The sequence below is a fragment of the Gopherus evgoodei genome, chromosome 7 (assembly GCF_007399415.2).
Source record: "Gopherus evgoodei ecotype Sinaloan lineage chromosome 7, rGopEvg1_v1.p, whole genome shotgun sequence".
Taxonomy (NCBI): Eukaryota; Metazoa; Chordata; order Testudines; family Testudinidae; genus Gopherus; species Gopherus evgoodei.
The window spans coordinates 123709663-124238008 of NC_044328.1; the positions used below are offsets into that span (position 1 = coordinate 123709663).

At 44.5% G+C, this 528346-nt stretch overlaps 2 protein-coding genes across 7 annotated transcripts; one reads left to right on the forward strand and one right to left on the reverse strand.

The window, feature by feature from the left end:
- The first annotated feature begins 135065 nt into the window (after positions 1–135065).
- Positions 135066–278662, forward strand: LRIG1 (leucine rich repeats and immunoglobulin like domains 1). 2 transcript variants are annotated; one of them, XM_030568724.1, is made up of 19 exons: positions 135066–135825; positions 191498–191569; positions 197290–197364; positions 231759–231896; positions 233026–233169; positions 236479–236622; positions 238253–238396; positions 249057–249200; positions 254385–254465; positions 263741–263812; positions 265192–265263; positions 267109–267272; positions 269216–269536; positions 269967–270248; positions 270876–271295; positions 273328–273450; positions 274045–274209; positions 275329–275640; positions 275863–278662. In XM_030568724.1, exons 1-19 carry the CDS (start codon positions 135620–135622, stop codon positions 276090–276092), a joined length of 3309 nt encoding a protein of 1102 aa, XP_030424584.1. In that variant the 5' UTR covers positions 135066–135619; the 3' UTR covers positions 276093–278662. The 2 variants fall into 2 exon arrangements, with proteins under 2 accessions (XP_030424584.1, XP_030424585.1); XM_030568725.1 differs by having other exon boundaries at positions 274063–274209.
- On the reverse strand, positions 278255–420002 carry SLC25A26 (solute carrier family 25 member 26). 5 transcript variants are annotated; one of them, XM_030568727.1, is made up of 11 exons: positions 419881–419966; positions 418104–418230; positions 412458–412614; positions 410313–410422; positions 383932–384036; positions 380513–380560; positions 327113–327157; positions 302312–302381; positions 290641–290705; positions 289515–289588; positions 278255–282301 (listed from the first exon to the last, which is right to left on the reverse strand). In XM_030568727.1, the coding sequence occupies exons 2-11, from the start codon at positions 418104–418106 to the stop codon at positions 282205–282207; spliced, it is 774 nt and encodes a 257-aa protein (XP_030424587.1). In that variant the 5' UTR covers positions 418107–418230; positions 419881–419966; the 3' UTR covers positions 278255–282204. The 5 variants fall into 5 exon arrangements, with proteins under 5 accessions (XP_030424587.1, XP_030424586.1, XP_030424588.1 ...); XM_030568726.1 differs by lacking the exon at positions 418104–418230 and having other exon boundaries at positions 419881–420000; XM_030568728.1 differs by lacking the exons at positions 412458–412614; positions 418104–418230 and having other exon boundaries at positions 419881–420002.
- Positions 420003–528346: the final 108344 nt, after the last annotated feature.

A 528346-nucleotide genomic window follows, 5' to 3' on the forward strand; every position in this document is an offset into this window, starting at 1 on the left:
AATATTGTGACTGGTTCATAAATTCTCTGCAAAAAGGAGAAAAGGGCTACAATAACTGACTAAAGTATTCACAATTAACATCTCTCTCCTGGGTATCTGCAGCTAGTTTAAGGTCAAATGAATCACAGGTTACGGAGGCTGACGTGACCTCTGAAAACCTTTTATAGCACAGTTTTATTCTAAGCACATCACCAGCCAGAGCGACATCTGCTGTTTCACCCTTAGCTCAGCACCATATTGGTGATTTTATACATATTGTCCTTGGGTCCAAGTTTGTAGGACTTGTGAGGTTTAGATTACAAGTCATTTTCAATCCACATGATGTAGCCAGCAAAAATGTTATTATTTCTCTATGAAAATACCAATGTTTCTCTTTCTTGCAAATTCTGACCAATTTATCCAAGAAACATTCATTTTTTGCTATCACGGCTATTTGTCAATGCAAAGGGGAAGTTTCACCTCTGGACAAATTTTCAAAATTTCTTTATGAAAATGCATGGAGCATCATTTTGAGCAATGTGAATACTCAAAGCAAAATGCTTTTGCATAGTTCTATGAACTAGCAATAACATTGATGAGGATGATTCTGTTGGAGAGTTAGTGTTGTTCTTTCTTAGGACTCAATCCTGCTAGGTGCTCAGCACCCTCAGGAAGTTCTCAACACACCCAGCAAGATCAGGCCATTGACAGTCTTTGGTAGAGGAAGCAGAAAGAATCTGCCCTGAACGTACAGATCTTTTATATCGAAGGTTTAAACCTTGGCCCCCTTCCACTTCCATCTCTGAGAGTCTAGATCCATCTAGCCAGATTTTTATACAGCCCCCTTCCCTCCACTATCTGAGCACCACATATGGAGTAGCTTCACTTTTTGTCAAAGATGGGGATAAGCCAACCAAAATGGACAAGAAATGGGTGAAGTTCAGCAGCCCATCATTTTCTTGCTGGTTAGGATACTGGAAAGCAACAAGACCTGCGTAGTCATTACCCGGCTGATTTTTTGTTCATCTTTGAGGTTCAAAGCTAGGTTTTGGATAACACTACATTTCTAGCAATGTCCAGGAGAATATTCAGTGCAGAATGGTTCTAACTGACCATCAGCAACCACAGATGCTTCACAGAAACACAGCTACAGACATACTTTTCCAGAGATGAATTAAGGGGTCTATAAAGACTGAAGACTGGTCTTGTTGGCTCACCTCCATCTTGAAATTGTCCTCCTTGCAGTACATGTGTGAAATGAATGTGTGTATGAACAGTGAGGGATTCCAAACATTGCAAAAGGAAGCACGTATACGGCATAGTGAGATGTGACGCCCATGGGCTAGAACTTATCTTGTCAAGTATTTCTCCATTGTGGGCCAAATTCTGCTGTCAGCTACTTGATCATAGACCCTGTTGACTTTAGTGAATATCTAAGAGGGTAAATTAGCCCAAAGGGAAGGGGTGGGGAATTACAGTGATTTCCAGTGCACATGGAAACACTTCTGTCTTACTGCTGTGACTTCAGGCCTGCCCCCTACACTTTCCCTACTCTTCCACCTCTGACGCTTGCTAAACAGCTTTGGGAAGGAAATGCCCTTCAGCTTCAACAAGGGAGAAACTAATCACATGGATTGGATTCCAGATATCAAATGCTCAGAGAACCACTCACTACCAACAGTTTGCAAACAACTCATAATCCCAGGAAATCTGGGAAGTGATGAGCAGCATTGACTTTCATGGGTAAGGAGAAGGGGATAGATGGAAATTTTGAAAGCAAGAGACCAAGGAGGAGACCATATGACCATTGGCTTACATGAATGTGTTAAAGGTGAGTTTAGCATAGCATCCTTAAGGAAAACAGAAAATACTTCTTTGAACTAGCAACTTCTTTGACCTCTCACATTAAAAATTGGTCAAGATTAACAGATTGGCAACTATAAAACCCTCTTGGAATGATCAAGCCTGCTCACTAGCACTTCAGGGACACAGAAAGTACAGTTGAGTTAGCACCTACCCAATCTAAAAATCTGTTTTTATGATGGCCACAATGTTTACATATTCCAAGTTTATTGTGCAAAAGTGTCTAAGAAGAGGAGAAAGAATTTAGCCTTTTTTTTCAATGTATATACAAAAAGTGATTTATTCCAGGCCGGAGGTATGAAGGATTTTCTTTTTTAACCTGCCAAAATCCAAAATAGCATGGAAGAGTCCCAAGGATTTTTGGAAAGCACTATGAAAATTGGGATTTACCTTGATGTATTTACTTCTTCTCAGTTTGAGATTTATAAAGGGAGAGCAATATAAATCTACACGTGTAATGGAGGTACTAGTCAGACAGCATTGCAACATCCAGGAAGTAATTTATATCCACCTCTTCCACTATAAAATGTGTGTGTTATTTATCATCACATTCTTTTCCTTCGTTATACTTTCGCTGGGTTCCCTCATTGGAGAGGTCACTGGATATATGAATAGCCAGTTTATGAACAGCTAGTAAAATTTGTGTTCTGTTTACTCAGTTATTTTTATACAACTGTACACCACTAAGACAACTTGGTACAAGTTTCCTATGTTGTTTATTCCACAAATATATTGGCCTTACAGTGGTCAACTCACCTAAAAAAATGGTTAATCCAGTACTACTGGAAGGGACTCAGATACTAGGGTGATGAGCTCGGTATAAGAACCTGTATTGAATACAACAGATCCAGTGAACTTCAACCACCACTAAGCATGAGGATGATCGGGATCTTGTACGTACATTAAATGTTGCTTTGGGGGGCTTTCCCCTTGCTGTATAACAGTATCTTCCTAGATGTCATTGCATCTGAAAATATCTCCATAGAATGTTATATTTTCTAGATTATCACAGTAGCAGACACATATAGTTGCCACGATGGGGTGAATGCTGTGGCAAATTCTAAGAAGTCATATATAGCCTTCTTCACAGATAGGAAGTTTGAAAACAGTGTGGTTGGAATACAACATTTATTAAGAACAGGAGGCAAGATGAATTTCAGGGAACAAATTTGTACTTGAACAAAATTTGGCCATTTTGAATTTGAATAAACATAAAACAAACAACAAACATCACCCCTCTGGCTGTGCAACTCATATTGAGGTGTCCATTCAAAGCTCAGATGTAACAAAATTTGGATATTTCCAAAAATCAGGCAGGTGAAATTTAGATAGGAAAAATGTTCTGTGACATGAAATTGTATCCCAAATGAAAATCTGCCCCCTGCTCGTAACATCCAAATGCAACTCTGTGAAAGGCCATAGAAAGAAAACTTGGCCGATTATTACTTCAACTAAATACTGTCTTCTTCTGTGTTGTGTGATTCTACTAGAGAGTTCTGGAGCAATCTTAACTTCATGAAGTCAGACATTGCCACTCCTAACTCTAAATCAGGATACTGAAGGCTGTTAGTGGCCAGTGAGCCACTCTGTCACCAAATGGTGGCACAGAGCTGCAAAGCAGTTGTGATGTGACATACTGTGGTGTTGTTATGTCTGCAATATCAGTAGATGACTATAATGAATAATTTGCACTCTTCCTAGAGCCTTCTATCAAGAGATCTGAAAGTGCTATCTAAACATTAAAAAAACAGGCTCACTTCTGTGAAGTAGGTAAATAATATGTATGTTCTTTCTGCAGCTCAGTGAGCCAAAGCATTCAGAAAGCCCAGTCCAGTCATCCCAGTCTGGTTTATTCCAGTTGTGTTCCCTATGGTCCTTTGAGAAGTCCCAGTTACTATTATCTTTAGTGGTGTGGTGGCATAAAGGGCAAGTCCCCCGCCCCCATTAATCAATCACTCTGCAGAGATACCTGCCATTGACCAAAGAATCACCTTTGGTCTTAAACAATCACGGCGACTTGTTTTTATGGAAACCAACTTTTTCTTCTGTAAATTTTCCTGTTAAACACACACAATCAGGCAAGAAATACTGTGAAAAATATTGAATATCAAGTAGATGGAGCTTATTTTGATTTATAAAATGCAATGTGGAAATTATGACACTGACGTGTTGTTAATGTTGTATGAAAGATGGTTCCCTAGCCTCTGTTTGCCAGAAGCTGTGAATGGGCCACAGGGGATGGATCACTTGATGATTCCCTGTTCTGTTCATTGCCTCTGAGGCATCTGGCATTGGCCACTGTTAGAAGACAGGATACTGGGCTAGATGGACCATTCTTATGTTCTTCTGTATGTTCTTTTGAGTAAACCAACACATGGTACACATCAGCAATGGCTCAACCAGTATCCAGAAAGAAAAATAACATGTCTAAGGCGCAGGCTACTGAGTAAGGCCAGAGGCACCAAAACTGATCACGCAGTTGGGCAGAAAACAAACTTTTGAGTGAATTCATGAAAAACATTATTTCAGCTAAGCAAAAATCACCACCATGGACAAAAAACAAAAAGAAATCCCAGTTATCAGCAGAAGTTATCTCAAGCCCAAAGGAGAAGATCTGTCTAGAGAAACTTCAAAAGAAAACAAAAAATTTTCTTTGGCCCATAAAAAAATCATCTTTAAGGCTTTACAACCAGCTTTAGGACATAAAATACATTTTAAAATGTCTAGAAAGTAGAAAAAAAGAGAACTCAGTTAATCAAAACCTCAAAACTAGAACTGGTTGAAAAGTTGATGACGTCTGAAAAAAGAATGGGAAAAATGTAGCCAAAATTTTACTAACTTTGCCCCTGCACCATTTTTGACCAGCTATAGAATGAAAATACTTGAATTTCAGTGAAATTTCAAATTCTGAAATTTGAAGAAAGAAAAGAATTTGGCTGTAAAACAGAGTATATTTCAATGAGTTGTCTTCAAAACATTTGCCTGTGTACTGAAGCAGAACATGGTGGATATTGTCTGAAGTGTCTTTGGAACATCTTCACTGCAAAGTGACTGAGGTGTGATGAAAGAAAGGATCAGAGAAGAGAATGGTGGTGCACTGAAGAGGACCAGGGAGCATCAGAGAGAAATTGCAACGCATAGTAGCCTGTGCAAGATACCCGAGGAGCAGAGCTGATCAGTAAGTGGGGACAAAAAAAAACTGCAAATGTTTTCACATAATTTTGTTGGTTTTTTTCACAGAAATGTCTTTTTTCTTACAATTTTCCAGCCAGACTCAGCAAATTGAGATTTCTAGTTAACACAAGCTTCCTGGCTTTGACAGGGAGTGGAATTGGATCATCTGATAGGCCTTTTCCATTGCTAGCTTCCACGATTCCATCATCTGCCTATCTAGGTATTTAAAGGGCATTGTCATAGTGCCCTTAGCTGCTTCCAGGCTGAGGAGGGGTGGGACTAAGGGAGTCAGATGATGCTTTGATGGTCACCTAGGCAGGGCTGGCGCTTCCATTTAGGCGACCTAGGCAATCACCTAGGGTGCAAGGATTATTGGGGGGCGGCATTTTGCCAGGGGGGCGGCAGGTGGCTCCAGTTGACCTGCCGCAGGCGTGCCTGTGGACGGTCCGCTGGTCCCGCGGTCTGGTGGACCTGCCGCAGGCGTTCCTGCAAACTGTCCGCTGGTCCCGCGGCTCCAGTGGACCTCCCGCAGGCACGCCTGCAGCAGCTCCACCAGAGCCGCGGGACCAGCGGATCCTCCACAGGCACGCCTGCGGGAGGTCCAGCGGAGCCGTGGGAGCAGCGCACGGGGTGGCGAAATGACCGTGCGCCTAGGGCACCAAAAACACTGGTGCCGCTCCTGCACCTAGGCCTTATTAAAAGAGCTGAAGGGGATTGGTCTGGAGCTGAAACCACAGAGCAGGCAAGTTTCTGTGGAAGGCCCTAAGCAAGGGTCTGCAGGAGATTGAGAGCGAACTCCAGGGAAGGAGCGTGGGTGTCAGGGCTCTATCCCAGAGCCAGAGACTGAAAAGTAACCCAGAAGGGACTGGGAACTAAACCCAAGGCAGGCTGCGGAGAAACCCAATTGTGGAGAAATGACAGGTTTTTTCTTTGGAATTTTGGTTGGATTTGATACCCCAAAAAGGGATTGAACTCAGAGTGACCCAGCTGGAGGGCTTAGCTATGGGGCTCTCTGGGAGGGAGAAAACCTGGGTGAGGAGAAGCTGAAGCAGGGAGTGCCCACAGCACAGGAGTGCTACAGGGAAACCAGCAGGAAGCACTACAGGGCAGCTACAGCCCCCAGACAGGGACCCATTACTATAAAATCTAACAGACAGTTCCTTTCGCATCACCTGGTAGAGTTGTTACCTTTGTGGCCTGCTGCTACAATGTGCAACCATCAGATGTAAGGACTTCAGTGACTGAAGATGACCTCCCCAGAGGCTAGTCAAGGGCTGGGAAACACTTTAAAGGAGCCCAGTTTTCAGCAGCTGAATACTTAACACCCAAAACTAAGAGACCCCAAATTATTAGTCTCCTTTGAACATCTTGGCACGCATGACTGAACACATGAAATATCTGATGTTACCCAGTATGCCTCATACATAAAGCAGTATGTGAAGGTGCATGGACACTGTACTTCAAAAACCATCCCGCCTGCCAGTGTCATTCGTCCTGATCAAAACCTAAAGGAAAATAGCTTCATTCTGATTCCTTCTTCTGGTGAAAAAATAAAATGGTGAATATGCAGTTAGAGATTCGCATGTTCAAACATTCCAAATGAGTTTTTTTCTAATTCTGTTTCTTATTTCTCCATTCCCTGAAAACTGATTGAAATTTTCTTAACATGAGCTCCAAGAAGATCAAGGCAATTTACAAAAAAAGCAGAACTCCACTGAGCTAGATATTTCTTATCAATCTTGGACTGGGAAAATAGTGATACTATGTACCAGTGAACATGCCGTTCACAAATAAGATACGCGTCAGAGCTACACAGATGAATTTGAGAGAGGAAGCACACATTAGGCATTTTTGTCTGTCTTGAAAAAGAAACGCTCTAATCAGTCCTTGCATTTTCTCTTTCTGGAAGTCGCTGATTTCTTTTTTTGTTTTTTTTAACCTTGGATTGATTAAATGCCTTCCTGTTGAAGCAGAAGCTAGACAAATCACAAAAGCAGAACACAGATATCAAAGTGAAAAGGTCTGTTTCCCAGGATGCTGTTTTCCTGCACTATAAAATGGAGTTATTCTTCACTTGCGAGAAAAGGATTTTTGTTTATGGCAGTCATTTTCTGGTACTATTGTGTATGCATGGCTGTGGCCATGGAAATGTTTGGTACTCAATGCCTTCATGCTTTTCACTGAAAATTAGACAAACATCAGCTCCCCTTTTTATACAAGATCTTCTGCTACTTATCCAGTTTCACATATGAATTCCATGAGACAATTCACGTGAGTAAAGCCATGCACATACTTAAATGTTTGCACAATTAGGGGAAAAAATAATTAAATTTGATACCTGCATAAGAATTTTAGGTATTTACAATTGACTAACTGAAACCAAGACATGTGTCTGAGACCTTTTCCGACAGTAATATTTTTCCATTTTTGCTACTGGAAAGAGAAAACTCCACTTAAACCTATTTGCTTTCACAAACTCCATTTTTTCCTTTCATCTCTCAAGTATGTTTTTTCCCTTTGAAATAACTAAAAAATAAAACAAACTTCCTTTTTAATCTGAATTTCCCTCCCATAAAAACACATTTCAAAGGCGGCTAACATGTGAAAGTAGCATTTATCTTATCGCATTGGTATCAGCTCACTGTGACGTTGTCCTCTAGGAAGAGGAAGATATTGCATGAATGTCAATATTGCAATAAGATAAAGGCTTTTTTTGTAAATGTAAACCACTGTACGTATGCATTCATTCAAAGCAGTTCTGAAATTCATACTTCCAGATTGCCCTGTCTTAAATATTACACATTTCATTGGGGTGGGTTTTTTTGTTTTTCTTTTCCCTCCATTATACTTCTCTGTGACTTTTTGGAGAAAGCAAGACAACTCTTCTTTCTAGATTTGTTTAACTTCTGGATCTCAGACTGTCCAGCTTCTATGGATATCCAGAAAGGTAAAAAGCATGTGATATTTACATCTAAGTTATAATGTAAGCAAAGGTATTACTTGGAAGCATGGCGAACAAAATATTCACTGTGTTACAATATTTAGCAGCAGATATCAAAAAAGCTCCCCAAATTCTATGACTGATTTTTGCTTCTAAAAGAAAAGCATCCCCTCTCCCACTTTCAAGGAGAGACAGGTTGTCAAAAACATTTCCAGCACCTTAGTGTAGGTCCACCCGTTGCTGTATCAGTAAAATAGATTTTCTGAACCCTCCACTGAAAGATGGTAGCTCCTCCTTTGGAAAGGAAAAAATAATTCTGCGGCAAAAATTTCAAAAACACTTAAGGCCCCTAAATCACTAAGTTCATTTTCAAAAGGGACATTGGCACTTAGGAGTTATGTCTGAGGTTATGTCTACACTGCACCGCAGTTCAGATTAGGAGGATACGAATGGCAGCTCTCACCCAAGTGCTGTGCTTAACTCCCCCGTGTGGAATGTGTGGGCATGAATTAAAAGGTACTTAAGTTCTCATTGTCTCTTCAAGCAGGACTACATTAATACAAACTAGGTACCTTTTCATTCATGCCTGCAGAGTCCATACAGGAATTGTAATGCAGCACTATGATGCACACTGCAGATCACAGCCCCATAATCCGGGACAAGCTCTCAGTCCCATTGACTATCAATGAGAAATAGTCTCCAGATCTTCAAAGGTATTCAAGCCCCTAAACGCCCATTGATGAGTTATGCCTACCTCTGAGGATCTACACTGTGATTGCCTGCATCACTTTTGAAAATGGGACTTGCACTCGCAAGTCACTTAGGCCCTTTTGAAAATTTTACGACCTAATTCCTTTGAGTTAGGCAGTTTAAATTTACTCCAGTCCTCCCCAGGTGTACTGTTTCATTTGAATACATCTGCCATGCTATTTCACTACCAGCGGTGACCGTTCTATTTCACCAGGGAGACATGCACTCTAGTGTCAAAAGCCCACACAAGGACACAAGGCCCAGTGGTCACTTAAGTCCTTGGAGTGGACAGGCACAGAAACACTCATGTGGAAACTGAACAAAATTTCCACTGCAATGAGGCAGAGGACCATCACATCATCTTCTCCTGGTGGCTCCTTTCCTCCCTGGACTGGGCTCTCCTCTCTTTATACGACTCTCCCAAAACATTGTTTGCATTGAGCCCAGCATTTGGATTGGGCTTCTCAAACTGCCTGACAGTTTATGCACTATGGACCCCATCCAACAGCCTATTGGAGACAAGTGACATCATCCTGGGAAGAATAACTGGGCACAGGGCAGAAAAACTGACCACAAAGACCAAAGGGAATGAGATGTGGTGAGGGTGTTAATAGACAAAAACACCCTTCAACACAACAGTGGGAGTGATCCATCGAGGTTTTGATCCAATGTCTGTTGACTTGAGCAGGAAGGGAAAATGAACAACTCCCTCTGATGGCCTTGGAACTATACCTAATTTGAAAACTCTTTGAATGACTCAATATTGTTTTAAATACGCTTCCCCATTCAACGTCTGAGCCAGCTCTAGTGGCAATGGATTGTGGTGAAGTGTAGATGCTCTAACTTCACACCTGCTCTTAGCTGGTATTCTACACTGTGACTTCTTGTTCCATGCAAGCTGACCACCAGAGGGGGTAAGGCTTCACAAGCAGATGAAGGTAGAGATGTTGCTGAGAGATCAGTGTCCTGCATACGTAAAGGGCAACTGGACATGGCAGATAAAGTGCTGGATGGGACCGTTAAAAGGTTACCACATATAGATCTCCATAAGATTTAAGCCTGACCCTGTGTTACATATATTTTCACAATTCATGTTATGGTAGATCTTGTGTTCTCAGATGATGCACAGCCATTTTCACTTATGCAAGTTTAAAGCATGAGCATAGCCCAAATGTTAGTACAACTTTAAGCCTTCCTTATCCATCTAGGTCATTTGACCACTTTATTGGAGTTGTTTATCTTAGGTAGCTTACATCTGAGCCTTTCCCTCATCAAACATGAAATCTCAAATTATTGCAACTCACTCTCCTTGGACAACATGACATCTGATTTCCAAACGCACCGTGCAGATCATTTCTCTGCCATTTTGTGAAGTTCAAAGCCTGTAAAAGAGAAAATTTGAGAAGTATAAAAATTCTGATGAGACTTTCGTGCAAAAATGACATGAATCATCCAAACTGCTAAACAAGGGTGGGGACCTAGTTGGGGTGCGCGGTGAGCATGGGCATTATCTGCAGAACTTCTATCTATCAGAGACCCCCCACTGTAAAATATTAATTGGGATATGTTATGTGTAGAGTGGCAGCTAAATTCCTGTTGAAAATACTAATACATAACATCCTGTCATGCTGACCAAAATTGTCTCATTGTTTTCAGCTGTTGTCTCTTGTCCATACTTGGATTGCAAGCTCCTTGGGGAAGAGACAGTCTTTTTATTCCATGCTTGTACAACACCTAGCAATATGTGGTCCTGGTCTACCACTGGGACTCCTAGGTTCTACGATAGTACAAATAAGAACAATAATAATAAAGAATATTGATCTTTATCCAGCTTCAATGGGAGTATGGATCATGCAAGGAATGCAGCTTTGGGCTGAACTGAGTATGTTACGGTATTGCATTTTCACCGTATGAAGTCTTCAGTGGTTACTGTCTTCAGGACCTGATCTGCATGTATCGTAAGATCAGACCCATAAAAAAAATGAGATTATCAATGTGCAAGAATACTGTACAGTTCAAAGCAGCTCTGTGTGAAATGAAAAGGAGAAAACCCTGTTTGTAACAAATCTTTCTCCAAAATGTCACCCAATATTTATGCACGTTTTACAAGTACACAAATGATATGTCCACTCCAAAGCAAGGAGATAATTGTTGTAATACCCTACCACGGGGGACACTAGATTCAAGAACAAAAAGCTCCATAACAAAATGAGTTCCTTGGTCCAGGATTTACCTACAGACTTATTGATCATTCTAGCTGCAATTGTAATTAGAATGCAAATCAGTCTTCTTCAATGACACAATGGTGACTATGAGTGTTACAAATTTGACCCTGACAGTCTCCATAGGATAGCACGAAATGCACTGCTTTTTGTACCCACTCTCGTGGCAGATTATATAAAGCCACATTATATGTTATTGAATGAAGTTTGCCTATTATCAGATGCAGGAACTAAGGCAACTGTAGCAAAAATCAGGCCTTTGATTTAGCTTCTGAATCAAGTGAGTAACCTGGAATATTCATATTGAAAGGAATCAGTTAAAGGAAATCTGCATCATTTTCTTTAGCATGGTTCAAAGAACTTTTCTCTCTCTTTCTTCACTGATGCATCATGGAAGTGTGTTCTTAATGTGTATACAGTTATCTTTGAAACCTTTTTAAAAATATGAATATGCATCTCAAATGTCAGTAAATACAGTCATGGAGCAGTAAAAGGTATGTCTAGCACAAAAGGGCTATAATGTTCAGTGAAAATATGTAAAGAGTAAAAGTAAATATACAATGAACAGAAAGGAAAGCTAAGGAGGAACAGAACAAAATATGGAGGAGCAGACAAAAAAGAGGAGAGTAGAAGTGAAAATATATTTGGTTTGGTCCTGCTGTCATTGAAGTAACTGGGAGTGTTGGACATCAGTGGAATTGGAATCAAGTCCTTTATTTAACAACATAATTTTAGGAATATAAAAACAAATTAGTTCCCAGTAGTTTGCAATAAATACACTACTTCTCATATGGACCTGTTTAGTTAACAATCATGCTTAACAAAAATATTAATGTTAACAAACATTTCTTTCACGAAAGCCTTCAAGTCCAATTTCCAGCACTTAAAATAATACTTGCACATGACCATATTAGACACTGGTTGGAAAATCCTCCCACAGCCTTGTTCACATGTAATAGGCACATTCAGAGTTAATGGATGTTGCATGACTCGGTAATGTGGCCAATTTGATCTGCTACAGATACCCAATTTTCTTTTTTAAAACAGTGTCTGATGGTTCCGTTTGAGTAAGCGCATTTTAACATAACTCTGTCACAACTTAAGTCAAAAACGAAAGTAAAAAAGATGCTAATCAGGAACTTCTCTTCACTGAGGATGCTGCCCCCATAGCCCAAAATGAGGATCTACTACAAGAACTCATGGACTCCCGTTAAGTGCCTGTCAGGCATTTGCTGTTACCATCAGCATTAAGAAAACGGTTGTATTAGGACAGGGGATTCCAGAAGATCTTTCAATCACCTTAATGCAAACCAGCTAGAAGTAGTCCAAAGTTCAGCTGATTTGGTTCTACAGTGACCACCAACCTCTCACTGGATGGAGAACTAAATGTTGTATTGGAAAGGCTGCCACCACCTTTAGCAGACTAACTAAAGAACATGGAACTCAGTTTACCATCAAGATCAAAATGCTAGTGTACCAAGCTTGCATCCTGAGCAGTCTGGCGGGGAAATATGGACAACTTATGCTCATCAGGAGAAAAGGTTAAACAGTTTCCACCTACTCTATGTACACCACATACTCAACACCAAATGGCAAGATAAATTCACCAACACAGAGATTCTTCAAAGGGCAAACTTACGAAGTGTGACAGCCCTGCTCAAGACGACTGCGCTGGCTGGCCCATCTTAGTAGGTTGCAATTGTTCTGGGTAAATCAATGTCTAAGATGGGCTTCCTTGCATAGGGCATATTGATTCACTGCAGCCTACCCCTTATCTTTAACCTCATTTTATTTTACAGAAAGAATTATGTAAAAGCCATATGCCTGAGGGCTGGATTTCAAAAGTTTTCAACATTAGCCTAAACTTTGCTCCCACTGAAGCTGGTGAGAATTGTATAGGCCATTGCATAGTGCTTTTGAAAACCCAAGCTGTAGGTCTATGAAAGTTCACAGAGCTGAACTGATTTCTCCATCTGAGGTTCTGGACCCCCAGAGGCTGGGAATTAAGGCCAACACGGTGCCTCTAAAACAGGTTCATGCCATTGTGCCTTCTGTCACACAAAACTGTCAGAGCTATGGTTTGCAAAGCCTTTTAAGCCTTCACTTTGGAATTTTATGGCTTTGGTCTGCTATTTCAACATAGCTTCTTCATATTAAGGTTATAGAAAATATAACAAAACACATCAGAACTTTGCCCATGGTTAAGGAAGCCTGGTAATGGTCATATGTGGACTGATAGAGAAAAACTGCATTTTAGTTGGAGCCAAACACCCCAAATATTGGGCAGGGAAAGGGTGATCTTCAGAATCCAAACTTTTGTTGAGATTAACATGTCTAGTTTAGCTTTAAAATGGGCCAAACCAGGCCCCTAATCTCAGGACCCACCTCTGAACATTGGAGTTCAGAATCCATATCCAGAATCAAACTTTGCAGTTCGGATCCATCTCTAGATTAAAATCCAGATTAGGCAAGGTACAGAAGTACCTGCCTAACTTTAAGCAATAGACTCAAAGTTAGGCCTCTGCAGTCAATGGCAAAACTCCTGCTGATCACAAAAGACACAGGAGCAGGCCCTTAAAGTATTGAACAACAAAAGTTCATAGTAGGAGGGCAACAGAACTCCTAACAGGTATTGCAAAAGTAAGTCTCAGCTGCAAGGTTTATCATTACATATTACAAACCTTTTGTAACAGGGCTAATCCTGCAGTCCTTCTGTACTTGTAACTCGCAGTGGCTCCAGTGCAAGTTTTGCATGGATACGACTTATTATAGATTTATAGAAATGTAGAGCTGGAAGAAACCTAGACAGGTCATCAGGCCCAGCCACCTGCACTGAGACAGGACCAAGAAAGTTAGACTAGCCCTCACAGGTGTTGGTCCAACCTGGGGATTCCACCACCTACCCTGGAAGCCTATTCCAGAACTAAACTACTCTTAGAGTTAGAAAGTTTTCCCGAATGTCTAACCTAAATCTCCCTTGCTTTAGGTTAAGCCCATTACTTCTTGTCCTATCTTCAGTACCTTGATCACATTCCTCTTTCTAAACAGCCCATATCATATTTGGAGATATAACAGGTTCCCCACCTCAGTCTTCATTCCCAAGACAAGATATGCCCAGTTTTTTAAACATTTCCTTATACATCAGGTTTTCTAAACCATTTATCATTTTTGTTGCTCTCCTTTGGACTCTCCAATTTGTCCACATTTTTGCTAGATCATGGTGCCCAGAACTGGACAGAGTTCTCCAACTGAGACCTCACAAATGCTGTGCAGAGCGAAACAATTACCTCCCTTGTCTTATATATGATACTCCTCTTAACCCACCCCAAAATATCAGTGTTTTTCACAACTGCAAATTGACTTATATTAAATTTGTGATCTGCTAGAATGCCTACATCCTCAGGGCCTGTTTATTATGTCACTGAAGAAAATCCACCTCCAAGGGCATTATCACATCTTGGGTTTTTTTCTCCCCCTCACCCCCATCTCCCCTCCCCATCCCCCAGCTGTCAAATTCTTCCCAAAATATAAGAGAACCTTGACAGGTATATTCATCTTGGGTGTAGCTCCATACAAGTCAAGGCTCAGTATCAATAAATCAGTGCTCTGTTAGAAAAGCAATCGCACAGTTGTTTTTATCTGCTATTATCTATTAGTTTAATTGGACTACAAAAAGTAACTAAATTTTTAATGATAGCCACATTCCTCCCCATGCCAGTCTGTCTTTTGACCTTCAGAAGTTGAAAACAAATTAATAATTGAAAACAAATCTTCGATCATCCAACTTTAGGTCTTTTTTGAAGCTCAGCTAACAGTCCTCAATAGAACCTTCTTTTTCCCTAGTAGAAAAAAATGTCATAATTCTATTAATTCACATTTTCATGAAGTATTTAACCTATTTTCTTTAAAATTTACAAAAACATGTTCATCTGTTAATTTCCCCCCTTCCCATTTTTTCCATTTAAAGTATGGCAAAACGTAAGATCTTGAAGGACAAATTCTGCTGTGACTCATACAGATATAAATCTGGATAATGTCAATGAAGTTACTTCACAGTTACGTGGAATACATGAGATCATATTTTGGCCCTTGTGTATGTGGACTTCAATTGAGATACTCTTGAATTAGCCAAATTTTGTGCATCCGTAATGGATTTTGTTCAAGAATGATTTCTTATCACAGGAAACTGATTTTCTATACACAAGGTAGAGATAAACGTGAAGGTTATAAAGCAATCACTATACTCTGTTAACTAGCCATCTTTGTACTGCGCTCAAGTTAGTTCATCCTTCCCAAAGAAGGTGTTAGATTGCTCTTTAAACAATGCCATAAATAGTGATATTCAGTTTATAGATTTCCTTTTGCAAGTGCCACAGTGCTTTACAATGTAACAAAACACATCATAAACTACAAAATAAAATCCACAAGTACCATAAATCAGAAGGCACCAGGCCAAATCCTGATAGATTTATGTAAATACTTCCATTGACTTAAAAACAGGACTAAGCTTGTGACTATGGCAAGCAAGATTTGGCATAGCCAAGTCTGGCAGGGCACCTTCTCGGTCTCACCAGCCTCAGCTGCTTTTAGCCTCGGTGAGACAGGCTTGGGTAAACAGTCCCTCTTGGTTGCACAGGGGAAGTCCGGTTCTTCTTTCCACCAGTCTTTAATGTTTGTTTTTCTCCCTTATGGGAGGGAATGCAGCCTCCCATCCTAGTGAGGCTCGCTGTCTCACTGCTCCTAACCTGCTGGCAGCAGGACTCCTTCTCTCTCCCCCCTCTTCTCCCAACAGGGGACGGTTTAAAAAGGTCTCAGGCAGCCCTTAGTTGGAATCAGCTGATCCTAACTGACCTCAGGTAACTCCCTCTCAGCAAGGCCACCCAGAGGATTCAGGGGGCCTGGGGCAAAGCAGGGGGCCTTTCACTCGCTCCGAGTCTTAGGCAGCAGCAGGTCCTTCACTCGCTCTGCGTCTTTGGCAGCACTGAAGGACACACCGCCGAAGTGCCGCTGAAGACCCAGACCACCCACCAAGTGAGTAGCCATAGAAGGGATTCTCGGCCAGGGCTCACGGGGCTTGGGGAAAAATTGCCCCACTCAAGGCTGGCTCCAGGGTTTTTGCAGCCCCAAGTGGTGGAAAAAAAAAAGCCGTGATCGCGATTGGCGGCAGCTCCACTGCACTGCTTTCTTCTCTGGCAGCACTTTGGCGGCTGGTCCTTCCCTCCAAGAGGGACCGAGGGACCCACCGCCAAATTGCCACCGAAGAGCCCAACGTACTGCCTCTTCCCCTTGGCTGCCCCAAGCACCTGCTTGCTGAGCTGTTGCCTGGAGCTGGCCCTGACCCCACTTGCCCCCCACCCCCGGGGCAGCTTTGCCTCTCAGCTGATCCTAACTGATTCTCTAGTAACCCCATCTCTACTGAACCTGATTGATCTGTAATTATCCCTCCTCAGTTGATAGGGAGGATGGCCTTTTAACCTTCTGGGACTGTTTTCTACCCCCTGCCCCTTGCAGCTGCCTGTCCTGAGTTTATCACACAAGGTAAAAACGAAAATGGTTGTAGTCAGACCTTGAAAGAACTGAGATAATTCTGTCACAGTGAGGCCACGTGCCAGTAAGTGCTCATACCTGCATTCACTCACTGGTAAAAGAGTCAAATCCAAAGCTGAATGCATCATGTTGAGGTCAAGTTGTATCAAGAGCCCAGAGCGTGTCTCCAGCAAAAACTAAGTTCCATTTTTGTTGTCAATATCTGAAATCTCTTAGTCCTTTTCAACATTTCTCTCCCTCCTTTTTATTTTATTTTACTTTCCAGTAATTGGAACCAGAAACAGGACTGAAGAACACTTGGAATAACATTCAGCTACCTGTAAATCCATTTTGTATTGCCGTGATCTGGACAGTGAGTGTATTTTCACCTCTGCCCTATACTAGATGGAATCACATCTGCTCAGTCATGCGTCAGGCCCTGCACAGTTGATAGGAATTCTCATTCAGCTCAAGCTGGAGAGGCCTGGCTCTTTTGCTTGGAGTTCTAGTCCCGCTGGCATCATGAAGTTCCAGTTGGCCATGGAGCGTTGCATAATGACAACCGTGAAGCTCTGCCTTACTGCCAAGATGTTACAATATGCTAGGATGGCCAGACAGCAAGTGTGAAAAATTGGGAAGGGATGGGGGGTAATAGAAGCCTATATAAGAAAAAGACCCAAAAATCAGGACTGTCCTCATAAAATCAGGACTTCTGGTCACCCTACAATATGCATAGTCATGTCCCCATGCACCACACTGTGTGGTCAAGAGATTTTTCTCTCTCTTCCAGCAGTGCCTATAAACCTACTCCAACTGGTCTTATTGAGACAAACTCCCACTAAGTTCAATGGGAATTTTGCCTGAATAGAGACTGCAGAAGATCACCCAGACAGTTTATACGGCACAGCCTGCTGATTCAGTTGATTTCACAACAGATTGCATGCACATTTTTACATAGCCAATAAAAGGGATGAGCAAGCAATACCCACCTAGCTGACTCTCAACATCCTGTGGACTTTCCAAAGGCTATATTTGCTGCCATCATGTCCTCCTGCAGATCTATGGAAGGCCTGTGTTTAGGCAAAATGTATCAAAAATTGGCTAGAACTGCTATGACACAACATTTATAGTATGTGCAAACATAACTGTCCGAAGCCTTTTTGTTGTAGGCATTTTTCCCCCCGTCACCGTGGTGAACAATGACATCTCTGTAAGAACAAGACATGCAGATACAAAACTCACACGTTTAAAAATCAATCATTAAAACAAAACTCGGTCTTCGGTTTGGATCTGATTTTTGTCCAAGATGAGTGGCAGAATGATTTAGCCACACCAATTTCCATCTGCTTCGCAGCTGCTGCCGAGATAAATTATGGAACATTTTCTAGCAGCAAGGCTATGCTGGTGCTAAATGCTGCGCTTTGCTGCTTGTGCTACAGTCAGTACTGGGCGGGGGGGTCTTTAAAAGAAGCCCCTTGGATTTCTTTAATTTGAATAGAAAATGCTCTCTGAATTCCCTCCTTGGGTTTTGGTCTTGTTTTGGAGGATGGGGATGGGGGCAGGAAGAGGATAGAGTGTCTATTCTTCCTCTTATTTAAGACAGGAGCCACTGTCTCTAACCCCTCCACAGAAAGGAGAGTAGCTGTGGGCTGCTGTGAGAAGAGATTTTACCTTTGAGATAACCTGTAACTGATCCCAGTTAGAGGTAGCAAGGCAGGAGAACAAACCATCAATAAAAAGTGTATGCACTTACTGAACCCTGAGCGATACTGCTTTTGCAGATCAACAATCCCACCGAAGTCGGAGTAACCCTCAACTTGTACCTGATATCCTATCTGCAGAATTTTGCTATCTCTGCACCATGTGGGGTAAATAGTCAAGACCACTCATCTAAACAGGCAGGGCTGGCCCATAATATTTTGGCACCTGAGGTGGGGAGCTCAAATGATGCCCCCATGCCCCCTCCTTTGGGCCAAAACTTTGAAAGGTCTCAGCTCTGCCTTCTTCTTGTTCTACTCCTCTTATGGTATTGTTCTGCTACCTACCCCAATAAAGGATAACTAACAACTTAAAATGCCTTGTTCAAAAATGTTAAGTAACACTTAACTTTCAAATGCCTGAACAGCAAAATGTAACTTTTCTTGTCTGCATAGTAAACACTGGCATTTTCATCTGTTTGAATAATCAAAGTGGTGCTTTCCGTGCCTTCTTGGTTGCAAAGATTTTAACTGCTTCCTGCTGAAGGTCCACAGTCTGGGTCAGCTCATGCTCTATTGAGGTAGATACAAGGCCGACCAGCCTCTCCTGTGTCATTGTGGAGCATAGATGTGTTTTTATTAACCTCAGCTTAGAGAAGCTGTGTTCTCCACTGGCAACTGTTACAGGAAGTGTTAGAAGTATGTGCAGAGCAACAAAAGCCTTTGGAAAGAGGGTGATCATCTTATTTGTGCACATATATTCCACAGCTTTTGGAGTTAATCCTATTGAAATGTGTCTTGAAAGGACTTTCAGTTCATCACCTAAATCACTTGCATCAATATCGCGCATGTCATCATGTGTCAACACTGTCTCTAGTGCCCTGCATTGCTAGTGTAGGTCTTCTTCAGGTATAGTAAGGAGTTTTGGAATATCATACAACATCCCAAATATACTTCTGTGTTCCTTGAGCTGCATGAAACTCTCTTCAACTGTATTGCACAATCTAGCACCTGGTTAAAGAATTCAATTTTGAATTGTTTGGGGTCTCTTATGGGATTATCCCATGACTCGTAATCAAAATGTCTTCTTCAGTGACTCTTGTATTCTTCAATGGATGGGAAAATAGCTTCAGTGTGAAGTTCCTCTGCCAACTTCTGTGCACTCTTCAGAACATTTTGAAATCCCTCATCTGACTGGTATGACTGTAGGTATGACTTTGCTTTGTCCAATTGTTCCATTGCTCCAGGTATAGCAAGGTCAACACCTTGGAGTCACTTGCTTACAACATTTATTTCAAACAGTATGTCATGCCACAACATGAAGCCACAGAAAAATTTGAAGTTATGTATGTTTCTGGTTATTCCATTTCCCTCTGCCACTGTTCTCCCATGAACAGTTCCTATCATAGTATTATCATCCACAATGGCAACTATGACATCATCTATCTTCCCAGTTTGGTGTTTGATAGGCTTTATCGCCTCCACTCGACTTTCCCATCATGTGTCACTCAGTGGTTTCAGTGTCAGAGAGGATGTTTCCAGATGTTGCTTCAAAATTTGCCATCGATGAGTTGATGCAGAGAAAAATATATAGATGCTTTGAATTACAGTAGAAAATTCAGCTGCCTCACTAGAAGCTGATGCTGCATCATTGACACCAAGTTCAATGAATGAGAACTGCATGGGACAAAAAAAGCTCACGGGTTTAACTCTCGGATCCGTGTCTGTGCTCCTTTGTTCTTTCCTCTCATGTTGGCATCATTATCATAGCCCTGACCTCTCATGTCAGCTATCGCAATTCCCGTATCTTCCAGCTTTTTAAGAAGCACATTTGTCATACCAGCTCCTGTAGTATCATCAATGTCAATAAATTCTAGAAAATGCTTTCTAACAGTCACCATTGCAGGGACATTTCCATTAGGTTCTGTTGTTACAAAATGCACCATTAAATCATTTGTTCCATATGGCTGATGTCAGATGTGCAGTCCAGAATAACAGTAATATCTTGCTGACTTCAGATCTGCCACAATCTTCTGTTTGACTTTTTTGCCAGTAACTGTATGAGCTCATTTTAAATTGTTTTGCCAATTACAAAGGTAGTGGTGCTTGTACATTTCTTGGGTGGTGACTCTTCTTAGGTGCTCCTGGAGTACAGCATCAAACTCAGCCATCAGCTCCACAATTATAAGGAAGTTTCCATTGTTTGGCACATACAGCTGAGCTGAAGTGCCACGCAGTGCTAGGTTTTGGATAGCAAGCATTCTCACAATGGCAATGAGCCTTTTCAGAACATTTTGCCAGTAGAGAAACTCTGATGCAATCTTCTCTTGATGCTGATCATCTATGGTGGCCTTTAACTTTAGCTTCATTTTGGGCTCTTTCCACCTATGGAATGGTCTCTGGTGATTTGCTGACTTCTCATGGCATGCCAGATTTCTAGCCAGATTTTTCCAGTTCTTTGTTTCTGGAACATTAGACTGGAAGAGTCTGCAACAAAAACAGTATGCAGCATTCTGGAGTTTTGAGTACATAAGCCATGGCCTCTCCACTTTGTCACCATTGGGTGACAATAATGTGTTGGATGGAAACTTCTATTTCCATTGTCTTTAGGAAACATGAAGTTTTTCACTTGCTGTGGCCCATGCAGTACAAGAAGTCCATCAGGCTACTGCTCAAGTGGGTCCACAGTCCTGGATCTTCTAGACTTAAGGAACTAAACTTAGCAGCAGCTGCTTCTTGCACCTCCACCACACTCTTCTCTGATCTACACTTTCTTCATGGTTACATCTATTTGAGATGGAGATATGGATGCTGCAGTAGCTGCCTGGTCACCTGCACTCTGACTAACTGGAAGATCAGGCATCCCTCCCCACTCACATCCTCACTGGGGCTGGAACGCTCACCGTGAACATTTGTGTCTATGTCTCTCAGGAGAGCTCCTTCCTGCTTAGGTAGAAAAGCTTCCTTTGCTTTCTTTCTTTTTCTGAATGCTGCCCCAGCAGGGCCGGCGCTTCCATTGAGGGGAAATAGGCAATCGCCTAGGGCGCCAGGATTTTCGGGGGGCAGCATTTTGCCGGGGGGGGTGGCAGGCAGCTCCGGTGGACCTGCCGCAGTCGTGCCTGTGGAGGGTCCGTTGGTCCGCGGCTCCAGTGGAGCTGCCGCAGGCATGCCTGCAGACAGTCTGCTGGTCCCACGCGGCTCTGGTGGAGCTCTCACAGGCACGGCTGCGGCAGCTCCACCGGAGCCTCGGACCAACGGACCCTCCACAGAAATGGCTGCGGCAGCTCCACCGGAGCCGTGGGAGCGATGCACGGGGCGGCAAAATGGCCGTGCGCCTAGGGCGCGAAAAACCCTAGTGCTGGTCCTGTGCCCCAGAGGGGCATTTTCTTCTTTCACTCAGGGCTGCTGTTCTGTGCCAGCTATAGTGGCTCTCAACACTCAATTTAAGGAGACAAGTAAGCAGGCTGGTAGCAGGGTCTGAGTGATGGAAGATATCAGCATCTTAAGGGCCTAACTGGCTCCTGCTACTTCAATTGACTGTCTGTTCTCCTCAAGTGGGTTCCAGGAAGCAGCAGGAAACACGAAGCTCCCTGAGAAGCTGGTGTGAATCAGTCCAGGCTCCTAGGAGTGCTAGAGAGATACATAAGAGGATCCTCCTCCTTTCTCTCCCTGCAGCTCCTGCTGCTTTCTGCTATTCCCTCTTACCTTTTCTCCTGCCTGCCTGTTATGTCTCTGGTGCCCTCCTTCCTCCAGCACAGCACTCCACCATTTCTGCGCATCTAGAGCAGACAGAATACATATGCACCAGCAGCAGACACAATTTTCTACACTCTGGGTCCTAGTGGCTCCTCTCCCCCCTCCAAACAGTCTGGCACCTGAGGCAGCCGCCTCAGTTCACCTCATGGTAAGGCCAGTCCTGTAACAGACCTTGCGCTTTGCCTTAAAAGCCCTTCTAGAATGGCTCTGTAACATGTGGTATCGCTAAAAGGCGCGGCCCTTTCCATGGCTTTCTAACTGGCAGACAAATGATGTTAGTCTGGAGTCAGAGGCATTTAAAAGAGCAGATATCGTCGTGCTTTGAACTGATTTTTTTACTGAGCCGTTTTAGAAGTCAACAGTGCACAGAGACTGTGACCTATTTGTAATTTCGGTGTAGTCATTTCATTTCCATTGCCCCATTTAAAAATTAAGACACAGGGGGATATAATGCATTATAATAAGCTGATGGCCAGTTTTTACTTCCCAGTGTGGCATATACCATTGTTGTTAATCATCATGCGTACTGCAATTTTATTTTTTCCTGTAATTATTTTCACCCAGAAAGCATCAGATTCCTTAAGCAGCTGAGGTCACAAAATTATGCATTCTGGGATGTCTTTAGCAAAGCAGATTTTGGGGGTGGGAAAGAGAAATTAACATGGAGATTTTCCTTTTTGTTCCTTTTGTAGTTTAGTTTTACTCATAGTTGTACTGACTATTATAAACCCTTTTGTACCACATGTAATGTTTACTGCTTCATGGCTATATTTACTGAAATGTGGTACACATTTTTAAAGACTTCAAAGATAAAAATTACATAAGCTATTACTAAACAGAAGGGAAGTAAATAATTGAAAAATCAGTTTACAATAATGAAATATTCCCCCTCCCCTCCCCGATTTTTAATCTCTAAATGGAGCACTTGAAATGCAGTTAACATCCAAAATTAAAACACATACACACACAGAGCAAGATCTGATCATGAAGGAAATGCCAAATAAAGGATATGGACACTTAGTTGCCTTCAAAATTGATGGGAATTGAATATCTAAATACCTTAGAATCATAGAATCCTTCAAGCATCTTTGAAAACCTCAGCCTAAAAACATATTCCTGTGTTTAGTAGATCACACCATCTCGGAGAGGCATCCAGCACATATTTCTGTCCTTAACTCCGTTTTCATTTTAACTTTGCAGTTTACCTTTAAGTAATCAATCTTCTAAATATTAATCAGGCTTCTCAGATGTCTGCTATCATAAAAGGCTCCAGACTCTGCCAAGAATGAGATTACAGTGAAGATTAGTATTTATCATTATCTGCCTCTCTCTTTACAAATTATTTTAAAAACAGCAAGACTCATAAAGGCCCTGCATACTGTACATCTGTTAATAATATACACACACATCAATGGGAATAAAAGCAAGTCCTATTTTAAAAAACTACACAAGGAATGAAGCTCCCAGAATAGTCATTTTTCACTCTCTTATCAGTTTAGTGGGAAACTGGTCTCCACTTTATTATAATTTGAAAAGACTTTGAGTCCTTTATTTTGAATTTGTACATAAAGGGCTGAAATGCCTTCTGCCAGTCTCAGGGTTACAGCCTGATTTGGATAAAGTTTTGCAAAACCATGTATCGCTATTAAAAACACAAGAAATGGGCAATAATGTTTCCCATATGTTGTGCATTTAACAGTAATTGCAGCTTGAGCTGCACTACAAATTATAGGGCTGATCCTGCCAGCTGCTAAAGGCCCTCAACTTTTGTTGACCTGAATTGGGGCTGCTCAGCACCTCACACCTTTAGGCCCTATAACAGGGCTGATGACTAATTCCTGTAAATCATAGAATCTCAGGGTTGTAAGGGACCTCAGGAGGTCATCTTGTCCAACCCCTTACTTGATGCAGGACCAATCCTCAGACAGATTTTTGCCCGAGATGGCCCCCTCAAGGATTGAGCTCACAACCCTGGGTTTAGCAAGCCAAGGCTCAAACCACTGAGCTATCCCTCTGTCTTGTTTCCACAGCCACTAGTGAGACAGGATCAAATCCAAAGTAATTTGGCTTCGCTGGGAGTTGGATCAGGCCCTAAATGACTTGAAGATAACCTTTTTTTTTTTAATGCAGCCATATAAAGTTCCTGGGTGAATACTGCGTATAATAGCAATTGTACTGGTGAGCAGAATAAACAACTCCTCGATTCCATATGCTGGACCCAAATTTAGCTTGTGTAGGTTTGTTTGCACTCATTAGGCCTGTTACACATTCCCTGTGCTTTATCTTGATTGAATGAAGCATTAATGAGATAATCGAAATGAATGCCTCTCTTTGGCTGTCCCATAAGCATGTCTGGAATTACACAACTAGTTTGAAATGACTGCTGGAAAATGAGACTGGTGTAAAACTGTAAACATGGTGCCATCTGGCTTATATGTAGTTTCATGATCAATCAACATCAAATTAGAACCAGAAATTATTATTAAAGTTGAAATTAAGTGCAGATACCAAATGTGAATGCATACTTACAAATTTTAGGTGAGGTTTTGCAATGAAATGTCAAAAGCTACATTCGATTGTTTTTCAAAAGATCCTTTGATTAGAACTTACAAATTTTGGAGAGGGGAGGAATCAAACTTGTGTCATAAAAGAACATGAGGAAATGCCTTCTGCATGTGGCCTCATGATTAATTACAGGCCACAAAGGTGTGAGAGCAAAATTCTGCTTCTGCCACAGGATAGTCATTTAGCCCTTGGCAAGTAATTTAAACTCCTTCTGCCTTAATTTCCCCAATTATAAAATGGGGTGAGTAGCATGAACCAATTCATAGAGGTGTTTGGGAAGATTCTTGGGATTCTTTAATATCTGGAAAGCACTTTTTGTTGTGTGCATGGCATTTACACAGAGAAGTTAGATAAAAACATAAAATACTCCTGCTGGAAGGTTGCAACATAACACTACTTTATTTCATAGAATTTAGAATATTAACACACAAGAATCCAAAAACAGAGAGAGGCTCAGCAAGTTCCTCCCTAAAACAAAGGCACAACTCAGCCCACTCTTTCTGTAAGCTGGCCCTTTGCAGACTGATTGCTGCTAACCCCGACTGCACACTTCCCTACAGAGCCCCTTGGCCCCAAAGCAGGACCCTGGATATTTAAATAATAGTTCACAATTTTAAGCCAATTTTCATCACACAACTTTGAGCTGCTCAGATGGAAGGCTCTCCATAAATGCAGAATATGACAGCTGCTATCATCATTATCGAGCAGTCCACATTCTAAAAGAGCTATGTAGGATACTTGTAACCTGAATGGACCAAGTTGTAGCCTTCTGGATAGATGTAGGGGGAAGGAAAACAGCACACATTTCCCCCCAATTGTTCTCTTGCATGGGTGGGGTTTGCCCTCAGAACCAGCACACTGTATTTTATTTATATTAAGTTTCCGTCTGCCAAAAATTACATGACAGATTTTCCAGGAAATCTTCATTTTCTTAGATCCACCAAATCTCTGAACACTCTTCCCCACAACTCCCCACACCCCACCTCACATACTAATTCCACTCTCTTTTTGACATCTCTATTATATGTTTTGTTCAATTCCTCATTTTAACGAAATGGTGTTACACCCCATTTGCAACACAATGCAGAGCCTGTGAGCAGCCCACTGAATTCCACAGCAATAGTTCTCAGTGTGCAAAGAATGCTAGACTGGGACGGAAGTATCCACACAAAAAAAAGTTTTGTAAAAACAACTTACAGAATTTAGAGACCAAAACTTAGACACTCCCATCTTATCCAGCACAATGGGAGTTATGCACGTAAGATATGTCTACACAGCTAAGAAAAACCTGCAGCTGGCCCATGCCAACTGAATCAGGCTTGTGGGGCTCTGGCACTGCTTGTAGACTTCCATGCTCGGGCAGGAGCCTGAGCTCTGGGACCTTCCCGCCTCACAGGGTCCTAGAGCCTGGGGCTCCAGCCTGAGCCTGAAAGTCTGCACAGCAATGAAACAACCCCACAACCCGAGCCCTGAAAGCCTGAGTTGGCTAGCAAGGGCCAGCAGGTATCTAGTTGCTGTTTAGTACCCACAGAGGGCTTTCAGGGTCAGGCTCATGGTGAAAACAGCTAATCCGAAAGTTGTGACACAAACCTGCAAAAACAAAGCAATTCACAAGTAAAGCAGAAATATACCATCTGTAGACTTCTCCTTCTGGGTGATGTCACAGTATCCTCTCACACTGAAGACACCTCGCCAGGGGAGGGAATCCCAGTTATTAGGAAGAGACTGGTAATAGCTGGGCCTGTGATGACTGGGAGAACTGCAGGGTGAATTGCCTGTTGGGTGCGAAGGTTGCTCATCTCTCAAGATATCTATCAGACTTATGTGCAGTGCTGGGGAGGAGCCAGTGATAGTGGTATATGTAAATACCAGTGACATAGGGAAAGATAAGAGAGGTCCTGAGTCCAAATTTAGGTTGCTAGGTTAAAAGTTAAAGCCCAGGACCTTCATGGTAGCATTCTCTGAAATGCTTCCAGTTCCATCTACAGGGCCAGTTAGACAGGCAGAGCTGCAGGGTCTTAAAGTGTGAATGAGGCGATAATGTAGGGAGGAGGGTTAAGGTTAGGGTGACCAGACAACAAGTGTGAAAGATTGGGATGGGGGTGGGGGGTAATAGGAACCTATATAAGAAAAAGACCCAAAAATCGGGACTGTCCCTATAAAATCGGGACATCTGGTCATCCTAGTTAAGGTTTATTAGGAACTGGGGATCCTTTGGGGAAAGGAGGAGTCTATATGGGAAGGACAGGCTCCACCTAAAGCAGAATGGAAGCAGATTGTTGGCATGTAAAATTAAAAAGGCCATAGAGGAGTTATTAAACTAAAGTCTGGGGAAAGCTGACAGATGCAGAGGAGCACGTGGTTCAGATAGAGACATCCCTTAGGAGAGGATCTATTGATGGAGATTCTCTATATCCTAGTAAAGAGGAAAGAATAGAAGCTGATAAAGCATAGGTAGGAACTAAAAAGAAACAGTCAAACAAAAAAAGAATCCCATTCAATGACATCATAAAAAGGCAGACAGCTAAAAAGTGACAAATTGTATAAGTGCTTGTATATAAATGCTAGAATTCTAAATACTAAGATGGATGAACTTGAGTGCCTAGTATTAAATAAGGATATTGATATCATATATTACAACAGAAACTTGGTGGCATGATAATAACCAATGGGACATGGTAATACCAGAGTACAAAATATATAGAAATATGAGATAAAGTTGACACCATTAATGACTGCTTCTTGGAGCAACTAGTTCTGAAACCCAGAAGGGAAAAAACAATTCTTGATTTAGTCCTAAGTGGAGCACAGGATCTGATCCAAGGAGTAAAGATAGCTGAACCGCTCAGTAATAGCAGCCATAATATGATTAAATGCAACATCCTTATGGCGAGGGGTGGGGAATAGCAAAGAAGCCCACCATAGTAGCATTTAACTTCAGAACTACACAAAAATGAGGAAGTGAGCTGAACAGAAATTAAAAGGACCAGTCACAAGAGTGAAATGCCTGCAAGCTGCATGGAAACTGTTTAATAATACTGTAATAGAGGCTCAAAATAAATGTATACTCCAAATAAAAAAATAATAATAATGAGAAGACCAAAAAGATGCCACCATGGCTAAACAGCAAAGTAAAAGAAGTAGCAAGAGGCAAAGAGGCATCCTTTAAAAATTGGGATTCAAATCCTGCTGAGGAAATTAGAAAGCAGTATAAACTCTAGCAAGTCAAATGTAAAAGTATAATTAGGCAGGCCAGAAAAGAATTTGAAGAGCAACTAGCAAGAGAGTCAAAAATCAACATCAATTTTTTTTTTAAGTACATCAGAAGCAAGAAGCCTGCCAAACTATCAGTGGGGCCACTGGACGATCAAGGTGCTAAGGAAGCTCTCAAGGAAGACAAGGCCATTCAGAGAAGCTAAATGAATTCTTTGCATCAGTCTTCACTGCAGAGGATGTAAGAGAGATTTTCACACTTGATTCATTATTTTTAGGTGCCACACCTAAGGAACTGTCCCAGATTAAGGAGGTTTGGGAACAAATTAATAAATTAAACAGTAATAAGTCACCATGACCGGATGATATTCACCGAGGAGTTCTGAAGGAACTCAAATATGAAATTGCAGAACTACTAACTGTGGTCTGTAACCTATCACTTAAATAAGCCTCTGTACCAGACGACTGGAGGATAATGTGATACTGATTTTTTTTAAAAAGGCTCCACAGATGATCCTGGCAATTACAGGCCAGTGAGACTAACTTCAGTACTAGGCAAATTGGTTGAAACAATAGTAAATAACAGAATTATCAGACTGTGAGAGAGTGCAGGGTGCAAACAGTTGAGCCTGCACTCTGATCACTCAGATATTAATTAGTTCCCCTTGAGGAAGCTGACGGGGATAATTAGTCAATCAGACTGGCTGGCTGAGCCAATTACTCCATCTTCCCGCAGCACAGGAAGGAAGTGCAAGTGGAGAGAGGCAGGAACAGGGCTAGCCACGCCACGCCACGCCACACAGAGGCTCAGAGTAGGGAGACCTCTCTCTGTTCACCTCACCCCCAGGTGAGAGGGCCAAAAACTAGGATAACATTGTAAAGACACTGTTACACGTGTGAGGTTTGTGACTGCCCACAGATCAAAGACATCCTCCAGCATAACAATATCTAAGTCCATGCTGTCGCCCTAATGACTACAATAAGGCTATTCATAGGCATAACATGTTTATTTAGTTATTTATTGTAACTATTTAGCATGAGTTAGGGTTTCAGAATCTGATTCTATTTTATTAGTAACAGCTTAAATTGTTAAAACTAGAAGAATTTTCTTGCTTTGAATTATTTTCACCATATATACTGTTTGTTTATTTTTTATATCTCACTCAGTTTGGACAATCTGCTCAGTTTCACTTTTGTTCTTAGTCAGATTCATTTTCTAGTTATCATGCACTAGGCATCAGGTTGCAATGTCTGGGGTGCAAGCTGTTCAGGGGGATGTTTAAATCTGGACTTCAAAGCTGGTTTTAAATATATATATATATTTCTGTTAACAAATAACTTTTAAAAAGCCATTTCTCTTAGTCATTCTCATTGCTAAAATGAGAATTTTACCTGTTGTACTTGGCTTGCAAGCAGAGTACACAACACATTTTAGTATCACAATGGGCAGGAGATTGCACATGTTCTAAACACTGCAGCATCTTGATTTCCAGAGGTAGTATTAGAAAATTGAAGAATTAATATAATTATGAACTAATAATAAAAATGTATTGAGTACATTGCTGGGAAGACACAAATTACTCTTTTCTTTACTAATAGTTTATACAACTGAAAATTTCTATTTCACATCAGTGGGTGGACGAATAATTGAAGTGTCCCTAGCCTCTGTTTGCCAGAAGCTGGGAATGGGCGACAGGGGATGGATCACGTGATGATAACCTGTTCTGTTCATTCCCTCTGAAGCACCTGGCATTGGCCACTGTTGGAAAACAGGATACTGGGCTGGATGGACCATTGGTCTGACCTAGTATGACTGTTCCTATAGTCTTATGAGGTAAAAGCGTATTAGTTTAGATTATGCTGTAGTTATAGAAGTGGAACCAAATGCTCCTCTTAGGTAAACCCCCTATTATTACTCAGCTGAAGACACTCTTCAAGTGCAAGGGCTCTGGTCTAATCAAGTGCCCATTGAAATTAATGGGAATCTGTCCATGAATATATCCCTAATGGAGAGGGGAGGGAAATGATCCATTATCTGAAAAAGGAAAGATTCAACCAGGGTGAAGAAAAAGGAATACAAGATGAAAGAGTCCAGCATTTATGCAGGGGAATAAAATGTATCTATTCCTTTAGCTAGTTCATAAGTCACACCTTTATTTAATTTTTCCATAAGCTCCTGTCTTGCACTGAAAGGAAGGAGAATGTTAGAAGCTGGTTGCTCTATTACAGCCTGGTTACAGCTTGCATTTTCACTGGAATGTCATTAAGGTCAGCAGATGTAAGGATATAGACATTGTTTTGTCTGGGCCAAATCCAGCCTCGGGATAAGTGGGCCCATCACACTGAATTCAGTAGAATTGTGCTCTTTCATGCTGGGGCTGAGTAAAGTCTCCCGGGGGAAAAAAAACCCTGACTCAAGTTGAGATCAAGTAGCTCTTATCACGTATTGGAAAAAGATCTTACAGAAAGACAAGACACGAGAATCCAGAATTAATGCTTTGGGGGCAGAGTAAATTCTCCCTCCCCACCACACCCCACCCCTCGGCCTTGTCTACCACAGGTGTTAAAATGCTGAGCTGCAAATAGGTCTTCGGAGACTTTAACTGAACATATTTCAAAGGCTTGCAATCCCGAATGGAAAACTCAAGGGGTGACAAAAAGGGCATAAGGTCATTGGCATAACCAAAAAGACTGTGACAGATTTGTTTTTCCATCAGAAGTTGACAGGTGAACTGTGTACATCACATTTGACAGCGACAAAGAGTTGCCAGAATGTCAGGAATCTGCATCACGCTTAACATTGGCCATCTATCACTCCATCACCACTTCAAGCACTAACATTTATCCAGTGAGGTCTTTTCCACTCAGATGTGTTTAAGAAAATAAATAAATAAATAAATAAATACGAAGTTAAACGAAGTAGCCAATGGCACCCAGAGAAAATATTCAGACCATTATGAAATATGCAGAGACTATGGGGAATGCTTTCTTAGCCGTGTTTGGACTATAAACAACCCCCCAAAAAATATTCACACCTGCACTGGGAATCCTGCCTAAAAAAGTCCAGCCAAGTATTTGAAACAAACACATATTCATACTTTTCTAACCCCAAGGCATTTTAACGTATATTGCCAAGACAAAGTCAAAACACAGGGAAAAAGGAAAGCACAAAGCATTCGTAAACCAAATCTGGCTTGCCTTATATATGTAAACACGGGGCCAAATTCAGTGGGTCTTACCTGAGCATGTCTAGAAAAGTTTGTGTAAATGAGGTAAAAACAGGCTAGTAGGAAGCACTATAAAATAAGAACTTTGATTTGATTGGCCACTTAAATCCCACTTAAACTCTCAGATTAGGTCTTTAGTGGGATTTAAACCTTGAACTGGATTCTCTGCTCAGTAGAGTTTCGCCCAAGGTGAGTGAGATTTGACTCATCAACATACCTGTGATTTACTGAACGAAGCGGGAACAATAGCAAACTCCACCTGGCTATCATGATATAATTTGCTTTATTCTACGTTGCTTTCCTCTGGAAAGTTTCTCCAAGAGGAAATGGAACAGCATTTGGATTTCCCTTAGTGAACCATCTCTGAGTTAAATAGCAATACTATTCTCTCAGGCATCTTCATAAAAGATAAAAACGGGCAGAAATAGAAAAGACGTGTGAGTTTGGTCATCTAAGGAATACTACTGTTCACTTTCTGCAGTGAAATCTGACAGTAGCCTAGTAACTAGGTGTAACCAAAATATTGATTGGGTTTCCAACCTTGCAAAGTCTGCTTACTGCATAGAGACAGTTTGTATCAACAAACAAATCAGCCCCTTGCTGCTGCTCTATGTTTAGTTACGTGCATCTTTCTGAAAAGAAATAGAAAGGTAATGACTTAGATATTTATAGAACAATTTAAAACATGATGCACAGCAAACAACCCATTTGTCCTCTGCAGTTATTCGCAAATGATTGGATTGTGTTTTTAAATTCCTGCTCTCATGAATGCATGGCTGGATTTGTAACTGTTGGGTCTGCCAAGTGGTAGCCAGACACCAGAGCAGACACAGACAATTAGCTGGGTCTCTCATCGCATGGTTGGACTTTCTGTGTGGTCTTGTTCTTCACAGCTGCTGATATTTGAACCAGGACCCATGTGGTGCATAGGAAACAACTCTAGGTGGTTGGTCAAAATGGAGCTGACCGAGCCACTAGGAACTGGGCTAAGCTGAAAGTTACTCTTTATAGTTGCTATATTTTCTTCTCCTTTTGGGAAATGCATGTGGGAGCCAATCCTGCCCTCACTGCCAGCTCCTAAGCTTGCCAGTTGGTGGCCAGACATGAGAGTAGACTTAGCCAATTAGCAGTGGCTATGTGTAGGCCTCCTGCTGAGACTTGTGGTATATAAGCCATCAAGCTCTGGCAGGTAAAAACCAAAAGGAAAGCTAGTTTTGGCTAAACCAAAGAGCTGAGCTATGCTAAGCTCATCTTAAATATGCAAAGAGTCATGTCCAGTTAACGGGAAGTTGTTGAGTTTTTTAAAGGTTTGTGGTCAAACAGCTTTGCAGGTGGCCCTGCATTCTTTTCTAGCAGAACTGCCAGATTTCATACCAGAATTGGCTTCATGTGTGTGGAAACACACTAGTAAGATATGTGCCTGGACAGATTCCTTTAGAGTTTCTAGTTATTGATTCATGGAATTCAAGGCCAGAAGGGATTTCTGAGATTGTCTAGTCTGATTCCCTGCATAAGACAGGGGAATTGGACATCCCTGAATTAATTCACCCTTCAAGTCCAGTAGCTGTGGTTGAATTAGAACATATTTTTAATGTATCAAAAAGAGGTCAAAAAGGTAATTGGAAAGTTTCTCAGAACACATAGGTAGTTTAAAAATGTTACTGTACATGATTTAGGAGATTAAACCCCATTTTCTTCATGATTTAAGGAATAAGGAGTTTAAGTCCAATTGATTTTCCATGAGATTTAGGCTCCTTACTGCTGAAAATGGGACTTAGGAGCCTACATCACTCAGACACTTCTGAAAATGTTACCCTTACTGTAAAACCCTTCCATTTCTTGGGGATTCCTGATGGACAGCCACCTCTTTATTTTCTAAGATGCTCCCAAAACATCCATTTGAAATGTGTAGTGGTGGTCAATTGGTTCCAGGTCTGAGGTGCCCATTTAAAAGCCAAATATGAAATCTGGTAGTTTTAATGAAAAGATTTTAGGAACAACTGCAGTTTTAAATGTTGAAACCGTAATATGACTTCTATTAAACAAGGGGCAGATCTGCAGTTGGTGTAAATTGTCAGATTGTGACAGCACTACGTGACAATTTATGCATGCTTAGGCTATGCCTATGCTATAAAATTATGTCAACCTAACTCATATCAGCATACTGCCATTGCAGTTATTAAATCACTTGTGTCTATGTACACTTCACTCCCTGTGTCAGGGGTGCACAACCTCACCAGGAGCTCTTGTACTCAATGTATTGTCAGCATTGGGCATCATTAAACAACTCCTGAAAGCCAATAGCAGCTGATATAAGCAATGCAGTGTCTGCACTGACAATGTGTTGACCAAATTACATTGACTGTGACTCTACACCCCTCGGGGAATGGTGTTACTAAAGTGGTGTAGGGAGGTACTTACATCAGCGGGAGTCAAATTTAAGTGAAGACACTTCCACAACTAGGTTGACGCAAGGCAGCTTATGTCGACCTAATCCTTTACTATAAACTAGGCCTGAGGATCTACCCTAACAATGATACTTGACAACTTTGATTTGAGTGAATGTAAATGTCTCCTGGAAAATATGGAAAGAGCTAGGAATACCAAGTCTATAGTAGAGTGATCCCATCTATGGATATCTCATTTCCTCCTGGTAATGGTTGAGAGCCTTTATTTGAACTAGCCAATTCCACTAACATCAAGGTCAACAAAAACTCTTTTCTTTAAAACATTAGACACCTCTGCCTCTTAAAAATAAAGGCATGCAGAGACAAGTTTGGTTAGGTGCATTTGACACATTGCACAGGAGTACCTAGGAGTCATCACCACCTGCCTTTGTTGGAGCCTGTTATGGATTAGCTCCCCAAAACCACCAGTCTCGTGCAATGCAAGTACTGCCTTCCAGGCTTCACTCTCTGTGTACAGGCAGTGATAAGCACACACCAGTCCTTGGCATGTTCCCTGCAGAGTCAAGCCCCTCATCCACTGAACACTTTCAGAATTATCAGGCCAGCTGTTCTCAAAGGACAAGTACACACCAGCTTTTAAGATTCAGCTCAGGCTCACCACTATGCCGAATACCACTGCACTTAGATATATTTATAGTGAAAACAATAAAAAGTGTATGACCAAAGAACAGAGATTCTGATGACAGGGAGTTAGAATGTTAGAGACAAATTGTTACATATAAAACAAAATCATAATGCTTTCTAGAGACTAAACTTACCTAATAAGTTATCCTCTTGTCTGTCCCCCAAAAAGTTCTCTTTAGCATTTTCAACAAAGCTTGGTTGAGTCCCCATTTGCATGAAGCAAATTTGCTGTCCATTTACTTCCTAGGTGAGGGAAGATAGGCTGTCTTCTTTGTCCCCCTGATATAGCAGAGCAAACCATTGATGTGCACCTCAACATAGGGTTCTCACACCTCCCCCTGCTGTTAATGTCTTCCTATTACTTTTCTCTTTCTGCAGTTTTTCACACTCCTTCAGTGGCATTCGGTCCAGAACAGTGCAAGAAGACGCATTGTGAACCAGACAATACTTAATTTACATGTGAACAGCTATGTCTTGTCTGAAAGAAAATGTGTTTTTCACCTTTGTTGGTGATCAGGCCCTAGACGCAGCCTTTAAGAATGCAATTTTCAGTGTCTATACATAATTCCTTACCCAACATTCATACACGTGTTTCATAATGATATCGATAACCAGTGTGACACTGCCTTTTATTTGAGAACTTACTAGACATTCATGGGGAACAAGAGTGTATGTGCCAAGCCTAAGAGATCCCTGTAATCCCTCTGCACCCTCTTGCCAGTTAGCATTAAGAGGCTCCTGGGTCACAGCATTAAATATATAATATCCATAGATGGATGGTGACAATCCATCAACCTCCTTGACTATGGGATGCAGTTTGAGGAAGAAGGATTGCTAAGCAGAGATAGGGTCCACCTATCGAAGAAGGGGAAGAGCATCTTTGGATACAGATTGGCTAACCTAGTGAGGAGGGCTTTAAACTAGGTTTGAAGGAGGCAGGTGACCAAAGCCCACGGATAAGTCAAGAATATAGAGACCTGAGAAAAGGTTTGGAATTTGGGGGGAGCATGGACTGTTATAGCATGGATCCTTCTTTGATAGGATAACGAGCCTTGTGGATAAGGGAGAAGCGGTGGATGTGATATACCTAGGCTTTAGTAAGGCATTTGATACGGTCTCGCATGATATTCTTATAGATAAACTAGGAAAGTACAATTTAGATGGGGCTACTATAAGGTGGGTGCATAACTGGCTGGATAACCGTACTCAGAGAGTAGTTGTTAATGGCTCCCAATCCTGCTGGAAAGGTATAACAAGTGAGGTTCCGCAGGGGTCTGTTTTGGGACCGGTTCTGTTCAATATCTTCATCAACGATTTAGATGTTGGCATAGAAAGTACGCTTATTAAGTTTGCGGACGATACCAAACTGGGAGGGATTGCAACTGCTTTGGAGGACAGGGTCAAAATTCAAAATGATCTGGACAAATTGGAGAAATGGTCTGAGGTAAACAGGATGAAGTTCAATAAAGATAAATGCAAAGTGCTCCACCTAGGAAGGAACAATCAGTTTCACACATACAGAATGGGAAGAGACTGTCTAGGAAGGAGTATGGCAGAAAGAGATCTAGGGGTCATAGTGGACCACAAGCTTAATATGAGTCAACAGTGTGATACTGTTGCAAAAAAAGCAAACATGATTCTGGGATGCATTAACAGGTGTGTTGTAAACAAGACACGAGAAGTCATTCTTCCGCTTTACTCTGCGCTGGTTAGGCCTCAACTGGAATATTGTGTCCAGTTCTGGGCACCGCATTTCAAGAAAGATTTGGAGAAATTGGAGAGGGTCCAGAGAAGAGCAACAAGAATGATTAAAGGTCTTGAGAACATGACCTATGAAGGAAGGCTGAAGGAATTGGGTTTGTTTAGTTTGGAAAAGAGAAGACTGAGAGGGGACATGATAGCAGTTTTCAGGTATTTAAAAGGGTGTCATCAGGAGGAGGGAGAAAACTTGTTCACCTTAGCCTCCAATGATAGAACAAGAAGCAATGGGCTTAAACTGCAGCAAGGGAGATTTAGGTTGGACATTAGGAAAAAGTTCCTAACTGTCAGGGTAGTTAAACACTGGAATAGATTGCCTAGGGAAGTTGTGGAATCTCCATCTCTGGAGATATTTAAGAGTAGGTTAGATAAATGTCTATTAGGGATGGTCTAGACAGTATTTGGTCCTGCCATGAGGGCAGGGGACTGGACTCGATGACCTCTCGAGGTCCCTTCCAGTCCTAGAGTCTATGAGTCTATGAGTCTATAAAGAGAGACAAGACAGAACTCTGGGGAGGAGAGGGGAACAAATCAGTATCTTCGATGTCTGTGTACTCATGCAAGAAAGATGGGGAATAAGCAGGAAGAACTTGAAATGCTAGTAAATAAACACAGCTATGATACAGCTGGCATCACAGAGACCTGGTGGGATAATACACATTACTGGAATATTGGTATAGAAAGGTACAGCTTGCTCAGGAAGGACCAGCAGGGAAAAAAGGGAGGAGGTGTTGCCTTGTATATTAAAAATGTATACACTTGGACTGAGGTTGAGATGGAAATAGGAGACAGACCTGTTGTAAGTATCTGGGTAAGAATAAAAGGGGTAAAAAACAAGGGCGATGTCATGCTAGGGGTCTACTACAGACCACCTAACCAGGAAGAAGAGGTGGATGAGCCTTTTTTTAAACAGCTAACAAAATCATCCAGGCACAGGATTTGGTGGTGATAGGGACTTCAACTAACAGACATCTGTTGGGAAAATAACACAGCAGGGCACAGATTATCCAATAAATTCTTGGAATGTATTGGAGACCATTTTTTATTTCAGAAGGTGGAGACAGCTACCAGGGGAGAGGCTGTTCTAGATTTGATTTTGACAAATAGGGAGGAACTAGTCAAGAATTTGAAAGTGGAAGGTGGCTTGAGGGAAAGTGATCATGGAATGATAGAGTTCATGATTCTACGGAATGGTAGGAGGGAGAACAGCAAAATAAAGAATGGATTTCAAGAAGGCAGACTTTAGCAAACTCAGGGAGTTGGTAGATAAGATCCCATGGGAAGCAAGTCTAAGGGGAAAAACAATTGAAGACAGTTGGCAGTTTTTCAAAGAGACATCATTCAGGGTACAAGAGCAAACTATTCCACTGCGTAGAAAAGACAGGAAATATGGCAAGAGACCACCCTGGCTTAACCAGGAGATTTTCAATTATCTAAAAATGAAAAAAGAGTTCTACAAAAAGTGGAAACTAGGTCAAATTACAAAGGATGAATATAAACAAATAACACAAGTATGTAGGGACAAAATTAGAAAGGCCAAGGCACAAATCGAGATCAAACTAGCCAGAGACATAAAGGGTAACAAGAAAACATTCTACAAATACATTAGAAGCAAGAGGAAGACCAAGGACAGGGTAGGCCCATTACTCAATCAGGGGGAGAGATGGAATTATATTAGAAAATGTGGAAATGGCAGAGATGCTTAATGACTTCTTTGTTTTGGTTTTCACCAAGAAGGTTGGCGGTGATTGGATTCTAAGGTAGTGATTGCCAATGAAAATGAGGTAGGATCAGAAGAGGCTAAAATAGGGAAAGAACAAGATAAAAATTACTTAGACAAGTTAGATGTCTTCAAGTCATCAGGACTTGACGAAATGCATCCTAGAATACTGAAGGAGCTGACTGAGGAGATATCAGACACATTAGCGATTCTTTGAGAAGTCATGGAAGACAGGAGAGATTCCTGAAGACTGGAAAAGAGTAAATATAGTGCCAATCTATAAAAAAGGAAATAAGGACAACCAAGGGAATTACAGACCAGTCAGTTTAACTTCTGAACCCAGAAAGATAATGGAGCAAATAATTGAGCAATCAATTTGCAAACATCTAGAAGATAATAAGGTGATAAGTAACAGTCAGCATGGATTTGTCAAAAACAAATTGTGTCAAACCAATGTGGTAGCTTTCTTTGACATGGCAGCAAGCCTTGTGGATGGAGGAGGAAGCAGTAGATGTATATATATCTTGACTTTAGTAAAGCTTTTGATACTGTCTCGCATGACCTTCTCATAAACAAACTAGGGAAATACAACCTAGATGAGGCTACTATAAGATGGGTGCAAAACTGGTTAGAAAACCATTTCCAGAGAGTAGTTATCAGTGGTTCAGTGTCATGCTGGAAGGTCTTAATGAGTGGGATCTTGCAGGGATCAGTTCTATTCAATATCTTCATCAATGATTTAGATAATGGCATAGGGTATACTTATGAAGTTTGCGGACGATACCATGCTAGGAAGGGTTGCAAGTGCTTTGGAGGATAGGATTAAAATTCAAAATGATCTAGACAAACTGGAGAAATGGTCTGAAGTAAATAGGATGAAATTCAATAAGGACAAATGTAAAGTACTCCATTCAGGAAGGAACAATCAGTTGCACACATACAAAATGGAAAATGACTTCCTAGGAAGGAGTACTAGAAAGGGATCTGGTGGTCATAGTGGACCACAATCTAAATATGAGTCGACAGTGTAACGCTGTTGCAAAAAAAAAATCATTCTGGGATGTATTAGCAGGAGTATTGTAAGCAAGACGCAAGAAGTTATTCTTCTGCTCTACTCTGCGCTGATTAGGCCTCAGCTGGAGTACTGTGTCCAGTTCTGGGTGCCACATTTCAGGAAGAATGTGGACAAATTAGAGAAAGTCCAGAGAAGAGAAACAAAAATGATTAAAAGTCTAGAAAACATGACCTATGAGGGAAGATTGAAAGAATTGGGTTTGTTATGTCTGGAGAAGAGAAGAGTGAAAGGGGACATGACAACAATTTTCAAGTATGTTACAAGGAGGAGGAAAAAAATTGTCTTATCCTCAGAGGTTAAGGAAAACAAGAAGCAATGGGCTTAAATTGCAGTAATGGAGGTTTAGGTTGGATATGAGGAAAAGCTTCCTAACTGTCAGGGTGGTTAAGCACTGGAATAAATTGCCTAGGGAGGTTGTGGAATCTCCATCATTGGAGATTTTTAAGAGCAGGTTAGACAAACCCCTGTCAGGAATGGTCTAGATAATTACTCCTGCCATGAGTGCAGGGGACTGGACTAGATAACCTCTCGAGGTCCCTTCTATGATTCTATGGGATGTACTTAACATTAAGAATTGCATGTTGTTGGGTTTTTTCTTGGTAATAATTCTCGTATCAATTCTTTCAAAGAATAGATTTGGTTCCTAAACTAGAACCAAACTTTTCCAGGGGAGGAGATGATTTAAGCTCACCCATAGCCAGCAAGTTTCATCCAACTGATTTGATCTTTCCTATGCTGGCCTCTCTTAACAGCTGCCATGCCACACTCCACACTGTTGGTGGCAACAAAAGTAACTGGAGGGGTGGTGCTGTCCAACACATGTATGGAATTTACACCTGTATCAGTAACAGTGCCACAAATGCACTCATGGAGATTCCGCTAAAAGTTACATCTGCTCTTTCTCTCAGTCAAAAAGGGACTGAAATGGAATGATGTGTTTGCAACAGCTGCACTGCCACTGGAGACTCAACAAATCTGCTAGTGCTAGGCTCCTGAGGGAACAAACAAACAGCCAACCACAGGGGAAACAACTGAGGATACTTGCTGCTGACAAACACTTCCTGCATGTTCAGAAAATGCTCTTCTCCTGTCCAAAGTGACAGAGAAATGTTACTCCAGTACAGAGGAGCAGACAGAAGGAGACTGAAGCACTAGACCTCACTAGCCCCTCAATGAATGCCACGTTTCAAGCTCTAGAGAAGTCAGGTTGGTTCAGCCAAATAAGATAACATGTATATCATAGGTCAGGTATTTTGTACTTGTGTTTTGTTACCCTTTCCAGAGGTGCTGCTACCAAAGCATGCCTTTAGAGAATGAGCAGGGAAAGGTGTTAGATCATCTCCAGAAACACACACGCCTTCCAAGGGTGGTATTTCAAGAACCGCTTTTATAAACAGTCCTTTTTAAAAAGAGCTCTGTCTCCGTCTTCCACAGTTTAAACTGTGCTGTCTGTCTCCAGACTACATGGTAAATCAAACCAGCCACACAGTGTTTGCAAAAAACATAAACCGGTGCTTGCAACATAGTCTGAGTTTACGAGCATCCTCTTCAAGTCACATCAATTCACAAGGTTTGTGACCACCCTTCTGGGGCCTAAACCAAAGCCCACTGAAGTTGATGGGACCCCTTTTAATGGGCTTTGGATCAGGCCCATAAATAGCTACAGGAGGGACTATTAATAGTACGCATAGTTTTTAAGAGAGGCAGTGTGGTCTAAGGGATAAAGCAATAAATTGAGGGTCAGGAAACGGGTTCTGTTCTATCCCCAGCTGTGATTTGGGACAAACCATTTCTCTGTACTGTAAGCTCTTCAGGGCAGGGACTGTCACTTACTTTGGTCTTGTCTACACAGTCCCCAGTGGGGACTATGGGAGTGTGAACTGCAAGGCACACTAGGGTGTGACACTGTAACTGCCCCATGCAGATCCTGCCAGCGCTACCTAGGTTGCGTTAACATGGTCCTGTTTGAGACTCTATTCATGCAAACTCGGCCCCTTTTAGTGGGTGCTAGTGGAAGGCAAACCCAAAAGGGAATGCGCAGTGGTTGAACTTTTTGGAACACCCCGCACTGCGTTCCACAGGAATGGTAATTGCTGGCTGGGATGCACGTTTTGTTTGGAGCTCTGTTTTTGCCCAGACCCAAGTCTCTGCTCTGTGTTCCACAGGTATTTGCTATATGTGCGTACTGACTGAGATGATAGAGAATCTTGTGTTTTTGAGGGACAAAATCATGTTACATGAGCAGGGTCCACATAGGGCAGATAAAGGGCAACACTTCAGAATGCACTGCAACTCACACCCTAGAGTCCGCACTGCGGAGTAGTTTTTGTGTTACAACACCTCACACAATGGGGATCCCCGATCTCAGTTGGAGCTACTGTCATACACATTATAAATAATGGCTGTGCTTATGAGGAAAAACAATGTACCAAAAAAATCCTAGTCACTAACACAACCTCACATCTGGGTTAGTGATAGGTAATATTTTATAGGGCAGCAGTAATTACTGTAAAGTTCCCAGCATACACAGAGAGTTAATTCACTACCCCAACTCTATCATGGGTTAGTAGTGAATGAAACTTGGCGTGGATGCTGTTAATTGGTTTAGAGAAGCCAGGATGATCCCAGTCAAAAGTCCAGGGGATACATGTTCAGACGTGAAAATCCACCATTTCAGTAACTTGTATCCATGTTGACAGTGTTAGTAGAAGGCCCTACACTGAGGACGACTAGGGTGTCAGTTGCAGTGTGCACTAAAGTGTTGCCTGGTAGCTGCCCTGTGTGGACCCTGCTCGCATGATTGTGTCCCTCAAAAACACAAAAGATTCTTTATCAACTTGGTCAGTACGTACAGATTGAATGGGCATAGGGAATAAACTGCCCTCATTCCTCAAAGGTGATCTCATGAGGCCGGAGATGAAGCACACCAGCAGGGAACAACTTTGCGGAACATACTATGCTGTACCTTTCTTTGGACAATAAAGATGCCAGGCTGAAGTCTTCAGGTTAACAACAAATTCAAACCCAGTGATGCCCAGTCAGGCCCTAAACTCACACCAAAGCAAACAAAGTTTTATTTGTAAGCCTTAGTTTGAGACATGATCTATTTCTGCTAGTAAGAAATGATTTCTAGTCTGACCTGACAAAGCCCTTTTGGGATGTGGTCTGCCTTGGCCAAAGACAAGACAAATGTTCACCACACACAAAGCAAGACAAAAGTCACAAAACGTTGTCCAACAGCTTTTTGTCATACAAACGCACTTTCAAATTGTCAGGAGATGAAAGAAAGTGCAATTAAATATTATTTGACTTGAATATTATGTCACCAGAAGTAAACATCATCTGTTGTCCTGATGGCTCACTTTGGCTTTGGAAACAATCTTTGCTGCCAGAGCACCCAAGAAGTTTTTAAATAAGGCTACTGCCAAAATGCTCGGAATGGAGTTTTTACGGCTTCACGTTCCATCAAACCCTTCGGAAAGCTAAGCCTTTGAAGAATGTCATGTTCCCAATGGGTGGACGTGCCTCAGAGTGCTTCTAAACAGACTCAGCTCCGGTTAAAGTTAACTGGAGAAGCAGAGGACTCAAGAGATTCCTGCACCTAGACTGCAGAGGACTCAAGAGATTCCTGGTTCTGCCAGTCACCTTTATCCATATTTCAGTTCCCCATTTGTAAAGCAGAGACTATACTCCATTCTGCCCTCTTTTCAGAAACATTCAGTCTAATAGCTGAGGCTACAGTCTAGTCAAGCAGTTCTCAACCAGGGTCTGGGGGGCCCCCTGGGGGGCCACAAGCAGGTTTCAGGGGGGTCCGCCAGCAGGTCAATGTTAGACTCACTGCGGCCCAGGGCAGAAAGCTGAAGCGACACTGTGCCCGGGATCCTGAACCCTGCCCCCTGGAGCTGAAGCCAAAGCAACATAGCTTTGCAGGGGCCCCTGTGACATAGGGCTCCAGGCAATTGCCGTGCTTTCTATTCTCCAATGCCGGCTCTGGCTTTTGTATGCAGAAAAACAGTTTTGGGGGCACTGGTGGGCCCTGAAGTTTTTATAACATGTTGAAGGGGGGGGGCTCAGAAAGAAAAAGTTGAGAACCTCTGGTCTAGTCAAGCATTGGCCTAACTCTCTGCTCCTATTAGAGTCAGTGGTGAAACTCACCTTGCCTCAATGGGAACAGTGAGACCAGGGCTGAGTACATTTGTATGTTCCCCCTTCTAATCACAAAGGGAATTATTCAAGTGACATTTGGAGAAATATAGGTACTTCTCACAACATTATGGAAGAATGCAGCCCAGAAAGACAAAATCCAGGGCTTTGGTTTTCTTGCTGTGCTTTGTGCAAAACAGAATCTGCCCAAGTTACCTTACCTTGATACCTAACTGTGCATCTATAAAGGTTGCCAGAGTTAACAGGAGGAAAGTGGCTGGAGACTATCAATTGTATTTTGTCCTTGACTCATATACAAAATTCCCATTAGCGTCAACGGGAGTTCTCATGCATAGATGAAGATATATGCAGTAAATAGTCCTGAGGAGTCTGAAGACAAAGAAAGTAAGTGAGAGAACCTAATGCTACAGCAGGAATTTTGACATGGATGGCTATCGATCTGGGGTACTTATTTGGTCCTCAATAGCTGGGCATCTCCTTTTTTTTCTTCAGTGTATTTAGCCTCACAACACAGAGTATTACCCCCATTTTACTGCTGGGGAAACAAGACACAGAATGAGTAAGTGACATGCCCAAGATGACACCAGAAGTCTGTGGCAGAGTAAAGATTTGATCATAGAATATCAGGGTTGGAAGGGATCTCAGGAGATCATCCAGTCCAACCCCCTGCTCAAAGCAGGACCAATCCCCAACTAAATACTGTCCCTGACAGATTTTTGCCCCAAATCCCTAAATGGCCCCCTCAAGGATTGAACTCACAGCCCTGGGTTTAGCAGGCCAGTGCTCATTTGATCCCAAAACCTAGGTTAGCACCCCACAGGCTGAACCATCCTTCCTGTCACGTTATGGCAGTTTGATTCTTGCCAGATAAACTTGCTGACTTCACCATTACCTTCTTCCCTATTTGTTTGTCTCACCCACCTGTTGCATCCTGCCTTCACCCAAACTGGGAGCTCTTTGGGGCAGGGATGGTCTTTTAACTGAGCATCTAGCACAATGGGTCCCTGATCCATAACACAATAAGAACAAATGGGCCAGAGACAGCAGGTTAACGGTACCAGTGAAATAAAGGACAACTGAAAAGTTGATTTTTCATTTCCCCCCTACCCCTTTACTGTTTCTCTTTTCTCCTCACCACAGTAAGCCAGCATGGGTGGGAGAGAAAGGGATTCAAAAACAGGACCACTATTCGTGTGACCAGATGTCCCGATTTTATAGAAACAGTCTCGATTTTTGGGTCTTTTTCTTATATAGGCTCCTATTACCCCCCACACCCTCTCCCATTTTTCACATTTGCTGTCTGGTCACCTTAGCCACTAGGGAGTGGATATTTTGTCTTAGGACTTAGAAAATGTGTTTGCAGTTCTGTGCTGGCAACATTTCTAATATACAAAAGGAACCATGGCAGCAAGAAATGCAAGAGCCTCCCTCTTGTTTAAGCACCAAGATAGCACACAATGGGAAGTGCAGGAGTAGTGATTGCTGCTCACTTTCAATGCACAGCACGAGGCGCAAAGCTGCAATTCACGTCTCAAAGGCTCTGGACTAAATGTCATCAGAAGCATTATTGCATAGCCGACAATGTCTATTTGCAGTTTTAAACTGTGTACTTGAGAAAATGGGACTAGGGGTTTTTATCCCACAAACTTTTATTCCCCTCACATGGTCTCACTCCCAGATTGGTCACATAATTTTTAGAGAAGAAAGTGTAAAGTCTTTACAAATGTTTAAATCTCTCTGAAATGTGACTTTTTAAATCTGTTTAAGATCTCTACTTGTATCAGGTAGCATGGGCATGACAACTTTGATCAAGAGCAGGCAGCATACGTAGGTCTTGATCTAGCAAACATACATGAGCTTAACTTCATACATAAGTAGTCCCATTGACTTCAATAGGATTAATCACATGCACACAGTTAAATAGGTGCATATGTAGCTGTAGACTTGAGGCCTCAGAGGGATGGGTCCTGTGGATAAGGCACTGTAACCGGGCCTCCTCACCCCCACGGTGCCTCCTACTGGTCGTCCTCAGGAATTAGCTCAGTCCAGTGTCCAGAGCGCCCTCTGCAGGCCGGTGATCCGCCTTTCCAGCTACTGGCCCTGTGTCCCTGCCTGGACCCAGTGCCCTTTTACATAGGATGCTGCCCCTTGGCAGTGACCCCTTGTTCTCAGGGTCTCCCCTCCCTAGGGAACTCCCGCCCTCTATTCCCACCTTGCCTCAGTGTATGGCTACTGCCAGTCATTGTCTAGCCCCACACCCTGGGGCAGACTGCAGTACGAGCCACTCATCACTGACAAGGATGACCTGCTGCCTTGGCCTACCCCTGGGCTGCCCCTTGCAACCCCCAGTACTAGCTCCCTGCAGCCAGCCCCTTCTCCCTCTACAGGCAGAGGGAGACTCTTTGTGCTCCTGGCTTCTCTGCCTTACATAAGGGCCTGTTGCTCAGTTTGGGGCGTGGCCCCAGCTGCCGCCACTTCCCCCAATCAGCCCAGCCTAAAAGGTTGCTTTCTCCAACCCCAGCCCTTATCCAGGGCTGTTTTAACCCTTTCAGGGCCGGAGCAGTGGTCCACCCTGCTACTGGCACTAAACTGTGCTTTGGGATATTTGAGTTGAGCTCCCCGTTCTGCATCACGCTACCTGTGTGACATAGGCAATTCACTCACTCTCTCTGAGCCTTGGATTCCCACCTGTAAAATGTCCTGTGGCACCTTATAGACTAACAGACATTTTGGAGCATGAGCTTTTGTGGGTGAATACCCACTTCGTCAGATGCATGTAGTGGAAATTTCCAGGGGCAGGTATATATATGCAGGCAAGCTAGAGATAATGAGGTAGTTCAATCAGGGAGGATGAGGCCCTGTTCTAGCAGTTGAGGTGTGAAAAACCAAGGGAGGAGAAACTGGTTCTGTAACTGGCAAGCCATTCACAGTCTTTGTTTAATCCTGAGCTGATGGTGTCAAATTTGCAGATGAACTGAAGCTCAGCAGTTTCTCTTTGAAGTCTGGTCCTGAAGTTTTTTTGCTGCAGGATGGCCACCTTAAGGTCTGCTATAGTGTGGCCAGGGAGGTTGAAGTGCTCTCCTACAGGTTTTTGTATATTGCCATTCCTAATATCTGATCTGTGTTCGTTTATCCTTTTCCGTAGAGACTGTCCAATTTGGCCGATGTACATAGCAGAGGGGCATTGCTGGCATATGATGGCGTATACTACATTGGTGGACGTGCAGGTAAATGAACCGGTGATGGTGTGGCTGATCTGGTTAGGTCCTGTGATGGTGTCGCTGGTGTAGATATGTGGGCAGAGTTGGCATCGAGGTTTGTTGCATGGATTGGTTCCTGAGCTAGAGTTACTATGGTGCGGTGTGCAGTTACTGGTGAGAATGTGTTTCAGGTTGGCAGGTTGCCTGTGGGCGAGGACTGGCCTGCCACCCAAGGCCTGTGAAAGTGTGGGATCATTGTCCAGGATGGGTTGTAGGTCCCTCATGTTGTGTTGGAGAGGTTTTAGCTGGGGACTGTATGTGATGGCCAGTGGAGTCCTATTAGTTTCTTTCTTGGGTTTGTCTTGCAGTAGGAGGCTTCTGGGTACACGTCTGGCTCTGTTGATCTGTCTCCTTATTTCCTCATGCGGGTATTGTAGTTTTGAGAATGCTTGGTGGAGATTTTGTAGGTGTTGGTCTCTGTCTGAGGGGTTAGAGCAGATGCGGTTGTACCTCAGTGCTTGGCTGTAGACAATGGATCATGTGATGTGCCCGGGATGGAAGCTGGAGGCATGAAGGTAGGCATAGCGGTCAGTAGGTTTTTGGTATAGGGTGGTGGTAATGTGACCATCACTTATTTGCACCGTGGTGTCTAGGAAGTGGACCTCCCGTGTAGATTGGTCCAGGCTGAGGTTGATGGTGGCGTGGAAGCTGTTGAAATCGTGGTGGAATTTTTCCAGATACTCCTTCCCATGGGTCCAGATGATGAAGATGTCATCAATGTAGCGTAGGAAGAGAAGGGGCGTGAGTGGACGAGAGCTGAGGAAGCGTTGTTCCAGGTTGGCCATAAAAATATTGTCATATTGTGGGGCCATGCGGGTGCCCATAGCTGTGCCACTGATCTGGAGATATATATTGTCATTAAATTTGAAATAGTTGTGTGTGAGGATAAAGGCACAGAGCTCAGCAGCCAGTTGTGCTGTAGCATCATCAGGGATACTGTTCCTGACAGCTTGTATTCCATCTTTGTGTGGGATGTTTGTGTAGAGAGCCTCTACATCCATGGTGGCTAGGATAGTGTTTTCTGGAAGGTCACCAATGCATTGTAGTTTCCTCAGGAAATCAGTGATGTCACGGAGATAGCTGGGAGTGCTGGTGGCATAGGGTCTGAGTAGAGAGTCCACATATCCAGACAGTCCTTCAGTGAGAGTGCCAATGCCCAAGATGATGGGGCGTACAGGATTTCCGGGTTTGTGGATCTTGGGTAGTAGATAGAATAACCCTGGTCAGGTCTCTAAGGGTACGTTGATTTGTTCCGGTGTTAGTGTAGGGAGTGTCCTGAGTAGATGTTGTAGTTTCTTAGTGTATTCCTCAGTGGGATCTGAGGGAAGTGGCCTGTAGAATTTGGTGTTGGAGAGTTGTCTGGTAGCCTCCTTTTGGTAGTCAGACCTGTTCATGATGACAACAGCACTTCCTTTATCAGCCTCTTTGATGATAATGTCTGGGTGGTTTCTGAGGCTGTGGATGGCATTGCATTCTGCACGACTTAGGTTATGAGGCAAGCGATGTTGTTTTTCCACAATTTCTGCCTGTGCACGTCGGCAGAAGCATTCAATGTAGAGGTCCAGACTGTCATTTCGACCCTCAGGAGGAGTCCATGTGGAGTTCTTCTTCTTGTGCTGTTGGTGGGAGGGTACCTGTGTATCAGTGCACTGTTTAGTGTTGTCCTGAAAGTATTCTTTGAGTCGGAGACGGCGGAAGTAGGATTCCAGATCGCCGCAGAACTGTATCATGTTGGTGGGGGTGGCAGGGCAAAAAGAGAGTCCCCGAGATAGGACAGACTTTTCTTCTGGGCTGAGTGTGTAGTTGGATAGATTGACGATATTGCTGGGTGGGTTGGGGGTACCACGGTTGTGGCCCCGTGAGGCAGGTAAGAGTTTAGACAGCTTACAGTCCTTTTTCCTTTGTAGAGAGGAGAAGTGAGTAATGTAGATCTCCTGTCATATTTTAGTGAAGTCTGTTTGTATGGAAGTTTGGTTATTAATGAGAGTCTCCAGGTTGGAGAGCTCTTTTTTGATGTTTTCCTGTTTGCTGTATAGGATGCTGATCAGGTGGTTCCTCAATTTCTTTGATAGAGTATGGCATAATCTCTCACTGTGGTCTGTGTAGTATGTAGATAGCAGTGGATTTTTTACCTTTAGTCCATTTGATATGATGTCCATCCGTTTGCATTTGGAAAGGAAGATGATATCTGTCTGTATTTGTGCAAGTTTCTTCATGAGTGTAACCGGGCGCCACTCACCCCCGCGGCACCTCCTACTGTTCGTCCTGGGAATTAGCTCAAATTCCAGCTCGGAGCGCCCTCTGCAGGCCGGTGATCCACCTTTCGGCTACTGGCCTAGTGTCCCTCCCTGGACCCCAGTGCCCCTTTTATGTTGGGTTCTGCCCCCTGGCAGTAACCCCTTCCTCTTTCTTAGGGGTTTCCCCTCCCTGGGAACCCCCCACCCTCTATCCCCACTTTGCCTCAGTGTCTTGGCAACTGCCCAGCCATTAGCTATCCCGCCCTGGGGCAGACTGCAGTATTAGCCTCTCATTATCAGCAAAGGGGGTTGGACCTGCTGCCTTAGCCTACCCCTGGGTTGCACCCTGCAACCCCAGTACCCCCTGGCCTAACTCTAGGCCGCAGCCTGGGGCTTTCCAGGCAGGAGCTCCCCAGCTCCACTGCCTTTCCCCAGCCCTGCTTTACTCTAGGTACCTTGTCTGGTTCCCTGCAGCCAGGCCTTTCTCTCTCTCAACACAGAGAGAGACTGTCTGGGCGCCTGGCTTCTCTGCCCTTATATAAGAGCCTGTTGCTCAGTTTGGGGCATGGCCCCAGCTGCTGCCACTTCCCCAATCAGCCCAGCCTAAAAGGCTGCTTTCTCCAGCCCCCAGCCCTTATCCAGGGGCTGTTTTAACCCTTCCGGGCCGGAGCAGAGATCCACTCTGCTACAACGAGGTTGATGGATTTCCAAGCCATACAGCTAAATGCAGTGCCTTGCATGGTGTCAAGTGTCAGAGGGTAGCCGTGTTAGTCTGGATCTGTAAAAGCAGCAAAGTGTCCTGTGGCACCTTATAGACTAACAGACGTTTTGGAGCATGAATTTTCGTGGGTGAATACCCACTTCGTCAGATGCATGTAGTGGAAATTTCCAGGGGCAGATATATATATACAGGCAAGCTAGAGATAATGATACGTGACACCTGTAAAATGAGGATCATACTGCCCAACCTCACAGGGATGTGGAAGATGAATCCGTTACAATTTTGAGGTGCTCATGGATTACAGTAAGAGGGCACAAAGAAGACTATGGGAAAGTCACTATTTTCTAAGCAACACACCCAGGCTATGGTGAAATGTTGCTATAACAATACAGTGAGGTTTTGCACACACATGCCCACTCTCGCCTCAAAAAGAGCATGCACTTTGGGACATGCAACCTTACAGGAGAATCATTACACATAGGAGAACTTGTATTGCCAACCTCAACTGTTGAAAAATCATGAGATAGCTCCCAAAAATCATGGAGATTGGATTAAAAATCATTAAAAACTGAAAGTAATTATTTGAGGGTTCATTTGGCTTCTGGTGTCTGAGCCTTCAGGGACTATGTTTTCAAGTTTTTCTCTGTAATCCTGGAGGCTAGAAATTCACTTTAAAAAAGACCTGAAATCCTCAAATATTCACATGCTTCCAGGAGCTGACCCCTAAAGAAACACACCAAATATCATGAGAATCACTACAAATTATAAGAATTGTCAACATCGGGTAAAGTCACCCATAATTCAGCTTCCAAATTTTGTTAAGGGGCATTGAGAGAGCTGAATGTTGTCAGTTTAATCATATTAGTAGTCCTATTGATTGCCTTATCTCTATAACATCAATCACAGACCCAGATCCCTCTCCACCACCAGGGTAAGTCAGGAATTAGAATTCCTTTTTTGCAAAAAACATTCAGAAAAACAAAATTGTTTTGTTCAAAATATATTTGTTGGCTGAATATTTGTTGGCTGAAAATATTTTAAATGAAAGTTTTCCTTTCATATAGGGGAAAAAAAATAATTTTGGGTTCCTTCCACTTCCCCCTCACCATGACCCGGTCCCTCCATGCATCCACCCACGTGAAAAGGGAGAAGAAACGTGAAAGGGAATTAAAAAGTACCTAAATGAAAAGTTTGCAAAATCAGATGAAGATTGGTTTCAATTTTTTTTCCAAAAATTAGTGATCAAAACTGAAATATTTTGTCAAAATATTCACTTTGATCAAAAAGTCATTTATTAAAAAATGTTCAAACTACTGCATAAAGAAACATTACACATCTACCTAAATCACTACCATACACAAAGCCCCATTTTGAAGATGGCTTGCCAGCATCCCATTGAGTTCAATGGGAATTTTGCTGGTGGATGGAGTACGACAGTGGTTCCCAGATTTGTTCCGCCACTCATGCAGAGAAAGCCCCTAGTGGTCCGGGCTGGTTTGTTTACCTGCCGTGTCCACAGGTTCGGCCGATCACGGCTCCCAGTGGCCGCAGTTCGCCGCTCCAGGCCAATGGGAGCAGCTGCAAGCAGTGGCCAGTACGTCCCTCAGCCCGCGCCGCGTCCAGCAGCTCCCATTGGCCTGGAGCGGTGAACGGCAGCCTCTGGGAGCCACAGTCAGGTGAACCTGCGGACGCGGCAGGTAAACAAACTGGCCTAGCCTGCCAGGCGCTTTCCCTGCACAAGTGGTGGAACAAGTTTGGGAACCATTGGAGTAGGAGATCTAAATGTTAATTTAACAAATAAATTCCTAAATTATAAACTTAATAAAAGATATTCTGATGCTGAGTGATGAGAAAGCACATGAAAACTGGACAGGAGAAAAGCAGAATAAAAATGGGACTCTCAGTAACCAATTGAAAAAATTAAATTAAGTGAGTCACTTCATTGCCCCCAACATTCTTACCTACCTGTGCTAGGCAACATAATTTGAGTTGTGTTCAAATATGGGTTTGCATATGACAATTTCAACCATTGCGGTGACACAATATAAAAGAAGAAAGCAATTCCACAATCCAAATGGAAAAAAAAAAATCTCTGAAAAAGCAGGAAAAGTTAATATTGTCCAAGTTAAACCAATCCGACATTTATTATATCGCAGTGCGGTCTATTACTTAATGTTTCCCGACACTTCTCATTATAAGATCCTGCTTTCAGTTGCTTCAAAGTTTGCCAAACTTTAACCATTTGGACTGAGCACATCTGCCTCCGGCTGAAGTTTCTGGGAAAGTTTGAACAGTTTCCTAGTATAATATTAGGGGAAGATAAATTATTTTGTCCAGGTTTTAAAAAATAACCTCATCTCCATTTTACTAATCTTTAGCATTTCCACACTTTGGAAAGAGACTTGGAGTTTGGCAGCGAACAGGGGCGGCTCTAGACATTTTGCCACCCCAAGCACGGCATCATGCTACGGGGGCCACTCTGCCCGTCGCCAGTCCCGCAGCTCCAGTGGACCTCCCGCAGGAATGCCGCCTAAGGCACCCTGCCTGCCGCCCTCCCAGCCACCGGCAGTGCACCTCCCCGTGGCATGCCGCCCCAAGCAAACGATTGGCGTGCTGGGGCCTGGAGCCACCCCTGGCAGCGAAGGTGGGGAGGAGGATGTGCTTTTTGCCATTCCTGTGAAAAAATACCCTAATATGGCCAATTACAGGCCTCTAAACAAATCCTGTTTCTCACTTGCTCAGTAGAGGCTTGTTTGGCAGCTAAATTCCCCAAAGATTCCATCTGCACTGAGCATGCTTCATCCCCTCCCAGCTGCTACATGCCAACCAGACTGTGCATGTGCCATCCCTGCAGATTCCACATTCCAGCACATGACTGCAGGGACTAAGCAGGACTTTCCCGTTTTCAGCACCTTCCAGCAGCCAGGGACCACTGTGGCACCAGGAAGAGGAAGTCAAGAGCATGTTCATTCAGAACATATGATGCACCTGATCTGGATGTGAATCAATGTTGCGTGGTGAAGGAGTCTGTTGTCAGTAGGACCCCAACCTCATTTGCTGCAGAAGTTGGAAGGTGTGTAGTGAACGAGGCAGGAAAAGGAAAGGACAGTAGTCATGGCTAAATCAGTTGAATGTTGCCATGGAGAATTGGATTCTATCCCGGTATCTGCCCCAGAGTTCATATGGGATTCTGGGCAAGTGACTTAAACCAGCCTTTTCACAGCTCATCACTAATTGTATGTTTCCTTTTCTGGGTGACCAACATGAGACACCTGGGGTCTGATCAGCAGAGGTGCAGAGCACTCGTAGTTGCAACTGAAGTTGAATGGAGCTATGCTCGAATGTATTATATGCTATAAAAATCAGCCCCTGGCCATCTCAAACTGGGCACCTAAAATTAGAGGATAGTTTGGGATTTAATTTCTCCGTGCCTCGGTTCTGCATCTGTAAAATGGAGATAAGCCAACCTGTTCTCACAGGGGTGCTGAGAAGATAAATTCATTAATGTTTCTGAAGCACTCCAATGCTACGGGGATAAATGCCACAGAAGACAAAATTAATAATGTTGTATTCAGTGCACAGTTCGAACACTGTGCGCTACATGAGGCCTAGGCCTGTGCACAGAATGAGGAGGATAAAAGTAAATAATTAATAACTAATTCACTCAGGGAGGTAGGCATCCCATGGAAAAGTAGTATGTATTTAAATAATTTATTCTAATGCATACACACAAGGGAGCCAAATTAAGGTTTCACAGTGAATCTTAATTTTGGCATATCCTAACTTTTGAGTGTTTGAATTTGCAACTTGAGTGTTCTTTAAATATAGTGTTTAGGGTGTAATAAATGTACATATTACACAAGGGTTCATGTACTTGTTGATGTTTCAGTTAAGTATAGTCTCTTTCTGAAGACAAAATACGAATGTAGGAGATCTGTGAATGCTCTAGCAGAGTTATTTTCTAGTCAGGATAGCTCAAAGATGCAGCTGTGATTGCATCATTCATTTGTGGTAGAGAAAAGTAGCCAATAAATCAAATAAGGCCAAGAGAGATTTCTGGTGCTTTGACATCAGGCACTATACAGAAATAAACACACAAGGATAATTAAATGATCACAAAACACCAAAGGGGAAAAAGCAGTTAAGGACAGCTGAAAGCCAAACTATTATATTAACCCACATTAAAGATTTAGCAGAAAAAAGTAAGAACATAAAAACATAAGAACAGCCATACTGTGTCAGACCAATGGTCCATCTAACCCAGTATCCTGTCTTCCGACGGTGGCCAGTGCCTGATGTTTCAGCGGGAATGAACAGAACAGGGCAATTAACAAGTGATCCATCCCCTGTTCTCTAGCCTCAGCTTCTGGCATGGAGGTTTAGGGACATCCAGAGCATGGGGTTTTGTTTGGTTAATAGCCATTGAGAGACATATCCTCATCTATTTCTTTTTTGATCCTAGTTATACTCTTTAGTGTTCATAACTTCCCCCGCAATGTGTTCCGTAGGTTGACTGTGTGTTTGAAGTTCTTCCTTATGTTCATTTTAAACCTTCTGCCTATTAATTTCATTGGGTAACCCCTGGTTCTTGTGTCATGAGAAGGAGTAAATAACACTCCCCTATTCACTTTCTCCACACCAGTCATGATTTTATGGATCTCAATCACATCCCGGATTAGCGGTCTCTTTTTTTTAAGATGAACAGTCCCAGTCCTTTTCATCTCTCCTCATATAGAAGCTATTCTCTACTCCTAATCATTTTTATTGTCCTTTTCTGCATCTTTCCCAATTCTAATATATCCTTTTTGAGATGAGGATGCCAGAACTACATACAGTATTCAAAGTGTGAGCATACCATGGATTTATATAGTGTCACTATGCTATTTGCTGTCTTATTATCTATCCCATTCCTAATGGTTCCTAACATTGTGTTAGCTTTTTGGACTGCCTAGCAGAGAAGTATAGAAAACCAGGAGAAGTTTATAATCTCTGCAGTTTTAAATACATTCTTGCTTTATACAAAGACTGAAGAGCATATAGAGGAAGGGGTATCCACTAACTGCAGTCCATTAAATTGGTGTCAAGTTTCAGACTATTGCACCTTGAAAAATGAGTGTTAAATATATAGTAAAATATTACAATAAACTCTTGTTAGCTAAAAATATAAAAGATATTGTATAATAGAGCTAAGAGATTACAGCATTTATACTACATATGCTCAGCAGCTGTGTTTTATAGTATAAATGTATCAATAATAAAATAATGTTAATATCCTGCTGATTTCAACATTTCAAAATGAATGCACCATTCTATAAAAATGGCCCATAAATACTCATACAGAGAGAGAAGAATTAAAGCATTGCTTTTGAATAGCCATTTTGGGGGTGACTTCTTGTGCTTTGTATGCCTTATACCTAATTAATCAAATCGTGCTCCCATTGAAAGCAGTGGGAAAACCCTCATTCACTATACCAGGGTCCTACAATGCTCCTTTCACTGTTCCAGGTATCCCTGACCACAATGGGACCATGTGGGTAACTACGGTGAGTGGGATTTGGCCAGACCTTATGCCTCCCACCACATTCTGTCACATGCTAACCCTGCTATAATGGACTGTGCTGGTTAAGCTTGGGATTTTCAAATATGCTCCGCTCTGGCCTAACCCATGGCCTCTGGCAGCGATGTAGCAGAATCAGACCAACACCAACTGCTTTTGAACATGCCACCCCTAAAGCACTGGGTACCAAGCCAAGGACTTCACACAGTTGGCATTCAGGCCATTATAAGTAACAGCGACCAGAGCTAGAACCAGTGATGACTCCACATGGGTCATTATGTGTGCCACTGTAATTAATCTTTGCTCTGTGTAATTTTGTTCTGTCTACTGAAGGTCACTTTCAGAAAGTACCGTACAATGGTGCCGTGTGACTGACAGGCTGGTCAGCAAAGTCCTGCTGCTCCTATGAGCTCCAATTCAGCAAACTATCCCTGTTCAACACAGCACTTGCATGTGCTTAAACTTAGGCCTAAATCATCATTGGCTTTAATGGGACTGAAGCATACATCTAGGCACATCTCTGAAACGAGACCTTGGGGCCCCTTTACTGGAACAGGCACATATTTTGTTACTGTTGTTTTCACACGGAGAGGAAAAATGGATGACAGTGGGTCGTGCGTGCGCTAGGCGAACCTTCATCTCACAGTGCAGCTCTGTCTCCCTCTGGTGGCTGAGCCATACAAAAGTTTGTGTGTCTGTTACTGCCTTTGATCTGACAGACTTGGGTCTTTCCATTCAGGCAATAGATGCTCATGCTCGGAGACCAAGAACTCCTGGGTTTGATCCCCATTGCTAATGATCCAACCAGGGGATTTCATTACTACAGTAAATATCTATTTGCATGCAGAAAGTGTAGCAGGTGCTATCATTCCACAGGCAAAATCAGCATGGTGGTGAGCAGTGGTAGGTGTCATTAGTGGATGCAGACATACTTTCCACAGTCATTTCAATAACAGCTGGACTGATCCCTATGCACCTCTGGGTATAATCAAAGATAAGAATCCTGATTGCCTGTCTGTAAAGCGCTTTGAGAGTCTTAGATACAGAAGAGGAAATTGCTATTCCTCTTTATATTTGAGACTGGATACTAAGTGAAAGAGAACAATAACTTGGAAAAAGAGTGATAATTCTGAATACATTTATTTGCTATGCAAAATATTTTATTAGCCAGCCAGTATCAGAGTCTTAGTGTCTATAGATACAAGGTTACTCAAGAGGTAAAACTAAGGGCTTGTCTACACTTACCTGCTAAATCGATGGACAGCTATCGATCCAGTGGGGGTCGATTTATTGTGTCTAGTCTAGACGTGATAAATTGACTGCCGAGCACTCTCCCGCTACTCTACCAGAGCGAAAGGTGCAGGCAAAGTCAACTGGGGAGCATAAGCTGTTGACTTATCACAGTGAAGACACAGTGGTAAGTAGATCTAAGTACGTCGACTTCAGCTACGTTATTCACGTAGCTGAAATTACATAACTTTGATTGATCCCCCCCGGGTAGACCAGACCTAAGTTACAGCCACACTCTATGTCTCTTTCCCTGCATGACAAGCAGATGCACCATATAGCCATCTATTCAATGGTTTGGAAAGTAATTAACACACAACCTTGATGAGAAGTGCCAAATGGAAAAAGGTCTGAAAGTCAGATATTGCAGACTGATTTTACTGATTTGAACCTTGATCCAGCAAAGCGCTTTGGCATATGTACAATTTTCAGCACCAGGGGTTCCACTGAACAAACTGGGATTACTCACACGTTTAAAGTTTTAAATACTGCATTTTGCTCAATCAGAGCCTTAAAGAGATGAAAATAAGTATGTGCTTTATAAAACATCCATTGTTTGAGGTGTGAGGGATTCCGGTTTTGTATTATTATACAACAAATTAATATGTGTGGGGAAATCTTAAAAAAACCTGAAACCTATATGAAAATATGGTCACCACATGAAGAAAGTTGGTATGAGTTTTTCATACAAAGGTTCTGTTCTATCTGTTCAAGTGAAGATATTTATGATGTCTGCAATATCATTCCAGATTTGTCATGGTCCATTAAATATCCACCTGGACATTGCATCATTTAACTACTGGAATGTGTAAGCATTTCTGCTTTTACTGAAAGAGTAACTATTAGCTACATAAAGGCTAAGTATTATATTATACGTTAACAAATAAATCATAAATGAACCATATAATAAAACCATATTTAACTGTAGCAGAGTGACAGTTACTGGTGTTTTTTTCTGATCATAACAAGAATGTGAGGATAGGCCACATGTCACCTTCATTCTGGCCATCACTTTATTATTCTTATCTATAATTTAGCAGTGTATAAAGCTTCATCTGAAGTGGAGGCCCTTTTCTGCTAGGTGACATACAAACCCATAACAAGAGACAGCCTCTGACAACCTCACAGTCTTATCGACAAGACAGATATTTATTAAGGACAAAAATAAATTTCCCTTTGGTTTCGGTATGAAAGTGATAATTTTGCTGAAATGGTATAAACGTACATAGCAAGGCTATGCCCAGAACTGGAAACCAAATTATATTTTTTGCACGAAGTGTTAAAAAAGTTTCCACCTCTTACAGCTCTGAGTAAGCATGTGTGTTAGTGACACGCCTTTTTACATCTCTTTAGGTTTGTTTTGGCAGTTTTATGTAATTATTTGACAATACAAAGATAGTCTACTTTTAATATTTATAAAATTGGGTTTGGTGAATGCTTGAGTCAAATTTTAGTCAAAGGCAAGGGGAACTGTCTTGGGGGCATATCTGATTCTCTCTCATCACCACACATCAGTGCACTATTTGAGTGCAAAATGCAACCCAGTCCATACCTGTTAAAGGGATTGATTACTAGTCTTCCACCTCTCACTAATGGTGATGGGAGACCAAAACAATTTATAATCCAACATATAAAACTGCTGTAATGGTGAAAGTACCAGCTGTACCATCACATGATACTGGAACATTGCTCTACAAACACTAAAGCACCCAGAATAGCACCAGAATGTGCTAAGTCTGAATGTAAAGACTAACTAATGTTATTTCTCCTGAAAACATTTTCATTGCCTTCCTTTTCTTGGCTGACAAATGAGTTAAAGAGCCAGTCACGTTTATTTCCCCCTATTTTAGTTTATTCTCAAATCTGACGATTCTGTACACAAGTTGCAGAAAGGGAAACTATAGTAAATCTTTCACGGGCCTTGAAAACACTAATTCATTCACCCAGTAACTGACTGAATGGTTGGAGAGGGACTATGAAGGCTTGAGATCTTCAAAAAGCCTCTAAGTGATTTAAGAGCATAAATAATTTATCCAAGCCAATGGGATTTATGCATCTAAGCCACTTCGGCCAGGTCTACACAGGTTTTTGTACCCACCTGGCTATTTTGGATAGGGATGTGTTTTCTCCTGAAATAATAAAGTGGTACAACCCCTAGTATGGCTGCAGTTACACTGATATAAGAGGTGCCTTAGGCCATGCCTACACAGTGAGTTGTTACACGGCAAGACAAGATACAAAGCTACAATGCACTATCTAGCCACATGGTAACATCCCGTGTAGACAAAGCTGCAGCAGAGCAAAAGTCCGTGAGTGCAGCCTAACACACTGCATTTCCAGCTGCACTCTAGGACTTCACTGCTCTACAGCAACATCCACACCGGACACTACTGTGGAGTGTGACTGTATAGCTGGCATGCTATACAGTCACACTCCAGCTTGCTGCGTAGTAACTTGGCATGTAAAACAAGCCCTTATAGAGATGAAGCTTATGCCCCTTATCATACAGGAATAATTATACAAGTACAAAGCACGTTTTTATTGATATAACTGTATCCACATTAGAGGGGCTGCACCAATTTAGCTATCCCGGTATAGTTAAAGCAGTACACCTTTTGTGTGTAGACAGGCTCTTAGCAGCACCAGTATCAGACACTTTTATAGCAGGGTAACTGCATCCATGCTAGAAGGTTGTACTCCTTTAAATATACTGGTTTCAAACCAATACAGTGCAAGCAATAACAATAACTGTATATAGACAAGCCCTTAGGTGACTCGAACATCCTAGCTGTGTCTTTAGGATCAGGTTTTTCCAAACAGATCTGCTCCCATTTAGACACAAAGTGACCAGATTTTTCTGTGCCCGCAATCCAGAACTCTGGAAGTGTTGACGACAGAGGGCACTGTGGGGGCACTGAGCACTTTTGACAGCCTGGCCCCTAGGAGATAAGTGATCATATGTGCAACCTCTAGCAATGATGATATTTTGCTCCCAAGTGTCTCCTATGTACAGACAAGGTACCTGGGGTGTCTCACAGATAGTCACTGAAAAGCCACAATTGCAGCACTGATTAGTGCAGGAGGAGGCAATCCTGCAGAGGGGCTGACAGGGATTAAACCCAAATCTCTTGTGCGGGCGGGGCGGGAGGGATTCAGTGGGATTTTTACAGTACAGGAGAATGTGAGAAGATGGATGTTCCAGGAGAGAAAGCTCCTTCTCCTGGGGTAGAATCATTCCATGAGTTCAATAGCTTTAGGATCAGGCCACTTACAGGCCAGTGTAGGAAAATCGCAGTCACTGGTGAGCAGAGCTGGGCAGAAAGGAGCAATTGTGTTTCACAGAGGATTTGGAGGTTTCAAAATTTTTCTTTTTTTTTTAAATTCGCCATGAAACGGAAATAAAAAGCAAACGCATCTTGAAAATAAAAATCAAAGCCTTTTATTTTGATCATTTCAAAATGAAATTTCACCAGGTGGGTAAGAGGGAGCCAGGAAGTCCTGGCTGAGCCAGGAGCTTCGTTGCGTGGGACCCAGTACTTCCAAGGCTTCCAGTTCCCCGTCAGCCTGCCAAACTGGCTATCCTGGAGCTATGAACAATGGAAACCCGGTAGTTCCAGCCTCAGGCAATCTGCCTGGCAAACTGCCCTAGAGCCGCAAGCCCTGGGAGTCCTGCAGTCCCCAGTTCCTGGCAGGGTATCCCAGAGTTATGACCTCAGAAGCCCTGGGGTCCCCACTCTGAGGCAGTCTAAGGGACTAGCCTGGACCAGAGATCCTGGAAGGCTGAGCAGCCGAGGAGCAGCCAGGTGAGCTGGCAGGAAACCTGCCCGGTTTTAGAAAGAAGTTTTGCGGAGATGGTTCAATTTCAACCAACATTTGTATTTTGACAAATAAGCAAATTTTGACAAAAACCTGTTTGGTTAGAATTTTTCCAGCCAGCTCTCCCGATATCGAAAGTTGCAACCATCTACTTGGGCATTCCTACCACACAGCAGAGCAGCTATTGTTTTCTTTGTGCTGACACGGGGTTAGCCTCCAAATCTGTACAGAGTACGAAGCTGATGCTTTAGAGCATAGACCATGTCTATGGCAGTTACAGTCTTCTGCTCCATTTAAAGGATTGCATCTTGGACCACAGTCTCTAAAAACACCTTCAGGACACCCTGAGTCTCTTGGTAAGTCAGGCCTTAGATGCGCGTCACAATGAGCCAAACGGCGAATAGCTGGCTTCATAATGCTTTGGATATTATCCCTCAGTACTTTTCTTTGGCACTTGGTGCCCCATTTTCCAAGCCCTTTGGCTCCCTTGGCATGACATATAGGCTAGATCAGAGCTTAAATTCTTAGACTATTTCCCAGGGCGAGTCTCCCCCTCACCCAACATGCTACGAATAGGGTTGAAAGTGTTTACGAGATGCGCCGCTCCAGACAGCCTTGGCTGAATTTAAGCCGCGAGCTAGGTTTACAGACAACAGAGTGGCAATCTGAACCAATGGTGTTCAATCTCAGGTACCCACCAGGCACAAGCAGGTCCTGAAGAAGTGAAATGGGGCTTACAAAACACAAAAACTCAAGGCAGTTCATAAAGGGCCTGATTCAAAGCCCATTGAAGTCAATAGGAGCCTTTCCATTGTACTTGAACAAGCTTTTGGACGAGGCTCGAAATCAGCTTTGTTTCCTTTGATAAGTCTCTCCTGCTGAAGGCCTCCACCCTCCTTGTCAGATGCCAGAAGCATTGGGAGTGGTGGGGGGAGGGGAAGGAAATAAAAGATAAAATTCCTCTGTAGAGTTAAACAATTTTATCAAACCATTTCCTGTCAAAGTAATTTCCCCCAAAACAACTAGTTACTCTATTTACTACAAACCATGTCAGAAGGGAAAAGTGAAGAGAGTTTTACAGTACTGAGACTATTACTGAAAAACAAAGAATTGCTGAAAGTTTTAAAATTCAAGTACCATGCGTAGGTTACTTTACACCTGTTTGAGAAGGCTGTAGCCTGCGTAGTCTGTGTGCACGTGTTGCGATGCAGCTGTTTATGCTAAGAAAACAGTTTGCATTGTAAACAGCATTGGACTGCATGTAACAAAACCCCTGCAGATCTGGAAAAGTGCTGAGGTTTTCCTTTTATGAAGATGATGCCCTCGGGACTTGGGAAATCTGTTTTGCTTTTGTCTTTCCACAACCTTTTGCCCTCAAATTCAGAAGTGAAGTCAAACAAAATGTACACCTAAGCTTAGCAGGAGGAATACACTGGGGAAAAAAGGACTTACAACAAAACTGAATTTACAACACTTCTCGTTTTGTCAGAGTGGCTTGGAATGCTGTACGATCTGAACTATGCAAACTGCAGTTATGTACAGCTAACCACAGCAAAGAGCATTGTAAAAGACGGTTACTCACCTTTGTAACTCTTGTTCTTCGAGATGTGTTGCTCATATCCATTCCAATTAGGTGTGCGCGCGCCGCGTGCACGTTCTTCGGAAGATTTTTACCCTAGCAACACCTGGTGGGTTGGCTGGGCGCCCCCTGGCGTGGCGCCACTATGGCACTGGGTATATACCCCTGCCGACCTGTCCGCTCCTCAGTTCCTTCTTGCCAGCTACTCCGACAGTGGGAAAGGAGGATGGGTTTTGGAATGGATATGAGCAACACATCTCGAAGAACAACAGTTACAAAGATGAGTAACCGTCTTTTCTTCTTCGAGTGCTTGCTCATATCCATTCCAATTAGGTGAATCCCAAGCCTTACCTAAGCGGTGGGGTCAGAGTGAGAAACTGCAGAATGCAAAACTGCTAAGCCGAAGGCTGCATCGTCTCTGGATTGTTGCACCAGGGCATAATGGGAAGTAAAGGTGTGCACTGAAGACCATGTAGCTGCTTGACATATCTCCTGAATAGGTACTTGAGCTAAGAAGGCGGCCGAAGAGGCCTGGGCCCTGGTAGAATGTGCAGTAATATGACCCAGAGAGGTATGAGCTAGATCGTAGCAAGTCCGGATGCACGCTGTTACCCAGGACGAAATCCTCTGAGAAGAGACGGGCTGGCCTTTCATCCGGTTCAACATTGCAACAAAGAGTTGGGGCGTTTTGCGAAAGGGCCTAGGACGGTCAATATAAAAAGTGAGCGCCCTGCAGACATCGAGAGAATGTAACTGCTGCTCCCTACGAGAAGCATGTGGTTTGGGAAAGAAGATCAGGAGGAATATGTCCTGGTTGAGATGAAAGGCCCTAGAGATTAGGAAGGCGTCCGATATTGAGCCCGGGGCGAGACCCTGGAAGGAGCAAAACCTCTGACACTTCCTGTTGTTGCGGGAAGCGAAGAGGTCTATGTGGAGAAAGCCCCACTTCTGGAAGAGGGAATGTACAATGTCCGGGCGAAGCGACCACTCGTGGGAGAGAAAGGATCTGCTGAGATGGTCTGCCAGAGTGTTCCGGACCCCTGGGAGGAAGGACGCTACAAGGTCTATAGAGTGCGCTATACAAAAGTCCCACAGTTGGATCGCCTCCTGACAAAGGGGGGAGGATCGAGTCCCTCCCTGCTTGTTTATGTAGTTCATTGCTGTTGTGTTGTCCATGAGTACTAGAACACAAAGGCCCTGCAGATGATGTTGGAACGTCTGGCATGCGAGGCGGACTGCTCTCAGCTCCCGGACTTTTATGTGCAACGCTAGCTCTTGAGATGACCAGAGGCCTTGCGTGCGACGATGGCCTAGGTGTGCCCCCCAGCCGAGAGACGACGCGTCTGTCGTTAGGGATACTGAGGGCTGTCTCGGTTGGAACGGCATGCCTGCACACACCAGGGAAGGTGTTAGCCACCAGTTGAGGGAGTCTAAGACGCTCTGAGAAACAGTGACGACCATGTCTATGGGTCCCTGCCTGGGCGGTAAACTGAGGCGAGCCAGGTTTGAAGGGGACGCAGGCGTAGTTTGGCGTGCTTGGTTACAAAAGTGCACGCGGCCATGTGACCGAGAAGGCTGAGGCAGGTGCGGGCCGAGATCGTCGGAGAAGTTTGAAGGCTTTCTATGACCGATACTAGTGCCCGAAACCGGGGTAGTGGAAGGCAGGCTGTTGCGAGTGTGGAGTCTAGAATGGCCCCGATGAATTCTATTCTTTGAGTGGGCACTAGAGTGACTTCTCTAGATTGATCATCAGGCCCAACCGCTCGAATAGATCCGCAATAATAGCAACATGCCTGGTGACTTGAGCCTCGGAGATCCCACGAATAAGCCAGTCGTCTAGGTGAGTAAAGATGTGTATTCGCCGATGATGGAGGAAGGTGGCCACTACAGCCATGCACTTTGTAAACACGCGTGGGGTGGTAGAGAGGCCAAACGGAAGGACCACAAATTGAAAATGTTGATGGTGCACCATAAACCGTAGATACCGTCTGTGCGGAGGGTAAATGGCGATATGAAAGTATTCGTCCTTCATGTCGAGAGCAGCGTACCAGTCTCCGGGATCCAAGGATGGGATAATGGTCCCCAGGGACACCATGCAGAACTTCAACTTTTTCAGAGAGATGTTGAGACCACGCAGATCCAGGATGGGTCGGAGACCCCCGTTTGCCTTGGGGATTAGGAAATATTGGGAGTTAAGTCCTTTGCCCCTGAACTCCTCCGGCACCTCCTCTATAGCTCCGATGGAGAGGAGCGTACGAACCTCTTGCCAGAGGAATTGCTCGTGAGAGGGGTCCCTGAAGAGGGACAGGGAGCGAGGGTGGGAGGGAGGGGGCGAAGTAAATTGGAGGTGGTATCCAAATTCCACGGTGCGTAGGACCCAACGATCTGAGGTTAATTGGGCCCACGCAGGGAGGAAGGAGGAAAGGCAGTTGGAAAACTGAAGGTGATCCTGGGGAAGGACTGTTGCTCTGCTCTCGGGCACACCTTCAAAAGTTCGGTTTTGGTCCTGCTGATGGTTTGGCAGGACCGTTATTCTGGCCCCCTTGGGAACCTGATTACCGTCTGCGGTTCCCGCGACCACGCCTCCTGCTAAAGTCTTGTCGTGGCCTGGGTGGGGGGTAAGGGTGCTGAGGCTGGGTACGGAAGGACCTCCATTGGGTTTGCAGAGTATGCATCCCAAGGGAATGCGTGATGATGCGATTGTTTTTGAGACTCTGGAGTCTAGGGTCTGTTTTCTGAGAGAAAAGGCCCTGTCCATCAAACGGAAGGTCCTGAATAGTGTGCTGCAGTTCAGGAGGTAGGCCTGACACCTGCAACCACGATATTCTTCGCATTGTAATCCCCGAGGCCATGGTTCTGGCCGCCAAATCAGCAGCATCGAGTGAGGCCTGCAGGGAAGTCCGTGCCAATTTCTTCCCTTCCTCCAGAAGGGCCTGGAATTCCGGGTGGGAGTCTTGTGGGACCAGTTCAGCGAACTTACCCACCGATTGCCAGTTATTATAATTATACCTGCTGAGCAGGACCTGTTGGTTAGCCACCTGCAGTTGTAGGCCTCCGGCAGAGTAGACTTTATGCCTCAGTAGATCCATCCGTCTAGCCTCCCGCGATTTCGGGGCAGGGGCTTGCTGGACATGGCACTCTTGCTCATTCACAGATTGAACGACCAGAGAGCATGGAGGGGGATGGGTATACAAGTATTCTTACCTTTTAGAGGGTACCATGTATTTCCTTTCCACACCTCTGGTCATGGGAGGAATAGACGCTGGGGATTGCCAAATGGTGTCCGCTTTGGCTTGGATGGAACGGATGAATGGCAGAGCCACGTGAGTTGGGGCATCCGGCGACAGTATGTCTATGACTGGGTCTTCCACCTCCAGGACCTCCTCCACCTGGAGGTTGATATTTAAGGTGACTTGCCAGAGAAGGTCCTGGTGGGCTCGGAGGTCGATCAGGGGTGGGCCTGATGAAGAAGTACCAGCTGCTGTCTCGTCTGGTGATGAGGAGGACAACAGACCTGGCACGGTTGGCTCATTTAGCGACTCCTGTTCCTGAGGAGCATCGGGGTCCAGGAACACCTGAGGATCTGGCACCAGAGCTGATTCGTCTGTACCCCCTGGAGGAGGGCGGCTAACAGTGGCCTCTGGTGCCCGATGTTCCAACGGGGCAGAACGAGATGAAACCGTAGGTTCGCCTTGGGCCTGGTGATATGCCCAAGGCGTCCAGAAGGACCACTGAGGCGCTTGTTCCGTGCCCTGAGCCTCCTGGAGGACACGACTCTGCGTTTCTGAATCCCCATATGCAGTGCTATCAGCGTGAGAAGACCCAGATGGGCGCCGTGATGGCCATGGCAGAGCAGAGAGCACGTGAAGAGGGTACGATAAGTCATGCCGCACCGGAGAGTGGTACCGGGAGTCGTACCGGTGCCAAGAGGTTGACCGGGACCTGCGACCGGTGCGGTGCCAGGAGGTCGACCAGGATCGTGAATCTCTATGGTGAGAGCGGCTGCGGCGTGAACAGTGCAGGGAGCTGGACCACCGTTTGGAGTATCGGTCTGGAGAGCGGGATCTTGAGCGGTGCCGCGAGTACGACCGGTACCGAGAAGGAGATCGGTGCTGGGACTGCGAGTGGCGCCTAGAACGGGACCGGTGGCAAGATCGGGAACACTGGCGAGACCTCGATCTGGAGTGGTGCCTGCCTGTGGCATCGATGGACATTGGCCTGACCAGGGCAGGCTTCCCTGTCAATGCAATAACCCGCACCGGCGGTGCCGGGGGTTGAGGCAGGGTAGGATCTGTTAGGGCAATGAGTTTCCTTGCAGTTGAAAAGGTCTCTGGCGTGGTGGGAACGATAAACTCTACCAAGGCGTGTGCCAGGGAGCTGTCATGCACCGGACTCGATGGCTCTTGCACGGCCGGAATCAACGGTGCCGAGATTGCCAGAGCCGCGGCAGTTGTTGGTGCCAGGTGACTCGGTTTGGGTGCTGCTCAGACTGCGGTGCAGGTATTGGAGCTGCAGGAGTTTTGACCTTTTTGGCACGCGGGGAGAGGGAGCGGTGCCGGGCTGTCTTCTGGGCCGGTTATGGCTGGTGCCGGGGCATCTTGGCGGTGTCGGCGCTCTTTTGTGCCGAGGAGGCACTTGTCCCGGTGCGGACTGTGTGGCACTCGGTGCCGAAGACGGAGGAGTGAGGGCCGCCTCCAATAGGAGCTGCTTAAGATGAAAGTCTCGCTCCTTCTTTGCCCGCGGCTTAAACGACTTGCAAATCCGGCACTTATCTGTAAGATGGGATTCTCCCAGGCACTTTAGGCAGAAGTCGTGGGGGTCTCCTGCTGGCATCGGCCGCTGGCAGGCCGAGCACGGTTTGAAGCCCGGTGAACCAGGCATGGGCCTGGGCACTGGGAGAGGGGAAAGGGTTAATCCCCAACCCTCTGAACTATATATACTAACTAGGTTTACAAAAAGTTATTAAAAATGTTAACTACAACTATAAAACTATATACACAATAAGTACTAGAACAAGTGAATAGCTAGGGAAGCGGAGATCTGCTAAGCCACGCTCCACTGTTCCAACGACCAACACAGGTGGTAAGAAGAAACTGAGGAGCGGACGGGTCAGGAGGGGTATATATTCGGTGCCGTAGCAGCGCCACGCCAGGGGGTGCCCAGCCGACCCACCGGGTGTTGCTAGGGTAAAAATCTTCCAACGAGCATGCACGCGGCGCGCGCACACCTAATTGGAATGGATATGAGCAAGCACTCGAAGAAGAACACTACTTTTCAATGGATATTGATTGAGAATTACAAACACTTGCAGGAAGAACATGCCATGTGCAAGCGGCATAGGTGGGGAAAGCCCAGCTCCCCGCACCTCAAACTTATATCAAGGCAAAATAAATAATATTTGTATTACATTAGCCGCTAGAGGCCCCCAGCTAAGAACAGAACTCCATTGTGCAAGCCGCTATACAAACACATAGCAAGGAGAGGTCCCTGACAGGAAGACCATGCAATCTAAATAGACAAGACTAAGGGAAGAAGGGGAAACTGAGTCACAGAGTGGCGAATTGGCTTGTTGGAGGCCCCACAACAGGTTAGCGGCAGAACTACCAAGTCTCCCGAGTCCCAGTTTAATCCATTAGACCACACTGCCCAGGGCCGGCTCCAGGCACCAGCCGACCAAGCATGTGCTTGGGGCGGCACCTTGGGGCAGCACGGCGCTTGGGGTTTTTTTCTTTGGTTCAGCTGGGCGGCGCTGGAGGATTTTTTTGTTTGTTTCTGTTTTGGCCCAGTGGCGCTCGGGGGGGCGGGGACTTGGGCAGCACAGCACGGCGCGACGCTTGGGAGGGCGGGGACTTGGCCGGCACGACGCTCGGGGGGTGGGTGTTACAGCGGGGAAGTGCTTTTTTTTTTTTGCTTGGGGCGGCAACAAAGTTAGAGCCGGCCCTGGCACTGCCTCTCAAATACTCAGTTGATTCAAAGCAAAGAATGGTTGGCAATACAGGGCCTGATCCAACGCCCATTAAAGCCAATGGGAGTCTTTCGGTTGACTAGCTTACCATTCTAAAGGTGATATAACTAAACACTATCCGACGGCTGACACTGGAGAAGAATTGCTTGAAAAACAGACACTTCTAACAGCTACGCTTCAGCGAATGGGAACAGGTGAAAGTGACTCTGAAGTTAGCTCCATTCTTTCCCCATGTGAGACCTAACTAAAAGCTGACAGCTGCATACTTTATGGCCATCTCCCACTGCTTTATTTTCTTCCCCAAAAAAGAATGGTTAAAATTTATGGCTCAAAGTAGTAACTGATTGCTGCTGGCAAGTTAACTGAAGAGATCAATTGTTCCATATGGCAAGAGCCAAAGAACGCAGGGCTCTATTCACAAGGAAAGACTGATCTGCTAAAGGGCAAAGATATGCCATTTTTATTGTGTGGTAGAGAATTTTCACATTTGAATTCAAATTCCTAAAGAAAGTGTGGTATGCAAGAGACTTCACTACAAGGCCCTGACCAACTGCCTGTGTGAACAGACTGCAGATGTATGTGGCAAGAGAAATATCCCTGAGCACAAAGGTTCTGTGTTCTTGTCCTCCGGAATGTCAGATATTTTTGCACAATCAGAGGAATTATGCGCAAAATGCCTGTAAGGCAATGCTGAGAGTGATCTGAAGTGGGCAGTGACATTTTGTGCAGTCTAGACTATTAGCCGTGTCATTTTCATCCATTGCTTTGATAAATTTGATTACGCACTTGAGAATTCTGCCATTCCTACTGTCCATGCAGTTGACCTGTTTTACAGCATCAGAACAAATGACAGTTATCCCCGATTGTAGCAGCTTTTACAAGCACCCAATACTTGACTCCTAGAGAAAGATGAATGCAGAGAAGGATTATGGCTGGGTGGAGAAAGGCACCAGAGGTGAAAGCCAAAGGAATATCAGACCCTTAGATTGAGGGTATATCTGGCATTGTTATTTTCATTTATTTGTATTTTTGTAGCCCCTAGGAGCCTCAGTCAGGACACCATTGTGCTAGGCACTGCACAAACATAATAAAGATGGACCCTCTGCCCCACAGAGCAACATCTGTCAGAGTTTTGCAATCACAGTTAGCATACCAGTTGATTTTCCATGGCCCTATTAAAAGCAGTGAGCAGGATGCATTTCTCCCCCCATCTGTGCCCAGCTCAGAAGCTGAAACTAAAGCTGTTTGAAAATTTTCAGATGAAATGTTTTCCCTAGTGGAAAGGGGGGGGGGGGGGTTTGTCACAAAAAAAAAATTCAAACTTTTCTGCAGGAAAGGATCAATTGCAGTGGAATTTTCCATCTGAAAAACAGAAACAAATCATTCGATTTGGATCAACATTAATCTCTGCACCATGAGCCTCTGTCGATCCTCATGGGAGTTGTAGTTTTGGGGCCTAAGAGATTTTCCAAGGGGCCTAAGGGAGTTAGGCACCAAATTTTAATCAGCTTGCAGTGGGAGATGGGCATTTAATTTCCTTAAGTGGGTTAAAGCCAGACATGAACTTTATTTGCAAACAACTAACTCTCAGAGTGGAGTTTACTTACTTATCTCCCATGTTAAGATTTACCAAATTTTGATCTGGAACCCACAGCTTCTGGATATCTAAAACGTAGTTCACAAAAAACATGTATGCACTTAGCGTGCTAAATTCGGATCTTGGGCTGGGAAGTGAAAAAAAAATAGAAATGACTTTAATCTGTGTAATGCAGAACCAAAGATTAGCTTCGGCAGAACAAGTCCCCATCTGGAAAATGTGCTATGGAAGTTTACTTTCATGTGCAGCATCGATAGCGCTTTGGAAAGCTGACAACACAGATGTATTGCAGCTCAGTGTGACTAATTTTAACAAGCTGCTCACACAGTTACAAAAGGCAGATATGTTGGCATTTCTACTCTCAACCACCTGGTCTGGACAAACATTTTCTACAAACAGCACATATGTCACAGGCGTGGACCCAGGAGGTGGAGCAGGGAGGGAGGAATCTAAACCTCAACAGCTTAATGGTGCTTTCAAGCCAGGATTGCAGAGGTGGGGGCTCAGTGTTCAGAACCATTTAAGATGATCCACAGCACAAGGCCGTAAGACCTCATACAGAGTCCTCTACACTTCACTGTAGCCGCTTGCAGCTATTCACTTTTCTTACCTGCAGACAATGGACATGAGAGATTCTACCCTTTAAAAGAAGGTTTGTCAAGCTGTTTATATACTTGCTGCTTAAATAGCTCATATCAATATTAAAAATACTAGACACAGCACACTCCTGAATTCAAAGTTAGTCTTCCATCTATTTCAACTCTAGAAGAGAAAGGCATAACAAGAACCAATGGCTGGAAGCTGAAGCCAGACAAAAATCAAAAAGCAATTGGACCAATCCATGTGTTGGTGGATGGGGGTTTTAAGAGACTGTAGACAAGGCAGTCTTTGATGAGCTAGGAGGTAAATTTGAGGGGAGAGGAAAACAGGGATACATGGGGGGGAAGAAGGAGAAGTGAAGTGTAAGAGAGGTTATTGAGCTGTTCCTCAGAATGTGTGCAGTCAGAATGGGAACTTAATAAACATAAGAACTTCCTGGACAATGGGTTCTCTAGCTGCTGCTGCTTAAATCTTGGTTCTTTGTGTCTGTCCTCACACCAGATGGTGTCAGAAGTGAATGAAGCCCTCTCTCTAAAGGAGTGAAGGAAACACAGGAGACACCCAGCAGGCTGCCAGAGTGGTGAGTGAGTGGGGAAAGTGGAAAAAAAAATCAGGAAAGAGACCTCTGAAAGCTGCAGCTGGAAGGAGGCAGAGCCTATCTCGGTGTAGCAGTGCAAAAATCTCTGTTTGAGAAGTTTCATATGATTAACTCAAGCATGGGTCTGGAGATTTGAGTGATTGTGGATGGCTTCTGGTTTAACTGAGAAAGCAGAAGAATACAGGTAAATGCTTTAATATTTGCCGTGGGTGATGCTGCTGATGACATCCTGTGTGTCCTACTGATGAGGAAAAGAAAAGTTACACCACCAGTGAAAGAAGCTTTTGTTGCCCATTTCATCGGCAGACAGAATATTCTGTGTGAAAGGGAAAAATTTAATAGGAGGTGCCAGGAACAAGGGGAAACAGTTGAGGCTTTTACTGCTGCGATTCATACTCTTGCTGAACTTAGTTCTTTTAATGTTTCATATTTGCAAATAAGAGACAGGATAGTTGTTGGCACAAGAACACCAATTTATCAGCACAGCTTCAATTAGACCCAGATCTCACACTAAGAAAAGTTATAGCAAAAGTGAGAATGCAAGAAATCACAAAGAAACAGCTATGTGACTTATATGTTAGTGTAAGAAACCGTATCAGACAATTTTTTGACACAGTAAAGGGGAGAGACACAAACATGAAAGAAACAGTCAGGCCAAAGTGACAAAAGAAGAACAGTGCACTACTATATACTGGAAGACCAAAGCATCTTAATAGAAGGGAAACTTGGAAAAGTTGTGGAAGATGTGGACAAGACAGTCCAGCAAAAAAGGCAGAACATAGGAGATGCCAAAAAAAAGGGGACATTTTGCAATAGTATGCAGGTCACCAACAGTGGCAACCATCAAGAGGAAGTGTTGTTATCAGATGATGAGTCCATACTTCTGGGGACTATATCCTCAACAGAACAGACAACACCTTGGTACACAAGCATGAATCTAAACAAGGACTAATAATTCTACTAGGGTTGCCAGGCAATACAAGGACTACAGCTAGTAGAGAAATGAATGATTTAATGACAAAAAACAAACTATATAGGAGATGTGGCCATAAGTCTTTGAGGCCTACAAAAGGTGTCTGGACTACACAAAATAAAACTGGTGCTATCAGTGACTATTTTTGCTCTCACATCCCCACACCACAACTCTATAAGAAAATGGAATATTTTGGGGTGGGGGGTATTTCCTACATGCAAGAACCCACTAACTGGTATGAAGGGGTGTCTGTACTACAGAAACCCAATGGCAAAATCTGGATGTGCATGGACCCAACACAACTTAATAAAAGCATGTGCAGAGAAAAAGACATGGTTCCCACAGCTGACCAGACATTAGATAAACTATCACAGGCCAAAATCTTCGCAAAGTTAGATGCTAAAGCAAACTTTGGCAAATGTCCCTTCTAAAGAATCTATGCCATTAACTACATTCACCATACCATTTGGAAGTTATTGTTTTAATCTTCTTCCACTTGGCACCTCTTCGGCTCCAGAACATTTCCAAAAGAGAAGCTCTCAGAGTGCGCCAGCTAGGTCTCATGTCCTTTTCTGTGTAGATGATTGGCATATGGCAGAGATAAAAATTAACATGAGAGATTACATGAAGTTTTGGAGTCTTCCAACAAGCTGGCCTCACTCAGAATGAGAAATGTGAATTTGGAAGGGAGCAGATAAAATTTGTAAACACATAATTAGCAAACAGGGAATTCAGCCACATTCAGATAAACTGGAGGCATTACTCACCTTACCTGGACACCATGACACATCTGCTGTAAGAAGTTTCCTGGACATGACAAATCATTTGGTGAAATTCTTACCAAACATAGTTCATGTAACAAAACCATTAAGCGATCTCCTTATCTGCCACATTAGGGGGATCTGGGAGGGGGAGTTTCACACAACACAATATATTTAATAAAATACAAGAACTACTGAAATCTATACCTGTTTTGGGACAATACTAGGTAAACCATCCAACAACTGTAGCAACATATGCCTCTTCTTATGGTTTAAGAGCAGTGCTCACACAAAAGCAGCCATAAGGAGACTACAGACATATTGCATTCACATCAAGAAGCCTCAAAGAAGCCAATCTGGGGTAAGCTCAAATGGAAAAAGGAATATTTAGCATTCACTTGGACCTGTGAACGGCTCAGTGCATATCTGCTCAGCCTAGATTTTAACACTGAAACAGACCACGAGACCTCAGTGGCATTATTGGGTTCAAAACCACTGAAAGACCTTCTATGTAGGATTCAAAGATTTTGACTACAGTTGATGTGATTTTTTTCAACACTCAACACAAACTAGGGAAAGTTCTGATAGCAGCAGACACTATCTGGAGTCCCAATTAAACAGCCACTAACAGAAGAAAAGATTTTAAAAAGATGTCAAAGTCTACATTGACCTTGTTCTGGCAGCAATTTCACCATCTGCCAATCATCTTCAGGAAATTAGAGATGAACAGCTAAAGGATGAGACTTACCTGAAATGTACTCAGTTATGCTAGAGTAGGTGAGGTCAAAGGAATCATCTTCCAATAGACCTAATACTGTATTAGCAGGACCAAGATGACCGTCATATGGCTGATGGCCTGCTTCTGAAAAGACAGCACATTCTTTTCCACAGTACTTCAGAATGAGATGCTCTCCAAAATCCATAAGGGACAAGTATAAAAAAAAGTGCAGGGCACAAGCAAAACAATCCAGGTGGTGTCCTGGGCTAAGTAGACAAATTCAGCCCTTAGTAGAGGGCTGCCAGGTACGCAATAAGAAAAATAAATTTCTAGGACCATTGCTGTCTACAAAGTTACCTGAAAGACCTGGACAGCAGATAGCAACAGATTTGTTTTTCTGAAAAGGTCACACACATGCTATTGTAGTCAGTTACTTCTCCAGATGTATTGAAATGGCCATATTTACAGAGACTTCATAGGCACAGGTCATCCAGGAAACAAAGTCAATATTTGCAATACATGGAGTTCCCGAAGTTCTCATATCTGATAATGGGCCTAACTTACTTCTGAAACATTCCTAACATTTGTACAGAACTTTGATTTTGAACAGAGTCCACATTATCTCCAAATTAACGGGGAGGCAAGGCAGACTTTTTAGACTTCAACAAAAATCTGTGGACCCACATAAAGAACTCCTGGCAAATTGGTCAATACCCCTTGCATCTGGACTATTTCCAGCAGAACATCTGATGAGAAGATGACTAAGGACAACTTCATCTGTGGCGCTGACACAGCTTAAACTGAAGTGTCCCAACCTGAAGTTCTTCTAAAACAGGAGGCTGAAATAAAAATTTGGCAGCAACTAAACTTCCATGTTCAAAAGCATTATATAAACTGAGACTAGGGAACTAAGTGTGGATCAAAAGCTCCCCGACTTTCTGAACTGTTCAGAACTTGACAGAAGCATCCAGATCTTAGCTAGCAGAAACTCCAAAGGAATCAGGTTCATCTTCAATATTTCCGAACTTAACAGAGAGGATCTGGGACTGGCAGGTACTGTGTCAGGAAGTGAGCTGCTTCCACTAGGAACTCCACATGGAAACTCAAAAGACATGAGAACGTGGCCTGTACTGGAAGATTGATCAGACTCTCCCTCAAGGACAGTGTTTAGAATGCAGACTATTTGAATGAAATTAATAAGGGGACATAGTAGCGTAAATAGTTTTAAGGAATTTTAATTTTATTTTGAATTGCTGTGTGTGTATATACATTGGTTGATTATTTAAGTTTTAAGCTTTTGTTATAAAGAAAGGGAGATGTGGAGCAGTTATACAGTTCTTGGTCCTCCACAGTTACCAGACAGGACCAAGACGTGTTGTAGCAGGTTCTTAATAAACAGGGGAACTTCCTGGTCAAGGAGTTCTCCAGTTGCTGCTTAAAGCATGATACTTTGTGCTTATGTCCTCGTGCTGCAGGAAGCCCTTAGCCAAATCTGGTTTGGTTCTTTCCAGAGAAAGAGGGCTGGTTCTTCCAGCTCTACTGAGAACTAATATTTGGAGTCAGGCTTGGGAAATGGCAAGAAGGATAGCTGAATGGAAATATTTAATCTCCTACAGTTAATCATGGTTTGGTCTTACAGTAGGGACAAGACTAAAATGTATTTCAATCATATTTCAAACCATGCTGCAGCCTGGAAAAGTCCAAGGGCCTAGATTCTGCTCTTTTCCCCAACAGCTCCCATCACTTCCATGTTACTATCTACTTACAGGGCAAGACTGCTGGCCCCCCAGCTCATTCAATATCTGTGGTGCATGGACCATTTGCTTCATTGGTGGACCATCATTCTCTACCCTGGAGGGTGAGGAGAGGGGACATTAAGCAGTCCTCCCTGCAGCAGGGAGCAGCAAAGAGACATGCCTCAAAGGCTGCTGCTGACTGGCTCAGAGAGGAAAAGACACAGGCATTCCCTCTAAGAAAATGATACACAGAGGCCTCTGCTAACCCTCCTGACTACATGGACTAACCTCAGCCAATCGGGGGCCAGACTCAACCCCATGTGACCATTCAAAAACTAGCCAAAGGCCTTTTAATTTCCCAATTGGAAAATGATAATTTTGAAATAAAAAAAAAACTGGAAACATTTGGATGAAATGGCTAGTAAATATATTCCTAGTTTTCTAGCAAGTTTTCCCCCTCCCTCAATTCCACTCCCAATATTGAATTTTAAGCCATTTACAACAAAAAAATCTCCCCCAACCATCTCTACAACCAAACTTATAGGCCACGTCCACATTACAGAGTAAAATCGAAATTAATAAAATCGATTTTATAAAACAAGTTTTATAAAATCGATTTTACGCGTCCACACTAGGGCACATTACTTCGGTGGTGTGCGTCCATGGTCCCAGGCTACCATCGATTTCCGGAGCGGTGCACTCTGGGTAGCTCAGTAAAAGAATGGGACCAATAACTTCGATTTCCGTCCACATTAACCCTAAATCGATATAGTAATATCGATTTTAGGGTTACTCCTCTCGTTGAGCAGGAGTACAGAAATCGATTTTAAGACCCCTTAAAATCGATTTTAAGTGCCTTGTAGTGTGGATGGGTACAGCGTTAAATCGATTTAACGCTGTTTAAATCGATTTAACGCTGTAGTGTGGACCAGGCCTTAGTGGAAAAATATAATTTGAAAATTTCTCACATTTCCACTTTGTAGAAAAAAGTTCAAGTCAAAAGTTATTTCACAAAATGAACCTGAAAAGCAGGCAATTTCTTCACACATGTACACATCATTCATTTGCTATAAATATTTTGCACAACTCTAATTTTGAACTATTCTTAGAATCTAATGGGTTGTGTGGAGGCTGAACTACTCACTGTGGTATGTAACACATCGCTTAAACCAGACTCTGTACCAAATGACTGGAGGATAGCTAATGTAATGCCCATTTTTAAAAATGGCTCCAGGAGTGATCCTGACAATTACAGGCCAGTAAGCTCAACTTCAGTACCAGGCAAATTGATTGAAATTATAGTAAAGATCCAAATTATCAGACACGTAGATGAACCTGATATGTTGGGGAAGAGTTAACACAGCTTTAGTAAAGAAACAAATCAGGCCTCACCAATCTATTAGAATTCTTTAAGGTTGTCAGCAAGCATAAGGACAAGGGGGATCCAGTCAATATAGTGTACATGGACTTTCAGAAAGCCTTTGACAAAGTCCCACATCAAAGGCTTTTGAAGCAAAGTAGCTAGTCTCATGGATCAGTAATTGGTTAAAAGATAGGAAACAGAAGGTAGGAATACATTTGGAAAAGAAGGTAAACAGTGAGGTCAGGGTGGCAAAGTTTGCAGATTATGCTAAATTGCTCAAGATAGTTACAAAGGGATCTCAGTAAACTGGATGACTGGGCAACAAAATGGCAGATGAAATTCAATGTTGATAAATGCAAAGTAATGCACATTGGGAAAAATAATCCCAACTATACATACAAAATGATAGCGTGAAAATTCACTGTCAAGAAAAAGATTTTGGAATCATCATAGACAGTTCTCTGAAAACATCTGCTCAATGTGCAGTGGCAGTCAAAAAAGCTAACAGATTGTTAGGAACCATTAGGAAAGGGATAGATAAGACTACAGAAAATATCATAATGCCACTATATAAATTCATGGTATGTCTACACTTGAATACTATGTGCTGTTCTGGTCAGTCCATCTCAAAAAAGATATAGTAGAAGTGGAAAAAGGACAGAGAAGGGCAATAAACATGATTAGGGGTATGGAACAGCTTCTATACAATGAGAGGGTAAAAAGACTTGAACTGTTCAATTTAGAAAAGAGACAATTAAGCAGGGATATGACAGGTCTATAAAATCATGAACAGTTTGGAGAAAGTGAATAGGGAAGTGTTATTTACCCTTTCAAACAACACAAGAACCAGGGGTCACCGAATGAAATTAACAGGCAGCAAGTTTAACACAAATAAAAAGAACCATTTCTTTGCTTGATAGTCAACCAGTGGAACGCATTGTCAGTGGATGATGTGAAAGCCAAAAAAGTATAATGGGTTCAAAAGGGAATTAGATAAGCTCATGGAGGATAAGTCCATTAATGGCGACTAGCCAAACTGGTCGGGTTGCAACCCCATGCTCTGGCTGTCCCTAAACCTCTGACAGCCAGAAGCTGGGACTGGACAACAGGGGATGGATCACTCACTAATTCGGTTTTCTGTTCATTTTCTCTGAAGTGTTAGGCACTGGCTACTGTCAGAAGACAAGATACTGGGGTAGATGGACCAATGGTCTGATCCATTATGTCCATTCTTGTGTTTTTGTCTGGGGCACTTAGAAGTGAAAAGATTTATCGATTGCAATTCACATTCTCCTCAAAACATTAACTGTTGGGCTAAATCCAGCCTGGTTTAGCCACACAGAACTCCTGATAAGAGTTGGGATATGGGGAGCAGGATTTGGCATCTTATGTTTAGAATATCGTCCTGGTATTCTTTTTCTCTGAAGAAGTCTAGATCCCTACCACGAAAATAGCTTTAACAACTCACCCACTTTCTATCCAAGAAAGCACTGTGATTATTCTTCTGCTCAGATCATCTGGCTTCAGCGTGAGCTACATTCATCTTTCTAGCATGGAAAGTGTTTCCAATAGCTGGCAGATGTCTTTTCTCTCTTTGCGCCACCTCTAGCCCTTTCTCAGTAAGTTCTGCAGGAAATACCTTACTAATTGGAAAGATTAAGGAAGTCTCCAACTGAAGTTTGAAGAGAAAGTGGAGTCAGATAGAAAAGAAAGGAACGTTTTCCTTTTTAAAGGAAATTAATCCAATAGTTTTATTTTAGTATTAAAAAATAAAATATTTTATAGCTGGGGCACCACAAACTATGTAACAGGAGGCATAGGGAACTTCTCTCTCCCATGGAAGAAGTTCAGTCATACAGCAGACTATAAAAAAAGTCCAATTTTATACCACTCACACAGATAAGACTGCCCTTTGATTTCAATGAAACCTTTCCCTGAGTGTATAAAACTGTATAATTTTTCTGAAGCAGAGGGCTTATGTGTGCACCTAAGTACCACACTTCCATAATAGATGTCTAACCTAGAAGCATGACTTGCTCATGCAATTCCATGTGCAAATTTACATATGCAATTATGCTCATCAGCTTTTGCACCCCGACCTCATATTTGGCCATTAGTGCCTCTTCAAGAAGAGCTGAAGAGAGATGCCCAATGCTACCAGCATCTCACCAATTTTTAGAATTTGAAAGAACTGTCACTATTCAAAGGAATGTACAGGGCCTGTGGGTAACGCAAATCTCTAGAGATGTCTCTGTGGAGATGGAGATTGGTACATGCTCTCCTTCAAATGGTGCTGAAGACAGTAAAGATAGAAATGAGCCACAAAGTTCTCTAAAAACGGGGAGCTGATATTTAAGCTTTTGTCCTCAGCCCATTGTGGAGACAAGATAATCAAAGAGTTTGGATCCAGATCCAAACTCTTACAAAGTTTGAGGGTGTTTCGATCCAGAGTCCAGGCTTGGGCTATTCTCCAATTTAAAGGTAATATTGAGGCACGTGCTTTTCAATCAATTCCAGAGAATTGTCTTCCCCAAAGGAAAGAAGAACCCAGTGTTTCCTGATATTTGCTTTCATCCCTGATGGCTTCCTAGTTGTGGTTAGCCATTAAATTATAACAGGAACAGTCTTCTAACACATTTGTGCTGCACCCAGCATGATGGGGCCCCAATCCTGACATGGGCCTCTGGGCACTACAAAAATTAAATTACCACTATTTGGGTTTCTCATGGATATATAATTAAATTTTGTTTAGTATCTACTTGTTGCATCAGATAATCAGAACACAATAATTAAGGCCTTATTCTGAGCTTTGTGCCTTCTTCTAATAGTTTTTCTACTTGAGTGAAAAGCAACCATCATCTTCTTCAAATAGAATTTAGCTTCCATAAAAATCAAAGGGGCCAGCCCTACACCCATTCATGTTAACTGCAAAACTCCTAGACTAGCAAAAGTGCAAGGACCACGCAAAGCATGCAAGGATTTGATATTTAGTACAAAGAACATGCATGGATGTAGGACACAGGCACTTCCCATGCACTTTTTCTGGCATGGGTAATACTTTTAAAACAAAAGTTTCTACTCAAGACTGGACTTAGGGCATAGTAAATGTACTTATTCAAGATATAAGTCACTGACAGTAATGGCTGTGGTCTCCAACATCTAGCTAGCAAACTCCATAATTAAGGCTACCTCCACCACAGCGGCTGGGATAATTTAGGCTAATTTTCAGGCGTGGTATTATTTATGTCACACCAGTCAGCATTTATCCTGAGGGTCAAAACTCTGCACTCATTTAAAATGAATTTCAAAGCCATTACCTGCTAGAACATCTGGAAATGCTTAGACATATGGATCTGGTTGCTATTTGTGCCACTAAACTGCTACCACATTAGACTGTGGAGGAAAGTTACTTCACTATTTTTATTGCAATTGTTATCACACAAAGGTGCTACACCTGTCCACAAAGGAAAGGCTGCAAGATATGAAATAATCCACTGGCAGGAACATTTGCAGTTTGGTTTCTTCATAACTGATCACTAGCTATTTAGACCCTATGCCAGGGCACTTCATGGGGTGCATGCATGTCCCAGAGCATTTGGTCTAAGACTAGTGCTTTAAAGAAGCTGCTTTGCAGCTGATGGGAATGAGAGCCCAGGGGTCAGGTGACAGGACTGTAAAAGTAAGAGGAGAAGCCAGTAGCTCAGTTCAGCAGACTCTTCAAGGAGATCAGGGAGGAGAGGAGACTGTTCTCCATAGTTCCCAGGCACAGACCCGGGGAAAGAAATCTGCAGGACACTGCTCTGGAAGCCTCATCTGAGACCCAGGGTAAGGAACCTCAGCTGGAAGTACTATTTAAAAGGCCTGGGAATCTCTGGAAGGAGGATGAAACCCTGAGAACAGGGAGAGAATTGTTGAGGAGGACTGCAAGGATGGGTAAGCCTTGGTAAGGACTACTGAGATCAGAGCAGGAGGTTGGAAAATTTTAGTTTTGAGTTAAGCTGTTATTTTATGCTAATAAACTCAGGTAACCATTTGCCTGCCATTGCAGAGGCCTCGAGCACCAGGGCACCTCAGTCCCTCCTATTGTGACACACAACCATTTAGTCTCCTGTGGGCTGTCATACTTAAAATCCCAACAACCAAAATCAGACCAGAGTGTGGGCGATGTTGGTGGCAGGTGATACACAGGACATCAGACTAGATGACTTGATGGTCCCGTCTGGCTTTTTCCTTTTCTGAAGTCAGATTTTAATAATTCAAAAGCACCAGTGGTGATGGTTTGATTGACTGGGGGAAGAATTAAACTGAGGTAGCAGACAAAAGCCGCTGCTATAGATCCCTTTTCAACAAACCGCCAAGCCCAGGGCTATGGTCCCACACTAATGGTGGCTGATGAAGGTCAGCGTCAATAAATGCAAAATGACCCACATTGGAGGGAGTAATTAAAACTACTCAGACCCAGCCCACGGATCAACATTTACTGTATCGATTCAGGTATCCGTATACTGCAGACAGCTTCATGGAAAGCACTGCTCGATATGCGACTGTGCTCAAAAGGGCAAGAAAAAAGTTAGGATGTGTAAGGATTAGGATGGAGAAGGACATGAAATTATAATAAATTAACCAACCATTTTCATTTAACACTGTGTGCAGGACTGAGCACCCCATCCCATAAAGTATATTGCAACATTAGTGGAAGTTCAGAGAAGGGTGATTACATTCATTAGAGGCAGGGCAAAACTCTGATACAAAATGGCTGAAATGACTGGGATTGTCACCTTGGGAAAGGAGGTGAATCAGAGGAGTAAATGAGAAACAGTATCATATGCAGAAAGGTTTATTGAAATGCCACACTACAGGTTGCAGCATCCATTTGGAGTTTGGCTCAAGATCAAAGCTCTTCTTTTAGATCAGGATTTATCAGACAATGATGCCAATACATTATGTAACGGCTATGGCCGGGTACACCTACCATTGTTTTAACATTCCTTTAGCTTGGCCTTAAATGACAAGACTTCCTGTTTAATAACCAAGTTATCTGTTAGGAGTGGCACATTATCTAGAGATATTTTTTTTTTATTTTATTTACTTTGCTGACTGTGGAAGCCAAAATATTCCTGACACGGCCTCAGGAAAGAAAAGTGTCAACTCGCCCAGTCATTAGCTTGAAGTAGAGGTTCCAGCTTGTAGAACTCTTTAAATTACATTCTTCAGAGGACGGTCCCCATCTCAAAAACCCAACCAATTTTTTATATTAATTGCAATTTGTGCAACGGATAGTCACCCAAAACTTAAATGGGTTTTCCAGCCAAGAAATATATCATCCTACCTGAAATCCAGCCCATCTAAACCCTCAGCCATCCCCAAAAGCCCTTGCACAAAGGTGGTCTTTGTAGCATGTGATAACACTCAGCAGATTTGGGATATTCCAGACCAAAGGGCAAGTTTCAGAGTCAAGGGCACCTCAGAAAAGACACCCTGCCTTTTTTTTTTTATACCAGGAGACTCAATTTTGAACGCTTCTACTGACCACAGTATGACAGAGACAGACAGACAAAGTAGCAGGCATCCAACTCTATTTAAATCTTTATAGGTCAAAGCCAAACACCTTAAATTGCACCTGGATTTAACAGGTGACCAGAGCAGATTACAGAGCACTGGTGTCCCATGCTCATCCAATAATAATAATAATAATTAATAATAAATAAATACCCAGCTCTTCTATTGTCACCTTCGAAAAGCACTATAACTACCGCATCCTGCGCCAGCTTCAGCTTGTGAATGGATTTAAGGTGCAGCCAGTTCTAGAGAGCATTGCCATAGTCTGTTCTAAAGGTGACAAAGGCACAGATAACAGCATCAAGATGCACATCCAGTAGGCCACAACCTCATGACCAGGTCATTCTGGTCCCTGCTGTAGCACAGATGTCCAAAAGCAACTGAGGACTCAATGCCACCCCTAAACTGAGAATCTAAGTAACCAAATGGAGCGCATACACCCTCAGAGGAGAGGATCTCTCTGCTGCTGTTTGTGGTTGCTTCTCCTAAACTACCTTCACCTCAGTCTTGCGTGGATTGAGTTTTAGCCCATTTGTCCTCATTCATGCTGCAGCCTCTACTAGACATTGGTTACAGAGTTCAACCACATTGGCTCATCCAACTCTGACAGAGACAAGCCATGATGAACCTATTTCTACACACTCATTGGAATCCAACTGACATAGTTAGACAACTTCCTTTGGCCCTTTGATATGTTTATCATGAAGTCACTGGAGATGGCCTCACTCTGCTTTAACTATTTGTTGTAACTTTTATATGCTCTGACTTCTTAGGTGAAAAATGCAAAGTGAATTTGGAAATGTAGTTAATATAGTTTCAGCAAAGCTAGCAAGGTTTCCTCAGACTTCAAAACCAAGATATGTTCTACCACTTATTGTTGCATAAGCCTCTACACTTCGAGCCCTTGTATTGCTCTGCTAAATGAAAACGCCTTGCAGTTATTGGTAATATTAGCTATTATTTTCATCTTTTAAAAGAGAGAAACACCTCCTAATCTTAATCAATTCAAACAGGTGACCTGACCTTAATTAAATTCAGTTGTAAACCTTTGGCAATTATACAATTGCAGAGGCTGTAAAATGTTTTCAAATACTTAGGCGTGGTTTGTATTAAGACTGCGGACATCTTCCAGTTTACTGAAACAAGAATAACTTATATACTGAAATTCAAAGTATTTAACACCATTTTGATTCAAACCAATTTTTCCAGGATACAGATTTCTGTCCGAGATATTTTATAAAATCCACGATTTGGTAACACTAACACACACAATGCTGCCTTCCTACTGTGATTTAGTAAAGACACAATCTGGCTCCAATTGTAGTCAGAGGAAAGATTCCTATTGACTTCCGTGAAAGTTGGATCAAGCCCCAAATGTTTTGCACCAAAGTTCTCTACTCTGTAGTTTGTCCGGATGAAAAGAACAAAACTCAAAGAATAACCCAATGTAACTGTGACAAGAGCTCTATTCTTTGAGCAAGACAAGAGCCTGGTAAGGGTCAGCCACTGTGTGAAGGGAAGACAGAGAAAAGTGCTACATGGCACAGAGGAATGTGAAAGAAAATCTTTGATTTTTCATTCCGGGAGCTCCCCCACCCTCTTCCAGTTTCCCACCATCTATCATTTTTGAATTTCATTCATGGAGAATACTCCTTCCACACCGCTGCTCTTTCACCCCTATTGAGTAGCCAGCATTCAGGCTCTTTTCCTAAACACTCATGCAGAATCTCTACGCTTTTAGGCCATAGGGACCCGCTCTGTTTAGGAAAAGGTATGCATGCTTAATGTGCAGATGCAAAACTCCAGCTTCTTTTGCCTTCTGTGCTGTTGCAATGTCTTCTTCTTATTTTGATCCAGTCCTTTCTGACCACTTTGATTGAATTAAGCAGTCAACCATGTTATCCTTAACAGCAGTAGGGAAGATGCTACAGTTTGCATAGCACATGGGAGTGCTTATCATGTCATTTACAATTTCTGAATAACCCAGCTTCTAACTGTCAGCTTTTATCATCAGATGGGGTTGTCTTTTCTTCTGTTCAGAATGCTGGCCCTTTCCTTCTTCATTAAAAAGGCAACTTGCCTTTGCTAGCAATTAAATTATCCAATCATACCAAAGCCATTTACAATTGATCAAAATAAAGAGTGGATATGATCTGAATATAGTTGATTTGATTCTGCAGGTTCTGTTCAAATTAATTGCAGAACTACATTAATCACCAGCTGAATTAAATAGAAAGCACTACGTATTAACTTATCTAGTGGGCTGTTCCTACAGGGTCACAGAAATCAGAATATGCCCACAGGATGAGCATTTCCAGCAAGATTTTACAAAAGCAGAAGACTCCACCCCCTGTTCAAAGATTGAACAGATGCCACCTATAGCACAAAGTAGGGCAACGCATGGGAGATGGGTTTGAGAAAACCTGACATGGGTTTAGGAGGGCTCAGCAGTCTAATACTGGGATAATGAAATGGGTTTGCATTACTAGTCTGGGAGTCCCTTTTGAGACAACAGAAGCAGAGATAGCACAAGCTACTGTTTATTCTAAAAAACACAGAATAAGAGTGATTGACTAAAGAACATTGTGCAGCAACAGTGCAGCCTGTCAGATGAGCAGCTAAAGCATGGCATTGCTTATAAGCAGAACTGGCTCAAAAATAGGGGATAAGGCCAAAAAAATTGCAAAAAAAATCCACCAGTAACAACCTTGCATTTAAAATATTTTCTGAACAGCATTTCTGAAGGGTGAAATGCACCACTGGGCCAGAGGCCAGCATAAAGACCTATGCTCTACTGAAGTCCAATGGATACCTACACCAATGATTACAAAAAGAGCAATTTTATGGTATTCTAAATACTTATGTTTCAAAAGAGACACCACTGGTATAAAACCCTCATCATTCCTAAACCACAAAACCCATTTGATCCAAAAGGACCATCCAGCTAATGAGAATGACAGGAAACTGTGCACTGTCCTTATATTTCTGAAAGAGGAATCTGCTGGCATATTGATATGAAGTGTCCTCTCCCTGTTTCTCAATTACAATGAATTCCTATGTCCTAAAATGTCCTGAAACTTTTATCCAATGATCAAAACTCAGCTACTGTTGCATGCACCATTTCATTTCAGTAAAGTCTGATGGGACGAGTCACATGCCGTAGGCGTCTGCATATTCTAGACCCCCCAAAACACACATCTTTAGGATGCATATACGTCTTGTATAAAAATACCTTAATTTGAAGAAGCTATTCATGCTGAGTACTAAAGGAAAGAGTTACCTAGCCCCGATAGGCTTAACTTCTGTACTTTTCTTTTCAATTTTAAAATGTATTCCTGAAAGGAAGGCAGAATTGCTAGTAACTGTTTGCATATGAGAGAGGCTTTGGTATGGGCATTTCAGCGCTGTGCCTCATCTCATTCCAAAACAAAAATGAGCAGGCAGGTTTTATTTTTCCATGTTAGCAATACGGCCTTGTAAAACACAATTAACCTTGTCATTAAACAATATCTCCTGAAGTGAAAACCTTGCTCTATTTTAAGAAGTGGACCTGTTTTATGTTAACTGTAAGTTTCAAACCTTAAACAAAATATTTGTGCTCACATAAATACTTGGAAAAGGTAAAACTGTCATAACACCCTGTTTGGTTATTAAATTTTGAGCTTGCCTTCTGCTTACAACAAAATTTAAAACAAAGATTGTACTATGCATGCTCAGTTTATTCAAAATTTCACTGTTTAAAAGTCCAAAGACAATTCCAAGATATAAACAGATTGCAGAATAGGGTGTGAAGGCTGCTGTCAGAACTAAGCTTCAGTTTAGCTACAGTCTTGCTTTAGTACAGACAGTATTGCTTAGTGTGAGATTATGCACAATCAAAAATACCAGGGGAGAGCCGTGTCAGTCTGTATCCACAAAAACAACAAGGAGTCTGGTAGCACCTTAAAGACTAACAGATTTATTTTGGCATAAGCTTTCATGGGTAAAAAACCCACTTCTTCAGATGCATGGAGTGAAATACTGTGAGACTACAGCCTTGCTGAATTCAGGGCTACCCACCAAGCCCTCTAGGTAAAGTCTGAAGCATCCATGACATGTTCTAACAGAAGAGATAAAATAATAGTGCATTTTTAAGCAGGCCAGCCTGACTGTAGCTAACTAAGTGGTTCCCTAAGGATGGCCTCAAATCAAAGCTCTGAATCCATTCACCCCTAAACACTAGCTGCAGTTCTGCAGGAAGCAGAGTTTCTAGATCTGAATCATATGACTGCCCTCTATCAATCCATCCAAGGTTCTGAATACAACTGAACAACCCCCCGGGCTGCAGAATACCAGACAGAAATCCTAAGGCTGCTTTGAAGGACAGTGTAGCTTTCCAAATTCTGCTGCTCTCAGAATGAAATGAGCAAGGGCTATATAAACAATTGAATTCATTACCAAGAGTTCCCTTCCACAGAGCACCCTTAGTGCTTCGGGAACTCCTGCGCAGTTCAGAGGAGAAATGTTCAGATTCCAGGGAGGGGTCTGAGGAAAGGACAGGTCATTTGAGAGCTGGTCTTACTCCTTTTCTGAACAAGGATAGTCCTGGAAAAAGTCAACTATGGGGGGAATCATGAGAGGCTACACCAGGACCTAGGGGAAAGGGCCTTTTTAGACTCAAAATATGGTGCTAAATGCTGTCATAATGATGAGTCAAGCAGGGCCGGCTCCAGCTTTTTTGCCAGCCCGAGTGGCAAAGAGAAAGAAAAAAAAGCCGCAATCGGCGGCACTTTGGCTGCTGCTCTACCGCCACTTCATTCTTTGGCAGCAATTCGGAGAATGGTCCTTCCCTCCAAGAGGGACTGAGGGACCCGCCACCGAATTGCCGCCGAAGAGCCGGACATGCCTTCCCAAGCACCTGCTTCCTGCATTTGTGCCTGGAGCCGGCCCTGCTTGAAGGCAGGCCTGTGGGAATCAGCAAGGACTTGGCCTCCCCACAGGTGAATGGAATTTAAATGAAACTGCTATGGAGAGAAAGCAGCAAAGATACAGATAAGAGCTTTATTTGCTCCCCTCCATTAACACTAGCAAGCTCCCCATTCACCTTCTGTGATCCCTGTTTATGTTCATCTGCTCTGCCATTAATATCACTGCATAACAGAAGTGAGTTGTAGTAACACCCTGAAGGAAAGGAAGGGTGCTTATTATCGGGCAACCATTCTGGGCCCACCTGCTAAAGCAGAACAGTGAGCTTGGCAGGCCTCTGGCATGCGATCCTTTACACTCCATGGAGGGAGTTGGGGAAGACACACACACACACGATGGGCCTCAGACACTGGACTAGCAGGATTCTGCCGCACAGAAGGGGGGGCACATTTGGGGGATCCTTTGCAGAAGGTCTGCATCCCCTCCGGGAGCTCCCTGCATCCTCCAACAAAGCCAGGGGACAGGAGTCAGGCAGAGAAGAATCAGGGGATACCCAGTGCATTGGTTCCTACACACATCCATTGGCTAGATCCCACCTTTCCAGCTACAGTTTTGGAGCATCACCTCTGAAACAGCAGCTGAGAAGTGGGTCCCCTACTCCCCTGCCATTCTGTGGCCTGAGGGGACCAAATCCTGCCCCCACTGCCTCTGTGAGCTCCTTGCATTAAGCCCAGCCTCTCAAAGCTTGGCAAGAAGCAAAGCAGGATTTAGTCCTAGCTACCCACTCAACTGATTGGGATGACGACATCAGATGCAGCATAGTCCAACTGATTTTTCACTCCTTAGCTACTAAAACAGTTCACCTCTGTGAAGGACTCATTAGCTTTGGTGTAGAAGAGGGGAAATAAAAAACTCTCCACCTGGACAAGTAACCATAAAAATGTGTGAGAACTAGACTAAAGCCAACAACTGGATACCAGCTTCCTTGCCACACAGGCTGAGTCCCTGCAGTCATGCAAAGTAATTTCCATTTCCCAGTAATCCCTACAAGGTACGCACTGGGCAAGAGACCCCTATGGCTGATCCATATAATGCAGCAGAATCTGTCTTTAGTTCTGTGTTTCACTGGTATATTTCCACAGCTGTGAGCAGTCAAGGATGAGGATTAGAGTTCAACATAAACCAGCAGGAATCCTAGAGACAGCTGCAGAAATAAATAGTTACTCTTCAAATTAAATAAGCATCACTATAGCAGCTAGCTGCTTATTTACAAACTCAATCTTGCAATCAGATCTGCTAGCACGGACTCCTGCATTCATATCGAGCTCCTGGGTACAAAGTTTGGCTTCACACAGGGCTAGAAGACAGAAGACAGATGGTAGGATCAAAGCAGAAACAAACAGAGGAAAGAACTGCCTACAGTATGTAGCTTCCAGGTGCAATCCAAGGTGTTGGCGATTATCTGTAAACCTTGAATAGCCCAATGCCCACTTATCTGAGAAGCAGCTTCTCACTCTACATCACATCCTGGTGGAGAAGCTGTTGCTTTCAGCCCCGCAAATCCTTACATTTAGGCATGGTGATACTGCCATGATTACTCCCCACTCACCCCAATGGGAGTGCTCGGCTAAAGTAGACATTATGCCTAGTAGTTGGTGCACTGGGCCCTCAGTTTGTGCTCTCCATAATTAGTGGCAGGATTTTCTAAGTTGAAGTATCCTTCTTCCATTGCAAGTCTGTCAGAGGCTGAGTCTGCAGAGCTAGAGGGCAAGAAGTCAGGCATTTATCTGATCAGCACCTGATTAGCCTTTCTTCTTTTGCTCTTGGCTTGGTTCATGATTTTAACCTTCTGGAGTGACTTGCATGCTGCAATCCTGGGAGCTACTCAATTGCCCAGACATTCTTTCTGCCTCTTTTTTCAGATTGGGCCAGATTTTTCAAATGCAGGTACCTTATCTTAGGATCCTAAATCTGTACTTAAGCTTCACTAAACAGCCTGATTTTCAAAAGTATGGGCCATTCACAGCAGCTTTCACTAGAGTCAGAAGAGCTACAATGATTTCCAGCAGCTGAGGATCTGTCTCAATGGGTGGACTTGGCTACACTGCACAAAGTCACTCAGCAAGCAGAATACAAGTGTCCACAAGAGGAGTTATTCCAGAAGCGTTCTTGCACTTTAAATTCACACCTTAGCTTATTCTGCACTAATATCCCTTGCAGACAATCCATCAGGCATAACACCTGCACCGAGCCCCTATTTTTCTTGTAAAGGCTGGTTGCAAAAATACAAAAAAAAAAAAGGATTCTAATTGGCACATAATTTTCCCATCCATTGCAGAAAAGGATGTTTTTCATCCATCAGTCTGAGCCACACACACAGTACCTTCCATTGACCCAAACTCCTTTTATGGGAAAAGCCTAATTATCGGAAACCTCCGTGTGTCCCTCCTCTCCTAGGGTGACCATTTGTCCCATTTTGGCTGGGACAGTCCCTTTTTTAAGCCTGTCCCAGCCATCCCGACTTGATAAGTTGGCAAGAGCAAATGGGACAAATGCCCGCTTTTGTCAAAAAAGGGGTGCAGAGGAACGTGAGTGGGGGAGGGCAAGCGGAGATACCAACCCCACGTGGCGGGGGCAGTATTTCAACATGCAGGGGGCAGGCAGGGTTCCAGCAGCTGGCAACAGCCTCGCGGGGGGAGGAAGGGGACAGTTCAGGCAAGCAGGTGGACATGTCCCGTTTTCCCTTGGGGAAATATGGTCTCCCTATCCTCCGCAAACTCTGTGCATTTGGATAACTAGGACAGCAATGTGTCTAAATTCACGCAACACCAGTGCCACAAAGTCTTCACTTAGAGGGCTGGAACATTGGGTCAAGTTCAAAGTGCAGCCCGTGTAACTACTTGTACCCACAGCGGCACCCTCTCCCCTCAGGGAGCCCTGCAGCCAGGACACCACCCCTCCCAGTGACCAGTGGGGTGGGGAGATCTCCAACACCGTGATAATCCCTGGGGGGTCGTGTCCAGCTGCCGGCCATGGAGGTAGCCTGGGAATCAGGACAGTCACAGGGCAGGCAGGGCGTGCAGGGGAGGGACTCCCTGCTGTATCCCTCAGCTAGAGCTCAGATCAGAATAGCACTTCCCTTCTAGATACAGTTCAGGGTGTCCCCAAGGCTGGGAGTGTCCTTTAATACCTTCTAAATCAAGAGAGCCAGCAAATTCTACTTGCCTGGTTTACACAAGCAGTTCTGCAGAAGTCTATTAAATGACTTTTGTGACTACAGCAGGTGGACTGTGGCTTTCTATTAGCACACAAACACACAGATCATAAAAGCATCTGGTAGCTGCTGGAGCCTAGAAAACATTTAATACAAACAACTTTTAGACTATTATTATTTACCATGTCTCTAGTGCCAAGAACATAGCTGGAGCTGCACAAACATCCTTGCTCTTCCCAGGGATTTCAAAACTATCTGTCTGACTCTGCCAGGCGCTGAGCACTCTCCACAGCTTAAGCCTGGCAGAATCAGGCTCAAAAAATCAAACACTCACGGGTTCCAATCCTGCCGAGATGTAGAGCATCATGTCTACACTACAGCCACTCCACATCCCCGGCGCTGCAGATGTGCTGCTGTAGCATAGATGTTTCCCCTATTGACGGAAGGGGGGTTTTCTGTTCTTGTCATAGGTACCGACTTCCTCTCTACCCGGGGGGGTTCTCTACCCTCGCCCATCTGCCTCAGGTCCGCCCCAACTCCATCCCGTCCTCTGAGTCCCTACCCTGCCCTTCCTCTTCCCACACCTGCTCCACCCCTGCCCCCAAGGCCCCACCATCCCCTGCCTCTTCCCACCCCTGATCCATCCCCGCCCTGTCCTTCCCACCCCTTCCCCCGAGCATGCCCCATCCCTGTTCTCTCCCTCCCTCCCAGCACCTCCTGCACGCCACTGAAAGCTATTCTGCTGCATGCAGGAGGCACTAGGAGGGAAGGAGAGGAGTTGATTGGCAGGGCCACTGGCAGGCAGGAGGCACTAGGGGGAAGGGGATTTGGCTGCTGGTGGGTGCTAATCACCCACTAATTTTTTTTCCATGGGTGCTCCAGCCCTGGAGCACCACGGAGTCAGCACCTAGGTTGTTGTAGTTAATCCATCCCTCGAGGAGGTAGTAGCCAGGCTGACAGAAGAATTCTTCCACCAACCTAGCTTTGTCTACACTGTGGATTTAGGTCACCCTAACTATGGCACTCAGGGCTGTGAAAAATGTTCTGCTCTGAGTGACGCAGCTAGGTTGATCTAAGTGTAGATCAAGCCTTTGGCACATGAGCAACTAACTTCTGTGGGACAGTTTTCAGGATCGGGATCATACGTTTCAAGCATACATCTATGTGCCTACAACCTGGTCTACACCTAAAATTTAGGTTGACCTAGTTATGTCGCTCAGGATAGAAAAATGTCATGCCCTAAGCACTGTAGGGAGGTCAACTTAACCCCCAGTGTGGATGTGGCTAGGATTTTCCCCTCAACCTAGATAGAGGAGGTGGATTACCAGCATCAATGGAAAATCCCTTCCATCGATGTAGGAAGCATCCATCCTATGGCATTACAATTGCAGCTCCATAGCTATGCCGCTGTAGAATAGACATACCCTAAGGCACTTCTGCAGCCCCTCATTAGTGTAGTATGGGAGCTCCTCACAATCTTTAATGAAATTATGCTTCTATCACCACTGTGTTCATAAAATGGGGATAAACAAGAAACTAGGCGTACATTTTTCAAACATGCTAGAGGTGCCCAAGAACCATTTTCAAAAGACTTAAGCACTTCTGAAAAAGTTGCTTAGTGTGACTTACCAAAAATCAAATAGGAGCTCTGTGACCGAGCAGGAAATGGAGCCTATGCTTCAACTGAACTCAAGCCCCAGACTAGCACCCTTACTACAGTCCATCCTTCCTCCAGTATAACAGGCCCTCTGCTGGATCAACTTGAGGTGATGCAAAAAGGAGAGTTATCACTGTTGCAAGTTCTCACAGGAGATGTGTGTTTCAAGGTAAGGTCAGAAACAAGAGAAGATAGCTGTCAGATGCACAAGAGCGGGAGACAATTCCTTCTCCAAGCACAAGAGGTAGCTTGGGAGAAGCTACAGAGAAGAGACTGAATGCTCTAACATCTCAGGAGTTATTGATCTCCATACAGCTACATATAAACAGCTATACTCGGACAATTCTTATATTTGTTTTTAACCCAGGAAGCATATTGCAAGTGCCAACTCCAGCCTGGGTTTTACCAGAGGACTTTCTCCACTAGAGAATTTAAAAATATTGCATCTCTTTTGTAACCATTTTAGCATTCCCCATTAACCTTATGTAAGGATGTGGATAGTCTAGTTTTTTCTAAATGTAAGGTCAAACAACAACCCTGCTACTAAAGATTCCACACCAGTGCATTAATACTATAACTCTTTTATCTCAAACCAATGTTTGTTCATAATCTTAACACACCCAGTCTACAGTTATGTGCCCTGTTGTCCTAATTCCAAGTAAAGGCGATAAGTATAACAACGCACCATTTAGTGCAGTTCTTCACCTTAAGAAGTAAGGTCAGACCTAGCGTAAGAAGGTGGAATGCTAAGCATTAACTAAGTCTGAATTCAATCCAAACAATAACTGTAGAAATTTCTGTAGTCAACCAAAGCAACTCTGGTCTTCCAGTGTGGGAGGAGTATGTGTATCTTGGCTCAAGCTAGAGGCACATGAGACTACCTTCCTTGTCAATCAGCTCACCTTCTCGTTAAAGCTTTAGAACTTGGTTTAAGTCAATGGAGACTTTTAAAAGACGGGAAGCCAGGAACAAAAAAAAGTTAAAGCAAGGATTTCATCTGCTGAACCTGAAGGTGGAAGAAATCCAGGAAAAGCAAGTGTGATAGCTGCCATTTTAGCCTATAGTGGGGATTGAACCAGAATTAAAAGCATGAATCTCTACAGCAAGAGCTGAAGGACCAATCTCTGCAACTGGGGATATAACAGACTCATTCTCTGGGGCTCATCCACAGTAGGGATATCATGTATCTGTAGAGTTTAGAGCAGCAGTTCTCAAACTGTGGGTTGGGACCCCAAAGTGGGTCTCAACCCCATTTTATGGTCACCAGGGCTGCCATTAGACTCGCTGGGGTTTGGGGCTGAAGGTAAAGTCTGTGCCCCAATCCCCAGAGCTGGAGCCTTCAAGTTTTGGCGCCTCCCAGGGCGGTGGGGCTTGGACTTTGATCCTCCTTTTCAGGGTCGTGTAGTAATTTTGGTTATCAGAAGGGGGCTGGAGTGCAATGAAGTTTGAGAACCCCTGGTTTAGAGTACTCATGTGGCCTCCATTACTATAGCATCAGAACACCTGACAATCTTTAACGTGTTTGTCCTCAGAATATTGCTAGGAGACAGAGGAGAGCTATTATCCCTATTTACAGAGGACTGGGTCACACAGGAAGCTTGTGGCAAGAAAGGGATCTGAAATGAGTCCTCCCTCTTCCCCCACCACCAGGGCCCAGGATAGCAACCTAACCGCTGAGGCCATCCTTTCTCCCAACAGACACCGACCAGTGGGTTACATGTGCTCAGCAGCTGGGATTATTTAATTATGTTGTGTAATTCTAAAGGCTAAAGAATTTAGGACAGGATTCACACAGCGCAGAGGAAGTCAGGAAGGTCTGTTGGGAATCAAGGAGTGGAAGGATTAATATTCTGTGAACCAATCTGAATTGTATTCAGCTCAGGTATAACTGTGGACAGAGGTGTGTGTGTCCAAATAAAGACCATCACACCCACACACGCTCGCACACAGGCACCAAGGGAAGGGCAGAAAGTTTGCCAGCATGAGCACATGTATTTCTAAGCGTTCACCAGCTGTGAGCTTGATGGTTCTAAGAGCACTTCATTATGGAAACACTTGGAAAACAATCTTCTAGGAGCTGCTTCCTGCTAATCAATGCTTTGACCAAAAAGATGACACACATTGAGAATAAATGTCACACAGGAACAGGGAAGGACAGTGCCACATCCCTCTAAAGCTGAGCAAGATAATTAAATTCAAGGCATGTTTTATCGTTTGCTACTGGATACCAGCCAACACCGCATTACCCTGAGTATTTTCCTTGTGGTGGTGTAACATCAACAGACCCCACATGTCAGCAGGCAGGATCGAACATGGGACCTCTAGAGCTAAATGCAGGAGCTTCTACTGCATGAGGTAAAAGCCACATGGCTGTTAGGTAAGGCTGTAGAGCAGACTCATTAATCTCTCTCTCTACCTGGTCTTGGTGCCACTAGATGGGACAGAACACCACACCCAGGAGGTTTGTGGGTTACAGTGGTATAAACGACACCCTCCTTTTTCTAGTCTGAGTCATACCGGTCATTCTCTACTAAGATGAGGAAGAAAAAAAATAGTATCTTTGGCTACTAATAATAGCTTGGCAAACAAATTATTGCCTTTTAGGCAGGGAGCTCTCAGCAAGGAAAGGAGGCTGGAGTGCTCGTGTGGTGCCACTGCATTCTCACTCACTCCCTTTCCATTACAATATCACCTCCTCTCTTGCACGGAGATCACACATGGCTCATCGTCTGTCAATTGCTAATCTATATCAGCACCAAGGGATAAACTCACAGTTGTGCACAGAGCGAGGCACCTCTTAGGACCTGCTTACCTCTTCAAAGTGAGGCACAAAAGGAACTTCAATAGCAGATCATGGACTTTGTGCTGACCCCTCGAACAGGTGGTGAGACTCACCACAAGGACTTTCTTAGGCAATAATGTTCGTGTGCACAGGAAATGTCCCCTCATGTACACTGGAAGAAGAGCAAAAAGCTCCAGCTGCAGGGGTGTCCTAGCGGTCTGCGTTGATGGAAGCAGAGAGAGCTTAGGAAGGTTATGTGGGGGTGCTAGACTGAGTCAAAGGGTGTTTAAATATTTCTACGCTTCCTATAAAGTGAGCAGCACTTTACACACACATGCTACTGCCAATGTACAGGAACACGTTTCATCTTTCACTTCGTTGTTCATCATTGAACCAGTTCATCCACTGCACGTCAACAAGCAGAAAGGTGGGATGCAAGTACGCTTGACGGGGGAACAGAAGTGGGGAATGCACTAGCTCCACTGGATTCTCCCAACTTCACAGAACACCTCTGCACTAAAGCTATTGGGCTACGTGGGACAGGAGAGGGAGAATCGCTATCAGTGTTCTCACCAGAACTGGTGCACATCTCTGCTCAGACATCATTGCCTCCATTAACACTGTGAAAAACCATTGGCTCAGAGTCTGTGGCTGCACCTCCTTCAGAGGAGATATTTATTTCCTTTTAAGTCATAATTTATTAAATCAATCAAAGAAGAGTTTAATAAACTGTAGTGACTCAGCTTGAGTTCCAGCTTTGTCTCCCTTGTGTGCCAGGGCCCTAAATGTTTGGAACTCTATGCAGCACACAGAGTCATGTAGTGGCTGAATGATATACTGTACATAAACATATGTATGCGGTGTAGTTGTATTCATGTTGCTCCCAGGATATTAGTCAAGGTGGGTAATAGCTTTTATTGGACCAACTTCTGTTGGTGAGAGCAACAAGCTTCTTTCTCTAAACTTATGACAGTTTACATACATGTTGATCTGTTCAAAAATTATTTAGATACAAAATTATTATAAATCAGGAAGTATTTATGCAAATGGTCATCTTTACCATAAAGACCATGAAAGGAGAAAACTGAGAAGGGATAATAGTAAAGCTGGAAAGTAGCAGTAAGGTATATTGCAATGTTACAGGCTTTTCTCCTGCACAACAAGATTAGATAAGGCATAAAGCCCTGTTAGAAGCCACACTGTATGTAGATTACTATTAGGATGTGTAATACAAATACAGAAAACCAAAATGGAAAAAGAAAGGATGCTCATGATATGGAGACAGAATATATGAAGATTTGATGTTTCTACCAGAGCAGAGAAATAATGCGTCCTCTAGCCCTGCATCAACCAGCAGGGAGTACCATCTGAAGAAAAACAGGGCAAAGCCTACCCAGTTCAGATACAGTACACATCTGTGGTGTATATGCTTTCCACTTATTTCCATTAGAGCAGTATTGGTCCTCTCTGCCAGCCACTGAGCGCACGAGAGCTCTGAGTCTTCCACTTCTCCAGTACAGCTCTTAGCAACTGTCAGGGCACTACTCAAGCTTGGTGAGTGGAGGGCAGAGCAAAGTCATCCAGACACTCAGGAATGCGTATCTGAGCAGCAGGGTGGCTCGGCGCTCCTAGTATTTCTGATAGTTCATGACAAGTGTCGGAGACCCATTTTACTGATGCTTGTCACATGCTCATCTAATACGGGAATGATTTATCATTCACGTGTCCGGCAATAATGGTCACACAATTCAATATTTTAGTTTGGAAGAATCCTAAACTGGAGGGCGTCAGGTCACAAATTATACAAGCGATTAGGGTTGAGCCTGTTCTGACTGAAGAGAATAGCAATTCTCCTATTGATCTTGTTGAAAGTTGGATCTGACACCTTAGAAAATATGTACTGTAGGCAGAGAACTCCCTTCAACTGTACATTCTGTGCCTGCTTACATTCTATCTGTAACACTCTGGTTACAACATGGGAGATGTCTAGATTTGAGTCTTTCTTCCCTTCATGCGATGCACAGACATTGTACTATTCATGCATGATCCTCTAAGTGCCTAGGAGAACAGATCTTACAAGCCTGACTTGCAACGACAGGGAAATCCAAGGGAAAAATTCCATCGCTTTATCCAGTAAAAGGGAATGGAAACACTTGCGTAGAAACGCACAAAAGCATCGGTTAGCTCCCCAGTTTTGGTGCTGTAGCACTATGCTCTGTTATCTGCCCATCGGACTCTAGCCAACTCCTTAGAGTAGAGCTGGTGTGTGTTGTAAACGTCTCAGTGTCCTGGGGTTTAGAAGGAAACGAATATCCATGAAGAAATGTTCTCCTTCAACATCTTCCAGGTTTTCAGCTAAACTGAAATTGTCACCTTGTTTCTAAAAAAGAATCCATTGCAGGATTTGTCTCCTAGCCCTTCCGTGCCCATGCTGGGAACGGGCTAGTGACAAGAATGAAAAATTAATAGGACAAAAACCAAATTTCAGTTTTGAAAGCCCAAAAGAAACAAGATGTTTCATTTCACTGAACAAAGAAACAAATTCCATTAAAAGTTTTGAATGAAAGAAACTTTGGTTTCCTTGCACAAAACCACTTGCCATTTCTTAACCTGTTTTGCTCTATAGGTGAGCTGCACAATGATCGAAGGAAAGGCTCCTGCCTACATACATGAGGCAGTTTCCACACTACGCAATCCCCTGGGCACCTTGCCAGCTTTGGAGGATACTCCAATTGCTCAGGAACCTGATTCTGGGCTGAGCCTCTGAGAAAGTGCAGCCAGGAGGAACTGGGAGCCAAAAATGACACATGGCAAAATGGACAGAATCTGGCCCAAGAAAAGCAGAGCCTTTAGCAAGGTGGAAGTGGTGATGAGGATAATACCAAACTGAGTTAGCATGTGGGGAGGTTGCAATAGGAAAGGTATCCAGGAAGGGGATAAGTGAAGTGAGAAAAGCTTAGTACAGTGGGACACAGAGGACCAAGTGGCATCCTAAATAAAATGAGCATGAAGATGAGGCAGAGGAAGGAGAAATGGCTGCCATCGTTAGAAAACATAAATGAGGCCCCAGAAATACAACAAGGAACAAGGGCAAAGATGTTGCACCGAGCCTGGAAGGCAAAGACAAGAATCTTAAACTTGAGTCAGTAGCCCAGGGTGAGCCAATGGAGAGGTTCAAATAAGGGAATGCTAAACAGGAGGAGAGGAGAAGGATGCTGGCAGCTATGGTCTGGATGGATGAGAAGGGAGGAAGCTGAGAAACTGCTAAGCTACAGTGGAAGTTGCTTTAATCAAGGTGTGAGATAACCAATGCCTGGATAGGATTTTAGCTAAACGGAAAACAAAGAAGAGATGGATCTTCATATGGTGCAGAAAAGAAAAAGTACAGGCCATCACTGTAGTGTGTGGACACCTTTCACGTAAAATAGCCCCTGGCGGTCCCCGCTTCATGTGGTAATTGCATCCGTGGAGAACTCATCACAAATTGTTGGCAGTTACACCCCCGGAGTCTCTCTCCTGGCAAAGGGTCTTGTGGAGATAAGATTACAGCCTAGATCCTTGTGAGACCCCTCTGATGAGAGAGGCTGGATTTCAGGAGAATACACTCCTGGAAAACATATTTTTAATCTTTCCTCTACACCTTTTAGTATCAACTGCTCAGGTTTGGAGGCTGTATTGTAAGGTCAGATTTAATTACCTGGGCTTAAAATATGGACGATGCCTTCCCTTGTTCAGGAGGCACCTCTTAAGAAGCCCTGGATGTGATTAACTCAACTTTTCAACTGTACTTTTTTTCCCCCCACATCCATTAAGCAGCACTGAAGGGAACTGGAGTCTGGAGATACATGTTCCTTACTTTGCCTCTTCTATTCCTCATTGATGAATGGCTAAAGCAGACTTGCAGTTGTCTTTGAAGGCTCTGGCAGATGAACATAATGAATCAATGATGGATGGGAGCAAATAAACCACAATGCGGGAGAGCGCACAAGGCAACAATTTCTAAATGGCCCTCACATCTTTGCACTTCAGAACTGGCTTTTAAAAGCCTGTTTTCTTCTTTTTATCTGGTTCCAGTTTCTGCAGTGGCTTTGTATATGTTGGATGGGGATGGGGGGAAGGGAGAATGGGAATCTTTACGTATAAACAGAGGGTTCCACTTTCTCAGTCAGACAATAATGAAGCATTGTCATTTGGGGAGTTCAGATAGCTGGGAAACCACTTCAAGGCCATGCAAAACAACTGGGCAGCATCAGAAAGAACAACAGTTGGCAAACTGAGCAACAGAGTTTAAAACTTCAATATAATGAACTAGCAAAACACAGCTGGTTCTGTCTGCTTGCTATACTTGATGCCAGTTAAGAGCTATTTTTAAGAGATTATTCTAAATGTTGTTTAACTAATTTGAACTTCCAAATATTACCAGATTTGAATCCTGCTCTAATCAATCTCATCTGAAACAGTGTGTGCTTAATCCACACAGTTGAATTGTTAGGGCCCCTATCTGCAAAAGGAGAAGATCTCAGATATCCATTCTTTCCTTATCCTAATTAGTCTTCATTCTTTCCTTTCTAGCTATTAGCCTCTCTCCTTCATTGCTGGGTGAGGTGGGGGTGGAACTGTTCTCATTGGAAAGCTAAAGGATAGTAGAAAACTAACAGCCAAAGAAAAATTGTTCCTGAAAGTGAGTGGCACTCGTATGCTACAGAGATGAGCGCAGGACGAAAACGTCCATAGAATGGAATAGAACAGAAGCAGATGTGTTTTGCAAGAATCTGTGTAAACTGCCATGTACATTCCCAAGAGACACGCTCCTGTTCTGCAAACCCTTATGCACATAACTTTACCCAGCAGAGATTCTCCAGGGGATCCACAAAAGGTAAAGTTGTGTGTGTACGTGTTTGCAGGATCAGGTCCTATTTGTGCTTTGTAGTAAAGCTCAATTAGTTCACAGGATTATAGATGATTCACGTTTAGCATTGTACTGCTAACAGAGCATCTCTGCCAGCTTGCCATGTTCCCCGAAAATACTCTACCACTCGGACTAGAATGTCTTTGGCTTGTCTGAGTTTAATTTAGGGTATGACTGAACAACTGTCTAGGGGTACTCTGCACAGAATATTAATACTACAAGGACACCTAGAGGCCCAACAGAAATCCCAGCCCCATCGTGCTAGGTCAGAGGTTCTCAAACTATTGTACTGGTGACCTCTTTCACACAGCAAGCCTCTGAGTGTGACCCATCTTTATAAATTAAAAACACTTTATAATATATTTAACACCATTATAAATGCTGGCGAAGAAGCGGGGCTTGGGGTGGAGGCTGACAGCTTGTGACCCCCCAGATAATAACCTCATGACCCCCTGAGGGGTACTGACCCCCACTTTGAGAACCCCTATGCAAGGTGCTGTACAAACCCATCATTAGAGAAAGAAGCCCTGTCCCACAGAACTACAATCCACGTAGACAAGGAGTGGAACAGGAAAGATAGGCACAGAGAGGAGACGTTACTACCATTCCACTGACCTCTCAGAAGTATCTGGAGTCTCAGGTCGGTGGACGTTGCTGAGTTTCCGTCTCCGGGATCATCCTGCCTCTCAGATACCCAGCTGCTTCGGTAGCAGTCCAGCCAGGCACAGTCCAGCCCATGAAGTGAGCTCTCCATGGGACCCCACCTCCAATCTGTTTGCAATCCATGGCTAGTACAGAACGCAGCCAGTCACTTATTCAGCAGTGCATCTTGCACAAATCCATGACACCAGTGGCTCTGGAACCTACACTAGGAAGCTCATTCATCCAGTTTTAAGCCAGATAGTGCTGCTTTTTTAAGGTTTGTCCCCTGTCCAGTACCAAGACAAAAGCAGATGTGGTTTTGGTGCATGCAAGCTCTTGCCACCAGTGGTAGGATGGTGCATTCTGCTGAACAGCATTCCTCCATGTACAACATGCATGCGAGTTCACCTCAGCGGGGCTTGGGTCGTGCAGGGGCAGGTCCATGCTAGTCCCAGAAGTCCCGCTATCCTAGTGATGCGTGAGTGGCCACTCTACTCTTCACTGGATGCCTATTGGTTTCTGGGTAACATTTAGGTGTTTTGATCTATAAAGCATTAATGGGCTTTCAAAGTGGTCTAAAAGGAGTTAGGCATCCAAACACCTATGAAAAGTTAAAGGGATTTGGTCACCAAACTCCCTTAAACTCCTTTGAAAAATATTAATCTATGGCTTAGGTCATGCCTACGTGAGAGATCTACTTCCTCCCGCTGCTTCTCAAATTAGAAATATGACTATCTGAGCACTCTCCTCTGTGCCTTGAGGAATCTCCCCCAGCGTTTGCTTTACTTTTGCAGAGAGGAATGACAATGTTCAGCAACAAGTATTCAAGAACGTTGGGGTGCCACAAATAAGAATCTGAGCTGTCCCTCACTCTCCCTTCAGCTCACAATAAGTTTCTGGATTTTTTTCCTATTCAGTAACATTCACATCTCAAACATAGTTACGCTTTTTTAAACTGTGTAGTTTACATAAAGGACATTGCCACTATGGGAAAGCTGAAATAAACACTTTATCCAAGGCTGTGGTCTAGTATTTCTCAAGAATTTTTTAACCTTCAAATATTTTGAAGGATCTACCTGCAGTCAGCTCCTGGCTGGAAGATTTTGCTTTGAAGTGAAGGAGTTTGGGACAGAAATATCACAAGTGACCCATCAAGAAGATTGCATAACGGAAGGAAAGTTTGCTACCCAACTATTTGTTCTTCCTTCTCCTCTCCACCCACCCGTAGAGAGTTTAGAAGGGGGGCAAATCTTGCAAATTTTGGAACTGTGGAAAGTTCTCCATTGACTTCACCTGGGAATTGGATCAGGTGCTTTATTGATATGAATATTCCTGTGGGATCCCAGCCCCATTGAATTCAATAGTGCTATTCAAGTGTATAAGGAGAATGAGATTTGACTTCGTATGGTTGCCTTATTCTTATGACTAGCGGAGTTCAACTAGTCTGAATGGGGCTGAGTTGCATAAATATGATGAACAAGATCTGGGCTAGTTCTTCTCTGATACGAGTACCCAGGGTACAATACCATTGAGATCACAGACAGCCTAAACTAAGTAACACACAAAATTCCATTCCCAAGGAAACAGTTACAGACATCCCTTATAAGATTGTCATGAGTCCTCAGTGCTTTCAGATGCGCATACTGTAGCACAGCAGGGGATACCGTCTCTGTTCAAAAAACGTCCCATGCATCTGCTAGGTTACAGGGCAGAAGGGCCTTTGAAGTTTTGTTTGCATTCCACTGCAGCCTCAAATAAGAGTTCTCATCGGTAAGAGAATTCACATACATATTAGGAGGTGAAGATGATTAATTGCCTCTCCTCGCTCTCAGAAAGAGGAACTGCTCAAAGTTGTCTTGTTGACAGTGATTTTCCAGAGCCATATGGCACTTCCACATCTCATTAGTAACATGCACACTGCATTCATCTCAACTCTGTGCTCGGTTTCTAGTTTCATCCTTCATGCTGATTAAGAATATGAAATACCAACCTCCAGCTGAAAATTTCTGGGTCAAAATATATTAAAGAAATACTGTATTTAAATTACTTCCCTTTTGCCATTTAATTCAGCATTTTCAATCAAGGCTGCCATCTTAAGCTAAGGGACTTCAACAACCAAGCCTCACTGAAATTTGCAGAGAGAATTAGGACTGCTCTATACTAGTAGAGACTCAGCCTATATCAGCAAAAGAAATATCATACAAGTTCCCCAGATAAAATGAACTATACTGACAAAAGATGTCTTTTGCTGGTGTAACTGCATCCACCCTCAGACTCTTCCCAGAATAGTGATGTCAGGCAGGAGTATAATTTTCACACCTCCAACAGCCAACAAAACTTTGAAGTGTAGACCAGGTGAAGCCCAGCCTTAGTTTTTATTCTACGAACATTTACTCTGCTATATTTGAGATCAGATGGAGAGTACATCTCAGTAATTTAAGAGTAAAATCTTTACAGGAATATTGCAATTATCCCCAAAACAAGCCTAGAAATTTCAGAGTTGGTTACACTTAAAAAGAAATCCACACAAGGTCAGGAATTGCACAGCTAAGGCACCTGTGGTTACATCATGCAGTAAGCATGTAGTTATAGTAGCTTATAATAGTGGCTGTAGTTCTACATTAAACGACATGGATTTTTAAAGATGCATTAGGGTATTTTCTCCCCCTCGTGGTATAACTACAGGACAGAGTCAAGGTTGTTTGGTTGCCTTGAATTGTGCCTGTTTAACTGCATTTAAAATGATAAATGTATGCAGTCAGTTTCTCTAAGAAATTAACGATGTAGCAATTTTAAGTAAAAGTAATTCTTCCCCTGTCATTAGGCATTTAGCCAGACACACAAAGGGTACTTCTCCCATGGCAGCTAACAGAAGAATAAAGAGCCTTTCGCAGTATGGATACGTTAATCAGAAAGTGCTAACGTGGGCAGTCTGTGATCCGGGACACAAGAGTAAGGTACGCAATTAATGCCAAGTTCCACAAGAAAGAACAGCTGCGCTAGAAGCTGAGCTGAAGCCTGGTGTGAACACCCAGAAGGACTATATAATACACTGTATGTTCCCCTTCGGCAGACAGGCTGGAAAATACCAGCGTTCTCGTATTATACATTCCCTAAGAAGGACAATTTCCAAAATGTATCTGTGCTGCCAGGGGTCCCTTCTGAATTTAGGAGCAAACCCAGAGTCCCACTGAAGTAAGCGGGCCAATTCTGCCACCACACTCATGCCAAGTACTACTTTACTCTAAGAGTAATCCAATCCATTTCAATGGGGCACTACATAGGGTAAGGTACTACTCAGTATGAGTAAGGTTAGCAGACGCTGTCCCAGTCTGAATGGGTAGACACCAAAGAAGAGGAACCTGTGCCCATGAATGTGCTGCCTGTGTTATTCTGGCTTTTATCTGCTATTTTAAAAAAAAAAAAAAAAAGGTTATTTAAAAACCTGGCTGCCAGGCAAAGATAAAGTGATTTAGAAGTTTGTTTTAATCGGTTGCATTTCATGGCCCATAAAAATAGGGATTTTCAGAAAAAAAAATTATTTTTGTTTAAAAATCAGTCACATTCCCATCCCCTAGTCACTAGTGTCTTAACCAGGCTCAGCCTCTGAGTCCTGATCCAAAGCCCATTGAAGTTCAGTGGAAAAGATCTACTTGACTCCAGTGCTTTTGGACCAGGCCCCCAGCATGTAGCAGGAAAGTAATCACTTCCACCCAAATCGACAGGGGCTCCTGACCAGTAAAGGTACAGAACCGAGGCTGTATCATTCACAGGTCTGGATTAGGCTTGGAAGAGCAGTGCTGAGCTCCTGGCAGGACTTGCTGCTTTCTTGCAGTCCATTGGGATGAGGGTGCTGCAGACCCATGGGATGGTAAAAATAAGGCACACAGCATATTGCAAGAGCTATCGTGCAGAGGGCCATAAGGGATGGTGGGGCTATGACAGTTAATACCAGCTGAGCATCTACCCCAGCATTAGGACCCCAACCAGCCCTCTGTCAATGCTCAGCCCTCATTGCTCCCCCCTGCTGTCCGCTTTGTTCCTAGCAGTGCTGCCCTCACCACACTGCTCCTAGCTGGCAGGAGAATTAATGAAAATCCTAAAGATGCCCCCTATCCACACTGCTGCCTTCCAACCAGAGGAACACAGACTGCAGCCCTCTGTGGTAAAGAGTCTGCCACAGGGGGCGCAGCGATACAAGCCACCAACTCCCCCTCCATTCTAGGGCCTGTGGGCAGTGCTTCAAAATGGCATGATGTTGCCCAGGACAGAGGTGGGGCTTGCCAGCTGGGCTCCTGTAGGAAGAGCGGCTATTGGAGAGAAGGGGTTAAATCTCCCCCCCACACACACACACACACACACACACACGCCGGTATTGGTGCTTACTTGCATCCATTAGAATGCAGCATATGCCGGGTTGTGGTGAAGCACCAGCATTGCACTGCAAACCTTATTGTGCCATGCCAAATACTCGTGCTTTGGTTTCCTGCACTCGCCAGCAGGCTCCACAGCCTGCAGGGTCAAACCCTTCATCATGGAAACACCCTGTTAAATTCTGAGAGCAACATTCCCTATGGGGAAAAAGGACATAACCATGTAGGGAGAAGATCCTGAGAAATGGAAACCAGGTCCCCACGAAAGGGTGGAAGTAACTGTCATTCCTGCTCCTTAAGGCTTTAAGAGCCACACAATACATCTCTTCTCAAATAGTGCTAACATGCCAACAGAGTTTTATGCGCTCCACCTAACATATTCAGTGCACAGGGTACTCCTCATAAACATTACTTAATATGGGAATGAGTCCGTCCATAGCCCCCTGCCAGTCAGATACTGCTTGACTGAACCACCAAACAAAGAACTTTGTGTTTTGGGGAAAACTCAGAAATAGCATATTGTCGTTCTGGGGTGTGCAGAGGGGAGGGCAACAGACTGTATACACTTGCTGTCAAACCAAGTTCAAAACATTTACTCCCAAGACCCTCTTTACTGTCACTGACCTGAGTTCTTATGGTACCTTATGGATTTGGTAAACATTTATAGCATAAAAGTGACAATATCATATACACTGCCCTAATATAAATCACAGCTACCATTTTTTGTATATACTGGAAACTGTAAATGTAATGGAAGAACTAATGGGGTTCTAGGCTGCACAATGAACAATCACAGATGTTTCTCAGGCCGCTCTACAGAATTCCAGTGCACCCAGAGTAATAGATATCAGCTAGGGTTGAAGTAATAGGTCTGATGAGTGAAAAGCTCTTTACTCCCTCCCCCCCCCCGCCCCCGCTCCCTCAGTTTTTCAAATTTTACACCTGGAGAAAAAAGAATGAACAAGCACTGTTAGACATTTGAGAGGTGAATGCACAGGACATTTAAGAAGTGGAAAAACATCTGCTTAAGCCAGATAGAAACCAGATGGGGAGGAAATAGGCAAGAGGATAAGCAGAAGTGCAGTCAGGAAGAAGACTTCAAGAAGAGAAATCTGCTTACAGCAGGTAAAAGCATTTAACCAAAGGCAACAAGTACCTTGCATAGTGCCATGTGAACAACCAAACAGCTCAGAGATGGTTCTTCCTGGGGAGGAAGGAAAGAGGCTGACACCAGCAGTCTCAAAAGGACTCTGAGTTGGGAGGTAACTCAAATGAAGTGGCAACTTTCAGAAACTCAGATGTTCTCCAGGAAGCTTTTTCTCTATATCAGTGTGGCACATGTTGGCTAACCAATCAGTTATGGAGCCATTGGGCATTCCACGAGAGAATGTTTCTCTGGTGATTAGAGCAGGAACCCAGGAGCACTAAATACCACTGATCACTGAGTAACTTTGGATGGGTCATGTGAGCCTGTGCACTTCAATTTACCCATCGCTAAGATGGGTACAATACTTACTGGTGCCTACATCACAGGGATGTTTTGAAGCATGTATTTAAATACATTGACATCCTTGGATGAGAAATCTTCCAACTACAAAATATTTTGTTGCAACTTCATAGAATAAAAACAAAAGACAAATCAAAGCCATGAGACGCAAGCATTTTTCACTATCCCACACACAGATACAGGTCATCTCTAATTTCAGAGACACAACAGGAATCTATTGCTTTTACACATGTCCCATCTACTTTCTCCCACTACTGCCTTATTTTTAACTGCAATTTCTTTCAAGTGAATGTACAATAGTCAAGGTACTTTTACAGGGCTAGATTTCTATATTTTACCCTACAGATATTCTCACTGCAGTCAATGGGAATATTGTGGAATAATGGTCTATTCAGTGTGTGGCCCAAAGCTGTTAAAGAGGTAACAATATCAAAAATAAAACCCACAGACGGCATAGATGAATTTCTCATGCCATGCCACAATAATACCCATATAATTTCCACCTCCAGCCTGTCTGTACTCCTCAACTCACTCCCCCTCTAACTGCCCAAGAAAGATAAGCCTTGAAGATTAATCAAGAGAAGAGGTGAGCAATGACCGAATTCTACTAGTCAAGGATAATTTGATAGCAGAGGACTGGACTTGGTGACCCAGGAGGTTCCTTCTAGTCCTATGTAACCATAAAATTGATTTTATATTAGACAGTGTTACAGTCATAGCCCTAGTAAGTACTTTCCACAGGAATATCTTCTTGTTCCTCCAATCTTGCTGATTAGCCATAGTCATTAGATAGAGACCCCTTAGAAATCCAAGATTAGGGTTATTCACTTCCTGGCTTACGAAAAACAATGGCAAAGAGCATTGAAAAGAAAATGCCACTATGAACTGAACTGTGAAGCTGACTGGTGCTGTGTAAATATTAATAAGATATTGCAATGATATGGAAGATTTCGCAATATATTGCCTGGGGGTAGGTCTGCCATACAGATGGACTTGTTTTTAGATTGCTAAAACTCGAGATTTGGGTTCAGAGGTAAAAATGCATCTCTTAAAATTATGCGTCTGTTTTCATGTCGCCTGAGCTTAGATTCTATTTGCTGCAGTTGAGTGAATGTAAAAAGAGCCGCACAGTTTTTGAAGCATTGAGAAGCTCATTCTATAGCATAAATATTAGAGCTGGTCAGAAATTTTTCAAGCAAGCATTTATTTATTTATTGGGGGAGGAGGGGGCAAAAAATACAGATTTGCTGAAACCCAAACTTTTCACAGGAAAGGGTTGGTTTTGACAAATCTCCCATTTAAAGAAAAAATTGTGGAAAAAAGTTTTTAAACTGTGGTAATGTCCCATTGTCCTTTCTGGAACAAAAAGTAGCTTTTTTGTTCTAAACATTTTGTTCTAAAAAAATTGTTCTAAAAAAATTCTAAACATTTTGTTTCAAAACGAGATGAAATTATATTAAAACTAATTTAGAATATAAAATGGTCAAAATCAAAATGACCCATTTCAAAATTATGAAAACAAAATGCTTCAGTTGACCTAGAGCTTTTTTATTATTTAAGGTTCACAACATTTGAGATTTTGACTTCTTGTCACAATTCAGGATAAGAAGCATTTTTCAAAATCTTGAAAATTTTCCCATGATGAGAAAACTGTTTCCCACCCACCTCTAAAAATAGCTGAAGAATGGCATCTAATTGTTTATTTTCAGCTTAGGAAAACCCCTTCTATGAAGGGTCCCTTCAGAAAGGATGAGCTTCCCAAAGTGCCCAGCTAGCTGCAAGGAGCTATGGATGTCCAACCATAATCCTGATAGACCTCAAGATGCAAGGTAGCAAAGACAGCACAAGAGGGGAGAAAAAATAGTCACTGGAAAGTTAGACTTGGGGACAGAGGGAAGCAGTTAAGCTAGAGAACAAGAAAAGAATGAGGAACTATATTCCGTGGCAGAATAGAACACTCCCAGGTTTTGTTTATATAAAAGTTAGCATACATTTTTGAACTGGAAGCTCCACAGTGATAACCCTAGAAGTGAGGAGAAGGAAAGAAAAATAAACAGAGAGAGGAGCTAGGTGAGGTGAAACGAACTCATCATGGAATGTTTGATCAAAGAGTAATGCCTTCAATTTGTTCCCTCGTGTATCTATAAGACAACTCCTTTAAAAAATAAATAAATAATAAATAAATAAGGAAATCTTCTCCCCACTGGCAGAAAAATTCTCCACAAGGCATGAGTGAATGTTTCTGGTTTGTGAGCCAATGGAGCATTCAGCTACATGTACAAAATTGTTCTTTCTCCAGCTTCCCTTCCTGCTGGCTCCCAGGCTTGTCTGCAAACCACAAGCTTGATTGGAACTGGCAAGTGTTCCAACTGTACAAATGCATGTAACACCTGGAAGACAACTACTAAAGTTTAAGAAAATGGAAAAAAAAAATGGGACACCGGCCAAATGCTGTTGTCACACTCCCCAGCTGCTTGTACTCACCTGCCTGCAAGAGAAGGAATCAATAGCTTCAGGGACCAGGCTTTCTCGTTCACACAGAACCAGCTCTCTCATTTTCTCCCACTATATACTGAAAGCTATTTTTTTGCTTGTACACTTTAACAAATACAAACCACCCACAAAAATAGCTGAACCCTTTGATGTTCCTAGAAAATGAATCGGGTGGACTGGGAAAGAGCAATAATGAACTGACCTTTACTAGGGAAGTGACAGCTTGGCAGACAACTGCTACACAGCACGCTGCTCAATACAGTAGATGGAGAAGACGAAATGTTAGTCAAGGACTTCAGGGCAAGCCACTAATCTCAGGAAAAGTGCCATGGAATCTTTGATGTCCTTGCAGAATCGACAATGCCTCTGGGTCAAATTCTCAGCTGTGGTAAGTCCCCAGCACCACTGGCTTCATCTACATAGGTTTTGACTTCACTTATAAAAGGCCTACTGATTGTAATCAGCAAATACAGTGACATGAAGAGAAAGGTCAGATGTAGGGAATGTAAAAATCTATTCATTGACTTCACTGGAGAGATGTTATTTTATATTAGCTGTGGCTCTGGCCCTCGGTTTTTGGAAACATCATCGGGAAGATCCACCACACACAGGTCCCATGTGTGTTTTCCATTTTGTCTACTCCAGAAAGAGGAAGAATTGAGCGGACACCCCACCCCCTATCCCATCAGAAGCCAAATCATCTGCCAGGCATCTGGTTTTCAACCGGAACACCCATTTGAAAAGGGACCCTGGCAGCTCCAGGCAGCACTGCTAACCAGGCGGCTAATGTCCGGTCAGCAGCACAACAAGGTTAAGGCAGGCTCCCTGCCCTGGCTGTGTGCTGCTCCTGGAAGCAGACGGCATGTCCCTGTGGCCCTTAGGCACAGGGGCTGCCAGAGAGGCCCCATGCGCTGCCCCCACCCCGAGCACCAGCACTGCAGCTCCCATTGGCCGGGAACCACAGCCAACAGGAGCTTCATGGGTGGCACTTGCAGGAAGGGACAGTGTGCTGAGCCACCTGGCCACCCCTGCGCCTAGGAAGCAGACATGCCAACCCCTTCCAGTAGCTGCCTGAGGTAAGCGCTGCTGGCTGGAGCCCTCACCCTGAATCCCTTCTCACACCCCAACACCCTGCCTCAGACTGGAACCCCCTCCTGCACCTTAACTCCCACCCAGAGTCTGCACCCCAATCTCCTGCCCCAGCCCTGAGCCCCCTCCCAAATTCCGAACCTCCTCAGCCCAAGCCTGGAGCCCCATCCTGCTCCCCAACCTCCTCGTCCCCAGCCCCACACCAGAGCCCACACCCCCAGCCAGACTCCTCACCCCCTCCCCCAGCCCGGAGACTCCTCTCACACCCTGAACCTCTTATTTCTGTCCTCAAGCTGGAGCCTGCACCCCTAGCCTTAGCCCTCACTCTCTCCCACACCCTAATCCCCTACCCCAGCCAAGTGAGTGAGGGTGTGGGAGAGCGAGTGACAGAGTGATTGAGTGAGTGGGAGATGGGGCCTCAGAGAAGGGGCAGGGGACAGGGCAAGGGTGTTCAGTTTTGTGTGATTAGAAAGTTGGCAATCCTATTCTGAGGAGACAATACACTTGTGAATTTACAGAGTTCTCCTCCCACTTTAGTGCTTAGTCATACCAGAAGTATTTACAACTTTGTTTTGCTAAGTCATTTAAAAAGTAACCAAGCAGAAGAAATGTATTGCCTCCAGTGTTCTTCCCTAATAGCCAGTGTAACAGAGATTCTTCTCATTATGATTGGCCTTTCTGTCTCAGTCCTGATCTGCACATATGGTCCAAGTTAGCAATGGCTTCCCTTTACCACAGAGAAACATTCTAGAACGTGAGGCTGTTCAATCCTCTCCCAGTCTGTTTGGGGATATGAGATAAAATCCACACCAGGACAACACTGGTTCTGAGTAAGGTCTCACTTACAGCAGACTGGCCATGTTGAATGACATTATGTTATTTAGAATCACTGCAAGCATAAAAGTAAAAATGCCACATTTGGAGCCTGTTGCCGCAGTTAGAGTGGCCTCTACTTCATGAGAAAAATGTTTTGCTGTAATGGGCACGTCAGACCAGATGATCTGGTGATCCCTTCTGCCTAAACACTAAGTCTCTATGGTGGTACACTAGGAAATACATACAGGCAACTATTTGCCATAGAGTGCTGAGCGCACTCAATTCTATTGCAGACACTCCTGAGTCTGGTTCTTGGAAAATGGCTACAACACACAAAAAATACCCCACATTCAAGCCATCATGTAGCTATCAAGAGCCCTTCCATGTTAACACCATCCTTGCAGAGGACAGTTGTCTGCTTATATGTCTATCACACACACCAGAGCATCTGAGCACCTCACCTTTAGCGAATTTATTTTCACACCATCTCTGTGAGGTAGGGAAGTGCTATTATCTCCAATTTCGCAGATGGGCATCTGAGACATAGCAAACATTAATTACCTTGTGCAGGGTCACACAGGAAGTTGTGTTAGCCAGGAATGTAATCCCAGGTCTCCAGAGCTCCAGTCCAGTGCCTTAACCACAAGGTCATACTAAATTACCCCAGAAAGTGATTCAAAAAATAAAGTGAACATTCTTCAGGCGTCTCAAGATGCCATAACAAATCTAATGGAAATAAAAGAACATCATATTAGCTGACATGCTATCATTCCCCTTTTAAGAACATAAGAACAACCATCCTGGGTCAGACTCAATGGTCCATCTAGCCCAGTGTCCTGTCATCCAACAGTAGCCAGTGCCAGATGCTTCAGTAATCCATTGCCTGTCGTCCACTCCCAGCTTCCGGCAGTCAGAAGCTTAGGGACACCCAGAGCATAGGGTTGGATCCCTTACTGTCTTGGCTTATAGCCACAGATGGACTTTACCTCCATGTACTTATCTAATTCTTTTTTCAGCCCAGTTACACTTTTGGCCTTCACAAGATGCCTTGGCAATGAGTTCAACAGACTGACTGTGTTGTGTGAGAAGTACTTTCTGATGTTTGTTTTAAACCCGCTACCTGTTAACTTCACTGGGTGACCCCTGGTTCTTGTGTTATGTGAAGAGGTAAATAACACTTCCCTATTCACTTGCTCCACACCAGTCATGATTTTATACCCCTCTACCATATCTCTGCTTAGTTGTCTCTGTTCTAAGACAAACCAGTCTCAATGTTTTTCATCTCTCCTTATATGAAAGCTGTTCCATATCCCAAACCATTTTTATTGCCCTTCTCTGTACCTTTTCCAATTTGAATATATCTCTTTTGAGCTGGGATGACCAGATCTGCACATAGCATTAAAGGAGTGAGCTTGCATAGATTTATATAGTGGCATTATATTTGCTGTCTTATCCTAATGGCTCTTAACATTCTGTTAGCTTTTTTTGACTGCTGCTGCACATTGCGCAGATGTTGTGAGAGAACTACCCATGACTACTCCAAGATCATTTTTGACAGATAACAGCTAATTTAAAAGCCATCATTTCCCCTGTATAGTAGAGATTCTTTCTTTCTCAACATTCTTTACTTCCTCACTTATCAGCATTGAATTTCATCTGCCATTTTGTTGCCCAGTCACCCAGTTTTGTGAGATCATTTTGTAACTCTTTGCAGGCAGTCTTGGGCTTAACTATCTTGATGAAATTAGTATCATCTGCAAACTTTGCCACTTCATTGTTTACCCCTTTTCCTAGATCATTTATGAATATGTTGAACAGCACTGGTTCCAGTACAGATCTTTGGGGGACCCTGCTATTTACCTCTTTTCATTGTGAAAGCTGGCCATTTATTCCTACTCTTTGCTTCCTATCTTTTAACCAGTTAGTGATCCATGAAAGGGCCTTCCCTCTGATCCCATGACAGCTTACTTTGCGTACAAGCCTTTGGTCTGGGACCTTGACAAAGGCTGTCTGAAAGTCCAAGTACACTAGATCAACTGGATCACACTTGTCCATATGCTTTGCCATATATTTTGTTGTTTGAGCTATTAATTATTTTTAATTTTTTTGTCACGTCTTTATTTGATGAGCATTGAGATAATCATGTATACCAAGAGTGAAAATCTGGCTGCCCCAAAGTCAATAGCAAAACTCCCATTGATTTCAATGGGGACAGGATTTCACCAAAAGTGTCATGCATTTAAGTGTTTAAGAACATCTTTTACTGGACCAACTTCTGCTGATGAAAGACACAAGCTTTCGAGCTACACCAAGCTCTTCTTCAGATCTGTGGAAGCTTGAAAGCACGTCTCTTTCAGCAACAGAAGTTGATCCAATAAAAGACAGCACCTCAATCCCCCCCTCCCCTTGTCTCTCTAATATCCCAGGACCAACACAGCTACCACACTGCAAAACAACATTTAAGAATAGGAGCCTTTAAAGAAGACATTTTGAATTTCAGTAACTTGGCCATTCAGGAAATGGATTCCCAGGCGAAGTCAGTGAAAATTGCGGGTGCCAAAAGACTGCAGGAAAATACTGACATTTTTCTTTCACAAAGGATGACGCTTTCATATGACAAATCAATGGCATGCCAATGTTAATTTTTCCACTCAAAATGATATTTAGTTACATATGCATTAAATTGTATACATATTTTAATTGCTTAAAATTGCTAAAAGAAACACTTAAAAATTATACCTGAGGAAACATTTTTTCTGCAAAGTTTGGAGCAATTCCTTATCCCTCTGGAATATGGAGAGGATTACTAACATTGTGACACTAGCAACAGCATGACCGCCATGCAATGCTGTGAACAGGAAGTAAGCATTTGTTTCAAAAAACATCCCTGAGAATTTATGCAAACAATAACAAGTATTTTTAAAAGCATGCACAGAGCTGTCTCCCATTAACAATGCAGATCAAATGATTCAATCCAACTGCTTCTGCTTTGCCTAAATAAACACCTGGATCATTCATCAAAATGAGATTGTTTCCTAAAATATACTTCCTTGAACAGCACAGCCAGCCTTTTTCTAGGATCCTGCAATGATGTAATGGGAGAAAGTTATAGGTATTCTGACAAAGCCATTCAGATGGCTAAAAATGCTATTTCCCAGGGCTCCAGCCACACAGGTGCAGATTCAGCAGCCATCAAAACTCGCTGTGATTAATGGATTTGTCCACCACATCACCTTCCGTTATCACATTGGGCTATCATTTGATGTCTGCTGGTCACCTAATCCCAAATCTTTAAAGCAGCTGTCTCAGCCTATGTAAGTTTGTTAGGCTCTCAGATAGCAGCGATGAGCTTGGCATACAAGAAATACAAAATTAGCAGCTTCACTACTAGTGTTAGCCCAGCGAGATAGCTCAAAGCTAGCTCGGGTATGGCTACTCGTGCTGCAGTCACACCTCTGACAGACATACCCTTCTGGCTCACCTGCAGTCACACAGGAAGTCTGTGGCAGGGCTGGGACAAGGTCTACTGGATCCTAGTCCAGTGCCTGAACCAAAAGACTATTGGACATTCATCTCAGTTTCCCCCCTGTTTACCAGTACAGTCAGCGCATTTGTTTTAACAGTCAGGGGCTCAATCCCACCATAGGGTTTTGCTGAGAAACCGCCAGAGGAAGGCATCTGGAGTCATTGTTCATACTTCAAGACCACAGTCAAACAGCCTAGACTCGAGGTAGAACCGGTTATCTGTCTGAAAGTTCTAAAGGTGCAATTGGCATTAAACAGGTAACACCTCCTGCCAGTGTTTCTCTGATACTTGGTCATAGGCTTCAGCAGAGGAAAGGCTTTGAAGCCCCAAGGAAATACCCAGCAAACACAGCCAGCTGTTAGCTCAAACAGTATAATCACTCAGCAATTAGTAATCACAACTGATTGGGGTAGGTTTGGAAAGGTGTTACAAATAGAACTGAAGTAATGAACGCTTGATCAAAAGGAACGGAGCTGAGAAAGGAGCCCAAACTGTATAATATGTCTTTGTTAACCACGAACAAAAAGTTGCAGGGAGTGGGGAGAGTAGGGAAGGGGCTGAATGAAGAATACCTGATAACTTCTCATTAAAGAGCTCATGTAAAACTGCTCCTTCTAGACTGATCATTCCTATTATTATAACTCTTTATACTGCAGTAGAATTAGAAGCCCAGTCATGATGGACCCCATGGTGCTATACAACCGTGGAAAAAACAGACAGCCTCTAGCCCAAAAAGCTTACAACAGTCGCTGTCTTGTGAAGCCCAGAATTCCGGTACGCTGGGCACGCTTGACGTGTTCCATTTGATTTCAGCAATAGTAAAGCCTTCAGAGACTCTCCCTCTATTTAAATGGGGGAAGAAGAGTGCTAGAACCGTGGACTTCTGAAAGCAAAATAAAGTTTAAGCATGCTCCCTGGATTCTTTCCCTGGATTCTGACAGTTGTATATACCTTAGAATGTGATCAAGCTCTTTGCAACCATATTACATGCACTCCGCCACTCTGAATTAATAAAATAGACCACCACATAGTGAAGGATTGATTTGAAGACAGGCTTTCAGAAGCAAGGTCATAACTACTGGCAGTTTTGCTAATCAGTATGGCGGGGGGGGGGGGAGGAAAATGTAAATAACTGAGAATTAAAAAAAAAATATGTGGCTGGACAGCCTTGAGTCCAGACGCCTCTGATAGTAAAAGTTATTGAAAGTTCGGAAAGCAGATGATTTAGTAGGGGGTCATTATGACCTATGTGTTTTGTATAGGTTAGTTATAAAAGTTGAGATAATAGAGTGTAATTAGGAGCAGTCTTCGGAAGCTATCCTGAGAGAGACATCTTTACTGACATCTTTACGCCCCGGCAGAGAGGCGTTTGGCCAGCGCTGACTTGTCGTTGATTACTCAATAGCGTTTCAGAATATAGGTAAATATCTGGGATGTTCTAACCCTATTGCTTATGTTTGTGTGTGCTTAAATCTCCACATAGCAAGCAAGTGGGCAAAGAGTAGGTGGAGTCTGGCTCCATGCCATCCCACCCACCACAGGCCAGAAAGCAGGGCTGACCAGGTGCAGACTAGGGGAAAAGGTCATTTATCCCTCTCTCCAAGCAAGTGTGGCACAAAGCAAGAGGAGGAACGGGGATGGAGTTACAATTCTTTCCTGGAGCAGCACAGCTATGTGCCACCCCTTACACAGCGATGAGGCTAAAGGCTTAAAGTAGCATCCCTTAATCCAACAAGCAATTTTCACCACAGAGATGTTGCATTTGTCTAAGATGCCATGTGCCGTTTTCATGCAACAGAGAGATGGCAACCGATAAATATATTTCTTTATTCCATGGTTGCCGTGTCATGGCACGCTATAGTGACAGTCACTGACAATCTCATCCAAGAGACATGAGGAATATCATTTACCGTTTGCATAGAGCTATAGCCCAAGAGAGAACTCGTCGCTTTGGCTGGTTGTTTCCCAGAATGTATATGCAAAGGATTCGCATGGAAAGCAAACTGCCACTGGCATATATGTAATGCTTTGAAAGGCCATTTAAAGATGTGTTTGTATAACGATTGTGATACATTGATATGGCATTGCCAACTCTGAAATACTATTGTTCTGAGCATTCTCCTTCTCCCTGCTTCTAATTATTGATGACGTTGGCACAAAAGCAGGATCTGTGTCTATTAAATCTGCATCTGCTCCTGTTTATTCCCATGCAAAGCTATAATCCTTTGCGTTGTCTCAACTGTGTGTTATGGAACTGATTTAGGATGTCCTAAACAGAGGAGTATGACCGCAGGTGGAGAATAAGCAGAACAGATCAACTCTGAAAGAAAACAATGCTGGTTTTGTGTAACATGCCAGTAGTAATAAATAAATTCAGAGATGAGCAGAGGGGAGAAGGGGAAGAACTACGCAGAAAGGAAGGAAATCTGATGTACAGGCAGGAGAACTTTTAACAGAATGATTCAGAGTTTTACATGTGGCGTTATGGTTCTTTACCGGTCTCCAGAGAATTGCCTGAGGAGGGTTAAGCCACAATAGAACCCAAATACATTTTGTTGTTTGCATCGTGGTGTTGTGATGACATTGCACCATCTGCATTGCAAAGTAGTTAAATCAGGATGCTGCGCTACACGTCAGAAACATTGCGCTATACAGGCCTCTTGGAAAGATAGGACCCAGAGGAATCTATCAATGGAGAAGTCATTGAGAATTCACATGTAGCTACAAGGAAATGAATGGACATTACAGGGAAGGTTGACTGTATAGTGCAGGGGTAGGCAACCGATGGCACGCAAGCTGATTTTCAGTGGCACTCACACTGCCCGGGTCCTGGCCACTGGTCCAGGGGGCTCTGCATTTTAATTTAATTTTAAATAAAGCTTCTTAAACATTTTTAAAAACCTTATTTACTTTACATACAACAATAGTTTAGTTATATATTATAGACTTATAGAAAGAGACCTTCTGAAAATGTATTACTGGTGAAACCTTAAATCCGAGTGAATAAATGAAGAATCAGAGCACCACTTCTGAAAGGTTGCCGACCCCTTGTATAAAGCTAGAACTTCAGGAATTTGTGTTGACTACACAGTTACACTCTGGATTTTGCCTGTGGAATATGCTAAAACTATGCTTGGTACCGGGGTCCTTTCAGCAATGTCACTTCGTTTATTGCAGTGTGCTTCCGATTGGTACCAACAGGGCCATATTTTTGGAATATAACAGATTCAAATACAAGCTAACAGCCCCATTCACTTGCTGGGCCTGAATGGGGCTTTCCAGGGGCACTGAAACGCAGGAAGAAGTTTTTACGAGGCTGTTGCTTCCTTTATAGATGGAAAGACATGAGCTGAATGAAGCATGGCATAAAAAGCTCTGTGCCTTCCCACTGCAGAGGTAGAGAGCATGAAGAAATGTTGTTCTCGGGCTGCTCGGAAAGGCAATAAGAGGCGTGCAAACAGTCATTTTGATAAGAGTAGGCTATGCTAATCACGGAGGCAGGAATTGCTGAAAAGCACCAGTAAATGCTGCCACAAAGGGATTAGCAAGACTCCAGCACAGATGAAGACCAAGCACAGCTGGTGGGCAACAAACAGCATGCAAGCTTGGAGCTGTATGAGAGAACTTGCCCACCAGATCTGCCCAAAGTCTGGACTTTCTAATTCTAATCAATGCAAAATAGTCCTTCCCATCAACTGCTCCATGTGATCTGATCTCTCTGAAAGCATGCCAGGTGTTCCTGAGTTCTGGATCTAAATGAAAATGGAATTGCCTTGAAAATACAGAAAGGCTCCTAATAAATAACTATGACTGATACAGCTCTTAGGCATGAAGCTGTCACTGCAACATTAAATACAGACACTGGTTTTGTGGGTTTAGACAGTTTATTGATCACATTCCTTTTTATAGTTTCATTTAGCCTTTTACTTATTCAGTACCAAAGGCCTGATCCTGAGAGGGGCTGGACACCACCTGAAAAGTACAGCGTGCTCTCAGCTCCCGCTGAAGTTAATGGGAACGAAGCATGCTCAGTGCTTTGCAGGATTGGGACCTCCATCCATGATTAGGCTGCCAGGCCTCTCCCCCAAAAGGTGCAGTTGAGCAGGATTTGATATTCCCTGCCTAAATAACTAGAAACAGTATTGCCCTGCTGCAAGGGCTTGGGTTTAAAGATTTTAAAGTGGTTTGGTTTGGTTCATTCTGTTAAGTCATCCATAAAAGGTGACTTTGACAATAAAATCATTTCCCTTCTCAGCTTAAAAAAAAAACCAAAACAACCTGGAGTCTGCAGTGAAATAAACTCATTTTGTGGATTTCCCACAAGCTGAAAACGTATTGCAGTTTAAACTATATATGTATGTCACCTATCCTAAGAAGAGCTGTCTGGAACCAAGAAATATTCTTTCTTGGAACCATCTCTATTCAGAAGCCAAGTTAGAAACACCCGAGAAGATTGGCTTGTAGGCCCATTATAACTTTTTATAGCATTTCTATCATGGGGGAAGGTAGTTCATGCTTTAGTTAAGGCTGAATTCCAGCTTCTCTGCTCAGCCTTCATGATTTTTCCTAGCATATTCCTTTTGGGTAAAGAGTTCCATGCTTCCATCTCAGCCCGGAAGGGAAAGCAATTAAAGTTGCACTATATAATTAGAGTTATTATACTGTGTAATAGATGTCTTCATACCACAATACCTAGGAACTGATGTTAATGAGGCTCATCTGTCAGTAAGACCCATGGCCATATAATTTTGCTTTTGTAGTCAGAATCTTGACATGCGACTTACTGAAAAGCTCAGATCTGAGCAAGCAGCTTATACCAGATTTTAACACCTATTCTAGATGACTGGAAATCTGGGGAAGGGTCAATTCTGAATCAGATTTTGAACCCTTGAGTTCGGATCTGGAGTTTTGGGCTCATGCCATCTGAGAATTAGATGGAGATCTAGGAAGTGCAGCTCCGCTCTACTGGATTCATTTCTGCTGTTGGAGATTGGGGATGTCTACACTTAAAAATGCTTCAGCAGCTGAGCTGATGTAGCACTTCAGTGTAGATACGACCTACACTGATGGAGGGGTTCTCCCATTGGCATAGGTAATCCACCTCCCAGAGAGGCAGTAGGTAGGTTTGTGATGGGGTCCTGCTGGCCATCCTGGGGATTATCTCTGCCAGTTGGTTCACCTTCTTCGCATGGTGCTTCTCCTGTCATCCCTATCACCCTGCGGACCCACCTCACTCCAGGAATCACAGCATCTTCTTTGTGACTCAGCCCTCTGATTGGGTCACCAGCCACGTTTCCCCCTTCCGGGATTCCCCAAAATCCTTCTATGGAAGCATTCCCAGGCAATCGTCTCCTGTGCTGCCCTGATGGTGCCACTTCCCCAGCAGACAGTAGGGGAACCCAGGACCACCCTCTACTCTGCGTTCCAGTCCAGGGCAGGGCAGCCCACAGGATTCAGGGGGCCTGGGCAAAGCGGGGGAGTGGACATAAAAACAGGCACCACCCTCTGCAGCGCTTGTACTCACCGGGCGGCGCTCCAAGTCTGCAGCAGCAGCAGTGGTGGGTCCTTCCCTCGCTCCACATCTTCGGCAGCACTGAAGGGCCTGCCGCCAAAGTGCCACCGAAGACCCGGACTGCCACCGGGTGAGTAGCCAGGGAAAGGATTCTTGGCCAGGGCTCACGAGGCCTCTTGGGGGCCCCGAGGAAAATTGCCCCACTTGCCCCCATCCCCCACCCCGGGCAGCCCTGGTCCAGGGACCCTCAGCTCAGCAGTTCTGGACTCTACCCTCTCAGCCCTCACTGCGCCTTCCCTGGACTGCTTCCTCCTTTTCCTGGTCCCCCAGCCCCCCTCCTCTGGAGTAAGAGCTCCAAACCAACTCCCTCTTCCCAGGGAGTGACTGCTGTCTGCTTCCTGCAGTCTTTCCTCTTCTCAGCTCCTGGGCTTTATAGACCACCTATTCCTGCCCCTCTGAGCCTCTTTTAATCAGCTCCCTGGCTACTCCTCCAGGTGTAACCTGAGCAGTTAACTGGCCTGCCTGGCCACTTCGACTCCTTCTAATCCTGTGTGGAGGGAACATTCCATCACCAGTTTGACAGAAGAATTCTTCCATCTACTTAGCACTTTCTGCACCAGAGGTTAGGTCAGCAAAGCTACGTCTTTCAGGGTATGGATTTTTCTCACACTGAGAGATGTAGCTATGCTGATGTAAATTCCCAGAGTAGACCAATTCTTAAACAGTTAAGGTATCATGTACCTGCCATATAATTTGGTCACTGATTCCATTCACTCTTAATCCTTTTGTTTTCATTATCATATATCATCATTCTGTTGGGTTGAACACCCATTGATTCACAGTGGACATTTCTAGAGACAAGTACAATGTGAGCTACCTTTTTGTAGGCATTATTAGAGCACTCATCACCATAATATGATGGGCACACTAGGATAGCTATAGAGATCACATCTTGTACTTACATAGCCCCTTTCATCCAAGAATCACAAAGCACTTTACAAATATTGAGCTCCCATGTCATCTGCATGAGCTAAAGAGCCATTAGACTCATTTTTAAAAGGTGGATAAACTGCGGTGCTGATGAGGTAAATGACTTGACCTGATTCTGTAAGCCTTACATGTGAGCAGGCCCACTGAAGTCAACAGAGCTCTTCAAATGAATAAGAATTATCAGAATAAGAACATAAGAACGGCCTTACTGGGTCAAACCAAAGATCCATCTAGCCCAGTATCCTGTCTTCCGACAGTAGCCAGTGCCAGGTACCCCAGAGGGAATGAGCAGAACAGGTAATCATCAAGTGATCCAGCCCCTGTCACCCATTCCCAGCTTCTGGCAAACAGAGGCTAGGGACACCATTCTTGCCCATTCTGGCTAATAGCCATTGATGGACCTATTCTCCATGAATTTGTCTAGTTCTGTTTTTAATCCTGTTTAATCCTCCTCTGGCAAGGAGTTCCACAGGTTGACTGTGTGTTGTGTGAAGAAATACTTCCTTTTATTTGTTTTAAACCTGCTGCCTATTAATTTCATTTGGTGACCCCTAGTTCTTGTGTTATGAGAAGTAGTAAACAACACTTCCTTATCTACTTTCTCTACACTAGTCATGATTTTATAGATCTCAATCACATCTCCCCTTAGGAGTCTCTTTTCCAAGCTGAAAAGTCCCAGTCTTATTAATCTCTCCTCATACGGCAGCTGTTCCATACCCCTAATCATTTTTGTTGCCCTTTTCTGAACCTTTTCCAATTCCACTATATCTTTTGGAAGTTGGGGCGACCACATCTGCACACAGTATTCAAGATGTGGATGTACCATGGATTTATACAGAGGTAACATGATATTTTTTGTCCTATTATCTATCCCTTTCTTAATTATTCACAGTATTCTGTTTGCTTTTTTGACTGCTGCTGCACACTGAGTGGATGTTTTCAGAGAACTATCCACAATGACTCCAAGATCTTTTTCTTGAGTGGTAACAACTAATTTAGACCCCATCATTTCAGCATGAGTTAAGATTTGCAGAATTGGTTCCTGCATTTCTTTACTCTGACTCTTACCTAGCAGAGAAATGGCACTGCTTCTAGCCCTTTCTAATGCCCTCAGCTTGATGTCTGCAGCCATGCCACTAGAGGGGATTACAGATTTATGGGGCCATGGGCCAGAGCAAGTGGGGGCGTCTCCTCATTCCTTCTACCTGCAGTCGCCCTCCTCCAGCACTCCTACCAGAGACCAGGGTTGGGGACTTCCCCACTCCCCAGCAGGAGCTCCAGGTGGGCGGAATAGGGTCAGGGGTGCCCATTTTTCCAGGACCTCCCAGTTGGCCAGGTCCCGGGGCATGGGCCCTGTTGGCCCAGTGGCTAATCCACCACTGCATGTCACTACCCATGATTGAAACACAATCCCTCATCATATAGAAACAGTTCTCTCCTCCTCCCCCTCGCCCCTCGAGAGGCACTTCATCATGAAATGCCTCTCTAAACTGATTTCACCAGCTACAGGTATGCCTACCCAACAAGCGCTACAGTAGAAGCTGAATACAGCTGAATTTTTCACATCCCTGAACAACCAGGCTAGGTCAATCTAAGTTTTAGGTGTCAAACAGGCAGCAACTCCACATCCTCCTGTGATTGAAGAGTTGCCTCGGGTATCACGTTTGTCTGGGATAGTTTATAAACTCTTCAGGGCAATGAGGCTGTCATTTGGGTACTTTGCTCTGCATCACTTATAACGCATTCCGGCAACTTTTCGGTTAAATGATCTCGTCCATGTGAACGACGGAATAAGGCAAACGGCCTCTTTGATGATAATTGCCCAGCTATGGTCCTTTCCAGATAAATCAATACAACTGCTTCCCATTGCAACATGTGCTCCCTAAGAGAGATAGCTGCCTTTATAAATACATTGAACAATTTAAACGCAATTGCAATTGTTAGCCTAGAAATTATGGAATATGTATATATATAGGTACATATTTTCAGAGCCTGCAGCAAGCAGTAGAAAGAAAATAATCAATCTTTCATCTAAGGGTATTTCTACACTACCCATCGGATCAGTGGGCAGCAATCGATCCAGCAGGGACTGTTTATCGCATCCAATCTAGACGCGACAAATCGACCCCCGAGCTCTCTCCCGTCAACTCCTGTACTCCAGCACTGCGAGAGGTGCAGGCAGAGTCGACGGGGAGCGGCAGCAGTCGACTTACCGCAGTGAAAACTCCATGGTGAGTAGATCTAAGTACATCGACTTCAGCCACGTTATTCACGTAGTTGAAATTGCGTAACTTAGATCAATTTCCCCACCCCCCGCAGTGTAGACCAGGGCTAAGATGAGATTATGGTTATGGCATGGGACTAGGACCTGGTTCAATTCCATGTGTGAGCCATTCAGCTCTGTGACTTAGGTCACCATCTGTACGTGGTGGGTAATACTTCCATTCTCAAATCTCTCCTCACTTTGTCTTGAACGGAAGAGCAGCCCTGTGTAGTTCGAAAGCTTCTCTCTTTCACCAACAGAAGTTGGTCCAATAAAAGATACTGTATTACCTCACCCAGCCTGTCTCACTAATATCCTGGGACCAACACAGCTACAACAACACTGCAAATACACTTTGTCTTGTCGGTTTAGATTTTAAGCTAGTCAAGGCTCACCTCTTCCTACATGTTTGTACAGTGCTGAGCAGAATGGGGTGATGATCTATGTCATGGTATAATTCCCCACTCTGAACCTTAGCGTCCAAAAGACGGGGTACCAGCAGGAATTCCTCTAAGCTCAATTACCAGCTTAGTACTTGTAGCGCTGCCACCAACCAGGAATTCCAGTGTCTGGTACACTCTGGTCCCCCCAAAACCTTGCCTGGGGACCCCCAAGACCCAGTCCCTCTGGATCTTAACACAAGGAAAGTAAACCCTTTCCCTCACCATTGCCTCTCCCAGGCTTCCCCTCCCTGGGTTACCCTGGAAGATCACTGTGATTCAAACTCCTTGAATCTTAAAACAGAGCGGAAAATCCACCTTCCCTCCTCCTTCTCTCTCCCCCTCCCAGACTCTCCCTGAGAGAGACAGTAATCCTAACACGGAGAGAAAATTAATCTCTCTCTCCCCCTTCTCTCCTTTCTCCTCACCAATTCCCTGGTGAATCCAGACCCAATCCCCTGGGGTCTCACCAGAATAAAAAAACCAATCAGGTTCTTAAACAAGAAAAGCTTTTAATTAAAGAAAGAAAAAACAGTAAAAATTATCTTTGTAAATTTAAGATGGAATATGTTACAGGGTCTTTCAGCTATAGACACTGGGAATACCCTCCCAGCCTAAGTATACAAGTACAAATTAAAATCCTTTTAGCAAAATACATATTTGAACTCCTCCCAGCCAAATACACATTTACAAATAAAAAAACAAACATAAGCCTAACTCGCCTTATCTACCTAGTACTTACTATTCTGGACACATAAGAGCCTGTATCAGAGAGATTGGAGAGAAACCTGGTTTCACATCTGGTCACTCTCAGAACCCAGAGAGAACAACCACCAAACACTAACAGCACACACACAAACTTCCCTCCCTCAAGATTTGAAAGTATCCTGTCCCCTGATTGGTCCTCTGGTCAGGTGACAGCCAGGCTCACTGAACTTGTTAACCCTTTAAAGGCAAAAGAGACATGAAGTACTCCTGTTCTATTAACCCTTAACTATCTGTTTATGACAATCTAAATTGGGCCCCCTCTGCAGTATTGTGAAATCAATAAAGCTGGAATATACAAAGGGTTGCAATTAAATTCCTCACTAGGGCACAACCACCCAGGAAAGGATCAGAAAACTTTTAAAGTTTGAGGCACATCTTTGCTGAAGTGGAAATAACGGCGCTTTGTCCCAAACGATATAAAATATGTATTACAATTAAATTTTCTATTGGCAAATTGCTCTACAATTGAAAACACAGATGCCTGAGTGAGGCAATTAGAATAATTGTAGTGTGCTAATTATAGTTTGATGGATTCTGCATGCTGTCAGCAATTATCTTTCAAGCACGCCTTTTCTGAACGGAGTCCAAACCCGTAAAAAGACACTGATATAATAAGCAATATCTTCCTCATTGGGGTGCTTGGTCATTTTAAAGCCTTTTCTAAACACATACTTTGTAATATCAAAGATGTAATTAAGTTTAATGAGGTTTTAGGAAGAAACACCCTTTGTATTTGATACACTCGTTAGCAAACTCCTTGCATCAGACAGTGGGAGAGAAAAAGCTCATGTGACTTTGGGTTACTGGAGGTGAGCTGTTCACCCAGTGCTGGGACCGTGCCACCCACCCAGCCATCCTGGACTGGGGGTGCTTTGGTCATGCCGCCCACCCAGTGCCCCGGTTGCGCTGCCCGCCCAGTTGGGGGTGCTCTGGCGATGCCGCCCACCTGGCCTGCTGTGTCTGGGGGTGCTCTGGCTGCGCTGTCCACCCAGTGCTGGGGCTAGGGCTCTCCGGCTATGCCGCCTGTCAGGCACATTGTGGCCTTGGGTGTGCATAGGGGATGGTGGCCATGAGAGGTGTGATCCAGGCTCTGGCAGGGGTCAGGGGATGGAAGGGGAGGGGCAGATCCTCAGGCAGAGGGGGAGGGCAAGGACTAGCCTCCCCCAACAGCTCTTTGTTCACCTGCCACTCATGCTGCTGTAATTCCTCCATATGGATGCTGTGGACACATGGAAGTACCTAGATCATGTTAAGATTATCCTCTTTCAAAAGGACTAAGGGCAAGTCTACACTATCAAATTAAGTCGACTTAGGTTACATGGACATACGGCCCCACAGTAATTAAATTGCTTTTTCATGTCTGCACTACACTGTTTGTGTCAGCAGTGTGCATCCTCACCAGGAGCGCTTGCCCCTATTTAACTGTCCAAGTGGGGCATGGTGGGACAGCTTCTGACAGGCCGCAACAGTCAATGTAAGCAATGCAGTGTCTACACCAGGGGTGGCCAATCTGAGCCTGAGAAGGAGCCAGAATTTACCAATGTACATTGCCAAAGAGTCACAGTAACACGTCAGCAGCTCCTGATCAGCTCCCACCTGCCAGGCCCCAGCGCCTCCCACCCGCCAGCAGCCCCACCAGTCAGCGCCCCCTGCCTACCGCAATCAGCTGTTTGCATGTGCAGCAGGCTCTGTGGGGGAGAAGCGAGGGCATGGCAGGCTTGGGGAAGGGGCAGTGAGGCTTAGGAGGAAGGGGCGGAATAGGGGCAGGGCCTGGGGCAGAGCCAGGGGTTGAGCAGTGAGCATCCCCTGGCACATTAGGAAGTTAGCACCCGTAGCTCCAGCTGGAGTCGGTGTCTGTACAAGGAACCTCATATTAACTTCTGAAGAGCCACATGTGGCTCTGGAGCCACAGGTTGGCCACCCCTGGTCTACACTGACCCTGCATCGACCTAACTACATCAATTTAAGCTTCATGCCTCTCGCGGGGGTGGAGTTATTAAGTCAGGGTAGTGGGTGAGTTACACCTGTGGGAGCTGCATTTTAGTGTAGACACTTAATCTATGCCTACACTAGAAACGTCAAAGCGCTGCCGCGGGAGCGCTCCCACAGCAGCGCTTTGACGTAGGAGTGTGGTCAAGCACGAGCGCTGGGCGAGAGCTCGCCCAGCGCTCCTGGTAACCCATCTCCAAGAGGGGAATAGCTCTGAGTGCAGCTCCCACGGCAGGGAGCCTGTCCACACTAGCGCTTTAAAGAGCTCAGACTTGCTGTGCTCAGGGGCCATTTTTCACCCCCTAGGCCAGCAAGTTTGAACGCTATAAAATGTAAGGGTTGACAAGCCCTTACAGAGTTAGGGCCGTGTAAGCTGCTTTATGTCAGCCTAACTCTGTAGTGTAGACCAGAGCTCAGTTAATGCGAATTAGGCACCTTTTAATTCACACCTACACCATCCACGTGGGAGAGTTACCGCACCGCACGCTAGTTCATGTGGCAGTAAACCCCTACACTCTGAACTGCGGGGCCCTCTAGACAAGTCCTAAATTAGGTACCCTAAAGCAGAATTTAGAGCCAGATTTTCAAACTGATGAGTAATTTTGGGTGCTCAGCATGTTAAAACAGCCTGATTTTCAAAAGTGCTGAGTAATCACCCTCTGAGCATTATCCTTCTTTAAAAAGAGTCTCACTTGAGTAACAAAAACCCACAAGGCACTTAAAAATGCAGGCCCAGAAGCCTAACTTTATGCTCCTGTTTTTTAAAATCTTGACTGTATTTTTGCACAATCTCAGTATTCATAGTAATTAATCTACTCAACTCTCCTTTTTCCAGATTCTCTGGCAGGATCTGTGTGATATGCCCTGCTTGCTTTTAACTCAAAGAAAAGTACCTGCAGATTATTAGAGATTTCTAAAACCACAATCTCCTCCCCCACCCCTTTTCTCCAGCACTCACATTTTGCATGAAACCAGACCAACCCCTGCTTTGGTTTGCATAACAAAAGCCTCACCAACAAGGTTTTATCTAAACAAAAGCCCCTGTCTAGAAATAATGCCTATTGATTCCTCCCAGAGAGATTTAGGGTCTAGTCCACACAATAAATGCAGTGTCTGCAATGAAAGGTCAGCTTGGCATCAAAGCCCGAAAACAAAAAACCCCCAGACTTTGCAGCGGTGAGTTGTGTGTGAAGCTGCCTTGTGGGAGGACAAGAGACAGCTTGGTCCAAGAAAATACAGTTAGAAGCCAAAAACTCTTGAGGTCTTCCCCTGACTGTGTGACATAGGGCAAGTCACTTCACTGCTCTCTGATTCAGTTTCCTCATCTCTAAAACAGGGACCAGACCTCCACGCAGGCAGGTTGTAAAGATGTTAGTGATCAAAGCTTTGTGCAATTAGTGTACCAATGAGCACCCTACATAAGAACAGCCATACTGGGTCAGATCAAAGGTCCATATAACCCAGTATGTTGTCATCCAAAGTGGCCAATGCCAGGTGCTTCAGAGGGAATGAACAGAACAGGTAATCATCAAGTGACCCACCCTGTCGCCCATTCCCAGCTTAGAGTCATAGACTTTAAGGTCAGAAGGGACCATTATGATCTTCTAGTCTGACCACCTGCCTAACGGAGACCGCAGAATCTCCCACACCCACTCCTGTAACAAACCCCTAACCTATGTCTGAGCTATTGATGTCCTCAGATCATGGTTTAAAGCTTCTGGCACCATCCCTGCCCATGCTGGCTCATAGCCATTGATGGACCTATCCTCCATGAATTTTTCTGATTCTTTAGTGAACCATGTTATAGTCTTGGCTTTCACAACATCCTCCGGCAAAGAGTTCTACAGGTTGACTGTGCATCCCGTGTGATGAAATACTTCCTATGGTTTATTTTAAACCTGCTGCCTATTACTTTCATTAGGTGACCCCAAGTTCTTGTGTTATGCGAAGGAATAAATACCTCCTTACCTCAGTATGCTAGTAGCCCCATTCTCAGGCTCACCCATCCTACCCACCCCGCCCAAGAGTTACTATGGTCCCGCTTACTGGGCAGGATTTGCTTGCGGCCCAACAGCATAGGCTACAAAAAAATAGCTGTGTGCATGGGACTTGGGAACCATCTTGCCCTTCCCAATGGGCAGCCTGGTGTGCAGGGGATCGTAAGTATTCATGCCACTTCCACCTCAACACCATTGTTTCTTTGAAGGGAGAGAGGAAAAGTTACCATTTGGATCCCACCTACAGCCCCTTTCCTGCTTTCCTTGGATAGCTTTTAGAATGAAGCTACGAGCGATACACGAACCAACAGTTGTGCTGCCACTATTTTAATTAAGTGATCAATCCACCTCCCATATCCCAGCTGGAAGTGCCCTCTAAGGAGGAAGGAAGGGGAACCAAAGAAATTTAGCCATTAGTTCTCCCAGTTAAAGTGTTCTCACTATCTTAACCCAGGTGGGGGGCAACCCCTCAGTTGGCAAATAGAGCCCATCTCATCCTGCAGTCAGTCCACAAAGGTAGATCCCACGCAGAGTTCCACAGGCATCTGGTTGCAGTGATCTGGTTGCAGAACAGGAGCCATATCAAGATGCACAGGGCTGAAAATACTTATACTTTGTTCCTAGCACGCACACACAATGGCCAGAATTGTCAATTACTCAGCCTCCACTGCTGGGGCCAGTTTGTCCAAAGGGCCCAGTTCCTACGTAGGCACTGAATAAGTGGCCAGGCTTCAAGACAGTTCTGCGCCCTGCATGCTCAGCTTTTTCAAAAACACTGCTCCAGCGGTGGCTACAGAGCACTAGCCTAGAGTCTATATACTCCGAAGTGGGGACAAAAGCCTGGAGGGATATCTCCCCAGTAGATTCCATTTTGAAAAAATTAGTGTGATTTGGTGTCACTGGGTCCATTCCAAAATGCCAAAGGTTTGCTCTTCAGAAGCTTTTTGATGCAATGGTATTTCCTCTCTGACAGAGATGGGAGAGGAGCTTAGAGCTGGGGTGGCCAACCTGTGGCTCCAGAACTCTTCAGAAATTAATATGCAGCTCCTTTAGAGGCACCAACTCCGGGGCTGGAGCTACAGGCACCAACTTCCCAACGTGCCGGGCAGGGGCAGCTCCAGGCACCAGCGCAGCAAGCACGTGCCTGGGGCGGCAAACCGGGGGGGCAGACTGCTGGCCGCCATGAGGGCGGCAGTCAGGCTGCCTTCAGCGGCATGCCTGCAGGAGGTCCGCCAGTCCCGCAGGTTTGGCAGTAATTCAGCGGCAGATAGGCCAAAGGCGCGGGACTGCAGGACCTCCCGCAAGCATGCCACAGAATCCACGTTACGAGCGGACCTCTCGCAGGCGCGCTGCCGAAAGCCACCTGACTGCCATGCTTGGGGTGGCAAAAAACATAGAGCCACCCCTGGTGCCAGGGGGTGCTCACTGCTCAACCCCTGGCTCTGCCACAGGCCCAGCCTCTGCCACAGGCCCTGCCTCCACTCCGCCCCCTCCCCTAAGCCTGCCGTGCCCTCACTCCCCACCCCCACCCCCGAGCCTCCTGCACACCACAAAACAACTGATTGAGAGGTGTGGTGGGGGACGTGCCGATTGGCAGGGCTGCCAGTGGGCAGGAGGCACTGGTAGTGGGGTGGGGAGGGAGCTGATGTGGAGCTGCTGACGTGTTACTGTGGCTCTTTGGCAATGTACATTAGTAAATTCTGGCTCCTTCTCAGGCTCAGGTTGGCCACTTCTGGTCTAGAGAAAGGGGAATTTCCAGCTGAGTAATAGACAACACATTTTCCTTCAGTCTGGTGTTAGAATTTTAAACTAGAGGCTCCCAATGAATCACCAACTAGTACATCCCTGTACTACAGCCACTGTGATCAGGGGCGGCTCCAGGCACCAGTGTGCCAAGCGCGTGCCTGGGGTGGCAAGCCACAGGGGGGGCACTCTGCTGGTCGCCATGAGGGCGACAGGCAGGTTGCCTTCGGCGGCATGCCTGCGGAGGGTCCGTTGGTCCTGCGGCTTCGGCGGACCTCCCACAGGCTGCCACCGAATCCGCGGAACCGGGGACCTCCTGCAGGCAAGCCGCCGAAGGCAGCCTGCCTGCCATGCTTGGGGCGGCATAATGCCTAGAGCTGCCCCTGACTGTGATATTGACTCAGAGGTAGGGAAGAGATCTTCTCTCACTGGGGAGTTTCCACAGTGCTATACTTTGTCTAATGTCGCATTCGACAGCTTAAGAAATTGAGGCTCTCCTCTTCAGACTTTCTGGTCCTTGTTATGCCTCTCTCGCTGGATGACCCTTTGGCAGGTAGTACCCCATTGATCTTCGAGAACAAAGTAGACAAGGGATATGTGACACCAGTCCTTTCCAGCCCCAACATTTGTTTACAGTCAATGAGATACTGGCCCAATAAAGAGATCATGTTACCCACTTCAGCAGAGTCTGTGGATGGGCTCTTCACTCTCCCGGGGGCAAATAACCTTCATCCAAATCAGAAAACAAGAAGCTTGGTTTCTCCCACAAGGTCCCATAATAAGACTGACCCTCCCAGTACTGTCCTGCTTGGACCCAAAGACTCCTCCTGAGATAAGTCCAACCTTTTCTATAAACTGGCTACTCCTTTTCCAGCAGTACCAAGCCAGTAGATTAAATTACCCCAGGTGCAGCTGACCCCAGGCACTAACCCCTTCTTTTCTGGTTCCAATCCCTTACAAACACGACAGGTGAAACAGGATTGGGCTTTTTTTAGAAGGGGGATTTGGGGGGCTCTACATCCCAGTTGCCCTGGAGGACACTGCAGTACAAGATCACTGTTTGTGAAAGGTGCTTTGTTAGCAGTGTGTAACACTAACATTAGTGCAGGAAAGTATTCATTGCTCAGTTTTAACCACAAGCGCCTTTCACTGAATCACAAGTGATGATAAACGTGTCAAGAAGGATCAGCTGATATTCTCGAATGCTCTACAGTGTCTTAGGGCTTTGTAAAAAACAAAACTCATCATCCAAATGCGTTCTAATGCACTGTAAGAGCATGCTCGAGTACCATAGCAATGAGTGTGGTATAAGCATCTGAACAGTCTATTTATCTAATCCTGACGCTTTCATGATAAAATACATGCAGGTTTCTCTCAGATGGACTCAGGGTCTGTATCTTTCCATTTTCAGGTGCACATAAATTTAAGTCTTTGAAGCTGCATAGACTCCAGAAGGGTAGTCAGAAATAGCACAGGATTACGGAATACTGGACACAAATGTGGTTACTGCACGCAGCCAGCAGGAGGGCAAGAATTTCCACTTGTATTCTACCTCCCCTCCAGAATCCGAAGACAAGCTCTTCCACAGAGCATTCTGGATTGGGGTTTAGGGCCATTAATTGTATATTTGTGTGCCTATGCCCCCTGCCAAGACAGCTTATGATTGTAGAGAACTGGTGTTTGGAGAAGCTGCTACAAGAATACACCATTGTAATACTTTTGAAGTGTATTCACACCTCTGTTTGGGAAACCACTCCAAAAACTAAGGTCATTTGTGTAGACTGGATGCCAAAAATGGAGAGGATGGTTTATTAGTGGTGTAACAGCGGTATGGCAGAACAATGGGCATCTCTTCCAGAAGATCAAGGGTTTTAGCAGATATCTGAACTACTAATTTTGGTCCACTTCTCTTTGTAGCCCAGTGCACGGCGTCAGATAAAATGCACCTGTACAAGTGGAGAAATGCAGCAGGTGGAATTAGGCTACATTAAGGAGAAATTTGAAAGAAATTAGTGGAAACAAAAAGGCAGGAGAAAAGGAAGAATGACTTACTGGCTAGCCTCATGTTCCATATACCAGAGAACACCCTCGAACACTTTTCCACACGCCAGCAATGTATAGCATTGACTAGCATCACTAAGTCCCATGATGGAGAAGAAGAGTGGTCTAGTAGCCAAGGCATTGGGCTGGGACTCAGGAGATCTGTGTTCAGTTCCCAAGATCTGTAGGGTCCTAAGCAAGAATCTTGTTCAAGAGTTAATCAAAGTTGCAGTGCTCAGAAACTCTGGGGAAAAAAAACACCTAGCCTTTAACATCAGTACCTCAGTTCTCCTGAGAAATACAGATTATAATACTTCCTCTCCCCATCCTTTGTCTCTAAGAAATTTGAGGGAGGGACCATCTTTTACTACATGTCTGTATAGCACCAAGCATAATAGGGCCCTGATCTAACCAGGACTCTAGGGATCTCTAGGGACTACTGTGATACAAATAAAAATGGACAGTATTTGTGGCACTAATTCCATCCTGCTGTAGCGATTTATACCAATTATGTGACACTCCCTCCCCCCTTCTAAGACTGCTATTCCATATTGCTAGAATATAGTAAAAAACAAAAAAAAAATCCAAGTTTGTCATTAAGTTCGTATTTCCACTAAAAGTGGCAGACTCTGTTATGTTCACATATCAGCCTTCAACAGCAGGGACTATAGCATTTCTCCAATACACAAAAGAGAAATTACAGCAGAAGTCCACCTGTGATAATTCCTAGTACTACCTGACAGGTAAGTGGACCTGGGGCAGATCCCAGCCCCACAGTTTTTTCCACAAAGGAAAAGAGACACTTCTGCGGTACATGAAAGGGAAAATAAAACCTCTTTGGGGCCAAATGCTTGGTATTTTATTTTAAAAGTCAGTGCAAAAACTTCCTTAAAGTACTCCGCTCCTCAGGCTGCTTCTGCAGCATAGCACCAAATGTTAACTGACCCAACCACACTACATACAGTTAGCAGTTCTCCTTCAAGGAGCAGAAAACAGATTTTCATCCATGCAGCAGCAACAGCAATCTCATTAACCACCACTACATCTTATATGTACTGCAACAAACTGGCTACAGGTGCCATGATCTCTTCCCTTGGGCTCTGAAAAGATTCCTTTGGGTCCAAGTGTCCCTCTGCCACGTAAATGAATGTAGGTAAAACAAGAAGAATGATTCTGCACCCATTGAAGTAAATGACAAAGTGCTTGTTGACTTTAATGGTGCAGCATTAGATGCCAAGAAAACTGAGAGTCCCTAAGATCTATATCAGCTGTCACGGGCTCTAAACTTTGTAGATAATATTTGGTGCATTTTCATGATGCCTTGTGAACACCAGTGCTAATGGAAGGGCGTGTTCATGTTTTCCTCTCTAATGTCTGAAAAGTAAACTTGAAAAATGGAAAATTTATTTTGAAAATTAAGAAAAATTACCACCATTTTATTCTTATTATTATGATACCAAGTCCCTTTTCTTGCTCCCACTCAAATCAGTGTGAATGTTTCCTTAGGGCCTGATTTTCAGAAGTGCTGAGTACTCACAGCTCCAGCTAAAGCCAGTGAGAGTTGCAGTTGCTGAACACTTGTGAAAATCAGACCCTTCATGTCTGAATATGCAGCAACTATACTAACAAATGAACAAGTTTGAAAAAAAGTGAATTTCTGTGTAGACTTGACTCCTAGAGGTGACAGTTTAAAGCTCTCTACTGGATCTTCTAACTTATTGTGCAGAAATGTGACAAGTGCACAATGCCTCATTATTTCAGTTCCATGGGACACTTGGAGAAACCGTATCTGTAGGCTGCAGAACTAGGGCAGACAAAGGTGATGGAGCCCTAGCCACAAAAAAAAGAATCCTGTATGGTTAGCTGCCAAAGGTTCCTAATTCTGACAGGGCAGGAATACAGTGTGGTACCTTTCCACAAGGGCAAAACCAGAGAATTTGCTGTTAGTTTTGGCCCAGAAGCATCTGTGAATGTGTGTGGGCCACAGGTAAAATAACAGTACCAAAAAGAGATTGCTTGATTGGTAGCCAGCATCTTGACATAGAATGGAATTGGTTGACATTGCACCTATAAGCCATCCAAGCCTCTGTTAGCAAAGTACAGACACATCTAAGGGAGAAAAGTGTGTTTTCCTTTCGAGTCTATCAGCTGTTAGCATGTTGTCATTTAGCCTCATATATATAATCCTCCCCTGAGTGTCGACATCACTGTTCTTTCCAAGTACACTCAGACCAATCAGCAAGATGTTGTCAGTTTGGGCAAACTTCCATAAATGGGTATGGAGAGTAGACATGACTTCATGCTCCTTACTAGACTGGGGGCATTGCCAAAACACTGAATCCCCTTTCTACTGACACAGTGGAGAGAGATTTTCAGATCTTGACTCATATGCTTTGCACTTCATGGCAAGCAAACCACAGAAATCTGTGGTGACTTTGTGGCCAAAGCCGCAGAGTTCTGATATTTTGTTGAATAAGGCTGTTAGCAGATTTGCAATCACACACAAATTCTTTTTCCACAGACCTGCTGTTTCTTCAAAATAAGATGGAGCTAGAATAGTAACATTTCGAGTGGCAGCATTTTTGTGTGTCCAGGGCAACCTTTATGAACAAATCTGAATAAAGAATTTTGCCACTATTTTATGTTAAAAAAACAAGAACAGGTGTCTCTTAGAAGATAAACAGAGCATTTAAACTGTATATAGGTACAGTGCCCAATCCCATTAAGTCAATGGGGCTCTGTTCTAGCAATGCTGCAAGTGACTGCAAGTTGAAGGGCTGCCCATGCAGGACTGGGCCATGGAAACTTTGTTGGAGTCAGAAGAAGCAGAATCAGTCCCATATTAGTTGCTTCTCTTCCTAAAGATAAATTCATCCCTTCACACAGATCGAGCTGCAGGATCAGGGCCCATGTGAGTGGTTATACAGTGTACCTTCATAGCCTGGTGTTTTGAGATGGCCGAGTACTACTGCCTTCCAACTAAACAGTGTATGGGCCTGATCCAAAGTCAACTGGAGTGTTTCTGTTGACTTTAATTAGCTTTGGTCAGGCCTTAAAAGCATGTGTGGAGCATATTGCTGCTTTTATCAACTTTTCTGTAACACTTTTGTAACAACTGTCTAATGGGTCATGATTTGACTAATTCTGGAATGCAGGTTCTTTGGAGCATATCATCCATTAGGCATGGACTCCCCTATCTGTCTGTATCCATCTGTTGTCTCTTGTATTATACGCAAATCATAAACTCTTAGGGCAGGGATCATTTTTTTTGTCTATATTTTTATAGCCCCTTGTACAATGGGGTTATTCTAGTGCATGACTAGGGCTACCAAGCACTTCTTGTTATTAATTATTATTATTACCCGCAAGTAGTAGGCATAGCATAAAAATAAAAATGTTAAAGCTGCCCTCTTTCTCCCATTACTGGCTTTAGAGTTCAGCACTGGCTTAGGAAGAAGATAATTCTTTCCTCTGCTCTTCTCTGTAGAATGGGGATTATAATACTTATGCATATTCGCAAGGCACTTTTGATACCTATGCAAAAAAAAGGTGCTATATATGTGCAAAATATATAGTATAATTAATTAATTGTAATTATGTATATTAATTATACTATATTGGAGATGAACTCTGGATTCCTTCTGTTGGTTTTTGACAAACTTGGTTAGTTGAGTCTGGGCTTTCCAAAACCACAGTTGGTTGGGGGCCTGGTTCTCTTTCACTTTACGATACTAAAGTATTGAGTAGTGAGAAGGGTGTCCTTAAAGAAAGAAAGAATCTGGCTCACTCCTTCTCTCAGCTTCCCCTTTAAGAAGCGGTGCTAGCGGTGGGAGTCTCCAGCCCAGCTTTCACACCTTGGGTGGGAAAGGGAGGCGGGACCTCTCACCTCTGATTGACGGGCCGCCAACATCAATGGAACGTTGTGTATCCAAATCGGGGGGCCGGCTGTCCAATCCAGCGGCGCGCGGGCACGCTCTAGAACGGTGGGCGGCCAATGGGAGCGGAGCGAAAGGGGTGGGGGGAGGTGGCGAAGGGGGGAATGTTGCGATGTATCCAACGTGGGCTTGAGACAAGAGCTGCGCTCGGGGGCCGGGAACGCGATCGCGGCTGCGGGGGGCTCGGGCGGCAGTGGCCCGGGGGAGGCTCGCGGGGATCGGGGCGGCTGGCAGCGCCCGCTGTGGGTGGCAGGGCTCGTCCCAGGCCCGGGGCCGGCAGGAAGGGGGCTCGGGAGCGCGAGTAGGGGGAGCTGCAGCCGGGGTAGAGGAGGCGGCGCTGCCCGTGCGGGGAAGCTGCCTGAGAGCGCGGCATCGGCCCACGCGGGCAGGGCAGGCGGCGATGCAGCCCCCGGCGGTGGCGGGGCGGCTGCGGGACTGAGCCCCGCGCCCTGGGCTCGAGGAGCGAGCGAGACCGGCGGGGAGCGGGACGTGACCCGGCCGCGGGGACTGAGCTGAGCTTTGGCGGACCCGCGGGGGCTCGTGCTGTTGCCGGCGGCTCTTTAGCGGGGAGCACGTCGGTGCCTTGATTTCCCCAGCCCCGCCTCGGGAGCGGAGCCGGACTCTGCCATGCAAACGCCCCGGGGGGCGGCAGGGCGCTGACAGGCGCCGTCCCGGGGCGCCCCGTGTGCTGCAGTGACTCCACGCGCGGGGGATGCACCCGTGCCCAGCCGCCTTCCTTCCGAAGCAGCCGTAGCAGCGAGCCCCAGCGACTCCCGGTCACGCCGCCTCCCCCCCTCCGGCAGGACTTGTGCAGCGGAGAAGCCAGTCGGCAATGGCGCAACTGGTGGCGGGGGGAGCCTAGCGCAGGGGCCCGCCGATCCCGGACCGCTTGCTGGACACGCTCCGCTTAGCGCTGCCTGGGACTGGCCTGGTTTCGTGTCGCTCTCTCCGCTTGGGCCCCCGGGGGGCAGCGGAACAAAATGGCGTGGCCGGTCGTGGGGGCCCCGCTGCTGCGGTCCGCTCCTTGTTTGACTTTCCTCTTGCTGGCCCTGATGCGCCCCGGCTCCGGCTCCGGGTCCGAGCTGCGCTGCGCCTCGAGCTGCGCTTGCACCGGGGAGCTGCTGGACTGCAGCCATCGGGGGCTGACTGAGCTCCCCAGGGACCTCCCCACCTGGCCCGTCTATGTGTAAGTCCATCGATCTCCCCGGGGTGGGAGCTGGCCTCAGCTCAAACTTTCCTGGTTCCTCTAGTGTTTGGGCGGGGGCGGGGGGTGAAGAAGAGGGAAGGGAGGGTCAAATCATGTTCGCTCTCTTTCTGCGGTGCCTGAGGTTCCTCCCTCCCCTGTGTTCTTGCTCCTTTCCCTGTTCAGTAAGTGATGAATTCATGGGCTCTTCCTTTTCCTTCAGGGTACGGTCCTGCTTGCCATGGGCTTCAGCGGGAAGCAGGATCGGTCCTGATCCTGCAAAATGCTGAGCCCCTCTCGAGAACCCAATAGGAGTTGAGGGTTTGGGGACCTGGCAGTAGGTGCTCAGCAAATCACAGGATCGAGCCCTTTACGTGTCCCAGTTCATATCTCCCCCTCCCCCATCCTTTAGGCACTCAACCTGTAAACAGTTATACAGGTGCTTTATTTTTTGTGAGTCTGTTGAAGTCCAGGCTTGAGGTTAAGCACATACCTCTCTGCAGGATCAGTGTATTCGTTTGGTGCTCTGTGCTGTTTTTGTGCCAGTGATGAATAATAATAATAATCTTAGAGTTTGCTGGCAGCCATTGACTGTGGCCACTTTTCCCTATCTAGTCACTGTAGTTGTTGTATGCAGTGTAGTAGTTGTAGCCATATAGGTCCCAGGATTTAGAGACAAGGTGGGTGAGGTAATATCTTTTATTGGACCAACTTCTGTTGGTGATACAGAGCTGTGTGCGGTTCCAAAGCTTGTGTCTCTCTCACGCAAGTTGGTCCAAAAATTGTAGTTCTTAGGTATTGTACTTTGAGAATCTGCAACATTTCAGCTGCTGATTTTACAGTTGCGTAAGGCCTGGAAAAAACGTCCTTAGTTAAGAGTATTCCTTTTAGTTGATGTGCTTATTACTTTTTTTTTTTTTTCCCCTCTGCATTGTCGCTGGACCAGCTTGTGAAAAAAACAGACTGTGTAATCCCTTCATGTTGATTTAAAAACTTTCGGAGTTTCTACAGAGAGTGTTCAAAAACTGGTCAGCAGTGGTGTTTCCTACACATAGGAGTGTGAAGGTGTTAAAGATAAGAATGACTGTTGTAAAAATGACACAGCACTATCAAGGCAAAGTAGAACAGGGTTTGCACAGGGTAGTTTAGTTATTAAAGACTTTGCACTGTATGAAAGGTGTACAATAATCTGAGTAGGCCATATGGTCTTGAACTCATTGAATTTTTTTGTAACTGTTAGTTTGGTATGCTGGATTCTTAATCAAAAAAAAAAACAACCCTTTTTCTTCCAGTTTAATGACACAGGCCTCTTCCTACCATACACATTTAAAATTGGCTCTTGTGCTTTTTTGCTGCACAGTGTGAAGTTACTATACAGGTCTCATGTTTCTCCCTAATTCAGATTGAACATTGAAGAGAGGGATGGAGACAAAGAAAAAGTTGCTGTGTAATTCTCTGTTTTACAGTGTGCCTGGATAAGTAAAATTCTTCTCAATCTGAACTGCTCCCTCTTCATGTTTTTGTAGCTATAGTTTTAATAGTGGATGGAAAAGGTAGGTGAGAGGAATTTTTTAAAACACTATGACCTGGTATAGATGAAGGCTAAATTTTCTAACTTGGGTGCTAAACTTAGGGCCCTGAATCCATATTTGGGCACCTCAATGAATGGCCTGATTTTCAAAAGTGCTGAACACCTCCAGCTCACCTCACCATTTCTGAAAATCAGTCCATACATGGATCTATGTGCTTGAGTTCAAGTATTCAGATTAGGAAATTTTGGCAGAAGCTGTTAGACTTTAACACTCAACCATTAGATATTTTTTAATTGGAAACAAAGTTACACAAAAGTGATTTTTATATCTTGTATTGTTGGGGGGTGGGGGTGGATACATTGCTTTACTAGAGTTCTAGAGTGGCTGTTTTATATGTTGATTTCAAGCACAACTTGGAAGTAATGTAATGTTAACTTGAAATCAGAATTCTGATTCTCTCTCTCTCTCAAATCAATCTAGAAGGTTAATGCTTCAGATAATGAGTAATTGGCATATCAGCCACATTTACAGTGGAAGAGAGAATAGATAATATGGTGTGTCTGAGTTTTTACTGAAATAGTACTTAAAGTAAAAAATGAGTGAAGAATATTTCAAATTCGAATAGGTGCCATTTCTTTGCAGCTTATTTTGTAATTTCAGCAACGTCATTAACTATCATTTAACTTGGTAGACTATCTTAAATCTGAAATGATTAAAAGGTTCAGGAAACCTAAGAGGAAAACTGGGGTCAACTTTGACAATTTATTCATTTCATTTGGCTATCAGAATGCCGAAGAACCTAAAGTGTATGTGTGTATACGTACATAATAAGTATCCTTAACTGTTACCTAACCTTTCTGAAATGAAGACTAGGGAGGAGGGGGAAAAAGAGAACCTTGATGCTTCTGTCACTGGGGCTTTTAGGATCTGAAGAGATGTATAAATGGTTGACTGTATAATACTTCTGGTTATGTAGATATACTGTACATCTGCCAGGAAAGAAAATGGTCATTGATGTTTTTGTGGAGATCATTCAATTTATTCTGAAGTAGAATTATTTTGTTAGAGGTTTGTTATCATAATGCACTTTTGACTATAGTCAAAGTACCTGTTTTAGATGAGATTATTGGGAGTTGTTCTCAGTTATCTTGGTCTTACTGAGTGCAGAATTTGGCCCTTTGTTTTCAAAAGCAAAATAACTCCTCACGTGCACCTGTTATTACTTGTACATTTGTATGGTGAAGAGTTCTCAATTCAGCCAAAAGTGATTAGGATGGCTTCTAATCTCCTGAGCATAATTTCAGAACCCATGTTTCTTTTTAAACAAGACAGTGACTTGTCCGCATAAAAAGTGTATTAATAACTCAGTGTAATTGAATTTACTAGTCTGTTTTTACAGACATGCTAATGCCCAGCAGTGTCATTCATATGGAACAGATTTTTGTGTGTTTTGAGTTCAGTTTAAATTTTATTGGTGAAGTAATCACATACATAAATCTACTGTTACAGGTTTGTGGGTTGTTGATCTTTTAACAATTTACACAAAATCTGATTTGTCAGTTTAGCTAATTCTTTGGTTAATTTAGAATTTATAAAGTAGAATTTATGATTTTTGTGCTTAATTAAATCACTTTTTCTTTTTTGCTGTCCCTGTAAAATATGAAAAAGTAGCCAAAGAAGCTGAGAAACTTAAATGCTTTGCTCTGAAAGTTATGTGGCTTCTAACTAAAAGAATTACATTTATTTACTTATCTAGATTTGTAACAAAACAAAGCCACCTTTCTTTTCTTTTACGATTTCTAGGATAGGTGCTACTACCATAATACAAATAAACAATAATGGAAACTCGGTTCTAAAGTGCTAGTTAATTATCAACTGGCATTTAATCTGTATTTGATTTATTCTTTAAAATAGCACTGAATGTTGGAAACAGTAATTGTATTATGTACAAATGCAATACCTCATTTCATTTTAACACTTAAAAAAAGCATTAAGGGAGGGAAGATTTTAAAAAGCATCTAAGAGATTTAGGAGCACAAATCCTATGGACTTTCAAAGGGGCTTGGGCTCTTAAATCCATGTAGGTACCTTCGGAGATATCCTCTAAAAGCTTACTGTTTAATTAGTGCCCTTGTGGCTAAGCAATCCTTGGAGTTCATTTCCACTGCATTACAGATAGATTTATAACAGTTTAAACAAATAACCTGTCAGGATTGGCTTGTGATAGTTTTGAAACCAACTGTATTAAGTTGTATATTTGCTTAACAGGATTGTCAGTATTGGAAAAATGCATTGGCATCGTGTTGTTTTTGTTGCCTTTAGCTACTATAATATTAAGAGGTTTTGTTATTCAAAAGCAATAACTGATTTGAAGAAGAGTAATAAACTGTGGCCACGTATAGTTAAGTGTTTAAAAAATGGTCAGTGACATTTTGTACACTCGTACATATGAAAGGACCATGTTCTTTCTCACCACAGTTTTGAGCTTCTAACTGGGAACAGCAATTGAGCCCAAGAGTAAGTGAAACAGTTCAGGATAACCCCTGAAGTCTGTTTAATAAACCACATCAAATTAACCAGTTGCAGCTCTGAGAAGTTCAGCATCTCTGGAAGGAGCTGAAAAAAATCTAAATCCACTGGGTGATCGATTGATATCTCTGCTTACCAGTGTCTTGCTTTTGAAGCCCCTCGAGCTGGTTAGACATCAAAAGACGCAAAATAAGTCTGAAGTCTGATTTACATTAGAATATTATCCGTGGCACAAACTTCAGTGCCAAGCTTAGGAACAAAATGCTTCGTGCTCAGAAATGCCAGGTGCAGAGCTCTGAGAACATCAAAATGACTTTGGAGATGAAGCAAAGCGTTATGGCCATTAAAACAAAGTGCTCTCCCTTTTTCATAGAGAATAGTAAAGAAGTTGATTAATTTTTTTTCATAGATGAGTAAAAGTTACTTTTTCTCCTATTGGGGGGTGATGTTTTGGTGCTGGTTCTTTTACAGTAAGGCTCTGAGAATGTGAAGGTGCCTTTTAGTGTGTGTGTGTGTAATTTGCTGCCAGATTAGTTTAAAGGGGTCCTGAGTGTAAATGAAAATCTGTCTGTTTAAGTTGAAATATTGGCACATTTATGACAAACATCAATGATAACAGTCATAAGAAGCCAGGAAAGGAAACTACTTTTAATAACTTTGTTTTCTTAATTCCCTGGTTAGTTACTGCCCTGCTCAGAGACACCCACAATTGTTTTCCCAGTTGAATATGGAGTAACTCCAATAATTCCAGTGAATTTCCTCCAAAGTTACATTGGATTACATGGAAGCAGAATTTGGTCCTTTGGTTTATTACTCCTGGGTGAATTCTTTACCAAAATATTAAACATTCTGTGCACAATATTTTACAATTCTGCTTATTTTATTTGTCAGAATAACACAACATGATCATTCCAGTTTCCATTATTTTGGTAATTTATTTCATAATACCTGTCAGCAAGTATGTCTGTAATAATACAGACAGACACTAAAAAAAGATTCAAGAAATGTTTTTGACAAATAGATTCCGTATTGGACATCATATCAGTACATAACTTTGAATAATAATTCATTTAAACTACAATACAGAACTGTATTTCCTGCAACCCTCAGAAGCAGTACAAGGGCTTTGGGGAGTCAGGGTAACAGAGGAGCTGAGGGAAGTCATTGCTGGGAAGAAGCCTGGAAGTGAACCTGGACAGTTGTTGGATGGGGGTGGGAGAAGTATGAACAGGTTCTTTTGGGGGGAAGGGATTGTTAAGGAGTTGGGGAGCCTCCCCCATGCAGACCCTGGCTGACCCCTAGCTTCTCCCATTCAGTCAGGCACATCTGCCCTGCCCCATGTGTCTCTGCACCCCCACTCAGCCACCCGTCCCCATGTTGTTCTGCACCCCGTTCCCATTCAGCCCCTCCCCCGGTCTGCCCTCCATTAGCCCTTCTGAGCCCCAGTTTGTGTGACCAACCCCCCCCCAGCCCTGTTTGCCCTGCTCTGTCTGTCCCCTCCATCTGACCTGCAGGCATGTTGCTATGAGAAGAGCAGCCTCTGCTCTCTCCCTATCAGCTGCTCACTGCTCAGGTGAGCTGGCTGTTCTGGCACCAGCTCACCTTACACAGCAGCCCCTGGTGGGCAAAAGGCGTAACTGCAGCTCCTCTCCGGCAGAATGTATTTTTTGTGGTGGGGGGAAAAAAATCTCTGGGGGACATTAATTCTGCACCTGCACAGTGGCACAGACTTCCCCAGGGGTAGTTTATAGGGCAGAATGTAATAGCCCAGATTTTGTAGTTTATTGAGCCATTATAACTGTATCAATATGTACATGATCTAGTACACAGTCTCATGCAGTTTCTTGAGTGTTTAAAAAAACACCACCATGTTTTTATCTCTTCTGTCTTAAATGTGTCAGTGTAACATTATGGTTGTGGTGCAAATAATGAAATTCAACTTTACAGTTGTGCACTTATGCCTGCCTGTCCAGGTGTGCATGAATGTTACATGGATAGCAAGGGCAGAGTATTAGGGGGTATTAGTTCTATTGCCATCCGTGGAGCTATGACCGTTTACACTAGTTAAAGATCTATCCCCCATGGATTTCAGGAGTTTAAAAATGCAGATTAGATAACTGCATATTTTTATTCAGGTTCAAATTTTCACAGGTTTTTAAAATGTTCAGATTTTGACCAGCTCTACTGAGGCAAGTATATTTTGATCAGTCATGTAATGATATGCCTAGATTTCAAAGGAACTGTATGGCTCATTTTGGAGCCTTTTATCTCATAGCTATTTATCAGCCAAGGATGATAGTAACAAAAGTGATATAGGTGCTTAGGAGCCTAAATCTCATTGAAAATCAATGGGACTTAGGTGCCTAAATGGCTGAGGGCTTGTCTACATCACAAAGTTGCAGCGCTGGTGAGGGGGTTACAGCGCTGCAACTTAGGAGGTGTACACATCTGCAGGGCATCACCAGCGCTGTAACTCCCTGTTTGCAGCGCTGGCAGTACTCCCGTTTGTCTCGGGTGTAGAGGATCCAGCGCTGGTAATCAAGTGTAGACACTTACCAGCGCTTTTCTTGACCTCCGTGGAATAAGCAGGTATCCCAGCATACCTGAGGAAGCCTCTGGTAATCAAGCAGGTCTCCTTCCCTGCGGTTTGCTCTCGCGTTCCCCGAACCCCCGTGCAAGCAGGTCTCCTTCCCTGCGGTTTGCTCTCGCGTTCCCCGAATCCCCGAGCAAGCAGGTCTCCTTCCCTGCGGTTTGCAGGGGGGTTCGGGGAACGCGAGAGCAAACCGCGGCGAAGCTGTTCTCCTTCCCCGGTTTGCTCTCGCGTTCCCTGAACCCCCGTGCAAGCAGGTCTCCTTCCCTGCGGTTTGCAGGGGGGTTCGGGGAACGCGAGAGCAAACCGCGGCGAAGCTGTTCTCCTTCCCCGGTTTGCTCTCGCGTTCCCTGAACCCCCATGCAAGCAGGTCTCCTTCCCTGCGGTTTGCTCTCGCGTTCCCCGAACCCCCGTGCAAGCAGGTCTCCTTCCCTGCGGTTTGCTCTCGCGTTCCCCGAATCCCCGAGCAAGCAGGTCTCCTTCCCTGCGGTTTGCAGGGGGGTTCGGGGAACGCGAGAGCAAACCGCGGCGAAGCTGGTCTCCTTCCCCGGTTTGCTCTCGCGTTCCCCGAACCCCCGTGCAAGCAGGTCTCCTTCCCTGCGGTTTGCTCTCGCGTTCCCCGAATCCCCGAGCAAGCAGGTCTCCTTTCCTGCGGTTTGCTCTCACGTTCCCCGAATCCCCGAGCAAGCAGGTCTCCTTCCCTGCGGTTTGCAGGGGGGTTCGGGGAACGCGAGAGCAAACCGCGGTGAAGCTGGTCTCCTTCCCCGGTTTGCTCTCGCGTTCCCCGAACCCCCCTTGAAGCCGCCCAACAGCGCTGCAGTGTGGCCACATCTAACACCACTTGCAGCGCTGGTTGCTGTAAGTGTGGCCACTCTGCAGCGCTGGCCCTATACAGCTGTACTAATACAGCTGTAACAACCAGCGCTGCAAAATTGTAGATGTAGACATACCCTGAGTTACTTAGGGCCAGATTTTTAGGTATTAGGTTCCTAAAGATGCAGATAAAGCTTAGTGGGATTTTCAGAAATGCCTGGCTGCCTGAAATGAAATGTGCTCAAGCATTTGCATATCTTCCAGCATGGAGTAATCCTGTTCAAGTCAATAGGCACTTAAGCACATGTAGTCCTTGTTGAATTGGGCCTTGGTATGTGTGGATCCTGAGCTACCTTTTTGAAGTCCTCGGAGAAAGGAGCTGGGTGTGGAAAACTGCTCTACCATTGCCAGTGGGTTACTTGCTTTCCGGACTTCAGTTGCTCTCAACTAAAATTCTGTCTCCTTTGGAAATGTCAGGAGAGGTGGGGGTGAGGGGAAGAGTTTGTGCTGCTGATTTGACCAAGGGAGAAGAGAGAGATCCTGGCAATTCTTGCCTCCTATGTCTAACTCCTGTCCTTGCTGAAATAATGGAGCCACGATTAAGAAAATCTGACAGCTCATTTGTACTCGGCCCTTATGCAGCTGTATGGTCAGAGTAGGCAGTAAGAAACTCTGTCTTCCGTCACCTCCCTTCCTTTGTGTAAATCATCCAGAATTGCAGCTTTGGGGTGTGTGGAAATAACTATCTTCTGGGAGCAGAGCGGGATGGGAAGTAGGGGCACCTATAATATAAACCAGTGGGGAATATGCTGCTTCCCTTAACAAATTGCCTGAGGCAGAATGCTCCACGCTGGGTCGTGTTCACTGACTCCAGTGCAGGCTGGTGGCTAAATTCCAGTTATGGTCCTAACCTTTCCGGAGAATGAAGGAACTGTAATCAATATACAGCATGGGTTTGTCATGAATAGATCTTATGAGAAAATCTTGATTGACTTTTATTAACAGAAGTACAAACTCCAGTTGATGAAAGGCATGTGGTAAGACTATACATACTCTGATTTGAATAAAGCATCTAGTTCCCCTGAAATAGTTTACTCAGAAATTTAGCCTCTAAAGGACTGTGTTCTCTACTGACTAGCCATTTTGTGTGTGGGATGTTAAGACTATTGTAGATGAGATCTGTGTGTTTGCAGTTTTCATGACAATCCCTGTGTTGTGGAATGCCTCTATCCTAATCCATTCTGTCGATCAGTGTGTCCTACAGACTTTGTTTTATAGATGTCACTGCTGCTTTGGTGTTACAAGCCCACTAGAATAATGGAATGACTATCTTAACCAGACTTTCAAAACAATTCCTCCTCTCCTGCCTGGTAGGTGGATACTTCTGATGCACAGCAAGGAAACACGCTTCTAAATTATAGCTCTAACCCCCTTGAAAGTTGGGGTTTGCAGTGGAATCCCTTTTATGAGCTTAACTGTATTGAGACTAGTGTGATTAGGATGCTCTGTAATCATTTTTGTTTTAATTACCAGTCTTAGTGCATTTGAATGTGTGTATCGTCTCTTGGCTTCATTGACCACACTCAGGGCTTGTCTACATCAGAAAGTTGCAGCGCTGGTGAGGGAGTTACAGCGCTGCAACTTTGAAGGTGTACACATCTGCAGGGCACCACCAGCGCTGCAACTCCCTGTTTGCAGCGCTGGCCGTACTCCCGTTTTGTCTCGGGTGTAGAGGATCCAGCGCTGGTGATCCAGCGCTGGTAATCCAATGTAAACACTTACCAGCGCTTTTCTTGACCTCCGTGGAAGGAGGAAGCCTCTGGTAATCAAGCTGATCTCCTTTCCCGGTTTGCTCTCTCGTTCCCGGAACCCCGAGCAAGCAGGTAAGGAGAACCGCTTGCTCGGCGGTTCGGGGAACGAGAGAGCAAACCGGGAAAGGAGACCAGCTTCGCCGCGGTTTGCTCTCCCGTTCCCCGAGCAAGCAGGTCTCCTTCCCTGCGGTTTGCAGGGGGTTCGGGAACGCGAGAGCAAACCGCGGCGAAGCTGGTCTCCTTTCCCGGTTTGCTCTCTCGTTCCCGGAACCCCGAGCAAGCAGGTCTCCTTCCCTGCGGTTTGCTGGGTGGCTCCGGGAACGCGAGAGCAAACCGGGAAAGGAGACCAGCTTCGCCGCGGTTTGCTCTCCCGTTCCCCGAGCAAGCAGGTCTCCTTCCCTGCGGTTTGCAGGGGGTTCGGGAACGCGAGAGCAAACCGCGGCGAAGCGGGTCTCCTTTCCCGGTTTGCTCTCTCGTTCCCCGAACCCCGAGCAAGCTGGTCTCCTTCCCTGCGGTTTGCAGGGGGGTTCGGGGAACGCGAGAGCAAACCGCGGCGAAGCTGGTCTCCTTTCCCGGTTTGCTCTCCCGTTCCCCGAACCCCCCTTGAAGCCGCCCAACAGCGCTGCAGTGTGGCCACATCTAACACCACTTGCAGCGCTGGTTGCTGTAAGTGTGGCCACTCTGCAGCGCTGGCCCTATACAGCTGTACTAATACAGCTGTAACTACCAGCGCTGCAAAATTTTAGATGTAGACATGGCCTCAGCATGCTTTGGACAGATTTTGCTAATACTGAGAGACCATGCTTAGCATGAGCCTGCTGCTGGTCCTGTGGCGCTTTCCCCAAAGTCTTAATGCCTACCCTGCACCAATAAGTGGGATACGAAGCAGTTTAAGCTCAGTAATTCTAGGATTGGATGTGCGTGGGGATGGATGTAAAATTTTATATATGAGACTAGCAACAAAGCCTAATGACTAGAACACAGCGATTAAAGGGCAGTTCTCATCCCAGCTATTGAAGATGTCTCCTAGCTCAGTGGTCTGAGCATTGGCCTGCTAAATATAGGGTTGTGAGCTCAATCCTTGAGGGGGCCATTTAGGGAACTGGGGTAAAAATCTGTCTGGGGACTGGTCCTGCTTTGAGCAGGGGGTTGGACTAGATGACTTCCTGAGGTCTGATCTAACCATGATATTCTAAGAAATGCTGTTTTAAATCTATTACAAGTCAGAGGACTTTAGGACCCTGTGAGAAATGCTCATAGTACTCCTCCCTCTTTCTGAGAAACTTCGTGGCCTTTAATCACTCTGGGCTTTCCCTCTCCACAGCCACTGCAATTCAAAAAGCAAGAGTCCCATACAAAGGGAGCCAGAGCTCAATGGCTTTGTTTATATTCAGAGCCATTTACAATGGCTGCAGTTTGAAAGGGGGAGAATGAATGGTTTAGGAGATGAGAGAAAGAGGGACTAAGGAAAAATCCCCAGAGCAGGGAAACAAGCATCCCAGTGGGCACTGGAGAAGTGAAAACGGTGTCAGTTGTTCTCAGAAAAAATGTATTATTTTCTTAGCTTGTGCAAACTGTTCTAAGTTTCTGCATCGGGAAAACTGCTTAATCTCAGATGAGTTACTGCTCGAATGACTGAACAGGGAGCAGATCTGGAGGTATGTTGCTGTCTCTCTTAGCCTCATGGAAACAAGAGGGGAAAACCATATGCCCCGGTGAATTGTATTGATTGGGATCTTGGGCACCAATTCAGCAAAGCACTTCAGCACATGTTTAACTGTAAGGAAGTGAGTAAAATCCCATCCCTATTCCGGAAGGCATTTAAGCACATGCTTAAATCCCATAAGAGGCATTTATGGCAGCTGTGGATTTCTGAGTGCAGCCATGCCCTTTTCCCTGGACCATGCCTCCCCTGCCCCCTGATGTGTCACGGTCCCTGGTGGCAGATTAATTTGGTTTCCAGCTGCTTTGTACCTCCAGGTGAGGTAGATAATCTTTACTGATGTTTCAGTTCAGTCCTGGTTCATTTCCTGGATGTCTTCCTGTCTTCACTGCAGAATTGACTTGAGATATAATTTGAGTGGTTCCTGAAACTTGGGTCAGGTTCACCACCAAACCTCTTAACTCCAGCACGCTGGTGCTTTTAACATGAATTAGGTGACCTATCGGGGGATATAAACTACAGTGTGAGCTATCACAACTGGTCAGCTGCTTACACAATTGCTCTGCAGCACTAGTGCTGTTTCACAGCATGGCCGCCCTCACATGAGGCCAATGCAAGAATGAAGCCCTCGCCGGAGGGAAATTCACTCTCCTTATTTATCAACCTGATAGGAATGGAGTAGAGAAGACTGTTAGCACCTGGCTGGGAATAAGAGGAGGGATTTCACTTTGCCCTTGTCTACACTGACAAGTTTCTGCACAGGAAAGCACCTTTTTTCGGTGTAACTCCTGAGGTGTACACTCTGCTAAGCCGCTTAGTGTGTAGAAACTGCGCAGTTGCAGCGCTGTAAAAAAAACCACCCTGATGAGAGGCATACAGCTGTCTGCGCCATGACTGCAGCGCCGCGGTGCCAGTGTAGACACCCTGGTCGATTACAGTGCTGCGATTGGCTTCCGGGAGGTGTCCTACAATGCCTAGTCTTGCTTCTCTGGTCATCGGTTTGAACTCTACTGCCCTGCCCATAAGCGACCAACCGTCATCCCCACCCTTTACATTCTTTGAGAATTTTGAAAGTCCCCTTCCTGTTTGCTCAATGATGCATGCAGTAGTCTGAGCGCGTCTTTCCAGGTGGCCATACCTGTTCCGTGCACCAGGCGATCCACTTGGAGCAGTGCCGAGCTGCTGGACCTCATCAGCATTTGGGGACAGGAGGCTGTCCAGTCCCAGCTGCGCTCCAGCCATAGGAATTATGATACCTATGGACAGATTTCACGATATGTGACAGAAAGGGGACATAACCGGGACATAGTGCAGTGCAGGGTCAAAGTGAAGGAGCTGCGGAATGCCTACCACAAGGCATGAGAGGGAATCTGCTGCTCTGGTGCTGTGCGCACGAGCTGCTGGTTCTGCAAAGAGCTGGATGCGATACTCCACTGCGAAGGCTACTGTGGCTACTTTGGTGGCTCACATACCAGTCGAGACTGGACCAAGCCAGGAAGAGGAAATTTTGGACGAGGATGTGGAGAAGGAGGGGGACCCAGAGGCAGAAGACGACTTGGAGGTCAGATCTGCATGCAGCCAGGAGCTCTTCTCTACGGAGAAGGCTAGCCAGTCACAGCTGTCGAATCTTGGCGAAGCGCAAACAGGAGAGGAGGCCCCTGGTAAGTGGCTTTGGTTTTGGGAATCACTGAAGTGAGTTGTTGGGGGCAGGAGGGTTGCAGAAAGAAGGCTTGTGTATGTATGATGTGTTTACCGCCAAATGTCTAGTCTGAGTGGCAGAACAGGGTGTTGATTACTCCCTCACTTCATGGGAATCTGGCCAAGAGATCTCCACAAAACTCTCATGGAGATACAGGGCAATCTACTGCCGCAGGTTCTTTGGCAGAGCTGCTTTGTTTCTTGCCCCATTAAGGGTAACTTCCCCGCCCCACTCTGCTGTCGCTGGTGGTGGTGGCCGGGGGGACCCGTTGCTGCACACAAGCGAGTTGCAAAAGGGCCAGGACAGAGGCCTCAGTCTTGGAGAAGACATGGCCTCTGGAAAATTTGGGGACAGGAAAGATTATAAGGCTGCTCCCTACAGTGCTGGCTCTCCCCAGGAGCCACGTGCCCAGTGTACAGTGTGGTCTTGGAACACTGATTTCCCCTGCCCCTGCAGTTACTCACCATTTTGGGGGTTTTGTGGCACATGTGCTTGCCTGGAGTCAGCCAGTTAGTGACAGGTACGTGAATAGTGGCTGTGTTTTAAATCATTGAATCGTGGTCTGTGTGTTGCCAACAATATTGCTTCTGTAAAATGTTGCATTTTGGCTTCACAGATATGACCTTGGGAGCCCAGCCTTCCTCTTCGTTATCACCAGCTGAACGGCTGTGCAGAATTAGAAAGCGACCATGAAGTACTAAAGAGGACTTTCTAGGTGAGGTCACGATGCGCTCCGCGGCCGAAAAACAGGAATTGAAGGAGTGGTGGGACAGCGAGAAGAGGGACCAGAACAAAGTCATGGAGCGGCTTTTAAACATTATGGAGCACCAAGCGGACATGTTCCCAGCGATACTAGCACTGCAAACCAAGCAGCTCCCCACCCGCTCTCCCCTGTAGCTGATAGCGCAAAACTCTTTCCCATGTGCCCGGCCAGATGCCGCCAACATGCTCTTATTAACCTCCTGGCTCCAGTGTGTATCCACTGCATTTCACTCCTGCCCTGTCACAGTCCAGCACTGTGGACTCCCAGTACCCACTGCACTCAACCCCCGTCCCGCTGCAGTTTTGCTTTGCTGAAGTCCAGTACCCGCTGTGCTGTACTCCAAAGGAGAAGGCTGGATATGATACCTGGACATACACAAATCTTTAACTGTCCTGGGACCCCATCCCTTCCCCCGTTTCCCTCAGCATTGATGTGTTTTTATTTGTTTGTTTGTCTCTCTCCTCTGGGTGTTCTTTTTTTAATAAAATAATTGTGTTGGTTTGAAAGCAATCTTTATTCTATTAACTGAAAACAAACAGCCCTTTAAAGCAATAGGCAATTTTCTTAAACCTTCATATTGCATCGTCTGCATCAGTCATAATCATCTCCTAATATTACAAGCATTGCACTCCTGAGCATAGCAACAAATATTAGTGGCTTTCATCTTCAAATTGCTGCCTCACAGCATCCCTGATCTTTATGGCTCTGCGCTGCGCCCCTCTGATAGCCCTGGTCTCTGGCTGTTCCAATTCAGCCTCCAGGCACGACCTCAGCGGTCCAGCCCTGAGTGAAACTAGTACCTGTCCCTTTACAAATATTATGGAGTGTACAGCACACACCTATTAATATAGGAATGTTGTCATTGGCCATGTCCAACCTCCCATATAGGCAGCACCAGCGGGCCTTTAAACGGCCAAAAGCATACTCAGCAGTCATTCTGCTCTTGCTCAGCCTGTGGTTGACCTGCTCCTTGCTGCTGTCAAGGTGCTCCATGTATGGCTTTATAAGCCATGGTGTTGAGGGGTACGTGGGGTCTCCCAGTATCATAATTGGCATTTTGACATCCCTGAAGGTGATCTGGTCCAAGAAGAAAGTCCCTGCTTGCAGCTTCCTGAACAGGCCAGTGTTCCGAAAGATGTGAGAATGCACCTGTCCGGACCAGCCTGCCTTAATGTCTGTGAAACGCCCACGATGATCCACAAGTGCTTGGAGAACCACTGAGAAATACCCCAGGCGATTAATGTACTCAGTGGCTAGGAGGTTTGGTGCCAGAATTGGGGTATGCATGCCATCTATCGCCCCTCTGCAGTTAGGGAAGCCCATTTGTGCAAAGCCATCCACAGTGTCGTGCACATTGCCCAGAGTCACGGTCTTTCGGAGCAGGATGCAATTAATGACCTTCCACAAATCTGTCAACACGAGTTCAATGTTCGACTTTCCCACTCTGATGTGGTTGGCAACTGATCGGTAACTGTCTGGAGTAGCCAGCTTCCACAGCGCAATCGCCATGCACTTCTCCAGCGGCAGGGCAGCTCTCATTCTCATGTCCTTGCACCGTAGGGCTGAGGTGAGCTCATCACACAGTCCCATGAATGTAGGTTTCCTCCTCCGAAAGTTCTGCCGCCACTGCTTATCATCCCAGACGTGCATGACGATGTGATCCCACCACTCAGTGCCTGTGTCCCAAGCCCAAAAGTGGTGTTCCGCTGTGGTGAGCACCTCTGTGAATGCCACAAGCAATCTTGTCATAGCTAGTACGCGTGGCGAGATCAATGTCGCAGTCCTCTTGCCTTTGCAGTTTAAGGAATAACTCCACTGCCACTCGTGACGTGTTACTGAGAGCAAGCAGCATATTGGTCAACAGTGCAGAATCCATTCCTGCAGACTGAAGAGGCAGAGCGCGCAGTACACGAACCGTTGAAAGATGGTGCCAAATGTGGACAGAAGCACAGGGATTGCTGAGATGCGAAGCAATGCATCATGGGGAATTTGGTACCGGATGCCATGCGATCCACTCCGCCTTTCCACAACCCTTAGCGACAGAAGAGGAAGAGATGCTCTGTGAGAGCTGCCCAGAGTGCACCGCTCCGAATACCGCTGGAAGTGTGAACATGCTATTACGCAAGCAGCTGACAGTGTGAACACATAACAGCGGTTTCCCTTCAGTGCTCTGAGTGGCGCTGTAACTACCGGCACTGTAACTCTGCCAGTGTAGACCTACCCTTAGTGTCACTTTTAAAGTGAGACTGAACTGTAAATACACTGAATGCTACTCCATTTTCATGGATTTTGGTTTCATACCATAACTGGATGCAGCATCTGGGATACGCTGTGGCCTTAGTGATGACATCATTTTTCTTTCTCCCATACCTGCACTCTTTCTCGCCTTAAAATCCAGCTGTTACACAAAACGTATCTATATGAAAGGCTCCTCTCCAAATCAGTTCGGGAGTGGGGTGGAAGGGAAGTGGGCAAGTAAAATAGTCAGTGTCCTGCTTGTGATTACATATAAAACAAGGAAGAAACATTTCATGAATGGCTCAGACCTTGGAGATCCATCCAGATCAATGAAATGCACTGAGGCATGTAGCCTCACGTATCCAGGGGCAAACTGCTTCTATTGTGCCAAAATGTTTCAGGTAACTGGGGGTTGGAGAAATATGCTTTGGAAAGGGGCAAGATTCCTCCCTGCCTTTAAGATGCAGCTGCTGTATAGTTGTTACTTCAGCCTAAGGACTTTGCAGCCTTGCTGCTTCCCCAGACTCCTGTAACGGTGGCTTCTGCTTCCCTCAGCTGGAGTGTACATTTGCACAGGGATCTCCTGTACATGCACAGCTGGGGTTGCACTCCCCCCTTCATAGCCTACCTTGCCCTCTCTCCTTAACCAGCAATACTGCACAATCCAGCTGTGCGTGAAAGGGCAGAGTTTGCTCCTGAATGCAGCTCTGTAGACTGGATTGTGCATTCTTTATGCATCCAGATTCCCTACTGCGGTCAGTGGGAGTTTTGGGTGCAAAGAGGAGTGCAAGATCAGGCAATAAGTATTTACACCAGAAGCAAATTTATATACAATAGAAGTTTTTGAATTCACATTCCTGACTGGCAGATCCATTCCCATATTAATGAATTTTACAGGTTGGCAACTGACCAAGCAAACAGAAAAGCAAGAACAATGTCATACATCTTCCTTTGTCATGACTCCTCTCGTAGTAGTTCCCATTATTAAGTCATCCTGTTGAGGGTTAACTGAAGTCTGCATTGCAGTTTGAGCATATTGAGTCCTTTGCCCAAGACTCTTCTAGCTTTGGAGCTGTATGTGATGTGTTCCCTCCAGGGTGGTGCCTGGAACTGGGGTACCACTGAGCCCACTGACCCAGCAGCCTTGCTCCCTCTCACACTGTACTGCTGTGACAAGCTGCAAAGCCCTCCAATCTGCACTTACAGCAGCATTCATACAGGTAGGGACACACCCAGCGGTAGTTACAAGCAGGCTCTCTGACCAGCCCCTGCATGCAAAGGCTACTCCCAGCTCTTCAGGCACGCACCCCCTCTGGAGTATAAACCCACAATTATACCATCTTGCACTGCATAGGGAACTGTTCAGTGTAAGCTCATAAAATTTGCCCCCTCTTTCAATGTGGAGAGGAATATGCAACAGCCTTCTGCCCCTGAGTGGTGATTCCCACACACTTCACTCCAACTCACTGGTTTAGATAAAGCAAAAACAAGTTTTATTAACTACAGAAGATAGATTTTAAGTGATTACAAGTGATAGCAAACAGATCAAAGCAGATTACCTAGCAAATAAACAAAAAATGCAAACTAAGCATAATATGCTAAATAGATTGGATATGAATAACAGATTCTCACCCTAAGGGAAGATACAAGCAGACTGTATATTGTTAAGGGGCAAGCTACACTTGCTTTACAGCTTGGAATCCCCAGGTGTTTCATTCACAGGCTAAAAATCCCTTTAGCCTGGGTCCAGCACTTCCTCAAGTTCAGTCTTTGTTCCTCAGGTGTTTACAGGAGTCTTGTGTGGGGAGTGCAGAACACCAGATGATGTCACTCCCTTGCTAATATAGCTTTTGCATAGGACGGGAACCCTTTGTTCCCACAACTTGGTTCCCAGACCAGTTTGTGAAAAAGTACTGATGTCCCAAGATGGAGTCTAGAGACTTGTGGTCTCCTCACATGTCCTTGTAGAGTCATAGCAGCCGTTACTTGGAGGCTGTCTGCAGCGTTCTCAGGAAGGCTTCTCAGGTGGGAGATAAGCTTCTCCTAAGGTGTTTTTTTTTTTTTTACTTATGGCCCGTAGCTGTGAATAGGCCCTTCCCCACCCACTTTGCTCATCAGGGCGTCTCAAACTTCATTGCATCTCAACCTGCCTTCTGACAAAAAATTACTACATGACCCCAGGAGGGAGGACAGAAGCCTGAGCCTGCCCAAATCTGAACTGAGGTGCCCGATCTGGGTTGGGGGGGCCAAAGCTGAAGCCCAAGGGCTTCAGCCCCAGGCAAGGGGGCTGTGACCTGAGCCCTGCCCCCTCGGGCTTTGGCCTCGGCTGTGGGTGCTGGGACTTGGGCTTCAGCAAGTCTTAGCCAGCTCTGGCGACCCCATTAAAATGAGGTCCCAAGCAACAGTCTGAGAATCACTGATCTAGAATGAAAGCATCTTGTCTAGTGGGTGTTACCCAGGTGTAACTACATTTGAAATAGATACATAGTCAATAGTCATAACCTCAGAAACAAAAATGATACATGCATAGAAATAGGATAATCATATTCATCAATTCATAACCTTTCCAATGACACCTCACGTGGCCTATTTTGAATAAAATATATAATATAATAATATCACTGAAGAATATGAGCACATTATGTTCTCTTTTTTAAATATTTCTTCAGTATATTGTCAGCCCATCAGTCTGTAGTTTTTGAGAAGTATACAAGCGTGCTTTAATATTTTCATGGTCCCTCTCTTGGATCTGGTGAATATATCCTAATTAATCCAGGTATTATGATTGCGTTTGTATGGTTGTATTCTCAATTTGAGAAGGAATTTGAGAATGTGCCCTTTGAACTGTCATCTGTCTATTTGATTTTTTTGAAGTGTTAATCAAATTGGACTCTAGAGTGAAATTACTGGTTATTTGCACTTGTGCCGTGAGCTGCTTTTCACTCCATATATGTTGGTGGTTAGCTGAGGCTGCTCAATGAAAATTTCAGTAGAAAAGTTTCAAAGAGATTCTTTATGTACTGAACAGCTTTCACGCTGAGTTACAGGGTTTATAAAGCACTCCTTAGTGCCATGCATTGGTTGCATGTATAAAATGCCGTGCTACTTGTAGTAGCTGGCTGAAAATCTGAGCCACCGTTTTAGCAGTTAGGTTCTTCGTGTCTCAGTTTTTGGGTGGTTAGTTTACTGTTGCTATTTGTAAAGAGATTATGATTTGTTTAATCTACAAATCAAAAATATTTTGTGCTCCATTGATGTAATAAAACTAAGTTTGGAAGGCTGCCTACGAGCTGTTATAAACAATCTTTTGTTAAATATAATCAGTTTGTAGTAAAGGCTTCACTTTAAATGAAAGAATGTATTTTTAGATTAATTATTTCAGATTAGAAAACGTAAATCTTGTCTAAAATTTAGAGCATATCCCATGTTTTGAGTTCAAGTGGAAATTGTGTTTCAAATGTCAAAGCAAGCACCACATCACCTCTGAGACCCCACGACACCTCTGAGATCCCACTCCTCCAGTGCAGTTTTGTTCAGAGAAGAATTGTTGAAGAAGGTCTTCCAGGAAAAGGGAGTGCAAACTTATCTTAAAACATGAAATCTAGATCTGCGCTTCCCCCAGATTCAAAGTGCCTTAGATCCAGTGTTCTAGTTGGGCCCAAATCAAGTACTGGGCAAATAATTTGGGTTCCCCCATCTGTTTGTATTTGTTTTATAGTTACCAAATGAGATTGGAGCCCATTGTGTTAGACATTGTATGTACACATCTGCCCTAGAGAGTTTACCATCAACACTAGAAATAAAACTCTTACTGAACCTGTTTTGAAATACAGCTCCTGCAATTCTGAATGTGTTTTGCCCAGCTAATGTAGATTAGGCCATTTTATAAAGATGGTTAAAATATCATGTTTTAGGTTGTCTAGAATATAGATATAAAAAGTTTTATGCTTGGCCAATTAGACTGTAGTTATACAATATTTAAAACCAGTTCTGCTGATGCAGTTAGATCTGTAGCCCAGACAGATATCTAAAATGAAACTGTATACTTCCTCCAAGAGCAGGAATAGCAGAGAGGTCGAGAACTCTTGTGATAAATTGCACTTGACCAGAAGTTAGTAAAAGTTATTCAGGTTGTGTCTGGCCACGGAGCAGGAAGGCTGTGTTAGCTGGGTCATGTCTGAAACATACTAACCGTTTCTGTCTGCTGGTGATGGATTACTTTTTTCTGCGTGTGTGATGTTTAAGAGTTGACGGGGGTTGGGGGAGGAGGGAGATAGAGGTGACATTACTGACTGAAGGCTTTGCTCCTGTGCTCACGCACCTCCTCCTCAGAAGAGGTAATGGATTAGAGGACTGCTGGTCTGTGAATTCTATCGTGGTTAATAAAATGGAAAGCAGAGGAAACTGCCTGGCTGGAAGGCCTGTGAAAAATGGTTCCTTAAATCTATTCCAGTTGTCCAAACACTGCTGACTTTTCCTCCTTTTCTGTGTGTGCATGGAACTAGTTTGGTTAGTAGGAGATACAGGAGAAAACTGGTTTAAGTAGCAGAGAAGCCATGGACCTGTGGGGTTGCTGTATTTTCCATGATTTCATTTAAACTGCCTTAGCCGGGCTGCAGTCTGTTCAGACTTTGGGAGCCATGAAAGAACACAGGTAAATCTTTCCCAGGGCGCCGTTGTTGGGTAACAGGCGTTGTAAGCTGATGCCAGGGTGTGATTCTCCTAAGCCTCAGGATGCTTAGTTAAAGGCTGCATTGGCACTGGAGTAAAAGAGCCCAAGGCAGCTGGGTGTTTAATTGCAGTCGGTTTCAATGGTTCCTGGGTGCCTAGCTCCTTTAGGTTCATCAGCCTAGAGAAATAACATGTTTTGAAGCATAGGGGAGCAAATGCACTTGTGCATGCGTTGAGTTACTGCACCGGCAAGCCCGGGGGTGAGTCTGCAGTGCACCAGCTTGCTACACAGTAAGTTCCCAAGTCGATGCTGCGACAGCTGGCACGAACGTATTGCTTGTTGTTTGCAAAGGGAAGGATGTCGCTAGAAGAGGAACAGAGCAGCATTATGTGTCCTGAAAAATTCTCATCTTCCTCCTTTTCTTCTCCTCCTCCCACATGCACTTTATCATTCTTGCACCTGTTTTGTGAAGGTAGTTTCTTGGGCATGGTCCAGAGCATGAATTTTGACCTCTGCTTACGTGAACGAGTTGGATTGTGCTTGTCTCTATTGCGTATTGCCTGGCATAACTGGTGAGGCTTGTACATTGTCCAGAATGCCATGTTTATGCATGTAAGTCACAATAAACCTTTCTCTCCTTATGAACCAGGATGCAGATTCAGATCAGTCTTGTGTTTCGTTTGTTTTGGCAAAACGGGAAGATTTGGCCCATTTCAGAGGATTTAAACCACATGATATTTCACTTTGAAATATGTGCCATATTTTTTTGTGCTAAGCATATTTTAGTGCTGTTTCTATCTGTATAATCTGTAAATAGTGCTGGGGTGTTCACTGTCTCTTGACACAGGCAGATATTAACTACACGAGTGGGTTTAAACCTTTCTGTAAAATGCAGTTGGTTTTTATGATCTTTTCGATCATATCTGTTGCAAGGAGCGAACCCATGAACTAAACAATAAAGAAGAAAAATAAATTGGTTGGACGCCCTGTGGCTTGGGAATATTATGTACCAGGAGTTGCATGTTTTTTTTAAATTTTACAGTGATGTAAAGACTCTCTTTTTCCATCCAACCATCCCCCTTTCCAGCAGTTTGGCTCAAGATGTTTGGTTTGTTTCATGCAACCCTGCAAGTTGTAGAAAAGCACGACCCCAGAAAAACAGCATCTCATCTTTTACTCTGTGCAATGGAAAGCCCAGGTAAAGACCCTCCATTGACTTCAGTGGGCTTTCGACCAGACCCTGCATTCCAGTGGGGAATGAATGCCTGTTGTTTTTCTCTTTGCTCTGCTAGGTTAAAAATGTTACATTAGGCTGATAAAGCCGAACCCATGGGAACTTCCTCTCTTCTGTGCGAGTGGGGAGAGGGAAAAGCATTTTCTGATTTGGGAGGTGGGCTGCAGAGCTGCTCTAAAGCTGAGAATCATCACTCCTAGTTTCCTAGCACTTGTATCTAAAGTGTTAGCACTTTGTGTCCTATTTAACAAGAAACTGACAAGCTGTCTTTTCAGCGAGCAGAGACCTGTACTGGACCAGTCTCATCTCCTGGTATTTTGGAGATCACATATGTTATCTCTGAGAGACATGATTTGATCCCAGTGAAATCACTGGCAGCAGTTCCATTGATTTCACTGGGAATTGGATCAGGCCCCGTTCAAGTGGATCTGATATCATTCTTGCCTGATAGGTTACAAACCATATTTTATACTCGTTTGTGATTTTGCTGCCTGGGACAAAAGATTATATGGATTTGTTAGCGTCTGTTCAGATAATAGACTTTAAACAGATTGAAGTAATTGTTTTTCTCATAGGTTTTGTAATGGTACCTGTTGGTATGCTAAGCTCTTTAGGACAGGGCCTACTTATTTGTTCTGTGTGTACAGCACCTAGCACTATAGAATTGGGCTCTTCCAATACCAATAATATTAGTAACAGCAGAATGGGATTCAGTGCTTCATGTATTGTCAGTGTAAAGGCATGTTGTTGCACCATCAGCATTTGCATGGAAGGGGCTGAAAGTTTTTTGAGTCTTTTAGAGTATGGGACAAGGCGTCCGCATCCCAAATATTGACTCCATCTGGGACCCCAGATGAGTTCAGTCAGCTTCCATTGCTTCATCCATAAAATAGGGCTAATGATGCTGCTTATCTTGTAGGAGCATTGAGATGGTTAGTTTGTATAGCACTTGATTGTAGAGTAAGTGCTTATTATTGTGATCTTCTTAGATCATATTCACCCATGGGGGTGGTTCTGCGGGGACATTCCACTGATTCCTCCAGCTTTTTCCCATTTGGGAGAGGGGCCTGCAAGAACCAGTGGATCATACTTCAAAGTCCAGTGGATCTTGGGTGATCTGCTGCAGACAGAAGGTGGTCTACATCGTGGGCACCAGGTCAAGTTCTGTTTGTTGTGTTCTCTCTCTTCCAGCTCTCTAGAAGCATATTGCCATGGATGCCACAGTGTCAGGGAATGTCAGACAGGCGAATGCTCCTGGAAAACCTGGGAAGGGGAAGAAGGTTCTGCAATAATTCAGCTGGGGGTGGTTTCACCTTTTGTCCAAGCTTTTGTTTCCATGTGGGGTAAGGAGTGGGGAACGCATGTGCCCTGGGAACTGTGTTCTGCTGACTGCACCTCTGGATGTGAGTGAAACCGAGGGCCAGTCCAGAGAGGGTGATGTTGTGGAGAGGCTTCACTATCCCATCCCACCAAATCCTAGGTGCGAGACAGGGAGATCCATGTACATAAGGGACCTGTTGCATGTGAACCTGTGGGTAATTTCTCCCTCTCCACTGCCATTATTAAATATCCCACCCCCACATTGAGGTGCTCATTTCTCAGCAGAGAGTTTGAGAAGTAAGTGCTTGGCACAGTGAGGAGAGCAGGGACATGGGCCCTTAAACTTTATCTGTATGGGCAGAGTTAGATAAGGGATTTCCTGCTAACCCAGTGCATGCCTTCAGGCAACCCTACAACCCTCTGTGGATTCATAGTGGCTCCCTCCGGCAAGAGATGTGGGCAGACCCAGGTTAATGGAGTTCCTTGCAGGTGCAGGTATCTGCTCTAGTCCTTGGATGGGTGGGGGCCTTAATTTCGAAGCTGTTGGGGCAGTGTCCATGTCTTTTTTCAGGGGCACAGTGTCACTATAAGCAGATGCTAAATAATAGATTTACTCTTCCTATTGCAGCATTAGTATTTAAGGAGGTATTTGGGTTATTTTACCCCTTCCCCCAAAAATGTACAATAAAACAAACAAAAATAATCCCCCCACCCCCCCGAAAACCCAACCCCACAATTACACCCCAGCCCATCTCTCTTTTGCCTCAGGTATTTTTTTCCCCTAACACAATCATTGGGCTGATAATTAGCCCATGGTTTGTAGCAGGCTCGCAGACTGAATCTGGTTACCATTGTTTACTTTGTTTGGTTCACCCTCCAGCTGTGAATACTTGAGCTGGCTGGAAGGCACCCTGCGTGCATATCGGCTAACACCAGGACCAAGGCTTTCCCAGGAACAGACTGTGCTTGATTAAGCCATTTAGACTTGTCGTAAATGTCCAAAAAATATATATATTTTTTTGACAGCAGTTGAACTTTTCAAGGCTGCGTGTTAATTAAACCACAAGTCTATTGGTTTCTGAGTGAGACACACAGTTAAAATAAAAAGAGGAATTCAGCACAGACTGCAGTCCTGGATGTTTGGAAACACAATGTGGAAGTTTCCCTGTCCAACAATTTCCAATTACTTCCTCTATGGGTTTCCTGAATAATTCCGGCCAAGGGTTATAAAACTGTCTCCTTTATAGCATAAGAACAAACACCGTCTCCATCAGATTTTTTCCTCTTCCTCACCCCCCATCCCAAAATATTCCCATCCTTCCCAAAATGGGCTACTTGTCCCTCTTAGATCAGGCCTCCTCTTTCAGAGCCTAATTGCAACGTTTGTCAACAGCAAAAAGTGATTGTCCTCTCTAGGAAATTGGTATTCTAGCCAGAAAAAACAGCAGTGCTTGTTAGATTGTTTTTTTTAATTGGAAAGTGTGCTCTGAAATGTTTGTAAATGTTATGGTCAGCGGCATCTGAAATTCTTCCTAACTTTCTTTTAGGGGGTGGAGGGGTTGTTTTCTAATACAAGATTCTTCTGCTTCCACTTATTTCCTCCAGTGAAGAGAAGGAAAGTTATTACTTTGCATGCAATTCATTTGTTTTGGAAGTGTGATATAAAAGATTCCTTGTTAGGTCTTGGTCCGTTGAGAACAAAGACTAAGAACAGGAAAGGAATAAGCACTCCATATGGGTAGGGGCACTGCCCTAAATTGCTATACCATTTAATTCTTTGTCCTTTTTTTGTTATTCACATGCCATAATTTTCTGCATTTCCTGATTTGAGCTGCAGGCTGAATTTAGGCCTTGTAATTCAAGGTGAGTGAACCGTGTCAACTTTTTGTGTGGAAGGGAAGAAACATGCAGAGAGACCGATTTTTTGGGTCCAATACCTGAATGCTTAAGCCATGTGTTTTAACTGCAGAATCTATTGGTTTTCATCCAGTGCCCTTATTTAGCTCAGTTTTGTGTGATGTATGTTCCAGGAGAACAGGAAGGAAACGGTTTCTCTCGTGTGCTCTTCCTGTAGAATCCACCTGTGATTCACTGAAGAGTGCTTGTAATAAGTTACAAAATAACATGACAGCAGGGGCTACTAGTTGCATCTGGCAGAAGACTAGGAGTCAGGCCTAGGTTCTGTTTTTGGCCCTGCCACTAACTACCTGTTAGGCGCAAGTCACTTAAGTCTACACTTTAAAAAAACAATCTACTGGTTTTGGGCCAACTTGAGACACCAAAATCTGACTTTTCAGAAGTGCTGAACACTGGTGGATGCCATTCATCTTAACTGGAATTGAGGATGCTAAGCAGCTTTTGAAGATAAGATCTCAGCTACCTCAAGTTGGGCACCCACAAACAGAAGCACACAAACCAAGTGGACGCAGAGGTTAACCTTTCCCTTCCTCAGTTTCCCCACCTGTAAAGCAGGAATAATAATCCCTATCCACTATAGCAAAGCTGTAGGTAAGTGTTAAATATTAATATAATTGAAACACTTACAAAAAGTAAAGGGAACTTTCCTTCTTTTCTATCCGTTCGTCAAAAGGGCCCGGGTGCAATAATAGTAAACCTATATCTGGAGTGTTTAAGTAGCTTAAAAAGTTAGTCATGCAAGCCAGCTGGCACTTGTGAAGGTTTGAGCGGTGTGGGGAACACTCATGCACCTCTCAAAGACCTATGTATTATTTGCTCTGCAGTAGAACCTAGGAGTCCCAGGCCTGAACCAAGATCTGTTGTGTTAGGTGCTGTACAAAGACAGACCTTACCCCAGAGAGCTTAAAGAAGAGTTTTGGCCACTGAGAGGGCTGTACCCCAACTGAGAGACGAGTGTTCTTCTTAAAGGTTTGGCGAGTAAGCACTTTCAGAGCACCATTGACATCCGTCTTAAAGGCCAAGAAAATTGGAGCTGCAAATATATTTTATTCATTTTTTCCCTAGCTCTTCCCTGAAGGGAACATCCAGCCCACCAGCCTTGATAGGAACACAGACTTTCCTGGTCTGGCGCAAAACAAAAAAACCCATAACCAAACCCCAGCTGGAAAAGTACGTTTTGGGTGATATTTGAGGTCCTAGCTACTTGTGAAGCCATCTTATTAAACAGAAAAGCCTAACTTCTTTCGCATCTTGTCTTTAAAGCCTGTCCAGATGAAAATAGTCAAGTTTTCTGCTGTGTTCAAGGAAAATGTTTGGTTTTCTTTTGCCCAGATTCTGAACATTCCTTAATAAAATAGAGACTAGAAATGTCAAGCAAATTCTTGAAATTCTGTGAATGTCTCAAGCCATGAGATGCTTTCAGAAACTGCCCGACACAACAAAAGTTGTTGGTACAACTTGTCCATAGTGCAAGAAGAATGAAGAAGACCTTTATTTTAATATGTATCTTACAGATTTGAAATAGCTTTGTATTGGACTTGTGCCAACTCTGTTATAAACAGAACAGCCAGAACCTTTGCAAAAGGGGGGAGGGGTCTGAATTAAACCCATGTCTTATTTTTTTGACCCTTGGCACAGTTGTGTCCTCATATACTATTAGTGGTAAGACACAAATGTATTGATGCAAACAAATTATATACTAGATGAAGGAAGAGGAGAGGAAGGATGACCCAGTGGTTCGGATGCTAGCCAGGGCTTGGAAGACCCAGGTTCAGCTTCCTGCTCTGCTACTGACTTCCTATATGACCTTGGACAAGTCTCTTAGTTGTTCTATGCCTCAGTTTCCCATTTGCAAAATGGAAATAATAGCACGTCCCTATCTCCAGGGGGTGTTGTGAGGATAAATATATTACATATGGTTAGGTACCGAGATACTGTCATAATTAGGGCCATGTAAATACCTAAGAGAGAATGCGGATTACAGCTAAACTGTCCAGGGGGGAGTCAACCGCTTGAGTGGAAATCTTTATTTTAAAAAGTAAGATTAATGCTTTGGGAGATCCAAGTACATAAATGCTGTAAAAATGATAACAAAACATGTCTGTATGGACAAAGAAAACAAGCAAACAGGACTTTGGTAGCCTAACTGAAATGTTTGTCACGTACTAGCTTCATCTGCTGAGAAATACTGTGGGAACCTTTTCAGGTGTGAATTGAACAAGTAGGCCTGAATTTTCCCACTGGTGGAGAACTTGCCACCAGTAGAAGTTAGAGAGACAAGGTGATTGAGGTAATGTCTCTTATTGGACCAGCTTCTGTTGGGGAGAGACATGGCCCCAACAACGCTGCATGCAAAAATGGAGGTGGTTTTTACCAAGTGCAAGAGTCTGCTTAACTTCTCACAGTCAGAAGGCATGCAATGCAGTTTAAAATAAAGAGAATACGTGCAGATAAAAGACAGCTCCCATAGACAGCTTACTCTCAAATCTCTGTGCAGATGTTCTGACACCATAATGATGAATGGGACATAAAGCTTTACAACCCAGTTGCTGGTTGAGAAAGATGTACTGTTCCTGTGAAAACATTTAGTGACAAAGGCTTTGTTCTCATACAAATGTTTCTTTAACGGTTTTTGTATCTTTGGCCCAAAATTTACATTTTTTTTGTCTTTTCAATGAAACCTCCAAAATTTAATCAAGTTTGCATATTTCCCATGGAAATTTCCATTTTGACAAAAAAGCCATTTTTCGAAAAAGCACACACGCTCGCGCACATGCACACACCCCTTAAAAAATTGTGAGCAGCTCTACCTACTGCTTATATGATGTCTCTGCTTAGGCCTGTTTGTACCTGTAGTTTATGTGTGTTAATTGCAAGGGGTTTGGGTTATTATTAGACATGTATTTAATAACCACAGACAAAGAGACCCAAGAGTGAATGAGACTGGAAAATGAAGTATTGTCTTGCACTGAGGGGTGATCTTGGGAAATCACGGTTGAATTGCATGGTGACAGTGATGTGGAGGTACCTGCAGTGTTGCTACGCATGCTGTAAGTGTTCAGGAGATAGGTTCTGATGTCCAAGACTGTCAGTCCATCTGTTTTATAGTAAACATATTTTTAAGTGAAAATAGTTAAAAAATCAACCCAAACCCAGTGCAATTTTGAATCTGAATAACCTGGGAAATTGGATATAAACTTTTCAGCCAGTCCCTATCTCTGCAATGGGCAGAACCAAATATGACAGAACTTTGCACCGTGGGCCCAGCTGCAGTCTGGACAGAACTTCTAAAAGTTTTTTGTTGTTTTTTTTTAAATTTTAGGTATAAAAATTAAGATGGAAAGTCAGAAACGCTGGGCTGTTTTCTTTGCAGAGAGATAGTCTGACTTAAACTAAAATTGCTGATTGTTTTTTTTCTTCCCTCCCCCTCCCCCTCCAGTTTAGAACCACTTCAAAGGCTCAGATGTGTTGGTGCCAGACGCCACACAGTTATTGTTAGAAAAAGCTGAAATATAATTGAAAACAAACCTTTGTTCGACAGAGCATATCTGGCTAAGCTTTTCCTCAAGAGAAAGATGATTTCTCAGATCGTTTTCCTCCAGATGCAATGTCTACACACTTGTCCTGGCAGAAGGAATCATTTGTGAATTCTTTTACATCTGGTAACTGTTTGCAAATCTAGAAATTGCATATTTTAAAAGGTTTAAAGACTCCCTCCTTTCCCTGTACAATAAAGCTTAAAGTTACAAGCATATTTTCAGAATTCTTTTCGGTAATAAAACAGATCAAATTGAAGCTGGCAGAATAATTTGAGTAGAGATGCTCAGAGCCCTAAAGTTGGAGTTTTTCTTTGGCAAACTCTGGGTGATCCTAGTTGCTTTTCTTTTAAGATTTTTCTTTTCCCTTTGACACTGGATATTGTTTGACATAATATCAATGTCTAAAACATAAGTCAAATCAAGTGTGATTTTGATGTCAGCGTTCATTTTAGCCTTTGTTTTGATATGTGTTATAAACAGTTTTGGAGGGTAGGGAGACGGACCTATTTTGTTGTGTTCTTGGCTGTTCGTTGGGCAAGCCACTGACTTTTCAAAGAGGTTTACCTCTCGTACATTGCTTTGGCTCTTTGTGCCTCTGTTTCCCCTTTTGTACACTTGATACTATGAACCTGTCTCCTGGGGCAGGAGAAATAGGGTAAAGGTGTGTGGCACTTAAATATAAAGTGTTTTGAGAACCTGTAGATGCTAACTAAGCACTTGTAACAGCTATTTTCCATGCATAAATTAGAAGATTTCAATTCTGTCACTAAGGATATATCTACAATGCTAAAAAAGATATATTCTTAGCTAACATGGATTATGTAAATAACCCATGTTAACTCAGATTAAAATAACTATGAAGATATGGTAAGTCAGTTTTTGATGAGTGTTAGAAACTCAAGCTAAAGTCCACAGGATAGCCTGGGGTTGAACTTGAGCTGCTAAACTGAATTAAAAGCAGAGTTGCCGTGTCTCTTTACTATTTTAGCTCGAGTTAGCTAACATGGTTAGCTAACCCAGTTAAGAACACACTTTTTTCCTTTTTTTTTTTTGCAGTGGTGATGTAATTTAGGGGATCAGAACTCTAGTCTCCTGCTCGCTTTTAGGGCCAACTTGAATAAACTTCAGCGGCTATCCTTAACTATGAGCGGTGGTGGATAGACCCCTTCGGAGGATAAGCAGCTGTAAGGCATTGGTTAAGAATGTAGGTAGGCCCTGGTAAGTAAGTAAGTAAGTAAGTAAGTAGGAGAAGGAAGGATGGTCTGGTGCAGGGGTGGCCAACCTATGTCTCCGGAGCCGCATGCGGCTCTTCATAGGTTAATATGCAGCTCCTTGCACAGGCACTGACTCTGGGGCTGGAACTACAGACGCTAACTTTCCAATGTGCTGGGGAGTGCTCAGTGCTCAACCCCCTGCTCCGCACCAGTCCCTGCCCCCACTCCACCCCTTCCCCCGAGCCTGCCATGCCCTCATTCTTCCCCCGCCCCCCCCCCGAGCCTCCTGTGTACCTCGTAACAGCTGATTGCTGCTGGTGGGAGGTGTGTAAAGGGAGTGGGAAGCCCTGACTGGTGGGGCTGCCGGTGTGCAGGAGACACTGCAGGTTGGAGCGAGGGGAGCTGATGGGGGGGGCTGCTGATCTATTACTGTGGCTCTTTGGCATTGTACATTGGTAAATTCTGGCTCCTTCTCAGGCTCAGGTTGGCCATCCGTGGTTAGGGTGCTAGCTAAGGACTCGGGGAGCCAGTCTGAGTTCCCTGTTCTGTCACAGACTTTCTATGTGACCTTGAGCAAATCACTTAACTTCTCTGTGCCTAAGTTCTCTGTGCAGTGGAGATAATTGCACTGCTGTCCCTCACAGGGACATGGTAAGGATCAATGCATTAAAGACTGAGGTGCTCATGTACTACAGGGGTGAAACCAAGTGAGTGCCTCAAAAAGAGTCTTGTAAGCAGTTCAGTTCAATATGACAGCTCTCCTGTATAAAGTTACCCATATGCGTCAGTGTTTGCAGGATGGGGTTCCTAAAATCCTACTGTTCCATCCAGTCCAACTGGATGCATGATGGTAGCTGAATAAATTCATCATAGCAATCAGTTTTGTTTTCTTTTAGTTTTCCTCTGCCTCCCCTACCAGGCCCCTTAGCATATGGCTCTCTGTCTGTTGTTTGTTGTTTCTGTTACACTGTGGTTAGTACTCACACATGTTGTTTCTTTGGTTTCGGCACAGACTGAGTGTATTGTCCACGGCTGGAGCCCAAAATGTGAGCTATTTATAAAAGTAAAATATTCTTGGGTTTTTCAAGTGGTGGTTGATCCCCAGTCTCTGTCTTCCAGCATGTGCATGTTTGGCTGATTTAATGTAATCTCACTGCTGAGCGTGAGATGGAAATGCCTCGCATGCTGAGGACAGAACAGAGCTTCCGTGAGACACACGGATGTAAACATTTTCCTCAGCTGTGTTGTGTTTAACGCAGAGATGGGCCTGAACTCGGATAAGAACTTCCTTCCAAGTTCAAGGGCACTTATAATGCCAATGTAGATTGGTGTTAGTTTCTTAACCCCTCCGTCCCTTCTGTGCTAAGAGCGTTTTTTGAATATTCTGCTGTCTGACCCAGAAGAACCGCACTAGCTGGATAGACTGCCTGTAACATAGCTAGAAAGGTGGACCAAAGCCTTTAATGTACTGATTGTATATTAATAAAGAGCCAAGCAGGAGGGTCACTGCCAAAAAGCAGCAAGTGAGAAAGCCAACAATATCAGTGTGAACTTTGCACTCTGGAAAGTGTGAAGTGATGTTGGTGAAAGGAGTTTATTGCACAAGAGGAACACTGCGGCCCTCTTTGATGCCTGAATTTCTTCCCTCCTAAACCAAACCAAAGAATAATCAGCTAGTAGAACATAAGACTTTCCAGTTAACCAGTTCTGTGCTGACCGGGTTACATCCCGACGTCTTCTCTGTTCCTGGTGTTCCCTGAGCACATTCCTAGCATACAAAGCCACTTTTAGAGTGTATGTACTTACCTTCAACATCTGGTTTGGATCACTTTAAGCAAATTTTATTACAGAGCTGTAATTTTCTGCTCGGACCCTTTTCGCCTTTAGAGGCCTGTCCAGATATATCACATAGACCAAAATCAGCCTGGAAAATCTACGAAATCGTTTAGTGTAGAGCCATTAATTAATATAAAAGCATGGCCTGCTACCCGGAATGGTCCCCTTTTCCTAATCTATGACTGCACTTCAGTTTCTCAGCTCTTGGCTATTTGTTCACGTGGTTTTTATATGGGCCTTATTAAGCACTTATAGCATAATGATTTTACAAAGATTCGCGTCAGCTTGGAGTGGATTAGGGCTAGTTCCTGTTAACTTCCCACCATGGTCTCATTTCAGAGTCTGAAATTGTCAGCGTGTGAATAGACTATGTTTTGTTTTCTAACACTCCTCACTTGAAGGATGTGCTAACTCGAATTTCGGGTGGCAGCGTAGTGCCAGGCACCCTGAACTGGCATCACTTGGCCATAATTTGAAATGGGGCACTTTCAGAAGCACCTAGGAGATCACTGCTACGGCCAACGGATGATTCAATTAGCTCTTTTTGCTTTGGAGTTCCTTCCTGAAATGTGCATGATCTAGCATGGGGGTCTGTACCAGGCCTGCAGCAATGGATTCTTCATCTGGAAAAGCTGTTACAGGTGACCTGAAAATAATTTTCAGAAATTAGGCTTTTGTTTCTTTATTATGTATCCAGTGCTTTGAAAAGTATGCTTCCCCCTTTAAAAATGTCAGATGTAAAGTCTGGTTAACCCTGGCTTTGCTGAAGAATCTCTTGGGGAACTCAAGATGTGTTTTTATATGTTTCAAACCTTCACTAATGGTGTGCAGATTAAGAAAAGCTTTGGTTATCCATAATGTTAACTAGTCATTACAATAAAATAGGCATAGCCAAAAAAGAAGAGGGGGGGAGGTATATCTGACTAAAAGTCTCTCTCAGTTGTTCAGCTTTCACTCTTAGTGAAATGATAGCATGATATAAGCTACCTCTGCAGTCATTGCTGTGTCTTCCGCAGCCGACAAGATCTGAATGTGTAATGAGAAAGTGTTTTGGGGTGGTTGTTGTATTTTTTAAAAAGATGACGAGCAGGAAGGATTTTGTTTTGGTTTATTTTGAACGTTAGGCCAAATGTTTTCATGCGTCCTTACATTTTCTTTTCCCTATCCTGAGTTGGACAATGTCCCATTGACAGAAATGCCACAGGATTCATCAAGATGAAACACTCCTTACCCCTTTCCACCCCCCAATTCCTCCTGCCCCTGAGGAGTTTTTGTTGATCCGCCAGTGGATAAAGACGGACAATTCTATCTCTCAGCAATACGTTTTAGCCGCCTGTACGATGGCTGCCGTTGGGTTTGCAACCGCGCAGCTTCAGAGCTAATATCAAGAGGCAGGCTTTCGAGCTTGGGAGTTGTAAGGCTCACATCAAGAGTGGATAGGAGTCAGAGGGGACACAACACCCACTGCTCAGTGGACTGTACCTAGTTCCTCCCAGGCCAAGCAAAGATTTGAACTTTAAAACCGAGCTTAAAAAAAAAGAAAAGAAAAGCAATGATTTCTAATTCCTCACGTAGGGTAAGGGTCAGAGCGAGCAGATTGGGAAAACAGTGAAGAGTGCAGAATTCTTTTGCACACGGGGGACAGATAAACACATGGGAGTTTGGCTGGTGTGGTTGAAAAAGAGAATGTTGTTGTTTTTTTAATGGACTTTATAATCTTTCTCCCTCAAAGCAGTAAAGCAATTCCCGATTTATATAGATTTCCAAGGAAATATAGTCCTCTCAGCCCTCCCCGTTGAGTTGACTTGTGGTATTTGCTGTGCCCAGCCTTTTACAGCGCATATCTCTATATATTTAAGGGCTGTGGGGGAATTTTGGCTATGGCTCTTCAGCCCAGTAAGTAGCTGTACATGTGTCGCTTGTGCTTCCTGTGTTGTTCCACTATAGCCCCAGCTTTTTCCCTTCCCAGCCCCAAGGCCAGCCTGCTGTTGCTGTTGTGGCTGTGCAGCTATAAATTAGGCAGAAATGTGTTCTCAGGCCTATCTAAACTGAGACAAGGTAATTGCTCTGGACAGGTTTACAGTAGGGAGGTGTGAAGGGCCTGCTGTCTGTCTGAACTGTGTGGATGCAGGAAAAGGAGGTGGGGGGATGGGTAGAGGGCAGGGGAAAGGGTTGTTAAACATGGGCAGGGAGTGCTGGTCTGAGGTAACTAATTGAAAGCTGTTTGTTTCTGTGTGACATAATGAGAAGGGAAGCAGAGGTTGTGGGTCAAAAGCTCTGTGAATGGATTTTCAAGCCTTTTTCAAAACTGGTCCATGCTGTGGGGAAATGTGGCTTAGGAGTGAGTGTGGAAGAGGGAAATCTCTTTCGAGAGAGACTTCATGGCAGAGCACAAAGCAACAGTATTATCTGTGTCCTCCAGGAGGACACAAGTCACAAGGGGTCTGATTCTGCAGTCTTCACGGACACCGTCTAGCATTTAGAAGTGCTTGAGACTCCTTGTGAAGGCACCCTAGTAGGGTGATCAGCTGTTGCAGAATCGGACCCTACATTTGCACACTTCTGAACATATTTGTGCATCCGCTTTAGTGCATGCATGAAAAAAATTAATTCTAGCTTCCCCATTTGAGGACTGAAATCCTGGTGCGTCTTCCAGAGAATTTCAGTGGTGGGTGTTTTGTTAGTTTTGTTTTTAATTTGTAACTTTACCATGAATGTAGGGATTTCAGAGCAAAGAACAGAGACTGTTTAAGCTAGTTTAACATACCAGAAACTTTATGAAATAGTTGGATTTCATCAACTCTTAACTATTCTTAGATTCTTTGGCCTTCAGTTTAACTTCTCCCTCCGCATCTCCCCACGCCTGCTGGACAGCATTTCTGTTTGTACATCTTTCTTTCCTCTCCATCCATGCATGTACTGCTTTTTTATGAACCAACACAGGATCAACAGCTGGGAAAAATGAGCATCTTTAAGTAGATGAGAAAAAAACGTAGCAGTCACTTTAGTGCATTATGGTAATGTCAGTAAAACAGAGTCATGTCATGTCAGTTACCTTTGGGTACCTGATAGTAGATTGTTCTCTCTCTCCCCACCCCTGCCTTTCCCTTCATGATGTGTGGAATATCTAATGTTCTGCACATTGAGCTGTCCTAATTGTTGTTTTTAAGTGCAATTTACAGACAAGTTCTGCTTGTTTTTAAGAGTAATAATAATGTAATACATAATACCGGTTCTTGTGTCATTCTTTCATCAATAGATCTCAAAGCACTTTACAAAGCCACATTTTGCAGATGGGGAAGCTCAGGGGCAGAGAGTTGAAGGGATTGTCCACAGTAATGTAGCGGGCCAGTCTTCTGAGTATCGGTCCAGTGCCAATATCTCATGTTCATGTCAAGCAAGCCTATTTTTAATTCCTTTTTTGTATCTGAGAGGTAATAAAAGTCCCTTGTGATGTGAGAAGGGCTCTGTTTCTGGTGACTATCAGAGGAGTGGGTTCACAGTGGGCGTACACTGAGAATTGTACATGGAAATCCTGTTGTTAAGGGTTTTGTGCACACACAATTCCCTGTGAACCTTGCTAAAATTTCCTCCCACCATCTTCATAAAGACTGATTCACCAAAATGTCCTATCAGCATTTACTTACACCTCTCCTCTCCCCGTTTCTTTCTTTCTCACTCTTTCTCATTGGCTAAGGAAAAGCGTGTATCTGTCTTCTCCTGTGTGGCATTGCACCACTTTTGCATTACCGTATGGGCAGGTGTCCAATTACTAACAGGGGCTAGAGAGAAAATAAAGATCTGAAAATTTAAAGACTACATGCTAAAAAGCTACAGAAACTACATAGAAAACCTTTGTTTATGTAGGGCTTTGTAATTAATTGCATACAGTAATTGATGATTGGGAATGGCGCATTTTTAAGCAACAGCTTTATAAGGTTGGCTATAAGGGTTGCATTGAGCCCGGGTGCATGATAGTTAATGTGTAACCATGTAAACAGGCCGCCCTGTTTGGACACTTTTATGTGTTCTCATAGCAATTAAAACCCATAAACATGCCCAGTACGCTGTCTGTTTATAGTAAAATGGGAACCTTTATCAGGTTTTGGTTATTTGCGGGAAAGCTGTAGTTCATTGAACTATGTTAGCATGATCTAAGTTAAATGAGGAAATAGCAAAATACCTGTTTTGGATTAACAAGGTTGATTGTGACAGCGTCACCTGTGTTGACGTTGCAGCTCAGTCTCCCGTTCAGCATATTTAAATCAAAATATTTCAGGATCATCTGAAGAGTAGTAATATTTTATTTTGGCCTCTGATTTACATAAGCAATGGATTTGTTGCTCTGGGACAGATGATTTTTAAGGCTTGTCTCTTTGTTTTTTCATTAAAAACCTAATGTGGATGTGCCAGTTATGCAACAGATTTCTTGGGGTGTACTTCTACCTGTCTCCCTGTCGAGATTCATGAGCCTGGGTTAATCGGATCACACATATGAGATGTTTGATAATGCTTGTGAATGAGTCTAAGTTTTAGGTTATTTACTTAGAGTTTAGCTTTAAGGGGAAACTGAGGATTAAGGAACTTTCATTTCCTGTCTTTACCTGTTTGACATAGCATAGAGTGAAATGCATTGGGAGATATTTGGATTCCTGATGCCAAAGTATGCAGATGATATAGTAGACCGCTCCCTCTGGATACAACAGAAGGAAAGACATTCAAGCTGCAGATAAATCTGTTTCAGGGCTTTGCAATGACAAGTTACCCAAACAGGAGAAAGAGGGGGGAAGAACCTGCCTCAGTTTATGCAATCATGATTGCACAGCCCCAGACAAATATTGACACTAGAGATCTTGGCAGGTTTGCCATTTGTAAAATGCCCCTGGGAATAAAAGATCTTTTCATTGGCACACACTGCATTTATGCAACCCCCCTAACAAGTTAGTACAGGTGGTGCACACAGCAATACTGTTAAAATACAACTAGCCTGTTAATGATGTTTTGAATGTGATGCTTGAAACAATACAGGTGCCACAGGGTAGTTGCACAGTCACCCTTGCATGACACAGCACTTTCTAGCGTAGAGCCTGGGTATTTTTCTTTCCTTCAGTGATAATGTTCTGTTGGTAAAAGACGTCGTCGTTATAGCTAAGTGCATAGGCTGGTACCCATCTGACAAACTGCTGAGATGTGGCCTCTTAACTTGCTACATGTCTGGGAGCAGAGAGGCAAACTATTGTAAAGTGTTGTTGTCTTATAGAGAGACTAGTTACATTAGTTAGGTTTGCCACTGTGGCAACTATTTCTCCAAAAGCACTTGCGAGAATCTGTGCATTAGCTGATCTCCCTTCTTCAGTTCTATTGCAGAATACACTGGAGAATTGTTAACATCAGCCAAATACTTCTGTAGTATTGTTCCTTACTATAATGTGGACAAAAGGTTAAATTAAGCAGCCATTTCTGCAGTGTTGTTTCCTATACAGTACTCTGGAGAAAGTTCAGTGTCACTTAGTTAGTTTTAAAGAGCCATTTGTTGTAGATTTTGTTAGAGAAATGCTGTATTATCGGTCCCTTTGCAGTCTGTTTCACCCTCGCCCCCATACCCGCTAAAATGCAATGCAGTTTATTTTTACACAGCTGCTTTCACACATTGGGTCACAAAACGCTTTGTAGTGAAAGTCCATCTATTCCAGGGGTTCTCAAACTGGGGGTCATGAGGTTATTACATGGGGGATCGCGAGCTGCCAGCCTGCACCCCAAATCCTGCTTTGCCTCCAGCATTTATAATGGTGTTAGATATATAAAAAAGTGTTTTTAATTTGTAATGAGGGTCATACTCAGAGGCTTGCTATGTGAAAGGGGTCACCAGTACAAAAGTTTGAGAACCACTGATTATTCAGAGTATCCTGGAAAATTTTCATCTGATATGCCACTCACAGTGACAGATTGAAAAAATAATGTTTTTAATCGGACTTTGCTGCACTGTGAAACAGGCTTGGAAATTATATGTAAAATATAGTGGAACGTGCAAATTGCCATATTCAGCTGAGCCGGTGGCCCATCTAGCCCAGTACCCTGTTTCTGACAGTGGTTGGTTTCAAAAGCTTCAAAGAGAGGTCGAAGAAAACCCTATAATGGATGACTGTGTAATATCTTGCCTGTAGAAACGTTTTGTTTTTACCCCAGGAGGTTATTGGTTGGTTATGCCCTAAAGTATATGGGTGTTTTTCTTTTTCTTTTCTTTTCTTTTTCTTTTCTTTTCTTTTCTATAAATATGTCTAATCTTTGTTTTTAAGTCCTCTTAAGTTTGTGCACTCAATGATATCATGTGGCAATGAGTTCCATAGGTGGTTCTTTTTACTTTACGCTTCTGTACTGCAGCCAATCAAGGTGCTTCACAAATATGATGCCTCTGAGAAAGATCTTCCCCATTTGACAGATGTGAAAATTTAAATATGTAGAGGTTAAAGCTTATGTTTTCAAAAGTGACCTCTGAATTTTGGCTTCCTCAATTTTTGAATGTCCTCATTTACACACTTTGGGACTACTTTTTTCCAGAAGTGCTGAGCACTCACAGCTTCAGCTGAAAGTAGTGAGAGCTGCAGATGCTCAGCACCTGTGAAAATCAGGACTAGGATGGCTAAAATTAGGGAACGGTTCTGCTTTAACTGACTTGCTTGAGGTCACACAGAAAGGTGTCCATGGAAGAGCTGTGAATAGAACCACAGGACTTTCCCTTCCCTTCCTCCTAGATGTCTGACCATTCATAGTACTGTGGGCATGGGCTCCAATTCCTGTTTTCCTCTGCTTCCTTTCACGTTCCTCGTCCATGTCAAGTCTCTTCATAATGTTGCCCCACTTACATCTCATTTCTTATTACCCTCTCCCCATCCCCTGGAGTGCCTTAGATTCTGCCGTGATATTCACCCTGCTATTTAAAGTTAAGCACATGCTTAAGTGCTCTGCAGGATGGGGGTCTAGATTGTAATTACCTGTTGTGAGGATAACCTTGTGATAAAGTGCATCCACCGGGAATCTTTGACCACTTCAGCTGCTCAGCGTGGCTGGCTGCTTCTTGCTCACATGGTGTCTAACTGATGGTCATATCTGGGATCGGGAAGGAATTCTCCCCAGGTTATAATAGCAGTGAACTTTGGTCTTTTTTTGCCTTCCTTTTCAGTGTGTGGGTGTGGGTCTCTTGCCAGTGTTCTCACTAATCATTTCCCTGACACTGGTCCACCTTGGTTCCTCCTGTTCTTTGCCCAGGGCACACAATAGTTTAGTCTCCTGTGGGCTGTAATATTTTGATCTCGTTTTGGTTGTTGGGTTTAGTGTGCGGGTGTTGGTGGCCTGTGGTGTACAGGAGGTCAGACTCTGATCTGGTGGTCTCTTCTGGCCTTAAACACTATGATTCTAACTTTATCCTGCCCCACTAATCCATGTCTACCTCCTCCTAACAATCCAAATGTCTGAACTGCTACAGGGTGGGAGGTTGTGACACATGAGAGCTAGAAGTTGCAGATTTGTGCCATTGGAAACCGATGCATACAGCTCTTGCTTCTAGTCCTGGGACCCCTGAGATACCAGATCTTAATAGAAATAGAAAAGCACATTCTACAAATTTTCTAAAATGTTATTAGCTATATTTTTTTCTCTCCTCCTGAGTCCATTACAGTTTGACTCACACTGCTAAAGGAGCCTGGCTTTATAAGAGGAAGGAGTTAAAAATAGTACCAGTAAAAACTTTAAAACTCTCAAACATTTCTAAAATAGTTCTTCTGTAAAGTATGTGGCATTATGCAATGATATAATGTTATAAAGGTTTTTATTGGCACTCTTCTGGGATCATCTATATAACTCGATTGTGAGCAATAAGGTGTCCCAAACTCAGGTGATAAAACCTTTCTACCATCTCATGATTGTACTCATGGTTTTTTTTTATAATTATATCTATGCTGCTTTATTCACCTTGGATCTATAACTCACTCTCTCTCACAGACACGTGTGTGTGTGTGTAAATTAAATGAGAGCAAGAATATAAGAACAGCCATACTGTGTCAGATCCAGTGTCCATCTAGCTTAGTATCCTATGTTCTGGCTGTGGCTGGTGTCAGTTGCTTCAGAAGGAATCAACAGAACAGAGCAATTTGTCAAGTGATCCATCCCCAGTTGCTCAATCCTAGTTTCTGGCAGTGATAAGAGGACTGGAAATCAGCAGTAGACTTAAACTTTCTGTGGCTTTTGTATGTCATATGCTTGGACTCTGGCTGCCTCTGCATTAGAAATCTTTGTACCAGTCTCCCAGCAGCGGTGCAGGTGTTTTGGTACTATGAGTAGTGTACTATCACTAGTGCAAAAGAGGTTCAGAAACTTCACTCACATCTGCTTTGCCAAGCTGCAGAAGACAACTGAACCCTATTGATATTAGTGCTTGCACTGTTGCTGGCATTCATCAGGTGCACTGGTTTTGGATAACAGGCGATATAATTTTCCAGTGTTTTGTCAGTCTTACTGTAGACTTCATTCAAAGTATCGAGGACACCAGCTGGCACAGAGGTGGGCGAGGGGCACATCTTAGTGCAGAAATTGTCTGGTAGATGAATGTCCTCTCCATTTACAGTTTCTTATCACATCTGTGGTAACTAGAACAATTGTTTACATGAAAAGAAATGTACGGGAAGTATTTTAATATGTGTCAAGCAATATATGACAAGCTAGGCCACTCTGGCCATCAGCAAGTGCTCTGTGGACCACCCTTTGGAAACCTCTGCAGTGCATCCTTCAGCTTATGTGATGCAAGCCGTTGCCTCCTGATTGCCTGAAGTGCATTATAGTTATCTGTTACCAGGCGCTATAGGCTGCAGTTATAGTTTGTGATGTTGGAAAGTACGGGAGAAGTTGAAACTATTGTACTGGCACACTTACAAGGAAAGTACTTTTATCTAATAGGAAAGTTTTGCTTGGAACCTAAAGTATAATACGTATTCGTTTTAGTTTCAGCTGACTCTAAAAGGCTGCTTTTTTCCATGTCTTGCTAAAGATAACTTCGTGCTAGGTTTGTTTTGCTTGTGCTGGAAGATAAACTAACGTATCTGGCTTTTATTTTTCTCTCTCGTGATCTGTATGGAAGCATTTTCTTTATAAAGCAACTGCTCCATAGTGAAGGTCAATTAAAACCCATCGAAGGTCAGTTTAAAATAAAGGGGCAGAGCATTTGATTCTCTCTGTCTATTTCTGTAGTGCTGTTGGTTTTATTTCTAGCATTCTATTCCCGAGCTTCCTCTAAAAATGAACAGATTGAATCAGTTGGACACATGACAGCTACCAATTTGGGGTTAGAAATCCATTAAATTGCCTGGTGCTTTATTGCTAATATAAAACTGGTTGAAATGAAAGTGCATTACGATCGGACATTGATTACTCAAAAGAAGAGAGGGTGTGTGCCTACATAAATCACATACCTTTACTGAAGGTTGCCAGTTTACAATTTTTTTAGCACAAAATGTGCATGTTTCTCCTGTAAAATACTGTTTTTTGTTGCAAAATTTTTAAAAAGTACAATTTTAAAACCAAATATGGAGGGCTGTCTGCTGTAGATTTCATAGGTTTAGGGCAGTGGTCCCCAAACTTTTGCGGGTCATGCTCCCCCTTGCCCCTGTTTGTGCCTCCCTCCCCCCACCCCCAGGGGTCAGGAATGGGGCCGTGGCTCCGGGGGCGGGGGGAACGCGGCCAGGAGTAAGAGGGCTGACATTGGGGATGGGTCGGGCTGGTAGTGGGGCCGCGCCAGGGGCCAATGCTGTGGGTTGGGTGGGAACAGTGCTGCGCCAAGGCTGGGGCCAGGACCAGGTGCAAGGGATGCAACTGGGGGTGGGACTGGAGCAGAGCTGGGGATGGGGGAGGGGCTAGCTGGCTGTCCCTCCCTGCCCCCCTCTGGGGGCTAGCCTAGGCCCCACCATGCACCTGGATGTTCCTTTGCGCGCCACAGTTTGGGGACTGTCTAGAGGGTTAGAACCAGATTTTGTGCCTTGCAATGCTCTTGACTTGTGACTTATGCCATGCATATTAGTCCTTCACCCTCATTGCTTAAGAATATAGACACAGTCTTTCTCAAATCACCCAGCAAGATCTTCACATTCCTCAAAAATCTTTCTGACAGGCTGTGCAGTGGACTACTGCGGAAAGTCCAGCTGTCTAGCTTGATTTTCAGATTGGTAGTTGTAAGATGTGAGCTAATGTTGAGGGGTAACTAAAACGTGTGTTTCTGGGCATAAGCCGATCCCTCCTGGAGTCCGGAATGGATATGTCCTCCACAGACATAGTTGTACAATTAGCCAGGCACATTTCGAAACTTGTATTATTTCCCCGCTCCAGTCACCTTTTTCAGGAACACCAGGATGAGCTTGAGGTTGGATTAAGCAAATTTTTGCATCGGGAGATATTTGCAGAGAGAGCTGTTTTGTCTGATCTTTTAAAACCAGTTGTTGTAGAGGAGCCAATGAAATGGTGGTGCAACTAAAAATGAAGACTAATTCACATTGAGATGGGTGTCTGACATTCTTAGCTGAGCGTTGGAAGTGTGCATGAGAGAAAGCATTAATTTGCTAAATAACTTGGCATGTCTGGCCTTGGTTGGTGCTGAAAGCGAGTAATGGCTGGCTCTGGGACATGGTGACCCATTATGTTTTATTCCCTTCAGCTTTAGGAGGACAGGAAGTGATGTAGAACTAGTCTGCTATTTTAAAAAAGCAAGTGGCAAGCGCAGGAGAGGCTCAGCAAACTGGCAGCACTTGTATTCTGAAGCTGTAGTAGAAATATCTGCCTGCTGTTTTTATAAGATTTGTTTTTTGCCTGACTAGTTTTAACCAGCGCACACATATCCCTTTGTGCTCTTTCAAAGTCGCATGTGTTTTGGGGAGCAGATTAACTATTAATAAGAACAGAGAGAGAATGAAAGGATGAGTAAACACCGTCTTAACAAGTTCTCTGCCTTCTCCAAAGAATTAATGATTGATTGGACTGGCTTTCACAGAACCAGACAGAGCCTTTCAGACTCGGTGACTGGAAAAGGGATTGGCTAACGCACAGTTGTGTCCCATAGGCGCTCACTGAGCCGGTAGGTAGTAGCCTCAGCTCTACTTGGCCGAAGTGAGTACAAGAGTAATGTTGCTCAGGAGTATTGAGGCTCTACTAGATTGTAGATTTAGTTACAATGTTAATGGCTCTTGGGGTGAGAGGTCCTGTTTAGCATGGAGAATAATGTCTTTACCTCGTCCTCACTTGAATTTCATCAGTGGCTATTCATGCCCTGAAGTAGTAGTTTGCAGTCTAGATACTGCTTATGGGGCAGCCCTCCCAAAGTGAAAGGGGCATATTTTTGCAGCTCCTGTTGATAACCAACATCTCAGGTTGGTGCAGTCTCCTTCCTAAGGAGCCCATGAGAGCGTCACACGGTGCTTATGATGACCAGTTTCCCCCCGTCTTTATTGGAAGGCGGGATCAGAAAAGCATACGGAGAATTTGTCATTTGCTTGATTGGTTTAATGTTGCAAACTTGTTTTTCTTTTTTTGGTTTTGGCCAACTGAAAAGCACCTGGAGTGAGCAGTGAATATTATAAATCCTTTCCGCAGCTTCCTACATGCTGAGAGACTGTGTATGCACCAGTGGTGGCACTTATTAACTGCATTCTGGAAGTTGGACCCTGTGACCCATTTATTAAATGCATGTTTCCAAGAAATAAACGGAGGTGTGGAATGAGGGGGAAACTTTAGTTTAAACATTCCGAAGTTAACAGAAATGCTTGGGCTTTATTGACATTATGAAAGCATTTGAATCTCTGGGAAGTGCAGGACACATCATTTTCTAGCAGAAGGCTTATTTTAGAATATGTCTGTTGGATGTTAGTGCAGGCCTGCTGACCTGGGATGTTATCTTAAACCATGAACACTTAAGTTCAGAACAGTGTTCAGGGAGTGCTGAACTCTCTCCATCTGCACTCGACCAATAATCCTGCAGCTGGATTTTGGAAAGGTTATGATACGAGCTTTGGGATCTCTGCAATTGAACTTAATCATTATTAATTCCTCCAACCCCCTGCACATCTTAAAAAAACAAAAGGTTTAACATCATTTATCTTCAATGAGCAGCCATGGAGTTGTACAATTTTACAGATGAAAATATTTGCTTTGCTGGAGCGCAGAGTTTTAACCTGTAGTCCAGTAAATCATATTTAATGTTGATTTATCAGTGCCCTTGCGTATTATATATCGGTTAATGGAGGTTTAGCAATTATGCTCAAAGACAGACAAGTACATATATTACATAGTTTTTAATCCTCAATAAATTGAGTTAGTATGTTAAATACACAGTCGGGATCCTTAATTGAAAATATTGCTAGAAGTCTTCCCTCACGTTGATCCACATAAGAAACATGCCAGTAGAACTAGGACTAATTTATGTAATATAATTAAAAAACAACCACCAACCAAACTGCACTTTTTGCCTTCTAGAGATAGAATATTCTTTTAGAAATCTCTGTGAGGAGAAAAAAAAATCTGTCTGATCAACATGACAAGTTTGTTCGTATATGGTAAGCACGTTATGGTTTTAGGACATGCCTTGTTTTGCTAATTAAAATGCCACTTAATGTCATAAAACAACAGACATGGAGCATTCCATATAGGTACAGAAGGTAGATGAAAGATGGAATTTCAAGTTCATTTGTGGATTAAAAAATCTTCCTCATCCTAATTCTGTTCTCCATCTCCCAGCTAGTCACGCATGGCAAAACTGGCAACCTGTAAGGGTACAGAAGAGAAGACTGAGGAGGTATTTGATAGCTGCTTTCAACTACCTGAAAGGGGGTTCCAAAGAGGATGGATCTAGACTGTTCTCAGTGGTACCAGATGACAGAACAAGGAGTAATGGTCTCAAGTTGCAGTGGGGGAGGTCTAGGTTGGATATTAGGAAAAACTTTTTCACTCGAAGGGTGGTGAAGCACTGGAATGGGTTACCTAGGGAGGTGGTGGAATCTCCTTCCTTATAGGTTTTTAAGGTCTGGCTTGGCAAAGCCCTGTCTGGGATGATTTAGTTGGGGGTTGGTCCTGCTTTGAGCAGGGGGTTGGACTAGATGACCTCCTGAGGTCCCTTCCAACCCTGATATTCTATGATTCTATGATACTGCTAAATATAAATGATTTTATTTCAGTGTTCTTCCCCTTTTGAAAGTAGTTTGCTTTTGGTTCAGTTCTTGCCAGTGGTGGCTCAGTGTATTCTTGGAAAGTGATAGACTCTTTATTGGCACAGTGCAGATTAATAGAACCAGCAGTTGTTCACTTTATTTGGTACAGGTAAGCAATTGCCTGGTATCGCCAGCGGGGCATTTTCTCCCTGTGCTGTGCAAAGTTGCCTTGGACTAAACTGTCATTTGTGGAATGGAGGAGCATGCATTCATCATAGGATGTTTTATAGCTGCATTAACTGCAGAGGCTGCTGTTATTTTGTCAGAAGTGGAGAAAACTTTGCTGACTACATTGTCACACCTCCTTCGCTCTCTGTAGTCTTTCCCTTCACTTCTGCTATAGGCCAGGATCCCTGCTGGACTTACAGGGAAAGGCCACTCATATCACCAGAAGGTAAAATTCCTGGGTTTTGGCAGGACAGTGTAGTCTAATGGTTATAGAAGGGGAACCAGGTGACCAGACTTCTGTTCCTGGCTCTGCCACTGACCTACTGTCTCATTGTCAAATCACTTAGAATCATAGAATATCAGGGTTGGAAGGGACCTCTGGAGGTATCTAGTCCAACCCCTGCTCAAAGCAGGACCAACGCCAGCTAAATCATCCCAGCCAGGGCTTTGTCAGGCCAGACCTTAAAAACCCCTAATGAAGGAGATTCCACCACCTCCCTAGGTAACTCATTCCAGTGCTTCACCACCCTCTTAGTGAAAAAGAGACCATTACTCCTTGTTCTGCCATCTGGTACCATTGAGAACAGTCTAGAGCCATCCTCTGTGGAACCCCTTTCAGGCAGTTGACTCCCTTTCAGGTATAGAGACTTAACATCTCTATACCTCAGGGTTTGTCCGTACTTGAAATGCTACAGTGACTCTGCTGTAGCACTGTAGTGTAGATGCTGCCTGTGCCCCCCCCTGAGCGCAGCAAGTTACAACGCTGCAAAGCGCCAGTGTAAATAGTGCCCCAGCACTGGGAGCGCGGCTCCCAGCGCTGGGAGCTAATCCCCACGGGGAGGTGGAGTACTTGCAGCATTGGGAGAGCTCTCTCCCAGCGCTGGCACTGCGACCACACTGGCACTTCAAAGCGCTGCCACGGGAGCACTCCCACAGCAGCGCTTTGGAGTTTCAAGAGTAGCCAGGCCCTAAATCTGTAGTGTAGCTGTTTGTAATCCTCAGAGATCCTCAGAAACTTTGCACATAGATTGAAGCTTATTTTTATGTTAGTGCTAATTCTTTTTAAAAGAATTTTCCTTAAAATACTTGGGGAATCACTTAACGGGACACTTCTAAAAATCATATCAGTGAAAACAAGTCCATACTAGTTTGCTTAAGACTGTAAAAATGAATTTTGACACCATCAGCTCAGGATTAAACAAAGACTGTGAATGGCTAGCCAACTACAAAAGCAGTTTCTCCTCCCTTGGTGTTCACACCTTTACTGCTAGAAGAGGGCCTCATCCTCCCTGATTGAACTAACCTCGTTATCTCCAGACTGATTTCTGGCCTGCATATTTATACCTGCCTCTGGAAATTTCCATTATATGTGTCACCCATGAAAGCTTATGCTCCAATACATCTGTTAGTCTATAAGGTGCCACAGGACTCTTTGTTGCTTTTTGAGATCCAGACTAACACAGCTACCCCTCTGATACTTAAAACTGAATGAATTTTGAGATCTTGGGTTCTATACAAATGTAGTTTGATATTCTTTGACAAAAAGTGGATTTTTTGTCTTTGTAAGTCACTGAAAATTTTATTTTCCCCTTCTCTGTGGGAGAATTGATAGCTTGTAGATTTTTTAAAATTTCCAGCCGCCTCAAGCATTGTGCAAGTGGATCGCACAGTGCTGGTGATTGTTTGCCGGATTTACATGCACCAATGTCTTTGCATGCCAAATGTGTGCTGTCATTCTCTTGTGGGTGAAAACAGTTGCACTTGCAAAGTGGCAAGGGAAAAACTCAGGCCGAGACTTGTCCTCTAAACTTGCTTAAATATGCTGAAGATATTTCATAATTTCTTAAATTGTGAATATCAACTGTGTTAATTTAAATTGTAGTACAGTACATTGGATTCCAGCTGTGTTTTTTTAAATTATAATAATTTGCATTTGAAGATTTTCATTAGTGACTGAATATAACTGCAACAGGTATTGCTTCTTTGGTAATCATTCTACATTAATTTCCATTTAATCAGTATTATTGTTATTCATTGCTCAGAAGGATTCACAGTGCACTTGTTTGGTAGCTGGATGGCTTCTTTGTCTTCACAGCAAGGTTAGCTTGCGATTATAACACAAGCATTGCCTTTAAGTTGATTCACAAAAACTTTCATTCAAGTGTGGTGCTGCTATTTAGTTGAGTTGGCCATCATGGGGGGCAGAGAGGTATGGGCTAACGCTCAGGTGAGCACAACTTGTCAGCTGCTATTCTGAATGCTCTTAATTGTGGATGCAGGTTAATGCCACTCAGATGCTGCTAGAATTTCAATGTCTTCCCACAATTCCCCAGCTGTTGCCACTCCTCCATCTCTAGGAACAGCTGCCGTGCTCTTAGCAAAGCATAGTGTGCTTGTCATGGCAACAAGCCTCTGCTGAAATACGTGTCCCTGCTTCACCTGCTCTGTATCAGCCTCCTTTTTTTCCAAAATGAGGGTCACGTGGATTGTGCTAATGCCAGCATTTGACACAGACCAGTTTGAATGGAGAGTTGCCAGATTAACCCCACTTCCAGGCACGTACCCAGAAAGGGCAGGCAAACTTTGACTGGAAGCTCTTTGGGGCAGGAACTAGTTTTTTATGTGTTTCTACAGTGCCCATCACAGTGGGGTCTTGATATTTGACTAGGGCTCCTAGGCTCTGCCTTCATACAGTTATTAATAATTTCCCCCATAAGAGACTGCAAAATAATTAATAGAGTGGTTCAGTTTACTGCAGTGCTATGAACCAGGGTAAGGGTGGCAGCTCGAGTGTTGTTTTGCATTGTGGCTGTTCTCACTCGAGGAAGGCTAACGTGAGGGAAATAACTTGAGTGCAGGTCCGTTGAGTTAACTCTGCAGCAAGGACAAACCCTTAGTCTTTAAACTCTATTCAGAAAGGAAAAATACTATTATGGGACAAGCCCAAATTTTAGAACAGTGACTTGTCAGTCCTGACCTGGCTTACAGAATGTTTAGATGTGAATAAAAAAACATCAATATGACATGCTTTGTATAGTGATGCTTATTTATACGAACACAGTAGACTATAGACCCTTGGGAGTGATACAGTTCATCTACACAGTGTATTTTATTTTAATACATGGTTCTGGGGCTTAACTTGACAGAAGCCATTTGGAAGATTGAAAAACTTAGTTATCATTGAAAAGTCAATAAAGAAAAACTACTATATATACACATGGCTGTGTCAGTTACAACTTTTGAAGGAACTTGACTTATTTTATCGCTGGAATTGAGGGTGCCTAAGGTTGTAATGTAATGATTATTTTAAAAAGTTTAGAAGATAGGAATTTCCAGAACGGATTGGACCAGTGGTCTATATGTTCCAATATCCTGGTTCTGACAATACAAGATGCTTCATTTCTTGCCTCAATCTCTGCTGCAGAAAGCCGTTAAGGAATAACTTGCCCAGTGGAAAAAAGTTCTTTCCAACCCTGGAGGATGGCTTATGTGGCTCCCTTGAGTTACCGCTATCTCTAGCGGCAGATTGGTAAATCCGGCTCATTTGCTAATTCTCCCATGCAGTGCTGCTATCAGGATCTGCATGAATTACAACAGCCTCTAGGCTCCTTTAATTTATGGCAGGGGAGCGAACTGGATGCTTGGCTTGCCTGGGTTGGCGGAGCACAAAAGTGGTCTTCTGAAGCTACATTTGAAAAATCCTCCACCCCTAGAACACCCCTAAGATGCTCTTAGGCCATATCAGCTATTGACATTTTTGGGGGGCTGGAAAAAGTATTGTTACTCCTCCTTATCCTGGCTAGGTGGGTAGTAAGTTGAACTTTGAGTTTCTCCAGAGTTTCTGCAGTGAAAGGGATTCTACAGCCTTTCCTGGAATTTGTGAACTGGTTTAAATTCAAGCAGGCTCTGTTCCACAGTTGCTTGTCTTCAGAAACAGGAACACGTTTTCCCTCCCCTCCCCTAGCCTGTTCCCAGTAAATCTGCTTCTTTTGCTTTTCATATCCAACCAATTGTGTGCTATGCGGTAAAGCATCTACAGACATTTGGGAATGGGGGGAGGGGTGTCTCTTCAATATACTGTGGGCTAGGCAGCTATGTGTCAGCAGATTAGCAAGAGGAATTTCTATTGCAGGGCTCAGTTGTTCAAGGCTCTCCACTCCTTTTGTGCGTGAACAGTGAAAAGTTGTGTTATGACAACGGTTGACCAAATGTTTAATGAAAGCCGCAGCTGGCAGTAACAGAGTTCCCAGACATTCTCCCTTTCTCTCCTGCCTGTCACTGCAAGGTGCAGATATAGTTTGGACCCAGTCTGCTTCACTGACAGATAAATGGTTTTGACTTAAGAATCCAAAGCTCAAACCTCGCACTGAGCAAAATTCTGCTGCTGCTGCAGAGTCATTTGTGTGTTTGTTAATTTGTTCAACAAACAAGCCAATAATTCCTATTTTGAAAGGAAGGTTTTTTTGTTTTTGTTTTTTACATGTTAGCAGTGTGAACAAAGCACACTATGAATGCTGCTGCATTAGCACCTTGATTGACCCTTGGGATGTGTGGAAAGAGAATTTATATGGCATTCTCCAGCTGAGCAAAGTCATGCAGCTCCATGGAATTTGGTCTCCTTTAAAGGAGGCCTTCATTGGTAAAACTGACTTTGGAATGTGCAATGTTATTATGGCACTTAAAGAGCATGGGAGGAAGTTGAGAATCAGGATGTGTACCTGATTATTTAGCCAGGATTCCGCTCCCCAACTTAGACACTGTCATCTTTTTAGTCACGTTTACGAAGTTCAGTGGCCCACAGTGCTATTTTACAGTCCCAAATAAAGGCAAACACTACACATAGAAGGCCCCTCCTACGTCAGTTGAACATAGTCTCAATTCTTGATCATGCCTCCTTTAGTGACAGGTATGGACAAAGCTTACATACCAGCGCATCGCTGGTTTAGCTGATAAAAGGAAGAAATGAAGAATTTGTAATAGTTAAATCTAAAGCATAAAACGGTTGCAGAGCACTGCACAAGGCATAAAGGCCAAGCTAGCTTTTCTTAGTTCAATTGCTAAGAATCCTGTTTCGATTCCAACAGGAGACACAGTCATCAACACGCTGAATTTTAGTAGCAACCCACTGACTAATCACAGTGGTTGAACTCATTCTCCAGACAATATTCTGGAGTTTGTGGCCATGGGGTTCTGCCTTCTTGGGGATACATGAAACAGTGTAACTGTAGATGATATTCACATAAGGCTACTGTGTTGCAGCTGCTTGATCCAGAGCTGACAGGTAAGTTGGCTAGTACTTTAGGGGCATGCTGGGTGCAGATTGTTTTAGTAATAAGAAATCTTAAAACATAAGGCAGAAATATTTGCCCAACACAAAAGCTATTTAGCAATTGCATAGTTCAGGCACTGCATTAGACAAAGGAATTCCTCACTGGAATAAAACCCTTCTTGCTCGCTCTCAGCTGTGGTATATTAGAAACTTGATAATTTATACTAATTGGAGAACCGTTTCTCTGGCACTTATGACCCTATGCCAGTCATATTTTCCTGCTGCTCTGTGTGAAGTTGATTTGGAGAGGATCAAAGCTAATGGTGAATTAACAAACAGTAGCCTTGGCTTTTGTTTGTTTGTTTGTTTTTTGCATTTAAACTGATCTTTAGACTGCAGGGAACATTGTCTTCCCTTCCTTTATTTGCATTCCAGTAGCACCTAGAAGCTCCCTACCAACTGCTAGAACAGGGCCTCATCCTCCCTGATTGAACTGACCTCGTTATCTCTAGCTTGCTTGCTAGCATATATATGCCTGCCCCTGGATATTTCCACTACATGCATCTGAGGAAGTGGGTATTCACCCACGAAAGCTCATGCTCCAAAACGTCTGTTAGTCTATAAGGTGCCACAGGATTCTTTGCTGCTTTTACAGATCCAGACTAACATGGCTACCCCTCTGATAATTGCGCTAGGCACCTTACAAACTGAGACAGTCCCTACCTCGATTTTTATTTACAATCTAAATAGGCAAGACAAGCAAAGGGTGGCAGAGGGAACAGGAGCAGAGAAGCGAAACAGCTTGGTTACACAGCAGGACAGAGCCAAGAACAGAACCCAGGTGTCCTGACTCCTAATGTAGTACCCCTGCCTACTGAATCATACTACGGCTCTTTAACATTTGCATGTTCTGACCGAGGTGCCGTATACTCTGTATCAAGGAGCTGAATTTGGGAACAAAGCCCCCTTAGGCTATTGATGCTGCAGACTAGAAAGTCTCCAGTATCTTAACATAAATTAAAACAGTGATGATCTTGCTGGAATACAGCATATGAAAATGAGTAGTACAATTGGAGCAGGAGCTCCTGTGCTATTTGGTTAAATATATTCCATTTATTTTACGCTGACCCCATATTTTCAGTGTTTAATGGGCTGCAGATTTCTGTATCGATAATGCAGAACTGCATCATATAGATGAGGTCAGCAGGAAGATGGAGGTTTGGGTAGGTGGGGTAGGGTGAATTGAGTCTTGGGCACCTAGGAGGGCATGCAAAGGTAGGATAATCAGACATTACCGTTAACTGAATGTTTCTGCTAGTGTCCAGCAGTAAAATAGTTAACAAAGTTGACATTTAAATGGTCCTGTGGATTTTAAAATTGGCAGTCTAAAGTAATGAACATGTATGGTTCACGTGTGTTGTTTCAGTTTGTCTGGAGACTCAAGAAGATAGCACTGCATTGATTTACCCTTGGTTCCTGTTTTTCAGATTGTATTTCATCGCCTGTGAAAACCAAACAAACAACAAATTTAGATATTGGTGCCTAATTCTGCAGTGTGGGGTGGAGTTGGTAAATTCCATAGCTCTGGTTGGAATAAGCAACATACTGTTATGACACAAGAATAGCCGGAAACCTGTGTGGTGGCTCTGAAAGTCTTCAGATCTCTAGAACCATAACAACAATGTAAAACAGGGATCGGCAACCTTTGGCATGCAGCCCACCAGGGTAAGGCCCCTGGCAGGCCGGGCCGGTTTGTTTACCTGTTGCGTCCGCAAGTTTGGCCGATTGCAGCTCCCACTGGCCACGGTTCGCTGCTCCAGGCCAATGGGAGCTGCAGGAAGCGGTGGCCAGTACGTCCCTTGGCTCGCGCCACTTCCCGCAGCCGCCATTGGCCCGGAGCAGCGATCCGTGGCCAGTGGGAGCTACAATCGGCCGAACCTGTGGACGTGGCAGGTAAACAAACCGACTCGGCCTACCACAGGGCTTACCCTGGTGGGCCACATTGGAAAGGTTGCGGTTCCCTGATAAAAGATTACCCATAGTCACCTTAACCTGCGAGCCTGAGAAGCTTTAACCTGCTGAGATCTTTGCTTTCATGTCATCATGATTAAGTGTTTGAAGCACTGATAGACACAGCAGAAGCTCCTTTCCCTTCCCAGGTGTGCTGAGTATCCGAGTTTTTAAAGGCCAGGTACACCCACAGGGAGGAGATATTTTGCATTCACGACTAAAGACTAAAATATTGCGATCACGTAGTTCAGAATTACCCTTCAACCACTGTTGGGAAAACAAAACGTGTCACATAGTGAAGATAATGCTTCAGCTAAACAAGAAACCCCCTGCCTTTTCCATGTGATATTCCTCTGTAATGTTTTCTGCCTGCTTTCCCCCTCTATAACATGGAGATGATACTTTCTTGTGTCAGAGGGGTGGTTTCATGTTTGCAGAGAGCTTTGAGATCCTTGCACAGAAGGTACGTTATAAGTAGAAAGTATTATAACATTGATTTTTACGATTTGGTCTCTTTGCGGAATGTGATTTTTGTAATACACAGCACATTAATAATGGATATAGAATGAAACTGTGCTAGCTGGCTGCATTCATGAATTTAGAAGCTGCTTAGCTGCAAAAACAAGTCCATAGGAATTAGGAGAATTGCAGGCTTTGTCCCCGAATCTGTACGCTGCTTGGGTAGGGGTGCAGAGATCTGCTCGCATGGAGCAGCTTTCAGGATTGAGCCTTAGTGTATGTCTTGACTGCAAAATTAGCCCAGCCTGTTACTCAGGTGTTGCCCTTAGCCCACCCATCCACACACATCACTCCCGCCTGAGCTTAGTGGTACTTTCAGATGAGCTGGTAACTCACCAACCGGAATGAGGATGCAGGCTACATAACTCCAGTGCTGATAATCTTCCAGTGCCTTCCTACTATCCTGCTGCCCCCCTTCCATATGCCCCAAAGGGCAGACACGTTATTTCGCAACTCACTGGGAAGGAATCAGAGAGAAGCTCAGCTTACTGCAAAGCAGAGAACCTTGGAGTATGCCCCCAGAAGCCCTAGCACGGCCAGTGAGGATGTGGTAACTCAACTGTGGCTTGGCAGGGTGGATGCTCACCTCTGTTCTAGGCTAACCCCAGCATGGAGACCTTGATGCTGATTATGCAGGCTACCTCTGCAGTGAAGACACGCCCTTAGAAACAAATGCTTTACCATGAGTCTGTTTCAACCCTTGTCTTCTGAAGAATTGAAAATAAAGTCCCATAGACCTTTTGTATCTGTATGTCTCTAGCTCTGCAATGTCAGATCTTCATCTACACAAGGTCCTGATACTGGCTACAGAGGAAGGATGGTCAGTAGCTAGGGCACTAGCCAGTGGGCAACCTGGGTTTAATTCCTTACTCTGCCACAGATTTCTGGTGTGACCTTGGGCATGTCACTTAGCCTCTCTGTGCCTCAGTTCTCCATCTGTACATTGGGGCTAATGACACGTCCCTATCTCCCAGGGGGTTGTAGGGATAAATATACTATATTGTGACGTGTTCAGATAATACAGCAATGGGGAGAGAGACATATAAATACTTAAAGTAGAAAGATACATTCTCATTTATACCAAGCCCTTTATTCTGTCAGGAGAGGGTAAAGTGGCCTTAGTGTACATTGCCATCCTCCCCAAGAAGGTTTTCCCTTAGACTGTGTTTCTGCTAACCCAGTGGTAGGTAGCACCGATAGGAATAATATCAGAGGGGTAGCCGTGTTAGTCTGGATCTGTAAAAGCAGCAGAGAGTCCTGTGGCACCTTATAGATTAACAGACATATTGGAGCATGAGCTTTCGTGGGTGAATACCCACTTCCTCAGATACATGTAGTGAAAATTTCCAGGGGCAGATATAACTGCCAACAGAAATGTTTCCCCAAAATTCCCTAGTGTAGAACACGCCTCAGGTGACTTTCTTTTTCTGTGTCAGGCCTGTAGGATGTTCTCTTTGAACACTCCTTTTTGGTCTGTACTCAGGGCACAGACAAGCTCAAACCTGATTTTTGCCTTGTGGTTTTTTTTAAAAAAGGGTTGTAATATAATATCTGGACAAATTGCATTTAATTGTAGTTGTGCTATGAATATGGACTTGGCTTTCAAATGTTACTCTTAGTTTAAACTGTAGTTTGACTTTTATTTAGATAAACGTTGTTGAGTTCATAGTGAAATGGATATCTGCACTAGGCTAGTATAGATTTAAAGGTCTCCTGAGTGTTTTAAAAGATGGTAGGAGCGTACAGGACAGCATATTTTTAAAATAGATGCTTATATGATATTTCAGACCTAGATACTAGTGTAGCTATTAAGGGTCTACACTGTGCTGTTGATAGGCATTGTCCTCTTTCACTGCAGGTATTTGCAGAAGATTGCATGTTTCATGCTAGCCAGAGAAGACTTTTGAAGTAGTGCAACTTTTCCACGTGTGAGGGGAAAATTACACAGTTCCCAGTGAGCAACTGAGCATTCTGAGCAGCTGAATTTTTGGGGGTTTATTTAAACCTAAGGCATCAACCTTTTTGGGTCAGATTCAGAGGCGGGATATGGACAGTACAAACTCCAGATCAGCGAGAGGATGTAACCTCCGTGCAGAGGAGACAAAAGGCCTGGGTTGTAGCAGGTGTAATAGCCTAAAGCAGGCTGTCGAATGATGTAAAACTAAAACAGGCCCCCTCATATTTATCTTATATTTCTGGGCACTTGCTTTTTTCCCTGCTACAACCCCACCTATATGCCTCTTCCTTTTGTATGTCATGCTTGTAACAATTTACCAACACCACCTGCATCATATTAATTAGCCCCCATTTGAGTCTTGCACATTGTTAGTTGATTGGGTTTTAATCAGCATTTACTCTATCAGTAAGTCCTCCTTACCTGAATTCTGTCCTCCTTACCTGTAATGTGGGGTGTACTGATCATGCAGATGTGGGAATGGAACTTGGGGAGTTGAGGGTTTCACAAAGCTATAGCAAAGCGTAGTTCTTTAGAACTGGTGCCATGTATTTGTTTTCTCACACGATTTTGTTCATTAATTGTTCTAGTCTGCCCAAGGGTTATTCACTGCAATGGTGGTGAGTGTTTGCGCAGTCATGTTCCCAATAATTTGGCACAATTGTGGATGAAGTACATGGAGCACCATGTAGTGAGTTCCAGGCCAAAGTCTATGGTAAAAAGGAACCATTCAGACATATTGATGGATGTAGCCTTGTTAGAAAATGTATTGTACGTATTGAGACGATGATTCACTAATATAATGCACAGGGAAATGTTCTGTTTATCTGCGATCAGTAGCTTGGTTATGAATAACCAGTAAGAAAACAATAAACTTAAATGTATCCTATTAAGACAAATTAACTGCATATATTAATATGAATAGAGGAAAACCTAGGGGATACCTGTGTATGTTCTGCTGGTAGAAACAAAATATTTGGCTCAATTACTCAGCAGAAAGTTTCCCTTCCCCCTCCATCCGATTTCTTAAGTGCTCTTGTAAAACAGCAGATCATCTCACAATGCAATCCAGAATAATTAAGATGACCTGGTTTTGCTGAGCACAGTGACTGTAGTTTGCTGATCCCACTGTCTCTTATTTTAACAGAAACCTGAGCTACAACAAGTTGACGGAGATCGATCCTTCTGCCTTTGCAGAGCTGCCGAACTTACGGGAAGTGTAAGTATTTTTTCCAAGGCTTTAATTGCATTTTTGCAAGGATGGCTCATGGAGCAATAGGAAACTGTATACAGTTTCCCAAGACACCCCTTAGTTGACTTGCATCAGCAGATCGGACTTGGTGTATTTTTCATACTGTACCTGTGTGCTACTTTTTCTGTAAATCAGTCAATTAGTAGAACACAACATCTCAATTAAACTGGCATGCAGCTATTGGAAATCATTGGTGTTTGCCTCACTCTCTCCTTCATGCATGGCTCTGTGGGAGTAATTCAGTTAGCGCACCTGAGCGCACACACGACTCTGCTGAAAGACTATCCCTGCAGCAAGGCAGAACAAACTGAGCCGTGACATCTGATGCCAGCCTAACCCAAATCTCCCAGGAAACAAAGGTGTAGTGTAATGGACAAGAAAGTACTTAACTCTGTCTCTTCCTGCCTCTGGAGTTTGTATTGCTTTTGGAACCAGTACAAATTTTGTTTGCAGTCTGCTTTGAGAACCTAAAATGATGGGTTTTGTTTCATGTTTTGGGGGGGGAGGGGAGGGACTGGTGAAGTACAGAGTACTAGTAAAAGAGATCCCCTCATCACAGATAATATCATCAGAAGGAATTTCGACCCTGGACTTGCAAGCTCTCGTAACTCCGATCTCTGTAAACATTCACTGGTTGTTGCCCACGTTACTGCTCTGATTGTCAGATGTTATTAGCACTTCCATGGGCTCTGACTTGGGGTAGTGAAAAATGAAAATGACTCAATGTCTTCAGTGGTGGGTTGAGGTAATGGTCTTTCATTAGAATGTTAAATTACTGGCATGCTTGAGGTTTGGTTTCTGTTGGAAAAGCTACTGATGCCCCCTGGGAAGCTGGGGAAACATTTCCTTTTAGAAATGTCACTGTGCACTGTAGGTATTATGTGTTTCTTCTTGTCCTTCATCCCCTTTCATTAAGCATTAGCTCTTGTGCCTGATCCTGATATCCTCAGACAGCCAAAACAATTTAAATCAGCTGGAGTCTTGACTGACTGATGCCTGCAGGATTGGACCCTACAGATGAACCTGCTACTTCTCCTCCTGCCTAATCTTCTGTGGCCCTCCTGATTACAGAGCAGTCAGTTGGTTATTAAGTAACAGGTTCGTGATTTTAGGTGAGGAATATGCAGCAAGAGGAGCTGGAGTGCTCTAAAACAAGCATGATTATTTATAAGAGCAACAATGAGAAAAAGAGAGAGAGGTAGACGAGCAGTAATGGTTTCTATATAATTACACTTTCCAAGCCCACGTCCAGACTAACCCGCGGCATCGGCGGGTTAAAATCGATTGCTCGGAGATCGATATATCGCGTCTAGTCTGGACGCGATGTATCGATCCCCGAGCGCGCTTACATCGATTCCGGAACTCCATCAACCCGAACGGAGTTCCAGAATCGACATGGAGAGCCGCGGACATCGATGCCGCGCCGTCCAGACTGGTGAGTACCTCGATTTTAGAAATTCGACTTCAGCTACGTTATTCACGTAGCTGAAGTTGCGTATCTAAAATCGATTTTAATACCCTAGTCTGGACATGGCCCAAGTTAATTAAACTCTGGAAAGGCTTAATTGCTCAGGGTGTAGAGAATAGAGCCACAGAGCCAGTCCCACTGGTCTTGTGTCAGTGAATGTTACCCTAACACATAGTGGCTTGGTGATGGGTTTATATATGAAAGTACCTGAAGACATATGACCTCAGGGGCTAGCTGGAGGTATGAAGATTGGACGCTTGGCGCCTCAATTCTTACTGCTTATATTGCAGCCGTTGAGGATGGGGCTCCATTGCGCTAGGCACTGTACCAATACAGAGTAAGAGAATCTCTGCCCTGAAGACTTTACCACCTAGAACGAGGGAAGGGATGCAGCACAAGCAAAGTGGAGGAAGACCCTTCTCATGCCTCAGCCCATCTCTCAGTGGTCTCTCAGTGAATCAAGATGAGAATTGAGGTCTGGGAGAGAATTGAGATCTGGGAGCGTTATCTCTGATTGAGCCACTTTGCTGGGATAGACATAAAGGAGTGTTGCCAAATTAAAAATCACACTGAAGTGAGAGAACTGTGTGCATATTGTTGTTACAAGTCAGTCAGTGCTATAGCAGGATGGCGACATTTGAAACACATCAGAGGAAAATGGGCAAGAGTCTCAATTACATTAAAGTTCCTTTACACCCCTCTGGCAGTTTAAAGGGATCCTACAATGTATGTAAATGGGAATTAAGCCCAGATTATGTAAAATACATTCATGTGTGTGCCTGTGCGCACACAATATAAACATTGTTTCCAGTTTACTTTGTGTATTTGACTGCACTTTGCATCTAGCCACTGTAGAGTTGGTCAATTACTTTTCCCCTTCTGTGTTTTGCCAGCTTTGCTCACAGTCACAGGGGAGAGAGACTTAACTTTTTCTCTATTTTAAAAAACAAAACAAAACATTGTAAAACCACACAGATTGAAAGGGGGAACTCAGGAGGCAGGTGAAGTACCTGAAAACTTCCTGTAACTCTTCTTAGGTGACTGGATTTCTAGTTGGGTTTGTCCTTTTCAATACACACAAACACACCAAATTCAACTCCCCAGTGTGATTTTGATAGTGGCATGGTGACTACTGTATTACCTCCCCCCCTGTACTTTTGAAGATTTTAGGAGAGTGTTAACATCTCTTTTGTTTAATGGTCAAACAAAGTGGACCCCACTTAGTGCATTTTGAAACAGGTAACGTCCATTGGGGTGTGGAGGGCTGTTTATAGGAAATGACTTCACTATGCATTGATTTGGCTGTGCCACAGACTTCCTATCTGCCTTTGTGTGAGTTCTTGCTCTGTGCCTCAATTCTCCATCTGTAAAATGGGAATAATAATCTTTCCTCCTCCTGCTTCTCATGTTAATATGCTATTGGCATTACCTGCAAGCCCATGTGAAAGCAAATATCTTGCATAGTATATGAGAAGCCAAAAGGAAGTTCTGTGGTGGATTAACTGTGGAATTTCTCCCCCCCTTGCAAAAAAAATTGTTTACAAAACAGGATTAATTTAAATTGCCCTTATCTCTTCCCGTCCTGCACAAAGGATGGCACTGGTCCACTTCTCTTCTATACAGACTTCTGATATTTGAGTCTAGGTCAGGTGTAGTTTTGAAGCAGCTGCAAGAAAGATTGCTCTTCTCATTCCTTTGGAGGGGGGGGGTCCACCTTTTGCCTAGTGGAGTGTGTGTGGGAGTGTCAGATATTTGTGTTGCATTATTATTAATTTTCAGCAGCCATCGTAAGGACCCTTCTGTAGGTTTTCAGAAAGGATTTTTTGCTAAGTGCAGCCGTGCATTGGCCTTTTAACTTCACATTATAGCAGAGTCCTTCAGTCCATGCAGAGGAATAGTTTTAGGAGGGGCAGGGTGGGATTGTGTAAACAGGAATCCAGAAAGATTGTAACAAGAGACCCTGTGAAATTCTGCATCATGGAGGGGGCTCCTGGACCCCCAGGGGGTGTTAGTCTTGCAATGAGTGCTACCCTTTGCTCTGTCTTGGCAATGGCATGGCTGTAATTGCTTCAGCATGGACAGGGGGAAGCAAACAAGATGGCCAAGAAATTAGGTAATTTTGCAGCAGCCAGACAAGCGGCTGTTATAGTAATTAATTGACTAATTCACCATACAAACAAGGGATCTTTAAACTGAGGAAAAGCTGGTCACATGACACGGATCTGCTTTCACTCAGAGAAATGCTTCAGATATTAGGCTAGGCTATGGAAGAGACATTTCTGTATCTGATAGCTCAGTGTAGCAAAACCTCCTCCTCAATTGTTGTTGGCTCTGCAGAAGAGTAGCTGATGAGTAATGTTCTTCAGAAAGATTGCAGGTATCCTGATCAGAGCAAATGTTCGCTAGACATGTGACAGATGTGTAAATAGAGTTAGTTACCCATTTTGAGTTATTTAAAGTTATTGTATTCAACGTTTTTTAATTAATGGGATTAAGGCAACAAAGTGGTGGCTCGTGGGCCTATTTTGAGCTACTTGCATGACACTTTTAACGTAGCATCCTGGTGTGTCCCTGCAGAGAGGCCTAGTGGACAGAGCACTGAGCACTAGCTTTCAGGAGACCTGACTTTTATTCCCAGCTCTGGTTCTGACTTTCTGGGATGCTGTAGGCATGTCACCTCCCCCTTTCTGAACCTCCAAGACCCCATCTGTGAAATCAGGATAATGATACTGACCCCCCTTGAAAAGTGCTGTGAGTTCTATGGATGAAAAGTGCCAGATAAGAGCTAGTTGTGCTCTTCAGTTTCTGGAACAGTTGAGCCAAGCAGCCAGTATCCTGCTTCTTGCCTGAGAGTAAGAATCAAGGTGACACATCAGTGTGGGGAGGAACTCAGTGTTCGTAGCAGAGATGAAGCCTACAGGTGTGGTAGCAGAGTTGGCCTGGGAGCCAGGAGATCTAGGATTAATTCCTGGCTGTGCCATGGACTTCCTGTGTGACCATGAACACATTATTACTTACTGGGTATAAGTGTTCTTAGGACTGTGGTCTGACTCTCTCTCTCTCTCTCTCATATCTTGGATGGAGCTTCTCCCACTTAATCTCGAGGAGGCTCTGGTGCTTACACCTGGTCCACACAAAGTTTTTATGAATTTAACCAAACTAATTTTTTTGTTGGAATGGTTAAAGTGGTACAGCATTTGGTGCGGTCACAGTCCTACTGACATAAAAGTGCCTTATACTATAGTTCATTCCCCTAAATGTACAGGAATAAGTTTCACCAGTATAATCACCAATATAACTGCACCCACACTAGCGGGCTATGCTTCTACTAGTTTTGAACCAGTATAGTTAAAGTGATATATAAAAATTGTGTGTAGATGAGCTCTTTGGTGGCAAGGGTTTCTCCTACTATGTGTGTGTATCACGTGGATGCTGATCACAACTGAGGCCTATGGGTGCTTCTGCTGGACGAATGGGGGAGGGATAGCTCAGTGGTTTGAGCATTGGCCCGCTAAACCCAGAGTTGTGAGTTCAATCCTTGAGGGGCCATTTAGGGATTTGGGGCAAAAATCGGTCTGGGGCTTGGTCCTGCTTTGAACAGGGGGTTGGCTAGATGACCTCCTGAGGTCCCTTCCAACCCTGATATTCTGTAACTCTATGAAATGCTGCTGATTGTCATGAGGTCAGGCTTCCATTCCCAGCTGTGCCACAGACTCCATCTCTCCGTGCCTCTGGTTTCCCATTGTGAAATGCCGCTAACGATGCATAACTCACCTGAGGTGTCACAAGGTTTAATTTTGCCTGTGGTGTGGTTGTGCACTGCCTAGCACAAAAGGTGCACATATAATTATCCTCCCTCAAGCTCAGCTCCCATTAGCTTCTGTGGAAGCTGAGCTGGAGTAGGAGTTGTGCCATTAAGTTCTCACAGGTTGGTATGGTGTTCAACTAATGCTTTTCAGCATGGTGGCTCTCGAGTGTGTAGAAGGGGGTTTAACCTGAAGTGCTTTTGGTAGTGACTTTGAGATAGGAACGGCAGATACAGCAAACACCTGAACATGGAAACATTTGCTGAATGATCAGACTTGAAGGCAAGTTACGCTCCTGATGACAGGTAATTAGTTGGGCATTCATACAAAACACCTAACTCAGGCCAGATCAAGCTAGTACATACTTCATTGTGAGCTGCTTGTTTAAACAATTTAATTTCTGTTTGTTTCAGACGCCTGAGTAACAATGAGCTGACAGCAATTCCATCCCTGAGATCTCCTTCTTCCCACATCGTCTCCCTCTGCCTGTAAGTCATTGCTCCAGCATGCCTGTTCTTTTTGCTTTCAGCAATCGGTTGTCATTTACAGGCTGGTTTAAAGTGTTACTGACGGAACGCAAGTTCCAGTGCTGCCAGCTCTTGTGCTTTTATGGTGAGCCTCATGATAATGTGGTGGTTTTACTTGAAGCCCAAACTCCAGGAGTTAGGAGAACCTCAGCTCTTATTAAAGCAAATCTCTAGCCTGTGTGATTGCAGAGAAATGCTGGAAGATGTGACCTAAATGCACCAAGAAGGCTAAAATCCAGAGGGCAAATAAAAAGAAACCAAAACTAATTAATGTATTTATTTAAAGAAATCTCATTTGTTTGAGCCACTGGTGATTTTGAGAGGCCTGACTTTTGACCCTGGGAGTGGCAGTAATACTGCAAGTCAGAGGGCTGTGCAGAGAACTTCCAATTCAGAGGCATGGAAGGAAGCATTTTGGGAGCTGTAAGCATCATGCAGGATTGTCACAATCGCTATTTGTAGTAAGACTGATTTTCAAATAAGGTGGAGCTCCCCAAAGCTTTCAGCCGCTGAGTCACTGGAGAGAGAAGAATGATGAGTAGGAACATTCAGAACAGCTGCTTTTTTATGAGCATTTATGTAACTAAACTGGACACACATATTCAGTTTGTAAACATTGGTATGAAAGTCTGAAACGTAACTTCTCAGGCATGGAGGTATTTCTCTGTCCCGCTAGCGACGGCTGGGATTACACATCTTAAAGGCTGTGTAAAGAGAAACTTAGCCCGCTGCCCAAAACCTGCTTCCTGCATCCTAAGTCAACTCTAAAATTTGCCCAGGGAGCGATCCAGCCAGCTAAATCAGCAGTAAACCCAGCAGCATCCTTTATCAATACATTGTGGCTGGCCAGTAGGAACACCTTTGTGTCTTAGGCTTTAACCTTGGGTTTGCCTCATCTATGTTTACTTTTAAAAAATGAAACAGAATCAATAGGCAGCACTGAGGGGACTTGGTTTTAAAATGCTGTTAATCAGATTGCTGCTTGAGTCTGTAGCTCTGAGATTTGTGCTGGCAGTGAGCCCTGGGTTCTGAAGGCAAAGCACGCCTGCTGAATGCCCCGTCTCCCTTTTTACGTTAACTCTTTCCAAGGTCAAGAAGAAGCTGTGACTCTTGGCTGAGCATGGACTAGAAAGACAGTATTGTAGAAGGATTGTGTGGCTTTAACACACCCCTACTTTGTGTAAATGAAGCATGAGGTAGGTTGCGTTAGCATTGGTGTAGCATTCAAAGGCCAAATGAAAACCTTGGAATGCTAGGGTGAATTACTTCTCAGAAATATTATTTCATGGAGTCATCCAAAGTAGGCAGCCACCCTTTAGCATCTCGACAGAGCCTATGGAGATGCCTCCAATTTACCAGAGGGCTCAGTGGCCCATTCTGCTCAGCGGTGGAGCTGCTCTGGATTTCAGTGGCTGTGACTGAGCAGAATTTGACACTGAGACTCGAAGCTTTGGTTGCTATTTCGGACTGTTTCCCTTCCTTCATCCTGACACCTATAGAGGAATTGCTAGACTGGAACTGTCTTAGACTAGTGGCCCATTCTGTCTCTGAGGGTCTGTCTGTACTGCAATTAAAAATGCATGGCTGGCCTGTGTCAGCCATCTCAGGGTCAGGGCTGTTTAACTGCGACGTAAATGTTTGGGCTTGGGCTGGAGCCCGGGCTCTGGGACCCAATGAGTGATAGTGAGCCTGAACCTCATTTCCCCCCCTCCACCACCACCACCCCTGGTGCTTCATCTCTGCCTGATAATGGCAAGATGCTTCATTAAGAGATCTGGTAATCCTTCTAATCATAGAACTGGAAGGAACTTTGAGAGGTCATCTAGTCCAGTCCCCTGCACTCATTGCAGAATAATCATGGAATAACCTACCCCCAGCAGAAATTGATTCCTAACCCTATCAGTTGGTGGGTTGGTGTGTGCCCATAGACATGAAGGTTTATACCCCCTGCCCTTTCTTTTTTTTTAATGTGGATGTTCTCATTATCCATATAAATGTCTAATGCTTTTGTCTTTGCAAGTTTTTGGCTTCATTGTTATCTTGTGGCCATAAATTCCACAGGTTAATTATGTGTTGCATAAAAATCATTTCTTTCCATCAGTTGCCTTTCATTTGATTTCATTGACTGTTCTTTGCTGTTATATTAGGAGAGAGTAAATACAAGCACCTGATTTTATCTTATCTGTACAATTCATTATTTTCTATTCCTGTATCATGTTCACTCCTTTTTTAAAAAAAGAATGGGACTCTTTATACACCTATACCCTGATATAACACAACCCAATATAACATGAATTCAGATATAACGTGGAAAAGCAGCGCTCGAGGGGTGGGGCTGCGCACTCCGGTGGATCAAAGCAAGTTCGATATAATGTGGTTTCACCTATAGCGCAGTAAGATTTTTTGGCTCCCGAGGACAGCGTTATATCGGGGTAGAAGTGTATTTTAATCTCTGTTCTCATGGAAGTCTTTCTAGGCCTCTAATCCTTTTTGTTGACCATCTGTGGATCTCTGCTGTTTATTGGACCAGAACTGAACAGAGGGTTTCAGGTAGGGATGGGAGATAACTTGTTATAATGGCATTATAATGTTATCAATGTTATTTCCTATCCTATCTAAAAGATCTGCCCTAGGAATTACTTTGGGGAAGTTCCGTGGCCTATGTAATGCAGGAGGTCAGTCTAGTTGATCACAGTGGTTCCTTCTGGTCTTGGAATCTATGAATTTGTGAGTTCTGTAGACGCCTTAAGATTTGGGCTTCTGTTTGCCTGTGCTGTATATGGAACAGATATTTTCACTGGGTTGCCCACAATGACTCTCAGATGGTTACAGTTAATGTAGAACTAGCAATGTTTATGAGCAGTAGCTTCCATTGTGCATTACCTTGCATTTGTAAACACTGGGGTGTATCTCTTCCCCCTTCACATTAGCTGCTGCTCTGCCTTTTCCACCAGTGTCAGTACCACTAGGTGATTTCCCCTCCAGGGCCTAGGCAACTGTGAATGCTTTGAAGCAATCTTGCTCTGCTGACAAAAATTACATTTGTATTACTTAAAACAAGTGCAGAATAAAGTGAAACAAGTTGGCTCTGTTCCTGCCCTTCCATTAGGCTGTGTAAAAAATATGTAAAGCAGAAGAGCTTCCTCCCGGTCTCAATTCAGTTTGAGTAACTTAGCTTAAAATTGGCAGCCACATCTCTCTTTTTTGGCATGAGGTGAGTTTAGTTTATTTGAGATATGGTTCCTTTGAAATGTGGATCCTAAGATATAGTATTCGGGTTTAGTTCACATTTGCACATCCTATGTAGGGGCAAAGCACTCTGCTATTACCACCAGTCCTACATCTGTAGAGAGACCTTCAACAAAATGGGTCGACAATCACTTCTGGTTACTGGAAGCATGAGAAGGGTGCTAGCTGTCTTATACCTCAGAAGTAGTACATTGAAAGTTTACATATAAATTGCCAGCTTTCCTTAGCTGCCATGCATAAATTACTCCCAATAGTTGGAGTTATGCTGCCTCTCTGCAATAAGGATCTTATTGTTTAGTCCATTTAGGAGAATCCTGCAGGTGGTTGCATTTCATTTTAAATTTTTATCACAGGCAATAAATGGTCTAAAACAATGTTAAAAATGACCTGTGTTAACTGACATTACTAACCAGTTAATTAACCATTAGAATAGATTACCCAGGGAGGAGAGACATTCTCCATCACTTGGAATCTTTAAATGAAAGATATGCTTTAGTTCAACCACAAATTATTGGACTTCATGTAGGAATTACTGGATTAAATTTATTGGCTGGTATTACGTAAGAAGTCAGACTAGATGATCATAGTGCTCTCTTCTAGTCTTAAAATCTGTAAATCTATAATTGGGAATGCTGCACAGGTCAAACCCAGAGTGAAAATTCAGAATTAAGATGGTCATTTTGTCCTGTAAGAGAGAAACTGGATTATGCTTATGTGTGTGGCATAGCAGCATATCCCTTCTTTTAAAGAAAAATAAATATATTCCTGTTTTTTAAAATGTTTACAAATGTTTGAAGTGTGTTTACCTAAGAAACCTCTCAAGTAGATTGTGTATTGCATCAGTCTAAGTATTTTCCAGAAGCACATGAATGTATTATAAGAGCAGTGCTGTCATTCTAACAACCCTTTTGAATGGATTAAGCAGCTAATCTGTGCCTCTCTCCCTGCCTGAATTTGGGGGAGTGGGGGAGCAGGAGAATATAACCACCCTTAACCCTGTGAATTTCACTAAGAAACTCATCACAGAACTAAAGCAGTGGCTAAAACTGCCTATGGCCAAGAATTTATAAAAGTGACTACTGATTTTGGATGTCTCCAGGTTTTGGTGCCCAACCCAATTTCCAGAGGGCGGGCTCAGCACTTTCTGAAAATCAGGTTTCTCACATGTCTCAGATTGAGCACCCGGGATCACTTGTCACCTCTGACAGGCATCGCCTGCGTACTTTGTGGCAGAACTTGAAATCATTAGAATGAACTTTGCCCCCCCATGTGTCTATCCTTTTCTCGAAGGAACTCATCCCAAACCTTTGATAGTTTACACAGGCTTGTTAAGTTTATCTGGCTGGCTTCTCACTTGGTACAGGATGGACACCAAGGACAGCTTTCTCTCTGTTTTCTTCTGATGTGGACTATTTCTGCTGGACCTGTTACAGCCTTCTGCCTCAGGAAGGTTTATCCAGGCTGGTACTTGGCATCTTTTAGAAACGTGAGCGTGAGTGGGACAGGATAAAAGGATGGAACCCCTTTTATTACCCTAGCACAGTGATTCTCAACCTATTTATCATTGTTGGCTGCATATGCAACCCACAAAGTATTACCTGGGCCACAAATTGAGACCCACAGTGCCCCTCATCTAATCCTCCCCACCAACCCTTTGCCCAGCACCCTCCAACCAGAGACCCCTTCACAGAATGGGGCCGGGACCTGACCCTGGACCCCGCAGTGCAGGGCCGGGGGGGGGCAGCCAGGACCCAGAGCCTGCCATGCGGCAGCCCTCCCGGAACCCACTGGCTGCCAGGACCTTGAGTCTTCTGTTTGGGAGCCCATGGCCTTTAGCACACAGCTGATCTGGGCTGATCTGCAGCTGTGTGCTAATTGGGCCGCATGTGGGCTGCAGATTGAGAACCGCTGCTCTGTAAGAATCAAGCACTGGAAAGTTAGCAAATGTCTGTATTAAGGTTGTCCCTTGTGTGTGTGCACTATCAAACATTATTCAATCACATAGCTTTTCCCCCACAGGATTCTATATCATTAAGTAAATGTGTAGTTAATTAGTCTTAGGGTAGCCTTAATACTGGCATTTCCTAACTTTTGGCTTTGCAATCCTAACTTTAATCACAGCATATCTCTCCTATGTGACAAACCTGAACTTCACCGGGCTACAGAGAGGGCTGTAATTCATTGAGAACCATCCCTAGGGACCTGTGGTATTCTTGTTACCTTGTCCCCTTGTGACCCATGATATTGCATGAAAAGCTTTTATTGGCAGGATGATTCTGAAACCATACTGCAAACCTTCAGGTACTGCAGGCTGGTAGCAGTGATACAAATAAATCACATGCAACAAATCAGTGATGCCCATAATTGTGGTGGTGAAGATAAATTGTAATATAGTTTAATTATTCATAGAACAGCCAATTCATTTGTCTTGCACTTCGAAAATGTCGCCAAAGTAGTTGATCTCCAACAACAGCAAATATAAGGGACTTGGTAAAGCTTTTAATAGAATAGGGTGGGGAAAAATACCTCTGTATGAGTTACCAGATAAAGACAGCACCAGACATTAAGTGCAAACATCTGTTACATTATAACTCCAGAGCCAGAAAAATCAGCTTTTAGGGCCAGAGTCTGATATACGTCTGAGCTTATACTGAAATGACATTGGAGTAACTGAGAGCAGAATCTGTCCCGTAATTCCTGCCACAGTTCCTAGACTGAACGTTGGGAGGTGATGGCAGGCTATGCTCATTGGTGTTTTCTTAGCTGTCACATGCATTTGACGAAGTGAGTATTCACCCACGAAAGCTCGTGCTCCAAAATGTATGTTAGTCTATAAGGTGCCACAGGATTCTTTGCTGCTTTTACAGATCCAGACTAATACGGCTACCCCTCTGATTCTTAGCTGTGGAATGCCCAGGCCAACGTTCTGCTGTAACCAGGTGTGTTAAAACTCTCTGGTCCCTGTGTGAGACCTTTTTGCCTCAGGCTTTTACTTGATGTTTCTCTGTGTGAGATGATGGGTACATGACTGTGTGACAGAGCTAGTTTTTAGCATCAGGTGAGTCCTTCTGATGAAGTCACGGGGTGGGGGACGAATGATAGAGAACACAGAACTCACTGTGGATACACTGGATGTTGAGACCGATGATCTAGAACAGGGGTTCTCAAACTGGGGGTCGGGACCCCTCAGGGGGCCATGAGGTTACTACATGGAGGGTCGCGAGCTATGAGCCTCCACCCCAAACCTTGCTTTGCCTCCAGAATTTATAATGGTGTTAAATATATGAAAAAGTGTTTTTAACGTATAAGGGGGGTTGCACTCAGAGAGGCTTGCTGTGTGAAAGGGGTCACCCCTACAAACCCCTGGTCTAGAACAAAGCCATTTTTGAGGTACTGGAGTGCAAAGAAAGAATATGCAGAATTTTCCCTCAGAAACTCAAAGCAGCCTAACAGAATGACGTTAGCAAATAGAAGCCCACCCCTTGCCATGGCTGAAATATCTCATGCTTGTTAGCACAGATGATGATGATTTTTCTGAAAAGTTCGGATTGGCTGAGAGGAAGGGTGGTCCCCTGGTTACAGTACTAATCTGGGCTGAGGGAGACCCCCCAGATCAATTCCCTCCTCTGCCACAGACTAAAAAGTCTTGTGTGACCCGGGCAAGTCACTTAGTCCTGGTCTACACTTGGGGGGAGGGATCGATCTAAGTTATGCAACTTCCGCTGCTTGAATAACATAGCTGAGGTCGACGTACTTAGATCGACTTACCGTGATGTCTTCACTACAGTGAGTCGACTGCTGCCACTTCCCTTGCCGAGCTGGAGTTCAGGATTCGATGGGAGAACACTCGGGGGTCAATTTATTGTGTCTAGACTAGATACGATAAATTGACCCTCACTGAATCGATTGCTGCCTGCCAATCCAGTGAGTCTCTCTCTTCTTCAGTTCCCCCATCTGTACACTGGGAGTAATAGTATGTGCCTGCCTCACAGGGGTGCTGTGAGGATAAATACCTGAACACTTCACAATCTTTAATGTAAGACCGTGATGGGGGGCCATACAAGTACAAATGGATAGCCTGAAAATAAGGGCTTAAACAAGTGCAGTAAATGTAGTGTACTGTGGCACTGCCTGGGGTGGTTATAGTCATCCTCATTTGGCTAAGAAGCAAGGAGGCTCACAGATTAAATACATTAAAATAACTTTCATTTTTCCCACTGTAACTCATCTAAACCCCTAAATGTCTCGAAACAGAAGTGGGCTGTGACCCAGACCATTCAGCTGTCTGTTTACAAAAATAAAGCTGTTTGAGCTAATCTGGCCCCTTGACCTTGCTCAGAATAAGCACAGAGGACAAGGAAACCAGAGCGAGGATTTTTTGGAGCAAAAGAGTGGAAAATAGGATTAGCTGGTTCTTAAAGGACGCAGCAGTGCTCTATACTGCATTGACGAGTGAAAGGACATCACTTGGATTTCTCTGCTGCCAATCTGAGCATAAAACTTTCTTAAAAATCAATTTGCTTTATAGGCTCATTAATGAAAAGATCGATTCATCTTAAGCTGTAATTAAGCAGAGAGGCCTAATAGAGGAAGGTAAACTATCTGCTGTACCATGGGCAAGATATATCCCATAAAATAAAGCTCTGAATAAAGGAGGGCAAATAATTGGCAATTGGGATTAATGGGGGACAAACTAGATCTATGAAATGCCCTGCTCATTCAAGAGTGTCTCTGAGCACCAAGACAGTCACTAAGGTTCATAGTGAAAAGATTCATAGATTTGTAAGGCCAGAGGGGACCGTTACAACACTTTGATCTGACCTCCTGCATAGCACAGGCCAGAGAACCTAATTTCTGCATCAAGCCCATAACGTCTCTTTGAGCCAGAGCATACCTTTTAGAAAGATATCTAGTCTTGATTTAAAGTCTCAGAAGACGGAGAATCCCACATGTCCCTGGATAAGCTGTTTTACTGGTTAATTACCCTTACTGCTAAAAAATTGTGTCTTTATTTCCAGGCTGAATTTGTCTGGCTTCAGTTTCCAGCCTTTGGAACTTGTTATGCCTTTCTCTGCTAGATTAAAGAACCCTCTACTATCAGAAATCTCCATCATGGATTATTTGGGAGGATATTGAAGTATTCTCCCTCACCACCCCTACCAGCTCCTGTTCTCTTTCTGTCTTAGCTGAATACTTATGAAAATGGCAAAGGTTATATTAACACTATTTTTACTGCCTGCTTCTCTGCTGTCTTGTCATGCAATTTGTAAAATCAAATACTTGTTTCTAATGTCACCTAAACTTTAGTTGGCTTTAACAGAAGTGGTGCAAGCAAGCACTGTACTGTCCTGTTTGCTAGAGCCAAACATAATCACTTAATAAAAAAATTCCAAAATTCTTTCGTTTCATTCAGCTCTTCCGAGTACTTTGTCACTGAGCACCTAACACAATGAGGTCCTGGTCTGTGGCTAGGGCTCGTAGGTCCTATGATAATATAAATACTTAATAATCATTGAGGCAAATGATTCTGACAGTACTTAGCCTTGCTAGCTAAGGTGGGGAAGGATGGCCTTGTGGGTAAGGTGCTGGGTGTTAAGAACCTTGTGTTCAATTCCTGGCTCTGTCACAGACTCCCAGTGGTGACCTTAGGCAAGTCATTTAATCTTGGTGCCTGAGTTTCTCCCATATGTGACCAGGGATAACTCCATTTCCCTACTTTCTGGGGCTCTGTGAAGATAAATGAATTAATGTTTGCGAGACGCTCAGATACTATTGTGGTGGAGCTATGTAAGTACCTGGATAAATGGAAGCCTGGTCTTCCTGTTTTCACTAGATATTTCTTAGGGTGTGTCTACACTGCATTGTAAACTTGGATCTGTGGGACCCGGGCTTCTGGACTCAGTGTTCCCAAATCCATACTGCATTGTAAGCCTAGGTTTACAGGTGCTGGACCCTGGTCTCAGAGTTGTGTTATCATGTCCATGCTGCACTGCACAGACCTTCTGACTTAGGTCTGCAGCTTGACTTATGTCTACGCTGCAAAATGACAGGTCTTGGACCTGAATATCAGCATAACTCAGGCTCTGACCCCTTCCCCTAGCAGGTTCCTAGGATCTGGGTCCTGAGTGCTTGCTGACCTGAGTCAGACTGATTTGTGTGTGGATGGAAGTGGGGGTTGGGCTGAATCAGTGCCCATGCTTAATGTGCAGGTTTGATATACCCCGAGAGGTCTCAAGAGTTGTATATTGTGAATTCTAACCTTAACTGGTGGGGGAAGGTGATGAATCTTTAGCAAACATTTATTATTCCAGCTGTTAATTGAGTTAACATGCAGAATTTTTAACAGTGTGACTAAACCTCCTTCCCTTCTCCATTGTTCAACTTTCTCTTGACTCTTGTGAGAATGCCATTCCACTAATCCTACCGTCATCCAGTGCATATAAGACACTCGTTTCTTATGGCAAAAACCAAGCAGGAAAAAACGCTTAAAAGGAAAACCCCTTTGCCTTTACATATCATAAAGAGAGAAAAAATCCAGCACACAAGCCCAATTTTTTTGCTCTTTTTGAGTTTGCATCATGGTAGATCCTAGAACCTAACCATGGGCCAGAACCCTGTTGTGCTAGGTGCTGTACAAACAGAACAAAAAGACATTCCCTGCCTCAAAGAGCTTCTAATCTAAGTGTCAAACAAGAGGCAGCAGATGGGTACAGACAGCTACACGGGAGTTTGTGGGTAACAGATGACACAGACTTTGCCCCGGAGAGCATACATTCTAAAATTAGTCAAATCATGACTCATTATGCAGCTGTGACAAGAGTTTACAATCTGCAAGTCATCTTTCCGTGGGTAAAAAAGAATGATCAAATAATTAGAAAGCCAGACTATGGGGAAAAACTCTGTCAACTCAGTCTTCATCACTGCCAGCAGCTTTGTACTCATAATTAAGAAATAAGATAATTTGGATGAGAAAGTTCTTTGTATATGTCAAAATTCAGAAAATAACTACTGCTTTCAACTTACAATTGCTTGTAATTTTCTCAGAATTTTTTCCCCCAACATCATCATTTGCTTGTATAGAATCATCTCTCCAGAGTTCAAATCCCTGAGTTTGTATTTGCTTTGCAACATTAAGGCCTGGGCTACACTAGCGGAGGGGCTTCGAACTAAGATACACAACTTCAGCTCCGCTATTCGCATAGCTGAAGTCGAAGTATCTTAGTTCGACTTACCTGGCAGGCCTCACGGTGGCGAGTCAACTGCCGCTTGCTTCTCCTGCTGAGGTGGAGTACGGGCGTCGATCCCCGATACATCGAACACTACCCTCCTATCTAGTGGGTAGTATAGACGTACCCGAAGATACTTTTATATATTTCTTAGGTAGCTGAACGAAAAACTACTAAGTGTACAACGGAGTAGTTGCCTGCATTCTCCAGTGTAGCCTTCATTAAAACTTTAAAGCTTTGGGTGACAAAATGCCTTTTTACTAATTGAAGGCAGATCAGATTGAAATCTAAAATTCTTCCCAACAAAACAGGTTAAGTAGAGGCTACATCTCTAACCTCTCTTTTAAACCTCAGACTCAAAGATTGAGCTTATGAGCCTTGAACATGACACACACTATACCAGTATAACAAGAAAATGGACCCATTAGTGCGGGAACTTTTAGAGCTTCTGCCTGCAAGAAGTGGTAGTTACAAGATCCCAGGACTACTTCAGATGTGAATTTTGAGACCATGACTTCTAGGTTCTGGCATGGACAGCTCAAAAGGACCCAAAGTTGTGTCAAGAACAGTAAAAGAGGAGTTCAAGATTTTGTTTCTGGCACTGCTTAAAAGTAACACTACAATGGATAAACAAAATCCTTAGAGAATTTAATATTCTCATATGGCCTGATTCAAAGCCCATTGAAGTTGGGGAGGGGTCAGTGTTTCCATTGTGCTCAGCGGGCTTTGGATCAGACCCACGATTTGCATGTGTTGGGCAAAGAGTATCCATATGCCTTCGTTGTGATCCTTCTACAGGCCAGAGATTTTGATTTCCTTTTGAGGATAGCTCTAAAGAGAAATCTATTCACAGGAGGAACAGTTTGTATTTCTTCCAGTTTAATAAAGAGCAGCTGAAGAGAACCTCCCCCCGCTTTTGAAATGCAAAGGGATTGCACTAACATAGGAACAGAAGTGGCCTTGTTCTTCCCAGCCAAACTCTGAGTTACACACAGAAATAACTCTTGCATTGGGGGTAGATTTAAGTCTGTACATCTGCTATCTGAGTGATGAGAAGGCCAGATGTGCACAGGACAGTGCCGCATTCCACTATCCTAAAACCTGCGGCTTCTCCCTGTGACTGTATTGTTGCTGAGACAATTCCTGTTCTAGTGTCACTCTAAAGTTCCATTTCTTTCTCTGTTTCTCTGCTAAACGTTCATGATTTCAGTTTACCTCTGAACTTTTAAACACGTTGCTTCTGTATCCATGGTTGCACTGGCCTTCTAGTGCTCTCCCCCCAAAACAGCTGGAAGAACAATTATCCTTGTTAAGGGACAACTTCTTTGGGCCCTGATCTTATTCATGAGATGCAGGGGCAGAGTCCTGCATGTATGCTGAGTCCAGTTGAAGTCACCGGACTCAGCATACATGCAGGACTCTGCCCCTGCATCTCAGAATGCAATACTGGGGACCACATTGCATAATAATTTGCCTTGGGTAAGTGCCTGAGGTTCCACTGAAATGACTGGATTTACACCAGGTCCAAACTTGGCTCAGTGACTGAGGGCCAATTCTGCAGTCTTTATTCAGATGGTTCCGCCCTCTCCCCCATCTCATTAGGGGAGGGAGAGTTGCTTCTGTATGGACTGCCGGGTTTGATCCTATCTGTATAGTCTGTCGCACTCCACTTATTTTTGCTTCATCAACGTTTAAAGACTAATAAAAATGAATGTAGGAAAATCAGGCTGTTTATTATGCACACTTCTTACAAGAGTAACATAATATATTCTTAAACCCACCTCTTCTGTTTGTTTTATTCGAAGTTCATATTAGGAATCTGGTGTGTAAAGTCTGCTGGTTGTTCAGGCCAATGATTGCAAGAGCCTTTCCTAGTACAGGAAGTTGTCATTAATCATGTTCTCCCAGACACTACAAGAAGAGACGCTGTTTTGACTTTTCTGTTTGATTGTTGGAACCGTTCTGATCATTTGCATGTCCTCTTCAAGATTGTAAATATAACACGAACACATGGAAACGGCAAAGGAGCTGAGTCTGTTCCAGGGAAATGAGTAATCCTTCCCTTTTAGAAAAGCAGCAGCAGTGAAACAGATCTTCCTGAGGTTCGTCAAACAGAGCAGCAGAAAGAAATCTGGACAAATTTAGTGATGTGCAGGCTAGAAGAAGGAAGACCGAGATGGGAGTGTTTCCTGGAGTTCTGTTTAACTCTTAATGTTGCTCGAGTAAATTTTTATGGTGACTGCTGCTCTTCCCAGGGGAGGATCACCACTGTATAGAACAATGGGAACTTCGTTTTCTGCAAATGGAAAACCATTTTGAGTAGGCTATTTATTTTATGTTGGACTAGGTGTGATCTCAGTGCAGTGCCTTACAATGCAGGCCAGGTTAGCTTCCTTCTTGTTTTGGATGGAGGGGGGGATGATCTTGTGGGGTAAAGCATAAGATTGGAGCCAGGACACTGGAGTTGTTTTCCTTGCTACTCGCTGTGATCTAGGACCAGGCCACTTAACTGAGACCAGTGTCCCCCATCTGTGAAGTGAGGATAGTATCTACTTCTGTTTCAGGAGAGAATTAATTCATGAACATTTATGAAGTACTTCCAGATGCTCAAAAGGTAGGTGCTCTGCAGAAGTGCAAGTTATTTGTCCATGATGACATTGCACAGGATGTCTCTCAGATTCTTTCCCTTGCAAATTGGACATAGATTAATTGTAGGAATAGTTTGTAGTCATGGCCTTCTGGTAAAAATAACCTCATACTTGGATCTTGGGGTAGCCAAAACTTACTACAATTAATATACGTTGTCGTCTAATATAATGGCAAATATCAAGTAAAACACATCACTACAAAGAGAATTCTTGTGTTAGTTGCTCAATGGTTGGACAGATTTAAACCACAAATAGCTGTTGAGTAAAACCAAAAGCTGCTTTTTTGTTGTCTTTTAGCACATTCAAATTGCCAGTTTGAGACTGAGGTAACCCCAAACTAGTTTGCTCTGGGGGGAGCGAGAGCAATGAAAGCAGATTGAATGCTGTCTAGATACATACTTAGCGTGGTTCCTACCTTTTACAAAAGATCTTTAACTTCTATCAGCATATATATTTCTAGCGAACAGTCTACTTTAGGATTGCAGGATGTGAGTATTTTCAAGAGAGCTAGTCAACATTTTTTTTCCAGATGGTTCTAATTTTCAGCCTTCAAGTGCTAGATGATATTCATTCACTTTTTTGTTGTTGTTGTTTGTAGTAACAAAACTAGTTTTGGGGGAAAGAGAGACAGAAAGGTATAGTATTTATCTATCCTATATTCAGGCATGGACTAGAGAGGTTAAAGCAAGAGTTGAAAGATCACCATTATTTGCAGAACACAGTAACACCCTGATGCCTTTACTAGCACCCCTGACATCTTGACTTGTCAACATTTTGGAAACGCCACGCTTTTGGCTGCCTGAAAGTGTTGCAAAAGGCTCAAGAACTCAACCAATAGGCAATATGCTTGAGGCTCTGTGTTCGCAACAGGGATAAACCCACTTCAGAAGTCCTGCTCACATTCTTTAAGGACACAATGGTTGGAAGGTACCCCCTAGTATTTAACTTTGTTTACATGAGTGCTTATACCATTATTACTACTGGCAGCATTAGCCATGGTGGGAAAACTGGGAAGGAACAACCCTAGTATAGACCTAGCGCTAACTGGTTGTGCTATATTAGCATGACAGCCTGCGAAAGTCTCTGTAGCTAAACAGGAATTGATGCTCCATACTAAGTAGTCTGGCACATTTTACTTCTGTTAAATTCCCCAAATAATTGCAGAGAAAAACAAGAGATGATCGTATTAAATGTTATGATCTTGCCATTATACAAATAAATCCTCTGGGAAGAAAAACATCTGAGTGCTGGTTATTAAGGACAAACTGATCCTTCGTGAGTATAGATGAAATGATCGTTTAAGAGACCATTCTCTCATCCAAGACTGTACATGACTCTCACTGTTAGCGAGAGTTACACAACAAATATTGATTGGGAGAAAGAGGTTAGCAGAATACATGTTCTGCCTGTTAATGTTCAGTTGTGTATTGGGGAAGGTAATGAACACAGTCAGAAAATCCAGCAAGGAAATAGGCATGTGTGCGAAAAGAAATCTGTTGTTTTTAACTATAAAAGAGTTGAGCATTTAGAAGTAAATCTAAAATATATACCGTATATACTCATTCATTGGCCCGTTCGTTTATAAGCTGACCCCCACAAGATGGATGGGTAAAAATAGCAAAAACTGTATGACCTTTTCATAAGCCGACCCTATATTTCAGGCTCCTGGCCCATCAGGGTAAGCCGCTAGCGGGCCGAGATGTTTTGTTTACCTGGACCGTTGGCAGGCATGAAGCCCCTCAACTCCCAGTGACCATGGTTTGCCGTTCTCAATGGGATATATAGATAGATAGATAGATAGGACAGCAGTAATGCCGTTCAGGCTTAAAAGAATAACGTGTCTCCACTATCCCATTTATTGTAGTCCATAGATTGCCCTGATGAAATTACTGAATGGAATGACTGTTAACGTCAGTGTAAGCGAAAGAAGTGTTTCTTTCTGAAATCAGTAGGGTACCACTAGCTGGAAACACTCCTTAGTCATGTTGAACTTGAGGATTTCTCCAAGCCATAATCTTGAAACAATTAACCTACTTCCTTTTCAGAATAAGAGGAATCAAAGAAGTAAACTTTTCCTTTAAAGAAAGTGAACAATTGTATTGGATTAGTTGCAAGTTAAATGTGTACTGGTGACTTCTACGCTCCCTGGTCGTGTGTCTAGGAAGTGGATGGAGGCATATCTCTGTTATAAGCCTGAGTTAGTACAACACCAATTTGGTTTTGTTTGGTCTAGTTTTGAATTCACTAAACCTTTTGGACCACTTTTTTGCAGAATCCTTGCCCTTATCTTTCCCATTTCAGTGTGTTATTAGAAGGCAGGATGCATGGATTTGTCAGTTTGGGGCGATTTCATTAGCCAAGAAAACGAATGTGAACATTGCTCTTTGAGGCAGGCGCTTTTCCTCTTGAAGGCTGAACATCTCAGCTGGGCTGTAGAAAGCCCACCAGGGAGGTCTGCCCAGAGCCTATCCGCCTGCTTCAGGGGCTTGCTGACAACACAGATAAACCCTTTCAGCAGAGCATGAGTGTGCGTTATGTCAGGACAGACTAATCGGCCTGCATCCTATCTTCTGGTTTTCTAATGTGTTAACGGGAGCCTTGATTTAGGGATGTTTGTCAATAACTCATTTCCCACCTTCAAGGGCAAGATCCAAGGTTGACTGGAGTCAGCAGGAGCTGCATCAGTCCCTAGGAGTCTAGACAAAATTTTGTGGTATCAACATATCGCTGTCTCAACCCGTTTCTGAGCCAGGGTGACAGAATCCTCATTAAATCCATGTGTTTTTATTGTAATCCAATCAAAGACGTTAGTAAATGTGCTAGGCCAGTGAGTCAAACTGTAGCTTGCAGGCAGACACGGTGTGTGATTTCAAGCAATCTGCTTGTAATGCGTTTGGATTAATGTCCCAGAATCTCTAGGAGAGCTGTTACATTTGGTTTGTGCTTAAAAAGTTACTTCTTTGCCCTTGATTTCCCCTCCCCAACCCTGCAGAGGAGGAAGAGCAAAAGCAAAACAATGGAAGCCCCCAAACACACACATTGACTATTCTGACAATAAATCGCAGGGGGCCTTAACTTCTTGAATTTGCTCATTGCTTTGCTATGTAAAGTAAAACCGAAACCAGTGTTATGATTTAGGGGTACTGTTTTCAAAAGCGCTTATGGCCCTATGACTTTCAATTGAAAACTTTACCCTATCTGACCTGGGGTTACAAAGCTCTCCTGTGAGAGGATCAAGAGGATGATGCAGGCTTGCCAGCTTTGGAGTGGGATGTGGTGGCTTCCTTCTGCTCAGAACATCACCTGGGGATGATTAATTTTGTCTTTTCACTTAGACTAGTTCTTATCAACTCTCAACCCGCTCTACTCCTTTTCACAAATCCACGTTGTCTTTCAAGAGAACGATGATGATGATGGTTGTTGTTGGTGTCACAGTGGGTGTCCAAAGGCCCCAGGGCTGATCAGGGCCCCTTTCTTGCTAGGCACTGGGAAAATGCATTCAAGGAGACAGTCCCTGCCCCCAGGAGCTTACAGTCCGTAAAGACAACAGGTGGGGACAAGGATTTGATGTAGGAGCAAACCGATCAGGGCAGTCCAGGCTATTTGCATGTATTTGTTTATATTACAAAGCCTTCATTTTATGGGCATTTTCAGGGGACGGGGCACTCAGGTTTGAACTGGGGGACGAGAAGGGATTGTTGAAGTAAAAGGGGAGTGGGTCGAGGCGGGAAGAGAGAGATGGGAAAGAGAAAAGTGAGACGGGCAGTGGGCAGGGAGAGTGGGGGTGGGCCGTTGCAATGAGAAGGGAAGGGGCAGGATGAGGGGGAAACAACCACTAATAGCAATACAGCCAGTAAAGGGAGGAGGACAAGGGAAAGAAATGTGAAGTCCAGTTCTCTGACTTGAGTGAGTGACACTGTCAAGCTATGAAGGCTCTCCCAAGCTGCCGTTCTCTGTATGGAAGAGGGGAAGCTGTTGGGTCTAGTGCCACAGCAAGATTGTGAAGAGAAATGGGAATTGGGTCATGAAGCCCTTAACTTACTCCCTGCACCCTCAGCTGCTGAAGGAGGAACTCTGAGGAACTTGGGAATTTTCATATCACACCCCAAAGCGAGGCTGGGAGACCCCTATGTGGTCCTCAGCAACGTAGTACATGGGTGACTCTCTTCAGCTATAAACAGTATCATCTGTATCAAAGACGCACAGGTGCATTAGCCCAGCGGCTACCTAGACCTCTGCCCGCCTCACCTCAAGCTATGCTCTGAAGCCGGCCAAACTGTGAGAAACCAAGGAAGTTCCACAGATGAGTAGACGCTGGCCAAGGTGTCCCACGAGCAGTCCTGGGAACCAGTGGGAGAAGCAGCCCAGCCCCTCTTAAGAGGGTCACTGGGAGAAGTCTCACAGCTTTGTAGATCGTTTCCAAAACCTTTTGAACTGCACTTGGAAGCCATCGGCAGGATGGTGTCCAGGGGTCGGGCTCATGCACTTTGTGGAGATGTGACCCGCACCAAGGATGAAGGACATTTTACATGGCCTTTGTGAATGTGTAACTTTAAAAGAAACCAGAGGACCGAAACCACAATATATAAGATATCTGAAAGACAGCGACAAGTGTCCAGTGCTTATGGGACAGCTCTGTAACTAGTGGCACAGTTGCATTTGTGACAGAGGCTGCCTTGTCTTGAGACATCTTCATTTGCTTTGATGTCATAACAGGTTTTGTGATCTGCTGGGGCAGATAAGACAGTCTCTGTGTTGAGAGACTAATACCCTAATACCCAGCCTATCCCACATGTTTTACTCTCTTAAAGGGAGCAGCAGGATCAAATGCCGAAGGCGTAGGAAATTGTATGTTGTAAAAGAGATCAAAAATCACATGATGGCTAGATCAAAAGTCTGCTCTGAATAAATACAGATCAAAACCGGGGGGTGGGGGGAGGGGAACATTTTTTAAAACTACATCAGTTGTATCAATGTGCTCAGGAAAAGACCTTGTGCTCTGAGATGTCGAAGTGCCAAAAAAACTTAAATGAATGCTGAAAATGCAAAGGATCCAGGGAGTAAAGACCCTTTGAGTTCTTCTCATTTACTTGTGAAAGATTTTGTGTCATCTAAGTTTTCATCAAGTTACCGTAGCTTTTTATTTATATTTTACTTCACAGTAACACAGAGAATCCACTGGCCTGTATCCTGTAAAACATCAGCTTAAGCAAGTTAGCATAAGTATAGTAGGCCTGTGACCTTCAGCACAGATAAAATGGCGCGACAGTCATCCTAGAGTTTGGGGAACTTGGAATAGCTTGCTCAGTAAGAAGGCGTTGGTATGTAATGGTACCAGGCAACGGAAAGAACGTTGAACTGATACTAGATTTGGATATTTGAGGATAGAATTGTGGGCAGATGTCTAACTACAAACTTACTTGAGCAATAGCTGACACATATGATAATGAGTTAAATGGCATTAGTATGGTAATTTACAGGATAATAGCACCCCAATATCGTGAGGGTGAGAAAGTTGGATTTGGACATGGAAGCCTAGGCATCAGAATGAGTATTTATGATAGTGCTCTCGTCCAGTAATAGGGCAAACCACCATGGGTTAGTTTCCCATAATTGACCCTTCAGCTCTTTATTGTTATCTACCACCAATCTTTGGGTTTTGGGGAATCTGGATCATTTGACTCATTCAGGGTGCCAGAGACAAGGCTGATCCTTTGTCTCTCACCACCAGATCCTCAAGAAAGGCATAAATATGAGCATATGCAAGGAATGATACTACAGATATTGCCAGTACTGTATTATTCCTATCTGATTAGATGGTTCGGAGCTTTTTTTTTGTCTTTACTAATAGTTTTAATAAAAATCTCAGAGGCTTTTGCTTTTCCCTCAGTATGTGTCCTTGCCATGCAATCTGAGGTTCCCTACAAGATATTGAACTTGTCGGTTTTAGCTCTGTGGAGCCTGATTCTGGGACAAGAACCCAGTTACTCTCAGCTCATTAATTAGTATTGATTAGCAATCAATACAATTATTATTACCCCTTAAAGGATCAGGCAACAGCATACACACAGCGTGTTGGGGTTACGTCCAAGGGGGTTGTTGTGGGGTACTTCAGAATGCCAGCGTGTGGGTGTGAGGATTAAATGATATCAAATGATGCGTGAGTTCACTGAAGAGCTAGAGGAATCATATGCAATAAGGTGCAGGCAGAGTCCGGGAGACTGAAAAAGACAGATACATATAAAACATGCAGGTCTACACTGCAGATTTACATCAGCACAGCTGTGGTGCAGCAGGTGAAGATGCTCTAAGCCGATGGCAGAGAGCTCCCCTGTCAGCTTATTGACTCCACCTCCGCTCTTCTACTGACATAGTGCTGTCTACACAGCGGGGTTAAGGTCCGTATAACTACGTCACTCAGGTGGGTGGATTTTTCACACCCGGAGTGACGTAGTTATACTGAAGTAAGTATGTAGTGTAGATAGGATGACTGGATGTCCCAATTTTATAGGGTCAGTCCTGATTTTGGGGTCTTTTCTTATATAGGCTCCTATTACCCCCACCCTCGTCCCGATTTTTCACACTTGCTGTCTGGTCACCCTAAGTGTAGACCAAGCCTAAGGTATTCGCTGAAGGTCAACAAAAAGGTGTAGAGTATTTGGCTGGAGTCTCGTTGGGTCTGTTACTGTGCCCTGAAAAGTTATCAGATTTATTAGAGATGACACCAGGAGGATTTCTCTGAGTTCTATAGAGAACGGTGCTTTTTCTGCTGAAATTTTAACCCAATCTGTGGAATACTACAGAGGCCGGGTAATTCTGTAGGGGAATGTTTTCCATCAAAAGGCTATTGTCTATTAAATTCTATACTTTCTTTTCCCGCAAGGGGATTTGTTCTGTTATTACCATGTGTGGCCTTCCAGTGGCTCTGCCATTTTAACGTCATTTCCTGCTCTTTAGTTTGAAAGTCGAGCATTGTGAACATTACAAAGGCAGCGTTAGAATAATTATTGGCCACCTTCACTCAGCTATTTAATCAATCAGTGTCTTAAGCCCTGGCAATTGTGTACAGTTCCTGTAGCCCGATGTTAATGATTTAAAGCTGGAAGTGCAGCATTCTCTGATCGCCTCTTAGAACCAGGCACGCTTTTCAAGTTGGTGGGAAGCGCTACAGATTCCACCTGTCAAGATGTTGGCAACCCGGTAGGGCTGTGAGATGAATAAATGTGCCCTTCCCTGTGGTTATTCATAGATTCTAGGGCTGGAAGGGACCTTGAGAGGTCATTGTGTCCAGTCCCCTACCCTCACGGCAGGACCAAATACTGTCTAGACCATCCCGGATAGACATTTATCTAACCTACTCTTAAATATCTCCAGATATTCCACAGCCTCCCTAGGCAATTTATTCCAGTGTTTAACCACCTTGACAGTTAGGAACTTTTTCCTAATGTCCAACCTAGATCTCCCTTGCTGCAGTTTAACCCCATTGCTTCTTGTTCTATCCTTAGAGGTTAAGATGAACAAGTTTTCTCCCTCCTCATTATGACACCCTTTTAGATACCTGAAAACTGTTATCATGTCCCCTCTCAGTCTTCTCTTTCCAAACTAAACAAATCCAATTCTTTCAGCCTTCCTTCATAGGTCACGTTCTCAAGACTTTTAATCATTCTTGTTGCTCTTCTCTGGACCCTCCCTATTGACTGTGGGAAAACATGCGGGCCCCCCGTCATCAGTCGGACATTGGAGGCTCCCTGTGAAACTGTTTGGCTTATGGCAGAAGCTGAGGTAATGCGGCACTTAGACAAAGTAATCTCTAAGCGCATGTGTGCACACGCATCCATGGGGCTGATGAGCCAGGGCTCGTTAGCTGCTGGAGGTGGGGATTTAGATAAGAACCTGTCTGGGTCTGTGGAAATGAGCTGGAAAAGGATATCCTGCAGATGTGGTGGTTTGGTAGCAAGTTGTGTTTCTCTGATTCCTGTAATGCGGAGAGCTCAGTTGTGTGGGAGCAACACCTTTTCAGCCTGGAGGAGTTTACCATCTTCAGCTCAACAAACCCCAGCTCATCATCTTTCTTTCAAGTCACGCGGGACCGGATGAGGAACCCTTTAGTCACACTGGTCTCACACAAGTAGACCCGTTGACTCCCTTGGAACAGTTTGTGTGGCGCTTCCTTCCAACGAGGTTGGGGGCTCGTACCCTGGCCCTCCATAATCTTGCCGAAATAGCTAATGTGCTTTCTACTTGAAGGCAGCTGCCATGCTGTGTGCAAGGGGACAGCCAGGAAAATCCCATCTCCCCAGCTGCTTCCTGGCACTAAATGTCCCCAACCTAATTTTCTGAAGTGTTGGGTGCCCAAATCTCTTGTGGACAACAGCCCAGCAAGGAACTTGTCTCCTGCTCTTCCTCCTGGGTATTTTTGGGTTGGTTGGCATTTGTTTTTTAATTGCTCTTTACATCAGTTAGCAGCTGCCAGAACCTTGGGTATGCATGCCACTCTCGGAAATGCGCAGGGGAATTACCAGAGTGCAGCAAGACAGGGGTGCAAAGTGCCACTTACCAATGAAGTATAAGACAGATGATTCTAGGGGGTCCGACTTATGAGGGTCTGTGATATTTAATGTATCTTTGGGGTGTGGGCCGGTGTGAGTAAATATCTCACCCTCATTGTTGCAAAAGCAACATTCCAAATGGGACAGCGAAGCAGTGTAGTTTTCCTGCCTCGGCACATGGAGAGTATTCAGTTATAGAGCTGTGTCTGCCTCAGGCCCTACACCTGGCCCCAGCATGTAGATAGCCTGTGTCCTTTGGAGCTGAGGCGGTGGGGGAGGGCTGGAGAAGGAATTCCCCAACCCTCAAGGCCGCTCTGGGGCAGCTGAATTAGCTTGTGTCCTGCCTGTGCACATGGATCCATAGGTCTGCATCCAGTGACTACATCCCCAGACGCCCACTGCAGAGTCGCATGTGGCACACAAGAGGTGGGCGTGCCATCACCACGGCTTGTCCTACTCCCTGCACACTTGTGTTAGCACAAGAGGGCTGTGGAGGACTGTTTGCTCCTAACAAAAGCATCAAGTATCCACAACTCATAGTAAGAAAGTGTTAAATCTGAAGCTTCCCTGTCTGCCTCTGTTTCCCCCACAGAACTGCTCTAAGATACGTCTGAGACTTCTTGGGGGGTTCAGCTGCCCTCTGCTTGCTTGGCACAAAACCCCCTGCCCACTCTCGGAAAGGAGAATAAACCTTCTGGGTAGTGGCCCCCTTGGATTATTCGTCAGGGGATGCAGTAAGCTTACCAGAGTTTTGTGAGCAGTGTTCTGAGTCTACTCCCAAACTGAGGGTGTCCTTTGTGACTTTCCTCACACCCTCCCGCTGCGGCCCGCTTATAGCTGGGAAGAGTTTACTTAACACACGTCCGTCCTCAACTGCTGTGGCAATGGCCAAACGTAGCCTAACAAAGGAAAACCCAAAAGCAAGTGAGCACAGTTGCTCAAGGATCACTACAATGTACCATTGTCAATGGAGAGGATGTACAGGGCATAGAATAGACCAGAGGTGGCCAACCTGCACCTGAGAACTAGCCAGAATTTACCAGTGTACGTTACCAAAGAGTCACAGTAACACGTCAGCAGCCCCCCATCATCTCCCGCCCCCAATGTCTCCCACCCACCAGCAGCACCGCCGAGCAAAACCTAGTCCTCCGTCCCTGCACCTCCTGCTTACCGCGATCAGCTGTTTTGTGGTGTGCAGGAGGCTTTGGGGGGGGGGGAAGAGCGAGGGCACAGCAAGCTCAGGGGAAGGTGCGGGGCTGGGGGGAAGTCGTGGAGTGGGGACGGGTCCTGGGGCAGAGCCAGGGGTTGAGCAGTGAGCATCCTCTAGCACATTGGAAAGTTGGCGCCTGTAGCTCCGGCCCCGGAGTCGGTGCCTGTACAAGGAGCCGCATATTAACTTCTGAAGAGCCGCATGTGGCTCCGGAACCACGGGTTGGCCACCCCTGGAATAGACCTTCTGCCATGGTTACATGTGTAGATGAATTTAGCTTGAGTGAATCTACCACTTGTGTTCCTTGCTTTGTGCTTATTACATGATGGCTGTAAGAACCCAACAGAAAATGGGAAGACTTTTTGTATTATGCACATTATAAAGTCCAAGCTGGAAGGAGCCCTGAGGAGAGAGGAGGCTGTGGAATACCTCTGCAGTGAAAGGCAGTTTGACTTCTGGGATTGCAGATTGTGTGAGTATTGGAGAGTACTATCTAGTTAGGAAGCTGGTTGACACAATTTGTGCAGGGCCCTAGAGTGCAATGTCTGCTAGTTTTGCAAGTGGTCTACTCTTGTTGTGCGTGTGATCTCCACCTGAACAAACAGAGCTGGGGCTATATCTGCAGCAGCACGAGAATCTGCCAAAATTCCCCAGGGAACTAACGATTTAGAACATCTGAGAAAAGTGGGGGTTGCTTATATGGATACTCGCTTCCTGCCTGGAGACTAATCCGCACAATTTTGCTCCAAAATGACAACAGCCCTGTTTCTTTAAATAAATACAGCACGTGTTCATTATGGGGAGGTTGGACTACTGACAAACATGTACAATTTATTCTGATGGTAAAAGACACTAAACCTTATAGGAGGTGATATGCAGAGTGACATGATGTAGTGCAGTATTTCTCAATCTTTTTGATACCAGAGACCAGCTTGCTGCCTTCCTAAATGGTGCCAGGGAGATCTCAGGGACTAGCACCAGTCCCCAGACTGGTCGTTGAGAAACGTTGATGTAGTGCATGCAAGTTAGATGCACCTGCCGGCAGAATTGGGCTGCAAAGGATTATTTGTATAGCGTGACCAATGATATTTATTATTCATAAATACTTAGTCATTTAAGTTTTCAGGGAGAAGGATGATCTCGTGGCTAAAGCATGGGATTAGGAGTCTAAAGCATTGGGCTCTCTGCCCAACCCTGCTACAGGCTTTCTGCACATCCTTCGGCAAATCAGTTAATCTCTCATGCGCTTCCCTTCATATAACTAACCTGATTTCATTCCAGGGGTAATATTTTGCCTCCAGTAAAGTGGTGGAGTTCTGCTGGAATAACATACTTTTAAAGAACAGAGCTTTGGATAGTAATATTTTTAGGGTCACATGAGAAGCTTTATCCTCCTGGTTTATTGTGTAGTTCAAAACATATGAACTGACTTACAAACACATTCTCCCTCTGTCCCATTGCCATTGAGTTGATTAATAGTTTTCTCAGGGCTTTTCTCTTTCCTTTAAAGAGATACAGACGTACACCAAAAATAATTGTCCAGGGGCATATCTTCAGCTGACCTCAGTGGCGCTGTATCCATGTGCACCAGCCAGGTGTCTGCCCCGTAATTTTCTGAGGATGGAAAATGTAACTCCACGATTCTGGTTAAATTAGGTTTAAAGATGTGGTGGAGGGGAAGGCAGATGCTTTTCATGTTCCTCATTTTGCAGCAGTTAGATGCAAAACTGAAAACGCACTATATCTAATTACACTCAATCCAGGGCTCAGGGCTTGAAAAACTTCCTGGACGCATAGTAACTAGAGGTAGGTGTAGGGCAGGTGGAGGTACCATCCAGGTCCAGATATAGTGCGATAGGCCTGGTCTACACTACACATTTAAACATTTAAAGCAATTTAACCCTGCACCCGTCCACACAAGAAGGCCCTTTATATCGATATAAAGGGCTCTTAAAACTGATTTCTGTGCTCCTCCCCAACGAGAGGAGTAGCGCTGAAATCGGTATTGCCATGTCGGATTAGGGTTAGTGTGGCCGCAAATTGACGATATTGGCCTCTGGGCGGTATCCCACTATGCACCATTGTGACCACTCTGGAAAGCAATTTGAACTCGGATGCACTGGCCAGGTAGACAGGAAAAGCCCCGCGAACTTTTGAATTTCATTTCCTGTTTGCCCAGCGTGGGGCTCTGATCAGCACGGGTGGCAATGCAGTTCATAATCCAAAAAGAGCTCCAGCATGGACCATATGGGAGAAACTGGATCTGATCACTGTATGGGGAGACAAATCTGTTCTATCAGAGCTCCGTTACAGAAGATGAAATGACAAAGCGTTTGAAAAAATCTCCAGGCTATGATAGACGGAGTCCACAGCACAGTGCTGTGTGACAAGCGTAATGGAAAGCCAAAGGATCAAATGGACGCTCATGGAGGAAGGGAGGGGGGACTGAGGACTCCAGCAATCCCACAGTCCCTGAAAAGCATTTGCATTCTTGGCTGAGCTCCCAGTGCCTGTAGGGTCAAAAACGTTTTCCCGGGTGTTTCAGGGTATATGTCGTCAATTTACACACACACACACACACACCCCCCCGAAAGAAAAGGGAAAAAAAAATTTCTCGCCTTTTTTCAATGTCACCCTATGTCTACTGCATGCTGCTGGTAGACTGGGTGCTGCAGTGCTGAACACCAGCATCCCCTTCCCGGTGGCAGACGGTACAATACGACTGCTATCCATTGTCATCATCAGCCCATGAGTGCTCCCGGCTGGCCTTGGCGAGGTCGGCCGGGGTTGCCTGGGTAAAAATGGGAATGACTCCCGGTCATTCCTGGCAGATGATACAGAACCGCTGGTAACCGTCCTCATCATAGCAACTGGAGGCTGAGCTCCATCAGCACCCCCTCCTTTCATGTCTAAAGAAAAGATTCTGTACTGCCTGGACTATCATAGCAGCTGGAGGCTTCCTCCCCCTCTTTTATCTCACTAAAAAATCAGTGTTTCTTATTCCTGCATTCTTTATTACTTCATCACACAAATGGGGGGACACTGCCACGGTAGCCCAGGAAGGTTGGGGGAGGAGGGAAGCAACGGGTGGGGTTGTTGCAGGGGCACCCCCTTGAATGGCGTGCAGCTCATCATTTCTGTGGGATCTCTGGGGCTCTGATAGGAAGCGGCTGTGCTCTCTGGTTCTCTAGTACACTTGCCCCATAATCTAGGAGGACTGACTCTATTTTTAGACAAAACATAAAGAAGGGAATGACCCAGGGAGTCATTCCCATTTCTATCCATGCGCCCCCGGCCGACCTCAGCGAGGCAGCCAGGAGCACCCATGACAGCAGCAGACGGTACAGAATGACTGATAACCGTCATCTCATCACCAGTTTACAATGGCATGGCAGACGGTGCAATAGGGATGGTAACTGTCTCTGCTACCTTGCAAAGGCAAGTGAATGCTGCTGTGTAGCACTGCAGTACCTCTTCTGTCAGCGGCATCCAGTACACATACGGTGACAGTGACAAAAGGCAGAATGGGCTTCATGGTTGCCATGCTATGGCGTCTGCCAGGGTAGTCCAGGGAAAAAGGGTGCGAAACGATTGTCTGCCGTTGCTTTCACGGAGGAAGGAATGACTGACGACATTTACCCAGAATCACCCGCGACACTGTTTTTGCACCATCAGGCACTGGGATCTCAACCCAGAATTCCAAGGGGCGGGGGAGACTGCGGGAACTATGGGATAGCTACGGAATAGCTACCCACAGTGCAAAGCTCCGGAAATCGACGTTAGCCTCGGTACATGGACGCACACCGCCGAATTAATGTGCTTAGTGTGGCCGCGTGCACTCGACTTTATACAATCTGTTTTACAAAACCGGTTTATGTAAAATCGGAATAATGCCGTAGTGTAAACATACCCTTAGTGAAAGCCCGGCCATCTCCCAGCTACCCAAAGCTCATGTGCAGAAGGAGGAGGCTGAGATTTCTACCCATGTGCTGCAGTCACTTTACCCTGCTTGAGGACTCCATTGTTTTCATACCAGCCTCTGATTAAGTTATCTGATGAATTTGAAACTCTACTGCCTCCACTCTCCCATTGCTGGAAGGGAGAGCAACCTGTCTCTCCTCCCTGCTCTAAGCCTCTTGTCTGCAAGGGGGAGCCTTGGGGAAGGTATCTATCTCGGTCACTCTCTCCCCATGGCTGCTGTGGGAGGGGGAGAAATGAAAGGTCTTTGTTACTCTACCCAATTTAATGTTTTTTTGGATACCTCCTCCCTTGTGATTAGCTGTAGCCTCTGCCTCTGCTGATGCTTACAGCTATGCCAAGCAGCAGCAGTGTGAAACCAGAATTATTCTTGACCATTATGCTCTGCAGCCCTCAGGGTACTGAGTAGCACAATGAGACTAACCAGCGTTTCAGTTTCACTCTGTTGCTATTTGGCAAAGCTAAGAGCAGCAGCTGAGGAACCAGAGATGCCTGACTGTAGACTCGGGAAGTTAATGGCAGATTTGCTTTGCATTCAGCTCACCTGTGGAAACTTTTTTCTTCATGACAGTGTTTTAGAAATGTAATTTTTTGTTTTAAATTAAAGCACAAATCTACAGATATGGGTTGTTTAGGCCCCCTTCATACTTGTGAAGAAATCTATTCATCTAGCAGAGGCTAGTGAGAAAGGGTGGCTTTTATGCTCTACTTATAGGACAGATATGGAAAATGTGGGCTGAACAGATGGCACTTTTATCTGAGGTGACAGCAGCGGGGACCTGTGCCATGAATCTTCTCCCCTGTTTCTAAGGGAAGCAGGTCTTAATGCTGTCAGCCTCTTCTAACCTGCCTGGGAATTGGGGTGGGGGTCGCTGCCAGAGAGTGAGCAGAATGATGGCATGTAATTCCAGGCATCAGTTAGTCACGGTATATTTGATCCATCTCATGTAACACTGTCTTTGATCTAACTCTTGACCATGCCCTCTTTGCCTGGCCTTTCCCTGACATCAGCCCTTGGGTGTCCTTCAGTAGCAAGCGCCTATAATTCTCCTTGGCCGGGAGGTCTGGCTCCTTTGGTACTTGGCCATTTTGAAAATATTACCCAAGAGTAAAAACTGATTTTTTTTTTTTATCTCTAGATTTCTCTGCCCTCTAGTTGTTCCTAAACTCCCACTTTATGCTCATTCTGACAGTGTGTTTGAACGTTACTAGAACTGTAGCTGAAATGCATATTCGCTCAAGTCTCTCTCTCTTTTGAAGCTTGGTTTTATTTTTGATACTTATAACAGGTGTTGGTTTAATAGGTTTGCTGTATCCGATTTTTTTTTTCCCCAGAGGCCAGCCAGCACTGTAAACTGACACTAGATGAAGGCTAAACATGTGATTTCTCCCCGCCTCTCCACTCTTCTCTCTCATTAAACATTTGCACTGCACACTAATACAGCCCAGACAGCATCGACTCAGGCCTTGTCTCTTTGAGAAATTTGCACTGATCTAATTTAAATCCATTTTAACTGATTTAAACTTGTGCAAACCCTCTTATTTTCCATTGAAGAGTGGCTTGCTTCTGCTTAACTTAAACTGGTTCCTAATAGAGTGAATCTAAACTGAAATAAGCATGACTGAATCCTAAATAAGGAAGTCCACACAACTTTCTGCACTGGTTTAACTACACTAGGGTGACCAGATGTTCTGATTTTATAGGAACAGTCCCGATATTTGGAGATTTTTCTTATGTAGGTGCCTGGTATCCCCCACAATCTGTCCCGATGTTTCATATTTGCTATCTGGTCACCCTAACTACACCCTAAGTTGAATTGGCCAGTGCACCTTTATTTTATAAAAAAAAGCCCTTTGTAGCAGTGAAAGGTGAATTTTCTTTCCATTAGTACCAGTGGGAAATGCCTCACCAGCCTGTTTATCAATAAATAGTCACTAAAACATTTAGCACTAGGGATACCCCCGGGGATTAAGGTGTAACTTTACTTCTAAAACACAGTCCTGGAGTCCTGGAAATGCTGTGATCTTTTGAACTTGCACCACCTGTCTTTCCCTCCCAGTTAAAAAAACAACTCCCCCTCCCCAAACCCTTCTCTTTGTTTCCTTTGAACATTCCATTTGCTTTTTAAATTTTAAGCAATTGAGCAGTGCCGAAGAGTGCCAGGGAAGTATTCACTACTTGTTGGAAACAGGTTCTCAACTTTTGGCTGGGTTGGGAAGTGGATGGTTTGGGAGGTTCATCTGAATAGTTTGGAATACCAGTAAGCACGTTTCACAGCTGTACAAAGACTAGTAAAGCTAACATAGCGGAGTATGTAGGATTTACTTTGCACTTAGAATATTTTGCTCATTTAGCACCTTTCAGGTGAAAGTCTTTTACAGTCATTACAGACCTGAATGAGTTTAGCCTCATAGCATCCTGGTCAAGCCAGATGAATAAACTGAAGGTACAGAAAAGTCAAGTGACATGCCCCAGGCATGAGTCAGTACCAGAGCTGGAAGCTAGGTGGTCAGAGACTTGGCTGCCAGTCCTGACTCTAATTACTGGATCTCATATTAAGCATAGTCATCACAGCAAACATATAGTCATCTTGTACTCTTGTGGTAACAATGGCTGAAATGAGACAGTAAAGCACCGTTTATTTGTGTTTCAAGGCTGATCAAGTATTTTCATTAAAATTTCATCTGTAACCTGTGCGGTCTAGGAAGTTAAAATAATGGGCACCCAGTAAAATCCCCCTCTTTCCCAGGCATTGCAAAGGAGGGGAGAGAGGGGCATAATGTCCTTACAATTTACTCTGCTTTCAGATTGCCTGGGGAATGGTAACGAAGGAAACTGAGCAAAAAAGCCCCAGGCAATAATGGGAAGGGTTAAACAGTGTTTCAGTGTCTATTGAAAGCACGAAAAAGAAAATGTAATCAAGCTGGTGAAGGTTTGGAATGAGTTGTATTTATATCACACGCTGTGTATAGGAAAAGTCATCAGGGCTGGTTTTGTTTGAAGTGTGTTCTGAGATGGTGCAGCGCTTGCAGCAAGCTGTCTGACGTTCCCCAGCTGGAACTGGCTGGAGTTGGTGCTGAGAGTCATTCCTTGCCGTTGGCCCATTTTTGAGAGAGAGAGAGAAGCCTGGCTTTCCTATGTGAAATAATGCACACCCCTTAATCCACCAGCTGCAGCACAAGAAAAAGCAACAGCTGAATGGACAGAAGTCACCTGAAAACTGGTTGAACATGGCTCAGATCAAAATAGTATCTTACACTTCACCCACCTTTTCCTTTCCTTCTTAAACTGGGCCCTGTGGTAAACTCTGGGACATTGTGCTTTTGATGCATGATATACATACAGTAATATTAATATTCCAAAAAATGACATCTGTTTCTACTTCTAAACTGCTCTGCACGTCTGAAGCCATTTCATGCTTTCAATCCCTTAGAGTTGCTGCTTTTTGTGTTTAGTAATCAGCAGGTAATTTATAGATTTTTGGCGTTCTTTTGTATGAATCTACAATTCCTAGTAATTTACAGCTAGATTCTGATTGTGGTTCCAACAGTAGGTCTGAGATCAGAGTTGAACGCATAGTCCCTGATTCAGCACAGCTTTGAAACGCACACTTAAGTTCATTCCTATTTAGCGAAGCACTTAAGAATGTGCTTATCTTTTAAGTATATGCTTTGCTGAACAGAAATGGTTTTAAGTGCGTTGCTTAAAGTTAGGCACGTGCTTAGGTGCTTCCTGAATTGGGCTCTTAGCCACAGTTTGTTTTAACATTACCTCTTGTTGCACTCATTTGAAAGGGAACCTGTCAGCTCAAAAAATCTTATTTCTGTCTGAAAACTGGAGTTTGCTGAAGTGACGAATTCAGATTATTAACACAGGGCAGTTGGTGTAAGAGAAATTCTTTTTTCCGGGTGTTTAATTTATGGATATGACAGCCCCTTTTGCATAGTCAATTTCACTGTTTTCCCTTAGGCATACAATCAGAATATACAGTATCAGGTTATGTCTACATGGGGATTAAAAAACCTGTGGCTGGCTCAGGTCCGCTGATTGAGGCTCAGGAGCTCAGGGTTAAAAATTGCTGTGTAGACGCTCAGGCTCCAGCCTCGGGGCTTTTATTGCTGTGTAGACATACCCTCTGGAGCTCCGTCGAGGCTCAGGGATCCCTCTCATGTAGAATTCATTGCAGGAATGAGAAGGCCAAAGTTTGTTTCTTCTTTGCTAAAATGACCTTTACATATATCAACAAGCAGAGCAAAAATAAGTTATTTCAAATGTTTTTAAGGATTTTTTTTTTTTTTAATTTCAGGATGCAGGGCTTGACTCTCATTTATTCTAAGGCCTATTTATGCCACTTTGGCAGCATATAAAGGGGCTTTCATCACCGTTAGACCCCTTTTTCATGGCCAGGATGGTGCAAAAAGGGCCTTAGGATAAAATGTTCAAAAGTAGCTAAGTGACTTGGGATCCTAAATCCCACTGACCTTCAATGAGATTTAGACTCCTAAACCATTGAGACATCTTTTGCTAATTTTACCCTAGGCATAAATGAGAATCAGGCCTATCCTATTCCAAGGATGATTCATCAGACAGTGGAATGTTTGAAACTGACTAATTTAAATTTGACACAATGTCTCTTTAAACCACTAGCTTAATCTGTGGAGAAGCAATCAGTTTTTTTATTAACGAGAGGGAAAGAGGACATTGTGCTGTGGAGAGTTAACTTTCCTCACCATTCGTGAAAAACATTTTCAATTCGCTGAGCTGGGCTTCTGTTAAAGAGTTTTGTCTGGATTTATAAAAGCTGGGGAAGGTCTGGAAACAGAGAGAAGGAGATGGCAAGGACATGTTCAAAGATAAATCCCTACATGTGAATATTGGATCCCAAGTGTTTATTTAAAAGAGATTCCTCTGGATCTGGAGAGCCTAGTGTTCCCATTTTGCATTCAAGAATGCTTTGGCTGGCTGCTGGCTTCCCACCTCTCTCCCTTTACTTAGAGGGTAGCTGGCTTGATTAAGCTGTAGTCTTTGTCTGAAATCACTTTACTATGGGCTTGTCTACATCAGAAAGTTGCAGCGCTGGTGAGGGAGTTACAGCGCTGCAACTTTGAAGGTGTACACATCTGCAGGGCACCACCAGCGCTGCAACTCCCTGTTTGCAGCGCTGGCCGTACTCCCGTTTTGTCTCGGGTGTAGAGGATCCAGCGCTGGTGATCCAGCGCTGGTAATCCAATGTAGACAGTTACCAGCGCTTTTCTTGACCTCTGTGGAAGGAGGAAGCCTCTGGTAATCAAGCTGGTTTCCTTTCCCGGTTTGCTCTCTCGGTCCCGGAGCCACCCAGCAAACCGCAGGGAAGGAGACCTGCTTGCTCGGGGTTCCGGGACCGAGAGAGCAAACCGGGAACGCCGCGGTTTGCTCTCGCGTTCCCGGAGCCAGCCAGCAAACCGCAGGGAAGGAGACCTGCTTGCTCGGGGTTCCGGGACCGAGAGAGCAAACCGGGAACGCCGCGGTTTGCTCTCTCGGTCCCGGAACCCCGAGCAAGCAGGTCTCCTTCCCTGCGGTTTGCTGGCTGGCTCCGGGACCGAGAGAGCAAACCGCGGCGTTCCCGGTTTGCTCTCTCGGTCCCGGAACCCCGAGCAAGCAGGTCTCCTTCCCTGCGGTTTGCTGGCTGGCTCCGGGAACGCGAGAGCAAACCGCGGCGTTCCCGGTTTGCTCTCTCGGTCCCGGAACCCCGAGCAAGCAGGTCTCCTTCCCTGCGGTTTGCTGGCTGGCTCCGGGACCGAGAGAGCAAACCGCGGCGTTCCCGGTTTGCTCTCTCGGTCCCGGAACCCCGAGCAAGCAGGTCTCCTTCCCTGCGGTTTGCTGGCTGGCTCCGGGACCGAGAGAGCAAACCGCGGCGTTCCCGGTTTGCTCTCTCGGTCCCGGAACCCCGAGCAAGCAGGTCTCCTTCCCTGCGGTTTGCTGGCTGGCTCCGGGACCGAGAGAGCAAACCGCGGCGTTCCCGGTTTGCTCTCTCGGTCCCGGAACCCCGAGCAAGCAGGTCTCCTTCCCTGCGGTTTGCTGGCTGGCTCCGGGACCGAGAGAGCAAACCGCGGCGTTCCCGGTTTGCTCTCTCGGTCCCGGAACCCCGAGCAAGCAGGTCTCCTTCCCTGCGGTTTGCTGGCTGGCTCCGGGACCGAGAGAGCAAACCGCGGGGAAGCTGGTTTCCTTTCCCGGTTTGCTCTCTCGTCCCGGAACCCCCCTTGAAGCCGCCCAACAGCGCTGCAGTGTGGCCACATCTAACACCACTTGCAGCGCTGGTTGCTGTAAGTGTGGCCACTCTGCAGCGCTGGCCCTATACAGCTGTACTAATACAGCTGTAACAACCAGCGCTGCAAAATTTTAGATGTAGACATGGCCTATCTCTTATTATTCAGCAGGTTCTCAAGTGTCTGTGAATGTCTCTATTTAGAGCTGTCCGTTTCAGCCTTGCTGGTAATAGCAATGACTGTTCACGCTGATCTAAATTCATGTCAGTCATCTGCTTTACTGTTTGTGTCTAATGCCCAGCATACTGAGAGAGATTTTAAAGTTTGGTTGCTGTTCTTCCTTCTGAGTCAGGCCAAAAAGGAATTAGAAAGAAAAGAGAGAGCTTTTTATTTTAAAACTAAACTCTCCAGGTGCAAACAGATTTGGAGCGCTTCAGTTGTTTGACAGCTGTGGAAATCCAGTGAGTGATTTGTAATGCTTTCTCTGAGCAAAACAATTCCAATGTTAAATCTCCAGACTATTGATGAAAATGCAGCTGGCTTGAATCATTACTTTGGGGCCAGATCCTACAAACACTGCTGAGTGCAATGTTTAGTGCCGAGAGTTATTCTAAGCTCACTGTTTGGTCTAGGGTAGTAAACAATATGCTGGGAAGTGACTGCAGAATCAAGCCCCTGGATACTGTTTCTATGTGTTAGAAATCATTGTAATTGTAGCTTAGAGCTGGGACTTTTGAAAAGGCCCTCACAACTAGGCAAACAACCCCCAGAGGCTTTCACTGGGATTTTGAAAAATCCCAACCTGTGTGTATGTTATGTTGGAATTTTGGCAATTTGCTAGATCATCAGGTGACACTGGGAGAATTCCCATGACAATCCCAATCCTGCAGTCTCTCTTAATAATACATTTATCTTGGGAGTTAAGGATATGGAAGGGATCCAGAATTGGGCCCAAATCTCTGGAAGGAAAATGCATCAGTGGACTCGGTATTTAGCGAAGAAAGTCTTCTATCAAAATAGAAAAATCTTCAGATGTTTGTGATTTACTACAGTCTGACTAGCCAGAGAAGCAGCAGGGGGCCAGTGAATGTATCTCTGACATTGGTTTCTGATTGGACTGTTTCAGAAATACATTAAATACCAGTGTGGAAAGCTAACTGGCGAATGATGGAATCAATTGTTCTCTCTGGTTATATTTTTTTCTTTAAGGAAACTTGATTCTCTCCAATTCTCATCCTGTCTGTTCCAGGCATCACAACAGGATCCGCAGCATTGAAGCAAGTCAACTGAAGCCTTACGTTGCCCTGGAAACGTTGGACCTGAGTTCCAATGACATCACGGAAATACGAAGCAGCTGCTTTCCACAGGGACTTCCCATAAAGGAGCTGTAAGTTCTTCTTGTTCAGAACAGCGTTAGTCAAGTTACCGCAGCAAAAAGGAGGCCTTTAAAATTACCTTTAAAAAAGGGTTGCTAACAAACATTTCAAATAGAGCATTATAATTGTGGGTTCTAAATGCAACAGTGAATTAAAACTCAGCCAGTTGTGTCCCCGTTCCCCACCCCCACCCCATTCCAGCCTTGTCTTTATGTTATCTGATGTATCTGTGGATAATGCCGGGATGTCATTTTGCCAGCTGCACTGGGAGCGGTGTACAGTGACAGAGAAAGGAAACATGTGCCCTTCAGGTGCGGGCATCTTGCATTGCTATGGAAACCTGAAGCCAAAACAACTATCCAGAGCAGGGACAGCTCTTCCATAATGGGAACCCTAGAAACATAAGGCTGGAAGAGAGGGTGGCTAGTCCACCCCCAGGATGAGGCAGGATTAAGCATTCCTAGCCTAGACCATCCCAGACAGGTGTTTGTCTACCTTGAGGTCTGTGCCTTGCATCTAGGGAAAAGTGGCTGTTTTCCTTGTGATCACGTAGTCACGTTAAAATGGACGTTGGGTAACCCTTATTTTTATAGCCATGTATATCAGTGGTCAGTGGGAGCCAGACGCGTTTCCCTTGAGCCATGCAGGAAAAATACAGCATAATCCTAATGTGTATGTGGTCAGTGATACTACGTTAGGTGTTTTCTAGAAGGCACAAAATAATGATGCTTCAGCATAAGTTTAAAACAGCCCCCACGAGTTCTGCCTATAAGCCGTGTTTGTGCATAGGAGTGTGTATGCTGTGGGTTTGACCCCACTCCTCTGACTGGAGGCCATCAGAGTGGGGTCACAGCAATGGCCCCTGTATGCTGTGGGTCTGACAGTGAGCCCATCGACTATCTCCTTCATTGGAGTAGATGGTGCTGAGCGTCTCTGAAGGGGCACTGAGCACCTTCCGTTGCTAGGTGCTGGCAATGTGCTTTGGGAAAGTGTGTTTGTTTTTATTTGTCCCCAAACCTGTTCAGTTCCAGTGTAATGTGTCTAACATCACCAGCCCGTGTGGAGGCCAAGCAAAGACTGATAACTAACAATGAAGGCCTCTGACACAACCGTTACATTTTCTGTGCTGATTTATTACAGCAACTTGGGGAGCAACAGAATCAGCACCCTGGAGCCTGGTGCTTTTGATAGTCTGTCACAGTCCCTGCTAACACTTCGACTGAGTAAAAACAGGATCACCCTGCTTCCTGTTAAGGCATTCAAGTTACCCAGGCTAACACAACTGTGAGTAGAAATGTGCACTTTAATTAAGGTTAACCAAACTTTATGGAGACAAAATTTCCCTGAGGACATACACACCAAATGTAACCCTTCCTCACCCTGCATCTATAAAACTTGGAATAAGCTATATTTAATAGCCCTGTGGTGGCACCTAATAAAACAAATTAAGAGAGTGGGGGATGGGGTGTTTGTCCATCTTGTACCTATTCACTTATTTAGGTCACTCTTTTTAGATGAAAATAATGTAACTGATCAACCTCTCAGCTCTTTACGGTATCAAATATATTTCTCTCCCTTAAAGAAGCCAGTAAAAATTTTTTGGTTGGAGAAAAAAATTTGTTTTGCAAGTTGGCAGAAGGAGCTGAGTGACAGCATTAGTTTTCGAGACCACACAGGTATCTTTATGTGGCAGTAAAAATGCAACGAAGGAAGGTTGTTAAACTGTGCAGTGAAATTTGAGCGGACAAAGTAGTACTTTTGATGAGCTAACACACACGTTGCTGTTGTCTTGGCTGCGGTACAACGGGAGCTACATAGGCAGAGATCTACATGTGCATCTATAAATGTGCCTTATGTGCAAACGGTCAATCTAATAGTTTAGCTTTTCCCCTTTACAGGCCAGATCTAAAGCCTGCTGCAGTCTTTTCGCTGAGTTTGATGGGCTTAGGATCAAGCTCTGTTTGCACAAAACACCATAGATAAGCTTGAAACCAGTCCCTCTAAATGGCAAATCATCACCATCCTATTAAGTAAACCCAAAGAGGCTAGTTTTGTTCAAGCTTTAGTCATGGTCAGTGGGTATCGAAGGTCAGGGGAAACCTTGCCCATGCTCTGCCCTGAGGCCCTGCTCTCACTCTGCCCCTCCCCTGAAGCTGACTGGTGGCCTGGAGCTTGGGGCACAGGCCAGGAGCTGGGGCAGCCCGGGGTTGGGCTGGCCAGAGCGGCTGGGGTGACCAGGGGGTCAGGCAGCTCGGAGAAGCTGGGGTGGGCCAGCCCGGGCTCTGGCCATGGGGTGACGGGGCTTAGAACTCCAGTAGGAGGGGGCAGGGCTGGGAGACTAGCCTCCCTGAAGTGGGGGGTTCACCCACCGCAAGTGACTTCTACTACTCAGCCACATTTTGCTTGTCCCTTGGGAAGCTTGCTTATGAGATGCTTGACTGTGTACAACCATGGGTGTAAATTTGCCCTTGGATGCATACAGGATTCACGTTTCCTTCAGCACTGAACATCTACCGGGAAGTTTTGAAGAACACCTAAGCTATTTAGGACAGTGTTTCTCAAACTGGGGTCGCCGTTTGCGCAGGGAAAGCCCCTGGCAGGCTGGGCCGGTTTGTTCACCTGCCCCATCTGCAGGTCTGGCTGATCGTGGCTCCCACTGGCCATGTTTCGCTGCTCCGGGCCAATGGGAGCTGCTGGAAGTGATGCGTAGGGCCGGCTTTAAGCCGATTCACCCGATTCCCCGGAATTAGGCCTCGCTCCAAAGAGGGCCCTGTGCCCGTGCCTAAGGGGGCCCCGCTCCGGGGGTCTTCAGCGACGGGGGGGTCCTTCAGTGCCGCGGAAAACCCAGAGCAGACGCCCTGCTGCCAAGTATTCTAATCAGACCCCGCGGGTCATAAAACCGGCCCTGGTGGTTCGAGACGAGGGACTGCGGCCATTTGGAGCCGCGATGGGCTGGACCTGCGGACGGGGCAGGTAAACAAACTGGCTCGGCCCGCCAGGGGCTTTCCCTACACAAGCGGTGACCCCAGTTTGAGAAACACTGATTTAGGAGCGCTTTCCATGGAGAGTCAGTGGTATTTGAGCTCCTAAGCCCCTTCGGAGGAAGATTTTCAAATGAGTCTAATTTTCCTCTGCATGGATATAGGAATGAATATCTATCTGTATAGAACTGCACACAAAGTGGTATTGATGCTGTAGCTGGAGTTTTAGAATTAATCCTCTATAACTTTTCAGGTGAAGTATGGTTGAGTAGTATCACTAGCAATGCTGCAGAGCCGGAAGTGGCAAGCCTGAAGTAGTCCTTTAATCGTGCTCAGAAAGGATGTTAGGATAGCATTAAAGCTGAGTTTTAATCCCCAAAAATCAGAAAGCAGCTCCTTCCACTCTCCCCTCCCCCCCAAACAAACAAAACGAAACAGCCCTGTGTATTGCCCTGTGACAGCTGCTACCTTGGCTCCCACTGGGAAGTGGAGAAGGTGCCTCCATTGGGTTGGTTTTGCACCCAGCAAACTGGGGTCCAGGTAACTGCTGTACACATACAATGCAGGAGCACAGGCATTTTTGCAGGTGCAAAATTGGAGGCAGATTGGGATGTAATATGAAAGTTTGATCTTCCTGTTTAAATCAATACATCTGTTCTTAGTACACCATGCTGGATGAAATCCTGCCCCTATTGAAGTCAGCGGGAGTTTTGCCACTGACTTTAGTGGGGCTGGCATTTCACCCTGCTGCCTAGATCAAACTCATGGCATGATCTGTAACTGCCTTTTCTAATGCCGTTGGTATAGGTTGTCAAGTCACCAGTTACACTCACATATCATTGGTGAGTATCGTGCACAGAAATAATTGGCTTTCCTTAATTTAAAAAAAATGCTTAATAAATAAAACATTTTGGAGGTTTCATCGGAAATGTCTTGTTTCTTTCTTTATTACTTTCTTAATATAGGGGAAAAAGGCTTCAGTTGTCAAGGAAACTGAAGGTTATCCTTCCAAACTAGTAATAACACTTGCATCTGGGGTCAAACTTGACATACGTTTGTCAGAGTAAATTTTTACTGGCCTGTTACAAGTCTTTATAAATAGAGGTTTGTAAGGATATAATGCTGATCCCTAATTGCATGGGTTTGAATGGTGCTTCTGTGTTGGAACAGATGAAGTGTGAAGATTGAACTCAGTTGATGAAAAGTATAAATGGCTTATCTGAAAAGCATATGGAGGGGGATACTATTCTACATCCATTTTACTTATTGCCCTATATTGGAGTTTTCTCAGGGCTTAAATTCAGCTGGAGCAGAGCTCTAGTAAATATTTTCAGATCCGCAGGGCTGAAGCCTTGAGCCATGAATGGTTGGGTCGGGGCTCTGGGAAATACTCTGGAAAATTTAAGCCCTGAGTTCTCTAAAGAAGGAGTTTGTTTAAGAGGAAATGGGTCCCGGTGACTTTCCTGGCCCGTTTCCGATGCCCTTCTGCTCTCTCCTGGGAACAGTTCATGGAGACGTTGTTGGCATTCCGCCCCCCCATTGTTTGTCACACAGATGATTTCATGACAAAGAACTGGGATTTAATACCTTTCTATGGTGTTGATGATTTTAGGGAGTTAAACCGGAATCGCATCCGCCTGATTGAAGGCCTGACGTTCCATGGATTGGACAGCTTAGACATTCTGAAGCTGCAGCGCAACAACATAAGCAAACTGACCGACGGGGCCTTTTGGGGTCTGGCCAAGATGCAAGTTCTGTAAGTTAGGGGAAAGATTTATTTTCTCTGTGCCGTGTGGACTTCTCCTGTGATCTCTTCCTTTCCCCCACAGTTCTGCCAGGGACTGGTGGGCATTATTGACATATGACCTGCCATCACACAACAGCAGGTGGAGGATGTTTGTGCTCTGGGATCTTCGATTCTGCCTCTTGTCCACTAGATACCCAGTCTCTGCTCTGCTTTGTCACGTTCACACTGCTTTACTTGCGGTGATTGTAAAAGGAAGGGAAGGTGTAATGCCATTACTGGTGCCTCTTTCTGTGCCATGGGTGCACCGGATTCCAGGGTGCTGCCACACATAACCCTTCCCCTTTCTCCAGCAACCTGTATCCCTGTGTCAGTGTATTGAGTTTGGCTGCTGGTTCTGACCAGATTACATGAGTTGAATAAATTACTGTTTCCAGGTAAATTCCCACTGCTCTTGGATGCTTCCCTCATTTAGTATCCTGAGAAACACCTCCTGCTACGTGGAGATACGACAACCATATATCCAACACTGCTTAGAATATGGTCCCAGAGATCCCTGTCTTCTGACCGCTGCCTGCCAGCTGTTCAGTCCACGTCCTCCAGCAGGGATTATTTCAGAGACCTCATGTATATTTGTGTGCAGACTAAAGCCCTGATCTTAAAGGGAGCCTCTCAGGGCCCCATTGACTTCAAAGAGGCTCTGCACGGGGACATAGCCACGTGCTGCCTCACATTGCAGAATCTCCTTGCATTACCACTGTGATTAGGCGACCATCTATGGAATTGATCTGGAGTGGAAGCTGGACAGAAGAATTTAACAACAGTCTCACTCCCCTTCCACAGCGTGGTCAACCAGAGCTCCTCTTGTAAGATTTCAGACTGACTATTTATGCCTTATGTACATGGTAGAATCCTCTTGAAATATATTTATATATTCTTTAGAAATCTTTAGGAAACATTGCAAGGCCTCTCCAGCATAAATGACACTCACAATTCAAACGCCTTTTTATTCCCAAACCCTTATCAATTCCCCAACACCTCCCCTCCCCCAAAAAACCCAAATCCTAACCCAACATGCTGTTGATCCCCAAAAGGGAGATGTGCCAGAAACTCCATGAGGTCCAGTAAACTTTGCTGTTGATTTTACATGGAAGGCACTCAAATGCTGTGATGGGTGAGCAGCAGTATAAAACCCTAAGATAGATAAAATAACGATGCCAGAGACTTCTTGAAGCTTGTGGATACACAGTGATTAGCTTTGTCCAATTCTTTAGGAGAATATAGAAGTGTTTGGGCAATACCATTTAGCCTTTGTTGCAACAGAGCTCTGGGAACTAACTCCTGGTTTGACACTGGAAGAAGGCGTGAAGTGTATCTGGGAGAAAGTTTTCCCATCTGAACAAAGGATGATTAAATAGCTCCATATTTTTTTTCTCTTGTGTGTTCTTGTATTTGCCTACTCAGCAGGTGTGCGCGCATGCTTGGGTGTGTGTTGAGATGTACAGAACTGGGCTTAAAAGAAAAGTGAACATTTTACAGAAAGTTTCCCAGTTCTTTTTGGAAGTCCTAAACAGCGTCAAAATGTGATTGATGCTGCCTGACAGTGTGGATAGTCTGTCATTTACCCTGCTTGTCTTCATAGGCACCTGGAGTATAACAGCCTGACACAAGTGAACAGCGGCTCTCTCTACGGCCTCTCATCTCTCCACCAACTTCACCTCAGTAACAACTTGATATCCTACATCAACCCTGAGAGCTGGAAGTTCTGTCAGAAGCTGCATGAGCTGTAAGTTGCTTCCTGATAGTCATAACGACCTTGTTTGTTATTACGGTACCTGCTCGAAAGTTGTTTGTGCTGGGCATAAGAAATAGATCCTGCTTAAAAAAAACCCAACATTCGTTTACAGGGACTAACAGGCAGACTGAGGTCACAGTTTGCGGCTCCTTTTAGGTTATCTAGTTGCAAGACTTGTGTTCTCTTGCACTGAATCAACTATACAGCTCAGAGGAAATTTTGCTTTATTAGTCTGTATTTTACAGTTGACATAATAAATAATCACATTTAAACCACCTAACATCTGGCTACCTCAAAAGCAATGAGTGAAGTGTTTTACTCTTGTCTCTTTTGTTTATATATTACTCTTACTATAGGGCTCATCTGTTGGAAGGTAAACACATTTGCCTCGTTCTCCTGAGATTCCCAGCTGTGAACATTTCATTTACGATCTCTTTGATAAATAAAAATGTATGTGGCCTCGGGGGAGAGATGTCGGCATCTCTGCCATTGCTAATGTTCCGATGAAGGAGACACATGTGGGATGCTTGCAATATTGACAAGACTAGCAGTCACTCCCTAAGCATGCTTAGCTATCTGGTGACAAAACACAATATAGATTTGTGTTTAAAAGAAAAATGTGACAAGTTCAGTTTTATTATGGAACTGTAGCTCCTGCTTTCGGATTTCATCTTGCTAGGAGATTCATAGATTCCAAGGCTAGAAGGGACCATTGTGATCGTATAGTCTGACCTCCTGTTATCACAGGCCAGAGAACTGCCCCCAGAATAATTTCTGGAGCAGATCTTCCCAAGCTAAAGATTTTTAGGAGTTCCCCTTTCCATTGAGAAAGATGCTAGATCTCAAATTCAGAAATGTTTTGATGATGAGAGAACAAATATTGTCTGGAGAAAATGTTCATGAACAATTCATCTAATTTTCAGACGTGTCTGAGACTGGCTGCCTTGAAAGGTACTTCTTCCTGCAGCGATACACTTGGCTTGTAGCCTGATAACCACAGGCTACTTGACATAAAGAGCTGTGTTTGGTATTTCAGTAGCTCAGGATGGTGCAAAGAGCTTTTCCAGACTTCAGAGCTGAGGCCCAATGACCTTCTCTTTGAGTCAGCACATGGCCTCACCCACTTCCTGCTCAAATCTAAAGAATCAAAGGGAAGGAAGTCTTCATTCTCTGGACATGTCTAGGGAAGTGTAGCTCTTGCTGAGCAGAATTGCCAAATTTGGAGTCACAGAGGGTGTTGATCCTGCACTAAGGAGAATACTGTCGTCAGCCAAGTCACGGTTCTGGAAGGAGATTAAGGAAATGATCAGTGGCCTACATGGCTGCTGTGGAAAAGGTGCCAGGGCCATTAAGACATGCTCGATCTGAATGGGATTGGTTCTGAAAGTGAGGGAAACTCTATTTGGTTTAGATTTGTAAGGCGGTCACCTGGACATTAGCACACACCTTTGCAAAATATTACAGGGTTTTGCAGACATAGCTTCAGGCCTTATTGGAAGAGTCTCATTCAGATTTTGTTTGTTATTTTTAAAGCTGTTCTTTTTCAGTTACCAGAGAATGTTTTCTGTCTACATTTTTGTAGACTCACCCAAAGCGCATGAGATGGGTAGACTCTTTCGTGGGAGGGAAGGGGAGTATGATGCCAATAACAGGTTGTTTGTGTTTGTCTTCATCTTCTGGTTGGGAGGAAATATAGCCCAAGCATTTGGACTGATATTGAGATGTCAAAGAAAGGAAGAGGTGTCTTAAACGCTTGATTGTGCCAGCAAATCAGGTACTTGGACATCTACATAGTGGAATAAACCCCCAATTTCAGACCTAAAATGCTGGTATAAATACACCAAATAAAAATGGGGAGCTAGACTGGGATCTTTTTAAAAAAAAAAAAAAAAAAAAAAAAAAAAAAAAAAAAACGAAGTCCATTATCCACAGTTTGATTTCATGGGAATGAAACGTCAGGGAAAATGTAACTTACTCAAATGTAAATCAGAAATAGAACTTCTGGCTGTCTAACAGGGTACCAGTTACCCCTTTTGGCTTCCTTATTATCATCACTCCCTCTGCTCTCTGCTCCATGCACCCAGCTTGACACCAGCCGAGAAGAGCTATTTAGACAGGCCGTTCCAAAATATCATGCTGCAGAAGCAGAATGCTAATAGTTCCTCACAGGCAGAATGACAGAAATATAGGGCAAGCAGTGCAGACCTGCCTACTTCTCTCACAACCTGGCTAATGTAAAGTACTGAGGAGGAAAATGGGCTGTTTTGTAAACCACCCTGTTCTGTGAGCGGGAGGCTGAGACATGAGCATGCTGAAGACCAGGTGCTGAGCATCTGAAGCTCTCTGGCTGATTGCACCATACCCAAAGATATTCTAAAGCTTGCTGCTGTCCATCTTCAAGTGACATCAGGAAAAACTGGAGGGAACATGCCTTTACTGATCGTAGCAGAAACCCTTCTGGGTAATATCAAAGGAAACTGGTTTTTTCCCTAGCCAGGTTTAGGATTACTTTCTAGCAGTGGGTTTGTGTGTGTGTGTGTCAGGGAGCGGGTTAAGCCAAATTCTTTAATCACAGGTGAGGACATAATTTTGATCAGCTGCCAGTTCTTCATAACTAACACTACAGCTTCTCTAGAAACTAAAGTATGTTGTCCTATGCCTTCCTGAAACTCATTAATCTCTGCTGAATTTCTTCCAATGCCTTCCTGCTCACATATTTAAAACACAGACGGCTCATTTGCCAAGTAAATGACACTTGCTGTGCTTAAGAATATATGTCTGTTTTGACTTAGGTTTTGGCTTGTGCAGTGACTTTCATGTGTGCCCTAGACACATTTTTAAGTGGGCTGGTTAAGAAGCAGAGCTATACAAGGAACCTGGAGGTTTGGAAAGAGTTGAGAGATTGTTTGTTTTCATTGCCTGTATTACAAAGGGTTTCAGTATTTGGCCAGAGCAAAATGGGTGAGATTTTCAAAGATGCCAAAGTGACTTAGGATCACAAGTTCCAGTGACTTCCATTGAGTCACCCACCCTGTGGGCCAACTTTCTGGTGCTGCTCAGCTTGGGTTGGTGCAAGACCTTTGCGGGGAGGATACGTACACCAGTTGTGCACCCCACCCCAATGCTGGGCCTTATTTAGTCACCAGGGCAACTTAGAGCAGGCCAGAGGCTACTCTGATTTTTACCCAACTGCCAGCAGTCCCAAAGGGCCCCTCCAGCAAGTAGACCGAGCCCATGGGAAATCTGACTAAAACCAGCCATGCACTCTGCTCCTTGGGCTACTAAGTGATGGCTTTGCCTGTGCTATACCTCCAGGGAATTCCCTCACCAGGACAGTCCTTGATTGGCCAGTTGTCACAGCCCCTTTGCAATAGCAGTGCTGTGGTGTTTGTGGCTATGCTGTAGCATTTTCCTGTAAGGGTGGGGCTATTCGTTGCTGGAGGTGTTGCTGATTGCTACCAGCATTCCCCCACTTTTCCTCCAGTTGGCTGGCCCAAGGAGCCTCCTTGACTCCGTTGCACTGCCTGCCTGTTAGCTTTTCTTAGTACCAGCTACAAAATGGCATGGGAGCAGTATTAAAGAAAAGCCAGACAGAGCACATGCGATGGGAAAAGGACGGATGAAAGCCCTCCAGTGTTGGTCACTACTATTGGTTTAGAGGATCTCCAGCATGCTTTGCACTCTGGGATAAAGGGCAGAGGGACTGGAGAAGGGCTGTGATGGGTGACTTTTACTTTGCACAAAGGAGAAATATTAAAATGTGCATTGCTACGCAATGAGTTGCTATGTGGTGCAATTGCTTTGGCCTGCACTTTTGACACCCGCCACCTAGCCAGGGCCATGCAAAGAATCTGCATCGATTTCAGAATCTTCCTTCTTCTTCGAGTGATTGCTCATATCCATTCCAGTTAGGTGTACGCGCCGCGCGTGCACATTCGTCGGAAAACTTTTACCCTAGCAACTCAGTGGGCCGGCAGGTCGCCCCCTAGAGTGGCGCCACCATGGCGCTCCATATATACTCCTGCCGGCCCACCCGCTCCTCAGTTCCTTCTTACCGCCCGTGTCGGTCGTTGGAACAGTGGAGCGCGGCTTAGCTGACCTCCACTTCCCTAGCTACTCGTTTTCTCGTATATAATTATGCAGTTATAACACTTTTATATATATATTTGTATGGTTATACGTGTTTCTTTGCTAACATGGTTAGTTTAGTTAGCGGGGTTCAGGAAGTAGCCCCTTCCATGAGCCCAGTGCCGGAGCCATGAATGGCTCACCGGGTTTTCAAAAGGGGCCCGGCTTGCCAGAAGCCGCGGCCGAAGAGAGACCTACATGACTCCTGTTTGAAGTGCCTCAAGGAATCACACTTGACAGATAAGTGCCCCATTTGCAAGGCTTTTAAGCCGAGAACAAAAAGGTGCGGGACTTTCACTTGCCCCTCCACCTTGGGCGCGGAGCGATGTTCAAGCGGCGGGCAGAAGCGCCTCCTCGGCACCGGACCCCGCCGGTACCACCAAGGCCTTTCGGCACCGACCGTCGCCGGCACCGATGTCGACTCGACACCGTTCCCTTCTTCCGAGGTCGAGAGAGTCTACGATTCCTGCTGGTGCCTGGCGGCTCCCCGGCACGCGCCGTGGTTGAGCCCCCTGCTCCCGCTACTTCCGTGCCACCTGCATCGCAGCCAGAGAGCTCGCCTCAGTTGCGTTATCCGGCCTGCAGAGGCACCGATGACTTCGGCTCCGTCGATTCCAGTCCCCCAGGACCAGGGACTCCGGTGCCTGGCAGCTCCCCGGCTCGCGCCGTGGTAGAGCTTACTGCTCCTGCTGCTTCTGTGCCAGCTGCACCACAGCTAGACAGCTCGTCTAAGATGGCTCGCCCGGCACCGACGACGTCGGCACCGTCGATCCCGGTCCCACGAGGGCCGTAGAATCCGGTGCCTGACGGCTCCCCGGCACGCGCCGTGGTTGAGCGTATTGCTCCTGCTGCTTCCGTGCCAGCGGCACCGCAGCCAGAGAGCTCGTCTAGTCGGATCGCCCGGCGCCGACACCTACTACGGCACCGATGACGTCGTCACCGTCGATCCCGGTCCCATAAGGGCCGTAGAATCCGGTGCCTGACGGCTCCCCGGCACCTTGAGCGTATTGCTCCTGCTGCTTCCGTGCCAGCGGCACCGCAGCCAGAGAGCTCGTCTAGTCGGATCGCCCGGCGCTGACGCCTGCTACGGCACCAATGACGTCGTCACCGTCGATCCCGGTCCCACAAGGGCCGTGGAATCCGGTGCCTGACGGCTCCCCGGCACGCGCCGTGGTTGAGCGTATTGCTCCTGCTGCTTCCGTGCCAGCGGCACCGCAGCCAGAGGGCTCGTCTACGTCGGATCGCCCGGCACCGACACCTGCTGCGGCACCGATGACGTCGGCACCGTCGATCCCGGTCCCACACGGGCCGTAGAATCCGGTGCCTGACGGCTCCCCGGCGCGCGCCGTGGTTGAGCGTATTGCTCCGGCTGCTTCCGTGCCAACGGCACCGCAGCCAGAGGGCTCGTCTACGTCGGATCGCCCGGCACCGACACCTGCTGCGGCACCGATGGCGTCGGCACCGTCGATCCCGGTCCCACAAGGGCCGTAGGATCCGGTGCCTGACGGCTCCCCGGCACGCGCCGTGGTTGAGCGTATTGCTCCGGCTGCTTCCGTGCCAACGGCACCGCAGCCAGAGAGCTCGTCTACGTCGGATCGCCCGGCACCGACACCTGCTGCGGCACCGATGACGTCGGCACCGTCGATCCCGGTCCCAAAAGGGCCGTAGTATCCGGTGCCTGACGGCTCCCCGGCACGCGCCGTGGTCGAGCTAATTTTCCGGCTGCTTCCGTGCCAACGGCACCGTGGCCAGAGGGCTAGTTTAAGTCGGATCGCCCGGCACCGACACCTGCTGCGGCACCGATGACGTCGGCACCGTCGATCCCGGTCCCGCAAGGGCCGTAGAATCCGGTGCCTGACGGCTCCCAGGCACGCGCCGTGGTTGAGCTCCTGTTCCGGCTGCTTCCATCGGCGCCGTCGATTCCAGTCCCACAAGGGCTATCGAATCCGGTGCCCGACGGCTCCCCGGCACGCGCCGTGGTTGAGCGTATTACTCCCGCTGCTTCAGTGCTGACGACACCCCAGCCAGACGGCTTATATAACTCGGTTCTCCCGGCACCGGCACCTACCGAAGCTCTGATGACCTCGGTACCGTGGATCCCGGCCCCACGAGGGCCGTCGAATCCGGTGCCTGACAGCTCCCCAGTACGCACTGTGGTTGAGCCTGCTGTTCCCTGCGCGCCGGAGATGTTACCAACGGCGAGGGCTCTCAGTGCCATGACGGAGTCAGTGCTGCCTGACCCGGGCACCGCCGGTACGGGTAATACAGTCTCTTCAAGGGACTGTCCCCTGTCAGTACAGCAGAGCGGCACCGTCCATGATCACGGTCCCGCCGGCACGCCGGACACCACTGGCAGTCCCGGTACTGTTTTCCTCGGTACTGGTCACACTCGCTGCACCGGTCGGTATCCCGTTCGCCGACCCGCTATCGGCACCGTTCCGACATCTGGCACCGGGGCAGGTACCTTGACTCCTGTAGCTCTTCTCCGAGCCTCGAGATCTCGGTCGACCTCCCGACACCGTTCTGGTTGCGGGTCTGGATCTCGTTCCAGGTACCGATACGCCTCCCGATGCCGGTCCCCGGTGCCGAGTTGGGCAAGGTCCGAGTGAGTCAGAGACTCGGCCCGTGCCTTCTTTTAGTACCTCCATGGCCATCCGGACACGCATCCGTGTCATCCCATATGCGCAGATTTTATGCTCAGGACCACGATCCTGATATCATGGCCAGCGGGCGCCAGCCCCGAAGCAGAAAGAGCCTTGGCGAATGCAAGGTGTACTCTGCAGGGGCCCTGCGCCTCTGGGTAACAAAGCAACAAGCCTTGCTTAGCTGCGATAATTATAGCACCTGGGTGGAGGAGTTTCTCCCTCGAACCTCCCACCTAGAGTTCGCTGCCGTCTTGGAGGACGGGGGACAGAATTTACCCTTTGTTGGTACAGGCATCTTCGCGGCAGAGACAGCCCAGACTGCGAAGCCTGCTGGACAATAGGGTCCTAATGCGTCTCAGCGTGTATACGCTTGCGACCAACCGCAGGCCTTTATGGCCCCAGCCGCCATACTCTGTGCCTAGCCAGAGGCAGAACTCTGGAAAACGGCGAGGCCAAGGTGGCCGCAGACAAACGTCAGGCCCCCTAAAAAGCCAGAGTCGAGGTCCCTCGCAATTACCACTGGGACCAAAGACGGACCTTCCAAGGTTCGTCGGAGGGCGGTGTACCAGTCGCAAGACGGGATCCTGATCCCGCTTTCTCCTGGCATGGCCCCAGTTACTTTTAGATCGCTGGGTCCTGCGCACGATGGAGCATAGGTACCACCTTTAAATTGCTCCAGCCCTGTCCCCCTTCAGCGGACGAAAGGGGCTAGGGGTTTTACTCCCGTTATGCCCTAGTTCCCCACTCGAACACAGGTCTCAGACCTCCCTGGTCCTGCATGGACTCAGCCGGTTGGGGATAAGGTTGAAGTTCTGCATGGTATCCCTGGGAACCATTATTCCATCCTTGCCTCCTGGGGGCTACTATGCCGCCCTGGATAGGAAGGACGCGTACTTTAGCAATGCCATCTTCCCTCCGCACGGGAGATGCCTCCGCTTTATAGCCAGCGGTGAATACTCCCGGTTTACGGCCATAGTCGCCGCCTACCGTAGCTATGTCGGATATGCGTTTTTCCGTATTGGGACGATTCGCTTATCCGAGGAGACTCTGACACACAACCCACTCAGCCGTGGGCATCGTCACGGTCTTATTCACAGATCAAGGCCTGATGATTACTATAGAGCAATCCACTCTGGTTCCCACGCAGAGGTTGGGCTTCCTAGGGGCTATCTTGGTCTCCTACCTAGCCGGAGCCTGCTTATCGCAACTGCGGTTTTAGGCGATGGCATCAATCATCTGAGGTCTGAAGGCTTTCCCAACGACCTCAGCTCGTTCTTGTCTCAGTCTCCTGGGTCCATGGTTGCCCGCAAGTTTGTAACCAAACACGCCAAGCTCCGCCTCCGTCCTCTCCAAGTCTGGCCCACCTCGGCGTACCGCTTGGACAGGGAGCCAATGGTCATGGTAGTCACCGTTCCCTCGAACGCCTTAGGCTCCCTAGAGTGGTGGCTAACCCCCTCCTTGGTGTGGACAGGATGCGGTTTCATCCGCCCCAGCCCTCACTGCCCCTGACGGCGGACGCATCATCTCTCTGCTCGAGTGCTCATGGTCACCTCCGAGCTTAAGGCCTTCGGTCTTCTAGAGAGCTGGCATTCCTCATTAATGCCCCAAAAATCAGAGTAGTCCGCCTGGCGTGCCAGGGGTTCCAGCGGCAGCTGCGAGGCCGTTGTATCTCGGTGTTTACAGCCAACACTATGGCCAGGTGCTTCATAAGCATTCAGGGGGGACATAGTCCTCCCCCCTTTTTTGTCAGGAGGCCATCCATTTCCGGGTCTTTTGCATGGCCCGCTCGATGGAGCTGGCGACGTCCTTTCTCCCAGGCGTTCGGAACGTCTTATCTCTTTGACTCAGCAGGTCTTTCCTGTCTTACGAGTCATCACTCTGCCCCATGTGAGGCGTCCCGCTTTCCGGAAGTGGAAATGGTTCCTCACACAGACCTGTTCGCTCACCGCGAGTGCAGGAAATGCCAGGTGTCCTGCTCCTTCCAAGGTCTCTCCTCGGAATCGATCTTGGACGCATTCCTGATACCGTGGAACGGCCAACTGCATTATGCCTTCCCGCTGTTCCCACTGGTTCGTTACGTCCTGCTCAAATTCCGCAGGGGCGGAGCGTGCGTCATCATGATCACTCCAGAGTGGTCCAGGCAGCACTGACATACCACGTTGCTCGGCCTGTCAGCCCAGACCTCATCACTCAGGGCAATGACAGGCTTCGTCACTCGGACCTGCAGCCTCTTCGCCTCACGGTGGCTCCTGCGTACCTGAGTTGGGGTGACAGGCAGCCTTCCACCTGGTCAACGTACCGAGCCAGGTGGAAGCGTTTCCTTTACAGCTGCAGTACGCTCGATCTTGCTCCTGCTGAGGTCTCGATCCCCTCTATCTGGCCTGCCTCTGGCCTTCAGCGGCAGGATCTGGCGGTATCATCGCTGAGGATACTCTCAGCAGCCGTCCCTACCTTCCAGCAGGCTAAGATGGACGTTCAGTGTCCCACGCTCTATGGGTTCGAGGTCCCTCAAGGGCTTGGAGCGCTTGCACCCTCGGGTGCGCCGCCCAGCCCCGCCCTGGGGCCTCAACCTAGTCTTGGCCAGACGGGTCTCTGAGATCAGAGCTCTTACGAAGGTTCCACAAAGACAAGGTGCAGTTGTGACCGCACCCGGCTTTCCTCCCTAAGGTGTTTTGGCCTTTCATGTTACCCACAGCTCAACGCAATGGGCATAACCTTTGCACTCCTTGGACATCTGTGGAGTGCTCGCATTATCTTGTGCTGACAGAATCATTTCCTAAGGTGCCCCAGCTCTGCCCTGGAGCGGGCCAAAGGGAGGGCTTGCTTGTTTTCCTCTCAGAGGATCTCATCTTGGGTGATGGCGGACATCCCCACTTGTTCTGATTTGGCTCATATTTCACCAAGCCACATCACCGTGCATTCTACCAGGGCTCAGGCTTCATCTGCCGCCTTGCTGGCTCGTGTTTCTACCCACGAGACCTGTCGCGAAGCTCCATTGGTCCTCGGTCCTTACCTTTGCTTCGCAGTATGCCCTGGTTCAGCAGTCAAGAGAGGCTGTAGCCTCTGGCTCGGCAGTTTTATTCTGCCACATTTCACTCCGACCCCACCGCCTTTGTAAGGCTTGGGATTCACCTAACTGGAATGGATATGAGCAATCACTCGAAGAAGAAAAGACGGTTACTCACCTTTGTAACTGTTGTTCTTCGAGATGTGTTGCTCATATCCATTCCGCACCCGCCCTCCTTCCCCACTGTCGGAGTAGCCGGCAAGAAGGAACTGAGGAGCGGGTGGGCCGGCAGGAGTATATATGGAGCGCCATGGTGGCGCCACTCTAGGGGGCGACCTGCCGGCCCACTGAGTTGCTAGGGTAAAAGTTTTCCGACGAATGTGCACGCGCGGCGCGTACACCTAACTGGAATGGATATGAGCAACACATCTCGAAGAACAACAGTTACAAAGGTGAGTAACCGTCTTTTTCTGAAGGTGCCAGCATCTTGCAGCCTCAAAGCGAGGAGGGAAAGGTGATCGTCTCTACTCTCACCCCGTTGAGTCCAGCTGCGAGGAGAGATTGGGCCCAACTGGGGTTGATGCTGATGGCTGTGTGTCATAGAATCATAATCAGAGATTGACTTACACTTAGCACTACCTCATCTGCCCCTCATTGTTATGCTCCAGGTCATCCCCTCTCCCCTTGGTGATATTTGCAAACTGCTCCTCTGGTTTTCACCTAACTAACCTGTTCTGCCTCCCTCCGGTAACTGTGTTTTATAGGAATTGCAGGTGAGGCAAAGATGTGTCTAGAGACAACATGGATATTGCAGAGTGGCTCAGGCAATGCCGGGTAGGGTGATTGGATTTCTCTTTGGTTTTCTCTTTAGAATATTGTCCTATAACAACCTAACCAGACTGGATGAGGGGAGCTTGGCAGACCTGGGAGGACTGCATATACTGCGACTCAGCCACAATTCCATCAGCCATATTGCAGAGGGAGCTTTCAAAGGACTCAAAAACCTGCGTGTTCTGTAAGTTACCTGGCTGCTCCCTCCGCTTTTACACACACACACACACACACACACACACACACACACACCCCTCTCTCTGCACTTGCATTTGGATGCAGCATTATTCCTTATGTTACAGTTTGAAATTCTCCTAAGTGTTCCTATGCGCTGTTAAGCAGCCGTTTTGTTTCACCCAGAAGTGGCCGTATTTCAGTGTTGAGGGGGGAAGGGATCCCTATATATCCTTTATCGTCAGTGCCTGGACTACTGAATGTTTGTGTCAGATCCTAGCCTGATAGGAGCTTTAAAAGTGCAGAGTAAAATTATTAGTATTCAGAATTAGTTGATAGCTCTGCACTTCAATAAGATAAATTTCTTTGCTGGTCAGGGGGCAAAATTTTTCATGAGTGGCCTATTTTAGATTCATTAAATGTTTTTGTTGTTCCCTTTTCAGATTTAGGCCTGGCAGAGCTCTAACGGCAACATTTTGTATACTGTCCTTTGAGTTCGGTGGGGCTGTGCATCTTGTTCACTGTTAGTTGAAGCACCTCATGAAAGGACTGAATCTTAAGAAACCAGTTTAGGTTCCATTTTAAATCCAATACACATGAAGAAGAATCTTTCCATCACCCAAGTGTTTTTACGTGCTTTCCTTCCCCCCTCTTATTAAGCAATACATGTAATATAAAAATCTATCCTAAAATAACACCGAAAGCCTGACTGACTGGCAAAAGCAATGAGATTGAGTCAGGGCTAGAGAGATGACGACTTGCAGACATGGAGGAGAATTGTACACAAAGCTGCACTCAGCCTTGGGCCCAGACAATTAGACTGACAAGACAATGGATGCTGCAAGTGACATGCTTACTAGTCAGCATGAGATAGAGAAGAATTGCCTGATTAGCCAATTTGATGGTGGCCGCCTGCATTTCTTATGAGTCCCAGTCCCATTAAAATCACTGGGAATCTTCCCTTTGACTTCCGTGGGAGCAGACTCTGGCCCGATGTTGTGAGGAAAAGGGGGCCCCTTTTTGGTGGTGAAACTTTGTGTTGATTTGACTCCTTATTTGTAACACAAGTGAAAAAAAAAATCAACTGCCATGTTATAAAGAGAGAGCTTCAAAGTGCCCTGGCATAGCATGGGAAATGACCCTTCAGGTCATTGTTCTGGCCTGTTTTGCTGGTGACATATGTTTCAGGGAGTATTCCTGCAAGTTGACCAGACAATGGGCAGAACAAAGTATACGGCATTGAACAATGTGGCATTGGAAAAAAAGTCTGGCCCTGATCCTCAAGCTGGTGTAAATGGATTCCCCATCCTAGTTTCCTGGATTTTAAGGCCAGTAGGGACCATTAGATCTTCTAGTCTGACCTCTCGCGTGATACGAGCCATCGAATGTTGCCTCTGTCCAGTAACTTGTGTAGGACTGGAAAGGCAGCTAGTCTTGAGAGGAAGAACCCATCACTTCCCTGGACAGCCTGTTCCAGTGTCCTCAGGGAAGATCCTTCCATTTGCACCAGCCGAGGATTTGGCTTGCACAGTTCTTTAATCTCAGCTGCCATGAAATCCCTTGGACGGGACGGGTATAACAGCTCAGCCTTCAAGGCGAGTTGTGTTCATTGGATTTTTATTCTAGTTTTTAAAAAGTAATACAGCGTGGTACTTTTATTCCCTTTCACTGAGCCCCATTATGCTTCAATTAATGAAAAGGAAGTCAGAACAGAAGAGCTTTCCCTTCCCTGCTTACTGTACTGGACACATCTTATTTATTCTTTTATTGAGTTTCACACGGGAGGAAGTGACTGAAAAGTGATTCCTTTTTTTTTTCTTCTTTTTTAAAGCCGAAACCTTTCAACCACTGGCATTCAGAGAAGGCCTTCTCCCAGGCAGCTGTCAGAGCAGGGACTAAAGGCTTCCCAAAGAACAAACAGGGGAGCGGGAATGGGTAGATCCGTGCCCTTTGCAGCAAATGTGGAGCCTCTTTTGTGTCCAGTGCAAGGGGAGAGTGAGCTCTAATTGAATAAAGAGGAAGGCTATTGGGTCCTGCACCTGGTGAAAAAGACCCGAGCATGCTTTAATTATGGCCTATTGTTGACGAGCCTTTGGTGGGTGTGAAACTGCTGAAATGTGGAGCTATTCAAACAGAGGTCAGGCCTGGGGACCTCACAGCATAATGATTAACAAGGCAGCAAGCATTCAGGCTCAGCCAGCCAGAAACAATAGGAAATTGGCAACAGGGGCTGGGAGAGAAGAGGAGTTGAATACAAAGAGAGCCAGGCCAGAATACCCATGCTCTCTATTTTTTTGTCCATTTGAAAAAAACCCACCACATTTCCCTCTCCCCCCCGCCCCCAACACTAAGCCTTTCAGCTTCCTTTAGAAGAACAAGCCTAGTGACAAGCCAGGCTATTTTCTTTTCACTTTTTAAGAAAACACCGTGACACTTAATAAAAGTATGTGCCAGAGATCTCAAACATTCTCCTCCTGTCTCCTCTCATACTGTGACGAGGCCAGAAGGCTAGTGGTCCCAAGTACTGTGGCAGGGCTGGATGGGGGTGGAATTGGCCTCAGGACAAATCTCCAGGAATAGAGAGTTTATTCATGTGTCCCAGAAAAGAGAACCTAAGGCCATGTCTACATCTAAAATTTTGCAGCGCTGGTTGTTACAGCTGTATTAGTACAGCTGTATAGGGCCAGCGCTGCAGAGTGGCCACACTTACAGCAACCAGCGCTGCAAGTGGTGTTAGATGTGGCCACACTGCAGCGCTGTTGGGCGGCTTCAAGGGGGGTTCCGGGACCGAGAGAGCAAACCGGGAAAGGAAACCAGCTTCGCCGCGGTTTGCTCTCTCGGTCCCGGAGCCAGCCAGCAAACCGCGGGGAAGGAGACCTGCTTGCTCGGGGTTCCGGGACCGAGAGAGCAAACCGGGAACGCCGCGGTTTGCTCTCTCGGTCCCGGAGCCAGCCAGCAAACCGCGGGGAAGGAGACCTGCTTGCTCGGGGTTCCGGGACCGAGAGAGCAAACCGGGAACGCCGCGGTTTGCTCTCTCGGTCCGGAGCCAGCCAGCAAACCGCGGGGAAGGAGACCTGCTTGCTCGGGGTTCCGGGACCGAGAGAGCAAACCGCGGCGAAGCTGGTCTCCTTTCCCGGTTTGCTCTCTCGGTCCCGGAACCCCGAGCAAGCAGGTCTCCTTCCCTGCGGTTTGCTGGGTGGCTCCGGGACCGAGAGAGCAAACCGGGAAAGGAAACCAGCTTGATTACCAGAGGCTTCCTCCTTCCACGGAGGTCAAGAAAAGCGCTGGTGAGTGTCTACATTGCATTACCAGCGCTGGATCACCAGCGCTGGATCCTCTACACCCGAGACAAAACGGGAGTACGGCCAGCGCTGCAAACAGGGAGTTGCAGCGCTGGTGATGCCCTGCAGATGTGGACACTCTCAAAGTTGCAGCGCTGTAACTCCCTCACCAGCGCTGCAACTTTCTGATGTAGACAAGCCCTAAGTTACAGGCAGGCAGATTAGTTGACATACAGTGTGAAACTGGCAGAAATTAAAACACGTGGCCCCTAAGACGTGAAACGTTTACAATCCAATTTATGGAACCCTGTCCTCCCAACATCCTGCAGTGCATTGTGGTGAGTCTCCCAGGCCCTGCCTCTCTTCTCTGTTCTCACTTGTCTCTCCCTGACTGCCAATGGAGCATTGTTTGCGCCCACGCCCTACTGCGTTGTTATTCTGCCATCCGCTTGGCATGGGTCTATCCACAGATCATACTGACAGCCACTATGACGCAGCCTGGGCTTGTCACGCCGAGACATGGGACTCGGGTCTGATAATGACGCCGGCTGAGAAATGGGCATTGTGTCCGTGAGCCATTTCTTTTCACAACCTTCGTTCATGTTGAAAAGCCCAAGAAATCATTGCTAGCAACAAAGACTGCAATTAATTTGGGTACCTGTGGCAAAAAACCAGTCCTGGCCTGTCTGAAGAAGTCTTGGTACCGAGCAATGTACACTTCATGGTATTCTTCTGTTCTCATATCATGTTTTAATGTGTAACGCACAAATTAAAAGAAAAAGAAACCCCATTGAAACACTTGCTGTTCTAATAATCTTTTAAGGTGCAAAGAAAATAATGGATTTATGGGGGACGGGGGGTTGTTTTGCCTTCCCTATTAAAAGGCTTTAAAAGTGTGTTTTGTTTTTATTTTATTTTTAAAATGAATATTAGAAATTCTAAAGTTCTGTCTGCTGAAAGGCACTTTACTGCCTGGAGAGTCTTTAAAAATGTCTGATGGTTTCTGGTTTGCTTGTTTTTATTAAGATCCATGCAACTCCAGTAACTAATGAGCATTTTGAAAATTAAACTGGAAAAAGGCCCTCTTTATTCAAGAATGAGAATGACATGGGAAGTTACAACCGTATAATTATGCCACTATAGTTATGCTGCTAAATTTCTCTGTATAGACAAGACCTTAGACTGTGGAAGTCTTCATTGCCACAGGAAGTTGTTGAGGCCAAAAATTTAACAGGATTCAAAAAAGGACTGAACATTTATGTGAATGACAAGAAAATCCAGAGTTACCACACTAATTATAACAAAGTTCTGGAAAGTCTGTTAAGCCTCCTGTTTCATGGCTTAAGCTCGTATTGCTGACTGTTAGACATCAGGATGAGATGAGACCTAACCTGGAGCACAGATTATCCCACATCTGTGTACTGTGCGTTCTTACACCTTCCTCCAAAGGATTTGGTATTAGCCACTGTTTAAAACAATACTCAGCTACACCTTGCATGTGACAATTCTTGTGATCCCTGTTTTTGTTGTTTTAAAAGGCAAAACAAGCTTCTCTTTGTTTGAGGGAAACTTTTCCCCTCCAGGACTTCTTCATATAGCACAAAGAATTAGAAAAGAGCATAAACCTAGATTTTAAAAATCCACTGCAGGTCACCTTTAAAGTGGCAAAGGGGATCAGATTGGAAAGCATCAGTTACTTTCTTTAGCGCAAGAAAAGTCATATAAAAGTAGTTGGCTCTGCTCAGACAAAGTCTGCTTCGCTGCAGTGCCAGGCTTACTGAGCACAGAGATGTACAGCAAGGACAGAATGGGAAGCTCTTTGTAAGTTGTTCCCAAACTTTTTCCTTTGGTTCTTTAACGGCGAGCCCAGGACTGAGAAATTGATTGTGAGCTTTCTTTTGTCTTTTCCCCAGGGACCTGGACCATAACGAGATTTCAGGCACAATAGAAGACACCAATGGGGCTTTTACAGGCCTTGAAAACCTAAGCAAGCTGTGAGTAGCCCAGCTTTAGAAGTTCTGTTGAGCTCCTTATGTGAAGGGGGTGAAGGAGGGTAGGGAGGGATTTTATGCAGACTTTGGGAACAGGGAAAAATCTGAAGAAAGTGTGAGACATGACAGCACCTAGACTCACTAAATGGGAGTAAACGCCATTCCTAGGAGCATATGTTTTTGTTGCATAGAACCCCATGCTGTTAGAACAGTTGAATGTTCACTCACTTAATGGTAGTAGAAACAAGCTCAGGGATTTGTTCTCTGTCAGATTTAGCACACTTCAGTTGCACTGTGTCCACAAAACTCAAGGGAAAAGGCTTCCTTTCACAAAATCACTGAGTGATGCTCAGCCTCTAATCAAAAGGCAACAATAAATGAGAGAAAATCTCAGGGTTAGGCTTAATACATCTTACACTTCAGAGTCTACGTGAATTGGACAAACATCTGTTAAGGGTTTTGCCACTGTTTTCTCCCCGCCCTGCCCCCCTCTCCCCGGCAATACATGACCCACCAGTTTCATTAGTGATGCAGTCTTTGTGCAGTTTTATTTACGAGTGATCTTGTGATTACTTTTTAGAGCTCACATATGTGGTAATGATACTCATCTGTATTGGGCCAGAACTGTCAAAGGGATAAAAAGAAAACTGATTCTGTTTGAGAGGAATGTGCAAGAAAATATCTATTGCAGATATTTGTAGATGGCTTGAGCTTTGCAGGTATTCAGCCCACTGTTGATTTCTGAATTGCTTGTTAGATTGTTCCTTTTCCCTTCTGGAGGGATTGCATGGAGAAGGATATTTGAAATCTGCTCTCTATAATCAATCCCCTCGGGCAAGTTCCTGATAGTTTGTGACTAATTGGGAGTCTCTTTGAATTGTTATTTCTTGCCTCAGTTTGAGTTTTCACCTCCACAGCACTGTCTCTGATGCTGACATGCCAGGGGTGCACTGTATGATGGTAGGCGGCTGGTATGAATCTCAGCAGGTGGTGCATTGTCACTCTGTCAGAGCTGTTTGGGAGAGAGGCTTCAGTGGAGTGGTTGGGACCTAAGTTGGGGTTGGAGAAGAGGGACTTGCCATTGTGGGTGTAGAAGGAATTTGATCAATTTAAAGGAGAAAGGGAGCCGGGGTTGTTGGAGATGCAGGTGGGCGAGGATGAGGAAAGACCAGAGTGTAGAATGAACCAGATGGTGAGGGAGAGGTTGAGAACAGGAATGCAGGAGATAAGGAGGCGGGTGAATCCTGGTTGGAGATGAGGCGGGCAGGCAGGAAATTCAGTCCCTGGAGAAAGCAGGGAGGAGGTGCCAGTGGTGGGTCAGGGAACTTCTTGGCTGGTCTTGTTGATAGTTGCCTTTTATCGGAAGAAGCTAGTGACGTCCTATATGTGGTAGGAGTCACGTGGGGGCAGTGGGAAAGTTCAAGGAGGGAGTCAAAGGGCGTATTTTAGCGGATGGGGTTGTGGGCAAGGGAGTAGATGCACGTTTGGTAGGGAAGATAGTAGAACAGTAGGAATAGAGAAGAGCCCTGTAGCGGAGGAAGTCTTCATGGTCGGTAGGTTTCCTTCAGAGGCATTGGCATAGGAGCTGGAGTAGAGTAGCAGCTGCTCGGGATGCGGGTGTCAGGGTTAGGGGATAAGAAAGTTAAGGCCTGAAAAGGAGCCAAAGGAATCAGAGTGGAAGAAAGGAAGGGAGTGGAGCTAGTCACAGCCGAGGGGCTGTGGCAGAGAAGTCATGTGAATGTTGCTGGAGTGGGGGTTACATATGGGTGAAGGGATGGACGGGTTATTGGGTCTCTGCTTGGATTATCCATTTTGCTTTAAAATGTAATGTAAAATGTAAAGGAAACCATGCTCACAATGTGCAGATAACCTTTCTTGAGGCACTTGGTCACATTTGGGGCTCAAAAGGGCCAAATTTCATTCATTGTCACTCAAGCCGGGAGTTTGAATTTTGTCTCGTGCTTCAATTAAGTGTCATTCCTACTCCCAACTTTTTTTTTTTTTTTTTTTTTTTTTTTAAATACCAGCCTGTGTGGTAAGTGTTGAACTGTCTGGTATAGCCCCTCTGCCCTCCGCCCCCCTTTAACCCATCAATAGGCTTTAAACGTATTAGCATACCAAAAAAATGGCACTTGAGAGAGAACCTTCCAATGAATTAATAATCACAGCTCTGTGGAGATTGCCTTAAAAACTGCTCCCCTTTGATCTGCCATGGATTAGTCTCTGAAAGGATTTAGCCATGAGGGTGTTGTTCAGCATAATGAAAGTGTTAAATTGGGAGGGAGGGAGGCAAGTCACTGTAGCCTTCCCTGAATTATAGATGAAGCTCTCCAGAATGGAGAAGGCAGGGCTAAATTAAAACATTGCTTCAGAAAAGGGAGCCGAGAACCACTGAAGCATAAAAAGCATAAGTGGAGTCGCTGGGGAGCCACCCGTTCCCTAATTACTCAAGCTGCTAAATTTAACCGTTTTTTGATGGCTCACTCACTTAAAGACCTTTGTGCAGGTGCAAAGCTGGCAAAGTTGGAAAATGCTACTTTCTAATGAACTGCTTGTGCAGGGTGTCGTTACACTACCTTGACTGCAGTGTGGAGGTACTGTTGCCAACTCTTTTGACAATGGGAGAGCATTTCTTCACTCGCAGCAAGCTGGCTGATTGCAGGGCTGCATGCCACAGTGCTCCCATTCCAAAATACCAGACCCCTTTGAAGAGGGTCACTGGGTTTATAATCATTTCATAATCAGAAAAGTGGTTATCTAGAGTCTGTAAGGAAATAGGAATATGTATTTGAATGAGAGTTTGCAGGAGTGTACACCATCTTCTTCTTACAACTTTTCTGTGTATTTCTCATGTACATGGCTATGCAGAATAGTTGCGTCCAGTTAGATGCACATACAATAGTTGCATTTAAACGGCACACACACACATATACACTATGTATGTAAAGGTGGGTAAAAATCTCCACTTCCGATTTTTAAGGACCAAGATTCACTGTAAATGGTGAGCAGGATTCTCCAAAATTACCTCATTAAGGGGTCAACCTTATTTTGAACACTAACATCTAAATTCTGATGGATTGTTCCTAATCCAAGGAGCTCAATAAAGATTACAAAATATTTTCACCAAATAGGAACTTCTGCAAAGCGGCTTGCAAATGAGTATGCCTTTTATTAGCCACTAGGGACAGCCTATGTCAGCTTTTATTCTTCTAATAAAAAAAAAAAAAGGACGATCTAGGGAATGGCCTCAAACTCTCTGAAGATGCAACTATGGTTTTATGCCAAACTAATTTTGACTATAAAGGGTGTGTATGTGTGTGTGTGTGTGTTTCCCTGTGGAAGACGGGAAATAACTTTGCCAGAAACTTAAGGTTTGGTTGTACGTGTTGTACAGAGAAAGACTAAGAACAGTAATTGGTTTTCCATTAAACATGTGACACAGAAATTTACCATGAAAACTGGATGATAATAGCCAACTCTTGCTGGCGTGCCTGTAGTAGGAAAGAATTGTGGGATATCTCATACGGGAGGAGACAAGATTACCCATTGTTGGGGCCCTGGAACAGGGAAAGCATGAGCTAGTGAGCTGAGGAGGTGTGTGGTTTGGAGGGTAGCATAGTTTTGGCTAGCTGTGTGCAGTTTTCTCTTTTTAAATCATTGTTGTAAACTATAATTAGCTGCATTTGCTCTGTAAGGATGATAGTCATAAACTTTAAGGCCTGAAAGAACCATTCTGATCATTCAGTCTGACCTTCTGCACATCTCAGACCACAGAACCTCACCCACCAACTCCTGTAAAAGACCCCTAACCTCTGGCTGAGCTACTGAAGGCTTCAAATCATGATTTAACGACTTCAGGTTACAAAGAGACTCCACCATTTACTCTAGTTCAAACCAGCAAGTGATCCGTGCCCCCAAAAAGGCAAACCCCTTTCCTGCCCCCTGTCTCTGTCAACCTGACCCAGGGAGAAATTCCTTCCTGACCCCAAATATGATGATCAGTTAAACCCTGAGCATGTTGGCAAGACCCAACAGCCAAACACCAGGGAATCCGCATCGAGTGTCCTGTCACTGGTCGCTGAAGATAGCAGTCATAAATCAAGTTGGCTACATGCCATTGAAGGCAATCTCATCATACCATCCCCTCCATAAACTTATCAAACTTAGTTTTGAAGCCAGTTAGATTTTTTGCCCCCACTGCTCCCCTTGGAAGGCTGTTCCATAACTTCATCCCTCTGATGGTTAGAAACTTCATCTAATTTCGAGCCTAAACTAGTTGATGGCCAGTTAATATCTGTTTGTTCTTACGCCAGCGTTGGCCCTTAACTTAAATAACTCCTCTCCCTCCCTGCTATTTATCCCTCTGAAGTATAAAGAGCAATCATATCTCCCCTCAGCTTTCATTTGATAAGGGGCTTGGCTTGTTTCCTCTTGTAAAAGTAGGTTCTCCATTCCGCTGATCATTCTGGTATCCCTTCTCTGCACCTGTTCCAGTTTGAATTAATTTCTCTTAAGCAAGGGAGACCAGAACTGACACAGTATTCCTGATGAGGTCTCACCAGTTTCTTGTATAATGGTAGTAATACTTTCCTATCCCTACTGGAAACACCTCCCCTGAGGCATCCTAGGATTGCATTAACCTTTTCATGGTCGCATCACATTGGTGGCTCATAGTCATTCTGTGATCAAACAACAAACACAGGTCTTTTTTTCTCCTCTGTCACTTCTAACTGAAATGTCCCCAATTTATTTACCCAAAATTCTTGTTGTTCGTTCCTAAGTGCATGACCTTACACTTTGAACTATTAAATTTCATCTCATTTCTATTACTCCAGTTTTCAAGCTCATCCAAATCTTGTATGATATTCCAGTCCTCCTTTGTATTGTCAACACCACCCAACTTTGTGTCATCTGCAGATTTTATTAGCACACTTCCACTTTTTGTGCCAGGGTCTGTGATGAAAACGTTAAATAAGATTGGTCCCAAGACAGATCCTTCAGGAACTCCACTAGTAACCTCCTTCCAGCCTGACAGTTCACCTTTCATTATGACCCGTTGTAGTCTCCCCTTTAACCAGTTCTTTATCCATCCTTTCACTCTCCTATTAATCCCCATCTTCTCCAATTTAATTAATAATTTCTCATGTGGAACTGTATCCAAGGCCTTGCTGCAGTTCCTTTATCGGGAAAATCAGTTATCTTCTCAAAGGCGGAGATCAGATTGGTCTGGCATAATCTACCTTCTGTAAAACCACGTTGTATTTTATCCCAGTTACCGTTTACCTCTATTTCTCTATCTACTTTCTCTACAAAATTTGTTCCAAAACCTTGCATGCAACTGAGGTAAAATGAACAGGCCTATAGCTTATGGGATCATTTTTTTCTTTTCTTCAAAATAGGTAATATATTAGCAATTCTCCAGTCATCGGATATGACCTCAGAGTTTACAGATTCATTAAAAATACTTGCTTTTGGGCTTGCAATTTCATGTGCCAGTTCCTTTAATAATCTTGGATGGAAATTGTCTGGGGCCCCCAGTTTGGTCTCATTAAACTATTTGAATTTGAATTCTGTCTGGGATGCGGTCATTTCTACTTCCACATCTTTGTTCCCATTAGTCAACCTGCCACTGCCCTAAAGCTCCTCATTACCCTTGTTAAAAATGTAGGCAAAGTACTCGGTTAGGTGTTGGGCCATGACCAGATTATCTGTAATCTCTTCTATTCTCACTTTCAGCCTTCTCTGAGTTACCCTCTATCCTCCTGGGGCTCCGAACTCTGGCTGTCTCCATTAACTCTTTCCCTCTTGTAGGACTATCGGCTCTTCTCTTCTCTTCTTCCTTGTCCTCCTACCTTCTGGTACTGCCTGCTGCACCTCTTCATTTCTCAACTTGATGAACCTGTTCCTCAGCTCTGTTTCTCCTTTGCTAGCCTGTCTTTTCCTCCACCTTGTTCTCAGGGTCGCATGCTTCCTCTGGCTGCTTTCCTCATCCACCAGTCTACTCTCGGAGTTCTCCAGTTAAGCTTGCATCAGCAAATCTTGAGTTTTCTCTTCAGCCTCCTCTCTTCTCCCCTCTGTTATCCATTCAGATCCCTTTCAAAACTCAACCACAGTTTCTACCTGCATCTCCAAACCTGGATCTTCTCTTCCATCAGATGTATCAGGCAGCAGCTCATATAAAGAAGCACCTTTCAGGTGCCTGCTCCAGAATAATGTATATCCTTCAGCTTCCACATCTAATCATCTTCCTTGTCTCTTCCATTCCTTGGGTCACAACCACTGCTGCTTCTGTAGCTGTTGTAGCTCCTCCCCCTCCCCCAAATTCCCATTCAAAGTCCCTGTTTTCAGCTGTGTTTGCTGCCTCCTGTGCTGCTGGCTGGCCCCTTGGCTGCCTTCATAGCCCTGCTGACTAGGGAAGACTCCACTGGGATCAGCAGCTCTGCATCTCTCACAGCATGCTGCCCCCCTACTAGCCTCTGCAAACTGAAAACAGAGAAAACAAACCAGCAAGCAAAAGCAAACCAATACTCTCAAGAACTCACTCACTGGCCCTAAGGAACAGGGGGCTTGCCTCTGTCCTCCAACAGATTTCCACTCAAACTTTACTGTGTCCATGATTCATGGTTCCAGGGGCCACAGATCTCTGTGTAGGGTACAGAAAGGGTCATGATCTGCACGCCAGTCCAGGGGTTGGAGTGTGGCTGCGCCATTCCCTGCCTACCATTACAGTGGTGGATTCTATATCCTCAAGCCATGCATGGCTCTACACTCAGGCTGTTGCAAGACCTACAAATTTCACTCCAAGTAATTTATTCTGTCTCCTTGCTTAATCACCCAGCCAGTGCAGTGAGCTCTAATTTTTGCAGATTTTCAGTGTGCCATCAGTTTTGTATAGTGTTATCCACTAAATGGTCTGGGGTCTGCAGGGTGCTATTTACACAACTTGATGGGATTTCTTCAGAACTACCCAAACACATTTTGAAGATTGTTTTCTGGAACTCCTGATGCCAACTCTATCAAACTCAGGTAATTTGCAGGACTTTTCAACTGACCAATCAATAATCAGCTGGATTGGATGCAGTTGAACCAAACTGTAATAAAAAGTGTATCTGAAAGATGTACCTTGTATAGCAAGAGCTTGGAAGAAACCATCTAAATATTGACCTTTACTGATGTTTATTAAAGGCATTCAGTTTTTTAGGTGAACCTTTCTACTGATTTTAGAGGGGTAGCCATGTTAGTCTGTATCAGCAAAAACAACAAGGAGTCCTTGGGGCACCTTAGTGACTAACAAATATATTTGAGCATCAGCTTTCATGGGCTAAAACCCACTTCATCGGATGCATGGAGTGAAAAATACAGTAAGCAGTATATATTACAGCACATGAAACGATGGGAGTTGCTTTGCCAAGTAGGGGGTCACTGCTAACGAGGCCAATTCAATTAAGGTGGAAGTGGCCTATTCTCAACAGTTGACAAGTAGGTGTGAGTATCAGCAGAGGAAAAATTACTTTTTGTAGTGACCCATCCACTCCCAGTCTTTATTCAGGCCTAATTTGATGGTGTCCAGTTTGCAAATTAGTTCCAGTTCTGCAGTTTCTCATTGAAGTCTGTTCTTGGAGTTTTTTTGTTGAAGAATTGCCACTTTTAAGTCTGTTATTGAGTGTCCAGGGAGATTGAAGTGCTGTCCTACTGGTTTTTGAATGTTACAATTCTAGATGTCTGATTTGTGTCCATTTATTCTTTTGCATAGAGACTGGTTTGGCCAATGTACATGGCAGAGGGGCATTGCTGGCACATGATGGAAGAATTGATATCACATTGATAGATGTGCAGGTGAACGAGCCCGATGGTGTGGCTGATGTGGTTAGGTTCTGTGATGGTGTCCCTTGAATAGATACGCGGACAGAGTTGGCAACTGGGTTTGTTGTAGGGATTGGTTCCTGGGTTAGTGTTTTTGTTGTGTTGTGTGTAGTTGCTGGTGAGTATTTGCTTCGGGTTTGAGAGCTGTCTGTAAGCGAGGACTGGCCTGTCTCCCAAGGTCTGTGAGAATGAGGGATCATCCTTCAGGATAGGTTGTAGATCCTAGATGATGCACGGGAAAGGTTTTAGTTGAGGGCTTTGGGTGATGCCTAGTCGCGTTCTGTTACTTTCTTTGTTGGGCCTGTCCTGTAGTAGGTGACTACTGGGTACTCTTAAGGTTCTGTCAGTCTGTTTCTTCACTTCACCAGGTAAGTACTGTAGTTTTAAAAATGCTTGATAGAGATCCTGTAGGTGTTTGTCTCTGTCTGAGGGATGGAGCAAATACAGTTGTATTTTAGAGCTTGGCTGTAGACAATAGATCTTGTATGTGGTCTGGATGAAAGCTAGAGGCACGTAGGTAAGTGTAGCGGTCAGTAGGTTTCCAGTAGAGGGTGGTATAGGGTATGTGACCATTGCTTATTTGCACTGTAGTGTCCAGGAAGTGGATTTCTTGTGTGGACTGGTCTAGGCTGAGGTTGATGGTGGGGTGGAGATTGTTGAAATCCTACTGATAATTGCCAATTGTGAATATTTATAGAAAATTGGTACTTTGCAAATATCAGATGGTGCTGTGAGCATCATGATTTGTGTTCTTTGCAAAACACTGCCAATTATCTCCTGCTTATTAGCACTGAATGCTGATCCACAGGAATGCTGATCATTCATGGAAGTTTGAAAATACATTCATTGTCCCTTGGGACAGGACTCACCAAGTGATGTTTTGTTCAGGACCCTGTTGTGTTAGGCAATTTACAAACATGCATAAAGAGACCTGCCCCCTTTAAAGATCTTGCAGCTCCTGTATGTGCTGAAGTTCAGCTTGTCCTACATGACAAACAGCAGTGAATAAATGATTCCTCTTCTGCTAAAGGTCAGAAGTGGAAAGTATTGCAGCGATAGTCCAATACCTTGTTAAATTGGCACTGCACTTAATTCTGTCCACAATCAGCCATCGCAGAATACAGGAGACCTTCTGTTACTCAACAAGCCAATTTCCAAGTACCATCACAAACCTGCCTCTTGATGTGATAGGGCACATTCTGTTTCATACTGTCATCACTATTAAATTGTAATACAGATAAAAGTATTTCATTTCAGGAGGGGAAGATGTGCACACTTCAGCCCCTTAATCTCTGTGCAGTTCAGATTTCCAGTGCCTTACACTGGATACTTTATCAGATACAGTCACGCTAATTGTGTTCTTTCTTTTGCCTTTTCTTTCTGTTTATCTGGCACTGGATGTTTGGAAACTGCAGAACTCTGTTTGGAAACAAGATCAAGTCAGTGGCCAAGAAAGCGTTCTCAGGCCTGGAGGCTCTGGAGCACCTGTGAGTAACCCCCATCCTTTGCCGTTTGGAATGGGGTCTGCCAAAAATGGCTGAGGAGGTCTGCTAGCAATTTAATAGCGTCTTTGTAAACTGAGAAGCCGGTCCATTTGTGGGGGCCAGCTGCTTCCTTCTCATTACAAGTCAGCTTCAACTTTGGCCTTCCTTTGCGCCAGGAACAAAGTTACAGAACATATGGCAGATTTGCATGCCCTTAATTTTTTGATTTGTATTGGGATAAATATCTCCTTGACTCATAATATGGTTACTCTGCAGGCTGTTTGCAGCGAAGTCGTGTTTCAGACCTGGCTGTCGCTCCCCAACTCAGCATTCCTCCAAACTCCCTGACGAGACATGTTGAAAATGATGAGCTTCTGATATAGAAACAAAACCTCTCATTCAGCATAACCACTTTTTGAGCTGTTTGCAGGAAACCAATTTGGCTATTGCTAAGCAGTTCTGCCCGTCTCCTCCCAGGGCCGATGCCTCTCGCAGTGATTCATCATTAGTTTTCTCTTACGAATTCAGCCAGGTTTAAATATTTTGTTGCTCTGTGTGATTTATTGGATGCTGATCATGTTGATTCTTAGGGCACTGGCACCAAAACAAACAGCGAGGAGAAAGTGTGTTTTGAAGGGCTCAATAATGGCTGTAATTGCAGTTGTGCTGAGATTTGCACTTAAAGCAACACTAAACTCCTATTGTTTCACACTTCAGTGACTGAGATTTGAGTCCAAATTTTGGCATAATCCCTCTTCAAAGGACAAGTGGTTTTTTAGTAAAATATTGATGAACTTCTGCAAAAGGAAGCATTTAAAAATACTCCTTTTTGGAAATATTTGCCCCCCTGTTCCTCAAACTAGCTTTAGAAAACCTGAACAAGCACGTTCCCCTCCCAAACACATTCTGGTATCTTCTCAGACATATGTCCCTTTGGAACATTTATAATTAAACACATAGATGGATATCCTCCTCTTATTCAGGACAACTGTTTTCAAGATAATGGAGCAACACAGATTTCCACCTGATGAGGATTTGGAAGTGAAGGCTGGGTGCTCAAGAAGAGGTGGAGATATGTAGATGTGTGAGCAATGACTGGTGGAGGTAGTCTAGGCTGAGATGGTAAAGTGTAGATGAGGCGCAGAATGATTAGTTGTTCGTTTCTTTGTTTCTTGTGGCTTGCGTTGGTGGGCTGTGCAGTCTAAGCTCAGAGTTAATAAGTGTTTTGTATAGCATAGATCCTCAATAGTACAAATACAAACCATCTTGCATCCCACAAAATGTGTGTTCCACTGTCCAACTTGGAGAAAAGATGTTGGTCTCTTGATGTTACTGGTGCATTAATTTTTTTTTTTTAAAGTGCCTCTGGTTTTGTTCTGCAGGAACCTCAGGGACAATGCAATCAGGTCTGTCCAACCAGAAGCTTTTACTAAAATGAAGAACCTGAAGCAGCTGTAAGTATTTGGACCGTAGGTACCATTAAGCCAGCACTGATCTTTCTTTTACTGTACGTGAGTCATACCAGATTGGTCATATGTATGACATGCCATTGGAAACAATTCTCTCCCCCCTGCCCCCAACCTTCCCTACAGGTTATTTTTACACTTGAGCAGATGTCCAGACACATCTCACACTTGGTAGTGAGTGAAATTAGATCATAGTAACTGTGGGTAGCATGTGTGCAATTATCCATCTCCGCTCAGAAAATCCAGTTCCGTTAGCCATCTCTTGTTCTCACACAGTGCTCTAAGAGCTATTTAATTCCTGGTGGCCGACCTGCATTTCCGTTATACCTATGTTTAGGGTCTGTGCACTGTGCTGATATTTCAGTGGATTTGAATTGTACATCATCTAGTGTCAGCTGTAAAAACATGGCCGTGTTATCAGAACTGCTACTTTCACTCAATACTGGGGCTCTCTCTTGTTCTAGACACACACACAGATGCATAGCATCATCTCACAGCGTTCTAAAGGTTAAGCTGTAATATTTGATTATCTCAAATCCTGCCCCCAGTCGCTGTATAGTTGTGTGGTTCACGACCTCTGCTTGAGCTTTGGTGCTACTCCTTTAAGTCAAACTTGTATCGCTTCTTCGCTGCTAGTGACGTTTCATAGAAATGCCTTTGCCTAAAAATTGCTGTTTTATGATATGCTGTAGAGGGGGAACTTTAATGGTCACTTGTCTATGTGGTGCTTTGTAAGAGGTTCTTAAACCAACACAAGGGCCACATTCTCTGCTGACGCACATTTTCAGAGCACTGTTGGTTTTAGGGCCGTGACAAGTTAAACCAGCAGAGAATTTGGCCTGGCGTGTTTTAAAAATTATGTAGAGAACATCTCTCATCAACACACAAAATCCAGGCCTAGCTTTACTCAGGTTGTTCTGCAGAGTTTGAAGTGATTGTGTCTAGTAAGCTTATGCTCCATCTTTGATGGCCTTCAGCTAGTTACACAAGTGAAGTATCTTCTGAGTTCTAAGATTTCTTCTTAACAGTAGCCACTAACTTCCCAGTAGAATGCTGAGAAATTTTTGTTGTTGTTTGAGTTAGTCACTGTTGTTGTTGGACGTATACAAAGCCAGTGATCTGTTTGTCCCCCCCCTCCCCCTGTGTATCAGTAGTTAATCAACAAACACAATTCACTGAGCTGACCACATGCCTTTTGAACTCCCTAGTCGTACTGGTGCACAAATAAGTGCACAAACAGATAGAGAGAAAGAGACATGTTGGCTTGGACTGTATCGGAAATGCACTAAAGATTAGCATTGGCCAAATAGGTTACTAACGGCTGCAAGTAGAGAGCTTCACAGAACACTTTCAGCATTCAGCGATTGAACCTTGCAGTCAATTGATAAAGTCTTTTGACACTCTGGTGGGCAGAGAAGGTGCATGTGTAGGAATTATACAAGCAGGGTTCAGGAGTCCTGGATTCCGTGCCTGACTCTGTCCCTGATACATGCCTCCTTGGTAAGGTTACTCAGGTCCAGATCCTCAAGGGTATTTCGGCTCCTCACTTCGAGATCTCTCTCTGCCTCGGTTTACCTAACTGTAAATCACCACTTGGCAGCCTCTCAGGGTTGTTGCAAGGGTTAATTAGTGTTTATAAAGTGGTAAGATTTTTTTGGGAGGGAGGGAAAGGAAAGGTGTTATACAAGCGTGATGTATTTAGCACAACAGCCATCCTCCCCTTTTTGCTAAGGGAAAGGGAGGACTGCCGAGTGGGTTTAAAGGGCTCAGAGCTTTGCAGCATTTCCCTTGCAAGGGTCACAAGTAAGTGTTTTCGTTTCTGTTTCCCTCCAGCCACATAAACAGCGACAGCTTCCTGTGCGATTGCCAGCTGAAATGGTTGCCGCAGTGGTTAGCCGAGAAAGAGCAGCAGCCCTTTGTGGTAGCCACCTGTGCCCATCCCGAGTCGCTCAAGAGCAAGAGCATTTTTGCTGTGCCCACAGAAAGTTTTGTGTGTGGTAAGTGGGGTCTGGGGTGTGAGGCTGTGTGAATGGCAGGTCTTGTTTCGGCCAAAATTTTCTTTTACTGCTAGACTGTGTGATTATGTTGGGGTTGGTGGGGGGTTTTGTATCATCAAAGCCAACCCAAGCCTACATTTTAAAAATTAGTCACTGGCTACAATTTATTTCCCACCAAAACCACATTGCTTGCATCTAGTGTATTCCTTTACCAGGCGTTCTGAGTATTAAATCAAAGGGGACTAACAGTTGGTTCAGTTATAAATCCAGCCACTGTTATAGGAAGGCAGCTCTGGTCCTAGCGAGCTAATATGGGCAGGATTTCAGCTGTGGATTTGCACACAGAGTGATAGCACTGTGAGCGTCGGTTGTTAGGTTTTGGATTTCCCTTCCCCCTCCCCTCCATTGCTGCCCCTCAATCGTAAGAACAAAAGGTTTTTTAAAAAATTGTGGCAGGAGGAGTCTTTAAATATAAGCTCTTTTATGGATGTTTTATCCATTAAATCTGAAACAGCCAATTGCTAAAATTTGGATTTGTGTGTTTGTGATTAATTTTTATTTGCTTGGATCATAACTACTGCTTTCCTTTCATCCAACTGCTCGCTGCCATTACATCTAAGTGTGGCTGCAAACCAGCCTGGCAAATGCAGAACAGCTGAACGAACACACACACACACTCTTAATTGTTCCCAATTAAAAAAGTGATCAGGAGAGAGCTGTGGTAGGAGAATTGGGCCAAAGTCAAAGGAGGAAAGCATGAGCAACCATGAAACTAAACAAGGCACGGGTTTTGGAACCCTCTGTGTGGTTTGTCCTGTTAACTGATGTGGATTTTAGTCTTACTTCTTTACAATGCTAGTTTAGGGAGTCAGAGTAGCTTTTGAAAGTTCCCTTTCCTCAGTTGAAAGCATAACTTGCACGTTTCATTGGTGAAGGTTCACCCAACGTTCCATCCACATCCAGATGAGCACAAATATACACACACATGCTTAACGCACGTGGCATCAGAGCGGAGATGGCCTGCCTCTGAATGGGCTTGTTGGGGTTGTTGTTTCCGTCTGAAAGGAGAAGAGACGAGTTTTCAAATGCTCTGTCCCCATGGCAAGTCATCACAAAGTTGCAAAATCAACCTTTCTAGGAAGGACAACTTTACATCTCAGAGGACTTGCCAAGCCATCCAGCCACCAGTCCTCCCCAGCTCCAGAGGCATCGCTGTTTAATTAAACATTATTCCGATAGTCAGTTACACTGTTTGTCAGAATCTAATAAACCACACTACTTGGAACTCTGCTAAAACCAACAGTCACCCAGGACAGACGAGTGCATACGCAGGCCTCCGCTTTGGAAGGCTGACAGGCAAATACAGCTGCTGTGCTTAGACATCTCGTACCATCATGTCCCTGCTTGTGAGTGCTTTTCAGTTGCAAGAGTGACTTTAACCCTCTTCATCCTCAACTCAGATTAATGCCAGAGCTTGAGGGAAGGGTGGTTTAGAGGTGAAATCTTAGGGGCTGCAACTTACTTTTGAACTTCAGATTTGCTCTTATTGTTTGAATTGACGTTTCGTAGAGGAGTGGTGTAAGTCTTCTGGTAGCACTTGGGCCCCCAGTCAGTGGACCAGCCCCTCATTGCACTAGGCATTACACGCAGGCATGCATACACTCTGAAAACATGGTGCCTGCCCCTACAAACTAAGCATTTTGCAAGAGCAAGCAGATACTCTGTTGCACAGAGATCATTTATCTTCCCATCAATGGTAAATAAAGGCAAATGTGTGGACATGTCAATTCCTCCAGTTAAATGTACTCATTATTAATTAAATCTAGACTGACTCTGGATCCACTGCTAAAATAATATTGTAGGTGAAAATGGCAAGAATTGTGACCAGGAACAGTGGTCACAGTGTCCTAGTTCGGGGCTGAGCTGCTGTCACTGTTTTTCAGACGATTTCCCCAAACCCCAGATTATTATTCAGCCAGAGACGACCATGGCCGTTCTCGGCAAGGATATCCGCTTCACCTGTTCAGCCGCAAGCAGTAGCAGCTCCCCTATGACATTTGCCTGGAAGAAGGACAACGAGGTCCTGCACAACTCTGAGATCGAGAACTTTGCCCATGCGCGAGCCAAGAACGGTGAGGTGATGGAGTACACCACCATCCTGCACCTGCGGCACGTCACCTTTGCCCACGAGGGACGCTACCAGTGCATCATCACCAACCACTTCGGCTCCACCTACTCCAACAAGGCCCGGCTCACTGTTAACGGTGAGCGCCAGGCTGGGTTCAGATTCTTTTCTTGTAGGTAAAAAGGTCATCCAGCCGTCCGTATCCCCTGCAGTGTTGGGAGGCCCCATGTTATAGGTGTACACCTGCTGTGATGACCCTGTTCTGGCCAGGCACTTAAGTACATGCTTAACTTCAAGTCATTGCTAAACACGGGCCTCATCCCATTGGTTTCAGCCGCTCCAGTAGGGTCTCTGTCAGCAGGCATAAAAGTCTGAAAGGACTAGAAAGAGGGAACGTCTCAAATAACATTTCCTTTTAGAGGGAGGATGGTTTTTATTTGTTTCATACCCTGAAGACTGAACCCAGAAGCAAGTGAAATTAGTTTAATGGGGGGTTCTCAGGCATCAGGAAGGCTGGTCTCATTTCCCTAAGGTTATTTGTCACTCTACCCCCTCCCTTCCCTTTACAGTGTTGCCTTCATTTATCAAAACCCCCCATGACATCACCAGCCGGACAGGAACGACAGCACGGCTGGAATGTGCGGCCAATGGATTCCCCATTCCACAAATTGCTTGGCAGAAGGACGGAGGCACCGACTTCCCAGCAGCCCGAGAGCGCCGCATGCATGTCATGCCAGACGATGATGTCTTCTTCATCATGGATGTGAAGATAGAGGACATGGGCGTTTACAGCTGCACGGCACAGAACTCCGCGGGCTCCGTGCTGGCCAATGCCACCCTGACTGTACTAGGTAAGAAGCTTTGCTTCCTTGGGGATCCGGGCAGTGCAGGCAAAGGAACCATTCTGAGTTTCCAAAATGGGTTTTAGAAGGGAATGCTTGAGTTGTCAGAAGCCATAGACATACTCATGGGACAATGGAGGTGGGGTGACGTCCGTAGGTCATGGGTCTATGAAAGGACCCAGATACCTGAGAAAATGAGTCCTGTTTCTGTTGGAAGTCAGCCGCCTTCTATAGGAGAAACCCGTTAGGCCATGCTGTTTGCCTCCCCTGCTAAGGAGAAATATGCAGAAGGAAACTAAACTCTGCCTCCCTGCCCTACAAGTTATTGGTATGTGACAGTTGTTATTCCTTCTCCAAAGTGGGAAACGATTACCCTGGGGCATGGGTTTCTTGTGTAAGACATGGAAAGAAAACTAAAGCAGAACTACTAATAAAGGCCCAGATTATGCCAGTTAGACATGGGCATGCAGTGGGGCGTCCCTGGGGAAGCTGGCACATGAGACCTGTATCGTTTAGCCAATCTCTAGTACTTTGCTAATTGTGTCTTCAGAAAGGTCTGTTGGTTTGCCGACTCTAGATGATCTGAGTCATCACAAACCCTCTAGTAACTTAATGTCTGTACTTAAACCCCTGTAGAGACACCGTCCTTGATCCATCCACTGGAAGACCACGTAGTGTCTGTAGGTGAAACAGTGGCCCTTCAGTGCAAAGCAACGGGAAGCCCACCTCCACGCATCACCTGGCTGAAAGGCGACCAGCCTCTGGTAGTGACTGACAGGCATCATTTCACCCCTGGCAACCAGCTGCTGATCGTTCGGAATGTTGTGCTGGAGGATGCTGGGAAATACACCTGTGAAATGTCCAATACCCTTGGAACGGAGCGTGCGCACAGCCACGTAAGCATCTTGCAATCCCTTGGCTGCAGGAAGGACAGGATGACAGTGGGGATAATCACCATTGCAGTGGTGTGCAGCATTGTGCTGACATCTTTGGTCTGGGTGTGCATCATCTATCAGACCAGAAAGAAGAGTGAAGAATACAGCGTCACCAACACAGGTAGGCTCCAATCCTGGCTAAGGGCTCTTGGGCCAGCGGAAACCTTTGCGTGCCAGAACATTCTTCTGTGGCTGAACGGCTGCGCCAGCCAGGCATAACTCCTACTTAAAAGGCTTATCTCAGTGATTTGATTCCCCGTATCATCTGCTTCTGCTCAGGAAGCTGCACCCAGCTGCACTAGCTGTCACTTGCTGTTGCAGAATGTTCAGTGCTTTGATTTACGGCTTGCCTGGCTCATCACGTTCTCTCCCATCCAGCTGCAGACAGCCTCTCCTGATTCAGAGCCTGACAGGTTTTCTCTGGCCACTGTCGGAAGCTGTGTTGCAATCTGGGTTAACCCTCCAGGGTTAACCAGGCCTCATTTGTGATAGAGGAAACCCCAGTTTCCACCCTAGGTACTGCCCTTCCACCCGCCCACATATAACTCATGCAGTGAGATACCTCCAGCAGTTCCTTCGGACAAAGTGCAGCATCTTCTAGAGGAAGTTTTCTGGGGCCTAGTGGCTTTCCAAAAATGCCACCCGGGTGCCAAACTCATGGCATTAGGTTGAGAGCTTGAGGATGGGCCCTCCTGAGGTCAGGAGGAATAATCAGTGGAAGCACCGTTTCGGCCTGTTGGACCAGCTTCCTGGACTCTGAGCCAATGCTGCTGAGCACCCCAGTCTGATCCCTTGCTTGGATTTGCTGCCCTCCACTATGTCCCTTTAATCTTCTCAGGAAACAGGTGCAGTACATATGGGGTTTTCAAAGCAATGGCCAAAGGGAAGGTTTGGATGGAATGTTGTTTGCATGCTGTAAATGCAGTCGTTGCTGCAGGACACTGAATTATTTTTTTTAAAACTTGAGACTTGCAGTGCTTCTCTCTTCCCCTTTCTGAGTGGTGTCTGGTCAGTTCGTTACAGGGGCAGTTCTGGAAAAGGAGGGGCTTAGTGCCCAATAGAATTGAGTTTACATTCGACATAGCTTGTGGGAGGGAGGGGGACAGGACTGGCCAGTGGTAGAACCTGCCTCGTGACCCAGGACTAGCCCTGGGGCTGCCGTCTGGGTGAAGGCTGTTTGAAAAACAAGGCCAGTTGCTGTGGTGAAATAGTAAATGTATTAAAACATGGAGATACTCCTCATAAGTTCAAGTAGCAGTAATTTTTAATAGGACACTTACAATGGAGAGAAAGTAGCTGGTTTTTGCTCTCTTCCCCACCGCCCCCCCCAGCCTTTCCGCCCCCCCTAAAATTTTTCTGCCTTTCTGGTTCCTTTCCATAGAATAAAAAATAAACCCAGAGGAGCTGCAGTGTGCAGGATTCAGGGATCCATTTTTCTCTCCCAGAGCATTTGCCTGAACCTGTTTGCTTTGTGCTGGGTGATGAGCAAGCATAACGTTAAGGCAATTACATATTTATTACAGTGGCTGAAGTAAAATCAGGCTGAAACTGACACCCCGAGCAGCAGCCCCCTGGCTGGTTGTTATCGTTCATCTCCAGTTCTGAAGTTTACTTTCGGCCTGGTGTTTTCATGGGGCAGGGCCTGGTACAAAAGGAGTTTGTTGCTACTGAGCCACCGACAACCCTTATTAAAAATTCAGAAAACGACATTTATTATTCTGCACATTCCCCTCTGACTGACAGGAGGAATCCTGGCACGCGTGTCTGAAGAGTCATGGAGACTGTAACTGCTCTGTTTGAGCATAGGAAGCATGCAGGCCGCAGTCTTCTCTATTAACGCAGTTATGAAAGCTGTTAGGTCAGCCTCCTAAATAACGTAGGAGCCCATGGCCCATTTTCAAAAGACCAGGATTATCACAAGTCCCTAGGGATTGGTGATGCCTAAATTTTGAGACAGTCAACTAGTGCCACCTTAAAGGGGCCCTCAGGGGGCGGCTGCTCAGTGTGGTCTGAAGAACCAGGCTGCTTTAAGATGTCACCCAAGAATGTAGACATCCAAAGTCACTGGTACTGATGCTCCTAAGCCGTTTTTGACAGCATAACTCCTTGCATAGAAGTACTGGAGGTTCACATTTGTCTTCACCTTGTTGCAGATGAGACCATTGTACCACCTGATGTGCCAAGCTATCTGTCCTCCCAGGGGACTCTTTCTGACAGACAGGAAGTGGTCGTCAGAGTTGACAGCCAACAGCCTAATGGGCACATAGAGAACAATGGTAGGAATTGGATTCTAACATTTAAAAAGCTGTATCCACTCTTGGTGTGACAAGGGTAACTGAAAACACTAGTGCCCGCTACTCTTCCGCTCTTACTGTGAGCTGTTTGCAAGCTCTGTATGCCTAGCTACTACACTGTACTGGGGACACAGGCAGGGACATGCCTCTCACTTGGCGGATACAGAAGAAACACTTTTCCCAATAATAATATCACTCATGAAAACAGATTCCTTTAGTGACTACTCATTCATCAGGCCTGGGAGGTTTTGCCAATATTGGTCTAGTTCGGTGGCTCCAGAATTACTGGACATAATTCTAATTCTAATTCTAAATTCTAATACAAAATCCATTGGCATTGCCAAACCCTGCCTTCAGGCTTACAAATTAAATGCCATCATCCAACAATATTTTAAAAGAACATGTTGGGTGGAAAGGTTAAATTTCTGGATTAAGATTATCATTAGTCTATAAAACATTTTTTCCTTGAAAAATTGACTCAGAATTATCCACTATTTCCATTGCAGTCCCTTTTACAGTATGATAAATCACTGAATGTTTTGATTGAAAGAGCAGATGGTTGTAATCTTTAGCCAGCTGGTTCTTTTGTTATAGGTATGTGTCAGACTGATGCTGGAAGAGGTCCAGATGTCGAAGCGCCCACTGTAGCTTGTAGACAGCCAAAGCTATGTGTAGGATATAATAAAGACACTTGGAAAACAGAAGACGCAGCTGATGGAATGCTTGTTCCAGATAAGACAGGTACAAAACACATTAATCTGCAAAGACATTTCATGTCAGTACAGATCAGAAATCATTTGAGAGTCAGAGTGTTATTAAGACTGAGAAGAAATGTTGCCTAAAAAAATGCCAAGAGTGATTCTCAGATGCTGATACGGCATTTATATTTTTCTCTTGCTTATTTCTTCATCACAGTAGTTTGAGCTTAAAGAACAGCCAGAAAAGGGCAGACTGTTGACTCTGATCAGCATCACTGCAGCTGATTGGGTGTTTTTAAGCCATTCCTAACATGTAAAAGCTGTTTCAAGCAGAAGGTGTTAGACATTTGCATCAGAGGCATCATAAAGGGACTGTCAACTTGAAAGTAATCACAAGTTCAAAAATCAAGTTACAAGTAGTTTGGGGCACTACCCCTGCTCCTCGGTCTCTTTGCCAGTGTGTGGTTTTCCAATCACATTTTCCTATTTTTAAAAAATCTTCTCTCTCTCATACTGTATGTAAGAGCCACTCAGACAGCACGGGAAACTATCTGATTCTCTAGGGGGAAATGGTGAAACCCAGTTAACTGACCGAGTGCAGATAAAATAAACAGGGGGGAAACAGACTTCCTCCTCTTCCCTATTTCACCTCTAGCCATCTTGGATGTTATTCCTACCAACTATAAGCAAAATATTTTCAGATAGAAATGTGATTTAAATTGACGATGTTCCTTTAAAAACAACGACACTCAAAAGGCAACACACTCCTTTTCAGCAACAGCTACTGCAGAATTCCACCTTCCTCTTCTGCACTGTCTGGTCAGCCATGAAGCAGGAACTAGCCATGGAGGATAAATACATAACACCTATAAGGTGTCTTTCGAGCTGCAATAGAAATAAATGTGTGGAGTGGGCTAGAGGGGCAGAGCCAGTCGTTTCAACTACCGTTAGGGATACTGGGAAATCCAACGTTCTGAAAAAGGCAGGCGTTAACTAGATTTATAGGAAACCAAAGAACAATATATTGTTCAAGTGACTCCTGTGTGGCAGAGGGGTGGTCTGAGATGTCTTATCCTTCTCCAACTTGCATGATGCTGTGATGACGGCTTCAAACTGACTGTACTTAACTTCAGTTATTGCCTTTTTCTCGCCCTCCACAAAGGGTATGGCCTGCCAGTTGTGTGCACTGGCTGCAGCGGAAGTACAGATAGCATGAATCTCAACATTTACCCCAAGGATCTGGAATACTATTCTCAGCCAACTAAGACTATGGATAATGCACAGCAAAATGCATTCAGCAGAAAAGAGCCAAGTAGGAGCAAGAGCAGAGGTAACAATCCTCTTCACCCTCAACAGTGCGTTGGGATTCTCAGCAGTCAGAGAATGGACACCGATAATACTCTGTATCCCAGCAACCATGACAGAATGCCACTGTCATCCTGCATGAATCAGCCACTGCATGTGGACAGACAAGGTACGTGTTTTGCTTGGGTCTCTGTCCCTGTACCATTCAGATTAATGTCCTGTGTCCTCTCATTGGCATGCCTTGCTTTTAGAAAGCTTCAGTAATCTTTATTAAATGTCAGCTGTTCGGTGCTTGGTTTTGAATTATGATGATTTATTATGTGTGTGGTGGTAATGGTGGCATTCTGAGCATCAGCTAATTAAGCATTGTACTATCCTTACTTTCTTACAGGCTCTTCACAACCTTTGGCAAATGCTTCAGAGCATAGTAAGCGTCACTTAAAAGCTTCACCTTCAGAAGACTCAATGAAGCCGCTAAAAGGGACACCTGAAATTTCACCGACATCACTGGATATACAGGGTGAGGCTGAAGCTAAACAAACTCTTCTTTCCAATGGACACCTACCCAAGTTACAGGACTCAACTCATGAGTTTAAGCCACCCATACGATCAATGGACTGAGGGGGGGAGAAACTGCCGTGTGCAAATGAACAAACCTACTATTGACCTTAATTTTTTGCACAGAATACCTAGGCTACTTACTTCTACCTCAACTCTTGAACTGACAGCCTCTCCAAGGAAAAGGAAAACACATGAGGTATGAGAAACAAGCTTGTGTGGGGAACAAACTCCTACTTGAGCGTCACCTGTTTGTACATAGTTTAAAACTTCAAAGAGAAGTATTACTAGTTCAAAAGTTAACTTGCATATGAAGCACATAAATGCAAGGGACAATTGTGTAGAGAAAAGAAAAGTATTTGATACAGTTGTACATAAGAGTTTTCATATTATATATAAATATAGATATATCTTTTACAGAGGCTATTTTAATCTTTAGTGCATGGATAACTGAGTGAAACTTCACAAAGTTTTGGCAATATTGTTTTCAGTATCAGGTTGCTGTTGAATTTTTCAAGAGAGAGAATTCTGGTGCCTTAATGCATAAGCAGACCTTTAAAACCCAGGCTGTTTCAAAGGAATTGTCATGCTTTGCTGTGGAAATTCCTTTAGATCAAGCATTGATTGGGTTAGTTAGCACAAATCCCCTCCCCCCTTGAAATTGATTGCACTTAGCAGGTTTAAACTGAGATCTTAAATTATTTCAAAGAAACGCTAATAGAGTTTATAGGGAGAGCCAAGCAATTACCAAAAAAGAAAAAGTAATACATAGCAACCTGACTTTTTTTCTTCTTTATGGAAGAACTTAAAATTCATTACCCTTCAGAATTGCAAAGGAGCTAAAGGTTAAATATTAGCTGTGATAGTCTGCAAATTACAGCAGACAGCACAGAGGCATAAAGTTGAATTAAACTACTGTGCACACTTGGAAACAGGAAAGCCAAAATCATTGTTAACAACAAAAATACATGCAGGTAAAGGATGGGGTTTTTCTGTTGGGATCTGTCACAGACTTAAAGAAAATGGCCTTGTCTACACCCACAAGTTGTACCATTGTAACTATAGCAGTATACTTAAAGTGGCACAGCCCTTCCCAGTGTGAATGCAGTTAAACTGCTCTAAAAGTAATTCTGTGAACATAGCTTATTCCTGTATGGAAAGGGGAGTAAGCCACACTAGAATCAGACAACTTCATAGAAGTATAACTGCATCCATACTGGGCTTGTAGCTGTATTATTGTCCCAATAATAAAAATCACACCCTTGATTTACCATTATACTGGCTGTGTGCAGACTATGCCTGAGGTACATGACCTATTTTCCCTGGGCTGTCTCTTTGCTGCACATAGATCCCCTGATCTGCAGCACATCCATGTACACACAGACAGTAATTGTTTTCTATCTCCTTGTATGTGAACACTGACTTCAGGCCCAGGATTACCCCTTTGTGCCACAGTTCCAAGCCAGTCGGAAATAGACTGGTTGAGAAGCAAGAGTATGTGTGGGTAGGTGGTCTTGCTGATTTAAAGGGATGAGTATTACGTGTTGGTACAGGGTCTTTAAGTTCATCCATGAATTAAAAAAAAAACCCAGGACAAATGACTCTGTCATTTATAACTTCAATCTGAAGCTTTTTATTTTTCAAACGGCTGCTTCTGTTGGTACCTGTGGATGGATGGATTGGTTTGTTTTCAGTTCTGCTAATACAAGTTTACTAGACTTTGGTGATGACTACTCTGGGGGAAGGTTGGTTGGTTTTTTTCTTTTTCTTAGAAGCAACTAAAGGCCAGTTTCATCAGAGCAGGGTGTGGTGGAAATCCTGCTCACGCCACTACACTAACTCGCTGCGGGTTTCAGAAGTCCGGGCAGTGAGACCTTATCAAGGCCTTGAGTCAGAAAAATACTAAAGACCTTATTACTTTTTTAAATGAGGGCCAATGAGACCCACCCATATTATCCCAAGCTAGTCCCAAATTCCACCTCCAAAGACTGCCACCCTTAATAATCTGATTTCTCAGTCCTTTGAGGGGTGGCCTGAACCACATTTCACTGTAAATTATCACCGACCCTGGCTTTTATGAATAGGGCATAATTTAACCAGCTACCTGTCTAGCCCAGTTTCTAACTGTAGACACATGTGCACTTTGTGGCAGGTGACTAATTATGTTGAGTGCCAACTTTTAACTATTCAGCAAATCAAAAGCAAAAGAGATGCACAATAGTAAATAAATAAACCAACATATATTTTTCTCAGTTCATGGGACAAATACACTTTAGAACTAACTCTGAAAGTGAAAACAACAGTGGGACATACACAAGGAAGATGCAAATGACGTCCTTGACCAATTTTGCTGGCAGAAATGTCATCACCGTTGCATATATTAAGCACATTTGCCACATTAGCATTTGAAAATAATGTATTTTTAATAACGTTAACTGTTTCATGTTGTTACTTCCACTAAATATGTGAATCTGCTGCTTCTGAGAGGCAATGTGAAAGAGGAAGTATTTCTTTTGTGTACAAAGTTATTTATTAGAAATTTGGTACAATATTGTATGTTGAAAAAAATGTTAAATATTGAAGTGTCTAACAAATGGCATTGAAGTGTCTTTAATAAAGGTTCATTTACAATATGACAGCTTTTTTGTTGGGAGTGAGCTTTGCAGAGTTTTAGCTGAAAAAAATAAAACTCAAGCACTTGCTTACACGCTTCTCTGTTTCGAATGAAAATGTTTTAATATCAGGACCCAACCTTTTTGAAACGTCCATTTGTCAAACTGCATTCACTAGACAAAGTTCTGTATGATAGACCAACAATGGGTACTAGAAACATGACCTTGGGTTGGGAGAGTTGGGAATTGTAGCTGAAATACACAGTGAAGAATTCATATGAAGTAAATTTCTAATATAAAAAATATCAGTTGTCTAAAAGTCTTGCAAACACTTCTCCACTGCTCGTCAAAACCAGATGGGCTACATACAGGACAGCTTCAACTACATTTTTGAATCCTTCAACCTACCTTAGTCCCACTCGTAACACCATCACTACCTATGATAGAGGCTTCAGTTTCAGAATTAAGGATGAGCTTAATTTTGTATTTAAAGCAAGTATTCAATCCTTGTTGTGTGGGTGGTGTGGTTTCTTTTACGTGTAGCCTCTCCAAAAATACAGCTCTTGAGAAGAGAGTTCTCTGAAAATATACAATAAAAATTTGGTCTTTAAGGAATGTAGTGTCTAGTGTCAGACAACTTTTTTTTGGCCCTCAATTATGGAATAACAAACTTTTCAAATTTTACATATAGTTAAATCTCAGTTGTATCTTGTGCATAGGCTGTCATTGAAGACCTTTTTTGTTTTTTAAGGATTAATGCTCTCTTTCAGTGATGAAGAATGGGGAAAGTTTCTCCTTCAGCAGGGCATGATGAATAGTGTTCTGCTAGAGAGAATTGAGTTCTACCACGGACTGCCCTCCTCCCTTATAGCTGCCATCGCCAGCTGTGCTCAAGCCACAGATGTCCTCAGTTTGGTACCTTGGGGACTTACTTTGATTCCAATGGCTCGCTGTACAGAGCCAGCCAGTTGCTGAAAGAAGTGCTGGGCCATTACGTGGGATGCTGTCCTAGAAAGTTTATGTGGTGAACAGAGTATAGGTCCTTATGTCAGTGACCACTATCATGCTCCACCTTGGTTGCTTTTTACCTGCAGAGAAAGTAGCCCCATATCAGTCCCCCTCCATTCTTCCACTCAGTGCAGGGTTGCATCATCTGGGGAGGCTGGCATGTACCTGAGATCGGTCCTCAGAAATCAGGGGCCGTAGCAGCATGATCAGTGGCAGGTAAAGGAAAAGAGCTGTACCTGTCTTCGGGCACATAGCAGTACCAATGGGTTTTCATGGGCCTTCATCGTAGACTGTGGTCCACAGCAAGAAGCCTGGCGAGAAGGAAGTGAGACCGACCGACCAGTGGGGAGGTTCCTCCACTGTGAAAGAACTTCCAGTTTCCATTGGGTGCAGTGCGAGAGATGGGCACACAGCAGGAGGGACAATATATGAAGAAACAGTGGTCCAGATTTTTAAAGACATTCAAACTCATTCATGCACTGATCATTACTATGGTTAGTACATGGCACCACTAGAGAACAGGTTAAGCATCTTTGCATAGCCATACCTTAACCTGTTTGGCTATGTTGTATACTTAATCTTAACTCTGAATTGCCTGGGTTTTGAATGCTTGGCTGTGGGCTAGGCACATGTATTTCACTCTAACTTACTGCTATACTCACTCTGTATATTTTAACATTGGCTTGGGCTGGGACTATGGAAGGGGTACATGTGAGCATTGTAATTACAGAAGTCTAGACATCCATCCTTCACTTTGGGTGTAGTAAGACATGTATAATAAGAAAAGGCTGATTCCAGAACTGATGTTTCAAAAGCGCTAAACATGGACCCAAGATAAATTTGAGGCCTGTTGCGACAATAATAAATGCTCTAGTCTCAGCGTACTTGCTGAAAAGCAAACAAAACTCAGGCTCATAAAGAGCTCCGAGCTGGTAGCTAGAGCTCTTTCGAATGAATTCAAAATCCTCTCCTGCACCTGCCCCTTCCTCTCCCCTCCAGAAAAAAGGGCTCAACTGTACAATGGAGAAAAGTACATTGTGTAATGTCATTAACTAGATTGCCCTGACGGGTTGTGCTCCAAGGAGCCTGCAGTATTGTTACAGCATCATGGCAGGGAGGGGAATCAGCCAGCCAGTTTGGGACTAAAATTGCCGTAGGGATGAGTGTGGGCAACCACAGGTAGAAATTCCAGTTTTCAAGAATTAGTCCCTTTTGCTCTGCAAGTTTTCCCCATTTTCTGAGCAAGTGCTAAACTTCCATACCCAGCCTAAAGGCAGCCAGTTTCTCCATGTATTTGTTTAACAGCAAAAGGGTTTTCTTCAGGGAAAAAAACTATGCTGTAGTACAGACCAAGCTGCTGCTGTTACTGCATAGCTTAATTTGGCTCTGTATTAGCTCTATCAATTATATTTGCATATATTTTTATTAGGATGCCTGCCTCACTGCTCAATGCTTCTACAAAACCTTCTTGTGGAAGTGCCTTCAGTTCAACTGAAAGTCATTTCAGGTTCTTAATACAGCTCTTTAAAGGTGTAACTAAGCCAAGTTGCTGCTGTAAATTTGACAAGATTTAATTTTTTTCAAAATCCTGGACTTTCTATTGATGATTTTCATTATGGCCCTATGCATATTCCGCAAACTGATTTTAACTATAGCATCACTATGCTAAAGGAAGAACAGACTAGCATCACCCTTCAGAACTATTACGCTCAATCTGCCATTTCATCGAGAAGAGCCTTGTTTTCTATTTGTCACTTGCATTCTGCAGCCCGACCTCTCCTGTTCTGTGCTTCACTACTACAAATCCAGATCCACTTCAGCTTTTGGTAGGGAAAGAGAAAAAAAGGCAGGAGCTGCATTTCTTTTCATAGGCAACGTTGTTGGACAGGCTACCCATAAAATAATACAGCATTGTACTTTTCCTGGAGAAAGCTGAGTCTAATTAAAAACCCCACACTGATTACCACATAAGAGTACTTGCTATGGACCTGCAGGTATAAACGGTGGGATAAACTTTCAAAATACAGCTCAAATCAGAAACAAATAGGCATTATTTTTCCCCAGCAGTCTCCCAACTAAGAATACTTTCTAGAGTCTTTAAATGCCTGCTGATTGCAGCTATGTCAACTCCTCCAGTGAACTAAAAGCAGCCTCGATGCAGAGGATCAGGTGTGTCTAACTAATGAAAATTCATTTATTCCATTTTTGCTGCTCAAACCATGTTCTTTTGGTTTACAAAACGTTTACCTTGCCCGAGTTCGGATAATGCTGTTTGCAGATGCTGTAATTAGCTGTTTACCCCCACGTTACTTTTTTGGCACAAGTCTCTCTATGACTTCACTGCTTTCCATGCTGGGAAATTTTAAGTTAGGGAAACTGGATTATTGAAGGACTTTTCTTTTAATAGTGAAAATACGAGTTTAGGCTGTTGACCAGCTCCTCGGCCACATAAAGAAGCCTGAGAAGCAGCACGAGTACTTTGATGAGTGTATTCTTTCTGGAGAGCAGCAGATCTTTGGCTCTTTGCTATGATTCACAGGAATCTCTACTCCAGATCAGAGCAGCAAGCGGCGAGTTTTGTCATATGTCCCAAGAAAGATGAATCCTCCCAGACTGATTGCTGTCATTCGAGGGACAACACCTGCAAACAATCTGAAAGAGAAAGGAAAAAATGCTTCATATGTTGTCATGGACTATCAGTGAGAGATGTTACCCTTTTAGTCACTCCACACACAACCTTTTAGCAGGGCTGTATAAACCAACTTTATTTCTTGAGTGTGTTCGTGCAGAAATGCCTCCTCTCTAAGGTACTTATATAGCCTCTATTACTGTCGGATCTGAGCACCTCCCAGTTTCTATTTATCATCAACAACGCTGGGAGGTGGAATCCCCATTTTACAAATGGAGAAACCGACCAAGTGAGGCTAGAGACTCGTCTGCACTGCGCTGAAATGCAGTGGAAGGCGTTGGGAAAGGCAGAATGCAAAGAGATGCGACTAACTGCCCCGCGTGGACAGCACTGGCACAAGCTCAAAGTTACAAGGTGCATCGTTCACATTAACACTGTCCTGTTTGAAAGAGGACGTGGTCATGCGAACTAGGTCCCTTTTAGTTCACGTCAGCTGCGTCCACACGGGGCTGTCACAGCACAACCCTTTGTGCTCTGCAAGTCACATCCCTGTAGTCTACACTGCGCCACCCATAGCCTAGGACCTAGACCCTCAAACATTTAGGTGCTTAACTTCCATTGAGAATCTGGGCCTAAGAGACTTGCCGAAGTTCACACAGGGCAGGCGATTGCACCCAGGTCACCTGATTTCCAGGGTAGCACCCTAAGCTCTGCACCATCCTTACCCTCTACTTCCTTCAAGCACACAAATAATCAGACTTCAGGCAGTTCCCAGCCTGTAATTCGGTGTTTTATAAAAAGAGGCGAGAACAATCAAGATACCAGATCCAGTATCGGTGCTGCTCTCAGCAGGGGACTGGCACAGACAAGAATTGGGAGAACGGTAATAAACTCGCTACACTCACTGCAAAGTAACAAAAACACGAATGATTAACAACTACCCACTCTGTCTAGTAGAAGCATAAGAGCCAAACTCCATTGGGGAAGGGGGTCCCTTTACCTCAGCAAGCAAAGCACCCTGATACACTGCTGAGCAAATGACACTCCTCCAGCTTTTGATTTAAAAAACGGTACCAAGGTAGAGCAGCAACAGGAAGACCAATCACAACACAACCCGATCTCCTTCAACGTAGCCAAAGTAGTTCTGCCTGCTCCTACAGCCCGTCTGTAGCGGGAGCAGCCCTTGGACGAGGTGGGCCATAAATCACTTTATTGGGTTTATGAACCTCAGGACTGACCACTGTACACATGGGCCCTGCTGCACTGTATGGAAGATTTTAAATGGTGGGCAGTTTAAGGCCTATGTCCCTTTAACCCCCTCGTGAGCATGTAAGTACAAGGAATGGGTGATCTTACCCAGTGCACAGTGTGTGTGATGTAAAAGTGACATGCTCCGAGGTGGATTGAAGATAGAGATTCTGCTGTCCCTGGCTTCTGTGGGCTGGACTGCCCAGTAACATTAATCTACCCGAGTCAGAGTTTCAACTATGTAGCTTTTACACCAGTATTGTGAGTAATTCCTGTGCAATGCTGTTATCCTGGAGCATGTCAGATCAGCTGGAAGCAGTGCATATTCCAGGACCCTTTCTCTCTCAGTCCTCACTGCTAGTCAGACACTGTGCTTGGAAAGCCTCCAACCGCACTTGCTTTGGTTTTTGTGATAATGATCTGTGCTCTGGGGCCTGGAGCATACAGGCAGATGGAAACGTTTTATGGCTGCCCCAGCCAGCCATTGGGGCGATTACCATCGTTATAGCTTTGAAAGAGAGTAACTTGTACAAGGCCCATACTGACAAGAGCACTCAAAGGGTAAATCCTGTGGTACAGCATTGTTCTCTAGCTACACATCATCCTTCTCCTGTGGAATTACACCAGCCTATTACTGAAGCACTGCAGACATTTGTTTACAGTATGGTCTGTCACAGCCACAGTTCTTAAATAAGCAAGGCTGGATAACTTTGAGGATGTTAACTAGAAGCTGCATCTCCAACCTCATCTCTTATTGCATACCCCTCAGCTCCACCAGTGATGCTGGCCTCAGCATCCTATTGATTTCCTTCTGCTCTCACATATCTGCCTTTAAACATGTGGCAGTCCCAGGCCTGGCTTACCAAGCTACCAGCTTTTCCTCCACTGCATGGCGGGAGAACAGCTGGTCGCACTGACTCTGGAGATCTGGGTTCTTGTCCCATACTGGCCCGTCAGTTACTCAGCTAACCTGTCTCTGCCCCACTTCCCCTTCTGCAAACGGGATAATCATGCTCACTTTCTTTCACACTTTGTCTATTTAGACTGCAACCTCTTCCGGGCACGGACTGTCTCTCACTACGGGTTTGGACAGCAGGGCCCTGATCTTGGTTGGCGTCTCTAGCCACTACTGTAACATAATGACAACAAAAGATTGGTTAGTGGGCCTAGATCAAAGCCGAGCGTTTTAACTACAAAGAGGTCCAGGCGCAAGTGGCTCCAATGCACTTTCCCAGTCTGCGTGTTAAACTGGTTAGGAGAAAACAAAAGCAGAAATCACATACGGTCAGCTCCTGATTTTCTAAACCCCCCTTATCCAAACCTCTGCATTGGCCGAGTCCTCAGCCTGGCAGACAAGAGAAGATTTGGGTTATGCAGAGGTTTGGATAGTGGAGCAGAGACTCGGGGCAGCGAGCCCCCCGCAGCCCCGCTGCCATGGGAGTGACACCCAACTCCTGCTGGCACCAGGTGCAGGGAAGGCTGCAGCCACAGCAGAGTCCTGGATAGGGGTGAGGGGGGGCGTGTCTCTCTCTGCTCTACCAGGACCACAGCTGCCCACCTGCACCTTGCACCTACAGTAATAACCAGGATGGGGTCAAAGGTGCGAGGGAGCAGAGCCGTGACACCAGAGCTGCAGAGGGCTCCTGCACTGCTGCACCTGCCCTCTCGACTAGCCAAACTCCCGCTTAGCCAACTACAGTCTGCATCCCTAAGGCTTGTCGGATCAGCGGGAGTACCCCATCTGATTTCCAAAGCGAATCATCGCCAGCAGGGGCAGCCAACCTGAGCCTGAGAAGGAGCCAGAATTTACCAATGTACATTGTCAAAGAAAGAGCCATGGTAATACATCAGCAGCCCCACATCAGTGCCCCCACCCCGCTCCCAGTGCCTCCCGCCCGCTGGCAGCCTCACCAACCAGCGCCTCTCCCTCCCTCCTCACACCTCTCACTCGGCTGTTTCATGGCAAGCAGGAGGCTTGGGGTGGGGGCAGGAGGAGTGAGGCCACAGTAGGCTCAGGGGAGGGGTGGAGCCAGGGGTTGCGCAGTGAGCACCCCCCCGAAGCCCAGGACTCAGTGCCTAGACAAGGAGACACATATTAACTTCTGAAGAGCTGCATGTGGTTCTGGAGGCCCGGGTTGGCCATCCCTGTTATAATGCCTGTGTGCTATGGGGGTGCGCTCTGATCCCATGCCGCCTGCCACCCCCAACTTATAGTGCCTCATGCTTCTATTATTCATATTCCCACTAGTCTCATATCTTCCATTCTGAATGCAACTCTTCACTAGTGTTTTTCCAAGCCCTGGAATCTTTATTCCCAAATGCTTGGCCCCTAAAGTCCATCAGAACCGTGAGGCGCTATTTCGGACAGGGATCCTTCTTGTAATGTGAAACAAATCCCCATTTCAATAGAAGATATGAGAGGCCACTGCTTAAAGTAACCCACTGGACAGGCCCCTTTACTCAGAACTACAGGTTAGATCTCTTTCTTTTTCCTAAAGGTGAGCTCTTTAAAGGCTGATGTCTATTCTCTAGTCACATTTGGGATCTCGGTATGGAAGAGTCGTGCGGTTAGGGCCCAACACCGGAAGGAGACAGCAACAGGTACAATAGTGCATGCACTTACTGGGAAACTTCGCTTAGCAGTCGAACTAGGGAGCTAGGATCCCTGGCTTGTAGGCCCTACTGTGCCACCATCTAGGAGGGCAAGCTCAGGCGACTCCTTCCACTTCACTCTTCTTATGGGGAAAACAACACTTGCCAATGTCCCAGCTGGGTTGTAAGGAATCATCGACGGCGGTAAAGTGCGACAAGCTCCTTGGAGAAAAGGTGCTGGAAAAGTGCAAAGCATATGTGCACAAGTCTACCCTAGTGCATGCAGCTCAGAAATTGCTCACCTAAACTCCCATTTGCAAGTGCAAATAACTGTGACTATGTGCACATTGCTCCTTTAATCTCACCCATATTCTATCCATTGAGAAATATCCATTAATGCAGGCCCCCCTCTCTCTCTTTTGGACAGAAAAGGATGTGAATTTGTTGGCATGAAGCACATGGATTTACTAGGTGCAAACCAGGACGTGAGTCCTGCACTCTGGTTTTAATAATGTGGCAAGAGGCAATGCATCTCTCTGTCCCAGAATTCCTTCTCTTCAATTCTGAGATTTACTAGAGAAGCCATAGATCATTTTACATTGCTGCCAGCCAAAAAGCCCGACACTTTTATTGGTTTTGATTAATACATTTATAATTGGCAGCAGGCATGGCCGTCTCTGCATTTATTTTTCCCAGAGCTTTCTTCCTTCTCTCGCAGCTGACACAGTTTGGCCATTTTTGCCTTTTTCTGTTCTCAGGACTGCTTATTATTTTTCTTTCTATTGGGTTTGCAGTGTTGAGGAGAGTTGAGTTACCTTTTGGTTCTGTTGCATCAGTGGCACAATCTGAGGAGAGAGTTTGAATTCTGGTTGTCTAAATGGGCACTTGTGAAACAGGCTTGAAAGAACACAAATTATGTGCAACAGAAAGGGGGGACTTAGACATCGAATAGCAGTGGGGTGCTTAACTGCTATTTGAAAACAGATTCCATGGTCTTCTAAGTATATACAATGCTGTACAGTGCATGAAATTGGCCCACAGACAGGGGACCTAGAAGTGCTGGCTCAATGCATCCTGAGACAACACAAAAGGAACAGTCTGGTGTGGGCATAACAGCTGGAATGCTTCCAGGAATAAGTGTCCAGGAACTTCCTGAAATTTGTTTTGAATTATTTTCCAAATGTGTCAAAAGAATATTGAACTTTTACTAGTTGTGTGACTAGAGATCGGGCGTTGAGGAAAATTATCTGTAACTAGACTGGAGAGTACGTGTCCAGTGTCACGCAGACACAGCACTGATTATTGAGTTGGTTTCTAAACCCGAAAATAGTGAAGAGTAGCACTGGCAAACAGGCTGATCTAGAAGGGTTTGAGAAATGAAGCTAGAGATTTGCATAATGAGTCTTACTGTGGAAGAGGAAAAAACAGCAACACCTGTTGCACCCATCCAGATCTGCATTTGTCCCCAATGTCTAGTTAATGCTCCATGTGGATTTTGCACGTCACTCCAGTAACTACAGACTTAATTAACTCATCGCATATGTATGATGACAATCCCAGAGGCACAACAACACAACTACCAGCTGAGCCACATACACCCACCGGGTGCAGGCGGAATCTAGGATTTACGGTTCCAAAATCACAGGCCTCTCGCATGTGGACTGAGGCAATCTACATTAGCTATAATTATTTTCGGATTTGTATTCTGCATAGGCTATAGCTAGCCACTATTGAATGACTCACTGATTCTCCCACACAAAGAGCACAGCTCAATAGGAACTGACCAGGTATCCATGCAAATCAATACTAATTTACACGCCTGTGGCATCTTTTGTCCAAGGATCTCAAAGCGTTCTATAAACACGAATGAACAAGTCCTCACAACTCCACCGTATGGCCAGGAAGCATTGTTCCCATTCTTACAGATGTGTAAACTGAGGCCCAAGGAGGCCAGGTGACTCACCCAGCATCACACAACAAGTGCCTTCCAAAGCTGAGCGGAAACACAAGGCTTTCTGACTTGGGCCTTATATACTTGACCATGATGTGTTCTTATGAGCTAAGCATGTCCTGCTGCCACATTGCTGCAACTGATATTCTTGCCTATTAGGTGGCTAATTATTTTGGGAGACAGAGCTGTGCAGAAGGCTGCACAGTCTTGAGCTGATCAGACTGATGCTCTGAGCTCTGTGGCTATTCCGATTTTTTAAAAAAAATATGCATTTTTACTAGGGAAATGATTTAGTTGGGGACTGGTCCTGCTTTGAGCAGGGGGTTGGACTAGATGACCACCTGAGGTCCCTTCCAGCCCTGATATTCTATGAGTCTATGCAATCCAGGTGGGTGTTTTGTTGTTCTTCAATGCACAACATTTACTCATGTACTTTAGAGTCAGGAAACGCTGCTTCCACACACACTATTACACACACACATTACAAAGGTACATATGTAATTAATGTGTTATCCAACGGAAATGCTCTGCCATGGATGTCCTATGTCGCCTCAGGCAAGCCCCGTAGCCTCTCTCTGATAACCTGTTTTCCCACTGATACTATTTGCCGAAGTGCCAGGGTGCTGTGAGGCTTAACCTAGTCATGTCTCGCACGCCTGAGCAATTCCCCACTGAGAGAGGCGAGAGGCCTAACGGGTTAGCCCATGACAGATGTCCTCATTCTATGAAACCCCATGTGTAGAAACCTGAGTGAGGCTGGAGAAAGGAAGAACAAGCCGTGGGGTGCACATTTCATAGCCACTTCCCTCCGTTTTCCTGCCCTCTGTATTTCAGCACATTGAAGCATTTTTCTGGGGCTCTGGGCCTGTTTCCTGCTGGGCAATGCTATGTGGATGGACTGGGAGTTGCTGATTTATAGCCTTACACGGCGCCACGCAGTGACTGAAATGCAGAATTGCAGCACCCCATGGAGAGGAAGGGAAACACCTGCAAATCCCAGCTCAAGTTTCTTGGCTTTTAGCTTCCTCTGCTTTCTTGGCTGACCTCTAGAGACGGATGCTGTTGGTGTCCCGTCCTCCCGCTATGCTCCTGCTGGGGAAAGAGGGTAAGAAGGGGCCAAGGTGATGTTACACAAAGAAAGTTCCTGGGTAACTGTAGGAGGATTGGCTGGCACTGTAGGGAGTTGCCTGCACCAGGCTGGCCTGGCTCTTAGGAAGGGGTAATAGATTCATAGATTATTATTGGTTAATATTTGTAATGCAGTCGCTCCTACAGGCTCCGTTGTGTCAGATGCTGTACACACATATACCTGAATGATTGCTACTTGGCCTTGTGAATGGTGAGTCAATGCATAGTTTTTTTACAGTGCATTACGCGCGTGCACACACACACACACACACACACACATCTGTCTCATAGATATTCTCTCACAAGACAGTCCTTACCCAGGTAGCCCTTGTGACCTCCAGACACTGTGCAGGGCAGAGAGTACATTCCCACTGGCATTGCTGGAACCAGCCTGTATCACAAGAACAGAGAGATCATAATTCAATCAATCACCAGTTGGATCCAGTTATTTATCAAGCTACTGATCCATTTACACTGTGAAACAGAGCAATGGGACTATACAGTTCTGAACAAAACCCAGCTCTCACGACTTTGTCACATGCTTTAACCAACACGCCATGCACCCTCCTTGATACATGTCTGCTGAACGAGACTGCACTATGTACAAACACACACACACAAAGATGCAAAGCACACTCTTTACACAACGTGATGCGTGTCTATAACACAGCACCAGTCATCAGATGAGATGCAAACGGCCAGTGAGAAATAGCTGATTACTCTACTCAGGGACATGGCTGATGGAGAGAATTGACCCATATGGGGTGACTCTGACTCCATCAGCGCAGCTCCTTAAAGGATAACAATGTATCGCAACAGTGGGTACCAGCTGCTTGCATTTTAACCGTCCCACAATCTAGGCCTGCTCGGGACTAGGCTAGATGACTCGTTCATTAAAACAACAGTGGCACACCTACATTAGCACTCCTGCTTTTGCCATCACTGGCAGAGGTGCAGCAATGGTTTGAAATTCTAAGTAAAAGTCTGGCGTCGAGCCTGCCTACGGAGAGCAACGCAAACAATCCCCTGTTGTTATAAAAACTCACAGAGGAATCAGTCCCTGTCTGGATTTTTAATTGAGGGAGTTTGACCCTATAAAGAACTTGTCATTAAGACTTCTGCATTAAGCACTGGCAGTCTAGAGTTCAGCGTATCCCCAGGACAACCTAGCACAAAGCACAGTGACGTCTTAGATGGATCCTTTGGGAGACATGAGGAGGGAGGTGAAAGAACAAGAATAGCAATTACAGGGCAAAGTAAAGCAACACCAGTTTTATCCATGCATGTAACACACATTCACATCAGTTCCTGGATTAAACTACAAGAACAGAAGTCACTAGTGATAGGTGTGGTGCTACATTTCATGCCAGTGCTACCATGCAGAAGTGTTGGCACTGCGGCCCACGCACCTGTCCATTTGCTCAGCGTTCTTCCATCTCTTACCTTTGCCAACATAATTCTTGTCTTTGCTACATCTAGAGGTGTGGTGACCGCAGCTGCAAATCCACCTGAGCATATTAAAAAACCAAATACAAGTGAGGCATTGTTTGCAGAACATGTATGCCACCCCATCGATAATTCCCACCATTTCATTATTCATGCTTACAGCCTGGTCCTCAGTTCAAAATCAGGAGACGTTTGCAATATCGGTAAATAGAGTTTATTATTTTGGATCTACAGAAAAATAATTTAATATTAATTATTATTTTTATTATTATTGTTTTTACTCTATTATGGTAGCACCCAGGAACCCTAACTGACACTGGAGTTCCATTGTGCAAGGTGCTGTACATATATATAGTAAGAGACAGTCCCTGACCCAAAGAGCTGATAAGATAACAGTTTCTATTTTAAACCTCTACGTATTGTAAAGCAAATGAAATTGCTCACTCATGCACACAGAAAGGAAATAAGCACAGCATTTTTTGCTCTATCTTTTGAGTGTGAAATTCTGACTAGACAGATGAACTATACTAGATAGGTAGATATATTGTTATTGATTTGTATTACGGTGGCAGCTAAGAGCACCAGCCGTGGGTAAGGACTTAATTGTGTGGGGTGCTGTGCAGATTTAGCTAAAGTAGTGTGGATGAAAAGGTGCTACACTCCATAAATAGGCAAATATGGTGATTAGTGATGTCCACAAGACACTCAATCTGGAATTCCATATCCAGGGAATTTGGATCTGGAATTACCCTGTTAAAAGAAGCAGGTGTCTTGGAGCAGTTGGATGGGCCCTACTGATAATACAGTAGAACCTCGGAGTTATGAGTTACAAACTGACCAGTCAACCACACACCTCATTTGGAACCAGAAGCCCGCAATCAGGCAGCAGCAGAGACCCCTCCCCCACTCAAAAAAAAAAAAAAAAAAAAAAGAAAAGAAAAAGCAAATACAGTACAGTACAGTGTTAAATGTAAACTACTAAAAAAAATAAAGGAAAAGCAGCATTTTTCTTCTGTATGGTAAAGTTTCAAAGCTGTATTAAGTCCATGTTCAGCTGTAACCTTTCGAAAGAACAACCAGAACGTCTTGTTCAGAGTTATGAACATTTCAGAGGTACAAACAACCCTCATACCCAAAGTGTTCATAACTCTAAGGTTCTCCTGTAATCTCTCTCACAATACAGGCAAATGCTACTTCAGAAAGAAACAAAATGGAGTAGTCCCAACACCTGACAGCCCAATCTGTTTGTGACTAGGGGAACTCTGCAAAGTGATCAATTATCCAAGCTCTCGAAACTCCCCTCCCTTCCAGGTTAAATATTTTTCCACTACAAAGTGTTTTCTTCTTCTTCTGACTCCCCTGCCTCCCTGCTCCAGCACCATCGTGACAAGCATCCTCTCCTTTCAAAGCGTTTCCATCCTCCCTGTCCTCGCCATTCTCAGAGCACATTACTTTCACTCAGAAAGGCTGGCCCAGCTCTGACTTCCTTGGTAATAATCAGTCATCAAGGATTGTGCAGGGACAATGCAACCGGCTTGCTCTGCCCTCCCAAGAAACAACCAGCCTCTAGAAGACTAAGATCCCAGTTCTGATCTTGCTTACACTGGTGTAAATCAGCAGTAATTCCACTGAAGTCAAGGGAGTGACATCATGCTAAAGCTACACAATTGTAGAATTGGATCCCAAAGAACAGACAGGGCCTAACAGCCACGCCACCCCCTCCCCCCCAACCCAAACACACACACACAATTTTAATTCAGTGACTACAGCCTCTGCCTCTTTCACTCTCCAGGGGCTATTCTATTCTGTTCTCTACAGATTCTTATACCAACCTCATTAGCGTATGAGCCCCTTACAATCCCTCTAAGCAACCCCTTCAACCATTCTCTTTATTTCCCCCTCTAAATTTAACTCTCATCTCTCACTCTTTCACCCCCAGCCACAATATTTTAACTCAAAGGAGTAGTTCAAACACAGCTAGAGATGGATCAAAATAAATATTTACTGTTTGTTAACAGTGCAATATTCAGGACAGAGAGAGGAGATGTACTGAATTTTGGGTGGGGGAAAAGAATGTTCCTGGCGGGCTGCGCAGATGCCCCGTGGAGGCTGAAGTAGTTGGTACGGGACACATATTGACCCTTCTTACTGAGAGCATGGGAGATCCAAGAGCTGCTGCTCTTCTCTGATTGCACCATTACTTTAGTCTCTAGCTCTAAGAGCTCCATGCTGCATAAGGTGCAGATCTCGTGAACAGCCTGCCTCTCATCCAGTCTTCCTCTCTGTGTGGATTAACCACACCATTCCCATTGCTCAGGGGTCCTAGGTGAGCGTGGAGGTGGGTTTGCACCTTCCTGTGGACATTGCCCATGAATCACAAAGGAGATACAGAGGCTATATCCTTGCCTTTACATATGCACTAGTCACTAAAACAGAGGAACCAGATCCAGTAACATGAACGTGAACTTGACAGAACAAGGAGTACTGGTCTCAAGTTGCAGCGGGGGAGGTTTAGGTTGGATATTAGGAAAAACTTTTCCACTAGAAGGGTGGTGAAGCACTGGAATGGGTTACCTAGGGAGGTGGTGGAATCTCTTCCTTGGAGGTTTTTAAGGTCAGACTTGACAAAGCCCTGGTTGGGATGATTTAGTTGGTATTGGTCCTGCTTTGAACAGGGGGTTGGACTAGATAACCTCCTGAGGTCCCTTTCAACCCTGATATTCTATGAACTCTATGAACTCAAAGAAAAGAAAAATCTTATTTTCTGGGGTTTGTATAAACCCAGTGTATGGAATATAGATAAATTGATCTCAGAGTGGTAGCCGTGTTAGTCTGTATCAGCAAAAACAAGAGTCCTTGTGGCACCTTATTGATCTTATTTCCCCAGGGGGAGGATGGGACCTCTTTAAATGTGTCAACTATTGTAAATCAGATTTATCCACTGGCCGATGTTTTAACTCTGCTCTCTTCTGAGTTTTCCAATATCAACATCATTCTTCATGTAAAAAGAAGGCCAGCTGGCTCTTTGAGTAGCTTTCCATATCAGCTGCATGGGAGAAACTTCTTATGGTTCATAACGGAACATTCAGTGACCATTAGGTATTTGTTGTCTGGTACGTCTACGGGCGAGCCCGTGGTTCTCAAACCGATCAGGGAACTTCGAGCAATAAGTGGATCAAGGTGCCCAGCTTCTCCTCATAGTAGGTTGGTTGATCAGTTTTGCTTTGGAGGGGGCTATGCCCCTGTAAGAAGCAGAAAAAGGGTTTACATTCAGGAAGCCAATATGAAGACCTTAAGCAAATCAGACTATGTGCCAGCCCATTCTTGCTCCATATTAACTTAAGGTCAGACTTCTTTTCCATTCTAAGCCAGTTCTGGACTAAATGACCAACTGGCCTTGAGAGAACAATTTGGTTAGAACCTTTCGTGCTAAAGTCAATGCTGTATTTTTAAAGTAGCTAAAATAATACTCATAAACACTTCCAAATTAACAAGGCTGGAAAGTGGAGTCTTTCCTTTGCCCATAGAACAGGATTAGTGTAAAACACTGAAACAGTCCTGCTTGGAGTGCAAATCTCAGGGCAGACTATGGAGTATTAGCAATCTCCCCATAATGTTACATTATTTTTCTCAACTGAGCCTGGCAGTTTCTTAAAGCATTCTTAGTCCTTGCAAAGTTTCTCATTAGCAGTGGTATAAATCTAGGCTTCTACAGTGCCAGGACTGTGTACAAATTACTCTTGGATACAATGTCTCCAAACATTCTTATCCAGTGGTTTAATCTAGGCCGAGTAGTTCTCCATTTTCCCAAACGTCTGGATCTTTTCAGCTCTTTCGCCATTAGCATGTCCATTTTTCCCTTTTCCCTCACCAGGAAGTATTTCTTACAGATTTAAGAATTGATTTAGAATGATGACAGCACCAATAATGTGCTTCATGTGCACAACATACAGCAATGTAACAGCTAAATTAAATGCAAGTTTGCATATGCTTGACTAGAACTCAAATTTATAGCTGGCAATAATGGGAGCCATGTTTTATAGAAGGCAATGGGTCTGACAAAATCCGTTTGCTCCAGCTTTATTCCAAAATGCCAAAGATAATTGTTATGGTAACTTCATAAGGTTTATTACTTTCCAAGGACAATTTCATCCACAGGCTACAGCTAATAAGGCAATGGTCCTATTTGCATTACAACTATAACTGCATCAGGGGCCCTGGTTTATAAAGGAAGGAAGCTGTTGTGTAGACAGGACTGACCATTTCAAAGAAGCGCATTAGAAACTGGACTGTCCAAAGTGCACGCACATGTCACAGGTTCTGGCAGGCACTGTGCAAAATCACACCCTGTGGACAGGACAGAGGGCAACTTGTTTTATGTTTCCCCTCCTCTCACCCTGCAACATACTTGGAGGCAAGAGGGGGTGCAAACTATGCCCCAAGACACCAGCAGGTAGAGTGCAGAGAAGATCTGTGGGCCTGCTGATGGATAAGGCAGCACTGGAGGGACAGGCCAGCATAACGGACTCTGGAATCAGAAGAAAAAGTCCCCAAAGTTCACCAGAAAGTTTGCTGGCCCCTTCAACAAACCAGGATCTAACCAAGCACTTGGTTCTTCATTTTTCACAGAGCTGCAGGTGACACCACTGCAACCACCAAGTCCTTCTAAGGACATTATGGGTGAAATTCATTCCTAAATCCCAGTTCAGACGTATCGCTTAAGCACACGTGTCCTCTGGGCTTAGGTGTAGCATGGATCTTTCATAGATTCATGGGGCTGAAGACCAGAAAGGATCATTATGTCATCTAGTCTGGTCTCTTGTACATCACAAGCCATTAACATTTCACCCAGTTACCCCTGTAGTGAGCCCAGTAACTTGTGCTTGGTTAAACCGTGTCTTCTAGAAACACAGCCAGTCTGGATTTGAAGACATTAAGAGATGGAGAATCTACTACTTTGGTCGAACAGGCTAGATCTTGGGATTTTCTCCCTGTAAAGAGACTTATACACTGGAACCAAGTCACTTCTAAGTGTATGTCTACACTAGAAACTTCAAAGTGCTGCCGCGGGAGCGAATGTGGTCATGTGCGAGCGCTGGGAGAGCTCTCTCAGCACTCCTGGTAATCCACCTCCACGAGGGGAATAACGCCGAGTGCTGGGAACGTGGCTCCCAGGGCTCAGAGCCTGTCCACACTAGCGCTTTAAAGCGCTCAGACTTGTTGCACTCGGGGGTGAATTTTCACCCCCAAGCCAGCAAGTTAGAATGCTATAAAATGTAAGTGTTGACATATCCTAAGATCTTGTCTTCATTACCAACTTATGTCTGGAAAATCCACACCTCTGAGCAAGGCAGTTATACCAACCTAACTCCCAGTGTGGACAGCATTACGTCTACTGTCCTGCCGCCGTGTTTTAAGTACAGACAAGCCCATAGTCTTCTTTTCGATAAGCTAAACGGACAGAGTTCTTTATCCCTCTTGCTGTACAGCATTTTCTCCAGCCCTCAAATCACCTTTTGTGGCTCTATTTGCCCCCCCGTCTTTGATTTTTCAACCCCCTTTCTCAAATGTGAACCCCGGAGCTGTACACGCTACCTAGGACTGTTCTCACTGATGGCACGTGCAGAGGTGAACATCACCTCCCTGCTCCAGCTCACCAACCCCATCTATACACCCACGAGTCACGAGCCCCTTTCACTGCAGCATCTGACAGGGAGCTCATGCTCAGTGGCCTGTTCACTATGGCTCCCAAATCCTTTTTACACTCACCTCTTTGCAGGACACAGACTCCCTTCTGTATGCGTGGCCTGCATTCTTTGTTCTTGGATGGCCAGCTTTGCATTTGGCTGTTTTAAATGCATTTTGGCTGAATAGGCCCAGCTTGCCAAGCGATCCAGATCACGACCGCCCTGTCCGCGTCACTTACAAGGCTGCCAATCTTGGTGTCAGCCGCTTTTGAACAGCAGCGGTTTTATGTCAACTTCCTCATCATTGATGAAAATGCTAAACAGCATCAGGCCTAGCACCTTTCTGTGCAGAACCCCTCTGGGAACACCCCCATTCAATGATAATTCCCCATTGACAACGACTTTTTGAGAGCTGTCAACCAGTTCTTAATCAACTCGGTGCATGCCTTATTGACACTGTACAGTGCGACCAGAGCCTGGGGCTGGATCTCTGCAGAGCTGGGAATCTCAGCTACTGGTGAGCAGAGCCAAACGGCTTTTTAAAGGAAGAATCAAACCAGGACAGAATACAGGAACCTGGATCTCATCCGTAACGATTTAATCCATTTAAATTTGGAGGTCTGAGTACCTGCAAAAGGAAAGTCTTGAAATCTGATTTCATCACGGCTTTTTCTGCCTTGTCTGGTTAAGGAGGCTCTCAGGCCCAGCTTGTAATCTTGTCAGAGTTAATTAGATCAAAAAGGAGGTGACAGCGACCTTCTACTTAACATGTAAAAAGCCCTCGTTAGTGTTTCATTATTCACAAGACTCGCTCGGTGGCTGTGTCACTACAGTACATCAATCATTCATGTGCAGCCCCACATATTTTTTTATGGCCAGGAGAAAGAGGGCCTATTTAATCAGAGAATTTTTCCACTGCACTGAAGTGACATTCCAGGTCCCTTTTATAGACAGGATCTGCCATATTGGATTAGGTCAGTGATCCAGTGAACACAGCACCCACCCTCTGACAGTGGTCAATCCCAGATACCACGAGTTACATTTGGACATAGAATCACAGAACAGGGCTGGAAGGAACCTCAGGAGGTCATCTAGTCCAAACCCCTGCTCAAAGCAGGACCAATCCCCAACTATTCCCCCCTCAATCCCTATATGGTCCCTCAAGGATTGAACTCACAACCCTGGGTTCAGCAGGCCAATGCTCAAACCACGGAGCTCTCTCTCAGTCCCAGGGAGTTGCAAGAAGCCTGCTACTGGATTACGACAGAATAATCTGCCCATAGGAGAATCCTCTTCCTAACTCCCATCACTCCTGCCCGAGAACAGGACGTTTAGAGCTTGTGGTTTATTTTTTTAAAAATGTTACCTTCTCTACTGTAACTCTGCACATTCCCATTATCTCTAACAGGCTATGTCTACGCTACCACTTATGGTGGCAAAATGTATCTTGCTCAGGGGTGTGAATATTCCACCTCCTCGAGCAACGTAAATTACGCTGGCATAAGCGCTAGTGTGCACAGTACTAACCTCTCCTGCCACTCGTGGGGGGTGGTTTAGTTACGTCGATGGGAGAGCTCTCTCCTGTCGGCACAGAGCGGCTACACGAGAGATCTTACAGAGGCACAGCTGCATTGGTACACTAAGCTCTCTAGTGTTGATACAGCCTAATTATCCAGATTTTTCAGTCTTACTAAGCTCTTGGCCCCTTGCAGCAGTGAGTTCCGCAGGTTAAATTCTGTGGTCTTTATTTTGATCAGTTTCAGACTTGTTGACCTTCCATTTAACTGAGTGTCCTCTTGTTCTTGTGACATGAGAAAAGGTAAATAGGATCCCCAATTTATTTTGTTCTTGAGGCCCATTAACAAAGTATCTAAGGCTCAGATCTTCAGAGGCAGAAGAAAAAGTGGATATAAACTGGCCATGAACAAATTCAGGCTGGATTCAGAAAAAGGTTTCTAACCATCAGAGGGCCGAGGTTCTAGAACAGCCTCCTCATAGGAGATGTGGGACAAACAACGTAATTCGTTTTAAGAGAGAGCTGGACACATTTATGACTGCAGTTCTATGCTTGTGATGATAGCGAGCAGGGCTCACTCTTGATTTACATCCTACGTTTCTAGAAGCTCATGCTTCAGGGTTTCAGTCAGTCACCTGCAGGGGTCAGGAAGGAGCCCCCAGTGCAATGGGGGGGGGGTGTTGGTCTCCTTCCCCTGAAGTATCAGAGATGGCCACAGGTGGAGATGGGACACTGGGTCTAACCATTAGTGGTCCATCCTCCTTTTCTGTACTGTTCATTGTTTTACATAGCTCTATCATGTCCCCCCTCATTCATTTCCTCTCTAAACAAAAGAATCTCTGTATTTTCAGTTTCTTTCAGATGGAAGCCTATAATTCTAAAACTTTTCATCACCCATCTCTACACCTCCCCTTCTATTTCTGCTATATCTTCAGCAAGACAAGCTCACCAGAATGAAACAGGAAGCCAGGTGCCAGGACAATAGCTTTTAGTATTATTGTTCATCCTATTGATTTTGCATCCTGACATTCTGGGGCAGACTCTCAGTCCTCTCTACTCCCTTTGTGCTATTCAAACAGAGACTCCCCTGGCATGTGCTAGTTCCCTAGAAGGCATAGGCACCTATGATGGCTCTTACACAACATTCCCTGACTTTCTTGGTATAGAATATGTGTTGGGGGGTGAAGGGAGTTTGAGGTTTGATCTGAGTATGTTGCACTGTGGCTTTCTTCATCTGATAGAAGGTTTGTTGGGATCCTTAACAAATGGCACAAATTAGAGTAGCCTTCATGCTGCCCTAACCAGTATCTCTGGCCAAGAGGCCAGAAAGGAAGAAGAAATTATATGAATCAAGTCATGGCACTTATGGACTAGATTATTAACAGCTGGCAGAGAAAGAACTCAATGTCTCATTTACATTTATGCTCATGGTTACTGTGTTCATATACATAAGTGCATTGATTGCATATGTGTAAAAATGTGTATGTGCAGAAACAATAAGACAGACGGTCAGGTCTCTCAAGATCTTTGACTTTAGTCACTGCAATTTCACAGGCATTAATGCAACAGGTGTTTTGGATGGAATTCAATATATTGATGCTGTCTATCTTCTCTCCACCAAACTGTAAATTATGATTAAGGTAGAAAATATAACCAACAATTTGTCTAGAACTAGAAGCCGAAAAAGGATTGTGTATTCAGCTTGTTGGCTTTATCACCGTGCCTGTTCTCCCGACCTCTAAAATGTTTGGTCAAATTTTGTGGCGAAGCAAAGAACACAAGGGAAGTAAAGTCCAACATGATCTCTGTGTCTCAACACTATCATTGTGGTATTGGTAACATTACAGTGATTACGGGTTAGTTGTTGCTCACATAAAAGCCTTTTTCTCCCTTTCCAGAGGTTATAATGTGGTGAATTACAATCACTCTAGTTCAATATACACACACAGTTTTATTTATGGAGGGTTTGCATCTGAGCTAGATTTGGGTTTTCTCCCCCCGACCTCCTCATAAAATAGATTACGTTTACCAGTTTAAGCAGGCAGCTTATTCTGATATGTTTTAGCTGCAGAATCACATACAGACTTCAGAATCAGGGAACTACTTGTTGCAGCAAAGGAGCTGACACTGGAGGCAATGTCTGATTCGATTACCATATGATGCCCTCCTATTGCCATATGATTCGATTACTATATGATGCCCTCCTATTGCATGTCTATAGATGGGGAGAGGAAATAGAAGAGCAAAGGCTTAATCCAAAAGCTAGTGAAGTCAGTGGAAAGAATCCTCTTAATCTGAATGAGTTTTGGAGCTGGTCTTAAAACAAGGAGATGTGTGAAATATTGTTGGTGGGAAGGAACAAGGAGAAAAGATGAAAGAACAGGAGGGAGGAAAGAGGGGAAGGCAGAATGCGAAAGAAGGGAAGTTTGCCGTCCGCTACAACGTATCCAACAAACTTTAGACCCCAGACTAATGCACATGCTTAACTTTATGCATAGTGCATAGCTCAGCTGCAGTCAATTGCACGGAAACCCCCATGCGGAACGCTGACGAGAGTTCGTTCAAAACAGGAGGCCTCTGCAGAGCTGGTCCAGACGGTCAGACCCAAACCTGTGAGGTCCTGACTGACCACTGTGAGATGCTGAGTGTCCTGGACTCACATTTATGGCTCTGCCAATGAGTCCAGGTGGACTGGGAACACTTCAGAGGACCAGGTCCTTGGATGTTTTTTTCTTTCACACGTGTTCACTAGGAGGTGAACACAGATCACCAAAAGGCCAGTAGATGGTGACAATTCCAGTCACAGCCACCCTGAGCAGAATCAAATGCACAAGGCAAGGAAGGGGGATTGTGGCTAAGACACTGGACGGGGACTCAGAGGAGACCGGGATTCAATTCGTAGCTCTCCCAGAGACTGCCTGGGAGAAGTCTTTGGACAAATCACATGATTCCTCTGTGTCTCAGGGGCTTTTGCACCCATTTAACAATAGCAGTTTAGAAGCAGATCTCATTAAATCAACACAACCCCTAGCATTCTTCCATCAACCTAGCCACATCTACATCAGAGGTTAGGTCGGCTTAAGTATGGTGCTGAGAGCTGTGAATTTTTCACACCCCTGAGCGATGTAGCTGGGTTGATGTACATTTTCAGGCCTGAGTTATATTGATTGATAGTAAGTTTTAGTACTAGTATAGCTGGTTTGGGATGTAAACACTTTTATGTCAATACAGCTGCATCCATGCAAGGGTTTGCACTGATTTAGCTAAATCGGTGCAAAAATCTGAGTGTGGACCAGTTCTCAGATCCCAATCTATAAAATGCAGATAATCCGTCTTTGTCTAGTCTATTTCAGCTGTAAGCAATTCAGAGAAGGGACTGTCTCTTACTATGTACATGTACCAGTGCCTAATACCACAAGAGAAGGCTTGATTGGTCACCTGATTTCCATTGCAACATTACTAATAATAATACGTGGAGATCACAAACTTCAAATCCAATTATGTACATAAGAGATATTTAGACCCCTATTTTTTAAAGACAATCTCAAGGCCCTTTTCTGGTAAATCAGCAGATTACTAAAGCCAGAAGCTATTTGTTATTCATCTCCAGCTTCAGAAACACTATTATTGCTTTTAAACAGGATTTATTCCTTCCATATATTCTGTTACCAATTTGGAATCTTAAACTGTATTTTACTTCCTCTGGGAAAGGCTCTGGCCGTTCATCTCTTAACGACTAATCTGGTTTTTCTATTAAGACAGTTTGTTGTTTTTCTTCTCTGTAACTTGTCAGATATATTGATGAGTCATTAATTAATTGACATTTTTAAAGTTATTTTAAACATCTACAGTAGGCTGAACGAGGCCAAGAGGCCTACTGAAGAATTCAATTAACTTTTGGCTTGTTTGGTAATAAATAGTGCGATATTGTATTCTGCCATTCTTTATTCCTGTGTTAGCGTCTGGAGATTGCCCAGATGTTTCGTCCTGCCTCGGGGCTGTAGCAGTGCTATCCTCTGCTCTCCTGACTCTCCTTAATCTGCACTGCTGTCACAGCTGTCACATGAATGGTGAATCATGGCTTTTCCCTGCAATCACTTAAACCCCTGGAGAACAGCTTGGGGCAGACAGCTGCACAGACCCACACCCAAGCAAAGCCTCTCCTCGTGGAGGACTTTACAAATCAACTCCAAGATAATCTGGAAGCCTGACTGACAGGCCCCTGGTTTTTAAATAACAGAAATTTGTCAAAAACAAATTGGTTGTCTTTCAAGCAAACACCTTTTTCAGTGTTCTCTCCCCGCACCCGGTAAAGGACTTTCCTTCTTCCAAATAACAACTGGATCCATTTTCCTCTAAACAAACTAGAATTACAAAGGAATGTTGTTCTGCTATACTTAATAGATTTGCACATTTTTTCCTTTCTTCTTGAGCCTTTCCCAGTATAACATATAATCCTTTGCACCTGCAAAAGCTCCACAGGTTGCCGACTGCCAAGAATCAACCACGTGACCCTGCTTCCATGACCAGAGATCCTGTGTTTAAAGAGAAAGGAAAATAAGAAGTTATTAAACATTTGAATCTATCTGATCCCCCTGTGAGTTAAGTCCAAAGATGGGAACTCAAGTGAAAAGCTATTTTTGTGGCATTTTTCAGTGATGCAATAAGTGATTTTTCCCAAGGAACTTTTGTACTCGAACAAGCAGATGGAGTGAGAAAGAACTGAAGAGGGCTTGAAGCAAATCACTTACAGGGATTTGTGAAGTACGTACTTAAGTCTGCAGCAATACAGAGTTGCAAATATTTCACGAATTTATTTTCTTTTTGGAAAATAAAACAATGCAAAGCAGAACACTAAAAAAACCCAAAGCATACAAAAACTGATATCAGTTTTGCCTTTCATCCCGTATGTGCCTAACATCCCTGTTGCGGGGGTGGGTGTCCTTAGCATAATAAAATATTAACTATTCCCTCTCACGCCCCTCCAGGGCGTTTCTTTAAAAATCACTCCTGGTTTAACATATTTCAATGCAGGTGGGTCCCTGAGTTTTTACCCAGTGTGATTAGGGACCATATGTTGTTATCCTCACCCATCATGCTCCAATCCATTTATTTTATCTCTTCATTTCTACACATACATGTAGAGATCAGATCACTGACACGCATGGTGTTTTCCATACAACGAGCGTTAAGAATCAAGTCAAACATAGAATCATAGATTATTAGGGTTGGAAGGGACCTCAAGAGATCATCTAGTCCAACCCCCTGCTCAAAGCAGGACCAATCCCCAAATCCCTAAGTGGCCCCCTCAAGGATTGAACTCACAACCCTGGGTTTAGCAGGCCAATGCTCAAACCACTGAGCTATCCCTCCCCCCCAATATGATCAGTGAAATTGCTATTAGCAAGCAAGGTGGTGCAATGAACAGACTGTGGGAATGCCAGGCTGGCTGCATATTATACCAGACAGAATCATTTCACTGGTCCCTTACCCTTTCATCCTCAACCTCCCTGCTTATCTCCATCTTTTTGGTTTCCATTAGAACTTGTTTGGGGCAGGGACTATACTTTTATTAGGTTCAAGTATGGTGATCAGCAGGATGGAGGCCTGATCTTAGTCTCTTCTACCTGCTGCCATCACAGAAATCAACCACATTACTTTATGTTTGTGACATTATTCCTCTTTTATACAAGAATACAGTTATGGATGTTCTTTAAAACCTTGCTACCTTTATGCTGCAAAGCCAAAATTCTCTTGTAGACAACCAGATAGCAGTAGTCCAATTCCAGTGATATCAGTGTGAGGCTCCTGATTGGTTGTATGAGAACATCCCAGTATGGCTCTTGTCATTCTGCTGTCATTGGGTGACTGCATACAATGCTAGCTATAGATTCTCCTTGGTAATTTGATTGTTCTGTGTGATTGATGCTTATGTTCTATCTGTATGTGGCAAAATCAAACTACTTAACAACAACAAATAATGATGTTGATTAGTGTTTGCCAGAGCTAAATAGTTTTGTCTCTGCTTTATTAAACAACTAAGGATCAGTCTCTCACGCTAGCCGTTCTTTTTCCTACTGATTTGGAGGATGCTTTCCAGTGTGGGTTTCTAAACTGATAGCATCCGCAGCAGATGGCCAGTTTTCCTTCTTCAAAACAGTGGATTCATTATGCTCCAAAATCTTAGGGATGCCCATGATGATTAATGCACACAATGTGGACACATGCAGTTTTTCATGCAATTCGTTCCTAATGGAGAGCATGTCTAAGATGAAAGGTGGAATCTTCAAAAGGGACTTAGAAGCTTAAATCATTTTCAATAGTGATGCAGGCTCCTCAGGGACAAAGTTACGTTTAAAAATGGGACACGTAAGTCTAAGTCACATAGGGACTTTTGCCATTTTTCCTCCATAACTTCATATGCTAAAACTTGGTATCCTGAACCGTTCATGTTTGTTATTCAAAAAAAAAGCAGACCCCAGGATGATCTACTGGAGACTGAACAGGGAAATGCAGGGCAGACTGCTAGGGGTCTACCATAAGCCCAGGTCCTAAGCTTTTATGTGCAGCTATAGAGACTCTAGGTTACTTATGCTGTTTCTGTAAGGCCTTATTCGGTTCCTTTATGCAGTCTAAAGGAGGGAGCGGTGTGTGTTTATATAAATGTTAAATTATGAATTAATCCAGAGTTCCCTCACATGCTGACATGCAGAAAAGCTATTCTGGATGAAAAGCTGTGCTGAAAAGAACCCATCTGACTCTGCAATGGAATTATGTAAAAACAAAGACCCAGCCAAGCAGGGCAAATGGTGATTAATTCCCATAGACTATGGTTATAATTGACAACAGGTATGTGCAAAGAACCAAACAGGGTGGAAAACTGTTTCATGGGGCATTGCTAGGAACAGTCCAATGAAATTAGGCAAAAGCAGAATGGAGGCTGAATAACAGGAAGAAAATTCCCTAACTGCGAAGTCTATTAAACTATGGAATAGTCTCCCTAGGAAAGCCCTCTCATTTGAGTCATTTAAAAATAGACTGGGGAAGGCATTCAAGATCCTACTATAGGGAATAATCTTAAATTGGCAAGGACCGGTCAAGATGATCTCATGAAGTTCCTTCCATCTCTGATTTCTGTGATTCACACGGAGTTCCAAACCCACACACGCAAAACAGAGAGAGATGGGGAATAACACAGCAATCCAAAAAGGGCACATCCTGGGCCAACCAGGCAAGTGACCATCTCTTTTTCTCTGGACTGTGTTTGTTCTAATTACATTTATTTTGCAGACCAAGCTTACATTTTGAAGGTCCCATGTTCACTCCTTTAGCTCTGCGCTCAGCTAATTGACAGGGCTTTGCAGTAAGGTGGGCTTGTAAGGCCGAAAGAGACTTCCTGTTTCTCTAGACTAAACCTAATCAACCGAAGGTGGTTTGGGTATCACTGAAGCAGAATTAAGCACAGAAATCAACAGATTCTCACAGAAAAGGGTAACAAATGCCTTGATGTAAAAACTATGGCCCCATTCCTGCAAATACATATATCCTCAGCGTGAAACACTGAATTAAGCGGCACCCCTCACTATTGTTAGAGGTAATATCAATGTAGTGCTTAATGGTTGCAATCTAGATCACAGCTCCATTTTGCTAGATACTGTATAGACACATAATAGACAGTCCCTGTCCCCAAAAATCCTCCAATCTAAACAGACATATATAGATGTGGGAGGGAAAACAGAGGCACAAAAAGGTGAAGCAACTGCCCAAATTCCCACAACAGGTTAGCGGCAGAACCAGGATTGGAACTCAGGTCTCCTGATCCCCCCTTCTAGAGCCACTAGACCAAATTAAACGCATGCATAATGTTAGCAAGACCAAGGCCTTAGTAAGTGAAATAATCACATTGCTTTCAAAAACATTTGTTCATTTAACATACTATAAATACACTGAATTATTACCAATATAACTACACACAACAATTTGGTCATCTTGTTTCCCCAAATCATTCCTGTCTGACTAGTCAGGGCTTGTCATGTTAGAGAAAGTATGAAATAATGAGGTTCTTTTTTGGGGGCAATACCCATTCCTACCACAATGTTGGAAAGCAAACAGGCCACCATGCCAAGCCAGTATTCTGTGTATTCTGTTAAACTGAACAGAAGACTTTGTTTTCTCTTCAAAGGGCCCTTATCCCAATCTCTCGCTCTTCCCTTATGAATAACAAATTGGAAATAATTCTTCTGGCTGAAGTGCCTGGAATCTCATGCAATCTGGGTGCTCTTCGGCTTCCCTGCTCCATCACATGCTAATTATTGGTAAACCCTTTACATGATACATACATAGAACTAAGGGTACTTCTCTGCACTGCATAAAACAATACAATGGATGTGTACTCAAGACAACCAATTCAGTGGAAAGTAGGGCTGCCAATTAATTGCAGTGAACTCAAGTGATTAACTCAAAACAAATTAACTCAATTAAAAACATGAATCGCCATTTATTGCAGTTTTACCTGCACTGTTAAACAATAATAAAATATCAATTTAAATGTATTATAAATATTTTCTACATTTTCAAATATATTGATTTCAATTACACAATACAAAGTGTACAGTGCTCACTTTATATGATTATTTCTATTATAAAACTATTTGCGCTGTAAAAAAGAAACAAAATTTCAATTTACCTCATACAACTACTGTGGTGCAATCTCTATCATGAAAAAAAATAATTCTACATTTTTAAGTTGCACTTTCATGATTAAGAGATTGCACCACAGTACTTGTATGAGGTGAATTGAAAACTACTATTTCTTTTATCTTTTTTTACCATGCAAGTATTTGTAATAAAAAATAATCATGTACAGAACACTGTACACTTTCTATTCTGCGTTCTAATTGAAATAAATATATTTGAGTATCTAGAAAACATCCAAAACATTTTAAATAAATGGTATTCTATTAATGTTTAACAGTGCTATTAAAACTGCGATCAATCACGATTAATTTTTTTTTAATCATTTGACAGCTCCTGTGGAAAGTCATAATACAGCTTTCTATCCTTCCCCAGTGACATACAACTTTACAAAGATAGATCTTTCTTTATATGTGGATAACCCCATGTTTCTTATTCTCCCCATCAACCCTGTCTTATACCGAACACCTGGACAAGATGCTCCAGAAATCTCATCAATACAAATCAATATTTAGAACTATTATTTAGCTGAAGTGGTATTAGTATTACAGTAGCGCTTAGAAGACACAACTGAGATCAGGACCCCATTTTGCTGGCAACAGACAGATACATAAGTGACAGTCCTTGCTCCAGAGACCTTTCAATTTAAATAGACAAGACAGAAAAGTAGGGTTATTATCCCATTTTACAGATGGGGAGCTGAAGAACAGCGAGATTATGTGATTTGCCCAAGGAGAGTGTAGCAGAGCTGGAAACTGAATCCAGATCTGCTGTGTCCCAGTCTAGTGTTTTATTCATTATTATTATTTGTATGGTTGTAGTACTTAGGAGCCCCAGTCTCAGACCAGGACCTCATTGTGCCAGATGCTGTACACACTGAACAAAAACAGTCCCAGCCCAAAAGAGCTAATAATCTAACAACAAAACAAGACGTAACCAATGGTTACAGAGAGACCAACAGGAGTGCAAGGAAACAATGAGACAACATAGTTATTACGATCAGCAGCGCTCTCAGCACACCAGCAGCCTAGCCATGGTGAAGGTTCTTGCAGATCTCACGGCAAAGGAGAGTTTTGAATTAGTGCGTTTCGTGGATGTTTACGGGGAACTTCTCCCAGGAGCAGCATGGGAGAATGCACAAAGAAGTTATATTTTCAAGCAAGCAAGTGGGTGATGGAGGCAGACATCCTGGGCTGATTGGGGGTGGGAGGCGATCTTTGGATGCTGTTTGAGAGATGATAGGTAAAGCTCATCCTTCCACAGGAACAGCTGGAAGTTTCTCCCCATTTTGGTTCAGAGTAGTTAAACAGGAAGCTTCTCTGAGAGAAGGACATGCCAAGATGATCTCTGCTTGGACATTCAACCCCAAATGGGACTCATTTCTTGCTGCTTCTATACTGCTTCCTTCACTGGCAAGGACTTCAGCATGGATAGATTTCAGCTCCCTGTCCTCTGCAGCCTCCACCTACGCCTGTCCTCTACCAGCCTCCGCCTACGCCTGCAGCCTCCACCTACGCCTATCCTCTCTGCCTAATGGCCCCTAAGGTCATGCTTGCCCGCCAGCACTTCATGCCTTTTTGCCATTCGGACTCTTCCCAGCACATTCCTTGTGATCTGGGTTTTTAAATGAGTGCCGCTTCAGTGGTACAAGTGAGGATCACCACTGAGTAACCAGAGGTTCTATGAAGTCAACTGAGCCATCTCCTGCTCTCTGGCTTTAGCTGGAGGTGATTCAGCCACAGAAGCAGCCACACAGCAGGATTGAAGAACCCTTGCTCCTGCTGCTTCATTGCTCCATAGGCTTGGCACAGACCTTGCTTGCCCAAGGGCACTGGTATCTGACTCCACCAAGAGACCTAACCAGCCCTGGTGGACTTTGGGGTTGGGGTTTATTAGGAGGAGTCTATTCTACAGCAGAGAGGCAGCAGCAAACTATGCCTTGCTGGAATGCGAGGAGCTTCTCCACCATCCTGAGAGATGCCTGCAGGACAGAGGCTGCTGAAATGCTCCTGAGGTGGGGGAAGGGAGAAAATAGCTCCCAAGAGTCAATATTTAGGACAGGGGGAAAGAGCCAAATCCAGCTGAATTGGGAGAAATGAATCCAAACTAGCCAGACTGAAAGAAAGAAAGAAAAATAATAAGGATCTGTCTAAGGATCAGTGATTGTGAGATATGGTTTGATGCCTGCTGGTGCCAAGAGAAAAAAAAATTTGCCTGGATTTCTGGGATTGAGAAGCTATGCCACAACCCTCAACAGAGCCGGTCCAGGCTCTCCTCCACTCACTGCAGTGAGAACCCATCTCAAGATGGAGAAAGCACTACTTTCTGTTCACCCACCCTGTGAAGGCTCTCTGACAGGACATCCTTAGGTCCCTCACCCTTCATTTACTTTACATCGTGCAGTTTGCTCATTTCAACCAGCTTAAGATACAATTTACAACGTGCATCACAATAATTTTTGTTTGTAGGAAAGTAGTTTTTCTAGTGCCTACCGAACTGTTTTCCTTTTAATAAGTATCAACAAGTTCTGAGTATTGTTTCAGCCTTTAAATCAGTGTATGACAGAGGTGGTGTCCCTGCACATCCCCTCCGGGATGGTGCTCTCCTTCCCCATCAGACCCCCACTTGCTGGGCTTCGTTCCTTTTAACTCCACCTCCAGGCCTAAAACCTAGCGCTGTGTTCTTTAACCCCTTCCAGTCGGATGTACGGTCGTGCCTCCCGTCACACTGCAACATTGCTCTTTTTAAATGTGCGTGCTGAAATACTTCAGACGAGGAGATTTATTCACAAGGAAGAAGGCATGACACATGAAAATCCCTCCGAGGCCTTTCGCACAGAACTTGATGAACAGACTAAGTTTTTTTTTTTTTAAAAAAAGCAGTAACAGCATAATTATATTTAGCAGTTATGAGGGAGCTGAGTCAAAGGTAGATGCCTCATTATATTTTTAGCTTTAAAGAGGCAAGCAAGGCTCATGGTGTCTTCTCAGCCTGAGATCTGCAACTGAGCCAACTTCTTTTTCAATGTTTCAATTTATTCTAATTATAAACATTAGCATGGTAGGTTAATTTGCTTCTGTGTCCTCCTTTGTTCGAGGTGGTCTTCTTTCAGATGACAAGAGAGGCGATTAGCAAGGTTCAAATAAGCAAGTCCAGATTAGCAAGCTTGTGTGTGACTTTAGAAGTGGCTTGAGGGCAAAGCAACAAGGAGAAGACAACAACGTTCACATGATGTAACGGGTTATTTGATTAAACACAATGAATGGTGTCAACAGGCTACTGGACGATGATTTGTTGACCTCGTGGTATGATTAGCAACATGAAATTTGAGATGCCCATGAAGGCAGATAGAAATACTGTCCGAATCAACCACATTGATTTGTTTCAGTTTTTATTCTGTAGGATGAAGAAAACAAACTGTTCTTCATGGTTCATCTTTACAACTTGGTGCTTTATTGGCAACACTGCTGATGGTTGATCCCAACAGATGTGCAGAACATTTGCTATAGCAGAGGCAGAAAATGGCTACAGCTTAGAAACACATCAAGAAACTAATCACACAGGTATTCTGTTCTTTGGGTGATATTTGCTCCAGTTCAGAGGGCCAGCATAAGTCCCAGTCACCACATAAGCCCCGTTTAAGGGTTAGTACTGGCCTCCGCACAGGGGCATTTTTCACTGTTGTGACTAAATAAAGTGTACATGCGCAGTGTTACTTTGCAGCACTGATCTGTTATCACTATTTAAATCACACTCGTCACTCCATGAAGCTCTGCTCAGACAAGCGAGAGGACAGAGCTCCTGCCCTGAAGGACTTGCATTATAAATGTTGTTAGGATCTGTTTGATCTTAACAAGGATGTGATTAATTTCCGCAAACTGAAATGCAATGTGCACTCTTGCTCCAAATAAAACTCATTTTCAAACTTAGTCAATATAGCGAAGTCCTAGGGCAAAGAACGTACAGGCCAGTGAAAGCAGTGGTCACCATAGGGAACCCTCCCAGCACACTGCCCTTTTGCATTTAATAATAAGACTGCTTAGCACTTTTCATCTGTTAAGCACGGTGCAGACATTTATTAATCCACCCTTCACTGATTCTTTTGGCTCCAGCAGGAAGGTAGGGAGAGATGTGAAGAGAATGGAGAACTAGAATGGAGAGAGAGATAGACAGAAGGCATGAGGGCCAACAGCATGATGGGCCAAAATAATTTGTTTTTACTGTCATTCTAGCTTATTTGATTTTAGTAACCTTTAGTACCACCTAAATGTCGACTTGAAGGAGGATTAACCTTTGATGTCCCACAAAGAAACAGGCTGTCTACATTCCATTTGCACATACACGGTCTCTCCATGCTACAAGAATCAACTTTTTTGCCTTGCACCACAGAGGCATGCTGGACCCACAGAAAGGGTTAAGACTTGACTGTAGAATAACTTAAGCCCTAGTATAAAAACTTCTGTTTATGTCTTCAGCATTTCAGTCACATAGGCCTGGTCTACATGTAAACATTAGATCAACCCAGCTACATTGCTCTGGGCAGTGAAAAATTTCATGCCCTGAGCACCACCGTTGGGTTCGCCAGTGTAGGCATGCCTAAGTCAATGAATAATTCTTCTGTGAAGATAGCTACTGTACTGCCTGTCAGAGAGGTGGATTAACTACATCAGGGTAGGCAACCTATGGCATGTGTGCCAAAGGCGGCATGCGAGCTGATTTTCAGTGGCACTCACACTGCCTGGGTCCTGGCCACTAGTCCGGGGGGCTCTGTGTTTTAATGTAATTTTAAATGAAACTTCTTAAACATTTTAAAAATCTTATTTACTTTAAATACAACAACAGTTTAGTTATATATTCTGACTTATGGAAAGAGACCTTTTTAAAATATATTACTGGCATGCCAAACATTAAATGAGAGTGAATAAATGAAGACTTGGCATACCACTTCTGAAAGGTTGCCAACCCTAAACTACATCAATTAAAAAACCCTTCTACTGATGTAGGAAGCATCTACACTACGACATTATAGTAGCACAGCTGCAGCGCGGTAGCCCTGATGCTTTCGTGTAGATATGGCGTTAGTTAATTCAGTTCTCTGCAAAGCTGGAGACTGGAGAACTAAGCACTCTCAATATCTCTAGCACAGTCAAACTGCATGGGATGTGGCCTTAGAAACATTCCCATACTGCTCATACCAACATGTTATTTGAGAGGAGCCAACTCTAGGGATTAGACAAGAGTTCAGTCTCCATGCTCATTCATTCCTTGATCTCTCTGGTGAGGCTGCCAACAAGGAATCCAATTGGCAGGGATTATTTTTGTAGCTTGGCACTTGCCCACTAAGAACTAAAATGAGATCACCAACTCATCTTACATAGGCCACTAAACACCCATCAAAAAGCAATGGCTTTTGGTAACCGAGATTGACTCGATAATGACACCTTAGAGCAGATCTGAATGAGTGGTATGCAGATTAAAATGTCTGTATCCCATTAGCATCTTTTTGAGTCAACCAGTCTCATAAAACAGGTTTGTTTTTTTTAAATTATTTTCTGAGCCTCTCTTTCTTATACCAAAATGATAAGTATCAGCAACATTTTGTTGGGCTAAGTATTTCCAGAAAATATCACCCTAATGAGAGTTCCTTGGTCAGCATGTCTACTAGGTTTGGTACACCAAAGCATTCCCAGGGAAACTCATATACTGAATTGTCAAGGCTACGTGGGTACACAGCTTGGCCATTGACAGTGCTGGATTATCAATTTACCAATGCTACCCCTTGGAAATCTCTTGAGTCAGCATTCTGCATGAAAATTCTACAATGGCATGGGTCTACCTCACCACAGCTTCTACTACACTATGCTTTAAAACCTTATTGTACTAGCAAAACCTTCTTTGCTCATTTTCCATGAGGGTCCAAGACCTTCACTTCAGCCCACAGAATAAATTTACTTATTTCACCACTTTCCATTAGTGAATGTAAAATACCCCCAGGTACCATATCTACATCAATAACATCTGCAAGACCTTTTCCAGTGGCAAAGTTGACACTGGTCTCATTCTACTGAGATAAGAGAAGTAAAAACTTTTAGTATTTATTTATTTTTATTTTGGGGGCCTTTAGAAAAGCCAGCAGAGTCAGAAAGGGACAACTTTACTTTACATTTTCCATTTGTGATTTACATTTTCCATGGCTTTTGGTCAGGTTCATGTACAGTTACTTAATGAAAATATACTACAGCAAGTGCCCCACACACTACAGCTTTAAATAGAGGTTTGGGACATTATTATAGAAAACTACAGCTCTTTTCATAAGGGCAAAAGTACAGTAAGGAAGGGGTGGGAAATCCCAATTAAAAAAGCCATAAATGATCTATAGACAGATTTGCAAGTTTTACATGGATAGTGGAAAAGCAAAGGACCAAAGACATATCTAAAATATTCTCTCCAATGATGTTTTATGTGCACAGGTACAGTACGTGTGCATATTGTCTTGCAGAAAACAAACTGGCCCAAGCATGGGCTAAATTCTCTATTGGTTTAAGCAGTGGAAGTACTTATACACTAATTGAGTTGCATTTGCTCATGCCAGCAGTGACCTTGGCCCTATATCTTAAACCTACCCAAATCCCAGATACACAGAGAAAAAGAACAAAAAGTTGGCCTACATGCCACAGCACATTTCCAGTGTTAAGTGTTTCATGCCTTTTTCCCCATCTGTGTTCCAGCTTGATGCAAACTAAAGTGGATGCACAAAAAACCTGGTTAAGGAAAACATCTCCCAAACAGTGTGTCCACAGCAGTGTATAACGTACCAGTGACACTCAGATACTATGGAGAGAAGGGCCATATAAGTACTTGGGTAAGTAGGGGGTGGTTCGGTAAAGTGGCTTAAAAGTTAAAACAACTTTACTTCAAACTAGAGGAGGTGCACCATTGGTACCTGTTTACAAATACCTGCTCCATCCATGCCTGAGTGAATAAGCCATTTCAAAAAGCTAATCAGTTCTTTAGGCTCATTTGGCATGAGCTAATACTTAGAAATTCAGTGTGCAACACTTCGGGCCAGACTTTGAACCCTTACACTGAATGGTACCTTCCTCCACCAGTGGTCCCACTGATTTCAATAGCAGGTTCATTGACTTGAGTGGGACTACTCATGGTCAAAGACAGATGAGTAAGAGTATCACAATCTGGCCTTTTGTCTGTTCAACTGTGAGAGTCTGTTTTTTGTCTCCTTTTTCAAATAATGTATTGACATTCCAGGGCTATCCAGCTTTTTTCAAAATGTGTCTGTAATTCTACAAGAAATGATTGCATTTGTTTCTTCCCCTTCAGTGCAGATGGTGTGCTAGAATGCCTCTGACAGTGTTTAAAGGCCGTGTGAATGACTGCGATTATGACACTAATAATGTAAGTTTTGTTTGCAGAACAGCTGTTGGCTGCATTGTTCTTTTGTGAGAAAAATGTAGCCGTTATGCTAATGGCATGCAGGCTCCTGATTGGCTGGAGGTTACATCATGCCTTGGAACAGTGCACTACAAATTGCTTTTCGTGATGCAGCACCTAAGCAAATGGCAGACAAATTAATGCTATTTAATGATTAGTCTTAATCCCCAAATCAGCCTGATCATTACTCAAAGAGGGAGAGAGGTATGGGCGAACACTTATGATACAGCCTGAAAGGAAACGCTTTAACACTGGGACTAGGTTTCATTTATTCTTGACTTACATGTAACTGATTACAGTGGAAAAGAACTGCTAGGCTAGTTCTCGGACTAAAAAGAAAGGTGGGCACCTAGCCACGGCTCAGGGAAAACTATGTTTAGGCTCCATTTGGCAAGATTTTGATACTTCCTATTGCTCTTAAAACAACCGAGGGTTGGTTTCCAGTTTTCAGAAAGTAGTTTTGGTCTTTTGCTTTAATGGTGGGAGCATTTCATACATCTTAACTCTTCTTAAAATTACAATCAGAGGTATTTTCCACTTGCTCGAACAAGGATTAGAGCTTTCTCTCCTTCTGTGCGAAACCCCAGTAAATGGCCTTTGCACAGTAAATCTGAGAGAGGCTAGAGGTGGGAATCCTACCCTAAACCAGCCATGCCACTGTCTCTATTCAACCCCAAATTTATTTCTTGCTTAACACGGGGACTGGGAGTGAAATCCTGGCCTCAATGATATCAATGGCAAAAAGCCTACTGTTTTCAATAGTGCTAGGATTTGACCTGGGTGGCAACCAGTTCAGGATTTTAAAGGGTTTGAAGTTATATCCCAGGATCAATCTAGTCCCTGGAAGCCTTCATATAGGGACGAGGGGTAAATGTAAATGGGTGAGGACCTCTGGCCTGTGCTATTTTGGATGTCAGACAAGATGATCACAACAGTCCACCCTGGCCTTAGACTTCTATGAAATGCCTGGTCCAGCTCAGAATCAGACTGTCAGGTACAGGACACAAAAGGTCCTGGAATGTTTTGTTTTGTTTTCGCTTTGAAAAATAAGGTTATTTTTTAAAAAGCCATTCACATGGTCTCCCTCCTCTGCTCCTGTCTCACAAAATGTATGGGGAATTTCTCAGACTGACAACACAACGGCTGGCCTATGCAGAGAGCCTTCTCCATTCACAGCCGTGCTAGAGTAATTCTTGCTGGGCCCAAAGTGCAGCCAGCATGTGCGGGGATAAAAATCAAGAGGACTGAGGGGTGTTTCCCACAACAGAAGGGCCCAAGACACAGATCCTGGTGGGATCAGGGATAGCCAGCCATGGAGCTGTTAGCTTTCATCTTGCCATGGCTTACCTGGGAAACAGTCATTTCTGATCAATAGGTATTGCTGTGCTCAAAGCCAGGACTCCTTGATTCTGACATTTGAGTCCTAAATATCTGTCCGTAAGCTGATGTCTTATATTTCTACATCACCAATAAATAATTGAGGAAGCTAAAATTTCTTCCATGAAGGCTTTCTAAAAAAGTAAAAATATGTAGGATAAGATATCATGAAGCAGGTAAAACCTACAGTAGAGTGCCCAGCTCACAGGAAAATATCTGTCATTGTAAACAGTGAAATATCTGCTGCAACCACTGTGACTCGGCACAAACTTTCACTCCAAAGATGTGTCCCTGCAATCTGAAATTTCAGTACAGAATGAGATATGAGGTATTTCTGAAGCAAGTTACATAGCCATACTGGAAATGCCAATGCTCTGTACATGGGACTGCATCTTACGTTACCCCAAAGCCAGACCTGATGCAAAAGGCAGCACAGTTGGTAAATGGGGTGCCTTTCAGAGAGCACGTGTGCTCTGTTATCTGCACCGGTTGCCAGCTGGCTTCCAGATAAAATTTAAGGTGTTGGCTTTGACTTCGCAGTTCTAGATGAAATGGAACTGGCCTATTTAAGTGCCAGCTCTCTCCTAGAGCCAAGATGCCATAGTGGCATTCAGCAGAAATGCTTACCTTAGAGTAACCAAAAATGTTTGTTGTACGGGATTTTAATATTTATCCTAATGTTTGCTGTGCTAGCTGTTTCAATGAGCATTGTAGAGTTTCCGCCTTTCTAGTTTCTTATATATATTAGAAGGATTTTTTTAAAAATGGAAGTAAAAAGCACCATAATATTATACCTCTGTACACGGCAAGAGGGTTTTAAATGTAGGCAATAGTGTTGGACTTGCTTTACTGTAAGAAAACCAAGCAACATTTGTCTCCCAATAAAAATATTTGATGTATGAAAAAAAATCACAGTGGTTTCTTTACTTCTTTTTCAACCTTTCAGAGATATCAGGATTTAAGAGAAGGGTACACTCATCAGCTAATTCCAACCTGTGTGCTCATGCCAGATACCCACATAATCAGAAGTCAAGCCTCCACATTTTCATCAATAAATTCATATCTTGACAATCATTTCAATATGTCCTGTGCTAATGCCCATTTTATGAATAGTCTTATCTGTGTGATATCCTCTCTTCTCTCAGTCTATACATATTATAGTGCCATGATATGCAATACTATATATTTCATGTAGTACAACCTGCCAGTATTTACTGCTATGATAGTGCTGTGTTTATAATATGGCTAATGACCTTCCAGAAGAATAAATGTTAAGCACAGGCTTCGTGCATGGCTGCTTGGGGCAAAGCAAAGACACAGAATGGGATATAGGTACATATGATTTCCACATGGGATCAGACTACTGCTTCTCCAAGTCTAGTAACCTGTCTCTGGCTTTGGCCAACACCTGATGTCTCATTGGAAGGTAATCCCTGCTTCCCTACCAGGCATGTAGCTAATTGTGCTCTCCAAGGAGGCGAGATATTTTCCTTGATCCCTGCAGTAATCTGCTGGTGCACAGACGCATGAGACTGAGTCATCAATGACTCAGTTTATACAACTACAGATTTTATTAATGGTCATAAAATCATCCAGCCACAATATCTGATCCTCTCAGCCACAGCAAGAATTGACTCTAAACGCCTCACACACTTACCAATACTTAGAGTGTTTCACTTCCCTTCACAACCAAATCCTTTAATACAGCCCAGCATAGCTCCTTATACAATAGGTGGACAATCCGCATCAGTGACTGGATAAGACGGTTACTCACCTTTGTAACTGTTGTTCTTCGAGATGTGTTGCTCACATCCATTCCAGTTAGGTGTGCGCGCCGTGCGTGCACGTTCGTCGGAAACTTTTTACCCTAGCAACTCCAGTGGGCCGGCAGGTCGCCCCCTGGAGTGGCGCCGCCATGGCGCTCCATATATACCCCTGCCGGCCCATCCGCTCCTCTGTTCCTTCTTGCCGGCTACTCCGACAGTGGGGAAGGAGGGCGGGTGTGGAATAGATGTGAGCAACACATCTCGAAGAACAACAGTTACAAAGGTGAGTAACCGTCTTTTCTTCTTCGAGTGATTGCTCACATCCATTCCAGTTAGGTGAATCCCAAGCCATACCTAGGCGGTGGGGTCGGAGTGAGAAGTTGCGGCATGGAGCACTGCAGATCCGAAGGCCGCGTCCTCTCTTGACTGCTGGACCAGGGCGTAGTGGGAAGCAAAGGTGTGGACCGATGACCAGGTCGCTGCCCGACAGATTTCCTGGATGGGCACACGGGCGAGGAAAGCCAGCGACGACGCCTGCGCCCTGGTAGAGTGCGCAGTCACACGGCCCGTAGGAACATGGGCCAGCTCATAGCAGGTCCTGATACAGGAAGTAACCCATGAGGATAACCTCTGTGAGGAGATAGGAAGCCCCTTCATGCGGTCCGCTACTGCCACGAAAAGTTGGGGGGATTTGCGGAACGGTTTGGTCCTCTCCACATAGAACGCGAGAGCCCTACGGACATCAAGCGAGTGGAGCTGCTGCTCCCTGCCTGAAGAGTGAGGTTTCGGGGAAAAAAAACCGGGAGGAATATCTCTTGGTTGATGTGGAAGGTCGAGACTACCTTGGGGAGAAAGGCAGGGTGTGGTCTCAGCTGTACCTTATCTTTGTGGAAGACTGTATACGGGGGGTCTACCACAAGAGCCCGGAGTTCCGACACCCGCCTAGCTGAGGTGATAGCAACTAAAAAGGCAGTCTTCCAAGAGAGATAAAGTAGGGAGCAAGTAGCTAACGGCTCGAAGGGGGGCCCCATGAGCCGAGACAACACCAGATTAAGATCCCATGTTGGAGCAGGGAGTCGGACGTTAGGGTATAAACGTTCCAGCCCCTTAAGGAATCTAGACACCGTCGGGTGAGAAAAAACGGAGCGGCCATCCCCACCCGGGTGAAAGGTGGAGATAGCTGCCAGGTGGACCCGCAACGACGATATCGCCAGACCCTGTTGTTTGAGGGACCAAACATAGTCTAAGATATTGGCCACCGAAACTTCCATAGGGCGGAGACCTTTCTCCACGCACCAACAGGAGAAACGCTTCCACTTGGCCGAGTATGTCGCTCTCGTGGAAGGCTTCCTGCTGCCCAAAAGCACCTCCCGTACCGGTGTGGAGCAGCGCAGTTCAGAACCGGTCAGCCACGCAGGAACCACGCCGCTAGGTGCAGCGACTGCAGGTCCGGGTGACAGAGAGACCCGTTCTCCTGGGTAATCAGGTCCGGGTGAAGGGGCAGGGGAATTGGGTCGGCTATGGCCAGGTCCAGCAGCATGGGGTACCAATGTTGCCTGGGCCACGCCGGGGCTACCATGATCACGTGAGCCCTGTCCCTGTGCACCTTCAGAAGGACCCTGTGGACCAGAGGGAAAGGGGGAAACGCGTAGTACAAGTGGGTCGACCATGGAATAAGGAAGGCATCCGCTATAGACCCGGGCTCCCTGCCCTGAAAGGAGCAGAACACCTGGCACTTCTTGTTCCCCTCGGACGCGAAGAGGTCCACACGGGGATAACCCCACCTCTGGAAGATGGAGAGGGCGACGTCCGGGCGAAGGGATCACTCGTGCGATAGGAAGGATCTGCTCAGGCGATCCGCCAGCGTGTTCCATACTCCGGGGAGGAAGGAAGCTGTGAGGTGAATGGAGTGGGCTACACAAAAGTCCCAGAGTTGCATCGCCTCGTGACATAGGGGAGAGGATCTGGTGCCGCCCTGCTTGTTGATATAGTACATGGTCGTCGTGTTGTCGGTAAACACTGCGACACAACGACCTTGAAGCTGGTGACAAAATGTTTGACAAGCAAGGCGGACCGCTCTCAACTCCCGCATGTTGATGTGCAACCTCACCTCCTGCGGGGACCACAGGCCCTGTGTTCTCAGGGTTCCCAGGTGGGCCCCCAGCCAAGATCTGAGGCATCCGTTGTCAGGGACACCGAGGGCTGAGGCGGGTGGAAGGGGAACCCCGCACATACTACCGACTGGTTCAGCCACCAGTCGAGAGAATCTAACACCCCCTGGGGGATTGTGATCAGCACGTCCAGCGGCTGTCTTGCCGGCCGGTAATGTTCGATGAGCCACAACTGGAGGGGCCTCATGCGGAGCCGAGCATAACCGGTCACAAACGTGCATGCTGCCATATGGCCTAACAGGGTTAGACATGTCCGTATGGATGTTAAGGGGGCTGCCCGCAATCGATGAACGATCGCCGACAATGCCTGGAACCTTGGCAACGGCAGAAGAGCCCTGGCGACGGTGGCGTCCAGGACGGCCCCGATGAACTCCACCCTCTGCGTGGGGATCATGGTGGACTTGTCCATGTTGATCATGAGGCCCAAGGTAGCAAACAGGCCGGTGATCATGCGGACGTGGCTGCAAACCTGCAGTTCCGACGTGCCCCGAATTAACCAATCGTCTAGGTAAGGGAACACGTGGATACGACTGCGCCGAAGATGTGCCACAACGACTGCCATGCATTTTGTAAAGACCCTCGGGGCCGTGGAAAGGCCAAATGGGAGGACTGCAAATTGGTAGTGAAGGGGGCCCACCACGAAACGAAGGAACCGTCTGTGGTGTGGCCAAATGGCAATGTGAAAATAAGCGTCCTGCATGTCGAGGGCGGCGTACCAGTCTCCCGGATCCAGGGATGGGATAATGGTCCCCAGGGATACCATGCGGAACTTCAACTTCACCAGGTATTTGTTGAGCTCTCGCAGGTCGAGGATAGGCCTGAGGCCTCCCTTGGCCTTGGGGATCAGAAAGTAGCGGGAATAAAACCCCTTCCCTTTCTCGTTTTCCGGAACCACCTCTATAGCTCCTTTGTCGAGGAGCGTCCGTACCTCCTGTCGAAGGAATTGCTCGTGAGAGGGGTCCCTGAAGAGGGACGAGGAAGGGGGGCGGGAAGGAGGAAACGATGTAAACTGCAGGCGGTATCCCGTCTGCACCGTACGCAAGACCCAGCGGTCCGATGTCATTTGGGTCCACGCCGGAAGGAAAAACGAAAGGCGGTTGGAAAACGGGGGGGAAGGATCCGTGGGGGAAACTGTTACTGCGCCCTCGGGCGCACCTTCAAAATGAAGGCTTGGGTCCAGGCGGGGGCTTAGAGGAGCTTTGATTCTGCCCCCCTTGGTTCCCCGAATGCCTACGCCTTCCATTCCTGCCACGGCGCCTATTGAGGTCCTGCCGTTGGCGGAACTGGGGGTATGGCCTGCGCTGCTGTTGCTGCTGTGGCCGGAAGGGTCTGCGTTGCGTTCCCGGCGTGTGCATCCCTAGGGAGCGCATAATGACCCGATTGTCCTTGAGACTCTTAAGTCTCGGGTCTGTCTTTTCCGAAAACAGGCCCTGGCCTTCAAACGGGAGGTCCTGGATGGTATGTTGGAGCTCCGGTGGAAGGCCAGAGACCTGCAGCCAGGAGATACGGCGCATCGTTACCCCCGAGGCGAGGGTGCGGGCAGCAGAGTCTGCAGCGTCCAACGAAGCTTGCAACGATGTTCGTGCAACCTTCTTGCCCTCGTCTAGGATGGCCGCAAATTCCTGGCGGGCGTCTTGTGGCAGCAGCTCTTTAAATTTGTCCGCTGCCACCCACGAGTTGAACGCGTACCTACTGAGCAGGGCTTGTTGGTTCGAAACCCTGAGCTGCAGGGCCCCAGCCGAGTAGACTTTGCGTCCAAGGAGGTCCATACGCCTGGCCTCCCTGGATTTGGGGGCTGGAGCTTCCTGTCCATGACGCTCCCTGTCATTCACCGATTGCACCACCAGGGAACCCGGTGTCGGGTGGACATGGAGGTACTCGTAGCCTTTGGAGGGGGCCATGTACTTCCTCTCGACACCTCTCGCCGTAGGGGGGATGGAGGCCGGTGACTGCCAGATTGTGTTGGCGTTGGCCTGGATCGTCCTAATGAAGGGTAGGGCGACCTTGGTGGGAGCATCCGACGAGAGGATGGTGACAATCGGATCCTCGATCTCAGAGACCTCCTCGGCTTGTAGGCTCAGATTCTGAGCTACTCGCCTAAGGAGGTCTTGGTGCGCCCTGAGATCCAGTGGGGGGGGGCTACTGGAGGAGGTGCCAGCCACCGCTTCATCAGGGGAGGAGGATGAGGAGACCCCCGGCAAGAGAGTGTCCAATGGGGGGTCCCCCTCGGCCCTCGCCTCTGTCTCAGGAGCCAGAGCGGAGTCTTTCTGCTTGGACCCTTCCTCTCCATCCGGGGAGGGAGGGGGGCGAGACAACGAGGCTTCCGGCACCCTGTGCTCCGCTGTCGCAGGCCTAACAGGAAGCTGTTGGGGGCCCTGGGCTTGATGGTATGCCCATGGGGTCCAAAACCCCCACTGCTGCGGGCCTTGGTCCTGTTGCGGCGGGTCTTGGAAAAGCGCCGCCTGCCGGTCGGTGCCCAACGCATACCCGCTGTCTGTCTGCGAAGACACCGACGGCTGCCTCGAAGGCCACGGCGGGGCCGACCCTGGCTGGTAAGGGTCTGCGTGAGTCGGCAGCGAAGATCTTCTCGGTGCCGGGGATCGGTACCGGGAGTCATAGCGGTGCCGGGATCGGGACCGGGTTCTGTCTCGGTGCCGGGATCTGGACCGGTACCGGCCGCCGCTTCGGTGCCGGGATCTGGACCGGGACCTGCCACCGACGCGGTGCCGGGAGGTCAACCGGGACCGGGACCTGCTACCAGCTCGGTGCCGGGAGGTTGACCGGTGCGGTGAGTGACGGCGGGACTGGCTCCTGGAGTCACGGTGCCGGTATTGGCGGCTGGAGTCCGACCGCGACCGTCTGGAGGTCGATCGGTGCCGCGAGTGCAACCGGTACCGCCGAGGGGAGCGGTGCCGGGACTGTGAGCGGCGGTGAGATCTTGATCTGCCGTGGCGTCGGGACCGGGATCGCGAGCGCGAGTCCCAAGACGGTGCCGACATCATGGGCTTGCCTCTAGATGCGACCCGCACCGGAGGTACCGGGGGTGGCGGCTGAGTAGGCTCCGTTAGGGCAATAAGGTCCCGTGCCGAGGCGAAGGTCTCCGGCGTGGATGGGACCAATAGCTCAACCCCAGATCTTATGGGGGAGCTCGGCGGCACCGGACTCGACAGACCCGTCGGGCCCGGAGTCGACGGTGCCGGCAGCGCCGCGGCCGATGCCGAGGCCGGGCGCTCCAGTCGGGTCTGCCTGGCTGGAGTAGCAGACGCTGACTGTCTCGGCTCTGCACCCGGTGCCGGAGAAGGTCGGTGCCGGGGAATCTTCCTGGTGCCGGTGCGATCCGGTGCCGGCGCCGAGATCACGGCCTGCGAAGCCGCCGGGTCAAGTGCCGCCTCCATAAGGAGAGTCCTGAGTCTTTGGTCTCTCTCCTTTTTTGTCCTGGGCTTGAAAGCCTTGCAGATGCGGCACTTGTCCGATCTGTGCGATTCCCCCAGGCACTTCAGGCACGCGTCGTGGGGGTCGCTGGTAGGCATAGGCTTCCTACAGGCCGCACACTGCTTGAAGCCCGGCGAACCAGGCATGAGCCCGGTGCCGGGTGCCGAAAAGGGCTACAGCCCCCGGCGAATAACTATCTACAACACTATTTACACCTAATTACTTACTAACTACACTTAACGATCTAACTAACAACTATAACAATAACGAGAGTTAACAAGGAGAGCTAGGGACGTGGAGGACAGCTATGCCGCGCTCCACAGTTCCAACGACCGACACGGCGGTAAGAAGGAACTGAGGAGCGGGTGGGCCGGCAGGGGTATATATGGAGCGCCATGGCGGCGCCACTCCAGGGGGCGACCTGCCGGCCCACTGGAGTTGCTAGGGTAAAAAGTTTCCGACAAACGTGCACGCACGGCGCGCACACCTAACTGGAATGGATGTGAGCAATCACTCGAAGAAGAACCCCAGAGACCACAAGCGACCACTGGGCAGACCGAAAACACGCTGGGCTGATCTCATAACAAAACTCTTTGGTGAGAAATGGAAAGAATGGCCTCGCAAGAGAACAGAATGGTGTGGCGTCAACTTGCATTCGCAGAGGGACGGATAAGGACAAGCCGGACAAAGGTGACTCAACATTTTAGTTAAGGTCTCTGTATCAGTGCTTTGTGCTGACTCTCCTGTCACCTGCTGTTTACTGTTTCCCCCTTCCCTTCAAAGAACCCGTGAGAAGACCTGCCGCTGAATCCTTTAGCTGCTACTCTCCATGTGTTCACAGGTGACTAGACCATAACTTTTCTTCTTTGCTTCAATATTTATGATTTTTTTAAAAAGAGTTTAATTCAGTCATCTGCAATCAGTTACTTCTACAGTTAAGACTCCTGCTTTCACTGCTGTGACAAACCTCTAGCTCTTTATCAAGATGCTGAAAAGGAAATGACTGAAGCACGTCACATGTGAAGGATTTTAAGATCCCTACGTTCAGTGACAGGTTGTTATTTGTACCAATATACTGAAACTGGGCTATGGTATAAGCTGTCCAGTCTAAGTGTTGCTGGAAATATCCACCAACCCATTTAGATTATTGGTGATGTCTAATCCTAAAAGGCTTGTTTACTTAGCCAGCTAAATTCAAACTGTCTCCTTTACAGCCTAGGTTTTAAACAATACATTTTATCACCACAACTACGTGAATGTTTGTTAAAACAGCTTTACGTTCTGTGAAGAGCTACATCATGTTCCTGCTTTATGTGGTTTTGGAGAGCAAGGTGCCCTTGTTTCGTACTGCCGTCTCTAGTTTCCAGAACAATGATGCGGCACTAGCAATTACGATGTCACGTCAGCTCTACGTTATACGAGTTTGCTGAAAGCTGCTCCTGTAATTTGGCATAAAAACAGATTCCTAATAAGGTAGCTGAAGTTACCCTGTGCAAAAGGACAATTCCCAGATACCACATTTGGATAACATCCCGATGAGCACATTGTGCTGGGATTCCTACAAAACACTCAACGGCTCGGCAGCTGGTATGCTGCTTATTACACCAGTCCTCCATCTCTCGCTGTTACCTCAGGCTCCCCTACCCTCACCTCTCGTCTCATAGTTTGGTGGTAAGCACTTTGGGGTAGGGACCATCTTTTCTTTATATATGGGGGGCTCCTGATGGGGCCCTGATTGGGGCCTCTAGGCTTAACCACAATACAACAGATAATAGGGATTGGTGTGAAAAGTACAGACAGCTCATTTCACCAGCACAACACTGCATTGAGCAAGGGTGCCATGGCACAATCCATGCAAAAGTACAATCGCCAGTACCACGTTCCATCCAGCACCAGAAGTTGGTCCAGAAAGAGATAGAGCCAGGCTGGTCTGGGGATGTGCTATTTAAACGCCTCTCTTGGGAAACCCATGACTGTGAGGAGCCAGAAAACAAGACCCAACAGAACAGCTGTGGTGGGAGTAAGGAGAGGACTGCCACTTCCCCCTAAACCCTGGGCACGTCGCCTTTACCCTAGTTTGGACTCACTTGCAGCCTGCAGGTACAGTAATGGTGTACACTGCAACTCCTGCATCCGTTGGGGGTGAGGGGAAGTATTAGTACCTAGCAGAGGGCTAACAAAGAAGAGCAATCAAGAGGCATTAGCCTGGGTGGCTTTCCTTTCAAATGGAAAATCAGCATAGAACAATGAGCCGGCTGCAGCCAAGGGGAAGCAGTTTTCCTTGACTGGACTTCAGGTGGGCTGAAACTAAGCACCAAAAAAATCACTTGATAAGATCCCTGAAGCCGTTCAGGGGAGTCAACTGATGAGAGGGGATGGAACTGGGACTTTATAAATGGGAGGCTCTCTCACTGGCCATTCTAGAAGAGACCAGAGCAAGAAGGCAACACTGGGCAGGAGGAGAAAAGGGTTCTGGAGCCCTGAAAGGACTGACAAAGACTCAAAGGGCTCTAGAATGGTGTGGACTCTCGAGCGAGGGTTCTGCATACGGATGCTTATCTTTCCATAGATCTGTACCTCTCCTGCGCCTTATCTAGGAGTAAAATGTGATTGGTTTAGAAATTCCTTTACACAGCCTGGGTTCCCCTTCCTTTAATATCACATGGCTGTCAAAAGTGAAACAGTAATCCAGAGGGCCCAGAGCATCAGTGTAACTCGGGGCGGGGGGGCGGGGGGGTTGTAGTACAATAGCTATCAGGGAGTCTTGTAAGGGACCAGCACTAGTTTCAGGTCCTAGTCAATTGGATTGCACAGTCTGTATCTCAGGAGTGGGAGCTAGATAGAGGATCTTCACTCCAAGGCCTGCCTAGAAGCCCAGAGCTTGAGCAGTTACTGGATTCTGTCCAGACTCAGCCAGCCTAAAAGCACATGGGAGCCAAGGTTTGGGACTAATACCACAGCCTGGTGGGCATCCAGGGTTCAACCAATCAGAATTTCCCATAGATGGAAATTCTGTTTTCCAACCCAGCTTTCAGAGGGTTTCACAGAACCAATCCTTCAGTCCTGTAAGGACAGGATAGCTCAAAATACCTGATACTCTTTTTCCTAGGTCACTGGTTTGAACTGAGCTTTGGCTGCTCATGAATAAAAATTACTAACATCTGCCAGCTGTTTGGTGGTTATTTGAAATTATTTTGTGGTCTCAACCAAGTTCCAAGTGGGTGAATGTCTATGTCTCCAGAACCACTGGCACAATTTATACTAATTGTCTCTCACAAGAGAGTGGAGTGTTTTGGTCAGCTTGGAATCTGGACTATGCACCAGTCCCAGAACTGCATTCTTTGCAACAAGGTCCATGTACATCGACGCCGCCGTGTAGGGGAAGCTAGTACTCCCACCACTTATTGTGCATCTGTTTTGTAAGAGGAGAGGACTTCACTTTAGAATGTCCAACCATTTCTAGGAGTCCAACTCATTTAATAATAATAATAAAAAAAAAATCCCTCCACCCCTCCATCATATAAATATAAAATCCTACCATGACTTTTGCAATGGCCTGCAACAACCCTTTGCACTTCTATTCTGCCTTCTGTGCAAGGACAATAAAGCACTTTACTAATGTTAGAACCCCCACCCCGCAACCTCCTTTTGAGGTGCAGAAGTAACAGCTTAACCATTTGATGAGAAAACTGGGGCACACAAAAATTACATGACTTGCCAATGGTGAGTAGCACAGCTAGGAACAGAGCGCTGATCTCATGAACTCCAGTTCTGTGCTTTAACCACTAGACCACAAGTCCTTCTGCTGGACAGCAATTTCACCTTATAAACAATGCAACCAACTGGAGGGATAACATTCATATAAAGTTGCATCATTCTAGAAGATTACTCTATTAAGATATATTCTGATTTACAGATTCTTTAAACAATTCTTTCAAATAATTGGTACAAAGCCAATCAGAACACCAATGACTTATTGTGAGTGGCTCTTGGAACAATTTTATTTAATCAGTCTCCTCTGCACAACTCAAAATTTCCTCTTTACCTTCAGGAGTGAGGTGTTGCAAATTCAGACAACATTGACGGCTACAGACAATTTTAAATCGATACCATTATGTAGGACAACAAACAAAACTTCTGGGGTGTTTATCGTCAGTGCAGAGCACTGGGATTTGTTTGCATGACATACATTAAAGCTTAGATTGCTATCGCTTTTCAGACATCCAACCAAATGATTATCGTATGCAAAACTAGCTTTGTACATGCATTCTCTGAAATGCCCCTATCTGTGGTTAACAAGTTAGGTAAGCTATCATACAAGCTTCTAAGATGCACACATTTCTAATATCACCGGCTTGACACACTAATGGGTCTTACCTTTAAGGACTCCCAAAGGGGAAACTGCACCAGAGAGAAAGGAATCTGGAGGGGGTAAAGAAAAAAAAGACACAACAGCAAATTAGGTTTGCATGTTCCTTGGCTGGCTACATTAGGAACAGTTATTGTTCACTCAGTGAACTGTAGCTTATTACATTTATAAATCTGTAAGGATTACTTTATGTACATTGCTGTTAGAGGACTGGTTTCACTAAAGCAGTTTTTACTTTGTTTATCAGGTTCCCTGCTGAGAGGTTAATGTCTTGTTACCAGGGTGGCCAGTAAGAGCAATAACTAGCATGATCTAGTGCCGGGAATTTCTCAGTTTGACTTTTAGCCAAAGAAGCCATAAAGATGGTTCAGGCACCACACCACTCAAGCCACAAACACAGCTTGATGAGGAACTGTCGGATAACATGCATTGTCACACATAATTATCTGAACGTGGAGGAACGCTTAGTGTCTTAAAGGGATGCTAAAAATGGCATAATAGAGTTGCAAGTTTATTGTCTCTATTGTCCAAAATGGATAATTAATTATTAATTATTATTATTATTATTGAGAGCGACAAGGTGGGTGAGGTAATACCTTTTATTGGGCCAACATCTGTTGGTGAGAGAGACAAGCTTTCAAGCTACACCGAGTTCTTCTTCAGCACTGTGTAAGCATGAAAGCTTGTCTCTTTCACCAACAGAAGTTGGGTCAATAAAAGATATTACCTCACCCACCCTGTCACTCTGATATCCTGGGACTGACACGGCTACAACAACACTTCATATTGCTATATTTCTATAGTTGTATTTTGGTAGCACCTAGGAGCCCAACTCACAGATCACAACCCAATTGTGGTAGGCACCAGACACAAACACGGAACAAAAAGATGGTCCTTACACTAAAGAGTTTTCACTCTAGGTATAAAAAGAGAGAACAGCTGGAGACAGACAGGAGTACAAATTACCACCACTTCTGATAAAATGCCAAGCCTCAGCTTGTAAAAGCTTCCAGTATTTAACATAGACAATAGCTGTCTTGTTAAATCTATGGAATGATATAGTAAGATACAGTATAATTTAAGGTTTCAGAGTAGCAGCCATGTTAGTCTGTATCTGCAAAAAGAACAGGAGTACTTGTGGCACCTTAGAGACTACAGTCCACTTCATCGGATGCATGCAGTGGAAAATACAGTAGCATAATTTAAGTAACTGTAGATTATTAGAAACGTTCATTGTGGAGGTATATCTTATTAAATCTAAATTACATGGAAGTTTGAAATGGCCCCTAAACATTACATTTATCCAACATCAGAAGAGTTAAAGTTGGTTTTATTGTGTTGCAACTAATGATTAATAAATGAGCCTATTCCGTTAATCTGCCAGGCAAAACTTAGCTTGACAGACACCTGCCACAGAAAATTTGTTATCTATTCAGGCAGGCAATGGCAGTGAGATGAAATCAATGCTGATGCTGTACAATGAGCTGACAAACTGAAATCTCAGAGGAAGTTTGTCATCTTGAACAAAGAGGACTATCCCTTGTGGTATCTCAAAGGCCCAAAAGAAAGGTCAAACCTGGTTCTTATTTATCAGGGTCCTGAAACTCTAGCATAGCACTTAAATTTCCTTTTCGATTTTAGGTGACAAAGTCCAGATATTTGACAGAAATGCCTCGTAATATATTTATGAGAAGATAATAGAGCCACATGCTGCTGCATTGTTGTCAAATGGGAGTTAACTGCATCATTTCCTTGCACTGCAGAATCAAAAGTGACATAACCTTCTCTCATCTACACCAGAAAAGAGATCTAATAGCCATCATATTTGCTCCAATTTGTTAAAAAAAGAGAAGAAAAGGAAATGCACTGTGTTCAGTTTATACCAAACCAAACAGGCCTCCTAACACATACACAATCTCAAATTTCTTCCCATTGTGCTCTGAGTGTGTGTGGGGGGGAATCTGTTAACATTAAGACAAGGGACATTCTCAAAATTAAGTTTGTTTTATCTCTATTACTAATTAGATGCATTTCAAGCAAATGGAAAGAAGTTTAAAATTTCTATTTGATTTTCACCATTTGAGTTGCCTGTTTCCTTTCTGCATCCTTCTCAGTTTGGACAAGTCAGATGAGGTTTGACTGTTGATCAGGGTCAGCTCCAGGCACCAGCGAAGGAAGCAGGTGCTTGGGGCAGCCAATGGAAAGGGGTCCAGGTCTTCATCGGGTCTCTCAGTCCCTCTTTTCCTCTTGGAGCTGCCACCAAAGTGCCACCGAAGAGGAAGAGAGGGAGTGAAGGACCTGCCGCCGAATTGCCACAGAAGAATGAAGCGGCGCGACTGAGCTGCCGCTGAAGTGTCGCCGATCGGCTTTATCTTTTTTTTTTTTTCGCTTCTCAGCTTGGAGCGGCAAAAAGGCTGGAGCCGGCCCTGCTTTTGATCCTCATTTTCACTTCCTCATGCACCTCACAAGATGGATTTCCAAAATGGCAGGAGGAGGTCTAGGGCTTAGACTCTGCATGGTGCGAGTCAACAGGGTTTGCACAGGCCCATGGATCCACCTGTGAGAAGTAACTTGCTGACTGGAGCTTAAATCCTCACCCAGCCCTCACAAATCCTGTTTTAATAGACTTTTAAACTTTCCCAGAGATATACTAACATTACATGTTCTGAAACTTTTCAAAACAAAACCTACATTCTGGCCCAATCTACTGGGCAACATGCTTTTAAAAAGACCAGAGCGCACCAGAGTAGATTAACATATAAAAAGAGAACTTTCTTTAACCATGCAATTCATACAGTGATAAATTCATTATACTTTTCACAAACTTTTTACAGTAAAATTGAAGTGAGAAACCCCCTCACTTTTGGGACATTTCTTCCCTTGAAGAACTGTGGTTTGATTGTGTTTGCTGTTATTTTCCTTACAAAAACCTTCAGATACAGAACAGAATCACACCCAGCCAGGCAATGATATCTGTGCCTGAAATAACCTAAAACAACAAGGAAAATGTGGTCCACACATGTGGAGAACTTTCTGCCAGCAAATATGAAATTCTGGCTAGCTCCACCAAATCTCTCATTTGATGTTCACATAAAATAGACAGACAGTATCCGTTCTCATGTCTGGCTTGATGTTCTATAACTGTACTGTTTATTCAACAGAATTAAATCCTACCCCACCCCACCTCCCAAAATAGGGGCAGCTCCCATACGTATGTAAAATTATTATTCTAATGTCTAATAGATGGACACAATAGCCAGTTACTCGGGAGCTGTAGTTTTTAATGACCAATATCCAATTTATTGCAGATTTTTATTGTTTTCAAAGATCTGCTTAATTCTCCTGAATTAGGTGGATTAAAAAAAAAAAGATTTTATATTTTGAAAGCCAGTGATTTTAAAAAACCAACACTGAAAACAGCTGCAGCCCAGAGTAACAGCAATAGAAAAACAAACTCTCGCTTTTAAAATCAGACTGCAAGTATGTTTCACCTAAGAGTTGAGAAGCTTTCAGCAAGTGAGATGAATTTAAGGAGGAAGTTAAAAACACTGCCAGACGGATGCATTAATATTGAAAATTGAAGTAGTACTGATACCCCTCATAGCAATAAAATAATGTTTTCATTGAAGCAATTTAAACTTTATCAGGCTACAGTTACAAAATTTGCCCATTCGATGCTGATAAATCTGTGATGTTAAATCACAAGCTGACAACACCCAGAAGGAAACTCAGCAGTCAGACGGAGGGGTAGCATGTTGAAGGAGCAGCAAAGAAAAAATAAATAAATAAAGCCAAGCCCATTATTCAAAACTGGAATCCCTTTCAAAATGCTAGAATTCTTCTACATAAAGAGGAAACAGATGTTCATGGCTGGAATTTGCATGTGGCTTTATTCTCTACTAAGATACAATAAAACTACTCTTCTGCTCGTCCTCTGAGTCAGAAATTAAATGGTGGCCTGGCATGTCTAGTCCAGCTGTGCCTTCCTTTCCCAACTTTTATTAGCAATATATTAAAAACCTAAAAAGCACAAGAAATGAAAAATCATGTGGCATGTGTTCTCAAACCAATATAAAAACTGCAGATGTTCTTACTAATCTGCAGCGCATGTTTGTTTATTCAGGTTCTCTGTGTGTCTGATTCAGCAGGGCTTTGCTCTCGGAATTATCTGTTTTTACAAATGCTAGAGTAAATACTATGAGAACAGCCGTCGGAGACAATAAAATCACCTAAAAGAGGAGTTAAGGTCTTTGTTTTCTTGCACGGGACTCTTTCACTCTTTTGGGCTCCCATTCAGCAGAGCCATGTGGTTAATGTGAAGCACCTGAGCAGCTCCACAGAATTCAACGGTTTAGGAAGCAAGGTGGGCCTTTGCTCCTTGGGAAGTGAGTGTGGAGAAGCAGCACACCTACTGCTCCCATGGGGCTGTATTGATGGCTACAGAGCAAGCCTACTTCTGCTGCAATGCCTGATTTCTTCTTTGCCTCCACCCAGACTTGAAGAGCCTAGATTCTATGTGACCCAGAGACTGAACCAAGGAGCTCCAGAGCTGAATGCATGAGTCTCTACAGCTCGAGTGCCAGGTTTTCATGCTGAGGGCTTCAACCAACTCACGATCTCAGTGAACAAGGCACAGAGCAGGACACAATCTCACTGGTGGGTTAAATACTTCCCTTGGACAGGGGTAGTTCATCTCGAGCATCTGAGGCCCATAATAGCTGAAATCCAGGATGACTCTCCACTTGTTTGACAGCCACCATCTCGGCCAACATTGGGGATTGGACTAGGGATGTCCAAAGCTGAAAACATGAGTCTCTATAGCTCAAGCTAAAGAGTTGTGTAGCAGGTTGTGTAGCAGGGGGTTGTAACAGACTCAAATCCTTTCTGGGTCTGGTACAAGGGGTGACATGTAACCCACTGGCATGTGGGTTACATTCTGCAAAAAAAGGGCAGTAAGACCCAAAATCCGCAGAATCCAACGATTTCTTGTTCTTGCCATGCCCCTCATGACTTGTGATATCAGTCACATAAACTGCTCTTGGTGATACCTTTATGGCACGTTGTTCCAACAGTAATGCTGGCAGCTGTTTATCATGTATTTATTAGGAACAGGGTATTTTCGTTACTCTATTGCCACTGAAGCCAATGGTAAGAACTCCCATTGGCTTCAATGGGAGCACAATTAAGCCAACACTTCTAGAAAGTGTCACCAACAGTCTCACTTAAAGGCATTTGTACACATGGCATTTCCACTCATCACTGTAGTACTACAGCATATATTTGCAAAGGGTGCTCCTCACCGTGGTATCTGGGCAGCAGTTGTCAAACTGGTCTTATCTTCCTATTTCTCTACTTTAATCATGGCAGAACAGGGTAAAGACACACTGTAGTTCAGAGTTTGAAAAAGAAGATAGAAAATATTCCATAATTGTTTCTAGATTACAGCTGTAAACTTCCATTTTGAATAAACAACCTTTTTTTGTTTGTTTATGACTGTATTTAAAAGAAAAATGCCTCCTTTACACGAGATGCCTCTTCTTTTACGATAGGTTCAAGTTGCAGTCACATAAACAACCCTGTTTCTCGGCTGAAGTTAACACCAAAACATTTCAATTAATAATCACAGTAAATCTGTTTCAGTGTCTTCTCCTCTTAAAATCCTTCACGCACTTACACAATGCATCTAGATTATGATCAACAGACATTCCACCTATAAATATACTTTTCCATAATAGGATTTGAAAAGATAGTATGAAATGAGGTAAGCCTTTCACTTGGCCATGTCACAGGTCACAGCAATAGATGTGATTATATACAGCCTGGTATAAAGTATCCTGATTGAAGGTGATGGTGCATAGCGGCCATGCACAGCCACTCGACATACCGTCCTTAAACCCAGTATTGTCAACATTCATTTTTACATTCAATTAATCCTGCTCGCCAGGCTCCAGTTGATGCGTTGCAGACTCCACAAGAAACCTAACAAAGGTAATTTGTAATTTTAAGCATGACCGAAAGGCTGTCAAACTGTAGATGTCCTTACTGCAATTTTTAGAGTTGAAAGGATTTAGTGTAGTGAGAGAACACTGGTAAATAAATGAGTGAAGTCTCAGTTAATAAATATTGATGCGCTTAGAAACAAAGGTTTCCAACAAAGACAATAAAGCAAGTGGCTACAATGGCCAGAGATTGAGAACTCCCCCAGGGCCCCATCTTCTAAAGAATACGTTTAAACACAGGTCCCATTGCAGTGATTTCCAACACAACTGGGCCAGTCAGCATAGGCAAGGCTGTGCAGCATCAGAACTATAATTAGCAGCCATGGTCCAGCCGGGGTAAAACACCAAGGGGGCATGTATCCTGACGATCTTTGGAAATTCTTCCACCACTGCTGTAGCACAATGGCACTATCGCTAATACGGGTGATGGTGGGCAACTCTAGATGACACGGTGGTAAAAATACCAATATCAATTTTGCCAACATTCATTTTTACAGAGGATTAATACTACAAGCCAGACTCCAGTTGATGCTTACACAAGAAACCTACCAAAGGCAATTTGTAACTCTGTTTTTCGAACCATTAATGTTAACCTTTGTAACTGTTTAAGCTAGGAAAAGGGATGCAATCTTGTGCTCTATGCACAAGACAGGGATACAAGAACTTCTCAATTAAATTCCTGGCTCTGACAGAATTCCTCCACAACCACAGGGAAACCACTGCATCTCTCTGCCTCAGTTTCTCCACCATCAAATAATATTACTCACCATCTGTCCTACATGGGTGTTTTGAAGATTCATTAGCTGGCATCTGTAAAGTCTTTTGACAAATTAAACAATCTATGTGGCAAAGTGTGGTTTGATTTGGTTGAGAACCTCTATTACACACTTATCTTTTAAGCTATGTTGCAAAACTGCATAAAATGAGTGCAGTTTTCTTTTAAAAACCACTGCTGATAAGTTACAAAGGGAAATCCTCATCCAGTCCTCTTCTGGTAGAAGGATGATTAATAAAAATACAGTCTCTTTACGGAAGCCAGTGTTGAAAAACGAAGGGAAATATGAGAGAGCTCCAGCACAGATATATGCCGGCCCGCAACAGGTGGGGAGAAGAGAAGCACTGAGGCAGATATACAACTTAAATACGAGAGAGACAGCTAACAGAGATCCTTGTCATGCGTGCAGAATGCTTTAACCTTTCACTGACAGCGTTAGGGACCATTGTTTTATTTAAGGCACTTTCATCATAGAGATGATGAGCCTTAAAATTCTCACTCTCCCCCACTCCACCCTGATATTTTGATGGGAGGGCAAAGCAGCTTTACAGAAATTGACTGAGGTTACACAGATAACTTGCATAGGACGTTAATCTTCACAAACCCAAGACTTGATCCTGCTCCCAATCTGACTTCAGTAGGAGGAGGATTGATTGCACTCCAAATATGCAAATACTCTAGCAGACTCTCTCCTCCCCCCTTCCCAATGAATAGCCCCACAGCATCCATTGTCAAAATAAGTCTGTTTTGTTATTTGTTCTTGAAAAGCAGCATACCCAAAAAATGCACAATGAAAATAAATATTCCAACATCAACTTGTACATGCTGTTTTTAAGGCACAGATAAAAATCTTTCAGGATAACAGATGAGTTTAGCAGCTCTAAAAGAATGAAGGCATTGTCTAACAGGAAGCAGATGTATGTCAGATGGCAAACTCATTAGAACGTCCCATCGTTGAAGGAAACAGGATAACAATGAGCCATCTGAAAAAATGTGAACTGATCAGGAAATATACAAGCCGCAGCTAATCTCCTATTTATTGGTAGGTAATGCCTGTAAGTCATTCACATGAATTGAGTTTAGTACCATGAAGGACTAATCTTTGTTCACATGAAAAAAACATAACAGTAGAATCCTTAACCATGGAACTCAACATTTCTGGAAAAGTCTTCTGAAGCACACATAGAAAGGAAAAAAACAAACAAAATGCCTCACATTTGAAGAAGCTAACATATTAATGAATTATTTAAATATAGTTGGCTATGCACCATGGTCCAATGGAGCAGTTCTATTTGATTCCATAACATTAAAGATATTTTAGGTACTTTCTCTGTGTTTTTGTTTGTTTAAAGTACAGCCATATAAACCTGTCATACAAGCAGCTGTTACCTCAGACCCTCAAGGGATACACAAAATGAGACCCAAGAGAATTAATTTACGGAAAGATGCTTGAAAGGCAGGCATCCATACTGGAATAGTGTTATATCTTCAATTACAATGCACCTGAAAGATTCTTCAAAGCCCAGTCCTGCACTCCTTACCCAGAAAAAATTGCCACTGAAGGGAATGGGAACTTTGAGTAATGCACATACAAGGAGCATTAATAAAATGAAGGTAGTTAAAACAAATTATATAGAGTTTCTTGCCATAGGGGAGGTGGGTCTATGGAGTATATATTGGGGGTGAGTGTTGCTTCATGAAGTAAATATTCAATCAAATAAAACCAGATATCAGTGAATCGATAACTGCACTGACATCAGCACGAGAATATTTATGGGAAAATACCTGCCCTCAGAGTAACAGCGACATTACTTACCAGAATTGAAAAGAACATACGTTCTCCCCTTTCCAAGTGTGTCCGTCTATAATAGTTTTATTGTTACACTATTACATAATGCTCCCAAATAGGACACAACAGAATTATTTCATGCAGCTCTTCTCCACGTAAATTACACAGTTCTCTCCTTCTCTCTAGGAGGTTTCGGAATCTCATTTAAAATATTCTACAGGAAATCTCACAGCCCCCTTTTGCCCATGGGCTGGATCCAAAGTTCATCAGCATCATTGGGAGTCTTTCCACATGACTTCGATGGGCTTTGGATCAGGCTCTATGTGTGGCAAGGTGGAGGCAGTGGGTAGAGAGAATGCAAGGATACTAGTGTGCTATACAAGGGTCGTATTAATAATTCTGCTCTTATTGCATAGTTCCAAGGAAACCTGGATAGCCAGCTTCATGGTACACGCAGGTTGTTGGGAACAAGTGCTTTTTTTGACCTTCAGTAAATAGGCCTGTGGAGCAAGTTGCTTTAGATTCCCTGCACTGGCAGGATGCCTCATGACCCAGCTTCTACAGCTCTGCTTCTACCTCCATTTAGCCCTCGATTCCACAAAGCGCTTAAGCACATTCTTAAGTTTCATTGACGTTAATGGGACTTACGTATGTTTTTAAATGCTTTCCTGAATAGGGATGAACTAAACTGCTTTGCTGAGTTGGGGGCCTTGAATTAGTCAAGGATTTTATCCTGTGCATCTCCCTTCTGAAGAAAAAAAAAATCAATTTAACCAGCTGTTAAAGAATACATAGCCGTCAAGGGTATAATTTATTCCATCATATCAGAGGTGAAAAAAGCACTGTATAATAGCCACTGCATAAAGAATAGCTGCAAGAATAGTCACTACAACTTAACAATAGCATTGAACAGCAGCAGCCACTAGAATCCAGCTGGAACTACCTTCTTCAAAGCATCCGAGCCCATAGACAGCTACGCTTAATATATCTTACACCATTATCTCCATCATGTGGCAGATGGGAAAATCGCAGATTTATATCAAGCTTTAGAAATACCAAACTCTGCTATGTTATTTCATTTTTAAAAAGTGTAAGAGATTTTGTGCCCAGGTTATGAAAAAAGGAACAGCTGCTGTCTCCCTGTGGCTACTGATATTAAATATTTACATAGTGCCATTACTCCATGGCTGATCTCATTGGGCAAGAAGCAGCATGCATTGGTCTGGTAGTTAAATCTAGATAAAAGTAAATCCTTGGCCATTACCATCTACCATCCTCCAGCTCATAACCAGCTCAGTATGAATCTGTTCAGACATGGCATTGAGCAGGTGGGACCCATCCAATATTTGGGCAGCAACACAGACAGTGCCAGGGAATGCTGAAAAGATGTGGACACTCGTATAGCAGCTGCTGAAGCCATGTTTTAGGACCTTCAGTGGCCTCTGTGAGGATGTCACAACATCAAGCTTGCCATGAGCCACAGCTCTGTAGAACCATGGTTATACCAACTCTGCTGTACGGCAGCAAAACATGGGCACTGAAGAAGGTTGAAAAACCCCAGCTTGACATTGTTTAGCCTATCATCATCAACAGCTGTTCCACATTAAGTGGCAAGAGAAAATTAAAAATGAGGATATTCTAAGCCAAAACCTGCAACCGCCACCATCAGCACCGGTTCTGTTTGGCAGCTTTCTCGCTACGGACAAATTATCAGAATGGAGGACCAACGAATTCCAAAGCATGTGTATCAAGGAATGCTGCTACCCAACCAGCAACCACATGGACACCAAAAGCTTCGGTAGAATGCTAAGATCATCAGTGATAGACAGAAAATGAACATTCAGCCAAACCATCTTAAGGATCTAGCCAGAGACTGATTTGGGTGGAACTCGATCTGCAAGGAGGCCATGTCGTTTTAGGATTTGCCAGGATGTGGATGACTGTAACTGCATGGCACACCACAGATAAAGGAAAAGACAGTCCCGGCCCCAAGGAGCTTACAGTCTCGCTAGAGACGCAGTGCAACAACTCAAGGCAATGAAATAAAGAATCATAGGACTTGAAGGGACCTTGAGAGGTCATCTAGTCCAGTCCCCTGCCTCATGGCAGTACTAAGTATTATCTAGACCATTCCTGACGGGTGTTTGTCTAACCTGCTCTTAAAAATCTCCAGTGATGGAGATTCCACAACCTCCCTGGGCCATTAATTCCAGTGTTTAACCACCCTGACAGTTAGGAACTTTTTCCTCATGTCCAACCTAAACCTCCCTTGCTGCAATTTAAGCCTATTGCTTCTTCTCCTATCCTCAGAGGTTAAGAAAAACAATTTCTCTCCTTCTTCCTTGTAACAGTCATTTATGTACCTGAAAAATGTTTTGTCCCCCCTCAGTCTTCTCTTTTCCAGACTAAACAAACCCAATTTTTTCCAATCTTCCCTCGTAGGTCATGTTTTCTAGACCTTTAAACATTTTTGTTGTTCTTTTCTGGACTCTCTCCAATTCATCCATATCCTTCCTGAAATGTGGCGCCCAGAACTGGACACAATACTCCATTTGAGGCCTAATCAGCGTGGAGTAGAGTAGAAGAATTATTTCTTGGTTCTTGCTTACAACACTCCTGCTAATACATTTCACAATTATGTTTGCTTTTTTTGCAACAGCGTTACACTGTTGACTCATATTTAGCTCGTGAACCCACTATGACCTCCAGATCCCTTTCCGCAGTATTCCTTCCCAGGCAGTCGTTTTCCATTTTGTATGTGTGCAACTGATTGTTCCTCCCTATGTGGAGTACTTTGCATTTGTCTTTATTGAATTTCATCCCATTTACCTCAGACCATTTCTCTAGTTTGTCCAGATCATTTTGAATTTTAATCCTATCCTCCAAAGCACTTGCAACCCCTCCCAGCCCAGTATCCTGTCTTCTGACAGTAGCCAATGCCAGGTGCCCCAGAGGGAATGAACAGAACAGATAATCACCAAGTGATCCATCCCTTGTTGCCCATTCTGACCTTGGCAAACAGAGCTATTGTGAACAGTTAGTTATACACAGGTCCAGATGACTAGTCAAAGTAGATATCTTGATGGTGACATCATCTTACTTAAAATGAGCTTCACAAGCCCTTTAAATATTTCACTTTAGTATTTTATGCTAATTCAATAGGGCCTAATTCAGCCAAGCATTTAAGCACGTGACTAATCCCATCCATGCTTAGCCAAGTACTTAAGCACTGTTGACTTCAGTGGGATCACCTATGTGCTGCAAGTTAAGACTGGATGACACTCTAAATAAAATATATGTTCTAGCTAACCCACAGGATGTGGCCTTGCAGGAATTACTAGGTGAAACTGTGGGCCAATGTTATACATAAAGGCAGTCCTAAAGATTATCATGGTCTCTCTAGCCTTAAAAATCTATTAATTTATAAAGTTAAGAACGTGCTTTGCTGAGTCAGGGCCAGACTTTGCCGTATCTACTCCAACATTACAAAAAGAGAGGATCTAAAACCTATTAATGTGAATGGAAAAACACCCCCAACTGATTTAAATGGGCACTGGATCAGGCCCCAGATGAACAGCTAGAGCAGCTGTTCCCAATCTTGTTCTGCCGCTTGTGCAGGGAAAGCCCCTGGCGGGCCAGCCCAGTTTGTGTACCTGCCGTGTTCACAGATTTGGCCAATTGCGGCTCCCAGTAGCCGCCGATCATGGCTCCAGGCCAATGTGAGCTCGTCCTTTGGCTCGCGCCGCTTCCAGCATCTCCCATTGGCCCGGAGCAGCAAACCGTGGCCACTGGGAGCTGTGATTGGCCGAACCTATGGACGCGACAAGTACAAAACCAGCCCGGCCTGCCAGGGGCTTTCCTTGCACAAGTGGAGGAACAAGTCTGGGAACCACTGAGCAAGACAATGCAAACACAGACCAAGTACATAAATGCAAAGGCTGTTTGTACTTTCTATTAATTTTTTAAGAGAGTTTAACCAATTCTGCGCAGGTTCCATAGGTAAATAAACAAAGCTCTCGGAAGCTCTGCAGACCTCTCTGCAGCTGTAAAGGCTGCTCTGTTCCGAATGGGCTGTTTCCCCCACTCCCACAGCTGTCTAATGTCATGTCAGATTTAAAACTTTTATTAAAGCTAACGTTAAAAAAAATTATATAATACATAGGTTAAGAAAAGAGTGTCTGTACATCTGGGTATAGGGTTTAGATTATCCACAAACACAAAGTTTGTTTGTAAAAGTCATATGACAATCAGCAATAACACAAATTTAGGTGAATAGATTTAACAATACAGTTTAGACATTAGAATCCGAATACTCAGGTACATCACTCATGAAAAGTTGTGCAGAGATTTGGTTATGGAAAACAAAATATATCAATGAGTGGAGACTGTCCCTCAATAATTGAGAATTTGGTAGGTTGTCCATTTATAAAATACAATCCACTATTTCAAGTATTTCAGTTACTTTCCTGACTGCACTTCTCGTCGGCACTCCAGCTCATCCCTCCTGGTATTGCCAATGTCCGGTGAAGTGTGCTATCTGAAGATAAGTAACACTGAACCTGATCAAATATAATGTATCCTCAAAATACTATTGAACTTGTGTCCTGATCTCTGGACTCAAGAATGAGGTGATACACAGCACGCTAATGAAGACTTAACATCTGAGCTCAACTAGGATTAAAACAGAAGGGGAGGGGGAGTTACGGAGTTTAAGATAAACACTTTCAGAAAGATACTGGCAGTTTGTTGGGCTGAGAAGGAGAGTAAGTCTTCAGTAATATGCAGATACCCCTCTTCCAATGATGCTACAAGAGCTGGGCTATAGTCCTTGTGGCCATGGGGAAGCTCAAAGAGTGCTCTGGCATGATCACACACAGGTGTGACATCACTCGTATGAACTGAGACGGGCAGAGGGCATCAAAGCTGATAAATTACCTGAATTTTTTTTTTGGAAGTCTTGCATCGCGTTTCTAAAAGCTGTCATCCATGTATTATAGTCTAGTAACAGTTCAGTGTTCTACAGGATTAGTTCAGTTTGATCCAATATGCGTTAGACTTAAACCATCTTGGTTCTGTGTTTTTACTGCACCTAGCACAATTGGGTCCTTGGTCCATAGGGTTTCCAACTGTCTAATTGCACAAACCCAAACACCCTCATCCCACCCCCTGCCTAAAGCCACATCCCTGTCCTGCCCCTTCTCCAAGGCACCTCACCTCCCTCCATCACTCACTCTCCCCCATCCTCACTCACTTTTGCCAGGCTGGGGTGGGGGGTTGGAGTGCGGGAGGGAGTGCAGGCTCTGGGAGGGAGTGAGTACGAGAGGGGGTTCTGGGTGGGCTCTGGGCCAGAGTTTGGGTGCAGGAGGGGATGAGGGGTGTGGGCTCTGGGAGGGAGTTTGGGTGTAGGCTCTGGGCTAGGGCAGGGGGTTGGGGTGCAGGAGGGGGTTTGGGTGCTGGCTTCGAGAGGGGGCTCTGGGCTGAGGCAGAGGGTTGGTGTGTGGGAGAGGATGAGGGGTGCGCTCTCCGGCTGGGCAGCGCTTACCTCAGGTAGCTCCCGAAAGCAACCGGCACATCCCTCTGGCAGCGGCTCCAAGGTGGGGGGATGAGGGGGTCTCCGTGCGCTACCCCTGTCCCCACAGCTCCCATTGGCCGCAGTTCCCAGACAATGGGAGCTACGGAGTCGGAGCTCATGGCGGGGGCAGCACCCGGAGACCTCCCCTGCCCCCCACCCTGGGGCCACAGTGTTGTGCCAGCTGCTTCTAGGAGAGGTGCGGAGCCAGGGCAGGCAAGAAGCCTGCCTTAGCCCCGCTGCGCTGCCGGACTTTTAACGCCTAAAATCTCCCAGTGTGGCTTCAGTAGCCTCGGGGAGGTAAAGCCTGAGTCTGGGAGACTCCCAGAGAAACCAGGAGGGTTGGCAACCTTACTGGTCCATGACAGGGGCCCATAAGCATTATGCTAATACAAATAAAACAACCAGAGTGAGGCATTTCTATCACAGTGATAGTATATCCCCTGCTAGAGTATGACAGTTATAACATGTCTGTGCCCCGCAGACTAGTTAAGTTATCAAGTATCTTTCTTCTTTTGGAAGCAGTCAACTGTTGAGAATATTCTTTTTACTTTTCCAGACACCGAGCAACAGCTTTTGAAATCTTATTGTACAGTCCCTGCATCATTAAAACTCTGTGATGATTTAAGCAACAACAGAAAAACCAACCTTGCTCCTTTGCCTTGCAACACATAGTAACTTAATAAGATAAATGACAAAAGCCTTCACTGTATCAGAAAAGTTAAATAAAATCACAATAAAATTCCACCTGTCAGCTCCAAAAGCACCCCACATGTAGAATTTACACAAGCTGAACCGGAGTTGTTTCAGGGCATGTCATAACAGTTAGTCATTTCTGTACTGTGCACTGTTAAAACTGGCCTGGAGATGAAATGAGTGCCTGCAAAGGGCAACCATATTTCAAGCAAATTGAAACATGCTTAGGTAGTTGGACTGCCTTCCCCTCACCCTTCCCCCTGCTACATTCCAGTGTGTTTAATTTTTGCCACTTGGTTTCATGAAAAATATTCCCAATGCACTTCCAAACTTCTGCAATCCAGTAAAAATACACTGTGGTAGAACTTCAGAAGGAAAAAAGTCCTCAGTTTATACTGACAGGATTTTGCACAGCACTCTACTCAGTACAACTCACAAGTATATTTTGCTCACATAAATTGTCTGCAGTATGTCAGTTCCCATAAACTGAAGCGTGGAATTTCTACCCTGACAGCATCAAATGAAACCTTCCAAATGGCCATCTATTTTGTTTGAGTTAGCAGCGCATTTCAGCATCAGCTGCATCTGACCTGGAGAAACAATCCCGTAAAAAATATCATTGTAAATTACTTCACCATCGTACAGGTGGCTTTCAAAGGACATGAGCTATACCCCAATGAAGTCTTTCCATTGCATGCTATGAGCTCTGGATCAGGCCCAATGGTGCTGAGTACCCTAAATTCACACTGAAGTCTATGGGAATTAGGGTTCGGGAAGGGGGCACAGCATTTCCCAGAAGGAGGTCTTACATTACAGAATTGGACTGACAGCTCCTTGGGCATTTCTAAGAAATGAGAGTCCATCAAATCATAGAGGAATAAAACGTAACAAAATTTTAATTTTATGACATAACACTTAAAATGTGCTAGAAAGACCTATCCTGGTTAAAAAAAGTGTCACACAAGACTAGGTATTACACAAATTCCCTATGTCCTACTCCCCCACACACACTTCCAGAGCAATGTAAGTTTTTCACATGTGGCATTTTATATTCTAATCTACATAGCGGAGTTGCCGGTATCCATTTCATGGTTAAGGCTGCACTGAGAATTGCAGGACTAAAGACCTCCCTTCCGCTCTCCCTCCTCCGTTTCATGCTTTAACAACTCGCTGAGCCTCCAAACTTGGCATAGCCCTGTGTCAGAGGACAAGTTCATTTTCCAGGTCACGTTTTTATGAAAATATTTGCTAATTTTTGCAGACAAAAGAGTTTAAAATACTCCCCTTTGGAAAGTTCTCTGTTCACTTTCAAAAGACCCGCGCACCCCCCTCACACACAAAATGTCTCAGACACAGGGCCCTTCTGAACTTCTATAATTAAGCACACGGAGATATTCCCCTTATTCAAGGTAACTGATGATCTCTCTGCCAAATTCACGCAGTAGAACTGCTTGGACCTGTCAGCTGCTTGTCAATTTTGATGCCACTAGCTTCTTTGCTTGATGCCTTGTCCCACACCTCACAGAAATAGGGAGCAACCAAGATGGCAGACAGTTGTAATTGGCTCTGGGCCAAGCCCTGCTCCGCCAGACCTGAGGATTTGCCCCAGAATGCACAGCACACTGGAGAGGGGGAAAATTTCATTTCCAAGGCAGTACAGAAGCTGCAAATGTAAGTGCCACCTCTGGGACAGTTTATTTCCTATAAATCATTTGCACTACTGACAGAGCTCGTTTCTTCCTTTCATGAGTAATTACAGTTTTAGAAGCTCTCATTTAAGGGGTGCAAATTAACTTCCAAATTCCACCTACTGTCACAATGCATATTTTATTAGGTAATCAATTACCTTCAGGATACGCCTCAGAGGCAGATAGTATGGTCGTGACAGCTCCTTTAAGATATAGCTCGATGAGCGCAGAGATAAAATAACTGAATACAGGTGTTATTATCTACAGCATCTTGAGAATTATGTAGTACAGAGCAATACGTTTCCTTCCAGAATATGAAAACACATGACCTGATCCTGCAGCCTTTACTTAAGCAAAGGTCCCATTCAGGATTGGTCCCATATACACTGAATGTGCACTATGGAACAAAGCACCTGTAGACAACGGGTTCAGCATGCATATAACTCCCTTTTGCCTTATAAACATACAGTGTTGATCTAATTCTGCTCCTGGTAAAATCAAAGGAGATTTTATCAACTGTTCTGTGTGCAGCAATTCTGAAAATCAAGCCACTTATTTAGATGCCTATATATTTTCTAAAAATATGTTGGTAGTTCTATCTGGTGATTATGGCTTTTAAAGAATTTTAGTCCTTTTTCTGCACTTTCACAAGGATATCAATACAAACTGCACAATAATCAGTTTTTTCACCAGCTGTATTGTATTTTAAAGAGTGAGCCATTCGTGTGTTTTTCAGCCTAAAGAAAGGACAATGCTCTAGCAGTTTGAACTCTCTCTTTTTGATAAAGGAACAAGGTCCATGTGTTGGGAAAGGAAGAACAGTAACAGGGTCAGAGGACTTGTATGCATCTAGGCACTGAGCCAGCGTAGCTAGGTGCATTGTGAACATACAGCTGTTCATATCCATTTTTGGTATGGCAAGAACTAATGACAGCAATCCCCCCATACCCCCATTAAGGCTGATTCACTGAACAGTGCTAAGAAAGGAACTCCAAAGAAAGCCGCGGCTCGTTTCTGTCGGAGGGATGGTGATATGGACTTCCTCTTTAGCAATGGTATTAATATTCAGCGGCAAGTTTTAAGGAGATCTAGGGCTGTAGCTGGCTATAATTTCAGACCCCTAGAACTGAGCGTAGGTTGTAAGATTCCCAAGGATCTGGCTCCTCGCACTTCAATCGCTGAACTTAGGTTCACTCTACATTTGATTTTGGACTCCCTTTCAATTCCTTGCTCCTCTCCCAATGCCTTGACCCTTCTTGGCACAGTACTTTACAATGGCTAAGAAAGGGGGGCGGGCATCCTGGGGCCAGTGGTTCTTCAGGAAGGACCAGAGTCTACCTGGCCCATGACGACATTGTCAGAAATATGATACCTGGGAGCAATCAGGTGGTACCCTGTAGATAATTTAGTAATGGAGCAGCTGAGTTAGGAGACTCCTAGAACACCATAAGGACAAAGTTGCCTTGGGGAGAGAATGGCTCTCTCTGTGGCTGTTACAGGCTGGAGGAACCCCAAGGATAAGCCCCTCTGGAACAGGCCTCTGTGGGGACATGTGCTGAATGAGAGCATAGAGCTGACAGTGAAAGCCCCAAGAGAACTGCCAGAGGTCCCTGGTGTCTGCCTTTGGACCAGAGGAGCCTACAGTATGAGCCTGGCTCCAGGGCAGGGAGAAGGAAGGGGAAGAGTGTGCTGACAAGGAGAGGGAGCAGGTAAAGACCGAATCCCAGCATGGATGGAGGCGGAGTAGCTGAGCCGGGAAAGGCGAGATGGGCTGCTAGCCATTTAATGACAAGAGAAGATGAGCAAAAGAATAAGACTCTGCTGAGGAGAAAACTGAAGCCAAGAACTATTTTTTAAGTTAGTCTAAAGTCCCTCTGAATAAGGGGTTATTGAAGGTCAAGTTTCATGATTTCTATAGCCAGCAAGGAAACTGAGGCATGGCCCAGAGACAGGGCTTGTGACAAGGAGAATACCAATGTGGCTGAAATTTCAGCACACATGTACTTGACTAGTGCAAAGGTAGTATGGGCTTATCATAAACACTGAAAGGATACCTCCACAATGAAAGGGTCACGTATGGTGGGGGAGGGGATGGAGTAAGGACCCCGCAGTGAACTGTTCAGTAGCTGCTGACCAGCATTCTGTACTACACACTTTACTGCGATAGGTCACAAATGGGGAGCTGCTTTCCACTGCTCTGCTAATAACTGTAAATTCCATTTCCAACAGGGTTTCTTTTCTCCAAGTTCCAGTCTGCTTACCTCTTCCACTTTGACATTAGAGGCTAGGAAACTGGACAGCCAACTTAAGACAAGCCACATAAGGCTCTAATTCAGCAAAGTTCTTATGCATGTGCTTAACTTTAAGGTAAGGTAAGTAGCCCCATTAAGGTCTTGCTCCTACACCACTGAAGTCAACGGAGCAGGAGCAGGGTCTAGGCATGCAAGTGATATGCTGAATCACAGCCTAACAGAGCAACCTTGGTCTGTCATTTCATTTCTACACCCAAGAAATCTTGCTAGGCAAGTTCTTCTCTCAATTAAGCAAACATGGCAATCGAGACCTCGGAGAGTCCTCTCTATAAAATCGCCTTCATCCATCCTGCTTTCTGTATTCTCTTTTACCATTATTTTGCAGAACACATCAACTTACCCAGCACTACTTCAAATCTGTATAACAAGAGATGCCCTGCTGCACTGCTGTTCTCCCTCTCCTTCTCTTCCCCTTATTTCCCCTCTCTGAGGAATGAAGGCCTTGTGCTGGTGCCAGGGAATCCTGGAGCCATCATTCCTGTCCTATGACTGCCCAGTGGCCTTCCCAATTACAATTTATATAATGATTTTTTTTTTACTTTAAAAAGAAAAGAATCATGAATACTACAGCTCATATTACCTAATACACTATGACTTATTAAATTCACCTATGCTACTGCAACTGTCCCCTCCCTCTGTTCTGCACTCGATGGCCCTGATTCAGCAGAGTCCATCCCTGTTCAACAATTTAAGCAGATGCTTAATATTAGGCACGTGCTTAAGTCCCGCCAGCAACGGGACTTATGAATGGGCCTAAAATGCCTCGCTAATTTAGGGGTTTGGAATTTGATCCTTGATCTTGTTGATTTCAATAGACTTCCTCTTCCTCCCCCTTGCTGTATCTTTCCCCCCACCACCCACCCACACACACTTTTTTCCTGCTTTACCCATAAGCTGCCCCCAAAGCACTTCCAGGCTTTATACACCTGTGCACACCACTCTCAAAGACTGGCTAAAGGCAGACTTCACTGTGAATTTTACCTTCTAGATAGGCTTAAACAAGAATTTGCTAGTGAAACAATGTGAAGCCTGAACCACAATTAAGCCCTCACTTTGGGGAAAACGGGGGAGGAATATGGAGTCAGAAAACAGTCTAATGGGAACTCCCCTTGTTTGACATACAAGAAAGGTCCCGTTCAGAGCTCAGGTTGCTGGGATGTTATCGTCTAACCCCCAATGATCAGGCAAAGGAAGGAGAGTCGGGGCCTAATATTTCTGAAATATCAGAACAATAACCTGCTTTTGAAAAGCTTCATAAGGGCATCTGAATGCATCATCCAGTAACAGGGCACAAATCCTTTTTGGTTTTTTTGTGCAATTTATTTACATTTTCCGGAAAGAAACTGGTTCCACAGATCCTCAGTCTATCTAGAGCACAGGAACAGCAGCTTGTCAGCATCCAACTCTTCCCTGTATTACCCCTACCCCACAGATGAGTCATTTCGCGTATGTGCTGTTCATTCGCATCCTGGGCATCTCCACTAAACACTGCCATAAAGGAGGCCAGATGGCATGGAATGTGGCAGTGGTTTCTGAGACATGGATGCCTGATACGGTTTTCCATTAAAAGGATTTGCTTGTTTATTTTTGAGTGGAGCGTTCAGCTAAACAAGATCGGAAAGCAAGCTGCCTCTCACCAAAACAAAATTGAACACGATGACTCACTGGGGAAATTCAGGTATCAGCTTGCCACACCAAATTTACCTTTGATTAAGGAAGGGACTTTCAACCAATCAACAGTCACTGGAAATTATACATTGAAAGCTCATCCTCAACATCGTGTAACCCAAGAGTAGTTAACCAACTCTGACAATGTGTTGAAAGACAAACCCACTTAGAAGTTTAACCTATGTTGTGTGGTGGAAAAGTCAAACTGAATGTTCACCATCCTTTCATTTGCCCACATTCAGTTTTATTAAAACCACATGCTGGCACTGAATCATTTCACAGTTCGTTTGAGACAAACATGCAGAAAATTGTGGGAAACAAATACAGCCCTAAGAGTCTGCAAAAAGCAAGACCCTCGTAACCAATGCAACCTCAGATGTGATGTTGTACGAAGCCTGAGCCACAAAACTGTGTTAGTCTGTGGCTGGAAGAGAGCAGGAAAAAGCACCACAAGCACATAGTGGTAACAATTAGTTTTGAAAACTAAATATCAACTATGACAGTTTTCACCCTCAACACCATCGAAGTGAAACAAAAAGTGTGTGTACAATTATTAGCCAAAGAGAAACCAAGTCAGACACAGACGGAAGGACGGCCTTGTGGTTAAGTTACTGGATTTGGGACTTATGAGACCAGAGTTTAATTCCCAACTCTGCCACAGGCCTTCTGTGGGCAAGCCACTCAACCTCTGCGTGCATCATTTCCAAGTGCTTGTAAGTTGTATCATCTTATCCCACCCTTGTCTTGTCTATTTAGATTCACCACAGAGACTTCTATTGTGTGTAAAGCCCTAATCTTTTTTGAGGCCTCTAGGTATTACCATAATATAAATAAAAAACAACTCAATCATTAGAATGCAAACTGACAATAAAACAGCTTAACACACTTCTTCCTAGGCAGCTGCCTTCTTGTTTAGTGGCCTATCCACAACCTAAGGACATGCGCCAGTGGCTGTCTGATCTGCACTCGCTGCCTGTTGACTTCTGGATGGAATTAAAGGTGTTGGTTTGCACCCTCAAATGACTAAGGACTAGTCTACACTCTTAAAATGCTGCGCCACTGTAGCATTTCAGTGAAAGACACTACATGTGCCAACGAGAGGGACCCTCCCATCAGCATAGGTACTCCAGCTCCTTGAGAGGCAGTAGCTAGATTGATGGGAGAATTCTCCCATTGACCTAACGCTGTTTACACCAGGCATTAGGTTGGTTTAACTACATTGCTCAGGGCACTGGATTTTTCACATCCCTGAGCGATGCAGTTATGCCGAGCTAATTTGCTAGTGTAGACCAGGCCTGAGGACCTGCAACCTGAGAGACCTCCCTCCCTTTCCATGATCTACTACTATAATTGTGATCACCAGCTGCACTTATCTTGATATATAAGGGAAAGGGCTTCTGGCAGAACATTGGTTATGCACCTTGTACTCCACCAGCACAAGTGAAATTCAAGGAATGTTTGCAGGCCTTTGAGTTTGCTTTGATTGAAGCCTAAAGTGACACAAATATGATGGAAGTTTCCTGTTTAGCTCTTTATCAAAATCATGCAGGGGGCCAAATCTGGATCCTTAGATCCAGCATTTCCTGTGCCTCATGACAGCAAAATATATATCTTCTTTCTCTATCTACTTGGGATTTTCTACAGCACCCAAGTGCTTCTAGGTGCACTGCATGATGAAGTCTTCAAGGAATTTTCAGTGCTGACTCTTCGGTCACCTCTTTTCTGAGGTCCCAGTTTTAAGCAAGTCATTGCCTTCTTGATAAAAAGATGCACAAGAGAGTGACTTAGTTCAGACAGAATAGTAGGGAGGAGAAGGTGTGTTGAGGAAGATAAATAGGAAATCTAAAAGCCCAATAAAACCTATCTTGCCAAACGTAACACACACATTTCTTCCAAGAACGTTGGGTTTCCAGTGGCTTTACAATGATAGTAATAGCACTCAAAGCACTAATGAAACAAGAATTCAGCCCCTTGGCCTTCCACTAATGTTTCACCATTGCTTATACCACCAGAATAATAAAGAAAGAAAGAAATAGCTACAAAATAGGCTTATAAACTGGTATTAATGAATTAAATGCCACCCTTCAGAAAGGGGAGCTGCACAGCTGTAGTTTCAGACAGCTGCATGAGTGAAATTTTAGCTGCTACTAAATTGCTCCCTCAAAAAAACTCCCAGGATTCTACAATTGATACTTCTGATGGTACGAAAAACAAAACCAAAAAATACAAGATTATTTTGTTTGCATTAAAATCTTTCGTGTTCCTTAATGAGTAAAATATTACAATATTTTTAACTTTACTTTGGAGTTAGAGAGAGTTCCAGTGCGCTACAAACTCTCTTAGTGTACTATTTTTTTAAGCAAGTTTCCTAGATATTAGTGAAACACAAAAGCCCCCTAGCACAAAATGTGGAAAGACATATTTCCACTCCTAGTTGCACCACAGGCAAGTTATACCCATGAGAGGTGGAATTAGGGTGACCAGACAGCAAGTGTGAAAAATAGGGGAGTGAGGGGTAATAGGAGCGTACATAAGAAAAAGACCCAAAAATTGGGACTGTCCCTATAAAATCAGGACATCTGGTCACCCTAGGTGGACTGAAACATCTAGTACTTCATAAAAGCTAGTAAAAGAGCTTAGTCCTCTAGGCAGAATTCCCAAGAGAGCAAAATAGTCGAGTATCCTCCTCTTTGTTTCTGTTCTGGACCAGAGAGAAAGTCTGTATCCCACAGCAGAAAAGAGCGAAACACGGAAAAGAAAGTTATAGTGTGACCTAAATATCCAGCAGGTCTTCCAGTAAAGCTCTATTTACAGCAGAAGGATCACAGCCTGAGGAGGCTGGTGGAAGACAAACCAGATATTTTGATAAGCCCCTTCAAAGCATAGGGAAGACTTAAATTGAATTCACAGAAATACTTGTCCTTAGTGTGTGACTGGTTTTAATCTATACCGGAGTGTTCTCCAAAGGAAGGAGTACATCCGAGAGACACCACTTGTTCTTCCTGCCACCAATCATCAGAAATGATTCATAGCTGTGGCTGTTACTGGCACAAAGGCTATGCCTGGAGAAATACACATGTTGATACCCCAAATCATGATTCAAATGACTCTGGGAGAGAGCGAGTTCATCAGGCAGTGATGCCTGACACTCAGGCATTCATCGATATCTTTAGGTGCAAAGTGCTAATTCTTATTAGTTATAAAAAGTTAAATGTCTCTGTGTGCATGTAATCCAGGACATTTAATTATTGCAATTCATAATATGTCATAACAACTGAATATGTGGATTCTGCACCCACATTCAAGACAGCCCGGATGCTGATCCTTTTCGATCATTTAATAGAATATGCTAATATTTTCTAAACACCATTATTTCTCTTTGCTCTCAAAGACCAACTCTAATATTTCATTCTCTCCTAGTATTCTCTTAAGAAAACAGTCTTGCATTTCATGGAATACTGTCATGGAAAAATACAAATGCGGAGAAAAGGCATTGCTAATTGCATGCGCACATTTAATATGCTTCTTGGAGATATTTTACACGACAGCCAGTGTAGTTGCCTGGTAAGGAGTATACAAGGCGTTCACTTTAAAGTCAGCACAAGTTTTGGGGGCAGAATAACTCCTGTTAGTACAGGAAGAGCTTGGGTGTTTTATGTTATGTTTAACTCTGTAATCATAGAAAACATTTTGGAACATGCTTGTCCAAAAATAGTTTCCATTTTGGTCATGAAAAAAGTAAAGAAATGACTGAGCAAAAAGCTTTATGGTCAGAAAACGCTATCCAATTTTACTGTCTCCAATACCAAGTGCAGCTCTGGTATCCACTTTCAAACAGAACTAAAACCCACTGGAGGCTTTATGTTCTCTGCACTGTTATTGAGCCACAATATAAATTTAATCACAGAAACACCTTTGATAAAATAAAATGGTAGCACTTATAGTCAGAAATAAAATCACACATGGTATAAATAATATTGACAGATTTACACAGACCCTGACCACTACTGCTTATGACCAAAAAAGCACGGACCAGATGAATTCAAAGAAAAGGTTTCCACACCCACTCAAGCATTTGTGATAACAATTATGTTCTACAGATGTGATCAATCTGAAATAAAACACTGTTCACTGCGGAGACAGAGGTTTACCAGTTCTGCTCCCCATGGCATGGATCTGTTACAGTACTCTGCACATAAAAAGAGATGAAATTCTTTTACATTTAAGCAGCCTGATCCTCTTTTATAAGCTTCATTTTTGCTATTTCAGGAATTTGAATATAATAAACTCTGGAATCTACTGCTAGGGAGCTGGTCTCATACCTTTTGGGGGAAGCTCTGTCTCAGAACTGTAAATCATTTGGTTATTAGTAGTCTATCCATAATGATTATTGAAAGAACATCCATGTTGAGAATAACATTTAAAATGGAGTGTTCTTTTTAATCACTGAAAGGTTGTAGAAATGACCACATTTTACCTCAAACTCATGAATCCCCACAGGTATTTGGACAACAGCCCATGTATTTTTAACGTCTACCTTAGAAAAGATAAACCTCATGACAATATTTGATTATTTCAGTAAAACTCAGTTTCTTTTCTGTCTATTAATTACACATTAAGAGCCCGATCCAAAGACCAATGACTTCCATGGCTTACAACTGCATCACTACTTTAAGATAAGGTTTTAACTGGCTGAATAAATAACATCAAATCATTATAAGATTTCCATTGATACCTTATGCTTATAATGCAGCTGCACTTCATTAGTACAGGAAAGCTACATATTTAACTGCAGAAGCAATAACTAATGAAATACTGGTGATTCAATGGGTTATTTATCAATCTTATATCTTAACGGCAGAGGTGCATTTTTAAGTAGAGGACAGGCCTTGAAAAGTAGAATGTATAACATGTACGAACAGGGGAAAATGTATGGAAATGCTGGCTTGTATGGAAGTAACTAATTTTTCAGAATTTCTCATGGAAACACGCTAGCCCCCCAAATGCAGCAAAAATACCACAGCATCAACAAAATACTAAAGGAAACAAAACACATTACCACCGTAGTCAAGCCTTGAAAATGAATGGTGAAAACCTCATAAGGGTGCTTAAAACAATAAGATCATTGGTCCCTGATGTAACATGGACACATTCTAAAAGGTTATACCCAAATACTCCAGACACAGGCTAACATATTTATGTAAAACTGAAAGGACTGCAGTAGAAACACAGAGACTGTAGTTTATCATTCAGTGTGCATCCATTAAACAGCTGTATGCTTTATGTAGGGGTCTATTAAAATCCAGTCCCACGGGGCTTGCTCTGGGAATTTTGCAGGTTCATTACCTGCGGAGCCTTCTTCTGGATCAGAAGAGAAAAATTTAAGAAAAAAATGTCTTGCCACAGAATGACGTTTCTGGCTATGTCTGTGGAGCCCTCAGAACTCATGGGAGCGGAATCTCCTATGGTGACTAGCAACAAGCCACTTGATGAACAGCTGTAGAGAGCCTTACAGCCATAGGGGCTTCAAAGCTGACTAAAAATAGAAACCGTTTGGCTCAAGGTCACATTAGTCCTCAGAAAAGGGATCTCCTTTAAATATACTATTAAATAAATTGGTAAAATGTTTCCCTGGGCTGGTGATTCATAGGGCTAGGGAAAAAAGTAATCATCCCAATCTTATAAAAAGACAAAAAAGCATATGGCTTGGGCCAATAGTTCCCCCCACCCCGGCTTCCAGGTTAACATCTCACAAGCAGGCTGAAAGGCTGTAAGCACAAACCAGAACAAATGTTTCCATATTCCAGACTGTCTTGGTGATAAGCCGCACAGCCAAGCATGACACCAGGATCCATGACTTTATACCTCATTCCATCCTATGAATGCGTCAGAAGACACTTCAATAGCAAAGCCAGGTACTCTACTCACCAACAGTATCTCTAGGTGAAAACACAATTGCTTAACAACGGTGAGCCTAGGGCTTGTCTACACAGCAAAGCACTGCAGCCTGCAGGGGTGTGAACTGTAGACCACACCAACATGTTTGCGTGCTAACTGCCCCATGTAGACATTGCTGACACATACTATAAGGTACCTAAATCATGTGAACATAGCGCTGTTTGAAATGGGACTATAACAGAGCTACCTTTTTGTTATATGCGTAGCTTTAATCTCAGTACCAAATTTGAGGCTAGAAACAGCTGTTTTCCCTCTCCCCCAAGTCTATGAGCAAGAATCTGGGATGATTTTCCCCTTTCTCTGAAGATGCTGTACATGTAAAGCAAAATCACTAGGCAAGGGGAAAAAAAGTCTCTTTGTTTATATTTAATCAGTTTAATCACAAGAGATACAAAACAAATGAGTTTAATGCTTAGACATTTTCAGCAGCTGCCAAAGAAACCAATAAAGACCTGTCTGTAGGAATTTAATGTCTGAAAAAGAAACCTGAGGTTACTGTTTTCCCATTATGACTGTTCAATGGTTGGGAAAGCTATTGAAGCAACTGGAAAAGAGTCCTAAACATGTTCTCTTTAAGACATTGTGTGTTTTCCCTCCATTAGACACTTACCCTCTAGAACAGGTGCATTGGCTGGGCTGTATGCATCTAGCTACAGTAAACTCCAAAACAGATAATTATGCCCCACAATTCAGGCAGGATTTGCCACCCATGTACCCAAGCGCCGATTTAAAGCAAGAGCACATGGGGTTGAATTAAAAAACAAACAATCACCATAAAATGGAAAAGCAAAAACAATATAAAATTCCAAATGAACAAAATTCAGTTACAGGAGAATCAGCCTTAAATATATACTCTTAAATACCAAGGTGAAAAGTTAACTCATGTACCTATAACATATGCAGCAAAATCCATATTTACGTACCTAAATAGATGACTTGATTATTTCCAAAGATGCTGAACATGTAAATCTACCACTGATGTAGTATGTAGGAAGTATGCATGCTCGGCATTTGGGCGGGGGTGGGAGGGAGGAATCAAAATCAGGTCCCTTATTTAAGTGCCTAACTGATGCACAAGAATCCTGAAGCCAGAGTTAGTTAACTTCTGGACAAAGCTTGCTGCTGAGATCACTTGGGATGTCAGAAGATGGCTTTCCATTCTCTGCTGTTGGTGACAATGCACATACAAAATTAACAGGGAGCGGGGAGGGTATCAGACACAGTATAGATGTTCACATGCTCAAATGAGAACCAATTTCAAACTCCCCAAAGAACAAAACTATTGATGCAGAGGGTCATTACGTATTATGTAACTCTCTCGTTTGGCTCTCTTAAAGAGAACTCAAAACAGAACACTGGAGAGTTTGGAACACGACTCTGTACTAGAAAACATAAGAACATAAGAACAGCCATACTGGGTCAGACCAAAGGTCCATCTAGCCCAGTATTCTGTCTACCGACAGTGGCCAATGCCAGGAGCCCCAGAAGGAGTGAACCTAACAGGCAATGATCAAGTGATCTCTCTCGTGCCATCCAGCTCCACCCTCTGACAAACAGAGGCTAGGGACACCATTCCTTATCCATCCTGGCTAATAGCCATTAATGGACTTAACCTCCATGAATTTATCCAGTTCCCTTTTACACGCTGTTATAGTCCTAGCCTTCACAACCTCCTCAGGCAAGGAGTTCCAAAGGTTGACCGTGTGCTATGTGAAGAACTTCCTTTTATTTGTTTTAAACCTGCTGTCCATTAATTTCATTTGGTGACCCCTAGTTCTTGGATTATGGGAATAAGTAAATAACTTTTCCTTATCTACTTTCTCCACATCACTCATGATTTTATATACCTCTATCATATCCCCCCTTAGTCTCCTCTTTTCCAAGCTGAAAAGTCCTAGCATCTTTAATCTCTCCTCCTATGGGACCTGTTCCAAACTCCTAATCATTTTAATTGCCTTTCTCTGAACCTTTTCTAGTACTAGAATATCTTTTTTGAGATTAGAAGACCACCTCTGTACACAGTATTCAAGATGTGAGCGTACCATTGATTTATATAAGGGCAATAATATATTCTCCATCTTATTCTCTATCCCCTTTTTAATGATTCCTAACATCCTGTTTGCTTTTTTGACTGCCTCTGCACACTGTATGGACGTCTTCAGAGAACTATCCACGAAGTCTCCAAGATCTTTTTCCTGATTCGTTGTAGCTAAATTAGTACACTTTCTACCTTGGGAGAAAAAATCTTACTGCGTTATAGGTGAAACCGTGTTATACTGAACTTGCTTTGATCCACCGGAGTGTGCAGCCCCTCCTCCCCCACGCCCCTCGGAGCACTGCTTTACCGTGTTATATCCAAATCTGTGTTATATCAGGTGGCATTATATCAAGGTAGCGATGTATACAGAGCAATTCAAAACATAAACGAAGGGTGGAATTTTCCTAACACTGGCACAATGAATACATCCAAGGGGGAATTAAAGAAAAAAGGCAGTGGAACAGAAAGCATGCCTGTCTGATTTTGAAGAAAAGCCTGCTTGTGCCCAATGGATTGAGGAATGTGTTCGTTCTTGCCTAAAGACCACACTTGGAATGCTGTAATGTTGCCATGGTCAGCTAGAGCATGGGTTACTGGATGGATAATTCTCAGTGGTGCCCCTGACAAAGAATATTAGGTTGGCACTGGGGGGAAAAATAAATCAATCAAGAACTATACAATAGGTGTAGTCAGATACTTTCAAGTTATAAAATACTAAAACAGTAAAACTACTTATTATTTATTCTATTACCATATCCCCTAAGAGCCCCCATTCATGAACCAGGAAATAATCATGGTAGGGGCTGTACAAACAGAATAAAAAAGAGATTGTAAACTGGGTAAACAGTGACATCTCTTCCCTTGTGAAGTCCATACTGAAACATTTTTATTATTATTATTATTATTATTATTTAAAAGCAGTTGTTTATGCTGTTTCTTTTTTGCTCTGTTTTTCTCTTGCCAGTTGTGTCTCCCCTTCCCTGGGACTTGGAACATTACACCAATGATGAATTGGTTCCCAAATGGCTGCATCCAGAACAATAGGCTCTAATGGCTCACTGCGATTCCATGAATTTCCCAATTTCCACACCTACTCCCAATTCCGTGAGTAACGTCTCCGAGCCTGTAAACCTTGTGTCAGGCCATGTCTACATCTAAAATTTTGCAGCGCTGGTTGTTACAGCTGTATTAGTACAGCTGTATAGGGCCAGCGCTGCAGAGTGGCCACACTTACAGCAACCAGCGCTGCAAGTGGTGTTAGATGTGGCCACACTGCAGCGCTGTTGGGCGGCTTCAAGGGGGGTTCGGGGAACGCGAGAGCAAACCGGGAAAGGAGACCAGCTTCGCCGCGGTTTGCTCTCGCGTTCCCCGAACCACCCTGCAAACCGCAGGGAAGGAGACCTGCTTGCTCGGGGGTTCGGGGAACGAGAGAGCAAACCGGGAAAGGAGACCAGCTTTGCCGCGGTTTGCTCTCGCGTTCCCCGAACCACCCTGCAAACCGCAGGGAAGGAGACCTGCTTGCTCGGGGGTTCGGGGAACGAGAGAGCAAACCGGGAAAGGAGACCAGCTTCATTACCAGAGGCTTCCTCAGGTATGCTGGGATACCTGCTTATTCCACGGAGGTCAAGAAAAGCGCTGGTAAGTGTCTATACTTGATTACCAGCGCTGTATCACCAGCGCTGGATCCTCTACACCCGAGACAAAACGGGAGTACGGCCAGCGCTGCAAACAGGGAGTTGCAGCGCTGGTGGTGCCCTGCAGATGTGTACACCTCCTAAGTTGCAGCGCTGTAACTCCCTCACCAGCGCTGCAACTTTCTGATGTAGACAAGCCCTTAGTTTCCATACTGCCCTAGATCAGGCCTCAAAAAATAATGAGATTGGCTTTAAATTCCTGAGACTAAAAATAAAATGTGGGGTTCTTTTTAGAACATAAAAACATATAAAAACTGGTCCATCTAGCCCAATATCATGTCTCCAACAGTGGCCAGTACCAGAGCTTAGGGGGAACCGTACAGAACAGGGAAATCTTGAAGAACTTCTGGCAGTCAGAGGTTTAGGGATGCCCTGAGCATGGGAATGCATCTCTGATCATCGCCTTGTTGTTTTTGTGGATACAGACTAACACGGCTACCCCTCTGATACTCTGATCATCTTGGCTGTTAGACATTGACAGATCTATCCTCCGTGATCTCATCAGGTTCTTTTTTGAACCCAGTTATACTTTTGGCCTTCACAACACACCATGGCAATGAGTTCTACATCTGTGCCTTGCATGAAAAAAACCACTCAGTTTGTTGTTTGTATTAAACATGCTGCCTATTAACTTCATCAGGCGACCCCTGGGTTTTGTATTGTGGGAAAGCACAAACAACATTTCTCCACTCATTTTTTCCACACCACTCATGATTTTATAGATTCCCTCCCATCATCTCTTTTCTAAGCTGAACAGCCCTCATCTTTTTAGTCTCTCCTCATATGAAACTTGTTCCATACCCTTGATCATCTTTGTTGCCATTCTCTGAACTTTTCCAGTTCCACTCTATCCTTTTTGAGCAGCGGTGACCAGAAGTGGACACAGTATTCAAGATGTGGGTGCACCATGGATTTATATAATGGCATTATGATATTTTCTTTTTATCGTCAATCCCTTTGCTAATAGTTCCTACCATTCTGTTGGCCTTTTTGACCACTACTGCACACAGAGCCGAAGTTTTCAGAGAACTATCCATAATGACTCCAAGATCTCTTTCTTGAGTGTTAACGGCTAATTAAGAACCCATTATTATAGTGTAGTTGGGGTTATTTTTTCCAACGTGCATTACTTTGCACTTATTGTGACCCTGACAAACTGGCCAACCTGTGTATGACCCATAACAACTTAACAAGAGACACTGAAATATAATCAAGTCAATTTACTTGTATGTGAATTTCAAAGAGAAGTTCTAGACCAGGAATTATTAAGCCATTTATTTGTAGTAATAGAAATCAAGGGTAGATGCTAGTTGTCTGTGTCTGCTAGAACACCTTTATCCTGTTAGAAGTTTAACAATGTAGCAAATTAGCTAGTTTCCCTTTCATGTCTTAATTGCCTTAATTACATATGCGAATGTGTCCTGTTAACCTTAAAATAAGGTTATGTAAGATACTGCAGGAGATTAATAATATTATCTACATTGCCTTCAGCTTAACTATCTATGCTATAAAGAAGTACCAGTTAATTGCCTCATGTGAATGAATGTAACTAGTTTACCTGTGTATGAGTAGGAAATAGAAGATTAGCTACAAAGCAAAAATCTGCATTGCCTAATGCCTATTCTTTCACAGGGGAAGGCCCTGCTGTGACAATTTCTGTAAGGAGGTTTGCCAGCCTGCTAGAAGAACTATAAAGGGAAACCCCGGGCCTGATTCTTTCGCCTCTTCTCTTCTTAAACTTTGAACAGGGAAGTATAAGTCGTAAGACAGAGATTTGGAATACTCTAGGGTCTTGGGTACACTGGCGCTTTACAGCGCTGCAACTTTCTCGCTCAGGGGTGTGAAAAAAACACACCCCTGAGTGCTTGGGTACACTGGCGCTTTACAGCTCTGTAAAGCGCCAGTGTAAACAGTGCCGCAGCACTGGGAGTGCAGCTCCCAGTGCTGCAAGCTAAACCCCATCAGGATGTGGAGTACGTGCAGCGTTGGGAGAGCTCTCTCCCAGTGCTGGCGCTACGACCACACTCGCAAGTTTCAAGTGTAGCCATACCCTAGAAAAGGCATGGAAGGACTTGAACGGACTCTACACCTGGACTGCCTATTGGACTATTAGCCTTTAAACTGATTCCAGAAAGACTTTACATATCAGCAGCTTCACCATCTCTGATATGAAACTGACCTGAAGACTTTACACATATTTGTAGGTATACGGATCTTTTAACCATTTGCAACTCTCCTTCTCTTTTTCCATTAATTATTAAACCTTTAGTTTTTAATTACTAAAGGACTGGCACCACTATGACTACTGGGTAAGGGCTGAGACTCATACTGACCTGGATAAATGTCTGGTCCTTTGGGATTAGTGAACCTCACGTGGTGAATCAGATTTCCAGTAACCTCCTACTATATTAGACATGGCTGTCCAGATGGGAGCCGAGGGCTGGGATGCCTAATGGAGACTGTGTTTGGCTTCTCATTAACCTATGTAGTATTGCAGAAATGGTTTTGTAACTGGCTTGGTGAATTTAAGTATACAATAAACCACTAGTCTGAGGGATTGTCTGCCTCACTCAGGTTAGACTGCAAAAAATTAGGCATTCTCAGTGTGATCCATCCAGGCACTCAGTCACACTTATCAATGTTGAATTTCATATGCCATTTTGTTGCCCAGCCACCCAGTTTTGTGAGCTCCCTTTGTCTTTGCGGTTTGAGCCTTCAGAATAGCACTTAGTTGACAGTTTTCAAGCTTTTCTTCCCAACCATTAGCTAGAAATGTGTTGATGTGCTTAAACAAAAGTCAGGATTCTCCCATATAGAATCATAGAATCATAGATTATTAGGGTTGGAAGGGACATCAGGAGATCATCTAGTCCAACCCTCTGCTCAAACGGGGCTTTAAGAAAAAAAACACCAAATACTGTGAGACTCACAGTGTTGATTTTGGGACATCTGCAGAAACAAGATTAGACTTAGCTGTGAATTTCACCTGGGACTCCTCTCTCTAGTGAGCCAAACCAAATCCTAAGATTTTAATATTCCCAAAAGTGTTCAAATCTGGCTCTGATTTTTGCAATCCAGGCTCCTTTCTACTTAAAAAACAAAACCAAACGGAAAAAAAAGAGCTTTTAAAACTTTTAATTAGAGAAAACTGCAGAGAATTCTCTTGCAGCAACCTGAAGTCTTATTGATTTTATCCTTCTGAGACTAAAAAACTCTACATAAATATACACACTGCATCATTCAACTTGGGAAAGGCTTCAGAAATGCCATAGGAAAGATTACAGTCCTTTGTCTGTCCAGAAGGGGCTACCTCTGGCTGGAGAGCAATACTGAGCTTCAAGCAAATGCCACACACTCTGATATCTTTTGTAGCATACCCCCCATACGTGTAACTACTTCATCTGTTTCTGAACAGTCGTCTACTTCCCATTCTGCTCCCTGCTAAAAGATTCTGGAGTGCTTAGTTAGAAGAGGAAACAAGTTCTAAGCTCAACCAAAGAACTGTTCTGTATACTCCACATTAGGGGTGCACTATTAATGCCCATGTGCATATTGCACTAGTTATATCTTAACATGAAAGCTGGGATGCCCTTGCCTCTGCATAGGCAGAATGGGTTTCATCCTTCCAGTGATCAAAAATGCTTGAGACCAAAAAGTGTGTCATAGCTGCCCCTCTGTTGCTATTTTTGGCCACCAAGCTTATTCCTTGAGAACACTAGATGTCTATAACTTACTTGTTAGTAACAATAGATATTAAGTATAAATATATCTCAAACATACCAAATTGGAGTTAGACATGCTCCATTATGACTAAATAATGGATGCTGGATGAAACCAGAGGCTGAGGTGGAAGGAGAATAGGATCTAGACTTACAACTGAAACAAGAAACTAATAGAGAACACTGAAAAGTAAAGAGCCATAGATACAAAAGAGAATTCCTAAAGATTTGTCTAAGAGGAAATGTAAGTATTGGATGAAATATACGTTTAAGATCATCAAACAGTCTGAATGAAAGACAGTACGGCACAAATGCTTCACTGTATAAGCTGGATACACTAGGTCATGACGTGATTAAAAATCCTGAATAAAACACTATTTGAATGGAAATACTTGATTTTAAATGAACAAATGCTAAAAGCTACAGAAAAAAGACAAGGGCTTCCAATCAGCTACAACAGGGTAGGAGCGTATATGATGAATACTGTAGATGAAAAGTGAAAGCCCAATTCTATAGTGTCCTTTTAACATCTCAGTGAAGGGCAGCAGTATCAGACACGGAATGACCCTTCACCATTCCATTTCAATGCTGTTCATTCTCACACCAGCAAGTCCTCCTCCTCCAAGCCAGCTCAGTCATGGGTCTCAACTTAAAGCATCATCCGAACAAGTTATAAAGGAGTCCTTTGGTGATGTGAACTACTCTAGCTGGGTCTGCAGACCCAAGGTCAATATGGGAGTTGTTTCATCTGCTAAATCATTCAAGCTCCCTTAGGAAATGAATAGTTAAATTCTGGAAGACTCATTCTATCCTGAAGTTCAAAAGAATTATCAGCATGAATTGATGAAAAGAGTCTCTCCATGGATATACTGTAAACATGAAAGAAAGAAAAAAAATAAAGCTGATGCAGCAAGCATCAAAGACTTGAAAGTAAGTGACCCTTCCCAGAAAAAAGGGAAAAATGGTGATAGCTGAAACCCAAATGCTGCATGCAAAGAAAATAAAGACCTGAATGACTAATGAAGAGGCTTGCATATAAGGACACTGAGTTTTACAACTGGAATCAAGCTGGAGGCTGCCAAACAATCACACAGCCTGGAAGGACTGAAGCTGCCGACGTTCATTTCTGGCTTTGAAAAATAAAAGGTGCTGTGCATTTCTTTACACTATAGGGCTTGCTGTGAGCAGTCTGAGCTTTTACCACCAGTCGGCAAGCACCGACAAGGACGTTAAAGTAAAATATCTATAAAAGAATCTATATAGCACTTCCACAGCACAGACAAAAAATGAAGAGTTTGGGGCTCTTCCTCCACAGAGCTGAATTTGACTAAGTCTAGTTAAGCACAATATGTCAACATCATATCAGAACATGTAGAGCATCGACCCTTTCTAACCGCGAGTTAACATTATTTTCGTTGCTATGCTTAAGATTTTTTCTTTCCCTCTTCTGTATTTAATGACAGCTTCAAGAGGATTTTGATGTTAAAAGTCTTTCCCTCACACCATAGTATGTCTATATACCTTTGGGTTTTTTGGATATGTTCAGCTATTTTTCTTTATGACATGGAAACTAAGTCTGCTGCCAAGTGTAGCAGGTGTGAGATGAATTTGTTCCAAAGCTAAAATGAATTCTCATAAGAAGACGTCATTCTGAAATGCTTTCTCTGCTTGCACAGTGTTGCTAGCCGTTCTTCTGGTTATTAGTTTTCAGACAATGCACAGTAACGTTTAGGGGACTATATAACAAAAGCGAAGGAGAGCCACGTAATTATTTATGGAATCATCTTCTGGCACAGGATTTGAGAAGAAATGTGTTCTCAAACTGTGCCCCAACTTGTTAATGCAGAATTCATGACTGCTCAACAGTAAAACTCCCATGGACTTCGATGGAATCATGGTCCGGTCCAGATAGGTTAAGATATGCACCTATTCAGCAAATACACTGTCTGATGTTTCATGTATATAGATAGTTTTCTTTCTATTATTTCCTTGTTTAGGAGGAGCAAGGGGATTAAAATAAATTCTGTTTAGCCTGTTTTCATATCAATCGTTGCCCAAAAAACAGTATTTTAGTTACTCCAAACTTCCAGCAATTTAATAGAAAATGTTTGGTTTTAAAATTCAAAGATTGCTGTATTTCTCACTTATTTGTAGGGTGACCAGATGTCCCATTTTTATAGGGACAGTCCTGTTTGGGGGGATTTTTTCTTATATAGGCTCCAATTACCCCCCGCCCCCTGTCCTGTTTTTTTCACAGTTGCTATCTGGTTGCCCTACTTATTTGTAAAAGTAATTCTTTGTTGGGATGGGTGGTGGGGCTAGTACACTGAGGTTTTATGCAGTTCAGTCCACTGTAGTGGGCAGATTATCCCACAGCTGCCTTCTGCAGGGCTCTTACACCATCATCTGAAACACATGGGGGTAGTCACTATGGGAGACAGGAAACTGGGCTAGATGGCCATAGGGTATCCTCCACTATGGCCATTCCAGTGTTTCCAATTGTGTCTTCTAACACAATCACATGCATACTCCATTGTGTGTGCAGTGCAGATCGGTGTCTGAGCACAGAGTGGTGGGCATCGATCCTCTCCACCCCCCTAGGAAAACATGTGTTTCATGTAAATGTCAGTTTTGGGTGATATACAGTACTTTCACACACATGCACTGGCATCAAGACCTACAGAGGGTAGCTGCTGAACAGCTGAGTTACTGAGAATAATGAAGACTGTGTTTACATAGCAGGTTTGATCCCAATGGATCTCAAAGCACTCTAAAAACATCACTGAACTGTGTAAAACAATCGGAATCCCATTGCTAAATACTTAAGTGTACCTTTGGGATGAAACAGTAGGGGTTTAACAGCACACAAGAACACTATACACCAGTTTAAGACAGAAAGCGAAGAATATTGGGTCCAACTGAATTTGGAGAGAATTGAATTAGGAATACCCAAGCTGGAAAGTTGATGGTCAAAAGTCAGAGCCGCACTCTTATCTATCTTTTTCAATCATACTAAACCCGCATTCTCCTTTCCAAGTCAAAACTAAAGTCCAGAGATGATTAAAAAACAAGAAGTTGGAGGGCCAATTGTTGCTTAAAATGAACTAGCTTATCTTTGTAGACCTGCTTACCTATGTCGCACAGGTAACAAATGGCGTCTGTTTGGTAATCTCAGTAGTACTTACTGCACAACTAAATCCACCGCACAATTCGGATCTAAGATCATTGAGAAAATGGGGAAGGCTGCCATTTTGTGTGCAAATTATCCCAGCTGAAAATAAAGGAAGTCCTGTTACACAGAGCAGGAGGGCAAGGGAAGGAAGGAATAAACCACCAAAAGGCTGAATAAAAGCAATCACAAGTTATTTTGTTTAGCAGGCTGACAGTAATGGAAAGGTAAGGAGATACAGCGGCTACTTTCAGGTTGCAGAAAAACAACAATAATGAAGGTGGTTTCTTCTGACTTCACCATTATGTCTGTTTAAATACTTTGGGGTCAACGTTCCAGCACACAGGGAGCCTTCTGCCGCATCTATTACAACATAAAGACTGAAAAGATCTTTTCTGGGGGGTAAATCACATACTTTATGAAATCACAAAACATGAATAATTTTATTAATCTGATTCAAAGCTATCACTACAATATGAGTTCCAAATCTAAAAACAAAAGTCATGTACATGTCTGATGTACTTTAAGCGAGACATTACAATCTATTAGTTATTTACACATCAAAGAAGCTCCAGCAGAGTATCCTGAAACAATCAGGGTAACAAATGCCAAAATCTGATTTCATCCGTGTCCACATGTTGCTTTGAACTTGTAATTCACAGAATTGGTCAGTATATTGAACTAATTATCATGCTTAACGCTTGCCAGTTTTGATGGCTACAATCCTTTATTGCAGAGGAAGAGAATGGGATGAGGGGAAATAGCAAATATGGGGGGAAAGGCGTAGCCTCTGTAATGACATCGGGGGGCGGAATTAAGAAAGCTGTTTATTTTTCTAACTATTTACTCAGACACAGATTGACAAAACAAACTCCTACTTTCATACACAGTGTAATGCAAAATACTGGATTTTCACCCCAAAGGAAAAATTTCCCCTTTTCCTATTGTTTATGTGGGAAATGACCCATAGAACTCAAAGAGCTATATAATATTTTAAAATCAAATAGCAATTACATAGCAAAAGGGGCTGCCTGCAAGCGGTTAAACTAAAACATTAAGCAAAAGAAAATGAGAGAGAATACTGTTCAGGCAGACAGAAAAATATAAGCAAAAAGTGCACATTTTAACACAGTTCTGATATCTGCAAAGACTTTTAAAAGTGACTTTTTATGCTAATTAGTCACAGTGCTTGGATATATATGCAAGCATCAGTTTGCCACCAATAAGTGTCTTCTGCCATCATATTGCTTAGGGTGCAATTAAAATGCAATCTATGGGAAATAGTTATTACTAGTATTTAGCAGCTAATTTGTTGGGTAATGCCTTAACAAAGCCGTCCTTTGCACTGCAAAAGCAACTTCAGGGGATTATCTGCTATTAAGACTTGTACTCAATTATTCAGAATGGTGATAGACTCTTTTTAGAAGGCCTGCATAATTGCATGGTAGAAGTACGTGAAAAGTCAAGCCTGAGATCCTTCTGTGTTGTGGTCAAGTCTTTCCACTAAAAGGGGAAAAATTAAGCTTCTGATTTTTAAACACAATCCACAAATGAAAATATTTCCTGCTTACATGGCTGTTCACCAGCCTACAGACAGGCACCAGATGAACGTCTCTAAATGCAAATACATCAAAATACATCTTTTTACCCACACAGATCAATGCTCTATTTATATATTTCAAGGAGCAATTTCCCCACCCCCAGATGTATTCTGGGATTGTTGGTTTGGGTTTTTTTTGTCCCTTCCTCTGAAGCCTTAGAGAGGCCCACAGCTGCAGGTGGGACATTGGATGGGGTGGACTGGTGCTCTGAGGTCAAACTGAGAATTCGCTCTCTTGTGTTTGGCTAGTGGTTCTTGCTCATATGCTCAGGATCTAACTAACTGATCGCCATATGTAGGGTTGAAAAGGAATTTTCCCCAGGTCAGATTGGCAGGGCCCCGGGGATGTTTCAGCTTCCTCTGCCGTACAGGGCATGGGTCGCTTGCTAGGATCATCTGGGCATCTCTTACTAAACCAATTCCCTGCCACTGCAGAGGCCTCACGCATTGGGGGCACCTCACTCCCTCCTGATCTCTGCCTCTGACTCACAATATTTTAGTCTCCTGTACTCTGAGATACTTGGGTCTAACGATGGCTGGCTGACTGACTTGAAGTGGGGACAGGGCTGGGTGTTTTTTAGGGGCCTGTGATATACAGGAGGTCAGACTAGATGATCTGATGTCCCTTCTGGCCTTAAACATCTATGACTCCATATACCTATTCTTATTCATTGCCGAGAGGTCAAGCAACTGTTGGAATTGATGCAGAGCATTTTTCAAAGTGACTTTATTAACTTCTCTTCTCTTTCTCTCTCTGTGCATTGCAGGAAAACAATAGCCCCAAAGGCATCTTTTATTTCACAATGCAGTCAAATGTTCCTTGACCACAAAATGAAATGGTTTGCTTTGACCTTTTATAAAATAATATAAATATTGTGTTATAAGTCACGTTACCAAACATGGAAGTGTCGGTGCCCTATTGACGTGTGCATTCCTTTGATAAAGTCCTATTGTTGAACTTTATCCATGGTAAGGCAGTAGCATCCATGCATACGCTCACTCTGGCCTTGATTCAGCAAGGTGCTTTAACATGTAACTAATTTTAGGAATATGTATAGTCAGGTCAACTTCAATAAATGTAACTAATTTCCAAATATTCAAAAAACTGCAAAAAACTCCAAGAACTACATTATTTTTAGATCAGCTGTCTTGGTGGGACTGTCACAACACAAGCTATTAGCATAGTTTGATGACACACGATTTGCTTAGAGTGGGAACAATGAAGAAAACGTACCTAATAAAGAATACCATCTGATTGAATTATGTTATGTGATGGCAAGTTTTGGACAAACTGATCCCCCAGTTGACACAATCTCCCATGAAGCCTTCAACTGCGGTGAAAAGCAGAGGAGGCCATTAATCATATTTATCAAGACTGTCTACCGTGGATTTCATGCAGTCAGGGGAAATGTGCTGTTCTGCTCCAGTGACAGGGAGCCAGTCTAAAACAAACTGACCTAATCGTACGGGTCATTTCCAGAAATAGAAGATACATTAGCAGTACAGCTGTAGAGGCCAAAAGACAAACTACTCTAGCAGACAAAAAAATAGAAATGTGTGAGGTAGGCGACCACTGGCATAATCTACTAGGCCAAATCCTGCTTGACTGTCATTGTGTGCATTAAAGTCAATGGGGCAGGATCCAATTTAAAGTCCCAAAGTCCTACACGCGATGCAACCCCCAAAGCCTTATTTTTGCTCCTGAATTTAAGGAAATCTCAGTACTGGCTAAAGCCAGATTGGGGGCAGTTAAATATCTGGCAAATCTCCCCTGTGAACTATGGACCACACACTTCAGTTTTGATCTGTGTGATGCTATTCCTGACTTCTTCCTGGTATTTGAAGCCAATAAGATCACATTAAATCAATGCAGAATTTGGCCCCCCAGTCTTTCTCCTCTGCAAATCTGTGTTAACATTCTAGGTTAAACATCAAACAAAAACAAAAAACAAGAGCTGAGTGGCCCCAACTTAATCCTTAATGGCAATCTGTCCACATTACAAAGACAGCATACAGTCTATAGCACTGGCGGTCTTTAAATGGGAAAGGCCCAAGACTGGAATAGCAAGCACAAGAGAGAGATATCAAGAGACAGGTCATACTGCCAGATCTGCAAGTGAAGCCAAAAAGCTCAAGCAAACTATATCTAGCTCTAGCCAGTACTATTAGCTCCTTACACCAAAAACAGGAAAGCAATTTACACACAGCAAACAAAGGCAAAAAAAAGTTCAGGAAACTTCACTTTATCACTTCAATAAAATTAGCAGAAAAATAAAAGTCCAGGGAGAAAGGGCCCCAGTGGAATAATACTAATTCTGTCTGCAGCTCAGACAGCATATCTGATTGGCCTACAGTTTCTGTATGAGCCTGTAATAAAATCATATATAAGATATTTATAATGCATGAGTTTTTTCCTGGTGAAATTGTAGGGGAGATGGCATCATAACCTGGGAGCTGCTTCTGTCCCCCACTCCTCCACATATACACACGGACTGCCTGTTTCAGCTCCTACATGCCACCCCAAAAGCGTTTGAAGAAGATAGCCACTTTAGAAGATAGCTATTTCAGACCTTTGGCTTTCCTGTAAGCTAGTTCAGCTTTAACTATGGAGAAACTAGTATCAAACTGTTCTTAAAATCTCATGGCTTCTCTTCCTTTTTTTTTTTTTTTTAAACAGATAAGTTTCTCATTAAGAATTTGTATTTAAAAATCATACACCGGAGCCGGGGAGGGGTAGAGGTTGGGGAGTTTGACAGACGTTCCTCAGTACGCACAGATATTTGACAATGGGTCTGCAGTCCTCGTGTGGATTTAACTCCTACTCAACTTTACCTGCAGGATTCAGCCCTCATTCATACAATAAGGAGAGGGAATGCACCTACAGGCAGGTTCAGTATCTTAACACCACTATATTTTCAACAGGATTCCCAAATTCTGGTGCACTCCGGGTGTCAACTATATCAACCCAGATGACCATTAAACTTATGGTATGTTTGCAAAGCTGAGTGAGTTCACCAAATTCAGAATTCAGAAAAAAAGCAGATTCTTAATAAGTTAGTTTAATTAGCCTGAATGCATTAACTATGGTTCCTCACGACCTGGTCTAGTGACCCAGGAACACATCATCACCATTTCTTTCTTTATGGTTAGATGGAATGGGCTGGGGAGGTGGCTTGAAACTTCCTGTTATAGCATGTGATAACAGTATAAAAGAAGTAGGGAACCACTCAATTAGTCCACATTTGGAGTGTCCTAGAACTGGGGAATGTATTCTATCAATTCATATCACATGAAAACTCAGAGGTTCTAAGTTGTGAATCCATGTATTAATCCTGAGCTGAATCCCACTCCCTTTACTTACACGAGTAAGCCCTACAAAATTCCATGGACCACTCCCCTATATAAAATAAAATGAAGAGGGTCTTGTTCCTTATGTTCCCTTTTTTGGTTTGGTTCAGGGGCATGATTAATGCCAAGTCGATTTCAAGATGCACCGATTAGATCCCTGCAATAAAGGTTTGCTGTAGGTTGACACTGCAGAAATCATAGGCGTTGTGTGCCCTCTAGTGCATAAAAGCTGTAGTGATCAAGGCTACATCTATTCAACATGAACATAACAAGGAAATAAAAGAAAAAAAGGTCTCACTTCCCCTTCTCTCTCCTGACAGTAATCATTTACATAGGAGCAGTAATGCCCAGATTTTTTTTGCCTTCCCTTTAACTACCTAAAAAAAAATATTGGCCCCCTTAACAGAACTACAGAAATCTCAGACTACTAGGCCAGATGCTGAAATCAGATAATTGTTGCTAGTGTTAGTTGGGATCACGGCTTACTTCAGGGCAAAACAAGGTCCCTCTCCAGCGAGAATTTCCTGTTTGAGTGACATCGGTTTCTATTGCCAATATCCTGCCACAGCAAATAATCCTACATTTGTACAGGATTTTTAATGCCTATGGATCTCAAAGTGCTTTTTTTAAAAGGTATATGTTGTAATCCTGGATATTGTACATATGTGATTCAAATAATATATAATCTCACACACACACACACTTAAACCAGTGCACACAGTGGACTGAGGGCATCTCCAGAATGGAGCTTGGTGACTCTTTAACAGTACACAGCAGTATTATATCCAGGGCCCGCCTTAGGATTTATGGTGCCCTAGGCGAGATTATTAAACTGGTGCCCCTGTGCCTGATCTGCTCTTAGCAACACAATCATAAGCTTACAGTATTGGAAAACTTGCCGCATTCACGTTATTAAAACCAGTTTAACTTAATTAAGCACACTGTAATGCTGATGGACTAGCACTAAAGAAGCAGCACTATAGAAAAAATTCTGATATGACAGAATGATGCAAATAATATATTTTTTTAATTTATCAAAATTTTATTGGAAATTTATATGAAGAGGTATTGAAACAAAGATTTGTTTTTAATTAAAAGCAATCTTTTTGGCTTTTTTGGCTGCAAAATCAGTAATAATGTCATCGTATGACAAAGACAAAGTTGTGTCTTGTTTGATTGCAAGAATAGCAAGACCAGTTAAGTGTTCCTGACTCATGGTAGAGCAGAGATAGTTTTTAATGAGCTTTAGTTTTGAGAAACTCCGTTCTCCTGATGCTACTGTTACAGGAATTGTCAGCAGAATACGAGTGGCAATGTACACATTAGGATATATGTCAACAAGTTTGCGGGTATGAATAAACTGTACAATGTCCATCACCAATTTTGCATGTGGCAACATTGATGACAGCGTACTCAATTCTTCGTACAGTTCAAGTCCATTTAAATCAAAACTATCACCGTGCTCTCTAGGTTCTTGCACTTTGTCATTAGTTGCTCTTGTTTTCCTATTTAGTTGAATTTAGTTATGTCATACAAAAATCCAAAGTGTTCATGGTGTACTTGCAAGGTATTAAACCTTTCATCAACAGCAGATACTGCTTTATCCATCACAACATTAAAAAATTCAACCTCAAATTTCTTTTCTGGATCGTCTATGGGCATGATCTGCTGTACAGATTCTTCACAAAGAAGTGTCCCTGGCCTTTTTAACTCATATTAACTATGTATTTACTTTATGAAAGTTGGAGAAAACATTGTGAAAACGTAAAACATTGGCTGCCCAACTTCTCGGCTGGCAAAAGTTATACTGACTCACAGGGAAAAAAAAAAAGCAGGAGAATCTCAGTACAACATATGGTCACTCTATATCAGGGGTCAGCAACCTTTCAGAAGTGGTGTGCCAAGTTCACTGTAATTTAAGGTTTCTCGTGTCAGTAATACATTTTAATGTTTGTAGAAGGTTTCTCTCTATGTGTATATTATATAAATAAACTATTGTTATTATCTGAGGTCTTGGCCACCGGTCCTGCTCAGGCCACTGCCAGCTGAGTAAATGAAACCCCAAACCGGCAGTGGGCTGGTGGCTGGAACCCTAGACAAGGATCCCAGGCCCTGCTCAGCCCGCTGCTGGTCTGGGGTTCTGACCACCAACTCCTGCCAGCCAGGATCCCAGCCGCCAACCCCCCCTCAGCCCGCTACCAGCCTGGGATTCTGCTCACCCAGGCTGGCAGGAGGCAGAGTGGGGCTGGAGGCTGAGCTCCTGACTGGCAAGGGGCCGGCAGCCGGAACCCCGGAGTAGCAGTAGGCTGAGTGCTGCTGGCACCCCAGACTGGCAGCAGACTGAGCCACTCAACCCCCCACCGGCCCTGCTCAGCCCGCCACCAGCCCACTCAGCCTGCTGCCGGCTGAGTGAATGGAACCCCAGACTGACAGCAGGTTGAGTGGTTCAGCTGGCCTGCTCAGCCCACTGCCAGCCTGGGGTTCCTTGGGGGTCCCCAGGCCAGCAGCAGGTGCTGAGTGGGGCCGACGGCTGGTATCCCAGCTGGCAATAGGGCAGCAGCCGGAACCCCAGAGCAGTGATGGGCTGAGCCGCTCAGCCTGCTGCTGCATACCATCAAAAATCAGCTCACCTGCTACCTTTGACACGTGTGCCGTAGGTTGCCGACCTCTGCTTTATACACTAGTAAGGAGATGAGCATATTACAGTTGTTGGAGGGCTCTTATCAGGAGTAAGAGGCTACAGGAAAGTCAGTCAACATTTTTTGTTTCTCTGATGAAAACTGGCCCACTCCCTGCCTCAAACCAAACCTGTCACTAATAATTGTCAACAACTTAATTTTCTGTTTTTGGCTAAGATATTGATTTAAAAAAAAAAAAAATATTGAAATTGGATTCAGGATTGTTAGCAAGAATTTTTGGCAAACAAAGTTGTTAAATGACAATCTAAATGGCAACAAAGTACTGCTTTCATGCTTGGGTCACCCCTCAGCCCGCTGGTCCAACAGCTGCAGTAGAGGAGGAGATAGGTGGAAAACTGCAGGACCCCAAAATCCACCTCTTGGGGTGCAGAGTGGCAACAGCAGCAGCAAACCCTCAGGTCCAATCACACGCCAATGGGCACCACCACCAGCCTTACGGACCATGATGAAATTAGCACAGCATCTGATCTCAGGGACGGAGCACCCATGGAGCCACAGCAGCTCATCCTGCCCTGTGCAGCTCCCCCCGGATGAGATGGATCGCTGGCAGCTAAGATGGCCAGATCCAGATGTCCTGATTTTATAGGGCCAGTCCCGATATTTGGGGCTTTGTCTTATATAGGCACCAAATACCCCCACCTAGAGTGACCAGACAGAAAGTGTGAAAAATCAGGACAGGGATGGGGGGGGTAAAAGGAGCCTATATAAGAAAAAGACGCCAAAATTGGGACTGTCCCTATAAAATAGGGATATCTGATCACTGTACCCCAATCCACTATCCTGATTTTTCACACATCTGGCTAACCCCAGCCAAGCCCTGTGTGACATTCCAATCCCGGCTGCCTGCCAAGGAAGTGAGTTACTTTCACTTTCATTCCTCAGCAGGCAGGCAGCCTCCTCCTCTCACCTATCCTCCAGCACCTCACCCAACCCAGCCCTGACGGAGGGGAGGGAGGAGAGAGAGTGGGGTGCTCCTGGGGAGGATGGAGAAAGGAGGGGGTGCTTTGTGGGGCAGGGGGGAGAAGAATGGATGTTATGGGAGACAACAAAGGATACTGGTTCCAGAGCCTCAGAGCCTGCCTCACCTCACCTCAACCAGGGGGAAAGAGTCACACTCACAGGTGAGCTCCTTCCCCAACCCCTACCCCCTCCCCTTCCCAGAGACCCCAGCAGCCAATCCCATTCCTCAGACTGTGCTGCATACGGCTCTCTCTAGGACCCAGCAGCCCTGCTTCTACACTGGGCTGCCTGCAGAGTGGTGCCCCCAGGCAGCGTGGGGCCCTATGTGGCTGCCTATTCTGCCTATGCCTAAGGACGGCCCTGATTATATCACTAACTGAGACAGGAAGTGAAGACTTCTGTATCCAGCTGAAAATAGCAGAGAGAATTTAGATAGACAAAATGCTGTTGCCTATAGTACAGAAGTTGACACCACTAGTAAGGCAAAAATGCCATGGGATTCCCCCACCCCCACATCCCTATTTAAGCAAATCACGAGCATTAGAATCTCGCTTTATGTCTCCCAAAAAGAAGACAACAGGCCAGATTTACAAAACTATTTAGGTGCCTAGTAAGATTTTCAAGAGCAGCTAAACAGGTTAGGTGCCTAGCTCCCGCTGACTTCCACACTATGCTTCTAGACTCTAAAGAGAAAGTGCCATCCCCATTCCCACAACACTGTGGAAGTCTCCAGTGCAATGACTGACCGCATTTGATCCTGCTAAATTTATAAACTCTGATGAGATTTACTCCTGGTGGAATTTTGTGCCAAAAAATAAAAAATTCTGCAACAAAAAATAAAAAATTCTGTGCACAGTAGTTTAAAATTCTGCAGAATTCTGCATATTTTGTCAAAATAATACAATATAATCACACCAGTCTGTCATTCCAAACTAGTCCTTGTGAGCCCCTGTCTGACACCCTGCCCCCCAGCATCCCACATATCCTGTCTCCTGACCTGGTCTGACAGGCACTGCTAAGGCATCTCTCTCTTTCCTTGCTGCAGGGGAGAGCTGCAACTTTGTTCTATCACCACAGCGCCCGTGGGTGGGCAAATGGCAGAACTGCAGCAACATTTTGGCAGAAGCTTTTTTCTGCATGAAAATTAGAAATCTGCGGCTTATTAAATATGCATACACGCGGTAGCATAGAATTCCCCAAGGAGTAGAGATTGCAACCAAATACAGAAGTTTTTAGTCTTCAAGATTCCTTATTCTATCTATCTTTGCACAACTCTTTCAGCTTCCACCCCCGCAAACAAGGGAAATCCATCTCTGTGTGTCTGCACTTCTCTGTGTAATCCATCTCTCTGTGTCTGTTATATTTAACATCCCAAATTGTTGAGGCAAAGGACTTTGCCTCGGATTTGTCTTTTTAGCACACTCTCCTACAAGAGAGATTAACTAGAAGATAGTGAACCTTGTCACATGCAATTTTATTTGGGAGGGATGGACTCACATTAAGTTTCCCCACCAGACATGATAATGACTGAAAGTGTATTCTTTAAATGGTTGCCAAACTTTGTGGTATCGAGAGCAACCAATGCCAAGAACACACCTCTTAGGTTATTAGAAGTCACAGCATTAGCAAACTAGAGCACAGTGTAGCAGGTGCCTCCTGCTTCTTTTCTGGATCCTAGCACATGGCTGGAACTCGTTTGTGTGATCATGATTACTGCAGAAAGTACTGTCTTCAAAATGCCTGATTTTAAGCTCCCTTTTAAAAGTCTCCACGCCCCTATCTGAAGCATGAAATCAAATAGGCTTCCCACCAAACCCCACTCACATGCACATTCATTTGAAAAGGATTTGCATTATTAAATCTTGTATGCCCTAAATATGGTGCACAGTTTTCAACATATCTTGCCTACCCCCAGAGTCCAGATGCAACACTTTAGATTTTAAATACAGTATAATTTTGCATGTACAGAGCCCACTGCATCCAGAGATATTACAGGCTCACACATTACAGACGCGAGGCAGTGCGGAAAAGTGCCCCATGTCCAAGGTTAAACAGCAAATTGGTGGCAGAATCATGAATCCAGAACTTCATTTCTCCTGCTCTACCAATGGACCACGTTGTAGCTATGTTACACACGTGTCTAGCACCTAACTATAAAAAGAAGGTGCATTCAATGAAATAGGCAAGAGGACCTGGCATTTATCTGTATGTGTGAGATACAGGACATTTTCATTTTCTGCCTTGGTCCATCCAAACCAAAGTCTGTTGACCTTCCAGACATGTCACATGGTCTGTTTATTTACACATCAATTACAAAAATACAGGGTTATTTTGTGGACTTTGAAAGTTATTTCAATGACTTTTGAGACATCTATTTTTGTTTTTAAATGTTATTCTACTGTGCCTAAAGAGAGTAATAACTACACTATATATAATGCAAAAATAAATGATCGATAGCTCCATTTACCAGTATTCTAGCTTGCGATCTAGAAAGTGAGTTTCCAAACTATATTAAAGCACCAGGCCACTGGACCCTGAACTATGGAGACCGGCCTCCCTATTTCACCATGGAGAGTTGCCTCAAGTACTTTAGGGCCTTTTAAAATGAAATTCTCTGGCTGACATAGGGAGATAGAAACACCCAAGTGTTCTACCCAAGAGCTAATACACTCCAGAAATGCGCTTTTCAAAATAGCACGGTGTTAAACTGAAAGGGAGGACGCAATTAAAGACAACAGTGGGGCAAGTATGGACACCTTCCAACAATACTTTTCAACCTAGCCCTAGTGGATATTCCATTAAGTACACCACAAAAATTATGCACATTTCCCACAAATGTTGGACTGGATGTTTAATCTGTCTTCCAGTTCCCAACCCTGTCTCAGTTAGTGTTTTGGTTCTAGTTGAAAATACTCTTCAGTTTAAGAAACTCTGGTTGCCTGACAAGAGTCTAAAGCCTCAGTCATGCAAAGTGAACCATTGTAGACAGATCCTGAGCAGTTCTCTTTATAGCCTAAAAAAGCAAATTCTGTTTAAATCCAGCATAACAAGAGCTTCATGAGGAAAACAAACAAAACAGGTGGTTTCCTAGAGAACAAAGTGAAGACAGCTATTGTGTGCATTTTGTTAGAGGGCATTGTTTGGTTTTCCAAACAAGTTCTGTGCTAAGAAACTGGATTATTTGCCTGATTCTGCTAAGGTGTGTGTATACTTTGTGTATTAAATACACAAAAAAGCTATACAAAGATGAAAGACCAAGGTCAACATTTTAATTGCAGAACTCAAAGAAGACTCCATCAGCAACTTTGTTCTACCCTGTAGCAATAAACCTAAAAAACTAAGCGCCAAGGAGACCAGGATATTTATATCAAGATATTATAACAAAAGGAACACACACAGAGCTACATCCATCATATGGCACCCTAGGATTCACTTGTAAACAAGGCTGACTGTTTTCTAACTGCAGTCACTAACCCTCAGAAATTCTAGCCCACAGCCTAAGAGCTGCCCCATTTTCTAAATGCCTCCCTTGGGTTTCACCCTTTTATGCAAGCCTTTCCCAGAATGCTCGGCAAATTGGCACTTTAAATTTGGGAGAGAGTAACAGGTGCAGCTGTTAGAGGGGCATTTGGCTTCTAACTGCTGCAGGTTGCACCTCACTCTCTGCCAGGTAATAAGATATTTTGAGGCTTTTTGTTGTTGTTGCTTTTCTTAGCTTTCTCCTCTTAAAACATGGCAAGTTCTCACAGCTCCCTTGTGTATATGTGTTGCCACATACTGCAAAGTATTTATGATAGCCAACAGCTCCAGCAAAATTGCTGCTGTGTGTTTCAACAGGGGGGCTGCCATCTAAGATGTTAATAAGATTTCCTTGTAACTGGTTCACTCTCTCAGAAGGGATACAGCTGAAATGTCCTCTCCCCTTCCAGTAACAAGCTGGCTACTGCCTTTACTCATTAGCACTCTTGGCTACTTTAAGCACCATCTGTGTTAACTCTCTGATCCATTTTCCTGAAGGTAAAGACCTTCCTAAAGGTTTGAATCCACTCATCAGCCCATGACTGGATCCAAACCCCCAGTGTTTTTACTTTGACATGAAGGCCCTGATCCTGCAATTAGCTCTGCCCAGGCACTGCTGCTTTGACTTCAATAGGTCACATCCAGCTGCTGAAAGCCCATTGCAGGGTAGGAGCTCCAGTTTCCTCAGACAAGGCTAAGTACAAAGTGTACATTTATTCATGATCATTCAAATGCCAGGCTTGATCTTCTAAAGCAGAGCTTCTGTCAGGTTATTGGTGAGCAAAAAACCCACCAAGAGCTGAAAACCACCTACTATTTCTTCTTCAGTTCACTCCTGGGCTGGGACAAACATAATTTTTCAATCCAGCTGTAATATGTTTAGAAGTGACAAATTATTGGGCTTTTTTAAATTAGCACTTTGCATTTTCCAAGCACTAGCAGTAATTTACAACAAAAGTGACATTTCAACCTTAACTATGCTATTGCTACTGTGAAGCTACCATATATGTGCACAGATGCATAGAGTGAAGTCATTCATTATACAGTGAGCTATGGTAAATAGCGAGATTTGACAAGGTGCTTCATTTTCATTTGTGTTGTGCTCTCATTGATAGCAATGTCCATTTAAGACATCTGTTAGAAGGCTGTAGCATTAATGTAAATGGAAAAATTCCAAGGAGAACTTGGGGGTTGCTCTCTTTTTCCCATGAACTTAACACTATGGAATTTTAACAGATGTTCTACTTGGTCATAGTTAATAAAATGAATTATGCAGGAATTAAAACTCTGGCTCAGTTTGCTTGTGTAGAGTCTCAGCAGACGTAGAAAATTAAGACATTTTGGAGACCTTATAATGGATATTTTCTCTGCCTTGCTGTAAGATTGTTGGGGAGTTTTTGTGAACACATTTTTCAGTGTTGGGGGAAATGATAATTCACATCCCCTCTCATTAGCAGCATCTAATTTCTAAAAAATGGTGCACTACCAGCCGAGAAAGTGTCTCTCTCACTTGGAAATGACATCGTGAGAATTCCATGTCTTCTCACAGCCTTCTGTGTCCTGCCACTTATCCAAACAGGAAAGTCTCATTGAGCAATCATGTAGCCCAGCCCTCTAGCCTAGCAGCTCTCTTCCGAGGGCCTGAGCATGCATCTTTCAGGCTGGTGCTAGCAATGCTAGTGCATGTATGGACTGCAACTGCAACGCACCTAATCTCCCTTGGGGGTTCTGGGGTCAGAAGAACCCAGAGGCAGAGAGAAGCAAAAGGGAGAAAGATGTAGGTACCAATAGGAAATGGAGTTTGATAGGGAAGAGACACTAAAAGGGGAATGAGAAATTTGTGGAAACCAAAGGGGAAGGGAGAGACACATGTACTAGCCATCTGCTCTGAGTTAGGAGAGAATCTTAAGTAATGGCTCAGTTCTCCACTCCGCTCCTCCACTGAAGTTAATCAATATGTTAGGCCCCATTAAAAAAAAAAAATCCAACACTGTAGCCCATATACTGAAACTCTCTTTCTTCTGAACTAAAATGGCTTTCTGCAACCAAAAGCTGAAGCATGCAAAGATTCCATAAACACTAGATTCAGCTAGAATTAAATGTTACTGTATGCATACAATACAGGGAAAACACAGGCTGTTATGGAAGATCTTCTGCTGAAGGAAGGAAGAAATGCATTCTCAAAGTGGGGAGGGGGTGGGGAGGGAACACCCAGTAAAAGTTTCAGCTTTACAACATTTCCAGCAAAGAGTTCAATGTGCTGCTTTTACTCAGACTATCAAATGGACACTTCACTGCAAAAAGCGATATTTAGTGTCACAAAATGTGATAGTCTTAACATTGTGTTAAAAGGATAGGGATTTTTTTTTAAACAGATCATCTATTATTTGTTTCATTTTGAAGAGAAACCACATTTCATTAGGCAATAATTTTTCTCATTCTATTGGACAGATACTCCAAAAAAGCAATATTTCAACTGAAATCAGTTCTGAAGGATCATTTATGAATATACATAGTAGAAAGAACCCCAATTAAATTTCCAGCAAAGTCCTGCTATTTTGGGTAAACAAAGTTATCTCTGAAAGGTCACACACTAGGCTAGGAGAAGGGCCTGGAAAATAATTACCATCCTGACATATGTCAAAACAAATTTTAGAGAGACTTGCATCCAGCTGTAACCATGTGTTTTATCTGTTAGTATGCAAAATCTGTATTCTTTGGCATCTAAATTTATTCATTTATTCAGAACCCCTCGGAGAAATCAAAAAGCCTTGTTGCCCTCTTTTGCCTGCCTCCAGATGAAATCGGAGGGAATAACGTGTGTTTAGTGAGCCAGAAAATAAGTACAGGATGAAGCTGTGGTGGGGGTTATGTTTCAGAAAAGCAAGTGTCATCTTCACACAAATAACTAATTTTTGAAACATCTGGAATGGCTAAAATAAACTCTGGCATTAACACTTGTTGGTACTTAAAGCAACACTATATTTGGGATTTTCTTACTGTATGTAGTAAGGTTTACACAATACATATATCTTTATCCCTGAATACAGTTTTGGGCATGAAGGAAAGTTCTTTAAAGCAATGAATGTTGCTGAAAGCAGGCTTTCAAATGCTAATTAGTTAGTATTACTATCAATGGTAATATAAATAATGAATAAATCTTTTTTAATGGTAAAAAATGAGTCTGAGTTTTTAAAAAAGGCTAAGATCCAACCCTGATTGCTTAGCTAAGTCTCATTTAAGAACAAAATACATGTGCTACACCTAACTAAACATAGTAGGTAAAGCACAATTCTGAAAAACATGTATACTATTATTTTCAGAGGAAACCAATCCTGTATCCTTCTCTAAAGAGTTCTGCAAATGACAAGCCTGCACGAGACGTTTAAACCCATATCACCATGTTACAATCTAAGCAATGGTTTTTTGTTTAAATGTACTACTACTCAATACTTTTTAGAGTGCAAGGGAGCTGTAAGATTAGAATCACAATATAACAGCTGGGAATCCTCCCAATACCAATATGTAGAGAGAATCCATATTCATCTTGCACTCTCCAAATGAGAGCTATAGGCACGTCACAGATGGAGCATATTCAAAGACAAAAAAAATCACTACAACATAAATGCTTCGATAATACAATCAGATTCCCAAGGGCAGAGCTCTGCTTCCACAGTGAGTCCATTGACTTTAGCAGGGCTTCACAAAGAATCCAATTTACAGAATCAGGGCCAAAACCACAACCAATACCTAAAAAGAGTGACAACGCTGAAATTGCATGCTAGCTCTGATCTTGCTCCCAATTAATTCAGCGAGAACAGACTGGGCTCACAAAATTCAACAGAGGATTGTGCCACCCTCACAGTGACCAGCAGGCTGCCCCCCGCGGCTTGCCACCGCAGGCACGCGCTTGGAGCGCTGATGCCTGGATCCGCCGCTGCATTTCCATTCAATTACATCCATGCATCATCAAAACTAAGAGGAGTGAGGCACAGATTAGTTGCCACTTGTATATCATAGATGCTTTTCAATATTTTATTTAAGCTCCCATTACATATCCATAACTAGTTAACTTGCTAGAATGAAATATTTGTATTGAAAGTTTGCAGAGCCATCTGTTTGACACAGTTGTACCATGATTTCTTTTTCCCAACAAGATATGATACAGTGCAACAGAACAATTTCAAAACAGAAAACAAGTGTTTTACCTCTCTTAATACTGTGCTTTTGTAACCTCGATAAAGTCCTTGAATACCCTGTAAAGCAACAAATGAAAACTTCAGCTACAGAGACTTACATTAGCAGATACTACAATTTACTGGTGATTAATTACATGACAGGTATTACAGCCTTACTAAGAGCAAGACCTGAACTTCTAATGAATTGGTCATAGCACTGAACACTGTCTTCCAAGGTTTACCACACCAGCAGGTTTCATCTTCCTTTCAAAGCATGTTTAATCTGCGCTAAGAATAATCAGATATCCATACACCTCAAGTAGAAAACAGACCCTGTAACAGGGGTAGGCAACCTATGGCACCTGTGCCGCCTTCTGATTTTCAGCGGCACTCACATTGCTGGGTCCTGGCCACTGGTCCAGGCGGCTCTGCATTTTAATTTAATTTTAAAAGAAGCTTCTTAAACATTTTTAAAACCTTATTTACTTTACATACAACAATAGTTTAGTTATATATTATAGACTTATAGAAAGAGACCTTTTAAAAACATTAAAATGTATGACTGGCACGCAAAACCTTAAATTAGAGTGAATAAATGAAGATTCGGCATACCACTTCTGAAAGGTTGCCGACCCCTGCCCCATAACTTGAATCAGAAGAGCAGGAAGGCACAGAAATACATTATTTTATATTCTGACTACCTAATATTTGCCATTGGCAGCTGCAGAGCTAGAAGCCTCCACTCTTCCAAATGCATATGTAAGCAGAGTAGCAGGATGTTCAAGTTAAATGGCCCACATGAAATTGGCACCTAGGATGACAAGCTGGCCATAGGTCTGGTTTCTTAATTGCTCTGGTTCAGAGTCACTGTGAGGAAAGACTTTTAAATGTTTTATTTGTAATCAGATGATTGCATTTATGCACTGCATGTATATCAGGGTTCAGTTCTCCTTTCAGTGCTTCTATGACAGTATCTCAAATACCAGTAGATCTTGTGGGTCAGGGATGGGATGGAAAAAGAAGAGAGGAGGGAAAGCAGACGTTATTTTCCCATAACTGGAGTTGTCTGAGAGCTGCAGCCTTCTAACGTCAGCCTAAAAAGTGTACTAGCCCAGCTATAAAATCTGCTCACCCAGGCTCACCAGAAGGATGATAAAGATGGAAAAATTAGAGCTAATTTTTTTTTTTAATGACTGCTGGTTTTGGTTGCCTAACCTGACACCTGAAAGGGGCTTAATTGTAAGAAATGTACAGAGCTCATCCTCAGAAAAATCAGTACCTATCCCCTCCTCCCCCTTTACAGGTGTCTCAAGTTCAGCACCCAAAAGTCAGCAGGTATTTTTTTCAAAATGTAGGTCAATAGTATTTAACACTCATGCAAAAGAAAAAATTAATTTGTGGGATAGGCACCCAGGGTAAATATTGCAAAGTAATGCAAAAGGACTTTGCCTAAACGTATCCACTCAGCCTGTCCGCAACAGAACCCCCACCCCCTTTTCTTTCAAGGTAGCAGGGAGAGGAAGAGTCTGGAAACTGATTTTCCATCATGAAGAAATTAACAAATAGAATTTTGCAAAGCTGCTCTATAGTTCCTCCATCTTGGCTCTCAGATGGTAACGTTTAAGACTCCACCTGCTCTGTCTGAACAATGTCTGAAGCAGTTTGAGCAACAACTGTGGATCTGAGCATATCAATGCTGCTAGCCCAGTTTCAACTATAGAAAGGAAGGAAGGTCCAGTGGTTAGGGCACTAGCCTAGGACTCGGGAGACTCAAGTCCCTGCTCTGCTAAAGACACTGTATGATTAGGGCAAGTCACTTAGGTTCTCTGCCTCAGTTTCCTCAACTGTAAAATAGAGATACTAGGACTGCCCCACTCAGAGTTGTGAGGATAAATATATTAAAAATTGAGGCACTCAGATACTATGGAGGCCAAATATGTATCCAAGATTGCTAGATAGTATGGGAGGTAGAAAGGGATGTGACAGGGAAAGCATGTACCTTTAAGGGGGGAGAGAGATTATAGCCTCCACACAACACTTTAGGGCTTAATTACGTCGCACGGCGATGCACACTACAGGGGTGTGATAGCTAATGCGCATTAACATGTTGGTCCACGGAGACCTGCTGGTGTGCACTAAATGTGCTCCTCAGTACTACACTAAAGTGTGCTCGCCAACTTTTAGCGCACACCAGCAGGGTCTACGTGGACCAATTAATGCAAAACACGTTAGACATACCTTCACAGAGCGCATTACCCAACTAGTGCATTGACCTACATTTACAGAGCAAAGCAGAACAGAGCCAGAATCACAGTATTGACAAGCATGCGAGGAAGATGAGTGCCACCTTTCACAGAAAGGGTTTTAATATAGTCCTTGGCTGGTACAATCTCTCCAGGGCCCTGATTTCTGGGAAAACAAGACTCCAGAAATATCAAGGAAAGCTTTTTAGAGTTTGGAGTCTAAGCTGCCACTCCAACACCACCTTTGAAACTTAAAATCACTCTCTTCCCCAGCATTTATGCAGATACGTACCCAATACTTCTTCTGTCAACTGAGTTTGCTGGCTCAGAATTTCACAGCCAGACACCTGGTCAGAGGCAGATACTGAATCACAATGCTCAGATGACTGCCTCAGACAGAGGAAGGATCCTATTGCCTTAAAAGGACATAGAGGAAACTTGGCCCATGCTCCTGGGTAGTATCCAGGAAACGCTGGAGACACATCCTTATGGGGATTAAAGGGCATTAGTGGAAACTTGTTTATATTTGGAAATCTGGGAAGTAGAGCTTTGCTCCAACCACCAACCTGCTCCACTCACTCCTGGAGTAGAGGTACAAAGAGAATCAACTCTACAGGAAGGGATTCAGTTCTTGTGACGGGCTTCAGGCTTGATATAACCATTCGGGTTAAGGGATGACTTGTCCTCCATCAGGGACACATGTAAAATGCTTTCCCTGACAATGGGTGCTAAAGTAATCTCCCTAGGATGTCCTTCTGCCTATCACACACAAGGGAAAGTAAAGGACTCAACAGTTCCAGGCATGTGTATCAGCATTGCAGAAAGGATGTAATACCATAAACATTATACTAATGACATTTTCTTTCTGCAAACCCCATGAGAACTTTAAATGCTTTAATTCATTAACCTTAGCTGTAGCACAGGCAGCTCTGCTACTAATGAGGCCGTGGAACCAGCAGACTGATTTGAAAGAGTTAAATTACTGCATAAGGCATTATAGAAACTAGAGGATTTTAACCCGTTTCCAGATGCAGATGCCCCAAATATGAAGAGAAGCAACATAACTCACTAGCATTCTATGCCAGTGTAACATGCCGATAACACTTAGCCAAAGGATAGTTTTGGAAAGTTGCTAGGAACATACAGCACTGGACTTGGAGAACAGTTGGAAGCAGCTGTAATTCACAAGTTTTGATCAGACCTTACCTCTTGATATAAGGTGTTGGAAAGAACTTGAAAGGTACTGGATGAAGGAGAAACTTGAGCCCTCTGCTTTACAACTTCAGAAGGAACCCGTATTAGACAGGCAACCTGTAAAAGAAGCCTATAATTAGACTACACACCTGAGTCCACTTCCCTTATAAAGTTAGTTTGTTTTCTTTTCCTTCCACACAGTGAAACCTGCAAAAGTGAGAAACAGTTTGTATATTTCAGAGTCAACCTTAAAAACTGTTGGTGAGACACTTAGGTACTCACTGCCAGACAGTGCTGTGCGCTTGCTGAAATCGGAATGTACAATGCCACACTAATGAAAAACGGAAGTGTCCTCCACAAATGTTTCAGTTTGACAGTGACTCTCAAAGCAGAAGCCGATTTGGCGTAAGGGATCATTAAAGAAAGGGAGAAAGCTTGAAAGTTATTTCGAAGTCACAAGAATCCTTCTCAATATTTGCACTGTAAATAGGACATGTGGAAAGACTTTTCTCCAGACCAATTTGCACGTTTGTTTTCCAAATAAGCAAGACGGTCACATTATGTCCTCTAGTGTCCAAGACTGAGGAACACTTCACTAAGCATTGGATGGAAATAAAAATATTTATTGTAAAGAGCCCCTTCAAATGCATGGTGAAGCTCAGCCACCGCAGAGAAGCAAGTACTGGTTCTGATGTCTCTCCAGCCAACAGACCTGCCATCCAAGAAGGTGATTCTCAAGGCTGAGTGCCTTAAAGGATTCACTGCAACTAGTGGCACTCCCCAGCTGCCAGGGTAGACTTATTTACAAAGTCTGTAACCTGTTATTGTGACCCACAGTAATTTGAGGTCAGTTAAGGTTGCATGTGCATGTGGTTTTTGAGGAATGGGGTCCCGGGCAATGTGGGTGAGTTTGTATGGCTGAAGCAAAGGGGTGGTGGCTGTTCCAGTGAGATAAGCGTGTGAGGGTGTTTAGATGTTATTGTGAGGACAGTAAGAGAGTTAAATAAGCTCAGTTTGAAGGGTAGTGTTGCCTCAAGTGGCAAAGTCCTTGTTTGTTTGTTTGTTTGTTTGTTTGTTTGTTTTAAATTTGTGATTGCATAGATAGAAAATTACATAACTCTAACAGGTGTGTGTGGCATTTTCATTCTGTATTTGTGGTCTGTCTGTATTGGAAGACCCTATTCCCACATAAAAAGCAGCACTGGTAAAAGTGCTGCAGGAAGAATAACTCTCCCAAGACAGGATGCAAGTAACTCATAAAACATACCAAATCCCCACCCTGCTCAGCACCATATGCATCCTCATACGCTCCTCTCTTCCTGCTTTCTTTCTTTGGAAACAAACAGGACTCTGCTCCTAAGCTTCCCCCCTGAATTCAGCTAGGGTCCTCCTTGCAAGGCTCCTCTGTTCTTGCCCCTTAAGTCAGTTTACTGAGATGCTCCAAGGGTGTGGTTTTTTTTGTTTTTTGTTTTTTTGCATACTCCTAGGTTGTGGCTACCAGGGCTCAATTGATCTGGCAGTGGAGGTGCTTCCCTGTCACAATGGGAGTTCCTCATACTGTGCAGTGGAAGAATCTGATCCCTGAATCTTTTGGCTTTTCTTACAGTTAAAATCTCTGTCTTAACAACACAATAGCAGTGGTTTATTTGCATAGAACAGTAACTTATCATAACACTGGAAAGTCTGAGAATAACGGTATTTTTAAAGATTAAGAACTAGATTTTGCCCTATGTTGAGGACCTTTTACATCACACCAGCAGTGTAAAGGAGGCAGAAAAAGCCCCTATAGAATCTTCCAGTCAGAGAGAGATTCCCTATCTGGTACAGAACTGATATAATGGCTTGGTGCCAGCTCTCCTCCCAGACTCTGACAGACGAGGCAGGGAGAGGGCAGAAAGAGACATAGTCAGTGTACTTGCACTCCTGCTATGCTGATGTAACGGCCTATAAAAGTCTTCTGGCCTTCAAACCAACTCTCCATCACATGCAAGCTCTCCATAGACCAGAGCACATCAACTCAAAGCGGCATCACACCCTGCCAGAACAACAGATGCAAAACCAGCATCTCCATTGCTACAATGATCAACACCCCACACAACATACCTTTCAGGATCCATGGGTCTTACACATGCCTATCACAACGCCTCATCCAATGCACTAAATGCCCCAATAACAACTCCATGGGTGAAACCAACATCGGGACGCTCTCAAATGAACTCACACAGAAAAACAGTAAGATAAAAACCACCATCTCCTGGGAGTGAACACTTTTCACAAGGCAATCACACTATATCTGACCTCTCAGTCCTCATCCTCAAAGGAAACCTTCAAAAGATGAGTCTGGGAGCTTAAATTCATAACTTTGCTAGACAGTAAAAATCATGGAATGAACAGATTTTTCAATGTAATAAGCCATTGATTTATGGCTTATTACAACAATCAATCATCCACTAACCCCCCCAACCCCCCCAGCTTTCTCCAAGCCATGACTTGAGGGGTATTAACAGGCTACTTCCCCATGACTGGTCCTTTGAAATGTGTTAACTAGTTATGATCAACAATCTGTTTTACCTTAGCTGTGACACTTTGGGTTAAGGAAGTAAATACTGGTTAAAAAAGCTAACCGGTTAAAATTAATCATTGAACTGGGTAACCGTTCACCGAAATCAGTCCAGAGGACCTGGTGTGGCGGGGGCTCGGGATGGGGTCCCTCTGGCTGGCGCGGGGCTGCTGGGGTTAACTTTTAAGGTTGGTTAACGGTAAGCCTAATGCTTACCAGTTACCCAGAGTAGGGATGTAAAAGGTTACGTCTACACTGCAATGTAAGCCCAGGCTCAGGGCAGGTCTACATTTAAAACGCTGCACTGATGCGGCTGCACCGCCGTAGCACTTTAATGAAGACGCTCTAAGCCAACAGGAGTGAGCTTCTCCCATCACCTCAGGCTATGTCTACCCTGGCACTTTCATTGCTAAAACTTTTGTCGCTCGGGCTGTGGAAACCCACCCCCGACCCCCCTGAACAATAAAAGTTTTAGTGATGAAAAGTGCTGGTGTGGACAGTGCTTCATCAGCGAGAGCCGTGCTCCCCTCGATGAAGCTACTGCCCCTGACTGAGGTGGTTTTATTTTGTCGCTCTCTCCAGGCAATGAAGAGCGGCCACACAGTACACCTTACAACGGCACAGCTGCGGGGCAAAGCCATGCCATTGTAAGGTGTGCTGTGTAAACATAGCCTTAGTTAATCCACCTCCACGAGAGGCGGTAGCTACGTGGGTGGGAGAAGTTCTCTCGCTGAGATAGCTCTGTTTACTGTCGGTATAACTATGTCACAGAGGGGTGCGGATTATTCACACCTCTGAGCGACGCAGTTATATCAAAGTAATTCTGTATTGTAGACCAGAGCTCAGACTCAGGTTTGAGTCCAAACCTTCTGTCTACCTGCAAATCTGTCACACATAGGCTCAGACATAGGTTCCTAGGACTTTGCAGAGGTGGAGGGTCCTAAGACTAGAAGAAGAGCTCTGTGTAAGCTCGAAAGATTGGCTCTCTCTCCAAAAGAAGTTGGTCCAACGAAAGATATTACTCCATGCACTTTGTCTCTCCAATATCCTGGGACCAATACAGCTACAACAACACTGCATATAAAAGTCTTATCAGTCAACATAACAAAATAGGATGAGGCTATTGTAGCTTGTGCTGGTGATAGAATATGAATAGTACAAAGGTGGCTTAGACCCACCGTAGCCTAGTACAGGAAAGGAACAACAGAGAATTTGGTCCCAAAAAGAAGTTAAAATTAAATGTTTTGCACTTAAAGGGACGTGCACATAATAAAAAAAAGCAACCTGGATGAAATCTGTTCCTCCAAAAATGAACTCAAATAAATTAAGCAACTATTTTGTATACATTAATGTTTTCATTAGGCATATTAAAGTGAATAGCTTGTTTTCAGGATGTACAAATTGAATAAGCATGACTGGTAGCTTGTAGGACTAACTTTTCTTTTCTTTTTAACACGGTATAAAGTTTAACATCTATATTCAAAAGTGGCTATGAAATAAATTTTCTTGTAACTCTGTAGCTCATCCTGTTGTTCTTGCAATAGTCAAGAGTCATTCCAAAGAGGTACCACTCCATGTGTGCTTCAATTCCAGGGGTCAAAACCAACAAATGACCCCAATATGTCAAGAAAATAAGAATTGTCAACTTTTTTTTGTAGTTCAGCATAAATATTTATAGAACTTCATGCTTCATAACACTCCATGTCCTTAACATTAGCTTTTTATTCCTTAAAAGTACAGTGGCAGGAAGAAAACTTTAAAAAGGCTGTCAGATGAAAAACAATCTACCCAACCAAGGGGGTACAAAGAGCCCAGCGTGGCTTCCTGACTTCTGTGGCATTGCAATTTTGGCATGAGAGGGGTGGCTACAAAGTAATGTATCTATCTATTTCCTCCAGATATTTCCAGTGCCTTCCATTTTGTTTCATATTAACTTTGATGCTTTTCCAATTTGAATTTGAGCTACAAGGGAATATTTCACTGCACAAGAACAAAAACAAGTGATTGCATTGTACTGGTATGAAAGAAAGTAAAAGCTAATGTCATCCCAGGATCTATTGTCAGATAGGTTCCATAGGGCACTCTTTGCTCACGAGTTTTTGTGCAAAAACTGTTGCAGCTAGACAGAACACTGACATTTTCACTGTACATCCGAACTTACGACTCGTTACCTTATTGTTTTTGCATGTGTATCTTACTATCAGTAACAACTAAGCATTCTTCTGATGTGATCCGAGCCCTCATCTTCAAAGGGAAAGAGTGCAAAATTAATTTCACATCTGCCTATTGGGCCACAGGATGAAAATGTAACAAACTCAACTTCAGTGGAAAGAAGGGACTGGTGGGGAGGGAAGGGACTTTTCAATTGATTTACCGTACTCAGACTTAAAGCACTTCAGTGGCTTACAGGTAACACAGCATGAATTAAGATAATGTAATCAATACACGTCCTAGCATTTGCTTTCTTAGCATAGTGTGTACCAGTGATGCTTTTCATCCACAGACACGGGCCTTCAGCTTTAAATGACTATTGACTTAGAAAGTCTAGTGTAAAATTTTAAGCTACATGACTACATCTGTCCCTCACAAATGCCCCCGAGTTTCAGATCACAGAGGGTTAAATCTACAGTTGTAGGTCACGATCTCCTAATGAGGTCCACAAGGAGAGAATCCCTGCACTTGCCCAGAACTCACTGCTGTACTGGGGTCTTAGGGAAAGTTAATTAAATACTATTACTAGAACGGGAGTAGGAGCAGTCAAATGCATCCGTTGGCATTGTGTCTGGCGTATAAGAAGGTACAGAATGTTAGCTTCCTACATGGTGACATCTCATTGGTGACTATTCTAATCACAACATATTCCCACCAAGCAGCACCTGGCCTCCGTTTACCTTTATATTCTCAACTTCATATCTAGACACACACTAGCCATGACACAGGAGCTGTTAAAAGAGAGAAATTAAGAACGGGTGCTTGTCTTCAACAACAGCTAGCTCCACGGAACCTGTCTCAGTTCTACACAGAGACACTCTGCAAATTCAGTAACAGAAGTTAATGTTGCACAGACTGACACCACTGACTCATGGAGAACAGTGCAGTCCAGAGCATGCTTATTGTGCACTCAGCACATAAAGAACTTAGAATCCAGTTCATCCCTGGTGCAATCCCACTGACTGCAGTGAAGCTAAAAGAGGAATGAATTTGGCCCTCTGTTTCTGACAGAAGTTTATACCCCTTCATCGCCTCTGGATACATCGAGATAGGCTCCAAATAACCTCAACCTTCATTAAGGCACCAGACAATTTTTCTGAGTGGTCTCTGTATATGGGGCAAAACTGATTTGTTAGGGAGCTCTTGGCCCATTGAAGTCAGTGGAAAAGCAGACACTGTAGGATTCTGATTATTGCTTAGAGAGAAAATGGCTTTTGCCATATATATATATATATTGTTTATTTCCCAAACTCTGGCGATATACAGTGCTATGCAATCTCTTATGACTTAAGCCTGAAGTTTACAAGCTCTCCCTCACACCAGGATGCTCATACATGCTAATCATGAAATCTGAACAAAGTACTTTAGACATAAGCTCAAATAATAAAAATTGGTCTTAATGGCATCATTATGCTTCTAGCTTTATTTTACAGAGCAGGCTGGCTAATGTGACAATATTAGCACCTGTTGTCTTATTACCCTTTTAGTGTTATAATTATGGCTGGAAAGAGTCATGAATTTCAAAACATTTGGTCTTAAATCATTACCAGATGAACCTTGTGAAATATGTAATGAGTCATAAATCTAAGCGCACTTCTAATTTCCTAGATGCGTTTGCTTGTTGGGGGCAATTGCCACTAAAAATGTGTGTATTTTATCATTAGCACTTATCCTCATCTTGCTAAGAGGATATATTTTTCAAATTAACTGAAGGAAACATGCAGTTTTTCCATCTCTGAAAAAAAAAATGTTTTAATTACGAGACTTCACCTGTGTATCAAGACTGCCATCTTCTGGTCAGTATTTGATTAGAATATGCTTTAGCTCAATTATTATTGTTAGTACCTGAAGTCCAAACTCCTAAGCTCAAATACTGATCTAATTTTCTAGTTAAATCAGTCCAAACTCCTGCACAGACACTTATTTTGGTGTATGTGGCTTATTTCAACGTAATCAAATCCTGTTCCTAATCAACTGCAGCAAAGTCAAAGTAAGTCTGGTTTAAACTGAATAGCAGTGTCTACACAGTGTTTCGGGCTGATTATGTACATCACACTTTAAAAACCAAACTCACTTAACCTACAGCAACCGCCTCATGTGGGCAAGCCCTTGCTACAAGTTAACACTGGGATTTTCAGAAGCACTCAGTGTTGACCTGTTGACAGGAGTTTTATCACTGACTTCAATGGGACCAAAGTTAGGCTAGTGCCAAGCACTTTTGAAAATTCCACCTTATGTGGCAGACAGATGTTTGTAGAGAAGATTAGTTCCTGGAAAACTTTTATCTCACTTAGGAGGAGGCAAATAACTAAAAGATGCTCAGCACAAGCTGATTAATAACAGATGAAGAGGACAGGCCTTCTTATAACTTTACATGAGTTTTTCATGAGGAACACCTGTGATCATGCCATAGATAGGGAACAGTGAAAGCACAAACAAGAGATTAACCATAGGATATTAAAGGTATGTGCAGATCACCACTGATATTAGACAAATCAGCAAAGGACAGCGCTCATACCCTGTGATGATAATTGCTAAAGAAAGGACCAATCCAGAGAGACAAAAGCATTTCCACCATTATTCAGTGGTATACTTCCTTTCAGCCTCACCAGCTACTTCATATTCCCACTCACTCTTTGGCCATCTTACTCCACTGAATTTACTAATAGGGGAATGGAGACATTGTAATGATTCACAATTCCTCCATTTCCCATCCTAAAGGCATTGATAATTTTGTTTTAGGGATAAATGACATCTACCGCTATCATTTTAAGAAGCAAGGTCATTATGAATTGGCATAGAAGGGTACAGCACTGTCCAATAAGAGTTATAATGCAACCGCGCAACCACTAAATTCAGCGCGATTGAACACATTATCAAAGATTGTAAAATCTCCTTCCTTGAAGTTTTGCATTTTTATATAGATCAATAAAAACAAACCAGAAAACCTTTTGTGATTGGGCTGAAAAACTGCTTCTTACTTTACATTAAACATTAGGGAGATGACCAATATATTCACTTCTTTAACTGCATCCAGTAACTGGGAAATGGCCGTTTTCTTGTGGGGATCTGACTTACTTTGACTGGAAGAAACAATGCTTATTTTCCACACCACTTCACCTCGGGCCATCCTCATTAGACTACATCCCGTGCTTCAAAGAAATCCAGTGGACCTTGACACACCGTTACTCATGCATCATATTGTATTCAAGATTTAAATACTAGTCCAGGAGAGATTTCTCTGCAGGTAGAACGTACCATAATTCTGGAGAATAACCACCACATTACCCAGAAACTTGCAAGACAGTGTTCTTCAGAGGCACAAGTCAGTCCTCATTGACATTTTTAATATACTCTGTTAAAAAGTGATTGTAAGGTGCCAATCCAGATCTCAAAAAGAAATCCAAACTCTGAGTCTTTAGACACAGCTGAAGTGAAACCTTCTATTTTATTATTTTTCTAAACAAAATAATAATAATCAAATCCCACCAGTATGTGTTCTGTTCTAACGCTTTGTATTTCAGGCTAACCAATTCGTACGAACTCTGTTGCAGTAGTTGGGAAAGAGAAAGCAGGTTGTCAGGATTGTGGACTTAGCAGTAGTTAAGCACACTCCTGCTCCTGCACTAGACCCACGTACTAATGCACCCTTCAGAGGCATTTGAAACACAACAGACCAAGTATTACGAGGGCTTATGTAGAAGATTTAAATTGGGTTGACGCAGGACATGTTTTCCTCAGAAATGGGACCACATGTGGTACAGTGCTATTCCCAGCTTTGTGACTTGAGAGAGCAGCTCCAGCGGGCCATTTTGGTCTGTAGTCTGCCACAGTCCTTGCACTTTAGATCTATTTTAGACATTTATCTGGCCTCCATTACTGTAGTAGTTGAGCACTTCGCCATCTTTACCGTATTTATCCTCACAACCCTCCTTTGAGATAGCACTGTTATCCCCATTGTATAGATGAGGAGCTGAAGCCCAGGGACTAGGGGCTAGATCCACAAAGGGATTTAGGAACCCACCTGACATTTTAGGCACCTAAATCCAAAGTTTAGATCCTCAAAACCCCCTAGTCAGCTGCCACCTAACTCTGTAGGCACTAAATTTCCACAGTGCCTAAATTTCTGCTGGTAAAGTCCCCTACTTTTCTATCAGTGTGCATGTGCACAGGCACCGAAGTCCTGCTGCTGCGGAGCGTCTCCTCACTCACCCTTAGGACCCAGTGGGCTACGGATTCCACTGGAAGGCAGGCATTGCAAATTCCCTCTGCAGGTCTAGCCCCAAAGCCACACAAAAAGTCTGTGGTGGAGCAGGGATTTAAACTGGGATTGTGCAAGTCCCAGACTAGAGCCCTGATCATTAGCCCATCCTCCATCTCCATTAGCCAACATATGAAAGAGATTTTAAGTTCAGATGGTGGCCTTTCCTTGCTCATTCTGACCTGGAAATGCTAACGCAAACCTGGGTGACAATTGCATTGTACTACTGCAACACCACTTCCCAGTGCCCAAGAGCAGGAAGTCTGGCTCTCTGAGCTGGCCAGCTCTCAGCCTGTGGATCAAGATTTAACATTTCCATGGAACATCGGACCCCATACTATGCTACTGATGCTTGACCAAGGGCAGCATATCCAGAGTAAGATTAAATGGGGGGAAAGGGCAGGTTTCAAGGCTGCAGAGGAGTAAAATAGCTTTGGGGTAACATTTTCAAAAGTGACTTAGGAGCCACTGACTTTCAATGAGACTCAGGCTCCCAAGGGCCAGGCTTTAAATGTATTTAGGCACCTAACATCTCCCAGTGAAATCAATGGGAGTCAGGCCCCTAAATACCTTTACAAATCTGGCCTTAAGTCTGCTTTGCAAATGCGACTTATAAGAACTTACGTCCCCTGGATGCTTTTGAAAATTTCACCCTTACTTATTTTTGCTGCTATAGCTGCTCTGGGCCCATGAATCACTTTGTCCTATGATTAAGGTTTTGTTTTCTAGGGTTCTTGGGAAAGACATTGTATTAATTTTAATGAGTTTTTGTTTATGTACCGAGAGGGTTGGGAAGCCTTCACTGTTGAGCACCATGCAAATTTAATTTTTGACTCAACCTGGTGCTAAGGGAGCATTTTTCAGTCTGGGGATACTCATTCTTAAACACCATTTGCATAAGTTTACTCTTAATCAAATGAAAATCCAATGTGCAACACTTCTATAGCACCTCGTATTCAAGGAGCAGAGTGAGTGCTTTATAGACATTAAATTAAATCTCACAATACCCAGGCAAGGTAATTATTGCAGCCATTTGGGGAAAACTACAGCAGAAAAACTATGCTAAAGGAGATACCTTTAGGCTGTAGCAGAGCTGGCACTAGATCCCTGATTTCTCATCCCAGTCCTGAAAGATTCTGCACAGCAAGATAAATTGTTTTCCCTTTGTCTCTGAACTGGCATTGTTAGCCTTGGCCTTTACATCACCTCTTGATCTTGAGGCCTGATCGACCTCCCACTGAAGTCTTTGGGAATTTTCTCATTGATTTTTATGCGGACTGTACGGCCCTTGCTCTTCAAAAGTGAACCACAAAGAATACTTATTACATTTACAGCATTTATTTATATAGGACCAAAACTGTGCCTGGTGCTATGCAGAGTGGTAAAGAAACTGGCCTAATTCTGATCTCACTACTTAGTTTCATGCCTGTCTAATTCCACAGAATTTCTCCTGACAGACACCACTGTACAATCAGAATCAGAAGCAGTGTCCTTGCTATGGAATACGTACTCTCAATGATGCAGAGATTCTCTCAGACATTCTCAGCCCTCCCAATAAAACACACACTTTGCTACATCTGAAGTATGTGGTCCTCGTTATCTTTCCGTTGCTCAGGGTGTCTGGCAAAAGATCCAGGAGACCTGAACAGAGTGGGAACATGAGGCAGCCCCAGACCTGAACTAAAGTAGAAGCAATGGGCTTAAACTGCAGCAAGGGAGATTTAGGTTGGACATTAGGAAAAAGTTCCTAACTGTCAGGGTAGTTAAACACTGGAATAGATTGCCTAGGGAAGTTGTGGAATCTCCATCGCTGGAGATATTTAAGAGTAGGTTAGATAAATGTCTATCAGGGATGGTCTAGACAGTATTTGGTCCCGCCATGAGGGCAGGAGACTGGACTCGATGACCTCTCGAGGTCCCTTCCAGTCCTAGAGTCTATGAGTCTATGAGTTCTACTGGTTGAAGGAAACTGATTTTAAAAATTAAGACTGTGAAAACCTACTCAAATCGGTCAACCCTAACTTAAATTAGTACTTCACGAGCATGAGCTAAACCAATTTAAGTGAGGGTTAAACCAGTTTGAGTGTCTGTACATTAGGGGTTTGCACTCTTAATTATGATGATTTCAATGAATTTCATTATGCCAGTGCAATTTTTCTAATATAGCTAAGTGCTGAGACCCAGAAGTCCCTCCTTACTCATTTGAATGGAGAAAAAAAATGCATCTCTGATTGCATCTGAATGTGGTATCACCATCAGAAAGCTTGTCAATCACTTCCAGGAAAGAGGGGGCGAAAGGAGGACCCATTATTTGTAATGTAAAAAAGCCAACAAAAAAGTGAGTTTAACTTCAAATCCCTTTTCAAATAGAGGAGCAAAAAAAATATTTTGTTTTATGCACTTTGCATTAGATCTGCCCACAACTTTGCAGACAAACTTCTTTCTAACTCAGACTCTCACACGCTGCTCAAAACAGGTTAATATTTCTAGTAAATGACAGATTCTGATCACCTCAGTTACTATCTAAGATGCTCCCTTTAATAGATTGAATACTTTTTTTTAATTTCAAATGTGAGGTTGATTAATAACATCAGTTAGCATATGTTATTAAGATACTGTGATTATCATTCTAGCTGGAAATTCCTCTTCTGATCCCTTCAGTTTACTAATTAAAATTATACCCTCGACACTAGAACCTTCTTCTCATTTAATTTATTACCTATGATTTTAACCAACAGCATCTGTTCATGGATTTCCTCTAGTCACTGAAGAGAAAAAATAAAATCAACTGAAGTGAGATATACAGATCCCCTCTACGGACAGGTTTTTCTCTCTGAGCCTGCCTGAAATTTAACATTGCAGTATGTGACAGACCGCTCTATAGCCTTCACTGTATTGTGTTACTAAGAAACAGATTTAAAAAATGGCTCTTCAGGACTTGTTCCGATTCCTCCTCCAGTTTATAATGATAAATTGGTTTGTTTGTTCATGTAACACATGGAAGGAAGACTGTAATCTCCCAAAATATCACTTTTTCTTCCCATAAACTCCAACCATGGCTCTTGGCTAGGAAAAAAAAATTCAGCAAAGAGGAGAGGCGAGAACAGGATTTGCATCTGATTCCTTAGACGTTTATATGCCTTATTGAGACATTCAAATAAAGTTCAAAGTCACCCATCTCCTCCGCGCATCACGCAGAGGGGAAGACTCTATGTACACTAGCCAGTGGGTTATGTGCTTCCCCTGAATACGGAGAGCTCGTCCTGAGTATCCGAGCCCCACAGCAGTTCAATCCCAGATAAACCCCCACTTGTGTTATGGCCACCATCTTGGCAGATATCAGGGATTGAAAATGAGAGTCCCTCTGCCTTAAGCTAAAGAGCCACTTCCCATAGCTGGGGCTGTGACAGACATCCCCTGTGGATCAGGCATAGAGGGGGAGCTGTTCACACTCATGGGGGTGGGAGGGTAGGGAGTGTCACACTAGCATTTTTTAATCCATCGATCCTTATGCACTTTACAAGTGTGGATGTGAATCATAATCTCCCTTTTAACGGTGTAGAGCAAGTTGCCCCAGGGGATTACATGAGGAGCCAGTGCCAGAGCTGACAGCACAACCCAGGGCAGGTTTCTGCTTTAAAGCTCAGCTTGGAAAGTCTGGAGGTTCTGCTTTGGTAATGAACATGAGAAGTGCAGTAAGCTTATCCCCACCACAGATACAACCTTTCGCTGCTGCGAGATGCAGCCACATTCAGACTACAGGCCTGACCCAAAGCCCCCTGCAGACAATGGGAGCCTGGATGTTGACCACAATGGACTTTGGATGAGTCCTTACAAGGAGGATAAGAAAGCCAGGATCTCTTTCCTGCTTTTTCTTTCGATACTGATGCAAAAGCGATTTCATTAAATTAGCTGCAGCTCCCCTAAACACGGAAAGAAGAGAGAGATTCCACACAGGTACTTGGGATCTCAACTCTCCGTGGGGTTTTAGAAGTGGAATGTTCCGTGGGTTTTAATGTTCAGAGCAATAATGTGCATGAAATGCAACAGCCTGCTGCCCCTCAGGGAAGGCAGCACCAATGCTTCCAAGTTTCCTCCTTACCATCTTCAAGTAGTCTCTGGCTGGAATTTCCAAAATGGTTTTGTCAAGTGCCTGATTGACCACTAAAGGAAAGAGTGACCCAGCAACTCCCTAACCTGTCACGCCAAAGCATCCCACGCTCCTGCCTCCAGGCCACAACTAGGGCTTCTAGGTTCTACAACAATACAAATAATAATAAGTGAAAGAATACAAGTTCAGATGAAGCAGGTGCCAAGCTGCTAAACCAAGATGGTAGCTTTGTCATTTTAAAGGCATACATTGAATAGATTCACCAACGGATGGAACTCAAAAATGGAGCTGAAGAATAGAAAGAGGGCACGTGTGTGTATAAGAAGGCATACAAGAGACACTGTGGGTGGCTGGTTAGGTGGCTGACGGTTCCTAATTTGCTGTTTCAGCCTTTAATTGTATGATGAATTTGTTGGCAGTGTCTCTGGATTTCTGCCTCCATTCATCTTTATTTACAAGCAATTTCTGGCTGCAGCTTTAATTTGAGTTTCCTTCTTATCTAGCTATACTTCTTCTCTGTCTTCTCCACTAGGTCATAATGGCAGCAATTTCATCTTCTCAGCAGCCTTTACACCACTGCTCAATTACACTCCTGTAGGAGCGCTTGGCAAAATACTACCACGTTTGTAGATCAGAGCTAACCTAGATTAAATTATGAATATTTCAAAACCCACCATGATTAATTCAAGAGACAATGCACATTTCAACAGTGACAAACACTGCTTCTCTTGCCAGCCTCAGCAAGCCCCGCTGCTAAGTACTTAAATTATTTTATACTCAATCTAAACGTAGTGTGTGTGTGTACACATGTGTGCGCACGACTGGGCTATAACACTCTCATCAACACTCTGGGAATTGTCATAAAATTAAAGGGACACGGTCAATTTTAAATGACTGGAACAAATTTCTTTAACCTGTGTTACTAAAACCTTAGAATATTAATACAGAAAAAATCCCAACCCTTATTTGATAATGCTGTCTATTTTTCCAATTCCTCATGACAAACAATGAAGTTAGTTTCACATACATCCATAATCAATTTCATTTTCATTTTAAATTAAGCTCTTGGATAGGCTGACCAGACAGCAAGCGTGAGAAATCGGGACGGGGTTGGGGGGTAACAGGAGCCTATATAAGAAAAAGCCCCAAGTATCAGGACTGTCCCCTGTAAAATCAGGACAGCTGGTCACCCTACCCTTGGAACCAGGGTCTGTTACTGACTTTATGCAAAGACAGTGCCTAGCAGGGTGGGGCCCTGGGTGTTTGGCTATGTAGAGCTACCCTTAAGAGCTATATAATCATCTCAGGGTTGCAGATACTGCAGCGGAATGTTTGTTTAAAAGCAATGCTTTCAACTGAAATCCAAAGTATTATGCAAACTTTTCTATTGGTTTTAAGATTAGCAAAAAACCATCTTGTACCCAAGTCAGACCATGGTGCTTTAAAAAAAAAAAAAAGAAAGAAAGAGACTTGGAATATAAGGGCCAAAAATGAAGGGAACAAGCCACTTTCCTTCACACCTATTTAATTACAAGGGGAAATTTCAAAAGCATTCATTATTGGCCTATGTACACTCCAACTGAGGTCAACGGTCCACACAAATTACACAGGTGTGAATTCACCTAATCCTCCCCTGAAAACTTTAAAGATCTGGTCTGCACTGTGCTAGTTGTGTGTTGCCTTGTCTCCAATCCCTGTAGAGTTATATTTTTACATGTAGATGACTCACTCAAGCTGGCTCAATAAAGATGCACTCAGAAAGTGCTTCAGAGACTGTAGGTCTAATATACGGTACTGTCCTATTGGATCAGCAGAGAGTAGTGTCAGATCATCACACTACTTTAACCAAAAAAGGGAACTGAGTTAAATGCCATGTAATTGCCACCAGAGGATGGAGCTGAAATCTCTTTGTTGCTGTTCTTTATTTAAGGGCATGAGAAGATTAGAGGTTAATTAGCCATCTTGATCCCACAAGAAAAGTAAACTTTGGGGCCATTTCAGTCCATGAGAGTTCAACATCCCTCTAGTTTTGGATTTGGAAGGAATCCAAAACTCGGAGTGCAGCTCTGTTAAAAGTGTGGGTTTTAAATGAAGCTACGTAAACCCCTGACCTCAGAAGGAGCAGTCTGACACCCTCACCCCCAAAGGAGCTTGGGGGGACACAATTCTGACTTCCCCTCTTCCGTAGCAGCCCATGTTCCACTCTCAATTTGGAAGAAGTGTGATGGTCTTGGCTTTCAGAGAACAGCCACTGAGCTAGCTCCCACTCTTTGCTCTTCATGGGAAAGCAACAGGTCTTGTTCCTCCTCACCCTCCTCCCTTCTTAACAGTCCCTATCTTCTAGCGAGGTCAGGCAGCCTATTCTATCCTGCAGCAGCACCACAGACACTAGCCAGACCTGCCGATGGAGATCTTTTAATGCTTTGGGGAGGAGACGTCTTGTAGTGTTATTTACTCCTTCTCATAACACAAGAACTAGGGATCACCAAATGAAATTAACAGGCAGCAGGTTTAAAACAAAAGGAAGTATTTCATCACACAATGCACAGTCAACCTGTTGAACTCTTTGCCAGAAGATGTTGTGAAGGCCAAGACTATAACAGCGTTCAAAACAGAACTAGATAAGTTCATAGAGGATAGGTCCCTCAATGGCTATTAGCCAGGATAGGCAGGGATGGTGTCCTTAGCCTCTGTTTGCCAGAAGCTGGGAATGGGCAACAGGGGATGGATCACTTGATGATTACCTGTTCTGTTCATTCCCTCTGGGACACCTGACATTGGCCACTGTTGGAAGACAGGATACTGGGCTAGACAGTCCATTGGTCTGACCCAGTGTGGCCGTTCTCATAGCTCCCTGGAAGTCTACACGAGGATAAGTGTGGCCCACTGAATTCTGCAGGGATCTAGCTTCAGAGCACTGAAAGACAAAGTGCACCAGCAAGACTGAAAAGCCCTCTTGATCTTACCGCAGAAGAGGCCAGGAGAGCTCTTTCACACAAATCCTCTCGCAAAATGGGGGAGCAAGTTATTGGCTAGATTCTGAGAATGGGAACAGAAAGAGAAAGAAGCAAAGCCACCACAGACTAAAACAAAGATGCAAAAGGGACGAAGAGACAAGATCAGGCCTGATGTTTGCCAATAAGAACTTACAAGAGTGTTTCACTGACCATCCCACAAAACTCAGGTTGTAACCATAACAATATCTAAATATTACATGGAAAAGATTATTTGTTAGCTAGCTTCCCCAGCAAAAGAGCCAAATGACTTTTTTCTCATCTCTGTGGAAAAGTTAGCAGGGTGTAAAATTCACCATGTTGAATCCAGGCACATTGGCTCTTAGAAAGGAAACACTGTCAGTCAAACTGGGATAAACTTACTTTCAGACCATAAAATGAAGTTTGCAGCAAGTTAGGTGTTTTGGGGGGGTGGGAGGTAGAAGGGTGTTTGTACTCTTACCCAACTTTCCTTTAATTACTGCATATGTCACCATGATAAACCTGACAAAAAGACTGGGCTAATCAATCCATCAAATTAAGATTCATAATAAACACAGTGTGACTGTTTAAAATGGACACTGTCCATTTTAAAATAGTGTTCCCTGGTCACATTACTGACACTACCTTAGACGATTAAAAGTGAAATAATTTTAAAACATCTGGTTTTCCTTTCCACCACTTATGATTTCATGTTTTCCAAGCACTTTTGGCAGCCCTTGGTAAAGACATATGACGACTAAACATGTGGGACAATGTCAAGGCAGACGATGGAAGAAGAATTCAGATCCCTGGATACAATAAAAATGTTTGCTACCTTTGGATGAACTGGGTAGTGGTGACAACAGGAAGGCTTTGTGGCTATTTCCATATACTACTGCAGCAACGCTTTCTTCTCTGGGATGATGTTGTGGTGTACTACATGTCTTTCCCCTTGTGTTTTGTCTGTCATTTGTAAGTGATTTCTTGAAAGTTATGTACGCCCCGTATCAGTATTCAGAAGCCTCTCTCAAGTGAGATTCAATTGTGAAAAAATATAACATACCTTAATTATATAAAATGTGTCTAATGTCAGATTTTATTTGCATCTTTTTCTGTCACTGATGTGCTTAACTCCCTCAGTTCCTAGAATCAAAAAGAAAAATGAATAGACTGTTCAGGGATGTGTTTACATTTTGGTTCTGCACATTACTCAGGATAACCGGTCTATTTCTAGTCTGGTTTGTTGCACAGCTGTGTTTGCTTAGGATGCAAGTATTACAGGGGAATGTTTTAGTTTAAAAAAAACCAACAAGGATAACAAGCCATCAAACATCAATATTTGTTCTACATTTTGTGTCATAATTTTAGGGAACATGTTCTGCCTTTGACTACTCCTTCCCTCTCCTTATCTTATTTTCACATCTAGTAGCCTGGCATATGAATAAGATTAACATTCATTCACCCAGTGGTCTCAAAGCCTTTTGCTAACACTAACACACTCTTTTGTAGGTAAGTATCCACATTATAAAAGCAGTTTTTTATATCAACGCAATTATTTTAAGTGTGCAAGGAGAAAGGAGGGGAGGAAAGATGCCTGAAACCAAAAAAACACTACTCGCAAAATAATAGCCATTCTCTGTAGTTATAACTTGATTGAAACTTAATGACTAATCAATAAAACTATAATTACAACTTTCACTCTTATGCTTGCAATCTGGAATACAGTAAAATCGATCAAATAAAATTTGATATGAGACAACAGTGAGAGAAGCTCAATTTGTGCCATTTTTATTAGGTGACCTGCTGTACCAAATCTCCTAATCCCTACCTCAATTATTTTACGGCTCCGTTTTTCCATCACAGTAAGAGAAAAAGGCCTGTGGGAAGCAGAAGCTTATTAGCTCAGAAGTGCTTCTTTCAACACTATAGCTGTCACATGATACAAGGCTATTTAAAAAATAAAAAAAAAGCATGAAAGATGCCTTGGTTGTGAATATGCCTGTTGTTGTTGTAGGGTTGTGGGAACCAAGCACCCATCTTATCTAAACTATACTGTGGTTCAGTTTACCTGGCTGAAAATGGAGACAATTTTCCTGTCTGTCGCATGGTGTGGATGCTCAGTGCTTGCAAAGCACTTTCAGATCTTTAATCAAAAGGGGCTCTAAAATTGCAAAGTATCTCCTGCACCTGCCTTCCTTTTGACTACAGTTGATTAAATTTTCCAGTCAGGTTTTTCTTTTGGGATCCGCACAGACAATTAAGTGTGCTTTTGTTTTCAAGCTGTAAGGCTTTCCTCTAACTTTTCCCTCTGGTAAGCATGGCTGACATGGGTATCGTACATCATGAGGTTGCACTCTGCCTCATTTTATTCTGGAACAGAACATTTTATAGCTCAGAAACTTGGAGGCTTCTTTCATTTGTATGTGATGGTCCATGAATCAGCTAACCAGTAGTTGAGCTACAGATTGCAGTGATGGGGGAGTGAGTGCCTTTTAAGGATTCTCAAAGGGTTTTGTGGGCTACCTATGGAAACTGATTCCTTGCAATGCCTGTGCTTAGAATTTCTGAGCTGACAACACAGAGACTGGTATTAAGATCAAAGAGAATCTGCCTGAGGAAGTTACACGGCAGCTCTGTAAAGCAGACAGCCTTAAACTGGCTCCCCTCCATCTCTTCCTTCACTTGCACCGCCAAAGCGATTGTGAGACCATCGCCACATGCTGCCACTGTCAATGAGGTTAGTTTCACAGACCCCCTAAATCACATCCAGTCAAGACAGTTCGGTTTCTAAGGTTTAAAAAAATGCCCTGCTGCCAACAATTAAAGCCCCAGGGTCAAAACAAATGCAAAGAGGCAGGTCCACTGGTTAACCCCGTTACAAGTACGTTCCACAGGCAGGCTGTAGGTTGCATAACGAAATACTTTCTTGGGTATCTCCGACTGACTTAAAGCTGCAGTCAATCTCAGGCTTAATCGGCAAACCCCCAGTGACGCAGTCAGGAGGGCAAGGCTGTTTTGTGTTACCTAGACAATCATTCCCCACCCGCACAGGGCAGGCTGCCCAGTAAGATCCCATTTTCTAATGTGTTTGTTCCATTCTACCAGCCCGACTAGGTGTTCTGCTCTGGTTAACACAGAGCATTACATTACTGTCCCCATGAAGCCCTGCCCCCTTCCTACTCTTAGCTTTGGAGTAGAAAGGTGTGAGCGGTCACCTACAGCATTTACAGACATGCAAGCCAAGGTGTAGATCAGACAGGCGGTCAAAGCCTTGGGACTAGCTTAATCCCTGATCTCTTTAAGGACAGTTCTTTTCCAACCCCTACAACATGTTACAAGCTGGTTAGGCATCTTACAAGTAGTTTTTGGCCTCCTCTAAATTATCAGGAGTTGGCCACTGCCAGAAGTAAGGTCAGTACCTGATAGAGCTATGGCAAGAGTGGCCAAACTGTGGCTCAGAAGCTGCATGCGGCTCTTTTATAGTTAAAGTGCAGCTCACAGAGCCTCCAATTCCCCTGCCATTCTTCACTTACCAGACTTGGGTGGGGGGAGACACTTGGGACTTCTGCCTTGCAGGGTGGTGGGGTAGGGGCTTTTGTCCAGTGGGGGGAGGGTTTCGGGGCTACAGCAGGAGTGGAGCAGAAGTCCTGAGCCCCGGCAGGTGCACCCCAGCTCTCGAGATTCTGAAGATTGTCATATTTGGCTCGGAGGATCACCCCTGATCTATGGGATTGTCTGGCAACAGGAAAACCTATCACACTAATAATATGATGTGTTGGCAATGAAATGAATCTCATGACCTTGGCAACATAGTAGAATATAAAGGAACAGCATGAGGGACCCCTGACATTTCACCTGGGAGCGAAGAACTATTTCTTTTCCCTTCCCCGGTCGAAGGGTGTGTCAGTATAATCAGAGGAAATGCTAAGATAATCGGAACTTAATTATACTCAGCATTTGTATAGCACATTTCAACAGTAGACCTCAAAGTGCTTTACAAAGTGTCGTCACCCCCACTTTACACATGGGGAAACTGAGGCACAAGTAGATGAACTGACTTGCCCAAGGTCACCCAGTAGGCTAATCTCAGAGATAAAAGCAGAAGCGAGAAAAGTCTGAGTCCCAGTCCAGAGCTGTATCCACTAAGCACACTGCCTCTCCTAAGACACTATTTTACTATAGACTGTGGAATTTAACGGGCTGCTACAGGATATGTGCAGATAAACAAGTTAGCAGCCATGAAAGCCAGCAAAAAAAAAAAAAAAATAACCCAGACATTTGTCTTTCAAGATTATTTATTTCAACATGATACCCAAAAGCCTCAGTGAGAAGCAGGGCACAAAGATGCCGTGTAAACACAGATAAGGCAAGGTCATATCATTTAACAGGATATTTGCTTAGAAGGCACTGTTGAATAGAAGATCAGGATTTAAAAGTGATTAGACATTTTAATGTCCTGGACAGAAGCAGCAACGCTTCCAAAAGAAAGGAGAGGGGAGAGTAACGTGAACTGAAAAAAGGCACTGCCTACACTCCATGTCTGCTGTATTATCAGAGTTAAAACAGACAGCGAGGGAGTATTGCACCAGTACTTGTGGCCAATAAAGCAAAAGCTCTACAGGGGACTAGCAAATTTTGTAACTCCAAGCAAATCAGAGTTGTCAAAGGTGCTCATTAGCTTGATCTCTGAAAATTGAACCAAAGCACCAGATTTTACCCAAAAGTATTTGCCACGAAACAATTAATACTGTATGTGCTAATACAGTACACAGTTTTGGACCAAGTTACTCCAGGTTTAGATAAGTGTATTTGAATTGTGACATCTGTCCAAGTCCTTAGGAAAAGAATACCAGAGTATCCGTAAATGCACAAAAGAAGTTCCATAAAGCTCCCTACAAATACTTACAGCTATGAGAAGAATCAGGCAGGGAAGTATTTTCAGCAGCTGAAAATCTTGCATCATTTCATATATGAAGTTAAACAGCTGTCAGTGCCCTACCCTGTCATGTCACTCTGTATTTTCTTGTACATCTGCTGGGGCAGCTGATTTATAAATGCAAGAAAGTCTTTTCTTCAATGTGACAAACTACCTTTCGGAGTAGTTATTGCCTGAATATGAATCCACAGACCTCAGAAGCCGGGCGGGGGAGAGCACGACTTTGCTACTGGCTCTTACCAACCCAAAAAGGATTGGTTTTAAACAACTCTATCAACATGAATTTATAAAACCATTATCATCATGCAGTCATAACAGCTTTTGAAATGGAAACCTTTTCATGACTAAGCCACACTGAACTTCAATTCTGCAAAAGAAGAAAAAGGCAAGTCCCAAAGCCAACCTGATGCGGAGGTGTAGTCATTGTGGATCTGGAACGATGCAGATTTCCTGTGTCCTGCTAAGCTGCAAGCCAAAAAAAAAAAAAAGGCAAAGCAAAGGTTAACCAATGTGCTTCACTTACATCCACTTCACTGATGTAGATCCTGGAATGACCAGCACCTAAACTAGGCTTAGCAGCATGTAATCAAAGAATGCTTTAAACGTAACTAAAGAGACAAGGTGGGTGAGGTAATATCTTTTATTGGACCAACTTCTGTTGGTGAGAGAGACAAGCTTTTGAGCTTACACAGAGCCACATACTGCCACACCCAGAAATACCAACAAGCTTTTCCCTAGCAATGGCCATGGATTTGAGCATGCACGAAAGCCAGAAGAGGTCTGTCCCTGTAGCAGCATTCAGGGAAAGGAGTGCAATTTAACATTCACACTTAGACAAGAGTCTGGATGTTCAGTCAGGGAGAGTTCTCTGATGCACAAAAGGCTCACTGAGGTGCAGGCATGGTGTCACGCCCTTAGCCTGCCTACAACCCAAGCTTGTCCCATCAGCAGCACAACAACAAAAAACAATCTAAACTTGCCTTAATGAAAGTTGAGAGTGACACGCTTGGAAGAGCCAGTAGGGGAAGACTCACATCTTTTAATAATACCACCCAGCTCTTATAGAGCAGGTCAGTACCATCAGCCCCATTTTATAAACGAGGAAGCTGAGGCTCAGGGAGGTGACGTGACTTGCCCAAGATCACCCAGCAGACCAATGGCCAAGCCAGGAATAAACTCCAGATCTCCAGCATCCTACTCCAGTGATCTACACACTAGGCCACGCTGCCTCCCACAGTAGGCTTGCGCGACTGAAGACCAGCAGGACTTTAGCTGGGATACTGCTTCTCTTCTTAAACAGTTGACATGAAATCAAATGATTTAAAAAGTAGGACTAAATCCATTTTCTTGGAACAGCCTGTGCCAGACAAGGAAGGCCACAATCTAATACACCGAGCCACCCTCATTCTGCAGCTCCAAATTAAGTGCCAGTACTCAATCAGCGCGCACACACATAGCTGTGAGCCATCTGGAAAATAAGGGCATGTCTTTGGATCAAGTCCTAAAATAGCTGGCTGGCTGCTACCACGACAGTCCCTTTTGGGCTCAGAAAATGGAACTATGTGCCATATTTCAGGGCAAGTTTGGTAGAAAAAGGAAGCGTTAAAAACACAAGCTGCAGCTGCCACCACACTAGTGATGAGCATCAGACTGCTCATTGCAAAGGAGAGCTAAAGTTAGCTTCAATGTACAGTTAAAAGTTTATATACAAACAATGAGGGGGGCAAAAGTTCAGACAGACTTCCCCTCCTTCCACATGAGATCACTTGCTTCTAAGGGTACATCTGCACTGAAAAGAAGTAAATACGGCCATACTGGGTCAGTCTAAAGGTCCATCTAGCCCAGTATCTTGTCTTCCAACAGTGGCCAATGCCAGGTTCCCCAGAGGGAATGAACAGAACAGGTAATCATAGATTCAAGGACTGGAAGGGACCTCGAGAGGTTATCGAGTCCAGTCCCCTGCCCTCATAGCAGGACCAAATACTGTCTGGACCATCCCTGACAGACATTTATCTAACCTACTCTTAAATGTCTCCAGAGATGAAGATTCCACAACCTCCCTCAGCAATTTATCCCAGTGTTTAACCACCCTGACAATTAGGAACTTTTCCTAAAGTCCAATCTAAACCTCCCCTGCTGCACTTTAAGCCCATTGCTTCTTGTTCTATCCTTAGAGCTAAGGTGAACAAGTTTTCTCCCTCCTCCTTATGACACTCTTTTAGATGGATGGATCGAGTGATCCATTCTGTCACCCATTCCCAGCCTCTTGCAAACAAAGGCTAGGGACACCATCCCTGCCCATTCTGGCTAATAGCCATTGGTGGAACTATCCTCCATGAATTTATCTAGCTCTTTTTTTAATCCTGTGATAGTCTTGGCCTTCACATCATCCTCTGGCAAGGAGTTCCACAGGCTGACTGTGTGTTGTGTGAAGAAATACTTCTTTTGTTTTAAGCCTGCTTCCTATTAATTTCATTTGGTGACCTCTAGTTCTTGTGTTATGAGAAGTAAATAACACTTCCTTTTTTACTTTCTCCACACCAGTCGTGATTTTATAGACCTCTATCATATCCCCCCTTAATCGTCTATTTTCCAAGCTGAAAAGTTCCAGTCTTATTAATCTCTCTTCATATGGGAGCTGCTCCATACCCCTCATCATGTTTGCTGCCCTTTTCCGAACCTTTTCCAATTCCAATATATTTTTTTGGAGTTGGGGCAACCACATCTGCAGGCACTATTCAAGATGTGGGCATACGATGGATTTATATAGAGACAATATGATATTTTCTGTCTTCTTATCTATCCCTTTCTTAATGATTCCCAACATTCTGTTGGCTTTTTTGATGGCCGCTGCACATTGAATAGATGTTTTCAGAGAACTATCCACAGTGACTCCAAGATCTCTTTCTTGAGTAGCAGCAGCTAAATTAGGCCCCATCATTTTATATGTGTAGTAGGGATTCTGTTTTCCAATGTGCATCACCTGCATTAGAGAGTCTCAGAAAATGGATCAATTGACTCAGGCTTGTACTATGGGTCAATGTAGATTTTCACGCTCAAGCTCTGAGACCCTCCCACCTCACTGAGTTTCAGAACTAGGGCTCTACACTGCTAATTTTACCCACTGTGGCAGGGGGAGGGATGCAGCACAGATGTACCCTCAGAGAGAAAGGTGGGGGGTATGAAAATAGCATAGCTGAATGAGTCAGTTAATATAATTGATACAGTGACTTTTCAAGTACATTCAGGTCTGAAAACTCTGTAATGCAAGAAATCTAATCTAACAAGGTTTAGATTGTTTATATTTTCCAACACTAAGAGCATTACCCTCCATTTTACGATTTTTAAATTGTTTTTCCCCTAATAAAAATGTCATATAATGAAAAATAGTGAGAAATATATTTTTACCACTTTGGTCTCATTTACATACTTAAAACTACACATCTACCAGAAAATGTCTCCGGGGTAAAAGTTACCATAGCTACTGAATAAGGACAGCTTTACACAACCATCCAGAAATGGACATATTAAAAAAAGATATGGAACACCACAGTGATCTCAGACTAGATTTTTCTTTGATCCCTTTTTTTCAAGTGGCTGAATTGCAAAACTTTCGATTTCTGAGAGAGAACATTATACTCTACTAAAATGTAAGACGAGTTTCTGTGGTAGCCATATTAGTCTGTATCAGAAAAAAAAATAAAAATGAGGAGGAGTTAGCCCATGAAAGCTTATGCCCAAATGAATCTGCTAGTCTCTAAGGTGCCACAAGGACTCGGTTTTTTTTAAATGTAAGACATACCCCAGGGCATGTACAGCCTACCATAGTGGCCAATACTATTTCAGTTTCCCTGTACTCCCATCTTTTTGTGTATCCATCTGTTGTCTTTTGTCTTATACTTAGAGTGTAAGCTCTTTGGGGCAGGAAATGTGTTTTGTTCTGCATTTGTACAGTACCTAGCACAATGGGGCTCCTAGGAGCTATGATAACAAGTGAACTAATGAAAAGTATCAGACCATATCACAACATAACATCTCCAGTGAGAGACAGGATAACTAGATATGCATGTAGTTTATAGCACTGGAAAGAAGAGCCATCAGCTTTCAGTGTGTGTCTTGAGTTTCTCCTGGATAGGAATAATTCTTCAGTGACCATTCGGTTTTCCCCTTTTCTTGAGAATAGAGAACAAGCATGTCTCCCCAGTGACCTACAGAAATCTTTGCCATTTACCCAACGAATTCAGAAATCTTTCATTATAGACAGCTGAAATAAGTCATTTTATTGTCACAGACATGAACATTTTCATAAGTTTTTTTTTTAATGAAACAGTTTAGAAAACATCACTGAAGTGAGTAAATCAGAGCTGAAATAATGCAAGGAGATTATGACTGGGGTTCTCACATAGGGTGACCAGACAGCAAGGGTGAAAAAACAGGATGGGGGTGGGGGTGGGGTAATTGGCACCCATATAAGACAAAGCCCCAAATAACGGGACTGTACCTATAAAATTGGAACACCTGGTCACCCTATTCTCACAGGAGCCCATGGGAGGGGAGTTAGGAGACCAAATCCCATTGAAAGTCAATGGACACCTAGCTCCATTAAGGTCCACTGAAATCCCAGCCTAAACACATTCACTCATTAGAATCGTCCCCCAGGTATTTAACAATTAGCCTACTGCAGCAGGTGGTATTTCGGTATTGGACATGCAATGCACAAGGGACCAATCTTGCACTGTGATTTTTAAACTTTTTCTCAACTACATGGCTACGTAGTTCTAGTGGTGTCATGTTTGGTAACACTGTGTTCCTGACAGTAACAATCTGGAAGCACAAGGTAGCAAAATCTCATTCCGGGGGCAAGTAAGTGATAGGAAGGTCTTCTGAATAATACCCAACTCGACCCATTTCTGATGACACTGTATTATCAAAGCTTCCACCAACTGGTGGACCTGGAACTGGTGGGGCATGGTTAGAACAGCAAGTCCCCACTGCCATGCCACAGGAGGTGACACCTCCGAAATAATGGTCCTGTGGATTTTTCACGAATCAAAGGACAACTGTACCTTCCCATCACTAACTTGCCCATGGAATGAGATTTTGCAACATTATGCTTTCAGACTGTTACTCAATGTCAATACTTCATTTAAAACAAAACAAACCCCAGAAGTTTCTAGAGAACATGTTGGTATTTTGCATTCAATGCTTTGTAAAGACCAGGCTTGTTAAACCTGCTGCTCAATAGTCAACAAGTAAAAGGTTCCCACTAAAATTCAGTTCTCATAAGACTTCCCAGTAAGAAGAGAATGGACTGTGCAGTAGACAGAGCTGTTACTTACTACTTCTCCAAAGGAGGCGGCCACCATGTGTGTTACTGGACTCATATACGGAGGGGAGACAGTATGCAACAAACATTTCACATATTCATAGGTGACAAAAAAGGCAGCAGCTGAAATTTTAAAAAAAGTTCAGTCATAAAACCATCCCTATAGTGGCATTTGCAGATTGCTGTTATAATCCAGACAAACCTAGTTTACGGTTATAATCCAGAAAATAGTCAAATTCCCCAAAACAGTACTACCCTTCTTACCAACATAGTTCCATGGTCAATACTCTTTTCATTCATGGTCAAAACTCCCTTTGACTTCAATGGGCCTTTGATCCATATTTACAATTACAGTATTTGAAAAGCAAAAACGCTAAATAGTATCTCTGACTGATTGGAAATCATGTCTTAACTTTTTTTTTGTCCTAGAATACTGTGAGTAGGGGCTGTACTTTATTGTATGATGGTCAATTGATATTACAAATCAGCTCCTTTAAGGAAACAACTGCTTCAGTAACATTACTAACATTTAAATCTGACAGCAGCATCTTCCCAGCTAGAATCCGCATCCTATTTTACAGTTTAGCTCCAGCAGCACCAGCACTTCATTTGAGAGAAACGAAATGAAATCCTCCTGAGAACTTGAAACATTCATTACACTGTAATCCAATGGGCAAGGAATAGTTTTATTTTGTAATAGACGTAATCTCACAGCACAGAAAACCAATCCAAGTGTACCAATGTACTATTAGAGAAAGGAAGAAGAGCAAACCAGGCACTGAAGTAGCAACAGTTATTTTGTACTAACAGGTGTCTTGCATTTGCTACCTAGCACATTAAGGGTTACTTGTATTCTACAAGGTAATTTAAGTTTTTGGTTTTACACTGCAGCAAGAGATAAATCTCAGCTCAGATGTTAGAGATGCAAATCCTGAAAAAAGCTGACATCTCTCACGGGGGAACAGATTTTAATTGTGCAAAAGGACTGCATGTATTGCCTTCTGCAGTTAATCAAAAGATGCTTATCACCTCAAAAGGAGATAACGAAAGCAGAAAAGATAAAGAACAGAAATTTTTATATCATCTTTTGAAGGACATCGAACATTTGAAGGTGTCAGTGGATCGGTCTGTGAACTTAACATTTACAAACGTGACAGCCTAGCGGGACTTCATTCTGCAAAGAGGAAGAGAGCAAACAGATCTCAGGAACTGCAAACATTTTTCTTCAGACACTAGAACTATTTTCATTTATTTCTGAAAGACAGTGCCAATTTCAAAAGGCCTCCTCAAAGCTTCCCTCAGTTTCTAAATAACTTATAATTATTTATTTCTCTCCCCAGAAAAATAAAAGAACATTTCCTGCTAGAATTTGGCTCATAAAGACCAGAGGGAAGCACATGCATGTACACAAGGCACCCTTGGAGCATTCATATTCATGATCACTGCAGTCAGACATGGCCAGGATTTAAAGGCAAGAGTCTCCAGGACAGGGACTTGTGCCTTCTTTTATATTTGGACAATGCTTAGTACATTGTAGGTGCTGCTGGAAACAGGAAGGAAGTGGCAAGACAGAGATGGAAGGGGAGAGGAACAGCTTCCACAATGTAAAGCCAAAAATTGGATCTTTAAGTGCAGAGCTGATGAAAAGAATAGCACTGAGGCTTCCAGAAGAGTCACCATGATGGTGCATAACAGATCTGCATTGTGAAACACAAAGTAGTACCACCAATAGTTAGCATATGCAGATTTACAAAATGGGAAAGAGAAACAACATATATGGTGGGAGGGGGGATTTATCTTTTGGAACCCTACATTACATAACTTTGCACCAGTGTGATTACATCAATTTAGTTACACTAGCGCAATTCACTAATATTGGCACACTGCACTAGTGCAAAATGGGGTATGCAATGGTGTGATTTTCTCAGGTACAGTGCAATGCAGCAAGTCTACAATAGGGGTCATCAATACAATGGTGCACACAGAGCCCACCCAGCTGGACCCCCGCACCCACACAAAACCTCATAACTTCACCAGGGGGTCCTATGTGCAGCTGCTAGCAGGATCGGAGTCTGGCAGAGAAAGGACAGACTTGACTATGCCATCCCCCTAGAGGAAGACCAGAGGGTACCACAAGCACAACCCACCCAGTTTTTACCATTCGGAAAGGATCCTACAGCAGCAGAAGGAACGCCAGCGTAGATGCCGCGAAAGCCACCAGCCTTCTTAAATCCTTGGGGACTCTGCAGTCGAGTTTTTATGGTATCCAGAGGGAATAATATCAAGTCAACGCACATACCAGCTATTCCACCAGCCTTCAAGATAAACAGGAGTAAAGCAAATTAACATCAACATCTTGCCTACACACATGCTGCTATGAGACTTGCCTAAAGGACATTATTGAATCTAGCCACTTGCAGCAAGCTAGTGGTTCGGTCATTCATCGGCAGATTTCTCCAATAATTACTTTTAACTATAAGTGACCATGTGTAGGTTGATGTCAAGGACCTTAGATACACAGTGCAACATTTTAACCATTCTTTCATTTTGCCTCATTGTTTTGGGTTGAATGAAGGAAGCAAAGCAGCTCCAACAACTCTGAGCCAGGCAAAAAAGCCCTAAAATAATGGCACACACCAGTTAGCAACATGACACAGCACAGTATGTCCATCAGCACCAGGAATTATTGTGCAAATATTAGGACTGGTTGAGAAAAAGATTTGTATTCCCAAGGAAAAAATGTGGGGGGTTTCATTTAAATTTTGCTTTTGACAGCCAAAAAGGGGAAAAAATCATTTTAAACACAGAGTCATAGAAACATAGGACTGTAAGGGAGATTGATAGATCATCTAGTCCATTCCCCTGGGCTGTGGCAGGACTAAGACAGACCATCCCTGAGAGGGGTTTGTCTAACCTGCTCTTAAAAACCTTCAATGACAGAGATTCCACAACCTGCCTCCCCAATTTGTTCCAATGCTCAACTATCCTGACAATTAGAAAGCTTTTCCTGATGTCTAACTTAAATCTCCCTTACTGCAGTTTAAGTCTATTGCTTCTTGTCCCGTCTTCAGTGGTTAAGGAGAATAATATATATCCTCTTTATAAGAACCTTTTACATACTTGAAGACTGTATCATGTGCCCCCTCAGTCATCTCTTCTCCAGACTAATCAAACCCAAGTTTTTTTCCAATCATTCCTCAGAGGTTGTTTCCTAGACTTTTAATCATTTTTGTTGCTTTACTCTGGACTTTCTCCAATTTGTCTACAGTTTTCCCAAAACGTGGTGCCCAGAACTGGATGTAGTACTCCAGTTGAGGTTTTGCCAGTTTGAGGAAATCCTGAATACTTTAATCCAAAGCAATATGGTGAAAAATTGCATTTTATACTAAAAAACGTCATTAAAAGATTTAAACCAGGTCCAATAAATATATAAACAGGAAAAAATTCACAAGGGACAGAGAGGGGCTGTAAGAGGAATCCCAATTCATAGAGTTTAAGGCCAAAAGGGACTGTCAGACCACGTAGTCTGACTTCGAGGGTGACCAGGTGTCCGGTTTGGACCAGAACACCCGGTCAAAAAGGGATCCTGGTAGCTCCAGTCAGCACCATTGACGACGGAGCCACTGATTGTTCAGTTGGTAGCACTGTGCAGCTCCCGAGTCAGGAAGCAGTCGGCATGTCCGGCTCCTAGCCTTAAGGGTGGCCAGGGGGGTCCGCATGCTGCCCCGCCCCCTGCCCGCAGCTCCCATTGGCTGGGTCAGGGCAGGGGAAGAACTAGCTTGACTTGTGAGCAGTCAGCAGGTGGCTCTTGAGGGATCACATGGCACATGCTTCTCCCGCTGCTACCCAACCCTCTTCTCCTTGCGCTCCTCGTGTGGCTGGGCTCACGCTGCGGCATGTGCCCTGCAGCAAACCACGGTCTGTCATCCCATCGCCGGCACCCAGGAGTTGGAGGTATGTGTATCCCCATCTCTGAGTGCGGGAATGGGGCTGCACCCCCACCCCAACCCCACCGCATCCCCATTCCTCCCGTCATTGCATCCCACCCCAACCCAACCCCCCTTCACCCCCATCCCACTCCTGCCCCCCATCCCCCTCACTGCATCCATCCCCATCCCACACCATCACTGCATCCCTCCCCATCCCCTGAGTAACAGCCAGATGAAATATAGGCAGGGATGAGTACACAATTACCTCCCCACCCCTCACTCTTCAAAAAAAAAAAAAAAAAAAAAAATCTTAGCCATTTTAACATATCTAAGAATCTGTATTAAATTTATTTTTCGAATCCATCTTCATCATTTTTTGGTTATTTGGGCTATGGAGCACATCTATTGATATCTACCCTGTACAGAACAGCAGGAGAAAGTGAGCATGGATGTACGGTACTGCTGAATCTTTACTTGGATAATTCAAGTACAATTATACTGTGCTCAACTGGTTTTCTGTTCTACTTTAACAGAGGATTCAGAGAGGCATTTGCTATCTACTATTAAAGTTTTAATCAATAAGTTAATTACTCTTTTAATCTATTTGGCTATTTTGCGCGCATTGATTTTTCTAACTCTTCTTCCATCAGAATTCTTATCTGCCCAAAATAAAATTGATCAGATTAATCTAGCCAGCTGGTAAAACATGAATCAAAAGTTACTAATTGCTTCTTTGGATTTGTATCTTAAATGTCATTTAAATTCATGAAGCAGCTAATGGAGTACCTGTAGGATGGTGAGAATACCTGGGAGCTTACTCTATCCGCAGCAAACAGTAATGATTTTTAGATAATAAGCCAACTAAGCAACCCATTCTCAACTGCGTGTCAGCAGCACTAGCATTATCAGTTCAACAGCTGAAGAAAAAAAAAAATCTTTGTGTGGCGCTGGATATACCTGTCACACTCTAAATCCAGCAACATGATTAAATAAAACCAGGATCGAATTCAAATGTACTGAACCATGACATTTCATACAATAGATCACCTGAGCATATTTAAGTGTGAGCCAAATTCTGCTCTTCCACACAGGCATGCAGCTCCACTTAACTATACACAATTCAGGAGGCACAAAGTTGGCCCTATGCATATTATTAATTAATTAATTGAAAATGGATGATAAAATACAGAGCAATAGTCTTATTATACACTTGTGGAAGGGAACAGCATTCACTTTCTTAGTTGTTCACTTGTAAATGATTCTTCTAGGAGTAAATAGAGATAAAATCTTTTAAAAAGCTGGAGAGAGGATTCAGTTAGCAAATGCCCCAAAAAGTATATATCCCTTAACCTGTGATTGAATTTTTCTTGGTCCATGTCCATAAAGCCTCTAAGAGAGTGTATAAATGTCACATCAGATGCATAGCAGAAATGGTTGTGCTGTACGAGCTAGCGGCAAGGGACTGGCATGGACCTCCTGGATCACTGAATCCGGTCTCTTGCTGGTGCAGGCAATTCCATCATATAATCTCATTTCTAAATGTATCAAACTCCATCTCGATGCTAGTTTGGTTGTTTGCCTTCCTTCTTCCTATTGGGAGCACCTGACTCCTCTGAGGGTTAGAAACCACCTTCCCATAGAACATGGACCAGGAAGGGAAGGCCTTTTCTCCCTACATTCTGCAGCCAGAACTAGTCATGTTACATACCCAGATCTCATCTCGTGCACTGAAACCAACAAGCCTCCTTCGGGTCATTCAGCTACACCCTTACCACCATCCAGGCTATCCTTGCTCCACTCCATCCCCATGTTTGTGAACAAAGAGCAGGAACCTGCTATCACTAGCTCTGGGAATGGAGGGGAAGGCACCAGAATGAGATGAGGAGGGAAAAGCAAAGATAAAGCTAAAGAATGACACTGTGAAGAGGCTTGGAGAGATTTTCAACAGAGCTCAGCCTCCTTTTAGGCACCTAAACTAAGTGGCCAGATTTTCAAGAGACCTCTACACTTTGTGTGCTGAGCTCTTTTGAGCATCTGGCCCCAACTGTGGGTGCTAGGAGCACTGGGAAATTTGGCCCCACAAGAAGCAAAGAGATGCAATTAAGGTCTTGCAAGAAGGAACTTAAGAAGTCACTATAGCCAAAAAAGGCATAAACTATAGAAAGAATAAGAAATTTAGGAGGGTTGGGTTAAAAGTAGCCAAACTGTCCAGAGGCGCAGCAGGCAGAGTTACAAACAAGTGAAGCAGAAGGAAGAAAGCTCTGAATCAAGGATAACGCCAGGATTTCTGGCTTTGGGGACAAAGTTAGTTTGCTACATTGCACTATTGGAATTCAAAATATGAGAGGAAAAGGTAGTTCAAAAATTAAGCATTTCTTTCTCTTCATATTGTCCACAAGCTAGCCACATGCCCTCTGCTGCCATGTTTGAACACTGGTGCTCAAATTCATCTTTAACAAATGCTTCCCTGCATTTTCAGTGATGTGCTAGATGAGTGGTTCAAACTTACGTTACAAATGGCGGAGGCTGCGAACACAGCATGAAAGAAGAAATGGAGTAACAGACCCTTGTTAACAAGATCTATTCTAATGGTTTTGTTTTTACTATTTATTAAAATTCTCAAGATGCAAAGTTAGCTGCTCTTCAACACTGAAAAAAAGCAAATTGGATCCAGGCAAGGCATTTCCAGTAGACACAAGAAAGTACTAATACCATTATGTAAGGCACTGGTAAAACCTCGTCTGAAATTCTGGTCACTCACATTCAAGAAAGATCAGTTCAGACAGAAACAGGTGCAGAGAAGAGTTACTATAATGATCAGGGGAACAGAGGGCCTAAAAGGCTGACAGGATAGGATTGCTTTCTATAAATATACCATGAGGGTAAACACTAGGGAGGACAAAGGGCTACTTAAATGAAAGGACAATGCTGGAACAAGAATACGTGGGTATAAACTGCTCACAAATAAAGTTAGGCTGAAAATTAGAAGGTTTCTAATCATAAGAGAAGTGACATTCTGGAACTGCCTCCCAAAAGGAGCTGAAAGAGCAAACAAACAATCTAACTAGCTTTAAGACAGATCTTGACAAATCTACGAGTGGGATTAGATAACAGGGTTGCCTGTAATGGTGAGGGGCTGGGCTCGGCAACCCTAAGGGGTCCCTTCTGGTTCATGTCTTACATTCCTCAGATCACATGCTTCAGGGCTTCATATGGTCACCAATAGAAGTCAGGAAGGGAATTCTTCCACAGCGTATTCACAGTTGGAGGAAAGGGGGATGTTGACGCAGATTTGCCTCCTTCTTCTTGAAGCATCAGAAATGGTCATAGCTGGAGATGGGACACTAGACAGGGTTTGAGGCAGTCCAGATAATTGTCTTTCTGGCACTTAGCTGGCTGATTCTTGCTCAGAGTCTAACTGATCGCCATATGAGAGGTCTGGAAAGAATTTTCCTCCAGTCAGACTGGCAGTGACCCTGGGGGGTTTTCACTTTCCTCTGCAGCACAGGTCACAGTCGCTGATTAGAATCATCTAGGTATCTCTCTCAGTAAATCTACGTACAATAGGTCAGACTAGATGATCTGGTGATCCTTTCTGACCTTAAACTCTACAACTATGAGAAAAGCTAAAGAAAATGCAAGAGAAATTCTCAGGTAAAAAAAAGGCAAGTAATAAGCATTACAGTCAAACATGGATTTAAAATGGACAAGGAAAACAGCAGAAAGACTGCCAGCCCTTGATTCAAACATGAGACATTTTGAATAAAGCACTGGAATAAATTGCTTAGGGAGGCTGTGGAATCTCCATCATTGGAGATTGTTAAGAGCAGGTTAGACAAACACCTGTCAGGAATGGTCTAGAGAATTAGTCCTACCATGAGTGCAGGGGAGTGGACTAGCTGACCTCTCAAAGTTCCTTTCAGTCCTGAGTCTATGATTCCTAGTGCAAGTTGTCTCAATGCATTACAAAATACAAGTAGTCCAGCTTATTGTGAAGTTATTCTGTAAAAAAAACAATGAACTCATTGTAATCAAGTCCCTGTACCATCACACACAATTTGCAGAGGTAAAAAGAAATTCCCAAACTCAAAATGGCTATAAACAGCACAACACATTCAGTGCCCTGTTTTAAAATGAGAGACTGTTCATGGCTGCATCATTCCAAAGTATTAACCCTCAAACTGCATCTACCACATGGCACTTCTAACCAATGTTGTGACCTTATCCCATATACCCGTGAAGCCCTATACACACTACAAGTTTATAATTTATAGACTTCAAAGGTCAAAAGGGACCTCTGTGATCATCTAGTAGTCTGACCTGCTGTAGGACACAGGCCAAAGAACTCCCCAGAACAACTGAACTCCTTAACATTTCAAAAGGTAAGATACTAAGACAATTCCTCCCCATTCTGGAATGATGCACGTTGCCCCACACAAAGGCAAAGGGTATCAGAAATAAATTCATACCACTTGAAAAGTGTACGCAAGGTTTTAATATGGCATTGTGATCACTTCAATTCCTTATAATTTAGCTCAACTGATCCTTGGGGCAGCAACCATGTCTAGAGAGTAGAAGAGAAGCCTAAGGCACCATCAATAATATTCCTCAGCACCTGCAACATACAGTCATACCCTGTCCTTCCAAACTCAACTGGGAATCTCCCCCTGCCGGTACCACCCAGAAGTGGACTCTGCTCCCCTCTCAGACCCAGAGATGAGCCACCTATCTCCTACCCTCTCCACACCCAATCCACCTCCCTCACCCCCCCCAGCTGCACACCCTTCCTCCAGCCCCATCACCTCTTCTACAACCCTACCCCTTCCTTATCCCTCTCTTGCACTCCCTTCCTCATCCCAATCCTGCCTCATCTCTTCTGCACCCATCCTGCCCCACTGTGGCCCCATCCTGCTCCCTTCCTTATCCCACCACTGTGCCCCCTTCCTCACCCCCAAACCTACCCCACTGTGCCCCCATGCTGCCCCTTTGCTTATCCTTCCACTGCACTCCCTTCCTCACCCCCTCACATCTGCATCCCATTCCATCCCACTGTGCCCCCATCCCGCCCGCACCCTTCCTTATCCCCCACGGTGCACCCTTCCTCACCCCCAAAGCCACCCCACTGTGCCTCCATCCTGCCCGCCTCCTTCCTTATCCCCCACTGCACCCCCTTCCTCACCTCCAAACCCTCCCCCTTCCTTATCCCTCCGTGAACCCCCTTCCTCACCCCCAAACCCACCCCGCTGTGCCCCCACCCCGCCCGCCTCCTTCCTTATCCCCCCGTGCAACCCCTTCCTCACCCCAAACCCTCCCCCTTCCTTATCCCCAGTGCACCCCCTTCCTCACCCCAAACCCTCCTCCTTCCTTATCCCCCAGTGCACCCCCTTCCTCACCCCCAAACCCTCCCCCTTCCTTATCCCCCCGTGCAACCCCTTCCTCACCCCAAACCCTCCCCCTTCCTTATCCCCAGTGCACCCCCTTCCTCACCCCCAAGCCCTCCCCCTTCCTTATCCCCAGTGCACCCCCTTCCTTACCCCCAAACCCTCCTCCTTCCTTATCCCCCAGTGCACCCCCTTCCTTACCCCCAAACCCACCCCGCTGCGCCCCCATCCTTAACCCCCATCGCTGCACACCCCGCCCCGCCTTCCTCACCGTCAGGGAGACCCAGAACTCGGCCCGCTCCATGCGGACGCCCACGCGGAGCGCTCCCCGGAGAGCGGAGCCGACCCAAGCCGGTCGCACCTGCGCCCCTGGGCGCAGCCATACTGCTGCCCTCCGACCCGCTGTCACGTGGGCTGCTTGGGCCAATGAGCCTGCGCTCCGGGGGCCGGGCCGGTATGCGTGTGCCTGGGCAGGGCGTGCGCATGCGTGCTCGGGGGAGGGGAAGGAAACCGCAGCGAAGCTTTTGCCCGTGCCCGTGCCCTTCCCTTTGCCCTCAGCGCCTGCCCGTCCCTGTCCAGGGCGGGGGCTGCACAGGGAACTGCCCCTCCCTGGGAACAGCGGGGGTGGGAGCATTCTAAGGGTTCGACTCCCAGCCCCTCTAGGGCAGGCCACCTGTCTGTGCTCAGCACTAGCTGCATGTGGCTGGGGCAGACAGGTGTGACAGCCAGACATCCCCTGCCTGGGAGACGAGGGCTGGGGGGAAGGTGAAGAACGGCCAGACATCCCCTGCCTGGGAGACAAGGGCTGGGGGGAAGGTGAAGAACGGCCAGACATCCCCTGCCTGGGAGACGAGGGCTGGGGGGAAGGTATAAGAACGGCCAGACATCCCCTGCCTGGGAGACAAGGGCTGGGGGGAAGGTGAAGAACGGCCAGACATCCCCTGCCTGGGAGACAAGGGCTGGGGGGAAGGTGAAGAACGGCCAGACATCCCCTGCCTGGGAGACGAGGGCTGGGGGGAAGGTGTAAGAACGGCCAGACATCCCCTGCCTGGGAGACAAGGGCTGGGGGGAAGGTGAAGAACGGCCAGACATCCCCTGCCTGGGAGACGAGGGCTGGGGGGAAGGTGTAAGAACGGCCAGACATCCCCTGCCTGGGAGACGAGGGCTGGGGGGAAGGTGAAGAACGGCCAGACATCCCCTGCCTGGGAGACGAGGGCTGGGGGGAAGGTGTAAGAACGGCCAGACATCCCCTGCCTGGGAGACGAGGGCTGGGGGGAAGGTGAAGAACGGCCAGACATCCCCTGCCTGGGAGACAAGGGCTGGGGGGAAGGTGAAGAACGGCCAGACATCCCCTGCCTGGGAGACGAGGGCTAGGGGGAAGGTGTAAGAATGGCCAGACATCCCCTGCCTGGGAGACAAGGGCTGGGGGGAAGGTGTAAGAATGGCCAGACATCCCCTGCCTGGGAGACGAGGGCTGGGGGGAAGGTGAAGAACGGCCAGACATCCCCTGCCTGGGAGACGAGGGCTAGGGGGAAGGTGTAAGAATGGCCAGACATCCCCTGCCTGGGAGACAAGGGCTGGGGGGAAGGTGTAAGAACGGCCAGACATCCCCTGCCTGGGAGACAAGGGCTGGGGGGAAGGTGTAAGAACGGCCAGACATCCCCTGCCTGGGAGACGAGGGCTGGGGGGAAGGTGTAAGAACGGCCAGACATCCCCTGCCTGGGAGACAAGGGCTGGGGGGAAGGTGTAAGAATGGCCAGACATCCCCTGCCTGGGAGACGAGGGCTGGGGGGAAGGTGTAAGAACGGCCAGACATCCCCTGCCTGGGAGACGAGGGCTGGGGGGAAGGTGTAAGAACGGCCAGACATCCCCTGCCTGGGAGACGAGGGCTGGGGGGAAGGTGAAGAACGGCCAGACATCCCCTGCCTGGGAGACGAGGGCTGGGGGGAAGGTGAAGAACGGCCAGACATCCCCTGCCTGGGAGACGAGGGCTGGGGGGAAGGTGAAGAACGGCCAGACATCCCCTGCCTGGGAGACGAGGGCTGGGGGGAAGGTGAAGAACGGCCAGACATCCCCTGCCTGGGAGACGAGGGCTGGGGGGAAGGTGAAGAACGGCCAGACATCCCCTGCCTGGGAGACGAGGGCTGGGGGGAAGGTGTAAGAACGGCCAGACATCCCCTGCCTGGGAGACGAGGGCTGGGGGGAAGGTGTAAGAACGGCCAGACATCCCCTGCCTGGGAGACGAGGGCTGGGGGGAAGGTGTAAGAATGGCCAGACATCCCCTGCCTGGGAGACGAGGGCTGGGGGGAAGGTGTAAGAACGGCCAGACATCCCCTGCCTGGGAGACGAGGGCTGGGGGGAAGGTGAAGAACGGCCAGACATCCCCTGCCTGGGAGACGAGGGCTGGGGAGAAGGTGTAAGAATGGCCAGACATCCCATGCCTGGGAGACGAGGGCTGGGGGGAAGGTGTAAGAACGGCCAGACATCCCCTGCCTGGGAGACGAGGGCTGGGGGGAAGGTGAAGAACGGCCAGACATCCCCTGCCTGGGAGACGAGGGCTGGGGGGAAGGTGAAGAACGGCCAGACATCCCCTGCCTGGGAGACGAGGGCTGGGGGGAAGGTGAAGAACGGCCAGACATCCCCTGCCTGGGAGACGAGGGCTGGGGGGAAGGTGAAGAACGGCCAGACATCCCCTGCCTGGGAGACGAGGGCTGGGGGGAAGGTGAAGAACGGCCAGACATCCCCTGCCTGGGAGACGAGGGCTGGGGGGAAGGTGAAGAACGGCCAGACATCCCCTGCCTGGGAGACGAGGGCTGGGGGGAAGGTGAAGAACGGCCAGACATCCCCTGCCTGGGAGACGAGGGCTGGGGGGAAGGTGTAAGAACGGCCAGACATCCCCTGCCTGGGAGACGAGGGCTGGGGGGAAGGTGAAGAACGGCCAGACATCCCCTGCCTGGGAGACGAGGGCTGGGGGGAAGGTGAAGAACGGCCAGACATCCCCTGCCTGGGAGACGAGGGCTGGGGGGAAGGTGTAAGAACGGCCAGACATCCCCTGCCTGGGAGACGAGGGCTGGGGGGAAGGTGTAAGAACGGCCAGACATCCCCTGCCTGGGAGACGAGGGCTGGGGGAAGGTATAAGAACGGCCAGACATCCCCTGCCTGGGAGACGAGGGCTGGGGGGAAGGTGTAAGAACGGCCAGACATCCCCTGCCTGGGAGACGAGGGCTGGGGGGAAGGTGTAAGAATGGCCAGACATCCCCTGCCTGGGAGACGAGGGCTGGGGGGAAGGTGTAAGAATGGCCAGACATCCCCTGCCTGGGAGACGAGGGCTGGGGGGAAGGTGTAAGAACGGCCAGACATCCCCTGCCTGGGAGACGAGGGCTGGGGGGAAGGTGTAAGAATGGCCAGACATCCCCTGCCTGGGAGACGAGGGCTGGGGGGAAGGTGAAGAACGGCCAGACATCCCCTGCCTGGGAGACGAGGGCTGGGGAGAAGGTGTAAGAATGGCCAGACATCCCCTGCCTGGGAGACGAGGGCTGGGGGGAAGGTGTAAGAACGGCCAGACATCCCCTGCCTGGGAGACGAGGGCTGGGGGGAAGGTGAAGAACGGCCAGACATCCCCTGCCTGGGAGACGAGGGCTGGGGGGAAGGTGAAGAACGGCCAGACATCCCCTGCCTGGGAGACGAGGGCTGGGGGGAAGGTGAAGAACGGCCAGACATCCCCTGCCTGGGAGACGAGGGTTGGGGGGAAGGTGAAGAACGGCCAGACATCCCCTGCCTGGGAGACGATGGCTGGGGGGAAGGTGAAGAACGGCCAGACATCCCCTACCTGGGAGACGAGGGCTGGGGGGAAGGTGAAGAACGGCCAGACATCCCCTGCCTGGGAGACGAGGGCTGGGGGGAAGGTGAAGAACGGCCAGACATCCCCTGCCTGGGAGACGAGGGCTGGGGAGAAGGTGTAAGAATGGCCAGACATCCCCTGCCTGGGAGACGAGGGCTGGGGGGAAGGTGTAAGAACGGCCAGACATCCCCTGCCTGGGAGACGAGGGCTGGGGGGAAGGTGAAGAACGGCCAGACATCCCCTGCCTGGGAGACGAGGGCTGGGGGGAAGGTGAAGAACGGCCAGACATCCCCTGCCTGGGAGACGAGGGCTGGGGGGAAGGTGAAGAACGGCCAGACATCCCCTGCCTGGGAGACGAGGGTTGGGGGGAAGGTGAAGAACGGCCAGACATCCCCTGCCTGGGAGACAAGGGCTGGGGGGAAGGTGTAAGAACGGCCAGACATCCCCTGCCTGGGAGACGAGGGCTGGGGGGAAGGTGAAGAACGGCCAGACATCCCCTGCCTGGGAGACGAGGGTTGGGGGGAAGGTGAAGAACGGCCAGACATCCCCTGCCTGGGAGAGAAGGCCTGGGGGGAAGGTGTAAGAACAGGCCATGTGATAGGGTGACCAGATGGCCCAATGTTATAGGGACAGTCCCAATATTCAGAGCTTTTTCTTACATAGGCAGTTATTACTTCCCCCCACCCCCCGTCCCTATTTTTCACACTTGCTATCTGGTCACCCTTCATGGTGCCGACTCCCCCAAACTCTCTCATCGGCTTGGTGCAAACGAAGTCTTTCAGAAAGGGCCAGAGCCATGTTATTAGAGAAGAACCTTGGCTTTCATGGAAAAAACAAAGTCAGGGGCACGCCCAAGAGTGATAAAAGCAGATTGCGAGATTGTAACCTCACTCCTGTACGATAAGGATCCCTGTGTGTGCAGATAGCAAATCACCTGCATGGGTCTTTTACAGCTCGACACAGTGGCGATGTTAAAATAGCGCATCTTCTGGCCAAAAATCAATGAAAGTACTTTAAAGCGGGGCCTTGTGTTATACTGGTCAATTTAATGGCTGACTTTTTAGAGGTAATATTGTGTTTGTTTTTCTAGTGTAACCTTGGATGTAACTTGAATGTTATCAGGAGCATGATGCATCAAGCTGATGCCTGTCAGTGTCGGGAAGAAATGTTACATTTCCCTTTTTCTTTTGAAGGCGAAATCGTCAGCACTTATTTCATGCCTCAGTTGAAAACCCCTTGGGAAATATAGCTGTTACCAAAGTGACCTAGGGTTTACTGGTGTGAAATGATGTGAAGAGGAGCTGTTACTGCCCAGGTATGCCTCTGAGAGTGAACCACACAATGAACAATCATCTGTGGCTCACCCAGGATGCAGCCAATCCTATATTCATGTCTACTTGAGTTTAATTTGAAATGATACCAAAAATAGGACAAAGCCTGCCTTGTGTGACCTGTGAAGTTAGAGCAGGAATGTTTGTCTCAAACAGCATTGTGTTATTATTATTCCTTTTGATTTGTAAAGTATATTCAAAGTGAAAGAGCTCCCATCTCACACTCCAGGTGTTTTTGCCTTGAGTTAGAAATAAAGCCCCCACAAAGCAATGCACAAAACCAACAGCGTCTAATTCTCCCAAACCAGAGAAGCACCAGAGATGTGAGGGGGTATCAATGGGTACCCCCCTCACACACATACCAGCCAACCTATGTATAACCCCTGGGTAAAATGCTAGTGTCTGATGCATGTTCTGAAGGCAATAGTTTAACTAGTTTAGACTAAGGAAGATGAGCTGAGAGGTTACCACAGAGCCAGCAGCTCCATCTCATTTATTCTGAGAGGGTTCCAGCACCTCAGCTGACCACAACCACAACAGGCACATCCCTCAGTGAGGCAGTTCCCAAGTCATTTGGGGCTTTACAGATCCAAACCAATGCTGTAAACTTGACCTGAAAACCAGCTGGCAGCCAGTACAGATCATGGAGAGGAGCAATGCTGCCAGCTCTCATGATTTTATTGACTCTCCTGATACTTGGTGCTTTTCTTAAAAGCTCCTGGAGATGGGTGATTTTGTAAGAATCTCAACTTCCATTAAAAAAATGGATATTTGCAGAGGAAGAAATCCCTAAAAACATGAACCAAGGGTTAAAAATCAAAAGGCAAATAAAAATAAACCAGCATTTGTTATTTTTAAAAATTTCAGGACTCTTGAGCCAATCTCATGATTTGTGGGCGGGGATTCACTCGTGATTTTTAAATGCATGAATTTGGCAATCCTGCCTAGATAAACAATCTGAGATTTCATGGCATTCTGCTAGAGTCACCTCTTGATTTTGGCTCACAAAACACCCTCTTCTTTCACACAAAGTGTAATATTCCTCTTCAACACACTAGGTCTGTCTATCTCTCTCTACTCCAGTCAGGGGTGAAAATAATGTAAAGGACTTACCGGTACTCTGGAGTCCTTAGGAGGGGCAGAGCCTCAACCAGAAGGGAGGTGGCCTCTACCGGAAGAGGCGAGGCCTTTAAATCCCGAGGCACTTTAAATCAGGATTAAAAGGACCGGGGAGGTGGTAACAGCGGCTGGAGCCCCGGGCCCTTTAAATCACAACCCAAGCCCTGCTGCTGGAGCCCCAGGGTAGCAGGGGCAGCCGGGGACTCGAGTAGTGATTTAAAGGGTCCGGGGCTCCAGCTGCCCCTACCACTCTGGGCCCTTTAAATCATCCCTGGAGCCCTGCTTCCGGAGCCATGGGGTAGCGGCAGCGGGGCTCCAGTGGCTATTTTAAGGGCTGAGACAGTAGCAGCTGCCGCAGCCCTAGACCCTTTAAATAGCCGCCAGAGCCCGGCCATCAATACCCCAGGGCTCTGGGGATGATTTAAAGGGCCCAGGGCGGTAGCTGCGGTAGGAGCCCCAAGCCCTTTAAATCACCGCTTAAGCCCTGCTGCCACTTCCCCAGGGTTCTGGCAGCAGGGCTCTGGCAGCAATTTAAAGGGCCCAGGGCTCCAGCCGCTGCTGGGAGTCCCAAGCCCTTTAAATTTCCACCAGGGCAAGTCAATACGCTGTACCGGGGCGTACCAGCTTACTTTCACCTCTGCCTCCAGTGCTTCCTTTGCACATCAATCCCCAAGAAGGTCCCTCAGTCCAAACAGGCCAAACTTTATTTAATCTTCTTGGAGTTCATTCAAGATAACTTTGGTATCGATTCCTAGAAGACAATGGAGATCTAGTAAACATGTCATATGTAAAATAGAGTAGAGGCTGCGCTGAGGACAGCTATTAGAATGAGACCAAAAAACTAACAGAGTGCCTGGCTTTCAGAAACATCCCTGCTATTTTAACAGGAGACAGAAATCAAAAATGATCCACCATCTGTCACTGTCCGCTCATGTTACAGTGAATAATGAAACAAGTGTATCAATCTAAAGCACTTCATTTTCCAAGTACATGTCTGTCATTCAATTAGATACCAGAGAAAATGTTGGAAGGAAAAATCATGCAACTGCAGCAAATGAAGCATGCTCTCAAAGTTGCTATCATCCCTACACAACCCACTGAGGGTAGCATTTAGAAGGAGGCCTTATTCTCCAGTTTTACCCCTGAGGCCCCGTGATGTAAAGGTTCTTCAGGGTCTCAGCAGCCATTTTTCATATTGTTCAACATGACGCTTTCAAAATATGCTCTGTGGCACTGCAGCTCTTTTTATGTATCACATTCTGTCAGATGAACAGCAGTACTCTATTAGAGAGGCCACAACCTTTCATTCTTCTGAGCCATTGTCCTGTCATAAATGAACAAGCTCTGTCTAATGCTGTGGGCCTAACATTAATCTTCTTGATGCATCCCACAGTGAACTCCCGCCGAGCCTACAGAGTAAGTTGAGCAAAGAGGTTGGTTTTCTTGTGTCCTTTCTCCTTTGTGAGACAATGCTGTTAATGCTGCCGCATGTCCCTTTTGCAGTAAGCTAAGCAACAGGGCAAAGTCGAAAGGCTAGTGCATTAACTTAACTATTGCATGCTTTGTTCCCCTCTTAGTCACTAGTATCTACCAGCAAGGAGGTTACCATGTTTATTTGTCCACAAGCTGAAGCTGCTAGACTCACACCTGCTGCAGACAATCGGTCCTGGATGATTTAGTCCTCCCTGTTCTTTGAAGGGGGAAAGTGTTCCCCACTCTATGAAAGACACTGCACGGCCCACCCACACGTACTACAGCTACTCAGGAGACCAGACACTCCTTGCAGAGGCTCGGTATGAGCTCTGAGGGTGTGTCTAGCCTGCAGTCGCAGGGTATGATTGCTGTTCAAGTAGACATACCCAAGCTAGCTTTAATCTAGCTAGTTTGGGTCCTAGAATGGTGACGCTGCAGCAGTGAGTCCCTCAGGGTAGGCTGTAAAAACCTACCTGGACCCCTGGGTAATTACTTGTGGCTTCATGGGGAATTAGGCGCCTTTGCAAATCTGGACCAGAGGCCCTAAGTTGTAAGATGTGCCTTTCAGAGGCTAAATCATCATAATTTCCAAACCATACCTTGCTGAAAGTAATGATCTCCCAATGGGAGTTAGGCACCTATAGTACCTTTAAAAATTTGGCCCTGTGGGGATTAGGCACCTGAACACTTTTAAAAATCTGTTCCTATGTCCTTGCCAAATTTAAAGTTTTCACTGTCACCAGTTGAGACACTAGAGCTGTTCCAACTTAAAAAATTGGCTGGTGAAGCCAACTTTTGAAGAAGAAAAGAATTGCAATTTACCCTACCCTGCAACTTCATAGTCCCCTTCAGTCACTTTGCAATTCATAGGTAGCAGAGTCACAAACTATTAAATGCCATTTTGTGCTGCTACAAAACCGAATTCCCCCTCCACATTGGCATCCATGCCATGTTTTGGTGAAAGGGGCTCCCAACAGCTCCTTTCAGTGCCCAACAGAAGGGATCCCTGACTCTTTGGGTTCATTATATTTACACCAGGATTTTAAATTTCAAAACACTGATAGCAACTTACAAGTTTCCATGGGAAAAACCCCTTGTCATCAAATCTGTTTTCCATAAAAGTGAGATGAACTAGATTTCTCTGGAATAGAGAGTCACAGGGTGTTTCCAGCACTGAGGCTAAATGGTGGTTCAGACCAGTGGTGGAAGGGACTGACTCAAGTGCTCATGAATTGCCCAGGACAGAGATAATAAACAGAATGAGGAAAGCAATTGCTTTAATAAATAAACTGGAACATGTGTGCAGCTGTTACTGCCAGGGGCTGATATATGCCAAGCAGTCTGTTGTTAACATCTGCTCCTTAGCAGCCTTAATACGCTCTGACCAGATCAATATATCTTCGCTGCCGTGGCAGGCTCCCTTTAGCAAAGACCCCCAGGCTTGAAAAAAATTGTCCCAAGCTGAAATAATTAATCATTCCAATCAATAAGTAATGGGACTTCAACAGCCCTGATATACCGGGTCCATCGGTAGCAGTATTCACTCTATGTGATCTATCTAGATTTAGCATGGTGGAGGCCAAGGATCAATATGCTGCTGGTATGTAATATTCCATTTAGCACGTCTGGAGACACGGTATGTCACGTGTCACCCTGGAGTTTAATGGCCTTTCATGCTTTGCCAAAGCCTTTGTGTGCTGCACAGTTGAGGGAGACAGGTGCAGCTCTGTGGGTATAATGGCCAGTTTCAAAGGTGTCCTTAACATCCTGCAGCCACATGCAATGAAAGAAAGACAGGCTAGGAGGAGGTTATTAACAAGGCAGGAGATGTGAGGAACAGGCTGAGTGGATGGACACTTCAAGGGCTGAGAGGAAAAGAGAATATCGTGTAGGCCAAAGGGTTTGTGTAAACGTATAAGTGCACAGGCCAAGTGCAAGGTCCTTTACATAGGAAGGAAAAATCAAAGGCACAACTACAAAATGGGGAATTAGTGGCTAGGTGGTACTGCTGAAAAGGACCTGGAAGATGTAGTGTATATCACTCACCAATGAGATGCAGTGGTAAAAAGGCTAACAACATTCCAGTATGTATCAACAGGAACATGGACAATTGTTGTCCTGCTCTATTCAGCTGGAGTCCTGAGTTCAGTTCTGGACCTCACACTTTAGGAAAGATATAGACAAATTGGAGAGAGTCCAGAGGAAAGCAATACAAAATGATCAAAGGCTTCGAAAACCTGACCTATGAGGAAAGGATAAAAAACAGGGCATGTTTAGTCCTGAGAAAAGACTGATGGGGAACCTGATAACAGTTTTCAAATATATTAAGGGCTGTTAACATAATCAATTATTCTCTTGCAGGTAGAATAAGAAGTAAAAGGGCTAAGACTGCAGCAAGGGAGATTTAGGTTAGATATTAGAAAAAACCTTTCTAACTCTAAGGGTAATAAAGCTCTGCAACAGGCTTCCGAGGGAGGTTGTGGAATCCCCATCATCGGAGGTTTTTAAGAACAGGTTGGACAAATGCCAGGGATGGTCTAGGTTTAGATGGTCCTGCCACAGAACATGGGGCTGGACTTGATGACTTCTTGAGGTCTGTGATGGGGTGGGTGTGTCCTCACAGGCCCTAGGTGGTTAAGGTGAGCTTGAGAAGTCAATTATGGTACCTGGCTGTACCTGGATGGAAAGCCAAGCTTAACTGACCATGAAGGCAGGTGGGCAGGAGTGGGCTGACTAGTATAAAGCCGGGAAGTTGAGTGCAGGAGAAAGCTGTAGGGAGGGAGTCTGCAGTCATGCTGTGGGAACAGATGTGGTGAGGAGGACACACAGCGAAAGAATATGACATGGGATCTTAGCCCTGGAAGAAAGATCAACCCAGAGATGTTACAGGGAAGAAAGCCTGAGAAAGGCTCAGTAGGAAGAAGCCCAGGGAAATGGCTGCAAGGAGTGAGACTGTGCAGACCTTGGCTGCTGATTATAGGGTCCCTGGGCTGGAGCCCAACATAAAGGGAGCCCATAGGTTCCCCTACCAGGACCTGGAGACGTGAAACAGAAGACCATCTGAGGCAGCGTCTGAACAGCTTGTCCAATAGGGCTTTCTTACCCTAGAAAGGGGACTATATAGTAAACTGGCTGGAGGGAGGTTGCAGGGTGAGAAAGAGGAGCCAGAGCATGAGTAACCAACAGCAGGATGTGTCAGATGGGGCAAGAATGAATTCCCAGATTCAGCCAGAAGGAGGCACACTCTTCACAAGGCCCCTTCCAGGCCTACATTACTAGGATTCTGTTTGCCGTTTGAAGGCTATGTGATTGAGGTGACTGGAAAAAAAAACTTAAAGACCCTTTTGTTATTAGTATCACTGTTGTGCCTCAACTGGGATCCGGCCCCACTGTGTTAAGCATTGTACAGACATGTAGTAAGAGACAGTCTGTGTCCCAGAGAGCTTATGGTTTTGGAAGAAAGGGCTTCCCATTGGGAGTTCGGCTCCAAAATCCCTTTTAAAAATCTGTCCCAGAGTCCCTAGGTTGTAGATGTGTCAATTCAGGCGTGATTGGGCTGAGTTATAAAGGTTCCAGAACCAAATCTTGTTAAAACTAGTGATCTGACACTGTCCAAGTGGCAACAGGTCTTGTATGTGGATATAAACTGAGTGTTCATTTCCACTGAATAGATGCTCTCTCGTAATTCCAGTGGATCCGTGTAGAGGAGAGCTGACTGGATTTTGCAGGGACTAGTGGGATATGCTGTGAAAGTGTGTATGGAAGGGAACTGGGGTTTGAAGTAGCCCTATCTCCTTCCAGACAACTGGGTTCAGCACTATCGCCTGCCTCCTGGCACGTCACATGGAAAGGTGTCTACATATTGAGGCTAGGCTCCTGCCACATTCCCCGTACATGTTGTTGGGATGCTCCTGTTATTTTTATAGAAAATCAGGCAAAGGTGCTCCGGACCAGAGCCTCATTCACAATACAGCCCTGCCTCATTCACTGTCCATCAGGGGCATTGAATGAGGCAGAGGTAGGGTGACCAGACAGCAAATGTGAAAAATCGGGACGGGGGTGGGGGGCAATAGGAGCTTATATAAGAAAAAAAACCCAAAATCGGGACTGTCTCTATAAAATTGGGACATCTGGTCACCCTAGGCAGGGGTCTTACGGATAAAATAGCATGTGATCATGTATTTAAAGATGGTATCATAACATCAACCCACAAGGAAACTGAATTAAGACTGCACAGACAACCTTATTTCTGGAATTTCCTGATTCTGATTGCTTTCCTTTGCAGCTTTAACTTTCTTTTAAGGGCTGGGGTGCAATTGGTATAGAATCTGAATATGTTATGTCAGAGACCATAAGCTTCCCCATGCTGTTTACAATAGCTTGCCCCATTCCAAAGAAATCTGGCGATTTTAGAGAAATTTAGCTAAAACACTAATTGCAGTATATATCATGGAAACAGATGGGGAAACCAGACAGCCAGAGATTTAATAACTCCTTCAAGTACTTAACAGTAGAAACACCTGTCTCAGAATTCATTAAGAAAAAATGATTAATGAAGATGTAGTTTTTGCATAATTATAGAAATACCTGAATTGCACAACTTTTATTATCCTCATTTATTTTGGAATCCAGCCCTTACTGGCAGCCTGGACAACCTAAAAGATGAGTGGGTTGTGAATGACATGAAATGCTCATTTTTAGCCATTGGGCAGGGCTAGTGCAATGACTAATCTAATAGCGAGGCAAGCAGAGGTGAAGGAACTGTATGAAATCACTAGAAATTAACCTTAAACCACTACCTTTTATTCCTGGCTGAATCCATTATTTCATTTAGCACACAAGAGAAGATGAGAAAAATCTTATTTCTGCCCACTGTTGTGCTTACTGTCCAAGGCCCATGTGACGGGTTGGGTCACAGAAACCCCCTTGGGACTGCCACCTGATGTGCTGAGACTACCACTAAGCCCATTTTCCCTGGAAGCTTGGGACTTCAGTACTTTGCCTGATTGTGCCAGACACGCTAGCCGGCTACAAACATAGACCCAGGTCTGAACCACATTCCCCAGAAGCTGCAGGCTTAACTGAAAACAGTTTAAAAGTGCTCCTGTCTCCAACACCCAGATATCCAGTTCTCAATGGGAGGGATCCAAACCTCAAATAAATCCCTTTTACTCTGTATAAAGCTCATACAGGGTAAACTCATAAATTGTTCACCCTCTATAACACTGATAGAAATGCACAGCTGTTTGCCCCCCCAGGAATTAATTACTTGCTCTGGGTTAATTAATAAGTAAAAAGTGATTTGATTAAATATAAAACATAGGATTTAAGTGGTTCCAAGAAATAACAGACAGAACAAAGTAAATTTCCAAGCAAAATAAAATAAAACATGCAAGTCTAAGCCTAATACAGTAGGAAACTAAATGCAGATAAATCACACCCTCAGAGATGTTCCAATAGGCTTCTTGTACCGACTAGACTTCTTCCTAGTCTGGGTCCAGCCATCACTCACACCCTCATAGTTACTGTCCTTTGTTCCAGTTTCTTTCAGGCATCTCTTTGAGGTGGAGAGGCTCTCTCTTGAGCCAGCTGAGGACAAAATGGAGGGGTTTCCAGGGGCTTATATAGTCTTTCTCTTGTGGGTGGAAACCCCTCTCTTCTCCTGTGCAAAATCACCTCCACAAGATGGAGTTTTGCAGTCACCTGGGCAAGTCACATGTCTATGAATGATTCAGCTTTTTACAGGCCGACGCCATTGTTTACATGTTAGTTTGAACATTTCCAGGAAAGCGTAGATGTGGATTGGCGTCTTCCAAGGTCCCTTGTTAGCTAAGCACTTGAATCACCGCTTCACGCTATGTTGACCAAATCAGTCTTATTGCTTCCTATAGCAAACACTCATAGCATCAGATAAAAAAATGATACATGCATACAAATAGGATAAATACATGCAGTAGAACATAACCTTTGCAAAGATATGTTACATGGCATATCTAGCATAAAAGATATTCCAGTTATGTCATACTTACACTCATAAGCATATTTCTATAAAGCATTATGGGGTGCTGTCATAAACAGATAGCTAAGGGTTAATGTCTCTTTCACCTGGAAAGGAGTAACCTGAAACACCTGACCAGAGGACCAATCAGGAAACAAGACTTTTTCAAATCTGGGTGGAGGGAAGTTTTGGGTGTGAGTTCTTTGTTCTTTGTCTTGTGCCTGTACTCTCTCGGCTATGAGAGGGATTTTTTCTGTCTCCTGCCTTTCTAATCTTCTGTTTCCCAGTTGTAAGTACAAAGAGATTGTGGGGGTTTTTTTTGTATTTACATGTGTGTAGTTGCTGGAGTGTTTTGAATTGTATTCTTTTTGAATAAGGTTGTTTATTCATATTTCTTTTAAGCAATTGACCCTGTATTTGTCATCTTAATACAGAGAGACCATTTTTATGTATTTTTCTTTCTTTTTATATAAAGCTTTCTTTTTAATACCTGTTGGAGTTTTTCTTTAATGGGGAACTCCAGGGAATTGAGTCTGTAACTCACCAGGGAATTGGTGGGAGGAAGGAGTCGGGGGAAAATCTGTGTGTTAGATTTACTAAGCCTGACTTTGCATGCCCTCTGGGTAAGGGGGAAGAGAGATTAGCTATCTCGATACTTGTGTTTTCCAGGACTGGAAATAGGGAGGGTGGAATCCCTCTGTTTAGATTCACGGAGCTTGCTTCTGTATCTCTCCAAGAACCCAGGGAGGGAACACCTGGGAAGGAGGAGGGGGAAGGGAAATGGTTTATTCCCCTTTGTTGTGAGACTCAAGGAATTTGGGTCTTGGGGTCCCCAGGGAAGGTTTTGGGGGGGACCAGAGTGCCCCAAAACACTCTAATTTTTTGGGTGGTGGCAGCTTTACCAGGTCCAAGCTGGTAACTAAGCTTGGAGGTTTCCATGCTAACACCCATATTTTGGACACTAAGATCCAAATCTGGGAATATGTTATGACAGGTGCATCGTCTCAGCCCAATCCTGCAAACACCTACATATATGTTTAACTTTACTCACTTTATGAGTGGCCCCAGTGACTTCCATGGGACTCACTGAGTAGAATGGAGAAGCGTTTGCATCATCAGGGCACCAATTGCTCTATCAGTTGCATTTCTTGACATGATCAAACTATTCGGAAGGCTGATGACTGCCTGAAATGTTGTATGGAAGGTATTTTCAATCATCAAACTGCTCAGGAAGGCTGTCTTGTGGCACAGGTAGGGTGACCAGATCACCACACTAAAATATCGGGATACATTAGGGTGCCATCAGCTTCGTCCACAGTCCATACCCGCTCCTCCCAGGCTCTGCCTCCACTCTGCCCCAGGTCCTGGCCCCTCTCCACTTGCCCGCCCCCATCCTTCTTCATCCCCCGGCCTGCTGCTGGCTTGCTGGATTCCTCTCAGTCCCCCACCCTCTGGTCGCCTCCCTGCCCACCCGCCACTCGTCTCTTCATCCCCCCATGCGCCACTTACCCCTACGGTGCTGACTTCCCCTCTGCCCAGGTCCCTGCCCCTGCTCTGTCTCTTCTCCGCCTCCTCCCCTGAGCGAGCCGCTTCCCTGCTCCTCCCCCTCCCTCCTGGAAAGCGCTAAGCGCCACCAAACAGCTGTTAGGCGGTGGGAAGCACTGAAGGGGGGGAGGAGCGGGGATGCAGCCACTGGGGGGAGAGGGGAGAAGGAGGCAAGGAGGAGGGAGTTTGGCTGCAATTTTTCCCCCTGGGTGCTCCAGGCCTGGAGCACTCAAGGGGTCAGCACCTGCCTCCCACTCGCCTCCTTACCTGAATATCTGGACAAATGGTGTCCCGATCGTATATTGATCAGGATGCAGGACAAAGAGTTAAATATTGGGACAGTCCCGATTTTATCGGGACATCTGGTCACCCTAGGCACAGGGCTAACAGTCAGGTGACTTGGGTTCCGTTGACAGCTCAGTCACAGCCTTCCTGAACCATGTCTAGTAAGTCAATTACTCTCTGTGTGACTCAGTTTCTTCATCTATAAAAAAAACCTGCCTTCCTCGAAAGGATGCTGAAAGAGTTAATTAACACACATTTGTAAAGTGTGCTGAGGGCTGTGGGTAAAAGGTGCTGGGTATTTGCATGGGCAATATGCTCCCCAGAAGATGCAGAAAGTGCTAAGATACTAAAAAATGGATCTGCACAGCCCAAATTGCTGATTCCCCCAGGATCCACATGGATCAAGGCTCTCCCCATGGAGGCTTGGTGCTGCCACTCAGGTTGTGTCTCTGCAGGGCTTCTGTGAGGAGGGACCTAAGAACCAATCGCTCTCCGAAGTTCTGCATAGATCTCGAAGGTTCTATGGATTTGGAGGATCCAGTACCATTGCTGTCCCACTGCAAATAAACGGTGGCTGTTCCTGTGCAGAGAAAGGGCAATTTTTTTATGTTAGTTCACTGCAAATTGTCTGCTCAGCTCTGAGTAATATAGGGGCTGAATTCCTTCCCTGGACTCTGTAAAGCATCATCTGACACTGCTAGCAATGATGTAGAAAGCAGCCACTCCAGCTGAAAATAGGGTTGCCAGGTGTCCGGTTGACTGGAACACTCGATCGAAAAGGGACCCTGGAGGCTCCAGTCAGCACCACTGACCAGGCCGTTAAAAGTTAGGTCGGTCGTGCTCCAGGTCTAAGGCAGGCTAGTCCCTACCTGTCCTGGCACTGCACTGCACCCCGGAAGTGGCCAGCAGGTCCGTCTCCTAGTAGGGGAGTGCCTGCAGGTGAGATCAGTGCACAGAGCCTCCTGGCCCCCCTGCTTAGGAGCCAGACCTGCTGGCCACTTCCGGGTGCAGCACAATGCCAGGACAGGCGGGAGCCTGCCTTAGCCCTCCTGTGCTGCTGATCGGGAGCCACCTGAGGTAAGCCCGCACCCCAATCCTGAGCCCCAACCCCCTGCCCCAGCCCTAAGCCCCCTCCAAACCCAGAGGCCCCTCTGGCACCTCTAACCCCTCATCCCTGGGCCCACCCCAGAGCCTGAAATGCCAGCTGAAGCCCTCACCCTCCCCTGCACTCCAACTCCCTGCCCCAGCTCAGAGTCCCCTACTTCACCCTGAACCTCTCATCCCCAACCCAACCCAGAGCTGGCACTCCCAGCCCAGAGCCTGTATCTCCTTCTGCATGCCAACCTCCTGCCTCAAACTGCAGCCTCCCCACCTCACTTTGAATCCCTCAGTCCAACCCCCCAGCCTGAAGCCCCCTCCTGCACGCCAAACACCTCATCCCCACCCGCACCCCAGATCCCGCACACCCAGCCTGAGCCCTCACTCCCTCCTGCACTCCAACTCCCTGCCCCAGCCTGGAGCGCCCTCCCACATCCCGAACCCCTCATTTCTGGCCCCACCCTGGAGCCCACACCCCCAGTTACAGCCCTCTCCTTTTCCTGCACCCCAACCCTCACCCCAGCCCAGTGAAAGTGAATGAGGATGGAGGAGAGTGAGCCAGAGAGAGGCGGGGAATGTAGTTACTGGAGGCAGGGCCTTGGGGAAGGGGAGGGGTTACAGTATTCGGTTTTGTGTGATTAGAAAGTTGGCAACCCTAAGCTGAAACCATGCTCCTGCGGGAAGACACCACTGGATGCAAGGGCATGTGGGTTTATGTGAACAGCTGGATGTTGGTATGTGGACTATAGCTTTTTTTCTGGTTAGATTTAAACGATTGTGCCTTTAACAAAAGAGCAACATGTCCTTGCTGAAATTAATTCATAACTTCATAGATGCTATGGCTAGAAGGGACCATTGTGATCATCTAATCTGGCTTCCTGTAGAACACAGGCCAGAGAACTGCTCCCAAAATAATTCCTAGAGCATAGCTTTTAGAAAAACAGCCAATCTAGATTTTAAACTTGTCAGCGATGGAGAATCCACCACCACCCTTGGGAAATTGTTCCAGTGGTTATTTACTCTCACTGCTAAACATTTTATGCCTTATTTCCAGTCTGAATTTGTCTCGCTTCAACTCCCAGCTACTGGACTACAAATAATAATAATACGTCCTGACTCTGAGCCCTTCAACTAGCCAACTACACCCCTGGGTTTCTCCCAGGAGGATTATCTTAGTTCCCATATGAAATAGACCAAGGGGAAAAGTTCCTTAACTCTTCAGGACATGCCAGGGTGATGTACGTTCACCATTTTTGGAATTCATACGCTCACCATGGGGAAAATGTTATTACGTGGAAAAATATCTAAGGAATATAAGAATGACCATACTGGGTCAGACCAAAGGTCCATCTAGCTCCATATCCTGTGTTCTGACAGTGGCCAATGCCAGGTGCCCCAGAGGGAATGAACAGAACAGGAAATCATCAAATGATCCATCCCTGAACATGAAAGATCCTGGGTACCTGGTCCATTGTGAGAGGATGTGGGAAGGACATGCCTCACAATGACTGTGAAGTCAACAGATATTATTATTCTGTGTCTTATTAAAACATGCCCAGTGCTGAGTCTTATTAAAACATGTCATCAATAGCCGGTACTCACATGGAAGGAGCACCAAGTTAGAAAGGAACGTTACTGACAGTGTTATATAATGGCCTGATCATGCAGCCTTCATTCTTGTAAAGAGTCAGTGATTTAATCTGGGTTACTTGCAGGACTAGGGCTATTTAGACAAATAAAGATTGCATTCTATATTGGATCGGACTGCTACCTTATCTGAACTGATATCCTCTCTCTGGGTGCACCTGCTTCTTCATTGGATTGAGACCATTTCCCAGCAAAATAACACAGAGATTCAGGTTTGCAGGTCTGTACAATGGTAGAGACCTGGCTTTGGCTCAGCCTGGCTGATGTCCCAGGGCATATTTTAAAACTCTTCTAATATTGTCTTCAGCTTGTCTAGCTGAAAAGTATTATGGATGGTTCTAAAATTACGGACACCTCTTCAAATTCCAGCCTCTCTTTTTGCCTCCATGCACTTCAGCTTCAGGTGAGGCAGGATGTGTTCTATTTGTCCCACTCCCATCGGCACTGAACTCAAAGGGAGTTTTGCCAAACACTTTTGCCTGGAAAGACTTACTGACAAAAGCCCTGATTCTCAGCCCTTTTGGAGTCAACAGAAGGACTGCCATTGAGCTCAGTGGGCTTTGGATCAGGCCCTAACAGAGAATTTTACAACTTCTGGTTCCACTTACAAGGCGCGAGCCCAATTCTTACTTTTATGGTCTTATTCTTGCAAGGGACCAATCCTGGAAGACGAAGCCAAAAATTCAGATATTGTAATTAGTATATTTTTATTATGGAGTAAATACAAGAGCTGTTATTTTAAAGCCAACTAAGTCTGGTAATGTCATAAATCAATTTTGAAGTTCATACTCCAAATGAGTCATAATTTTGTTAATACTCATAATTTTTGCCCAGGCCCTGCATACACACAGGGTCATTTTAATGAGTTCTAACCACCCATCATAGCTAGAAGTTGATATGGGCATAATAATCAAACTGGAGTTTCTGTGCTTAAGATGATTTGTATCAATCTACACCCCTCTCCCCTCAGTCTAATTAACCGCTCTAATAGAATTAATCAGCACCCTGAATATGGGACTCTCTAGCTATTAAAAAAAACCCTGAACTATCTGTTCCAAAATACAATTACACTGACAAACTCAATTACATGCCTCAGTCAGTTCTTAAATTACTAGCTGATATTGAATTGTGCGCAATTTGTCTCATTGTAGACAGAAATCATAAACACTTTTAAAATCATAAAGTGTTTACCAAAATACACAGAAATGCTGCTTTTATTACCTATGCTGCAAATTAATTTGACACGTTGAAAGCAAATGAGTGGAGCTGGAGAACTCTATTCATGCTGCATCCTTTCCACGGATACTATTTGCAGTAGAGAAACATTTAACATATTAACTTCATTAGAATCTTAAGTTGGTAAATAGCTTTTCAAAGTAAGAGGTTATTTGAGTCAAAATTCTACCTGCATTTGAATGACAGCATCGATTACTGTATGCAGTGTTGTTGTAGATGTGTTGGTCCCAGGATATTAGAGAGACAAGGTGGGTGAGGTAACATCTTTTACCGGAGCAATTTCTGTTGGTGAAAGAGACAAGCTCTTGAGCTACACAGAGATCTTCTTCAGGTCACCTGTATAAGCCTGAAAGGTTGGGTCTGTCACCAGCAGAAGTTGGTCCAATGAAAGATATCACCTCACCCACCTTGTCTCTCTCGCATCAATTATTGCATTCTAACTTATTAATTTCTTCCAAAAAGACTTTTCACTAAGTAGATTTTTGCCCTGGAGTCAGTGAAATGTTTACAACATGTGCAATTTGTAATACTGTAACTATGAACTTGGCTTTAGTGTTAAGTCTGCAAGGAGTTTGATGACAGGTTTCAGAGGGGTAGCCATGTTAGTCTGTATAGGCAAAAAGAACGAGGAGTCCTTGTGGCACCTTAGAGATTAACAAATTTATTTGGGCATAAGCTTTCATGGGCTAAAGCCCAATTCATCATTCATCATTCAGCTTGGTGAATCTTTCGGCTGACAATAAATGCCAGCCAAATGTGATAATGGGAGTTGGTTTAATTTGCACTTCAGAAGGAGCGGGAGGATACGTTTTAAAAAATACCAAACTTCATCTTCATCTGAATTTTTTGACAGAGACTTCCTGAACTGTGTAAAGCTTTGTCAGATCCTATACAGATTCCCCTCTTCTGCCATACACTTTAATGTTTTTCAGACTTTTACGCCAATGGGACAGTAATAGTCTCAAGTTATAGGGTGGATCTTTACTTGGTTGCAGCTGGTCATGTGGTGTTGTGTCTTGAGGGATTTATATTAGGGCTCCAATCCATCAAAACATTTAAGTATGTGCTGAACTCTAAGCACACAAGTAGTTCTACTGAAGTCAGTGAACTCATGTTCCAAGCATGTGCTTCAACGTTGTGCTGAAAGAGGGCCAATAACAATATTTTTCCAGGCTGACCCATCCCACAGGTGTTAGGGGATTGATAAAAATGGGTGGCTCTCTCCTGACCATGTTATTATATTATACCAGCACCCCTAGAGCCCCAGTTTGAATCACGCCCCTTGGTGCTACATGTTGTACAAAGATATAGCACCTGTCCAATCTAACGGCCTGATCCTACATCTCTGAAGTCAGTGGATGTTGTGCCATTGACTTAAATGAGATCAGGATTGAGCCCTATAACAGGACATGTGACTAGGGTGACCAGATGTCCTGATTTTATAGGATCAGTCCCGATATTTGGGGCTTTTTCTTATATAGGCTTCTTTTACCCCCCCTCCTCCAACCCCTGTCTTGATTTTTCACACTTGCTATCTGGTCAGCCTACAAGTGACATGTACAGGGCAGAAGAAGAAGAGACAACTTTTATACATGTGGGGTACAGTAGGTCAGGAATTCTTTGAGTAAATTTTTTTTCAGTGGAAAATGCCAATTTGTAACTTTAGATGGTGCTTTTCTTCAGCACTCAAAGAGGTGAGTGCCTGAGCCACAGGGCTATTGGCTTTTCCAGGGTGGTCTCTCTGGGTTGTTTTTTCAAAGGGCTTGATGTTGTTCCCCACCAGAATGGAAGCAAATGTCAAAACCAGGAATTTTTTTCACAAAACAGAATTCTTGTTTTCCAGCCAGTCCTCGTGCGTATGGGGGATTTTTGTTGTTTGTAGCATCAGCTACACCCATCTGTCCCTCATTGTGGCCACTGTTGTTCTCTTGTGGGTGGGAAAACAGAGTTCGGCTTGGAAGGGGAGGAGAGGCCAGTGGCCCTAGAGATCAGTTTGGTGGGGAGGGGTTCATGCATACAGAAAAGCATGGGGATGTTTGTGTAATGAGCTGGCAAACAGGTGGAAGAGTCTGGCAGAGTGAAGCAGGAGGAGTGGTGCAATCACGGACAAGAGCTGGAGATCTTGTCTTGCTACTGGCCAGGGGAAAGAGACTGCTTCTATTACCATCACCACCTAGAGCAGTGGTTCTCAACCAGGAGTTCCCATACCCGTGGGGTTATCCAGAGGTCTTCCATGGAGTACATCAACTCATCTAGATATTTCCCTAGTTTTACAACAGGTTACACAAACAGGACTAGCGCAATCAGTACAAACTAAAATTTCATACAGACACTGACTTCTTTATACTGCTCTATATATTATACACTGAAATGGAAGTACGTTTATATTCCAATTGATTTATTTTATAATTACATGGTAAAAATTAGAACATAAGCAATTTTTCAGTAACAGTGTGGCTGTGACACTTTTGTATTTTTATGTCTGATTTTGTAAGCAAGTCATTTTTAAGGGAGGTGAAACTTGGGGGTACACAAGACAAATCAGACTCCTGAAAGGGGTACAGTAGTCTGGAAAGGTTGAGAACCACTGGCCTAGAATAACATAGAGAAGGACTTGGCCCTGGACCTGTTGGAGAAGATGGACTCTGGCCCAGATCCTAAAAGGTATTTAGGCTCCTATTATCCATTGAAATCAGCATAATATAATAATGTGGTCAGGAGAGGGCCACCAGCTTTTACTTTGAGGATCTGGGCCTAAGACACTGGGTAGAATTTTCCTCTTATGTACATAGATTCAACTCCTGTGGTCTCAATGGAGATGGATTGACATAATGGAGGAGGACATGACCCACATGACTGTGTTGGAGCCTGTCAAGCATTTCCCCAAACATAATTTCCCTTTCCTTTTGATCTCCCCCATCAAAATGGAAGATGGAGAATTGAGGTTGCCGGTGAACAGCAGCCAGTCTTTCCGCTATTCATCCTGCCACTGATGGACTAAATAAACTTAACCTTATCTTGTACTTCCACAAGTGTAACAACATACCAATGCTCTGCCAGTAGTCCTCCCTTCGGGATTCCTGTTTCATATCGCACAAGCTCCCTTAAAACAGTGTTTAAAAGGAATGGAAAACCAGAATCTGTGCAGGAAAAGGTTTGGGGTTGGATTCCAAAATGACAATCACTTGCAAATTCATCTCAGGTGAAGCAACCAGTGTGGGGAAGAAAATGTGTGAGGGGTTGTCATTGGCCGTCCTCTCCATGAGAGGAAAGCATGACAGTGGTGAAAGGAAGCACCATGAAGACCTTAGAAAATGAATTTTGTTTTATTTGACTTTTCCCCAGTCATGCTCCACTCCAACTCTGCCCCGAAGCTCCGCCCCCACTCAGCGTCTTCCCCAAGGCCCCACCTTCACTTTGGCTCTTCCCACCCCCACTCTGCCCCCTCCCCGAAACTCCACCCATCCTCCATTCACTGGACTGCATCCTCTCTCAAGCCCCGCCCTGAGCCACCAAACAGCTGTTTAGTGCCTACCAGCTGTTTAGCAGCGTCCCCTATCAGCTGTTTGATGGTGCTGCCGAACAACTGTGGCTGGTGCATTCTGAGAATCCACTATTTTTTTTCAATGGGTGCTCCAGCCCTGGAGCACCCACAGAGTCAGCACCTATGGGGAGGTTAAGTTTAATTAGCAATATAAAAAATAATGTACAGTGTCAGTTGCTGTATTCCAGCCAAATATATTTTAACTGACAGACTAGACTTCCAAGTACTGTTGTTACTTGCTCCTATTTATCTACTTCTGCTATGATCTAGCAGCAGCAAGATAGAAAAGGTTAAGTTGGTCATGAAGAATTAGGCTTCTTCTGTGTGTGGGGGTGGAAGGCTGAGTTGGTCATGAAGGATTAGGCTTCTTCTGTGTGGGGGATGTGGTGTATATTAACCCTTGTCTCTCAATTCCCTGTGCTAATTCCAAATACATCATTCTCAGAGCAAGAATTGTATTAGTTGTACTGAAAAATTCTTGATGCAGTTGCTTCACTTGAATGGACATTTACCTTCAAAACCCTCCTTAAAACTTTCCTTTGTTAGGATGCCTACTGGTGCACTGAGATAACTGCCTATCGTGCCGAGCAATATTGTCTCCTTGCTTCCTTGTACTTTTCCAGCAGTCTGTATCCACCTGTTGTCTCTTTTCTTATACTTAGATTGTAAGCTGTCTGGGACAGGGACGTTCTTTTTTTATTCTGTTTTCGTACGCCTAGCACAATGGGGTCCCGATCAATGACTGGGAGTCCTAGATGCGACAATCATATAAATGATAATGATTAAAACGTGCATGATAAATGCAATTAATCACATAGATATCCTCATTAGGGATGTGTATTGTTGACAAATTATGCACACACCTTATGTGCTATTAAATAATTATTTGCCTGGCAGGTAGGATAATGTCAGCATTCACATTCATTCAGTCTCACTTAATATAGGAGGCCCAATGCAATGTATGAAATTACTGAGGTAAAGCAGAGAGTATGTTTGTGCAGGTAGTCACTTCACTCTAACGCAGTATAGGAAATGTATGAAAAGGTACTAAAGCAGGGGTGGCCAACATGAGCCTGAGAAGGAGCCAGAATTTACCAGTGTACATTGTCAAAGAGCCACGGTAACACGTCAGCAGCCCTCCCTTAAGCTTCCCCCCTCCAGCCCCAGTGCCTCCCACTCACCAGCAGCCCCGCCAGTCGCCAGTCGCCAGTCAGTGCCTCTCTCTCCCTCCTATGCCTCCCACTGCTGCAAGTGCAGGAGGCTTTGGAGGAGGGAGGGGGAGAAGTGAGGGCATGGCAGGCTCAGGGGAAGCGGCAGGGGCCTTGGGGAAGTGATGGAGTAGGGACAGGGCCTGGGATGGAGCAGGGGGTTGAGCAGTGAGCACCCCCCAGCACATGGGAAAGTTAGTGTCTGTAGCTCCAGCCCCAGAGTCAGCGCCTGTGCAGGGAGCCACATATTAATCTCTGAAGAGCCGCATGTGGCTCCGGAGACATAGGGCGACCTCTGTACTAAAGTATTAAAATTAGATTCCATTCTATTCAGACTTCACATTCAATTTAGCTATAAAATACTCCAAGGCTGAAGATACATTTTAGGATAAAGGCAAATCTGAAGATGCTAATGGAGGACTAGTGCAAAAGAGTTACTCTGCTGAAACTCTAGGATAAGACTCATTTCATGAAACAACTAATACTTTTGATACTTTCCTCAGAGTTCAGCAGAATAAAATCATACGTCAAACTGATAGCTTTCTTCAAAGCTGGAGTTGCTTGGGTGTTCCACGCAGAAGCGCCCTCCTTTATTAATTCTACACGTGTTTCTCCAGTCAGCAATGATGCATTAGATGACACTTGCCAAGGGTTACAGAGCTGATACAATATTAGATAAAAATTACAAGTGAGAGGCTATTTTACTGCTATTTATTTTCATCAACTAAGCATCGCTCTCCTAAATGTCATTCTAGGTTAGTCGATATTGGCTTTTCAGTCTTCTGAAAAGTTTTGTAATTCTTTGTTTCACAGCTTACGTATAGAAATCGATACTAGTTTGCAATTGGTTGAAACTGTGAAATGGCCAAGTTAGTGCTAATATATTCCTGATTTCTCTTCACATTATATTCCCATTCACTTTCAGAATGCAAATAAGATTTTTTTTAAGTCAACCCATGTTATCTTACAACTGGAAAAAAAAACATTACTTCCATATTCATTACCATTTCCATTTTGGTCTAGTTCTAGAATTTATAATTAATAAAAGAAGCAATAACATGATGATTGGTCTTGCCCAGCTCCCACTGAAGTCAATGTGAGTCTCTCCACGGATGTCAATAGAAGTTGGATGGAACTTTTTTTTAACCAGCACCGATGAAATTGCATGAATATTGGCCATAGGGTTACAGTCAAATTAGACTTTCTTTGCTGCTTTAGAACTATTGTTAAATTTCCTGTTATTACAAGTTTAATTGTGTGCCTGTTTTTCATTTTTTTTTAAATACACCAGCAATAATTGTAATACATGGCTTAAAAATTCTGACACCCTTAACTTTGTTTCCCTCCTGGGACCAAGTGTTGTTGTCTCGGAAGAAGAAAGATTTGCTATAGTTATCCTCTCCAGCTGCACTAAGGGTTCAAAAGTAGAAACGTAGAGCCAGAAAACAAGAATTTCACTGCATGAAAAATGTCAAGATTTTGAATGTTTTCATTCCACATTGAAATAAATGAGAGACCTTTCAAAAAATTTCATAAAAATCCCATACATGCTAGGACCCCTCCCAGTATAGTTCAGTGTTTAGGGCATTCATGGGGGAGGTGAGAGATCCAGGTTCAAATATCTGCTCTGGCTGGGTTCAGACCAGCAAGCTGAACCTGAGTGAACCATCCTAGGTGAGTGTCCAAACCCCCAAACTGCAGAACCCTGTTTCTCGGTCTAATGAATATTTACTTATTTATACAAAGTGGAACCACTCCAATAGAGAAAAAAAACACCCTCTATAGAAGGGGTTCTCAAACTGGGGGTTGTGACCCCTCGAGGGGTCACAAGGTTATTACTTGGGGGGGGCCACGCAAGCTGTCAGCCTCCACTCCAAACCCCGCTTCGTTTCCAACATTTATAGTGTTAAATATAAAAAACATGTTTTCAGTTTATGGGGGAGGAGTCGCACTCATAGGCTTGCTGTTTGAAAAGGGTCACCAATATAAAAGTTTGAGAACCACTGCTCTGTGGCCTGGTAGTTAGGGCTGTAGGAAACCCAGGTTCCACATCCTCCCATGAATCATGCAGAGTAGAGACTTGAACTGAGGTTTTCACATCCCAACAGGCCCAGCCTATGGGCTATTCTGGAATGATGGTCTCACACTCAGGTTTGGACCAGAAATTCTAGCCTGGCCCTGAGAAATCTTCCCGCCCAGCCAGTTCTAGATGTAAGCTTAACTCAGGAATAGCTTCCCCAATAAACAGTTCTTTAAAAACATATTAAGACCTCAATTCTGCTCTCATAGAAATCTACTGGAGCATTGTTATGGACGTCATATTTATGGCCTGATTCTGCTCTGACTGAAGAGTTCACTTGTTTGAAATAATGTTTCTACATGAAAGCTGACTTATCTCAACTCTAGCTGGTATGGCCAGCTCACAGGGGGGAAACAAACATTTAAAAATAGATTTACTGTCACTATGCAATGTCGTAGATCCCACAGAAGCTTCTCTGGACTGAGACTACCATCTAGTGTTCTAAAGACAGACTGCTGCTTTGGATGGGGGCAATGCAGAGCACCGTGGCTTGATTACTATTGCAACTGGATTGTTGATGATGACTGACTGCCTGTGGAATATGTTCAGGTTTGAGGGAGGATACAAAATAAAATCTCTTTTGTGTTGTAGTCCAAGTACAAAAGTCTCCTAGCCCTCTACTAATCATCAACTTACAGCTTCCATACCAGTTTAAGAATAGCTATTGTGGGCATGGACCCAGTGATCCAACTGGTTTCCATCTTTATTTTCTGTGAGCCAGTAAAGTAGACAATGCTATGGTGCCCTGTCTGCTTGTACATTACTGACTGTTTGAAAAGCCAGTATGGAACAGGTCTGAAAGGTGTGGTGCTTCACAAACTATTCCTGTATGGAGTGAGACTTGAGTGGCTTCTAAAACATTCTGTAGGCCAGCTTGTGTCCTTTGAACACTGCCCTTGGGAAGAGGTGATGCATTGCTGCACCACCCCACACAGCACAAGGAGCTATAATTCCCATCCATGATGCAGCCTCCTAGGTCCTAGGGAGTTGTAATTAACTGCTAACCTATACCACTTGTAAATTGCTACCCTTGATGCATGAGATCAATGGTGCTGGCCAGTACATCGTGGGTGCGGAGCCAAGGAATAACCCATTCCCTGCCTGCTATTTAGGAAGAAAGGAGTAATCAGGTGTGTTGCACACATTGCTTCAGCTGGCCCAACTTCCGTGGTCTTGCACCTGGCCAAGCAGGCTAGCCCCATATGAAAACAGGATCTTAAATTGGACGAGACTCTAGTTTTAAAATCACTCCAAGTTATTCAAAGAAGAATCACTCAGGTTAATTATCCTCTTGGAGAAGAATTCTGATGGAGACACTGGAGCAGAAGCAGGAAGCCAGTGTGTATTACCACTGACTTTTCAGATCAGCTGCAACATGGATCTGATTCCAAGCCCATCAGAGTCAATGGAAAGACTCCCATTGGTTCTCTTTGGTTTTGGATCCGGGCTCAGCTGTAGCCTGTTTCTGATACTGCTCACTTGCCTTTTTGAAGTCCTGCACAAAACTCAGTTAAGTGCTGGAATGAAATGCCTCCAAGGAGAGGGTGTCAGTCAACACAGATGCCACTCTCCAGGGTACAATTCCCTGGAAAGCCCAGGGATTCCTGCACAGAAACACAGGATGGAGATAATACTGTATTACCTCACTCTGGCCTCCTCCATGATCTCCACTGAGCAGCTACAGGGAGACCCAGCAAATGATCACCTGGCTCTTTCCAGTTCCCTACTGCCCTTGGACAGGGGAAGTAGAGGGCAAGTACTCTTCCCTGGAGTTGGGATGGTAAGGTTTTGGTTCAAAACTCATGCTTACCATCCCCCACACCATTGCATTACACCTCTGCATTACCAAACATTGTGACGCTGAATTCTCTTGACCCAAAACCTGGCCATTTTGCAACCCAGGAAAGGACTCAAATGAATATTGTCTGAAGGTGACATTCATCTGCCCATTCCCACCATCCCCCCAAGAGGACAAGTAGGGATGCCCCTACTCCAGGAAAGCAATTGGATGCATCCCCCCCTGCTCCCAGCAAGGGAGATGGCCAAAAAACTGCAACCACTGAGAGATACAGGGGCATGTACAAACACAGAGCAAAAAGACAGACCCTGCCCCAAAGAGTTTACAGTCCATTCGCAGAGCTGTTACCTGGGTCTTGAGTCTTCTTAAATAAAAAGCACTAGCAAAATCAATACAAACTAGCATTTCATACAATAACTTGTTTAGACTGATCTATATACCATACACTGCAATGGAAGCACAATATTTATATTCCAACTGATTTATTTTATAATTGTATGGTAAAGATGAGAAAGGAAGCAATGCTTCAGTAATAGTGTGCCGTGACACTTTTGTATTTTTATGGCTGATTTTGTAAACAAGTAGTTTTTAAGTGAGGTGAAACTTGGGGGTAAGCAAGACAAATCAGACTCCTGAAAGGGGGCCAGGAGGATGGAAAAGTCGAGAGCCACTGCTGTAGCCTGCGGTTAGGGCATGGTGATGCAGCTGAGAGGTAACATATCCTAGTTCAAATCCCGTGAACTGGGTGCCATCCATATCCCTGGTGAGCATCCTAGCCACTGGACTGAAAGTTACGGGGAAGCTGATCCTCCACCTCAGCTTTGTGTAAGCTTATCTATGGGGGCCCAATCCAGTAGGTGAGGTCTGAGCATGCTCACTCAGTGGGACCCTGTAGGTGAGTTAGGCAGAGGAACACCCATCTTTCCCTATTTTGTGCACTGCCCTGGGGTTTAGGCATCCGAGTGCCTGGCGTGGAGATGCAGTGTGCATGTGTAGAGGCAAAAATGGGTGCCTATAGAACCTTTACTGCAAAAAAATAGGTGCCAAGTGATTTTTTTCTTAGGCACCTACAGGGTTTAGGGGCAGCTGAGAGCGGGGTTGTGTGAATCCCACTGGGGCCTGATTCTGGGATTTAGGCACCAAAGTCCTTGTGTGAATCTAGCCCAGGGGACATTTTCAATCACTCTGAGGCTCTCTCATGGCTCTGGCAAGGCGGCTAAACCCTCCAGGTGCTATTGTCCTGCGTGTTATTGTTCACAAGTGCTTTTCTGAATGAGCTGTTAGCCCACTGACTAAGCAGATTGGTCACAGTGAACTGAATCCCAGCACAAAATGCTCAAAGGAGCCTAACCGAGTTAGGATTTTTGTCAGTTGATAGATAGGCATCTAATGCCTTGGGCCTCTGGGGGAGGGAAGGTGGGAAATCCTCAGCAGAAAAGCCATCTGTGTGAAGGTGTTAAGTCTAGCAAGGTGGTATAATCTAGTGGAGCAGGTAATGGATTAGGTCTCATGTAACTTGGGTTCTATTCCTAGCTCTACTGATAATCTGCTGTGTGACCTTTCTATACCTCACTTTCCCCATCTGTAAAATGGGAACAATTATAATATGTAAAGGCCATTGACATTCAAAGATACAAAGTGCTATATAAACACTTGGTATAATGTTTTTATTATTATAATAAATATAATTTATAATGAACTGGCTACTTTGTATAAGTAGCATTCCCTTCCACCAGGCAGAATTGGCATCGCCAACCCCAACAGCTTTATTTTAAAGTCCATTATAAATTTAAGCCACTGTTACCTCAGCAGACTCCATCTCTATTTACATTGAAACAGGGGGGCAAACATGAGATGCTGTGGTACAGCCGTGTGATTAATGGTTTGCTGGTTCTGTGTTTGCACAAGAATTCACAACCTTGTCATGTTGCATTGGTTGGTTAGTGAAAGAAGTGCCAAACAACCATTACAGGCCTCTAGGAAAATGATGTGACAGAACGGCAAAGCTGTGAAAACCGGTGTAAAATGATCTTCCCCTCCATAACTCCACTGCTTTTATCAAGCAAAGAGGAGCTTAAGCAGTGGGGCCACCCCTCCAGAATCTCTGCTCCACTTGGAGATGTGAGAAATTGTAAACACAGCTTGGTTGGCCTGATAAGTCAGGAAAACAAGACCTGCCTGAAACTGATAAACTCTCATAGTTCTCATCTAAACCCCTGGCTTTTTCTTCTACCACTGATAGTAGTTGTATGACCAAGGCCAAGAGAGCTTTTTAAAGGAGAAGCAAAGGAGGATGACTTATTTTTATTGGTTTAAAAAAATACTATTTGATGAAACTGGCACAAATATTTTTTCTACATCTTTTCCTACATCCCCAAAATAAACAAAATCCAGTAAGCCCTGGCAGCCCAGTCACAGAACATTGCCGACAGGCAATAGGATGATATCATGAGTTCCTTTCTACTGGACCCACTCCTGCTTTACTATCTGTTTTTATGACACTCTCCTGCATCCCTGCCCCTTGCTACTTCCAGTTATTCCAGACATGTAAAAGCAGCAAAGAATCCTGGTGGCACCTTATAGACTAACAGACGTTTTGGAGCATGAGCTTTCATGGGTGAATACCCACTTCGTCGGATGCATCCAACGAAGTGGGTATTCACTCACAAAAGCTCATGCTCCAAAACGTCTGTTAGTCTATAAGGTGCCACAGGACTCTTTACTGCTTTTACAGATCCAGACTAACACGGCTACCCCTCTGATTCCAGACATGTAGAGACCGCCCTGGTGCAGAAAACAGCTCACTGACTGAGGCAGCGATGCTAGCTTATGATTTGCGTTTGCAATCATTGGAGAACTAACTCCTGTATGATGTAAAATCTGGTGCACAAGCACAAGAGGGAAGTGATCTACTGATGGAGGAATCTGACTGAGCTCCATGACAGAGGACATAACAGAACAAAACTGCCAAGTAAACAAATTCAAGCTAGAGTTTCCTGCATACAGAGCAAAAAACATTGTTCCAAGGGTGTGTTGGATTTTTTAATGAATTCACTCCAGCCATGTCCACACCCTTGCATTTGCCTTCCAGAAACATCTAGAAGATTGAAATTCACTTTCCACAGGAACACTTAAAATGACATGTGTCTTTTTCTAAAACCAATGGTTCAATTCATATTTGCTCTCGTGCACCTGTCTAATCAGGGAATAGAAACCCCATGTGACTTATCTGATCAATCACAACTAGCCAACACAACTGAAATTTTGAATTACCAGTGCTGTATGCTCACAGAATACTGTCTGGGATGAGCCCCGAAAGAAAAATGCAAAGACTAAATTCAAGATTAATTGGATTGTGGCCTGGATTGTGGCCTGAGGCTGTAACTGGAGTGAATCCCATGTCCTTTGTCCTGGGAGCCAGTAGTGACAGGAGAAACGGAAAGCACAATATCTCAAGATAAAGAATCCAAAAAGCTTGTGTGGAGTTTTGTTCTCTTTGCTTCTGGGATATTTCATTTCAGTACTCTGGGAAGCAATTTATGATATCACTCTTTCCACAGTCACTTATGCTTTTGAGCCAGTAGTAGCTCGCAATAGTAAGGGATCAGACACACAGCACTTATTTAGGCTGCCAATCCCATTGAAACCAAGAGCAACTTTTATGAATAAGGACTATTCAGGTGAGTAGGGAAACTGCATGGTGGGATTCTAAACATACTTTAAAATACTATGTTTTTAATAAACATAGATGGATACATGACACTGGGCTCATTTCTCTTCTGTATCCAAAGTCTCCTCTGTATGAGGGGTGGGTGGAACTAATTCCAGCTCCCTGATTCAGCATCAGCCCAATCGGCCCAATCCCAGCCTAGGAGCTGCTCTAACTTACCCCAGTTGAGAATTGGCATAGTGGAGCTTTGTCGTACACTTAATTCTCCACACATTCTCCCTAATTTCCACGTAAAACCCACTGCCCCAAATTGGATGAATGGGGGTGGGGACAGCAGGCAAAGGGATTCGCTGCTGACCCTTTCTAAACATGTCCTCTTGGAGTCTTTAGGATAAGACACTTTTCCTGATTGATTTTTAACTTACTTATTTTCCTTAAGTAATAGTTTGGTGTGAAAGTGTCTTTCTGGGAGCTTGCACCTGAAAGCATGTTGTTAGGAGTAAATCTGTGTCTGTCTTCCCTTCCCAATGTGCCATTTCAGCCCCACACTTTCTTATGCAAGATCTTTAGCCTTGCTCATCTCTAAATCTGTTTTTATCAGATTCCCATGGGAGAATAGTCACTGGAAAGCAAAGAAGACGTTAAATGTACGGGAGAGAGGAAAAAAAACAGCCAAGTAGTTGGAACAAACTATGCTAATAAGGAAATGGTGTGAACCTATCATGAACCATAGAAGGGTTTCTAAAAAGTTGCTGCAGGAAAGTGACACACTCTGTTTGAGTTCCCATCCTATCGCACTTCTGAATGGATCACACTGCTCAGTAATAGGGCTCAGTCAGACAGCCTGCAGCCTGTTCAGAAAGCCCCAGAAAAGAATGCAGCACGCAAGGAGAATCAGGGAGAGGCACCTGTGGCTTTAGTAACGACACATGAAACTCAAGAAGGAACAGAGCTCTTCAGAGCCAGTAACCTAAAAAAATCAGATGACAGGAAGGCTGGGATAAAGACTTTTTCTGGGTCTGTTGGGGGCAGGATGGGGATAGAGGATGAAATCCTGAGAACGAAGGGGAAGCACAGAGGAAAAGACATTAGAGCTTCCACCAAGACTAAGGGCTGAAAGAGATTCTGTTGGTAATATATGATGTTCTCCAGGGCTGGAGAAGGGTGGAGCCTAAGGTAATTGTTAACATGGACACTGTGCTGTGAGGTTTCAATGGGATGTGATTTTCGGCATTTTCACTATACATTGTAGCTGTGAATATTTACATTTTAGTGGATTGCACAAGCAGTTTCCCATCTGCCGAAGGGAATGACAGGTCAGCTCTTCCAAAGCTAGGTTGGGAAGGCTCCTCGGTACTGGCTGCATAATGAATAATCATTTACACCTTTCACTCACTTTTCCTGCTACGGTATATATGGCACTCCTGGGGTGAAATGTGTACATAGTGCATTCTTTATGTGCTGAAATCAAGGTTATATTGGCATCAAAGCCATTAGGACAAAGTACCTTGAGGTCTTGAACACCCATGCATTAGAGTCTTTGTTTTTTTTAAATGTTGGTACACCATGAACTGCACAGTCTTCAACTTCCCCAAGGCTGTCTTATCTCCACTGTGATTTGAACCTGTGATCCTCAGAAAGCTAAGCTGATACATAGAGCACCAAACTACCTTCTTAGCATAGTAGTAGGGATATAAACTTGCCATCAATAAGTGTAGGCTTGAAATTAGAAAAGGTTTCTAAGCATCTGAGGAGTGACGTTTTCTTCCTTTGCCACCAAACATCTCTTGCCCAGTCTGCAAAGACAAGATACATTGATATTCTGGAAGAACACATGGCCTTTACACTGGCAGAGGACTGTGGAACAAATGAAATGTTTGAGAAGAAGACTTTGTGTAGGCAAAATTGCTTGCACTCTATTAGGGTGACACTAGTGTGCAATTTCTCTGTTCCATTTTGAAAAGCTTTTGTTTGGCCAGCTCTGATTCGCTGCTTGTTTTTTTAGAATACAAAAGACATTCAGCGAATGATGAAATATACTTCTATCCTGGGAAGAAGTGACTCAGATAAGCAGCATGAGATTTATGCCCTAATTAATCCCCTGTGTTGAGGGTTTAAGCAATTCATAGATTCCAAGGCCAGAAGTGACCAGTATCTAGTCTAGTACAACACAGGCCACACAATGTCCCCAAAATAATTCCTAGATCAGACCTTTTTGAAAAACATCCAATCTTGATTTTAAAATAGTTAGTGATGAAGACTCCATCTCAACCCTTGGTAAATTGTTCCAATGGTTATGACCCTCACTTTTAAAAATTTACACTTTATTTCCAGTCGGAATTTGTCTAGCTTCAACTTCCAGCCATTGGATCATATTATACCTTTCGCTGCTAAATGGAAGAGCACATTATTAAATATTTGTTCTCCTTGCAGATACTTATAGACTGTAAACAAATTATTCTTTAATCTTCTCTTTATTAAGTTAAACAGATTGAGTTATTTCAGTCTATCAATGTAAGGCAGGTTTTCTAATCCTTCAATCATTCCCGTGGTTCTTCTCTGAACCCTCTCCAATTTATCAATAACCTTCTTGAATTGCGAGCACCATTACTGGACACAGTATTCCACCAGTGGTCACATTAGTGCCAATAACCTCTCTACTCCTGCTTGAGATTCCCGTTTATGCATCCCAGGATTGCTTTAGCCCTTTTGGCCCCAGCATCATACTGGGAGCCCATGTTCAGCTGCCCCCCAAATCTTTTTCTGAGTCACTTCTTCCCAGGATAGAGTCCCCCATCCTGTAAGTATGGCCTATATTCTTTGTTCCCAGGTATATGCACTTAGTTGTATTAAAAACATGCTGTTTTCTTCCACCCAGTGATGCATAGACCCCGTGGCGGCTCTCTGCCCAGTGGAGAATTTCACTCTTAGGATTTGCTGCAACCAGAAAAGAAATCTGTGTCAAAGTGGGCATGACATCTCAAGAGCTACTGGCTCCTAGTGCTGTGGTCAGACCAGGTCTTACATTAAGAAAAATTTTTGACTTGTTTTCTTTTGTGCTTTGTTAGTAATTGTCAATCACTTGATTTTAAAGGTGCTGTTTGTAATTCACATACTTTGAATGGGTTTCCCCTTCCTCTCCACAAAACCCCTGGCTAGTAAGCCCTTTTGGTGAATTAAGCAGCACACTGGTCCACCAAGATACCTTCACCATGTGTGTTTGCTTGTCTCCTCCTTAAACTCCAGGTACAGTGCAAACATATAGCAGCACTTTCTGCTCCGGGGGTTAGCCTATTATACTGCCCACTTCCTGGGTTCTCCAGCTAGTGAGAGTCAAAGTCAGACTCAGGACTCACAATTTGTCAGACCACTCTGTTTATTAGTAAAAGCGCTCTGCTAATACACCCAGAAAATGTAAGCACCATACAAGGCTCAAACCACCTTATTTATACAGATAAAAGGGCATGAAATTAACAAGATTACAAAGGGAGCAGAACTGATAAGTTTGCCTGGGGCTAGACACATATCTCATGTCCTTATTAATTCTCACCAATCTCCTGTTGATGTCCCACCATCAGTTTAAGTGGACCCATTGTTCAAAACCTTAATGTTCCTCTTCCTGACAACTTTATCTGAACATTCCTCATTCCTGCCTAAAGGAACATACAGCATTTCTTTAATTCATTCTACTTCTACAATATAATTCATTCTACTTTCACATGAGCTAATATGATTCTCGTTACCTTGTCAGGCTACCAACAGATGTAAGTGCTCCCTTATGTCTTAACCACACCCTCTGCCCTGCATGTTCTAAGTGACGAGAGTGCTGACTTCCATACAGCCCAATTTGAAGCTGTTAACACCACCCTGTTACACATACATTTGCATTTTGGAAGACTGTGTGCTTATGTTGAGCTTTGTATGTGCAAAGATTAACTCATTTCCTACAAACAAATGAATTGACATTTTTTAAATTTTGCTTTCTTTTTTTCATTTTAATTTCAGTTTCATGCATTATTTCAATCTAATTTTTATAGATCTTCCCCTCTTCGGTTTCCAGCTGCATCATCATCTACTTGTAAGGAAAGATGGATCCAAACTGGAACATTGCATTTGAACACACACACACACACACACACACACACACACACACACACACACACTCTGTTGTAACTTTGAGGAAGTTATATAGAACCTATACAGAATAAAATAGAAATTCAGATCCCATTCAAAATCCACAGTTCATCCCCAAGCTTTGGAGAAGTTTGGATTCTTACCTAGAACCAGATTTATGCCTCATCTTTGTAAAGAAACAAACCAGATCTCTGAGTCTGAACACCATAAACTCTGGGAAGTTCAGATTTTGTTCTGATTCCAGCTTGTTTCTATTAATAGGACAGCTATTCCTTTTGGATTTTTAGCTACTTTTCTATCCACATTACCTTCATGTTGGTCCCATATCCAGAGTCAATGTTAATTGGCTAAGAGTTGTGTTATGAATGGGTTGCCCCAGGAACTGGGTTTTTGGACCTTACTGTTACTTAGCATTTTTATGAAAGGCTTTAGAGAAGTTATGCTGGGATTGAAGGGCCTGGCCATGCTCTCATTGAACTGCACAGGTGTTTCCCAATGACTGCACTGGGAGCAGAATCATTCCCTAGACATGTTAACGACAATGTGTGAGCACCAAGCCCATTGAAGCCAATAACAAAGCTCTCATTATCTTCAACTGAAGCAGGATGCGTCCCTTGATTTTTCCACTCAAAGACTTTTGTCGAGGTTAGAAGATAAGGTCCACATTCTAAGGTCAGTTTGGAATTTTGACACCTTGTTTCTCTTATTAACTTATTTAATAATCCATTGCCTCCTAGTTATTTGCTTTCTCCGTTATTAGCCTGTATAAATCAAACCTGCATGGTTTTATCCTCAGCACACCATCTATTTTGAAGCTAGAATAATGAACTGTGCTCCTGTTTTGGAAAAATTCCTATGTCAAGGACTACCTTGGTTTTAGAATTCAGATGTCAGGATTTAGAGGGGAAACGCTGAGGAGCATAATAATGTGCAGCCAATGATAACTTAGCCTGAACAGAATGCAGAGAGATGAATAGGCAGTTGCAAAATACCAAGGACAAGGAAACAGCACTGCCTGCTCTGCCTTCTCATTGGGTGAGAGCCTGACGTTACTTCTGCTGGATGCCTGGGAGTGGAATGGTTGATTAAAAACATTCTTCTTTTTCATGAGGTGCAGAATGAATTTCAGGATCAACATCACCAAGTATCTTAACCTGCCAAGATGTTCTGGACAGGAAATTGGTTTCATAATGTGAAAGTGATGCTTTTTTAAAAACACAGTAAGTGCAATTGTCCCCATGAAGACCCCAGAGTTAGAGAGGGAGGGCATCCACGGTCCACAAAGGCCCTGAGGAGCAAAACTCACAGAGAAACTGCCATTTTCCCTCTTTTTATTTGCTTTTCCATCACTGACTCACTGTGCGGCAAATCACTTCATCTTCCCTTGCCTCCGTTTCCATCGGGCTGCTCTTATTTACACCCAGGGCACAGTCTGCCCAGAACCACAGGAGATGACTCAAAGGCACCTTTGCCCACCACACCACACTGTGTGCTCCTCATCCAAAGCCAAGGTTCTAGCTGCAAACCCTTGTTTAAGTGCTAGCTGTGTGGAGTCTGCTGGTTTCTGTACAGAGTCTGCCCTTTCTAGGAACTGGATGGAGCTATAATTGAAATGCCCCCCTATTCTAATCTCCATAGCAAAATTTGAGCCATACAGTAACACTGTTGTCCTTGAAACACCAAACCAGTTGACCGTGCTGTCTTCAACGGTTGCCTTGAGTTCTTCTCATCCAAATCCATTCTTGACCCATTCCAGTGTAGCTTCTGTCCTCTCCACTCCAATGAAACTGCTTTACCTAAATGTAAAGGTTAAGACCCACTGCCCTAAAGTCTCTAATGACTTCCTCCTGCCCAATTCTCACTGTTGCTACTTCATCCTCCTCTTTCTTGACATCTTTTGAAAGTCAGCTATTCCCTAATTCAAATGTTTCTCTGTCTTCCATGAGTCTGCCCTGTCAATGTTGTGTTTGATGGGTCCTTTTCGTGGGTGTCCCCCAGGGCTACATCACTGACTCCCTTCTCTTCCCTCTGTCTGTAGGTGACCTTACCTGCTTGCATGGCTTTGACTGCCACCTTACTGCCAATGAATCACATCATGATCTACCTCTCCATCCTGACCAGCCTTCCTCCTTCCCATCCAACATCTTGGCCTGTGAGGATTTGAGGGTGTTTGTATCTGTCTACCATATAATTTATTAGTTCTGGCTGATTTTACAAAATTGCTGTACTACTGGATGCCTCAATGGAATCAGTCATCTGCTGTTAGGGCTGGTGTCACATCCCTCCCAGACCAGAGACAATGGAGAATCATTTACATAAACCATTCCCATTCAAATGGGAACACCTTAGGAAAATGGGATGGCCCCGTCCTAAGTGAGGCCATGGCTACACTTACAGTTCTGCAGCGCTGGTAGTTACAGCTGTGTTCGTACAGCTGTGTAGGGCCAGCACTGCAGTGTGGCCACACTGACAGCTACCAGCGCTGCAGTGTGGCCACATTTGCAGCATTTGCAGCGCTGCTGGGAGTGGTGCATTGTGGGCAGCTATCCCAGCATTCAAGTGGCTGCAACGTGCTTTTCAAAAGAGGGGGTGGGGTGGAATGTGACAGGGAGCATGGGGGAGACAGAGAGAGTGGATTTTTGGAGCTGACACTGTTCTCAGCTCCCTGTCTTGCAAGTTGTAAGGACTGGAAGATACACAGTGCCTACCTTCAATCATTTGAAAAGTTTTGACCTTCCCCCCACCTGTCTCTTATTCACTGAATGCTAATTATGCACTCCTAAATAGCCATCAGACCACATAAACAGTTGCTCAACATTACCCCTCCCCCCTCTCTCCTCAAGCAAACAGCTTTGAACATTCCAAAGCAATTCTCCTGCCTTCGCTGGCTCGCTCGCTGGAGCACAGAGCAGCTGTGTTTGTTTTTTAGCAAGTAGCTACGGGGAGATTGGAGTTCAGCCATTCTTCTGGTTTGTTGTGGACAGGAATTCTGGGATACCTCCTTATACCCCGGAGGCCAATAAAAGCGATGGTGGTGTCCACACTTGCTGACCAGCGCTGCATCACCAGCGCTGGAATCACTACACCCGAGGCAGACCAGGTGTACAGCCAGCGCTGCAACCAGGGAGTTGCAGCGCTGGCTGTGCTTTGCAAGTGTGGCCACATCCTGAGTTGCAGCGCTGTAACCCCCTCACCAGCGCTGCAACTCTCCAGTGTAGCCAAGCCCTGAAATAAATTTTCTCCAACTTCTCTGCAAAGGGTTGGGATTTGAAGCAGTTGAATTTACCCAGAAAGGGAAAACAAAGGAATTCAGTATTTAGAACCAAAGTGGCTGAGAAAGAGGACAAAGAGGAATGCTTTCATAACAGGCCTTGTTTGACTGCAGGACCAGTCGAGAAAGAAGGAAGCTGACTTCAGGAGAGAGAAAGAAAGAGACAGAGACTTAATGATGTGGAAGAGAAGCCATAATAAAAATAGTAATAATAATAGGAGAAACACCAATCTCCTAGAACTGGAAGGGACCTTGAAAGGTCATTAAATCCAGCCCCCTGCCTTCACTAGCAGGAATAATTTTTGCCCAAGCTCTCTAAGTGACCCCCTCAAGGATTGAACTCACAACACTGGGTTTAACAGGCCAGTAGTCAAACCACTGAGCTATCCCTCCCCCCATAACAGGAGGGGGATCCTGGACTCTCTAGAGGACTCTGACTAAATCCCAAAGAAAGTCCACAAATGGTGAGGAAACTGAAGCAGGGATAGTGTACAGCTGTTTTATTTTTTGTCTAGATCTGTGTATTTCTTATGCTAGCTAAAGTAAAGACTAATTGTGTTAGAAACCTTTGCAAATCCTGTGTGTTATGTACTTCAACTATCACCTGTCCCTGGAGAGATGAACTGTAACCCAGGAGCTCTGGGACAGGGTGTGTTTAAGCAATTGGGGAGTTTGGGGTGGAGAGTGTCAGCACTAATCCTGGAGGGCTCTGGGACTGGACCATAAAAGGTCCCTGTAACAGGATGATGGGCTGAGCCAGCCCTCTGTCATACCAGATACAATTATGGAAGGTAAATTGGAGCTGTCTAGAGAAACCTGAGCCTGATTGGTGATGGGAAACCGCTGCCAACCTAATTAGCCTGGGGCTACATAAAAGCCTCAGGAGAAGGAAGGGGAAGATGCAGACAGAAAGGGGAACCCACAGAGTAGTAGTCCTTCCTTCCTATAGAGACTGAGAAGCCTTTAAGGCTGAAGCCCCTCAAACTTTATGTGGTGAGAAGGTGGTGGGATTGCACCCTGTAAATAAACTGCCACTGTGATTGCTGAACCCAAGGGACTCTAAGTGTTTTTTGGAGCAGAGGCAGGAGCTATGCCCTGTTACGGTCCCACTTCCATGAAGAGGTGTGTGGTGAGGTGGCTGCCCCACACAGGCAGAAGAAGAGTTAAAAGCAGCCAAGCGGAGGTGGCACAGAGCTCAGCCAATTTTTGAGCCAGCCAATAGTGAGAAGGAACAGCTAATCAGGGCTGGGCTGGCCCATGTAAGCAGGGCTGCTGAGCAGATCAGAGAGAGTCTGTCCTGGGAGGGCAAGGGAAGAGGACTGGCTTCCCTGTAGGAGAGTTGAGAGAGAGACAGCACCACAGACAGAGCAGTGCTGGGCAGAAGAGCAAGAGGGAACCCCAGCCTGATGGCTGCCAGACTGAGGCCCTGATACAAGGGCAGAGGAGAGGTGCTAGGGCTGCAGGGAAGTGGCCCAGGGAAGCAGATGGAGGAGTAGGAGGAGGGGCAGTATGTGGCTGCTGGCAATAGGGTCCCTGGGCTGGGACCCGGAGTACTGGGCAGGCCTGGGTCTCCCCCTCTCTCCTTGGCTCCTTTGAGGGGAGTGGCCAGTGCATGGACTGCAGTTTGCCACTAAGGACTGTCTGATCCCCCTGAGGAAGAGAGCCAGGTGGGATGCAGCCGAAGGGCTGTGTCCAGAAGAGACTGTCTCTGTCTGGGGAGCAACATGGGTCCTAGAAGTGAAGGCAAGAGTGACACCACTAGACAAGGGCACTCTGGTGAAACGAGTTAATTCCCAGGACAGCCAGCAGGAGGCACTGTGGTGGTGAGTCCCGCCCCATTACAAGGTGACAGACAGACAAGGGAAGATTACACACCTATGTGTCCCAGTCATGCTGCTTTTCCCATTGTAAACTCTCCATGGCTTTTCTTTCTGTGGAGAACATTAACTGCTCAAGCAGGCTGTCCTCATCTTGCAAGTGAGTCACTGCAACCTCCCCAACAACTGGCCTTCCTAATACCCCCTTGCCTCACTCTCCTCTGTTCATCTCACTGCTGCTAAAGTCATCCTCCTGGCTCACATTACCACCTCGTCAAGTCTTTTTCCTTGTTCCCTCACCTCCATTGTATCTAAAACAAACCCTGGTCCTTACCTCCCAGACCCTTTCCAGCTTAGGAACTCTGCACTTCTCCAGGCTCTCACCCTCCATTATTCATTGCAGCTGTGATTCTTCTACAAGCCCCTTCTTCCAGGCTGTCCCCTATGTACAAGGAGCCTCTTTCCCCGAAATCAATTCACAAAGCTGCTGCCCTGTCTTCCTTCACATCCCTTCTTAAATTCCACCACCGCTGCCACCTAGAGGATAAACTGCCTGATGATCATGGCTAGGCCAGTGATGTGATAATGATCCATTAACACCTCTTAGGAAGGGAGACTTCTTGAACATTAAGTCCAGTCCCCTGCTCTTGCAGGCAAGCCCCTCATATAATCTCGTGTCCACTTAATTATTAAAAACCCTTCAAAGTGTACACATAACTAATAGATGCAACTGCATTCTTGGCTTCCTCTCTCCCCACCCACTGCCTCACGTTCTGTTTGGATTGTAAGACCTTTTGGGCAGGGGCAGGGCCAGCTCTAGCCATTTCGCCGCCCCAAGCACAGCGGCACGCCGCGGGGGGCGCTCTGGCACTCGCCAGTCCCGCGGCTCCAGTGGACCTCATGCAGGCGTCCCTGCGGATGCTCCACTGGAGCCGCGGGACCAGTGGACCCTCCGCAGGGACGCCTGCGAGAGGTCCACCAGAGCCGCCTGCCGCCCTCCCGGCAACCTGCAGAGCGCCCCCCGAGGCATGCCGCCCCAAGCACGCGCTTGGCGTGCTGGGGCCTGGAGCCGGCCCTGGGCAGGGGCCACGCCTGCACTGAATGTAGAAGTTAAAAAAGAGAGGAAGCCTTAGTGTGGAGGAGAGCAATGGAGCTGGGTTGTGGCTGGAGAGCTGAGCCACAGGACTGCTGGGGGGATCCTGGAACAAGGGGCCTGGCTCCAGGGAGACAGTCATGGGGCTGGTGTTCCACAAGGAATCAGGAGCACAAGAGGGATAATGAGCCTAAAGAGGGGTGAAAGTTGCTTCACAAGGCTTCAGTTTGTAGTTCTGAGCATAGGCACAGACTCCGTGGGTGCTTCGGGGTTGGAGCACCCACAGAAAAAAAAGAGTGGGCCCTCAGCACCCACCAGTGGGCTCCTCCCTCTCCCTCCCAGCACCTCCCACCCACCAGTGATCAGCTGTTCAGAGGCATGCAGGAGATGCTGGGGAGGGGGGAGGAGTAGGGACAGGAAGATGCGGGGTGGGGCAGGGTTTGGGGGAAAGGGTGGAGTGGGGGTGGGGCCTGGAGTGGAGTGGGGTCAAGCACCCCCCCCCCAAGAACTCAAAGTCGGAGCCTCTGGTTCTGAGTTTCTGGGCCCCCTGAGGTCCTGGGCCCCCTGGAAGAAGCCCTGGGACCAGCTAATCTAGAAAGGAGAGTGGGGTTTTGTCAAGTTCTGTGGTGATTTAGAAAGGCTTTGCTGCCAGCCCAAAGGCACTTCGAAGAGGCCTGACCAGTTACAGCTGGACTAGGATATGTCAGTACGGAACTGAACTTTTAGGTGACCTGGCCAGAGGCTGCATCATGGACGACAGAAGTGACCAACAGAGGAAAGCAACCAAAGGGAAGGCCCAGCAATGCCACACCTAACCACAGGGGGCTGTGACAAAGTGACTCAGCTAGGTGTGAGGTTGCTGGGTTTTTATCAACAACAGTTCTGCTCACTGGCCTGCCAGGGCTATTAATGGCCTCCTTTGCCTTGTGACTAGGTCACTCTTGAGTCTCTTACCTTTCAAGGTAATTCAGAATCCAGTCAAAAGCCAGGAAAAACCCAAAGTCTAGTCCCTCGGCCTGGATTTGGGGCTCGTTGTTCTTGTCGTCTTTCAAGAATGAGTCTGCCCCTTTTCCTTTTGGACTGGGGGAGAAATAGGGGAACCCAGGCCCACCTTCTCCCCTGTGTTCCAGTCCAGGGACCCCGTTTTAGGCAGCTAAGGATTGTTCCTTCAATTCCCTGCCACTCCCCTGGGCTTCTACACTTCCTTGCTTGTCAGCATCTCCCCCATGCCTATGAATGCTGATATTCCCACAAAGGATTTGTGGCTTCTCGCAGCTTCTTCCCAGCTGGCTACTGAGCAGCTTCTGCCAAGCTTCTCCCAGCCTCTCCAGCTGGAGCTGGGCAGTTTCAAACACTCCTTCTGGTGCCCCCAGTACTACTCCTGGAGCTGGGGTTCTGGTTCAGACAGTCTCTCAGTCTCTTCTCCCCAAGACAGGAGAATCCCAGCTCCCTTCCATGCAGCTGGACTTGTAACTCAGTTTGCTGCTCCTTCAGCTGACTCCTTTACCCCCAATTTGTCCCCAGGTTCGGGGGGTTCAGCAAGCCAGCCTCCTCCTACTGGTGCCCCCTTCCTAGGGGAGAGGTCTCTTCACATCCCGCAGATGGGCCCCCTTCTCCCTTTCAAGGCTCCTCTTCCAAGACTGGAATGTCATGCAGATGTGATGGGGTGGGACTGCCTGCACCCACAGTTGCTCCTTAACCCCTTCTTGCATGGGGCGGGGATTGTACACCCCGTCACAAGGGCACGAGCTAGTGAGTTGCTTCTGTGCATGTGGGGCTGACTCTGGGACAGGGCCCTATAGCAGGATGCCTCTCACTTGTGTTTTGCACAGCACAATGGGATTCTGATCCTCACTGACCCAGGGCTACTGAAAAATCAATCAATAACATGCCCGTGTGTTATGTGAAAACAACATGTTCAATGATGCACATGATTAATGAAAGGCCCAGAATGGTTCTGTTGTGATTTCCATGGTAGAGGCTTGTTTTCTCACTCTACAGGGGATTGTAAAGAGAACAGTTATATAGCTTGGGGGTGAGAACTAGCTTCAAGATTTCAACTCTAAATGCTGTGGCCTTCCTGCTGCTGGAAAATACAAGTGGAAGTGCTTCCTTAGAGGGGAAATCTCCTCCAAACACTACTCTGTTTTGCCACTAGATGAAGCTCATGCTGCATTCTAAATGACCCTGCGACGGATGCATTGTTTCTTCCAGATAGAGTTTGCTGTTATAACACGAATTCTCCTACCCAGGGCATATGTATGAGGAATGAGAGAATCTTTATCTTATACCCTCCTGTCCTTCTGCCTACTACGCCTCTCCTGAATTTCCACCACACTCTGTAAGTTGCACCCATTTGGAATACCAAATCAGTGCCATATACATGTATTCAACTCTGATTTTTATTTTTCCAGTGACCCTCCTCAGTGCTGAGGGTGGAAGTGTTGGAAGAAAGCAAATCGGGTGGGTGAGGAACAACTGGCTTTTCAGCATCAAGCTGAATGCAATCGTTTGCAATGAGGCTCCTCTTATTTTGTTTTTTTTCAGATAGGTTTAACACACTTTGCAGTGCATTGTGTTGCGTTGTTTGGAAATACTGGCTGGTGGATCAGTTCAGGGAATAGAGCCTTCAAGGGGCCATAGCTGCGGGAAGAAAATCTCAGTGTAAACCCTCTGTTTCATAGCAATTTCAACAGGGAGCTGCACCTGCAGGTTTTCTGGATCTCTCTAGCCTTGATTTTAGCATCCCATATGTTTTTCAGGAGGTAAATTCTGCCTTACTAAGCAGGATTAGGAGCAACAAGAAAATAAATCTTTGGAAAGAATGAGAAGCAGAATCTACATCTGCTACATGTAAAGACAGTGCCATGTCATGTATCTCCTCTGAGTTTAATGTCTGAGAAGAAACAGAAGCTATCAAAGTTAAGTCAGGCTCCTGTTGCATGGATTGAAGGATGCAGTTAGAGGTAGATGTTGCAGGGTGGAGTAGCACCAAGATAGAGCCATGCCTCAGTGTGCAGTTAGAATTCCCTAGACAAGAGCTGCTGTGGACTTTGGCAGACGATTGGTAAAAAAAATCTTGCCTTTATGTTTTGGAGTTTTTTTGCTGTGAATAAATAACATGAGTCATTCAGAGTTGGCACTCAGTAGAGAGAAGCATTTGGGGGTTGGGAGCATTTCCCAGGCAAGTGCAAAAGGCAGGCTGATTTATGAGGGCTCCAAAGCAGAGCTGCACATCTTGGGAAAATGCAAGTGAATGCCCAAAATCCAGGAAACCATTTTGTCCCCATCACAACCTGCCCCTTCCTGGACACACAACATGTTCAACACCAGTGTCTATGGGTCACTAGCACAGCATTTTTACCCCTCTCTTATTAGTCTGTGTCCTCTGAAAACTTAAGGGACCCCAATTTTCTATAGACTGTGTAAGTTCCCTGTATTCTCATTAGCATTGATACACAACTTGTAATCTGTGGGTAAGATACATGTCGGAGCCAGATCCACCTTTACAGTATTTTTAATGATCTAATATTAATCTTCTGGGTAATTCTTGCAATCTTACCACTTGGTACCTCTTTTCCCATAAACTTAGGGCACTGAGTTATTTTCCAGTCATTTATGTCATCATTTCTTGTATCGCAGGCCTAAAATAGCTAAGCTAAAGTTTTGCAGGCCTCAACCTACAGGTTCTTACATTTCAGCTCATCTTACTTATGTCTAATACTTGGTTCCTCTAAATACCATAGGCGTCAACATTCCCCGGCACTGGTGGGTGCTTGTGCCCCCCCGCCCTGACTCCACCCTTTCCCCTGCCCTGCCCCCATTCTAAGCCCTTCCCCAAAGTCCCCATCCCAACTCCGCCCCCTCCCTACCCCTATGGGCCCCTTCCGCAAATCCCAGCCCCACCATGTTCTCCCTCCTTCCCCCTCCCTCCCAGCGCTTGTCACGCGAAACAGTTGTTTTGCAGCACAAGCATTGGGAGCTAGGGGGAAAAAGTAGGCACGTGGCACGCTTAGGGGAGGAGGCAAGGTGGGGCAGGGGCAGGGCCAGCTTTAGAAATTGCGGGGCCCAATTTGAATACCCGGCAGTGGTCTGGGTCTTCAGCAGCACTGAAGGACCCGCCGCTGAAATGCCACAGAAGACCCAGAGCAAGTGAAGGACCCGCCGCTGAAATGCTGCTGAAGACCCGGAGCGAGTGAAGGACCTGCCACTGAAATGCTGCCGAAGACTCGGAGCAAGTGAAGGACCCGCCACTGAAATGCTGCCGAAGACCTGGAGCGAGTGAAGGACCCGCCACTGAAATGCTGCCGAAGACCCGGACTGCCGCCGGCTGAGTAAAAAATTAAAAAGGCGCCTAAGTTAGGTGCTCTTCTTTAGGGTGAGGGGCTCTCTTAGGCACAGGGGAATTAGACCGATTCGGGGGAATTGGGGGAATTGGTCTAAAGCCGACCCTGGGTGGAGGGGGTGGGGAGGGGAGCCGCCCGTGGGTGCAGAGCACCCACCAAATTTTTCCCATGGGTGCTCCAGTCCCAGAGCACCCACGGAGTCGGCACCGATGCTAAATGCTGATCAATCTTATACTTTTATAATACTACAAATTAACTCTAATTAACATACAATAAATATATGTAATAGAATGTTAATTAATCATAACATCACACAATAAATAAACTAAAATCATTGGCTACATAAGGCATATAAACAGATGTGACACTAGATATTATCAGCAGCATCTGCTGAGAAACTTCCATAGCAGTAGGCCTACCGTTTTAGTACCTTTATTTTTATTTGACGACAGTGTGATGCTCGTATTAAACAACTACCTCTTGGGTGGAGCAGCAGGGTACCTACTTGATTATCTTTTTTTAAAAAAGAAACCTGAAATAATCTCTTCATCATGCAGTAGATGATAAAAAATTGCTCAGCCTTGCTGTGAAGGAAACATTAAGTAATGCTTGCAATTTGTAATATTACTTTGAGCTTCTGCTTTTGTGCTGAAAAGGGGGCTTATCATAGAATCATAGATTATTAGGGTTGGAAGGGCTTTTAAATGTCAGATAGACACACTCACACATTTTCATTCTCTACAGCTCCTTTCAATGACATAAGCTTAAATTGGTCACCATGGCAACCTTCTGCAGTCCGGCCTGTCCACTTCTTTATTAATGGCACCAGGAATTATGTGTGAAGTGTGCTTATAAATAAAGAAATCAGATATAATTCAGTCTTCTTCCCCACAACAGTCATTTATTTTATTAGCATGATTCTAGTGTTTCCATTAATAGAGCCTTAGTTTAAACTACAATTGGATCTGACCCAAACCAGGTATTCAAACACTGAACTTTGCAGGATGTTCAGATCCGCATCCTAAAGGTGTGGCTTGGGCCCATGTTTCTGTAGAAATGTGTTCAGAGCTAAGAGTTAGCATGCAAAGTGCCAGACACTTTTAAAATGACTTGTGTAGCCCATAGGGCTAGCTTGCCTTTATTATGCTCACTGCTTTACATTATATTCAGCAGTAATGCAATGAACCTAAACACCTGTTATTAGCCAGTGAGGGAAGAAAGAGGAAGCAGATGCCCTTCGCTCCAGTTTTTTCTTGGGACTTGTTTAAGTAATTGTTGAAACTGGCTAAGGGCTTAATTATTTGCAGAGGGACACCTGTACATATGTATAGTGATTCGTGCTTATTGTACAGTATTAGAAATTAGGTATTAGGCTAGTTAGTAGAATTTAATTAAGCTCATTCAGAGTAGAAGTTGAAGGTGAGTAAAGTTAGTCAAGATTTCTGCAAACCCAGTTGTGGTCGACCAAAACTCAGCATGAGTAGACTTACACACGCACACACACAAGGGAGTGCTCGTGATCCTTACCATCAGACTAACTTGGCATACCTCATGGGTGACTATCTGTCTCCCACCATTAGGTCTCCATGGAAATTGTAACTGGGTAAGCATTCCTCATTCCACTCTGAGGGCATCCTCATTGGGTATTATTGACTAGTCACTGGAGTTTAGAACCTTTATACAAGTATCAGAGGAGTGTGATTATTGCAACTGTGCACATCGGGGGTCCCAGCTACACAATAATTTGAATAATACTGGGTCTGATCTCAGGACAAGAACCTGTCTACCCTCAAAGTGATAATTGGGGATTCTTAAGTAATCAATATAGTTAATATATAATCTATAGATCAGACTACAGATGTCTAGTAATTATACAGGCCCCATCACCACGACATCCGACAACCTCTCAGATATTTATGGATTGCTCCTTGCAATACTCCTGCAAAATAGGGAAGTATTATTGTCCCCATTTTATAAATGAGGCACCCAGAGATTTCAACATTTTTCAAGGTATTTAGTAAAGTTGGGTGCCTTCTTTTTTGAGAACCCAGCTTGGCATTCAGTGGGCTTGGATTTCAGAAGCAACAAGCCCTCCATGCCACACCTGATGTCAGAGAGAGCTATAGGTGCTAGGCACTTCTGAAAATCCGGCCCAAGCATCTGCAGGTCAGCGCCCAAATGCAAACCACCCCAAATCAGAGGAGACTCTTGAAAATGTGATCTTTACTGACCTGCCCAAGGTGCTTGGGGAAGGCCATGGTAGAGCTGAGTTCTCCTGAATGGCAGTCATCACAAGATCATCCTTCCTTCCCTCTTTAACGAGAATTTGGTTGGTTTTGTCCAGCGCAGTGAAAAACATCAGAGAAAAATAGAAGCAGATGTTTTTAGACAATTTTTCAGGCTCCTGCAGCTTCAAAGGGCTTTTGATTACATTGGTTTTTAAAAAACATAAAAGTTGACGTAGGGCTTAGTGCTGTGCTCCTCACTTGGGCAAAACTCCCTTTGAAATTGCCTTTGCAAGGATTGTAGGACTGAGCCAACCCAGAAAAAGTGCTACTGCTCATAAGCCAGATTTAAAACCTTTGTAACTGGTTGGGTTTGTTTTTTTTAATATGCTTCATTAGGAGCATATTTCTCCCTTTGACTTATGCCTGTGTTAACTATTAAGGTTAATGGAAGGTGGGTATACTCATGAGAAAGGAATCGTACCCCCTAGAAGAAATGCACAGACACCAGAGCATTGCAGTCTGTTGTGGCAATAGTTCTATCCCTGCTATGCCTTTAACTAGGGTTAGGCCAGACACGTGCTCAGTTCAGGAAAGTAGTGAATACGGTGATGTGAAAGCCTATAACTGGCAGCACTAATTGACATTTGTCTTGCTATTTCTATCTGTTCCTGTTTAATCAGTTCCAGCAGCCCACCAAGAAACTACACAGGCTGGGTGGGAGTCCAGAGTCTTTGGAATCTGGTGGTATCTCCCAGCTGAGTTATTTAGATGCTATTTCTATTATTGCTCCTTTGAGCAGCTTTTCTGACTTTTCATGTTTGGGTTTCATTGGCAGAACACCAGTGCAGTAACACCCCTATTGCCTGAATAAAGGCTGCAGGATTTGGCCTCTTGCTATTAATGCAAAGGTTAGGGTCATGCAGAATGTGGAGGCATACAGGTCTCTAAGGAGTGTAGAGTTCTGGGTAAGCTGAAACCATAAAGATATCACATCCTTGAACATTTCTCTCATAAAGGAATTATTTAAACCTGCTGTTACAAAGTGCCTTCCCATAACAATTCTGAGTACTTTCCCCACGGTACCCAAAGAGATGACTGTGGATTCCTACACGCCTGTGAAAGTCCCCTGATTGGAGGGAACAGGCAAACCATAGCAAACTGAAGGCTCTATCATGCCACCCGTATTGACAGACACAGCCTGAATCCAAAGTCCATTGAAGTCCATGGTAATCCTTCCATTGACTTCAATGGGCTCCAGATCAGACCCATAGTTCTGCATACAGTCCCGTTGAAAAGCCACATGCATGAATAAGGGTTGCAGAATTTGTTTTGTAAATTCCTGCTTTTTTGTTCTGGTAAAACGGACATTTCTACTTTAACTCCCTTAAGCCTGGGCTTCTTCCAAAAGTTCAAGGAAAAGGATCTCTGCAAAGTTACCTTCAAAGAGTGAATTTTATTTTCTTTGTGATGAGGCTTGGAAGGTTAGATTTGTATCAGTAAATGTCAGTAAACATCAATTTCAATGTACACACACAGACAACATATTTCCATCACTAATAATCCAAACTTACAGCTAGGCAAAGTAAGAAAAATGCTGCTTGCATAGGCATTGACTCCATGAGTGCTCCAGCCCTGGAGCTCCCATGGAGAAAAATTAGCGAGTGCTTAGCACCCACCATCAGCCAAGCCCCCCTGCCCCCCATTCCCATCCATTAGCGGTCCCCGCTGATCAACTCTTCCCCCTTTCTCCCACGCCTCCTGCATGCTGTGGAACAGCTGTTCTGCGGCATGCAGGAGGCGATGGGAGGAAGGGGGAGGAGCAGGGATGGGGCACACTCAGGGAAGGGGGTGGGAAGAGGCGGGGTGGGGCTTTGGGGGAAGGGATGGAATGGGGGCAGGCCAAGGGTTGAGCAGGGTTTGAGCACCCTCTGGGAAAATTAGAAGCCGGCACCTGTGGCTGCTTGAGAACTTATTAGAGTTTGATATTACTGTGTATATTTTGCCACGGGATGTTGACAATAAAGCTATACTTTATAAAGCTTTAACTTTTTGAATTGCAGAGTCTACAGTCATTAAATAATTGTCTGACCTCCTCATTGTCTGACTCCCCCATAATTTTCAGCAACTGTGAAAACTGAAATTGATAAAAATGGAAAATATACTTAAAAATAAACTGATTTGATTTATCAAAATTATAAAAAAAACATAAAAATCAAATTTTGCCAAGCCTATTTGTGAACCAAGTCCTATCGAAATGAAGTGTGTTTCTTTCTTTCACTCTCCTTTTCCGAGGCTTTGGAATTCTCTTCTGCTCCTTATTGAAAAAAGTCTTGTGAAGCGTTGTGAGCACAGGAAAAATGTCTTTTCATTTTTGAGAAAGCAGTAGTAAGCCTCTACTCCTGTTAAAGACCTGACTGGTTTTCTGTGTTTTGCGAGGGGAAAGTATACCAGACAGTATGGTTCTTATCTAAAGTCTGGGAGGAAGCAACTTAGTCTAGCAGTTCTCTCTGGCATATCATATTTCTCCAATGATAGATCCACTAGTGATAGTTTAAATGTTAATATTGTCATGATCAAACCCATTATTCTAATGAATATAGTCACACCCTATAGTCAACTCTTGTCTCTGTGCACTGGGAGGAAAAGGGCAGTAAATGGATGTATGCAGTGTTGCTGTAGCTGTGTTGATCCCAGATTAGAGAGACCAGGTGAATGAGGTGATATCTTTTATTGGATCAACTTCTGTTGGTGAGAGAGACAAGCTTTCAAGCATACACAGCTCTTCTTCAGGAATGGGAAACATAGGCCAGTGACCAGAAACACACAGCCTGCCTGCTGGGCTTCCTTCTGTGCAGTACAGAACAGGTGCAAACAATGAGCCCCCTCAACTTCGTTTCTGATTTCCCCCAGTCTTCCATGCACACATCTTGGCTTGGGGAAGGTGTGTATATGTGTGTCTGAATAGAACAGCCCATTATGAACCAGCTGTGAAGCCGAGCCGTCAAGCTCAAACCTGAGGGAAGTTTGAATCCTGGTCACACTGTGGCCAGCTGTGCTGATGGTAGCCTCTGCTAGAGTCAGACTCATGATGATGCTATGAATTCTATCCCCCATGTAATTTTCAGCCCTGCCTGAGAGAAACCCCCTTGGATTGGCTGCCTTCCCTAGTTTTCTGACTTCCTGAGGAAGATCAGCCAATTATAACTGCAGCAGGAGGCAGAACTTTCCTATGCCCCTCACTCTGAGAGGAATTTCTGTGGTAGGGGCAAGGGAGTAGCCCGTTGTGACATTATCTGATTAAAACATGACCATGTAGATCATTGTTGCTACCACTGTTATATAATTGTGACAAATCTTATACAAAGTGTGTCAAGAAAGGTGTCAATAGAAAACTTATGATTCTCTGAATATGATTGTGCTATTTGTATGCATGTATCATTTTTGTATTTGAAGTTATGAGTATTGGCTCTATACCAGTATTTCAAAACACCAACAAAGCATTTAGCCAGCACATTGTAAAGGGACTATTCAAGTTAAATGGCCCATCAAAGAACACAACTCACAATGGACCATGGGAGATGCCTATCTACACTTTCCTGTGATGATTTCTGCTATGACTAAGTGAATCATGCATAGACATGTGACTTGCCCATGTGACTCCAAACACCATCTTGTTACCTGTAATTTTCCACAGTGAGAACAATGGGATTCCCTTCACTTGGCAAAAGCAATAAAAGGCCCTGGAGATATCTCCATTTTGCCTCTTTCCTGCTCAAACCTGTGGACTATGAACTTATACTAATGGGAGCATTCTAACCAAGGGACTGAGGACCTTCCAATGATTTGAAAGCAACCAGAGACTTGACAAGCAGCAGTATATTCCATCACAGCGACAAGTCTGATCCAAGAACTTTGCAATTATTATATATATTGGTTCCTTTAACTGATTTTAACTCTTCCTTTTCTTCATAAATTTTTAGATTTTAGATACTAAAGTATTGGCAACAGCATGATTATTGGGTAAGATCTGAATTATCTACTGATCTGGGTATGTGGCTGGTCCTTTGGCATCTGAAGAACTCTTTTGTTTGATGAAATTGGTTTTAAATAACCACTCCTCATTGCAGGGGTAGGCAACCTATGGCACACGTGCCGAAGGCGGCACGCGAGCTTATTTTCAGAGTCACTCACACACCCGGGTCCTGGCCACCAGTCCAGGGGGCTCTGCATTTTAATTTAATTTTAAATGAAGCTTCTTAAACATTTTTAAAACCTTATTTACTTTACATACGATAGTTTAGTTATATATTATAGACTCATAGAAAGAGACCTTCTAGAAACATTAACATGTATTACTGGCACGCAAAACCTTAAATCAGAGTGACTAAATGAAGACTCGGCACAGCACTTCTGAAAGGTTGCTGACCCCTGGCTGGTGCCTGGGTGTTAAATCCAGGACTGGAATGCCTATGGAGTCTGTTTTTCTGACGTCTTGTTAGCCAGTGTGGTGAACCAGAAGTTTGCTTTGGTTGCTGGTTTGGTATATGTGATAGGGAGAATAACCACCAGTTTTGGGGTGTGTCTGCCCTATTTCTCAGCAGTTTGTCCTGAATTTGGTATTCTCAGTTGTGACCCACAGAAGCACGGTGGCACTCATACCATTTTCATAAGAGAGAAGGAGGGAGCAGAAAGAGCCTTGCTCCCTGCTGTCCCTGTGAACAGTAGGTCAGTCTCTGCTCCCTCCTACTCTCACCATCCCTGCAGCACCAGGCCTGGGAAGAGGTGATGAATAACCCCTGGAGCTGCCCCTCCCCCACACAGCTAGGGCAAGGGAGATGAGGACCCTGTTGCAACTGCCCTCCCTATCCTGCGAGGGTGGTGAAAAGCCCCCCACAGCAGCAAGAGCAACCAGAGGTGCAAGGGTAGATGTGGGGTTGGTGGGAGGGGAGTTGATGAGAGGGCTGGGAAGGTACTGAATGAATTGCTGGGGTGGACAGAGGTGGGGCATACTTAATTAGGCTGTTCGGGGGTTGGGAAGAAAGTGGAAGCTCTGCACCATCAGGCAGCTTTTTATACAAACCAGCGTAATCTGATCTGAGTTGGGCTCTCCCGCCAGGGGTCCCACATGGAGGACCAAAACCACCTCACTCTATACAAGCGAGAGAGTTGGCACAACTGTGTAAATGTCGCAGGAGTTCCAAAATGAAAGGGCAGACCAAAAAACCCACTTGATAATGGTAATTTAAAAAGCTCCTGATCTGAGGGGCCCTTGTTGTATGTTTTAGGCTCTGTCGCATGATTTTTTACCTTTTGGGGTTGTCAGTAGAGGGGCTGGAACTTGCATGACTTGCCCATAATAGCCCTGCTTTGATTTTTCCATACTCACTCAGAGTTAGTTAACCAAACACTTGTCAGAGAAGAAAAATAAAACAAGAAAGAACAAAAGAAAAGTCTCCATGACAGAGTAAAAGCCCAGCATGCATGTGCATCCTCTGCAGCAGGCAACATAACGGCATCTGCCACTGAGGCAGGGTGGAAGGGGCTGCTCTGCACTTAAAGGAGCAGTATGAACAGACCAAAGCACCCCCCAGCTCCGAGTATTCCTGAATTCTGGAGTTAGTTAGATCAGATCTGAACTCTGCTGCTGGGACCAATCTGGAGTCCTCACTGGGCCTACACACCTTGCAGTTGCTCCCTTTCAGTGCATTCAATTACTTTTAGACCAGTCCATTTGCAGTCATGGGATTTTTACCTGCTGCTTCCTTCTGTATCTCCATTTTTTCCCTTTTCCTGTTTCCTTTATAGCAGTTGCATGCACAGTACTTATTGCACCGCTGGCAGAAGGCGGAGGCAGGAATCCTTCTGCAGATCTGTAAAGCCACTGCTGGCCGCAGAGGAGTTATTCTGCTGGGGCAGAGTAGGAACCTGAGGTGAAGCAATATCGGAAGAAGGCAGATGTGATCTCTGCAGTGGCAGTTTAGCCGGAATGAGTTTACGTTTCTGAGCAGGAAGATTAGCCCCGTGCTGTGTGAAATAGTCACAAAAGAACCTGAAACCCATTTTGATGTGAAGCCAAAACACAGCCCAAACCAGTGCCCGGCCTCTAGTATTTGTCCCCCATCCACGCCTTCTCTCCAACGGGCCTGAAGTATCCCTTATTTACAGCAGTCTCCCTAGAGCTGGGGATTGGCCATTGACTTCCAGTGCCAGGGTTTTGCTGTGATCAGAGGTGAAAGTAAGCCGGTATGCATTGATATGGCATACTAGCAAGAGCTAGTGTGCCGTACCAGGGCAGCTCGGCTTCCTCAGGCAGCAATTTAAAGGGTCTGGGGCTCCCAGCAAGCAGCTGGAGCCCCAGGCCCTTTAAATTGCCACCAGAGCCCTGCTGCCGGAGCCCTGGGGTAGTGGCAGCGGGGCTCTGGGGGCTATTTAAAGGGCTGGGGCTCCCGCTGCCTCTACTGCCCTGGGCCCTTTAAATAGCTGTCGGAGCCCCACCACTGCTACCTCAGCTCTCCAGGGGCTATTTAAAGGGCCAGGGTTGTAGAAGCAGGGGAGTCCTGGACCCTTTAAATAGGCCCTAGAACTCTGGAGTAGCAGGGGGGCTCTGGGTCTATTTAAAGGGCCGGGCCAGGGCCATAGTAGCAGCTGAGCCCTTGGCCCTTTAAATTGCTGCCGGAGCCCCTGGCTGCTGCTGCTACCCCGGCGGGGGAGGGGAGAGCACTTACCAGTACAGGCGGGCCGGGACTGGTTCTGACCGCCCCCCATCCCCGCCCCTTTGGCCTGAGGCCCTGCCCCTTCCAGGTGCCAGGAATTGGGTGGGGTGGGGTGGGGTGGGCCCGGCCCACCCGTCATCGCCCCCACTGGTGCGACCTCACATGGAAAACCATGTCTGGTTTTGTCTCCGGACCGAACCGGACCGGGGACAAACCATAGGAAAAGAGGACTATCTGTTTAAAACTGGATGCACAGCCTGCTGAGATGCAGGGATCCCAGCCTGGAGTATGCACCTACTACAGCCCCATGGCCTGGGCGGCCGGACATAGGAATCACCCTATGGCATCAGCCCAGTGCTCCTCCTAGCCTACTATAGGGTGCTAGTACTTCCAGGAACATTCACAAAACGCTGCAGGAGCCTTGCAGGGGTTAAGGTGCCCTAGGGAAAGTTTCATCTTAACTCCAATTAGTTAGAGATTGGCCAGTGTCCTGAGGTAATTCCTGGAGGGGTGGGGATTCTCTCCTATACCCTGTGCTCAGAGAATACCTGTGCAAGGCCTTTATCCACAGGCTTTGTTCAGGGGTCCGGATTTGGCCAGAACATCATGATTTTTGTGCATCGTTTCATTTTGTTTTTTGCCCCATGTGCCCAGTAGGCTGCCGAGCCTCCTGCACATACTCACACGGAAGGGCTGGAATTCCCTTTCAGCTCCTTTGGCCTGCAGCCAGACAAATGCCATGCCCAGAGAAACACATTGTTCCTCGAGGGGACTTGGCAGAGCTCTCCAAAAGACTGGGCGAGTACAAGGAGCTATATTTATAGTGACTGACAGCCAGTACAGGATGTACACAAGGTGGTTAAAAAAACAAAAACAACCCTACGTCCTTTCTATCTTTGCTTAACAATCTGGAAAAACCTGGCACATTCTCATTGACTGGGCACTTTAATATCAGGCTGATGATGCTAATTTAATTATGTGACAGCAGGTGATGCACAAGGAGGAAAAGGAAATGATTTAACATTGTCCACTTGCCTAATGTGCAGTTACCTTTTCAGATCAGTTGAGTCACGCTTCAGCCATTCTGCCTCCGCGATACCATTTATAATCCACAATGACTCAGACGCTGGCCTTTTATCTCGTTCCCTAAACCAACCCCAATGCCATTAACGCCGTTCGAAAAGTGGGAAAGGCCACAAATCGTGAAGCAAAGAAGATATATATTCTTAACTCCATGCTACCCAGCCCTCTGGCTTACCTCACTACCAGAGCCAGAGCGAGCCCATTGGGGGCTCTGGGTAGGAATAGTTTTGCCCTCCCGAAAACTAAAACAGGCACGTCCTTATAATAAAAAGCGAATGGGGGCTCCTTGAGCTGCCCGGGCCCTAAGCAATTGTTTAGTCTGCTTTTGCCTAGCGCCGGCTCTGCATACTGCCCGAGAAAACTTATCTAATGGTTTTCCTAAGAAAGTTTACCTGGCCGAGAGAAATACCTGTATGAAATGACAATGCGTGTGATGTGAAGGAGGGAATGATGTGGAAGCTGTGGCAGCTGTCCGAGCAGTGGGAGTGAAATGGTGAAGAAGCACTAGCTGAGTAACAAACAGAGCCAAAACACTCCAGGGCCAATTGTCATCCAGTGTCAGTTGTCACAGCTCCATGACTGGACCTGTGACAGTTTACACCAGATGGAGCTATGACAGTTTATACCAGCTGAGCATCTGCCCCGGAAGGATTACCATGGGGGGAATCCTGCAGCAGGGCTGTTTGTTCCCTGTTCCAAAGTACAAGGCCAGCTTCATGTCTGTGCTGGTCCCTTACAGAAACTTTCTCCCGACACCCAGAGAAAGGGCAAGAGCCAAAGAGGAGCCAGGAGCCAGGGACTGATAGTTGCCAGGACCAGTGGGGAGAGGCCAGCACTCCAAGTCAGTGGATTGACAGAGTAGGCAGGCCAGTGAAAGGATCGAGAACCCAGGGCCTGTCCTCCCTGAGAGCTGGGGCTGCCAGGGCAGAGTAGAGGAGAGCCAGAAAGAGAGCAGCAGCCTAGAGCAGACCCGGAGAAGCAACCCAGAGCCGGGAGCTGGAGCAGCACAGACCAGCCACAATGATGGTGAGCCAGGACCAAGCTACAGTGGGGAGCCACAGGACCAGAATCAGGATAGCAGCCGGCCAGCCATGGTGCAAGTCAACTGGAGCGAGAATGGTGAGCGGTTAGGGATAACCTGGACAGAGGAGGGAAGGCCAGTGCAGGGAGATGTTGCTAGACAAGAGGGTCTAGAAGCCCAGACTCAGGGGGGATGCAAACCTGATGGGAGGGTTGATGATAAGGAGAAGGGTTATGCCATACAGAGCCTGAGGGCGTATAGCTGCCACCAGTGATATCAGCACAGTGCATCGTGCTCCTGGGAAGAAGGGCTGGGGTGTGTAAGGAATAGGCCGTGAATTTTATTGCATTCCAGAGATTATTGTTTATGGTGTCCCTGTGCCCATAGTGCGGGACTCACAGATCTTTTAAATCTTTTCCGTTTTTCCTTTATTTGATTACGATTTTAATAAACGGTGTGTGGTTTAAACTCAATGTAGTGATCAGTGGGCCAGGAAAGTGGCCGCTGTAGAGGGAGTACTCCAGAGTGAGGACATCCTAGCCCCTGAGCAACCCACAAGGAGACCGGGGGTTAAGTGCCCCAAAGATCCTGGCCCCGGCCTTACTGGAGTTACAAGGACTCCACTGCATGGGGGATCTGGTTAATGGGAGTTGGGGTGAGGACTCAGATCCTTTTGCCACCTGATTCCACTTGGGTAGTACAGAAGCCAGGAAAATTCCCTGTGATAACAGGACCATTCCCTGCTGACACCTGCTATAACTTTATTGAAGTCGATGACGTTACACCAACTATTAATTTGGCCCTTAGGGATACAACTAAGAGAAGAGCTCTAGGAACCAGGCTAAGAGTGTCTGCATCCCTCTAGTAGAATACTCCAGCATTCCCAAATGAGAGTCCTAAATTTTAGTAGGAACGTTACAGAAGCTAGACTGGTGCAGACCAGTGTTAGACAAATGAACAATGAATTACTGATGGGAAAATAGACATAGAGAAGTTAAAGAACTTGTTTGAGGTCACAAGTCAGTAGCAGAAGTTGGGAATTGAATCCAGGAGTCCTTACTGCACCCTCTTCTTGCTTTCCACTTGATCATGTTCCCCCACATGATTGTATAAAGTGAAGGAGAGTTCCATTTGGTAAAAGAACAGACACAGATATCTCCCCCTCTGCAGTCTATAGCAGCAGCTATTACTGTAATAGGTGGCTTAGAAATGCTGATAGGAGCCAATATCCTTCCAGCCAGCAGAACATAAAGAATCAAGTTAAGTCTAGTGTTGTGCTTTGAGATGTGGCCAATACCAGATTCATCAGCCTGATCATTCAGTACTGCAATGTCCTGGGAGAAAATCTTCTCCCAGACCCCTGGAGTCAGCGTGCATTTCCAAATGTGATGCTGGCCTTCATCTGAGTCTGCATGTGTAGCTATCATGAGTGTAAGGAAAGTGATCTAAATATGCAATGAACCATTTGGGCTAACAAGTGACTGACTGTCTGGGAATTAGCACAGGCAGGGCAAGTTAGCTGAGGTAGGGAAACATAAAGAAGTTCTAAAATGCAGGGGCAGTATATTACAGGGTGGGAGAGAACAGGGAAGATTTGAAAGAACTGTTACCAAAACAGCCTGAGCTGATTTTGGGGTGAAATATGAGTGATTTAGAACAAATAAATCAGTACTTTGTACCTTTCACCTGTGGTTCTCAAAACACATCACACATCTTAAATAGTTTGCTTCATAGTTCCCCTGTGAGATGGGCTTAAAAATGCCACCCTATTTTATCTGTCTGCCACCATAGAAACCAATAAATGATTTGGGTAAGCTGAGACACAGGAAGGTAAGTGACTTTACTAGGCCAGGGACAGGCAGGACATGTCCTGAACCCCAGTCCCACACACTAACTACTTCACAATGCTCCAGTGCTACAAACACAACTAAACACTTAACAGATAAGAGCACAACCCCTCCATGCCCATGGGGGCACTTCCTGTGGAATAGACTAACCACTCCTCTTCCTTCTTGCATCACAGCTGTCTCTGTGAGGTCACCAGTATTCTCACTTCCCGCAAGCTAAGTCAGTCCAATGTGAATAGAGGAAGGAAGGAGATCAGAGGGGAAATAAACCATGAGCTGGATACTGGTTGGTGGTAAATAGCTTCTGGCTGATTGTAGTGGCACAGGTGGGCTGGATCCATTACTATTCAGCTGGGCTCACTGAGCCACCAGGCTGCAGCGGAGTCCATCCCTTGTTACCTAGGGGTTTTCTTTCAGAAGGTTCTGCGGCTTTATGCATCAGGCTTGGGCTTAGAACTTAGAAAATGTATATATCAGTGAGGGGGTGTACTCCCCACACTGACCCAGAGAGGGTAAATTAGGCCCAATTAACTGCCCTGGCTGCACCTGGTTTGTAGACAAACATTCAAAGGTCATGAACACTCACTTTCCGTCTGCATCCAGGCTGCATTCACAGTTTGGGGTGGAGTATGACCCTAAGCTAGCTTTTCATGGTGAAGCTTCACATAGCTGTGCTCACCACTCCTGGAGACTTAGAGCAAGGCTACTCAAAAATAATGAGCTTGATTCCTACTGAGTGTTTTATACAGCAGGAAAGAGTCTTTGCTTAATCTCCTGCTTAAAATATAAGGAAAGTGACTGTATCTCTTTCTCTTTACGCAGCCCAATAGGTACTGCTGCTTTGACTGGTGTCTAGGGGCTGCCAAAAACATAGAACACAGGGAGCACTGTTAGAGGACTCACAAACTATTTAAAGAGGCTCTGTCCACTACATGAATGGACTGGTTTGATGTAAAAGAACTGACCTAAAGACAGAGGAGGGTATATCTACATCACTGGGTATGTCTACATTTGAGCTCCGAGATGTGATTCTCAGCTTGCATAGACATACTGGTGCTAGCTCTGCTTGAACTATGATCTAAAAAGAGCACTTGTGGCACATGTGGTCACTTGTACTAGCTGCCCTGAGTACAATTCCTTCCTCCTAGCCCTGGTACATACTTGAGCGGCTAGCCCTAGCCACCATCATGCTGCCCTAGCCACACTATTGTTTTAAGGTGGTAACTCAAGTGGAGATAGGGTAAGTACATCTACAAACACCAGGAATCACATCTCCCAGCTCCAATGTAGACATACCTATAGAGGACTGGATGAGTGAGGAGCATGTGGAATGGGAACCTACTAGCAGAACTTTTTATTGTCATTTTGTCATAAATTTAAATTATGAAAATGAACCTCAGCAGCTTAGCTCTATACTGTTGCAGTCTATAAATATGTGATTTACAATTAAGCTATGTAGATGATGCCTAGAAGCAAGTTTTTTCTCTGATCTATGAGGGTAAAGGATTTGTACTGTCAACGAAGAATCTGTGCAAGAATGAGATTTTCCTCACTGTGAGATGGCAGAGTCTCTCCTCTCTGGTCTGGTTGAAATTCCCAGCACGAAGAGACAAGCCTTATTAGAATCTATATATACTGTTCCTTTAGGAGTAGAGAAAACAGGAAAGACTGTCAGGGAAGAAATTGCTTCCACTGGTAATTCAGGCAGTTACTCTCCATTTTTTCCCCCCTTGGTGAACATAAAATACTCTTGCTAGGGAAGAGATGAACCATTCCAATCAGCTTCAGAGACCACTGAATACTGATTGCTCAGATGCCTTAGAGTAGGTGGAGAACTTTGGTAGCTATGCCATTACCTGCATATTAGTGATGAGCAAATCATTTTGCGAGTGATACCAGCCATTTCACCCCCTAGAGCTGACCCTGGGGAGGAGACTTGAATAAAATATAAACCCAATTTTATTGTTTCCAAATTCTCATCCATGGAGGTGGGGGGAATACAGGAGTTAGATGACATGCCTTCCCCACTCCCTCCCCCCTTAGTAAGCTGGATTCCTGACTCTAATTGAAAATGTGTAGTGGTCTCAGAGGCCAGAAATGGTTCACTTTAGTGTTTCCAGTAGTTATGCTCCTTCTCCATGTGTTCTTATGCTGACTGTCACAGAGCACTAAAGGACATAGGGAGAAGATCCCAGCTCTTATCTCTGTGTCCTCTTATGTATCTGGGAGCCAATCTAGGAGCAACAGAGAAAGACAGCGAGAGAAGTGTCGATGGGCAATGCTTTGTGATGTTTGTAGATATGCAGAGTTAGCATCCTTGCAAATTAGTCTCTCAGTATGCTAGTTCTGTGACCACGTGTTACTTTTATCTTGTAAGTTGTTAGGAAACCAATACTAGCTATAGATACAATACACATTAACAGAAAGAAATAACCAAGGGAAATTGATTACCTCTCTCCAAACAGCTGATGCATAATCCAGACTCTCTTAAATCATAGGTTCCAGCTGGTGGAGCTAGAGAGCCAGAACAACCAGTTCATTGTCTCTTCTGCAGTAAGACAAGCATATTCCCCAGTTCCTTATGTCATTCTCCCAGCAAAAGCCACATAAAGGGCACCTGTCTAATTTACAGGCACGATGGATCCACACTGATGTGTTTAAGAGGATGGGGAAAAGAGGATTTTAGGGAAGGCCCATGTCTTTAGACTGGGCAGGGAAGTTTGGTTTGGTATTTTTTTTTTATAAATTGACTTGGTAAACAGCAATATAACAATACTATGTACAAAACCCATCACTTGGACTCTGCAGCGATGAGCATCTCTTAGCAGAGATCAGTGTATTGAGGGCCTGAGTCAACTCCCATTGAAGTCAATAGGTGTCTTTCTCATAACACTGGAAATGATAACCCTTCTTCAGAGGGGACTTGCGGGGGTTTCCATTGAAGTCAGTGATGGTACTCCAGTTAACATCAGTGAGACCAAGATTAGGCCTTAACTGATAGCTATTATTTTAGGGGCTGATCTACCCCTCCTGCCAGTGTTTAAATGGATAGTAACAAGATCAGAAGAAGGGAAGGTTTGGGAAGCATTGCTTACCCAAGCCAGGGAAAGGCAGGGGCCTGGGCTCCCCTGAGCACCTTACTAAACAAGAATTTAGGATCTTCTCATACAACATTTTCCCTTGTGTTGCATTATTGCAGGTCATTCCAGTTCTCCCCACGCCAATAAAGGGCTTCAGTGAGGCTCCTTCTGGCAGAGGGGGGATATGCAACTCCCTTTGCCTCTTATCTTGCTTCTGACTTTGCTGTGGTCAGGTTTCAGTTTCTCTCTGAGGTACATAGGTGTGGGGAGTGCTGCAGCACCCCCAGGTTTTGCATGGGATCCCAGCCACCGGCCATGCACCCAGGGCTCTGCTCCCCACCCCCAGCTGTGGTCCCAGCCTCAGCCCCATTTATCCCTCTCTGCGTCCGCCCCCAACTCCCAAAGCCGCAGCCCCAGCCTGGCCCCAGCTCTGGGAAGAGGGGGCATTGACAGGGGTAAGGGGGAGTGCAAGGTAAAAAGTTCAGGGACTACTGGCTTTCAGCATCCCCACTATAAAAAACATTCCAGAACCATTGCTGAGGTATCCCAAAACTATTATCCCCAAATGCAGGTTGCTTTGAAGAAAAGCAAGTTTAATAGGCAATTATTGAAATTTAAAAAGAATCCCAGAGCAGTCAATAAGCGGATCTTAATGCCTTTAACCAGGTTCCACAAAAAGCACTGCTTGGCAGGCCCAAAGCATGGATTGCAAAGTATGACCCTGAACTTTAACATGTCACAAGGACAAAAGCTACTTCCCTGATCCAGGGTGACGATTTTTCTTGTCTTCCCTAAATCCCACTCCTTCATAACCCAGGCACAGAGTAAGCATCATGTTGCCTTCCCAAAACTCGTTGTCTGACTTAAGTGCATTCTTTTCTTTTCCAGTCTTGAATCATGTGCATGACTGTCCAGCTCTTCTTTAGCTCCTTCTATCGAAATCAAATGCATGGTCATCTTTAGCGGTTGGTCCACCTGATTTGACTCTCAACCCAGTAAAGCCACCTGAACTTTGCTGGCCACTTCAGAATTCTTTGTAGTGTAATGTGCTCTCCCATGTGTCAGATGGCAACCCTTGTTTTGAATATAGTAAATGGCTTGATATCTGCCAGATGATCATCTTCAAATCTGCTCTCAGATGCTATTGAGCACCGTGGTGACACTCAAACAACAGACACCAAGAAATAATTTAATCATGTTAGATATTGTCCTTTCCAGTTTATATTGTTTCCCATAGGAACAGTGGCCAGTGGTTATTGCACAAGTCAAGACAACAGTACAGCATGTTCTGCTTATCTGGAAGCTAACTTATCAACATGCCAAGAGCTGCTTGTAATGAGACACAGAACAGAGAAAGCTGGATGGTACGTGCCCTCTTTACAAATGCTGATGGGATTTACTTGGGATGGGGAAATGTATGAGAAATCTGACCAACAGATTGGGCAAGAACATTGAGTGAATGCCAAAACACACAAGCTAGGGTTCTAGTCTTTCTTAACAGACCCCCTACAAGTAGCCACTAGGTATTTAGAATAGCTCCCATGCAGTCTCAGTCATTAGAACCTCTGTCGATGAAAGAGGGAATTTTCGCCAGGACATTGGAGTTACCTTGCTTTGTTTCCAACAAGTGTCTGGAATCTTTAACTTTCACCTGGACAATCAGAGACTGGATCTACGTTTGCTGTCTCCTCCGACGCAGAGGAAAACCGTCAGCTGTCCCAAGAGGAATTCCTGCCTGTAGCCTTTTCTTAAGAGCCCAGATGGTCTGAGCTAAAGGATGCTTACTAGACTTCTTGCTTAGGAAAATATTAAAGAGGGACAAATGCTGAGCCCATTCTTGTGAAGTCAAACCAACTGCTGACCCAACTGGTGCAAGTGACATAAGAAATCGTCTGAGAATGAGGGCAGTTTCAGAGCAGGGACCCTAAACAAACACTGACTACTTGAAGTGTTTCGATAAGATTTGGCCACCAACCCTTGCTTTCCCCTCCTTCCCACAGAGGGCGGGGTTTGAAAAGGTACAGTGACTTCCCCAGGTTGTTTTAGCCAGCAGGGAACTAGGTGACATGCTGAAGGGTTTGTAGCCATTCCTGTTCCTGCCTAGAGAGAGAAATGACTCGGTACCTGACAGCAGAGCTACACATAGAGGGGAACGTGCACAGGCTCTGACATACAGCCCTGTTCCTGACAGCGCCTCCAGCCTGCTGAGGAGCAGCACAAATGGGGGTGTAGCCAGGTGCTGTCTGTGCCAGCCTTGTTTCACCACAGAAACCGACTCCAATTGCACTGGATAATGCTATTTACAGTGTCCCGTGTGCTTTTGGCCCTTCCCCCAGAGCCTGAGAGGAGACGGGGTCTCTCTTCCTGGAGCACTCTCTGCCCCTAGACTCAACCAGCCCTGCTCCTCCTCCTTGTACTTCCTTCTTATCAGACTTGGGCTAATTGGCTCTTTGGCTCCCCAGCCTGCTATCCTGCTTAGCTAATTACGTTTCATTCCCCAGTCATACCTCTCTAATTAGTGTCAGTGCTGGCTCACCTGTTTTCTCCTGTGAAGAAGATCCTGGAGTTCACAGTATGCAGTCCTGGAATTAGACTCTTCTGTAATGATACACACCACGGGGCAGAGTTCAGGTCATTCAGGGCACCCTTAACTTTCACACTCCCTGACCTTTGAGTGCATAAATGTGCAACCTTGATATCAACTTTTTACAAATAAGGCTAGTGGGAATAAAAGCCCCAGTGATGAGCTCCTTTTCTATTTTTTGTTAAGAAGGAAATTATTTTCATTTATTACCACTGACTAAACTGAAGACCATGCTTCATTACGGCCTCCTGTTCCTCACAAAGAAATAATGCTGAACATTAGCCGTAATTTAACAACCTATTGCTGTAAATTGGAGCCCTGAAGGCAATTATTCCACAAAAACTAGTCAATTTCTCCACCACGCCTTCCTGCAGCAGTGTTAGTCATTGTGTAGATGGCAAATGGCTTCAGAACCTTTTAAAGTCGAACGCACCAGGAGTCTCTGGATTTCATGTTCCCAGTACATGTGCTCCGTAGATGTTTTGCTTCAACTTTAAAGCAATGCAGACGCCTTTGTGAAAGGAGAGTTGTATATCTTTTCAAACCACTTTTTACCTTGCCAGTGACTATAATGTTAACATTGGCTGCTTTCCAAGCCTTTTCAACTTTCCAACAGTGACACTGGAATGAGAGGTTGCTGCTATAATTCTTTCTGGTTCACCCCATTCGATCATAGGTTAGGTGGAATGACTGCTCAGCTCACTGATCCCTCACCTGTGAACAGTTGGGGTCAAATTTTCTGAAGAGCCAAACCATACTTCTGTACAATAATTTGCTTCTGGGCTGAGAACTTTGTGAAGAAAAATACTTTGTCATATGACTCACAATTAGTCTGTGGAGTGTCTTGCCACAAAATATTGAAGTCAAGAATTTATCAGGATTCAAAAGAGAAAAAAAATTGGACCCTTCTACAGATAACAACAATATCAAGATTTAAATAATACCTACCTGTCATATAGCACTTTTTTGTCAGTAGCTCTCAAAGCTGGTCAGTATCATTATCCCCATTTTACAGATGGAGAAGTTGAGGCACAGACAAAGGAAGTGAAGTAGGCCAGTTACAGAGCTGGGAAAAGAACCCAGGTCTCTGCTCTAATGCACTTGCCACTAGATCAAACTGCCTCCCCAGTGAAACCAAGAATTTTGGAAAGGACAAACTCTTATGCTTCAGTTGTTATTACTTAAACACCAAGTTAGTTTCAATATTAACTAGGGCGGTGCTGCTGTCCCACTATAAATACTAGTTGGGCTTAAGAATGCTTCTGTGGTTGCATCATTATATGTGGCAATTATTGTATTCTTTTTTAAAAAAGACCTTTTCTGTTAGAAGTTGTGCTACTGCATTCAAAGTTTCCAGGTGAACTCCTGGCCCCGTTGAAGTCAAAGGGAGTTTTGCCTTTCATTTCAGAGGAGGCAGAATTTCACTCCTCTTTTCTGACAGTTAAAGCAGGATTGCTATGTACTGCCACTGTCCCCAGCACTCATTTTTCAGCAAGACGGAAGCTGCCAGTGGGAGGCTGAGAATTACCAATCCCGAGGGAAAGTTTTTAATTCAAGTGTCTTTTAAAGTGTCTCTCAGCGTGGGTGATTTCAAGATGCTGCACTAGGCTAGAATGGAGCCCTGACTCCTCTTACCTGATTGTCAGTTTTCTAGTATTAGAGAGACAGGGTGGGCGAGGTAATATCTTTTATTGAACCAACTTCTGTGGGTGAAAGAGACAAACTTTTGAGCTATAGCAGCTCTGCTTCAGCATTGCCACATCACCCTCAGACCACAGTGCTCTGAAATATGTCAGGGAACACTGCCTGAAAGCGACCGTACCCGTCCAGGGTGAAGTGGTTTGTCACGAAGCAAAACATCTGAAAAATGAAAATCTAGTTTTTAAAATGGAGCTTGAGAGGGAAAGATGAACAGCCAAAGACAAACTGTAGATTTCCAGAATGGACTGCTGCTTTCTTCGTTTACACACGTTAATTGCGTCTAGTGACTGAAAAAGTAAGGTTAAGGATCCGCACGCTAGAAAGGAGAGTTCTAATGTCAGGCATTGTCCTTTGCTTAAGATCCCAGCAGCAATAAGGAGACATGGTGGTGAATCAATGCAGAAAAAAGTGCTTTTGACCCGTTGGGACACCAACAGTTGCTGTGTTGCGATTTACAGAGCCCAAGAAACCTCAGAGTGGGGGAGGTTTAGGTTGGATATTAGGAAAAATGTTTTCAGTAGGAGAGTGGTGAAGCACTGGAATGGGTTACCTAGGGAGGTGGTGGAATCTCCTTCCTTAGAGGTTTTTAAGGTCAGGCTTGAGAAAGCCCTGGCTGGGATGATTTAGTTCGGGATTGATCCTGCTTTGAGCAGGGGGTTGGACTAGGTGACCTCCTGAGGTCCCTTCCAACCCTGGTATTCTATGATTCTATAATTAAGCTTTAAAATCACTTCTAGGGGAGGAACTTTGTCATACGTTTCACTCAGCCCAGCCACTCCTAGCTGTGTAGGGAGCATGTGCTTCATTTGTTTCCGGAGTAGCCAGCACAGCTGTATGATTCCCTAGTAGATGGTACCACACTAACCTGATGTCGTGTCTGAAACTCACAAGGAAAAAGGATGGATCGAGGGCACTTGTCTTTTTGCTCCATGGAGGGGAGGGTGGAAATCTGGCAATTGAGGTTTTGCTTTGTTTTGTTTACACACCCCTACCCAGCACAGAAAGTAGGGTGGGAAGTTGATTACCTGCCCCTCCACCTTTGCATTGCTTTGTAGGGGCCACTCAGAGTAATGCAACACAGATCTTTTCTTCTTGAGCTAAAAGAGAAAGGACCAGATTTTTGTAGATATATTCAGGCTTCTAACACAAACTGATTTCACTGGGGGTTAGATGACTAAATACCTTTAAAGATCAGGCCCTACCTAGAAGCAGTAGTAGGTTTTTATCTTCTAGTGGTTCAGCCCCTAGAGGGGAATGTGAAACATTTGGCCAGTGTTTTACATGTGCATCACTTAAATCCTACAAGAGACAGGCTGCATAGCTCTTGTGCCCAGGGGTGGGTTTCACCCAAAGGGAACAATGTCCCCCACAATGGGCTCAATCACAAACCCAGGAGTATCTGTGTAGGGGAAAAGGGGGGCATACAGATACTCCCTTATACAGGCTAGTCTCATCACTGAACCTGTGTAGTAGGGAGAGCGGCTGCCGCCAGCTTTCTACTCCATATACCCCACGCAGGTGGGTAGGCAGCAGAGGGAATGGGTGGAGTCTTGTCTCTGCTCCTCCTTCATTCACTAGTCAGTGCAGCTGACCCAGTGCAGACTGAAATAAGTTGCAACATCATCAGGACGAGAGCTGGGCAAACTTTTCTGGCCAAAACTTTTTTTTTTTTTTTTTTGGTGGTGGTGGTGGTGAAAGATTCAGATTCAAAATCTGTGAAATGTTTGTGTCAATTTCACAGAATTCTTTTGACCAACACTAGACAAAATTCCCCCAAAGTCAAAATGTTGTTTTGATATTTTCTAAACAAAATGCTTTGATTATGATTTTTATTTGAAATGATGCTTTGCTTCAGAATTTCTATCACTGGTATAAAAAAAATAAAAAAAGCTTTAAAAACCCTTGAAGTCTAAATGAAAGGTTTCATTCAACCCAAAATAACTTCCTTCAATTTGGAGGGGAATTGCCAGTGAAGCAAAAAAATCAGTTATTTGCACAGATCTCATCTCTCTGCCCCCTGGAGCAGCAGTGACGAAAGGACCAGATTACGATTCTAGGAATGGCTGGAGTTCGAGAGTTATAATTTCCAGATCAGGTAGACATACACACACTAGCTCTGACTGACACAGTGTGCTAAAAATAGCAGCATGGCCATGGCTGCACAACAGCGCTTAATTCGTAATGAAAGTGGCTCAAGAAATTTGGTGCCGGGACTCAAGCAATTCTTTTACATTCATAACAGATGCAGCAAGCCCAGAGGTGCAGGGCTCTGAACTGCCAGGCCCAGAGGTGCCAGGCCTCAGCTCTGACAGCCCTGGCACAAATTAAGCACTCGGCACAGATTAGCCACCCTGAGTACAATCCCATCCAAGACCCTCAGTATATTCTTGGGGCAGTCCATCCTGCTATGGCTACTCTGCTCTTTTTAACATGTGAGCTCAATAAGAGCTAGCATGGGTATGTCTACCCAAGCTGGAAATTACACCTCTAGAGCACCAGCTAACTAACATGAGGATCTGCAGGACTAGAACATGGGTTTGCTGGTCCCCAGGTGACTGCTACATCCATGCCACAACCACTGTTCTGGCAGAGTAGTGATTGGTGGGCTGTGAGCCTGGTGGCGCTCGGCAGCCCAGGATGTGGCACTCTGGGAAGCTCTGATTTGTCCAGTCACACTATTTAATCCTGGAGAAGACCCCAGCAAGTTGTCTGTGCAACTAGGCAGATCCTTGCTTGCTGCTACAAACAGTGTCTGCTGTGCCCCCCAATACCTTGCTTTCCTCCTGGTTCTGGCCCCTGCCCTGTTCCTGATACCTGGCCTCACTTCTGGTTCCTGGTCTCCTGCTCCACTTCTGACACCTCACACTGCCTCTTTTCCACTAATCCTACTTCAGCTGGCTCAGCTAGCTCTAGGGTAACCAGACAGCAAGGGTGAAAAATAGGGATGGGGGGGGGGAATAGGCACCTGTATTAGACAAAATCCTAAATATCAGGACTGTCTCTACAAAACTGGGACATCTGGTCACCCTAGCTAGCTCTGACCCGCTCTGGCTCATCAACCTTGTCTCTGACCTGATTCCACTGTGTGACACTAGCACAGCTAGCACTGCTGCTTCTGGCCATGACCCTGTTGAACTCAGACCAGGTCACCTCCAGCACTGGCCCCAGCCTCAACCCATAGTCCTGTGGTGGCATCCTGACATGTGCCTTCTGAGTCACTGGTCTGACTCCTGTTGCAGCACATCCCTGTCCTCTCCTCAGGCTGGACTGTAAGATTACAATCCAGGCCAGTGAGTGTTTTTAATTTCAGCATTGAAAGGATTAAACGTATCTTGTAACCTTCCTATAGGTCATTAGCCCAAGATAAATGCCATGTAATGATGAACACATTCGATATTTATTATAATAGTGCTGATGGTACGGAATGAAGTCAGTATTCAGGTGAGTTATTTCCATAGATAATTCAGTGCAAGTTAAATTTTCCTTTACAAAATCTGTTTTAAACTTGATCTTTGGTATAACTTTATCTTTAATGCCTGATGTATCACTTAATGACACGATTTGGCTGTGCATTAGTGAACTCTAGTTAGCACAATATTTCTTCCAGCTAATTTTCCTGGAAAAGGAAATATAACATTTCTATTGTGTTTCATGCCAGCTCTGAGGGGCTGGGAAGTTAAAAATATATATAATGGGGGTAACATAACTCTCCATAGGTGAAGGATTAAGAGAGGCTTGGGAGCTCTTCCTTCTCCTTAAGCAGTCCTTTCAGTTCCCTTTCCTCAATGCCCTTGCCCATCAGTCTCTGTCTAGGCTATTAGCAAGTACATTAGTACATAAGCTAGCATGGCTCCAGTGAAGTCTACTGGTGCCTGGGGGTGGATCTAGGCTTACTGCAAAGTCTCAGGAGCGTACCTGTGTTGCAGCAGCAAAAACCTGACCAGCAATTGAACGCCCTGGGTCAGATCTACAATCTGCATTGACCTGGCCCATTCGTATTTTTTATCTTTATTAAAGAGGGTCTTGTGCCACCCCTGGGTCTTACCCTGCCCTTCTCAAGCTCCCAAATCCATGGGTGATCTGCCCAGAGTGGATTCACTGCAGCTTTCCTGTCTCCTTCCCACTTCCAACCAATGTTGCACTTCAAGAGGCAATGATCCATGTATCTCCCATGGTCATGACCACACTCTGTCCCATCTACGTTTGAGTGCTAAGCTTCCACCACTGGCAATCTGTTTCTTACATCCATTTCTACCTCTATTATATTATAGGCAGATGTCTATTTTATGGTGCCTATTATATCTGTTGTAACTTTTTACTCTGGTCTACAAATATACGCTTTCCTTCTTCCCAAAGTCAAATTCAGCTTCCATCTGCTACTGTACCATATGCACTGTGTGATGGGTTCGCCCCTCCACCCACGTAGGGTGCCACCTGATGTACTGGGGAACCACTGAGCCCACCCTTTCCACCAGCCTGGGTTCCCTCACCTTGTCCTGCTGTGCCAGCCCCTCAAGCCTCCTCCAGCACACACACAGGTAGGGACTCACCCAGCTGCAGAAAGACAGACACTGAGATCCGCTCTGTGCAGGAAGACTCGGCTCAAGGATTGCCCCATACTCCAGCGCACACCCCCTTTGCAGAGTAAACTCGAAATTGTATTGTCTTGCACTGCTCAGAAACCTGTACAGCATAACCTTGTGAAATCCACTCCCTCCCTCACTGCGGAGGAAGTTATGCACGGCTTTTTGCCCCCCTCTTCCATTTAGGAATTACACAAACTCATTACGGAATAAGCAAAAAACAAGCTTATTAACTACAAAAGATAGATTTTAAGTGATCATAAGGGCTAGCAAACAGATTAAAGCAGATTACTGAGCAAATAAAACAAACACGCAAACTAGGTTTAATACACCAAAGAAATTGGCTACGAATAGTAATTTCTCACCCTAAATGTTGTTTTGGGTAGCTTGCAGGATTTCTTGAGGACAGACTGCTCTTGTTTGCAGCTTAAAATTCCGAGTATATCCTTCATGGGCCAGACACCATTCCTAGCCCGGGTTCAGTACCCCTCCTTCCCTTTTGTCTTTATTTCTTAGATGTTTCCAGCTGTCATCCTGGGTGGGGATTCAGTGAAGAATGAACCAAGATTAACTTACTTCCCATCCTTAAATAGGATTTGCATATGGCGGGAATCCTTTGTTTCTCAGTTTGAACCCCACCCCCGCTTAATGGAAAAACGCTAGAAGTCCAAGATGGTGTCCAATACCAGGTAACACGATCACCTGACCCTGCAATGTTAAAGCAGCATCCCAGAAAACTTCTCTAAAATGAGGGAGATTAGCATCTTCAAAGTCCTGTTGTTCTCCCTAATGGTTTATTGACTAACCAGCCAGACTGATTACATTTTGTCTGGTGGGAGTTCCCCAGGTGCAAAGCATTTTGCAATTGATCCATAGTTAATATTCCTAACTTCAAATATTGAAATGATACATGCATACAAATAGGATAATCACATTCGGTATATCATAACCTTTTCAATGATATCTCACATGACCATCTTGCATAAAACATATCTTAGTTATGCCATATTCATATCATAACAATATCTCTATGAAGAATATGAGGTGTAGCGTCACACACTGGTCAACCTCTTTTACATGGTCCCCTCTCTCAAGGCCTTACCGCCAAATCTTTCATTTTTCAGAATATTGTGTTGTCCATCAGACCATGATGGCTCTTACGCTCTGCAGTTTTGATTTTAAGATGCCTGGTGAGCTGGTGTCCCATGCACATTACATCTTGAATGGCTTTGCTGAATGAATGAATGGCTTTGCTTTGTTTGCTACAGTGTCTGTAAATACATACATGACCTACTGTTGTAGTGTACAGAGCCTTGCATCCAATGTGTAAGGCATTTTAGATGCCTTTGTACAGTACTCTAACCAACGCAAGGGCTGCCATCTGCACATCAGGCAGAGACAACCCTGATAGGTGAAATTTGCCCTTGTGCACTCCTTAGGCACCATTTAAGTCTTCAAAATAGGTCTTAAGTGGGCCATAAATGGTGTATGGGTCTTGTGCTGATGTCTGCTCAGAGGTGAGTTTCACCCCAATGTGAGTCTCTGCAGACACCTTTGTCTCTGCTGGCATGTAATCAGGGACCCTCCAGATTCAAAAGCGGTAGCTGCACTCATTGTACAAAAGATGAATCCCTTCAGTGCCACTTGTAATAGGGCTTATATTCTCTTTGCTGTCTTGTACCTTCTGGAGGATGACCCCCTTGCCAAGGTTTTGGTCAAGAAATGTTTATGAGGGAGAGAAAAAGCAGGTTAAAGGAATAATGTGACCTTCCAGTGACAGAACTGGTTCAAGGTTAATCACCATACCCACAGCCATCTCAAGAGTAATGAGACTCTGTCAAAAGTGACAGCCAGAAGTGATATGTCATTTTAAGTATATGGTTAAAATAATCTGAGCTCCATTGCTGAACTTGGTAAGATAGGCACAAGCACCATGTCAGCCCTAGTTATTGTACAGAAATAGAAATGAAAAGGTAAAGCTGAGTATTGTCATAGCATTAATAAAGAAGGGGAAAGTGATTACAGTAAAAGCAGCAGCATCATATAAAAAGTACAAAGCAAGCGTCCCAGAACAGAGTCCCAGAAGGCCCCACACCATGGGATAATCTCTCTAACTTGCACAATAACATGGCAACAATGATTGATTTTTGCAAAATAGAGCAGGAAAAAGGCACCTTTGTTGCCTTCCACAGTCCATTTTTAAAGAATGCTGATTTAGCATTACAGTTTGTCCACTATTCACCAGTTTCTTCATTTAAAAAAGGAATGTGGTTAAAATAAGCTGTTAAACTGCAATTGTCTCTATTAAAAGTTTTAAAATCCAGTCTTTCTGGAAAAAAATCATCAAACTTTGGAGCTCTTGAAACTCAAAAGCTACCTTTTCTAAATCAGATTGCTGGACACAGGAATGAAGCTAGCAGAGTTTAGACTGGCACTTGCTATTGAAGAGAAATCAGTAAACACCATAATGGTAACATATTTTAGGACTGATGTTTAGAATAATTTCTTTGAAAACCTGGGAAGTTCAGACTTGACATCATGAAACTCCCTGTCCTCTGTATGCAGGCAAATTGCTCTTTTCTACCTCTGTCCTGAGGATCAGATACACTTTCACATTGCCCTGGGGGGCATAGCATTCTTGTAATATATTCTGGGATGTTATAGGCCCATCTAGATTCTATAGGGAAACGCTGTGCATTCAATCAGTCTCCTTTTCAACTATATCTAATGAGTCATAAATACTGTGAAAGATATGTTTCAGAAATAGCTCATGACTCTAATACTTTGCACTTTTGTGTCGCTTCCCATTTGCGGGCTTCAAATCAGTTGTTGTCCTTGTTGAGTGCAGGAGGTAGTTTCAATGTGGCATACTAGCAGTAGGGGGTTTCTCGCTCCCCCTCCTCACTGAGCTGGTAGGAGGCTGCAGATGAGTTTCATGTCTATAGGCAGCTCTTCTTCCTCCCTACCTGGGCTTCTCTACCCACTCTAGGTGTCTCTAGGTATGTCTACACACCGGGGCTGGCATGAGTCAGCTGACTTGGGTTCACGGGACTTGGGCAGAGGGGCTAAAAGTTGCTGTGTAGTTGTTTGGGCTCGGGCTGTAGCCTGGGGTCTGAAACCCATCGGGGAAGAGGGGGGACGGTCTCATAGCCCCTGATCCAGCCCAAGCTTGAAGCTGTATTTAGCCTCACAGCCCAATCCCCACTGACTGATCCAGACTCTGAGACAGGTTTTTTCTTGCAATGCAGACACACCCTCCGAGAGTCTGCAGTGGAGGAGCTAAAAATATCTTGCCAATGAAATATTCTGTAGTTCATAGAAAGCTCAGCCCTGTTTGTAATATGTGGAATCACAGGCCTTCGGAGGCATTTAAAAACAAAACCAGCTATGGACACAAACAGGCTTCCACAGAGTTCGAGTTCCTGCCTTGTTTCCTGGTTTGTTTGTTTGTTTTTAAACCAGGGATTGTGCTAGGTATGTAACAGCACACAGCAACATCTAGTGCCTGAGCAATATACTACAAGCAAATATGCCATTGCACACCCCTCCCTTTTATTTTGGGCCTAAACCAGCCCCCTGAAAGCAAAAGCAAACAGCAGTGCAATGGTGCACATCTGCATTGCTATTGTTTATTTGACATTAATGTTTCTAAGCAGAGTACAGATCATGTTTAAATGTATATGGATTTCCCAGGTCTTTCTGCCAGTCAACTAAGTCTGAAGTGGTCTTGAGCAAATCGGTGCATGAGTGAATTGTGTTTCCGTAAAGGAAACAATCAGCAATTTCTGACCTAGAACATTAGTTTGTTACCAAACTAACAGATTTAAAATAATCTGGTCAGTAGTTTTCCTGCCATGGGTAAAAATGAAGAGGGCCAGCTATGGAAACAGATGAACAATTTTTAAGAGTTTATAATATTTTGATTTTGCTACCAGAAAGAGTTCAGTGTGTTTAATGCACGACTGTGAGCTGGAAGAAGGCTAATCTCTGCTGTTCTATTAGATAACATAGCAAAAGATAGATGAAGATTTTTTTGTTTGCTTGCTTGTCACCAGTGGAGATGGGAAGCAAGTCCCTTCTTAGGAAATCAACTTATAAAAGACCAGAATTAGACAATTAACTGAAGACACAGTTGTATGCACTGCTGCGTATGTTGATATTCCAATCTACATTTCCCCAGCGAGAATATTTACAGAATGACTGCTTGTGCTAAAGTTCATAATTAAAGCTGTAAATCTTGGCTTCCCACTAAATTTTCCTGCAGGAGAAGAGGGGGGTAGGAGGGAAAGGGAGAGGACGGAAATTCTCTCTACCCCCAAGGAAATCTTGTTTACTAGTATTTTGTAGGTTTTATTATGCTGGTGGCATTTGTCAGGCTTGCAAAATATGGGGATTGAGATCAGCACAGAGCTTCTTTTTTATAAGATTGTTCAGGACCTGATAGCGTCACAAACACTGATCAGCTTTCCTGTTGAAGCTGAGGCTTGCAGTTCATAGCTAATGATGGAAGCAACTGTCTCTTAATGTATGTTTGCATTTCAGTTTCCATTGTGGCATTCTATTTTGGGGCACACAGGACCTTGATGAATAGGACCACTTACTTTCATGAAAAACAGCTGAAGGGTTGACAAATGAAAATCTTCACTGTGAAATTAACGAATTACTATTAATGGTAGTAGTAGTCTTACAGTAGTGCCATGGAAACCACTGGTTAACAACCTGTCTCCTGTAAAGATTGTTAGGATATCTATGAATTCAACCATTCTCGTGAACTACTGCAGTTCAGTTCTGAACTGTAACTTGCCTCCCACAGTGAGATTCACAGGTTTATACATTTTCAATTCAAATCAGGGATGTAAGGCCGCATTCTCTTAATTTTCCATCCAGTGGTATCTTATTGCATGAGTAGTCTTCTCCTTGATTTCTGCAGGACTATTTGCAGAGTGAGATAAAATTGTGAGACCTTAATTCCCAGGGCCTGACAATTACTCTCACAAGTAGGTAGCCCTGTTGATACCAATGGGACTACTCATATGCAAATAACTTCCCACCAGTGGGTACAAAGGGTTCACAATCCTGCCCAATATGACTAGAGGTAGCAGAACTGGGCCCTAATTTATTGTGCCCACATTGTGGAGTTAGCTGAGTCACTGCTTGTAATAGACAATGCAACAGGAAACTATATTACAGACATGTAAATAGATGACAAAAATCAATGTTTTATGATTAAGGATTCCACTGATGCTTGGTGAGGAGATGAGTCTTTTCTCCAATAATGGCCATTTATTACTATTAAACTAAGATAATTAGTGAAGTTTAGGAAAGTAGTCCCAGTCATTCGAAAGCCTGCCTACCAGGTTTCACCAAGCATACAAATTCAGTAATATCTTATGAAAACAAAGCTTCCATGGGGCAACATCAAATTCCAAGGTCATGTCCTGAGGGATGCTGCTGCATATGCCCAATGGCAAAATTGATGCATGTAGTCTAATGGTGTTTAAATGTGAAATACAATAGGGTTTACCAAAAAATATTTAAATAACCAAGAAGGATGCTGCAATCAAATAGAATCATATGGCTTCAATTAGCCCTCTGTTGTGCACTGTGGTTTATAATGACCAGGATGAAAACTTTGGCATGCTATAAAAAGAGAGAATTACAATGTCATTTCTAGCTGACCATAAGTATTCAAACATGGACAACATCAGCTAACATAAGTAAGAAAAAATGACATATTTCATATTCTGAACAGGTCTCCATGTTTAGCATTAGCTATCCATCAGGTGACATTATTATGAAAGTGTTGGTCATGATTCCATAGTTAAGGTTCAGCTGAGTTTTGCTCTTGAAGCAAGAATTCTCCTATTTTGTTACATATGAAGAACATGCCATATCCTTTTCACCACTGCAGTGCTTACTCTTGGAAAACTGAACAAATTTTCTGCAAATTTGTAAGTAAATGGATTAAGGAGTTTAGGAATTATTTGAAAAAGCATCCTTTAAGAAAATTGGTATCCTGTGGCATACCATTTTTGGTCCCAAATGATCTTAATAAGAGAATAATGCAGACTCATCTAACTCCTTGTGTGGTTAAAAAAGCACTAAAATCTCATGCATTGGCTACCTTCAAAGACATTTTTTGTAGGAGGGAGTCTTTTTTAATTTTTTTTGCCATTTTTCTTTATAACGGAAAATTTCTTTATCAGCCAGGGCAACCTCAGTGGCTGACAAACAATGTTCTTCTAGAAAATTCCACCATTCAAAATGGCTGCCATCTCCTGTTGTTCTCACTGAGTCTGAGACCACAGGTCCCTGCCATTAAGATGCCCACTTTCAAAATGGCCACTGCTCCCAATGGTTCCTAAAGGGAATGAAGCCACACGGACGTCAACAAAAACAGTTGCCCCTGACTGTGACACCATGCAGTAACTGTGCATGGATTATTAGTGGATAATAGGGTTTATAGTCCCAGATTAGATTAGCCTGATTTTTAAAGACATACAGATTCCCCCTCACCCCATGTCACTAGAGGTTGGAGTAAAAGCTATTTGGGTGTCTTAACTATGCAGTTTCTTACCATAATGTGTTCTGGATTTCCATTAGGTTAATTTACTGACAATTTCCTAGGTTTGTAATGCTTGTTTGGAGGATATGTACAACATCCCTGTAATGTTTTTGCCCTTAAATAACTGATATATACTCTCATCCTTAACTCCAGTTTAACATAGCTGTTGTCTCTGAATAAATCATGGTCAATTTGTTGAATTAAAAAGGGAAATTTTTCTTCATTTTAATGAATTATATCCATGGACACAAAGGATCATGAATTTGTGTGAAGGATCCGGCTAATTTTGCTTTTTCATATTCACTTTTAAACACACACTAACAACTACTCTGGTAACAGATCACACAACCTAATATGAGCAAAAGAGTTTTCATTATTGTAAACCGGTGGAACGACTCAGGGGAGGGGATGATAGTTAGCAATGGGATTTCCTTAGGGTAGCTTGTGCCCATAGACCCAGCCCTGACCAAGGGGTAGCGCACCATCCAAGATGTACCATCCAAGCTGCACCACCTAAGCAGTAGCACTGGGAGGCACTGAGGGCAGAGATACCCCTCTGAGGTACCATTTTAACCCAGTTCCCTTTCGGAGGGGAATGTACAATGTTCCGGTCCAGTGCAGCTTTTGTCCCATTTCCCTCACAGCCCGTGAGTGTGTGAGGGGTGGGGGACGAGGGGGAGCAAGAGGATGGGGGAAGGCCTGCTTAGCCACTAAAGAAGGGCACAATCCAGCATTTCTTACAAGAAGTCAAGATCACTGTAAGTAAAGGAGGCTAAAGGGAGAATTACAAAGCATAGGGGCTGGCCATGCCTACGACGCCAGTTGCAGAGCCCTGCCTTTCTGTGGGCATTTATTCATCCCCCTCTAGCTGAGCTGGAGTGAACCCTCTTGCTCCCCACAGATCAAACACTGCCCCGCACCCTTTCACAAAGATCACTTGAAAGTAACTGAACTGAAAACATTTTTAATGTGAACTTTACTGCCAACCCTTCCAGCTGATGCACTTTTCCCCACTGTGCCTGGGCACCAGAGAGAAAAAAGAATGATTAAGCTGGTTTCCCTAGCTCCAGTATATCTGTGGAGCAGAGATGGAGTTTTATTATTATTTATATATTTATTTACTACTTTATTTACCAGCCAGATGGATAAGCAGCTGTGAGAGCTGATGAAATGTCCATTCTGTAGCTAGCTCTGCAAGGATCAGCAAGAATGTTCCTCCCTGAACACTTGCGGTTCTCAGTAGCTAAGAGTAAGTTTTTAGGTATTTAAAAGAATGAAGCTTCAGAAGGAATCAGTGACATGTGCTTTCAGGGGCTAGGGAAGAAGCAGGCGGCCTAGTACCTTAGAGATACAAATATTTTCATAGGCTTTTTCGGCAGAGTGACCTTACTGTTTTCTGATGTGTCCCCAAAATACAAAGTGAATAGGTGTCTGCATGCTGAATGAATCGAGAATATCAAGATTCATTCGATAAAGGATTCAGATGACTTTCAAAAGAGACAATGACAAATCTGCAACCCCGTGTTCAGGTTCATCTGGAGCTGAATCCAACGTCTGATTGGGTCAAGTTTTACAAAGCAACCTTATTAAAATCCTGCCAAGCAACAAACAGCTGGAGACCTAGAAGAGGGCTGCTGTTTGTGTCAACCTCTTTAAGAGTGCTTATCTTTGTAAGCAGACTTTATTATGAATGAATCTGAGCAAAACACAGCAACCATCGAAGGCACAACCCACCAGCCCGCAGGGATTGATTCCAATCAATAGGAGTTTTTGCCACTGATTTTGGTGGGTGTTGTGGGAGTGAGTATCTGATAGGTGAAAACAGACAGCAGGAAGTAGATTTCAGAGAAGTGGTGCCACTGATGAGCCTTTTCCTGCCATCCTGAAAATACAAGTAAAGTGCTGGGTGCAAACTCACTCAATTTTAAGTGATTATAAGGGATAGCAAACAGAACAAAGCAGATCACTGTGCAAATAAAACAAAACACATAAACTAAGCCTAATACACTCAAGAAACAGGTTGTAAAATGTAATTTATCACCCTAAATATTGTTTAGGCAGTTGTAGAGTTTCTGTAGCTTAGGGCTCCAGTTATTTCTCTTCACAGCCTAGACCCCTGTCTCAGCCTAGAGTCAGCACCTGCCTTTCCCTTCATGTGTTTTTAGCAATCTTCCTTCTTGGATGAGGAGGCAATGGAGAAGAGTCCTGCTTGACTTACTTCCCAGCCTTAAATAGAATTTACATAAGGTGGGAATCTTTTGTTTCCCAGTCTGACCCCTCACCCCCTCTTAATGGAAAAACATTGAAAGCCCAAGATGGGGATCTAGTACCAGGTGATCTGATCACCTGACCCTGTAATGTCAAAGCAGCAACCCCGGGGAGCCTCTCAGGAAGGTGGGAGATTAGTATCTTCCAATTCTTATTGTTCTTTTTAATGGCCCATTGAGGCTGATTGTGTACTGTCTGGCAGGCCTTCCCCCAAATACACACACAGTTGTAATTGTTATATAATCCATATTTCTAATCTCAGATACAGCAATGTTACATACATACAAAAATGGATAAACACATTCAGTAGATCATAACCTTCCCAGTTCATCTGCAAATTTGACACCATCAGCTCAGGATTGAACAAAGACTGTGAATGGCTTGCCAATTACAGAACCAGTTTCTCCTCTCTTGGTTTTCACACCTCAACTGCTAGAACAGGGCCTCATCCTCCCTGATTGAACTGACCTCGTTATCTCTAGCTTGCTTGCTAGCACACATATATATACCTGCCCCTGGATATTTCCATTACATGCATCTGAGGAAGTGGGTATTCACCCACGAAAGCTCATGCTCCAAAATGTCTGTTAGTCTATAAGGTGCCACAGGATTCTTTGCGCTTCCCAATAATATCTCACATGACCCATCTTGCATAAAACATATCTTAGTTATGCCATATTCATATCATAACAATATTTCTATGACAAATATGGGGTGCAGTGTTATATACATATGCAAATAAAGTGAAACTCCTGGGCTACTGGTAAGATGCCAATACAGCCTACAATTCTGCAAAGGTTATGCACTTCGGGGCTAAACCATTCCTGTAAGGAGGAAGTCTCATCCCTGGCTCACGAAGATACTTTAGAAAAGGAAATATTTTGCTTTTGGATTGCACCAAGGTGTGGATTATCAAAGCACATACCACAGACCCTCCTTAATAGGGCTTTGTCCCCCTTCTTCTGCAAATCACTCATCCTGACTGCTGTGTAATGTACACTGTTTGCAGGAAGGGAGATTCCTGACCCCTGTAAATGGAGAATAATGCAGTACTGGACAACGGGGAGACACACTGGTATTTTGAATAAGGGTAATGACAGATAAGCTCTGGAGGCCTGATTCTGATCTCACTGGTGATTTCTCCTCATTTACACCAATTCTTATGAAATCAGAATGAGGCCATATATCAGGAACTCACACAGGCCAGGGTTTAACTGTCATTCAGGTGAGACATACAAATTTAGCACTTCTAACCCTTCCTCAACCATCCGTCCAACACCCCTCATCATTTTTATTTCTCAATACTTTCCCAGTAATATGGTGCTAGAAACAGAGGGCCAGTGCCTCAGAGGCATTTATTTAGGTTCCTAATTCCCACTTAAATTAATGGGAACCAGCTGCCTAAATACCATTAAAGATCTAGGCCTGGTCCAATGCCCATTCAAATCAACAAGAGACTTTCCCTTTACAGCAGCAGGTCTGGAACAAGCACTGAATGCAGTACCCCAGGAACTTGGCTACTATGATGACAGACACTTTTAAAAATGCCTAATACAGAGTAAATTAAAGGCGGATGCTCCAAAAACAGAGAGAGGGACTGTTACCTCCATTAAAGGTGTTAGGCTTCCCAGCTGCGACTAATTAGTGGACTCCCAGACGATGGGTCTGATTTCTTGGTACACACACCACTGTTCCATTACAAGGCACTGACAGCATGCCCCAGGGTCTGTGCAATTGGAAAGGAAAAGGAGCCCCCAAACCCAGCGTTTACAGCCTAACTGCAAAACTCAAAGCTCACAAAACAAAGCACCTGCAGTGCAAAGATGAGTGTGGCAGAGAACTCTGATTTTGCACAGCTGCAGCCAACTGGATGCCTGAATCCTGATGGGCACGCCAATCAGTCAGGATCAGCCTCACCTGTGTGTAATTAGCTACCTCCCACGTCTGAGTCTGGGCATCAGGTTCTCAAATAAAAAGGCTGGATAGGAATACTGTGTTCATCTCATCACATCACCTGTATAACATGGGCTAGTGAAGTTGTTTCTGCTATTAATTATTGTTGGAACTAGAGTATTTTGATTTAAACCTTTCTAGTGATAGAGCATCCCCAGCAACCCTTGGTAAGTTGGCCCAATGATTATTAATACTCCCTCTTAAAAATGTATGCCTCATTTCCAGTCTGAATTTGTCTAGCTTCAACCTCTAGCCATGGGTGTTATACCCTTCTATGCTAAAGCAGTGGTTCCCAAACCCTAGGTGGTGGCTAGTACATCCCTCAGCCTGTGCTGCTTCCAGCAGCTCCCATTGGCCTGGAGCAGTGAACCATGGCTAGTGGGAGCTGTGATTGGCCTGACCTGTGGAAGTGTCAGGTAAACAAACCGGCCTGGTCTGCCAGGGGCTTTCCCTGCAACCAGTGGAACAAATTTGGGAACCACTGTGTTAGAGCCATGGGTCAGAGCCTGCAGACCCCTTGGTGCTCTGATAAAAGGCCAGTGAGCATCTTGTGGGAGGAGGCTGTAAGATGTGCAGGAAGTAGATAGGTTGCTGCAGGATACAGGAGCTGGTTCATCTCTTGGCTTTATTTGGAATTGTTTTGGGGTGGAGAAATGGAACTCAGCCCTGAAACAAAGGGATTGAATCCTGGTGTTGGTGGGAGTGCCACCTAGGAAGCCAGCCATTCCTATTTCTGGGACACAATGCCTTCACATAGGAAATCTGAGTAAACTCCCTTAGCAAGTTGTCTATGCAACCCTCTCAGCTGTGTGGCTTTGCAGAACAATCCTCTGTGCAGCCTCATGTAAAAATAATCATATGAGCAATCTCCCAAGCTTTAATGACAGAGCTGGGTTTTTTTAACGATTCCCAGTGCAGCAGTTACTTCTTAAAGTGGATTTACATTACAGCCAGTTGCTATGAGGCTTTTTTATTAGTATAGTAAATACAGAGAGGAAAGGGCCACTCTTATTCTTTTTGTTGTGTGTGCTTTGCTCCACTCTAATTCACAACCTGATTTGTGCCAAAGCCAGGGGGACTCCGCTCCTTCCCAGCTAGCGTCCCTGGATGTCAGTCTTGGTGCCCTTTCTTGCTCATCTTAAAAGAGGCCTCACTGCCTAGGAGAAAACTGGTGTGTGAAGAACCACAGTCTGTGATGTGGGGCAAGGGTGGGAGCATATGTATTTGAGCAGGCCTTGGGATGGGATGGAAATATTCACAGCCCTACTAGTGCAACAATTACGGTGGAGACTGAGGGGTGGCAGCATCTGCCTCATTCACACACACATCCTACATTGTCCCCCATGTGCTCGCACTCCACAAGGGCTGTCCTAAATTGTGTTCCTTGCTGCCCTAATCTCTATGGATCTGTCTACACTGCAATTAGACACCCGTGGCTGGCCTGTGCCACCTGACAGGCTCATGGTGTTACATCGGTAATTGTGTGGTCAAGACAAAGGCAGACTGAGGTTGCAAACAAGTGATATTTATATAAGAACAGGCTAGGACTCCCTGCAAACTAAGATAACACTATAACAGCTCAGTTGTTATCACAAATGATGTAAATGGAGATGAACCCCAGAATCCCAAACCCTATACATGATGGGGTACAGAGGACTAAACAAGAAGGACTATGCCATATCTTGCAGATGCTGGACAGGAGAACAGGAACACAGATGGGAACCAGGGTCTCAGGGACAGGTGCCAGGAACAGGAGTAAAACAGAAACCAGACCTCAGAAACTTTGCTGACAGGTAAGTAGATCTTCAGTATGGTGTCTTCTGTCTTCTATTCTTGATCTCGTCTTACTGCGTGCTGAATGCGAACGCTAGCTCATGTGATGATGGAGCAGGTGAGTGGAGGTAAGTCACGGGAACCTTGGTAGATGTTACTGGTTCACCTGAAGTCCTATTACCTCAGGGCTCTAGTTATTAGCTAGGCTGTTATTCTGTGGGAGGGCTTGTCATAAACAGATAGCTAAGGGTTAATGTTCTTTTACCTGTAAAGGGTTAACACAGGGAACCAAACACCTGACCAGAGGATCAATCGGGGAAACAAGACTTTTTCAAATCTGGGTGGAGGGAAGTTTTGGGTGTGAGTTCTTTGTTGTTTGTCTTGGGTCTGTCCCTCTCAGCTCTGAGAGTGATTTTTCTATCTCCTGGCTTTCTAATCTTCTGTTTCCAAGTTGTAAGTACAAGGATAGTAAGACAATAGGTTTATATTGTTTTCTTTTGTATTTACATGTGTGTAGTTGCTGGAGTGTTTTGAAGTGTATTCTTTTTGGATAAGGCTGTTTATTCATTTTTTTCTTTTAAGCAATTGACCCTGTATATTGTCATCTGGATACAGAGACTGTTTAATGTCTTTTTCTTTCTTTTTTATATAAAGCTTTCTCTTTAAGACCTGTTTGAAGTTTTTCTTTAGTGGGGACTCCAGGGAATTGAGTCTGCAGCTCACCAGGGAACTGGTGGGAGGAAGAAGTCAGGGGGAAAATCTCTTTGTGTTAGATTTACTAAGCCTGACTTTGCATAACCTCTGGGTGAGGGGGGGAGAGAGATTAGCTCTCTCGGTACTTGTGTTTCCAGGACTGGAAGCAGGGAATCTCCTAGGGTCGTCCAGGGAGGGGAGCCTGGGAGGAAGTAACAAGGAAACAAGGGGAGGGAGTTATTTCCCTTTATTGTGAGACTCAAGGCATCTGAGTCTGGGGGTCCCCCAGGGAAGGTTTTGGGGAGACCACAGTGAGCTAGGCACTGTATAATTCCTGGCTGGTGGCAGCTTTACCAGGTCCAAGCTGGTAACTAAGCTTGGAGGTTTTCATGCTAACACCCATATTTTGGACGCTAAGGTCCAGATCTGGGAAAAAATGTTATGACAGGGCTTCTATGTCTCACTGGAATGGCCTGCTTTCACAGCATCCAGAGACACAGCATCCCGGTGCTAGGCAGATTCTGCTGCCAGGAGACACTATCTTTCCCACCTTTTCCTTGTTTTGGGGCTGAAAGTTGAAGGAGAAGGGATGCCAAGATGGAGGACAGATTGTCCTTTTACCAATCCAGAATGGTGACTGTGTAGCCTTCCCTACCCAACAACGGGGCTCAGGTTAAGTGGCAGTTTAACTGCAGTGTAGATACTCGCCCAAGCCATGGGACCCTCTCACTCTCCTAGAGTCCGGGCTGCAGCCTGAGCCTAAATGTCTACACTGCAGATCAGCAGCTCCTTAGCCCAAGCCCTGTGAGCCTGAGTCAGCTGGCATGGATCAGCCATGGGTGTCTCACTGCAGTATAGACACACTCTATGGGGCTTGCAGCAGTGGTGAATTGGTGAGGCACAGTGTCCCAACCATGCCGCCTCATCTGGCCTCCGTTCTACTCCTGAATACCACCAGCTCCTGTGGAGATTGTGCAGACCTCTATCTATGCCTGGTGTATAAGGTCCGTTAAGTGGATTAGTGGGAGTTTATGGCTCTGGCACAACGGGGCTGTAGGGCAACTGTAAATTGGACCCAATGGCTCAAAGAGCAGGGGGTAGACTGGCTCATTAAACCTCCTATGATTAAGGTGTGCACTGAACACCAGTGTGAACGGCAGGGCTGGTCTATGGCTTCCTTTGAGGAAACTTGTCTTGCTCTCAGCGATCGCCTTGCACAGTCCTCTTGCTGGAACTGGAGCCATTACTAGGCCCAGGGCAGGGGCGGGAGAGGCTTCTCGGCTCTCCCCTTCAACTGAGCGCCTCCTTGACTCAATCTAGTTCGAGTCTGGCCCTCTGGTTCTGGACCATTTCCTGCTTTTTAGCTCGTGTGTGAGGCCAATCACTCCACGCCCCAGGATACTGCAGGGCTAGTTCTTGGGCAGTGCTACCCAGCTTAGTCCTCTGCAGAGCCAGGGACTCCTTCAACGCTGCAGCTGCCAAAGGTCTCAGTGAAACAGGTTCCAGGGAAGGAAAGGCGAGCCAATGCGGCCTGTCAGGGTCTGGCTGAGCAAGATGCAGGACGTTGTTTCTTTCCCAACTGCTTCTGAGTTCTCTGGATCTGGGAGACCTCTTGGCTTCCCTCTCACCTAGGCATTCTCCATGCCAGCTGATTTAAGTACATGGAAGGGCATGGGGGGTTGGGCCACAAAGGGGCAGTTCTGGCCTCCACTGAAATAAACTGAACTAGGGCTGCCAATTTTGGTTGGGTTTATTCCTGGAAGTTTCATCACGTGACCTAATCTCTAATCCTGGAGGGTGATAGCCTTATGAAAGACGCCCACTGACTTCAACAGGCACTGGATTGGACTCGAAGGGAGCAAGGAAGATATTCCAGTGCCTTGGGCCTCTAGTGGGGTACAAATCCTTCTGTGCTTGTCTAGGGAGGACATGTTAAAATAGCGGAAGTGAGGGAGTGACAGTCAAGCTGTCTGGCCCCAAGGAATTCCTTCCGAGAGACAGGGCTCCATCTTTTCTGCAATACCAAGCAGCTTCTGAGCAGCGTGTACACAAAATGCTATAAAACCCCACTTGAGAGAAAAATAAAGTTTAATGAAATGAGGGGAAAGGAAGAGATCTCAGTGGAGTGGGATGTATTGAGGGAAAAATACCACACCAAGACCCATTAGTCCCACCAACCCAACTAGTAACTCCAATGGTAACAGTATTGACAATGAAGCAATACCACATAGGCCTAATTCTCTACTAGTGTAACACTATTGATATCAGGAGTCACAAGCAGGTAACTTGGACTGGTGTATTTTGTGGAGAACGGTGGGGGAATCAGAACCAGGATATGTAATCAAGTAGTGTCATGGAGCGTCTACATTTGACGTAGTCAGGGCCAAGCGCACAGTTCCCTGTGGTACCAGAGGATTTTGTAAATGAGGCACACCAATAACAGGATGCTGGCAGAGCTGCAGAAAAAGATCTGTCATGCCCACTCACTGAGGTTTGAGCCAGTAGAATTACATAGAATATGACTGCCTCATGCAAGTCATGCCTGAAATCAAATCCTGCATATGAACTTGTTTTTTATTTAAAGGAACTTGCCTTTCCTGCATTATGGATATGAATGTGAATGCTATCTCTGTTCAAACGATTGCAGAAACTCAAACACTGCAATCTAGATAGCAAGACCAGAAACACAAACACCACACCTTCATTAATCCCAAATGCCATACAATGCCTATCATTTTGCCATTGTTTCTGTCCTTCCTCCTTCTCTTCTCCACCCCGAGTCCTTCACAAACAGGTAGCCAAAGTACTTGCCCTGATGGCTTAAATCAATACCCTACAGACAATAAAGAGGGTTACCCATGAGTCTTGTAATTCTATGGGTGGTTTTTTCTGTTTTGTTTTTTAAATCCCAATGTGATTTGAGGGAAGGGAGTGAGTTAGGGTTTAAAGTCCTCTTTGACAAAGTGTGTTTTGAGGAGGAATGGGAAGAGGCATGCCCTCAAATAGCTTAGTAAGCTTGAAATGTGTATAACAGAGTAATTCCATTGAAATGGCACAACTAAAGCTAGTTGGATGCCCTTTTTAACTGAACGTAGAAGCAGATCTTGGCAGAAACACTGATGATGTAAGTTGCTTTGTTCTTTTTACAAGTTGTTGCTTATATACAAGCAAAGTGTGTGTTCATCCGCTTGAATCTCTCTGATTAGAGTAACTTCTTTGGTACAGAGGTGCTCCAGTAGGAGGGACTCATCCAAGCAAATGAAAACATTACACAGTGTCAAGAACAAGGCAGTCCTGGAGACTAACATCTTCCATTTATTCCCAGAATTGGTATATAGCAAAATTCCCCACATTGCCCCCAAGTAGGCCTCAAACTTGAGCTGGGGGCAACCAACTACAAATAAGAACTTCGCAGCTCTGTGGTCAATGACATTTTTGACTGGTGGGGAACTCTGACCAGGAACCTCTTTGCCTCTATGTGGACAAAAGCCATAATGTAAATGCAAAAAGAACAGGAGTACTTGTGGCACCTGGGCTAAACCCACGAAAGCTTATGCTCAAATAAATTTGTTAGCCTCTAAGGTGCCACAAGTACTCCTGTTCTTTCTGTGGATACAGACTAACACAGCTAAAGCAGCAAAGAATCCTCTGGCACCTTATAAACTAACAGAAGTTTTAGAGCATGAGCTTTCATGGATGAATACCCACTTCGTCAGATGCATGTAGTGGAAATTTCCAGGGGTAGGTGTATATATGCAAGCAAGCTAGAGATAACGAGGTTAGTTCAATCAGGGAGGATGAGACCCTGTTCTAGCAATTGAGGTGTGAAAACCAAGGGAGGAGAAACTGTTTTGTAGTTGGCAAGCCATTCACAGTCTTTGTTTAATCCTGAGCTGATGGTGTCAAATTTGCAGATGAACTGAAGCTCAGCAGTTTCTCTTTGAAGTCTGGTCCTGAAGTTTTTTTGCTGCAGGATGGCCACCTTAAGGTCTGCTATAGTGTGGCCAGGGAGGTTGAAGTGTTCTCCTACAGGTTTTTGTATATTGCCATTCCTAATGTCTGATTTGTGTCCATTTATCCTTTTCCGTAGAGACTGTCCAGTTTGGCCGATGTACATAGCAGAGGGGCATTGCTGGCATATGATGGCGTATATTACATTGGTGGACGTGCAGGTGAATGAACCGGTGACGGTGTGGCTGATCTGGTTAGGTCCTGTGATGGTGTCGCTGGTGTAGATATGTGGGCAGAGTTCGCATCGAGGTTTGTTGCATGGATTGGTTCCTGAGCTAGAGTTATTATGGTGCGGTGTGCAGTTGCTGGTGAGAATGTTTCAGGTGGGCAGGTTGTCTGTGGGCAAGGACTGGCCTGCCACCCAAGGCCTGTGAAAGTGTGGGATCATTGTCCAGGATGGGTTGTAGATCCCTGATGATACATTGGAGGGGTTTTAGCTGGAGACTGTATGTGATGGCCAGTGGAGTCCTGTTGGTTTCTTTCTTGGGTTTGTCTTGCAGTAGGAGGTTTCTGGGTACATGTCTGGCTCTGTTGATCTGTTTCCTTATTTCCTCATGTGGGTATTGTAGTTTTGAGAATGCTTGGTGGAGATTTTGTAGGTGTTGGTCTCTGTCTGAGGGGTTAGAGCAGATGCGGTTGTACCTCAGTGCTTGGCTGTAGACAATGGATCGTGTGATGTGCCCGGGATGGAAGCTGGAGGCATGAAGGTAGGCATAGCGGTCGGTAGGTTTTCGGTATAGAGTGGTGTTAATGTGACCATCACTTATTTGCACCGTGGTGTCTAGGAAGTGGACCTCCCATGTAGATTGGTCCAGGCTGAGGTTGATGGTGGGGTGGAAGCTGTTGAAATCGTGGTGGAATTTTTCCAGAGTCCCCTTCCCATGGGTCCACATCCCACACATTCACAGGGTTGCAGTGCCAGGGCCACCCAGAGGATTCCGGGGGCCTGGGGCCATCAGCAGCAGGCAGCTCCGGTGGACCTCCCGCAGGAGTGCCTGTGGAGGGTCCGCTGGTCCCATGGCTCCAGTGGAGCATCCGCAGCCATGCCTGCGGGAGGTCCACGGGACCGGCAAGTAGCAGGGCACCCCCAATGAGGCAAAATGTCTAGAGCCAGCCCTGTTCGGCGGCGTGGGGGGCCCTTCCGTTCCGGGACCCGCCGCTGAAGTGCCCCGAAGACCCGTGACGGGGGCCCTCTGCTGGCGAATTACCGCCGAAGCAGGACCCGCCACCTAAGTGCAGCCCGCTCTTCGGCGGTAATTTGGTGGCGGGGGACCCCTGCCGCGGGTCTTCGGGGCACTTCGGCGGCAGGTCCCGGAATGGAAGGGTCCCCCACTGCTGAATTACCGCCGAAGACCGGGTTGCACTTCAGTGGCAGGTCCCGCTTCAGCGGTAATTCACTGGCGGGGGGGTCCTTCCCCCCAGAGCAGAAGGACCTCTCCGCCGGCAAAGACCAGGAGCGGAAGAAGCTCTGGGGCCCAGCCCCGCAAGAGTTTTCCGGGCCCCCTGGAGCAAGTGAAGGACCCTGCTCCAGGGGCCCGGAAAAACTCTCGTGGGGCGCCCTGCAGAGCCCAGGCCTGGGGCAAATTGCCCCTCTTGCCCCCCCCCGGGCAGCCCTGTGCGGCGCCTAAGCTGAATGGCGCCACAAGCCTGGGAGGCAGGAGAAGTGAAGCAGCTCACCCCTGCCCCGCCTCCTCCCCGAGCACGCCATGGCTGCTTCACTTCCCCTGCGTGCCGCCCCTCCCCCTTACTTGCTGCATGCAGCCCTCCCCGTGCTCCCCTGCCCCAGCTCCCTCTGCCTTAATGCTGGCAGTGGCCAAAGATCCGGCTGCCGTGGTAACTACTGAAGAAAATGGCATCCCCCCAAATCCTAGCACCCTAGGCAACCGCCTAGGTCACCTAAATGCTTGCACCGGCCCTGAGTGAGAGTGCAGCTAAGGGTGATTGCCAGCTGGTTTGGGTCATGCAGGTGGTTTTAGTAATGTAGAAGGGTCTCAATCCAGTAGTAAATGGACTGAGACCACAGTCCATAGAATAGCTATCAGATGGCAAGTTATGAGGAAAGCCTGCTCTCAAGCAGATAAGAGTCACTGGATTCTACAAAGCAAGAAAAATTGGATTGTGCCCACTCAGTTAAGAACATATTTGTCTGCCGCCTTCCTTACTGAATGTGGTACGTAGTTCCACCAAAGTGCTGTCCGTCTGCTGTATGGGGAGAGACTTATCTTGAAATAATGATGAAGGTTTGTAGCTGTGCCTCTTTGCCAGTGCTGGCTTCAGACTGACTTGCAGAACCATCCTACAGAAACATTTGATTTTTGGATGAGCAGCTTGGATAAAATAACTGACCTGCACCTTCAGCCAAAACTCGATTGATCCAGAAACTTCAGAGGGAGGGGAAGAGGGGAGTAACAATGATAGAATTTCAAAAATATTCGAGAATTTTTAATATATACTCGCTTTTTATTCCATGTCTGCAATGACCAATACTGGAAAAAAATTGGAATGCAAGAAAGGTAGCTCTTACAGTATTGCCAGCTGACAGATGGAAATATTAAAAACTTCCACAGCACGTGTGCTCTCACAAGATTTGTCACTTCCTGCTTCCTCCCAGCCTAGAAATACTACAAGAATACTGCTTCTCCCGTGCTTCCTGCCAACATACCACAAAACTGTAAAAAATCTGAACATGAAAATCCCACAGACTTCAAAAGTGCTGAGCTACCACTTACATGGATTTAAGTGGCAACAGAGTTAGGCCAATGATTCAAGCTTTAGCAAAATCATACTCTTCAAAAATACTAACTGAGCTTTCCCCAAAGCTCACAAAATCATGGTTTCGGTGATACCCATCTCAAGCAGCCAAATATTCGGAAGAATGCGCCATGTAGTTGTGCATCTACTTTGTATTTGCTATTGCCATGCTTGTATTGGAGGTGGAAATGTAGTAATTTGCCCAAGCAAGTCACACAAACAGTGAGGCTGCATCTGCACTACAAGCTAAGGATGTGACTTCCCATGCTCGCGCCAGTTTTCATCAAGCTAGCACATGCGGTATAGCCACACGAGCATGTGTAGTGACCCTGGAGGCGAAGCTTAGCCATGCCAAGTAGGTATTTGTCCATTTCAGGCTGATTTGTTCTCAGCGTGGCTAAGGCATGCCTCCACTGCTGCCAGGGCTGATGCAACCATTTAGGCGAACTAGGCGATTGCCTAGGGCGCCAAGATTTGAGGGTGCCAAAAAGCGGCGCCCCCCAAAAATTTTTTAAATGGTTGCAGCCGCTGCTGCTGGAGAGCTAGTCTGAGCTGACCACAGCAGCAGCTGCCTGCAGCCGGCAGCCCGGGGTGCCCCGGTGCCGCAGCAGCCCGGCAGCCCGGGGCGCCCCCGGGGGTCAGCGCGCCGCCGCAGCAGCCCGGCAGCCCGGGGCGCCCCCCGGGTCAGCGCGCCACCGCGGCAGCCCAGAGGTTCGGGCTGACAGCGGCTGCGCTGACCCAGGGGAATCCCTGAGCTGCAGGCAGAGGCTCAGAATCCCTCTCCCTCCCAGAGCAGGGGCTCCAGCCTCTGCAATTTTTCTTGTTGCCGGCGGGGGTGCCAGCAGCCGGGCAGAGCTGCGCAGCTCTGCTTAGGGCACATGGCAGGGGCCCTGCGACAGCGGCGCAACACCAGGGGTTCGCTTCTGGAGGAAAGCCGCAGCTACCCCCTGGCTCAGCCTCCACATCAGCCCCAGCGAGGGGCAGGAGAAGAAAAGAGCCTCAGCAGTGGTCTGGTGGAGCGGAGGAAGAAAGAGGACCCTGACGTTCATGCATTGGGCAAGGTAAGCAAGTGCATCCCCACAGGTCGGCCTCAGGTGCCTGTGCTCCTGCCCCCTTGGTCCTTGGCTGGTCCCTGCTCCTGCTCCCGCTCCCCCCTCCTGCTCCCGCTCCCCTTGTGCCTGGACGGCTGGAGTGAACAGCAGCCTGCAGAGCTGAGCTGCCCCAGTGCCCCCAGGCACCCCCCTGACCCTATCCCCCCCACAGCCCTGACCCCCCAGCTCCGAGCCCAGTCCCTCTGAGCTGGAAACCCCCTCGACCCCATCCCCCCCACAGCCCTGACCCCCAGCTCTGAGCCCAGCCCCTCTGAGCTAGACACCCCCCTGACCCTATCTTCCCACATCCCTGAGCCCAGCCCCTGTGAACTGGGCACCCCTGAACCCAGAGCCCAGCTCTCCACCCAGCCATGGGCAACAGCAGCACCACCCCCAGGCAACGACAGCCCATTGGTACCAACTATCACAATCGCCCAGCAACTGCCCATTATGTAATTGCAAATGTATACAGACCATTACAGCTTTTAATGTTTTTAAATAATGTATTTAGTGTATTTTCAAATTATTACAAATTAATTTTTGAATGTATTTCACTAGTTATTTTTTACATTTCCTAATACATGTTACTATAGTATTGCAAATGTTTTATGGAAGGGGCTCCACATTTTGCTTTGCCCAAGGCTCCCTGAGTCCTCTGGGTGGCCCTGTCTGAGTTTTAAGCCCTGCTGCTGTGTTTTGCCTGCAACAGGCAGGCCTAAGCCTGTGAGTGACCCCCATAGCAGCTGCCTGAAGAAGTGCTTGGGGGAATCATGCAGAAGGAGCGTGATATTTGTTTGAGTTCTCTCCTCATGGAGGCTGTGCTCCACTTGGTGCAGGACAGCAGTCTCAGCAGGACTTTAGGCCCAGCACCTTGCCTCAGTTTGTAGATTTGTAGTGCACCCATCACCGGGCTCAGTCTGGCACCTCTACCCCTCACCAGTGCCCAAGAAGCAGTCCAAAAAGTTGGATGGACTGGTTAGGTTAGTTGTCATGCTGTTGCTTGGCCAGTGTAGAGACCACTGAATGCATAGTATTCCTCTATGATGATCTGTCCTGAGCAAAATTGGCATGTTATGAGGTAGTACCTGTGAGGGACAGGTGTCTGTTTATGTATCCAGCCATCATGTCTTCGGTCTTCTTGGGGGGGGGAGCTTTTCCATCCTGCTTTCATTGGTGACATCTGTGATGCTCTGGTAGACATCTATGAAGACAATACTCTGACAGGATCATCGAGCAATAAATACATCACGAGTTGATGCAAAGGCTCTTACAAAAGCCATTTCTAGTTTCAAGTTTCTTGTTTTGTGGTATGACATATTGTTTGAGATCAACATAACTAGCAAACAACTTCAGGCAAAAGAATTTGATATATGTGATGCCATTAATCAACTTGGAGAAACCAAGAAGTTTCTTGTGGGCCTCAGAAGTGGCGCAGCCTTTGAGAAAACATTGGTAGATGCAGGTGAACTTGCAGAGGAGTTGGATGTACCGGCACTTTTTGAACCAGATCCAATCCGTATTAGAAAGAAGAGGAAGCAGTTCACATATGAAGCAGATGACGAACCTATTTATGGTCCAAAAGAAAAATTCAAAGTGAACTTTTACTTTGCAGTCATTGACACAGCAATACATTCGGTTAAAGAAAGATTCACATTGATGCAGCAAATTAGTTGAGTATTTGGCTTCATATATGATGTTTACAGTTTGCAAAATAAAACACCAAAGCAAATTATGGAACATTGCTTGAATCTGGAGAAAGCTTTGCAACATGGTGAATCCAAAGATACTGATGCCTTTGACTTGTGCAGTGAATTGCAAGCTATTGCAAGACGAGTCCAAAGGAGTTCGTTACTGCAAGATGTATTGAACTTCATATGGGAAAATAAGCTGACAGATAGTGTCCCTAACACAGTTATTGCTCTTCGCATCCTCTTGACTCTCCCAGTTTCTGTGGCCAGTGGTGAGCGAAGCTTCTCGAAGCTCAAGTTGATAAAAACATATATGCGAACATCAATGTTGCAACAAAGACTCGTTGGGCTATCTACCTTGTCAACAGAACATGACATTGCTCACAGCATTGACTTGGAGGAACTTGTTTCTAACTTTGCTAAACTTAAAGCGTGGAAACATAAATTCTAAATTATAACATGTTACTCTGTGACTGTGTATTGTGCATAATGTATGTGATTTTGGGGGGTGGGGTCGCAAGATGGAAGTTTTGCCTAGGGCGCAAAATATCCTTGCACCGGCCCTGACTGCTGCTATTCGTGCTACTGTGCCTATGCTGCCATTTATACTTGTGCTACCTCAATAAGAGCTAGTGGGAGTATGGCTACACGAGCAGGGGAATTCCACGGTGTTGGTGTAGCCTGAGGGTCATGTACACCCATTGGAGAATCTGGTCCTAGATGTTTTGACAGTTTGGTTGCTTATCCAAACTGATTGATTGTTTATCTTAGCTACACTTTTAGAGGGTCACCTATTGCTAATTTCAGGTGAGGTTTGAGTCTGACAAGTGACTGTACTAAAATGGCAACTTCTTGTTCCTCAGTTATGCTATTATATGTATTCAAAGTGAGGTCTGCTGACTATATGTACAAAAATCTGAATTTTACTCTTGCTAGCCATGGAGAATCTCATGCAGCTAAAGGAGAGTGAGCTAGATTCTCTTCCTTCTGGTGGATCATCAGCAAAATTGTTTACTAAATTCCAGTCTGTTACACTGGTGCAAACCCATTGAAAACAACGCTTGCTAACAGCATAATTTGACAATGTGGGGATGCAGAGGGATAAGTGAGAACATAGACTGGCCTGCATGTCCTGTATGATTGATGATGGAGGTTTCTTCCAGCCTTATACAAATCTCAGGGCTGGCAATTTCAATTTTGTAAACCGAGCATATTTGCTATGGAATCAGTGAGGTACAGCAAACATGGAACCCTATGCTACCACTCATTATAGAATTGCTTTTCAGGGAATAACTGCACTTGAAACCAAATTAAGCAAGCTGGATTTTTCCTTTGTGGTGCTTGCAAGGCTAAGGAAACCTTGAGTTACTTTGCTGTTACTTTAAATATTCCTGTTCATAGCCCCATCCCATCCTTCTTATCCTTAGCATGCTGATTTTCTGGGACACAAAATGTCTGTACCTGGTCACAATGAAGTCAACAGCAAGATACCCTTGCACTCCACAGGGAGCAGGATCAAACTCATAGTTGCAATTGGCCCTGCACCGTCCTGCAATATATTTGGGAGACCTCACTGAATTATCTTTGGGGTCAAGCATATTAAACTCAAAGTTTATGTATTACTGTGGGCTAGGATTATATGTAGCATCTCAAGGGAGGCCATGTGGTATGAAGCCTGGGAGTTCAATGGACAATATTGAAAATATGCAAGACAAGAATGGCCTTTTGGAACAATAAGTGTGAAATGGATTCCCTGGGGCTAGGGAGAGGTGAATGCAAATTCCTCATCCCCGGTTAGGCAAAAACCCAGCCTTTTGAAGCTACTGCCTGAGGAGAGGGTTATTCTCTGCTAATTACAGAACACTAAAATCAAAGGCCCACACTGCCTAAAGAAAGGGGGTGATCTTCCCAGTCTTTGTTCTGCTTCTGAGAAAGTTATGAACCTGTAACCACAGAGAAAACCTAGCTGTGGTTTTGAAGGCATGCCACCTACCAGAGCCTGAGGTTGGAGGTGGGGTGATCTGTTAAGCTTTTTAGCATGTGTGTAGGTTCTTTTATTATTTTTAATGGGTTTTCCTCTGTAATGCTTTCACCTCACCCATAAATGTGCTTGCCTAGAAGGCGCTGTGTGGTAACTCTGAACAGTGTAATTGTCCACAGCTAGCCTCTGAAGAGAAAGCAAAGCACAGATGCTAGCTAGCCTTTTGGACAGTCTGGCTTGCTGGGAATATCAGTGTAGGCAGCAAAGCGTGTGAGTGTGAGGTGTGAGAGCACGCGCACCAGATAGCGAGCGCCTAGAGTGGGTGCCTTCAAACGGCCATGTGGGAGGAAATACAGGCACAGTTGGTTTGCTATTGACTTCAATAGGAGAAGGATCAGGGCCTATGTGTTGTTATATACTATAAACAGAAGTTGCTCTTTTCCTGCAGTGTTGCACTTCTTGATCAAGATCACTTGCAAACTCTTACACTCAGACTTCAAGAATATATGTGCATCCGATGTATTGTGTGCTTGTCCGGTGTTCATGCAAACTCTGATGCAACCCCTCATTTGTGCTGGAATTTGCAGAGACAGTATGATCACATGCAAAAGCATGGACATCTGGCCCTCCAATGTCTCAAGGAATTCAGCAATCAGTTGGTAAGAAAAACTATGGCAAATCACTGCAGGGTAAAACATTGCCTTAAGTAACCCACTAAAAAATATCACATCTGTCTAGAAAAGTGCCATGCATCCCAACTGAACTGCAAGCATATATGTGGCCGGGCTGCTCTAATTGTTTAATTCTATTTATTTGTTTTGGATTTCTAAAATAATGGGCTTTCCTCAGTCTGACACATTCTATACGTGTTTGGGGACAGACTGTGCCACCCTTACACATGTTGGTGAGCATTTAATCACAGGAGTAGTTCAGTCCTCATCATTTTCCTCACACCCCTCCGGTCCCCAGGTAGCCGCTCCGATCCATAAGGTGGGTGTCAGGCAAAGCCAGTTCGTGGAATCCTCAGCTAACCTTTCAAGACACTTCGTGTTGCTTTGGCAAAACAAAGTGACTTTTTCAAAGCCCAGGATCTGGCCCAACATTTCCACCTCATGCCTCAACCTAGTCCTGGGGGAGTGAGCCCTCTGTCTCAGAGCTGCTGACCCATCAAGTTCTGCCTCCTTCTTGCTGCACTTTTTGAGCCACCCGAGAAATCTAGGAGATATGATTTATGGCTCCATTTTGGGTCCGCCTGTAACTTATCCTTTCCAGCCAGGAGATGAGCTAACACTGCACTACCAGTGGCTAGAGACCCGGCTGACCAAAGGTGGTTCGATCTGGACTCCTCTTCCTGGCTAATCTCCACTGACTTCTGATCCAAGTCCTCAAAAACTAATTATTGTGGTGCTGGCCTTAGCTCCATAGTTATGTGCAAAATACTACTTAGGGTGTGTGATTTTTTTTTTTTTAAAAGGCTATCAAATCCTGGCTTTAATGAGCTCCTGTGAAAGTTTCTCTCCTCTTCTGAGTGGCACGGAAGCTTTATCTACATAGTTCAGGAGAGATGTGGTGTATGAGCCAGACTCCACATCTTCTAGTACAATTTGGTTAACGGTTAGTGAAGTGATAAAGCCCAATTATTTGTACTGAAGTAGCATCTGGAGGCTCTAACTGAGATTAGGGCCCTAACCTGCCAGGTCAGTCCCTCCCCTGAGAAGCTTACAATCTAAATAGACAAGACAGAGGAGCATTGGGGAGGGAAACAAAGATGAAGCGATGCATCCATGGTGCTACAGTAGGTCAGTGGCAGAGGCAGGAATAGAATCTGGGACTCCTGACTCCCAATCTCCTATTCGTTATGTTACAACACCAATACATTGAAACTATGCACTAGGGGTGATGATTCTCTAAATTCAGGATTCTGTCCCCAGCCCTTGTGGGCATAGAAAGAATGAGAGAAGTGAGACTCAAACTATCATGTAAATTATCTGACGTAAGTAACAGTCAAGTGGGGATTAAGAAGCCCTGCTCAGCTGAAAGGTTAGGCCCTATCCCTAACATAGGTACCCGAACTTATGCCAAATCCTTCTTCATACTGGAGAGAGAGTGAGTAATAAACATGCTGAACAGCCTGTCTGTGCTGCCGGATTCTTGGCGGGGTCATGTAACTTTTGATAAAGCTGGAGGAGAAGGCTTATCGGGCCAGATTCCTCCCTGCTATAGCCCCACAGACTTCTGGAGAGCTATGGCAGGAATGGATTTTCCTTTTCCTGACATGAGCCTCTTAAAAATGGAGTAAGATCTCTGACCAGAATCTCTAGATTTGTATTATCCCCCTCCATCTTGCTCAGAATCCTATCTCGGGTTTGACATGGCCCCAATGGTCACCATCATATCAGGTCCCCCACAAACAGTAATACATGTCCTCATATAATAGAATATCAGGGTTGGAAGGGACCTCAGAAGATCATCTAGTCCAACCCCCTGCTCAAAGCAGGACCAATCGCACCTAAATCAGGACGAAGCCCCAACTAAATAATGACTCCTCGTATTATCCTCTTCATTTTACTAACAGGGAACTGATGGTCGGAGACATCAAAGACTTGATCCCGAGTCTATCAAAGTCAATGGAAAGACTCCCATTAACTTAATGATTTTGGATCAGGATCAAAGTGACTTGCTCAAAAAGTTTCTGCACCAATCAAGGCTTGAACCAAAATCTCCTGAAATAATGAATACGCCCTCGTTATTAGCCCTTTCGGTGTGACTAAAATGCGAAGCAGAACGGAGGCTGCAGAGCCTGGAAATGCACTGAATGATCACAATAAGCATGTCTATATATTAATTTAATTTTGCTACACCATTGTAGCAAGTGCCTTGCGGGTACCAGTTTTAAAAATGTATATATCAAATGCAGTCAGCTACAGTAGTAACCACATCGAATAGCCATACCACATCAGCTGTTAGATAATAGACTGCATTGCACCTTGTCTGGTGTTACAGGCTTGAAATTTCATCAAGGTGATCTCCAGATGCAATAAATTGCGTGAGTGAAGATCATGCATTTTAAACACACATACCCGCAGTCAGACTGCCAACTACCTACAGCGCCTATGGCAGGCGATAAAATTACAGCCCTATCACTGAAATAAGATACTATTCTAGTATGTTGCTGTTCTCATTATAATCTTTGTTATCAGAATGGATAAATGTGCTTTGTTCTGTTCTTGGTATTAAAATAAAAAGGAGGGTTTTTTTTTTTTGTTTCATCTTCTGTTCTCCTCCCCGGTGTTAGCTATCAGAATGAGTTATCACTCTGCTGGCAGGGCCTTGATAGATCTTCATTTTCACTGTATGCTCTCGCTCACTTTTGTGACTAAGATTACTAGAGTAGAAAATAGCATGCCATTAATCCATTCCGCAGGCCCTAGTAGTTCTAAAATGGAATTAGGCTAATGGGGGGAAATGGCACAAAATGTGCCTGTCCCATGATCAAAGATAGTAACACAAGGGAAGGAGGTGGCACCAAATTCATCAAGGCTGGGGCCGAAAGGTAGAACTCAAAGATCAGGTTCCATCTCTGCTTACCTGTACACCAGGATTTTTTCTCCAGATCCTTTGGGGTGAACTCAAGGGCCAATTACAACAAAACATGTAACAAAATTGTGCCCAGTACCACTGCGTTTGTTTGTTTAATTGTATGTTCTATCCCCATCCCTAGCTGAGATCAGGCCCCTGTTGTGCCTCTGTCTCTGATTTTGCTTTGCTCAGGACAATGGGGCCTCAGTTATGATTTGGCCTTTGGGTGCTTCCATAACATAAGTGTTAACAATAAAGATGGGACTAATATTTCTATGCAGATATGCCTTGCCCCCTACTAAAGGGGTCTTCCAACAGGCTGTATCGCCATTGGGAGATTATGTCCTCTCACAAGCAACCCCACTCTATTAGTGCCACCAAATCAAGTGCTCCGGTGCTCCCCAGTTTTTGTCTTGCTTTAAATGAGTCCAGTGATCCATTACCATAGTATTTCCTGCTGCCGTTACCACTTCCTCAGTTAGACTCTTAGGGCAAGGTGGGAGGGTCCCAGAACTCAGGTTGCAGCCCCAGCCTGAACATCTATACCACAATTAAACAGCCCCTTAGCCTGAGCCAGCTGGGACGGGCCAGCTGCAGCTTTTTAATTGACATGTAGTAGACAGACCCTTAGAAGGCAGGAGGGGGGCACTCAGGGCCGGCTCCAGGCCCCAGCACGCCAAGTGCGTGCTTGGGGCGGCATGCTGAGGGGGGTGCTTTGCCGGTTGCCGGGAGGGTGGCAGGCGGCTCCAGTGTTCCCACGGCTCCGGTGGACCTCCCTCAGGCACGCCTGCGGATGCTTCACTGGAGCCACGGGACCAGCGGACCCCCACAGGGTCCACCGGAGCCACAGGACCGGTGAGCAGCAGAGCACCCCCCGCGGTGTGCCGCCATGCTTGGGGCAGTGAAATGGCTAGAGCCGGCCTTGGGGGCACTTGTGATCTCTGATCCCTTATGCTGTGAGGCTGGCTGGTCTGTTCCTTCACCAGTGTCCGTTGGAAGCTACAGAGGACATTGAAGTAGCATAGCACATATGGCTTCACAAATCACTTCACCTCAATACTAGAGCTGGTTTCAACACTTTCTATGGAAACACTTTTTGACAAATGGAGCTTGTGACCAAATGGAAAATGTCTGACAAATTTTGAGTTTTCATTGAATTTTTATCAGCATGAAACTGAATTTTTTTTAAACTGAAAATGTTTGGTTTAAAAAAAATGGAAACATCTCACTTTCACTGAATTTTTTTCATGAGAAGAAAATATAATTTCCCACCTAGCTGTGCTCCCAATGCCTCAGTTTACTTGTCTGTAAAATGAGGGGAAAGACCTACCTCAGAAGTGGACCTTGCTTGTCTTGCAGAAAATATAAGAAGAGCGTCTTCAATTTCTTTCTTCCCTCGATTTCACCGGGGGGCATCCACATCATTCTCAGCCTTTCCATCTTCCTGTTTAGAATAGGAACCTCATTATTAGGGTCATGGATGCCCCTGCACTTTGACCTCTGTCAAAGCCCCAAAAGGTTCAGGGGCATCACATGGAAGTGTGATGTTTCAGACCAGATCTGAGTGGTGTGTTGCTAGTGGAGCTGGTTGAAATATTTCTAATTTTGATCTAACAGCATAAAATAAGTTTGGGGTTTTTTATGAAAATGTTCCCTAAAAAACATCCTTCATTCCCAACCAGTTTTAATTGTGAGAATTGTTGCAAAGAGCATTTCAACTATAAAATGTCATCAGTGCTAAGTACTGTATTATGTTATCATCAGGCTGGTAGCTAATACTGCCATAGTCTTCCTCTCCTAAGGCATTCCAGGTTCACTCAATCTATTGAAAAAAGTAACAGAGTCCTGTGGCACCTTATAGAGTGACTAACAGACGTATTGGAGCATAATACGTATTGGAGCTCCAATACGTTTGTTAGTCTATAAGGTGCCACAGGACTCTTTGTCGCTTTTTACAGATCCAGACTAACATGGCTTCCCCTCTGATACTCAATCTATTGAGTGTTACAACACATTTAGAAAACTAGGAACTTTGTTTATAGAGAAGGGATTTGCCTGAGCCATTAAGGTCACAACAAACTCCAAACTTCACCAAGTGAGGGGAGTGTTTGGGGCTAGAGATGTGGTTTGAGCCCCATCTCTGTTACTGAGTGAATATCTGCATAGCTCTGCAGTTTCACTTCACCCACTCCCAGGACCGGCGCTAGAGTTTTTCGCGCCCTAGGCACATGGCCATTTCGCCGCCCCACGCGTCGCTCCGGCGGAGGTGCCGCAGCCGTGCCTGCAGGAAGTCCAGCAGAGCCATGCGGGACCAGCGGACTGTCCGCAGGCATGCCTGCGGCAGGTCCACCGGAGCCGCAGGCCAATGGACCCTCCGCAGGCACGACTGTGGCAGGTCCACTGGAGCTGCCTCCCCCCCCCCCCCCGGCAAAGGGCCGCCCCCCCCCGAAAATCCTGGCGCCCTAGGCGACTGCCTAGGCCACCTCAATGGAAGCGCCGGCCCTGCCCCCTCCCACCATGCTTGTTCCAACCTCCAGCTAGCCCTCTGTGCCCTTCAGCCAGAGATGTTTTCTGGGATAACACCTCCCTCTCCATGTTTGGTTTGACACCCGTAGGATATTCCTCTACTATGGGTCTGATCCAAAGCCTATTGACGTCACTAGGAATATTTCTCTAGACTTCAAGGGGCTTTGGCTCAAACACCACGACGGTACAGTCTCTTCATAGAGAAGCAACATTGAGCTGAACTCTTTGTTCTAACAGCAAAGCTCTAAAATTTGAACATTTCACACACTGAGATGATCAGAAATGTTTATATTGGACCAGTACCTGCATTCCTTCCTCAGAAAAAACTCCCATGAAAGTCAATGAGAACTTTACCAGAGTGAGAATTAAAGAACTTGACCTTGCGTCATTTTTTTTCTGTTTTGCAAGATTTCTTGTGGCCTTCAGCATAGACAACCTTAAAATATATGTAAACATATATGGCAGATTGTTAAGAATATGCATGAGTTACATAAATCACTGAATCCTCACAAGAAAGCCAAACCAAAAATGGGGCAATTCTGGCTGGTTATGCTAAGCCTAACTGGCTTTATCTGTGCCTGAGATAAAATGTAATAATCTAAATGCTGACAACAGATCTGTCATAGAGAAATGGATTTAAAAGTTTGAAAGCACCTCTTCTGTATGGAAAACTCTCTCAGACACTATCCACATTACAGAGCAATTGTTTTAATCATTTATTTTATTTGATCACCTTGTTTATTTCTGTCACTCTGTTGATTAGAACTGTTTGTACTGAATTCCAGTTAGCGCCAGCGTGGCTCTGTTAAGTCCTGCCTCCAGCCTTTGTTATAGGCCCACATATTGAACTTCATTTTCGTAATCTATTAACAGGACATTGCTCACTGTAGTCTCACCAATGAATGTGCCAGAAAATGAACGGCTCTCACAGACCATATGAATACAATAATAAAGTGAATCAAAACAGCAGCGGATAGTAAAACCACTTACTATGATTCAAATCCTTAAAGGAAATCAGAGTTCATTACAGTAAACTGCCCCCAAAACAGTGCCAAATGGGCTATGCATCTGTTCTTAACCAAAGGTGGGTAGTGAACAGTCCTGACACCTAATTGAGATGCAGAAGGGAACAGCAATGCAGACTTTTCTCAACCCAAGCTGAGAATCACCAGATACTGCATGAAAAAGTCTTTCCACTGTGGGCAACCCTGTTGAAATAAACAGTGATCGCTTAGAGGCTTTTTCTGTGCAATCACAAGTCAGGGTTGTTGGTTCATCCCACTCCCATCCCAGCAAGTGGACCAGCCGTCTGTCTGTCAGGTCACTGGCGAGATGTGAGGAGTAAATCACAAATCCAAGATCTCTCATGCAGAGACCCAACAGCCCCTTCAGTTGCAAACACACAGACTTGGTTTGGGGTGAGCACAGCACTAGGATAATAAAGCTGAGAGCTTCCAGTGCCAACTACAAAGATACTCTTCTTTCATTAGCTGCATCAGACTCATCCTGGTTCTTTTCACCCTGGTGTACAAATGCATGCTGCCTTTTTCGCTATGTCTTTGTGAGCAGCGGCGGTCCTAGCCGTAGGTGGCAAGGCCTTGAGACTGGGGTTTGTTGTTTTAACATTCCCTGCAGGCAGTTGTTGTCCCCTCTCCTCCCTGCACTGCTACCATCACCTCTTGTCCTGTAAGAGGAGGAGAGAAGTTAGTGACAAGAAGTGAGATTTGGAAAATGGAGAGAAAAGAACCGGTGGTGGATGGGGAAGGGAATGGGTGTTGGGAAGTATCAGAAGATGGAAATGCCGGTAGAGAAGGTTAGAAGGGCAGTAAGAGGGTAGGGGAATGGGGCAGAAGAAATATGTTATGTCTGACATCTTGGTATCTTTTGGGAGCTGTATGCCACTAGAAAGCTTTCAAATGAGACCCACAGCACCTGCTTCCAGCCTTAGCTTTTCCCAAAACATCAGACCTTTAAATCAGCACATTATTCTAATAATCTGTTTAATATCATTTGTAGAGGTGCTTAGTTACACTTTTTTTCTCTCTGAGCCCTGTCCAGCTGGACCCAATGCTAAGGGAGCATGGCTCTTCGGCAGGACTGACAGAAATGAGGTCCAATAATCACTTTTAAAACTCTCTAAAAGGGGGCAGAGTGTTGTTCTGTCATATACATAGCTCCTCCAGGAGATGGGAGCATGGAGGTGAGAGATAAATACTGTATAGGCTCTTATTTGGGATGATCCTGCATAGCCAGCAGTACCGAGGAAGGGGCTTCTGTTCAAGTCACTTCTTTCTGAAAGAAAGACAGTCTTCATCTCACAACAAACTGAGGGGCTGGAACAGTTGCATCATCATTATTTTTTGTATTACAGTAGAACGTAGGGCCTCCAATATACAGTCACATAGTAAGAGATTGATCCCACTCCAGAGGGCTGACCGTTTAATAGACAAGACAGATGAAGGAAGGGAAAAGGAGCAGAAGCACAGAGAACAGAAGTGACTTGACCAAGTTTGCGCAGCACGTTAACAGAATAGTTGGGAATAGGACCCAGGGGTGAGATTCTTTGTTGTACCTCTAAGAGATAAATCCCAAAATTCACAGCCCAGCTGGGAGTGGGGGCTAAGGTGGGTTTCAGCCACCTTTGTACACTCTTGATCCAGGGCTGCCCCAGGGGTGGCGAGGACCCCACAGTAACGTAGAGGCCCCTGGGGCTGTTACCCACACAAAATTCTCTGTTACTCACACACTTTAGGGCACCCACCCTGACCCTGTTCCTAGGGCTCAGGCCTGTAATCCTGTGGGTTTGCAGGACCTTTTACCAGTGAAAGAGCCTTACGTGGTAATACCCTTATCCTCTGTTTATTAACAATCACCAAAACCAGAATGCACACGTCACACAAACGGTGCTCACCGCTCCCAATAAGACACATGAACTTTTCTTGATGGTCAGTCAGGATCAGGTCCGTCTGGGGGACTCCAGTTTCTGCCCAGTGTCATTAGCAGAGTGTTGAGGTCTGACCACTCTGATCTTGCGGCTGTGCCCTGGAGTTGGTTCCCAAAGAACTTCCTTTTGGGCTCCAGTTTATATAGTGAAATTTGAGTCCTTTTTAGCTGTACCTTAACCACTCATTATAATAAAATTTTACTAACCAATCCTAACTGAGGGCTTGGCTACACTTGCACTTTATACCACAATAAAGCCTCCTAGAGTGCTCTACCTTACTCCCTGTCCACACTGGCAAGCCATGTAGAGCGCTCTGACTCCCTGGCTAGAGTGCTCCTGGTACTCCACCTCCACGAGAGGGATAACGGCTGTTGCATATCGGCTGAGATGCCCCAGGGCCAGTGTGAGTGAGGAGTTACGTTACAGCACTCTGACTGACCTCCGGAAACGTCCCATAATCCCCTTAAGTCAAGTGGCCTCTCTTGTCTTTGTTGTGAAGTCGGCTGAGGAATGCAGAAGTGCTGTTTCAAAGCTCCCTTTCAAACAGCCGGCTGCTTATCTGCTCCCAGCTGCTTGTCTGCAACAATAAATGTTTGCTGTGAGTGAGAGAGAGGCGGGGGGGGTCTGAACTTAGAAGACAGCGTGCTGACACACTCTCAGCACCCCAAAAACCCACACTCTCCCCCCACATATGCACAACACACTCCACCCCACCCGCCTCATTTGAAAAGCACCTTGCAGTCACTTGCACACTGGCTAGCTGCCATAATGCAAGTGCTGCAAATGTGGCCGTGCCCCTGCACTGGAAACTGGCAGTGTGGAGAGACTGCAGTGCTTTCCCTACTGCACTCGCCGAAGGCGGGTTTAACTCACAGCGCTCTACAACAGCAAGTGTAGCCAAGCCTGTAGTGTAACAAAATTCTCTGAGCAATCCTACCCCACCGCCTTAATTCATTTACACCTAGCAAAATTAATTATGTAACAGACAGAAACAATTAAAGAACCAGACAGAGACCGTACAGATAAACAATAGGGAAGTGGGAACCATAATGACAAAACAATAAAGAAATGAGGATTTCACAACCACTACTATGGATAAGTGATTTCTTGACAGACAGAATGCCATCAAACTAAGTTTTCTTTAACCATCTTAGGATCTGATTCTTTATCTGGTGATAGTTGGTGCCATTAGGATGGGGGTCTCCTTCTTAACAGCCTGATATTACAGTGTTTTAATGTCATTTAGATGGAACCTGAAGAAGTGACTTCCCGCTTCTCAGCTAACGGCAACTGCTTGACTAATCTTTTTAATCTGACTGCAGAGGAAGGCCTTATCCTTACAGTGCTGTGTGAGTTACAACAGTCTCCGTCAAGCGTGAAGATCTGAGGGGAACAATGACTGCAGAAGTCGGGTTCATTGTTCCCTGCATCTGGCCCTGGAAAGAAAGAAACAGAGATGGCTGGAGTGACAGGGCACTGCTTTCTAGAAGGCCCCTGATGTTCAGTGGCAGTAGAAGGGTGAAGGAAGAGAGAGTCCTCTCACCAATGCCAATATACAGAGGCAACCTTGAAGAAGACAGCTAGAGATCTGAGGTTTTCGAGTCGTACACTCTAGCTTTAAAAGCTACAATTATTTCATGATCTTTGTATCTGGCACTCAAAGTGGAATGTTTCGCTTCATATTTTTCCGCAGCTCAGCGAGAGCTCTGGCTCAGGCAGCTTTCCCTGCATTGCTCTCCTCTTTGCCTTTTTGTTACTGCAGGAGATGTTTTCCTTCGGGGTGGCAACATAACTCTCAGGTGGTCCCTAGATACCCAGCCTCCCTCCCTCAACTGACAGTTCAGATAACACGGCATGTATTTTTAGCACTAGAGTTAAAAAACCCTTGACTATTAATAGGGTTTTCCTCGTTATTTCCTGTGACCTTAATAGATGCTTTAGGGGACTGTGATGCTACCCGAATATTTCACAGCAACATTTTGTATCGCTTTGACAGGTTCTCATTTAGCAGCAGTTTTCCTAGCGGGAGTCTCAGCTCTCTGCCTCCTTTGTTCTCATTTTTGTTTCATTTGATAAATTACACTTTCCCAAACTGTCGGCCTGTACTCCAGACTCTTTGGAAGGTTTATTGGAATGGCTATTCATTATTCCATTCTACTCTTTCCCAATCATTCCCCAAACTCCTGCAATGATGGGATTTTAAGATTGCAACAAGCAAGCCCTATCCTTTTCCCAATGCAGTGAACAGGAATGTTGCTTATGACTTCAGTGAGAGCAGTTCTGGACCACTGGTTCACTTTTCTGCTTCTTGTTGCATCAATCACAAGTTAGCCCATACAAGACAGGCTACTGTCCTTAATGACAAGGGCCTGAATCCTGCACGGGTGTCTGCCCCAGTAAACGCTACAGGATATGGCATAATATTGGAGATGGCTGCAAATCTTGCATTTCCTTCAGCATCCGAGCCAGGCTGTCAACTGCTCTAGAGAATCTCTGGAGCTCCTAGCTTCTTTTTTCTGTACACTGAGTAATGCAAAAAAAATGCTTTAAGGGCAAAAAATGCTTTCAGACGCCAATGAGATGTGGATCAGGCACTAAAGGCCTAAATCCCAAAACCATTGTAATTAATGGGAGTCTTTCCACTGTCTTCAAGGGTTCAAGCTACCTGTCCACACGAGCTCTCAACACACTGCCTACTTATATTTATCCATACACACAAAACACTTCTGCCATCAGTTTAATATTTGAGATGTGGCCAGAATATCTGCATATTTTTTTGTAGCCACAGAAATATGATGACAATTCTAAAAAAAGAAAAGCCAGCCAACAGGCCACATGGCATGCAAGACTGGCTGAGGAAACCACGCAGTACTGCTTCTGAATTTCCTGGGAAACATATTGAATTATTACAGGATTTAATGTTTGGAAGACAAAATTACCCTTGTAAGTGACCTCGAATATAATAAAGAACCGAGACTAGTCAGTGCTATGGTTTTATTGCAGAAAATAACAAAGTGATGTACTATAGTAGCACAAACATGTTGTAAATTACTGAGAGTAATAGACCATGCAAAATACTGGAGGAACATAGACTGTATATGTATGTGTGGGTGTATATAATAGATATGTGAGCTGTATAGGGAAACCATCTATGGACATAATTAGGACTGATGAGTTAATGACTGCTGTGATTTAAAATATATTGGGTGAAGTCCTAGCCTCATCGAAGTCCATGGCAAAATGTCCACCGACTTCAATGGGACCACGATTTCATCCATTATGCATAGGTATATCTGACCTGTCTATTTCAATGAAAAAGGAATAGCACTGGCAAGAATTAAACAACTTTCGGTCCAAGCTATTTGGACCATGACTTTGCATGTTTGCACAGCACCTAGTATGGGGCCCTGATCCGTACTGGGTCCTTTCTCCAGAAGACAGAACTATGCTCTCAAAAACAATGTGTTCTTTAGACAACTGTGGAAAATATATAAGGCCATATCCTCAGGTGATGTAAATATGCGTCGTTCCAGTAAGTTC

What these genes read in the sequence shown, in the direction of transcription:
- LRIG1 (XM_030568724.1), top strand. Translation starts at nt 135,620, where the DNA reads ATGGCGTGGCCGGTCGTGGGGGCCCCGCTGCTGCGGTCCGCTCCTTGT. An exon ending in CTGGCCAAGATGCAAGTTCT is followed by an intron (nt 236,623 to 238,252) that starts GTAAGTTAGGGG and finishes TTGTCTTCATAG; the next exon opens with GCACCTGGAGTATAACAGCC. An exon ending in TGTCAGAAGCTGCATGAGCT is followed by an intron (nt 238,397 to 249,056) that starts GTAAGTTGCTTC and finishes TTTTCTCTTTAG; the next exon opens with AATATTGTCCTATAACAACC.
- SLC25A26 (XM_030568726.1), bottom strand. Translation starts at nt 419,913, where the DNA reads ATGGAGCGGGCCGAGTTCTGGGTCTCCCTGACG. An exon ending in CCGCCTCCTTTGGAGAAGTA is followed by an intron (nt 384,037 to 410,312) that starts GTAAGTAACAGC and finishes CTTCTTTTACAG; the next exon opens with GTTGCCTGTCTAATACGGGT. An exon ending in AAAGCACAGTATTAAGAGAG is followed by an intron (nt 327,158 to 380,512) that starts GTAAAACACTTG and finishes TACCCCCTCCAG; the next exon opens with ATTCCTTTCTCTCTGGTGCA.